The 576,716-nt window shown below is 40.9% G+C and overlaps 1 protein-coding gene and 2 long non-coding RNA genes across 5 annotated transcripts; 1 reads left to right on the forward strand and 2 right to left on the reverse strand.

The window, feature by feature from the left end:
* The first annotated feature begins 24,228 nt into the window (after window positions 1–24,228).
* CDH13 (cadherin 13) lies at window positions 24,229–467,920 on the forward strand. 2 transcript variants are annotated; one of them, XM_071440761.1, is made up of 14 exons: window positions 24,230–24,386; window positions 112,403–112,514; window positions 181,274–181,482; window positions 210,495–210,611; window positions 236,995–237,147; window positions 281,834–281,978; window positions 334,061–334,239; window positions 390,050–390,190; window positions 422,928–423,110; window positions 424,072–424,325; window positions 441,334–441,476; window positions 451,502–451,735; window positions 453,108–453,323; window positions 467,583–467,920. In XM_071440761.1, the coding sequence occupies exons 1-14, from the start codon at window positions 24,342–24,344 to the stop codon at window positions 467,588–467,590; spliced, it is 2,139 nt and encodes a 712-aa protein (XP_071296862.1). In that variant the 5' UTR covers window positions 24,230–24,341; the 3' UTR covers window positions 467,591–467,920. The 2 variants fall into 2 exon arrangements, with proteins under 2 accessions (XP_071296861.1, XP_071296862.1); XM_071440760.1 differs by lacking the exon at window positions 467,583–467,920 and having other exon boundaries at window positions 24,229–24,386; window positions 453,108–453,346.
* LOC139596449 (uncharacterized) lies at window positions 436,808–447,364 on the reverse strand. 2 transcript variants are annotated; one of them, XR_011681321.1, is made up of 3 exons: window positions 446,577–447,364; window positions 446,229–446,473; window positions 436,808–437,327 (listed from the first exon to the last, which is right to left on the reverse strand). It is a non-coding gene; the product is annotated as an uncharacterized lncRNA (long non-coding RNA). The 2 variants fall into 2 exon arrangements; XR_011681320.1 differs by lacking the exons at window positions 446,229–446,473; window positions 446,577–447,364 and adding an exon at window positions 445,781–446,166.
* LOC139596448 (uncharacterized) lies at window positions 452,967–467,702 on the reverse strand. The gene is made up of 3 exons (XR_011681319.1): window positions 467,565–467,702; window positions 466,615–466,684; window positions 452,967–453,139 (listed from the first exon to the last, which is right to left on the reverse strand). It is a non-coding gene; the product is annotated as an uncharacterized lncRNA (long non-coding RNA).
* Window positions 467,921–576,716: the final 108,796 nt, after the last annotated feature.

Here is a 576,716-nt window from a genome sequence, read left to right on the forward strand (position 1 = left end):
AACTTTGTTCCACCCTCCGACATAACCATATATCTGCACTGAAAAGCCTGGCTGTAATTGCTGGGAGAACACAGAAGTTATTGGCTCTTTAGTCTGCTTAGTCCAGAGGAAAATGATCCTAGAGAAAATTCTTCTAAACCTTATTAGTGGCAGTTGACTTATGACCTATATCACAGTAATTTTTACTTGATATGAATAAAATCAATTGTGTTTCTCTGCAGTGTAACTATCCACTTTCACATTGTTTGCATATCTAATCTGGTTTTGGGTTGAATTTAGCCTTTGTCCTTAGTGATATTTCATTTTGGTTAGTGCTGCTATAGATCACGCCGCACTTGCTTTTATTTTCTATCAGCTTTTAATTTGCTGCTTTTCAAATCAATTGATTGTGACTTCATTAAGTGAGAGGGCAAATATCAGAAGCAGATGCAGTTTTCCCTCTCCTCTGACTTTGTCTCCCTCTGTCCCTTCCAGAGGGTTTCTCTTGCCTCCATATTATGTGCTTTGCTTTGATCCTGTCTCCCTTTAAGCAGGACCCTCTCCACACTGCTAATCACTTTTATTGCCACATCTGCACATTGTGTCTTTTCTCAAACAGGGTGGGTGAGCTCATAAAACTGTGCAGGGGACAGCAGGAAGGGGAGGCTGTGGAGCTGACATTAATGGAGAATCTCATAGGCCAGCAGTTCCAATTCAAGCTACAATGTCACAGCTGAAACAATGTCAGGACCCATTTCACAACCTATTACAAGAGAAAAACCACACAACAACAAAAGCTCATAACCCTTTGGATGTTACCCTGAGACCCATTCACACTGACAGGATCTGCAGGATATTGGATGTTCTCATCTCACTGAGCAGAAATCATTTGGTGTTTCGCAGGGAGGGTCGGGCTTCTTGGAAGTCGAGCCCCTTTCTGCTGCTGTAAAAACAATTTGAAGAGAAGGTGCAGAGTGTTGGGTAGGTGCCAGGCAAATAGGATGACAAAAGCAGAAGGAAATATAAAACTTACTGCATCCAAGAAGTAAATCTGAGCCCATGCCAGGAAAAGAATGTCAATACACATGTATGGAAAGGAATGCAGGCTATGTTTTATAGCAATTTAGAGTGACCATTTACCAGATGTTTTGGTTTACCACTGAAAAATAATATATGTATGAATAGCAAAGACCTTCCTCTTTCAAGAGAGAGAAAAAGGATCTTAATTGCATTGAATTTATCACACTTTTTGTCCATTTGGTGGCAGAGCACTTGTCCTAGACGGTAACAGGCAGGGCTGCAGTGCCACCAGTTGCTTTTCTGTGCACATTCACATATTGATTAATGTCCATCTTGATTTATTTTCAGAGGGCATAAGCAATGTCCTGTAACAGGCACACGCTTGCACTAAGTAACTGTTGATTCGTTTTGGACGTATGATCAAAACCATTCAGAAGCTTCAAAGCACTTTCTGTTTCATTTCTAGACTTTTTTCCCCCCCTCATTTTGTCCTAGGGGGGAAAAAAAGGCAGCAAAGACATGCAAATGCAATCACACTGGCCTCAGATGATGAATATTAAAACTTGGATAGGTTCAGCTTTTTTCTGCTCAGTGTAGATGTATGTTTGTTGCCATGGGTATGTGTGGGCAATGTGTAGGTGGCTTCTTTAATGTTTTGCAGCTTATCAAAAAGTTTATTTCTTTGAAGTCAACAATGAGTATTGTGCTTGTCCATGTGATATTTACTCTTATATCTTGTGTTGTGCACTAATTAAACTGATGTAAGAGGGAATGGGTTGACACTATAAAAGTTAATGGCCCACTACTGTAGAAGTCCAGATGGTTTTAGGGTCATATTTGTAGCATTAATTTTGAATGTCAGGCTGTTTGAACCCTGCTGGGTGCACTGTTCAGGCATATATCAAAGCAGCATCTTCTCTGTGAATTTAGTGCTAGAATTTTTCCCTCTTGTCTGCAAAGAAAATCCACCACATAAAGCAGGGTAAGTTAGGACAGAGTTAATTCTTGAGATGCTCCCTATGACTCCAGTGTTCTGAATTGAAATCAGTATCTGTGCAATGTTAATGCTGTAATTAAATTTCATTAGATTTAAAGCTCAACCTTTTCATGGTGAGGTAAAGAGCATTCCTATGTGGTTTTACTGATCATTGCAGTAAATGCCTTGAGAAAGTAGTGCTTGAAGGCTGAGATCCTCAAAGGGATACTGAGACCTGAAAGGGGCTCTGGCGAAATTCAGGTGTTGGAGATGAAGACTGCCACTCTACATCCTCCTCCCTCCCTAGGTGCCCAGGAGGAGAGGACACAGAGCTGTATCTGCCTCTCAGTGTGCCCATGACCGTGCCCTGGAGTCCCACAGGTGCAGTCCAACCCCTCTGAATGTGATCCACCTCCTCCAAAAGAGGTTGGGCTGATGGAATGGTCTCCTGAGAGCCTGGAGTGCCATTCAGGATCCACCACCAGCTGAGATGCCCAGAAATCCTGAACATCAGTGCAAGGCTGCCCACAGGCCAGCCTGCTCTTGTTACTGACCTAGCACAGGGCTGAGTGGATTCCTGAGGGCTCCCAAAACCCCAGAAGGTTCTGTCTTTGTGTTGCAAAGCCTGTATCCTGTTGTCTCTCCTGTGCTTTGCTGACTATTAAGACCCTCACTGAACCAGCTTTCTGCTGACACCAGCTGTCTCACTGGCTATTAGCCTGTCTCTAACCTCTGTGTTTACCAGGAAAATTATTGAGAAAAAGGTAACAAGGCAATCTGGGCATCATCTGACAGGTTCTGATTGCCTCCAGCTCTCTGGGCAAGGCCGGCCTCACCCAGGCAGGGAGCAGAGGTGAGGAGCTCATGCTGATTCAATTATCACCACTCTGAACTGCCCTCAAAGGCTACAGGTAGCTCGCAGATCAGAAAGAAAGATGAGCTCGTAACCAGCCAAGTCCAAAGGCTTCCAAAGTCAATAGAAATCTTTTCATGGAATTCACTGAGTTGTGGATCAGGGCCATTAGGAGAGCTCTGACAAATGGGCAGAGACACTGCAGGCTCCCACCCCCATCATGTATTAAATAGAGGTGGAAGTGGGGAACTTAACATGGAATTACCTCTTCTGTGCAGTATGTGCTGTATTTCTACCTAAAAACCAGGTCTGTACTCTGTATGTGCTCTTTTGGCCTCATAAACAAAATCCTGCAGCCCTTTGCCGTGCACTCTCTAATATCCTACTGTACTTTGTAGGTGGATTCTCAGAAAAAAATATTGTACTTGCAATTAATCAATTGTGCTGTGTTGTAATTAAATGACTATATCAAAGAGGAAGAAATTAAAACAGGATCCCTTAAAACAACTACTCAGTGGTATAATTACAGAATACCCTATGAGCAAATTAGTTTCTGCCTATGTGAGATCTGACAAACTAATAAACACCTTGCTGTGTAAATTGTGACCAGGTATATTTTCAGACTCTTAATCACTGAAGCTTGCCAAAGAGTGAAATGACAAATCATTATTTGGGTTTTTTTCTCCTTTCTGAGTGAAAAACTCATTCACTGCTAGTCTTAATTCTTTGTGTATCTTTGGAAAGTTCATTCTGTTTGTCTTTCTACCCTTGTCTATTCTTTCTTTCTGTCATTATGATATTTGCCATAGAAGGAAATATCTAGTTCATTTATTCACTGCTTTTCAGTAAGTAGAATTCATCAATAGAGAAACCAGCATTTGGGAATGGGAATGGTTATGAACCTCCTGGCCCATATAATTCCCTTATCATGCCGTTTGGAAAAGAAGAAAAAAATTCTGTGAATGTATGAGAAATCTTGTTGATTAAAAATATGCACAAAGCCAAAAATGTTCAACAGGTGATCTCACAATCTTTTCTTAATATGATCTCGAATAGCTTTATATATGTGAAACATTCTACTAGAGGAAAAGAAAGTCAATAAAATGATGAAAAGTAATTATGCTAGGAAGTGTAGGCAAAAAGAGAAAATCAGAGTTCAACAGATCATTTTAATTTACTGCCACCAGAGACATAAAGTTAACAAATGAGAAGACACCATATTCATTTTGAAGTGTGCAGTAAATATGACAGAGCATCATAAGAAATGTTCTGATATGATTCACTTAAAGCTTGTTCAAATTAATATACTACTTGTTGAAAATGTGTAGGAGCTGTTAAGTTTATTTTAAGGAAATATATTGACTTTAAGGAAGGAACAGTCACTGTGACAGACATTAAAACACTCGAGTGAATTAAGGAACATTATACTGAGTGTATTGCAAATGAAGGCATGATATCTCTGGAAGGGTTTTACAGTGTGAGAAGTCTTTAATGAGGCATTTGAGCTGCATGGAGGAGCAGCTCTCATAGCCTTTGGAACATGACTACAAAGAAGATATCGATCTGTAGATGTTATCCGGTTGTATTCCAGATTAAAAGATGACAAAATCTTCAGGAGGTAACTGAGAAGATTAACCTGTCAAGGAGATACCCCATAATGAGATTATCCCAATATGAGGCTCTTCACAAAGGGGAGGGATTATTAAGAGGGGGAGCCAGTGTTTAAAGGGATTTTTAGAGTGTGCTGGTTTGTGTGTGTGTGTGTGTGTGTGCACCGGTGTCTGTGTGCGGGCTTCAGTCTGAGAGCAGGGCAGAAACACACGGAGAGAAAATTCTGGTCTGTGTTCCAGGACACACAGAGATGGAGCTCTGAGAGCCCTTCTCTTTCTAAGGCTCATTACAAAGCCCACTGTTCACTCTCCCCATGACCCCAAGCTTCACCATGGCTGTATTAAGCAAAATACATTTTACAACCCCAGAGAGCATTTCTAAGAAATAATCAGCTCTGTGCTTCTGTGAGTAGCTGCAGGGGCTACAGGTCAGCAGACTACAATTACCCCTCATAGTTGACTACACTTCCAGATTTGTAGGAACTAAATGGTACTTTTAATACATTCTTAAATATATCTATGTACTGTATCTATATCCATGCACACATCAGTCCTTTTCTAGGGGTGACTGGTAATCCTGTCCCATTGTCTATTGATCTATCAAAATATTTATGTTGTTTGTGAGTTGCATTTACTGCACATGCTCATTTTGCTCTGATCTTGCAGGTGTTTATGGTGTATTAACTTTTAGAAATTTTCCGACTGCTGTTGGAATGGCTTCTACCTTGTTCCAGGCAGGAACAGCTACACCCAGCTAGTTGCATTTTAATGTTTGCCATTAAAAAGTTATCAGTCACTAAATTCAGACCAAAAGTTTTCTTCTACATTAGCACCATATCAGTTTATTAATAAAGGCTGATGGACTGATCAGATAAGTGAATTTTCCTGCTGTGTTGGGACATTTAGTCATCTTGGACTCACCTCTTTCTAAGCATGAGTTTCTGATATAAATCCCTTGGCTTTCCTGAAGTCGGTGTGCTGTGGGAGCTGTTCAAATGTTTGTTGTTGAATCAGCATGAAGGAGCTACAGGAAGTCTGTTTTAACAGCCAGGGCATGTCAAGGAACTTCCATCAAGGAGGAATCAGATCTCTTTGCTGATTTCCTGCACTGTAGTGAAGCAATGGAGTGCTGAGTTAACTTGGAAGCTGGAATGATTACAACTCTGTATCTGCCCTCCTGTTCCCCACCATCATTTATACTCTCAAGGCCAAAGTCTATAATTCACACACTGAATGATCTTGTGCTGCCTGGGGAGTCCTGACTGCTCATAGATGGCAGTGCTTCCAAAGACACTTCTGCAAAGCTGGACCTGGAGCAAATCCAGGAGACTTTATTAATTGATTCTCTCTTTTAGAAAGATTACTACCTATCTTTGTTCCCATTTTCCCCAGTGAAAACTCTCTATTTCTGCTGGAAGAAGCTCAGAAGGCCAGACCTGATAGCACCAAAGAATAAAGATGCTCAAGCTTAGTTTTATGGCTGCAAAAAAGGCCTGTCAATCTCAAGAGCTACCTGAGATATTGGATGAGCTCATGAGATATCAGGCCCTTCGAGTGCAGATCTCTTCAGCAGCATGGGAAGGTCAACCTGCTGTGGCATCTTGACAAATGTGCAACGATGAAATTCCTCTCAAATTACCTTTAAAATACTCCATTTGAAAGTCTGCACAGCTCCAGAGCACGGTTTGTGTCATGTCTTGCTTTCTCTCATTTAATTCATCACAGCACTTTTAACCCTCCCTCTCCCTCCCTCTCTGGCAACCAGGGAAAGCAAACCTTTCCCTAAATATTTGGCATCCCTACTCAGGATTTTTTTCTGTTTGTTTTCTCTAGGTGCAGTGCTGTCCTTCCCCTTTGCAGGTGGAATTGGGGGCTGTCCCCAGGACATCCCTGGGGCCCCTCTCCCCCCTGCATCCCCGTGAGTGACGTTGCTGAGCACCAGAGCAAATCAGCAGACAGAGGTGAGGCAGATGATATAAACCATGCAAATTTAAAAACCACACCGCACAAAAAGTTAATCTGCAAAGTTAGTGTACCTGGTAAGTGGGGAAAGCTGTTCATTTGGCTGCAGAAAAAGCTGCTGAGTGACAAGGAATAAGTCACTGGCTGTGTTTCCAAAGGGTGGCTGAGGCAGTGGGATTGGTCCCATCAAGGATGATTTAGGGACTGCTTTTCATATTACATGTGTAAACTTGGCAGCAGGTGTGTTTTGAGAAGAGAATGGATTTATTAGCATCAGGGAAGAAGGGCAACAAATGTGATGGAACAAAGCCAACAAATTAAAAATAATTTGACAAAATTAATTAGGCTTATGTGCAAGTAAATGGGTGATACACTTTCTAGATGGGAAGTATGAGGTGTTGCAGCAGGGGACAGAAAATAATTATAAGGCTGTACTTTTAGGAGACATCGATCATGGTGAGGGCTTAAAGATGATTTTAGATGATAAATAGATACATAAGAGTAGAGAAAGTCCAGTAATAATTTCAAGAGCATATTGACTGAAACATGTGAAATGTAAAAGGTGAAAAGGAAAGGTGGTTGATGCTCATTTATTAGTATTGATTTGCATTAGAGTAGCAACTTTGTATCCCAGCCAAGCTCAGGATCCCATTCTGCTTGGCACTGCATCAACACACAGTAAGAGGTATTTTGTAATCTAAATAGACTGGAGACAAAAAAAAAATAGAAAAGAATTATAATCCCAAATGACAGAAAGAGAACTGAGGCAGAGAGATGGTAAAGCTTGAGCTGTTTGGAAAATGTGACCTTTTAATTAAAAATACAGCTGCAAATGAAAAATATTTAAATTTTGACACAATTCTCATGGGAAATTTTGAGCTGCAGCTAAAAACCTCAGTGTTTTGGGTAACAACAAAAAACAATGAAAATATTCCTGCATGTCTTTTCCTCTTCTGCCCTCACAAGAAAAGCTTTTTCAAAGGAAGAGGAAGAATGAATTAATTAATATGCACATTAGTTCTCTGCAAGCCAAGCTTCCAATTTAAAGAAGCACTAATTTGAAAGGAAATTTTTAACCATTTTATATTGAGTGCTTGATGTCTACCCACCAGGACATGCACCTGGCCACAATTCTCCTCCACGCCACTGTAACCACAAGAAAATCCTTCTTAGAGACAGGGAAGAAGCTGCTTAGGAATACAGGAGTTCTCCACTACAGGAGGTAGGAGCTCTTATGGATTTTTCTCTGCCCTAGTTCCTATTTTGTAAAGCCCCATGAACATTTAAGTTCACGGTGGCTTACTCCACGTTTAATAGTGTAAGAACTCATCCTCTACTCAGAGCGCCCTTAAAATGCCTGAGAGAGGAGTGAGGAGCTGTAAATTCATCCCTTGCTTTGCTGTGCACTGGTTTCTTGGGGTAGACAAGCCCACAGAACACCACAGTTATTTTAGCATGATGGGGAAATAAGATAGACACCGTTAAGATTTTATGAACAGTTTTGGTCCTTGAAATAAATGCAAGATACTCAGCAGACATTGAAGTGGTTAGGGCTGTAGCAACAACAACAACAACAAAAAATAAGGGTTCAAAGGTTCATGGGATGTAAGTCAAAAGGAAAGATTAGCTAGTCAGAGGGGATTATCTGAGAAAAGAGGTAGATAAACTCCTGACAAAGGTGACAGATTCATGCCAATAAGTTATCTGTGCTGCTGAATAATTCAAGAGAAAGAGAGCAGGGATTGAAGCTGAGGGAAATGCTCATGCAAAAGGAGTTTCGGAACAGTCTCATAGAAAAACTCTAGCTGCCCAAAGTCATCAGCAGAACTGAGAGCCAGGAAAGGATGCTACACAAAGCAAAAAGAGAGATCATTTTTTTTTTTTACTTAATAGCTTTTATAAGGAACAATTTAAAACCAGTTGGGGATTTCCTCAAAAATCAACTCTCAAATTTTCCTGTTCATATATGCAAAGGAACCCATAAGTCAGTGCTGGGTATTTCAGGCAGAACCCAGCCATTATTTCTTCTCTATTTTGTCTTAGGTATTAATTATTCCATAGTAATTATTTCATTGTATCCTAGTGCTGTGATTTTTTCCTTCTTGCAAGCTTTTCATCAATGCAAAAATACTGCAGGAAATATTTTGCTTCCCTTTTTCAGACACAGTATTCTATTCTGGAAAAAAATATCCATCAAAAAGATTTTTTTTTTTTTTTATGAGGGGATATATCAAAAAGCAAAATCAGTGGAACTGTTGGCTGAATTATTCCTCTGCCTTTCCAAGATGTTTTAGTAACATCTATCAGTGTCTGTCAAATGTTAATAATACTTCAGAGGAAACAACTTTACATTGCAGCTCCCCTTCAATAAACTTTTGACTTTCAGTGAATAGCTTATAAGCCTGAGAAACTCAGTATGAGACAGGAGTCTATCTCTGGACACAGAGAAATCCTCATTTTTAAGGATTTAGGGTATGACAAGAAAACTATACCAAGAATAAACAGATTTCTGCTTCTTCACTTTCTTTCCTCCACCCCCAAATTTAAATTTCTGTTTTTTAAGAAATACCTAGCAAAAATGATTTGAAATTTGAAGAACTAGAATGAGCTGGAACATATATTAGTTGAGGGCCCTATTTTTGATTGTAGATGTTAATACCTTCCATGAATCATCAGAACAAGGCATTGTCCCCTTCCAGTCATAAGCATGGTTAGGATTTCCAAGGACATCAATATTCCACTTAAAAATGACAGGAAATACATTGAGGGAGGGAACAAAACTCTCTTGGGGGCAGTATCCAGCGCCTGTTAAAATATTTAAGTATCTAAAGATGCAAGCTGAGTCAGGAGGGGCTTTTCAAAAGCCTTCCAACAGAAAAAAGGGATTAAAATGGCAGCAGGAGCAGCCACTGCAGCACTGCCAGTCCTGTTTGTACCCAGCATGTGAGGAGCAGCCATGTGCTGGCTGTGAATCCCTGTTCCAACATCCCAGCACGAGCTGGGAATGTCTTGGGAGAGGAAGTGAGGGGTTGGTGCTTCATATTCACAGAGATTTGCTGTGCTTTCTGCTCAAATCTTACTGCTTGGCACACAGAACTAAGTAATGCCCCTTCCCTGTCTGCACACATTCCCAACAGGAAGATGTGGGGAACACTGCAAATCATCTGTGTCAGACCTCACTCTCAGCTGAGCAAATAAATCACACACTTTTCCAGCCACCTACTCATCCCCCTGTGTGCTGAGCAGAGGAATGTGAGGGATAGCAGCACACATGGGACCAGATAGAAAATGGGAGCCAGAATAAACTCCTCTGCTGGTGCTGATGGTTTTGGTGCTATAAATCATCCTGAAATGGCTCTCTGTAGTCAAAATGATGTTTCATGGATCCCAGACAAGAAGTCAAGAGCTCACCAGAGGATGACACTATGGAATAAAAACAAAGCAGTGTCTCCTTGAAGAAATCTCCTGCATCTGCATGAGCATTTGCTGTCTGCTTTTCCCTGGAAAAGAGGGAACTGGCACAGCCCAAAGGATTTGGATGGCTCAAGCCCTTGGAGGATGTAATGATGTGCAAAGCTTCTTTCACACACACACACACACATATATATCTATCAGCTGTACAGAGTGCACTAAGCCACAGCCAATCTCTGGAATTCCTATTTCACAGGGTAAACAACAGAGAAAAATCTCTGCTGCCCCCAAAAAATGGAAAAAATCAGCAGGAAAGGCCAACACAAGTGGGGCATTATGAGTTCCATAGTGTGCTACAGCCAGTTTGTGAAACAGCTTGTTTATTTTTATCATCATACCATTAACCTGGCTACAGCTGACAGGCACAACGAGGATTATTAGTTCTTTATTTTGATTTGGAAAGATGTTTGGCATTCAGTCAATAGCTTCCTATCCCATTCTCTGCATATTTCCAATTTCTATCCTCACTAAAAAAAATATGCATATGAATATACATATAGCAGAGGAGCAGAGTGCTCACTCTTCATGAATAGAGAAGAGTAATGCATGTTGTATTACAGTCAAAGTCTGAGCTCCTGCTGGCTGCAGGTCATTGCAATACCAGGTACATATATAATAAATCAAAAGGACAATAATTTATTCTTAGCCACAGAAGACAGCTCAAAATGGTTTCTTCACAGTTTTGAGACATACCTAAATGAAAAATCTGCAGCAAGATTGTCCCTTCATATGCATCCTTCAACAAAACTGAATATAAAAAAGAGCACCTGAACAGGCTGTTTCAAGCCAATGTGAAATCACGTGGTGCTCTCAGAGAAGAATTCATGGCACAGCACCAGCACACGTCCCAGCTGACATGAATGGAGTAATGAAATCTTTTGGGATCCATGTGCAGCACAAAAATGCATTAAGGGTATCATTTAGACCCCTGAGATGTACAATGACCTTGTAATTACTGGTTTCACTCTCCAGTGACTTCTCATCAGGTCTGGGACTGCTACTTAAATTCCCAAGCCTTCTCCTTTGGCTTTAACTCTGCAGAAAATCTTATTGTGCTCAACTATTCCAGATTTTTCTTTTTTAGAAAAAATAAACACAGCTGTAGTCACAGCAAGTTGAACCTTTTTCTTAAATATTTCTCCTGCAATTCGTTTCTAAGTGACAACCAACCACACAACCATGTAAGGAAGCTTCTGGACTTTTCCATGCTTCTCCTGTGCTCTTACAGAAACCTGTCTGTGTTTTCTGTTTCAGGGGATAGATTTACCCAACCATCATCTTGTTGTCTCTAATCACATCACATTCATAGCAGAGAAAGGAGCTGGGTCTTTACAAAACTCAGCTCAGAGATTGGCCTATGCCAGCAAAGAATAAATGAAGCTGAAGAATTTGGGAACTCTGTTAAATTCTTTAAGGATATCTTCCTTGCTGATTTTTAGAAAGAAAATATTTTTGTATTTATTCCACCAGGATTTATGACTGCAGCAGTCTCCCAGAGAACCCCCAGAACAACATTCCCAGTTCATCTGCAGGACAAAATCTACAGCCCAAACAGGTCACAATGAAAGCAGAAAGATGATCCCATTTGGTCCCACAGGTGCAAAATGCTTGGTTATTAAATACTTACCAAATATGGTTTTCCTGGGGCTTGGGTTGACTTTTGAATATTTTTTTAAATGGTAGAATTTGCTTGACTAGGGATGGAAAATCACACAGTTGTTAGCTAAAACCAGATTCCCCAAATCCTCCATGAACCAGCTCTTTTTGCTGTTACCACTTCATGCAGTATGAAAATTGCACACATATGGAGATGACTGGCTCTGTAAACTAAAATTATTTCTTACTGAATCCTTCTCCTTTTTACAAATAAGTATGTCCTTATTTTTCTTTCTTTTTTTAGTGGATCCTGTCTTTGGCAACTGGGGCAACAGTGAGATTATTGGGAGTCACCAGATGGTGCTATTGTACATTGTCTGTCTGGTTCAGTTCATCTGGTTATCAAGGGAATCTCCTCAAGAAATTCAAAGCATCAGGTGCACCAAAGCATTTGGTGCAGTTCCTACCAAAATCTCCAGCAAACCTCATCTCTTACCTTCTTACCTGAACTCACCTGATGAAGAGTTATGTCCACAGGTACAAAATCTAGGAGACCTTTTAGTTTCTGTGGGAAAAGAAACAAAATATTCTGTGAAACCAGGTCATCTGCATCTGCATTCCTCATGTGAGTAATGGTCAATGCTATGAACTGGCCATTTATGCCACAGTTATGAATTGCCTAAAGAAAATTCACAGTAAGAGAGAATGCCTGCAGAGAACATACCTGGAGACAAATGCTCCAGTTCTCTGCTGGGGAATAAAAATATTTTTTGCCTGCTAGCCCAGGATGGAGATAAAGATGTGATGTTTGGATGCTTTATAATCCTTGGATAGTTCTGTCAACCGAACCAGCTGCGTACATATTGTAAGAGGCCTGAAAAATGTATCAGCCTGAATGTGCTCTCGTGCTGCTTGTTTCGTGGCAAAGAGGAAAGAACAAGACAACCTGTCGTCTCTAGCAGAGTCTTCCTTGCTGATTGAGGTTAATGTATTTCTTGGTGGGGCAGAAATGGTTTGGGATAAATTCCTTACAAACTGGGGGAGCAGGGAGCTGAGCTCGACTGAACTTGCTGCTGCTAAAAGCCGTGAAACCGCACGGACTCAGGTAAAATCCTGCTCAGCAGTGGGTGTTGGCAGAAGCTGAGTCTCACCAGGCTCTTGTGTAACCACAGAGCCATAAAGTAAGAGGTGTGCCAAGGGAGAAAATCTGGCATAAATATATGACAGCATTGATTCCTTTAATCAATGCCCTCAGGATGTATTAGCACTCTGCCTCCTTGCTCCTCTGTGATTAATCAATAGAAACACAGTTTCCAGGTAGGGCAAGTGTCACCAGCAGGCACAGCCAGACCTCCAGGGCCTTTTCCTCAGTGTACAAATCAGTTTTGTCTGTTCTTGTTATGAGGTTTATGGTCTGCAAGGGTTTTGCATAAAGCAGCAGCAGCAGCAGCAGCAGGCAGTGCAAAGGCAGCTTGTGCTGCAGGATTGGAGGGTGCTGGGGAGGGATGGCAGCAGGAGATGGTGATTTTGGATATTGTCACATCAGCTCACACACTGGTGGTACTGGAGCTGGCAGGTTACTCTGGCACTCCACTGGAAAATTGATTCCCCAAACCCCAATATTTGAAATCTGTCCAATATTCCAGCAATATTAGGTCAGAACTGAGGGCTTTGGCTGAAGGATTACAATATTACACTTTGCCTCTCTTCTGGTTTTGCATCATCATCCAAGTAATGACACTGTGCAAAAGAGTTCGCAGTGAGGAAGAGATTTTAGGGAGAAATGTGCTTTATTTTCTTACACAGTTGGAAAAAGAGGTTATGAGAAGCCAGGATGCAGCTCCATTTTCTCTTCCATTTCAGCTGAAAGCTTCAAAAAACATGGATCAACATCTATGTTAGCTGGCTGCATACCTGTACAAAGACACCTACCTAAAGTTGCCTGGAAGTTACTGATCAACAGATCCCTCTCTACTCAACCTCTTTATTAAGCTGAAAATATTACTGGTGTTTTCTTTTCCTGTGCTAGTGATCCAATATCCTGTCATGGTAGACTAAGGCTCCTAATTTATGTGCTGGCATCTTTTGAATAAAGTTGAAACATTGTCTGCAGCTCTTCTTTGCAACTGTTTTTAAATGTTGAAACAGCATTCTGTCTACATTGGAATTCTGTTTCATTATTTTCTTCCTTAACTTGATTTGTGATTAAACCCATCTCTTCTCAGCTTTCCAGGCTTAAAAGCTGTTTCTCAGGAAGTTCTTCAACAATTATTTTCTACTTTCAGGCTGATGGCTCCCTGGCAATATTTTAACTGCAAGCTTTGAAATGGTGTTAGATAGATAAATAATGACATTTCCCAAAGAACATACAACCTGACTGCTTCCTTCAGAGACCAGCTTTTATCACTTTCTAGTCAACTTACTTATTTAGTGAACTCCATTAAATTTCCATATAAGTGGATATCTTGAGGAGTTTTTTTCTGCTGAGTTTACTCGCTCCTTTTGCATCTGTTTTGACTGTTTTGACTTGGATCTAATCATAAGTAAATTTTATTTCTTCCTATTGAAGCTTGATTGTATATGATTATCTCTTAAGACACTTGGCATGTTTAATAACATTTGATTGCTATTGCTTTATATCTCTGGCTTTCAGAGTTCAATAGACTGAAAGAGTTAATTATTAATAATTATTATTAATTATTGCTTCCACTGAACCAGCTTTTTTCTCTCAGGTGCACCCCCTACCCACTGGTTAACAAACTCATCTGCACCCTTCATTTTGTTGTATCTTACTCAAATACTTAAATTTTGGTCTCAAACTGAGGGCAATCAGGGAAGTGCTGATTCCAGTGGCTGAGTCAGCATTCCCAAAATCCCCCTTCCTAAAATAAAGCAGTATTTTAGTTTGTGCATTCTGGTCTGAAGTTTTATTTTAATCCCTCTTTACTTAGTGGGAAGAATTACAAAAAGAAGATGAAAAAAGCTTAAAGAACCCAATTTTTCCTTTTCCACAGCACAAGAAGTTCGCATCTCTCTGGGTGCCAGGCAGGGAGCCAATGCCTTGAGCTGATGTTTTATTATGGAATGTCCTTGCAGCACCCTGGATGTGCTGGGCTGCAGGGAAGGGTGGCACAGATGCGACAAACAGCTCAGTCCCACTGCACCCAGAGCAGCTGGACCTCAGGAGTGCTGTTCCCATGTGCCACCCACCCAGGTCCTTCCAGGATCAGCATTTGAGAGCATTCACCACAGCTTTCTAAGAGCTCTTGTTGCCTTGGTGCTATTGAATCTCTTTAAAACCTGCTGAAAAGTGGGAAACTGGCACATCTCAGCATCTTATTATCTTTGCTGCATCCCCAGACTGTGATGCACAGATTTCCCCAGGGCTGCAGCTGGCCAGTGCTGCTACACAGGGTGTGGCACATGGGCTTTAGGAGCTCATGTTGTCCATTTTTTGGAACCAGACATTGATCACTGTGAGGAATATTTCAGAAAACAGGTTTGGCTTCCCCAGATTTAAACAGCTCTCAGAAGAAAACATTTCTTTTATTCTCCAAATGAGGACAAAAATAGCTACTTAGAAATTATCTCTATTTCTATAGAATACTTCTAGCACTACAGAATAATTCTTATTTCTTTGGATTTTCCTTTTCCTTGCTGAGGTCTGTTCAGTGTCTGACACAAGAACAGCTGTACTGGCTCCATCCATCTCACCTGCACTGCCTGAGCTAACAGCATCCTGACAGGAACACAGCCTCCCCTTGGCATGGCACAGTCCCTGCCCTGCAGCTGCACAGACCCTCTGTTCCCCCGGGCATCAGCTGCCTGCATCCGCTGCACTGATGGCAGGGATGCTTTTCCTGATTAAAAAGAAGGAAAAGGGTGGAATGAAGGCCACCAGCAGAGTGGGATGGGGCAGCATGCACACCTCCTGCTCCTCCATGGGGAGGGACTGCTGCCTGCACGTGCTGAGCCCTGAGATGCCAGCCTTTGCCACCACCACTGCTCCTGCACAGGTACCACTGCACCAGCAGCCCCCACCTCCCTTCCTTCTGCTCTGCCCCTTTGCCTTCTCAGGAATTCTTTTGTCATCTTTTAGGAATGCATTTACCCTGGTGCCTGAGAGACCCACAGCAACAGTGGCCATAAACAGATGCCTAAGGAGGAGCAGGAACAGGCCATTCTCATGATCTTTCCCCTGAGTGCTTTTTCCAGCTTCCAACTATTTGCAGCTCCGGGGATTTCCTGATCTGATGTTGTTAGCTGAGGGAAAAAAGGTATTGTGGAGCTGAATGTGGCTTCTTTGATCTACTGGCTTGTCAGTGCTGGGCTCAGCTTAAAGTTGAACGTGCCCAAAGCTGCTTTAATAAATGTCAGTGGATTGCAGCTCCCAGGAGACCAAAGATCTGCTGCAGGGCAGGCACGAGATTATGCAGCACTAGTTTTTTACCAAGTATGGCCACTAGAACATCTTAGATCTACCAAAGCCCTATTTTGACTTAAAGTAAGAAAAAAAATATAGGGAGTTTAGTACCTGGATGTGGGTCATTCTCACAGCATTCCATCCCTCCTTCATTCCTGATTAAAAGAAAGCAAATTTCCAACCCACACTCTATCATTGAGCAGCTGACAAGGGACCTCAGAACGAGGGTTAAGTGATGCCTCAGAGCCCCAGAATGACCCACTGCAAGCTGTTTGCTCCTTTCTGAGAGACCCAGTCAGCCAAAATCAGGTAATTTTGTGGTCACTACCTGATCAAGGCAAGGTAATACAAGAATATTTGTTTTCTAATGTTAGAAGATCCAGTTCCATCAATTGAAAAGGAGCTGTTTGTTTCACGTTGAGGCTAAGCCTACTAAAACATCCTAGACTGCCTCTTTCTTGGAGTACTGCACACATTAAAAGCTAAACCCAAGAGAGAGATTACAGATGAGCATGAGGCAAGGTAACCTTCTAGCATCCCAAGGGAGACAGCAAAAGGAACAGGTTTTTTCTCCATATTTACAAAGGCTTAATGAATTTTACATAAGCAAGATACAAAATTGAAGACAAACAATGAAATACAAAGAGATCTCAAGATACATGATGAACCAAGAATTCATGCATAATATACAGTATTTCAAAGGCATGTAAAGAAGCAGTGTAAGAATCTGATGTTTTTGGTGTATACAGAGTGATTTGTTTGAGAAAGATTCTTCCTTAAGGAGCCAAAACTTGAAGATGCATCAAGCCCCGTGCAGCTTCTGGATGCAGGAGGGCAGAAAGGATCCCCGGATTCAGGTTGAGTGCTGTGTTTTATCCAATCTGATTATCCTGATTATAATTCCAGGTTATTTTCAGACCTAAAACACCCAAACAAAACAGCTTTCTGGTTATTAAAAGAACATTCAATTTTCAAATGTTAATTTTTCCACCTCTGCATCACAAGGACTTTCTTTTTCCTTAAGTCATGTCTACATCTGCAGAAACAAATTTCCTCTAAGGCTATGGAATATCAGAGAACTTTGCCATAAATGGTTTGATAGGTATAGAAAATTCCATGAGAAAGGGACATCCAGAAAATTCCCCAATGCAATTCCTACTTTTCAAGACTGAGAAAATTTATCATCGAAGAGAATATCATTGTTTTGAGTTGGCAAATCTACCAATGATAAGGAGATGTATCCTAAAATCAATTTTTGAAGCCAAACATGTGAGACTAATGACTTTATTTCCATGCTTAACAGGTGCTGATACCAGGGGGAAAATACTAAATAGCGTGTGACACCCTTGAGAAGCATGTAAGATATTTATCTGCCTAAAAGCCATGACTGTTGCATAGAGAAAAGGTTGTGAATGAAAATGGAGAAGAAGGAGTTTAAGGATGGAGGGTGAAACCTTGATGCTGCTGCAATTTATGGCAATTGGAGTTCAGTGGGACAAGGATATGCCTGAGCTCACCTCAGCCTGGCCCTGTCACAGAGCTGGGGCTGTCCAGCCTGCTCTCCACAGTCAGGCTGGAAAATCAGGGAATCACAGAAAGGGTTGGGGACCTTAAGGTGGGACACCCTAGCCCAGGTTGCTCAGAAGTGGCTTTTCATTTTCTGGGGGAGGATTTGCTCAGGGCTCTTGTCCTCCTGCTGGGGCAGCCCTCTGGTACCTGAACAGTTTCTAACCCAAGGCCACGCAGCTGTTGCCTTGCCCAGGGCAAATACAATCACAGCTCTGATGGAGGGGATTTGCAAACATATTTTTATGATCATTCATGTGAAATACAGAGCTGCAGTGGCCAGGGCAAAAAGAAAAGCAGCTGAAAATGACATGAAAGAGAGTAGTGCCCCAGTCTCTTAACACCTCCAGTGCAAGCAGCTATGCCCAAAGTCAGGAGGTTTAACAGCTCTGGGCTGATGTGTCAGCTCAAGCCCTGTGCACAGAGATATTCAAAGACTGACACATTCTCCCTCTCTCTCTCAACTATTTTATTCCCCCTAAAATATACTTATGTATCTGCTGTTCCTCTGTGAAAAGATGAAAGATTAAGCTGGCTTGTGCCTGGGTAAGAATGGTGAAATGTTCTACCCATAAGTAAGCTGTATATTCATGGTAGAATATTTTAAATGACCCTTCTATCATAAGAAGGGATTTAAAAAAAAATCCATAACTGTGAGATTTAAGAGCATATCTCTCACATTTGAATTTCCTAGCTGATATTTGGTTGGGCTTTAGAAACTGTCACACAATAAAGCCATTAAAATTCTGTGGTTAATTTATTCCTGCAGTATTAACTTTCCCATTACTCATGATAAATATCTTGAGTTTGGATATGTCTTAGAAGAACTTTTGACAGTGATAACTTGCTTTTTCTCCCATTTCCTGTGGAAATGTTATTTTATTTTTTTTTTTTTAATGTATAAAAGAGTAACTTTTCTAATAAACTTGAACAGTGAATTTTAAATAATGACTTTGAGCTACCAAAATAGGCAATGATAAGGTCTTTTGTGCATTTGTTTGGTTAATTATTCTGATTTGTATTTCTGGGCAGAATTCAATATTACCGAGTCTTGGAAAATACAGATCCCATTGCCAAAACAAATTTTCTCACTCCTGTATCCATTCATTTCCTAGACAATAGGTGAGGTCAGAAGGGAAACAAGGAGTCATTCCCATAATAATGGCAAACAACTAATGAGCTGCCATGCATCATATTCTCCTTGCACGAAGCTGTAATTGCTTCCAGAACACCTGTATTCAGGCCAGATACAATCATGAGTAGGAGGGAGGGCAAAGGAGCAGCGGTGTTAGAACAGGGAGGGAGAGGCACATGTGAGGAATGGGAACAGATAGCCCAGCCAAGGAGGAGATGCTGAATGAAGCTGTGGCTCAGTTTGGGGTTTGCACAACAACTGAGGGTCCCTCAGGAAGGCCATAGGTTCTTTCAGCACACAAAAGAGCCAGTGCCTGAGGCATTTAGCAATTTACAGCTCTGGGTTTGACCATCTTTATGATCTTAATGGGGTCCCTGTGTGTTGTGCGCCTGAGTTTTCCTTCTGGAACACTGCAAGAACATTTTTCTATACCCATATGCTGTGGGGAGGACACCCATGTTGATGGCCTGTGAGATCAGAGAATTAATTAGGTTGGAAAAGATCTTTGAGATCATCAAGTCCAACCTATGACCCAAAAGCACCTTATCAACTAAACAATGGCACCAAATGCCACATCCAGTCTGTTTAGAGCACCTCCAGGAACAGTGACTTCAGCCCATTCCAGTGCCTTTGGATTACTGAAAAGAGGGTAAATAAAGAGGCAGACTTCAACATGGATAGAGGTGTAGGATTACAGGTGGCTGAATTACTGTAGACTGTCACTAAACCTGGGAGTTTTGCAGTTGGTGCAAGCTCACAGGACAAGATCAGTTGCTGTGATTCAGCTGAAAAGTACAAATTCATAGCAGGCATGGGATAAAACCTGCATTATTCCAGGAAACTCTTTGGATGCTGGAAGTCAGCTGAGGAGCAAGAGCTTCTTCCACAGAGGGGCCCAGAGAGAGAAAGGAAATAAAACCAAACTTTTTTCCACAGAGAAGATGCTGTGGACAACCCAACCCACCCCATACCTAAGACTCATCTCACTCCTTTCCTATCTTGGTTCAGATGAAGTTTGAATTAAGGAACAGTTTGCTTCTGGTTCAAGTAAAGGTTAGAAATTTAGATGTACACTGCTACAAAGTGTTACTCTAGAATGATTTACAAAAATTTGGTTTTAGAAGTTTAACATAAATTTTGCTTATGCTTTAAGGGCTCGGGGATCCAAAAACATGCAAAACCCAAACAACAATAGGTTTTATTCCTATAGGAACTGAAAAATTGGGTCCTGTGTTCACAAGAACAGGGATTACTTTGATTATTATTATTATTACTTGTACAGAAAAGGGTGTGATGGTCCCTTAAGGATTTTTCTAAAATGTAAAATTTCTGTTTGACTAACCATTTTTAGTCTTGTTCTGACAATGAAACACACCCTACTTCTTTCCACTGAAATATCAGTTTGTTGTGTTGCCTGTGACTTGCCTGTTAGCAAGTATGAAAACAAAACCCTTCTACTATCCCAGAGCTTTGGCTGGGATGTAGGGAAACAGTAGACAAAGCATCCAGAAGTCCCACAGGTTTTAGAGAAAGCTGAACAAAACTTTCTGTTGCCAGTAGGTCCTTCATGTAAGAAAGTCTTGTAGGAGTTTGGGGTATTATAGAGGCCTTGGGTTGGGTACAAAATGAAAAGCTGTGGGCTGAAATTCAAACTGCAACCCCCCTTTTTTCTAGTTTTGTAAATATTTCCCAAAGAAACTTCAGCTGCACTAAGACTGGAAATTCTGAGTATCTGTCCCCCAGAATAAAACATTATTGCAGCCATTGGCCTCACTTATTCCTGCTGGAAAACCTCAGGCAGGAAAATGGGATTTCACTCCTCTATGGAGTCCAGCTCAATCCAGGTACATTTACTACAACTTCTTGTCCTACTGTCACACCCTCAGTTGTTGCCCAGGGCTAAAACCTTTTCCCAGGCTTAAAGAAAATGCAACCTGGTGAAGCAGCCAGGAGTTTAGATCACCAGTACCATGGCAGGGGAAATTAGTCCCTCTCTCTCACATCCAGGTTTCTCATGTGACCCACTTTAAAGAGAAATTAAAATTCCCGTGTTCTGATACATTCATAGCAGCTGATACTCAGCTTTTACAAAATAGGGCAAATCTTCTGAAGGTCAAAAGGCATTTCTGGCAGCATGCAGTCACTCCCTCATCTGCTAATGGGTCTGTCTCTGAAAACTCCTCGTGTGTTGCAGGCAATTACTACTGTTCACATTAGCTCAGCATTGGCCCCTGTGGCCAGAGAATGTCAGGGAGAGGGACTAAGCTGATGTGTCAAGTTGCTCCACATTTTATAAGTGAAGAAGATGGCATTTTGTGTCTAAAGACTACAGACCATATTACACCCATCAGTTAGCATGGTTTTGAATCAGAAAAGGTCTTGGCAGGAGCTTTCTTTGTCACAAGCCAGGACCCTCTCACTCACTGCCTGAGCTTACTACACATTTTTTGTTGGCAAGAAGCACAGCTCACTGTAAAAGGGGAGGTCTGGACCCTCTCATTAACTATGCTTTAAACCTGAGGCTGTTATTTCTATTACTGTTGCTCCATGGCACCTCAGCTTTATTTCATTTGTGAAGCCATGTTGCCCCAAGCTGGGGTTTAGAGCGAGCCCACCCTCCACCACCTGCACTCATGCCTCCTGTCCAGCTCCTCAGTAAAGCTCTGTAGAGTTTAAACCTCCTCCCGTTACCTAGCTGAGACAGAGGCACCAACTATGAATTTCTAATTAATAACCTACTGGCTCTTCATTAATCAGCTAATTAGCAGAGAAGACTCTGCGCCTAACCCCAGAAGACACAGCTAGGCTGGGGGCCCACCTGCACGGGGTCAAACACCCGATTGCAGCAGCTGCCCTCCTCTCTGCTGGGGTCCCCAGCAGCCAGGGCTGTGTGTGCTGGAATTCCCTCAGGTAAGCAGTGGCAAAAAACCATTTCCCAGTGTGGCTGGGCCCCGAGGGTGAGGGTGAGCGCTGCCGGTGGGCACAGCCGCCCTCACGCTTGGGCACTGCTGCCCTCACGCTTTGGCGCCATTTTGTGCCAGGCCTTGGCAGTGGTTTGTGAACGGTTAACTCCCCAGGAATGGTTAATTATTCCTCCAGGAATGCTTAATTACTCCTGTAGGAATGGTTATCACCCCTCCAGGAATCAATAGTTGCTCTTTTAGGGGATAAGTAAGAGCATCTGTGAGTAGAGGCCAAAGCAGGAGGGATGGGCTTGGGCGCCATGTTGTGCTAGGCCTTGGCAGTTGCTTGTGAAGGGTTAACCCCCCCAGGAATGGTTAATTATTCCTCCAGGAATGCTTAATTACTCCTGTAGGAATGGTTATCACCCTTCCAGGAATCAATAGTTGCCTTTTAGGGGATAAGTAAGAGCAGCTGTGAGTAGAGGCCAGAGCAGGAGGGACGGGCTGCAACAGGAGGAAGAAGCTCTGTGGAACTGGAGGCAAAAGGTTGGTGAATTTGGTTTTTATTAAATGATTTTCTCCTTAATTGTTGCTAGAGGGTCTTGGCTCATTCTGGAGGTAAAGGGCTGTGGTATATGGCTTCTTTTGGCTGGGAGAGTCCTTTGGGGAAGCAAGTCCTGCCCTGTGCCAGGATGTGGAGGGGTGCCATGGCTGTAGGGATGGCCATGCTCCTGCAGGACCATTGGGAAAACCTCACCCTCCTTGTTCCCCTCTCTGCCCCTGCTGGCCATGCTCCTGCAGGACCATTGGGAACACCTCACCTTCCTTGTTCCCCTCTCTGCCCCTGTGCTGGGATGGCCCCATAGCCTGGTTGTGCCTTGTACAGAAAATAACTGCTCATGTTGGCTCAAATCTCATGTCACGTTATCCTGCAGTGAATCATCTACCCTATGACTTGACTTCTATTTTTTTTTTTTAAATGAGTCTTTTTCCTGTAAAACAGGATGCAGATATGCCTTTGTTTCTTTCAGCCACCACCTACTTCTGGTGGGTCTGGTAACTCACTCAGCTGTTTGGCACCTGTGGTGGGATTAAGAATGTCCAAATCCCAGTGCCCCCATACAAAGGCTGTGCACACTGTGGAATGGCTGGTGCTGTTCTCTGTGGGATTTGCCCTATAAACCCTGCCCAGCCTGGCTTATAAATTCCTAGGTGTTCCTCTTGAGGCTGGGAATTATATTTGGTGGCGAACTGACTCCCTGAAAGAGAAGTGGGAGGTGGCCAGTCATGTATTTCTAGTCATAGAGCTCTAAGGTTTTTCTTTTTTACCCTGCTAAACTGGCTTTCTGCCTATGCCTAAAAAAGAAAAAGAAAGCAACCTACCTGCTTTTTTCCCTTTTTATGTCTAAGTAGTGAACCTTTTGTGGTTATGTAGAGCATTATTATTTCTGCTGGTAGTTCCTGCTAGGTTTTGTTTGGATTGTATTCCAACTTGAGTGTTAATTTAAACTCATGTGTAATGGAGGTACTGGGACAGAGTTATTGCTGCCTGTGAGGGTTTAGACTTGGAAGACAGTGTTTTCCCTCAGTTTTGGTCCAGTGGTATGTAAAGGAAGATGTAAGCTCTGAGCAGTAGACTAGCAGTGGTTGCATCAAACAACATTATTCACAGCTGGGAGCTCCTGCTGATGCTGGGGAGCTCAAAGTGGCTGGCAGCTCCTTTATCCCTTCTATCTGCTACCTGCCTTTCCCTCCCCATGTTTCCTCTCATCTCCACCAGCACAGCAGCCACCCGTGGTGGGGCAGAGCAGAAAGTGATGGCAGCTGGTTCTGCTGGATGAGCAAGTGAGGGGAAAACATCACTGATGAGAGCTGAGGAGACTTTTGATCCTTCTAGAAATGGGGGAAGGGTACTGCTAAGTAACCTTGGTGACTGCCAGGAGGCAACTCAGAAAAGGACTGGAGTGTTGTGATACTGGGGAGTGGCAAGGGAGGTGGAGTTGGAAATGCACTCAGGGGAATTCACTCCTAATCTTTGGTCCATCTGCCTGTGTTGCTTGCTGGGCTGCAACATAACCAATCCAGAGAAAGCAGGTCCCCTCTTTCAAACAGGAAAAGTTTTTCTAATTGAAGGACATGCACCTTTGAGACTCTGTCCTGGATTCTAGTTTGTTTAATTAAAATTAAATTCTGCCATTACCTGAGCAGTTAATAAAATCTATTGCCTTATGATGCATTTTTTCTGCAGGCTAGAATGGATCTGTCTTGGTTGTGATTTGTGAGATTGAGGGGAAAACACAAAATATAACCTATATTTCTGCTGCACTGAAAAATCTCTCTGTGTTCTCCTTCTAAGGCTTGGAAGTAACCAAAACTGCAGAGGTCATTTTTTTGAATTATTAAAAATAAGTTTACCTTATTAACATTTTAATAAAGAGAATCTCTTTGCAGTGGTGCTCAGAGTTGCTCTTATTTATCTCTGTTCAATTCCATTCTGTAAAAGAGAAAATACTATTGAGATATGTAAAGCATGATCTTAGGTGGAAACTAAACAGAAATACACCAAAGCAAAAATGCTTTCTGAAGGTGCTGTGTTTGTAGAGGTGCTTGCTCAATATGTGTGATGCAAAATGGGGATGCTTTGTGAAGAAATCATCCTTGTAAAGCCATTGGTTCTGGTCATCAGACTCTATCCAATGCTTTAGTGATGATGCTGCTGATCTATTTGGGAAGTTGGCTGGCTCTCAAGGCAGAGTCTCTTCTCAAAGGCTGTTTCACAGTGAAAATATGCTCAGTGCAGCCGAGTGCATGAATGAAAAAGCCTCTGGTACCTTCTAGTCTGGCAAAATGCAGCACAAAACTCAACTTACTCTGTCTTTTCTGCTGTCCCAGGTAAGAAATGTGTGGGTTTTTCCTTGCTTTCTTTCATCTTTCTGCTTTTGTGCATTTGGATTTGAAAGTATTTGTAATTCAGCTCTGATTTCTGAGTAATTATACATTGCTTGAATTACTGTTTAAAGATGCAGGATCTCTGCTCTAAGCCAGTTGCTAGGAATGCAGGATCTCATAGTTCCCTGATTTACAATTGCAACCAATTTGCCGTGTGATATATAGCATTTTTTTGTTTCCCTTCAGGAAGGGTGGCAGGGGGAATCTTTCAAGTGTCTCGGTTGCAGCTGCAGCGGCAATATTTTCTGTCGTATCAAATGCTGCAACTTTGATTTGCCTCTTTTCTCTGTGCCTTGTGCTGGGTGGTAGGTTTATAGACTGTTACAGGCAGCTCACGTTATTTATTGCTTTTTTGTTTTTTTTTTAAATAAAAGAATTAGGGGGGGGGGGGAATATGGAGGAAAAATAAAATCAGACCTTGCAAAAGGCTCCCTTTGCCGTACTCTCCTGATAGATGTGTAACACTCCGTTAGTGACTTGCTGTGTAGCCTTTCTCTTATTAAATGTAATAGATCCCCCTCTGCCAGAGAGCAGAGGAAAAAACACCCAGCCTTAAAAACACGGAGCCGCCGGAGCCCCGCTGCTGCTGCCTGTCAAAGACAGGGACTCGCTGGGCTTTCACTTCTCAGCTGGTCACTCTCTTTTCCTCTCGCTGCTGTCACAGGGCTCACTTTTGGGCAGCTCAGAGCAGGGTTGGAAATCCTTTGTTGTTGTCCAGCTTCAGTGCATTCCCCGTCCTTTTGTCTCAGGGGCTCCGTAAACTTGCGTTTAGTGTCAGTGGGCTGAGATCTTCTGCACCGAGCAGGGATGAAAGTTAATTCCTTTTCGAATCGAGTGGGTTTGTTAACCCTTGGAGGGTTGGTGGGGTTTAGTGTCAAAAAAGTGCTTGGGACACTGAGCTTGACCTCCTGTGTTTGTGTAACTGCAATCTCCAGCAGCGATTTGGTCTGCTAATCCCAAACAGGGCAATAAGGAGTAAAACGGTGAGGGATCACCCCTGGGAGAGCTTTATTGCTAGAGCAGCTGCACAGAGTGCGAGGAGGAGGCAGTAGGGTGATCCACATGCTGTGATCCACATGCTGTGGATCAAGGTTAGGGCACTCAGGTCCTGGTTTAACCTGGTCAGGAGTCAGGGCAGGGATGTGGGTGGTTGGAGCTGTGGGACAGCAGGAGGCTCCGTGGCTGGATTGGGAGTGAGCAAGCACAAAGGCATTTGGGTGGGTTCGGGATACCAGCCCGGCTCCGAGGAGTGGAACAAATGAAAGCAGCTGCCTTGGGCCACGGGTTTGGTGCCGAGCAGCGTGTGCTGGTGCCACATGGAGAGTTCCTGGCTGGGCCACTCTGCCAGCCAGGGCTGGGCTCCCTCCCTGGCAGCATCCGAGGGCAGCCTCTGGCTCTGCCAGGACTGGCTCAGCTGCTGCCCAGGGAGGGCTGAGCACTGTCCTGTGGGCTGGGGGAGCCCAGAGGGCTCCTGGGGACGAGAACTTGTCACAAGTGGGCTGAGAGCCAGCCTGGGCTGGCAGGGAGAGGCAATGCTCAGGGAGCAGAGGGGCTGGGCGAGAGGGCACAGGCAGTGGAAGGGCAACCTGTGGATGTACTGGACTGGTGCTCTCATCTTGGCTTTGAGACCTCCCATCTGCTTTGCTTGGCTTTCTCTCTGTTTTGAGTCTTTTTTTTTTTGGTACAGCTTCTCCAACATACCACTGAATTAATCAGCTTGAGTTTGGATTTTCTTTAGTGGTTGCTTGTAGGAAAGCAGAATTTATGTGATACAAGAGGATTGAGTTCAAAGGCCTATGAAACATAGCTGGCATTTTTTAAACAATAGTGATTACTTAAAATCTGCACCCGATTCTGAAAACACCCTCTGCTCTTTATTGATGACTTTCAAGGATACTTCAGAGTTTCTCCCCAGGCTGGGCTGAGTTCTGCTGTACTGCAGGGCTGAGCTTGTGGTACTTTACCCTTACTTCCAGCTTAATTGCTCAAATTGCACTCTGCCTCCTTTCTCAGCATGTACAGCTCTATCTGGCCATGTTTCTCTCCACCATGTGAGCTAGTGCATGTCCAAGTTTACTTTCCAGATCATGTCTAAGAGTTAATGAATTGGGGAATGAATCAGAGTGTAATATGGAAGTGTATGTAATTCTGTCTGCAGGTCTAGGCTGTTGAGTATTGGCAGGTTAAAGCATGAATTGGAGCGGGTGCCATGCTAGGAAAGAGATGGGATTTACTGAAACACTGTTTGGCTTTTCTCTTTGACACCCCACATACACAACTTTCATGTGACAGGAAAAGTAAACAGAAGAATGTGAGAAACAACATATTAAACAAATGCAGCCATCTGCTTGTGTCGTGGTTGTAACACATTTAGGGATCTTGTTCTGCACGTTCTCTTTTTTTCTCCCTGAGGAGCAGCAAGAATGTCTCATATAATGCCATGCTAGCGGAACCAGAAAGGACCAAGTTTGATAGGATTCTTTCTAAGCAGGTGCAATCTAGTAATCTTTCTGTGGAGGCAGAAGATAGTGATAACTTAGTTTCAAAGTAATGATAGCAAAGTTTGCAGTGTAGAGAAAAAAGTTTGAGGAAATTCTTTTATGTCAATAGGAACATGGACTGTAAAAGGTTTATTTTTAATGAAAAGCCCATTTCTAAAATTAGTAACTTGGGTTTTGTGTTTTCTTGGTCTGCCTCTAATTCAATTGTGTTTTTAAAGTACAAAAACTTTGCCTTTTGAGGCATTAAAAGGATGAAAATGGAGAAGCACTTTTTCATATCAAAGCAGCTCATTAAGTATGTATGCAAAAACTGAGGTAAACAGGTGAGCAATAAATTAATTTTTCCTTTTGCAAAGATTTAGTCTACACTACTACCAGCTGTTCTGTTTTCACCAAAAAGAAAACTGAGCATTAGCTGGAATAAATGAGAGAGATGTTTCAAGTAATCCTTTAATTCAGACTTGCCTTTAAAACTCCAAAGCATGAGTATAATATACAGCTTTATTGATCTGAAGCTGACAATAAAAACTAAATGTACTCTGGTAGCTTATGCAGTTCACTATACAGGGTACAGTAAGCAGTAAATGCATACTCTGATCTGATAGAATTCAAAATCTGTGTCTTTTAGATTTTCCCCAAAGGGTATTTTCTAAATCTATATACAAGTATTTGTTTTAAGAAAAAAGTTGTTGACAGGCTTCCTTTTTTATGTTATGCATTTCATGCAGAGAGATGACTCAAAATTTGTAAGTAAGGCTTACAGGGTGAGGAAAAGCTCCCATATTTTTTATAATTTTAACAATAACTGTCACGTTTCACTGGGTTGCAACCAAGTAAATTGGAAAAATGTGTAGATTTTACAAGCTTGTCATTAGAGTGAATAGAGAAAATTAGTCCTCAAACTCTTTCCCCTAATGCTGAGCTCACACTGCTGCATTCTTAAGCTTTTATTTGTTCAAATTTCTCCAGAAGAGGGCTCCATGCACAGCTTGAAAGGCAGCACCCAGGTATTGAAAGCAAAAGAAATTTAACAGCTTCAGGAAAATAGACAAGTCTTGCTCACACAAGTGTGTTGATAAAACATTGCAGATTATGCTTAAATTCTGACCAAGTATCTCCCTGTTCTATCGTGTTGGTCTTGTTATTTGAGAGTTCTAGAGAAGTCCTGTGGTTCTTTTATTATATCAGAGTTGTAAAAATGCTTTAAAAATGTTACAGAAACTCAGTTGTCAATTACTCTGTATAATTATTTCTACTGATGAGCACTTTGTGAGCAGGCTGATGCTTGCTCCCCACAGTTTCAGGCCATCATTTTTGGCTATGCAGTCAAAAACCATCTTCCAGTTGCATATCTCATTCACAAGATGGTGTCTCCCAAAACACAGAGCCATTCCAGCAGTTGTGCTGTCCTATTTCTCAAATATTACCTTGGAGGGAAGGTTGGCACTGGTGAATTACAATGGCTTTTGGCTACAGCTCTAACCTCTAAAAATATCCTTACACAGGACCTGACCACAGCCCTTACTGCTAAGCAAGGGGGGTTTGTTATAGCAGACAAGTGAAAACATGGAAATGCTTCTGCAGTTATGGCAATTAAACCCCACTTTGTGTACCCCCTGAGACTCAATCCTTCAATCTAAACTGTTAGTTTAGGTGATATGTTGGGTCCCGCTTTCTGTTTCTGAGAATCAAAACTTCAAAAAGGTTTTCTTAGCACATGTAATATTTGTGCTGTGACCCATTGGGAGTTATTGACTCGGCTTTTAGTGACTTGGCAGCTAAGAAATGGGTATTCCTAAAAGCTGTCTCAGTTCAGCAGGTTCTATTAGAACCACTTAGATGGCAACTGTGGTGCCCCTTCAAGGAGTTGTGAAGTTCTGCCTTGCTTTTCTTCCTGTTTGCTGCCAGATAAGCAGGCTCTTCCCATTCTATTAATATGTAAAAGCAAGGCAGATAACAGAGCCCTCTGTGCTCCACTCTGCTGGAGCTGCATCTCCAATCTTCAGCGGCTGGGTTGCACCAGTGTGCTGCATGTCAGGACTTTGGCCTCAGGTTTCAGAGTTCCTAGGACAGCACAAACCTGTGGCAGCAGCTCTCTGGCCATAGAGAGCAGCAGGCACAACTTTCTCAGGATTGTCCTGGGGAAGGCTGTCAAGAGATCAGAGAAAAGAATGATAAACCATTATTACCTTAACTGGCTGCACCTGTTGTGAACAGGGGAATGTGTTATGGAGATTTGGTTACCAAAGGGAGGTTTCTTGATTGGCCAGTGCTGATGGTGCTTGGATTTCAGGGCCAATTGGTTCCACCTGTGTCCTGGCTGTCTGTGAGGGGGATGAGTTTCTTAATAAGTGTAGTGCCATAAAGTGATTAATCAGCCTTATGAGAAGCATGAAGCCAACGCTAATTATTACCTGGCTGGAGGCCTGTGAAGAAACAAACATTTCAGTAGGATGGAGGCTTCATTCAGGACTTTGAGTACAAAGGTCAGATTAGCAGTTTTTTTATTGTTTCATGGACAGTTACAGGGGCAAAATTCACTGTTTTGGTGTGTATAACTGGTACTCCAGCCAGCAGGGACAGCTGTGTCCTGGGGGCCTCAGGCACAGCTTTGCCAGCTGAGAAGGGAGGGGATTGTCCTGCTCTTCTCTCCACTGGGGTGGCCTCAGCTTGAGTGCTGAGGGCAGTTTTGGTCACCACAATATAACAAAGGTATTATTAAACTCTTAGAGAGTGTCCAAAGCAGGGCAATGAAGATTGTGAAGGGCCTTGAGGGAAAGTGGTGTGAGGAGTGTCCTAGGGCACTTGGCTTGTTCAGCCTGGAGAAGAGGAGACTGAGGGGAGACCTCACTGTTTCCTTGTGAGGAGAAGAGGAGGAGCAGGCACTGATCTCTGGTCTGTGTGACCAGTGCAGGACCCCAGGGAATGGCCTGAAGGTGTGTCACGAGAGGTTTGGGGTTGATATTAGGAAAAGTTTTTTGCATAGAGGATAAAATAGTCTCCCCAGGGCAGTGGTTGCACCACTGAGCCTGAGAGAGCTCAAGAAGAGTTTGGGCAATGCTCTTGGGCACATGGAGTGACTCTGGAGGATGGTCCTGTGCAGGGCCAGGAGTTGGACTTGATGATCCTTGTGAGTCCCTTCCAATTCCACATATTCTGTGATTCTAACTAGAGGTTCATCTGTGCAGGCAAAAAGACAAATCTACAATGTCCACTGGGGAGGAGAAATAGAATGAGAGGAATTTATCATCCTTAGGAGACTAAGTGGGCTATTGCATTTCCCAGTCAACTCTGGATGATGTTAGTGGGTTCTTGATCATGGCCATATGGTTGCACTGTGCCCTGCCCTAATCACCAGATGGAAGGGACCAGCCCAGATGGGAGGCTGTGTTTTTCTGTCACTTCATGTGTCCTGCAGCTAACACAATGTTAGTGTACACAAATCAGGAGGATATTAAACACCAAAGAGGAGAGAAAAATAAGACATGCTTTATTAGCCACTGTTTCATTACTTGGAGGTCTTGGAAATTTTCCCACTACTGCTTTTTAAATTTTTTTTTTTTGTGTCTGATGTGGACTGTATTGTCTGTCAAATGGAAGAATCTAATTCTTTGAAAGCCTTACTGTTTCATATGAAGGGAACTCATTCTGCTCCTATCTTATCCAATATTCTACTGTTTTGCACCATTAATTTTCTTGGCTAGAGGAAAAAAAGAAGGATTTTAAGATTTGGTTCGATGAAGCTGGTTAGAACAGTTCTATGAACAGACTAAAATAAGTATGAGGTATTAAGAGTGGGGTGAATCTTTTCAGCACACAGCAGTTTTCAGTATCTCTAACCACTTGGAAAAGCTGATTAAGGTGTTTAAATAACTTCTGATATCTCTGAATGTTGGTGTATGGATGTCTAATTTGGTATCTTTATGGGCCTTGTTCTTAGGAAACTGAACATCCATCTTCAAGCTTTTGAAATGTCTTAAAATTGGACACCCATACACAGATTCCTGAAATTAATAAGATTTTATTACCTAGCATTCCCTAGACTCCATTTGCATTCCTTAGATTCCATTTTAGTCTAAATAAATTAAAAAACCCCTAGCAAACCACTAATAATAGCTATTTATTTCAGTCTAAATTATTTAATTCTCTTGCTGTGAACAACTAATGCTTAATTCCTTACTAGTAATGGCAATGTATATATTTCTAAAAGTTAATATTTAATTCCCAGGGACTTTGCAGCCTGGTATGTAATGAAGAGCAAATAATTCTTGTGTGTATGAAGGCTGTGTTAAAAGTACAGACAGCAAGTGGGTTTCTAAAAGTTTGCAGACTTTTTAGGATTTTGAGTAATCATGGCAGATGGACCTTGTGGAATTTGTGTGTAACAAGGACTCAAAATGCTGAAGACCTCAGGTTCTAAGGCCATTAAGGTGTCACAGCACTGTTAATGTGGCTGTATGAAAAGAAATATTTATACCGAAAACTGGAATTTAGGACAGGAGATGCTCACTTGCAAATATCTGTACCTGCAAGCTCAGGTTACCTCAGCTGTTACTGTTTGTGTGTTTGTTCCCCCTCTCCCTTCCCAGGGCTGGGTGTGAGGGCTCCTTTCCTGCTCCAAGGCAAGGCTGACAAACTTGGCTGGACACAGCTGGGGACTCCTGAGTCCTTGAATTAATGGCTGGCTGCCACATGGGCAGGAACACAGCTGTGGCACACGTAGAGAGAGCATGGGATAGCTGCTTATAATGCTTCAAATCAATCCATAAAAGCGTTGACACATTGAGTTTTGTTCAAACTGCTATGGAGCAAAAAACCTCAAACGTGTTACAAAGCACTTATCATGCTGATAATTGGCTCATCTACTTTATAGACACTCAATCTCCTTCTTTTCATCTTCTTGGCATAACTTGGAGTTGGGCTTCTGTACAAGTTGTCAGTGAAGAGTCCTGGAGTCAAACACAGGGGATTTTGAACCTGTAAGTGTAAAACAAAAACTGGCAGTTGTCCATGGGGTCACTGTATAAAGGGAGATATCTCAGCTGCCTGAAAGAGGAGTATGATCCACAGCTTGTAGAGACAGCATAAAGGGATAGAGGCAGAGGATTATGATGTAAAGTTTCCCCTTCCTTAGCCTGTTACAGTGCTCTTGTGTATAATTGCATTTTCAGCAGTGGGTAACTGCTTGGGAGCAGAGAAAACCCCAGAAATCTGTTCCCCAGGATCTGGCATTTTTCCATAGACAAACCTTCTTGCTCTGAGTTCCTCTGCTGCCAAATAAGGTGTATTTATACACTTCTCTTGAGACAGCCCTGTGCTGTCCCTGAGGAACTGCATTTTATCAGACAACAAACAGCTATAACAAAATGTGAGAACTGAACATAGCACTGCTCTGGAGTTGACAAAGCAGGAAATCCAGAGCATCTGGTACTTTGCTCCCTGAGTGAAAGGAGATGGAATTAGGCATTAGAATTGGATGGGCATTTCCTTCCCCATCAAACCCATTGTTTCAGAGCTCTGTCAGAGGAAGCTGAGCAGCTCCAACTGTGCTTTCAGCAAGAATGGATATCTCAGCTGCGGGTTTGACTTGATCTGTACAGTTAAATAACCAGCCAAATTAAAAGGTGTTCAGCTTGACCTTCTGCCAAAATAACTGGTCTTGCAATTGCCAGGTAGTCCTGGTTATTATCCAGGTGAAATGCAAAATGAAATACCTGTGGGTAAAGACAAATGAGAATATATGAAAATAGAACAATACATAAAATTGTCTTGGTTTTTGAGTATATTTTTTAGCTTGCTACCTGAAGGTTGTATTTTGTGCCAGGCAAGGGAATTTATTGTTTTCTAAAATGTTTGTTTTCATAATTCATGATCAGATTGAACTAAGTGGACTCTGAACTCTATAAATCTTGATTTATGGATATTGATATTCCTGTCAATTTACTAATACACAGCTCTGACCTGAACACTAAACTAGGTGCATATTTGATAATCTTTCCTTCATAATGGATCATAAAATGGTTTGAGTTGGCAGGGACCTTAAAGAGCATCTCATTCCACCCATTCTGCCATGAGCAGGAACACCTTCCACTGGACCAAGTTGCTCCAAGCCCTGTCCAGCCTGACCTTGAGCACTCTCAATCCATTCTCTGTCTTGCACTTGGGCTTCTGGACCTGATTCTGTGTAGGATGTGGCAATATCGTTGCAAGAGTCATTATTTAGGAAACAAAGCTGTAGGGATGGTCAGGAAAGCCTGGAGTAAAGGGAGCACACTTGCACCCACATTCCCTACTTTTTGGGAATGGATAAGCCATCTAGTTTTGAAATAACTGTTTTCTTCTAACGTTTTAAGCAACAATGTCTCATTTAAAAATGATAAACAGGAATGCAATATCCAGTGTTAAATGTCACCAATGGTTTTCCCTAATTGTTGATCTCTGTAGTTTGGTTATCAATGCAGAAATGTGGTACTTTTTGTGGTGAGGGTATTGATTATTGTAATCTGGAAAAAGAGCAGCTGATAAGTTCACATACCATGTGTTACCTGGAAGTAAGATAAGGATGCTGGGGATAAATCATGACATTTTGTGTCTGGTGGAAATTCTGGTCTTGCACCTCTCTCAACTTCAGTTTTGTGTGTTTGCCATAGCAAAGCACTGCTGCTCCCACCAACACAGGAGCAAGTCTCCTGAAGATGTGGATTGATTGCATTGCCCTCCTTTTGTTATCTGGGTGAAGGATGGGTGGTGTCAGTGCCATGTGCATTCCTGCTGTGCATGTACCAGGATGCTTACACAGCTTCTATTGCTGTGGTAGCTGAGCACCCTACAAATGGTAATGAATTTATCCTTGCTTCCCTAAAATAACTGCTCAGTTCCGACAGGACCATTATTCTGAAATGGGAGACAGCCTCCAACATCTGCCTGTCTCAATGACCTGAGGTCTGTTATCTTGGGTGAGTAATGATGTTGCCTGCTGTCACTTGGGCTGCTGGTGTTGATTCAGTGGTGGCACTTCATTCCACTTCAGAAAGATTAATTCTTATTGGAGGGAGCCAAGAATAAATTCAGTATTTAGGCCAATCAGAAGGTGGTGTTTCCAGTAGTATTTTAATAATGCAGCTCAACTTTCAAGAATGTAATTAGTTATGATTTGCCAAGGAACTGCCTATCTCTATACTTGCATAGAGAGGAGACTAATAAGATAAAATATAATCATAGCAGCACAGAGATCTTTAGGCATAAGGAAATGGAGAATGCTTGCTCATAGCTGGTGCTTGTGATGGCTGCTGGCACAATGATCAGGTGGAGCAGAGGAGGAGGATGAGGCTGGCAGTTCTATTTACACTCAAGGCATTTCAGACCAGGGCAGTGGGGTAGAAAATGGAGTCAGATAATGCACAACCAACTCTACTTGGGTAGGGGAAAGGTTGTGCATCTTGCCACTGCAACAGGAGGCAGTCTCAGAATATTTCTCCTGCCATCTGCTCACTGACAGAGGTTCCTGTCTTCCTTCCTTTCCTTGGTTTGGAGGAGGTAGAACTGCCAAAATCTCGGGCTGCTCTGGCAGGAGGTGAGCTGCTGGTTGTGGCTGTTCCCCCCCAGGTTTAGCTGCTGGAAGTGGGATGTTGCCAACCTAAAGTGTCACTGTTAGAGAGATGTACCCAAATGTTTGAATTCCTGGGAGCACTAGGACACATGGATGCACCATTTGTCACGTGCCCAAAACATGAAACTCTGGCTTTCAACAGTCCATACAAATCAACAAAGTCTTATTTTTTGGAACAGCTGCTTCTTCCTGTGAGTTTCTCTCTCTGAAATGAGGATTTAGTCTTGCACTTGCTTCCCAATAATGGAATTTTCAAAGCTTTTCCTCCTTCAGGAGTCAAAGGCACACAAGCACAGAACCTGTTTCTTGCTGTGCATGGGAGCTAAACATTGATTATGGGGTGGGTGAAGGAGTTTGTGTAAAACAAACTGACTTGCTTGGCTGCAATAACTCATGTTGAACCTGAACTGAATTGTTTCTCCAACTTGTTCTTGACTTCTGATTTCTGCATGCTGTGTGTTTGTGGAGTCTAGCTGGGATACGTAGGAATAAAAAGCCATCGTGCACAGCATGAATGGTTCTCTCTGCCTTACCTCCAGGCTGACTGGAAGCATCAGCATTCCTGTAATTTCCTTGTTCAAATTGCTTTTTTCTCTTTTCTCCTCCGTCTGGTTAAAATAATTCAGATAGTCTGAGTGCTTTTAGTTTTTTTACTCAAACTTTCCTCCAGAACTCCTGGTGTTGGGGGAAAGGGTGAATAATTTTTACTACTCTGAATAACTTTTACTACTGTGGTTTAACTTAGATGGGGTTCAGCAGGCTCTGCTGGAAAATCCATCCCTGTTCGTGGTGCTTATAGATGTTTTTCTTTTGGTGCTAAAAGAGGATGGAGGTTTTCTTGCACTATGAAGAAAACCAGACACACTTAAGGAGTTGCTTTCCTTTAACATTTCACATGGGTCATATTTTCACTGGGTAATCTGGAGATTCCCCAGAGTTAGTGCAGTGCTAAGTTCCAACCTTTGGCTCATGTGGTAGGGAACTCTAAATGTTGTAGTGTTATTCCTTGTGCTTTTCCTGGTATGTTCCTATCACCCTATTCCTTTCTTCCTTAGTTCTTTCTGCTCATGTGGAAAAGAGAATTTCACTTATCCTCCCCAGTAATGGTGTTAGGTTGGCGATCTCCTGGAGTCAGGAGTGCTGGGGTAGTAATTTGTTAATAAACATGCTGACATAGCTGCTGAATTTATCCTCCTTTTCCCTGGTTGACTGAGGAGTACAAGAAAGAAGAGCAAACCTTAAAGCATAAAAATGGAAAGGAAAGCAAAAACAAGGGAAAAAAGAAAAAACGAAATGGTATTCAATGTTCTGTCACTTTGCAGCTGTTTGGATTTGGAAAGCAGCCTTTTGTATTTATGATACAGTCAACAGATGCATACAGGAATGGAGCACAGTCTGATTTTGCCTGATTTCCACATCTTCATTTGCACAGTCTTGCCTCAGAGCTTAGGCTGACACCCATATCCAGAGCTCTTGCTCATATCTACATCTGAAGTTGCTGGCACCAGGAAATGGTGATACTGTTTTATGCACATTTGTGTATATCAACATGCTGGTTTATGAGAGGCAGGAAATTTAATCCTTTGTAAAACTCTTTATCCATTTCCAGCATTCATTAGCTGCCACAGAACTCTCCTCTCTTTTACATTTTATATTTTGGTGGGGCTTTATTATCTCGATGGACAACATTTATCCCTACTGCTTTGACTTTGTTGTACTCATTAAATCCATTCTACTGATTCTTTGGCAAGCTTGTTATCACACAGATGAAATAAATGTAGGATATCCCTTCCTCTAATTGACTAATTGGATGGGGAAGGAATGGGAGTGGAGAGAACAGAAGACAACTGGGTACAAATTGTGAGGCCAAAGCAGCCTTCATTGCAGGACAGCACTTTGCAATTTCTTTTGGAGCTGTTTGCATGTCACTTCTTTAATTGTCTGAACCTGGCTTATGTGGATCAGGAAGGTGACTTAGCACATGCTCCCTGTGTGACACCAGCAGGATTTTAACTGTTTCCTGATGGATGTCAGTGTGTCCCAAAGAAAATGGGAAGGTGGGAAAGGGTCAGAGAACCTCGGAGGAGAAGTACAACTCTGTTATGGTTTTCTAGCAATAAATATGAAGCAGGGCAGCTACCAGGAACAGCTGGGTGATGTCTTGCTGAAAAGGGGCAACTCCTAGGAAAGAGAAATGCTCCAAAGTTTTGTCAGATATTATGTGACTTCCTCTCTCCTACCGCTTTTGTTAATATAATTTCACAGATTTATCCCTTTTCTCTTATTTTTCTGACAACTCTTGGAGGCTAGCTAAAGAGCAAGAGATTAAAAGGAAGAGAACCTGGCTTCAGGCACATTTGCAAACTAGCTGTTAGTTTTCTGCAGGTCCTTCCATGCTTCAAATAGAAACAATCCTCCCCTGACAACTGAGCATACAATTCATGTACAATGGATCTGCTTCTGACATTGTATTTCTGGGGCGTTTGTACGACTCGTGATTCATCTGGCAGTGCTTGAGTTTAAGCACTGATAAAGGCAACACAGCAGAGTGCAAATACATTTGACCTTTCAAAACATTGAATAGAAAACAAAAATAGGAAAAATAGTTACTTTGCAATTTTTCCTTGTACATGTGTAATGATTGCAAGCAGACCAGCATTCTGATTCCTGCCCTGGGAGCCTGGGCAGCACAGAGGCCTCCAGGCCTGAGCTCCTCCTGTTCCACTGTGTGTGAGTTAGCCTGGTATTGATGTAGAGGTACAGGTCAACTTTGATTTCCCCAGATCAGGGATTGGCCTGATGTCTGCTGCAGCCAAAGATCTTTACTGTCTGGCATGCTATGTTTGTGTAATTGGCACTCTGGTCTTGACTGACTTGCCTGGCAGGTGTCTGTATTCCAAGTGTAAAGTTTCCCTGGAAGTGCCACTTTTAAATCAGTAGCACTGACACAGAACTAAGGCTGGGGCACCTGTGAGAAGTTCCTGCCAAAATCCTCAGCCAGCTGCAGCCATAGCTTGGATGCAGCCGCCTCATATCAGTGCTGTGAGCTGCTTTGAAAAGGGAAGAACTCCATGGGTGCTCTGTGGTGTCAGGGCTCAGTCTCACTGGATCCCTCCTGCAGGGGCAGGGCATGGAAACAGAACTGTGCTGGGGGCACATCAGCCCTGTGACACTCCCTATGGCATCCCTGCTCCTGGGGAGCATGTGCAGCTCTGAATAATGCTCCAAATATGATGGGAACTGAAGATCCTCCCATCTGTTCCTTGTAAAACTGTGGTTGATTTGTGATTGCATTCCTCTGCTTTACAAGCAGAGGAGGGACGTGCAGTCCATCTGTCCCAGCCCACAGGAGATGTACAGGGTGTGCAGAATTGTGTGCCAGGTTCTGGGTCAGGGGTAGGTTTTAAATGAGGTGACCAGGTTAAACTTTCATCTTGAACCTCTTTGGGGAAGGGAGGGAAGACTATGCAGCAGCTGGGTAGGGCTCTGATCTGGCATTGCTACAGCTATTTTTGATATTTCTAAAACTACTTTCCAGTAACTGCAGTGGAATTTGGATGGTTTTTTGGTCTGAAGCTTCTTAGCTATTAATGATAGTCCATCTTTAATTTATTTGTACTACCCTGCTGCCTGTCATATGCTGGTCAAGTCTTGTGCAGCAGAGAGAAACATTTTTCCCTTATCCCACTTTCTTATTTCTTGGTTCATTGTGTAGTCACCTCCTGTGGCTGTGTTTACATGAATTTCATTGACAACAAGTCTTGAGGAATCCGCTTAAGTAATAATCAATTTTTCCTTCAAATTGCCTCTTTTTCCATATTTTTATGTGAATGGATAAAATATCTGATCAGCTTCCTTAGCACCTGTAATGAAAGCTCTCTCTGGTTTTGTTCAGTGCTACTGGCAAAGTTTTATGCTGAAACAAGGCTGCTGGACTGGGAGGGTTTTGAACAATTTATGGATTTAAAAAGAGGGGTAGAAAAGGAAGGGATAAACTGATATTCTGCCTTTAGTAATTCTCTGCTGTAAAATATGTAACCAGTCACTGGATAAGCAGCACTAGTGAATTGAAATTGAAATTTGTCTTTTCCAAACAAAGCTCTAACTGTTCCTTTTGAAGTTGTGCTCTTTCCTGCATGCTGTTGGGCCTACACTTCTGGCCTTTTGGCCAAAGCATCACATTTGTGTAACAGCCCAGCTTTGCTGGGATAAAACAGGCCAGTGAGTGTAGTCAAAGTTGTGACTTTGAGTGTCCTTAGTTTGAAGTGGGTTTTTTTGAGCTTTGGATTTCCCCTAACCCAGCAAACTCTTTGTGGACTTTGATATTATTTCTATGGTTTAGCTTCTTTTTTCAGACAGCTGCTTCACTAAGAATCTGAACTGCAAAGCAGTGCCTTTTCCCATCCCACCAACCATATGCATCAGGCTGACCTTTGGCTTGAATGCAAAGTTTGGTGTCAACCCTGTCCCATTAGCAAACATCCCATAAATCATAGTGACAAGGTGCTGTGGCTGGGGGCAGGTTGGCACTGGGGGTGTTTGAGAGACAGGAGCGATGTCTGATCTCTGTTAGCACTGAAGGACAGGCTCCAGCAGGCCCAGCAGAGCAGGGCTGGTCCTTGCTCCATCCCCTGCCCTGTTTCCATGTGGGTGCCCTCCCTTGGGCTATGCCTTTGCTGTTCTTGGGTCAGAGCCCACCCCTGGCACCAAGGAATGGCTGCTGGTCCTGCTGGGGATAACTTCACTTGGAGCTGCAGCACTTGGAGCCTCAATTCTCTCTTAACAGCCTCATCCTTGTTGAGCATCTTGATTTCAAGTGTCTGTTGAAGCACTGTAAACAGATTTCCTTCAGCTCTGCAGCACTACATGCTGTGTTGCAATACATTCTGTCTACTTTAGAGCTGTTAGTGATTCATTAGTTTGCTGTTCCAGAAACCAATTCCAAAGGGATCACTCATCTCCCTAGAGCAGTGAGGGTATTTTCAAGCTGGCTACACAGTGCTGTGGCAGTTTTTTTTGAGACTTGCCTGGTTCAAATCATGTGGCAGTGATACAGGCAAAGGCTGCCAGCTCAATGGAGGATTGCACACAGATTCCATGGGTGGGAACTTGCAATATTCTTAGACACAGCTAATAATAACTCCTCTCAACTCCTGAAATGTCACAGTGGTCTGGTGGGTAACTGCTCTTTGGAAAGCATTTACTTGTGGTTTGTTTTTTTTTTTGCCACCAAGAGTAGTCCCTGACATGTTCAATGCTGCATTATGCTTGTAACTGAGAAAAGTATGTTGGAAATGAAGAACCTTAATCCATCTGTCTGTGAATTGACCTGTGTCAAGATCTCAGAATTGCAGCTTCAGTCTGGGGACCCAGGACTGTGTCCTCTCTGAGCTTTTCCTGTCCAGAGATTCCTAAGCTCTAATGAGCATGCCTCTGGTAGAGACTTGGAAACAGAACAGTGAGAAATCTCTGGTGTGCTAAAGAAAAAAGGTATTATAACATAATAGTTATAATAACAGTAACTCAGTTTTCTTTAAAGGGGTCGGTTGCTGCCTGACAGACTGTCCTGCAGTCAGGTCTTCAGGGTTTTTGGAGTTTCTGAGTATAGATTTGCCCTAGAACTGTTTTTTCTGATGGAGAAGAATAACTGCTTTTCATGAAACTTCCAAAGTTTTCAATTGTTTTATGAACCAAGAGAACACAGAAAATAATAATAAAAAAATCTCTAAATGTTCTGTGGAACTAAGGTAATGCTTTCTTACATTAGCCATTTATTTCTTTTTCCTGTCTAGTGCACCCAGCAAGGTACCAGCAGTAAATCTCCAGCTGCAGGATTTACTGTAAGATTTTTATGGACTGCTGGAGACCAGGCAGGGATTTTGACATATTGGCTGCAGAGTGGCAGAAACTGATACATACAAAACTGTGAAGACTAAATTCTTAGTCAAAAGGTGCCAGCATTTAGAAGGGTGAGAAGTTGAGCAGTGAGCTTTTGTTAGATTATAACTGAAATCCTAGCTCTGAGCAGGTGAGCTGAGTTTTAGGAGATGTTGGACACTTGCTGCCTCCTGGGATTTGGGTTAACCTGCCCCTTGCCAGTGCAGAGCTGCATGGGAATTGCACAGAGCCATGCAGTGGAGGGTGATGTAAATGTGGGGACAGACAGATGGCCTGTGCTCCAAATGACTCTTCTCAGTTGCATTTTACAGCTGTTTATTAGAGTGACAGACACCTGGATGTGTCTTTCAAGGCAGAGTTGCATCACTGGGGACCATGATTAACAGGACATAATGAAGGGACCTCGCTTTCTCCATGCTACTGTATTTCTGATTTTATTTTGCTGATTTCTCACAGCGTTTTGATGATAGGATCACTTAAGAGCAAAAAAAATCAAGTGCAAATCAAAGGAGGAGCTTGTGAAAAGTCTTATAGGAAGACTTTATCAATTAGGCTTTGTTTGCAGTCACAGCTCAGGATTCCCAAATCACCCATCAGTACACGTTGACCCTGGTAGTGAGAACCCAGAGGAACATGGCTTGTGGGGGATCTTGGAAAAGAGTCTTGTACTCAATCTGTTTATTTGAACTAATTACTTTAATTATAGTAATTAATTTGTATCTTAATGAGCAATCCATCCCTCTATTTGCACAGTACTGCCAGAACTTAGTCCTCATCTTAGATATGTTGCAGGCTTCTTGTGCCTGTGAAGATGCATTTTCAGAGCACTTGGGGAATTGTGGTTCACAGAATGACTTCACCTAAAGGGGAGGCTTGGCTGTTGTCATTTTATTCTTGTTCAATAATCTGAAATACATCATCAGCATCAATGCTTTACTTAAAGAAAAAGAAGGTTAGAATCAATGGGGTTTAAGAATATTATCCTCTTTCCCCAAGGTTTCTTTTATTTTCCAGAAGTACTCTGTCATTTTCTTTGCTTGGCAACTTAACTTACTTGTGAGCATTTAAAGCAAATTGTGGTCTTAGAAATCTGAGAATAAAAGTAGAAAATATTTATCTCACAATAAGTTTTCATTCCTCTTGCATTTATTGTACCTTGTCCCCTCTACTCTAAATCATGGCAATCAGGCACTGGAAAACATATTTTATATGAGGATCCATGTGAGTCCTGGCAGATGGATAATGGGTTACTCTCAGCTGCTCTTTGCCATTGCTGGATAAACCCCATCTTGCCCTGACTCACAGGAGTCATCAGGCTTCATTTCAGCTTCATCCTTTGTCATCCTGATAGGCAAAGGCACTGGGGAATTAAGACATGAAATTGTTGGTGTTCTTAGAGGAGCAATGTCTGGAACACGTGACAGTTGCTGGATCTGTGTTTCTGTTTAAACTTGCTGAAAGAATTAGGTTCCCATTGTCTGTGTGCTGTCTGCAGTTTGCTGTGATCAAAGACAGGAGTGGAGGTGCTCTGCTAGGAATGATCCCCTCCTTCTGCATGAAAGAACAAATTACTACAGGTTTCCCCTTCATGGGATAATGTGTTCATCTTCCTGCTTCAGAGCAGTCAGCAGCTCTTTGTGAGATATTGGTGCAGGCACTGGCTGCTCCTCAGGTGGCTGGAAGTGCCACATTTGTCACTCTTTGCAGTGTTTGTGGCTTTACTCTGAGCTGGTCTGAGGAGGGAAGCAGTGAGACCTGCCCAAACTTCCCCACGTGGCCAAGCTGGTGATTTCCTTCCTATGTGTAACATCTGTGCAGCACAAAAATAAAATGTGACACTCCTTCGTGTCCCCAGTGAAGTGCTTGCTTGAAGTCCTGCACAAAACAACTGGCAGCTGACTGCTGCAAATGGGTTTTTTTTTCTTTATAACACAATTCAAACTAGAGGTTAAAACTAATAGCTAAGAGTGAGTTGTTTGAATAATAATTGATCAGATTCCTCTAAGTGGAACACTTGGTAAGAAAACAATGATAGCCAGTATGAGTGCTACAAGTTAAATACAAAATTGCATTATGACATTCACATATATATAAGTTCTATCCTAGCAATTTTTTCTTAGACATTTTTTAGGTGTAATGCAGCATTTGAGTGACAAGATCTTGAAAAGAAATGCTTGCTTTTTAAAGTTTTTCATCATTTTGACATTATACTCGAGAGCAGTAATTGTGATGTTGTTTCTAAAGTCCAAGAGGTTTATCTGTCAAGTATTAATAACAGATAAACATTTTGTTTGTTTTCTGCATTTAATATACTGTGGTATTAACAGAAGATAGAAATCAGGTTTTCTTTCTCTGATGAGTCCTTAAATTCAATTTAGCTGGGATGAGGTAAACAACACTATGATTTGAAAGAGGATAAACCTCCCTGAGCTATTAGGGAACTTGTATATGCCTGAATGTCCTTGCTATTATCATAACTTTAATCATTGTAAGCTGCAAACCCATTCAAAGTATTATCTAAGCCTGACAACATCCTCAGTGTTAGCACAATGCATTAAAAAAAAAGCCTTTTGTGCAATCTCTGTCTCAAGGACAAGCCACCTAATTAACAGACCAGCCTGAAACAGACACTGTTGTGTTTGTCTTTATTAAGACATAATGAATTGCAGAACTCCAAGTTGTTTTTTTGAATCAGAATGATCTGAGGGAAGCATTTCATGGCAGGGAGTGGAAAAATGTGAAGGCATGAAGTACCACTGTGAGGAGAATGTTAAGTATATCCATGTTGTGTGTCTCCATATATATGTGAAAATATGTATGAATAGATGCAGGATAATACACACAATGTAGGGCAGGCAACAACCTGTGTCTTGTTGAGTTACAATGACATTTTTTTTATTCCTAAAGTTAATACTTGGTTTGTAACTCATTATTTTTTAAATTGTGTTCATGCCTTAAGATTGAAGCTTCTGAACTTTAGATATTCAGCTCAAGTTGCTCTGAGTCTGGGATATTCATATAAAATCCAGTCAGAGCCCAGTCTCACTCTTGCTCTCAGGTTTTGAACCTGTGTGTATTTTGAACACAAACTCACATCAGTGCTATGAAAGCAGGTGCTCAAATCAGCTGTTTTGAAGAGCAAGGACTGAGTATCTTTACTTCAAAGTAACCTGGTCCAGCTGTGCACTACACTCATGGGTTTATGCTTGCTAAATTCTTACAATGGGAGCAGAGATAAAGCAACAGCAGCTGCAGAGCAGAAGTGTGCATGGAGTAGTTTGAAGGACTGATCTATTAGAAGGAATTAAAATAAAAATTTGCCAGGTTTGATGGATTTTTGAAATATCTGGTTGTTATCCTCAAGAGCTTCATTCAGGACCATGTGGATCCTTCCTTCCTGTGTGGTTTTGGCAGGCTGGATCTGATAGTTTTTAACCACAAGTGCTTCCCTGCCTAAACATGCAGCTTCACAGAAGGATTTCTTTGGACAAGCATAATTCATATGCATTATATCCACAAGGATTTGGGCCTCTATCAACCCAATAGGAATAGTCCCTTTTAAGATTGTGGAAATACTTGCTCACAAGAGAATACTGATGTGATATTTAAAAAGAGCCTTAAAGCAAGTGTCAAAATATGAGCAGACCTTAGAGATATATCAGGTATAACTATATGCAGGGCAACTTAGAGCAAACCACAAAATGGTGTTTTTATTTTCCCCTGTGGTGTGATGTTATAGCAGAGAATGGTGTGTAGAGCAGAAAATGGAATGTGTTTCCTTTTTTTTCCTCCTGCTTTTAAGTACAGTGACGTGTCCTAATTTAGACCTAATTTTCATTCCTGTAACATTGCTTGTAATAACGTCTAAAGTCCTCAGAATTAATTTGACTGGAAAAATTCCAGAAGGACTTTCAATTTTTCTCATTAAAAACATTATAGATGTCTTAATTAGGCACTGTTATTAATGGTAATATTACTCAATTTAGAACTACACACTTAAGATGTGGTTACCTCTGGTGTGATTAGTCAGAGAAGCTCTGCTATGCAAGGTTGCACACTAGAATTCCTAACAGTTAAATATTTAGAGCCAGATGCTCAGCTGTGTGAATTGTGTGGCTACTGTGGCCTCAGTGGAGCCAGACTAGTGTACATTAACTGGGGATTTGCTATCTAAAGTTATAAACAATCATTTCTGTCTCATTTCCCTTACTATTTTCTTTTTCTTTCTCGTATTAAGCTTATTTTTGCTCTCCATGGTAGAATAAGTTGATGAAGTAACACATGCATATTGTTCCTGCTCCAGGATAGGCTGTTTAGCCACTAAAACTTATCTAAAGCCACTCTACACTTGTATTTCTCTTCCCCTCTGTTGTCCCAGGGGGGATTTTCCTGACTGAAGTGAACCTGCTCCTGATTTAGAACACAGTTCAAGGACCTTGTCCCCATGTCTTCCACTCTAATGGGATCTGTTACAGGCTCCAAGTTGTGGCAATTTGCTCTGCTTGGTGAGGACCTGCTGCTGCTACATGTGAGGGGAAAATTAGGTGGAATGTTTTCTTTGCTTGCCTAGACACAGGTTTACACAAACTTTTAAAGTACTCTGCAGACCACTTAATGTGTGTATTTTCCTGTTAGAAGATTGAAAAGATCTATTTAGGTTTATTATATTTGTGCCTGGCTCTGTTAGCACAGAGGAACCCATGACAGTGTTCAGGTCTATAATTACTGTGGCTCCAGTTTGATGTTGCTGATGTTTATTGTGACTGGGGATGGGAAAGGTTGTTGGCTACCTGGGCTGTTGCTGCTCTGTGCCTTCAGCTGGGGAGCTTGTACAAAACAACAGCTGGACTTTGCTTACCATCAGGTTGTAAGATTTTGTTTAAAAAGTCACCCCTACACCCCTTAAAATCACACAGCAAATGTGCCAATTTTTAAAGTTTATTTGCAAAGTGAGGTGTAAATTAAATTGAATATAACACACCAAATTTTTTCATGTTCTGTCGCTCAGCGATCCCAGGGTTTATATTCCAGGTGTTTTCAATGTGTAAATTCTTACCTAGGCTGTGTAAGAGCTCATTTGTTTGGCAGAAAAAGCTGCTCTTTGTGTGAACTGTGTGAAAGCCAGATTTGTCATCCTGCAGGTAGTTCAAGCACGAAATGAACAGTCCTCACACATTCAGGTTCAGGTGGACAGATGTGCACAGGGCTGTTCAAGGCATCTGGATACAGACTTGGTGTATGGGGTAGTACTGAAACCTCAAAATGCTACAGACATTTGCATCTGTTCACTGGTGTATATAATGACGAGTTATTTGGGGTAGTGGGGTGTGAAGCTTAAGAGGAGCTTAATGATTTTTCCTTTAATAAATCATTTGACTACAGAAGTGTCATCTTTTATTAGCTTGCAATTTTGTAAAAGTTAAGATTGAGCATAATGTTGCATATAATTCTAAAACATCTGGTACCAATATCTAGTAGCAGCTGTTTAGTACCTGAAATATAAACAAAACATGATTTTATCCATAGCTGTTAGAGTTAATTTTTCTGGAAGTTTTGGAGGGGATGTACTATGCAATAGATCTGTTCAGGAGAAAGAGTGAGTGAAAATTAAGATATTGTTCTAAACCTGAGCAAATAGAACAGGTCTGCATAAAATGTTGACTAGGAAAACAGCTGTGTTTCTAAAAAGATTTTGTTTTCTATTGAAATGAAGGAAAAAACTTTAGGAGAGATCCTAAAATGACTGATAGCCCTTAACTACATTGTCTTTGTAGTGAAGTGCATCCCATTAAAATTTATGATCTGTTATAATTGTGTTCATATAGTTTCTTTTTTTCCAATCCCTCTTCCTCTGAGGAAAGTTACCCAGTGCTTTGACTGTGGTGATATACATAGAGCTCTATTCCTGGTGCTTGAACACCAAAAGGAAAATAAAACAACCCCTCAAACAAAGCAAAGTGAAAATGAGGTGACAGCAGTTCACTCACTGCTTTTCCTGTCTGGCTGTGTCTTGGCACCCTCGGGAAGTGTGGGGGCTGCATTGTGGCATGGAGCAGAGAGCAGAGGTGCCTGCATTGTGGCATGGAGCAGAGAGCAGGCAGAGCAGGGGTGCCTGCATTGAGACATGGAGCAGGCAGAGCAGAGGTGCCTGCATTGTGACATGGAGCAGAGAGCAGGGGTGCCTGCATTGTGGCATGGAGCAGGGAGCAGGCAGAGCAGAGGTGCCTGCATTGTGACATGGAGCAGAGAGCAGGCAGAGCAGAGGTGCCTGCATTGAGACATGGAGCAGGCAGAGCAGAGGTGCCTGCATTGTGACATGGAGCAGAGAGCAGGCAGAGCAGAGGTGCCTGCATTGTGGCATGGAGCAGGCAGAGCAGAGGTGCCTGCATTGTGGCATGGAGCAGGCAGAGCAGAGGTGCCTGCATTGTGGCATGGAGCAGGGAGCAGGCAGAGCAGGGGTGCCTGCATTGAGACATGGAGCAGAGAGCAGAGGTGCCTGCATTGAGACATGGAGCAGGGAGCAGGCAGAGCAGAGGTGCCTGCATTGAGACATGGAGCAGGGAGCAGGCAGAGTAGAGGGGGCTGCATTGTGGCATGGAGCAGGGAGCAGGCAGAGCAGAGGTGCCTGCATTGAGACATGGAGCAGAGAGCAGGCAGAGCAGGGGTGCCTGCATTGAGACATGGAGCAGGCAGAGCAGAGGTGCCTGCATTGAGACATGGAGCAGGGAGCAGGCAGAGCAGAGGTGCCTTTGGGCTGCTGCAGTTGGAGCTGCACCTGTGATCCCTCCCCAGGGCCCACTCTGCAGGGTCACATTGCAGAGTTTCTCCCTCTGTCCCATCTGGGCAACCATCAGATGTGATTGCTCCTGGAGAAGATGGTGCTGCACCTGCTGAGCCTCCCCTTGACCCTGGGAACTCAGCTTGGTTTTCTGCCATGCCATGGATGAGCAATACCCATTTCAGACACACCCAGTGATGGGAATGTGGTTTATGGGAGGACTGAATGTGCACAATCAAGCAGTATTTCCTGTGCTATGTCTCTATGAACTGTTCCTTTTAAATCTTGCCACTGTAAGAAGCAGAGAGGTTTGCCAAGTAATCTGACTTTAGTGTTGCTTGTAGCAGGTTCTGGTCATCCTGGAGTCATTGGTGGGATTTATAGAGAAGCAGAATAAGATCTCAGAATATTGCAGAGCATCAAAAGCTGTACATGTGCCACTAGCATACTTTCCTTCTCCTTTGATGGTTCTTTCCAGGCTCCTCTGGGATGTGAATTCTATTTAGGGCACCAGTATTCTAGCAATCCTTTTATCCAGTCACGTGTAAACTACCTGTACAGAATAATATCACTTTAAGGGTGGAATGATGTCGATATTTGAAACTTGAATAAATTTTTTTCAATCGGTACGATGGTCCCTGAGGAGTGCAAATGGTTAACTCTGATGCTGGATGTCTGTTTTTCCTTTTCACTTCTTAGTAAGGACACAAGAGGACTCTTTAAGAATGTGAGCCCAATGAAGTTTATTTCTGTCTTGGGGCATTGAGTTTCTTTTGATGTTTGCCTATTTCCAGCAGTGATTAAAAGTCACCCATCCAGCACCTTGATCTGTGCCTACCATGAGTCTGTAATCTGTGTGGCAGAACAAGTAGACCTCTGACTGTGTAGGCATGATTTTTACTTCATTCTGTGCATGTGTAACTAGAAAAATTCCCAATTTTCTGTTACAGTGAAATGAGAATTTTACTGGATGATTCAGGTCCTTTACCTATAAGTTGATTTTAAACCCATTATGCAGTACGGGTGTTCAAGAGTAAATAATTTATAATCATAGCCTCGTGCTTGAGGATGCTAAATATCAGTAATTTTGTATTATAACTCATTAAGGATGACATTTGGGCTCCCAGAGGGCTGTTTGTAAAACTCCCTTGGCCTCAGTAATGTCAGGATTTCACCATAAGTGTTACCTAAAAAATAAAATGATGACATTTCATTTTTTACTAAATCCAATTAATCTCCATTAATTGCATAATAATTTAAAATGTAATCTTATTTGAAAAGCTTGGAAGTGCACCAAAAACTGTGACCTAGATCCTGCAGTTTTTGACTTGTCTATGAAATAGAAGGGTTTTTTTGTGCATGCACAGGGTAGCTGCAGTCATTTCTAACTGCTTACAGGATCTTGGCTTGGTTGTGTACACAGGATATTCCCTTGGAACCAGACCTGAGCTGGTGCTGTCTGGAACATGATGCTCTTTCAAGCAGCAAATGCAACAAATTGTCACCAGGTTACAGCTGCAACAGGGGAGTTTTCATTCTGCATCAACAAATTGGAGTCTGAGAAACCTTTAGGTTGGAAAGGCCTTTAAGGTCAAGTCCAAACCTTTACCCAGCACAGCCAAGTCCAGCCCTAGACCCTGTCCTTAAGTGCACCCCATTTGTGCATCAGCTGCTTTGCTATGGACTCTTGGGCTGGTTGGTGCTCCTGGTCCTTATGTGGATGGGGGTTTGGGCCACTGATGCTCCTGGCCCTGGGATCTGTGGGCTCCTGAAAGCTTTCTCAGCTTCTGTGGAGTTTCCTGTGGTTTGAGACTCCCCTGGGCACTTTCCTGAAATGTTCCACTGTGGGTTGTGCTGGCACTGGGCCTGCTCACTGTGGCAAATGAGGCTCTCCTGAGAAAGAGCAAAGTGTGGATTTGTGTCATCTTTGGACAGAGAACGAAGCAGAGTGTGGGTGAATGCTCTTGGCATTAGACAAGAAAATAAGAGGATACAAACTCATTACCTTATCATCATTGTCTGTCACTTGGAAAGATGCATTGCCTGGATGAGGAGGAGTAGATCAAAATGAAGTGTTCAGTATCTCAAATAGAAGGAACTTTGTCCTACGTCCTCCTGAGGTGACACAAGCTGCTGTCAGATGTGCTTGGGACTGCCCTAGCACTGGCCAGCTATTGTGCTCTTTTTATCTGTTCTATTAAATTGTCTTTCCCTGCATGCAGAATGCCTGTTAAAAATGATCTCTGCCCTGTGTTAATTCCCAAATGTGCCTGGGTATGTTACTGGAAGCCGATCCAAGAGCTTTACATAGATCCCGTTGCCTCTAAGCATTTACACACCATGAGGACTTTTTATTTTTGCTCCTTGGGTTTGTGTCCAATGGTCCCTGTGTAGGAAATGGAGACCATGGGTATCTCTGGGGTTCCTGGGTCCTGGAGCTATGAATCTGAAAGTCAATGGGACCTTTTCAGTCCCATGGAGCCAATAAGAGTATAAAAGGTAGCAGGTGCTTTACCTTAGGTTATTTCATCTCAAACTGGCTAAGATGGCTGAGATTTATTTGGTGTAGAGCACGTATGCCAAGGGTAATCACATCCAGAACATTTTTATGGCTGCTTTTCTAATTTATTTTAACCAAAGTATACAAAACTGCCCCTTGTAAGATGTTAATTCACTTCCTTTGGGAGATCTCTGGTGAAGATATTTCAGTGCCTCTCTATTAGAGAAAGATATTTTGAGACTTCAGAACTCAACTGGAGGAGGCCCTGAAGGATGTGGTCTGACTTTGAAGTTTTGAGTAGGAGGTTGGACTAATTGACCTCCAGAGCCCTCTTCCAACCTCAGGTATTCTGTGAGCCTGTGGTGATCTTGTTATTTGTAATGTCCTTCTTGCCAAATGTTCTCCTGGCTCCTTATGGACGTATTTATGTTACAAACTGAATTGGTTTGTGGTCTTACTGTACCCTTTAAAAATGAGCAGAATAAAATCTGTACATTGCAAGGGAAATAACTCCCTGGTACAACCACAAATGAAAGTAGGGGTTTGATATCTTATAAATAGGTAGAAATTTTTCTTAAATTGTGAGTATTTCTCCTTATGTCTTTCATTCCCTGTAATTCATTCTGGTTTTTGATGGCAAAACATATTGAGTGCAACTTCAATAATTTCCCAAGTGCTGTTTGTAGCTTGTGTCATCATGCAACTTACAGTAGATGGGCTTTGAATGTGGCTTTCTGTATCAGCAAGTTAATACAGGTTTTCTATTTTGCTGCATCTTTGCACCAGTAAGAGGACTGCTGTTGTGGAGGGCATTCTACATGGTACTTGCCATGATATTTATTTTCTGAAAAAAGTTATTTCAGTGTACAAGTGTAACAGAGGAGGAGACCTTTTCATCTCACTATTAAAGCAATTCTAAACTTCATGAATTTGGCTGTAGCGAGTGAGCTGGGCTTGAATTGTGCCTGTATTCTAAGAGATTTCATGGCTTTGTTAAAAGAAAGTTTTAATGTCACAAAGTCAGGTGTGTGTGGAGATATTTATAATTCCAGCATTTGCTTGTTTTCTTGCATTACAGCAGAATCTGGGTGTTCTGTATGAGAGATGCAGTATATTGCTTATCTTTTTAGAGCAGTTCTTGTATTTCTTATTTGGAGGAAGTGGAAAGATTTTCATTGGGTATTGGGCTCTTTTTTTTGTTCCTTTATGATATCTGCTCCTACTTATTGAAATGTCAGCTCTCTCCTCTACCTGTGATGAGAACAGATTCAATTTCTTTCTCCTGTGCTGCCACTCTGACCTGGGAGGAGCTACCTGCAGCCATTTGCAAGATCACTTTATTATCCTCATTTAACTGTCCTTTAAAATTCTTCTTTGTTGTAAGGAATCAGTAACTTCACTCTGGAGTTATTGGCAAGCAACAGCAATTGGGACTATCTTCCACTCCTCTCTGAATTATTTGTTGTGTCCTAGGCTGGATGCCTGGGGCATGAGATTTTTGCTTCTGAATTTGTGTGTGTACTGGCCCTGACCTGGGGAATCCTTCCACGGTATGTGTAAATAACAAACACTGATGTAAACCCCAGAGAACTTGTCAAGGCATTGGATCAATCTGAGCCAGCTTAGCATGAAACATTCAAGGTATTGACTCTGCACCTGAATCTCTTGAATGTGCTCGTGACACTGGTATGAATTCACAGGCAGATTTCCTAATGGTGTTTCCTGTTTTGCTCCCTTCTGACACTCACCAATTAATGAATAAAAGGCAGCTTTGAGAGTGAGGTTGGAGAAGGAAATGTATTCATCCTATGCAGATTTAAGAGCCCAAGTTAGATACCTAGGCTTTCCAATGGTAATTCAGCCTTTAGTAAGCAAATGAAAGCATCTAAATTAGGAATCTGCTTCTTTCTTCTGCCAGTACCGTGAAGCTGTGTGCCTGATTTTGACAAGTTCTGTAATGTGAATAATCTAAGCTGCTGTCTCATTTATTTTTCAAGCCCCTGTGAGCATCAAATGGGAAGACTGGGCTGTAAGAGACCTCTAAACTCCTTCACTGGGGACTTTAGAGTGTCCCCATCTGCATGCAAGTTGTGAAAGAGGAGGGATTAGTCTGTAGTGAAAGACCCAAGAGGCTGGTTATGCTGGATGAGAATGTTAACAGAACTCTCTACACTCTTTGTTTTGTTTCCCTTTTTGTGAGAACTGGGCAAATAGCTCACTGGAAGGGTTCATGAATAGGAAAGAAATAAGAGTTTTGCTAATTGGTTTTCAGGCCTCTGAACTGTATGAGGAGAGTGGGCATAATTTAACTTTTTTCTCCTTGCAATCATTACACAAATACCGTGTCCATTTTAATGATTTCACTTAGCAAACCTTTGCAATGTGGGGATTTTTTGACCCTGTGCCACTCCTTATGGCAGAGATAAAAAAGAGAAGATATTTTGAAATAACAGTTTAAATCTGGTGCAAAAATGGGACCTGTAAGGTTTTGGTTTTTTTTTTTTTTCTATTTGCATGCTATACCATGGCACTTAGATGCATGGCACTTTATTCTGTTTTATGACACAGGATGCATCTCTGGCTGATATACTGCAGGCAAGGCTGCTTTAATGCTGTCAGCCTGCATTAACTTACCACTCCAATGAACACTGGCCAAGTGAGACATGGGATGAATAACTCAAGTGGCAAAATAATGTCAAATCCCACAGCTTGTCTTCTACAAGCTGACAGTTATTTATTAACAATTAGATCCAAATATCTTATTCAGAACCAACAATGTGCTTTGTGAGCAAGGAAAGTGGAAACAACTGGTCTTTGCTGGAGTGTTTTGCTGATAAATCAGAAGTCTGTCTTTTAAAGGATAATTCTACAGAAATGCCCATGGAATCTTTGAGTGCTCTGATGGTTTTTCCTGGGAAAGAGCTGCTGAAATCCACAAGTGAAATACAAGTTATGGGTGAGCTTGTAGAGACTTGAATTTTTAGCAGCATGTTGTTTGTAATTCAGCTTGGGCCATCAGCTTCAGTGTTTTTATCAGTGCCATCAGCAGCAGCTTCTGGTGCTGAGTTACTGGATCTATGCAGAAAGGAGTTTAAAAAAATGATCACCATCCATGGTGCAATTACATACCCAATACCCTTTCCTCAGTGAAGAAAGGAGCAACACTATGCTTTAGAACTTGCCTTGTGAAAGGGTCTCATTTTCTCAGAATACTCTTAATTTAGACTAATTAAATGTTGATATTCAAATGTTTGTTTCTCACCATACAAAATGCATGATTTTACTATTAGTCCAAAAAGCTTTTTCCATCTTCCTTCTCTGTGGGTCTGTGTTCCTCAAGGGAAGTGTCTGTTCTAGCAGCACGAAGGGGACAAATCCTGGCACCTGGGCAATAATGGGCTGAGCTAAAGCCATGAGGCCCTTGGGATGTGAGTGTTGGCAGGTGCTGAGCTTTGGCATGGGATGTAAACCCATCTCAGAGGATGCATGCAAACAGGGGGAAAAAGAAAGCATTGAAGGAAGAGGGCAATGTATGATAATTCTCAGTTGGTTGTGGTAGGTGTTCTTGGGAGAGCATTGAGAAGGTTGTAAGTTGATTCAATAGACCTGAAAGATTTGGTGATGTCCTTGTTTTCTCTCTGTTAAGTGAGATATTTTTTTCCCCAAAAAGAGAAAGGTTGACTCTCTGACCGTTTTGGTGCAGCACCTTTTGCCCTCTTAGTGCAGGGGTTAAACAAGCATCACAGGCTGCTGCAATGCAGTTTGTTCTTGGAGAGGATGATGATGATGATAACAGAGTATTCAGGTGCACAATAATGGTGAGACACAGCCACACACAGCATTTGTAGCTAAGCCAACAGTAAAGCTGCCAAGTAAAGGGGTGGTTCTGGTTTTCCATGCTTTTCCAGTCACTTCATCCTTCTGAAAACAGCTAATTAGGCCACGTCCTCATATCTGCAGAAACAAATTAAACTGGACTTCAAACTTCAACAGTGATGATGGTGGTGTCTCTTCTATTGCACAACCAGCTGCTGCATGAAAAATGCCAGTGCTTATACAGCTTGCACTCTGATTTATTGAGCCTTTGGAGTGTTCTGCAGTGCTGGCAGAGCTCTCTGTCACAGTCCTGTTACCCACAGGTTTTGATACCTGCCTCTTCAAGTGCTCAGGGTGTTGCAATCTTTGGTCTATCTCCTCTTGATTATTTTGTTAGAAGAGGTTCTTGAGGAAAGATGCTTTTCAAATACTTGTCCCACTATAGAGTGCATCCTCTTTCTCTTATAATTCCTAGTGCCAAGCCAGAGGTACACTTGGACAAAAGTTGTCTGGATGTTCAGGAACTGGTGTTAAAGAGGTTAGAACACAGCAAAGATGAGTGGGGGGGGGAGGGCACGCATTCAATAAAAAAACCATTTATACAACAAAAAGGGTCTAATGCTTGAAAGAATAAAGATCCAGAGGCAGCTCTGGGTCAAGGGTTCATTCCAATGCCTCCTTACAATCCAGAGATGAATGCCATGCTCTCTCTGCTTTTATATCACCCACTTACCCAGGCAGAAGTGGTGACTGCTATTGCCCAGGACAGGCTGGGGGTGCCTGAGGAACTGGGAATTCTTGTTCTGAGTGCAGGGCACACCCTCAGGGCAGAGCCTGGGGCTTGCCTGGCTCTCCTGTGACAGTGAGACATCTATTAACAAACCCTGACAAACCACATGCTTTGCAAATCCTTCTCCAGGCCTGCTCCCGATGCTCCCACCAGGAATACTGGGCTCTGCTGTGCTCTCACCAGCAAGAACTTTCATGGGGTTTTCCCCCTGACTAACTGCTCATTTGACAATTTATCTCAATGGTTTCTTGGCATCTTTGCTCAGTTCTCATGCAAAATCTATTAATACCTGCTAAAAGTTGGCTTTTGCCCTCGCTGCCACAAATTCAGCATCTATGAATGACTAATTGAACTCTGGGTACCAGGTGTGAATGTCAGTGCATGCTGCAGTGAGTCCATGGCAGTCAAGCTGGTGTAATTCTGCTTGTCATGGATGGAAAAGTAGGGAGGGCACAGCAGCTGGGGAGGATGGGTTGCTGGTTCCTGTTCTGCTTGCTTGGCTGAGATGGAGCAAGGTGTTGCTGATGTAAGCACCACCTGGTTTAAAAACTGAAGTCTGAATTAAAAAATATTCTAAAAATCCAGGCAGTGTTGCCTATTGTCAGAGCTTTGTTCCCTATAGTAAGAGTTTTGAGATGTTTAATCAGCAGTTTCATTAAATTGCTGTTGATGTAGAATGTTTGTCCTAGGAGTTAGGAATGACTGCCTGTGGTGTTTTGTTATTTCACATTCCCACATATCAAGATGTGAAAAGTGATACTGAGATCTCTTGTAAATCATGTTAAGCTCTAGCAAGGCACTATTGTAGCTCTGTACAAGAACTTGCTGCCTCTGTTCTATAACCTTAACTATAAAAACAAAATATCTGGGCTGTGCTGTTACTGGGTTGGATGACAGGGTAATAGTGGCTCTCAAATTAGTAAACTTTTTACAGTGTTTTATACCAAAAAGTTTCTACAAATGGAGTGTCCTGAAAATACCCAGCTATGGCAATTCTAAATGGGAAACGACACCTTCATTAGGTTTGTGGCTTGGATATGAGACAAGTGGAAATTATTCCAGCCCTTCAAATGATTCCAAATGCTCCATTTTTAGGATGGGAACATCCACATAAGAATTGTCTTAACTATCTGCTACAATTCTTGGTTTTTACATGAATTTTGATATTGATTCCAACAGATGTGACCAGCTGGAATCAGCAAAGTGCAAGATTAGTCCTTGCCTTTTTTAATTAAAATTTGTAAAACTTGTCATTGTAACAAGCTTAGTTTCTGTCCTGTCCTCTTCACTGTCTCTGTGCATGACATTGATCACTTGCTGCATGTTCTCTGTACTTTTGTCCTCTGAAAAATGTTTTAATATAGTTGAGAATTCTTTTAATGAGGGAAAGGGAGACTTAAGGACAGAGGAAGATCAGTGGCCATTCTCAGACTGACATGATTGTTGAAAGCATTGACAGACACAGCCTTTGATCTGGTTTTTTGAGGGGTTTTCTTTTTCAGTGCTGAAGCAGGAGCAGTCAGACTACCATGTTCAAACAGTTTGTAGTTCATTCCATTATCTAAGAACACTCCTTTAATAACTTAATTCTTTCTAGAAATCATAATTCATTTCATCTTAAATCTTCATATACCAATTGCCAAACTTTTCAACAACTTAGGAATGTCTGTCAGGTTTTGTTAACTTTCAGTTCTTAAATTTGTGCCATTCACTTGAAGGCACTTTTAGATTCCTTCTTGCAGCAATCCTGTGCAGTTTTAAATTGTAAACCTTTCTCTGGGAATCCATAAATACAAGTGTGCCATGTTAAATTTGGTAAATATAAAATTAAAGTCTGTAGGGCAAGGGAGCAGCAGGAGATGTTGAATTTCTCTGCTTTTGCAGCGAGCTCTAGGAGCCAGCTCCCAGTGGTGACATCAGGAAACAAAGTGTGGGAGGATCTGAGTTCCCTTCCCATCTTGCTGCCTGCTCTGGGAAGGTCAAGACTTTCCTCTTTGCTGGCTTCCCATATCCTCAGAGTGAAATGCTGGGCAGATTGTCCCTTCCCTGTCATGGGCACTCATGCTGGAAGGGAAAGTTGGGATAAAAGAGGGAACCTGCTGAATTCCTTGCTACTTGTAGAGCTGTGCTGCTGGTCCCAGCAGTTTATAGAAGTTTATGCTCTTTGTAGAAAGACAATCAGAAGTTGAAAGCTGTCTCTGCTGCTTTCTCTTTTTCTATTTTAATCTTCTGTTTTCAGAGAGAATAAAGCTGGTTATGCCCTTTTTCTTTCCTTGCTTTGTCTCTTGATGCTGTTATTTTCAGCCTGCTCTTCTCTGGGCAGGTAACCTGGTTGTCTAGGGGAAAAAAGGCTTCTCCTTTAGCATGAAAGTGAAATTTCAGCTTCTCCTGTAAAATGCAAGTATTGTTCCTACATCTGAATATAACATTAACATAACTGAAGTGAAAAAGCACTACTGCTATGAAATTAGAGGAGCTTCTTTAGCTACAATTTACTCAGGCTCTAGAATGTAACTAATTAAAGGAAGTTTCCTCATTCCTCCCCAAAGAGTATCTGCTATGCAGATTTGAGGTATGGTGAAAAAACCATGGAACAATTTAAAATTAAGATATTTTAACATCTTTAAAGAGCATAGAAATACTATGAAATGTGTATTTCATCAGGGAAACATCCAGCATCTTTCACAGCAGGGACTGACAGGCCATATCAAACCTTGCTCTGTGACAGTTTCTGACCCTGAGCAATGAGATCACTCAGCATACACACAGTGTGAGTTAATTTGGTAAACAGTTGATAAAAAGGCTACTAAAAAGTCTGGTGGTCTCTGTGTTGTCTTCAGTGTGGTGTGCATAATGTTTTGTTCATGGTGGTTATGAAAGAGTTGAGGTTACACTGAACTAAACCAGCTGTGGCATTTCTATTTAGCTGCAATCTCATGAATCATCAACCATGGTAAACTAACTTCTGGTTTTGTTATTCAAGGAAAAGTTTCAATAGGAAAACTTGTCATAGATGAACTTTGAAATAATTGAAAGTACCAGAGACTCTTTGGAAAGGCTTTTCTGCTCATTTAATTAAAGCTCACCTTCCTCCTGGAAGAACTTATTAAAGCAAGCTTGGTTTAGCTGAGTATAACTCCTTGGTAATACCACTTACAACTTTGGAAGTGGCATGACTTGTATCTTCTAACAGACTGGGCAATAAACTTGTATATATATTTATATATATATGCCCAAAACCTACCAGGATCAGTAATTTTAATAATTCCTTACAACTATTGAAATAATTGACTGGTTTCTCTGCTGCAGTTTCAGATGGTTGCAATGGGAATATTTTGTCTAAGTGCTTGTAAAGTGTGACAGATTTCAGAGCTCACCAGTTTGGAGCAGAGGTGTTCCAGCTGTGGGCAAGTCCTATGGAGGCTACTCTGAAGCTCCATGCAAATCCGGTAGAGCTGGAATAAATAAATGCTGAGTGGACTTAAAAGATGGGTAAATCTAAGAATGGCTGGGGTGCTAGAGCACAAATCACACAGCCATACATCGTGCTTTACTGTAGTCTGTGCAAAGAGAAGTTTATTGAGAGATTTGTTATGCAAATAAAATGTCATAAGAGCTGGCACTTCAAAGGCCTGTGCGTGCATTTGCCATATAATTGCCTGGAGAAAAAGGCTGTTTGGATGTTGAGCCTTTATTTGCATTTGGAGGATTAGCAGACTGTTTACTTTACTACCCTTAGCCTTTAAGTGCTCTTAAGCTGTTTTTCCAAGAGAGCTGAATTTATTCAGTGTAACTTCTTGATTGACGCAGCAAGAGGAGCACATCAACCAAACGTGCAGGACCTTGCAGCAAGCAGCTCCTTTCCTTTGTGACCTTGTAACACGTAATGGAACCAGTGGATTTGAATTAAAAAATAAATAAATACAGATTATTACTAACATTACAGATTTCCCAAGGAAAAAAATGTACCCAGATGAGGATAAAGATTAGAGCTGACAGAATGTTTCTTCCCTGTTAACTTTATCATACCTTAAAAATATTCAGTGCATATAATTTATTTTCATTTTCATTATCTTCCCAAGCTTAGGTGACATGTTCAGCTTCCAGAGAAGTTAATGGAAATCTCAATACTGACTTCAGAGGACTTTAGGTCAGGTTTTAAATGACAAAGAATGAGCCCCAAATATTTATGCATATTTATGAATCGAGTGAAAATTTGTTAATGAAATGTTCATACACGCTTCATTCCAGGCTGGCTGCACATTCATCTCAGAAAGCACATAAGGGCTTTTCTTTTAGTGTTCAGTTAAAAGCTGACCAAAAAGTCAATGAGATTTTGCTGGAATGAGGCTTTTGGGATTTGGGCAGTATTCATGTACACAAATCTTTAATATTTATTGCTAAGGATTGATGCTTACATGATGAACAGCCACTTCATGCATGAAGAAAGATGTAGAACTCAGAGTTTGATCCCAGCCATGCTCTTTATTCACCATGTCACACACCCTGACCAGCTGTGACTGTTCCCCAACAGGAGCCCCAGGATGTCCTTATTGCTTCCAACCTGCCAGTTTTTCCTCTGAAACTTGAGTGAAAAGAGACACTTGACTCTGTCAGTTTAACAACAGATTGGCTTATTTATGCTAATTCAGAGCTCTTGCATATGAGAAGGAAGCATGTGCAGCTGGTGGGAAAGCTGAATCCTTGTGCTCCAGGAGGCCCCATCTTCCAGGCTGACCAGCTGCTGTCAGGAGATATCCATCATTGTGCCAAAACACCTTGACAGTGCCCCCTTGACTGTCTTTTTCAGAAACAAAAATTGGATTAGATATGACAAATGGGTCTTTTCTATGGAAAGACTGGTGTCCTTTAGCCTGTCCAAGTACAGTTCTTTTCTCTGTGTGATATGTAGTCTCTTGCCCATGGATTATGAATTTTCTCTCTTCATCTAATATGGAAACAAATGAGCTTTTTCTCTCTCTTGTCCTTCTAAAGTTGCTCCTTGAACGTTTAATCAAACTACTTATATTTGCATCTTTTCTGACTTTGAGGCTCTGTTTCAAAATGTGCCTTGGCATCAGGACTTGATTTAAGCCTCCTCTCTGGTTTTATAGTGAACACTGCAAAAAAGGATGTATCTGTATTTTAGATATACAGGCGAGAAAGCATTTTTGTACAAAGCATAATTTGGGCTGACTGGCATGGAGAAGGTAATTTCTCAGCCTTGCTGTTGCCTGAGGTAGATTATATCTGAATTATCAACACCTAGCTGTGGCATTTACTACTGCTTAGCAAATTACTTTTAAATATAGATATAAGCATTTGCTCTCAGACACTGGAGCTTCATTCCCCCTGTGCACACACTTTATCACACCTGGACCACAGACTGATGCTGTCCTAATCTGGGCCCTCTTTAAGAGACAGGAGACCTGTGCAATTTTGCAGAGGATTTGACTGTTGTGGTAAGGTTAAGAGTTAGAGCCATTTTGGCTTCGTAGTGGGACATTCACCTGAGAGTTGGTGACTATTAATTCTTCTCTTCAGTGTGAAGTTTTATGAATTATTGATTGTACATGATTCCTTCCCCTAGAGACTTCTCTCTGCCAATCTTCAATTAAAAGCAAAATTTGCATTTTTGCTTACTATAGCCTGAAGGAAAAACCCCTTGGATTAAGCTTATGAGACAGAAAGGTTCTGCTTGAGCAGCCCTTACTGAAACATGGCCAAAATCCTTCCATTCATAACCTCCTCTGGTGTTCCTTGCACGTGAACACTGGTGGTACTATTGGCTTGCACTGTAGTTCTGCCCTTTCAGCATAGGGATTGGCAGAACAGATGACTTCTCTGATTGCTACAATGTAATAGGCTCCAGATAGATGAAGCAGCTGCTTGTTTATGCATCAATTCTGTACGTTTACCAGTCATTAAGTGTGCAATTAAGAACGTGCTTTTGGAAAGGCTGGCGATGCCTGTGCCCTTGGTACACCCTGAACACCTCAGAACAGATGTCTACAGTCTAACAGGAGTGAATTTTTGGTTAAATATGAACTGAAGGTGTTGAAAATGGAACAGATTTGAGAAATGAAAAAGGTGCCTTTAGCTCTCAAACAAGCCTTTTGTTTCCTGTGATCAAGGAGGAAAGAGCTTGTGAGAAGAGGGACAGGTTTTACAGCCTGATATCTTCCCATGTGCTGTTGACTCCCCCAAGACAGTTGGTTTTTGGGCTCAGGCAGTTTTGTGCCCATAGCAAATATTCTATGGATGCAGGACACTGGTGCTTTAGGAGCCTTCTGGAAATCCCTGTGCCATTGAGCAGAGAGCTGGCATGCAAAGCCAGAGGGAATGTGCCAAAAGGGGGTGAAGAGCCATTCCTGTGCTGGCTAGAAAATAGCCAGAAATTCATTTTACACTTGAGGAATGAACCTTGAGCTGGTTTCTTTTCGAACCACGAGCATTTCACTTGAACTGAAAAGCCAGGGTGCAGCAGCAACTGCACCACCCTCATCATCAAATTCTACATGGGATCCACTTCTGGGATGTGACAGACTGTCCTGATTGCTGTTCCCAAATGCTATTAGTCTGAATGCAATTCACATTTTCAACAAGTTAGGAATTACTCTTGATCTGGCCCTTGTCAGCATCTGTGCTGTGGTTTGGGCACATTATTGAGGTGTGTGTTCAGCAATTATCACACCTTAACCAACTGCACACAGAGTGAAGGGTTTGCTGCTTAGGTGATGTACTGAGTCTCTTACAGGTGTAGTCATCCTTGGAAGGTTATCCCTGCCACTCCAACAGGGAAAATGGGACACCAGGGCATGATGTGTGACATGATTCATGGATATGTGACTAGCACCCTGTGACTTATGATATCATCTCCATTGTCTTGCTTGAAAATCACCTTCTGCTGCTGTAGAAGGGCAATGTTTCCCCATGTAGTTTATAGCTCTCATAAACAACTCCTACCAGCAACTTTGCTGTCGTGTCCTGTCTCTCACCTTCTCCTTGTACCTGTTTGTAATTGAGGATGTGAAAGTGTTCCTGTAAAGTCTCAGTATGAGCTAAGCTGTGAAATCCCAGGGCTCTGCAGTGAGAGCATTGATCTTCTGCTGACTCATCTGTGATGACAGATACTGGAGTTTCACAGACACGCAGAGTCGCTTTTGCTGACTTATTCATTTTAATTTAACTGGGGTTTATTTGTTCTGGTGACTGTAATTCAGGGTGTTAATATTTCTTGGTGGGAAATGAGAGCAAGAGCAGCTTTCCAGGCTTAGCCATAGTAAAAATAGTAAAGGTGAATTTCAAAGAAATATCTCTCTGGCTTGCCTGTGCCTGTACTCAGTTTAGAGCAATCAGGATTCTACATGCTTATGTTGCTCAGTAATTTAAAATGCAATGCAATGTGTGAACATATCACTGTGATTCTACTGAAAAATCAAAACATGCACTGACAATCCTTTCTTTTCAGAGTATGAATAGGTTGGAAGTGTTCAGATGCCTCTTGAAAACTGTAATGTAGGGATGTTTTTTCTCTGGTTACATTTTCATTGATACTCATGTTTGTAGTTACCCAGCTTATTTCAAAGCTTGTCAAACAGTTGATTTGGAAAAAGGAATTGAAGTGATACGTGCTGACATGAAACTTCTGTTTGCACCCCTTTTTGTTGTCATTACCTGCCTTTGTTCAGCTGATGCATTTGGAGCTGAGACAAGCTTTGAGTTTTCTTGCTGTCATCTGTCTCAAGTTTTCTTCCTGTTCTTCCCTTCTTCAGGCCCCCTTGCCTTCCAGAGTCAGGGATGACTTGTACTGATGTCAAAGGAGTTGGGATATGTACATTCCATGAGCGCTATGCTATTTAGTCCTATGAATTTCTCTTGCATCAGTGCACTTTTTAAACCTCATCTATGCATTGTGGTTCCTCTTCAGCTGGGCTTCCTAATTTCCCTTTTCATGGTGTGTTGTTGATGTCTCTATTCTTTGTACTCATTCAGGAGTTAAGCAAAATCTTCAAGTGTACTGTGACTGGAAGAGCACATTCTGACAATGGAGTTATTTTTTGGTTAAATTTATTTGATCATTTGAAGCTGACAGTGTGTGTCTTGAACATACATGGAATGTGACAAAAGATGCTCTAAGCTTTAGGGTGAAGGAAGAAATACAGCAGGCTAATTTTATATTACAGTAAATTTCCCTAGACATGCAACTGACTAAAAGCTGTAAATACCTGTATTTGTGTCCTTCCCTATAATTCTAGAGAAATGTTTGGTATTTCTTTCTTTTCAGTAAGAAATGGTCAAACTGTGTGTATTTTATTTTAAAATAATTTTTTGTGTCATGTATTAGCATAGATGCGGTTTTGTCTATTCTCATTTTGGCAATGCTTTCTCCTGTACATCTGAATGCCAATTCATGGCTCATTTTTTGAGCTGCCTTTTGCAATACAGGTGACCCATGTTCATTTGCAGAGAGCCTTCTTTCCCACACTACAGTACAAATTCATCTGGGGGACAGGCAAATCTTGTTTTGTAGAGCCACAAAAATTGATGACCATTGCTACTCTATGCTAAAAGATGCATCACTGTGTAGAGAATAATTCAGAGAGTGAGAAACACCTTTCATGAAAGGATGAACAAAGACAACTTTTGCAAGCACTGTGTCCATATTTTGAGAGTTTCTTTGCTGTTTTTCCCGCTTGAGGTGTGACCCCACCTTAGTGCCAGCAGTGGAGTCACCCTGGAGGATAAGGAGGTGATTTCTACCATGCTGGAGGGTTGCTAGGGGCAAGGAGACTCCAAGGAAGATCTGTGGGAAACAGAGGGAAAATGGTGAACATTTAATTCCCAGTTTGCCCTAGTGCCGTGCACACAGTGTTTGCTTTGCTCACTAGGCCATATTTAAATCAGAAAATGTTCCTTAGATCATTCATTCTGGGCCATCAGGAATTCAAGGGTTCTTTCACAATATCTCTGTTGAGACAAATAAGAATTAATAATTCTACTGGGCAATTAATGAAGGGATTGTTGACTGACCACTAGAATTTCAAAGTAAGATTCCAGCTTTGGTAACTAAAATATCATCTGGAGGAGAGGATTGGTTATTCAAAATTGCATTCTGACTGCAATTTGCTGTATTGCCTGAATTTGTCTTTTTATATTTCTGTAGGTGTTCATACTGTACAATCTTAATGCATCATCCATGCTTGATATAGCAATAAACAGAGCTGGCAGTACAACACATTTTGTAAAACCATAAATATTTTTATCTGTCTGGGAATGGGAACACAGTTATAACTAAGACAGCAATGAAAATTTTATTTACTCAACAGAAGTGATGTCTGGCTTAAAGGGAGTCCTGATCTTCACTTTCTGTGTTCCTGATGCAGATTTAACCTTAGGGTTTAAATGAAACAAACATATTTTATGTTTTTCTCATAATTGCTAGCAGTGGGAAGTGTAACTTCTCACAAGATTCAGCAAAGAGCATTTGATTGTAAATTTTAAAGCTTAGGTCAAAGTACTTTTAACATGAGGTTTCATAGGAAATAATTTTCTTGGGAAAGTGTTTGAGAATTTATTGGTTTTACTTTGGCATTCTGTTATGATCCCAAGCCCCGAAGATTTTTTAAAACTTTTTTTCTTAAGCAATCAATATAGACACTCTTGAATAGCCAGCAGGCAAAGAAAATTTGAAGATATTGAGCTGAACTGCTCTAAGTTTTGATCTGTTGGCTGCCTGGAAATTCCGATTTGTACCTTCCTAAGATGTAGAGCTAAGGAACGTTTTTCTGACAAAACCTTAATCAAATCAGCATATTCCCTCCAAAGGGCTGCATTTTAACAGCTGTAGATCATTCAAAAGGAAATGAAAAGCTAATAGCAATTGTAATTGCATGGTATATGATAGATGTGAGTGGTTGCTTAGATGAATATAGCACAGATGGAGCATCCCCATGACCTTCCCTGTGGGTTCATTCAAAACATGCAGTCCAAAACATTTCTTCCTTTAATTTAGATATCATAGAAAAATGCTAATATTGCTTGGCTGGCTGAGGAATTGCAGCCCATTTGAGCCAAACTTGGTCCATCATTTTTGTCATTGTGAGCCAATCCCTGTGTCAGTAGGAACCCTAGCATGCTTTTATTCCAGAAGCCCAGCTAATTATCTCCTGTAGAAGGATTTAAATGCTTGTACCCTAGTAGGCACTTTAACCCTTAGGATGCAGTTCTCTCTAGAGTTCAGTGTTTTACTGAATGTGAATTCGTGAAAATAATATGCCAGTAAATGAGAGAATGAAGCATTAAAATGTGTCACAGGAATAGATTAAAACCTAACATAAAATATATTCCAATGCTCAGCGTCCAGTTAATATCAGTGTGATTGCATTAGCACATAATACCTGCTATTAATTCAATTTCAATTTTATCCTACTGCTCTTCCTTGAAGAGGGGAACAGAGTGACAGCCTGTAGTGAAAATCAAGGAGAGAATCTGTTTGAAGAGTTCAGCTTTTGTCTTTTTTTTTTAAACATCAGCTTCAAATGGAGACAATAGCTGCAGGATTGCTTCAACCATTACAAAATCTTGGTCTTGATTCAAAGAACATAGAAACTATTATTCTGTTAAAACTGCTCTTGCTGAAGCTTTCATATCAGTGAATAGGAAAGTGCTGAAGTGGAATTTGAGTCCAGGTGATGGAGGACTCTCACTGTCATGAAGCCTCAGGTCACAGCTGAGACTACACAACAAGAATTCTGAAATTTCTAGATTAGGACTTGTTTGGGGGTTTTTTTTGGGTTTGTTACTTTTGTCACAAGGCTGCTCAGTCTGGTTCACTGCCAAGCCCATTATGTGGGACAGAAATTTGTGAATAGCTCCCTTTTTCTTGAGAACCCAACTTAAGCAGCATCTCCAAGGGGGAAAGTTCATTAAAATTTCAAGACTCCCTTTCATTGCTTACCATTTTGAAGTTACATGTTGTATTTTTGGCATAGATTGCATCTAACTTGAAATAACATAAACAAAGATAAATAATGTAGCACCAGTGATGAACAATCTTAAACAAGAAACTAAAGTATCTTTCTTTGTTTCCTGACTTATACTTTATGAAACTTTGATAAATGTGGCTTTGTAACATCTAAGAAAGTTCCCTGTATTTTACAGAAGGGTGAGGGTGGCTGTGGAAACCAAAGCAATTCATTTTCTTTGACAGGAGTTGCTCCATTGCCCTTCAAACCCTGTACATCAAAAAGCACAATGCCCCTCACAGATCTGAGAAGAATCTCCTTGCTCTGCAGTGAGGAAATCCTCACAGCAAATTCTGTGTGTGATTTGAATGGATGAGAGTGTGGTGGTATCCTGTGCACGCCTCATGAAAGAGTGACCTTCATCTGCTCTGCCTATGGATCCATGGAGGAATCACAATCTGAGCTCTGCCTTTGATCTCCTGAGCGTGTGCTGCTGGGAGCAGAGCAGCTGATCACTGCCCTGTGATAGAATCTGCTCCGTGTGCCAGCTCTTTCAAAGGCTTTTTTGTCCTCTCTCTTGTAATAAGGTGGTTATGAACATTTCAGAACACGAGTGAGAGGCAGAAAAAGGAATATTAGGCTCTATGCAGCTTATAATTAAAATCCTAGAGAGCAGGAGCTCTGAAGTGAGTGAAGAAAAGTACAATAAAAACAAGCAAACAAAAAAACTCCACTTGATCCTGGAAAGCACAAAGGGAGGCTGCTCTGTATGCAAGGCTTTCTATTTCAAGTCACCTTATCACCAAGACAGCTTTCAGTTTAAGATGACAAACAAAAAGCCCAAAGGAATTCTTTGCCCATTCTGAGGGAGAGACAAGGCTCCTGTGCTGATGCCTGGCACGTTTGAGCTCTGTCCCACACTGAGCACTTCCACAGTTTTATACCTCACTGCTGTTTTATGATACTTCCAAGGGATTAACTTGACAGGGTGAAAACCAGCAAGATGTATATTTGAATAGAGATTAAAAATACAACACAGAGTATTCTATTCTCCTGTCAACAATTTCAAGGTGAAAAGACCAACAACATATCAAGTAATAAAAGCCACTTTGCAGAGGTTAGCATAATGTAACCAAGGAAAAGGGAGAGAATGAGGAAAAGAACAAAACATCTTTGGTATGCTTCAAGCATTAGAGCTCTTAGCTGTGGTCTGAAGATCAATAAGGCAGAACATTCTTTTTATTATATATTAATACAGTGTGAGCAGCAAGCATAGCAACTACTAGGATCATGTGACTGCTGCATGTATGTATTTTTCCACTTTGTCAAGATGAGTGCAGTTAAAATTTCATTTTTTCAGGTGCAGAGTTAAAACTTGAGATGTATAAACCTATTTTTGTAGCACCCAGAAAAGAATGGAGGGGCTTGTAGTGACTTTGTTTTGCCCAAGCCAGCAGCTGAAACACTTTCTAAAGTAGAGTGGTGGGACACTGATGGTGAGGTGTAAGAGATGTGTAAATAAAGGAGTTTCTGAGAGCAATTGCATTGAAACAAAATTAAGTTACCTTGGGAATTCCATATTTTTATCATGATATCAAGTTGTTCTCTTGTTTAAGTTTGTTTTATGAAGATGTTGAACCTTCATCTGAAGAGCTGAAGGGATGAGAAAGAATCCCATCTGCCCATAGTTAGATCAGCTGATTAAAAACTTGGAACTTCATTGGGATCTATTTTCCTTTAGAATTATATTGTGCTACAAGTTTGAAGTAGACTAGAGCATGATGTAAATTTACATACTCTTTTTCAGATAGGCTTTTTCTGCTTAATATATGAAGTGAAGCTTTACTCTTTCTGCTATCCATTACCAACAACAAAATCAATTAATATTCTCATTTCAACTGAAAATCCATAACTTAAAAAATATATAAATTCATGCTTTAGTGCAGATATTCAAAAGTAATTTAGTAATAATACATCAAAAAGAATATTTTCTGTGGGGCTGCTGAAATCCACTATTGCAAAGGTATTTTTTCTAGTCTCCTGACAGCAGTTAAGATTGCTGTGCTGGTGAAGTGGGTCACATCTGTAACTCAAATTGTGCAGCTTCTCATCACTAATCGTGGTTGTTTGAATTGCACTTCAAGACCTTGTCTACATCTGTCTGCAGCACTGCTTCTGTTACAAAAACTCATGAAAGGGAAGTTAAATCATTATCAGTTAAATGTCTGACAGAGTCTTTTGCAAATTTGTATTATAATGATTGTGTTTGAAAAAAAATCATGGGCTTGACAGGTGTATTAAAGCTAAAATATGTTTGCTAAGGTTAAACAGCAAAAAGTCACATGTCACATTATTGCTGCTTGTGTTAGAGCTATGAACCTAAGAATTCACCACAAAGCTAAGGAGATCTCTTGCTTTACTGGAGTTAGTTTGAAGCCATTCAGTTGTGTGGGTGTTTTGAAGCAATAATAAAACTCTAAAGCTAGTGACCAAAGAGTGAGAATTTCTATACAGCGCTTTGTAATAAATTTGAGCAAAGCCTGAGGGTGACATTGCACAAAGGATGTGTCACTGGCCTTCCTGTGCAGCTGTGTGAGCCTGTAATAAAGGTCCTAAATGTTTCTGCTGCAGCAGAGTTGGGCTGATAATAAATACACCATGTAGGCTGATATGAGCTGCTAAATAGCATCCTTTAATATGTTGTACCTTAATTTCTGGTGGACTGTCCCAAGTTCTTCCATGGCAGACTGGGGTAAGGTGCAGGTACATTGGCAGCTGATGGCTCCTCCAGCACAGCACTCAGGACTCTTTTATCTTGTTTCCCCTGTCTGTGAAGCCATCTTTCCATGCCATGAGTGATCCAAGAACTGATTAATTCATGTTTGCAATGTGCTTGAAAGCTTATCAAAGGGAAAGGGCGACAGAAGAAACAATTTTATTTTTATTCCAGACTGCTGGCAGAGCCTGTGAGCTGTGGCTGTGCTGGGGTTTGGTGCTGTTTGCTTTGAGCACAGCATTTCAGTTGTCATTGCAGCGAGTGCTGGCCCACTGCTCTCACCCAGCTCTTCCCTTGCAAATGAGATTCAGCTGTGCTCCTTTGCAGCAGCAGTGACAGCACCAAACACCTCACAGCAATGCTGATTTGATTCCTCTTTCTTCTTTATTTTTTTTTGTGGCAAACAAATGAAGAAGTTCAATCAACGTTTTTATTTCAGTCACAGCCTGAAGGAGTTTCCAGGTGAGAATGAAACCTGGTTCCATAGTTCAGCTGGTGACCTCAGTGGTGTCTCTGTAGATCTGAAATGGGAATTTCTGTCTCAGTCTTGTGACTGAAATACAACTTATCTTTAAATCAATATTCAATGTCTTTCTAAAGACTGCACTGATAGTCTGGCCAATCTATATCTTGGAAAGTTGGAGAGCAACTCACTTAAACTGTGATCCCATTTCAAGTCCAGAATTTCTAGCTTGAAATTCCAGCCTGCAGATCTTGTTAAGATTACAGATTAAGGGCTTGCACCTAAACACAATAGAGTTCAGGGGAGTATTTCTATTGAGTTTGACAGGCATAAAATCAGACCTGCTCAGAACACGACAAATCACACTTGTAAATCTTTGTAGATCAGTATCATTCATTCCTTATCTCTTGTGGATGTCTCCTCATTATTTCCATTGTCAAAACTTGAAGCTTTTCATTTTCAGCCCTCTTCTCTTGGGTTGTGTCTTGATAGAACATATGCAATTTCATTAAATTTATGTCATCTTCCTATTTCAGGCAGTGAAAATAAAACCAGAGGGGAACTGAATGTTTTGCTACACTCAATATGGAGCGTCAGAATAAAAGATCCCTGTTAACTCTTGTTTTTTGAATGTTGTGCTTCTGTTTATAAGCATAGTAAGTTCTCAGTGTGATAGATCTCAGCACTTCAGGCTTGTGGGATAAAAGATGCATGTGCTCTGAAGAATGATTTATCTTAAACCCCAAAAGCTCTAGATGATCTGTAAGTGCCACTAATGCATTTGAAAGCCTCATTGCACTGATTCTATATAAAGAGAGTTCTTGTTACTCTCCAGTGGCATCTGTTACCTGTTTTGAAGCTGTCATTTGGAAGTATGTGAGTACACTGGGCAGATTTCTGGCAGGTGCTGCTTTTTAGGGAGGAAATGAATGCAAGAAATTGGGAAATGTCAGTTCAATCTCAGAGCAGTGACTGCTGTCACCATGGGCTGAGCACATCCTCATCTCCAGCTCGTGGTGTTGCTCCCTCACGTTTGTGCTTGCTCTGAGTGTGTTAAGCCAAAATTATCACCTAAAAAATAACAAGAGTTCCTCAGTTTTATGGACTAATATCACTTTTTATTGTCCCTCTTCACCTCTTTCAAATTCAGACCTGCTGTTTCATTACCAAATAATTTCCTACTTCCTCCTTATCTCTTGAAAGATGAACAGTTCAGCCAAACTGAGCAGAAGCCTGGCCTCTGGGAGGGCTCCTCACTGTCTGGATTTTCTGGATGCTTCCTGTCCAGCTTTGGCTCTTTTGGTCATCTCCAAATTTCCCTGTTTTATCAGATCACAAAATAAAAGCAGTGGATTAAATTGATTTAAATACACGCTAATGCCACACTGGTGGTCATACTGAAAACTATACTGTAATTTTAGTCCTCAATAATTACATTGCATGCATGGTACTGTCCAGTCAGCCTGTATGAAGAAGGGCAAGGTTAAAACTGAGTGAAAAAATCACAAATGCATGTCTGCCACCTGGCAGCATGATAGAGCTGATCTGATGTACAGGTTCAACCTTTTAGTGCTCCTGCTGTCCTTAACATGTGGATTTAATCCAATTCAGAAACAGCAAGTGTGTTATTACCTGTAAAAACCCTGAGTTTTTAGTCCTGCAGAGGCAACTCATGCTGAAGCAAAATGGAGTGGAACTTAGACATTCAGTAGGACAACACTGCAAGCTTCACACTGGCTTGGAGAGTTGGAATGAGAGTACAGAATTATATAATAATTCCACAGTGGTGTCCAGTTGTGTTAAACCTTTCTGAGGAGAAAAGCAGTCATTCTCTCACTTTCAGGGTGGAACCTGGTTACAAGTCTTGGTTTCTCTGTTGGGTGAATTATTTTAGACAGCTTTCAGCCTGGCTTGGAATGAAAATAAATCCACCTAATAATGTGTACTTTAAAATAGTTATATGAAATTGTGAGGGTTTGTGAGATGTTCCTACTGGCATTATAGCAAACTTGTAGTTCTGTCTTGTTATTCATTGTTGAAATGAATGTATTGAGGCACTGAAGTGATGAGACTCATGAACTGATGAAGAAATGAAAAAAAAAAGTGAGAAGGGGGATTCCTATCCAAATAGCTTTGGAGAGAGTTCCTTCACAATTTTTGTGGACTTTTTCCTATTGAGACTTCCTTAAAACACCAAAAAATGTGTGTTTTCTTCTTAAAATCAGGAAGTCCTTAACAATATTGATGAAACTGATTGACATCAGTTGCTGTTTGGATCACATTAGAAGATACCTGGGACCTTTAACTAAAATATTTCAGCTTTTCAATAGCTACCACTGTTCCAGGTTTCTGGCTAAATGAAGAGAAAGTTATTTTCTTCTAACATAATGACTTTCAAAAGATACAACACTGACAGGTCCTAACCATAGGTAGGTGGCTCATAAATTTTCATGTGCCCAAAACCTGTGATGTCATGCCTTGTTTAATAATTTACTCCACTAATTCCTACTGATCTATTGTAGTGGACTGAGCCAAATAGTTTATTTTAAATTTCAAATCTATTTTTGTGCTTCCTACTTGCCTTGTTAAAAAGAAGAATTAGAATTAATCATGCTCTCCTTCACTGCTTTTTAATATACAGATACCTCTGTGTCTTGAGCTTAACTGTGTAATTTCAGATTTGCAGCCCTGCTTAACCTCAAGCTCTGCTCTCAGTGTTGGGTTTGCAGCTGCTCTAAGTTGCTCTAACTGTCCTAGGATGCTGTAGTTGTGTTTATTGACAGCAGCTCCTCGTTCTGCTTCACAATTCCCAATATTGCAGAATAGAGCTGAAACCAAACCAAAAATAAAGTAACTTGAGCAGGCATCCTCTGAGGTAATTTCTTTTTCGAAGTAAATTTTTAAGAACTCGTCTGAGGGAAAGGTGTGGGTGGCTCTCGGTTTTAAGGATATTTACAAAGAGGATGGAGTGGGGTTTTCAGGTTGGTTTTGGAGATGAAGGAAGGGATCTACTTGAGCTGCCACTACTCTACACATAAAAATGGGTAGCACATAGGCTCTACCTCTTCAGAAATGCAAAACTAATTACATCTTAATTTGCATATCAAAGCAAATTACAACCTAATGAAACATTTGCCTGCCAAACATTTCTTTATCTTAATGAACAGAAAAAGAATACCTATTATAGCCTGATTAAAATGTCTTTGTACTTGTCCAACAGGTTACACTCTGTATATATAAAAATATCGTTTCACCATCTTGCTGGCAATGTGAACAAAACAGATTCTAATTTACAGCATAACTGTTATTGTTTGTATCCATAGATGTAAAAACTGATAGGGAAAATGTTTTGCATTTTCTTTGGAAGCAGAAGAGAGAAACAGTATAATTTTGAAAAGGTATTAATTATTCTATTTGGAGTTTTATATTATAAAATAACGCTCAGATTCTGGGAAATTTGCACTCTTAATTCATATATTACTACAAGTATATACCACGATTACTTTGTTTCTCAATGAAGTTCATCTTGTGAAACTCCCCTCAGTGAAACTTGAGACAGCTCAGACAGAAAATGATCTAATACTTAAAAGCTAATTCAGTTGAGAAAAATATCTTTAGCCCCTGTTACAAGGAATTTATGGAATAAGCAGAAGTTACTACAACTTTAGATACAGTATCATAAATCAGCTGTGCTGCAAGTACATATCTTGGGGTGAATATGTTTTATTTACCTAATTTAAAATCTGCATGCTCTTGCTGTTTTGGACTATCCTCAGTACTCTTTAGTAATTAACCAAAAGCTGAAATAAATTTGCTGAACATAACTGTTCTTAATACAAATGTTAAATCATTTTCCCCCAGGGTAATTGTACCTGAATAGATGCAACTGTAACATGTGCCATAAAAGGAGATAAAGCAGCAACATAATGTACAATTTCTTAGTGCATAATGGTAACTCTGAATAACACATGCTCCATGAAGAAAAGTAATTTAAACTGCATTACAACAAATGTCATATTTTAAAATGGAAACTATCCATCATGTATTGGGAGAAAGTGTTGGTGAACTACAATAAGTCTAAGGGATGTACTTAAAAATTCTTTTAGGAGTCCATTAAAAATAAATTGATGGACTTGCTTTTGGGACATTGTTATAAATTGTAAGTGACAGATACATGTATGTTCCCTCCTCATGGTGTGTAAAACTTGGTGGACACCAATTGTACAGAATAATCAGAAGTGATTCCTATTCTATAGTGGATAAAGCCTTCATTTTAGGAAATGATTAGTGAATTTTTAAATGACATTGGCAAAAATGCCTGATATTTAATTTAGGTTTTTATTCCAGTGGGTGTTAAATTTATAGCAGTACAGTAAGTTTTAACAGTGAAAGCCAAAGCATGGAAACTGGCAGTAGAAAACTTGCATATCTAGGCTTTGTAGTGTTTCTCTAAAAATAGGAAATATTCATATGAAATCCTTTTAAGCTCATAGATAATTCAGCAGTGCATGTGTACATTTTATGGCTTTCAATGAAGACTTCCTGAAGAGTAGAAAACCACTTTTTTTGTAGTTCCCTTTTTAATCCAAAATGGTGAGATTTCATAGAGGAAGGAATCCTGGCATCCTGCTGACTTTAGCTTGGGCTGATGCACAGCACCAGAGGAGGTGGAGGTTTTAGAAATATGCAGTGTGCACTGGGGGAAATGTCTTGCTGTGGGGGCCTTAAAAAACAAGGAAATTAAAATCTGTCCCCATCTAAATGTTGTTTCTCAACTGAAGTGATGGTGGTTTTTTTGGGGTTTTTTTTTGTGGTTTTTTTTTTTTTTTCTTTCTTTTTTTGTTTGTTTCCTACAATTTGGAATATTTGAAAATGTGCAGAGGCCTCTACACATTATGGAGGGGGAAGGATGGCATCCAGGAATTTACAGGGTTTGTTCTCCCTTCCTCTCTGGATATGTTTGAATATAAAAAGGGGGGAAATTCTGTATACGAGATGCCTCACACCCTCCATGATGTGCTGGGATATGGCAGGAGGGTTTTCAACAATCTCACCCTGTTATCTCAAGAGACCTTGCTCCCTACTCCTTGTCTGCAAGGACATCTAGAATGCAGCCCGTTATTTTGAACCAAAATTTGTATACTTAAAAAGAAACAGCCCTGAGTCAATCTCTCAGTTGGCTTCCATCAACATTTTGCCCTTAACTTGAGTGACTTTGAGTTCTGCTGTTTTTCTGGAAACTGTTTTCTATTTTGTTACACTGCTTGAAGTATTTTTAATAGGGCCTCCTTAATGCTCCTTAAGAAACACGCTTTTGATGCAGCCAGTTTGAGTCCATTGAAACACTTGGAAGAAAGAGGGAGAAATGGTTCTGAAAACTGCTAGCAGTGGAAGATGGAGGGGGTGTGTAAAAATAAAGTGTGATTTCCTGCTCTTGTACTCTTCTAAACAAAGAACATTTGTAAAGCCAGTGTGAAACACTGAAAACTTTGCTTTGGTCCAGAGAAGAATATAAGTAGAAAGTATTTGACCTTTAAAGTGTCAGCAATGCTTTGGCAGACAGAATGCAGGCTGTAATATTTCAATGGGGTGTGAAATATTTCTTTAATCTCCAATCCCTGTAAAGAGAGAAATTGAAATCTACTGTCCCCCCACAAGTGAGTGGCTCAAAAATAAAACTCCAGAGGCCTGACTTCTGTGAATGCTGACTTTGTTCTTGAGAGGTAGAAGGTGATGGAAGAGGGTTTTGTCTTTTGGTTTTACCTTTGCCTGAAGGAATTTAACAAGTTTCCTGATCTCCAGCTCACTTTAATAAAAAAGTGGAGAGTACAGCTACAACCTTCAGAAACGCTCACCCAACCCTCTTGTGGGCTGAAATTGTGTCCTTACTGGCCCTTAGCTTTACCAAACTGCAAAGATTATTTGTTGAGGTGGTTGTTAGTAACACTAACGAAATGTTTCAGTCTGCCATGACTCAGTAGGAAAAAACTTGTATTTGGAACAAGGCTAAACAAAACCTGAGAAATTCAAGAGACAGGAAGAAACTCCAGTTTGGATGAGATGATTGGAAGGGTGTGGAATCTTTGTTTAATTAGTTTTCCTGTGGGAAGTTTTGAAGAAGAAACAATTTTTGATTAGAGCTGCATACTGGCTCACTCTCCCATATTTTTTGGCAGATGACTGCCTGAGCCTGAAACTTTGTTCTTCAACTACCTGTGTGTAATACATAAAGAATAAAAATAGAATTAGGTCTCACATGAGAACCAGGCTATGTAGCTCAAAAATTATTATTTTAGAATTCACATCCTGTGTGATACCTTTATACATGCTTAACTCTCTCTGGATATTAATTGCTTGCCGAGTGTAGAAAAGAAGTGTAAGGTGCTGATTATGTTCGTGGGTAGTGAGGAACCCAAAGTTTCATCCTTCTTTCCTTAATGTGCTGGCAATCGGCATTAGTAGATGTGAAACAGCAATTCCAGCTTTCACTCACCGGACCTCCCCGGCTCAACAAGGAGCATCCATTACCCACCCCTGTGTTCTGCTGGGTGCAGCACCGAGGGAGGGTTACTGTGGTAATTGCAGTGCTAAGTGGCTTTAATGCGATGGGAGTGATTTAGGAGAGCTGTAACCAAGTGAGAGCTGGGACTGGAGGCAGTCCTGGTGTCCCCTGTCACAGACTGAAGAGCTTTCTTTAGGGAATGGCCCCTTTTGAGGCTATTGAGTTGTCAGCCTGACTTTATTGGGCTGTTACTCGTGGCAGCAGTGAAATGTGTCACAGCTGCTCCCGACTCCCTCTGTCAGTCTCAGCAGGCCACGGGGATCTGTGTCCCTGTTTTCCTTTCTTCACTCTCTTTTAAACAAAGTGTCAAACTTTCTTCCCAGCTTCAGTGAGAATAAATTCATAAATTGAGCAGACTTCCAGATTCTGCAGGGATTTAGTGTGTGTGGAGAAAAGAAAGATGTGAATATATGTTAGGCATTTCAGGCTTTATTAAACAACACATTCCAGAGACAATTGCTCAGGTTGGAATTAAGTTCAGAACATTTCTTGCCCAGCCTGTAGTCGTACTAGAGAATACATTTTTTAAATCTTCACTTTGTACTCCCAAGGCTGAACATATTTTTATGCTGAAAGCTTTTCTCTCTGTTTGTCTCTCAGTGTAAACAGGAAGGCTCACTTTTCTCTGAGCAGGAAGGTTTATTTAATGGAAATGAAACTGGGACTTTATTGAAGATGATGTAATCTCCACTGTGTCTCTGTCCAGTTGTACTTTTATGTTTGAGGAAATAGACCTCCTCAGCCTCATCACACTGCACAGATGAATGCAAGATGAACTGTGACGAAGGAAAATTTGGGCAGCTTTTCATCTTTTTAAATTTTTTTTTTTAAATTAATTTAACCTTTTTGAATTCCAGTATTTCCTGTTCCAGGTACAGTATATCATAGAGCTCATTTTCCTGGCCTTTTAAAAGGTGACCTTAGGGGAGCTGTAACTCACCCAGTCTGCACATCACTGGCAGTCTCCAGGTGCTGATCCTCAACCTTCAGCTCTTTCTCTGGAGCAACCAACTTTGCTGAAGTGGGAAATGCAGCTCTGCTGGTTTAGTCTCAGCATAACTGAGATCCTCCAAAGCAGAGCAAGGCAGAACAACTTCACTTCTGTGGAATTTCTGGGTGCTGCTTTCTTACTTGACCTTCAGTATTTGTTCTGTTTGGAGACAGTGGGTGAAATTTCGTAGAAGCACAAAGCCACAAAGATACTTATTTTAACTATCAATAAAGATTTGGCACCCAGGGTGTCACTGAGGGATCCATGGTGGAGATTTGCTGCTCCTTTTTTGTGCCAAGTGATTTGCCTTGCAGTTCCAGCCGTGTTGCATTGCTCTGTTTTCCTTGCTTACATAAGGTCAGAGAAGCTTCCTCAGTACTAAATTCAGGATTCAGCTACTCTTTCAAGTGTCAGCAGAAACGGCCTCAAGTACTCTGACTGATTAGGAAGGACTGAAAACCAGTGCAAAGTGCTTTGTTTATCAAATGAGTCTTGTTCTGCTCATATTTGCATGCACACAACTGTAAAATGTCATAATTCAAGTGGCAATTATGGCAACATGTGCAAATTGAGTGATTCTGCATGCAGCTGGCCAGTTGTGCATGCACAATTACCCAGATTACAAATGCAATCACAGATAAAGCCTATAAATGCTCCTCAGCAATGTAAAAATTGACTATTTTCTACCACAGGATGATTTCTGGATAAAGCTGTGATAAATTTGAAGTTGTGGATTTTTCTTGTCATGGTCAGGAAGTTATTTGGTAGTGAGGGTGTTTATTAAAGCTGAAAACTGCTGGCTCCTTGTGTGTTTTTGAACACAAAAGTCCAAGATACAGTTATAGATCAGAACTTTCCTTTTCCAGGCCAGTGTATTCCTTCTTATGTGTTATTTTCACATGCATTACTCCAGTAATATTTTGATAAAATGGATAAGGTGAGATATGTACTAAAAAAGCTGAGTTTTCTACTGAATTCACTGCTTCTGAGCAGTTTTGAATGTAATTTAATTTAGTTCTTAGTCTAGGAAATGGGAGCATCTTGTGTGCTTTGATTTGCTGCCTCCAAGTGCCTGAGCTTGAGATGAGGAGAAGCTGAACAAGGTTCTGGAATGCTGGAATGGGGCTTTAATAAGAACAACAATATTAAAGAAATGGATTTTCTAAGTCAACATAGCAGAACCTTTTTTCCATGGAAGTAAAAAGTAAATGAATCCCCAAATCTTCCAAGTCCACAATAAAATATAAGAAGGATGGGAAAGGCTTTTGGGAGATGAGATGCTCCACAGGGGCATGCAAAGACTCCTAGAGAAGATGGAGATTCTCCAAGGTGGAGAGGTGTGGTCAGAGGGAGCCTCATAGAGCCAGAGCTTGTAGCAAGAGGTGCTTCAAGGGCTCAAGAACACTGTCAGAATGTATTTGGTGTAGAAGCAGTTACTCTCCTTGCTTTCCAACAAAAAATGATTGAATTAAGTTTGCAGTATTGGAAAGTGTGCTTCTTGCTGGTAATGAACTGCCCACCATTCATCAATATTCAGTTATGTAGATATGGAATTTATATTAAACTTTAATGTTACAAATTACTCATTTCTGCCCCTGCTTCCCTTGTAGGAACAATGGAAAAATACATTGAACAGTAGTACATATCTGAGTGAATGAGAACCATTTCTTTATCTTCCATCAAAACTTAATTTCCTGATTGAAACATTTCACACGGATAAGTAAAACACAAAATAATGAATGGATTCTAGAATTCTCCTGTCTAAGCAGACTGATCTTGAGCTGACAAACAAACCCCTGTGTGTGCAGGGTGGCTGCAGGCTGTTGACAGGAGTGGGAAGGAGAGGGGAGCAGCTGCATTGCAGGGCACCAACCAGGAGAAAATAATTCAGCTGTGGGTGTAGGGATGGGTGACACAATAATTCCTGAACGCCCCAAGACTTTTAACAGTGCTAGTGGAAGGGGAGGAAACAAACTAATGGAATTTTCTCTTTGGTACAAGCCTTCTCAGAATAAATAAATCTCTTCTGGGGGTAGCACATCCCAAGTCACGGATGCACAAGTCTAGAAATTATCAGCTTGAGCATCTTAGCTAAAATTAATTAGCTGGAATGATCATTGCTATGTGCACTAACAGGGTCCCCTCTGACTAAGTGGAGAGGATCACATGCTAATGAAGACAGAATGCTCTGCAGCTGGGAGCCAGCAGGGCCTGCTCTCCTGAGCTGCTCCAGAGGCTGATGTCATCTCCAGGATGTGGGACAGAGGCAGAATGTCCCTCAGGGATACAGGACTGCCTTTACTGGACACATTTATACATATATATTTTATATATACATATAATTTATATATATATATAGGTCATTCCAACATTCAGGAAAAGGAAATCAAGCACAATCAAGACTTAATTTCTTTATAAAGTTATTATAATTGATTTTTGTTTAGAGAGATTCTCCTTCAGCTCTACCTCAGATGTCCATTTTCATCCTTCTTCTGTGCCTTGACACAGTCTAAGACAGCTTCTGCTTCAAAACATTTATAATCCAAATAGTCCTGGCTGACTTGAATAGTAGATCTATGTTTAAATAAATGTGGGAGACCAAGGGATGGGAAGATGGGATATCTTGGCTTATGGTATGTAAATAGCTGTGGAAATGTTGTCTATCAACTCTTCCCTCTCTCAGATTTCTTTTTTTTTCACAGCCCAGATGCTTACACAACCTTCTTTTACAAACATTCAAATCTCAGTTGCCCAAGGACTCCTTTATTTATTTTTCAGACATTTTAAAGAAATTTGGACAAATCTATCATTTTTGGTGTGGAGAAAAAAAAAAAGGAGAGGACAACAAATAGCTTTTTTGGAAAATGTCCTCGTGAGAAAGTCAGAAAATACTTAAAATGCATCTAATTCCAGGCAGTGGAAAAAAAAAAGTGGAATGACCCTAAATGAAAAAAAAAATCAGAAGAGATTAGTTTATTTATCATGAGGCTGATTTAGCCCATCAGCCTGATGTACACAAGGACAATCTCTGTCCCAGCCACAGTTCCTCGAGCAGGAGTAGCTCAGGAGCATTAGATTGATTGCCTCTAAGTGTTATCTACTCTCCATAAAAGGGAAATTGTTCCTTCTCATTCTTTTTGGCACCAGTTTTTAACCTTGTTTCACCTGAAATATGATTCCTTAATGCGTGAAATTTTTAAGTATTTGGACTATCTATGAAGGCTAAAGAAGTATATTGGTGGTAAATGTGATTATAAAAGGTTCTTTAATAGACTCTAAATGATGCTTTGTACTGAGCCTGACTGCAGCTCAGCAGTTTGGGGCTGGGACTGGGCAGCTCTCGCTCCTGGCTCTCCTGCAGTGCCCTGATCTGGGAGCCCTGTCAGGAATCTGCTGTGTCTGATGGGTGCAGAACCTGCCCATGCTCATTTCATCCACCTGGTGCCTGCAGAGGCTGACCCAGAACCGAGGCTGGGCAGAGCTAAAGAATAAAGCAGGGATTTATTAAAAGGATCTCCTCAATGGATCCACCTCGGGCAGCACAAGAGCCCAGCCAGGGCTGCACCCAAGATGAACCAAAATGGTCCCAAAACGAACCCAGGATGAACCAAAATGGTCCCAAAATGAACCCAGGATGAACCAAAATGGTCCCAAAATGGACACCCGGTCACGGGGTCTCTCCCTTTGATCAGTTCTGCTCCATTTGCATCTTGCAGTTCATTGTCCAATTACAGCTTTAGGTTATGAAGTCCCATTCTTCTTGTTTTTCTCTCTTCAGTCCATGTTGTTTATGATCTTGTAATGTCCTTGGTCTCAAGCTGGAGCAGGAATTTTTTTGTCTACCTACTCTGTGAAGAGAATTTACCAACATTTAATATGAGGCTCAGAACTACACACCTAGGCAGCACAGAATCTGAAAAATATGGAAGCTAAAATTCAAGGCATCACAGCCAGTTAATCTCTCCAGGCCCTTGCAGTGGTGGTGGGGCAGGCAGTGGACTGGATCCTGGTCAATCAGTTCACTGAGCTCTGCACTGGAAATAGCTGATAGAAGAGGAGACCCAGAGCTGCTGATAAAGCAGCCAGGCTGACTCACACTGGTGTGGCCACTAAAGATTTTCTCTCTTAATTTGTCAGATTAAGCAGCCACAGAGATGTTCTCTGTTTATCATCACAGCACAGCTGCTGTTCCAGCTTACAGCAGGCTCCTCTACTACCAGCAGACTGATCTTTCTTCTTTACTAGGTTTTTCACTTTACAGCAATTTGAACATGGTCTTAAAAGCACCATGACTTTATTTTCTAAGCTGGAACATTTTTGGCCATGTCTCTGACCTGATCAATTTTCTCAGTAGAACAGTAATTTTTTAAAAAAACATTTATAGCACAGTGGTTTGCCAAATTATCACCTCTCTGGCAAGACACTTACCACAGACTAATTACCCTGACACTGCTTCATGCATGCCATTTATTACCATTCCATGTGAAATGTTATGGCTCCTGCAGGGCTGGGAACTTGTCCTTACTCTGCAGTGCCCCAGATCCAAGCACAGGCTGATACTTCTGTGACTTGTCTGGGTGCAAATCCCTGAGAGGTTTTATGGCAAGAAAATGGTTGCTGTGTGGTGTAGGTATACATGGCTCAGACAGTGAGCTGGCTTCACATTTGTGGCTAAATTATAATGGAAATTCTAATTGTAGCTAAATGTGAGTTGGCCCCATAATTGTAGCATAGTTATAATGAAAAAAGGGGTGCTACAGGGCTTTGGGGAGTTGCTTTCTAGGGTCTGAAGCAGCACATCCAACAAGCCCAGGTGAGTCCTACCCTCTGAATTAATCAGAGGATAACATCAACCTCCCTGTGCCCCTGCAGAAAATCAAGGTTCCCTTCACATTTCAGAAAAGAATGATGTCAGTGAAGCCATTACGTTTCTGTAGCTTTAAGTAACTGTCACAAACACAATTTCAAAGATGATTTCAGATAGCTTATTGGATTTGCTTCTGAAGCAAATTGTGTCATTGCAAAGACAAAACAAAAGTCCCCACAACATTAGAGCTGCTTTAATTGCCTCTTAATGCATGATATTGCCAAAATTAGAAACATGATTAGAATGAAACAGGTTCTTGTAAAATATCTTTTTTCATTAGTGTTTTTTTGTTGCCTTGAGTGATTCTTGTATTCAGATTAAAATGCAACTGGCTTTTGATACAATCTTGTCATGAGCCAAGTCACCTGTCAGTTCATAAAGAACAGGTTTGCTCAGTTTGCTTTTTCTCCCCCTCCCCAATTTAGTTGACCTCAAGTTCACTTAGGTTTGAAACTGCCTTCCAATCTACAAATTGGAGTATTTTGAGCTAGAAGAATCAGAAATGCTTTGGTATAAATGTCTAAATAATATTAGTTTTATTAATAGCATGCAAATGAGTTTACACAAAAACCACACAGACAGATGGTTTCTTTTTACCTGTGTCACTGAGCAAGGAAATGTGATATGAAAGAATGATTTGAAATGCTCTTTTGACTGCACCAGCTCTGAAAATAGCTTAGGCAAAATCTGCTGCCACAGGTGTTGTAATGCTGGTGGAGTTAATGACCAGTGTGAATCCATGGAGAAGGTGCAGGTTATATGGCCTCAACCTGGTTTTATTTGGAGCCTATTTAAATTACAGCTTTATATTTAATTTATTGTTTTCTTAATACAAAACCACTTAAGCCTTCGGAGCTTTTAGAGACTTGCAGAGGATGCTGAGAGGGAACAGCTCTTGGTTGTGGTTCTGTCATTACCCTGCCCTTGCCCCCTTTGCATCCACGTTTTCATTGCTTGGGAAGAGTTTGGGGACAGAATTGAACCTTTTAGAAAGGTTTGTATAAAGAGAAATTAATTCTGCTTGGTGTTAGAATGGCCTTGAATAAAGGCTCTTTCTCAACTAACTACAGGTTTGGTTTTTTTTGTCTTTAATTAGCCAGACTAATACCTAAGTGCTTATGCTATTTCTTATTCCTGATATTGCTTCAAAGGTATTCCAGCAACTTTTTTTAATATCTCCTAGTTTGATTAAGAACGTAATCAGACTGTTATATAGCTGATTCTCATCTTTTATTACTGATAATTAATTACTGAAATGCAAAATGTGTATATTCTGTACTAAATATCAGGATCCTCTTGTATTTTTGTATGGATATATCACTTTGATTTTTTTTCATTACCTCTTCAGTACAGCTCCTAATGTGTGAATTTTTGTCAAGACAACACACGCTTACACACATTGCTCTGTTGATTAGCAGTTTATTTTTTCCTTATAAAAAATGATTGCATTTCCTTGCCAGTAAATTAGTGTTAATTCAGAGTCTAAGGAAAGGCTTTATTATTACTTTTCCTAGCACATAAGGATACTAGTTTCCAAACATGTCTCTAAACTGGGAGATAAAATTTTTCCTATCACCATTTTAATCTGTTTTCTTGTTAGCTCTGTGCTTTTCACTGTCTTTCTCTTCCCTTTTTGCACTGGGTTGATGTTTTTTTTTGGTAGAAGGTGTTCTTTTCCCGGGAAAGAGGAATGAAGGTCCTTTAGCCTTTAAAATAATTATTTAATTACACTCTGACTGTGTCTTAATATTTCCCTGAGCCCCCATCATGCTAAATGTGATGCTGAGCAATAAGAACCCCTTCTCAGGGAGTTTTCCAAAGTAATTGCTCCTTGCCAGCTGTATTGGGAGTTTTCCTCTGGGGTGCTTTGTGGACACCAAAAGAGAAGGATCTCCAATGATTTTGTTGCTGTTTTAGGGATACAGGCATTTTGGAGTTTGGTTCTACCATCTACCTATAAAAAGTTTCACTGAGAATTTCTCTGTAAGGAAACACTGCATGATCCTCTAACAACCAAAAAAAGCTTTCCCCCCACCAAACTAAAACCCTTCCCCAAAAGACAGAGCTATGCTGCAAGCTCCCTGTGGCTGGAATCTGCTTTTGTTTGGCACTGGCACCTTCACCAGCAAAAAGATGCTCGTGCTCCTCATCAAGCTGCTTGCTTCCCCTTCTCTCCCATTTCCAGTTCCCTTTGGGTTCACCAGGGATACCTGCTCCCATGTTCAATGGGCCATCTCCAGATTGAAGTCTCCCAGTGATGTCTGAACTTGAACAACAGCAGTTCATTAGTATACATTGTGAAAGATCAACAAAAATCTGTCTGGAACCAACCTATTATAAAGTCTGATCAGCTCCTATTTCAAGTGACACTCAGCAAGAGCAATTCCAACTCTGTAATATGTGTGACAGCTATTTCCAGAGTTCCTGCTATTGTGTGGCATGAAATTGTTTCTCTTATATCCAGCTTTGACAGACAGAAACTTGATCTGGTAATGAGAGCAGTAGAACTGCATCCTGCCAGCACATAACCTGGGAGCAGTGATGTTTAAAGTCACAGGTCACAGTGTCCCTGGGTACAGATATCTACCATGAGTGTCTCCAGTAGAACAGTGCCTTTTAGCCTTTGGGTTTACTGGAAGTATGTGCTATTTATTTTAAGCAAGGCTCCATCCTTTTGACATGAGTCACTGGCATTTCTGCCCAGCCCCAGCACACTGGGAGAATTAGTTTGCATTGTTTCAGATGGCAGGGGAAAGGTTTTCAGATTTACAGGATAAATGGTTGTGTGCAGTGGTAATCAGTTGTTGCAAACATTATCCTAAATCAGACTGATTAATGATTGCATTATGATGGGTTCCAAATGGACACAAATCTGGATGTGATGTTTTTGGCAGAGAGCAATGACCATGTGTTTTGACTGCTTGGGTTGGTTCAGAAATTGATGTTCCCTTTTGATCAGTTCCTGTAAAGATCTGGTTTTCCTTTCCAAATGCTTGGAAAAAAAAAGATGCAAAACAACATCATTACTTTATATGGTCCAGACATAAAAATTGACTAAACCTGAGATTTTTATCTATGGGGGAGTAGGTCTGTTTAGACATGCTAACAGTTTTGCAGGAGGTTGTTAATCTTGGCAACATTTGTGCTCTGTTACCTGAATATCCTTCTCTTGAATGAGATAATCCAGACACCAGTCAAAAATGGCTGAAGAGCATGCATTTATGTGCAGCCTTGACTTTGCAGTCTGGCTAACCCGTTTTCCATACTCATGCAATTCAGACTGAATCCCCTGAGGGGTGGGAAGTTGATGAAGCAAAAATGAAATGTAAAACAACTTTCTAAACATCTTTACCTCTAAGCAGGAAAGTTTTGTGTTCTTCTGCTTCATGAGTCAGAACGATTCATGCTTATAAAGCCAGCAGAATGAAGTGGGGCATTCTGGGTCTATTGAGTACATATTTTTAATCATTTTTTTATCCTTTTGGTGTTTCTCTGCTCCAAAGTAGGTGTCATAGAAAAAGGTTGGCTCTTATTTTTTTATGTTGTTTTCATTTATTTTTATCTGCTTTAATCTTTTCAATGTTATCTTCTGCATTGCAGCTTAGCACCTTTAGCTGCCAGATGTTTGTCAAAATATCATCTTGCCCTTTCTTATTTTTCTCCTTTTATTGACCTGATGAGCATCCAAGTGTAAGAAACTGCAGTTTACTGTGGGCATGGAAGAGAGATATAAAGACAGATTTAAGGGATAGTTTGAAGCCATAACATCAGCAACTTCTGCAGAGCCTTTTCAGCTGGGAAACTGCACTTGTATGTGTTAGGCTGTGTTACTTTCTGGGCATTCAAATTCGTGTGATTTCATGTGATTTCAGGCGCTTCTTTCTGTAGCTGGGTGATTGTCCTTATCCTTGGGTTCTGTGCTCAATAGTATTGAATTTGGGCATATCTGCAGATACCAATGTCTTTGGCTGGATATACTAGTAATTATGAAATTTTGGAGAATTCTAGTAAATCTTGAATTCAGTGTTCAGTACCCAGTTCTCAAATCAGACTAATCTGTAAAGCAGAGTAATGCACCTGATGTTCACAGCAGGCATTTGGAACACCAGTGGAGACAGGGGTAGGATAAATCACTCTGAGTAAGAGTTTAATTAATTGCACTTTGAATTCCAATAAGAGATACTGTCTTAGTGTGGTGAATACCATCTCCTTAACTTCACATTCAGTTTTAGACTGGGTAATAAACAAACCTCCCATTGCCTGTGGATTGACTTTAAAAAGTTTTAATCTTATTAGAGAACATTTGATTATAGACTAATTTGCTATGCATCTCTTAAAGAATTCAGATTGATTCTAAGGAATGTGGGCAACTTTAAATTATCTCTTTCTCAACCAAAAGAAAGTTGCATCTCCCATTGACTTACACTTTAGTTATTAATGAACCCTTTCCCTCAGCTTTCCAGCAGTGACTCTACCTTGACTATGTTGTTGTTGGAAATAAAACATTTTAGCAAATTCTTTGGTTTCATTATGACTGTTTTCAGTAAATAAAGAAGGATAAAGATATATACCTTTTAAAAGTAGTTGAAGATAGTTTTGTGGCTCTAGTAAGAACTAAGGAACTGGATTTTCTTGAATAAAAGAAGGTGGCTTTTATCAGTTAAGGGAGCAGTTAAGTCAGACTAAGTATATTCATCTATGTAGAGAGAGAGACAGATTCTCACAAATGCCCCTTCTTTGGGTACTTCATTACATGCATCCCATCTTAGTTCATCACATGCATCCCATCTTAGTCCATGACATGCATCCCATCTTAGCTCATTGCATGCATCCCATCTTAGCTCATTGCATGCATCCCATCTTAGCTCATTGCATGCATCCCATCTTAGCTCATTGCATGCATCCCATCTTAGTTCATTACATGCATCCCATCTCAGTTCATTACATGCCTCCCATCTTAGTTCATTACATGCATCCCATCTTAGCTCATTACATGCATCCCATCTTAGCTCATTGCATGCATCCCATCTTAGTTCATTACATGCATCCCATCTCAGTTCATTACATGCCTCCCATCTTAGTCCATTACATGCATCCCATCTTAGCTCATTGCATGCATCCCATCTCAGTCCATTACATGCATCCCATCTCAGTCCATTACATGCATCCCATCTCAGTCCATTACATGCATCCCATCTTAGTTCATTACATGCATCCCATCTTAGTTCATTACATGCATCCCATCTTAGTTCAGGCTTTGGCTGTCTGTGGCTCTGACCTCATTTTCCTGGCTATTTTAAGAGTCAGTGAAGAAGATCAAGGACTTTTCACTTATATATTTGATATTTTCTTTATATACCATCTTAAAACTGGTCTCAATAGTCAAATTAAAGACACATGTCACTTTCCATGGATCAGAAGACCAACAATCTGGAGGTCACATTTTGGGATGTTAACTTGTGGATAGCTGCTGGATCATGGAATGCCAAATAGATGCTTGTGTTAGTTCAGTGCTGAGATTCCAAAGTGGTGCTTTGCAGGAAGGATCCACAGGGTTTCACTCTGCCTCTCTGCAGAGTTCCACCACAATGGTTTATCTGTACAGTGGAGTCCCTTAACCACTGTGCAAGACTGAGCTCTGGTTCAGGAACACAGCTTGAATATCAAAGTTATGCCAAAGCAAAGACCTTGATGAAGTTCAGGCTGTATTCCCATGAAAACATTAATTTTTGAAGATAGCAGATTATTATTTCTGTGGAGAATTAGCTCTTGGATGCTTCCACTTAAGTCTTTGTCCTGTGGGAATAGGATGCTTATAAATCAGACATGATGAATTTTCACTGGCAGTTTTTTCTATGTTGATTCAAGAAACAAACCTTTCCTTCAGCCCCACTTGAAGGAAAAAATGCAATAGTGTAAGTAAAAGTCTGCTTTGGTTTTCACAGGTGACTGCAGACTATTCTTATCTTGGTACAGTTTTTTCTCAATATATTTTATTCTTCTTTAGACATATTGCAGTGAGGTTAAATTCTCTAATGAACAATTCAGCTGTGTATGAGAGCACAGCTGTTAATCCAGAAATTTTCAGCAATTATTCAGGACTATTTCTGTAATGTAAAAGTGACTGTAAAGTGCATGCAGCTCCATGAATCGAAGTGACCTGTACAAACATGATCTTCCTCATCTGAAACTATGGGCAAAAAATAAAACTTCCACTCACCTTGTACACTGAAGGACTTTCACCTTCAAAAGCAATCTCTGAATTGGATTTTTAAACATTCTTTTTCCTCAGAAAATTAGATGGTATGGGTTTGAAACAATCTAGCCCTCAATGTAAGTTAGTTATGCCTACCTGCCTTGGCAAAAGTATTTTTCTTTTCTTCTCTTTTTTTACCTTCTTTCTATTTTTTTCAACATATACCATTATCTATGACACCAGGGAGTAAAATAAGTTAAGTAAAAGGAAATCATGGTTAAAATCACAACTCAGGAATTAGCTTTCACTTTGGGGGGGAAATTATTGAGCACAAAGCAAAATACATTTTAGTGAAGGAAATAATGAGAGACTTACTTATGAAAAATACAATCATTTTAGAAAACCTTGTATACAGTGAATAATAATCAGTTCTCCATAATATTAAAGAAGGAGCACTTAAATTTTTTTGACATCCCTAATCATGGAGCCTGGGGAGCTGTACAGAACATTTGCATTAAATTACTCCTCATTTTCCCAGCCCTATCTGCCCCTTCCTTAGGTTTCGCTGCCAGTATTTGTGAATTTGGCAGAAGCCTACAGATTTCATAGCTAATATTGTTGTCTCCTGCCAGGAATATCAGAGGAAGGTGCATTAGATGCTGCATGGCAATTAAGGGTTGAGGGAAATCGTGATGGTTTTCATATGTGGCACCCGGGTGCCATCGTTTGTATCACATTACTGGAGTGCTGTTGCACAAGGGGCTCCCATGCATCCCTTCTGATGTGCTGGGTATTTGTGGCAGAGCTCAGGTGGGCTCTGCTGGGGGAAGCAGAGGCAAGTGAGGTGAGCCTGCACTTTGCAGAGGGCAGGAGCAGCTCTGGTGCCTCTGAGAGCTCTGTGTGTGCCTGTGCTGCTTCTCACTTGATTGCAGAGCAGTCATTGACGTTTCCCATTGTGGCCTTGCATTCCCTTCCCAGTGCCACTGCCTGGGTATTGTATTTATTGGGAAATGTTTCAATGAAGGTAGGAATGATGAATTTGACTTTATTTTAGAAGGTTAATTTATACTATATTGTATTAAAGTATACTATGCTATACTAAAGAATAGAGAAAGGACACTTCCTAAATGCTAAAAAGTTAATAATGAAAACTTGTGATTCTTCCAAGAGTCTCAACACAGCTTAGCTCTGATTGGCCAAAGAGTGAAAACAACTCACACCAGAGTTTAATGAAACAATCATTTGTGGGTAAATAATTTCTAAACACATTTAGAAATTGAGCAAAACAGAGGAGAAGTAAATGAGATAAGAATTGTTTTCCATTTCTCTGAGGCTTCTCAGCTTCTCAGGAGAAAAACCCCGGGCAAAAAAATTTTTTTCAGAAAATGTAAATGCTACATCTGAGCTCCCACCTTAGCACTGGCAAGTGGGCTTTTCCACAAGTGGTCATTCTTGGCCTAATTCTGCTTTCATTTAATGCATTTTCTCACAACTAAAGTTGTGCCAGCTCAGCTGTATCAGCAGAACTGCTCTCTCCTGGGTCAGACCCAGCCCTGTAGGAATGCACTGCATGCATGCAAGTATTGTCTATTAAAACCAGGCCTTTCTGCATCTTTTTTAACCCATGGAATCACATTAAGTCAAAACCAATGTAGATAGTGCTGAAAACCTTAGTACTTTTGGGGAATAAGCCCTAGCTGTAGAAATGTGTTAACACAAGGGCAGGTAATAATAGGACAAGGAGGAATAGCCTGAAGCTCAAGGAGGGTAAATGCAGACTTGATTTCAGGGGGAATTCTCCCTTGGGAGGGTGGGGAAACCCTGCCACAGGTGCCCAGAGAAGTTTTGGCTGCCCCTGGACCCCTGGAAGTGTCCAGGCCAGGTTGGACAGGGCTTGGAGCAGCCTGGGACAGTGAAGGTGTCCTTGCCATGGCAGGGGTGGGACTGGATGAACTTTAAGGTCCTTGCAACCCAAACAATTCTGTGATTCTATGAAGGTTTATTAGCATAACTCGTTTACAGCTGATTATAAAAAAAAATCTCAGTGTCTTTAGAGAAATGGTGTGTCTGCTTTTGAAAATCAGAAATAAATATGCCCAAGAAGCATGTAACAAACACGAGTGTGCCCATGTAGAAAGTCCCCCTGATGCTTTTAACCAAGGTCTGTTCTGCTGGCCAGGATGCTCCAAGCTGAGGAATCTTCCCCCTGCTTGCTGCATTAACAGAGGTGTGATGCATGTTCCTTCCCAGGGTTATAATTATAGATGACACCCTGAGGAAAAAGACAAGTCTAGAGCATCTGGGTTGGGACTTCTGAGATGGAGAGAAGCAAAATTTCAATTAAGTGCAGTGGATTAGCACTGGCTGGGAACTGGAATTGATATTCTGAAGGAAAGAAAAACACTTCAAGGAAACATTTGAATATTTCCCCAGTAAAAATTACTGTAGACCTCAAATGCCAAAACAAACAGCCCACTGGAATTGTCTAAATGCTGTATTTTCTCATTACTGAACCACTGTGTTTTGAAATTAAATTCTTTAACATTATGTAACTCAATATTATGCAGATCAGGATATTAATTCTTTCAGCATCACTGAAATCAGGTTTAAACAGAAATAGATGCCCTTGAACTGTTTTATTCTTGGTAAAACTGCCTTCTTTAATAAAAAGCTCCTGTGTTGAAAACTAACTGGTCAGCTCTGTGTTTCAGCAAAAATTATCCCAGTTGTGTATCTCTGGCTCTCTCCCAAACTGTTTCTCCTACCAGAACTCAATTTCTATTTTCTCATCTGCAGAGAGGGTAAAAGTTTTTGGCATGCATATCTTCATGCATGCTGTGTAAAAAAAGAAATAATGATAAATATCTGTTAAGGGCTCTGCTTATGACTTCCTCTGTTGATATGACTTAATATGGTACAGATTAAAATTGAGATTATTCTTGTTAAAATACACAATGTGATTCAGTCATCACAGGGACCCCTTCTGAGCTATTGTGGGCCACCTCCTGATGCCTCACACCAAGAAAACCTCTCTGGGCTGAGGTTGGTAAATCTCATTTCCAGGGAGTGGAAAGGTGTTAATATTTGAGCAGTTTTGGGAGTTTCAGTACCCTGCGACACAGGCACTGCTCCATATTCAGGGTTTCCATCACATGAGAATTCTGACTTAATACTTTTACATCCCTTGCTGAAGCAAAGTCCCCAAGCAGGCTATTTCAGTGAGATAGAGCATCCTCTTGTCCTTGGTGCACAGAACTAAAGTCATTGAACTAAAAGGAAGAATTGCTGAGGGAAAGATTTGGCATTTCCAGTGTAGTAGTTTGGACCTGAGTGATCGCTGTGTTTCTTTTTGACTTTACAAATCTATGTCACCTTAGGAATGGTAGAATTCTGAGAAGATTTATAATTGTTTCCTTGGAAATAGTCCCAGGGAGAGTATCAATAAAATGCTTTGAAGGAGCCAAAGCAGTCTGGAAGCCACAAGCTTCATATGTCATGTAGGGCTTCAGTCTATTGAAGACCCCCCTATGGTGGAGATTTCAGGAGAGGGAAATTAAAAATACAGTCTGAAACACTCCAGTGATTTACCACAGAGTTTGCAAAAGCAGCAGGACTTCCAAGTCTAGCTTCTCTTGCTGTATCCTTCTCATTTATCACAGCCCTTCAAGGAGTTCCTCTCTAGGAGAACCCAATTCCCTGCTTGCTATTATGGCTTCTTCTTGTGATCATGAATCCAAAGTACAGCAGCACTGTTGGATGGGATTCTCTTCTGAAAGGCTTGGAAAGCTGCCTCAGGAGTAAAGTTACCAGTCTGATCCACTTTTTCATCCACATTTCCTGGCTTCTTTCACAAAAGACTCAGGCACTCCAATGGGATCACAGGTGTGGGACCGAGATCTCAGCTGGCAGAGGCAGCTCCTCCCTGGGACACACGGCTTTTGTTTGCCACACAGGTAGAATTTGTATTGAAATGGGCTCTGAAAGCAAAGTGGGAAAGGGAAATCCCCTGCTCTGTGCCAAGTGGCCAACAGGAGAAATTGTGGATTTGTGAACAAACCTGGCTGAAGTGTCCTGGGAAGAAGCACAGGGCTGTAAGAAGGATGGACCTACTTGATGGTTGCTGTTTGCTCACTCCACTCTGGCTCAGCAGGCTGGCATCTCTGGGAGTGGGAATGTGTGCTTTGAGTGGGAAAAAAATTTTTGGGCAGCAAGGTATCTTTCTAATCCTTCCTGTCTCCCAAACATCTCCTGTGTCCACCCAGGGGATGTTTTTAAGGCAGTGAGGAAAGGAGTAAGAAAGTTATCATCGAATTATATTGATGTAGCGCATTTTTATAAAACAGTCTCAAAAGGTCTTAGTACAAAGGTGTAATAGTAGAGAAGAAAATTCTTAGAGCTGAAGTGGAGTCTTTTTCTTTTCCCCTCTCTTTTTTTTTTTTTTTAATTAAGCCTTCTAAATGAAAAATCCTGTAAATTTGTTCTTTATAGAAGTGAAAAATACTGCCTGTGGAGCTGCTGGTGGTTCATTATTCAACAGAGTGCAGTACCTTGTTTTAAAGACTGTTCTTGCAAATGATTATTCTCCATTTCTGTCAGCCTGTCCTCACACTGTGGGACCTCACTGAGCCAAGTCATTTAAAAGTCAAAAACTCAGTAAGAGTCTTGGGTTTTTTTCAACACTGAATATAGTAGCAAGCATATATGTGACACCTTTGCTTTATTCCTTAATTGCTCTGGATTTGTTTTGGATTGATTACTATCATGGAAATAGATAGAGGCTTTCTCTCAAACCCCATTTTTAAGGCTATGACTATGAACTGAGGGGACTGGGACAGCAGAGAGGGTAGGGAACTTTTATAAAGGAAATTGCTGGATGTAAATATGCTGGCAAGGGGAAGAATTCTTATCTGTGACACGATCCAAGGAGAGACTTCCAGTAGACATTGGGTCAAATCAGATATGGTTTGTGTGGCTTTGAAATGAGAAACATGAAAAAGAAGATAATTTCAAGGACTAACATGGCCTGGATCAGTGGTGTGTCTCTCCACTGTGCAAATATATTCTAGACATAAAAAGATCAATTGGGTGATCTAGTTCTCATGCTTTACATCCTCCCTGGCCCTTGGAAAATTGCACCAAAAATATGAAAACCTGTTCCATGATGAAAAAGGTGTTTTGAAGCACCTACTGTTGATTTAGGGAGTAGGTAACTAAAAGAGAACTGCAAAGAGAAAAAGGAAGGACACAAACCAATGTCAGTCAATGAAGTTTTCAAAGTCTCAGAGAAAGAACATGATAATACAGGTTTTTTTTTGCTCTGGGCTCTGACTTGCTGAGGTGAAACCTAAGATAACAAGAAATAAGAAATACAGAAACAAGTTTTCTATAGGAAAGGAATATTCATATGAATATTATAAAATATATATGTGATAGTCTTTTCACTACATCATTTATGACTTATATTAAGATACTGTGCCTTTTTTCTGCTTTTTTTGTCAGGTCCTACAATATTTTATCTTTTCTATCAATTTATTCTTTTTTGTTTCTATGCAGGAGATACCATAAATCCTCCCTTTGATTGTGCATTGATGTAAAATTGAACAGCCCCTGTTATGTATGTGTTGCTCTCCCCTGGCAAACACTGGCAGATGTTTGGATACTTATTACTCTCACTTCACGATCTGAGAAATGTGATCTCTTTTTATTATAAGGAAATACTTTGTTGCTTATCTGATCCCAACCTCATTATGATTTCTGGACAGATTTTAATTGATTTCCATAAGTTTTGGAGCATTTCTTAAGATCTTTCAGTTCAAAAGTATCTTGTGGCAGTGTAGAAAAAAAGAAGATCATAGGGACCTTGGCATCTTTCTCCCTGGTTTTCCTCAGTCTCTCTCCTTTCCTAGAGTCAAGTCACAGCCTCCTTTGCTGCTCCTGCCATCCAGAAGTGCTTTCCTATAGCTCTCTGCCTCATTGATTCTCCATCTGTTTTACCCTGAGCATCTTTCTGGTGACCTGTGTTCGCATCTGGTGTAAATATGCTACTATTCAAAGTGTTTTTACTCTGTCACTTCCCATTTCAGGGGATGATTTATTGTAGCAGGGGCTGTGTGCTCTGTGCTGGAGAGAGGGAGGAAATCCAGACGTGGCCTCGAGGATTTCTTAGGTCTTGCTTGACTGGGATTGGGAAGCACAAGGCAGTGTGGTGCCAGGAGCTGTGACTGAGAAATCTGTCCCTCCAAATTATGGGGTAAATGAAGGAGCTGGGGATCAGACAGGCAGAGGAGGCAGCAGAAATGTTAGACACATTTCCTGAAAGTTGTGAGGGACCCGAGCCAAACCTCACGGATGTCAGTCAGAACTCTGCCAGCCACTCTGAAAGACATTGAAAACGAATGCTGGAGGTTTGACTGGCTTTGCTGAGCTAGAGGACAGTGCCTCCATTACAATCCACTTCTCCTCTCCTTCTGCAGTTAGAAAAACAATATAATTCATATAGATGGAGCACCACATTACTATCTAATAGCAATTTGTATTCTAAGGCTGTAGAGATTTTTCTCTTATTTCAACACTAGATTAACAGGGGGAAGAATTACAAAAGAATTGCTGTTGGAAAAGGAATTTGAATACAGACCAGGTGGCTAATTTGCTCCCATTAGTTAGTATGTTTAACAAGGGAGGGTGCAGTCTGCATTAAAGTCTCTGGAAGAACATCTCTATTGCTATTTAGCAGTTCTGCACAGATTTGAATTTTTGCCTGCTTTCCTTTGTGCTGGAGCTTTTTCCCCCCCAAAACACTGGGCAAAGAAAATAGCATATGGATGAGAAGTGGCATATCTGAACAACTATGTGTGTCTGTTACATGAATTGGTACAGAAGAAGAGGATGTATCATCGTGCTTTGATAACAAGCAAATCAGGAGCAATTACTTTTTTCTTTCAGAGAAAAGAGGATCGCTTACAGTACTTCAAAATAAGATTTTTTTTTCCCCCTGGAGAATAATAATTGTTCTCTGTGTAAGCTGAGACACTTATCATCTCTTTCAGTCTCGCTGAGTGTGAGCCATGCGTGGTGTCTGAATGCATCTCTGCACTTAGGAAATAGATTGGATAGGCTGTGGTGATGTCACTTCTTAATATCACTGACTCCTGATCCAGCTGGATCAGCTTTTGATCTTTATAACACATCCTCTATGCTGAAGGAGAAAATGAGTAGAACAGATTGTTTTCCATACGGTTTTGGCAACTAGAAAACATTTGTGAAGTGATAATGTAGTGATTGCTCATGCCTGGATATGGAGAATGAAATTCTATAAGGAAAGCACTTTATTTCCTAGCAGAAGCTCATGGCAAACAGATGTAGCTTATCCACCACAAATCACAGGTGGGGAGAGAAACATGTTGCTGTTGGACAATAATCAGCATGTTCAGATAATGTAGATTGATATTAAGAATCAAGGACAAGTGCAAATATCACTCTGTTAAAACTATTCTTTTATTCCATCCCTGCCTTTTTATTTGCATTTAGTTGCTATTTCCCAATGGGATTAAAAAGTTCAACAGCTTCATGGTGAGGTTTATTTCTTTAATACTTGAAGAGGCCGTGTGGAAAAGCCTGTTCTGCTGATTATAAACACTGGTACATAATTAATGAAATCAAACCAGTTTATTTGTTAGCCAGTGGTGCAAGATCTGACAGGAAAAGCTGAGGCCTGGTTTTTTTAATTGCATCTTTGTGTGTATTTTCTTTTACTCTTAGCTTTGTTGTATGGCAGTGAGCAGGAAATATGCTGGAAATAAAAATAAAATAAGTAGAAGTGTCTGAAATATCGTAAGAGCAAGAGCTGAAAGAGGAGATTTAATTTTTTTTCTTTTAGAAACTACTACATAATTCTAGTACAAAGAATTGTGTTAATAGTCTATACCTTCTGTATTGGAGCTGTTTTGAAACTGGAGTTGATGCCCACTGCTTTCTCTACCCACATTTTCTTGTCCTCTGGCCAATGGAACATATGAAGGAAAAGTAGAAACCAGAATCTGAGCAACAAACAGTTGTCTTTCACAGCCTAGTAAATACAACTTTTGCCATGGTTAATTTAATGGACTTTTTACTGACCTGACAGGACTTAGGTCTGAACTGATTTTGGAATGGCTGGAATGGCTTCTGAGGCTGAAGTTAAGGCTGCCTCTCTCCTCGTGTTTTCCTCAGCCAGCTGCAGTGTCCAGACTGGCCTGGCTGCCCTGGTCCTTGCCCTGCCCTGGTGTCCCCTGCAGGGCCGTCCCTGCCTGGCTCCAGGCAGGGGAGGTGCAGCCTCCTGTGACACTGCAGTTTGAGCTTTGAGTCCTGAAGCACAAACAGGACAATTTCTACAATTTCTTCAAGCCTTTGTTCACTGGCTCAGCCTGTTTTTCATCTCTTAAGTTGTTCCAAAGCTATTGAAAGGCTGTTTAAGTTTGCCACCTTGCTCAGTACATTTGCCCTCTCTCTGCTGCTATAATGGCAGAGCCGTAGAGGGATAACATTACACTGGCTCCTACTGTGCCTATCAGAATTACAGGAATCAACAAAGCAGCTGTAAACCCTGTGCTGGGAGCAAGCTAACGATGGAAAAAGTACTCATAATACCTGTCGTTTGGTGTCAGCTGTTGTCTGCAAGGCACAATAGAACATCTGGAAGCGAGAGCCCTCCTATTCAGGTTGCTAAAATTGCATTAGCTGCTCTGGCATAAAGGGCAGGATTAGAATGACAGACCTCCCCACTGAAATATTTGCTTTTGAATAAACTTGTCAAATGCAACAAGGGGTGTCATGGCAAAACTTTCCTGCTTCTGCTGTGAGAAGAGCTTCTGTTTCTGTGATGACAAGAGGGCTGTGTTTAATTGAGCTGCATTTTGCTGCTGTCTGCTGTAGGTAGATACAATGAAAGGGGACAAAGGCCAAGTTCAATTCATTGCTATCAAGCTTCTTTTCTTCTAGGAGCAGGTAACAGCAAAACAATTACTGCAGGCTTAAAGCAGGTGTGTTGTGGCAAGAACGGGGGAAGCAAGAAACTGCTGCAGAAGCTTCGTGTTAATTTATGCTCAAGAGAGATTCACCATTCTTTATGTCACAACAGGGGGCCCAAATATAATGGGGAATACAAACTAAGGAAGATAATGGAGAGGGAAAGCATCTTTCAATGCCTTTAGAGTTCATGAGTTATTCCTGTTTGCCAGAACCCACTTCGGTGAGCATTCACTCAGCATAATGAAAGCGTAGCTTACCGTGTAGCTTTGTAGAAACTGGGTCAGGTAAATTTGAGATGCTGTTATAGCTTTATTCATCTTTAAACTATAGATCAAATAGTTCTAATAAAAAAATTTAAAGGGGTAGATTTCAGTAGTGTCCATTAAAAAACCCTCATGTCATTCAGGACATTAAAACTAGACAAAGACCACAGGTCTGGCTTGTAACACTTTAGGAAGTTATGTAGGGAGCTGTTGATCATTTATATACTTCAAAATGTGGTCCTGACTTAGAAATCCTTGTCTTTGCTCTTTAAGATTACTGTTTCTCCCCCAGTATTTATTCCTCTGTTTGTTTCAAACTACTCTGTAAGAAGAAACAATACCAGTTTCACACCTCCTTGGGGGCTGGAAAAGCATCTCCACAGCTGGAGATGGAGATGCACAGTGGCTTTGTCTGCCTGCCTCCGGGAGTTTGGGCACTGTTGCATTTATGCATCTTTCTTTGTGCTAAAGTTTCTTCCTCCTTCCTCATAGGGTTGTCCAGCCTGTCCTTGGACACCTCAGTAATGTTGTGTCTTGTGGCTTGTGCCACCTTGGTGTGTCTATAGAACACTGTGCTGAACTAACTCAGGGGTTATTTGCCACTACAATGATGACAAACACAAAATTAACTAGAAATTCATGCTTCAATGAGCTAGTGATGTGGAGCCACACAGGAAACAAAAGTGTCCTTTCTGATTTCTTCTTGAGAATTTTGCCTTTTCTCCTCTATTTAGAAATCAGAAGTGGGAATGTATTTTAGATCTTGTCATCTCTAGTTGAGACTCTTCAGTTTTGAAAGATTAAACAAGAAGTCTCTCTTTTTTGGCAGTTTAAAAATTATTTGGGGTGAGGGTTGATGGCCTCAGGGTGCCTCATCCACAGACCTGTTTGGCTGCAGGGCAGGAACAGGGTCCAGGAACACATCCAGAGGGGCCACTCAGGTGGAGATCCTGTCACACACAACAAGAGAGATGAAACTCCTGGCTTCCAGGACATTCCACAGCAGCTGAAGAGTAATGTTTCAGCTAACATGAATGAATTAATGTAATTTGGCTCTTAAACACAAAATGAAGCACGCTGATTTGGGAATCTTAACTGCTCATTTTCTTCAAAAATGGTAAAACAAAGTGATTCAACACTTCCAGGATGGTTTTTTTCCCACACACTTCTAAATTTAAAAAATGTTTTGTTGGTTTTTGTGGTTCCAGAGTTACTTGCATGAAACAGATATTGCCCAGGGGAGGGGGGAAAACCACATTTCAATTCTTAGAATATTATTTTAAGTTATGCCCAACAGATGACAACAAATATGATTAATATTAACAGAATGGAAAAGTTTTGTTTAATTTATTCTTTGTGAAGTCCTATTTTTCTTCATGCTTGGATCCCAGGGGAAAAAACAGTTTAATGTGATTTCTGTTCCCCATTTACTCTTTGCTAGTCTCAGATGGTCTTCTGGTCTCTCACTGCAGTGCTCTAATAGTGACCTACCTCAAAGATATGGACTTTGTTTGTTCCCTGAGCCCTTCCCAGGCAGAAAGGTGCATATCAATTATTCAGGAGAAATGTTCTCCCTGACAAAACATTCCCCTGATATCTTAGCTGAGCACAGCCCTACTCACATAATGATTTCTTGCATCCTTTCAGCTCAGAAGTCAGTGGCTGTTAATGAGTTAACCAAGCTAATAATTTCTTGCTTTTAATGTGTTTAGTGTGCATCAGCAGGAGTTAATATTGTTGTGGAGGTGAAGGTTATAAAGTGTATTGGTCTGGTCTGGCAGCTACAGTGCAATTTCCAGGGGAAAGTGGAATTAAATATGATTGTGTGTGCAAGGGGATGAAAAATGCCCTGAAAATGCTACCTGGGAGCACACAGACCACCTGCATCTTTAGAGCTGGCAGCTGGACACTCCTTGGAGTGAGGTGGAAGCTCCTGTCTGTCAGGGCTGTGGAGGGAATTCAGGGACACGAGCCCCTTCCAGCAGTCCCATAATCCCGGCAGCCTCTGGGATGGAGGATAAGGGAGCAGAAATGAAAGGCAAAAAAAGAGAGAACCCAAATCTAGGACAGAGGGGTAGCTAATGACAAAAAGAAAATTGGTAAGTGAAAAGGCATGGAGATTAAATAAAAATAAATGGGATGGGATTCTGGCTCTGTCACACATGAGAGTTTCCTTAGGGGTTAGGACGGATTTTGCCCTTGTTGCTTGATGGAATTCTCCATCCTCTAAGCTGGCTAGAGCAAGCTATGAAAAAAGAGCAATTATTTCTTCTTACATGCCTGCTTTTAACAGTTCTTGGTAAGCATGGAAACAATATGAACTATGTTAGTGAAACAAATTGGATGCCAAGAAACACTGGAGCCCTCAGATAGGATAGAAAAGCACAGTCTGAGCAGTGTGTGAGCTGGTGGGGGCTGAGTGCAGAACCACAGAACACTTTTTGTGAGAACTCCTGGGAGCTTTCAGAGCAAACAGGACAATTTTTCCATGTTCTCTCCCTCATTTCTCCTTCAGGTCATCTCTGTTGTGGTTCTTCCCCCTCGGGCTAATTGATTTTCACTGAGTTTTTCCTCTAGTTTTTTATCAGTTGATTAGAAAAAAAACAGAGCCAACCTGCAAGTGCCTTCTTATCTCACTACATGAGAATAAATTATAGCAGCAAACTCTTGCTTTTCAGGAACTTTTCTGCCAGTGGATAACTATTACCCCATCCATTGTGTCTGCTTTTCTGGATTTCACCATTTTTTTTAAATAGAAAGTAAAAAATGAGTGGTTTCCCAGACATCTGATCAAAAATGTCCCATTCTCCATCTGCTCCATATAATATTTGCTCCTCTTGCTACTTGGTATTTATTTCTGTGGCCAATGGATGCAATAAGGTATTGTAATTTAATTGTTGGCAGAGGTTAAGATGATCTCATTTTCACTTTGGCTTTGCTTTTCAAAATTTCCTTTGTCTCTTACAATGCAGATCTCTACTTTGAATTAGGATTGTAAAATTATCTCCTGTGTGGATTTGAAAGCCACTGTCACAGCATAAACATCTTTCAAGGGCTTTATTCTTCAGTCTTGTGTATTAAACCTGATTTTTTTGTTAGTTGCTAATAAAGCCTTTGCTGTTGTTAAGGCACTAATGAGTGCAAAAGGGAAAAGACAACATTGTAGGATGTGTGAACTTAGAGAGCGGGTTTTAATTGATGGGTTGCAGTTCACCATTTAGAAAATGTGAGCCACAGGTGGTGTGCTTTGTTCTCTTGTTGCTTCTTCAGTAATAAACAACTTTCTACCAGAGCTGGAAATCACAGAACTGAAAGCTTGTTATAATTTTCCATGGTGCTGAAAAGGACACAGCACCTGTATGTTTGCCCTAAATATATACCTATAAATGCACCTACTTAACCTAATTAAAAAAGAAAATAATTTGGACTTTCAACTTTTTAATTCTTACATTTTGTAGATATTTCTTCCTGCTGTCCTCTAGAGAAAGTGTCTCTTTAAGTTTGATAAATTTAGTGTAGCAAATCACAGAGCCTCCCTGCTTTGTGCGTTAATTGCATTATTTTCATTTACAGATGGGGGAACATGGGGAAGTTAAATGGTTTGCCTGTGGTGAGGCCTGAGTTTGTCTCTTGGCATGGATTAGAATTGAGGAAGGGAAATCCTGGTCACAGTGGCTGGGAGCTTTGGGAATGACCAACAGGTGTAGGAGTGAAAGCTGGAGCCTGCTTATGCCCTCTGCACTAAAATGGCACTACAAATGAGTGAAATATAGGGGAAACATTTATACATTAAAATGAGGCTCCAAATGGCCCAATTTGCTCTGCCTTCTGGTTTGATTTTGGCTCAGTTCCTAATCTAGTTTCTCACAAGAGAAACTCCTACTGCGAATAGCTTCTTCTTAATAATAGAATATTACTTTCCTGATTAATATTTGTTGGACACTTAGTCTAATTACGGTTTCTCACAGCTACTTTAATTACTATAATATGAGGTTTAGCTTAAGCAAAATATTCCAGATGAGTTTAGTGATGCTTTGCAACTTAATTCTGTACATGGGAGCATGGCAGCTGACTATTGGGAGAGAAGAGAAGAGAACACGCTCCTTCCTGAGCCAGGACACATGTTCCTCCATGATAAGATGTGTCAGTATTTTTGCTCCTGAATCAAAAGATGTAATGCTGAGGATTTACAGAATCTGGGAACTCTGAAACCTCAGCCTGGGGAATAGCTGCAGTGAACATGATTAACTGGATAAAGGGGAGCTCTGTGCAGTGCAATTGAGGATGTCAGTGTTTACTCACTAATTGAAATTGGAGAGGCTGAATTAAAAGCTTGTGATTAGTAAGGCATGCCAATACCTTTGAGGGGTAGCTCCTATCTTTTCAAACGTGCAGAGGAACGTGGGATTGTTTTTCTATGCGAGAAATTGTCCTATTTCTTCTGTGTCATTTGTGTTGAAAAGCAAAAGGTGAAATATGGAGATAAGACCTTGGAGGAAGTTAGTCAATAAGTTTTTCTTTCCAGGATATCCCAATTTAAAGTGGAGGTGTAGTCCACATTGATGTTTGTTGAATATCTTGGTGGGAAGTACAAAATTGTTGGAGTGGATTTTTGTAGTAAATGTGGACACCTTGGCATAGCATTGATGAAGGAGAGCAGGCATGAAAAAAGTGGAGGATTCACTAAAAATGTGACCTGGCACATGCAGTTCCCAGCTCTCCAGCTGTACATCTCCAGCACCATTTGCAAACCTTACACCTCAATTTCCTCTCCTTTTACAGAAAAATGCTTAAAAGCAAAGTGTGGCCTTTATTAGTGAGAACAATAAATTATCAATTAAAACCCAAAATCCAACAGATTTTTGTGAATCAGTCCTGTTAAATCAGGAATGATGTCCTTGAAATCCAACCTGAATTTTGACATACTTAGCACTTGGCACTAGAAGTGCTTGAACTTCTGTATTTTCATAATAGAGGACTTGAATGCTTGGTTGATAAAACATCTGATAAGACAAATGTTGTGGGAATAAATCCTTCTCATTTTTTCAGGGACTCAGACTTCATTAAAACTTTGTTCTCCTCCTTTGAAATGGTTTATATCAGTTTAGGGAACTAGGAATATTTGTAGCTTCTGAAATGCTCCTGCTTCATTGGATGTAGGAAGGCACGGGAATTTGATTATGGAAAAAAGGGTCTCTTACAATATTTTAAAAAGAAAAAATTAGGTTTCTGGTTTTGCATAATGCTGATTTATTTTGAAGAGTAATGCTTTATGCTTTCACCCTTGGAAACTGATTCTTATTTAGGAGATGAAAGATTGTGCAAAATATAATATTCTTGTATAATTTAAACTGCCTGATAATGTGCTATAGCCTCCTAGAATTCAGGCCCAAACATTAGGCATTGATTTAAAAAAGGCATTTAAATAATTTAAAATTGTTCAATGCTGAGCATGATCAGCACCCCAATCATTTTCAAATAAAAGTACCTATAAAAATTGAAGCAGATGAATAATTTTAAATTGCTTTATACTGTGCAAGCACAGAACCCCAATCACTTTCAGGCTGAAGCACATACAAGAAAAAATGATTGAAGTGCTCCAGTAAATTTAAATTGCTATATACAAGGAAAAGGGTCTCGAAATTATTGGATACTCAAAATTTTTCTTTAAATTTTCCTATTTTTATGTACAACCCAAAGAGTTTACCTTTGTCAAGATGAGCCAAACAATCTGATTTTATAAACTTGCAAAATATTACATTAACCTCAGTTCCATGTAGTAATGATGGGACATTCCACGATTGAATATCATATATCCTGCTCTAGGAATTCTCAGTATTATTGTTATTAAAGCAGGATCCAGGGCAGAAATTTACATTTTTCCCAACTTCTCATGCATTTTATGCTTCTTGTTTATGTCTGCTGCCTGTTGGATGTCACGTGGAAGAGCTGATTTATCTGGTAAATACAGATAATTATAGAACAATTAAAAGCACTGGAAGTGCCATCCACAAGGTTTAGTGGGGAGGTTACAGAGGCTTCCTGACCACTGGATTTGGTTCAAACAATGGCTTCCAAAAGCAAATGATAGTTTATTGTGGAGGCTCCTTGGTGGAATTTGTGGGACACAACATCTGTTCTTGTGCCTCAGCACTGGCAGCTGTTCCTCCACCTGAGGAAAACGTTGTTCTCATGGGTACAGATCATTTTCTATGATTATTGTTTTTTCAATAAACAAAAAAACCCAAAAAGCAACCCCTTGACATTTTTAGCAATTAATATCCAATATTTCCCAGAGACACCATTCCTTGATAGTTGAAAAAAGTTCTTCTGTAAAGAAATAAGAAATAAGTATTTAACAGGGTGTTACTGAGGCTTTCTCCAATACTCCTGAGATCTCATTCTCAGCATGTCAGGGTTTTCTTTGACTACCTAATACATGTGAGGTCAATAGTTGTATCTTTTGCATAAAAGATTTCATTCAGCTTTTAAATTGCAAGCAATTATAAGAGAGAGGGTTATGGACCAGGGTCTTGCTTTCACATTATTTATGTTCTAATTAACTCACCAGACTGAATTTTTCCCCCCCCTGCTTTGGCTGCTAAGTGTTGATCTTTAATAGTTATCTGTTCCTAGCATTAATGGGTTTTATTTCTTTGGAAAGGTCATTCTTGATGTAATGTCACTGTTAACACGAGGGAGCCTGTAAGTTTTAGACATTTTGCTTGATTGTGATGAGCTCAGAAATACTGAACTACTTGCTGTCTTTCCCCTGGGGGTTGCTTTCACTCTGAAGAGTTAGTACAAATTCTTTTTAATTTTTTGACTGTGTTCTTGCAATTCATTAAAAACATTCTTCAATGAGCAGCTGACATAGCCAAAAATACATTGTTTTTGGGTTTTTTTTAATCCTTTTATATTTATTTCAAGATGACTCCATGAGCTTGAAAATTACTACTTGTTGTAGGTAAATACATAAGGTCTGGACTTATAAAATGAGCAGTGATGCAAAAACTTTGGTCAAAATGAATTAAGTCCATGTAAAATGAAGTAAGTCCAACTACTGAACTACTACTAGGGTACAGTTACTGCTCTCCAGGAAAAGAAAGGAAAATCACTTAAAAACCAGCACTGAAGAAGACTTAGCTCAGCTCACATGATTTTTGTGCAAATGAGAAACAGATGAGAAGACAGAGAATGTCTTGACCCACTAAAAAAGATTAAGGTGATTTGCAGCCCTGTCCTCACTAAGAGTTCACCTCTGAGCTTGGTTTTTAAATAGAAACCCATAGGAAGCCAATCTATTTGTTCTAATGCTATCATACTATTATTGCTCTGTATTATTTGCTGTAAAGAAAAAGTAACCTTGTGATATGCAGATACCTTCATGAAAAAGTTTTCTATGCTTGTTTTACAGACTAGATGGTCCTCTTCCTGTTGATGTCAAATAAAATCTTGTCAAAACTGGTAGAGAGGTTTGTGTTGGGCTCCTTGTAGAAATTTAGCAGTTCTTATTAAGAGTCTTTGGATGTTAGACTTGTTTTTTCTCCAATAACCTTGCTGGAATCAAGGGGTCTTACTTGAAAGTATTAATTTTTAAAAAATCTTTCATTTGTGAGTGCTCAGGAAAAGGTCAGAAAATGTTCAGCAAATCTTTTTTTGAAGTTGAAAACCAGATATTTTCACTTGTCCTTATACTTTTATGAGTTCTGGGGGGTTGTTTCTGTTTTTGTAATGTTTGAAGGTGATAGAAGTGTGTTTGTGTTTAATCCTTAAATCCATGTTATACTTTCAAAGATTATTTTCAGCAAGCTCATTTTCAGTTTTAGCTTAGCAGTGCAAAAGACAGATGTTCAGTGTTACAGCGAGTTCAGTTTGTGCTGCAGTAATAATTGCTTTAGACTCTAACTTTGTGGAATATGGGGAAAATAATAGGTGGAAGGTTGGTTTTTCTTTTTGATAACTATCACACTGCGGGGAAATTAAACATGTATCATGTTCCTTAGAGTTTCCAGCCATCCTATCCAAAACCCACTATCTGCTGTAAGAAATATGATTTTAATTTTTTCTCTAACAGCTTTTGCCACATCAATGTTTTCCTATGTGGAATAATGACTTTGCCCCATGCAACTCCATGTGAAGGGTTTTAAATAAGTTTAAACAATTTTTAATTTATTTCCTTTTTAGAAAACCAGAGATCCATATTTTCATTCATCTAAATGCTTCATGAAGTCGTTACTGCTGGAAAAGAGGATCAACCTGTTTATTTCATTATGCAATAAATAACTAAAATGTTTGGTGTGAGCAGATCAAAAAGGTTATTGTTGTAAGGCAGTTTAGGTTTCAGCAATTCCACACCTTGCAGCACAACCAGTCCAGAACTCTGACTTTCAATGTTTCTTCTTTATGCCTCTTTCACTGGTACAGGAATGGCTCATTTGCATTACTCTGTACCCTGTAAAATGAATTTATTATGCAGCTTCTCTAAATAGGCTAACCAGTTGTAATCTCATTCCAGTGGTGTATGGGTTTCAACAAAACATGATTACTTCTTTCATAATGCCTAAAAATAAACAAAAAATAACCTTGGAGCCCAACCTGTCCTTTTGCTCGAGTCTAGCGTGTTAAATAATGCTATTAATCATGATGGGTAGTTATTTACTTGTTAAATACTTGAGTAATTTAAGATATTACTTATTTGTGCACAAGTAACTGCTCTTGGTCTCTGTTATTAATCATCAAAATACTTAATGAAGCGGGATGAGAGCCATTCCCTAGATTACAAAATCTGAACAATGTTCAGATACATCTGCATGGCTGGGAGTTGATCCTGCACTTGTGGGTACAGATAATTCTGAGCTGGGAGCTCTGTTGGATCCGAGGGCTGAACCTCAGCTAGGAATCTGTATGGAGAGGGAAGGGGCTGGAAGATCTCTTCTGTCCATGGGCAGAGCTGGTCCCCATCTGGTCAGAAAGGACATGGATTTAACAATGCATGAGGCTTTGCATCTGTGTTTATATTTCATAAAGATTAATCCTGGCTCTGTTTGCAGAAGCTGCTTAACCTTGTTGTAGGTAAATGGTGGTCACTCCTCCACTGATGTCAAATTTCACAGCTCTTTGTGTGCTGGTTAATTTTAGAATGACTCTGAGCCACCATCATGACAAGACTTCAAAAGGAATTTTAGGAAGTGTTAGGCAACATGTTTTGTGCTTAAGGTAGTATCCAGACTGTGGAGAACATTTATCTGGAATTCTTTATGTATTTTGCACAGGTGGAGCTTAAGAAGGCACAAAGAAATTTTACTGAGATGGCCACAGGGATGTATCCATAGATAGAGATGGAGGAGATGGAAAGAGTTTGGTTTGTCTAGCTCGATAAATGGAAGATTTAGAGGGGACAAAGGTTAATTTAGTTATGAGGCAAGACTTGTGCAGGAATAAATGGCTATAAATTGACTGTGAACAAATTTATTCTGGAAGATATGAAATGACCATCAGAATAAGGGTCAGGAATTGTGAAGTGAAATGCAGGAATTATTTCTGATTGGGATCAAGTGATCTGGCCAGCAGATCACTGCGCCTGCTTGTGACACCAGAGGTGGTTCCTGGGTAAGGCTTTCACAGAATCACAGGATTGTTGGAGTTGGAAGAGACTTCTGGAGATCATACACATCAGCCTTCCTGCCAAGATGGGTTACCTGCTTCAGGTGACACAGGAATGTGTCCAGATGGGTTTGGAGTATCTACAAGGTTTCTCTGAAATTCCCAAGTTTTTCCTGGGTTCCCAAGTCAAGGGGAATCTAAGCTAGCTCAAGTTCTGAGATATGAAAAATATGTTAGTAAAAATTAATAAAAAATCTTATTTTAGGGTGCAGTTTCATGGCAGCTGCCCCAGAATGGGGTGCAGACTGTGGGGGTCTCACACCAGGCCTTGTTTTTCCAGCCACATCATCCTATGGACATGAGATTCCCAGAACTTTGTGGTGACTGGGCTCAGGGAGCAGATGGGAATGGGAGAGCGGGAAAAGTGATTGGGGAGAGAGGATTGCCCCAACTCTGCCTTGAAATGAGGATGGCTGTCCAGGTGCTCCTGCACTTTGCAGGCACCGCCCATGTTATCCTTCTTCACCCTGCTCAGTTTGGGCTCTGTGGTCACTTTGATCTCTGAACAGCCCCTGGGAGCAATAATAAATGAAGAAATCATTTCTGAAGAAAATGATGGTGCCTCTTGCAGAGCTCCTCAACTTCAGAAGGCGAGTGGCTGTTTGATACTCCCTGTTCTGACACCACCGCTGGCAAATCACTCCTTGAACAACTTAATGAGATTCCCAGTGCCAAGAACGATGCACACCTTTTACTGAATATGCAATAAAATCCTTACAATAAACATAGGTACGTAAGGAAAGTGCCCATAAAAGGGAAGCTCCTGTGGTAGATAGTCTCACAAAAGAGTTTGTCACATTTTGTTTCCAGTTAATGGATGCCTACTGCAGTCACACAGCTTCGGTGACAGGAGAACTGAATTCATTTAAGCCAATAAAGTCATTCTAATTTGCATTTTCATAGCCCACTCTTCAGTACTCCGAGTGTGACTTTCCCTTTTAGGACAGAGCTGTGCAGTAAATGGATAGGTAGGCCCTTTAAGAGGATATTTATCATCCTTGAAGAATCTTAGTGCCAAATCTTAATAGCATTTCTTACAAAAATGACTGGAGCTCTCTATCAGATATAGAGGTAGAGCTGTAGAGATAGGGAACAGTCTTCTTTTTTTTAACTTCTTTCCTGATAGAAGAGCTGTTAAAGCCTGAAACAGTGAAAACTTCCTCCCAAAATGAAAATATTGCATTTAAAAATGCCCCAAATAATAATATTCTAGAAATCAAATTAATTTGAAAGAACTGCATTTAATTAATTTAATCACATTCAGAGATAAATAATTCAACATACCTTTCTGTAAAGTTAAAATGCCTTTGTTAATTATGCCAATCAGAGGATAATTTATTCAGGGTTGTTTTTTTTTTGTTCTAGTTGTTATTAAAAAACACAGAAGACACAGAGAACTTCATGTCCAGTCTGTGTGTGTGATTTGATGAAATAATTGCCTTAGGACCTGCTGACACTCTAATTGGAGTCTGTGTAATGCAGAATCAGAACCTTACTAAGAGCTGCACTCTCTTTATTTTAAGTATCCCTCTGTTAATTTCATTTGACTAACTCCCTCATTTCAATCTGACAGAAGACTTCAAATTTCATCATCTCCCTATGACTATGTGCTGTTTATCACTTGTTTCCTTCTCTGATGGCCTCCTCATTATCCATTTTCGTGGGTCTGGTGCTGCAGCACCTGAACATGGAAAAGGTTTTAAGATTCAAAAATCTCGATCTGCATGATAAAAATATTTTGTCATGAGCAATTTAATTCAGTGTTGGCAGTTCTCATTATTCTGATTACTTTTTTCTCTTCGTTCTCAGCTCTAAGGATCACCATATTTCTTATGAAAATCTGAAGTTTTCATATGCAAAAAGCAAATTTCTGTTTCTCATGTTTCCACAGAAAAGCTCAGAAGCATAAATTTTCAATACCCACTTCCAAGTAAATGAGTCAAATAAAAAAGAAGCCCCCAAACCATACTTCAAAAGATAAAAAACCCCCAACCCTACCAGAAATGCCAAACAAAACAACCAGAACCAAAAACTCATTTCTCAGGAAGTGACTCAAAATTTTTGAACTCTTGAAATGATTGCTCTTAGTAAAAACGAGCATGACTGCAATTTTAGCTCCTCCTTCTTATGCTCAATGTTGATTTGTTTTTATTTCAGATTACTCTCCTGAAGCCAAAGGTAGAATGTGGTCCTACAGAATATTTTCCTCTGAAAAGAGATTTGTTTACCTTTACTGTGTGCAGAATCCCTGTCTGGGCAGATGGCTTTCACAGGTGTCTGCACCATTTACGTTTCCAATTAAGTAAAGCCTTACACGAGGGTGAATTTCACACCATAAGAATTTGTGTGAAATGCAATTAATATTCTGCAGCTTGTGTTTCTGTGCTAGGTGATCTCCTTAAGGTAGGGCTAATGAAGATATGAGGGTATACACAGCAAAAGGTGAGAAAATTCATTTGCAGAGCGAGCATGTGGCCAAACTGGAACCGTGCAAGTTGAAAGGAACATAAAGAATCTGAAATTCTTTAGAAAGACCTTTCTGAGATGACTTTCAGTCACCAGGAGAGGAGGTGGAAGGACCCTGTTATTTTGAGGTGTCGTGATACCCAAAGGTGCTTTAGCATCAGGGAGTTTATTCATTTCCTCTGCAGTACAGCATTAAATTGCTCTCCTTTTTGCTTTCCAGCCATATTCTGTGTGAGCAGCTTTCAGTGCAAATGCTGAGGTCAGTAAAGGTCACCAGCATGTGCGTGCTGGCTTATTAACTAAAAAAAAGGTGTTTCTTGGGCTTGATATCTCACCAGGAGTACAGTTCCAGCAGAGTGGCCCAACTAGCACCAGAGTTATCTGAACTATGACATTTCCTTACACCAACTGGCAATAAATTCTGAGAGAAAAATTGTCATAATATTAAAACTGAGTCTGTGCTCTGTAAATTTCTGAAAAGTGGGAGGTTATGAAAAACTTTGATTTTGCTTGTTGATGAACATAGGATCTGTAGGTCTGAGTAGTCACAACTCTGCTTTGCTTTTCAGACTTCTACTCTTTTAGATTTTCATGAGCAAATTGTACTAATTACCCAGCACTTGACTAGCTGGGTGAACAATATTTGTTGATTCAGTTCTATGTATGACATTTAAATATTATTTATAGTGTATTTAGCTGAAGTCTTTATATAGGCACCTATCAGTCCATAAAACCTTTTATTATATCCAAAAATGTGAAATTTACATGGTGTTTAAATTCAGAATGTATTTTGTTTTGAACAAGCCTCTTTGCCTTAAACATATATCTGCCTGACTTAATTTTTCAAGATATTTTAAAAGACTGCTGTCCCCAGTGTAAAGAACCTTTACAGAAATTATTTTAATGAGATAGACATTTAGTTCAACAGAAGATTCTTCATAGAAAAATAAATTAAAAGAATAATTTTCTTTTTTAAATACAATTAATTAAAAACTGTCCATGTGATGACAGATTTAGCATTTTGTCTGACATGAAGAGAAGAAGAAAGTGCCTGGAATTGCACAAGTGGAATAAATTGTTCCATTTCACAGCAAGGCCAAGCTTTAGTCTTGTAATTATTTCAAAGGGAGTAAAGGTCATTTTCTATTTGCTGCATCTCTATTATGTGAGCCTTCTGTACCAGGCTTACAGAAGTTAACTCATGACCCATTTAGATTGCCCAGATTTCAAAGTCAACTTAGACTGTCACAAATCTGATAAAGTTGACATATTCCCATCTCTAAGTACTGCTATAGATGATGTCCAAAGAGGCTTTTTATTTATAGCTCTGTAAGACAAGAGTTCCAGCTTTAAGGCTTGAGTAGCTGGGAGATCAGAACATGATTTGCCTTTTACTTGCTGTGTTAATCCTTTAGGAGAAGAGCTGTTTGTAGATAAATTTCAGGATATATGGCTTGGACTTTTTTCTGGTGGGGATTCATTATATAACTTTGCTTGCATCTTGAGATGGGAAGAGGTTTTCTCCTGCTGTGATTGCATTTTTATGCATATTCATCCAGGAACACTGAGTCAGAAAGACAGGTACTTTAAACCTGCACCTGTGCACGCAGCAAATGTCTGCAGAAGATGCATGTGTGCCTTTCTTCCTGTACATATGCCCATTGAAATGCATATAAGGCAGGTTTTATAACAATCAGTAATCAAGCCTTATGCACAATTTTCAGGGCAGGCTCTGAATACCTCAGTGCACATTTGCAGATATCTCCTGCTGGAAGACTGAAGGGGACACATCCAATTCTCAACCCCAAAATCTCCAATAAAATCAATATATCAATGTCATTAGGAGAATGAGGGATTGGGGGCTGTGGTTTTAAACCTTTTGAAGAAAGGCAGGAATAGTGTGATGATACTGAAACTAATACAAGTCAAGTGTATTACACTTTTCTTGGTGTATTGCTTTAAATCTTTCTCTTCTTTCTTGGTTAATCCTTCCAAGGGACCAACGTGGAGCAGGACAGGATGGAAGGCAAAGGTGTCCATCTGTTGTGCTTGCCTTTCACCAGATGAATTAACATGAAATATTCTGGCAGTTCCTTGCAGTCTGCTGGCACTTCTGGCCAAGCTTTTATAGCAATGGTCTGACATGAAACAAATGATCCAGCAGTTGGTTCCATAAGAACAACTAATGCAGACCAGGTGGGGCATTGCTGCCTTTAGATTTTGTAAATGGGATCACACTGAACTTTAAATGAGTGGGAAATGCAAGGAGGGAGAGGGCAAATCGTGTATCACTGTGATTTAGCAAATGGATTGTGAGTGGTGGCGAGGAGGGAAACATGCAGCTGTTCAAATATTGCAGGACACCTCTTTAGGATCAGGATCAGCAGGCTGGGATGATACAGGAGTGGAGGTGGGACTGAGAGGTGCTGCTGGTGCTTTGGGAGAAGTGAGAGTGCCGTTGTCACCTGAGCTGGTGAAGGAGAAAAGAACCCTCAGCGTTCACTGGTGTGGTATTAGGGAGAAATTGTCTTCACTTTAACCCTGAAGAACTTTATTTCCAAAACTGTAATTTTGTGTTGAGGATGTCTTGAGTAAATAGACCCATAGTGCAGAGCCACTTGAATTTAGGAGCAAATGCCTTTCAGAGCCCCTGTGTTTGTTTTGCTCTTGGTTGCCACACGTGCCCTCTCTAGCTGATTGTGCTGGGGCTGCCTGACAAGCAGCAGATTGCCCATAACAATTTTGAGATCAGAGTGGTCAGTGCACCACCTGAAAGTCAGGCTTTGTAAAACACCTTTAGATGTTCTAAAGCAGAAAGTACTTCTGGAAATGCACTTACACACATATGGGTCGGAAAATATGATTTGGCTTTTCCTGCTCTTAACCTTGCCTCTTTTTGCCTCTCTCTTTAGCCTTTTAAACTTTTTTAGTAATTTCTTTTTGCTTGCTGCTTCTTTCTTGACCATTCTTACTGCCATGCTCTCATTTAACAGCTGCCAAGAAAAATAGCCCTTCAGGTTGTTTTCTCTATTCAGGGATAAAATGCTTCAGGTCCGAGATTAGAACTGTACCTATTCCCAAGCAATTTTATTTGCTTGTAAGCTTCCTCCTTTGATGTTCCTGTGGTGACACAGAGCTTGGGTGACCATGTACTGACAGTGACACAAACTGTATTCAACTGTAACCTTCAAATCCACCTCCTCTATGATGCACACTTTTCTTTTTCAGTCCTCCCATGGTGTAAACAAGCTTTTGATTGTAGGGAGAATAGACAAACTGTGGCTGAGAGAGAAAGAAAAGAAACAGTTCATACTTGATAGCAAAGAATTTATTCTAGAAATGGAACTTCTGTATGTGAGATTTTACCCATGAATACAGAATTTCTTCTGCAACTTGGTGATCAACTTGGAGACAGATTTGCAGCTCTTAATTTATCACTTTTTCAAATTTATTTGCATGTGCTTAATTTCAGCCTATATTTAGGTCCAGCTGTATTCAGCTAGGCCTAAATAAATGTGATTTTTAGGAGCAATCTTACATCCTATGTTTTTATGGACCAGTAACAATCTTTATTGATATTCTGAACTGAAATTCACCTTGAAAGCTACTATTTTGTAATTTCAATGCCAGCCCATATATATAGAAGCAAAAACCTTACATAAAATTGTTTAGCAAGATTTGAAGGGGAAGTGTGATGTGATGGATATTTTGTTTTATGAGTATGGACCCCAATGTTTTGTTTTATGAGCACTGAGCCTAAACCCGCTACAGTTCCCAGAAGCCAACATGATGGATGAAGGAGTGGATGTTAAAAGTCTATTTCTGGTTTTTTTTTTCCCCTCAGGTTCTGCTGCTTGCATGTGCAGAAGATTTAGAATGTGTCCCTGGATTCCAGCAGAAGGTTTTTTATATAGAAAAGCCATTTGAATTCAGAGAGGACCGGCTGATTCTGAACCGTATGTTGTTTTCATATATTACTATTGTGCAAAAATCAGAATTGTTTATGGACTCATTTCATTCCTGCCATTTATCAGAAAGCTTTTTTTGTTTTGTACCTAAGATTTTGGATATTGCCACGATTCAGTCTGAGTTCCCCTGTATTAATCCCATGTCTCTACAGACTTGACTTTGTTTCATATATTAGAAATGGCAAAACACAATATATAATCATTTAGGGCTATGTGAATATTGTGAAAACCTAGAATCAGCCATTTCTTAAAAATTAAATTTACTCTGAATTTTTTTATAGCCTTACCTCTGAGCCTGAAATCAGGACTTGCACATCAACATCTCTATTAAATTATCTCTGCAACTGAGATTTAGAAGTTAGTATTTGAAAGTACTCATAGCTGATACAAGTCCATGTCTTGACATGAAATTCAGAGTCTGGAAGAAGTTTTGGATCATCAATGATAGCAAAGTGTCACACAATTGGAATATTCAGTATAATTCCATAGAGCAGGTGTCACATTATAAAACACAACCTGGAAGTGTACACCCAAAGCATTAAACTGAAGGAGATTTAACAGTTTTTCAGTTCTGGTGTCAGTTCATTCCAATACTTCAGGGTTACAAATTGCTCATTCCATTCTGGGGCTTTGGGATTTCAGCCCTGTCACACAAAAGTGGTGCCTTATCCAGTGGCCAATGTCTTTAAAGACTTAAAAAAGGATTTAGGTGCTGCCATTTTCATAACTTCCCATCACACCTGCATTTTTTCATGTGATATTTAATACTAATGATTTCTTTGTTGTGCTTGGCTGCTGGTGCTGAGCCAGGAGTTTTTCTGGGTGTCCAGCAATGGGCAATATCCTATGTGCAATATCTGAATCCTACAGTGGGATGCATCCCATAGCTTGGTGGAACCAAGAAATGCAAACCAATATTACTCACCAAATGCACACATTTCCCAACTCAGTTCCATCCCATCCACATATCACTGCCACACACTGATGGATTTTCACTTCAGATGAAGGTGTAATCTGTGCACATTCACTTTAAAATAGCATTAACTTCTCAAAACGAAATGTCAGAATTAGTTGCCAAAGTCTATTGAAATCAATCTCTTAAACTTAAGTCATTCAGCCTTTGGAGGTACTAAAATAAACCTCTAGGATAACATTTTTAGTCTCAGCATTTTGATATCTTGCTCAGTCTGAGCTGCTTTTTCACAGGAACTTTAGATCACGAGTAGTAATACTAGTCAGAGATGTGAGATTGTTGTTCAGCTTGGAAAAGAGGCTTCAAGTTTCTTATTTCTTTATGAAATTTCATTTTCTCTGGAGTTCTTATTTTGGACTTGTCAAACACATTATTCCTACATGGCTAGAAGTTGAAATTCTCAGAATATAATAGATTTAATAAGCAAGCAGATTTGAAGACCTATTAAAAGAAACAATATGGATAAACTAGTGCTAAATTGAATACAAAAAAACTTTGTTGAATGCTTTTTCTGCTTCAGAACTTTGAGGCTGTAGTGTGTCTGGCCAGATCTCCTGCAGATTTGGAGAGGATCACCCCAAGGATGTTTGGTTCAGCCAAACTGACTGGACTGCTCTGTGCTGACCCAGCCATGTGCTGTGGCGTAAAATGAGCACAATAATTAAGATGCCATCATTAGTGAAAGGAGGAGGGAGGAGCAGGAAGAGACTCAGAAATGCCTGGGAACAATCGGTGGAATTAAATTATTTTAATAAGCAGACAGTAAATTGGCCTAATGTGCAGTGTTGGACGGAGGCAGACTGCGGATGCGTGATCCTGGTTAATTCAATCACCCACAAACAGGGTGTCCTTCATGCAGCACCATTAAACCTCAGCACAGTTCCTTCATTTTAGCTGTCAACAGAATTGATAATTTTAATTGTCTGTTTGAATACACTTTGCATGCTCTTGCATCTTTTTATGCCCATTATCAAGAGCAGTGTAATTTAGCAGTTGCATTGCAATGTGAGGCTTACCAGGGCTGTGTAAATTAATAGAGCAAATATGTAAACCAGGCCTATAGCAGTGATTGTTTTTGTAGTCCTCAATAAGCCAAGGAGCTCCTTAATTCTTTTCTGAAGTGCAATAATACAGTCTTTTTCTTTTTTTTCTTTTTCAATTTAAACAAGAACCTACTGTACATTTCGTTGCGAGCATTTCCCTTGTAATTAAATATAGGTTGAAGCTGGTTCTTCTGTATTTATTACTTCTACCTATGGCAGTGTTAATTATATTTTACATTTACTGATGGGAAGAATGAAGAGTAGACCATACTGAGGGTACAGAATTTTCTCTTATTTCTTGTTGGGATTTGTAGCAATTTTTATTAAAGCCTGCTTATAAGCTGGCCATAACAAGTCCAGCTGTGTGTGCATATTGTCCTTCCTATTAGTTTCACTGGTATTCAGTTACTATTAGTTTTTCTGACATTGTGCTCTGGCTGAACTGGCTTTTAAATTCTTATTTATTTATTTGCCCTTGCATCTCATTTAGTAGCAACCCCAGACTTTGACCATTTCTTTGTCCCTGTTTGGTCATTATTTTTTTCCCCTCAGACCCCTTCAGATCTCCTTATAACTTGTGTTTTCTATAACCATAAACAAAATAAGGCATTGCTCTTTTACTTTTGGTCTGCCTAATTTTTTCCTCTGTGTGCAGAACCAGATGTTCCTTTGATGTAGTAGGAAAAGGTCCATGGTGTCACTTTCTGGAAATAGTAATTACATCCACATAATTATTATTCTAACAGACAGTTGTGTCACTGGTTTTTTCCTTCCTTATAGCTTTTTTTAAAAAACTTTACACCTAGGACCATCTTTGCAATCCAATAGTGAAGATCATCAAGATTTCCACATTCTTGATGAAGTGCTAATTGACAGCATTTAATTGCAGGTTTTACACCTGTCAGGAGCACTTGTGGCCAGGAAATGCCTGTCCCTGCCAAGGCTGGCAGGTCACGGGCAGTGACAGGGCCCTGTCACGCTGGGCTCAGGGAAAGCTCCTAATCAGACTCGGCAAACGTGGGAATGTAATTGTGTTACATTAATCACATTTATACTTAACACACATCGGGCTTGGCTTTTGGGGGTATTTTTAATTGACAATGAATCAAATAGTGCACTTGAATAATGGAGGCAATTAACATAAAGCACGAGGTGATGCATTGTGCATGCTAAACTGGGGAAGGCATTGCCAGTGCTTTAAATGTCAAAACAAAGGAAGTTTTGACCCTTACTTGAAAAGCTCTAATTTGGATGTTAATTAATGGCTGACCTCTTGTGTCTCTTATGTGATAGATTGCCTGTTCAGAGCCTGGGCGGCTTCAAGATCAAGGTTTTGTCTGTCTGCATTTGGGTACTTTTTGTTCTGTGGATTTTAACAAAGAGCTTTTCTATTCAACCATATCAAAATCATTGCTTACTCATATGATATGAAATATCTTAGTGTGCTTATTAATGCTTAAAAGCAAGTTTTCAATTGTCTGGCAAAGCTGTGACCTCCAACAAGATTTACTTTGTTCAAACCAAATAAAGCCTGTGAAAAGATCAGAGGAGACCATTCCTCCTCCTACAGCTTGTGTGCACACGGATCATGGCCCTGGTTGTGCCCACATCCAAATATTTCCTGTTGATTCTGAGCTGATGCCATGTGAGAGCTGTGATTTATCACATCCACCCTTCCCATTGATTCCATGCCAGTTGACTGCACAGATGGCCTCTTCCTGTGCCTGTTCCATGCTACCAAAAGTGGTGCTGCTCCTCTCCTGCTCATTCTGATCCTGGAGTTATCACACCCACTTCATTCATCTCCCCTTCTTCCCTCTCCCCACACCCTGTGCAGAGCCAGCCTCATTCAGTCCTCTGTGGTCTGCCAAAGCCTCTTCAGGGCTGTGACACAGGGTTTGGATGTGACTGTTGCCTCTTCATGCTGAATATTGCAGGGTTTGGGTAATTGGGATTGCACATGGTAGTTGTAGCTTGCAAAAGAACACATTCAAGCAAGGTAAGATTTTATGCTTAGCAATTTCTTGCAGGGAAAACTGTCTGGGCTTCTGGGTAATAGGGAGATAACTGTGGATTTTCCACCTATTCAGTGTGTCCTTGCTGAAACAGTGTTGTGGCTTTTCAAAATGAAGACGTTTTTAATGCATTTTGAGTTTTACAAACATCTTCAATTTTCTTTCAATTCACGTAAATCACTCAGTGTTAAGAGCATGCTTCAGAAGACGTTGAAAAATGACTTGGTTCCCATTCCTTGGCATGAAGCAACAGGTTCAGTGGAAAGGCATCTCAACTTTCCTACCCAGGCAGGGGAGTGCTTGTTATAACCTAAAATATATATCTTAATGGGCTCATATGCATGGATAGAATTGGAATACTAGAGCTTCAATCTGACACTTGGGTACATGGTTAAGATCAGGCACCTGGAACTCTTATTCCATGTGGGCAGAAATATTGGTCAGGATTTGAAGCAACACATCTTAAGCACACTATTCCTATTAAAATGGTCATAGAAAGCCAAACTCATGTAAGTAGAGTTCCAGGAAATACCTGGGGCTCTGTGCAAAATGGTTGCAAAGCTGTGGAAGTTTTAAAGTGGGAGGTTGGGAACTTTACTACATATTTGTGGAGGCAGAGTGAGGAAGATCCTTTTGCACCTAAATACCTGATGCATTGCCTTTTAATTGAAGTTTGATGCTGAACTCCTACAAGTTTGATGTTGAACTCCTACTCCTCCCTCTTGGAGGGAGAACGTTTTCTGGGAACATATATTATAATTAAATAATACAGAATATCTCAAATGTGCCTCTGAATAGATACATGCAGATTGGTGTCGCAGCACAACAACATCACATCATCTGTTTAACTGCTTTCACACATGATTGAAGCAGAAGAAAATAGGAGAGAATAGTTGTTGTAGTTGTTGAGTGCCAGGTGGTCACACAATTCCCTCCTAAAAGCCTCCAGGACCCGAGGGGGAAGGAGTCAAAAATAGACTGTTTGATTTTTATGCATATACATTATATTAAACTAGTGTTTGCAAAGGTAATACATTACACTGAACAGAGTAAAAGAATTATTTAGTCTCTGAAAAACATCTTCAGGGCTGAATCAAAACCCCTCAGGGGTGCAGTCAGCTCTTGCGGAATAACAGAGGGAAAGGCGTATGTGTTGGTGAAACCTCCTCCTTGCATTTTAATTCCAGGGTGGAGGAAATGAGGATCTAAACCCAAAGTTTCTTGTCTGTTTTGTTGAGAAAAGCCACACAATCCTGTTTAAAAAACAAACCAAAACAAGTAAACCCACATGAAAAGTGGGTGAGGATCTTTGCAGTGACAGTGAATGCTCTGTTAGCAGCTTGGTCTGGATTTAGGAAGATAAAAGTAGCAGATTACTTGGTTTGAGATTTAATTTGTTTCTGGAGACTTTCCAAAACCCATAATGTTTCTCAGCTAATACTTTTTTGAAATACGTGTGGGCTTTGGTTGGCTGAAACATGCCAGCTGTTCTCCTAATAATCTAAATCAATGGCCAACTGCTCAGCATTAGCAGGTTGGGTCTCTTGCTCAGTGCAGTGCAAACCTTGTATTAATAATGTCCCCAGGTGCTTCAGTAGAAGACTTCTCTGCTCATTTCCAGTTGGCAATTTCAGAACAAAACAAAAAAAAAAAATCAAATTAACCAAGCTATTACTCCTGAACCGATTACCCACGCAGGCCACGAGGCAGCTCCTTCTCTGCAGGTGTAGAAATGTGTTGGAAGGCCAAAATCTCTTTCAGGAAAGTGTAGGTGGCTTAGCTTGGTCCAACTCCATCAGCAAATAATCTGACACTGATTGCTTATGGCTGGCAATGTTTTAGCAGGGTCATCTTGCTGAGGAAATGGGAGGTAGGGAGGGGAATTTCTGGTTATTGGTCAGAGCTGGGGTCACTCTGGAGAGGATCCAGCACCAGCCCAGCTTTGTCAGGAGCAAACTTTGTCCATGTGTGACAAAGAGATGCAAATCACCCCACACTGAGACATTAATGCATTTCTGTAGAACATTTCTTGGTATTTTCACAGACTGCCTTTCTGACAGGACTTTTAATTTGAGGATCTTAGCAAAGCACCATTCAAAAGAATCATGGCTAGCTAACCTTTTCCATTACATTTCAAAGTGCAGTGTGGACATTTAGCGAGAATTAATGGGAGTATGTGAGGTTAAATCTTCCTTTAAACATAGAATCTCATTTAAGTTAATGATATCTTAAAGCATGCAAGTATTCTTGAAAATAATTGTAGATGTAGTTCACAATTAATTCCAAGCTTTTAGGATTTCTCTCTGTTAATCCAAATCAAATTATAACTTTTCTAATGTAATTATGATCATGCCTCAACTTGCAGTTTTTCTTTCCCTTTGCTTATTTAAATCAGTCCTTTTCAGACAGAGCAGTCTGCCTGCTTTAATGGACACATCTCCTTTGCATACAGCTTTCCTGTGCCATGCCATTTCTCAGTCTTGCCTTGAGAATAAGTACCACTGGCTGTAAACTCAGGAAGTCGTTCAGAAATGTCTTAGATTGGGGGATTTTTCTAGCTGGAGGCTAACGCTCTGATTTTGTTTTATGCCTCTCTTCAGCCTATCCACCTGAAGTTTTTTCCTCTAGAGAAGGGAAAGAGAAAGTAACTTTTAATGGATTGATTCTGAAAAGTCTGGTCTGTCTGGAATGACTTTGTGCATATTTGTATGCCTTGTACCTGCTGCTCCTGGGGCAGACAAGTGAACCTGTAGATAGGGGAGTAAGTGCATGTCATATTCTGTGATGTGAATATTAACTAAAGTGTTTGCCTTGTGTTTTTCAAATCCCTGAAAAAATATCAGCCTGGGCAAAGGGTAGGATTTGCTCAAATAAGAATCCCTGCCTCTAAGGGATTATCTTCCACAAAATTTGAAATTCCTTTACCAAGGAATTCCTTTAAAACAAATTAAAATAAAACTAGGAACCTTGGGAAGGCCTAAAACATTCCTGTAGTGATCTGGGATGTTGCTTTTTAGACAAGAATTCCACTTATAATACTCACTTTGATTTGTTTACTTTCTTTAAAAAAAGGAAAGCAATAAAAAAACCCAGAGCAGCCTTTGTCTCTCAGCTGTGGAGAGAACTGAAGCAGAACTGAGGGGCCTTTAATAAGGCAGCAAAAGGGAGGCACTGCTGGAGCAGCTTTACAGGTAGTCAATAGCAGAAGAGAAATTCCTCCCTGAAGTTGGAGCCAGCACTGGTAAATCTCTGACACTTTCAAACACTTGCTGGCAGGTACCAGAACCTAAAAGCAGGTTAGAGTGAAGTAAGTGATAATCTCCTTGATGCACAGGACCATTCTGCTGCCAGGGAGTCAGGTTTGTTTTACTGAAGAGCAGATTGTGAATCTTTTCTCCCTTATCAACCGTGTTGTGAGTGCTCTGGCTGGATCTGGATTTATGTATGAACTGGATTGTCCTGCCTTGGATTTTCCCTGAAATAGGGTAAAGCAAGGTTGTAGGAAATGAGTGCATTTTTAATTTTGTTATTATTGTATTCTGTAATTGAAGATATTATTCTCTACTAACCACACTGATAGGAAGCACTGTTTATGTAAATGTATTAAGGCACGTGGGTTTTGTTTACCTTCCTTTGTGTGGCAGTGAAACAGAGGAAACACAAAATGTGCTCTGGTCTGCTAAAAACCCAAATTGCCTGGTTACAAGTAGGACCCCTGCAGTCTTTATTTAGCTGGAATTTTAATTACAGTGCCAGCTCTCAACACTTACAATAAAACAGTAGGGAGACAACTATAATTTGACCTTTATAAAACATTAACACCAACCTATACAAAAACACAACTTCAGCTTAAAAGAATACAGTGGGAAGCAGAATTCAAGAAATTATGAAAACAGTGTAGTTATGATACTTTAACTTTTGGAAAAAGCATAGCAATGTTCTTCTGTGGACAGCACAGATGTGTGATATTGGTGTGAACCATCTCCTGATCCTTGTGTAGAAATGCTGCATTTTTGGCCAAGGAACCTTCTCATGGTTTTTCATGTCTTGGGGAAATCAGTGCTGCTGTGAGCTTGGGGTAAAGGATGCTGCCCATAGCCCACGGGAAATGCTGATGGATAAAATCCGGATTTCTTTCCCCAGAAAAGCCAATTCAGGAAACTCCAGGGGCCCCCCCATCCCCTGTGCATCTCTTCTTTGCTGAGGTGTTTGTGACAGTCCCTGTGGTGAGCTGCACCAAGGGCTCATTTTTCCTGCTGAAGGTCAGAGCAGAATGAGGTGGGGAAGAGAAGGAATGGATCAGGACAGACCATGCCTGTGTTGGATGGGAATGTCAATGCAGCTCTTAATTTATCACTTTTTCAAAGCAATTTGCATATGCCTAATTTCAACATATATTTGGGTCCAGCTGTATTCAGCAAGGTCTAAATAAATGTGATTTTTAGGAGCAATCTTACATCCTATGTTTTTATGGACCAGTAACAATCTTTATTGATATTCTGAACTGAAATTCACTCTATTTTGTTATTTCAATGCCAGCCCATATATATTAAAGCAAAAACTTTACCCAAAAATTGTTTTCAGCACTGCTGAAAGGGGCAGCAGGACTGGCTCCAAGGTGTAGAAACACCAGAAATGGTCACAAATCCAAATGCATTTTGCTTAATTCTGGCTGAAATAGTCCCTGAGTTGTGGTGTGGCAGCTCACAGTATTTTCTAGTTCTGTCATCACTCAAAGATGATGAATAGCGTGCTCCAGGTCTTCTCTTGTTGTTAATTTAATATATAATAGGCATAGTTAATAAATGTCACTTTTGCTTTTTTATGAAATGGACTTGAAGCTGTAAACACAAGGATATTTTAAATGTCCCATGATAAAAGGAAAATTTGAAGTTGTCTGAGTGCCAAGGTTACAAGTTGCTTTCATGTGACCTGAAATATTTTCCTTTTGCTGTTTGCTGACAGCTGAAGCATCAGTTGCTAAAATCTCTTCTTCCTTAACTTTTGAAGTGATGTTTCACACCATGCTATATCTGTGTTCAAAGGTGATGCTGGATGCACACAAAAATTATGGGGGTAGGAAGGCAGTTATTCAATATTGTAGTCAAGAGTTTTCCAGGGGTTCATTTGGGCTGCATAAAGAACCTCAAGCTCAGCTGCCAATGATTTGGTGTTTGGCTGTCCAGTTGCTATTGCTCTGGTTTTTGGGGATTTTTTTGGTGTTTTTAATCAAGGCTCTTCTAGCTGGAAATTTTTATTCAGCCTGCTTTGTATTTATGGAGGAACCACTCAAGTACATCATAAAACATATAGGAAATAGTGATTTTATAATATTTTTCTAGAGAAATGGAAGCAGTATTGTGGGAGTTACACAGAGTAATTTGCAACCAGGGAGCTCATTTCATTTAAATTTTTAAAAGTTACATTTGTGACAGAGGAAAGGGTCTAAAATTATCTTTAATAACAGAGCTGATGAGTTCATTCTTCCGATTAATAAGAAAATGCAACTCTCCAAATGTTCTGTAAGATTTGGTATTTCTTCTGAGAAATCAGTCAGATCTCATGCAGGTAGGCAGAAGGCTTTTGACATAATAGAATAGCAGCCTCTGTCAATTAGATGTAAATCAAAATAAGAAATTTTATTTAAAATTATATTATTACTTCTGGCACTTTACTTTTATTCTTTGAGACGCTGCCTTTAATAGCTTCTCCAATAAATTTCAAAGAAGCTGAAATATAGAGGCTGTAACACTTCCAAAATAAATCTATTAATTGTAATGCTTCTGAAAACATTGGGCATTGACTACTTACTGCTGTTTTTATAAGTCAGCATCACTTCCCAGAACTGTCTGATACTGACTGGAGTTAGCACTGGTAATTAATTGAAATGAAATTACTGGAATGATGAATGAGAGCTGGACATGTTGGACTTAACTCTTTCTGGTGCTCTAGCTGTGCTTTACATCCTGATTTAGAAGGAATTTAAACAGCACAATTATTTCAGGTCCTTCCCACTCTCCAGAACTTTGCAGCAGAGGCCCAGATTGTCTCAGTTTCAACACCAGATTTTCTTGCTCAGAATGTCCTTTGGGAAAGGCTCAGGCTGAGCTGTGAGGAGGCTGCTCCCTATGCAAGGTGGGAGAGCTCCCAGCACAGGAGTTTTCTGTGCTGAAAAAGATGATTTGGGCTGATTATGCTCAGAACCATAAATACAGCAAGGAGTTCAATTTCCACGGGTGAGTGCTGCTCCTGCTGAAATTGGGTTTTTCTGCACAAGCCTGTGCCAAAACTCTCATCCTTCCTGTCTGCAAGGGCTACTGGATTTTAGGTAACTGATCAAACAAGTCTAGACTGGTCTTTTGAATATTCTCCTAATGACTTCTTAAATATAACAGATCTGGATAGGGCTGAGCTCTGGAAATAGGGGCTGGCACTGCACCTGCTGCTGGCAGTGAGTGGGTGAGAGCCTCAGGATGCTGAGCATGGCTGGGGAGAGCAGCTGGCACTGCCCTCAGGAGAGCTGGCAAATTTAATAGTTTAATAAAGAAATAAATATTTGCTAAATTAGATTAAAGACTGGATTTAATGTGGCCAAATTGAAAATGATAGGTTATGGGTAAAGGTGGTAAAATTGTTCTCTGTCCAGCTTTACTATTTGTACAGGGTTCTAAAGCCAGGTCTATACCAAGTCTTCCTGCTAAAGCTTGGGGTTTAGAGAACCCAGAGGCAGCCTCAGCCTTGTTTGTCCTCTGGGAGAGCAGCTGATGGTTCCACAGAGCTTTGCCCGTTCAGGAGTGGTGGGAGAGCACAGGCTTCACTCCAGGTGCAGTGTTCCAGACTCCATCCCGAGTGCTTCTCTCCAGAATAGTGCCTGCAAGGGTCACCTAAGAGCCTGTTTGGGGCAGGAGGACACTGTGAGGTTCCCAGGCATGACACAGGTCCTGGATCTGGGCACAGCAGGTCTCTGGAGCTGGGAAGGTGTGGATGTGCCAGGGGTGGCACACGCTGAGGCAGCACCAGGCAGGACTGAACCTGTGGTTGGGTAGTGCTGAGAGGTGGGAATGGGACCTCCTGCCTTGATGGGTTAAAAACATCACCAAAACCACCAAAATCAACCAAACCCCACCAAAACAAATATAAACACAGAACAGAGCCCTCAAAGCAACTTTCAGGCAAATACAACAACCTCTGCTTCTCTTCCTGCCCTCTCCCCTCCCTGTGACAGTCTGTGAGTCTTGTGCCAATCTTTTGAGTTTTTACACAGTGTTTTCTTGTTGAGGCTTTCCTGAGGAGCAGAGTTTTTACTTGAACCTACACCTGCCATAATCCCAGCAGATTGAACACTTAGCTGTGCACATAATCTTGTGCTTTATCCTTCTTGTTGCTACTTTCTGTTGAAAGAGTTTTACTTTAGATGGATGAATTACACATGGATTAAATGAGTGACTCCACAGCCCAGTAGTTTCCCCAGTTCCACAAATTAGAGTGGTTGTTTCAATCCCTACTCACCTGAGTGTTTATATTTTTAATGCTTTAAATCAATCAATGAATAGATAAAACCATGAGAAGCATCAGTGATTTCAAAATAAGTATTTTTCTAGGGATTTTAATATTCAGAGAGCTGGAACTGGAACTTGAACTTGCTCATGATGTGTGCACATGAATCTTTGGGTGTAGTGATTACAAAGTATGTAGGAACATTTTAACTTAGCTTTCAGCAGAGGAAAAAGTGCTTTTTTTTTTTTTCTGGATTCTAAAGTCATGTGCTAGAGTACCATTCTTATGTTTTTTGGGTTTTTTTTTTTCATACAATAACCAGTTGGATTATTGTATGAAAAGCTGAAATTATTCCAGCAAAAGGGGGCTGGCACAGCTTGCTGGTGTAGGAAAGTTTCTGTGTGCATGCTTCAGCAGCTTAGAGCAAGCAGTGCAGGTGAACTGGAGCATGTACAGTTCTTTACTTTGTTTATATTTTGGTAAGAAAAATGATTTTTTTCTTTTGAATTTGATTCTGGTGGAACTCCTCAACACCTTCTGCTTGGCAGTTGAACCAAAAAAAAAAATTATTTGCAGAGCCCTAATGGTGTCAGTAAATTGATTTCCCTAGACTGCCTTTCCTCTCTGGGATGCCCCAAAGATCACTATTAATGATAAAATACAATGGAAATTACAGAGGAATTAATACCTCGGGTGTTGCTCTGAAATGAGAACAGCAGCGTGGATTTCCTTATTTCCTTTAAGGATACTGAGCACATCCTTGGTGCATCAGCTGCTCCTGTTCATGGACAGACCATGGAAAGGCCTCACTGGGGCTGATTTGCTGGTTTGCTCAGGGTTATCAAAGCAAAGGTGATGCTACCTGGGCCTGCCCTCCTGGGGGGAGACAGGAATGGCTGGAATTCCACTCATTTTTCAGAGCAAAGTTTAGATCAGAACTCACTGCTGGTGGTTGATTTCTGGGGGGTCTCTGTGGATTTAGAGAGCATGTGCTTCCTCAGGTTTGGAGGGGACTGATTCATTTCTTTTGGAGACTTTAGATGAGAAAAAGTAGAGAAACCTTCCCTTGAAAGAAGGGAATGAAACAAGGATGAACAAATTATCTTTAAAGAAGAACTTTTGATTAGCAGCATATCCTTTTAATAAATTGTCCTGATTTCAAATCTCCTTTTCTGCCATGCTGAAAAAAAGTGATGGTTTTTGCCAGTTCTACTGGCAAACCTGAATGCTGCAAAGTCTGATGTGATGAACACAAATAATGTTCTGTGTACTTCCCTTCCAATTCTGTGCTAAAAAAACACCTACTTAGAAGGATTACAAGAACTGGAACAAAATGGGGAAGTACACATTAATATTCCTCCCAAAAATATAGAAATATAATTGACAATTTTGATCTGAAGGTTGCAAGATTTGGTTGAAAACTGTTGAGGTGTAGTCATGAAATCTTACAGGAATTAGAAAAAATGCTGAACACTGATCTGCAAATGCCATTTGTAGCTGACTTCATGCAGTTCTGTTTTACCTCTGGAAAGTAAAATCAATTTCAGATTAACTTTGACAGGGAGGTGTTGAGGTGTGTGAGTCAGCACTTACTCAGATATTTCTGCCAGCCTGTTGGGAAGACAAAGAATTGTGATGGATATTATCAATAACAGTGCTAGCCTGAAAGGAAAATCAGCAAACTAAGTTAAGAAACACTTTCCTGCCTTGTCCTGGCACACTTTGCAAAAAACTAAATTATAAGTTGTTATTAGTGTACAAAACTAAAATTTATCTTGAGATTTAGGAACACTTTTTCCCTCTGCTCTACCCCCATTTTGTAAAAATCCCTGCTGTTATTGCTTTTACTGGTTTTTTTTTTGCCACTTTGAAATCTGGAACAGCTATTTCTTTCTTGAAACAATGTGTTTGGTAGAAGTCAGTACAGCATGATTGAAACAATGAGGGATTTCATTCTTTTTATCCACAATTGTGGAGCTATATTCAATAACCCTTTATAACAATCTTTCCACTATACTGAATTATGTATTGATTCTTCTTTCGCAGTGGCTTCATTACAGAATTCCAGATGGAAAATGGGCTTTTAGATGTCAACCTGAAGCTCTCCACGATTTTGAATATGATATTACACATAATTCTATGAGGACCTAATCACACATCGTTTGATTTCAGTGAAACAACTCTCATTGACTTCCCTGAGAGCTGGCTGAGGCTTGGCTTGAGCTATTGCTGTGTTATTGAAAGTATAATCAGCATTTTGATTCAATTTTCCATCTCTTTCAAGTCTTACATGTTAGCTGTGCTGTGCATGTGGTCCTCCCTCACAGAATGATGGATTGTTGGGTGTGAGAAGCCCCCTAAGATCATGGAGCCCAACCATCACCCCAGCACTAAACCCAAGTGTCACCTCCAAGGATGGGGACCCAGCCACTGCCCTGGGAATCCTGTTCCAATGCTTAATAAACCTTTCAGTGAAGAATTTTTTACTAATAGCCAATCTAAACCTCCCCTGGTACAATTTGAGGCCATTTACTCTTTTCCCATCACTTGTTAGTTTTGAGATTGATCCTACCTGGCTACAACCTCCTTTCAGGGAGCTGTAGAGAGCAATAAGGGCTCCCCTGAGCTAAAACAAAACCATCCTCAGCTGCTCCTCCTTCCCAGCTCTGCTTCCCTTTGGCCACACTCCAGCACCTCCATGTCTGTCTTGTACTCTCACAATACTCAGGGCACTGGGATCCCTGGCTGGAGCTTTCAGGAGGACACTTTTAGAACAAACTTTGAAAGTAAAAAAAATATTGACTTTTTTAATTGCAAATTTTGTCGCTGGAGCCCCTGCAGATGCTGTGTGTGACAGAGGAGTGTGGAAGCTGGGTTTGTGGCTCTGGTCCTTTGGCTGAAATTCCAGGGGTTAAAAGCTCTGGAGCACGCAGGGGTCTCTGGCCATTGATTTTTAGTGGTTGCTGTTACAGAAAGTACGAGTGGCATTTAAGAGAGACAAAGCACCATATTAAAGTTAATGCCTTTGATTTCCTTCAAATCATCTGTAATCCATGTGGGCCTGTCATAATTTATACCTGGCTCAGCCACAGCAATAAGTCAGAAACTGCCACTTAATCTGCACCAACACTTGTGCACAAGAGGAATGGCACGTGCTGCTCACTGCAGTTGGTCTTGAGGTATTAATTATTTATCTCTCCTTACCCAGAAGGCTGCCCTGAGCTTAATTGGTCTTTCTCATTATTTGTTTTGCTAGGAAAAAAATGGAATTAAATACCAGGAGAGGAAGATAACGGAGGTTTTGCTGCATAAGATAAATAAAAACCAATTCCTTTTTGTTTCTAAACATTATAAATGTGACCACGTTTTTTTGGTGTTCCCCCCTGCCCCCAAAGTCTTGGGGGTCTCCTGAGGATAATTTTAATAGGATAAAGTGGTCTCTGAAAGGCAATTAGCATCATTCTTATGAACTGGGCCATGCATGGGCCATGCTCAACCCTCTCCTGGTTAATGCTCATCTTAATTCCATTTCTTGGGACTTATTTACTCATTTCACTACAGTGTATTTAGTTCCCTTAGCTCTGCCCTGTGGTTTGCAATCATCCTGGTGCCTTTCAAGTCAGCAGCCCCAGGAGGGCTGGAGAGCAGTGGAATGTGAGTTTAGATCAAAATCCATACAAGGTTTGGTCAGAACCAATAATTGAAATAATTAATGCTGTAACGAAGCTTATGAAAAGGGGATCAGTGAGGAAGACACTAGGCTTTTTAGGATGAAATTCAGCACCTTGTGTCAGCTCTCCTGATTTTATTTAGAGGAATCATATTTCTTTGGAGGCGTGCAATCCACAGTGTAATAAAGCTCTGGGGAAAGTTCTTCTCTCTTACCATATGTCTGATGTGCTATACCACTAAAACAGTTTTTATTTCTTTATTTTTAAAATTCTTTTCTAAGAAAGAAATTCAAAAGTTTGTCACTTCTTACCCAGTCTTTATCCATGTCTGCATTTGGAGAATTCCAGGACAAGCCAGGGCCTGTTTAAGTGTCTTCCAGCAGATACTATGACATATGTTTAATTAATATTGCTTTACTACTGCAACTTCTCTGTTCAGGAAGACTCTACCTCCAGGAGGCTTTTGAACTCATTTGATGTGCTTCAACACCTTTTGTGAGCTGTGCTTATTTCTTTTATGTTTATTTCTGTCTTTGGAAATTGGTGCAGTGGGAAAGCGAGGTCCCTGCCACCCACCTGCTTCCTTGAGCTCAAACTCTCCAGCACCAGCCCACCTACAGACCAGAAATAAGCAAACAAACAGCTCTGGCCAGAAGGTTTCAGCAATCAGCATGTCTCTCTTGTTCTAAAATTAAATGAGATGCAGAACCTGTCTCAAAACAGCCTGTATGAGGGGTAATAGAGAGGGGAGGTCCATTATTGAAGGTGCATCCTATTTACACCACATACAGCAGCATCCTGTAGCTGGTAAATGTTCTAACTGCCAGAAGTAATATGACCCCTGAGGCAGGGAATATCTTCCTACATCTATTTTCAGTTAGTGAGAATCTTAGTAGACCACTGCTGGAAATAAATGGAGATTAGTAAGTTTTCCTGGCTTTATTCAGTACATCATAAAATGTTGAAAATATTAAAACAATTCAATATGTTCTTGGAAGATAAACACGAATAGGGCAGGGGAGGGTTTGGAGTTTGGGGGAATGAAATTTCTCAGGGTTGTTTGGGGGGCATTTTGTTGTGCACAGGCTGCTGCTGCCAAGCAGGAAACCTAATGCTGAAGGGATCTTTACACCCAGAGGGTCCCTTTGAGCCCCTCACTCCAGAACAGCTGTGGGTCAGATCTGGACTGGCTGGAGTCACTGTCAGCCCCTGCTGACTGATTCCTCTATGGGCTCCCCAGGATCTTTGCTGTGTTTTCTACTTGGAATTGCTTTTGTTTAGCTGGTTGCACTGTGTATTGATCTTGGGCTGCCATCTAATTTACAGGCAGCATTCACCCAGCACAGTGTGTACACAGTGAGGAGAGGAAACAGGAATTCACCAAGTCCTGCCCGTGGTGCTCATCAATGCCCTGCAGCCACTTTTATTGTGGTGCTAAAGGGAGAGTGCCCAGGACTGCTCAATGGCACCTGAGCTGCCTGTACCCAAATTTCCATTCTCTCACTCTCAAAACCAGAGTGGCTGCCTGCAAACTGCTCCCTGTGCATGATCCTTGAGCCCTGGAAGCAAGGCTGGGAGTGCAATTAGGCTGCCACAAGGAAGCACAAATGGAAAAGAGAAGGAGTTGCACGAAATGGCATTGAGGGTTTGGGTGCAGCTCCTGGCAGCCGTTACCAGATGGAGCAGCTTTACCTTGAGCATTCAATAGGGAGGGAAAATTTAGGAGCTGGAAAAAAGTGCTTAAGCCTGTTGGAAGTGCATACGATAAAGGAGTTAAGATCCTAAAAAAGCCCTGCTTTTCCTTGGCCCTGCTTATTGCACAATGTACATAACTACTTCTAGTTAAGTCACTGAGGCTGCTGGCAAACTTAGGAGGAAAACATATGCTTGTGTGAAATGCTGACTGGAAGTTTAGCTAATGATCTATTCAGCTCTGGGTGCCATACACAGATCATGAAACATTTACTTCCAATAATTAGCTGTTTTGTAGTTTGGGGCTTTTTATTTTTTATTCCTTTTTGTTCTTTTTTAATCCTACTCAGGCATATTGACAAACATGGCTTTTTGCTCTGCTCTTGGAGAAAGTTGCAGCTGCAAAGGTCTCTTGAGTTATGCCAATCACTTGCAGATGTTCTTCTGAAAGCAGAAATTAAATAGAATTTCTTGATGCCAATAAATTAAAGGAAAATATTAGACTGCAATCTCTAAAAATGTGTGCTCTGGTCACAATGCATCAAATACTGCTAATATAATGATGACCTTTTAAAGGAAAACACATTATGCTGGAGCTGTCTTTGTATTAAACCTGTGGAATGCTGGTATGCAAAAGTCAAGCTATTAAACAGTGGGAGAAATGGAGTGGAAATAATATATTTTGCCTTTGTCTGCTGTTGCTGTTCTGATAGGCACATTCTTCTCTTTTTTTTCTCCTGTATTCAGTCATGCTCTTCTTGAAACCATAAAACACAGAGATGGATCAAATACATGATAACATTTTGGAACATTATATCCTGCTGCATTTTGATGAGTTGGATCAAAATCACAATGACCAAAAGCTGTTGTTCAATAGCAAAAATGAGCAGAACTGCAGAGGAAGATAAGCAGGGTCCTTGTCTACCCTCATCATGGTCAGAGCATTAAAAAATGAGAGGCATTTGCTTGGAGCTAAGAAGATTTCCATTTACTCCTCAGAAGCTCAGATTGAGTAGTTATTGTGAGGAGTGACTTATTTGAGTTGTTATTTTAGCAGAGATCCCTGAAAGGTGTTAAAGTACTTTTGGTGATCTGTACCCAGATATTCATCTGTCCATTGCAGAGATGTGGAATCAGAACTCTTCTTTCTTTACAAGTGTGTTCTGGGGTTGATTAAACTCACATTTGCAAGTTATTAAGTACCTGCAGGTGCTGAGTCAATTCCAGTCATGTTCCAGATACTTGCTGGAGAAATAGGATTTAATTCCTAAGGCTGTTTTTCCAAAACCTTTTCCACAAGTTTATCCACTTGGAAAATTTGGTTTTTAAATTTTTCTTTTGTCTGCAGAAAAAAAGAGGAAACGTTCTTCTATTTAGCTCTTTCCTAATAGAATGGGCATAGAAAAATAGAACTAAAATATTTTTTGAGCTTTAAAAAGCTCTATTTAAGAGAAGAAGGCTTTGCTTCTCAGCCTAGAGATGACATAACTGTGACCTGCTTTACTTTGGTGGGAGGAATATAAGATTTTACAAGTTGGATACAGCTGTTCTCCAAACACCAGTTTGGAGTTTTCATCCCAGTGAAACCCAGAGCTGGGTTGGACTCCATGGTGGTTCCAACCAGGAGCAGGTGCCCAGGCCTTGGCACTGGTGGAGGAATTTCCCATTCTCAGAGTGTATGTGTGCTGGAATGCTCTCTGCAGAGCCAGCAGGGAGGAGAATTTGCTTCCTGAGCTCAGCAGGTCTCTCCCTGCCACACCACTTGCAAGGGGCTCTGAGGCAGCACAGGGAATGGGAGATGTGTTGTGTTTGCACAGGGAGTTAAATAAACATCTCACACTGTTATAATTTTCTGGTTTTCCCGCTGTATAAACAGCTGCTGTTAGCTTGTCAATCACCTTCTACACTGGTGCTACTAATTGCATAGGGAAACATTAAAAAAACAGCTAAAAAAAGTTTCAAGGCTGATAGCAGAGAAGTCAAAAGGTTCTCAAACATTGTGTTTATCTCCTCTTGAGATAAAGGTTTTTCAGAAGGCCCTGAACCTGGAGGATCAAAGGGAGCATTTTGTTTGTAATGAGTACCCATCAGTGCCTCCTTTAATTACCATTCTTGTTGGTGTCTATTAACGAAAACCCACCAGGCTCTGCAGCAGAAAACATTAATTTACGAGTAATGGACAATGTTGTGTGAAATACATTGCTGGATATAAATCACTCAGTGTTTGAAGACTTAGACCAAAGTCATGTTTAGAATATTCTGTGTTCCTCCCTCCAGCCAATGCTAATTAAAAGCACTGCTTTGCCACTGTAGTCAGCAGGAGATGTTGAATCCCTTCCTTTGAAACTGAGCCCCTTCCTTGGGCTGCTTCCTTCCAAAGGCTCCCAGCCTCTCTTCCAGCTTGGTGTGTCTGGAGAAAAGCTCCTTTGAAATTTACTCTCTCGAGCCCTTTTCATATTTACAGCCCTCAGACCTCCCAAAACTCCTGAGCAAACTCTTACTTTTAACATCCCAATGAAGCCTCTCAGCACTGTTTAATCACCTCGGGGTGATTCTATGGGTGCCATGGTAGCTGCTAGCAGCCAGCCCAAACTGACCACTGGGATTAGCAACATTTCAGGTCAGAGCTATTGTTTGTGTGCCTGGCAGTGGATTTGAGCACATATGGCAATGCCAGCATGTGCCAGGCATGTTTGTGGCAGGCTCCTCATGTGAGGATCAGCAGTATTGATGCTCTGAGCAGTCAAAGCTGCTGGAGATGAGCAAGGCTGTTGTCCCTGCCTGGCAAGGATATTTAGCATGTGATATTTAGCATGTGATATTTAGCATGGCCAACTGAACTTTCCTGGGCTGCAGTGTGTGCCCAGCAGGCCCTGACCCATGTATTAATAAGTTTAAAAGCTTGTAGCAATTTTTAAAAGCTGATCTGTGTTTGTAAGGTTAAGGCTGCTCAGCCTGAACTAGCTGCAGTATAGAAGCAGTGAATTACAGTGAAACACTGTGTAATTCTTGCTCTGTCAATAGCTGAATTTGCTGACCAAACCTCTTGATCAGTCATTACAAGTGGACAAAGTTTAAGTGCCCTTTGCCCATTCATGAGTCTGTTCTGCAATTCTCAAAAGTCAATCTTTTTCCTGGAGGATTCTCTATTGTTACTCTCTGTAAATTTGGCAGTATCTGAGCCAGTGTTTAGTTTGGAATCCCTGTGAGTGAGAGTTGCCTTCTGTGTCTGACTGCATTGGTTGTATCTGAAGGCTCTTTTTCAATTCAGGGTCTATAACTATCACTCTCTTTTCTCTTAGAAATCTCATACAAGATAAACTGCTCTTGCTGTTTTGGCTTTTTAAACCAAAACCTCCATTTGGTGCATGTTTGCAAACTGATGAGTGGAATGTTCAGCATTTCTTGCTTTCATTTCCTCTCAAAGCTTAGGAAAACTAATCAAGTTTCAAAGCATCAGTTTGTTTTCTGACCTCTGTGAGCTGTTTGCCATCTGTGGTAACTCCGGGCACCTCAGAGCAGGGAGATACAAACTTGAGGTCAGCAGAACTGAAGGCAAAGATTTTGTAAGGTTTTTCTGTCTAAATTGGCACTTTATTTCAAAGCACACAGGGAAGAACTGCTGACATGGAACATGTAACGAAATTTCAAAGCCACCAAGAATGTTTTTATCCATTTTTCTTTTATTTTGAAGAATCATCGTAATTATCTGTCAGGCTAAAACTGAGTTCTATTCTAAAGGATGATGTAGAGAGTGCTGGATATTTGGAGGGAGAAAAATTAGACTTAGTAGAAGCTCAAAGATGTGTTTCTAATCCAGAGAGCTTTTTCCTATCAATACAATCTCTTGTGCACCAACTTAATTATTTCATCATTTATCCTCATTAAAAGTTAGCGAGTTACAGAAATTATTACTGTATATCAGGAAATTTTATTTTACTGCAAACCTTTCAAGAATTACTTTCCTCTCTAGAAGAGTAAATTACTTTCCTCTGTCTTCCTCAGGTACTGGGATGTTTATTGCACTTATGAGAATGCTAAATTCTACATTTCTAAACTTCAGATTGTGATAAATGTCCCTGCCCCTCTGGAGCTTTTGAATAGTATTAACCTTAAAAAAAACCCCACCAACCAAACATCAGCATTTAAAGTTTTGCTGGAAAAACAATTCTGTAAAATATTCCTAAATGATTTATGATTAGAGTTTGCTATTATTGAAGTTAATGTACCTTAATGGACTTAATATAGGTGGAAAAAAAGGCATGTACAGTGAAGGTTGCCCAAGCATTTTGCATTTGCGAGAAAACTTTTTTGTTTTCTTAATCTCTCATATCTGAGACATTTTTCTTCAGTTGTTGGAAACAGCATCAAGCAGTTGTTGTCTGTAATTTTATTGACTTTCAATTTCATCTTGGAAAAAAAATCTCAACCAAAACAAGCAAGACAGTTTTCAACCCAGAAAGGAAAACAGGTATTTTTATATGCAGCAGGAAGAAGAATGCCCATTTTCTTGCTGTAAAAACAAATTTTGTGCAGCTCACAGTTCAAGGTGTGTAGGAGGACAGCTGAAATTCAGTAACACAGAATTACTCATTGTTAGGAAATGTTTTTATTTGTGTGAAAATTTGGTTTGATTTGGTAGGGGTAGAGGACTTTGTTTAAATAAATAAATCAGTATATTCTCTGTGTTTGCTTTATTGGGCAGTGTGAGCTTCAGTATTTTTATAGGATGAAGGCTCAGGCAAAACCAGTTTATTTTCTTCATATGCGACATGATATGTGTCCCAAAAATGTGTCTTGAGTTCTTCTCTTTCAATAATGTAGGATTCTAAAATAGAAAATTCTCTATTAAGTGAAGAGTAAATTCTTCCAATGAAAATGTAAAATGCCAAAGTTAAGTTTACATGAAAACTCAGCTTTTTTCCCTTGTAAGAATGTTCTGTAATTGCACAGCTCCATCCTATTTGTCAGTTCAACTTAGTTATGTTTTCTTTTGAGAACTCAGCAGAACTAGTGTCCATGAAATTAATTTATATCTTAGAAGCCTTTTAGAATGTTGCAGGAAAAAATGTTGCCACTGTGTTGCTGTGAAATCATTCTAAGTAATGGTGCTAAATTGTATTAAAAAGCTCCAAGACAGAGAACACTGAGCAGAAGGATAAAGGTCGTGTATAATTCCTCTGCAATTCAAGTGAGGCAATCTGACATTGCACAGTCCACTCCAAGGCATCTTTTGCAACCAAATAGTTGGGGGTGAATACCAGAATTCTGGCTGTTTATTCCAAGCCATACTTTGAGGGGTAGTTTGTCCAGGGAGCCCATTCCTGCTCATCCTTACTCACCTGGGGTGTGGATGGAAGGGGATGAAAGGAAACACTGCAACCTGTGCTAATCTAGAAGCTTTGTATATCATGGAATTGCTTTTGGAAAAGATGCTTCTGACTGGAGCAGCAGCACCTCCACTGCTCCCACACGTGGGTTTTCTTGGCACATCCTTTCCTGTTTGTAGTTTTCTAGCAGGTGTTGAGTTTGGGTGTGACGAGTGCTGTGGACTTTCAGCTGGATTGCTGAGGAGGAAGGTGGACACTAGCCACAGGAGAGACCTGCCTGAGAGGCAGCAGGAGAGCAGAGAGTGAGACCCTGGGAGCACTGAGAAACCAGGCTGGAATTGGTGCCTCCTGGAGGAATTTGGGTGATAAAGATTCTGTATTAGGAACACAGAGCATCCTGCCTGTGTATCACAGGGCAGAAATCAGCCCAGCACAAGCCACTGAAGGGAAGGGATGGGTTGAACATGCAGGTAAAACCATGTGTGCTGGCTTATGGACCTCTGGGGGTTTTGGATTACAAGACAACATCAATTCCAAAAGCAGTGCAGCTGCTGCTAGACCAGGCACTCATCTGACCTGGAAAGGAAAGGGATGCCAACAGCATGACCATTGCTTTGCTTTCTGAAGGGAAAAGAGGAGTTGGGGGAACAGTGTTGCCTGGAATATTAGAGCAGCTAACATGTTCTGGGGTACTCTCTCAGCAATTTGAGAAAGAGATAAACCCAGTGATGGTTGAGGGCTATAGGGAGTCCAAGCTAATGAGAGAATGTGGCAGAGACGTGGGAATCTGGCCTTCATGGCACAGGAGAGATGGGAATGGACAATTCTGGGGCAACTTGTCAGGGGTCAGAATCCTATTTTGCCATAGAAGGAAGAAAAGCTGCAATGTGCAGTAATTGAAAAAGGATTCTGCTGGAGGAGGAGGAAGATGATGAAGATAAATGTTCTGTCATATCCCAAGCATTCCAATGGCTATGCATCACAAACAAATGCCAAAATCCAACCAGGCCACTGGATCAAATCCTGATCAGCTGTTGGGACAGCAGGGACAGCCCAGCAGCTTTGGAGTGCAGAATTTCTTATGCTTGGGAAATAACTCTTGGGAATGCATGGCAAAATTGTTCCAAGGCCAGTGCATGGATAAAGTGCAGTTATTAAAAGGCTTGAGAGATTCTTGAGGGTGAGCAAAGTTGGGAAACTTGTGAGACAGAGAAGGGAAGTGTCCCGCATTTCAGAGTGACACAGGCAGGAGTCAGCTCTCTGGAACAAGGGGATCAGCTTGCCCTGAGACACGGAGAGCAGCAGGGCTCACTGAGCACTGTGGGGTGCATGCAGCCCTCTGCAGATGGGTCTCCAGAAAATATTTAATGGGGGGGCCACAGAATTAATCTGGAGAAATTGTAAAACTGGGAATCAAACTCCTAAGTTTCACTTTATTTTTGTTTTAACACTCATTCCTACCTTGTTTTTCTCCTTAATTGCTGTTTCCAATACTGAAGGCAATTATATTCACAGATTTACTTTTTTATTTGCAAAAAGAGTTTGAATATACACTGTGCATATTAAACAGTCACCACAGTGAATTTTTGACAAAAGAGATGATTGTGAACATAGTACAGGGTGTTTTTCAGCTCAGTTGTGTTGGATCAGAGCTTAATATCTTATTTCTTTATGTTTATTTTAAGATTCATTCTTTAATCCCATTTTCTTGGAGTAGATTTTCTTTCTCACAGCTTTTTCTGTTTTCTCTGTCCATCACCTTTGCTGCAGATCTGAACCACACTTTTAATATTTCTGCTTAGACTGACTCTTATTAGTTCAAAGCAGAGCTACGTATTTAAAATTGATCAAGGTTTCTGAAGCAATTATAACTGCTTTTGGAGGACACAGTTGCAGTTTTCATTTTGATACTATATGAAAGTGTGTTTCTTCAAAGCTACCAATGTAAGCTAGTAAGAGGCAGCTGGTAATTATTCTCTAATAAACAGAGTAAGAAGTACATGAAAAACCTTAGGGGAAACATACACTGCTTGCAGAGCAATTAATAAAAATCTCAGGACACTTAAAAGAAAATTCAGCCTGAGAATATGTATGCATTTGGCTGTGAATTTGAGTCCATTCCAAATTAACAGGTCTGTTGTGATCAAATTTGCTTTTTGTTTACCAACACCCTTTCGCTTGTTATCATTCAACAGACTTTAGGAGATAGTTTTTAGTCTTAATCAACTCTTAATTTTATTTATAAAATCTTTTCAGCTTCCAATCTCTGCTGTCTCTAAAGCCCAAATAATCAAAGTTTTGCTATATTAATTCCCTCTCTATTTTAACTTGTTTTGCTTGTAAATATTTGAACATGGATAAAACTTCATGGATCTCCATTAAATAACCAAACAGCTCCAAACAACTGGCAAAATTCCTGTCCTTATGAGTTATTTGTTTATGCATTATACCTCCTGGTTTTCCATATTATTACCTTTTCTTCTAATATCCCTCCATGGCATATTATTACCTTTTCTGACTTCATTAGGCTAAATCAAAGGTGTTTATTGAAAGCTGAAAAGACAAAAGTGTGACCACTGGAGACCTTGAGCAAAGAGCAGAGCAAGTGTTTGTTGTCAGAGCCACATTTGTGGTTGCACTCAGGCTGTGAGCACTTTGTGTTTGCAAGGTTCAGGCCAGGTTCAAAAGAAAAACTGGAACTAAACCAGGAGCTGAGCAGGAGGGAGGCACAGGGAGTTTATCTGAGCACATCTCAGAGTTCATCTGCCTCCCCTAAATTTCCTTCAGCAGTGGCAAAGCCCTGACAAGCTGCAAGGTTACCCTGTCAGAGCAGCAGGTTTGGCACTTCTGTAGGGCAGAGATGGAGTAATTGGCTTGGGTGAAATGTGTTCCAAGATCAGGAAAAGACAAAGTGAGAGGAGGAAATCATAACTCAAACTTCCATAAAATTCATCTTTTCCTTTGGATGGAAGAATGAAAAGTTTGCTTTGGAGAGTTTATCTCTGTGACATCAACAAATGTAGGCTGCCATCACTTTCTGAGTGGAGAATTGTTATGAACCTCAAATCTGTTGGGCTTGGGCCAAACTGGAGTACTTGCTTAAAAGGGTGAAAGATGTAAAAATGCAGAGTGAGTTCAGCCCCTGATAAAACTGCAAGTTGTGGGTTTGCCATTAAAAATGTGTCATTGTGGTTTTGTCATTTAAATCCAACTCATCCATCTTGTAGCTTTGCCATGGCTTTGTATTAATGCTCTTTTAGGATCGTTGTTTGGGGTAGGCTGCCTTGCCAGAGATTATATTGGATTATTTTGTAAATTATTGTGTCACAGGCACTAAAATTGTGATAAATTAGGAGAGTGTATATTTTTTGGAAAGCTGTTGGATGTTTCCTCATTGAGACACAAGCTTCCCATGTGCTCCTAATTTTCTCTCTGCACCTGACAGCGTGAGTGAGACTTTAGCCATTGGTACTGGGGAAATAAAAAATCAATAAAAGAAGTTCAGAATTCATTTGGGATACCAAATTGAGATGCACCAGAACACTGTGATTGTGACATCAATGGAGAAAATATGGGTACTGTCAGGGAATGATTTCAGCCTGCCTGGGAGCCAGAGCCATCATCTCTAGAGGGACCTTGAGCTGACTGAGTCCCTGATGAAGTGTTTTATAAGCAGAATTAAGTGGAAAACTCTGCATTTCTGTCCATTTAGGTTGGTTTTTTTGGGTCTCCCAAGGAGAGTACGTTCTCCCCGTGTTTTAAGCTGATTTGCCTGAGTTTTGTGTAGGTATGAGCACAGCAGTCCCTGCTGGCTGCATTTCTGGCTGCTGGGTGCTTTCTTCTTGGCAAAAGAGAAATGAAGGTTGTTAAACACAGCTGCTGGAGCAGATATAAACTGGTGTGTGCTGGAGCACCATAAATCATGCTGCTCCAAGACAGTAAAACCTGCCTGCTGTGGCCTACACCCAGCAAGCCCCTGTGGTTTTCCCTTTTTTAATGCAAACCACCCCATTAGAGAACACTTTGTAGTTTATCATGTGCTGATGCTCCTGCACCATGCCAGGTGTGCCAGCATGAAAACCACTGCAACAGGCACAGCAGCACCTTCACTGCTCTGATTTCTGTCCTTGCTCTCTGGGCTAGATAACCACTTGAGGATTGCTGCACACTCCACTTGCTTTTTGTGATTTCGGTTTATTTTTACAAATAAGTAGCGTTTTAAAAGAAACTGATAAAAAGCCTGCTCTCTGCTGATATGGCAGTGGCATTTGTTTTTGCACCGGGTGCTAGATAGGGGAGAGAGGATTCTGTTACTAATGGTTTAAGTCATGACTAATGCTATGTGCCAACAACAGAGATACAGATTCAAATTTAAATGAACTACCCAGGCAGTGTTTTACAGGATGTGTTTCTTGTTGGCAATTTGTTGTTCCTGACAACCTCGGATCCTCAGGCCGTTGTTACACCCGCCGCTGGGATTAGAACACACACAGCCTGAGCTTATAAATGTTTCAAAACTGCTGCGATGGAGCAGCAGAATTTTAAAATGTAATCAGATGTTCTTTTGAAAGTGGCTAATGTGAAAGAAACCAGATTTGGTGGGGCTTGATTTTAGTTCTGAAGCAGCAGCTTTTTTTATACTTCAGTAAGTTTTTCTGATGCTGCTTCCTACAACCTTCCAACTCCTCTTGTCCACCAGAAATGAAAAAGCCAAGGCAAAGCTGGAAAGCTACAGGAAGAAAAGTTTTAGGTGCTAGAAGACTCTTCTGCTTCAGGTCCGTAAAGGAGTAGATTTCTGTGGGATTGATTTCTTTGAGACAGACGTGCTTACAACCCTTCCCCACAGCATCATTTCATTATTGAAGGCTTTCTTCTTGATTATATTACTGAAGGATTCAGTGTTTCTCATTGGACTTTAATAACAAAGAAGCCTGTTTTGAACTTTAGAAAGCAGGGTTTCGTCAGTCTGGCTTTTTATTTAGTCTTTTTTTATTAGAGCAATCCTTTATAACAAGATTAGCACATGGAAGGTGGCTGAGATCTGCTCCACAGGGGCCTTCACCTTTATCACATCAGTGCTTCAAAAGTTCCCGACAGCTGCTCACAAGCCCCTTTGTGAAGTGCAGCCGATTTCCTTATCTTCCTGTGGAAAGGCTTCCCAAGTGTCTGTCCACAGGCATTCAATTCCACATCTCCAAATTAAAACCTGCTCCAAAGGAATACACTATAGATCTGTGCTCTTTTGTCTCCTGCATCAGCTCCTGAAGTGAGATTAAGGTAAAAGGTATTTTTATACAAAATGAGGTCTCTGTTCCTTATCTCTGTGTTTATCTAAAATGTCAGAGTTAAATGGATCAGACATGAGTGCTTTGTGGAAGCAGCACAAACAGTTTATCAATCTGGTTATGATTGCAATAAATCCTTTGATCCTCCTGATGCTGCTGCTTCCTTTAATAGCCAATTTGATTGATAACAAAGTTTTTGCATTTAGGAGTTAAGTGTTTGACTTGCTGGTTTGGAATAATACCATGGCATAGAGTTGTGTCTTGATTATAGCTTTTGTTTATCCAAGTGTTTTAAACAATATAATTTTAGATTAAGTTAATAGTCCAATGTGTCATGGAACTAACACATCATTATTAGTGTGATTATTGCAAAAAGCCCACAAATTTGTGATATTTAGTACCTTATTAATTTTTTTTTTCATGGAGAAGCTGTCCTTTCTTTTGGTAGAAAAGAAAAGCTCAACCCCCTGATCTTATTAAAATGGTATAAGTGAAACATATGACCCTGAAATACAAACTATTTATAACTACTCCAATTTGATCTAATGCATTCTTCAGAATCATGTTTCTTCTTTTAATAATTCTTAAGAATCTTTTATTTTGTGATTGTAATACTGCTTTGGGGTTCACTCCCTCAAAATAATCAGAATAAGAAAGTTTTCTTAAAATATTTTATGCTTTTTTTCCTGTATTTTTATTTCTGCCCATAAAAAGGCTTAGGACAGAATCAGTCATTCTTGAATTATTGTTTCCTTTCTTTTGTGGTGAACTCATTTCACACAAATCCTTCCCTACCAAAACATGTTCTTTGTGAGGAATGTCCCTTACTTGTCAGGGTGTGGTGGCATTGCACTGACTGCATTTCTCTCATTTTAGAGCTCTTGGATAATTCCTACACAGGCTTCCATCTCTACTCACGTTTTTAGGATTCTAATCCTGTTCTCTTGGAAAATATTGCAGAAGTCCAGTTAAATTCTTTGTAGTCAAGAATAAGGTGATTCTTCAGGATTGGGTAATGGGAATTTGCTGAATTCCTCCTAACCTGATGTCTTGCACAGTGATCTGTGACAGAATGCACTCAGAGAATGCAAGCTCTTGTTTTCACTGCTATTACTTCAAATTTGATCTGTCCCACATCTTGTTTGGAAGGTCACTAAGTGAAACAAGATTTTCTGTCAAGAAACAAGATTTTCTGTCAGTGTCAGGCTCTGCTCTGTAAGTCCCATGGGCCCCATCCTGAGTGCCCTGCAATTGGAGCAGCCCTGTGAAAAACACAAATTCCACAACATGAAACAAGAGCCCCAGTCATGTTCAGCTCTGCACCTTCAGCCTGCCGAGCCCTGCAAGCCTGGGTGGGACTGCCTGTGGCACTGGGAGGGTTGGATAAAATGTGATTTATCCCTCAGATCTAGAAGGGAGCAATTAATTACCAAACCGTGATTTAATTCATTAGTGTCATTACAGCAGAGGATAATTTGCTTATTAGAGCTCAGAGAAGCACTGGGTGCTCACCTTTTTTCCCAGAACAGGACTGGTGGTGAGCCTGCCCAATGTTCTTTTCCTTGGTGTGCAGTATCTGATTCCTGCTGTGGCATGAGAAATCTACTGGGTAGCTTTTAGTGAGGATTGGGGGATTTCTGTACAACACACCTTTGAATTCATACTCTCATGAATTCTGTTCTATCTGCAAACAGAACTGGTTGTGCAATTCTATGGACTAACAACAATAGCATAAGATACACCAAAATCAGTTTAACCTCCACGTGGGTCTACCTGAGACATGAATTGTGTCTGTGCCTCAGGGATCTGCTGGAGCGTGCTGAGCCCTAGCTGGAAGAGTCACATCAATTAATTGCTCATAACAGAGAAGTACATTAGTCAATAAACACTTTTTGTTGTGTAATTAAATGGCAAACTGAAGGTGAGGGATTTAGTAATCCCTGGGAATATTTGTGAACATGCTGCAAATTGTTGTGTTTATCTCCTCCTGGATGGTGAGAAAAGGGGACATTGGGTTCCACAAGGTAAAATAATGAGGAAAAGGCTCTTTTTCTGATGCCTTGGAGCACTTTCTCCTTGTTAGTTGTTCCACTATTAAGAATTGGATTGGTGTCCAAAGGCTTTATACTTATAAAAAGAAAACAAAGGCTTTCTTCTCCCCACCAAGAAACCAAAACACACTCTCCTATTTAGAAAGGGAAATAGGAAACTTTGAATTTTTTCTACATGATCTCTTAATGCACTGGGTTTATTCCTGGCAGATACAGCTTAACCTTCACATTTGTACAACAGAGTATCATTATGTATTTGTAGACTTCAGAGTTAAGCAGATACGAATTTATTTGAAAATAAATAAACAGGCAGGAGACTGAGAGGAATCTTTCACCAAAGCTGTTTTCCACACATTTCAAACTGCTTGTGTTAAAAGCTCTGCTCTAATACCCAACCTTTAATGCAATATTCAGGGGAAAAAAACCCTAATCTGTATCAGGATACAACAAAAAGCCCCACCTTAAACCAACATAACAGCTTTATGGTAATTTGTTTTCCTGTAGGTAGTACCTTACTGTTTCGATGTGATTCTGAGAAAATTTATGATCTCATGTAAGGAAAAAAAAAGTGTATTTTTTCCTCTATCATTAGACTTTCCTCTAAGAATGCCTTATTATAAGTTTGGCAGCCCAGCAGGATTTATAATATTGAATACATTGTGTCAGCTCTCTTGTTTGCAGGGGGATAAAGTTCCATTATTCAGAGCTTTGCTTCAAATCCGTCCATTGTAGTGCAATTAAGCACAGTCCTTTTTTTAGGACTAAACCTCATGCTTCCAGAAAATAAGCCTTCAAGATGAAGTGTGCAGGGTTTATGTACTACAGGTAAAAGCCCAGCTCCTTGTGTGGAGCACACCAGGTCTGAGCCCAGCCCTCAGCTGAGCTGAGGTTGGACATAATCTCTGCTCACTTGGGCTCTTTATTTTGTGCCCTGGCCAAGGACCATGCTCAGGTTGCAGAAAACACCTTGAGTGCCTGGACTGGAAGGATATTTTGTTTTCTCCTTTCTGTATTTAATTATCCCACTAAAAACATGAGCTGGGTTTTATGATGTAAATAAGTGTCAGTGAGGTGAATTGTGCCAGGGAACTCCAGCTATTTACTTGGGCCTTGTGGAAATAGAAAGGATGATGTTGAAGGGGACAGAGAGGACTTGTAGGTCTTTGTGTTTTCTATTTTTCTTTATTTTATTGAGGACACAAACAACCATGGTGTGTGCCTGTAGAGCTCTGAGTACAGTCATGTGCCCCAGGAGGCCTGCAAGGATTTGGGCAGCATATGAAGGGGATATGGAATTGTTATCTGTTTTCTTTTAAATTGGGATTAGTCACCTCAAAGGAAAAATCTTTATATTGACTGAAGTTTCTGGTTTGGTCTGATTTTTTTTTTTTTATCATAAGATTAAACAAGAAGATGAACCTCAGACAGGAATGGTTCATGTCTCACCCAGAGCTGGAAAGTTTGGTTTTACTTGTTCTCACTCAACTCAAACTAAAAACTCACAGTTCCATTTTGGATTTATTTGAATATCACTGTCTTTGGACACTGGATGTAAAAGGCATCCAGTGGTTTACATGGTGGTGGTTTACATGGGGTGGTTTACATGGATGCTGTTTTCTTGTTGATATTGAATTTGAAATCTTAATAGTTCAGTGGTTTCTGGAAGGGGGCCTATGACTAGGTCCTGTGACATCCAGAATACTGAATTTCAAATTCAAGGAATCTGAATTTTTATCAGTATGTCTTTAAAACCCCACATCCTCGAGCTATTTCTTCTTTACACTTTATTTCTTCTTGTTTGAAAAGAAACAAGTTCTGCAATATCTTAGAAACTAGAAAAAGTATAAATATTCCATCTGACAAGTCCTTTGCCTAATGTAAGTCCCAGAACTCAGGTCGAAAGCCCATCTGTCACCACACAGAGCTAAAAACAAGGCAGAAATAAGAATATTCACATCCTCATAATGGAGTTTTGGAGTGCAATGGGAAAAGAGCCATTTCCTGCACTGTGATTCTGGTGTTATTTATTGTATTAGTATTTTTTATATTCAGTTCATATGACCTTTTGCTTTTGCTGTACTTTAAAATATATACCTTAGATATTGTATCAAGTGCTATGAATGAGCGCTGGAAAATTTAGTTCCTAGTGTATTATATTGCCTTGATTTCATAGCCTAAATTCCACTCATAGTTCAAAAATATGAAGAAAGATGTTGGTTTTCTTGAAGAAGGCAATTTGGGGAATTCTTTTTGTTGATTTTCTTTCACTAATGTTCTTGCTGCAAGGGAATTTTCTGAGTTGGAGGGTTTACAGATTGCCAGGACAGTAATAAAACAGATGTTCATATAGATTTCAAAACCTCCCCAAATTAGACTTTCTCCTTACAACATCCCTGATGTTTCAGCTCTGCTGGGTTGGAGTTTGCAGTTATTTACAGCCCAAACTGCACCAGCCTAAAGCTTTCTAACAAGCTTAGTCTGTTGTTAACCAGCTTAGTGTATTATTTATAACCAGAACATCAGTTCAGATAAAGACTCCTCTGCTCTGTGTCCTGCCTGGAAGGGTTTGCAGCCAAATTACAGAGTCAAGTGAATTTTGCAAACATGGAATAAGCCACAGGACAGCTCTGTGGGTGCCCAATAGGTTCTGGGTCACTAATTTGTGAGTTACTACCAAGCTTTCCCCTGAATTCTTAGTGCACCAACTTCTGTTATTCGAAGAGGACTAGATCTGCTTTTATAAGAAATGAGATGAGAGTGCCCCCTCCCCTATTTTCCATTACTGCTGCTGATTCTTCTGTGAAAGACCCTAAATAATTCCTTTTTCTCCTGAAAGCTGCCCTTTTCGTGTGTTTGTATAGAGCTCTCAGGTCCCACCTTTTGTTTTCCCTTAGCCCAGCTGGATAAGTCTGGCTCTCTCTGTCATTACCTCAGATCAATATTTCTCACCCTCTGATTATTTGTACTTCACTCCAGTGCTTCATCAATGCCTTTCTGCAGGGCAGTGCAATATTCCAGATGCCATCAGGGCTATAAAAGGCATCAGTGCCAAAGAGTGATGTCACTGCAGGTGTCCCAAACACCTCTCCCCTGTCCCTGTGCCAGGCTGGGCTGTGTTTGTAGCCGTGATATTTTCTGAAAAATCCTTTCCTTAGGATTTTTTCTCCTGAGAAGCTGAGAGGCCTCAGGAACAAAATGTAACCAATGGTTATCTGCTGCTGTGGAATGCAACAGGTGCACCTGGGATTGGGCTCATGTGGTTGTTTCTAATTAATGGCCAATCACAGCCCAGCTGGCTCGGACTCTGTCCCAGACAGAAGCTTTTCTTATCATTCTTTCCTTTTCTATTCTTAGCCAGCCTTCTGATGACATCCTTTCTTCTATTCTTTTAGTATAGTTTTAATATAATATCTATCATAAAATAATAAATCAATCCTTCTGAAACATGGAGTCAGATCCTCGTCTCTGCCCTCACCCTCAGACCCCTGTGAACACGGTCACAGAGTGTTCTCCCCCTGTGCTGGTTCCATTCTGGACACTTTCCTGTAACCACCGAGCAGAGCAGCTTGTTATGAGAGAATTTGATTTGCATTTATTCATCACTACCTGATGTATAAACATTCTTCAGGAAACAAAGGCCTCGCCTAAATTCTGTTTGGAATAATGGAGGGAATTCCCTTTGACTTCAGAGGCTTTTCAGTCAGGCCCCCACTGAAACATTTCAGGTACCGTTGTCAAGTAACTGCTCTGTAAATCGTTGTCTTTCTCTTGGTAGCTGTTGCTCTTTCATCTTGGATTAAGATGCATATTTTGGGTCTAACGTGTTCAAATTTCAAAAACAACATGTACAGAAGTTACATCTATTCTTGACTTCTGTTTGTGCTATTGAATATAACACAGTCAGAAAAATGACTTTACACTTCATTCTTGGGGAAGAAGAATTTCCAGACAAGTCATTATTTCAGGGTTCTTCAAGGATCAAAGACAAGGAAGGAGTTGAGGAAGAATGAAGGCGATATCTTTTTATCAAAATGTGGGTTTTGTTTTTGAAAGACATGAGGGAGAAAAAAAATTTTCTCAATTGTGATTTTAGAATATATAATTATGGAAAAGTTTATTAGTGACCCCCTGACACAAGGTGGGTATTGTTTTTATTTCTGTCAGGTGTTCATCTGATACAGGACCCAACCTTTTTTGCCAAAGTGTTTCTTGAAATAATTTGGTGGCCAACCTGATGCTAAAGAAAGCAGGATGTTATATAAAGCAGTATATAAAGCTGACCTAGTTAATGTTGTTTATTGTCATGAATAGCTGATGAAATCCAGCAGAAAATTGCAAAGTGTGTAGGGTTTGTGATGGAATAAATAAAATGGAGAAATAGCTTCATTGTGGAACATCCCACAGCAGAAATACTGTTTTTTAATTAAGGGAATTACGAATTGGAAAGCCAGGCAAGGATGACAGGATGCCCAACAAACTAAACTGAGCAGAGACTCACCTCTGTTTGCAGAAATGAGTGCCTGTAAGAGAATGAGATGATAAAATTGGAAGGCTGGATCCTTGGCTTGGGATGAGTGCTTAATCCATCATTGAAGTCACCAGAACACCCAGGCTAATGAGCAGGACTTTTTAGATTGTATTTAATGTTAAAGAAGTGCTCGAGTGCCTCACTCGCTGTTAAATACTCACTGCATGCACAGACCCTCTGACTTCAGAAGGATCATTAGTGAGCTGGAAAAACACAAGGGTTTGGCTGTTCTATTAAATTGGGCAAATGATGCTTGGTTGCCTTGTACAGGATCAAGTCCAAATCTGGCACTTCACTGCAGTGAGTGTAGGACACCTTCCTTGCTGCTTTTGGGACAAGTTTATATTCCACCAAATTTTCAATTCCACGAATGTATCTATTTCACTTTATGCTGGGGAATCATTTGGTCAAAACAGCTTGTGATCATTTTTCTCCTGGTTCCATTTGTGAGGAATTTTCTAGTGAAAAGGAGGAGGTTTTTATTTCGTAATTTATTTAAAAGAATATTTTACAATTATATTTTTTGCATGTGCAGAAACAAGGGGAAAGAGTTTTACTTATACTTGCAGGAATGTCAGAGTGTAAGGAAGCTCTGAATAAATTTCTTATTCTCTCCTCTCTAACACCACCTCCAAACCAGGTGGTTTGTGGTCCTTTTGCTTGACTCTGAAAATTTTGTTAGGCATAGCACAGAATAAATAACAGAGCCCTTCTGGCTCCCAGCATCATTTTTCCCTCAGCCAGGTGGAAAGAACATTTCTCGGCTATAATTTGTTTTGGTGCTATAATTGTTGTTCTCAATAAATAAAGTAATTTCAGAGTGACTAAGGAGGCATGTCGTGCAACAAATACACCATGAATGCACAGGGGATAATTATCTTAATTGTGTTATCCTTTATTTAGCTGGATGAATGGCGAGGGATCCTGCGTTTAGTGGAGAGGTTCAAGAAGAGCAGGATCATTTCTACCTCACTGTGTTTGTGTTTGTGGGGCTCTGCTCAGAGATCAGTATTTGTGATGTCCATGAGGATAAGGGAGAGGTACCAGGGCACAGACCAACACTTCCTTCATGCTCCAGGCGAGAGGAGAAGCAGCTCTGATCCCTTCCCAGATTAATTCAAAGTCCAAGTCCCCCCTCGTCAATGGCTGAGACTTTTCCTCACCCTGTTTCCAATGGTGCATGTGGGTAAATGCCCCTGAAGGCAGTGGAGGTGCTGCATTCAGCAAAGTCGTGGCAATAGACTGACAAAGTCCAATGGAATAGCAAACCATGAATCTTCTTCATTGTGTTTTTCCTTTTCATTTTTATCTCTCTCTGATTCAGAAGCACAGAAAATCTGTTATCTCAATAGAGATCTGCATCATCTCTTTGAATGAGAATATAAAAGAAGCAGGGCTGTGTTGCTGTTGAATAACTGTAATATAATATTATATTGACTAATTGTGTTTAATTAAAATAGAGTTTTGTATCTGAGATATGTACTGCAGATAACCTTGTTCAAGGGTGTAATTTCACATTAAAATAAGAACCAGAGATGTGAAACCTCCCAATAGTGAATCAATAATCAATCAGTAACACTCCTTAATTAAGTCCCAATCAGTTATAATCATTATATCATGTACTGTAAAACCATTTAGTCTACAGAAAGCTTTGTTATCTCTTTCAAACTGTGACTTGTAATATCACAGAATGCATTTAAAAAATTACTTGAGCTGCTGGGACAGTTGAGAGATATTACTGGAGAAGAAGAAAATTAATCCTAATATTTTCTAATATAATTAATTTTATATTTGTATTTTCTTTGTACCTTAGTTTAAATATACAGAATTTCTGTTTTAAAGTGAATTATGGTACAAGCCTTGACTAAGAATGTTGGTGTGATTTTGAAAATACCATCATGGGTTTTTTTTTTACCCAGATTAGTGTCTTCCATTACTTGGAGAGGCCAACAAATATTTCTGGTTTCAGTAATTAACATACTCTGGAGAGAACTCAAAACTTAAATACCCACAGAGAACCCCTATGGCCACATAATTCTACCCCCTGTACTTATGGGTCAGGTGGTTTCCCTGAACTGGTTCTTCTGAGCAGTTCCATGGGGAGAAAACCAGAAGAAAATAAAATAATAAAACTGACCAGTATTGGAGAACTGAAAAGAAATTCAATTTCACCCTTTGCAAATAGTACTCGATTTTGTGTTCTGAAGCAAAGTGGGGTGTGCCTCATGCTCCTTGTTTTCCTTGAGTGCAGTGTGTGGTCAGATGAAGCCCCTGAGCTGAAGCAATTCCTGCTCTGCCCAGTGCCAGCAGAATGTCCAGGTGGGATTTAACTCCAGGGTGTGGCACACACAGCAGCCCCATGATTTCCTGCAGTGCACACATTCTTCTGCCCTGAAACCAAACAAAGCACTTTAACATGCACATATCCTGATAATAAATGCTTTCTTACCCAAGGAGATATAAATCAAACTTCCTGCTTTATTCTACTTCAGTTAAGTTCTGTTAAGGTACTTGAGCCATAATTTTTGCATCACTCCATTGGCAGCAGATGAAGCTGAAAACCAGGGAACAGAACACAGGTTCCTGGGCTGTTCTGACCACAGGCAGACTCCTAAAGCCAGGTCAGATAAAATCAACATGTGAGCAAGCAGCCCCAGTGGCAGCCTCATGTAAAGCTTTTGGAAAAGGCAGCTTTTACTCCCTGATAATTTGGTTTAGAAGCAAATGTTCTTCTACAGCGATGTCTTGCCTGCTGACATCCAAATAATGCCATTGCTTCTGTTCTCATCCTTCTGGGGAGCAGACAAATGCTTTCCATCAGCTTCTAAAAGCCAAATTTTCAGCTGAAATGAATCAGGATGTGTCTATAATAATCAGTGTTGTTCTGAGATACATCAGCTGGCACTAAATACAGCAGGCCTGCAGAAGCCTTTTGTTTCCAGCAGAACTTCCTTGTTGAATTAAACAGAGACTTCTGCTTTAAAAAATCAACATCACAGCATACCTCTCTGACATTATTTTAAAACACAAATGATTTTTAGTTCCAGATCTATATACCAAAATAGATTTCCTTTGCATTTTCCCATTTAATCATAGCATTAAGGAGGTTGTATTTCCATAAATATTTTGGAGTCCATCTTCAGTTCCACGTGTAAGGGTTAAAGTGGAGGATTTGTAGCAGAATTTTGTTGTTTTTTGGTTGCTTAATAGGACACAGTAAAAACACAGTCCAGGAAGAATCATTAAATGCTTTTCAGGTGTGCTCTATTGTACTGCACATATTCAAACTCAGGTTTAGGCCAGGTTCTTCTCAGCTGTGCTTAGCAAACTCTGGAATAATTATATATCTACATGTACTGTGTCCCTCTTCAGAAAACCACTTTGAATTTCCATTGACATCATCAGGGACATTTCAATTGATGTCATTGGCAATGTCCACACATTCTTTGCAGGTGAAACTGTTTTAAGTCCATTGAATTTCAGCTGAGAACCCATTCCAGGCACTGAATGTATGACCAAGATGAATCAAAGCAGTTAGTGATGGTTTTCTTTTCATATGCATTGGTTTGGTCAGGTTAATCTAAAGAGGATTAACTAATATTATATGTCCTTTTTTAGGGAAAAAAGAGATAGGATTTCTTCTGAAATCCTATGTAATCCTCCTCATATGCCAGGAAGGTGAATTGAGTTAAATTCACACTGATTTATTTCAACTGGATATATCCCAGATGTTCTTCCAGGTTTCTCACTGGGAGTTTCTTGTATTTCATACCCTGCAGAAGCACACAAATTTCAAGAAGTCCGTAGAAAGAAGCCCTTGATATGCTGGATGTTTAGCTGATGAGATCCAGTAAGATTGAATTCCTTCCTGGTCAGTTCCCATTTTGAGTGTACTTAAGGTTTCCATCAAAATCCCGGAGACTTCTGAGGAAATACTCAGATATATGGGAACAACAAAACATGGACGATTTAAATTTTCCTGAAAAGTCTGTTTTTCTAGAGAGCCACATGCTCTTTTTGCTCCATCTACTGCAAATCTTAGCTGCTCTTGGCTTTGATTCTCCGAGCTTCTCCTGCTGTGCACATTTTGACAAACAAGAACTTCCCTGCCCAAGGGCTGCAGAGCAGTCACAGCCAGAGCCTGCCACCCTCATTCTCGTTCCAGGCAGGTTGCACTTACATGAAATGCTGTACATGACATGTTAAAGCCATGGAATCCATTGCATTCTGATAATCCATCTCCTTTGAGCAGAGGATAAATTATATGTAAGAGCAGAAAAGAGCCAGGGCTTTTCAAAAATTGCAGGCCTATTATGAGACTTTTAAACAGACAATTCTGTCTAGGAACCTGTTTTTTCAGCATTTCAAAATGAGCCTGAAAATAATTTAAAGCACAAAACTTGCATTAAAAAAACCAACCCCAAAACCAAATGCACATTTATTTTTTGCTAGGATTATACGATCAAAGCCAGTGAGAGAAAAATACTTTAAAAAGGCATAACTTGTACAAGACTTCAGGGCTAATTTAATTTCCTCTCCTTGTCAAATGGTGTACTTCCAGTGTCATAAAAAAGTCAGGAAAAGATGTCAAATTTTTAAAACTTCTTCCACTTTCTAAAAATACTGAAAGTGACTTTTATTGTCGTAGTGTTTCAGTGGTTTATGTATGTTTAAAAAATCATGTTCATATATTTATTTTTTCATTGGTATTGTGTAAGCTGAAGAAGACAATATTGCAGTAGCCATTAACTGTGTCTCACATACACACATTTCAATGCAAACAGAAAATTCCAGACTTTCTATTTGCCATTTGCTGTCCCCACTTCCATTTCCACCTCCCTAATGCATTGTCTGTATGCCAGAACACATTCTGGAATTAAATGGGACAAGGGAAAGGCAGCACAATAGAAATTGCAGGTTATTGCAATTTAAAGATATTCGGTGGTGACTGAAATTTGAAAGTCTGTCATTTGGCTAGTAACAGCAGGACAGAAAACTTTAAAAGGAATTGAGAGAAAGAAATTTTTAGCAAAGGTTTGGGGCGGGGGTAAAAGCATCTAATGCAGGAGAGAGGAAAAGTGGTGCAGGATGAGAGGAGCTCCAACTGTGGGGAAATGAGACTTTGGAACAAACATTTCTGGAAGAGGTCAGAGAGATGTACCAGGAGAAAGCTGGAGAAGAACAAAAGCCGTGGCCATGGGGTGAGACTCACACCCAGTATGGTATGGAGAGGCACAGGGAAAATCTGCATGAATCCTGGGTTTGATGAGATTGGAAGAACATCCCTGCACTGTGTCTGAAGGTTCTTGTGGAGCTTGAAGGCCACTGTGGTTTTCACCTCCCTCTGGCTCTCTGTCACCTGGACAGGCTTTGCCAGAGCACAGGAACCAATTAGGAAAATGGGATCAACCACAAAAAATATAGACCAGGAACAGATTTATATTTTTATTTCATTTTTTTCTTTTGTCCCCCACTGCAAAGTAAACCAGAACAATACATCGTGCCATATATTGGCAGATAATATATGGCATGATGTATATAATATATACATTTTAATATATATATATATAATATATATCTAATATATATTATATATATATCTGTATTATATATATGTATATATAATATATACATATATATATCTGTATTATATATATGTATATATTATGTATGTATACATATATATGTATACATACATAATATATACATATATATATATATATATATATATATATATATAAAAAATAGAGATAATGCCAAGCTAATAGTCTCCCTCTGAACAGAATATTCTACTATCATTCTTTTGTTAATAGTTATGGGAGATTTAGCAAAAAAAAACCCCTAGTTACTGACTTGAAGATGACATTTGCTTTGCTATTTAATTCTCAAAAATCACAAACTAAGAGTTCCTAGACAAAGGAGCTCTTTTGGGAAATGTGGCTTGGACAGCTGGATGAAAAAGGAGCAAATGTTGCTTGGAGCTCTATTTACTAGGGGTGAGCACCAGAAAATGTCACTTTACTTCTAGAAAGTAGTGTTTGCTACAGTGTGAGAGCAAGGCTGGGTTGGGTGCAATGGCAGGAAATCAGTTTGAATATGGCCTTGCTGATAACACCTGTAAGATTTACACATTTTCCTTCAAACCTCATAGGAAAGACTTTGGGGGCTTCTGAGCCTTATATTTGTATTCAGACAACTGCCCAGAGTTACAGAGTGGCTCAATAGCTGCTGTTATGGCTGCTACAAAATATAGTTTTAGCAGTGCTGACACCTACATTGTACTCAGTATTCTCTGGTGTGTCTTGGGCTGTATGTTATTTTCATTCTGCTTTAATCATGGAGCCTGAGAGAGGAATTGTTAGTCTAATGAGCTCTCTATCCTTGTATAGCCTGATTAATGCTGCCAGGGCAGCTTGTTTGTGTTATAGTAAAGATCTCCATGCTCTGATCTCTGCTGTGGTGTTTTTAGTGTTCCCTGGCTGGTGATAAAAAGGCCAACTGCTGAACAGCTGCATTGACTGCTGCTCCTCACTGCTGCTGCTCTTCCTTCAGGGATGCAGCAGGGGCTGCAGGTCCTGGGGCGTCCTCTGCCATGGAGAGCCTGTGGTATTCAGGCTGTGGATGCTGGAGATTCAGCTTTACTGCAGGAAACCATTGTCCTAATTTGTTCTTGATTTGCTTGCAGTGATGGGCTCCTCTTATGTATCTTCTGATGTTGTAACCATTTCTGAGAGTAAAAAAAGCAGATGTTGGGGTGGGATTTTTTTTGTTTGTTGGGGGTTTTTGGTGGGTTTCTTGTTGTTGTTGTTGTTTTTGGGGTTTTTGTTTTTTTTTGGTTTTTTTTTTTCCTGCCTTTATCTAGACTGGGGAATGCCCTGTCTGGTTGCACAAAGCATTAAGGGAAGCTCAGCTCTTCATGAGCTCTGTGGCCGGGTGCCTGGGCAGTGTGGAGGAGCCAGGCCCTGCTCCCTGCAGGCTGACAGCAAGGGGTTCCCTGGGGGAAGCAGTGGCCATTGCACCCACCCCACCCCTGCAGCAGCTCTTGTGCAGCTCCCATTATCCCACAGAGCCCCACAGGACTCTGCCTCCAGCCTCTGCATCTCCTGCACCCTCCTACCTTTGCCAAGGAACTTTCTCCCTCTGGATAATACAAATCCCCAGGGAAGGGCAGTGAGTAAAGCCAGAGCTGCTCCTGGTGAGAGCTCAGCAGGGACATCCCAGGGCTGCCTTGGAAGCTGTCCCTGGTGTGCAGCTCATTTTGCAGGAAAGGTCCAGGTAAAAGCCGTGGTAATATCAAAGGGGTTTGAGCAAATGACCACAAAACAAGGAAAGACTTTAGAGCTTTTGTGATTCTTTTGCTGTCTCAAATGTGTGTGCTTAAGTGGTACAGCTGCTATGGAAAACTTCAGGATAAGGATGGTGTCAGGCATCATTGGATCTGTTCTTTAGCTGGCTTTTTGGGGAATGCCCTGTCAACTGCCACACTAGCATCTCTGTGTTCATCACGTGTTAGGCTTGACAAAAAAGGGTAAGAATTTTTCCTGATGTATAATATAGATTTTGCCTTTTGATTCCTGAGGATGTAAAATAATTCCTTCACTGAAAAAGCTCTTAATCGAGGTTTGTACTATGTCCATGATTTAGGACCATGTAGGATGCTCAGGGCAGAAAATGTGAATTTTCATTGTGAATATTTTCATCATAGTTTTGGAGGGTGGGAGTGTACAATTTTTCTTGTACCTATATTTTGACTTCTGTTTTAAAAAGTCCTCAAGAATGTGGCAAATGTGTAAACAATTCCCAGGATTTTTAAGATTAACTGCCCCATAGGCTGCCTTTCAGAAGAAATACTTTGCCTCAGCAAGTGCTGCCATTCAGGCATGTCATGGTTTGAATTTAAATAGCTCTAAACCACCGAGCTCTACCTCTGTTTTGTCTAATACAGATGTAGGAGGCTTTAAAGACTGGCCACTGGAGCAAGCTCATTTTCATAAAATACCTTCAATTCTCTTTCTGCTGAGCACTGTCTGTTTCAGGATTGCAGCCCTGGGAATCTACTTAGCAAATACTGAATGGAATAATGGCTGCATTCAAGCACTACCACAGCAATGCCAGCTCCTTTTCTGTTTGTTTGTTTGTTTGTTTGGGCTTTTTGGAGCAGGATGGGATTCATTAGTGGTTCTCAGGCATTTCAAGTCATTCCTGTGTTAGGTTTTGCAGATTTTCTGCCCACTTGGGGACTAAGTTGCAGATCTGGTGCAGTGGCTCAGTGTGGCCATGCTGCAGCTCTATTTTTATGAAATGTACTCCTTTTTATTTTTAAATCCTGGCTATTGGAGGTCTTTCTTCAGAAGCCCACAGATACTACAGCTCTGCCTAAGTTCAGCTGAAGGTGTTGGAATTCTTTAAAAGATGGAGAGTTTAATCAGACTTTTCCCTTTAAATTACTTGCCTAATTTTCTTTTAGTTTGGTTCTACTCTGGAGATTTTATAGACCTGAGTGTTGTGTGCTTTCTGCCAGAATCTAAGGGGGTTTAATGAGTTTGTTTGGAATAGCTGTTTTGGAATCCATAATGGAAGTCTCAGAAGTACCTCAAAACTTTGTCCTTGGCACTATTTAGTACCCAAGAGTAGAAGACCATCACAACTCCACACTCAGCTGCTTAGAAAACTAATTTTTCTGCTCCTTAACATCAAGATGTACTGTAAATGATTTTTTTTCCCCTCTGGATTCTCATGTATTTGTAAATCTGCTAAGTTTTTTATATTTCTAGTTGTTCTAGAAATGGGAAAACAAACAGATAGAAAAAAACCCCAAAGTATTTGAAAAGAAATTTACAGTGGAATGAAATTGAATTGTTGGTAGTAACTTAGAGGTTTCTATAAGGAGTAAAAGTGGAGAAGAACTCCCTTCATAAACAGATCTGTATCTGCTTTTAGACTGAGCTAGGGAATGGCATTGTGTGTTGCTGCTTTTCTTGTGGTTGATCACACAAGCAGATCAGCCTTTTAACCATTGCAAATTCCTTGAAAAATTCCTTTGAAAAAAATGACCTTTAAAATATATATATATATATTGGGATGTAACATAATTTCAAGGCCTAATGAGAAAGGAAAGCCTGGCTGGAGAGAAACACTTTTTCTTGATGAAATGAGGCATTCATGGCGAGAAGCATTGATGGAAAACACAGGGGATTTTTGTTGGGTTTTCCCTTTGTGATTTGTTTTTTTTTCCCTCTTTAACCTCAGCAATGTAAAGATCTTACATCAATGGGAAATGGTGGGTAGGGAAGTGGGGGCAGTGCAGCTCCTCCAGGTGTTCTCTTGCCATTGCTCCTCTGTGTCCCAGCAGCACCAACACCACTCAGCATCACTGGGGCAAAACTGATCAGCACTTTGCTCTACAACAAAACAAAACCCAGTGCATTTATGATCTCCCCCAATACCTCTCCCTTCATTTGGCAGCATCTCCTGGTTACTTTCATCTTAAATATCTGTAGCAAGAATAATAATGTTCATAAAGGGAGCTGTTAGTAGTTGCTTATTTATAGATATTTGTGCTACCTTTTGCTGAATGTTGACTTTTATGCTGTTCTGTACCAATGTATTTTATGGAATTATTGCTTGGGACAGAATGAAATTACCTATTCAAATATTTGACTTTGTTTTCTTGCTCTACTTTATAACACACCTCTCCCCAAAGACAGAATTGTTCTTCTTCCAAGATTAAAAAAGTCAAATGGAGTGATTTATTTTCTCCTAGTTGCATTTTTTTTCAGCAATAGGAAGAGAAAAGCTGGGAATCCCAACCTTCATGTTCTTGATGTTAAGAGAATGATTTACCTTGCAAAGGGCAGGAGGATCTGACCCCGAGGTTATTTCCTTGCTTTAGGGAATCAAAATTTGACAGACCATGACAAAAAGTGTGTAAGGGCCAAAACTGGCTCTTGGGACTGAGGGGGATTTGTGAGTGCTCCAGCCTGATAATATGATTCCTTATCAGCTCCTGGTCTACACATTTGAGTTATTTCCTGTTTCCATAATCCTGAAGTTTCTTTCTGTTTTGCCTAAACTGGCTCCCAAAGTTCTGTTCTCCTGTCTCTTTAAACAGTTATTCAGAGCAGAAGGAAAGTTGCAGTCTTTTTAGACATTTTTGAAAATGTCATTAAATAATTTATTGTTCAGTTGTGATAGTACTTCAAGGGAAAAGTGGCCTTGGTGTTACTCAAGAATTTCACTTATGTATGACCTTGATTGTAGCAGAATGAGTGAAATGATGCTATAACATGCAAAATGTGTTAGTAACACATAAAATATCCTGTTTCTGAGCTTGTACTTTTTCCACAGTTTGTGATGAACTCAGGATATATTATGCAGTGCTGGATAAAGCTGTGTGTCCCCTCTGCCTCACTGGAAAATGATGATACCTCAAAGGTCTCCTTTGTTTTCCATTCCCTGGCATTGCCAAGCCATCCCTCCCCTTCCCTTCCCATAACATTTTAATAAATCACAATCAAACCAAGCGTGGCAGGAGCAGCTCCCCAGGCAGTGACCTCCTTGCCTGTCTCAGAGGGCAGGGGGGGAAGAGCCCTTCCCACCATTCCTTGGAGGATGGCCAGTGGGAAAGCCACAGAGCAGGGTGATCCAGTTCTGCACATTGAGATGCTGCTGTTTCAGTCCCACTGGAGGCTTGATGAGAAATTTCCTTCCCCCTCCTCAAGGATTGCCCCTTCTTGGCTGAGGGGTGCTGTGGATGCTGACTGGTGACTGCATGGAGCAGTAGGAGTTGTGCTGAATGCTCCATGACAAATAAGGCTTTTACACTGTGGTGTTTATTCCTACACCATGTGTGGTGAGCTGCTTTGGAATTCTGCTGGAATCATCCCCACTGCTGAGACCAAAGTTGTGTTTCTTTGGGGGAGGATCCTCTCCATCCACCAGGACTCCATGGTCAGCCCACAGGCACCAGGAACACCTGACAAAGCAAGCTCTGCTGATAAAGCCTGAGCTCTCAGTGAGGAGCAGTCAGCAAGGAAAGAAAGGTGCTGCCTAAAGAGGGGCTACAATGAGCTGCTGACAATACTGCAGAAAGAGCCTTTATTGAATGCAAGTTCACATTAACAACGCTGTGTTGAAAGCAGCTGTCAGGTGGATAGAAAATACAGTCAGGCAGACATCATTTACACTTCCTTAATGCATAACCTATGGAAAAGCTCACAGGGAAGAACAGAATAACTAATTGACAGCTCAGAGCCCGGGGTTTTTTGTTTTGCTGCAGTTGCTCAGAATCTCTGATAGAATTTCTCTTAAAAATTAACACAGGGTATTTTTTTCTTTAGTTATTATTAATTAGGCAGGTATGTACGAATCTTTAACATCTGAATTGGGTTTGTGTTTTAGGTTGTAATGATACTTGATCACCTGTTGGAAGAGTTACACAGATGCAGTGAGCTTGTGTGTTTTTTACACCCCAAATTAACACCCACAGCAGCATTGTTGGGAGATAAATATCTTCCAGCCTTATCTGAGGTCCTGGTTCTGCCATTCAGCTAGGACAGAAAAAAGCTTCTCTTTGTTAAAAACAAACAGACCCAGGTTTTTCAGAGCTTCATGTGCTCTGAAGCGTGTGCAGCTCTCAAAGGGACACAGGTAATTATGGTGGGTAAATAAATGCACGATCCATTAGGTGTGCAGATACACACCTGTCCCTGCTGCTGGGGAGAGCACCTGCACAGCAGCTCCAGGGCCACTGGCACCCATCAGGACCTTATCAGGTGGCTCAAGGGTTGCCAGAGAGAGCCAGAGGAGCTGTGATTTGTGAGGATGCTCGGGCTGGTGGCTGTCCCAGTTGGCAATCAGGGCACGGAGCAGCGCTCCTGGCTGCTCTCAGTGGTGGCTGGGCTGCACTCATGGAGCAGCCAGGCAGGTGAGGTGTGCCTGCCACTCTTCCTGGCCACACATTTGTGGGAACATCACAAACTCCACGCTCAAAATTCCTTAAATATTTGATAAGCACTGGGGAAAAGTTTCAGGTGGATCCTACGTTGTTAAGATTTATTATAAAGGAGAGAGTTGCAGACACACTCCACATTTTGTAGCATCTCTACTGAAAAGTTTTTTTCCTGCAAATTTATATGAGATCACATAACTAATGGCAGAACATAGAATAACCAGTGTAAACTTTGAAAATTGTACTTCTGAATGTCTTGGCAGAAGAGATTTCAAAACGATCCAAGGACAGAAAGATGGAAAATAATTTCAGAAACTTGCTGTGAATATTGATATTCAGAATTAAGTGGTTTACATATCTTTATTAAAAGACTGCCCCACTACTGGGAGTTCCACCTACAATTTCCAACAAAGTTTGAAATGGCATACTGTAAAATCATACTTTTTTAATACTGAGAAGGCCTTTTCAAAAAGAGTTCTCTACCAAATAAAGAGAACAGCACATGACCCAGCACAGCCCATATTAATGACCTGTTCCTGCAGTGTTCTCTGGCTCCAGAGGCTGATGTTGTGCAGTGCCTTGCTGCAAGCAGTGCCCAGTGTGGGTGTGATGTATTGTCAGGTTGGGATGGCTGCTTACAACCCTGTGTTTTCATTTTTAAATTGCAATTTTTTTAAGCAAACACCAAATGAGGTTCCTTCATGTGAAGGTGGTACATATGTAGAATTTTAAGCACATAGTGATGGAAAAATAGGAGATAGGACTGGAAGTGCTTCAGCCACTTGTTTTGAATGAACCAACCTTGGTAATGAGAGAGAAATCCCAGTTTCACCAATTTTTCTGGGTTCACCCAAGAGAAATGCACCTCTGATGTTGCAACCTGAGTCCCCAACGTCAGTGAGTGACACTGAAATCTGATTGAGATCCTTCACTGCGGGCTCTGCACCAAAGGTGAGACATAAACCCAGATCTCACCCTTTGCAGCTGTTCCTGTGGGCCTGGGTACCATTTTTGGGGTGTTCCAGTTCAAGTCACTCTCCCTGGGGCACTGCAGAGAGAGGCACAATTCAGGAGCAGCCCACCAGGCCCCACTGAGCCAAAGGTGAAACTGCAAAGCCAAATATCACAAACTCTGATGTTGAGTTCCCCAGCTTATTGCTAAAATTTCAATATCACATCAAGCACTGAAATGATCAATGCCCCTCATATTTTAGGGGACCCAGCAGCTGTACAACTTAGTGGCTAAATTTGTTAACAACCAGAAGAATTTACCTATACATCAGCATTAGCAAAATAACCATTTGTTTTCTTTACCTGTCAGCCTAAGTTGTATTACAGAGTTGGCTTTTCCAGCTCTGTTGTTTCTATCATGGATGCCAGGTTTAAAGGCTAAGAAGTTGCTTTGTCTTTTAACACTCAGTTTTGCTGCTTTTTCTGCACTCATCAATACTTATTCTTCCTATTTTAGCCTGTTGTAGTATCACTGTGCTCTGAGGGACCATTACACAAACCGAACCTGCTCTGGAAAAAAATAAAAAATATCTGTGTCCAACAGAAATTTTCAAATTTTGTAAAAAAACCCCAATGAAACAGACAAAACAAACAAACAAACAAACAAAAAAAAAAACCAAAAAAAACCCAAAAAAACAAAAAGAAACCCAAAAGCAAATTACTTTCTTTTAGATCTGGACAAGAATTCAAAGCTGTGAAACAAGAAAGGAAAAATGTTGAAGTAGAAACATTACTGTAAAGACAGCAAAGCATTCTAATGACAAAATATTTGGTTTACAAATTTACTAGACTCTCAACAGCAGGTCTCTGAAATAAGTTTATAAAATAATAAGTTTACTAAAGCTCAATTTAGAACTCCTAAGAGCTTTTGGACATGAATTGGAGGGAAGAGGAGAGTGAAATGGATGCAAGCAATCAAAAAAAGAGGAAAACAAAGCATCCTTTTATTCCAAATTTTTAAATTAAACATAATATGCTTCTGTCAAATGTTTGTATCCTGAAAATGAAAGAAAATAAGATTCTTTAATCTGGGTTTTTTCCCCAGTTGTAGTACAGGGCCTTAAATAAGGTAAGGAAGCATTGCTTTAACAGTGTTACAGAAACATGAAGATTTCCTTTACCCTGTTAAACCTGAGACCTAAACGTATTGATGCAGAAAAATCAATTCATTTAGTGAAAAAAAGTATTATTTACTACTAGCTAGATTCTTTATTTCTGATGGAAACAATTTGTTTTCCCCAATAAGTGTCAGGAGCTGTCAGTGTATTTGGAACAGAGTTTATTCAAAGGCTGAAATGAACAGAGCTCTCAAATGAGAGAATTGAGAGGTGGGAGAAAAACAAATAATTTTAATGCCATTCAGAAGGGGCCCTGACTAATCAGATTGTTGTTCATGGCTTCTTGCTGTTTAGAGGACAGAATAGCATAATTTAGAGAAATATTTGCACTACAATGCTTGCAAATTTGGGGAAATGGAATTTGGATTAAGCCAGGATTATTTTTGATCTTATCCCTCTCTGCTTCTTTTTTTTTTTCTTTTTTTTTGGTGAATCTGAGCAGTGCTGTTGTACGTGCATAAAGAAAATGGCTTATTTTCTTTGAAGTGTCAATAACATTGTCAGGCATTTATCTAAGTAAACACACAGCAGAATGATTAAGTCAGGGTGAAGCTGAATGCATGAGACACAAATTAATTTTAGCATTGTTTATAATCTGTACACTACACAAAATCAGGAGTGCTTAGCACGGGGGGAAAAGTACTGGGCTCTGTAAGAAATGTCAAAATGAGAGATGAAAAATGAGTTGTTACCTAAGGAGTTTTGGGAAGAACCCCTGGTTGGATTGGTGAAATCATTACCCAGGACATTTCCTAACACCAGGATAATGGGGGCAATTAAGGGAATGGCATTCCCAGTGCTGTTGAACCCCAGTGTGGCAGGGGGAAATGTCATCTGCTGTAGGTGGCACTTAAACATCTCTACTCGCTCCAGCACTTCTAGATACTGCCAATATATTATTGTGAAAATGAAGGGAGGTGAGAAAAAACCATCTTTTTGTGAAGAGTGGTGTGTCACAGCATCACAGAATCACAGAATCATCACAGACTGGCTTGGGCTGGAAGGGACCTGAAAGCTCTTGTTTCACCCCTGCCATGGGCAGGGACACCTCCCTCTGTCCCAGGCTGCTCCAAGCCCTGTCCAGCCTGGCCTTGGGCACTGCCAGGGATCCAGGGACAGTCCCTGTGCCAGGGCCTGCCTTACCTGTGAGTGAGGAATGTCTGTACAGTCACATCTCAACAATAATATTTCCAGTTGCAGCTTAATCAGAACCTTCTGAGATCAGTGCAAAGCCCCTTTGTCACCAGGATCTGAGCTTGAGCCAGTTCTGTCAGTGGGTACAAACTTCCAGCAGGCAGAAATGAGTGTCCCCTTCATGTGAGAAAGTAAAAGCAGAAATATTCCAGTGAGCAGATGAAGCCAGACAAAGAACTCTATGTCCCAAATTTCTCTGAAGCCAAAAAAAGTAATTAAAAAAGGCAGGCTGTGTTTATGGCATCAGAGAGGTTTCCTAGGAAGGACATGAAGAAGCCACCAAATGTCAAACTCTACTTAAAAACCCTCTTAAAATATCAACTCATTAAAAATGAAATAATTTTCTGTTTTATTGAATAACTTACTGAGGTCGTACTAAACTTCAGCACATGCTGTATTTTAAAGATCTGAGTTGTGTTTGTGCACAGGATAGGTACTGGTATTTTGCTATTGCTCATTATTAAAAAAGAAAATCTCTCCATAAAATGTAATGTAGAGATCCAGTTTCGGTTTTATGTTTACACCATTCATTTAAAAACACACAGCAAAAACAATTTACAAAACGAAAGGAGAAAAGTTAAATCACTTCTTCAAGGAGGCATCATCCTATATTTATAGTTTGGTAAACACAACATTAATCAGCTGGAAAATGTTCAGCAAAATATAAAACCGTTCTGGGCTCTAGCTCAGAGAAATATATGTAGAGAAATATATCTAGCTTCTCTACTTCAAAAGGGAGTGCATAGCTGCAGAACCTGCGGGAAAATCAATTTTCTGCGGCATAAGTGGCTCGCACAAAATTTTGCAGTGCCCCATCTAGATTTTTTTTTTTAAATTTAACTGATTTACTTCTCTTCCTCTAACAAATATCCGGGCTGCAAAAGCATTCAGGTTACCATTCCTCCAAATACTGTTGGAATGGTATTGAAACACTTGTTGAGAAATAAAAAATAAAATCTTGATGCTATTGAAAGAAATCACATGAGGTGCGCATTTCTGCCTTCAGAGGTCTTGGCTCAAGAGTGCTTTCCACCAAAAATTGGGAGCAGAACTTGAGATTCTTCACTTTGGTGGTGGTCCCAGTGAGGTGGCTCACTGGGTGATTCCTGACTTTGTGCAGAGAGGTGACCAAATCCCAAATTTGCTGCTCTTTGTACCAAAATGGGATAATCAGCTCAAATCTCCATTGGAAGCAACACACAGAACCTTCTTCTCTGTATTTGTTCTGCTGAGAGCAGTGACAAAGTGTGTCCCCAATAGGGTTTTTGTGATTTTTTAAGAACCATCCCTAGAGAATAAGCATGCTGCATTCCCTCTTTGATGTGCTGCCCAGGGACTTCAAAGAAAAACTTATACAAAATACATCCTCTTAAAAATTGCTTTGTTTCCAAATCCCAGCTACAATTATTAATGTAATGTAGGTTGACTTTTTAGATTACATTTGATTTAATTTTAGATTATGATATTATTTCTTTGACTGCATTTTGTCTGTAGTGATAAAAAGGTGCATTTCTTAGGTAAACTTCACTCCTGAAATGAGCAGGCTGAGTGTTGTACATAATCTATCCTCATTTCACATGATGAGACTTTCAAATTCGGATCTTTTCGACTCAGTGCCTCCTCCATCACTGCTGGAGCTTAGTGTTTTGAGGAGAGAGGGATGTATTACAGCAACTGATGGGGCTTTACTGGCTTGCAAACACTCTTCAGCCCTGCGAAGCAAGATCAGGCTCTCTCATGTAAAATGCATTGCTGCTAACACTGGGAGATTCAATTATAACCATCCCCTTCCAAGGTTTATCTTCTGAAAAGTGATGGGAAGAAGTAAACTGTTGAAAGTTTGAGAGGATGGTGAGTTACCACTTTGAAACTTGGAGTATTTTCTGTCACTCCTGATCTGTGTGTAGCCTCAGGCCATTTGTTTGTTGTCAGGAGAGGCACTGGGCACAAAGCCAAGTTTTAATAGCAAAGGTGCAGATCCCCAGCACAGGAAGCTTTGGAGATTCTGAGATGAAAATGGGATGTTCTGCAGTAATGCTAACACTGAGGTGAATCACTTTGCACATTGCCTTTAAACTGAAGAACGGGAACCTCTCAGCCTCATCTGACAAGAGGGGAGCTCTGGCTGTGTTTTGATACTCCAAGTCCCTGATTCCCAGCTCTTATTTTTTGGCAGAGGTTTGGGGGGGAAGTGTGAGGCCTTCCCCCAGGTGCTGGGGAAGGTGGGGACTCCTGGCTGGAGCTGGCCTTGTGGGATGCCAGGATGTTTTAGCTGAGGTCATTGACACCTCCCTGGCAGAGTTCCCCCTCCTGGGTGGAAGGAATCAACCAATGAGCCAGGGTGTGCCCCTCCTGCATGGAAGGATTGCTCCTTGCCATTCCTTTCCCTTTCTTTGGGGGTCTTGGGGTGGCATCTCTCGTGCTCCTCCCTCGAGTGCTAGCCACACACTTTATGGATGGCCTGAGCAGCAGCCAGCTGGGATTGTCATCGAGAGCCCTCCTGACTCAGGCACCTTTGTGAACAGCAGAAAACACAGAGGCAGTTAATGTCAAAAACCTCCTCTGTCAGTCTTACGTATTTTGGTAATGGCTTTGGCACTGAAAATGACTGAAATAATGCCACTGAAATGTCCATTGAAGCAAGATATAGCTGTGTCTACACTTGAGCTTTTGTCAGTATGGAAATGTCAGAAAACATTATATTCAGAGCACAAATTGCAAGTATAGAACTGACAAAGTAAATTTTGAACAGTGTACTCAAGTGTAATGCTTGAAACATATTCCAAATTGGCAAGTTGCAACCAATCATGGAGCAGAACCAGTGCTCCAAAAACCTGACAGAGCCAATGTTGAAATCAGAATAATTGCAACTCCATTTTCACAGTAATTTAAATGGCAGAAGCATTGGCAGAAATTCATGAATAATTTACATATAAGAATTTAGCAATCTGTGGTGAATAGAAAAATAAATGGCAAATCCAATAAATAAATGATTGTTGTGAATTATTTGCTCTGCTCTGATGTTTGCTAAGAAGTGTCTTTTTTTTTAAAGTGCTGGATTTAAACTCCTGCTTCTCAGGTAAATGCAGTTTTAAAGCAATAGCAGAAAAGTACATATCTACCAGGGGAAAAAATAACAAAACAATAGGAATGTGCAACAGAGGTTGTTTTATGAAGGATATATATAAAAAGGACTTATTTACCAGGCAGCAGCTGCAATTCCAAAATCTGCAGCCTTAATGAGAAATGTTAGCTGATATATGTAATGATGAGTTATACACTGCAACTGTTTTTAATTAACTATGTATAAAGTTTTAAGATTTATAGAGGAGGTAAAATCTGAAAAGAGAAATTCCTAATTCCCTTCTGTGCCTGCGGAAATGTGATATTATTTTAATAAACAAGAAATTAATTTACACAGCACAGTATTTATTTCCACATAGAATGGATATTTCTTCTGTGTAAAAAAAAGTTACAATAGGTATTTAAAATAGAAAAATTGTTTATCTGGTTTGTTTTGACTTTGCTTGAAACAAGATAAACACACTAAATATTTTTACTAGTTGGAAGGTGATGGTTTTTTAATAAGCTATGATTATTTTGTAGATCTATTAATTTTTTTTTCCATAATGAAATTCTGTTTCTGACGTAAATCTTGAGCAGTGTTCCACATCAGTTTATTGGAATAATGCCTCATAATTCACCTCGTGCAAATGTGAGAACAACTGCTTTTTGCCCAGACATTTGATTAAATTTGGAAATCTGTGGGACTTTTTTTGGTATTTTCCCCCCCATGCTTAAATGAAAAATATTTTTTAAAAATCTCATAATATTAATTATTTTTGTTTGACCTAGAATAAAAAGTCAAGCTTGGAATAACTGAAGAAGACAGAATTAAATAAATCCCACATGATCTTTTTACCAAAGTCTAGTGGTGGTGTTCTCTTTCTCCACCAGCTCAGAAATTGGGACACTCATTTTGGGTGCAGTTTTTCCCATCACGTAGCATCAAACACTCTCACCAGTAATGAACCCTCCTGCTGTCCTGTGGCCTAAAAACTACATAGCTTGCTCAAATGACCAGTAACACTTCCCTTTGGAATATCTGCATTTCCTTTCCATTTGTCTCCTATCCATAATCTTGTAACTTTGTGCAGAATCTAATTTTCGGTTCATGATTTTTCCTGCTGATGTTATTCCACGTTGAGTCACTTGTGTTACCTGGGAAGAACTGGTGTCTGCCTGTTAAAAGGCTGCTCCATGTTTGGAAACATCTGGGAATGGGAATAGAGATCTGGTATTTGAATCTTCTTTGGTGGATTTTTTCCCCATTCCTAATAACAATTAAATGCACAAATTTGTATTTCAAAATATTATTGTCCACATTCCACATTTGCATGCTTGTGTTGGTACTTTAAACATCCTTATTTAACCCCAGCTATCAATTTGCTCATCGCTGTCTGACATTTTCAGCACTTTGTACATGTCCTTGCCCTTGAGATGAACTTCCTCAGGGAGTTTCCATGGCTGTCCCCGGTCCCTGCAGGTCACAGGATGCATTTTGAACAAATGAACTTTTCAATACTTGTAGCCAAACCCCATTTCATTGGAAATAAAAACCTGAAGCCTTCTGTAGATGGAGACAATGAAATTAATTTAACATTCTTGGCTTATGAAAAGCTTTTCTGCTCCTGAGAGTGGCAGGTTTTGTGACACTGTCTGTTGTCAATTGGTGCTCTCGGGTGGTAACTTTCTATTTATTTTGTGTGTGCTGATTGACTGTTCTGGCACTCCCAGGTTTCTTCCTGGAAGAAGGCAAGTCTTGATGCATATGTCCAAATGCTGTTTTTCTGGAATATATGCACCTCCACCCTGGCTGGTGATTCCAACTTTTTTATAGGGGAGCAGTGCCCTGCAGAGCCTGCACTGGAGAGACCCATCCTGAGCTCTGGAACAATTCCTTCACAGAAATGCTTTAAAACATTGGAACAGACTGCTCAGGGAAGTGTGGAGGCACCATCCCTGGAAAAAACCTGAGGACATGTCTTAATGCTGAGCGTGGTGGTGGTACTGGGCTGGAAGTTGGACTTGATCTCCAAAGGAATTTCCAACCTCAGCTATTCCATGGTTCTGTGGGAGTGCCTGCTGTGTGACCTCAAATGAGGAATTGATCTGGAGCTCCCAACATGTTAACACAGATAAAAGTTGGTTTATTTTCCATGCCTATGAAGGAGGGTGTTCTAGACACTTCAAAAGGAAAAGGAGGAGAAATGCAGAGTCTCCTCCTCGAATAGCAAGTGAATGCAGTAGTAAAATAATGTTTACTCCTTTGGTGGTTTGGAAAGCTGGAGGAGGAATGAATAATTGGGAAACGAGTCTGCAAAGGCAGCTAAGTTGAGCAGCACAACTCATTGCCAGTTCCTGTACGGGAATGTTGTAGGGAAAGGTTGTGTCAGCAGGAGAGGGGGTGGGAGGCAGGCATGGGAATCACAGTGAGAGAAACACTTCCCCAAGAGCTGAGCACGTTCCTCCCCGTGCTTGTTTGGGATGTGAGACGCTCCTGAGATGTGAGTCAGGAGCAGGAGCCCAGAGACTGAGTGTACAAACCAGGGAGGGTTGGTCTGCCAAGGCAGGAGCAGGTGTGGGGAGATGTAAAGAGCCTGCATTTTATTTCTTGATTGCTCGTCATGGTCAGCCAGGTAATCTACCTGCACCAAGCCAGGGCTGCTGGGCTCCAGCTCCTTCTGTGAGGAAGTGTTCTCATCTCTTGGAGCTGGGATTCATCTGAGATAACTGTTCCTTGTCTAGGAAATGGATAGAGGGGCTGTGCTGTCTTTGCCAATTCATGATCCATTTCTCTGTCTGCAATTTGCTCTTCTGTGAAAGCTTCCCTGGTGTAGAATATTCCCAATCCAGACTTGTCTCTGGCAGAACTTCAAAGCATTGACAGACATCTTTCAGGGTTGTAATGAAATCTGGTTTTGTTCAGCTTTGGAAGGAAATTTTAATGAAGAGTTTTGTGAAATAAAAGCTTGGAGGTGATGATCAGGATTTGCTTTCCAAAAATAATATGGGATGAACAAAGTAAAATGAAGTGTGGTGGCACCAGTGCACCTCTATCCCTCTACACTGCAGTACAATAGCAGCCATTGCCTGCGCAATAATGAGTCCCATCAGTTTCCAGGCTTTGTTATAACAGAGTATTTATGTAAAACACTGAGGGCAAAGAGGATGGAGGGAAGGAATGAAGGTTGTCTATCAGGCTGAATACACAGAGCGTTTGGTACTTCAAAACTAATTTTATTTTTAGTTAATATTCATTGATGCAAGATCTAGTCTATTATTAAGTGAATCTAGTGAATAATTACATCCATCACTTTGAAATGTTTAAGACAAGTGTGGAGTTGTAAAACCAGTCTTTTGTATTGGAATCATCCCCAAAATTGCATTGTGGGAACCATGTTGACATTACACTTTGATCGTGTTCTGAGTCTGAGGGATCTCAGCACGTTCCCAGAATTGCTCCTGTGCATTGTATTTACAGGCATTAACCAGCCAGTCTCGATTTCTTGGGAGCCATGAGAAAGTGCAGGGTGTCTCTGTATTCTCATTTTCTTGGCTTCTGTCAGTGTTTGAGTGTGACCCATCTGTGGATGAGTGAATGGCAACTGTTTATTCCAGAATAAAGCATGTGTTGAAACACAAACAAGCAGCCTACAGAAGCACTGAGCTGAGTTTAATTAGCTGTAGAGTTCATTTCAACTTCAAACTCCCAAGTTAACTTGCTAGGCAGCAGAGTTTATAATGCATTTCTTGGTAGATGCCTGCTAGACAGGAGAGCTGATGATATTATATTTGTTGCTAGGTGATGAATTCTGATAACCTTTCTGTTCCTACATTTATAAATGTCTCATGCACTCTCTGCTATAGCATAATTACTTATTTATGCCTCAGTTCCTGGGTGGAACTACTATAAAGTTGCTAAGCAGCCATGTGTATAAATATATAACATTGTGTCACTTGAAAACTTTTGGCAACTCACATTTACCAGATGAATTCTCTGTTTGTCACTATTGTAGCCATTAACAAAGTGGAACACCAATGAGGGATATCAGTGTACACAAGGACAGAACTTTATTTGTCACAAGAGGCTAATGCTCTGGGAGGGGATGTGAGCTGGAAAAATGCACAGATTTAGTGGTTTGGGGTTTTTTTGCATTCTTTTCTTTTTTTAATGGCTTTATAACCAGAAGCAAAGTAAAGATTGACTGATTATTATCTCACCTCTTTAAACTTCATAAGCATTATAATCATTATAGTTATTCTAATGTGAAGGAAAAGAGGCACTTATTCAAACAGATGTGCTGAGGTTTCTGCATTCTAATGCTGCAAAGTGAGGTGAGAGTGTAGGAAATCTTTATGAGTAATTCTCAGTGCAGCCATCAGAGCATTTGTCATTAGTGGGACCTATACAAACCCTAAGGAGAAATGAGGGAAAATGATAAATCAAGGGGTTTTTTCCTTTATTTGACTTTAACACAAGTTTAGATGAGTTGACAACTATGATGGCAGCTGGAATTCATGTAACTTTAGGGATAACTGTAATTTATTATATCTAAGAGTGTATCTGGTAATAAAATTCTCATATGGTTTTGCACTGCACTCTTTTGTTGCCTATGGAGTTTAATACAAGACACAATTTTATTAATTCAATTTTATTCTGGTCACAACTTTTCTGTGGAAACTGTCAGTTATGGGCCTGATCCATGTTCCAAAAGGCTTGGAATCAAGCACTGATTGATCCCAGTCTCAGCTGCTGGTTCCAATGGTGCAGACTCGAGGTTGGCAGCGTTACCCACGTGGTGCCAGAGGAGGGTGGGACATCCACCTGTGACAACCAGCCAGCAGCAAATGGCCCAAAGGAGCAGAGCTTGTGTCTGGAATACAGATTGTGTGAAGCTATTGACACAACTTTTCATTGTCATTTGCTTCATGTGCAGTATTTGTTTAAGTGTGGAGCAATTCCACCCATTTCAGCAGCAAACGTGAATAACAACACAACCAGGATCATCAAATAATCACTATTGAGCTGTTTGTGTTTTCTCTTCCTTTTTTTTTCCCCCTCATTGTTCCTTAGTTATTAAAAGAGGCATAAACTTCAGCAGCCTGATGTTCTTCCCTTGGTTTATCTGTGTAAACAAATTTAAGGTTATTTATAAATGATCCTGACTGACAGAATATACTTTCCCTCAGGTCAGTTCTTTTGTGGAAGATACCAAGGCCTGTCTTTCTTTAAAGTATAAAAGCCTGTGTTTGATGTGAATAGAAACTGTTCTGGGAATGACTGTGCAGAGCAAGATTACATGGTGCAATTTTAATTACATTGTTCTCAGCAGTGCAACTTGTCTAATCTTAGTGTGAGAGTCAAAATTCAAACCAAGGTTATTTGGTTCTGTAACAGTTAGTCAAGCACTGATATTGTTTGAAAGAGATGACAATAAGTTTAACAAGTTTAAAATCCAGCACAGTTCTGAGAAGTGGCTTTCCTCGTTGTTCTCAGAAATTTTGTATTTTAGCAGATTGATTTTTGTGTGGCTTATAGAATTATCTGTGTTGGAATTGAATGGTTACTTGAGTAAAAGAAAAACTTAACTACCAACTCAGTTGCAAAACTAAATGCAAGACCTTCTGAAAAGTTGTTAGTAAACTGTGTCCAAGGGCTTAATTTTATTAACCTGATTTTTAAACTGAAAAGGAGCATAGGTCAGTTATTTGCACATTTATCAGATCAGTCTGGAGAAATCAACTTTCTACATGAGAGTTTGAGGGAACTCTTGTGAGAGAACTTGGTAAAACCACTAAGAGGAATTGTTATTCCTCTGTCAGGTTCATTGATGGAGAAACCAAAAGATTTCCCCTGGAACTGGGAGTGCCTTTGTTTGACTTTTTCACTGAACAACCTACAGAAAGCTGAACAATCTACAGAATAAATGGTTTGAGCAGATTTTCAGGCATGGCATTACTCATTCAGCAGCTGGGAAAATAGGCCAGCAACCTACAGTATCCATTTTGAAAGGAAAATATTGCACAGTGGATTTATTACTCACTCTCATTTCCTTTTATGTATTGTAAATGATGCGTCATCCTCTATTTCTGAAACAAACTCCTACCCCTGAGCGCTGTTTGGAAATTATTTCACAGGGCACAAGTTGAAGGCTTTATTCTTGGGGACGTCTTTTAAGGAAACATTATTATAATTTCATAATTACTATCACTACAGAAGAAGGGCAGCTCTTTGTAGATGTGCATGGATTTGGGGTTTTTAACATTTCCTGGTGTGTACGGACCAGGAGTTTGGGTTCTGTTGGAGAGTTGAGGTGAGGAAGCAGCGAGCTGAGTTACAGATTAGTTGTCATTCTGCACAGAAGGTGAAACCAAGACCCAAGACTGAGGAGGTGGAGGCAATATTGCCTTGCACAGCAACTGTGGGTAATGTGCAAAAAAGCACTTTGTAGTGGTGCCTTATTTAATGAAAAGCTCCTGCCCTTTGACTTCTTGTCTCCAAGTTACTGCCACGGCAGGAGAGATATCTCAAGCAATATTTTTTCTCCCATCTCTGATAAAAGCAAGTGTATAAGGCTGTGAGTAGCTGCCATGGATTTGGTATAGAACAAAAGATATTTTTTACAATAGTAATTTCTTCTTCCAGCCTCAAATCACCAGATTATTTGAACTTGCCACTGTAGGAGCAGACAAAGTTTCCATTCCTCCAGTGAGGCTCCATATTTCACTTCTATTATTTATTTACCTTTCCTTTTAATGGCCCAACCTCAGGCAACTGGAAATGTGTGTGTAACTCAGTGAATCTTCTGTACATCCAAGAAAATATCATAATTTTTCCTAGATTAATTTAACACTCATAGAAAAATAGTTGTGTGCTGGCAGAACCTCATGCCTTTAAAAAATAAAAAAAAAAATTGAAAAAATTTTGATAGATCACATTAAGAAGTGGCAGATCACTGTAATTATAACAAACTGACCTTGAAGATAAATAGTTTTAATTGTCAACTTGAGGGAAAATATCCCCATGACCTTTGACTAATTGTCTAGTTAATGAAAAACCTTTGCTAAATAAATTTGTGGCTTTGGAGGCATTTGAAACATATACTGGTGTAAATAAGGTATTTTCTGGGCTGGTTTTACTATAGGTGTTTCCTGTGAGTGATTGCTTGTTGTTACTTTTTGACATCTGCTGGCAGCCTTTTTTTATACAGTTAAAACTCCTGGGACACCGTTTTTGTTTTTTTTTTCCTGAATTCAGTCTCCACTGATTAGTTTTCAATAAATTAAAAATATCAAGAAATTTGGGTTAGTTAGCACTTAAGATGACTGCACAAAGATCAGATGTGCACCTGTGCAGAAGACAAGGAAATCCATGGTCAGTAGCACACTGCCTCTCCAAGCTTTATTCAGGCAGCATTAAAAGGAAATAATCCATTGCATCCCACTGGGAATTCTTGTACAAACTCAGACTTCTGTCCCTTCTCCCTCCTCTATAGACACGATTAATTTCATATTGACAAACTTCTCACAGCGATCTGCAGAGCCCTGAGCACATTGAATGCATCTGGATGTCTTTGATTCTGTCTGCTTGTGTCTCAGGCCCAGCCAGTGAAGACATTGTAGGAATCTAAAGTTAATTTCATCTTATGTTCTCCTGGGGATCTTAGCACAATGTTGTGTAAATCTGCTAAAATGGAAAATTATTGATCATTTGCATTGCAATAGTAAACCCTTTCACAGGCACCTAGGAAGTTTAAAAGTATCTTTTCTACATATCATTGCTGGCTCTGGGGTTATTTGTGCTGCTCACAATCGATGCAGCATTAACAGGGAAATGTCACTTTCCTCCCCAGATGTGACAGCTCCTTTGAGACTGGAGCTCCACAAATGGGGTGTCAGTTCATGTCCCCTGCATATACAGAGAGAAAACAGCTCTGGTTAAACTGAGCTCTGCGTGGTGCTCAGAAGATCAATGACTGTGATATAGCTTCTGAAGGTTTTATTTTTTTTTCTTCAGACACACTCCCTGACATAATATTTTTGTTGAAACAGTAATTTTTCTCTAGGGTTTAGAACAGCAGCTACAGTATTTTCGTGCCTTATAATGCAGCCACTGACCCAGGAGATCAGTCAATAACACCTCTGTGTTGTAATGAATAAGTCAAGATAACTTCCAGCCGAGAACAACTCATTACAGCTCCTTCCACCTGATTAAATTTTTGCCCTAAATAAGACAATGGGCAGCAAAATGATGTGTGAAGATATCATGTAATGCGAGCTGATGAAGTCTGCTGGAGGAGGAGGAGGGGATGCCTTCAGTTTTGATTGTAGTGGTTGTGTTTTCCTGTCATTTCAAGCAGTCACAGACAGCTGATGGAGCCCTGTTGGCAGAATAAATTTGTTGAAGAGCACGAGATGCTGCTGAGAGATCTTCCTTTCTAGCAGAAAGGAAAGAGGGAGCGTGGTGGGAAAAGTCAAGTAGCAGTGGCATGGAAAAAGTCAGGAATCCTTGAGTTTGGTGCTGATGGAGCCATCTTGCTCACTGTGCTCTGTGCTGGAATCCCACACAGCAACCCCAGTGCTGCAGGGCAGGGACATTTTGCTCCAGACCTGGGATGATACAATTTGTGAGGACTCTGGTTTTAGGGTTGGTCACTTCCAGTTCAGGGTACCAGGTGTGGTACTCAGATCAAGCTGAATGGTGTTGTGATGTGCCAGGAGCAGAGGCAGAGCTCAGTGGGACGTGGAAGAGGCCAGAGCCCAGCATTGGGTAGGGCAGAAGGTGAGGAGAGGGGCAGAGCAGGGCATGGCTGAGCTGGGTCTTTGGTGTGGATGGAGTCCCTGGCTCTGGAATCACACATCAAACCCATCACCCAAGAGGGAACCTTCAGTCAGGTATCACTTATTGCTCAGGTGAGCTGTGCTGCAGAATTTCAGGTTTTTAGCAATTTCCCAGCTCTGCTACAGCTGTAGGTGGTAGAGAACATGCAGGAGAGAGAGCAGTGAGGCTCTTTTGTAGAACATCACACCTTCCCTTGGCTGCAGCTGGCTCCTGGGTGAAATCCCTTGTCTTCCATCATCTAGGGGAGCTTATCTCCTATATCTCCTATCTGGGATTCGTGCCATGAATTCTGACAGCACAGAGAAAGCTGTGCCTATCAATAGGCACCATTTCTCCAGTGCAAAGGGCGTTCTCCAAAGGGCAGGAATGAACACCCTGTGCCCAGTGGATGAACTGCTGGCCTGATTTTTGTGTCATAACAGGGCTCTACACAAATCTAATCATCACACATAAACCACACAGGGATGTTTGCCAGTTTAGCTAATCAGTTTGTTTTTTCAGACTTGAAAAGTGTGCTCAGGGATACAGTTTGTTGCTTAGTACTTGTTCTTCCAAAGAAGCCAAATATAAATGTGTATTTGTCTTAAGCAATGATTGTTATGTTGTGACGAACATTTCACTGTTGTTCATGTTCCCTCAATTTCTGACTCTCTGGAGACTAAATAAGTCATCACTGTAATTTACTTCAGGGGCACATAAAGAAATTATATAAATGCAAGAAAATCATAAAGATGCAGTGCAAGATAATAACCCACTGTTGCTTGTTGGATTTGTTAAAAAAAAAAATTCTGTAGCAATTCTACTGCAGAGTTAGGGTAGCATTAAGCTGTATAAAAACCTTGAGAAAGGGTTTTCATAAAATTCATTTTGTTCATTTTATTAAATGTTCAATAAGTTTTTTTGTGCAAATACTTCAGTCACACTAGTAGATTTCTAATCTGTGAAATCATTATTTCTGCAGCACTTTTAGATATAAAATAATGATAATATCATAACTTCAGGAGCAACCTGTCTGACTTAATTGTTGACAGTGTCTTGTCTGGATATAATTCTGCCCTCAAATTTTCATGGGGCAACACTTTTTCCATCTACTGCTTAGGTGTTTTTGCAGCAAACCAGCAGAACCACACAGGCTGTGGGCTCACTGCCAGAACTCGTGCCCAAGAGGTGGTTTGAAGGCACCTCAAAGGCAGGGAAAGAAGCTGTTTCTCCTCGTGGACATTTTTGTTGGCTTGAAAGGCAGGATTTGTTTTGTTTCCCATCTCCTGTGCTGGTAGCTGTTGTGGCAGCTTCCTCTCTTGTTCTGGGATGGGTTCAGGTTGTCCAGATGTGCTGGCTGCAGGTGGATTTTGCCCTCCCCACGCTGGCAGGATGACTCAGCCCTTTGAGCCTCATTGCACTGGGTGTTTGTGCAGCTGGGGGTGCTGAGAGCTGTCCCAGGGCTGGGAGCCCCTTCCCCTCCCCAGCCCCTCTCCCTTTCCTGCCTCACTGCTCACAGGAGCCTCTCCAGGTCACGCTGCTTTATGAATTTTCATACACAACCACAGCACCCAGAAGCATTTCCATTTGCCTCAGCCATCACTTTTCTCCGTGGTTAATGAGGCTCAGCCTCTCTGACTTCCCTGTTTTGAGCAGAGCTGGGGGATCCCTGCTGGCCTGGCAAGTTAAGTTGCCTTTGTGCAGCTGTAATGTGCTTTTCTTGCACCTCCAGACCTCTGATAGATACACCTTCTGACTTGTGGCTTCAATAGGATCTAAAGTTGTTTGCTAGAAAGGAGAAGGAAAAAAAATGCAGAGGGTAATGTTGCTTTGATGTTGCAATTCCCATGGATTTGAGCAAGGCTAGGTAATATTTACAAAAAGCATCCTAATATTTATTGATAGAGCAATTAAGTCTGTGTTTTCAATGTGAAATTTCCTCATTCAGGAGTCATTTTGTTGCTTGTTATGATGAGCTAACAGAAAAATATGAATACCTGTACATAGAGACATACAGAGTTAGTTTTGGTGTGCCTATAGATAAACATGTGTATTTATTTATTCAGAATACCTCTGTGGAGATTTCACCAGAGAGAAAATTATGGATTCAGTATTTCTGTTCAAAACAAATTAAACTGCTGAGAATTAAACTTGGAAAAAAAAATTACTTTGGAAGTGGAATATATCAGACCAACATATGCTTTTGAATACAAACCTATTTCAGCTTGTTTTCTTTCACTTGAGTTTATAAGAGATGCAACTGCTAACCTTTCAATTTTAAAATGGTATCCTCTAAAACATCTGTGGGTCATTATCATAAATATCACAGTGGTGTAGAAACTTCACATTTGTAATATATCATAGCAGGGAAAATGGAATGCACTGAGAGGAGGAATCCCAGGAACATGAGTTTCCTTGCTGAGATCTATAAAGGTTAATATTTCCAGTTACAAGTTTTCCCATCATTGCACTAATGGACTTGGGATCCTGCACAAGTTTTTCCATCAGGTCTTTTGGCGATCATAAGCTCAAAGTCAATGATTAAATCCTTGGGATCCATGTAGGCATTGCTAACATGAATATCGGTTGGTGGAAAGAGATATTCTGTACAACTCACGTGTGAATTTTACAAAAGGAGTAAAAGTCTAACACAGGAGGCTGAGAAATGAACAGAGGGCGATGAATGACACTCATGTTTTTCACTGGGAGCTGCTTGGCAGTGTTTACATTTTGCTAGCATGGAGTTTTGGAGCCTGTCTCATAGCATGTGGCATATTAGGCACAATAAAGATGTTCATTTGGCAGCTGGAGCATGACTAGGAACATCAAAAGAGTCATAGATGCGTCAATAAATGAAGAACTCCACCCTCATATAAATATGAGATCACTGTTTTAGTTGCCCATTGAATTCTTGTCAGTGAGACACTCACTTGTCATGCCTGGTGCAGCATTACCAACGTTTCAGTTTGGGGCTAGAGCTGATCTGTTGCTATTATTCATTTTTTGCACTTTTGTAGTGCCCTCAGCACCAAACACAAATCATTTTGTTGCAAGTGCTGTACAGACACGGGGTGAGCAGGTGGCCTTTGCTCTGAGGAGTTTAAAATCCAGTTAAACTCCTTAAGCTCTAACGCAGGGTGAGTGTGCAGGAGAACAGGGGAACTTTTGGGGTGTGTCTGTGGCCCCTCTCATCAGGCTGCCACTCACCCAACCTGTTATAATGCACGTGGGTAGTGGGAAAAATGTCAATTATCCATCTCAGGGCTTTCCTCACACCTCATTTCTGTGACAAATGCAGGAACATCACAAACATCATCACACAGACCATATGTTAGCAGGGCTGCCAAGCAGCCAAGTGTTGGATATTCAGAGAGCACCTTTGCAGCTCAGGCTGACACTTTCCACAGCTGATATCCACAACTTCTGTCTCATTTCTTGTTGCACTGGTTGGTACTTGGGGGACAAAAGGAGTAATTAATTAATCACACTATAGAGTTTTTACAGAGGGATTTCTACACTGACTTTATGTACAGAGCAAGATTCTTTCACCAGAGATTAAGAGCTAAAAATCCAATTTCCCTTGTATTTAATGGGCATTTACAATGTACAGGTTTGGTTCAGAGATAGATGCAATGCCATGGATGGGAAATCTGAGGAAACTGATGGAGCTGAAACTCCTCAGAGCTCTCCTGAGTGCCTGGCAGGGAAGGTCAGTGTGGCCAGTGCCAGGCTCAGCTCCATGGGCTCTGTGGCTGCTCCTGGAGCTTGCCAAGGGCAGCTCAAGTTCTGTAAATTTGGGATATTTGGCTCTTCCCCAGAAGGCACAAGAGTTTAAGGAAGCAAACATTCCAGTGAGGAGCATCGTGGGGATGGCTGGGAATGCAATTCAGTCTCAGGTGATGTTTCCTGCTCAGCCCAGTCCAGCAGACAGCACCATCCTGATAAGGTCCACATTTGATTTGGGAGTTTATCTAAGGCTCCAGTTCCCCTCAGCTCTCTCAGCAATTGGTTTCAGTTTCATCCCTGTTGGCCCTGAGGCCAAATAATCTCCAGTGTTCTCTATCCCTACGATCACTTCATCTCCTCCCACTTCTAATTTCTCTCCTACATATCAGTACTTCTCAGAGCCTTTTGAATTTCTTTCCTTCTCCTTGCTATTAACCTCACCAAATACTCTCATTTCTGTGGTAGAACTGGGAATTGAAAGCATCCGTGCTTTTGGAGGAGACATGGTAAAAAAACCCCAGTTTCCCACTTTCAAACAACTCTGCCTCAGCCCTTTTTGGAAAAAGTTGCAGGGTTTCGTGAAGATGAATAGACAGCAAAGTATAAAAGGTTTAAAAGTGTCAAATTCATACTTCCAAGGGAATATAGAATAGATTCAAGTGCTTCTCCTGATTCCATGTGCCAAACCTGCATGTGGCCCTTGAATTTCCCCAGAGCATGCAGAGGGCAGCAATGCAGGGATCCCAGGGCTTGTGAGCACTGAGCAGAGAGGTGGGAGCTGAGCACCCCCAGGCAGCTCCTCCCTGCTTTAGAAACAAAACCCTCTGTGTTTAAAAAAAGTTGGTCCTTTTCTTGAAAGGCACTTGGAGTGTTTGGCTGGGTGATGCCACAATTCTGAACCATGACATTGGATTTTAAGGGATTATTTTATTATAGTTGTCTTTGGCTTTTAAATTTTTTTAAACTTTTTATTCCTGATATAATTTCTCAGAGGCCAATGCTAGATTTTTCCAATTGTAAGCTATTAATAGTTAATCAGCAGCAGTTTTTGATTATGAAAAGCACATATTTATTCAGAGAATCACAGATTGGCTTGAGTTGGAAGCCATGTAGGGTCATGCAGTTCCAAGCCCTCTGAAGTGGGAAGAGATGCTACCAATACAACAAGTTCCTAGACCTTGTTTCATTGGTTCTTTTAAAATTATTTAGTTGTGTTGTGTGGTTTTTTTGGGGGATTAAAATATAAGAGATTTATAATTCACAAAGGCTGCAATCCAAGCAGTATTTATACAGTGGTTTGTACAGAGAATTTCAACTTCCCACATTTGTAATGACAGAAAAATATTACTTTTTTTTTTTTTTTTTGTTGCTAGCTTTAGGAAATTGAAGTGAGTCTATTAAAACACCTGCCATAAACCCAACATCAGCTGCCAAGGGTGGTTTTCCACCAGGCAGGCTTTGCTCAGGGACCCCCCTCAAAACCCTGCTGTGGGCACAAGACCCTTCCTGGAAGCGGTTCCCAGCCTGGGAGTGTGGGCACCAGCCCACTCTGAGCACTCTGAAATTGCTTTGAGCTGCTGCTGCTCCCAAATTCAGTGGTTTTCCCTCCTGGTTCTCCTTCAGTACAAGACTTTGCAGGCAGGATGTGCCACCTGACAGCCTGAGATAGGTTTGTCTGGAGAGACTGCAGTGTCTGAGGGAAAAGAGGTTTTGTTTCTTTTTTATTTATAATCCCTCTTGCTTTCAGCAAAATTCAATGCAACACCAAATGAGCTGATGAAATTGTGGTTTTCTGTCCCGCTGTGAATCCAAGGATAGTTCTCTTGCCCTACAGTAAAGGGGAGGAAATGGGAGCAGTTTTTAGTTAAAAACATGTAATTGAGCTGAAGCCTTGTGCAGCAGGAGTTCCTTCAGCTGCTGGGGGAGTTTTTCTGCCAGAGCCCGTGGTGTCTGTCAGGGAGTTTGGGCTCTCGTGGGGAAGGGAATTGTCTGGTGTGAATTCACAGGGTCACGGCTTCATGGGGTGGTTTTAATTTTGTCTTGTTCTCAGCATCCACGTCTCTTCTAATTGGCAATTAAATTCATTTCCCCCAAGTCGTTTCTGTTTGGCCAGTGATGGTAATTAGTGAGTGACCTCCCTGTCTTTATCTTTTCCATCCTTCTCCTCAGTTCTGCTGAGCTGGGGGAGTGAGAGGGTGGCTGGGAGCAGCCAAGGCCAACCCTCCACTCTTGCTTTGGTAAATTGTGCCTCACATCTCTTTTTGTGCCTTATTCTGTTTGAATGATTGAGATTTTGGCATTGTTTAATTGTTAATCCAACCCATCTCATCAATATTCATCATGAAATGAAGTTGTAAATTCTGGAATCAGTGATGATTCTTTTTCCCTGCGGTGTTCTGCTTTGGGATTGAATCCCAGGAAATGCCCAGAAAGGAAGGATCTCCATGAGGTCCTCTGGCAGCCCTGTCTTCATGTTGTTCTGCCTGGAGAGAAATATTTTGATGAAAAATTGATAAATTTGATGAAAAGGATTTCTGCGTTACTTGCCAGGAGTGTTGAGCGGCCACCCACCATGAGACTGTTCCTGTGCTTTAGGACCAGTTATAGAAATTTCACAGTCAGGAAGAGTTTAGGGATTGGCCACAAGAGACTCTGGGATCATTTCTCTTCCTTTAAAAAAAATGCCCCAATACAAGAAGTGTATACAGTGAATTTAAACAATTATGTCAAGTGTTTTATTTTGTAGTAAAACTCCATTGTTGTTGATTTTATGTAGCTGGTATCACTGTCTGTAGTTTTTTCTGAAATTGTAATGCAGTTTTTAAAGATCCAGGGGAAGTGAAATGTAAAATAAAAATAGTGAGAGCATACAGGTAAATGAAAAGTCTGCAGCAGCAGTAACTCTGGGAGAAGGTAGGGAATACAAAACAGGTTGTCTGCAGAAAAACCTTTCACATGCAAATGTATTGTTCAGAGATGTCAAAACCTGAAAAGTTCATTTAGCAATTGCAAGTTTGTGGTGAAGATCTCTTACTGATATAGCTGGTAGTTAAATCACTAATATTTTATCCAGTTTTTTGTGCAAAATTACTCAGAGAAGAAATTTGAGACAAAGTCTCAAATCTTTGTGCTTTAGTAACATTTCCCTCTTTATGCCAGCTTTCCTAAATATTTTAAACTTCCCATGTAAAGTGAAACAGGATTATTGACAGCTACTGTTCAATTAAAATTCTCCCAATCCTTAGATACAGAGCAGCTCATGGACTGTGTGACAATCCTGGCAGTAGGAAATGTTAGAGTTCAGTTTTTCAGTTTTATAAAACTTTTGCAGTAGCCTGGGGCTGAATATTCTGTAAACAACCAGTGCTGAGCCTAAAGATGTACTGGGTATCTGAAAGCACTTTGCCACAGAAGAGCCTTTGGAGGTGCTGGGCTGTGATGAGGAGCACAATGAGGCTTCTACTGCCCCTGCTCCATTTGTGGAACTGGGACGTGCATTTGATTGGAGTGATCACAAAAGGCTCATGTCCAAAGTGTTTTATTTATCTGCCACCCAGTTAGACTGGTCAAAGCCTCTTCATCTTCCTTTCTTTCATTCATACATTTCTTTATGAAGAAGAATCAAAAAAAATAGAATTTCTTTCAAAATTTTTTTCCTTTGAGAGACATTTCTTCCCAAATCTGTAGACAAGCTAATAGCATAAAGATATCTGAAGCTTGTGTTCCAAAGTGAATACTTACAATATGTTTTTTCTTTTTTTTTTTTCTTTCACCCCCAGTGAAATTTGATGACTGCCAGGGGAACAACAAATTGAACTTTGAAGTTTCTAACCCAGACTTTAGAGTGGAACTCGATGGGAATTTGGTTGCACTCAAGAATGTATCAGAAGTTGGCAAAGCCCTGTTTGTGCACGCGCGGTCGGAGCACGCCGAGGATATGGCAGAAATCTTTATTCTTGAAGCCAATGAAAAACGTGGTGCATTAAAGGTAAGAGAAATACCAAAGATTTAAAAAAAAAAAAAAAAGGGCCAAGGAGATGAGGAGATGCTGCTGCTAAATTGCTAAATATTTACATGTGTCATCTAGGATTGTAGGCAATTTTAATCTGTTAGCAGAGATCAAAATCAGTCTTCAATGCAGATATTGCTGTAACATTTTAGCTCTTGGTTTAATTTGTGATGCAGATTTCCTGGGTTGTGGAAGATGTATTACATCTTCAGGTGTGGATGCTAAACATTCATAAAGACTTTATTCAAATGAAAGAGTCCAAGTATGAAAATTGACTGCTTTTTCCAATGTGTGTTATGCCAGGTAATCACAGTTTGGCCACAACTAAAAATGGAAAATCATAGTTTAAATGTGTAATTTAGAATTTACAGAACCTTCATGTTTTGCTCCAAGTCTAAGTACGTGGGAATGAATTCTGTGTAATTTAAATTTTCATATTGGTCTGCTTATCTGACATTGTTAGGTGGTAAACTGCTTAAACATCTGCACACAAACAGTGACACACATTTGCACTCTGTGTCTGTACCCTGGTGATTTTTGTTCTGCTCTGTCCATTGAATATTTTGTCCTTTCTTTCCCTCTCCTGAATTTCAGTGTAAAACAAACCTCATCCTTAGGGGTAAAAAGCTCTTCAGAAATTGAATTGAATAATTATAAATTGAATTATTTACTTTACACCCCTGCAAGTAACAAAAGGAGATGTGAGATAGCTTTCACTTCTGTGTCCTGGCATTTAGGAGAGAGGCAGGCAAGGCAGTGGCTCACTAGGTAATTAAGCCTGGTACCTTTCCAGACCTATAATTTCACAGAAGTATAAAGAAACTTTGATAAAAATGACTGATCTGCTGTCTTGATTTGGTATTTAGACACTCAATTGCCAGCATTCTCCTCATATTCCCAACAATATATTAGTATAACTTAAGTCTTCCATTATAAAAACAAATTATCTTGAGGAGAAAGGTTGAGCAACCTTCTGGAAGTCGGTGGCTGAGGAAAGGTTTTGCTCTGCACTTTAAGCAGCACACCATGTGAATATGGATTGCCAGCAGGAGAGAAAGAGCCAGAATGTGTAACTGCAGAAAGCTGATCAGAACACTGAAATGGAATTTAATTTTATTTAAATATGCCGTTTCTTCACAAAATTAAATTTTAACACAGTCATACTCGAGGGAGTCTCTTACGTGGAGGAGCTGTGAGTTTAGGACTACAGAGAGCCAAATTCAGAGTAGGAAAGCCACACTTGAGGAGCAAGCTGGGCACTTGGCTGTCCTGTGCCTCAGACTAGCAAGCCTTGCTCCTTCTGGTGCATTCACAAGAATGTTCAAATGGTTTTATTTCGAAACCTTAGGAGCAGTTTCAAAATGGGGATGATCATTCTCTGGTTAGAAGTTACTAAAACCACTGAGGAGTTGAGACGTTTCTGACAGGAGGTCTGGAGTTAAACTTCAAGGGGTTAGTTTATGTGTGAAGATCTGACTCTCTGAGAATCACATTCTGAAGATTTATTCTGGTTTTCTTAGAGAAGCAGCCCTTCCACATCTGTGAGGAGAGATATTCTATGGAAGTTGCAATCTAGGGGAGATCTTGTCAGATATTCTATGGAAGTTACAGTCTAGGGGAGATCTTGTCAGATATTCTATGGAAGTTACAGTCTAGGGGAGATCTTCTCTCATGAGCAGGAGTTACAGGATGTGTTTTTGCACAGACTATGACAAAGCTCTGCCAGCAACCTTTTGTCTTTATGTCCTGTTTGGGTTTTGGGGAGTCTCCCCTCAGAATGTTCCAGCAATATTAATTGATGCCTAGTGTTGAAATCTCTCTCCAGACTCCATTTGAAAGCCAGGCCCCACTCCTGGATTCTGTTCCAACCACTTTGTGTTGTTTCAGAGAGAGAAAACCAGTCTAAATCAGGCAAATTCTGCCACTTGCCAACCTTTCCTCACAGGTGACAATATCACAGCAACATCTCAACCTGCATTCATCACCTCTTTCTGGATTTTGATATTCAGCCCATAAGCAGCTGATTACCCATTTCAGGTGGGATTTAGTGTCTGCAATGCCATTGTGAGTCACACGATGCCTTAATGTGTCCTGGGAAATCCATCTAGTGAGAATCACCCCCTTTCAAGGGAATATAAAAATCTCTGGGGCCGACTGTCCTGCTCTGCCCTCACCCAGTCCTCTGTAGCTGTTAAATCAATATTTCTTCCCAACCTTTTTTTCTTCTATTTGCCTATTATAAACACCACACAGACAGTGTTGTCTTTCTGTTTGTCATACTTGAGAAGGATATAAAGACTGCAGCGTCCTATCTAAGGTGCTTTTATGATAAATTTGAACTTAATCCTGTACTTTTGCAGTTTAAATGTGTCAGCACGGAAACAGCAGAACTGCTCCATCTGTTTATGCAAGGAGCCTTGGCTAAGAAATGCTCAGATGGAACCTCAGTAATTCAGCATAATTTTGTGGGGTTAAGATGAGCACATGCTGGAGCAGAGTTTAGCATTCAGTACTTGGAGAACTGTACCTTGTCTAATTAGGGGATAAGTAGTTCTTAAGTATTTCCCCACTGCCAGCAACTGCCATTTCTTTTCTGAAAGCATGTAACCTACATCTGTGAAATCCCATTGTTAATGTTGCTAATTGCAGATTCCCAACGTGTTTGGGAATGGCTCTCAGCAATGATTTCTGATGTGCTGACTGGCACTCGGAGCCTAGGAACAGAGAGTGGCTCCTAAAACTTTCTGATTGCTACCAACCATGCTTTGGATGAATATGGAAATTATTTAGGGGTGCAATCTGGAGTGTGCAGAAAAGCTTTTGGTATTCTGCTGGTGAAGGGGTGCAGTTCTTGCCTGGAAAGATGGGGGATGATTCCAGCTGGCCTCACTGATCCGTCCTATGTGATTAACTAAATTAACTTCATGGCCAGAGTATAATCAGTGGCTGCTGGAATATCACTTATTATTTAACTGTTATTTGCATCTGAAGGGCCTGTTTTCCTCCTCTTCTGCCAGAAGCACAATAGACCTGCAGAGCCTGCAGCTTTCCATCCAGGGGTGGCCATGGCTGAAATGTGGGCAGAGGTGGTTCCTCAGCCACGAGCCAGCTTGGCCATGGTCACACAATCTCCTGCAGGGGCAGACACTGCGTTGCTGCTTTCCCTGATGTCTGCACGTCTAACGTACCCCAAACCCCATCAATCTCTGCTACAGATATTCATACATGCTGAAATCCCTCCATCAGATTCCACATTGGATTCCAGATCAGACTCCAGCTGGAATTGGTTTCTGCAGCCTGCTGGATGTGCCTCCTCCCTCCAGTGATTTTGGATAGATGTACCAGTCTCTGTCTGTCTTGACAGAGAGGAATATTCCCAAAAAATCTTCCTTCATTTCTGAGAGACTTTTGAATGAGAGTGCACAGAAGAGCCTGTGGCAGGTGGAACAGTTATCTCTTTAATAGTTATGTGCCTGTACACCCTTGGAGCCTGAGGCAATCAGTGGTCAGTGAAAAAGAGGAATTCTACAGACATTCCCCATGGAGCAGTGCTGGTGAGCAATGGAACATTCCTGTCAGGAATGCTGCTCACTTCCAAAAAATTTAGAAAGGTTTATTAAAACCTTATCAAAAACACAACAGAAGACTGAATAGAGAAAAAATTACGACCCCAGGAGCAGGCGATTTTCCCCACCATGTGCTCACCCACACAATGGAGGTTTCACCTTTTAACCCTTTAGCCCTTCCCAAAATTCTGTCCATTGACTCCTTCCTCTCTGTCCAGTGGTGGAAATCCCTTCCTTGAATCTTTTCTGGAGGTCAGGTGCTGCCATAGTAATGAGCCAACCCTCCCAATTGTCCCAAACCCAGGCCACTCCCTGATAACAACACAAGGGGAATAAAACACAACTAAAAAACTGTAAAACTTCTCTTAACATACATACATGATATTTGCCTTTTAATTGTGGGAGCCAACCATCCAATAACTCATCTATCACATTCCCCATGGAGCAGTGTTGGGATGTGCCTTGCCCTGCTCTGACAGTGTTTGCTTGATGCCCTCTCACACAGTCAGGACTGGAGTGCTTGGGGATATTAAGAAAAAAGAGACCTGGAAATGTTTTGATTGTCCCAGAATTCCCCAAATGAACTTTGGATTCATTCTGAATAATTCAGAGAATTGCTAAGCCTCAAATCCCTAATGGAAAAATAAATCACTCCTAAACCCTAGTTGAGGAGAAAATGGCTGAGCCAATGACTGGCAGCATTCTCTTCATTTTTTTAACTTGTGTCTTGTCCAATGCTTGATCCCTGCTTTGTTTTATGGAGAAAGTAGGACAACTGAAAGTTGGAAATTTTGTCTTATCTGAACATGTGTCCAGACATTAGAGGATTTATGTATTTATTGAAAGAGACAGGTTTTGTGGAAGGCAGAAAGCATTGCCAGGCTTTTCTAAAGCCTCATAATAAATGGTGAGTTGCAAAAGGTGGCAAGCTGAGACTTGAACTTTGTCCTCCAAGGCTAAATAAAATGGTGTCTGCTGGTCCTGGTCCCCCTCTGAAATCTAGTGCTGGTTTTAATGAACATCCCCTCAGTGTACTGAGAGCTAAAAGGAAACCTTGGGACACAATCTGTCTCTGCCTCTCTGTGTTGGCAGCGTTTATTTTTTTTTTCCTTCCCCACAGCAAAGGGAGTTATTTAGAACTTTTATTTGCTACACCATTACAGACACAGGGTGAGGGGTGGAGGGGAGTGAGATATCAAGAGTCTGGCACCAGAGCAGATAAGAGGGCAGGCAGATATTCAGAAATTCCAGGCTGGTAGTAACTTCACTGCATGATGCTCAGCAGTCTTCCATACAGAAGGATGAAATGATTAAATAGAAACTGTCAAACCCTCAGGACACATTTCAGGCACTGGATAGAAAAGGAGCAGGAGAAAGAAAAGAAGAGATAAGGGTGAGGAGCACACCCAGAGACAGCATGTTGTAGACAAAGTTTAAAGCCATCTCCAGCAGCAGCTCAGACTGAAGGAAATGAAGTTGCCCCAGTGCTGCTACTTTGTCCAGTGCCCTTTGTACCAGCCAGGGGCTGGGCAGAAGCTGCTGCTTTTTTCCCCTTTGTCCAATCACTGCTTTTCCCAATGCCAGCACTCAGCTGTGTTTGTTACAGCAGCCACAGAGCCTCAGCAGCCTGGCTGGAAACTTCCCTGCAGACCCAAATTCTCATTCCTACCAAGCCTCTGCCTTTTGTGCAAGTTGCTTTCTGCCTGTGCATGTTTCCTAAAGTATCAAACAGAAATAATGAAACTAAGCTCCTTGGATTTAAACCTTAGCATTTCTTGTTTGTGTCTTGCTCTCTGCTTATCCCCACAGGATAGAGATTGCAAATATTATGGATATGAGATAAAAAGTGCCTAGAGCCTTAAATCCTACATGTATGGCTTTCTGCCTTAGAAAGATGATAACGGATCAATAATCTTATTATGAATCAGGATTCTCTCACAGCAGAAAATATTCAGGCAAGGAAGTGTGAATAGTTGAATTTAGTCATCTGGCAATTCAATAAGTTATTTGGAAAATAAGATCAAGAATCAGCCTCTCTGATATAGCAGGCAATCGTTCCCATTAACGTATATTAGCATTTTTCTGTTTAGAACAGAATTCCAAATAGGCTGAAAATGACTGTGCAGAGGTATGGAGATGGACTCTCATATGAGATATTGACAAACAGGCTCCAAGAGTTCCATGTTATTAGATTTTGCATATAGCAGTTGCAGCAGAAAGGGATGCACTGCATAAATAAAATACCATGTTTTGCATTTAATTTTAGAGGCACAAAATAGAATAAGTCACGGGGGGTGCATCAATACCTATGATACGTTTGAGTTATTATACTGATCAAAACTGTGTACAGAACACCACTTCCAGAAAAGCTGAGGAGATCCCTTGCCTTCAGATATGAAAGTGTCCTCCAGGCATATAAAGAAGGATTTTCTTAGAGATCAAACAACAAAAAAAGTCATTTTCTCACTGTTGTGTTCAGTTTGGCAGAAAGTTTAACATATTAACATTCTCCTAGCCATTAAGTTATTAAGTTGTTATCACTCCTGTTACTTTTGTTATCACACTGCAAACACATATTGACTTGGAATTCATGCATCAAAAGCTGAGGTAAAAGTGATCTTAGAATTTAATACCTGTGTATTGGTGGCATTTTTGTAAATGACTTTGCCGTGCTATAATCACCACTGAATAGATAATTTTTTTCTTTTAAAGTCTGCAATGCTACTTTTAGGATTGCACAAAATACATCTCAATTAATGTCAATGAAAGCAAGAGCTTGTTCTCATCAATGGGTCATTCTCTAGTGTCATTTAGCTGCCTTTTAAACGATATTTTTATAAAAATCCTCTCTGCAGACCACTTGCTGTCACAGAAACAACAAAGAGCTCCTTTTATATCAGAAATCTCCTCAACCTCTCTTTTCCACAGAAATTCCAGTCACCTATTTTCCCTTTTTATGCCTCAGCCTGCTCCAGAAGCTGCTGAAATGATCAGATTCCAGAGGGTTTCAGCTGGAGCCCTGGGAGCAGGAGCTGTGCCTGGCAGTGCTGTGGCTCCCCTGCCCCTTTGCTGGGCAGTTTTTGGGTGTCCCACAGAGCAGCCCTGATTTGAGGGACACCCACATTTCTGCAGCCTCCCCTCACCTCCAGTGCCAGGCTTGTGCTTCCTCAGGCCTGCACTGAATTTCCCCTTCCCCAGAACCAAGGAAATGCAGGTTTCATATACACTGGCTTTGGAGTTTGCTCTGACAAAGATCCATTTATCTGAGAATTATTATGGTGCCAAGAGATGTGGCAGTTGCCATAGCAACAATTACATATTGTGTTGAATACCAGAGTAAATGCTATAAAGAACAGGAGCCACTGGTGGTTTTCATTAATTTAATGTTCCCTTTTTGGACAAAGTGTGACTCATAAGTTTATTCACTGTGTGTGTAAGTGCCTAGATCAAATGTGTGGGCTCGCTTTCCTCCTCTTTCCCTCAGTGTGCAACTTCTGCATGTAAATGAGAAGTACTTGGTTATTTAAGGAGAGAAAAATGGTCTTATAGACTGGAAACATGAATAATTGCCTGTGAAACAAGAAGGTGTTAACTTCCCTGAGTGTTCAGTGCCTCTCTGTGAGTAATCTACATTCAGATTCCATGTGAGCCAGGGTGTAGTTATCCAGGAAAAGGCACTTTGTGCTCCTCAGTAGCAAGGAGGGCTAAGAACTGAATGTGTTTAGCAGTGATTCAAAGGTGAAATTAGATTATTTTTGAGACAAACACAGACCTTGTTAACGATTTCAAATTATTTAGAGACTAACGTGAAATGACAGGCAAAATTCTTTGCAAGGAATGTATTTTATTAAAAACCAGTTACAAACAGATTTCCTTTCAGCCCTGAGCTGCATTTAGGCTGCTCAGTTGGTTCTCCCTGCTGCAACAGGTACCATTTCACTATGGCTTGATGTGCTTCTGGTGGAAACTTCAGTTTTTGTAGAAACTGAACCAGATGCAGTTCTAGAATTGTACCAATGTTACTCTGTTTTCTTTTAAAACACACTGAGGTCTTATCCTTCATCCATAAGAGCTCGTGGCAAATCTTCCACAAACCTTAACGAGAGCACTCGCTCAAGGATTGCTAAAGTCTTGTATTTGAACTAAAATGTATTCTGGCACATAGTGCTAAGAAAATACCTATTTACTTCTTGTGACTAAAACATTTTATGAGAGTTTGAATGATGGATTAATTATCTGTAGATGTTTTGAATTTAATTAGCTTCTCTTTATGATTTCTACATTAACTGTCCTTTATCCAGAAAAAGAAAGAATCCACTAAATGTTGTGGATCAGTGATAAACCATCATGCATTAGCATATAGTTATTTTTTCCAGTATTTTTCATTGTGAGTGTGGCCTGGAAGTATTCTGGAACAGACAAAACTGTGCCAACCCTATGCCTTAATCTTCAGAGATTGATGGAATTCTGTGCAAACTCGTGCCAAAAGTGTGGGGAACATTTAAAGAAACCCTTTGTGAAAGGTTTAAATTTAAAATTCATGTAGTAAATGAGGATATAAGTAAGAAAGCAAGAGGCTAAGCATGATTTAGTAGAACATTAGGCGAGATCATAAAGGATAAGTAGATTTCTCTTAGGATATGTAATATCTTTCATTTCTAAAGTGGCTTTCATCCTGTAAGATCCTCAAAGTGCAACTGTTAAGTACATGGGGACAGAATGTGTGTGTGCCTGTCTTAATACAAACATCTCTAAAAGGAGGCATTTGCATAGATATCTTTATTTTTGATACTTACTTCATAATAGTTTTCACATCAGGGTAGGAACAGAGTCTTCTTAAACGAGGGATTAGGGAAAAGGAGCTGGCAATTTTGATATGGTATCAGAATTGCCATGACAGCCTTAATGTCCTCAAATCCATCATGAAAAAGAGATGTTACAGAAACCAGGAGAATGTGTGCAACTGAGGGTAGAGAAGAAAAATTGTCCATTTATTCCATGGTTGGAATGATGCAGTTGGTCACCACAACTACCCCAGACCCACCCGGGAGCTCTCTGATTTATTAAGGAACAGAGACAGTTCCAAGAGGAGCTCAAACTGAGTTGTGCCCAAAACTAAGCTCAAGCTTTTTTGGGTTTTCTTCCTTGGGTCAGAGACACAAAATATTGCTGGTGTTTTCCCACCATCTGCTTCTCCCTCAGCTTGCAGAGGCAGCATGGATTTGAGAGCCATCATCAGAGAAATTATTGACATGAAAAGATGATTCCCTGAGGAAGAGTTTAGCAATTTCTCTCATTGGACACATCAATAAGGATCTCTAATGATTGTCCCAATGTTTCCATGCTGATTTTCACAATCCTAAAGGAACATTTATTATGGTTATTACAGTAACACCTATCTCAGCACACATCTTGCACATCTTAAACATTTAATGGGGCATCACAGGATAAAAATCTACGTTTGTCCTCCCCCAAGAATTGATTCTGCCATTGCAAGAACAGATTGCTTCTTTTGGACCTAAAATTCCTTATTTGTTGATCATTACAGTTTTGATGCTTTTATGGTTATTTTTTTTCATCTTACTTGTCAGCTAGTTTTTTTTAATACCTAGAATAACTTGGCAACTTGAAGAATGTAAGAGTTAAAGCTTAGAGCAATTTGGTGTCTTCATAATAAACAACTCTGCTAATGCTTGCAGTCATCTTGGAGTTATTAATCATCCATCCCCTCACTTATTTCAACACCAAATCCAACTGAATAACCTTTGCATTAAGCAGTTCATCTGTCTGAGAAAAAAAAAAATAGTTTTGCTACTTGGTTTATACAGTTTCTCACTGAGAGGGCACCTGGGGTTGTGATTGCACAGGAAGAAAGTGCAAATCTAAAATCTCTCTAATGGTACCAATGGTGTTGCAGAATATTTGATGTGGCCAGGTAATGTCAAGGCGGTGTGGATGGACTGGTTTGGTTTGGTTCGTCTCAAAAAGGGTCAAATGTGTGACATGACCTGTGCATTTATAAATGAAAGCTTGGAGTCTTATTTTTGTGTGTGGATTTCAGATTAGACATCTCTCCTGTGAATGTATAAATGGTCAGATTTTATGGAGCTTTAAGGGCTCTGCTAATAAGGAGCATCACAGACTTCAGCATTTTCATACTCTCCTGATGGACAAAATCTTTTCAGAACTACTAGAACAAGTGTGCAAAATATATCCATCAGATGAAGATTTACAGCTTGCAGACCTATTGATGATAATCTATGAGTTATTAAAAACCATAAAAATCCAATTTATCTTTCTTTAGTTCTTCTAGAACCCATCTGATGTGGTGTGTTAAATTACTAAATGTTTGCTGGGCTTTTATTACAGTATTGAACACTGTTGCACTGTAGAAAGTTTTATCCTCTAATCACCAGGGGAAAGGTGATAATATAAGTTGTGTTTTTTTTAAATCTGGAAGACCAAACCAAACTTTCATTTTCAGATATTGGCACAGAAATTTTTTGTCCAGGGCTTTCGATGGTGGTGACCCCATGAAGAACTGGGAGATGATGAAGGCTTTATACCTGCACTGATATTAGGGTGCAGGTGGTAATATTGGTATTACCTGAATTTTTGACCAACCAAAAAAAGAATTCTAGCGAGAAATGAGTTCATGTTTGCCCTACTAATGCAGCTTGAAAGGCTGTATCAAAATGCAGAGGGCTCCCTCCAGGCCCAGCAGGGTGGTGATAAGGCAGCACGTCACCTCCCTGCAGCAGGGGCCTCAAGTGCTCTCCAGAGCCAGATCATTTTGATTTGGATATTGTTGAACTCAGGGACAAAAAAATCCAATAAATACAAAATTCCTGACTGGCTGACAAATACTATGCATTGCAGTTTCTTCTCTGCACAGAGACAATATTCTCATACCTGTGAGTTTTTCCTTTTCCCTGAAGATGAAGTAAAAATTCAGCTATTTCTGCTTGAAAAGACATTTCTGACTGCTGAAAGATGTGCTGGTGACAAAACCCCTGGTGGGAGGGCCCAGGTTACTCAGGGATTTACTCCAGCCTGGCAGCATCTGCAACAAGAATATTCACAGTAAATCTGTTCTTATTGCTGCCCTTGCTGCAAACTCTCAACTCGTGCTGTAGGCTAAGGTGATTATTACACTAATATTCTGTGTTTGCATGACTCCTGCCAGTCCTTTGCAGCAGAATGGCCTGCTAGAAATTAAAAAAAAAAAAACAACTTAGATTGAATTTCTGGTTTGGGATTTCATGATTTGTTTTGGTACTACCTCAGTCAACAGCCATGGACTAATTCAGTTCTGTCATTGATTATATCAAAGCTGAACCTCCAAACTGAGAGGTTCATTGGAATTGCTCATGTGTGTTGTAGTTCCAGCTGTGTCTGTGGAAACATGACTGCTATGTCAGCGTGGAATGTCGAGGAGAGACTTTAACACATGTTCTGTTCAGTGCTAACATTGTAGTTTGATGTTGAGAAGCATAATAGAGATATAGGAATATATATGTGTAGCTTGGGATAAAAATGAGGAACAATATTTGACAATTTTTCAACAAAGTCATGTTCCTACATGACTTAAAATTGATACAGCCAAAAGAATTGGCTGCTCTTTCCACTGTGCTTCAATACCAACTGTAACTTGGTGCTAAAAATTTTTATTTGTTTGTCCCACTTTTAGTTTTCAGTGGAGGTGAATAGTTTCAGCAGCAGGTCAAGGGCAAAGCTGGCAGCTCTCAGGCCTCATCCCTCGTGTGGATGTGCAGGGCAGCCTGAGAACCTTTCAGACTTTATTTGCAGACAGCTTCATTCTCTCTGTGCTGCTGTATTTTGTTGCCCTACCATTGTTTTCTCTCTTTCCCTCCACTCCCAACAACCACCCTTTTGAAGCTGGTTTGGTCATTAAAGCCAGACTTGACCCTCAAAATTAATCCTCAAATCAGGAATTCAGGCAGAGGTAAGGAGAGGGGATGTTAAAACTTTAGTTTAAAGATTTAAAGTTAAAGCTGGGGAAGATCTGGCTCTGAATTTGGCTCACACCTATAACACTCCAACTCATCACTCACAACGCTACACGAGTGTGTGAGCAAGGCTTGCAGCTTTAAGTTACAGGGCTGATGTTAGGCCTGATTATTCACAAAACCGTGTAATTAATCTGTCATAGGAAAACACAGCAAGCATGCACCAAGTGCAATCCCCATTAAGCCAACAGGAGTCATTCCACCAGCTTTAATGAGCTTTGAATCCACTCCTCAATCTGCTGTGAGGAGTGTCCAAATCAAAATTTATCTGGGGGTGACCTTGATGTTAATTGTTAGTGCTTCCATGTTGTTTAATTGCCAGGAAAGCTGAAGGCATTAGTGGGGCTATCATATGGTATGGTCCTTTCTATTGGATACTATCAGCATCAAGCTGATCTATGAAATATTAATTGTGCATAATGTTAGTGGCTACTCACAGTCTGCCAGTTATATTTTGTGTCTGTGAAACAGAAAAAATACCCTCTTCAGTTATTTTTAATGTCGCTTCTGCCTGAATCCCTGCAAAATTAATGTTTTTTTGATCAAGCAGCTCTTCAGAGGATCTCAGAAGTTTCACATTTATTCAGTGGCTTTTAATCCCAGATTTTGTGTACTGGCTGTAATTACTTTAAAATTATATCTCAAATTTGTAAATAACATAAAGGAGATTCTGTTCAACCCTATGATGTCTATTAAATTTAACATCTGCCAGAAAAGTTCAATCATCTGTATCCCAAATGGAAATGTTTCCTTCTTTAACATGTCATATTTAATTCAATTAGAGGAAAAACATGGGGAATACATTAGAAGTACAAAAGGGAAAAGGGTTCCTTTAATTTTTGTCTACTAAACAGAAAAGTAGATGGCTTACTTGAGGAACATAATTACTGTAGCTTCCAGTGGTATAAAAATATGGGAGAGTTGTAGTTGGAGGACTGGGGGAGAGAAATTATTGTTTTTATTTAATGGCTTTCCGAATTCCTTGTCAGTGCTGGTAATTATTGTGTCTTTTCTTTTTGTTGGCACTCAGTGCATTAGGCTGCACTTACGATCATTTTATTAATGGGAAATATGTTTCTGAACAATTGTGAATTAGATAAGTGGCATGATTAAAACTCATTCTTTAAAAACTATAAAATGAGAAAATAACGTGAATTAACCTTGAGTCTAGACAGTGGGAAGATAAGACTCTGGTTTCCAGTGAGGGTGTGTGCTTAGGAGAATGAAGGGAGGGCAAGAACCTCCTGCACTGGCATTTCTGCTTCAAAAACTGTGGCTTTAGGAAATACACACAGGAAAAACAGCAAAAAGCTTCTAGAAGGAAACCCAAGCTGGGCAAAAGGAAGAAGTGTTACTACTGACAATCTTCACTTTGATACCTCTCTGTGTCTGATCCCTGCAGAAGATGGAGTTACTCAACAAGCACATTACAGGTGGGGTTTTGTCTTGGTTTGAAAGGTGTCTGCTAAGGAAGAAACCCAAATGAAAACACCATCTCACACATTTAATCCCAACCTTAACAAAAAAAACCCAAACAAAACAAACAACCAAAAAATCCACACTTTGGCACCCCATTAGCATCATTGTTATCTCGTCCAAGGAGACTAATTTGTAATCTTCTGATAACAGATTTATATGTGTGAAGTGTATTTTTCAAAAGTATCGGTGGAACTGTGATGGAATACTGAGTTCTGTGAGACTCATTTAGGCAGACATCTCCCTCTCTCTCTCTAGATATATGTGAATGTGCTACATGGATTTTATCTCAGCTAATAAGCATGAATTATACATTCTTAAATGCTTCTTCCATTTATCAAGCTTAATGTTGTTTAAAATAGCTGAAAAAAAAACCAAAAAAAAAAGTTTAGAAGATTTTAACTTTCACCATGCTCTAACTTTCACCATGGGATGACAAGTACCTTAATTCACTGTAATAATTGTCTTATAAAAATGGCACACTAAGCATGTTTTTCCACCAGAAATTTTCATTTTGATTCTCAATATTTCATATCTGACACTGCGCTAAACGAGAACACGGCTTAACAGTTGATATTGATTTGCACGTCATTTTTTCATTTCACTTTCCTATTCAAAAGGAATCAGTGCTGACAAGTTAATGAACTCCAGCTACAAATACAGAGATAAGCCATGGGATAGGTTTAGTACCTGCCTTGTTCTAATTACGAGAGGTTTTCTTTAGGTGGCTGTTTCATGTTCACTACAGGGAAACTGGAATCAAGTGACTGTCAACAAAGCAGACACCTGGAAAAGTGACATAGTACAGGGCTATTTATAGAACCTTTAAGCAGCTCTGCATCAATTTATCCCAGTTTTTTTTAATATTTACAGGTGGAATACAATTTAAATGAATGTACACTGAGTCCTCGAGCTCTATGTTGAATACTCATAAAACTATACTACTTTATTTAATCTATTTTTAAATTAACTTTTTGTATAAATTAATAGGTTTGAACAGTGGCAATAGAGATTAGGACTGTAGAACCAGCTCTCAGAACATTTATTTCCCTGAACTTCTTTGAACACCTTTTGCCCCTGATATACTTTCAATTAACATACCTGGCATCTAAGAAGTTATTCCAAGTTCAGTTTTGGTGTTGTTTTACATGGCCAAATTGGTGAATGTGATTGAATTGTTATTTTGGCTGGTTTGTCCTGCTGCTCAGAGAGATGAGAGATTAGCTGGGCAAATCTCACTCAGAAATAAAATCCTATTTTGTAGCCTAGGGTAGATTTCTTTAGCCCATACAACTTGAAGCTGCTTCCAGAAGTACAGTAAAACTGTAAAACTGAGTTTTACATTGAAACCAACCTGTGGTGTGAACAACTCAGAAATACCTTTGGTGTTTTGGAGGAGGAGCAGACTGTAGTACTGCTCTGTGGTGTAAATTTACTAGAAGGTAATTCTCCACCACCCGGGAATTTTCTATCAGGCACTTCCTGCACTGCCAGCAGTGACAGAGATAATTAATCTGACCAGGGAATTTGGCCACTGAAGCCACCTGTGGACTTTTGGAATGAAAGACTCTCTGAATGTTTGCACGGCTAACAAGCCATGCAGCAATGGAGTGAGGAGGAGAGAGGAGCTGTGGGTATTCCCTGCCTTGGGCAGCAGATGTCTGTGGTGACCATAAAAGGCAGGGAACAGGGTGTTCCACCCTTTCCATGGGTTCTCTTCTCAGAAGAGCAGGGTGGGGAAGGCTGTGGCACTCTGCCCTGGATTCCAGCCTTGCCCAGGGTTGCTCTGGCAATGGGAACAAACTCTTGGCTCTGGGGAATGCACTGATGCCGTTTGGCCAGTCAGAGCAGGGGCACAAACACAAGTTTAAAGCTGTGTTTAAAGAGCTGTGCCTGCACAGTTTGAGACACCAGCTCTGCCTTGCTGTCCTGCTGATGGTCACAGAATATCCTAAATTGGAAGGGACCCACTGGGATCATCAAAGTCCAGCTCCTGGCCCTGCACAGGACACCCCAACAATCCCCCCTGTGCCTGGGAGCATTGTCCCAGCACTTCTGAACACGATGCTGATGGGCAAAGACAAGGAGCAGTGGTTTCTTGGCTTCAGAGGGCTCTGATTTTGCAGGAGGAGGGAAATAGATGTGCAGCAGAAAAAGTTCATTTTCCTGTCTTCTACTCCAAACAAAACTCAAAACAGCTAAGGAGAATCAGCAGCAAAAATGTTGTTTATTAAAGATGAGAGGGTGAGAGGTTGAAATGGGTATTTTTCAGATCGTTCCCCAAAATTATTATTCAGTCCTTGCATGGCGATAAGTCTGATGAAGGATTCATTTCTTTGCCATTTCAGTATCATTCATGTTTTCCCAGCAGGAGAGAAATGTGAAATAACAAAAAGATTGTTCTTTATTCCAGGATTAAAGTTTCAAAAGCTTAAGATTTGAACTTTACTTACATATTTTGAAGAGGCTTGAGAAGCTATTATGCAACCATATCTTTCATTTCAACTACAGTTGGAAACAATGCTATCAACACAGCATAAAAATATTGGGTTTATCTTGTTTCTATTTGTATTGCAAGGGTAAATATCTCACAGGACTTCCAACCTAAATTTGCAGGCTCAAGAATTTTGTGATTATTCAGGATAAGCTTCAGAGAAGCCTGTGAAATCCCAGCTATTTGTTTGGTGCAAATGCAGATTTCCTCACTGAATTGCAGCCATGCCTGACACGAGCAGAGAGTTCACTTAAGTCTTTGTTGTTTCTAAAGATAATGAGAGTTTCAGTGTATTTCTTGTATTTCTTAAGAAAGCTTAAATATCACCTCAAGGAGGTGGAGGTAGATGGACACAGAGCTGTCAGAATTAAAAATGAATGACAGGAAGAAATTTTGTTTGCATAAATTTTCTAGGAGACAAATTGGGAAGATGGGTAAGGGACAGAGCAGAAGAGAAGTGTAGGATCATAATGAGATAAAAGTTGTGACAGACAGAAGGGGTCATGAAGAGCCCTAAAATTAAAAATAAAAGAAGGAGGGAGGAGAGGAGGGCAGAAGTAGCTGGGTGGAAAATGAGAGCTCAGGAAAAAAAATAAAGAAAATACTGTATAAAAAATAAATCTATTCTTACAGGTTTCCTCAAATTGTTCATGCCCCCTCCCTCTGTTTTATTTTCCCTTTGCAGCCTGTGGCATGAGTCTCATAAAACTTCACTAAGATTATAATGCAATACCTTGGCACCAATCTCTCTTGTTTATGTGTCCATTAGTTCAAAGCCACAGACAGGCAATTTATTGGGTATGAAAAATGTCACCTATGGCACCCTCATTTGCATCTGAAAATTGATTTTTGTCACACTGGGATTTTAGGACAACCTTTTTTGGCAGCCAACATTGCCACAAAGCATAATAAAAATAATTATGTGACCACAAAAGCAGGTGAAGTTCATTGTAAGTTTTAAGTCTCTAGGGAATTACAGTTGGCAAGGCATTATTGATGAGCTTGTGATCCTTCTTGGTGATTAAATATTGACACCTAAACTTAAAACATTGCTTGAGAGTGCCAGCAAAGTGGATAACAACATAATGGGACTTGATAGTGTTTACTCAAATATTCCAGCATGATAGCAGAATAGTCATGATGTCACTTGAACAATTGAACTATTAATTAAGATTTTTTAAAATTGGTAATTACTGAGCTATGGAATGTTTTTTAAGGGAGTATTGTTAAACACCTTTTGAGGCTCAGTTAAAACATGTCACCAGCTTAGCAATTTTGCATTTGCTAAGTCAATTCATTAATTCATTTTCCACTTTCTGATGTGTTTGGCTGTTGGAGTTTGCCAAGTTTTTGTCTGTCACTGATGTGATGGTTAATGTACATGGGAAGGTGTCATTTTCCATTGTGATACTGAAAAATCCTATTAATTATCAGTGTTAAGTTGTTCAAACACTTTCATTAGTTATTTTGGCAAAACAATTCCCCAGGGTGAGATATATTTATATAACAAATTCCTCTAAAGCTGAATCAACCATAAATGGATTATGCAAACTTGTTTCCTTTCTTGTAGATAAATTGTTTTACAGCAGTGTTCATTATGAGAAAGTCCTTTGCCCACTGTAGTACTTAATCAGCACAGAATAATCTACAGCTTCAGTTTCAATGCTAAAAAGGCACCATTCTTTAATATGAATCCAACTTTTAATCTTAGCCCTGGATGCTGGTTCTTTTGGGTTTTTTTTTATGCCTGATTTAAAGCACAGGCAAAGGGTGGTGATTTATAAGCTGATATTCCTTAAAGGAAGTTTCTGTATGCAGTTATGAGGGGAACAACATGCAGCTGAGAAGGGATGAGCATGATCTGACTGAGATGTGTGCTGGAGAAAGGATGGAGACAAAAAGGTGATTCTTTGGCATTTAAGAAATATGTGACTTTTTTATACAAACATGGAAAGCAGTGGAGAAATTTGGGATTATTGAAGCATTTGGTTTTGTTAAAACACAAACTGATACCTTTGTTTCCTAAACAAGTTCATATTTAGTGTTTGAACAGTTCATCAATAACCCCTTGGCATGTGGCTGCCCTCTGAGAGGAGCCCAGAGTGTGACCCCACTCCTGGCTGGCTCTGTGGAGCTGCTTTGCTGGGATTTATGGGACAGAGCATTGAACAGTAACCAAGGACTGCACACCCATATTTCACACCCACTCAGGGCTGTCTCTGCCAGCAGAGGGATTTGACCTTAATCATGGGTTACTCACAGGCCTCTCAAAACGGAGCCTGTTTTAAATCATGGGTGGCACAAATATTTTGCTCTGAAGTCAGGCTGCAGCTGCCAGGCACTGGCTGTGGTTTGGGAGCCTGGCACTCGTTCCTGGCAGAGATGCCAGCCTGAAAAGGACCAGGGAAAGGCTGGGAGTAGCAGGAAAGTTAGTTAGAGACTTTACCTAATTAGCAGTGGGATATGTTTCTGTCAACTATCACAAGTGTCATTAAAAATCAGACCCAACACTTTTATATTTGCTTGTGACACTAGAATTCAGACAAAACCTCAGAGATATTTTCTTCTTTGCAAATGATTTTTACTGTCCTTGCACTCTGGGTTTAAATTTTTATTGGGGGAAAAAAAACCCTGTTATTTTCTAACTTTTTCTTCATTGTTTTAGCACTATTTCCTCCTTCAGGGTTTGTTAGTTGCAGTCTCCTGGACTCTGGCTGCATTTTGAACGTGGGATTTATAGTTGGTAGAAGTAGCCTGGATCACGGTCTGAGTGTGCTCAGCAACATTGTTTGACCATATTTGGTTCTCTTCAACTGAAAGGCCCAGTCTCTGCTGGTAAAATTCCATATTTAGTTTTGAACCAATGATTTCCTTTTATAAATTGTTGCATCCAATAGAGAGGAAAAAATCATTACTATCAGTGCAGAAACACTTAGGCAAATACAAGTGGTTCTTTTACAAAGTTAAAAGCGAAAATGTGTGAGTTTCCAATTCCCTCACACTGATAGAATCAGTAGAAAAGTGATTCTGTTGCATTTTATATAATGTACAGTGAAATGCCAATGAATGCTTTTTTCAACCTTATTGAATGATACCAGGCTGTTACCATCAACATGAACAAAACCACTTGCTTCTATTTCTTTGCTTGCTCAAAATTCTAAAAGAAGAAAAATAATAGTTTACTTGAGCTCCCATGAATTTTCTGACCTACCCACCTATGTTTTAATCTATAAAAGTATTATTCCCTGGAAAGTACTAATCAACTGAAGCATTTCCATTGCATTCATTCTCCACAGCACAGCTATTCCAAACCTCATTCCATCTTTTACATTTTCTTTTTGGTTTTGTAATTTATGTCATTACTCCTCCAAGTGGCACAGGCATCACTTGCCATCAAGTCATTCAGATCACAGAGATAACCTTTTTGTTTTCATCTTGTGCTCTAAATGTAATAAATCAAATCCTTGCCAAAAGCAAGTTCTGAATTTTATATCATGAAATTTGCATTTCATGCTCTGTTGCTTATTTACAGAAGCCATCCAATCTGAAAAGACAAATAATGCCACATGACTTGTGTAACTAATACAGACAAATGTTTCCAAGCAACTGCCTGAGCAATCTGAAGATCAAAAATTACTCATCTGAAAAACTTGCGTATAATGGTAGATAATGTATTTGTTCACAGATTTCAGGGTCTGCTAATGGACAGTTTGTAAACTGAAACAGGACCAAAAATGTACCAAATTAGGAAGGCTACAATTTATTAACTTGTCTCTATTAGATGGCTCCAGCAAAATAAAGCTATTTTAGACTGAGAGAGTCATGCTGCTCTTCACTGCACAGTGCAACCATCAGGCAGGAGCAGCCAGACCCTCGAGCACAGTGAGCACTGAAGGTTTAATTTTGGAGCTGGGATACCAAAGGGAATGGTGTGAACAAAGTTGAATAATGCAGAGTTGAATTCATTTCCTCACGTTCCTTGGAAATTCTGCACTTTGCAGCCGCATGCTGTGCCTGCTCTGACACACACAGGGTCTTTGGTCATGCTTGGAGGCAGGAGTTTGTACTTGGCATGTGCAATGAGAAGTGGAGAATCATTCTTACAAATTCATAAAAACATTTAAATCCAGCCCACTCAAGGCTCTTCTGGGGCTGGCATGATGGGTAATTATGAGGGGTAGAGAAATATTACTGATTTAGCTCAAGCTATGAGAACCCAGGGTTTGAGTTCTGGAATTGTCCTGTTTAAATTCCAGTGTGTCAGTAGAAACAGCAGACATCACAGGTCTGCCTTTAATGACTTCAGTTACTTTGGGAGCAAGAAAATGCATATAGATAAAAATAGAACTTATCTGACAGAACTGAACAAATATGAAATATGAACAAAAAAGTAAAGTGGAAATAAAGAGGTGGATAATCTCCTTTGGTCAGAGCCCAGGCTTTTGAATGCATTTGAATATATAATTTCTTTCTCAGAAACACACGGGATTAGAAATCAAGACCTGAGCAGGGTTTTCAGATCTGTGGAGTGCTAAAATAACAGCATTCACTGGAAGGTGTGTGGGAGCAATTATTAGAACAACAGAGAACCTGTGTCTGCCCTGTCCCCTGTGGCTGCTGGGCTGGCTGGCCCTGCTCAGTCTCTGAAAGGAGTTAACAAGGAGCACTGGAGTGCTCCAGCCCTGCTCTGACAGCTTTGAGAGCATCATTTCCTTTAAATAATCTTGGACTCTGCTTCCCACTGCTCAGAAACACAGAGTGGGAAGCCCCTGGCCAATGCCATAAACAAGTAACACTGGAGTTGCCAGGCAAATGACACGCAGGGAGTGAGTCTGGATCTGCCTTCTTTTGGCCAGGAAACTTTAATAAAACCTGTTTACTTGGTGCTTGTGTAGGTGGAGACTGTTCTCATACCATGGAGAGGCTTAGTTAAAGGTCAGCAGGTGTGAACTAAGGAATATAAATATTTCTGTGCTCCTCTGGCTGCAGGTTGTTAAGGCAAGATGCTCAGATTCCAACATATGACTTGGGATGATTTACAGTTGGGAACTCTCATGTCACATTTCATGTATTGTAAAGTGTACTTGGCTTTAGTTTCTGCAGTTATAATCCAGAAAAAAATCTTCAAACCATTGTAAACTATGACTCCTGCCATTTTAGGCTCTTCTCCCTGAAGTATGTGGCAATTAATATTGTTAGCAGCTTGATGTTACAGCTCATGAATCATTGATCTGTTCCAGTACAGCAATTAATTTGCCTCTGATTCCTGACAGGTACACTCTTTGAATTTCCTGAAGCAGACTTAATTGCCAGCATGTGATTAAGGAGAAATGTGAGAATCCACAAAGATGTCCAAGCCTGTGTCTGGGTCTCCATCTTGCATGTTTCACTTTTCTTTTGGGAACCTTCTGCAAAAAAAGCTGTGCTTTGATTTCCCACCCCAAAACAGATACAGCAAAACCAAAACAATGTTGCTATTTCTAGCCAGCATATTTTATAAATTCAGCAGAATTTATCAAATCTTGAAGTCAAATTTGAATGAATGCCTGGGTTTGTTTTTTTTAATGTGTCTTGGAATTAATACTTTTTAAAACTTGGTTCATTGCATGTGAATTTTAGACACTTTTTTATCCAAGTCAGAACTTCAACTGGGTGCTCTCTTCTTTAGTAATACTGTGTGGGTCTTTGAGACTGTCCAGACTAATGAAAGGCGTAGAACTAAGAGGCATTGTCCTGTGAATTTAATTGGGTCACTGTGCTGGGAACAAATAACACAGGGCATGTTTAGGTCTTGTATTCTCACCTTTGAAAAATGCAGCCAGAGTGCAGCAGGAAGCCCAGCAGCACTCAGGTGATAATGAGAAGCTGTCCACAAGGCACTACAGCACTGTCTCTTTATTGTGCCACACAACAGAGTTAAGCTGCTGCTGTTGGGCAGTTATTGCCTGTTAATTTGTGTTGAAGAGTAAAACTAGAGCCCAAATTGTGAAGTGGATTAATTCACTATGATTTCAGCTTTCTAGACTCAGTTAATGCCCGTTAATTAATTTGTTCCGAGTAGCTGGACCGAGCAGTGAAGTGGATTAATGCACCAACATTTCTTCTTTCAACCAGACTTGAAATCCAGCCTGGTGACTGAGGAGCTTTGCTGGAGCCTGGATCTAAGTGGGCATTTTGTCTTCATCACAGACCATGGCTTCATTTGTCAGCCTGGCAGCTCCTGCACGGGAGAGCTCAGGAATGCAGCTCTGGGGAGCAGCCTGCATGCATTGTCAGCCCTTAGGGAATACACCCAGAGTTTTTATTGTGATCTGAACACAACACAGCCCTGCTCTGCAAAGTTATTTTTGCTAGGAGTTAGTAGAGCAGGAAAGGAGGGAGGAAGTTGTGCAGGCACATGGCTGCAATATAACACATGCAAGAGAGTACCAGTTCTAATGGCAATTAATCAAAATCCCTCCCAGTTAAACTCACCTGGATTGCTCCAGCTAGAAACACACTTCTCACACTCTTAACAAATGTGGACTTTTTTGGTTTTCCAACAGAAGGTAAATGGAAACTGATCCACAGCTGGGTGTCCTCCATGTGATTAATGCTGTGCACAGAGCAGGATTCACCTGGAGGTGCCCAGCTGATGCACCTGCACAGCTCAAGGGGCCAAAATACAGGGCAGGAAATGTGGCTGTGTGTCCATTCAGGCAGGGGTCTGGGACTGCAGCTGCTGCATCATTTAACAGCACACATGGCTTCAACATGCACTCCTTTTCTTTAGGGTATCAAGGAATTGCTTTTGTGCAGCACTGTTATAATGCAGTGGATTCCATAGCTCTTGAGCCCACAATAAAGGTTTAAAATGTATTAATTTTCTGCACACTCTCACAGCTGGCTGCCCTGCAGCAAGACATTGAGAGCTGGTTTTCCAAGGTGAAACAACTTCTGCTATGAATAATATTTATTTCACATAAGAAATAAACTTTATTTATTAGAAATTGTCCTTATATCCCAGGAGGGAAATGTGGAATTGCTTGTTCATGGCTGCTTGTGTTATCCCACATTTGGAGTTGTCCTTGGTGTGCTACTGATCCACAGATTTTGTGGCTTCATGTAGGTTATTGCCCCACCAAAATCTCATCTTTAACTCATTTATCAGCCCTAGAACTGGGATTTGTGTTCTATGTGTTCTTTCTCCTTTTTGAATGTTAAAAGTACTCTTGAATTTTCAGTTCTTCCAATAGAAGAAGAGAAATGAGTCCACTCAGTGGAATATTGAGAGCAGGAATATTGAGAGTTAAGGCCTTGTGTCCATGCTGTGCAATGTATTTTACACATGGCTTTGGTTAAGTCTCAAAAGAATCAGATTTTTGAAAGATTTTAATTGCTTCGGATCTCCGCCGTGTTTCTATTTTCAGAAGCAATTTGGTATCTCACCCAAAAGCAGATGATTTCATTAAGTGAAAGAAAAACCAAACCAAAACACCTCATTTTTAATGTAAATTTTTATTACAGCACACTTTTCTTAAGGCTTTTGTACCTAGGCAATGGCATCAAAAAGTACTTTCCTTATTTCAGTTACATTCATTTGAGGTGCTGAAGGTTTTGGGGCATCTTTAGGAATTTTTCATTTCTCCTGGCATGCTGTTAAAAGCAGTCTGGTTTTATTTGCTTTGCTACAAGTGTAAGCACAGCAGGGATGGAGAAAAGGGTATTTTTACCCATGGTAAGTGATGTGTTGCTAATGTATCCTGGTGAAGATAGAGGCAGAAGGTCAGCCATTGTCTTTCTCCTCAAGCCTGCATTTCAGTTGTGTTTGACAGATGAGGCAGTCAGAGCATATTTGGTTGTTTGTGTATAAGGGACACCTCATTATATTTAATGAGCAGTGTTGAACCAATATGAGCTTTCCTGTAAGAGGGGGTGATTCACATATGCTTCAAAATGAGAATAACATTCTCTAAATGATGACAAAAAAAAGCCTGAAATGTTAATTTAAAAGAAGAGTGCATTATTCTCAGTGCAGGTAAATCCCATGGCTAAAGCAAAGTTAGTGGTACTTTGTTTTCATCTTAGAAAAACTTTTCCCTGTCACAGAATAAGGCAGGTGTGTAGATAAATGAAACTTATATTTCAATAGATACAGGACTTTTCCATCAAAAAAGATACTGCAGAAGTCCAGGGCAATAATGGAATTAATTATGTCACAAAGTAAAAATTCAGATGTGTCTTCACCATAGTTTTGTCACCTATGTTATCAAAAACACTCTAGAATATATTGTCATTAAAATGGTTCTGATTTACACATGACCAAATGGTTTGAACCAGAATAATTTTTTTCACCTCTGTTTTTTGACTCCTCTAAAGATCACAGGAGCCTCCATCCTATCAAAATCCCCCTGGCCCAGGCAGATGGAGGGCCCAGGAGCAAAGCTGAGATCTCTGAGTGTCTCTGCAGTTAATGGATGGATCAGAAATGGGCACTGTGAGGCTCTGCCTCTCCACTTATGGCACAATTATAGGAGAAGGAATAATTAAATCAAGTTTCACCAGCAATTTCCATTAGCTATTGTATCTGGCCATGCATCACCAGCTTGGAAGTTTTTTTTTTTTCTCTGAAATACCCAATTTCCCTTAGCCAGCTGTATTTTACTGGGTTTGTTCTTCCCAAGCACACAAAGTGATTTTTGGGGTGACATTTACGGGCATTGAGGACAGAATGCTTTTGAGCAGATGTTTGTGTGAATGCCATTGACCTTTAAATTTCTTAAATTTATTCATTGAGTTCATTATTTGTTTAAATACTTGTTCATTAATTTAAAGTTCCAGCACATTTCTGAGATTTTTTATATTGCTACCAACATGTGAAAATATTTTTCTGGTTTAGGCATATATTTTAGAAATAATTAACTTCAATACTGCTGATGATAAGAATATTCTGATGATAGAAATAACACACATAAAGGAATTAAGTATTACAGCGTGACTTAAAATTTCAACTGAGAATTATATAAAAATTATTTCTTAAGTTCACCTGCAAAGAGTTCTAGTTTTTCAGCATTTTTGAGATGTTATTTTGTAGGAAAACCAATATACCTCAGATTACCACACCCCATTCCCTATTGCAGACGAACTTTGCTTGCAACAAGCATCCAATTAATTTTTTTTTTTTTGTATTTAGGGCTGAGCCCATTTTATACCATCAACCTTAGTATATAAGACCAACTAAATGACAAGAAACTGAAGCACTTTTCTGGTCACCACAGTGGATTACAGATTGCCACTCCAGCAGTGTTTCCAACCCTTATTGTGACAAATCGATCCCAGAATTCAGCCACCCTATTCCCATGACAAGTCCTAATGAAATTTTCTTTGCCAAGAGTAATGGTTTGTGCTGCTGGAGAGTGACCAGGCCATTCATTCAAATATTCAAGACCTGCAAGAAGGCCTGGTAAAAAGAAGGAAAAAACAGAACAAAGAGGAGAGTTCTTGAAGGATGCAGGGAAATTTCAGCTTGCATGGTGTTGTAGTTTGGGCAGGTTGGCATCTCTCAATTCAAGTTTAGCCAAAATGCTGGAAAAACGAGGAGGCTGTGTTTGGTGCTTTTTTATTGGGAACAGGAAATCAAACTTTATTGCCAAACTTTATAACCAAACTTTATTGATTTAGTGAATCAGCTAAACTATGGCTGAGCTGATTCCATGGGCAAATTAAGAAACTCAAAAAGAAGGTGTAAAACTTGGTTATGAAATGGTGGCAGTGAAGTAATAGCTGGATTCTGATCATAACCCACTGACCATGAGAAGTATATTTCATTGATCATGTGAAATACAATGATCACAGATATGGAATTGTAGTTAAGCAGTAAAAATAACGAACCTGATAGGATTTCTCTCCTACCATTTTTGTTTAAAAAAACCCACCAAAAACAATCAAAAAGATCGAATTTTTTTATTTTGGTGCACTTTATTTTTAGGTAGGCGAGAATTCATTATATTATACCTGTTTTAAATTCTGCCTATGGGTGAGTGTCTGTGGACAGACACTTTTATGTTCCTGTATTTCAAGGCAGCACTGAAGGGAGAAGCAGATGGGACCACAGCCATCACCTCTCTGGGTGCTGGTGGGACACCCCCACCTGGGACAGGCCAAAAATCCTCACTTGGAGTTGTTGGAGCCTCTGTGGTTTTGATCAGCTGGCTCCAGCAAAGGTGATGGAGAACTCCTGTGGGGATTCACTCATGGCAAGGTCCAAAAGATCACTCCTGTGGCATTGCCAGCACGGTATTTTAAGAACTTTTGGAGCAAAATTACCAACTCTACCTGGAGTGATTTTATATCCCTTGTGAGTTGCTTCTCCAAGAAACTAAATAGGTGAATGCAGTAAGAATTATTATATATCCAATATATCCACCCATGAATGAGAGTTATCAGCTGTTGAGCCAGGTGTTACGTGCACGTGTAATGTCAGATCCTTGGCAGATTCCTTCTTTTATACCCACTGAGGATCAAACCTGCAGTTGCAGCTGCTTGGCACTAAGCAAAATGTTTTTCCTTTTCCTCAGTTCTTTACAAATGTGGAAATCATGATAACCACAAACACCAGTCAATTATTCAATTGGTGAAGTATTCTTGACCTTTTCTTCTCCTCTGCTTACCTGCATTCCCTAGAGGTGCTTTTGGCCACTCATTTAATCAGTCATTGCTGTTAGACACCAGGGGATGATAGGAAAGAAATCATGAAGAAATCACTATTTAGAAATACGCAGTGAGATTTGAAGTGTATGAAACACACTCAGGGAAGTGCTTACATTTCTGTGCTTAATCTGCAGAACCTCCTTCTCCATGAAACAGAACAATTGTGTTAGAAACGAAAGGCAATAATTCTCTTTTTTTGTTGTTGTTCTGAAGTTCTGCTTAGAAATCTGGACTTAAAGGCCTTAAGTCTTACCATCCTACTGCTTTCCTTTAGAACTTCACTTCTTTATATTAATGACTCCCTGAATATAATTTGAGTTTTTCTTCCATTTGAGAATCTTTGGGAAGTGTAAGGATAACCTGTCATGGGCAAGTGATGGTTCTAACTGCTTATGTGTCTGTGGCTACCAAAATTGTGAGCCCTAGATGTTGAACAAGCTGGAAATTGCTTTTCCTACTCAAACTGTCACAGAAAGAAATGTGACTCATTCAAAGTCTTGTTGGATGGGACTGTGAGAAAGGTGATCTGGTGGAAGATGTCCCTGCTTACTGCAGGTGGAAGCAAATGGCTTTTAAAAGTCCCTTTCAACCCAAACCTTTCCATGACACAAAGATAAGCAGATCTGAGTGTCTTGTTCATTTGCAAAGACTCCCGGGTGAAATCCCTACTTCTCCCTGGGCTGAAGGAAACCGCGAGAGTAGGAGCAGGACGGAAAGTGTGAGCAGATAAATGTTGCTGCTGAAGAGCTGGGGTTTCCTTGTGGCCATGCTGGGAGTCACTCCTGCTCCTCAGGATCATCTCAGGCATGTGCCAGCCCCTCTGTGTTTACAGTGTGAGAGGTTTTGAAAGCTTTGCTGCTCTGTGCATTTGCCTTTGGACAGGATTCAGCTCTTGTCATTGACACTTCAACTGTTTTTATCTTGAACTTTCTCATGAATTTTTATTAGGGAAAACTCTTGGGAGAGGAGTTGAAAGACAGAAGCAGGGACCTGAGTGGCCTTCAGACTGAAAGATTAGAGAGGAATGGCAAAGCCTTTGGGAGAGCTGGGAACTCTACCAGGGGGAGCCTCAAAATGTTATGAAAATTGGCAACATTGTGAGAAGGGATTCTCTGTGTGCTTCCCACTGCTCTTTGACTTTATCATGACTAAAGCAAACTGGTGAAAACTTGAGTTTCCCTTGCTCCTGTTTGTTGTCAAATTTGAGGAATGATGCTAAAGCCAGCAGAGGTAGAGCAGAGTTGGGTGGTGAGAGGCTCGATGGATTGGCGGCATTGCCACAGACGGAGGCAGGAGCAGCTGTGGAGAACTTGGCTGATGGATCCAGATTGTGCCACCAAAAAAACTCCTTCAGCTTTGACATTTTATAAAAACACAGCCTGGGGATGGAGCTTTGATTCTGCAAGAATCAGTTGTTGAAACAACAACATGGATTCCAGAACTGGCTGAAAACTTTGGGGTTTGGAGTTTGTGCATTAAGAGAGCAAAGTGCTATCTGTAGGATATAACTGCCTTACTGGAATGAGACATTTAATTCAAACAGTGATTTTTTAATAAAACTGCCATGGCAACCCAAATGAAAAGAAGTGATTGAAATATTTTTCAGTTCCACAGTTCCCAATGCACTACAAATCTGGACATTTTGTTGTTGTTAGGTTTTGGTTGTTTTGTTTCATTTGTTTGTGGGTGTTTGTTTGCTTTGTGGGGTTTTCTTTTTGTTGTTTTTTTCTCTTCCAAAAAAAGATCAAGGGAGAGCTTTGGGAGATGGAGAGAGGCTTTTTTTGACCCTGGTAGTAACTGTGCTTGGAGAAGAGAGTTGCAGAGGCTGTGGGAGGAAGCAGAGGAAGGACAGTGGTCTCTGGGAAGCTGCAGCTCCTGCAGGGAGGGCACTGAGCAGATCAGAGACAGAACGGAAGAGACAGCAAAGGTGTGGTGGGCAGAGTTTTCCAGGGCCAGAGGCCACTGTGGAGAGCTCACTGTAGCTCATGATGTGCTGAACTGCCTGAAGCTCAGACAGAAAGAAAGGCTCCAGAAAATGCTGCAGAAAAAGGAGTTCTGTGTACATACAACTTTTATTTTTATTCTTTCTGAGAGCATAGCATGAAGCTTTCTCTAAGAGAAAGCAAACCCCAACACAGCAAAGCATCCAACAACCTACTAGCTCATATTTGAAGTTACACCTGGGCTTTGGTGTCTGATTTGAAGTTATAAGTTTTTGGTGTTTATTGAGTGTTCATTACCTGTGGACTGTGTTTGCAAATTCACTTTGTTGTGCTTGATTGAAAGCCTGGGCTGAGAGGTGACTGAGTGTAGATGATGTCCATCCTCATCCATGTCTTCAGAGATATTATCATATATATCTTTAGAAACAATTCTCTAAAAACATTTGAAATGTGGCTTTTTACTGGTCTTGTGCAAAAATTGCAGCACAAGTGCAAGTATTTGAGGTAAATCAGGCCTTGCTAAAGGCTTGTGATTTAATCAGCTATCAGTTTAGGATTGTGGACACACCTTACATGAGTACAAAATCAATATAGGCTGTCCACTGCCACTGAAAAAAGTGCAGTAACCTGAAAGATGAAACACATCCTTTGATATGTTATCACTAATTGCTGGAAAATATATAATACTAAACTTAGAATATGGTAGTTCATGGGAATTTTACCTAAAGGTGCAGGGAAAGGGAATAACAATTGAATAACTTTAGTTTTACTAATTAGTCTTTTTCTTTTTCAGGAAATCTTAAAACTAGAAGGCAGCCTTGGAATTCCAAGACAAAAAAGGGCTATTTTGGCAACTCCAATACTAATTCCTGAAAATCAAAGACCTCCATTCCCCAGATTAGTTGGCAAGGTAAGTCAACAAAACTGGATCAAATGTTGATATTAAGTAATTGATCTATCACTCTTATAGTTTTGCAGTGCCTATCACATTGGTGGTAATATTCCAGATTTCTTCCTACCCTCTTCCATCCCTTCTGCTTGTGAACACTGAATTTTCTGATCTCAGGTCACCTGAGTCTCTCTGTAGAAGTTCCTTCATTAAGAATTTCTTATGGGGAGTTTAAGATGGGAATTCTGGGCCCCTCAGGCACAAGGAGACAAACCAGGCCCTGTTTGTGCTGCAATTTTTCCCTGGCATTTTGTCATCCTGATTTGTCCCTGTTCCTGAAGTGCTTCTTGGGTATCACAAGTGCCTCAGAGGATGTACAAAGACAGAAATGTGAGAGCATCTGGCACTCTGCTTTTCAAAGGCCCTGAGAAATCTGTCCTCAGCTAATATTGAAATTATAGGAATTTCAAATGATCAGCACCTTGAAATACTTGGAGATGTCATAATTTTTGCAATCTTTTATGGTGTTTTTTTCAGCAGAGCTCCAATTTAGGTTTCCAGATGATTAATTTGGCTGGAAAATATTGCAAACAGAAAGAGAGATTATGCATGTGTCAGGGGAGACAAAAGTTTTAGAGGTATTTAAGAGAATGGAATGACGTATTCTAGGTCAGCTGTGGTAATTTGCAACTGAATGCTAAACAAAGCATAAATAAAAAGGTTTGGACTCTCAGACCTACTGATTGTAGGGAAGAAATTCAGCCAAAATCAATGCTGAAAAGAAAAGCAGTTATTTCAGGTCTTTCTGACTTGTCACAGATCTTCACAAGATAGGCTGTGAGGTCTTGGTACCCACAATGAATGAGTTTAATAATTCAGAGTACTGGTTCCTGTACCTGCTTCAGATCCTGCACAAGCTGGAGAAAAAGCTGTTCATCTCACTCCCTTAAATTCAGATATTTATTGTCAATATCCATAGCTTTCCATAGCTTTTCCATATCCAACACTTTCCACAGCTTCATGAATTTTTAAAAATTCACTTAGTTGCCCACTTCTGCGTGAGGATCGTGTTTATTTCCTCTTCCAAAATATTTTGGGGCTCATCTCCAGAAGCCTCTCAGGGCACCACAAGGGCTGATGGATCACAGCTCCTGCTGGGCGTTGGTTTGTCCTGAACCTCAGGAAAAAACCCTTTGCCATCTCTGCTCTGCTGTAATCCCTGCAGAAGGACATTGCAGATTTGTGTGGTTTCTGTGGTGTTTTGGGGAGGAGGCAAAACATCCAGAGAATGAGTGATTTGCATGTTATAACAGAGTTTCAAAAATGAGAAGGAACCTGAAGCCTTCCTGACTGCATGGAATAACTGATAAGGATAATTTCAGATTTCTGACTTGTTCTTTGTGGTGCCACCACGTGATCCTGTCTGGGTGTTCACATGGAAGTCAGGTTTCCAGGGTGTTATTTTCCCTTTCTTTCTTAATTTCCCTTACTTTCCCCTGCTTTAGCAAATTACCAGTGTGGTTTATTAATTTGTTCTGATTTCCTCTTGCTCTCCACCCCATGCTGTGCTGGCTGGAATTGCACAAGGTTGTTTGGAAGTGATTGCAGCAACCAACAGGTGAAATGCTGATTAGCACTTAGTGGGGAGCTGGGCAGATGTGTGGAAAGAGCAGAGCAGGGGGAGGACAATTAATTGAGTTTTATTTCACAGTTAGGAAACACACCATAAAGGAAAAAAAAATAGGAATTTTAGAGGACTTCCTTCATGAATTTTTGATATATGCATATCAGGAAGGAGATACTGCACTGGACAAGTGAAAAGAGTGTTTTGTTAAAATTAATTACAAAAATTTCAATTAGTATTTAGGTTAACAAGGAAGTACATGTGTCAAGCCTGTTCTCCGTGCTGTTCCTGGCTTTCCAGCATCCCCACTCAGGAATTGGATTATTGCCTTGCCATTTCCACACCCTTCACTAGGGTAGCTCTTAATTAAATAACTATCCTAGGCATGCTGTGTTGGTAGGTGGAGAAATCTCACCTTTTAGCAGGATTTAAGGTTTTACATATTATGCCTTTGTGCCTGAGGGAGAACCCTGAGATTAAAACATTTCAATACAACCTTTGTGACCAGATGGCCCAGGCTACAACTCTTGACTGTTATTGATGTGTTTTGTTTAGCTCTTGCTGATAGAGCACTGGGATATGATATTCAATTTTTAGTCTCTCTCCATATGCTGCTTTTCCGGTTTATTTGTCCACATGAAGTCAAATGAAATACAAAGCAGTGGGATGCAGGATTATTTTGTACTTCCACTGGCAGGTTATCCTTCCACTACACCATGGAAATGTTTTCTAAGACTTGGAGTGGTGTTTCTGTGCATGTGCAAAACAATGACACACTTTAACTGAGGATGGTGCTTTTTGAAGTTTAATCCTCACTAATGTTGACCCCAAGGAGCACAAAGGGAATTGTGGAGATGCTCTACAAATCCCAGCTCTTTTTCCACACCTCAGAAGAGAAGGACACCTGCAATGTGAGACTGTGTTTATCCAGGCTCAGAGGATTTGCTCTTCATGTTATGGGTGGACAAATGATGAATCAAGGATTCTATTCTTCAGTTTAAAGGAGTTGTCCTGCATAGGAATGAATCTTGCAATTGCTGGCAGGGAAAATCTGGAAGCCGTGAGTGGCCTGCTGAAAACTGGCAGGACATTTTATGCTCAGTGAAGGGCAGAACACAGAGAGAGGTACACAGGAGTCTTTGCAGGAAATTGTTGAATAAATCAAAACCTAAACTTTATTTTTTCCCCCTAAGAATTTTTTTTGCTGTTATTTGTCTGTTTTGTCTTTTGGAAAGGGTATGGAGTTGGATCAGGTGTTTTGGATCAGAATCTTTCTATATTTCCTGCCCCTGATCTGGCTGTTAGCTGCAGTTACATGACAGGACTGACCCCAACAAAAGCTCAAGATTAGAAGTGGTCCAGGCTTGCAAACAGGATAAAAATCTTTAAGACCTATGAGGAAGTGGTTTTTTTTTTCCTCTTCTGAAATGTGAATTTAAGGCAAAGAGCAAATGCATCTTGTCTGTTAAAGCAGCAGTAGAAAAACGCTCGAAGAAAGGAGGAAGCTGAAGAGAACTGGCTGTAAAAAGCTGCTGCAAGCTGGTATTTTGGAGTGGCTCTACTATTTATATATGATAAATTGCATGCTTCACAGAAGAGAATTGCCATGGACTAAAGAAGCAGCTGTAAAAAAATGTCAAACTTCAGGCAAAAACCTGAAGTGTCAAAAGAGATGATCATGATCTCTCAGCCTGGGAAGAGAATCCAGAGAGGAGATTTGTAGGTTAGGGGAAGACATGAGAAACACAAGAGAGGAGCAGCAGTGAAACAAGAGCTGAATTAAGAAGCTTTTTGGTACCACTGGAAAATTAAGGAGAAAATGAGAGGGAGTCTAAAGAGAAGTGGAGGAGGAAAGAACCTGGCAAGGAGGGGTGTCCAGACCTGGAGGATAATGGTGTGTGCCCACAGAGAAGAAACCTCAGAACCTTTCCAACACCACGAGAGGGATCTGTGTCACTGCTTATCAGCTGCTAAGCTGGGAAAGGTCTGAATCCCAGTTATTGGCCTGAATCTTTGTTTCAGTTAGTAAAAATGATGTGGAAGCAAAGGAATAAATTTCTCATAATGGAAGTAGACATAGGGTCTACAGGAAACATTTGCTGGATTTTTAAGGATTAATTTTTTAATATCCCATTGTTTGTTTTCAAATCATCACCACATCAAATGCAGTGGTTGTGCTGTGCCAGACCATGGTCAGAAAACAAGAAATGGTCATTAGCAAGAATTTTGGCTTGTCCAGAAGACAAGAATATTTTGATTTTGGCTTGTCCAGAAGACAAGAATATTTTGGTGACTGCTGAAGAAGTGGGTGGGGAACTTTTTCAGAGAGGAGATGGAATTACAGAGACACAAGGAATTCTGATTCCTTGAACAAGTCTGATGGCATCAAAGGAGAGCATTCTGCTAAAGTATGTCTACAATTCCATGTGGGAAAGGCATATCCACAGATGAGGATATAGAAAAAAGAAGCAAACAAGGCAGAAAAGTGAACAGGTGGAAAAGGGTGTTATTTATGAATAGCACTTAGGCAATAAATAAAGCTCTTTGAAATCCATCAAGAAACAAAGATTGGATTTAGAGAAAAAATCAAGTTCTAGTTCAGGTATGGTAAGACTGGGCAGAAATATATATGAGCTCCATTTGCTCTGCCTAGCACCAGCATTTTCTGTAAATCCAGATGATTTAAGTGAAAGGAATACACTGGTGTAATAACTAATGGATATAAATTTTGGCATAAGATTGAAAGAAAAGTTTCTGGTACCCAGAGAGGAAGAATTAATTTCCACCAGCAGTACTGAGGAGGGAAGACAATATTTGATAAATATGTGATCACAGTTGCATAATACAGCTGCTTCTGATCCTGACAGAACAGACACCTCCAGTTTTCCTGCTGCTCTGGTGTTCCTGAAAATGTGTAAAACCCTGCTGAGCTGGGCCTGAATGGTTGGAGGTGTCAGGGTTTAACATCTGATTAAATTCATGGAGGAATGGCACACCCCTGACCTTCAGGGAAAAACACCAACCTGCCTCAGCAGTGGAAGGAGCAGTACTCCATTAAATGAAAGGGCTTTCATTGCAAGTCCATGAATTATTAAGCTACAGCACATTAATTCTCATTAAAGGATATGTATTTGATGTCCTAACAAACTATTAAGTGAAAACAGCACTTCAGATTTGTCTCTTTGTCTGGGAGGTGTCTCTTCAGCCCTCCCTTTTTAAAGAACACTGACATTCACATAAACAATTCCAACAGAACACATTTGTTTTCTTTCAGCTAATAGAATTTTATTGGAAAAATTTGCTAAAATACACCTGTTTACTTAAGACTTTCAGAAGACTCACACAAGTTGCAAATGCCTTGGAAAACTGGAAAACAATAATTTACCATTATTTTTTCAGTGTTTGGTGTCGCTAATAAGAATAAAAGAATTTTAAAACATTTGGGGAATACTTTCTAATCTAGTTACTATGGTTACAAGATTGTTGGAGATAAAGCAGTTATATGGCAATGATGGAATCGAATTTTCTGAACAATATTGATATATCCAGTACCTAATTTCCTGCTTCATAATAAATCATGGTAATGACCTGAAGGAAGGCAGCAAACAGAAGAGATTTTCTGCTCTAAAGCTGTTCAGCAGAGTATGCTGCAGTTTAACAGCCACACTGCTTGTGTTAACTTTGATTTCAGATGCTGATAATTTTAAACTGTGTTGCAAATTAAGGTAGAGGTGAGAAAAAAGTCTGTCCCTGCCAGTAAATTGCCTATGGAAAGTAAGTAAGATGAAATAAAACCCTGGCAAGTAATTTGTCATTGGAACAGTAACTTAATTGTAGGCTCAAGTTTAAAATGTTTGGATTATTTTCAGACACAACAGCTATTTCATCTAATGAATAGCGATGGGGAATGAGAATTATCATTCCCTAACCCCATTCTCTGTGGTTTTCACAGAACCAGACTGATTTTTTTGGTTGACTTTCATCTTTAAAGTCTTCCAAAATGATCCTATATCCTGATCTGACTGATGAGAAGTTGTTGTTTTTCCACCTTGACTTTCTGTCTTGTTTGAGTTCAGTTGTTTGGAATACCCACTCAATCTGTCCAGTTCCTAGAATCTATTTTCTTATTGAATGTACAGTTTTGAGCAAAAGCTGGGTCTCTGCATTCTTAGTAGGGCCAAATTTTAAACTGAACAAGATGCAGAGCCTGGTTCTGTAATCTTGGATTGGTAAAACAGAATATTTGGATCCAGGATTTCTGTTTGCTTAGTCCCCTTATTTATGAAGTTTCTTCCTACAAATCTATTCAGAGTAACACTTTATCTTAAGTGGGATGAGAGATTCAACAGACTTACCCAGCTTTATTTAGTAGAGTGATGTGTTAATATGTTACCAGTAAAAACATAAAAACTGCATAATATCAAAGTCAGGGGAGAGAACACAGCCACAGAGCTTCCTTTAAATCAATTAAGATATTTATTTGATAGCTGTGAACTGATTCATACTGCTTGATTGTTTTCCTGTTCCCTTCTAAATAATTCCTCTGGTTTCTTGTTATGCAGTCAATTGTTAGCAAGTTTATAATACAATATAAAGCAATATCCAAATGAATGACATTTGAGGAACAAAATTAACTTATCCCTGCCAATTTACAAACTAGATACTGTCATACTGTCAACTTTGGTGCTTTCATTAATGAAAGACTTTAATAAAGGCATTTTGCAGCCTGGTCTGGCGACAAATTTGATATTACCAGCTGTGGCTTGTTAAAATGGTATTAAGTAAAGATGGTTGGCAGAGCATTTCCAGAAGGAAAAATTATATGTATTATATATGGCTCATCTGTAAGGTGGAGTAAATAGCTGTCACTCAGGGAACAACAGCAATTCTCTTCCTTCTCCCTAACTGCAGATTCTCTTCAGTGATTAATTGAAGAGAATTTTAACCTTTTTGTCTTTTGCCCTTGCTTTTATCATACATGGATGATTCCTGTTTTGTTTTGGTTTTTTTTTCCCCTTTGCATTTTAGGGTGATGTACAGCAACTGATCAATGGGGTGAATAAAGGAGTATGATGCTATTATCCATAATGACAGCTGTGTTTTAATTCAGGAAACATTTTCCCTTCTCATTTCCAAAACATCTGGTGCTCTTTTCCAGCTGCCCTCTAAAGGCACATTTTTTTAACCTTTCTGGTTTATCATCTTTGTCACTTACTGTGCAACCTTGTTGGCTGAATTCAGAAATGGAATAAGTGTGGTATGGTCTATAGGGCAGAATCTTGGAATGCTGAGGCTGGAAAAGGTTTCTGCAATACCTAATTTTGAAGTTAATGTCATTCTTCTCTATTGGCCTATTTTTCTTCGTGGTCAAATATATAAAAATGTAAATTATTTCATTTTAATCAGTGTTCTGCTGTTGACCTAAACCTTTCAATTACAAAAATCCCACATATTAAGCAATTTCCTTTTGCTTGTGTTTGGAAAAGAAGAATTCAGTTTGGCCACTCTACTTTCTCTAGAATGACTCACAAAGAGAAAAATCACTTTCTTCCTTTGAAACTTTGCTTAAACAAAGGCAAGTGAAGAATTCAGAGAACTGTAATTTTTGGGATTAATCTGCTTTCCAAAGTTCTGTGTTTAACTTAGCAAGAATGTGGATTTTTGGTTTGGCCATGATGTTCTTTAAATTTTCTCAGGCTGTTTATGAAGTCATGGTGATTATTGGAATGTACAGATTTTTGGTTTAAACACTCAGACCCTCCATGATGTATTTATATATATTAAAATATATATATGTATATAAAATGCATACACACATTTCAGAGGTGCACAGCAATAAATGACTAAAGGCTTGTACAACATATCCAGATTTCCATCAACTCTCTTTTTGGTCAGTGCTCTTGACTTTGTAGGTGTTTTCCTCCCATTTTAATCCATAAATTGCTGCTGTGAGTTCCTCTCCCTGTCATTGGAAAATCTGCTTTCCCATCCAAAAATGTCCCTTGCACTGCTGCTCTTCCACACTTTCTTTTCCTGCCATGTTTCCATCTGCCTCATGTTCCTGAAGAACAGGTGGAAAACATGGGATAAATATTTATACACATTCTGTTTCAGAGTTGCAGTGGCTGTTAAAACATTTGCACAGTTTTTCCAGGGTGTTATTTTAGGAATATTTAGCTTGAGCTGCAGTTTAAGCTGAGTCTTTGTAAGCTTGAGCTCATCCCTCAGCAGTGCCTTGTAAGCACACACTAAAACATTTCCCTCTCCTGTACCCTGCCTGACCCAGAGCACACTGGAGCTGACAGAAATTCTCCCATCAAAGTGGGAATTTTGATAAGGCCAACCCTCCTGGGAGATTGCAGAGGGGAAAAAAAAACAAAAGGACCTTTGGAGGAAGTGTGGGTTAAGCTGATGGTGTACATATCAAGTTATACTTTATTCAATGTGTTTTTAGGGAAAATTTTTAAAGTGCACTTGGAAAATAGGATTTTCATCAAGGTTCAAACAGCTTCAGAAGGTTTTCATTTCTACAAAGCATGGACAAAACTATTAAGCTTACATTTCCAATTGAGCTTGAGAATGGATTTGATAATAGGAATCTGTTCAACAATGAAGTCCAGAAATTGAAAGTAGTAGTGATCCCTATAATCCAATAACATGTGTCTTATTATATTTTTTACTTATTAGAATTGAAAAAAAAAAAAGCAGTGTAGATGTAGCTGAGCTTGGCTGCAACTTGAATTCAGGGGCTATATTAATTTAATATAATTCATGTTCAAGCCTGATTTATAATATATTACAAGTATTTCATGATAATAGAAATTATGAAAGCTGGTTTCCTATAAATAAAAGTTCCCTGCAACAAACCCAGGTGCTCTTATCAATGACAGCCCTTTTTGCACAATGAGCCTCAATAATCCCCTCAGCACCACTGGGGTTTTTTTCTGCCTCCTGATATTTCAGACTGGGATAAGAGGGAGCAAATCCTGGAGCTGCAGCTGACCTGATCAGGCAATGAATATACATGGGAAAAATGGAAATTCTTCCTTCCTTTCTGTCTCTGCCAGTGCCAAAAGGTCTTTTCACTCTGCATTGCTCCAGTTTTTGTGGAACTTCTAGGAACTTTGCATATTGGATGATTTTTAATCAAATTTGGTCAAAATTAGCCAAAAGACTTCAGTTGGATCAGTCAATTTTTTTTTTCAGGAGATTAGACTAAGAAATCAGATGTTTAGCAAAAAAACCTTTCCTCAATAGATCCTTTTCTACCTGACAAAGAAGCCCTAAATGTTCCTGAAGAAGCTCTTGTAGGGTTGGAATAATGGTTAAATCAGACTCATGGAAAAACCAAAGTCTGCAGTGGGCAACTTGCTAATTGTGTGAAAGCAAAACTGTAAGGATCTGTATGAATTTCATACAGGAAATTGGGCAATGCAGAGCATCTTGAAAGTGTGTAAATAGGAAAACATAATCAAATATAACATAATCAAATATATATAGTATAACTGTGCTGTTGGGCAAACCTGAGTTTGTTAAGGGTCACTGGAAAACAAAAATTAACTTGAATTAATAGAATTTATTATGCATGGATTATTTTTTCAAACTCCTATCCTATCATTACTGCATTAAATAATTTTCTTAGGAGAATCCTAATTGTTAATAAATCATATTCTTTTTTCTTAAAAAAAAAATTCCAACACAACAATGATACAATAATGCTTTGGAAACTAAAAAAGTGTAATTATCTGTTAATGAGAAATCTTATAAACTTCATATTGTTTCCTTTTGGGCATGACTGATGAAGGATGTTCTTTGTAAGTACTAGAAAGTTGCTTTTGTAAATAACAGAAAATGGATGGTATTTCTTTCCCCAAGATTCCACAAAGATTGGTGGTTCTAAACTCTCCATCTCAGGACATACAGATGTTATTAGAGTCAGCTGCTGTGAGCTCAGGACATGCTGCTGCTCTTTGCACCCAGCAGCTCCTTTTCCCATGCACTACAAAACAGGCTTTTGAGCACATGTTTCATCTTGAAAACTCCCATCCTGAACAGCCTTTTAATTCTGGGAACAAATGAAGCTCATGTTCCCTGATGATGACTGATGTGTATGCATAGGTGCTTATAATTTATGGAGGTGGAGACAGCTACAACCCAGTCCAGTGCAGCAGAGCCAAGAACAAAAAGGAAATTCTTCTTCACAGGCTTTTCAAAACAACTACTTTCTAAAATTCTTATTGGACACCAGAGTCAATTAGGTTTTTAGAATTAGACAGAAAATTTCCCATCAGCTTTCTAAATCAAAGACTAGAGGCAAAATACAGCTCTGCTGTCATTTTTTGTCCTTGATTCTCTCAAGGAGGGACTCCCTGTTGCTTGTGTAATGAACCATGGGGACCCTCCTGCAGTAGCTTTCAAAGAAATTATTATGTTGAAGAGAGAGAGAAATTATCTCATTGCACATTATTTAGGAACAGGGCCTGCCATTCGTTTCAGGCATGAATTTACAGTCAGGAGATTTTGAGTTTCATAGATCTGGGTGACAATCAAATACCTGACAAACAGTTCATGCAAACAGTTTTACTTCTACTGGAGGGTCAAAAAGACTGTAAGAGGATTCTTCAAAATCCCCAACCTCCCTCAAAAAAGTGAAATTCCTGTCAAAGTGGAAGAGAAAACTATAAACTACCAGTAAATATTTCAATTATTTTAGAAAGAAGGGAGGCTGTGCCACACTGCAGATATTCTCAGTGGAGGAAGAGGACAGGAATATGATGGAGTATCTCAAAATGAAGTGTCAAAAGAAATGGATTCAGAGCAAAAGAGAAAAAAATATTATAAAAGAGGAAAGAGCAGGTTTGTGGAACTCAAACTGGGAATTAACTCCTGACTGAGGCACATCGGGACTGCTGCACCTTGGCTCCACTCACTCTGGAATGTGGGGTCACCTCCTTCCCATTCTGTTTAAAAAGCTCCCAAAAATCCTTGAGAAACATTAGGAATTAGAGCCCACTGAATCCCATTCCTGCAGCAGGCAGTCAGAGCCAAGATGCAGCAGCCACTGGAACAGATGAACTTTGGAAGATCATGAAGTGAACAGCCAACATGGATCTTTTTAAGGCAATTCATATCTCCTAAATGTATTGAGATCTGTGGAGAAGCTGAAGGTGTAGATAAATCTGATCAATAAACCTGGGTTTCTCTACTGAGAGAAAATGCTTCCTTCTGCTAAAAATGATTGAAACATCAGTGTGGAAAGAGATTTCCATAGGGAAGGTTTTGCCAGTGGATATTTCAAGGATTTATACAGTGATTTGTGTTTAACACAACAGAAATTATCTGGAAAAGGAGAGGTTGAAGTGACAGAGTTTGCAGATCATCCAAAATGAGTCATGAGACTGACAAGGGGTGGAAGGATTGGAGTGCTGCAGAGTGATTTGACAGTGCTGAAGGTTAGAACTGGTTGATCATTTTTGTCCAGCACTGTGATATTCTGTGTGGTGTGGAGGCCAAAAGGAAAGGGTGTCCTTGCTGCTGTGCCTGAGGGTTTCTGGTGCTGGCACAGGGGGACATTGATCCCCACTGCAGGGAGAACCCAGGGGCAGATGCGCCCAGGAATGACCCCCAACCATTCCTCTGTAATTTTTGGTTCATCTTTGAATTATTTGCACTGCTCTTTGTGCAGAAAACACAGTGCAGGAACGTTTCAGGGTGGCTGCACAAATAGTTACTTTGCAGTTCTGTAATTCCACAAACCATGTCTAGGTTAAGCTCTTGTTCTTCTAAAGACAATTTCTATCATTCAAATGTGTCTGGAAAGCAGAGAGAAGGGGTGAGGAATGTCTGACTCATTATTTGTCTTCAAATACTGTTTTATTATTTAAAGAGTCATTCTGCATTTCAAAAGCATGTAGGCAATGGTAGAAACAAAAAGCTATTTCTGAAAGCACTGAGATTTAAGTTACCAAGGCCCACATTTGCCCAGAATTTAGGTGTCTCATTTCCTTTGTCACGATGGTGTGTGTAATCTGCAGTTAAAATGGAATTAAAGTTACTTCTTCAGGCATTTCTGATAATTTGTGCATCTCCAGTTCTCCTGTGAAGGAGATTTTATAATGTCTACTACTGGGTTTTAGTTTGGTTCCTTGCTGCTGTCCCCCCTGGGATGCTGGGCTGGCACATCCCTTGGTTGTCCTGAGCTGTCCAACATGCAGGAATTGTCCTGGAGGGTGGGATAATTGAACTTGGGGTTTTTAATTGGGTGGTTTCAGGCTTCCTCTACAAGATACTGCAGAAGGGTTAAATTTAGCAACTAAATTTTCTAAGATAAATCTCTCCAATATTTATTTTTTCTGTAGGTTTAATTTAATGCTGATATACTGTGCTGTCAATTGAAAATCCCCAGGATAGGTCAAAGTGATAGATGTAGAGAAGCAGTCCTAATTGATGAGAGATCTGTTTTCTTGCCCATTGATTTCTCTGGCTGGAATTGAAATGAATGATTTGCAGTTGAAATGACTTGACTATTCTTTCTAAAGATCAATTTCAAAGCCATCTCTGCTCTTCATATTAGCTGGGAAATCCTGGGACTGTTTTAAGATCTTTCTGTATTCTAAACACATTAAGGGTAACCATAGAAACATACATATTAAGGTGATTTTAATTATTAATAAACCTGGTAGACGTTGCTAAATTATTTTTGTACCTCCACAATGGGTTGTTGACTGATTTACATTTCAAAAAAGTTGCTAATTCCATTAAATATTTTTTTTTACTTCTATTTGAGAATTGTGATCATATGCCTGCAGCCTTAACTTCTGGTAAAAATTAAACAACAGTACCTGATCCTGGGGAAAGTAACTTGCTTCATTAATCTAAAGGCTCTTTTTGCCTCATTAATTATTGCTGCAGTTTTACCTGCATTTCCCTTAAATTAAAAGAGAGAAAGTCATTATTTTAAGTTTATTGCTGAATTCTTTTTGAGGATGGGTGTGCTCTTGTACTTTCTTTATAGCTGTCAGTACTTTATTATTCTCCATATCTTTCTATTTCCATATGGGACTCGCTAATATTTCAGAGAAGTCCTTTTTGCATGAAAATATGTAGATTTGTAGTAAAACAGGTTCAGTAGTGTATGTAATGTAATATTTGTTATCTGTGGATGTTTTACTCTTATTATAGCTGCAGTTAAATATAGGGAGACAGCAATTAATTACACCAGGAATAGCTGTTAATGCTTCCATTTGTTTTGAGTAAGGGAACTGCAATAATGACCTGGTTGGTGATTTTTCTCAAGCATTGAGATATTCTGTGTACTGTCATAAGATAGAGAGGCCAAAAGGAAAGGGTGTCCTTGCAATAATGATCTGAGCCTGTGTGAGCTGGTGAGAATGGCCTGGGCTGTTTGTTGGCACTGAGCTGAGGCAGTATCTGTGAAAGCCAGGTGAATTTTGGATTCCCACTGATGGAATTGAAGTCAAATACGGCCATGGGGGATTATAGATTATCACTTAATAATGCCACTATCAGTAAGGAGTGGTTAGCATGAAGTGTAAACAGCATGGAATGAAATCCAGTGGTGCTTTCTGGGCGTGCCTTCTCTTTTCCCTTCGTTGGCAGTGTGTCAGTGCCTGGTGGGGCTGGGAACCCAAGCCCCAGTGGTGGCTGGGTGCTGTTCCAGAGTTGAGCCAAGGCCCAGAGTGGCTGTGGCTCCAGTATTGGTGCACAGCCCAGCTGGATCCTCTCTGTGCACACTGAGGGGCAGCAGGGACTGGTTGGATATTTGCATTTTGCCAGTTTAAAGTGGCACTGCAGACCTGTGTTTCTGTTTGACTCCTGTTTTAACTCTGTCATCATAGGATGGGTGACATGTTTGTTAACCCCATGGGGTAAAGAACTCTGAGTTAAGGGAGACACCAAGGAGACACCACTGCAAGGATGCTCTGGCATCAGGATCACTCCTGGGGTGGATCCACCTCCCTGACCCTGTTCCAGAGCACACATCAATGGGGCTTTTTCTCTCGGAGGCCAACATACCCCTAAGAATAGCAGGAGTAGATGATGTCAGTTTAATTCCCATTAAACTGTTCTGTGGTAGGCCAGGGACAGGCGTTCGGAAGATTTCGGGCTGTAACGGAAAATTAGAGGAATCCTTCTACCCCCCTCCCCATAGATAAAGATCACCCTTAGAATGTAGCCAGACGTGTAGCCCCCCTAACCTATGCATGCCAGTAACTTTCCACTCCATACTAACCCTAGAAAGTATAGCCAAACCCCTGTCTGACGTAGAGAGACCCCTTAGTCCATAAATACCCTTGAGACCCCCCAATAAGGGCCTTTAACCGTCCACCACATTGGTGTCAGCGTCCGTTATTGGCCACAAGAGATCCCACGAAGGAGATCGAAGTGCTGGACTCTGAAACCAGGTCGTCGCGGCCTTCACAAGAAGGCAACACTGTTCCCATTAAACTGTTCTTTTTAAGTCAGGTTCAAATTGCTTAAGCTTGTTCTGGTAGATGGAACAGAACCTCCATGACTCCTGAGCTCATTTAAATAAAAATCTTGTTGTTACAAAAGAGGGAATTTCTTTCTAACATTTTGAATACTTTATAAAAATATCCCCCTTTTTCTTTTTTGCTCTGGTTTATTCAGTGTGAATTATACTTCTTGAATGTCTTTCTCTATTCCTTTATTTTCTTCAATCTCAGCTAAGTATTAAAATGATTTTTTTTCCACACTATTAGCTACATTTACATTCTGCAAGATAAAGAACGCCATAGCCATTATCCACCAATCCTATGTATGCAACACTTTAGTAATTTAACAGCTCAAACTTTCACAAAATCTTACTATTAGCTTTAAATAGTATTTTTTGACTTTGAACAGTGTTATGGCAAAGCAATTGTATGTGACTGGAAAGCATCTAATTTTGTCAGAGTTAGGAAAGATAAAGCTGCTAGAGGCAGTGGAAAAACATCTTGTGTTTAGCCACAAGTGGATTAAAAATCTCAGCAATTTTTTGGTTTTAATTGTATAAAAACTGTAATTAAGATTTAAGTAATGATAAATGATAAATTCAGAGGCTGATATTAACTTGCAAGTTTATGAAATGCAGTGTTAAAAAAAAGAGAATCCATTATTTCTGTTGCCTACAATTTTTTCTTGGCCTCAGGCCACCATTGGGCAAAATCAAACATTTTCTTATAGAACCTTGTGTGTATTTTCCCTCTAGTTCCTTCCTTTAAAAAGTAAATTTTATTCCTTTAATTCAAGAACAGAATTTATGTTCTTTGTGTGTTATATGGGTTCTTCAACATTAATATTTAAATTCTTAATAGTTGCTGATAGAAGCCACCAACTATTACATTCTGGACTCAATATGGAACATTTCTTTCCTGCAGTCTTAGATGTCATGAAATAATGTTTTTTAAGGTATATTTGTTAGGAAAAGACTTAAGTTAGATTTTGATGGACTGAGTTTCACAGAACATTGAAAAACACAGCTGCATATGGGATAAAAACAGAGCTGTGTGACCAAAATTGATTTCTTTGAAACTGCATTTACAAAATTTATTTATTTACCTATTTATCTATTTATTTATTTTGCTGGTGATGTGTAAGATAACAGTACCACACTTTAGGCAGCCTAGAAAGTTATTTTCTACCAAGAATGCAGCACAGATTGTTAGGTTAACACTTTCAGCCTAGAGCTTCCCATAAAGGTCATCCTAGACTTTGGAAGTGGTTCATATTTTAAAAGAGCATTTATATTTTAAGCCCATATTTAATAATTATTGGTTAAAACATCCAAAGGTTATTATGTGTAGTCTTTTAAGAGCCTCTTTACTGAAGCTTTAACAAAACTTGCATTTCTGGCTTTAACTTTTTTTGCTGGAACCTTCCACAAGAGTGGCCAATGCTACCATTGGAACGATGTGGAGAATCATTGCTCCACATTATTGCACAGCAATTTTATTTGTTGTTTAGTGAAAGTTGAGGAAAAGATCTGTACTTATCAATGCACTTTGAAAACCAGGAAAATATTTGGAAGAATATTTTTGTGTCACCTGACTGAAAGGCATTTCTTCTTTGACGGCCAACAAGACACTGGTTTGGCTGAATTCTGAAATAAGGCTTCTTAAAAGAGATTACTTCAAACTTTAAACACAGTGTAATTGATCACTCAGCATTCTGTGGATTATTTGTTATTTATTCTCAGAGATACCAGTAAATCTTACTTATACTCTTAAAATAATCTGTTGGAGCTCAAAGCCGGCAGCTGTGCAGCTCTTTCCAATACCCTTGTAATCCCCTCAACGCTTCAGATTATTTCTGTAGGAGATTTTTAGCTTTATGTGGAGTTTTTTATTCTAAATGAGTAGGTAGATTAAATCAGGTTGACATTTGTTTGCCAGCAGAGAAAATCAGTGGCAACCGGTTCACTTAAGATAACACTTGCTAAGGACTGTGAGAGTTTCACTATGTAGAAAGGGCAGTTTAAGTTTTTCCTGTTCCAAATTTGGCCTTTTCCCACAGTTTTTCCAGGTATAGATGCCAACCTTTACACACAAATGCAAATGTTTATGCAGAAATATTGATACAAATATCTGTGTCAGTAGGAGATGAGACTAAAACAAAGACACCCTCACTTGGAACAGCAACAACTTTTGGCTTGCTGAGTCACAAAATGTAGATGCTCTCTGCATTTAAATTTTATGGCTCAGCTTCCAGTTTTTTGAGGAAGGAAATTATAAAATTTGCATGAATTATCACACTAACCTAGAGCAGCTCTTTTCTGCATAAATTCAGGTTGGGTAATTGGTGTTGTTGCAAAATTGAATGAAATAGTTTTGCAAGTCCAGAATTAGGTATACAGAGTTATCTTGATGTGAGTAAACAGGAGTAATTTTGTTATTGTCTACAATTTTGTTGGAGAGATCTCTTACAAAGGCACAAGCAGGGGCAGAGCTGTTTGCAGAGGATACATAAAATAAATCCTCGGTGTGCAGCAGTGGCAGGAGCCATCCTGATCTCAAGGTGCCTGCCAGCACTTTGTGATCACACTTCACCATTCCTGTGTTTTTAGAAATGCATCAGTGGTTTTAAAAGTTCACTCCAAAGACCCCCTGTACTTTTGTGGAGTGCCTGGGAAGGAGCTGTGGTGTTCTGGGTTTTGGGTCTCTCCAAACCCCTCCAATTACTGCATGTTTGGCATGTTGGATCTGGGGGTCCAGGCTGCTTTTATTCAAATTATTCAAATTATTATTTTGAGATAAAACTGCCATTGAAGGAAGGGCAAAACCTGCAGTGAAGATATCAGGATCAGAGATCCACCCCTCATTTTCTTCTGACTACTCAAGTAATGATTCCACTTTGTGAACTGAGTGCTTGCCTTTACTACAAGCAAGCAGAAGTCACTCTGGTAGATACTTCATTTGTTGTTTTTTGAATCTCTTTTCACTGCTAGTATGGTTAGGATTTTTACTAATACAGTAGATTAATATAATATTAAGAAAATTATCTGGTTTTTAGATTAAAAAAAGCCATCGATGCTAACATTTAGCCACTATAGACTACTTTTGTTTCAAATTAGAAGCAGTCAAATTTATCAAGATGTGATTAAAACTTTGTTTTGAGTAACATTATCAGAGGTTTCTGCCATGAAGTCCGTGCTAGCTCTTCAAACACAGTCACATTGCTAAAAAAAGCTTTTTCAAACATGTAGGTAAAATTTTTGATCAGGTTTGTGATGACATTGATAATTTAAGGGCCAATATGAAGAAAACACAAATTACATTTACCATCCATAACTTTGAGTTACATTTCTGCCTAGTTTTTAAGGAGTTGTGACTATTCACACCTATTTTAAATTTACCTCTGATGGTTTTAGATGAAAAGTGAGGTGGATCCACTGATAAAAATTGAAATGAGTGTAGACAACCAAAATTAAAATCTTAATTAAAAATTTTTAAAAAATATAGTTACTAATAGAAGTATTCAGTGCTTCATCATACTGAAATGTTTGAAAATTTTAAATATCCCAGATAACTGTCAAACACAGCTGCCATGTGCCCTTGGCAGAAGCACCAGCATCTGCTGAGATGCAGACCTGTGACCTCTAGATAAGTTTCTATACACAGAAAAATATTTATCTTCCTCCTATGACCTTCCATGAACAAGACATGAGCCATGGATTTGTTTCCTAGGGAACTAGTGACTGAGGAAAATCTATAATTAGATCTGTGGGTTGTTTGCTACAAGTGGGAATTGGGTGCTAAGCAGGTTCTTAAAGTATCCACAAGTATTAGACAGACTTCAAGTAATCGAACCAAATTTAGAAAAAAATACCCTTCATCATGATATTTCTTTTTTAATGTCTTCAATTATAAAAATTAAGTACTTTTGATAGGGTACTTATTCCTCTAAGTTCATTTTAATTGCAAAATATTTTTACATTCAAGACTCATCAGGTTGCTAGCTAAAGCAAAAATAAAATTAGTCAAAATCTTCCAAGAAATTTCTTCAGCTTCAGCTGAGTCTTAACTTTCAAGAGCATTTTAGGTGAAACATTCTCATCAGCTTCTCACCATTTTCTCACTTTACTACTCCCATTCAGCTCCTCAGGTCGGCTCTGCAACTTCAGTGTTTTATTCTGCAATTCCAATTACTCTGCCCAGCTGGAGGGTCCCACTCAATCCAGGCCTTGATTCCTTCCTCTGCTGCATGCATGGATCTGAAGATAACATTTGTAGCTGAGTCCCAGGGGCAGCAAAAGTGGCTGCAGGGAGAGCAAGCAGCCAGGGTTTTGTGTTCCCCAGGCCAGGCAGGGTTTTGTACTCCCCAGCCCTCAGCAGCAGATTATTGCAGCTCAAATGCTGCCCTGGTGCCCCAGCCCAGGGCCAGATCAGTGCCCTGTGCCTGTCTGGGCACTGCACAAGAGGCTCTCAGTTATAAATTAAGATTTTGATCCTATTCAGAATAACTAGCATTGTGGAATACCTAGGAAGAGGTGCTGTAAGTTGGGTCTGTTCCCCTCTTTTCTCTCATTTCTTCCAGATTCAGCTACACCTGTGGTGATTGCAGGTTGTGTATTTTGTCCTAAGTCCTGAATTGCTGCAATTCCAAATCATCAAATGTGCCAATGTCTCCTCTTAATTTCTACCTTTTTAGATCTGTGAAAAGCTTTCAGGAAAGCTCCTCCTTCAATCCAAATAATCCCTTGGTTGGTTTGTTTGTTTTTAAGGGGATCTTTTGAGCTCTTCTTTTAATATTGTCAATCACAGTCAGGTTTTCCCTAACAGAGCCCAGCTCGGAGCTGCTCCGTCTGGCTGTCACTCGGCAGAGAGTGGTGCTCCAGTTCCTCCAAGTGACAGGGCTTGCAAGCCACTTCAATAGCAAATCAAATATGGTGCTGAAATGGCTCCTGAAAGGCCAGGCCAGCCAGAGAAAGAGCCAGGCCTCCTGTGACAAGGAGCATTTCCAAATCCTTCCCTTTGAGGCCACCAAAAGCTGTGTTTGTGACCTCTGTGCTGTAGGGAGGTGGTGCTGGCTACAGAATCCTGAGTCTGCAGATGTAGTTGTGAAACAGACTGCTAGGAACAGGGAGAGGGGAAATTATTGGTAATGAATCTTCTTGCTCTTTATAAATTAGGAGTAAAAGGAAGCTGAGGAATTACCTGCTACAAAAGCTAATGCACATCTTGATGTGTTTATTGAATTACTTTGCTTCGATCTCGGAGCAAACGCTCATTGTTAGCTATTTATATTGGTTAAATCCTCAAATTTAAATCCCTGCAACTGCTGGAAAGGGTTCTGCAGGGAGAATCCTTGCATCTGTGTACAACTACAATAATGAACCTGGGGCTGAAGGGATCCACCAGTGCCCAGGGCTCCCACATGTATAAATTCATTTTGCCTCACTCGAACACCTGTGCATGCCACTACAAAGTTGATCTGAATTTTGCAAACATTTATGCGTAATTATGATAAAAAGCCATTATGTTGAGAAGATATTTTTTGGTTGAATATCAAATATCCTATTTGTTTTGATTATTCTAAAAAGATCTGGGAAATGGAGCCCTGGTGGTGAAACAACTTCACTGGTTTTTAATATATTGTGTCATTTTCATACATTAAGGTACTCTGTTGAAACATTTGCCTATTGAATTTATGAACCTTGTCAAATTTCAGATTTGCAGTTGTTTCTACTTAGTAAAACATTGTGTTTGCACCGATGTAACAAAAGAATGGTTGGTATAGTACATTTTATAGGAAGTAGAGCCCCAGTCCAAAAAAATCCTTCAACGTTTCGCCCAATTTTTGAGCAGTGTGAGTTCTATTTCCTTCATGTACATGAAGTCCTCAGTGTGGTGCTGGATCAGAGCATTCACAGTTTTGTCTGAATGCCTTCAGGCGAGGAACATTGGTACCATTTGCAGCCCCTAACCAATCTTACAAAAATGCATCAAAAATATGCTAAAACCACTTTAATTCTCCCAGGCTTGTTCCTAAATCTGACACTTCCTGAAATGTTTTGCATGACAAAGCTCAGAGTTAAAATGCTAAAAAGGACCCTCTTGAGAATATCAGTGGGGTTTTTTTTAATTTTCATAATTAATTTATTTCAATGCCTGACTTTTTTTTATTCTCACATTCCTTCTCTGAAAGTTGGTATAAAAGTTTTCATGTTCAAGGTATGAGTATACCCCGTGCTGAGTATTTCAGAAATTTTTGCAGATATGAAAACACTTCAGTTTACAGATGCACTATTGTAATAATACACATGCTCCTTTCTTTTCTCTGTAATTTTCGAGAGAACAAGTGCAAAACAATGTGACTAAGAAATAATTGCTAATCTTGTAATCATAAGAGTTTTGCCCAGTGGCACTGAGGTTTAAATGTGTATGAAATGTAAGAATAAATAACAAATAATCCACAGAAGTAAACACAGAATCCAAACTTACTTAAAAGATTAATTACCTTGTATTTCAAGTTCTATTCTAAGTAACCTCTTTGATGGAGAAGCATTGTGCAATAATTCAGGCATATCTGTATCTTAAAGTACAAAATTCAGATATTTTGTGGTAATGTGTTTCACCCAGGGTCTGAAGTAGAAAATAGGTCCTTGAAGTTTAAAATAAGTGAACTATGGCTCTCTCTGCTGGGTTAAATCCAATCTGTTGTCCATGGACATCTCTTTTCTCTGGGAGATCTGTGGATGTGCTTTGGTATTTGGACTGTCAACTGCACCAAGCAAAATGGCAGGAGCTGATGGCACAGAAAGGATGTCTGAGGCACTAAAGTGGTTTTTTCCAGCTCTGCTTCCCCCAGCACTCAAACTCCTCACCTCAGTCCTGTGTTCCCTCGCCTTGGCTGTCCCAGAGGTTGGGCTGTGTTGTACATTCCCTTTCCATCCTGTGGATCCTGGAGGGCCCCTGCAGCTGCAAGCACAGAAATCAGGATCTGAGTGGGAGATTGACTGGCTGGTTCCAGCTTCTCAGGAAAGCTCTTGGAGATAGACACATCTCCAAGAAATAAAACATTGAAAACCTTGCCTCTTCCATAAACTGGAAATGGTTTGAAATTTAGGACTGTGATATCTCCTGGGTTGTTGTTTTCCATAAACACCTTTAATTGCTGAAGTTTTACTTGAATTTCACAAATATTGTTCATTCTTGTCTCCATCAACTTTTTTTGGGTGTTTTGGATAACATCCTGAAGGAGCACCTGCCCTGATGTGCTTTGATTGATAACAGAGTGAAGTTAATGGTCCATTATGCAAACAAGAAAAAGTGGGGCCTGAAAAATATCCTGTACTGGGTTTATCCCTAATTATCACCAGCAAAGGACACAATCACTTAGAGAAGCTTTAGAATTTCCGTTAATTTTTTGGGAATGAATCCACTGGATCTCCTTGCCTGTCACCTGCACAGGGAGTGGATCTGGAGAAAGTTCTAATCAGAGAGAAAGCCGGGGTCAGGTCTGGCCAATATCTGCCTTCATCAAAGAGCACAAATTGGCTCCACTTCATCTGACATTTCTTTAAAGAAGCCAGAGGCACTAATTTTTACATAATAAATTATTAAAGTCAGCAAAGTATATAAATTCCTTTCTAGCCACAGGTTTTGTATGTTTAACTTAGAGTAATGAAGAAGTTTCTGTTGGTTAATGCATTCGAATAACGATGGGAATATTTTGCATTTGTTTTGGTTGAAAGAGTATTTGAGTCAGTGTGGAGCAGATGGAGCCTCTGACTGTAAAGAGTAATTTTCAGTATGGCAGGACAGGAAGAGTCTGTTTATTTAAACAATATCTCAACAATGGGCCTAAACCATTGTTTAGCTCTTGTGGAGCAAAGTGATTTGAGGGAAAAAATAGTTCACCTTTAAATATTCCATGAATAAATTTGCTTCCTAAGAGGCCAGGGGAAGCAGTAAATCCCAGAACCAAACAATCCTACAAAAACAAAACAAAACCACTAAACAAAAAACAAACAGACAAAAAAAAAAAAACAACAAAAAAAAAACCCCAAAAAATCACCCTAAAAAAACCCAACCCACCAAAAACATAACCCAAACAAAACAAAAAAAATATAAGGGAGACACTGTAATGCTCTGATATGAAAAGAACTGGGACATGAACCAAATATTCCTCTCTGGGGGTGGGATTAATTTTCTAATTAAAAAGTGAAACTATTATGATGCACCTATAATTCACCTGGCATCAAGAACTAAGAAATTGTGGGAGTGGTTGAGGCAAACACTTCTTAAAGAGCAAAACCGGTGACTGAGGATGGTGCTGCTTAGGACAGATTTGCTGGCACTGCAGAACTGTGAATTCTCTCTCTCAGGGCACCGTGGGGTTTTTGTGCTTCTATTTCTCTTCTCCTCTTGAGAGCACTCTGATTTACTTTTGTGATAAACCCCTAACAACAGGGGGATCACGTTGCTGAGATGAGTTTGGCTCTGAGGGATCCATAATGTCAGCCCAAAAACAGCACTGGGGAAATACGTTCTGGCCATGGCTCAGCAGCAAGCGGCTCCTGGCACTCCCTGATGCCCTGGGTGCTTGGAAGGCTCTTCCAGCTGAGCAGGATCACAGAGCCCTTTGCTGGGCCCTCGTGGGTGCTGTGCCTGTGGGATGGATCACCTCAATTCCCAGTTATTCTCGGAAGTGCCCTCGAGATGGGGAAGTGAGCAGTGGCTGAGTGTCCGTCCAGCGCTGTCCTTGTGTCCTGGGGGAGGGAACAGCCTCCCCCAGCCCAGGCTGGGGTGGGATGCTCAGCTGGTGTCTATTCTGAGGCATCTGCCCACAGAATGACCTGTCAGCTCAGAACAAGGGAGAGTGAAATAGGTAGAAATTGGATGAAGTATTCCTGCCTTAGCCATATTCCCAGTGGGTGGCTGGTGGGGTCCTGTGCTGCCTTAAAAACCATTTCTTAAGAATGCAAAGCATTTATCTGCAACATGTAGCCACTGCCATATGGTGCAGACGTTTTCAGTATTAGAACCTGCACTGAAGTTCCTGAAGCTGTGAAAAAATTATGGAAATATCTCTTTGTGACTGGGCTCCAGGTAGCAGTGACTGTGGGATTTCATTGATGTATTTTCGAAAAGTAAAAATGAAATCCCAAAGTAAATGTTGCAGCAGAAATAGTCTGGCCTTGTTTTATCTCCACCAGGATATTGGGAAAGCATTGTTCTGCAAATGCATTGTGAGCTAGGAAATTTTCCTGTGGACAGGGCTGTGTTTGTGCCAGCGCTCCAAATCTCAGCCTTGCCAGAGGAGATGTCAGACAATCCTCCTGTTTTCTTCCTTGCTCTTGCTGAGGCACCAAACCATATGGCAAATTAAGCCTGATTTTTATTAAACTTTTCATTGTACTGAGCTCCGTGTGAACTGGGAAATGCACTTTCTTTGAACTATGCAGCCATTATATAAGCATCTTAATTAGGAGCTGGTAATGTTCTCGCTGACATTCCTGGGAGTTCGCGGCTCCCTCTTGTGGCTAATTAAGCTTTTTTAAGGAACCTTCTGAAAAATGACTTTTTGTGAGCCGCCCACAGCTCCTGGGCAAACGCTGCCGTGGTGCCCCGAGCTGGGCTGGGCTCTGTGTCCCAAAACCAGCCTGAAGGGGCTGTGCAGTAAATTGATACAAGGATAAACTGATAAAAGGAAAAGCTCTGCAAAGGGTTGCACTGTGAACGTGACAGATCCCTGAAGTCTTCAAAAAGCTGAGAGAGCTCATCCAGTCGTTTAGAAAACCTCTGCTCTCTGGTCACTCTTCCTCACATGCATTAGATGGTGAAGAAGGGTTTGCAGCTGGAGTTGGGATGAGATGTGGGATGTGCCAGCTCCAAGGAGCACAGACCTGTCAGGCACCACATTGGGATGCCTCACCACCAAATTCAAGGTGAAGATCTTTGCCTGATTTGATGTTGCAAAGAAATTTTCCCACTGGTTGGGTTTGCAGGGACCACTGCTGCTACTACTACTACTACTACTACTACTACTACTACTACTACTACTACTACTACTACTACTACTACTACTACTACTACTACTACTACTACTATTATTATTATTATTATTATCATTATTATTATCATTATCATTATCATTATTATTACTACTACTATTATTATTACATATAATAATTATATATAATTATTATATGTAATAATATATAATATAATATATATTATTACATTATATATTATATATAATTATATATAATTATATTATAATATAATATAATAATTATATATAATTATTACATATAATTATTGTAATTATATTATTATTATTATTGTTGTTACATTCTTGCTTTTCTATCTAATGTGGTGAAAAATTTCCATATGCATATCTGTTGTTTTTTTTTTTTAAATTCCCTTTCAGAGCTCAATATTTGTTTTTCTTTCTTAATGCAGACTGTTACAACTGGGGCGTTGTGTTTATACTGCATATTAAATTTGTCATAAACAGGTAATGTTTGGTGGCTCTGGTGGAAATGATTGTGGTATAAACACCTCTGAGTTTGACTTTTGTCCTGGTTTGGGGCTGATTTCAGGCCTTTCAAGACACTGTTCTTAGATGAGAAGGTGCACTTGCCTCATAAGAACTCTCAGACATCAGGGCAGAAAAGAATCAATTCATCTTTTCCCTACAAAAGTGAGAAATGGTCACGACATTGCAAAATCTCAAGCATAGCTTTATGTTAAGAAAAACTCATATTTTTAGGCTTGACGTAAAAATACCAGAAATTGGTCCAAAAATGACCTGAACAGCAGGTAACTTTTCAGTAGGAGCCATTAAGTTTCAGTTTCATCACCAAACCAGAAGTCTCAAAGTGTCTTTGCCCCTTTGTCACCTGCAGTGTTGTCTGCCTCTGTGTTTTGTCTTACTCAAAAATACACAGGAAGAAAACTTCAACCATTAGTGTTTCTGAGTGTTGGAAGGAGGGAGAAAAAAAGAGGTGAAACAGGTTTTTACTTTGAAATGTCTCCCTTCCCCAAAGGGTTTGGAAAGCAAACCTTTATCTGTGAAAATGCTGATTTCCTATTTCATAACTCGCGGCAATTTTTACTTAATTAAAATAAAGGAACAATGATTGTGGAGTTAAGTCAAAATCTCACTGCCCAGTAATCTGCAAACCAGCATTGCCCAACCCACAGCAATAGGGCAGCAAACATTTATTTCCTCAGGGACATTATTAAACACCCTGCATATTTATTATCTCAAAATTGGAGAAGGTCCAGATTTCTAAGGCCACTTTCTCCCTTCCTCTTCCTGAGCTGTAATTCAGACCAGAATATAAATTTTTTGACTTAATGTTTCTGTGGAAATCAGCAATATGAAGCTGCTAGAAACAAAAGAACGAAGAACAGCAGAGGGAAGAAGTGGCTTGGCAAGATTGTCAGCCTTAAAGGGCAAGATTAATTTATAATCCCTCAGATTCTGGTGTACAAATACAAATTTGCAAAGTGTGTAGCTTATAAGTGACATTGTGTGGCTCTGCAGGTTGGTAAATGTTACTGTCACTAATGGGAAGCTGCCATGAAATTGGATTTTTAGGGATTTTGTTCTCATGGCAAAATAAGGTGATATTAACAAGAAATTGCCATACACTTATGGGTGAGTGTATATACATAAGTAGGAATTTGGGAAGTGGACTAATTCCAGCCAATTCAGGAGTATTTTGGGCAGGATATTCTGATATTTTCATGCAGAGATTTTCCCCTTGATTTAAAATCCTGGAAAAGGAAGGGTTTGAAAGAGAAATGAGGGAGAAAAATACCCCAACCTGAAAGTAGTGTGTAATGACTTCACAATGACAAATAAAATACTGTGTGATAGTTCTCTGGTATGGTAAGGGCTGTTGTGAAATAAGAGTGCATCTTGGCAATCAATACAAAATGCTTTTTTTTGCAAGTTTGTAGCTGTTCTATCAATTTAACTAAAAAGAAGAAATAGCATTAAATGAAATGTCAAATTCTAGGCATAGAGTGAATTCAGTGATGGAATAACAGAAACTTTAAGTAGTGAAATTGAAGACACCAAAGATAAGATAGGAACTGGCCAAGAACATGAGTAGCTTTCCCAGTGTTTAACACAAAAATTGCACAGTGTCTCGTGAATGATTGAAATCATATTTTATCATTACATTTTATGGGCAGGGAACACAGCTCAGCATTAGCTGAAAGACTGAAATGACTTATGTGTTTGTAGGATGGGTTTAAAAGATTTTACAATGTGGCCCATCTCTTGTTTCCTGCCATGCAGGTCATCAGAAGTGAAGGGACAGAGGGAGTGAAGTTTCGCCTCTCTGGGAAGGGAGTGGATCAAGACCCAAAAGGAATTTTTAGAATCAATGAGATGAACGGGGACGTCTCGGTGACCCGAACCCTCGATCGAGAAGCGATTGCCAATTACGAGGTGAGTGCTCAGAGATAACATCTCTGCTCTGTGTTGATAGCATGCGTTTTCTGAATGTGCATTTGCTCCTGAAAGATCTGCAGGTAAATTGAAGACTCAATTGCAGCCACTGTGATAGGAAATTTCAAGAACCGTTGGAAATGGTAAATGTGTTTGTTTTTCACGCAATTGAAATTTGTCTGCTTTCTGCACGGACTTTTTGTCATTTATCTTCAGTGGAAATGCTGGCTGAGTGTTGTGTATGCATTTGATTTCTGAATAGAAAATTTTGTTTGGACAAAGGAAGATCTTTTGGAGTAGTTGTCACTATGGTTCTACAGAATTATTCATTTTTATTGTCACATGGTCAATTGAAACTACCACTGAACTCCATTTTTAGTAGTGGGTGTCTTTAACAGAGATAAAGAACATTCTGATGATATGAAAATGTTACATATGAAATGTACATCAACTAGAAAGATCTTACTAAAGATTCTTTTCCTTATCAATAAAAACGTTTCTCTCTATTGAATACCCAACAAATGATCTCCGAAACCCACAAAACAACTGCCCCACCTTGTCCCAAAATGCATAAAATAAACAGAGGACTGTCAATTCATGTTTTCCATCCAGCTCTGGGAATGTGCACTCACAGAACTTGCCCGTGGCCGCGTTGCTCCAGAGGAGCAGCAGAATTCCGAGTGCTCAGTGGCTGGTGCATGCTGCCCTTTGTGTCTGTCTCCCTGTCTGGCAGAGGGAGCACAGGGTGCCCTCCCCCTGTGGGACACGGGCTTGGGGACAGCCCTGACTGCCATCCCTGACCCTCATTTTCATCTCCTCCAGTGTAATAATCACCATTTTTACCTCCAGTGCTGTTTCCTCCCTCCTCTGGGAGAGCTTCCCAGTTTGGTGATGGGTCCTACTGCTCAACCAGCACTGCTAAAATTTACCATATGCTGGTTTTCAACACGTAAACATCTCCCTCCTATCTGGGGCTGCAGTGAAATGTGTGTTAAGCACTTGCACAGGATTTATGGGAGTTGCTGACGTCCTCCTTGCAGGAAAAACATTGCAGTTTCTCTTTTTAACGTTGTTCCTTGTCTTCATTTGCCAGCTGTTTCTTATTTTATCAGTGGATTTCCACCTTAATGCGTTGCGTATAAACCTTGAATATTTTTTCTCCTGGAAAATCATAGTAGACTTTTCAACTTAATGCAGCAAACCACAAATGGCCCTCATATCTGATCTGGCAAAAGACACACTTAAATTAAGACAAACCCATTTCTCTAGAGGAGGCTCTTTGAAGCAATGTAAGTTATGCACAAAAAATGTCATGGAGCAGGTGAGCAATGAGCAATGTGAATGTACAGCCCGAGAGGCTTTGGTGCTTCCTGAGCTGTTATCCTGCACTCTGCTCAGCAACTCACCCCCATCCTGCAGCAAAAAATGGGCTTGGAGTGTTCTGAAGGAGAACCCTCAACCTGATCACTCTGTCTCAAATCCAACCCATTATTTTCCAATAAAGATGTGTCATGGAGTCAGGAAGACAACAGCATTTTCTCCCTGATTTCCTTGGTACACTGAATAATGTAAAATATCCTTGAATTTCTCTCAAAGAAGTGTTTTCTGGTTTTGTTTGAGCTTCCCCCTGCCCAGCACTGTGGTTCTGAAAGGAAAAATTCAAAACAAAATGCAAACAAGTTAAAGAGATCATTGTGAATAAATACCAGTTCTTTGCAAACCATCAGAATATCAAGTGTGTAATCAGAGGTGGGGGAGGAATGAAAAAATAAAATCTGTTTGAGTCCTTCAGCTACGCCCAGGGATGCTCTGCCTGAGAACTGATTTATTTCCTGCACTTAGTGCATATGTGCTCCAGGGGTAAGAATTGAAAAATGTGAATAGGGCACAAAACAGAGCTTTTGTGATCACAGTATTTCACAGAATTTTGCAGATTTTACTACCTCAGAATGTTTTAAATTAGCTAAGAATATTCAATCTGTTAAAATTATTTTTTTTTCTGTGAATGTTTGAAAATTTGGGTTTGCTGCCCTCTTTCTCCTGGAGGAATGCTGAAAAACTTGTAGGAGTTCTTCTCTGGATTCATGACTAGAGGACATGATTAAATTAGAGAGTATCAAACTCTACACAGACAACTTTGTTCATTGTTTGTGTTAATCCCTTCTTTCTATGGTTTAAGTATTTTATTTCTAGTAAGAGTTAGAAAATATTTTAAAATAGAGTGAAAACATCTGTCTGAGGGTCAGGGCCTGGCAGTCTTTTCAGTGGAGCTCATTTGTGTGGAATTTGTGTTTTCAGATGAGTTAAAATTTGATTTTTAGCAAAGGAACTCAAACTGGCAAGAGGAATGTAAGGCAGCTCATATTAATGACACCACCCTCACCCTCTGAAATAACCCTATTAATCCACTTGGTTTAAGAGTTTATTTCCTATGAAACTTTGTGGTTTGTGCTCTTAAAGCCCAAGAAATGTCAGCCAGCTTCAGTTTGAAGTGAAAGCTGCTTGTGAAGAGGAGCAGGAGGATTCAGGGATGATGTTATGCCCAGCAAAGGCAGACTGTGTTAGAAAATTGTGTAGCAACTCCTTTTCCTCCTGGAGAGGTTTGTGAAGGAGCATCCTGATAGGAATTCTGCAGGTCAGAGCACACCCATGGATTTACATGCAATGGTTTTGCTATGGGGTGCTGGAGCTTGTTGACAAATTGCTAAATGATGCTCTGAAGAGGGGCTAAAGCAGGCTCTGGGCACGTTGTGGAATTGCTTCTGGGCTGGTGAGATAAGAGGGAGCCCAGAGCCCCTCTTTAGTGGGAGCAAAAGGTGCTGCATTGTATAAATATGCTCTCAAGCACATTTGGTTTTCTCTTGAGATTTGAATAAATCAGACTAAGTCAGAAATTTCAGACAATGACAAATACTTTATTTTTTAGTATTAATAGTTTATTTGCTACTGGAAAATGCAGATGTGGAGAAACATATGAAGGAGATTGTTGGGGATTTTCCAGCCCAAATGAATTTTCTAACCCAAATCAGTGAGGTGCAGACCATCTAAAACCTGCTCATAATTTATAGAAATTCAGAGTCCACTTCAGACCCATAGTCTTTTCTGATTCCAGCAGAGCAGAAATATTAGTGACTTTTCAGTTCTTTCCTTGAGCAAAAGAAAAAAAAAATCAAGTGCTTCTGTAAAGAGATGTGATAACAGCAAAAGGATTGCAGTGGAGCTGGAAGGCTACTTGTGCTCAGTGTTGATAAAACCCCAATGAATTAGGAAACAAAGGGTCAAACAGAAGGCCAGTGAAAATAGAAGTCTGAAAACCACTGATTATGGGGAAAATTACTATTTAAAACCCCTGGGTTCATTTTTAAAACCTCACATTTACCTGGGTAATGCATTTGTAGGCAGAATGCAAAGAAAAGCAGGAAGAGTTGTAGAGGTAGATCGCCACTGCCAAGACGACAAAAAGTTTCCAAGTTACAAGAGTTCTGTTCTTTACTCCAAGTTAGGTGGGTCCAGAAGAACTGGCAAAAATGTTCCATTATTTTTTTCCTGTTCGTGCATGAGATTTGGGTTTAGGCATTCCTTGGGTCCAGGACAGAGCCTCCAGTTGCAGCAGCTCATTTCCCATCGCTTCCCCCTGCCTGGGATCCCTGCAGCAGTGAAATCCTGTCCTGCAGCCCCTAAAGCATCAGTGGCAAAGTGCCATTGGGGTGTTCCAGCTGGGACTCCAGATTTTAAAGGGTGCTGCCATCGTTGAAAGGCAACAAATGTCTGTGGAAACGAAATAATCAGAAGGTGATCCTCTGCAAGCATGAAATGAAGCAGCTTGATAAAACTGTGTGCAAATTAGAGCTGTGACCAAATTTACCTAGGCAATTTGAACTGCTAATGAAGAGTTAGTTTTAATTATTTTTTAAGTAAAGAGCTTTATTTGCTTTAAAAAAATCCTTGACAATCAGAGGTGTGAAATCAGCCCTCAGCTTTTCTCATAATGGCAGATGACACTTCTGTGAAAGGATGCCTTGCAACTGGTAGTGACAGACTGAGATATTTAGAAAACTTATGTTAACAGGGCTGAAAAGCAAAGTGGGAGTGTGCAGTTCTATGAGGAATTGTTTCTAAATGTTGGCTGACATGTGGGCTGAAAGGAGGCTGAAGATTCCAGACCCATCAGCAGCTCTGGGCTCTGAGCTGCCTCACTTCAGGCACCTGGGACTGGCTCACAGTTGAGGGTGAGGCTGCTGCCCCAGTGGGCTCAATTTCCCTGTTTAATAAGGAACAAACAATGGAAATGCTTCACAATGATGAGGAAAACCAGCTTGGTCAGGTGCTGAGGAGCATTTTGTGGGAAAGATTTGTGAGTGCTTTAATGCATTTTTGCAGATAAGGGAAGTGTTGCTGTCGCAAAACCCTGGAAGTGAATGGCTGTAATTTATCTGTGCAGGAGCAGGAATTTCTCATCTGTGTAAGTCCATTTTAGTGCAGCCACATCCTTTTTGGGATGATTTATCATCCCCTGATGCTGAATCTCTGCTGATGCTGGCTGGAGATCTATGGACAGCACACAGAAACATGCTGCTATTTCAAAAGGAAAATCACACGTTTGCTTCTAACTTCAAGAAAAATGTAAAAATGTGTTTTAAGCCTGGTTATCTGCACAGGCAGATTTGTCTGGAGTGGAACTGATCTGCTCTGTTCTGAGCTGAAACCAGCTGATGGGAAATGTCAGACCCCAGTCATCTCCTACTAATATCCCAAAAAAAAGGAAGGCGCTCAGTCTTTCGTGGCAAGAAGTTTGGTCTTGTACAGATGTAAATTGCAGTAAAATGTGCTTGATTTAATTAAAGAATCATTAATACACAGATCAAACCTGTTAAAATACTGATTTCAAATTACATCAAAAAATTGTGGAGTAATGGCAGAGTTCAAAGTTTCAGGGAGGAATCCTGACTATTTAGCAAGGGGAAATGAAAGAAAATTTTACTGTAAAAAGAAAAAAAGAGTTCTTGTGAAAGTATTAAAGATAATTATTAATCAGATAGAGAATTATTTATATACATAAGCTGCAGGCAGATCAACTGAAATACAGCTGAAAATTCTGTCAGGGGAAAGGATCTCTGTAGCCTGTGTTGCATGTTGTATGTAGGGAGTGCAGGAGAGAAATGTTTTTTCCTTCAATTGCTGAGTTTTTATTTTATACTCATCAATGAGTGACATGTTGGGGCTCCAGGTAAAATCAGAAAGAACCCTTCAAAATAAAAAAAAACCTGGAGGCAGAAGCAAACCCTGGATCCTTCAGTGAGATCCATATGGGCAGACTCCTGAATTAGTGGGAAACTTTCTGGCATTGATTGTTTACCAAGGTCAGAGCCAAGGTGATCACCAGAACTGTGGGCATAAATCAAATATTTGAGCACATAAATTTTAAGTGGAGCCACATTTCTTAAAACTATGATTTAAAGAATTGCTTGTGCAGCTAGGATGGAAATGGGATTTCCAGCTACTGGAAATATTTCTCTCCCAAAGTTGGTTTATGGCATAAAGAGAAAATCTGACAAGAAGTGAAGCTAAAATTCATGTCATTGTTACTTATTTTGTCTTGGGGGAACAAAATATTCTATACGAACTCTGCAATTTACCATATCTTGTTCATTTTTACTGGCAATATTCTGTTCAATAAACACTGTATGTAAATCAATACCTCCTAATGTTATGAGATATCAGCAGGGAGCTGTGATTCCTTTCAGAAGGCAACAACATCCTCATTTTATGTCTGGGGAAAGCCTGCAAAAGCCAACAGTTGCTTTTGTTGGAGGGCATTTGCTTCATTCTGAGCTCTCACTGCTGGCCTGGCTCTGCCATCCCTGCTGTTCATCAGCCCTGGTGTGTCATTCCTAGCAGGAATGGAGAGGAATTCTGGAAAAAGAGAAACCAGCAAAGCTTTGTTTATAACCTGTAACTGTCAAGGCACTGGGCTTGGATTTCCATCCTAGAAATAACACACTCTCCAAAGACCAGGAAAAATGAGTATTTCCTTATTGAGGAGTGGGAGAGTGGCTATGCAGTAGGAAAATGTGAGTTTATTGAGATAGTAACAAATGACATTAAATTTATTTGCATGATGGTTAAGTTTTATAGGTTTTTGTCTGTTGTTTTGTTGATTTTTTTGAATTTATTTTCTAATAGAACACTCCCAGAAAGAATAATGATGTGTTCAGTAAAACACAAGGAGACTAATAACATTTCTTGTCATATTATGTTAATTATCTATGAAATCACTTTTGTTATTATATATTAATTGCATTTCAAGGCATTTAAAAGTCATCATGATACTTTGCTGGTTTTGTTATTATATATTAATTGCATTTTAAGGCATTTAAAAGTAATCATAATGCTTCTTTTCTGTTTAGCATGATTGGTTTATTTGTTTCTTTTCCCTGTTAGTATTAAATTAACTCTCAAAATTCCTTGCTGAGGCCTCACTGTTCTGGGTACAACAATATCCAGGAAGACACTTTGCCCTTTCCTCAGAACTTGGGTTTTCCTGCAGGAAAGGAAGGAATCTTAGGAGTTCAGTGGAAATATGGAAACATCCATTCTTTCTGGTTGATGTTTTTCCTACTTGGGTAGGAAATCTTTATCTGCTCATGAACACAGCCTGACACACAACCAACCATGGGTTAAATAGAAATTATTATTCCTGTCTTTCTGAATGGCAAGGAGGATCTTTTTTCACCTCTTATTAGGTGTAAATTTTTATTGGTTTCTTTTCTGGAAAACTGCACAAATTCTGAGTTCCCTGATCCTTTGCTAGAGAGTGCAGAAGTGCTGCAGTGGGAATTTTGGCACAGAGCACCCGTCCTGTGGCTCAAGACAAAGTCTTGAAGGTCTGGCCTTGCTTGCTAACTTAATAATAAGTTTTTGTCACCCATCAGTAACTTTCAGAATGTAACACAGACATTTTTGAAGTTTGGCTGCTCAAACCTCCACATCTCTTGTTCCTCACAACACAGAAACAATTCTGTCTTATTCAGATATTTATTCAAAATTCAGAATCTTAATGTTCTGATTGCTGCAAAGACCTCGATTTCTATGGCTATGTTCTGAAGCTGGAAATGTGAGTCCATGACAATCCATAGCTTCTGTTTCTAAACAAGACAGGTGTGGTCTGCAATAAGTTTATTTTTTCCTTTTTGTTTTTACTTTTGTAACTGATATAATGAATTAATTATATTTTTGTCAATAATTCCCTGTGTGCAGCAAGAGGAGCTGCTGCCTCCTTTCTGACCTCTTGCTCTTTATGGACCTGAAGAAAACCACATTACCTGTCTTATCCTTTCCTGCCATCTTCTTTTCATTTTCCACCTTCTTACTCTTCTTCCCTTGCATTTTTAACTTCACAACATTTTACTCCCCGTCTTTCTTGATGTTTTCCATCATTCACTTCCACTTTTCCCGCACTCTGCATTTCCTTGTTCACACCCTGACCTGTTTTTCTGCTCTTTATAAATCATTTTGCAAGGGGAGCACACAACCATCAGCTGAGCACAAATTTGTTTGGGTTTTGTGTGGAACCTTTCCACTGTTTTGCAAAAGTTGTGCTGCTTTATCCATTCTGATCAGCTGTATTACCCATAACTAAATCCCTTTGGAATCCTCTGTTCCAGGAATCTTTGACTTCACATTGCTTGCTACAGGACTTAAACTTTTCTGCAATTTTCTGGTGAAATAGTGCAGGCTGTAAATATCTGATGCTAAGAAAATTTCAGTGAAAAATTGTGCTTTGTTTCCATATTAAGACCTTTCAGTCTGTATATTTCCTCCAACAGCTTATGGGTATTAATTGAAGTGTATGATTATCTGGAAATTGCTGGCATTCAGTTTATTCAATTCTGATACCTAGTTCTGTCAGCCCTGGAATTGTGGTCTGCTCAAAAGTGAGCATAGAACACCTGATATAATAATTGGTTCTGTGGCTTCAGAACTGAGAGTTTAATGCTTGATCTCTGTAGAATTATTGTAGGATAATGGGTCATTATTTTAAAACTCTATCTGCATGTATTTGGGGCAAAAGCACTGAGCAGGTTTTTAATTTTAATACCATATTCTTATAAAACTTGAGAAAAGAATTTGTATATAATTAAGAAATAAGGATGCTTCAAGCATTTGTGGACTCAGTGAATTACTGTAACATCATTAGAGGGAATTAGGCTACAAGTGAGAAATTTTAAATATCTTTGCCCGGTTGAATGTGCAGTTATCTTCAAAATCCAATCTTTTGGTGTCTTTTATACCAAGCTTTAGGAGTCCTTATATAATTCAGCACTTTCACAGGTCCCCAAACACAGCCTGTTCATTGTTAAATATTTATAACATGTCCTAAGACATTTTGGGGAAAAATGACACTGTGGACCATGGGGATCTCTATTATTGAAATGATACAAAAATTACTATGTGCTGGAAAAAGAAATTAAAAATAACAGAAGTCTAGGATCCAACTGGCCAGGTGCCCTCCAAAGTTTGGACTGCTGTATTTTAAGTCCACTGCAGGGAGTCACCTTCATGCCAGCCCAGGGGTGAGGCAGATGTGGGTGGGTGACAGTGGCATTGCATAGTTTGAGCTGTAGAAATGAAACCAGAGCTCCTTGTAGGTTGTCTCTCTCAGCTGTTCCTCTGGAATTCCAACTCTGCTGGAATTGATGCAGCTCCGAGCCCTGGGGGCACCACTGGGCCCTGCAGCTGCAGCTCAGCCCACAGATGCTGCAGGAGCAGAAATAAAACCCATTTTCCCCTGGTGTCACAGGTGAACAGGTGTTTGCAAGAAATAAAATGATTTTTTAATATAGTTCTGACTGATACATTCACCAAGCAAGCAATAAGAGATTCACTTATACACTTGTCCATTTTAAGAAAATATAGCTGCACATCACTCTGCTGCACATCTGTGTGTTCCAGCTGCTTTTTTTGCTATTCTTTGACTAAATACCTCCCAATATGTCCAAAATAGATGTCACTGCACAAACACAAATGTATGATTTCATAAACCCCAAGTGCATCCTTTAACCTGGTTAGTGGGGAGGAGGGGGGGGGAATTTTTGATCCACAACATCAGAACTCTGGAATTCTTTTTGTCAGTTATTTAATTCTTTAAAATGAAAATAGGACAGGACTTGAGAGGTGGAAGTTCAGAAAAATCACTAACTGTGATGAAACTCACAAAAATGTAAGTTTGCAACACTGCACACTGCAAGCAGAGCAGTGGGAATTCCTCTTTTTTCCTTTATTGGTTCTTTTTGATGGAAACATTAATGGAAACAGATGATTCTTCTGTGTTCATATTTTTCTTTCTTTAGATCTATTTCACTGCATAAGAGCAAACAAGTGAGAGAGGTTGAAGGAATTTGGTTATAAATATTTAGAGAACACTCATGAGGAGACTTCTAATATTATGGAAATTTTACTTTGCCATGATTTTATTTGCATATAAATGATAAAAGCCTTGCTGTATTTATCCTTGTTTACTCAGGTCATAACTAATTATTTCTTAATTAGACAAATTCCTTAAAATTAAGCTACATTTATGTAAGCGTCTTGGTTTATTTTTCCTCCTCTAGTAGCTCATTAACAGGAGACATGACTTTAGTTTAGGAACTTTCAAGAGATAATTTGCTGATATGAGTTCATGTAGAGCACCATATGTTTAGACTCATGTGGTGGATCTTTTTGTTTTCAGGGGTTTTGCACTTTTTCTGTAGAGAATAGAACAGGTCCCAGGAGCTGCTGGCAAAACCCTTGTGCAGGTGTGAGGCTGGGAGGTTTCAAGGACAGACACTGGAATCTTGACCCTTTGAGGTTATCCCATAAGGACATTTTCTTCCTCTGATTTTTGCAATGTTCAAAACATTTTTTTCCAAACTTTGTTTTGTCTGCCAGGGCTGGGAAATGCTCTGTTTCAAACTCTTGTCTAGTTCAACACTAAACCATAAAAGAACATCAGAGTCCAGTTGGCACTGAAGGCTTCAGAATGGCAAAGGAGGGGAAATATTGGGGCAGGTGGTGTGGAGCCAGAAAACCTCCATCTGAAATGGTTCTGTGCATGGGAAACCTGCAGAAATACAAATTATTTCTTCTAGTTTTGTTATTAACAAGTGTCATGTGCTGTACCCTGCTCTCCAGCTGCATCTGCAGTTTAAATTTGCAAAGCAGAGACAGTTCATCTTTGCAGAATTCTTCACAACCTCTGCTCTTGACATTATTCTTAATATTTATTTTACATACCGGCAATTCAGATATCTGAATGTAAGGAATTGAAAATACCTATTATCTATTTAAGGCTCTGTTATTATATATATTTCTTAAATGCATTATGTATCCATAAAACACAGGTGATCTGTTTTCATATACAGAGTACAGATTATATTTGTGGATGGGAACAAATAAAGCAATGTACTACAGTCACATTTCTGTTACATTCAGAAGATTTAATAGAGTAATAATGTAAAATAACAGGATTAGATTTACTATTTAGAAATTACTAAGAGAGAGGAAAATCATGACAGTTTTAAACTACCAATTTTTCTTGTTGTCTAAAACAACCTGTAAAAAAACTTCCATTTTTTTCATTGCTGCTAAGGAAACATAGTGGAGAGGACAAAAAAGGAGGTAAAGAAATTGTTCTAAAAATAACATGTATTGGCCAAATGCTCTGAAATTTTATTGTATTTTCTATTTTCCCCTCTATAGAGGACATTTGCTGTGGCAGAAGGCCTTACTCTCTTTCCAGTTCTCATGAACTTCTACTTTGCCTGTGATCAGTGGGATCTTCTCCACCTCAGGGAGGGCCTGATTTCCCTCAGGGATTCTCATTCCCAGAAACTGGAGCTTTTCCCTCACACAGAGTTGCAGTCTTTGTCCAACCAAAAATCCAGAGCTTCCAAGAGAAATTTGGTGGAAAACCAGCGATTTTGGTACTTATTGGGCCTGAAGTGTTCCTAAGTTGGAATTTTGGGATGCTCACGGCTGTGCTGAGTGTGAGTGGCAATGACCTGAAGGAATTGTGGAATTGCTGTGCACAAACCCAGCCAAAGCACAGCCTGTGGTGGTTTTGGCCTCAGGAGACCTGGTCCTCCAGACATCTCACTACCTTCTGATGCCTCAGGTTTGGCTTTTCTATTTCTCACATTCTGTGCTGCTTTAGTGTTCAGTTCTGAGCTTCACATCAGGGGATGCTGAGCTCTGTGCACAGAGCAGGGACACAAAACAATTCCTGCTCCAGCTGGGCACCAAGGACAAATGATCCAAATCTCAGCCCAGGAGCACAAACCCCGTGGGCTGGAGAGAGAAAAACAAGGATGGGACTGCAGGGGCTAAAGCTGGAATGGGACAATGAACTGCAAGGTGCAAATGGAGCAGAACTGATCCAAGGGAGAGACCCCGGGAGCGCTCGGGCATTTTGGGACCATTTGGGTTCATCTTGGGTTCATTTTGGGACCATTTTGGTCCATCTTGGGTTCATTTTGGGACCATTTTGGTTCATCTTGGGTTCATTTTGGGACCATTTTGGTTCATCTTGGGTTCATTTTGGGACCATTTTGGTCCATCTTGGGTGCAGCCCTGGCTGGGCTCTTGTGCTGCCCAAGGTGGATCCATTGAGGAGATCCTTTTAATAAATCCCTGCTTTATTCTGTAGCTCTGTCCAGCCTCTGTTCCAGCTCAGCCCTCACAAGGCATCACTTGTCCCCCAGCTTGGTGGCACACAGATGTGGCGCTGCATAATTGGGAGACTCCAGCTCTTTTGTGCCCTTTAACATCTCAACAGTGCCTCAGTTTGAAAGACACCCTGCAGCCTGCCAGGTCTAAATTGCAAAATTAGCAGTCACTATTAATTTCCAGGTACTGAGTCATCCAATGATAGTGATCTCCAGCTCCTGTTCAGCCTGTGTGCAATTGATATGTGCAATGTATTTATTAGAGATTTGCTTTAAAGGGATGCAGGTGTTTGAGGATATGCATTTAATTTCTTTTCTTCCCTGGGAGCTTTGATCAGTGCTGTGCTCAATACCTCTGCCACGTGCTTTGAACTTGTAGATGCAAGCATATAAATAATTTCCCATGTCAATTCCTGGCTCATCTAGCTAGGCTGATATATGGAAGGCAAGTTGTCTCCTAAATTCCTGTCAGTGGGATTAGTGAATTGATTAGTTGAATTCTGAATTCAAATTACAATTAAAGGCAAAATTGTATCTCTTAGGCTTCAAATCATTTGCTCAAAATGTAGGAGTCAGATTACAGGATTTGACCAGGTTTGTATTATGAATAAAAACAGTTTTCAATAACATTTTCTTTTTTTTTTTTTCTGTTTGTAAATCAATCTCTTAGATTATTAGCAATTACTAAACAGAAAAGATGTAATATTTTTTTCAGTTCTTCAGCATAAAAAGGGAATTCCATTGATTTTTGAAAATACTGATGATGAGATTCAGGGAACATAATTACCTCCAAATGCCATCAGTAACATTCAATGATTGTTTTCCCCAATAGGTTCAGTTCAAAGTATTTAAAATGACAATATGGGCACTGTATATTAAATTGCAGTTACTATTTACAGGTTATTGATAAATATTTTGCCATAACAGACTCAGGACATATGTCAGGCATGAACTTTTGCATTTGGGCCAGAAGCTTCCCTGACGCCAATGAAAATTCCTTCCTTTTCCTTTTCCTTTTCCTTTTCCTTTTCCTTTTCCTTTTCCTTTTCCTTTTCCTTTTCCTTTTCCTTTCCCTTTCCCTTTCCCTTTTCCTTTCCTTCCTGTTGGTGTAGAATTTCTTTCCTCACATATTTTCATGATTTATTCTATCTCCATAATCCAATTTCTCAATCTGGCTGTGAGCTTGTCCCATGTTATTGGACATGGCCCCAGAACAGGACTTTTAGACCCCAGCAGGCCCTGCAAAGTTCCTGTATTTTGCTCCCATGGCCATGCAGAGCAAATTCCAACCTCACAGAAGTATTTGGAAGGATTTAATATCTGCTGCTCCTCACACAGCACCAGCACTGACTCAAACTGCAGCTCTGCTGGAGGATCCTTTGCTCTTGCTGATATTATCATCTTGGTTAAGTGAGAAGCAAATGTGCTGCTAGGAGCTACTTGGGCTTAATTTTTGCTATTCAGCACCATAAATTACAGTATTTTATGGCCACCGTAAAAGGTGTGATTTGAACCAATTATGCATTCTGCTCTAAATCCCCAAACTTTGGAGAAGCATGTAATTATGGAAAGTCATTTCCACCGGGTCAATTCTCTCTTATCTGTTCACAGAGAACACCAGGACATGTGTGTGAAGTTAATAAAGCATCATTTTAAATTAGACTTATTAAAGCTGTTTATTAATGAGAATGTTTTCCTTTTCAAAGCTCAAAACTTGCCATGTGTGAGTAGCACAGAGAATTTCCCCGCTTCTGCACAAGCTCCTTTCTCTCTTCTGAGGAGGGATGGAATGGAGCTGTTAGGACAAATGGAAAGGAAGCAGAGGTTTGATAGAATTTGGAGATTAAATGTATAATTTTCAAACATACCCACAAACAACCAATCAGCATTTATGGAGCTCTACTGCCCATTGGTTTCAGTGTTAGATACTTAGGATCTCTTGGTACAAGATTTAACTCTTTAAAAGATGTGGTAGATTGTCACTCAACTTTCTGTATTTTTATAGGACTTTGTGCATTTTTTTTCCTACAGATTTTTTTAGAGTTAAATATGCAGGGAACTAAATACTCATTTTTCCTTGGGAAGCCAGTGTTTGAATTTTACCTGTCTGTTGAATCAGATTTGATTGTAACTTTTTTCTAACAGTTAGGGAATCCAGAGGATTCAAATAACCATTTCCTAAAGGTGTTAGGATCAGATTTCTTTCTTTCTCTGTGCTCTCACTCTCAGTCTCACAGATTTGCTGTTTAAGGCAGGGCACCATTGCACTTAGGAGTAGTAAATGTTGGTTTACTCTATGAGTAATGAGAAGTGGTGTCACACAGTGACAGCAGTGGTGAGGTGGCAGTGAACTCATGGGAGGTGTTTTAATATCTGTCTTTGGAGCTGCATAATTACATCAGCATCCAAAATTAAACTAAGACTGTCCATTGTCTAACTGCTTCCCATTGAGACTGTGATGGGTTAGGCCAAACCATAATAATTTCAGGATCATTCATGAGCCACAGTGGAACTTTTAACATGTAAAAGGACAGAAAAAACAGATGATTCAAACTGAACTCTGCTAAAAAGCAACAGTTTATTCCATTAAGGATGGTGCTGGCTAATAGATGTGATTTCTTCTTCTACGTGTGTGATGGCATTTTTAACTAATAATTTTCACTGTTGACAAGCGATTGAAGAGAAAACTGAACGTAACATTTGGTATTTAAAAAAAAAAAGGGATGCACAATTGTTTAAGAGCATTTCTGTATGGGAATGGTTACAGAATGCAGAGTGCAGTAAAGAATTTGGCCGGTTGCTTTTTGGAATCTGTGTGGCTGTGACAAGCACAGTTGTTCAGGAAGCAGAGATCTGGTGTTCTGTCTGAGATACACACAACACACGAGGTGCCAGGTCCAATTAACAGTCTGATGGTGGTAAATCCATTATCCTTGGAAAGAGAGGCCACCACCAGGAGACATTAATTCAATGTGACACCAACTGGGGTGTTTATATACAGCTAATTGTAGTGTCAGACATTCTGCTCTAATTGAGTTTAATTGTGGCAAAATTGGAGTTAATTAAAAGTTAATGGTATAGAGCACATCGTGTTATTATAAACTATGGGTACATGTTTCATATCCTTATTATTGTTGTTAAAATGGTCCTTTCAATTACTCTGCCTTGTATTTGCACTTTGGAAACAGGCTGTAATTGTTTTGACATCACTGAAAGTTATTGTTCTGAGGAGGCCTGAAGAAATGTGTTTGTTTTAAAAGGCTTAGCCAAGTTTAGCTTGGTTCTTTGTATCAATATAAATCTCACATGTGATGTTTCTACCCACCTTGCTAAGGAAAGGGTGGAGAGTGCTGGGAAAACAAAATTAAATTCTATTTCATCTTAAGAGAATATTGGTATTTTTGGTGTTGCCCATCATAATTTGGGTAAGGAAACTTCGATTTCCTCATATTTTGTAAATCCACTTTTTTTTTAATTGTGTCCAATCTCTGGCTGTTCTGTGGGCATCTCTGATGAATCTCCTGTCTGTGGGCTTTTCCCTGGGCTCTCTTTGCTTTCTTCTTTCTCTGCACCCTTTGTTTGCTCCTGTTACACATCATGTTCTATATATTCCAATCATTTATTCACTGGCAGCTCCATCTCTATCCCAACCTCTCTCTTGATGAAGTTTTATATCAAAACTTTTCTGCTTGACTTGTCCTCCTGGATGTCTTGCTGCCAGTTCAGAAATAGTCATTGCATTTTCCCAGTTTTCTCTCAATTTAAGCAGCCCAACCATACTCATGTCCATCAGCCCAACACCAGGCTGATTTTCTTGGTTTTCTCTCATATTTTCCTTCATGAACTTTTTTGAAACTGCCCAAATATTAAAAAAAAAAATGCAATGATGTGAAATGCTTCTTTCCAAGAACTGTGGCTCCATGTACAACCTTGGTTCATACAAGACAGGTAAAAGGCGTTCTAAACGTATTTATGAACAAAAATTGCCCAGTTTGAAAGGGCTCCTTATGTGGGGAAAGTGATGCAGTAAAATTACTGATTTTCTCCTGTGGGCCAGCAATTGCCTCAGCCCTTTGCTCTGTAAAGCTCAATAGGCTGGAAAAGGCAGAACATTTGGAACATTTCAGTAACAGCAGAGGAACTTTATTCCAAAAAGAGGAAATTTGGCTCTGGAGCTGCCTAAAAGAAATATTATTTATGAATACTTTTGCTAATGTAAGCTTCTATCCCTGTGGAAAGCAATTAGCACTTTATCAGGAATTGTCATTTTCAGAAAACCCCAGTGAGACACACTCCTGTTCCATTGGACACTATCACTCAGGAGGGCAATAATCCAAGATAAGAAATGGGAGGTGGGGGGTGGGAAACCCCAAACCAAATGTATTTGCCAGTTTTCCTAAAGATGAAAAGTCCTTCTGCTGCTTAACATTCAAAACTGACCCAAAAAGTGAGTAAAGACTAAGGTGAAAACACTGTGGATGGGGAGTAGATTTGTATTCAAACCTTTTTTGTTTAATTTATCACAACCAGCAGGTCTGGGTTTCTTTATTTAAAGAAAGATGTTTTACTAGGTCATGGGTGCATCGAATAAAAGGAAATTCTGTCAGTGGCAGTAAAATTATTGCTGCAAATATCTTACATCAGGGGCATGGAACACACCAGAAAGTGCTGAAATGAAGTTTGTGAGAGACCCAAGGAAAAGGACAGTGATGATTTCTGGAATCTGGTGGCGCTTGTAAATCTGCAGGTTTGAACTGATACCGAGGTGGATTGTACTGCACGACCTCATTCCGTTTTTCAGGGAAAAAAAAATTATTAAGGGTTTTGTTTATATACCTGATAGGGGTAAATAACTAAGATAATAAAGGCACAAAGGGCTGATCCAGTTTTGTGCTAAGGCAATATGATGTATGCTCTCGACTTTTTTTCCCTACTCCAAAATTTAGTTCAACTTTGACTTAAATACTAAGTCATTACAGAAAAACATGCCTTTAACAAGCCATTTGCAAGAAATATCAAGGAGTCTGAATAGGAAGAAAGGCATTCAGAGATTTTGAGTGGTGTTGGAAATAGAATATCTCTTGTTAGAGAAAGGAAAATGCTTGATATTTAATGTTCATTACAACACTAGAGAATATTAACATGCCTCTGTACAGTGTGAATGGAAGTGGCTGTCAAAAAGATGGAGTAATGGACCACCAAAATATATAACACTGTGAACTAAGCCATTGTGCTTTTATTGATGAAGAAGTGGAAATGCTTGATAATCCTTGCAGTGGAATTCTGCTGTATTAATAGGTACTTATTTTTCCTCTTTTCTTCTTCTCTCACCCTCAAAACTACTTGAAACTTGTATTTTTCATGGTCAAGGAAAAAAATCTGTAATAATTTTTCTCAGAAAAAATTTTATGAGTGTAATTCTCTTTTACAGTGAAATAGATATGAACATGCTCCTCATTTCAGTATTTTTCAGAATATTCATTTATTGCATTTTTCTGGCTTTAACTTCTGCCCAAGTGTGATTGTTACCAGAATAGCTTCTTGTGAGGAGGAAACAAGAATGAAAGCAGATGGGATATGAAATATACTTAGCTGCTAGGGGCTCAGAAAAACTTTAAAAACTTTCATAAATTAAATCCCCAGCTCTTTGATGTTAAGATTAAACCAGGTGGTTTACAACACGCTCGCAGTAATATCCAAGCTGCCAATAAATCCCGGATGGGAAGATCTCCAGTGAACTTCAAGAGAATGAGGCAATTTCTTGGCTCACATCCCACTGAGCCAAGAAGAGGAGGTTGCTGAGAAGTTCCCATGTTTTGCCATCTGCTTCCACCAGGCACTAAAAGTTTCCGTTTTGCCACATTTTGGGACTCTGTGAAGTCCTGAAGCTTTTCAGCTCCACTGGCTCTACCTTCATTTTTTCAGGGAATGTAACACCAAAACCCACCATGTTTACCTTTGGAATTTGGTTTGGTTTTATTTCTCTATTTTGGGACTCCGTGAAGTCCCGAGGCTTTTCAGCTCCACCGGCTCTACCTTCCTTTTTCCAGGGAATGTAACACCAAAACCCACCATGTTTACCTTTGGAATTTGGTTTGGTTTTGTTTCTCTGTTGTATTTCTGTATTGTATTTGTTTAGTTGCCATGTTTAACTTTGGAGTTTGGTTTGGTTTGGTTTCCCTATATATTTATTTCCCTATTATATTTGCAGGGACCCCCGTGGCAGGCAGGAATGATGAATTTGACTCCATGGTCTCAGAAGGCAAATTTATTACTTTCTGATTCTATATTATATTAAAGAATACTATCCTATACTAACTGAAGAATACAGAAAGGATACTTACTGAATGCTAAAAGCTAATAATGAAAACTTGTGACTCTTTCCAGACTGGCCCTGATTGGCCAAAGAGTGAAAACAACTCACAGCAGAATGCAATGGAACAATCACCTGTGGGTAAACAATTTCCAAACACATTCCACATGGGCACAACACAGGAGAAGCAAATGAGATCAGAATTGTTTTCCTTTTCTCTGAGGCTTCTCAGCTTCCCAGGAGAAAAATCCTGGGTGAAGGGATTTTTTCAGAGAATGTGAATGCCACATTTCTCTGTTTCAGTAACTTGTTTTTTAATTGGGTGGAGAGGCAATGAGTTCTCCCATGGATCATTTATGTCTCAGATTGTGAGAGAGTAATGGTCTCATTGACACACAGTGGCTCCTGCTGTGCCAGCCAGCAGCATCCTGTGCTTGGGAAATTGTCCTTTTGCTTTTATTTGTGCCTTGGGAAATTGTCCTTTTGCTCTTATTTGTTGGCTTTTGCAATTCTCATTTAGTTGTAGCCTCAGCTACAGCAAACCTCTCCTTGCAATCTTGCATATTATTATTACTCACTCACAAGAAATGTACAGCAGCATGAAAACAAAATTGTCTTTTTGAAATGGATTTGGACTCCTTCTTTTATTTTGGTCCAACCCATTCCAAGTCCTTTATAAGATATTAGTATGACAAATATTAATCCTTGAACTGAATTTGCCTTTTTTTTTTTTTGCTGTCTGTTTTTCTCAAAGGAGAAGCAATTAAGAAGAGATGAAAGAATTTTCTATAGTATACATTATGTTGGTTTTAGGTAGCTATGCCAAACCTGGCATTGGTTTTCTTCTGAACTCTACTCTCTTCTATTTCTGTGTGTTCAAATTTATTTAAAAAAATACTCTCTGCAATTAAAGAGCCTTAGTTTTGATCCAAACAAAATAAATTGTCCTCAGAGAGTTGTGAGGTAGGAATGGACAGTAAATTACCTGAAGAGTCCTTTTTCTTTTTGGTTAAATATTTACAGAAATTATAAAGAAAACCCAACCCTCTACCATGCCCAACACCCCCTCTCCCTCAAAAACCCCTCAAAACAACAAAAGAAAAGCCCAAAACCAAAAAAAAATCCAGTTTTTCTAAGGGCCCAGTTTTTCACCCTTGGGGAACTAAATTTCAATGTCATTTGTAGATGGAAGGGCATTTCCCTCCTCAAAGGAGGGGGTAGTTTCTGCAGCTGTTTTCTGAGTGTCCTGACCTTCAATTAAATCTGAATTAACAGCCTAATATCATTAATAGAAGGTGTCCAGGGAAATTGTCCTGGGACTTTCGTCCCACAGACAGAATTGATGTCAGTGTGAATGGATTGTCTGCAGAACATCAAATATTCCAAAAAGAATATATATTCTTTGGCCAGAGAAGATGTATTGGTGACTTCTTAAAAACAAGTTTAAATGAAAAAACCCAGACTTTTAAAATGCACTGTCTGAAGAATGATTTCATCCAGGAAATTCTTAAGGTTGTTTAAATTAAGTCCAGTCCATTTAATATATAGGAGACAAGGACCAAAAGTCTCTGAAGATCCAGTTCAGCTCATTCTTACAAGTGTCAAGAAAAATTCCTTCTTTATTTTGTCCTAAAACAATCTAAGTAATTTCCTTAATAATTTGTCTTAGTTACCTTTCATAGAATTGAAATTCTGTTTTGGCTTTAATCTGTCAAAGAACAGTTTCAAAATTCCCAAATCTTTCACAGAAGAGCTCCTCTCTCTGCCCTGTTTTGCTTTTTTATTGCCTACAACAGCACATGTGTGCTTCACCTTTGGAGTGGAATTCTGCACTGGCAAGTCCCAAACTAAGGCATCACATTTTTGTTTTGCCTGCAGCCTTTGAGGCAGTTGGAGACTGACATCCCAACGTTTCCAGCACTGCTGAAATCCCAGGTTATAACTCTGCAGCTTGTAAGAACATAGACTTTGACAGAAATCAGCTTATTCTTTCAGCTTGGGGATTTTTTGTTGCTGTTGTTGTTGAGCTCTTGTTTGGAAGTCCTGGTGAGCTCTCTTTCCGTCTTAATCTATAATTTTTTCTTTCATCTTGCAAATAAACCATAGTGTGATATGAAATCACTTAATTTGTGTGTGTGCTGAGGTCTGTCTCAGCCAGGCTGATCCTGTGGACCAAAGCTGAGGGTTCTAAGCTCATTAAATAACCTCATTAACACGCTGAGCCTTTGTAGGAGCTGCACACTGGAGACCTTTCCCTGGAAGGGAATTTGGTAAAAGCATAAATAAAGAGTGACTAAAGAGACTTCCACGTGTTTTTGGAAGGGTGGTTGAACCTTTGGAGAAGTGAATCAAAGTTCAAGGTGTGGATTAAGTCACTGAATGAAAAAACAGTGTATTCTTATAAAATGGATAGAGATAAAAAGTTGAGACAAATAATTTATTCTTACAGCAACATTTTCAAATTTTTTGTCTAATGGAAAATGATAAAAGCTGTATTTACAGGATCTAGACTCAATTCTTTTGTTAGGACTCACTTTATGTCCTAATTTTGTCTTTGTATTTTGAAGCAGAAAACAGTGAGAGAATTTCTTGTGAGTTCTGCTTTTTCACTTTTTGTAATCTCATCAACTAATTTGAAAGCATTTGAAGTTTGGCACTTTGAGTGATTTTTTGCTTGATTTTCTTTTGAACAGTTCCTTTTTTATTTTGTTGCTGATCACTGCCTCATCCTTGCATTGAAAAAATATACATACATATGTATATAGTTGCATAAACATATACATATTTTAAAATGGAAATTAAATAAGAAATTGCACCTTTTTTTTGTGGTTGTGTATCACATCAGCAAGGATAGCAAGGGTTTTGATGTACACCACAACTTAAAATGAAACCCCTGCATGTGACAGGGTTACTGTTAAGGATTCCTAAAGTAATTCTTAATTATGTTTATGATTGCTTCTATTTCACTTCTTATCTCAAATCTGCTTTAGAAGGTCACCAGTGTAAGACAGAATCAGGCCCAAAATTTTATGGGAAAGGACTCAGGAATGACTCTGCATCAAAAATTTGTTTATTTCTCTCAAAATTTGCTCATGGCAGCCCATTCTTGCTCTATTTTCTGCTACTATTATTATTCTTCAGACCATTAATTAGTTCAAACTCCCATTATTTGAAGTCAGAAGATCACAGAAATGTTGTATCCTACAGTGCCAGGGGGTGTTTCTGATTTGAACAACCAAAGGTTTTTCAACTCTTCTGCAGACCTTATTGGGATCTCCAGTTATGTCCTCTGAATTACCAAATCATCACTGGCTCATCAGGGCAGCAGTGCAGCCCTAATTAATTAGAGGTAACGAGCTGAATAACTTTCCATTGGAAAAGGCTTTTATAAATGCTGTTGCCTCAGGAACAACCATGATGTGGTAAATTGTGGTTGTTGAACTCCTAAATTTTGTTATAAAAGGGACAAGAGATTTAATAATTTGTAAGAGGATGAATGCCCTTGAAAAATTTTTAGAGGGAACTGAAGAGGTGGCAGTCTTAATTCTCAATTGTTCTTGGTAATTTAGTGCATTGTTAAAAAGAAATTCATCTTTTGTGTCTTTTGGAGATTAATTGTATCTTCCTAATTTTTGTTGTTTATGACTACAGTTAATGTGCTAGCAAAGAATAACCATATCAAAGCAGGAAATACAAAATAACCTTAAAATCTTAGCTCAGGAGAAGCACTTTTCAGATGTTATGGATTTTTGTATCAAATTATTTAATAATATATACTTAGGACAAAAAAAATGCCTTTTAACAAACTTTGCTTTAACTCCTTTTCCTCTAATGGTCATCTGGGGTTATTTTGCACATTTACTTTAATGATGAAGGATAAAAGCTGGAGGAGAGAGGAAGGTGTGAAACTTTAAATCCTTTGTCTTTAGGAGCAAAATCATGGTCCTATTGAAATAATTTTTTATTTATAAATAAATTAATAAATAAATTTCCTCCAGTGAGGAAAAGCCCATGAGGATGTGTCTGGTCACACTCAGACACAGCAATGAGAGGCACACTCATGTTTATGTCATGGACATGGACCAACTCCATGTTTAGTTAAATAATGAAGACTCCAAGTTTCAGGCTCTAGCTCAATGGGAATAAATATCTTTTACAATAAAGGCTGAATTTAATTTGTATAGTGCACTGCTGAGCTGGTTTAGCACAATGCCAGCAGCTGAACGGGTGTTTCACAGTTTAAAATGCTTTTACCAGGGCACATGGCTGGTATTGTGGAACACTGAAAGAAACAATACATCCCTCAGCCTGTTTCCCTGGCTGTCAATCTAGCAACATATTTATTTCACAAAGAAAAGCAGCACCTTTTCATAATATATATTTCAAATCTGAGTGCTGTTTCTTAGCAACAAGAGCTCAGGAGCTGGTGATCCTGAGATGAGCCACAGAAGCACAGTGCTGCCATTAGCAGGGAGCTCACAGGGGAAACAAAGCCTTTCTGATGGCTAATTTCACTTGTCCCACCCTGAAAAATACTGGCAAAAATAAAAAAAACCCCAAAAAACAAAACAAAAAAAAAACCCCCAAAAAAACAACAAAACTTTTCCCTCTCGTTGAATAGACTAAATCAACTTGAAGTGCACGCAAAACCATGTGGGATAAATGTGACCTGACTATAAAACAGATGTGTTTTATGAATAGAACCTTGAGAAGTAATTACTCACAGCTTGTTTTAGAGAGACCTACTTTCTTTCACTCTGAAAGGAAAATGTACTTATGTGTCAGGTTGGAACAATAGCTTTGAGTGCTGCTGATACTAAAGAAATTTAAAGAAAGTTGAGCACTTTCTGACAAGGGGTTTTTCATAGACTCCTGCTTTTGCTCTTTGGCTAATAAGGGAAAAGCAGTGTTGGGGGGTAAAAAGCACTGAAAAAGATAAACTAACCCAGTGTTGTGCAGAAATTTCCATCCTGGATCCAGATTTCATTGTAAGGGTTTCATTAACAGTAAGGGTTCCTTACTGTTTGAATCATCAGTGGTGTTCATTTCATATAAATATACACCAAGCCTATGTAAAAGGCATCAGGAAATTAAATATAAGTAATAGAAAGTGTCTCTCCACAGGGATTTTTTTAATGGAACAGAAGGATACACGAAATTATGTGAAATGTCTGCTCAGATCAATTGACTTTTGTGTGCCCAAAATGCCATGGGATCAGGAGACAACAATCTCAGATTTGTACCTAGAGAACCCTGCCTGGCTCCTGTTACTGCTTGTTCCTGTGGCAAAACCATGCAAATAAAACACATCCCTGGGCATATTCCCATGTCTTCATGGAGTTTAGGCTAGCAAATAATTTAGAAAAATAATACAAAATGAATAAGGAAGACTTTTCTTGGCTTTTCTGGTCTTTGGATTATTGTCCATGTGACTCTTAGCTGAGACATGAACCCATGGATGGTTAATATTAAAGATATCAATGTGGTTGTTCATTTTGAGTTTCATTTCCACAATTCATGTCAAAATATTTAAAATACAGTAAACAACTTTTGACCAGAAAATTATTTCGTTTCTTTCAAGTCAACCAAAAGGGAGAATTTACCAGAATCAGGCAGTGATTTACACTTTTACTATCCAATTACTTGTGATTGTTTGGATAGACCTTCAGTGTTGCTTGAGCTGAGTTTGCTGAGCATGAATATATACTTTGAATATTCAACTAGTTCATTTTAAATACTATCTATTAATATTTTGTAAATAATAACTCTTCATTAAGTGGACAATAATACTTGATATCGTGGCTAATACAAGATAACAGGATCCATTTGTAATTAAATAACCCCAGTGAAGAGGGAGCACTAAAAAATCAAAGGGTCAACTACCAAATGTTAACAAGAGTGCATTACACATTATAGTTCTTACAGCAGTAATTACCATTCAGTAATACATTTATAATATTAAAAGTGTATTCACCAAGGTCATTCTTTACTGAAAACTCACAGAATTAATGGAGACAGGGAATGTCTGTTGTATTTTTTTTAATAAAAATCCTAATTTTCTGCTGTTCTGTTCCATGTACTGAACTTGTGCTAAATGTTCCCCTGATGTATTTCACTGCAAGATGCAAAGTGCTGTCTAACGTGTGTTTTGTTTATTTGTGCAAAGCCTGTAGCTGTGAGGGGCAGTGCCATGAAATATTAAGAGCTTTGCCATCTGTTTGTGAGAAGATGTGAGGTGTGGCTGCAGTCAAGGCTGAGTGCTCTGGAGTAGGAGGGAAGTTTTTATATTTACATTCCATATGGTACAAGCAAAATATGGCAAACAGAGCATTTTCAGATGGCACCCACAAGGTAAAATCCAGGCTGTCCTGCAGCCCAAGCCAGATTCCTCACTGCTTTCAGTGACTGCAGTTGGCAGCTTCTTGTCTCAGCTATTAATTTCTCTTAGTTTTGGAAAGACTTACAACATTGTTGTTGAATTTTGAAAATTCAGAGAATTTGTTAAAGGTGATAATAGTAGCTAAAATGCTACTATTATCACCTTTAACAAATTCTCTGAATTTGCAAAATCCTATCAATAGGTCAAAATCCATCAAGATTGTCAGAGGAATAAAAAGAGCAGACAAAGTGTTTCTGAGTGACAAAGACTCAGAAACTTTCACTGGACACAGTGGCCAGGATATGGTGAAACATTGTTGGCTTATTTCTTCAAATGGAGCATGAATGGAACCATGCCATTTTTATTGATGAACTGGAGAACAATGGCACTTTGTGCTTTGCTGTTTCAACACCTCTCTGGGAAAGGGAAAAGGAAGTACAGAAAGAATGAGAACACCACCAAAATAATCATAATTTAGGGAAGGAGCTGAGGGGGGCCTTCTTGTGCTGCTTTCTTCCCATCCCTTAATTATTGTTATGCTTCCTTGATGCCAAGTCAGTGAATCCACAGGCTTTTTCTAGGTGATCATGAGATTATGTTATGCTGGCTTTGCCTCTCTGAAGCTGTGGTAGAGTGATGTGAGCTCCGAGTTCTCTCTTAGCAACTGATCACCCCTAAGACTCTTTCTCCTATTGCCTTCAGACCTTCCTGCAGGGATGAAGAAACACCTAAATGAGGACCTATCAAGATCTAAAATACCTATCAATGAGTTTTTCACAGGTCTTCATTGACAGAATCAAAACTTTATCATTCACTCTTCCCAGCTTAGTTCATGGCACAGTGTCCATAGGCGGATTCTGAGGGGTTACTCCAAAGTTAGGCCCAGAGATTGTATCCTAACTTGAAATAAAAACACTGTCATGCCTTTTTTGTAGTCACAAGGGTATTTTTAAATTCAGATTTTGAGCATATTGGAGCAGGGCCTGTCTCTAACCACGTAGTTTATTTTCCATGCTACTCATCTCAGTAAGGATCCTGATTTATTCCCACTGTTACCGTAATAGAAATTATAAGAGCAATAAGGTGAAATAATGTGAAAATAGGGAGCAGAGGTTTTAGTCAGTAGTCTTTAAAAATGATGTCTTTTACATTTTTAAATTCCATGCTGACAGTTTACTGAAGGAATGAGGGCAATTTACATTTCAAAGCTTAGTTTACAAAATTGGCTTGGCTCATTAGAAACTTGTGGCTGCGTTTTACAAATTTGTCCCTTCTCCCTGCCTATTCCTCCCTCTGTCCTATTCATTTTTAATCTCTGCACATATACATGGCATTCCATGCCAATAATAGAGAAAACTGCTCTTAAACTCCTCATTACAGCAGTATCTTTACACAGTCTTATCCTGCAACCTGTGGAAGAGATTTCACTGATTTTAGACTTCTTTCTCAGTGTCCATTACCAAGCAACCTACAGGATTGCAGCTGCAGACAAATCAAATTTATACCCACTTCATTTTCCAACAGCATAATTGAGAATTCCATTTAATCTCAGTATATTAGGCTCTGACTTTTACATCTTCCTGAAGCTTCCATTCTCATCAAAGATTTACATGGTGTGTTACCTGCTTTTCCTCTCACTTTTTTTTTGTCAGCTAATGGCTATTCATAATGCACGTTTTATATGAAAAATTGTTCCATTATTATCCTTTTCTGCTGGAGAGTTTGAAAAACAGGAAGGCAAAATGAACACTAAAAGCCTGAATTCCGACTTGCCCAGAGATAAAGCTCAGTGTTTAGATTCTTCTGTGGGCTGCTTTCATTCCAGCTAGCACAGGGAGGCATAAATTAAGCCTTCTCTACATAAGGGCCTATTTTCAATTCGGGTTTCATCTTCATGAAGGACAAACAGCTTTATGTGTGAGGTTTCCTGCAAAGCTGGAACCTCAGACAGGATGCAAACGTCTGAGAGGCAGCTGGGGAGGAGCTGCACGAAGCTCTGAGGGGCAGGGGCTGCAGAGGGGCTGAGCAGGTGGGGTTGAAACCCACCTCAGGTGTCTCTTCTTCAGCTCTTGGTTTAGATTGAGAGGGAGCTTTGGAGATGGATCCTGCTGTAGCCTCCTCTGAGGGTGTTTTGGCCCAGATGGTGCAATAGGCGTGGAGGTGAGGATCTGATCGTGTTTGGATGGAAGCAAACTGCCAGCCATGCTCAGGAGCTCACCTCTCCTCCTCGAGCTCATCCTCAGAGGGGAGGAAGAGCAGAGTGCAGGGCTCAGCTCCCCCTCACTGCCTCTGGGCGTCTCCTGTTGGCCCATCCACCTCTCTGGGCTTGAATCCACAGCTCACACCACTGGGAGGAATTGTTTGTTCTCCTATTAAAGATGCACACTAGCTGGCAAGCATGGAGTCCTTCCTTATTATTGAAGGGTTCCATAAAATGCATTAAAATTCCCTTAGGTCTGCAAAACCATGCGTGAAGTTTTTTGACAATTATGCAGGAGCTGCTAAGGTGATGCCCATCTGTGCAGTAATTCAGCCTTTTCAAAAGGCTGTCATCTATTCATCTCCTCTGAGTTTCAAAAGCAACCTGTTTTCAAGAGAAAGATTTTTCTTCTGGTATTAAAAGGGTTATACTTTATCCAAAGCAGAAAGTAAACACTTAATGTATTGCTGTTTATGCTCTTTTTATGTGTGTGTGTGAATATTTTTGTTGCTCTCCCTAATAGGAAGTCAAGAAAGTTGTTTGGGCATGTAGGTTTCCTGTCAAATATACAAGACAAGTGATCATCAGAAAATAAGGCAAAACAGGGTTATAAAAATGAACAAGCAGTAAAATATGGGGGTTTGTTAGCCAGAAACCTTGCAATGCATGAAAATTATTTCACTGAATGTCCAAGTCCTTCTTTCTTTCCACTTCCCCATTTTTCATTTTTTTGCTAGATGGATCTACAGTAGCTCAGGTGAAGGTACTGGATGGAAGTTAGGGACTGAGAGGTTATAAAAGAAAGCTTTCAGGATTTATTTTATTTGACAATATGATGAGCTTCTGCACTTGCTGTTGAAACCAGCCTGTAACAGCTGGGATTCTCCAGCTGTCAGTAGCTCTTTCAGCAGTAGGATTGTTTCTGGTTACAGTCTGGTTTGCCAGTGAGGGTGATGAAGCATAAAACGTGTCCCACATCACCTCTGGCCTTTGCTGCCTTGCTCCACACTGGGAGGAACCTGCACTGGGACACAGCAAAACGCTCCTTCTGTCTCTACAAAGTTCTTTGACACTTGCAAGTCTGCAGAATAATTTCAAATTCAGACCCTCCAATGAAATGCAAATGTTCAGCTGGCAGAAATCAATGCATGATGCCACTGAATTCTAGGAATCAAAAGCCAATTTTTTTACCAGTTTGGCAGGCTGGTGTGATTTCCCTGCCTCCTAACAGCCACGTACAAGGGTCCATATCCTTTCCTGAGGTATGTGCCCTAACATCTCTGATCTTCATAAGAAATCATTGTTTTCTAAGCTTAGGAGGGTAAAAATTAGGAAACTGAGTGAAGAAATAGGCATTGTGTTTTTGCTGTGGTTTTTACTGTATTGTTAAAATTAAAGATGGAGTTTTGGAGCTGAGTTTTTAACACTGGGTTTACTCATGGGCTGTAGGAAGTGCTGAAGTGGTTCCATATCATGATCACTTGTTTAAGTAGCTTGAATTTTATCAGCACTTAAAACTTGTACTCACATGATTGACACTAATGATTCTGAAAGAGACACTGTATTCTGTGGAGTGAGTAATTTGTTTTTTTAAAGAATTGCTTGAATACCTGTTTACGCTGTAGAATAACAGTGATGGTGACATTATGATGATACAGCCAATAAACAGAATGGTTATGGTTTTTTTAAAGTATCTGAAATACTTGCCAACAAAATTTGTCATGTGAAAATCTGTCATGGCTGTGAGGAAATGGATATTCACGTGCCTGTGAAACTTTGTAAAGTCAAAGCTGTGGTTTTGGTCTGGCTGCCTCTAGTTTTTAATGGTTAAAGTTGTTAGTACCTTAAATATTGCAGTGGGATTAGCTTCAGTGACCATGAGATCAGACTGTTATTGCTTCTATCCTCTATAATATTTGTTTCATTTCATGAAAAGTGACTTCTTAATGAACTATTGGCCAGAGCTGTGGATTCCCCAGGGTTTCTCAGACCTGAGCTGTCCTTAGTGAGAGCTCTGCAGGTTGACCAGGGGAAGTTTGTGCCCTCTGCAGTTTTAGGGGAGGAGCTGCATTTCCCCATGAAGTGCAGGTCACACACTAAGGGAACAAGGGGTTCTTTACACAGGTTCCTTGCTGTCAGCTGTCCCCATAATTCAATTAATCAAAGGAATGAAGAGGGAAAAGTTACATAAGGCCCTTACTTAGGATTGAGAATGTCGAGTGCTTCTTTCTCAGACATAAACTGCAGGCTCTGCTCAAGCTGTGGTGCATCAGAAAACCAGATTTGGTAAGATTACAGCAACTTCAAGCATCTGGCTACTGGTTGAAGTTTTTCAATTCCTGAGTAGTAATCTTTTGTTTAATGTTCTTCGTGTATTAAGTCTCCTTAATTCCAGAAACCTTTAATCTGAGTATGTAATAAGACATTCCTGTTGAAGTGCCAAATGCTTTGTTTGCACATTTTTAGTTTCAGGAATCTGTTAAAAATACCACAATGTCCTTTGTAGAAGATTATTTAGATCATAGGCTCTATTGACTGGTGAAATTGTGTTTATCTTCACAACGATAAAAAACAGGAGTTCTAAAGGAGAATAAGGAAAACCACTGAAAAGGATTCTCCTTCCAGTCCAATCTCATTCGTTGAAAGAAAATGTATATTAATTAAAAATTTAGACACTTCATTTCTGTTGCAAGGCTCCTTGCAAAAGACAAATTATTTTATACATCTAGTGTGTGTTGGAACTGACAGATGAGATTAATATGCTTCTTAAATTACCATTACCAAGGGTCAATTAATAAGTGAACTAACCTTGTGAAAGTCATTCTGAGAGACTAGTTACAGATCTGTAATAGTCCCTGTCAAATCACACAGAATTGAGAAAATGAGAAATCTGTCAAATAAATACCATACCTACTAATTGCATTCTGCATAAGGTAAATGAGCTCTGGTGGTTGTTGGTGGAAGGAACAAGAAATAAGTCTGAGAAATGTTGCCATTAATAATATACAAATTTGGAGTAAAATTTACTTGAGGGAGCATGAATGCACAGAAACCTCCCTTGGTAACAGAAAAGTGAAGTTTCTTGGCAGGCAAAGAACAGGGGATATGAAGCTTGAATGGTCATTAGAGGAATGTTTCTTAGGCTCTTATATAGTTTATTACGTTGGCAATTACAGGATTTACCTGGTTTTTTTCATTTTTTGATGCAATTTTCTGGATCTTTAGAGGTTAACTTACACAAATTAAGCTTTCATTATGACAAGAATTAAACCAGCCATATTTGTTGTATGATGGTAAAAAAAAAACCAACTTCCAAATTTACAAATTTCTCTCTGTGGGAAGGACTTTATTAAACACCCAGCTCCAAACCTGCAGGTTGACCAAGCCTCATGTTAATCCCTAATCCTATTTCCTGTGATCAGGTTATAAAACTGCAACAAGCATAAAAGCAAGATCACAGGAAACCAGTTTGCATTCTTCCAGGAAACCCTGAAGATTTAAGACAGTTCCATCAATAAAATCAACCACTTTTGGGTTAAATTTGGGTGTTCACAGCTATTGGCAACTGCAAATATGATTTTGCACTGTAGGTTTCGATGTGAGCTTGTCTCCAGGTTACTGGGTTCTGTATGTTAAATCATCCAGCTACATCTATTAATGAATAAATATTTTATACAAATATCAAATACCATGAAAAAGCAGAAATTTGCTGTATGATATGAACCTTGAAAAAGCAGCAAGTCAAAGATTTCTTTGTGCAGCAAACCCCAGGTTTGCTGTGATGGCAGAAGTGGCTGTTTGTGCATCTAAAGGTATGAGTTTAGAAAATTTGGATATTTATGGAATTAAAATAGCAGTCATGCTATTGGACAGGAGAAACACTCCAGCATGTGCTGTCATGAAGCTTTGACCTGGAAATTCCTTATTCCAGCCCTAGAAATGTTTATAAGGCAGGTCAGAGAGTGCCATGTGACTGAGGGGATCAGTCAGCGCAGCCACTCAGGGCTGGGCTCAAAAGCTAAAGGCTGAAATGTGCTCAATGGCAGCCTTTGATGGGTAATTCTAAAATCTAAATGTGGTTCTGAAAAGGAACCTGTGCAGAGAAAAAGGTTTTAAAAAAAAGATGTTTCCATACATTTATTCAGTTCTGCTCTCTATGATCTTCTGCTGGGTAAAGCAGAACATGAGGCAGAAAAATAAACTTAATGTCACTTTTCTTGTCTGTTGTTTCATTAGTGATAGAACATTTTTCTAACATTGAAAATCCTGTATAGATCAAGATTGTTTTTTTAGTGAACAATTTCATTTCAGTTAAACTCTTACATGATATAATTTACCTGCTGTCAAACCCAGTTAAGTGACATAGTTTGGTGCTATCATATTCCAGAACATGTCAGGATTTGATGAGCTATGAATGTTATGTTTAGTATCATGCATTTTTAAAAGGCTTTTTCCCCAACATTCTACTGAACACTCACTGAATCCTTCTCTGAATGTCTTTTATTTTTCTGCAGGAAAATGTTCCTGTTATACAATTTTGTTTCCTTGCTGAAGAGACAATCCATATTCATGCTTATTTTTTGACCTCTTAGTGAGAGATGAAGGCCTGATCACTTCAAATACATTTCTTACGAGCGTATTTTTCTGTGGTTAAAACTTCCAATTTCTCTGAATTGTTCAGCATGGAGCTCATTTATCTCCTGATAAAAAACAATTCTTTCTAAGTGATGTCTGTAGTAAAATCAGGGCAGCTAAGCCCAGAGCAGTGTCTGTCCTGGGCTGCTCCATGGGATGGTGAGAGCTGCTGGCAGAGCACTGAGTGCCATCCATTGAACACCCCTGTGAGCCAGCAGCCCTGCCTTGGCAAGGAGGGGACACACAACCATGTGAGCAGAACATTTATCCTCCAGAAAAGTGATTCTCAGGTTTCTGGGGTTGAGATGACCCCGAGGTATCAGAAAGTCTCTTTTTTCCCAGCCCCACGACCAAAGAAGAAGTTGAGATTCGTGGTCTCTGCTGTTCAAGGCTGTTTATTTTCTCTTTCCTGTTCCATTCTCTCTCTGACCTGCTGAGATCTGTCCAGCAGCTCGGATTGTGGCACAGTCCCTGCCCTTGGGGTGGTGTTGGCTTTTTATACTAAGAACTACCTGTGCTTTATTTACAATAACTTCCCAATACCTATCACCTGTGTTAGGCAGTCTGGCTCTACTCTAAACCAATCCCAAAGTGTCACCATCACAGCAGAAAATGGAGGACAAGGAGAAGAAGAAGAAGGAGAAGGAGAAGGAGAAGAAGCAGAAGAAGAAGAAGAAGGAGAAGGAGAAGAAGGAGAAGGAGAAGGAGAAGGGGAAGAAGGAGAAGGAGAAGAAGAAGAAGAAGAAGAAGACGAAGACGAAGAAGAAGAAGAAGAAGAAGAAGAAGAAGAAGAAGGACAGGACACACCCAGATTCCTCCATCTTGCCTCTTGAACCCCCATTCTAAATCCCCAAAATTCTACTTTTTCACCCTGTGACAAATGAACTATCATCCTACTCAAACTCTTGGGGTTTGTAACTCCTCACACAAAGCTGGTAATTGTTTCCATGGGCTAGAATCAAAGGCACAGGAGTTTGTGACTCTGTGCCAAGGTCTCTGAGCCCCCTGCCAGGGTCTTGAATCACCAGAGCAATGTCCTGGCTCCTGACAAGTGATCATCCCACTCCAGGTTTTACTGCATTTCCTTTTGTGCCCTTTTCCTTCTTTGGCCTAAAATGAAACAAGCACAGAAGTTTTAGAATAATTCTTTAGTTTTGAGAAAAGATTGTGAGATCTTTCTGCCTTCCTAAGTAGACCTAATAATTTTAAGTTGGTTTCTTTTTGCAGTTGGTTTTGCTTTCCTTATAGAATCGTGGAATCTTCCATGTCCCTTCCAAACATGGGTTTAGGGGCTTTTGTGATTTCATGCCAGGGGATTTACTTGGTGCAATAATAGCAAACTCTTGGTTTTACAAAAGACCTCAATTAGAATCAGAATAGGCTCTTTTTGATAGGCTCCATGGGGCTGATGGATTGCTACTGATTTCAACTCCAAAATCAAACCCTTGGGATTGATTGGACTGAGTTTCTCTGTGTGTTCTGCATTGACCCAGCAAGTTTCTTAACAGTGACAGATTTATAAATAGGTTACTCCAAATCAAAGAAATTATCTTATGTTTGAACCAGCAATATATTGATGAGAAGTCACCTTGCCAGGCCAAAGGAGAACCTGTTCTGGTGATGTAGCAGAACTGAGTGAGGAACTCTCATGCAATTTTCCATTAATTGTTGTTTTACTGAACAGTAAAATCCAATCATTCTGTTTGCTGTGTCAGGCAAATTAAAAACAAGAAGGTGACAGGAATAATGGGATAGAGACAGGACTACACCTAGTCACAGAGCAGAATTTTGTGAATAAATCTTGTTTTCCTTTTTTTAGACACTGTCTAAAGTGTCTAAATAAGATACTGTCTGTACTTAAATGGACTGTTGCAATTACATTGGCAGAAATAATGACACTTCAAACTTAATTATTAAATACATTTCTAGCAAATCATGCTGTACTGCTAAAATAGCTCCCTAATGCATAAAAAAATTCAGGTTTTAACCCCCATCTATTATTTTTAGAAAAGATCTGTTCTGGGATGTAAATTCCCTTAACTGACACAGGGGAGTGCACTCCTCAAGGGGAGTGTGATGGAGTAAAATAGCACAGGATGATTTTCCACCACCTTATGGCTTCAGTGCCACTTTGGAAACAAATACATGAAAGTTGAGTAGTCTGGTCTGTGCAAGAAATCCCTGTGTTGCTTTGGAGAATCAGCTTCAAAAGTCTCTTCAAGGGCTTCCTCTTCTAGGACATTTCAAATTTTAAAAAATTGCTGCACCCTGGTAGATTTTAACAGCTCAAAACACTGCAAGACTCCTCCTCCTTTGCATATTTGTTTATTTAATTCTCCAGTCTTGCCACAGCAATTCTCTGTGTTTGAAATTAGTTGCCTGTATTTGGTTCCTTTTCCTTTGTACATACTTTTATTTCTATTTTGCCTTTAATAACCCCTGGTACTCTGTGATTACCTTTGTGCGTCCCAAAGATCCCTTTCTTGGCTTTTTGAGTGACAGTTTTGCAATAGGAGAAGGAAATCTTCCTGCAACACTCTCTGGGATGAGTTCTGGAATTTAAAATTTACTCCTTTTATCATCATTTGGTTTGTGGGTGCATGAAAAAGGGCCTTGCTGATTGCTATAATTCAAAAAGGCTTTTTTCACTTGCAATTTTTTGGTGCTTAGAGCATTTAATTAATTTTTTGACTGACTATATCCAGGCTTTACATTTTGCTGGAATAACAGACTTGCCCAATTCTCCCTTTGCCAAATACAATATTCCACATAGGATTTTTTTTTTCAGTTGATACAACTGATGCAGCTTGATGCAATCAGTGAAAAAATAGAAATCCACAATGTAATCATTGTAAAAAAAAGGCTTTGATTGCATTTTTGGACTGAAAATCATGTCTGTTAGTATTTGTGGATAGTGAAAAGGCTTTGAGAAGGGTAAAAAAAGACAAAAGGTGACATTGTGGGTCTTGGAATTCTGAAAATTGCTCAGATAAGGTTGTCATAATTTGAATTTTAGGAAAAGCATGAAGGACAGAAAAGGACAGAAAAGGAGAAATCTTTCTCTCCAGAAACAAAATGGGTGTGGAAATGTGGCAGGATAAAGTCCTGAAAGTTAGTGACAAATCAGCAAGGCAGAAGTCTGTGGATTTGGTTTGAGATCTGGTTTTATAAAAGTGCAGCACAGGAATTGTTGTTGTGTGTTGTAAAACATCTTGTAAGATCTCAGAATTAAGGGAAAGTGGTGGTGGAGCATAAAATTTACTGAGGAAGTGCCTTCCTAACATGTCAAATGAGGTAAATTAAGGTTGACTGAGATATTTAAAATAAATAAATAAATCCAGTGAGGCATGCTAGAACTGCAAATTACACCTTAAGATTAATAGTTTTAACAGGTAATTTTGTCACGAGAGCTGAAGACCAGTGAAGCATTTCAGAAAGTTCCTGGGTGAAATGTAAGCAAGGAAAATAAAAGAACACGAAATAAATTCTATCTTTCCATGTGTCACTACACAGCAGATGCTTGCTGATCCTTCAGGAATCACATTAGAGCTGTTTGACTACTCAGAAAAAAGACTTTTACTGTGTTAATTCACCTAATTTGAGACTCATTGACTAAATCTTCCTTTATTCACAATTAATGTAGAGAGATGGTCCAACATGTTAACAGTGACAAAGACTCAGTTAAGAGAGAGAGAAAAGGTAATTTGAAATGACATTTTATTTTGGATCAGGCTGCCCAGGGAATATCTTTCCACTACATCCATGTCTGCAAACTACTTTTCTGCTATAATAATGTGGAAACTGTTCAAGATAATGTCTTTTTTTCTGTGAATGAATTATAGATTTAATAGGAAAAAACCACTACACTGCTGGAATGAAACAGAGAAGCTGCTCATTGTGTGTGATCTGGGATGTGCTGATCTGTCTAGCTGCTCTTACCAGGAAGATCAGCTGTCTGAATTATAAAAATATCAGCCAAAAATACCCTTTTGGAAAAAATCCAAACAACTGGACATATTTGGAAATTCAATAAAGCTGACTGTAGACAAAATCAGCAAAAAACTCCTTTAGTTTGGGATGACAGGGCAGGATAAGGAGAGTTTTGTTACCTCCAGTGCTTGCACATGGTCACAGCTGTGAGGGTGGGGAGTGCAGCAGGGCAGGGAAAGCCAAGCTCTGACTCTGAGGACTTCTGGGCTATATTTGAAATATTTACCCCCACACATGTCAAAATTCTTAATACAACAGCTTCCAAGCCCTGATGCTATTTAGGGAGATCAATAAACTCACTTTTACTGAGGAGTGGAACCAAACCCAGCAGGGAGGGAGTTGTGATGATGCTTCCCACACCTTTTATCATCAGCATGGAAATGTGTCAGCTCTGGCTCACAAACAGGCAGCAAAGTGCCAAATGTTTACTAGACAGGGTTTGAGGAGGAAGGAGAGGGCAGTTCCATGGCAGGAACCTGGTCAGACAGGCAGGTTCCAGTTGGCAAAGTGGGTGCTCTGAGTAAAGGAGAGGATGCCAGGGCTTGGGAAAGGAGTTTTAGAAGGAGATTTAGCTGCAGAATAAAAATAAATAATAAATGAATACAATTAAATACATGAATGGGCAAGGGACTGTGTAGAGACACAAACAGAACACTAAGGAGTTTGTCACCCCATCCTGTGTGCTGGGAAGGGGCATGGCAGACACCCTGTGCCACAATCCAAACCTTCTGTGATAGCAGCTTTGCAGCTCTGCAATTTTAATGGGTTTTGTAAGACATGGCCCTTGCAGCATGGTCATCTCAACCCTGTGGGCAGAGACAAATAAATCTCACCTGGTTCTCTTTTCCTGCCTTCTGGAGACCAACCTTCCCAAAGGTGAAGTTTAGGAATGCTATGGAATTGCATCTGTAAAAATGCAGTGTATAAAATATGGTGATAGCATGTCAAATTTTGAATAGCAGGGCAATTTTCTTTACAGGAAAAGCCAAATTTTCAGCAGCTCCACCAGGAAAACACTTGTCTCTGAAGGGTTTCCCTCACTGACACTTGCATGCCAAGCACTCTTGTTTTTCTCTTGGGTGGGCTCTGAAGGAGCCCTGGCTGCAGCTGTCCCTGGAGCACTGATGGGGTGGAGAGGATGAGCTCCAGATGTCACCCCAGGAATGTGAAACTGGAAACTGAGGCTGCAAGGCAGCAGAGACCTGCAGGCCTCCAGTGCAGCCTGGAAACTCCCCTGTCCCAGTGCTTTTGTCAGTGCTTTTGTTCATTAAACCCAGGGACACCCGAGCTGTTCCCTCTGCTCCAGCCTGGCATCAGCCTGGGTGATCCTCCACTTCAGAGACCTTTTCCTCCTCGTTTGCAGGACCAGATAGTTTAAGCAATAATAACAAAGCCAAATCTCTGTATGTGTGATATATCCCTGGCATTTGCACTGACCTTTATTTCTTATGCCTAAAGAAGTTATTTCCTTGGCCCTGATGCATTTGGGATCTTGCATTTTAGTTCTTGGTCTGATTAACTACAGGCTCTCTCTGACCCTGTTGCTTCTTGCATCCTTCCACGAGGTGAAATCTGTTCAATTCTTGCCACTTCCTCCACTTTTGGAGTTATTTTTGAGCAGCCAGAATGGTGAGCAGTGTCAAATAATGCCAGCAGCTATTTAAAAGTGCAAAGCTATTTTTTTCAGCTTTTCTTTTCTAAGTGTCTTTATTGCTTCTGTGGTGCAGCATGGAGACTAAAAATTCTGGCCCAGCTTATGTCTTAATCCTTTATTTCAGCCCTAATTTGTCTCTTTTTTGATTTCTTGAATATTTTTGTGGTGATTAGAATTGATTGCTTTGGTGAATCCTGATACCTCCTCTGTCTCCCCCACCTCCTCTCCCTTTTTGAGGGGATCAACATGTGCTCTCTTGTGATATGGGAAGATTTTAATTAGATTTTAATTTACATGATCATCCTTAATACTTCTGGTCTGTGTGAAGTACACGTGGCTGCTTGAAGAGCTGTGCTGCTCCTCAGATTTGAGGGATGTTCTCCTCATTTGTTCACTGAGGTTATTTTTGGAGTGAGCATTCTCCTTTCAGCTCCTAGATAATACTTAACAGAATGGATGCTTCAGAAGTTATTTTAATTTGATTTTTGTAGCCATATGAGAGATTCTTTGAGGCTTCCTCTTGTAAGGATGCACAAAATTATTTTCGCTCGTGCTTTTGTGTCTTTAAAGTTGTAGAATAGTGTGTAACTGGGGGGAAAATTATATACTGAGAGGACAACTGGGTTTTCAAAGATCTTTCAAAGGTGTTTTGATTTTAATAGGATACATTATCCAGTCTCATAAGGCACTTTGAAAAATCATACTGTGCACATGTTGGTAGCTTAATAATCTTTGTAAATCTAATTTTACATTACTTGCTCAGCAAGAGACGGAATATCTCTATCAGTCTTGTGTGCAGAGATCAAAAACCCAGATTCAAGCTTGATTTAAATTTTGTCTGGTCTGTGGCTTTGGTGAAGTCATTTCATCTCTGTCTCCCACCCTTTGCTGATCTTATTTATGTGACTGATTCTCTTTTGAAACACTCTGGGGCTGTTGGTCCCATCATAGATAATCAGGATGGTTCAGTTTGGGCACCTCACTCCTGCCTTATGCCCACCCTAAAATGGGGATTTGGTGGGGTTTGGAGGGTTTGTAACTGCACCCATTTGCTCTGTGAGGGTGGCAGGACCCTGGAGCAGCTCCTGCCATCCCATCTGCTGCCCACAGAAGAGGGAATTTTGGGATAATGTCAGAATCTGCCCTTCTCTGCTCCCAGGAACAATTCCTTTGTTCCCTGTGACTTTTTGCATGACATTAAACCCAGTTTTCTCTCATGCAGCCTGGCTGTGTCCTAGAAAGTGACATTTGGCAGAGGGACTGGAGTTCACAGGGACACATCTGGGGCAAAGGATGGACAGAAGCTTTGAACAGCTGCTGGTTTCTAGTGCCTGATATTATACAAAACCTTAAATGTTCTGTGGATATCAAAAGGAATCTTTGCAAAGAATTATTATTACAAAAATTTAAACGTCAAAAATAAGAAATAATAGACACGAGAACTCACAAGTAAATCTTGTCTCCTTCAAACTGACCTAAAAACCCCCTGAAAATACCAATTACTGCTTGCTGACCCCTTTGTTCTTATAACTTAAAACCGGCCTCAGGAATAGGTGGTAAAAACTGTGAGATTAATTTACCCATTTTGTGGGTTTATTTTTTCAGTTGACGTACAAAAGTCTGCTATAAAATCCCAAACTGTTTTAGATTTTAATGAGAGAAAATATCAAAATATTATCAAAATATCAAATATTATCAGAATAAGTTTTGGAATTGGGTTTAGTGTGAAGAAAAGGCAGAGTTCATTTTGGTACAAGATTTTTATGAGTATGTAATAATGTATTTTTTCTGCAGTTTATGCCGTCATTCTCTACAATTTGGGGGTTTTTATATTCGTCCTCTGTGATTTTTTCATGGAAAAGGGGCCATTTTATACTTAGAATAGAGAAAAATTTCCAGGCTTTAAGCTCTACAGAAAACAACACTTTTTTAAAGAATATTGTGATTCAGAGACACAGCTGGGGAAGAAAATGCATTTCCTGTGACACTAATGGTGGTACAGTGTATACATTCAATTAGATAATGAATTCATAATTGCTTGGTTTCCAGCTATGGAGCAATTTCATACATTAAAACCAAAAAAATATTAAATGCATGGCATTGTAGCTTCATTTTTCAGCAAGGAGCACATTCCAGTGATGGCATTTCCTAGGAATATTGTGACTTTCCTGGATTGCCTGTGACAGGTTTTCCAGTGGAAAAAGAGTTTCTGATCTTATCTCAAGGCAACAGGAGCTGCAGGTACCAGGAGCTTTTGGAACTGGCCTGATTGAAAAGTGGCCAAGAAAATGTTCTTGTGCTTTGCCCTGCAAAGGAAAGGTGAACAATGGAGAGATTTGCTGCACAAAAAATCATGTGGAAAATGGGTAGGAAGCTGTTATTTAATTATATTTAATTAAGGCTCTAAGAGTTTTCTGACTTGGGCTGGTTTTGTTTAAAGACAAAACAGTTGAAATAATTTGGGAATGTTGATTTGACAGTCTCAGATAAACCCTCTTGGTGACAGGTTCAGGTGCAACTTGAGCTTTGGAAAGGCAAAAGGTTCCTTTTAGTCAAAAGTGTATAAACTTGGCAGAACTTGCTGTGTTCTGCTTCACAAATTAAAACATGATGTGGACCCTGACCTTTGAGTCCACTGATGTGACTAATTATTAAAATCTTAAGCCCACTGCCTTAAAAGCCAGAGATAAAAGCACATATTTTACTGTTTATAATATTAACTTCCTCTTTCTTTCCTTAAAATTTCTATTAATGCATCTACAAACCTTTGCCTCTGAAGTGATCAAAGATGAGGTGACTCCTGCTGAAGAATTCACTCTTTGTCACTTTGGAAAGATAGAAGTCTTGGGCTTTTAAAAATTTGTGTTTAATTAATGCACATAGTTAAGAGATAGTTGTGCTCAGAAAATAGGAACTGTGTAATAATTAATTTTTGAGATGGATGCAGTAGCAAGAAAGCCTGTGGAGGATATTCCTGCAGTACTTCCATGGCTAATTAATCCCTTCCCACCTTGGCTAGGTGAAATTCCCTAATTGCAGGTAATGGATGGTGCTGGGTTTTGCCATCATCTGTACAGTTCTGCTGTGGTGGTTGATAGAATTCTGTTTAACCCTGAAAAACTGTTTATTTTTGTTTGGCATCCTCTCCCTCCATCTCTTATGGAGCAATATAACTATTAGCTCATGTTTTATTCACACTCTTAAATCAGGAAAATTTACTTGTAATTAGTTTCTCTTTGTCTAAATTGTTGTCTTCTCTGAGTTGTGTTTGTTAGGTAATTGCATAAAATTTTTACTACAATCTTGCACTATAAAGAGAACTTTTTTACTACATTTTATGACCTAGAGGTGGCCAAATTTTCTTTTCTTACCAGGAGATTGCCTGAATGAAAGATGCATAAGCCCTTACTGTCAATCCACACTTAAAAACTGACGATAAATAAACCTAACAAGTATTGTCAATAATTAATGTGATCAATAAATAAATCAGCAGTGATTAGAATCACTGAGGTGGGGCAGGTGGTGGTGTTGCAGAATTTTGGGTGGTGCAGTGCTCCTGTGAAGCTGGGGGTGAGGAACAAGTAGAAAAACCATCTGTGGAAACAAATGGAAAACTTCCACGAGAAACATTCCTGTGGGCAACAAATTGGAAATTACAATTAGATGGCAGGTAATGACTAAATAACCTGTCTAAGGATTTGAAGATAATTAAGCACTAAAAGATTTTCCAGATTTACTTATGGAAATCTCCAAATTTATGATATAATTTTATGTGAGCCATTGGCTGGCTGGCTGCAAAGTGAAAATAGACATTTATATGCAGAGAAGGAAGGTGGCTCTCCAGAATCATTTCACCAAAAGCAATAAATGAATGAAAACAACCCTTCTGTGAAGAGAAACCTTTGAAATTACTTGAAGTAATGGTAAGAACGAGACTGGTTATCTTTTCATGTAAATGTTATTGCTGGCTGCAGAGTAGAAAGGATTCAAGACTGTTTAAAATAAAGCAGAAAGCTTAAAATGAGCAACTTTGAATAAGCTTAACTTCTGATGAGATCATTATATTTGGGGTGATGAAAGATCCTTGCTTTGCATATGCTGAGGGAAATTGCATGGGAAGCCTAGAAATAATCCATTTCCAGAAGGGAGAGGGTTCAGTGGGAGTTTGCCAGATAAGAATATATTTTATCCTGCCTGCCCTTTGGGGGTTTAGGCTGTTCCCTGTTCCATTGCTGTGCCTAATTGGCTCAGTAATCAAATGATCAGTGTTTCTGAGCCATGTTGGGGCACCAGCCAAAGTCTGCTTTGCATCTGATCATGGAGTTTTGTGCTGTGAGGTGTAAAGTTTCTCCTTAAGCCTTGATTATCCTTTGTGGTTTGCACGTACACTTGTGTCAAAAATGAAATTGGGATTTAGTCTCAAGAGCTGCTGGAAATCACAGGTTAGATTATGATGAGCATGACTTCATCATCATCATCATCAAGCCATGGTTTGGGTTGGAAAGGACCATCTAGTTTCCACCCCCATGAACATAATTCCATGATTTTAAGTGGGAAAGCATCAGTTTTTCACAAAATAAACAGCTGCAGAACTCTGCAGGTTGGGTTTTTTCCCATTTGTTCAAATCTGCCTTTATGCTTAGCACACGTCCTTGGAGCTGCATTGTTATAGCCAGGTAGGAACTCAAACCCTTTCTAAATGTGCCATTCTAATTTCTTGTTATCAAAAGAATTAATTCAGTATTTTTCCTACATCCGTCAAGTTTTACATTAAAACCAGAGAGGCTTTCTTGCCTTCTGCATAGAAAGGCTGAAATCTCACAGTTCTGTTAGTTGGGACAATCTCATTTCCCACCTGGTTTTATTTACAGCCTGTTCAAAGTGCCAATATTGTCTTTTACTTGAATGCTTTCTCATTTGCATGTGTTGGGTTTTTGGAAATAACAATAGACTTCTGTTGTTATTTTGTGAGCAGATTTTATGGATTGTTTGGTTTTGTTTTAATTTTGGGTGTTTTTGTTAGTTTTTTTCATGGGGAAGCTAGATAAAATATCAGACAGCTTCTTTCACAAACTGATCATATAAAGAATGATGGCCATAACTTCAGTGCTGCAGGTTTTTATTTTGAAAACATTGTAAAATGGGCTTAAAAGGAGCTGGTGAGTTAATACTTAGGACAGGCTTGAAAATTATTGTACAAAGATTAATAAAATAAAGTCCTCAACAATCTTAATAAAATGAAGAAGATAGCATGTAACTATTCCTACAGACCTGTCATGCCAAATTTTTTGGACAGTTGCTCTCAGATGCAGTGGAATTGGCAAAGATAAAGTAAATCTATTTCAGTCATTAATAAGAATCTCCTATTCTTTTTCTTAATCTGTGCAAGTCTGAGAAAAAAACCCCAAAAACTGGCATTAGATATGCCTTTGTTTTAAATGACTTACAATTCTGATAAAGCAGCTGAAGCAGTTTTTTAAATTTAGCAAAGTCTTTGTTCTTTCCAATGAACAGCACAGTGACTTGATACTGAGAGATAGATTAGGAGCAAATTATCTTGAATTTGAAAATTAATTTCCTGGAATTTCACAGGGAAATTTTGCTATTCTTTCACTTCCCAAAGCAATTAACATGGTTTTGATGAGTCAGTTTTACTGTGATAAAGTGTCCAGCTCTGGAGTCTTCAGCACAGGGATGATGTGGATTTGTGGGTCCAGAGGAGGCCTCAAAAATGAGCAGATGGCTGGGACATTTCTGTAAGGAGAGTTGGGGTGCTCAGCCCCAAATCTGATCACGGAGTTTTGTGCTGTGAGGTGCAAAATTTCACCTAAAGCATTGATTATCCTTTGTGGTTTGCATTTAAAGAGAAGAAAAGGCCCCAGGAAGACCTTAGAGCCCCTTTCAGGGGATTACGGAAGGTTGGGGATAAACATTTAGCAGGGCTTGTTTGATAGGACAAAGAGAAATGGTTTGAACAAAAAGAGATTTGAACTAGATGTAAGGAGAGGAAATTAAAATAAGGGTGGTAAAATACTGACATGGTTTGCTCAGAGATGAGGTGAATGTTCCATCCCTGGAAAACCTTCCAGGCTAGGCTGGATGGGACTGGAGCAATCTGCTCCAGTGAAAGGTTTCCCTGCCCATGGCAGGGGCTGGAAATTGATGAACTTTAAAGGTCCTTTCCAAGCTGAATTATTTTATGATTCATTTTTGTCAGTAGTTTCCAGCTTTAGCTAAAACTGTATCTGACTTTAATGTAGTTCAGGAATGGAATCACTTTTCCTTTCCCCGTCCCATCACATCCTATGGCAAAGATTCCTGAATTGGCTTTGGAGCTCAGAGTTGAACAAACCCAAAAGCTGAAGGGGAGATGCTCCCAGAAATCTTCAGCTGTGCCAAAGCTACTGGAATCATTCCAACCAGAATATTTGTCTGCCTTTAGGATGTTAATCCAAATAATAAAAAAATAAGGCTTGGGAAAGGTTTGCAAGAACAATTCCCAGACAAGTGAGGCTTAGCAGTGAGTAGATGTTAAAATGGACTGTGACACTATTTACAAACAGTGCCTGTGAGTAGGTGTCTCACTCAGAACAAATACTCCTACTCACACCCAACACATTGAATTTAAAAAGTGGAAGGTATTTATGAGGGTAACAGAAAACAGAGAAAGGTGATAATAAGCCATCCATTTTAATAAGGAATTAGGATTCTGACCTATTTCTTTCCCAGCAGGATTTATCACTAAGTTATAAATAACTTACAGGTATAAGACAGGGCAATGAAGAATAAATTAACAGTCTAAACAAAATGCTCAGAGACTTCCAGCCTCTGCTGGCTCCATTTTCTCAGGGAAAGACTGGGAGAGAGTGATATTAACATCTGAGCTCAGGTTCATTTTCTGGCTGGCTTAACTCCATTAGAGTCTGGGGATGGGGAGGGCAGGTGAGAATGATAGTGGTGTCTCAGACATGTTTATTGCTGTATTTTATTGATTTCTTTGAGGGGAGAGAACTGCAGGTATAGCACACAGTTGCAATCTAAATTGATTTCTCTGTTGTTTAAGAAGTTTTGGCACAGTTTGCCCTGGTGACTGACTGGGACCTTGCACTGCACGTGGTTTGGGGGGTTGATGTACAATAGGATCTTTCTGTCCAGTTTTTGAAAGTAAAGAAAGTCCAAACAAATTTTCAGCTTGTGAATACACCCACTTGACTGAGACTGAAGATGTTCTTTCATTCTTCCACACCTCATTAGAAGACCCAGAGAAATCTGAAAATGGCCTAACAGCCTCTTCATGCCATCACCACTGAAAAATGTCTAAATGCTACAGTATTCCTGCTTTTTGTTTGTTTGTTTTTCATGGTTTTGTTTTCTGTTTGTTTTTAAAAAGGCTTTTGGGTGAGCATTAATGTCAATTCTACCATGATATTTCTATATCTGTCCACTGGAGGTGTGCTTGATAAAAGCAAAGAAACAAATTCTAACCAAATCTTCACAGGCGTAGGATCAAATTTGCAAGGGGTCTTGTTTTTCGGGGTTTTTGAAAGCTTTGGGGTTTTTTAAAGCTTTTTAATTCTTTGGGCAATATGGCATCTTCAAGCTGCCAGGGGGTATCTCAGTTTGAATGTACATCTGTCCCTTCTTTTGCTTCGAGGAGAAATCTGCTCTGAGCCTGGTCCAGAAGACTGGGCTGCAAGTGACGTCTTTGGCAGGGTGTGGCCACACCAACGCTCATCAGAACCCTTTTTTTCTCACCTCTTCTCACTGTGACAGTGAACTCACGACTTGATTCCTTTTTCTGCTCACACAGCTGGAGGTGGAGGTGGTGGATATGAACGGGAAGACCTTGGACGGGCCGGTGCGCTTGGACGTCTTGGTCATCGACCAGAACGACAACAGGCCCATGTTCAAGGAGGGCCCCTACGTTGGGCACGTCATGGAGGGATCTGCCACAGGTGAGTGCCAGGCACCCACAGCTCAGGAAATCATTGTGTTTGCAGGGATGATCAATCTGACTCGGCGTTTTCTGAAGGTTAATTTATTATTTTATGATATTATATTATATTAAAGAATGCTATACTGTACTAAACACAGAAAGGATACTTACACAATGCTAAAAAGATAATAATGAAAACTCTTTCCAGAGTCCTGACACAGCTTGGCACTGATTGGCCAAAGAGTGAGAACAACTCACAGCAGGACCCAATGAAACAATCACCTGTGGGTGAACAATCTCCAAACACATTCCACATGAGCACAACACAGGAGAAGCAAATGAGATAAGAATTGTTTTCTTTTCCTCTGAGGCTTCTCAGCTTCCCAGGAGAAGAATCCTGGGCAAAGGGATTTTTCAGAGAATGTGAATACGACAGAGCTTGAACAAATCCTCTGTTGATAAATGCATTATTATCACTCTGTACAAGTTTTCTTGCCGATTTGGGGGCTCGCTGGATTCTTCCTCTGTGAAAAGAAGCAGGAGCAGCACAACTTAAGGACAGCAGGTAATGATTTTTGAAAAACAAGTCTCTGCAGTAAAAGAAAGTAAAAGGAAAATACCCAGAAATTAGTAGGAAATAGGAGCTTTGATTTTGGTTCATGTTTTTTCTTCATCTCTGGAATCAATGAAGACAACCCCTAGGATATGATTAAGGTTCAAACCAAATACCATGAGCAATTTCTGTGCGGAGTGGGAATTTCATTTTTTTTCCTGTAAGTTTAGTTACTGGAAGGGTTGTTTTTATTTGTTTATCTAGCATGAGTCTGGTAAATAACACAAATAAATGGAAAGCACATTATGAATAGACTAATGTTGTAGGGGAGAATGAAATACTGAACAATGCTGATAAACAGATGTTGTAAATGCAGATACAACCGTTGCAATAAAACAAAAACACATTGATAATTAAAGTTAGCAAGGAAAATGTTCTGATTAAATTTCCTGTTGATTTTGTCTGATGAGGAAATTCTACAAGTGTAAGGTGCTGTTCCAAGTTTTAATGTGGGTATAACCATCCAAGTTAAACTCTTCCCTCATATTATGTAAGATTTCTGCTGAATTTTTCATTTTCACATAGAGTTCTTCATATCTAAAAACCTGTGGGTATGAAATGCATTACAAGCTGCTCCTTAACCAGATTAAATTTTTGAGGTAAATGTTTATTTACCTCACTTGTGACAAACATATAATGAAGATATTGATGATCTTTTCAGCCAAACAAGAAATGTTTCATGTTTGAGAATACGGCTGCCAGCGGAACACTCTTTTCTTTTGTAGGTCTCTAGTACATTTTTTAACTGGCAATTCTCTATTTTTATTATCCATAAACTCTCCTTGTTTTCCTTTTTTTCCCCACTCCTTATATTGAAGTTTACACTTCTGATTCAGTAGGGATGTTTCTCAGCCCACCTTCCAGTGAATTCTTCTGTAATAGTTCCATCCATTTTCTCCTATTGCTGCTTTGTATTGACTCAGGTATCATTTAGCATTTTGATTGTCTTTCCTGTTGGCCAAAGTTTGAATAATTTTTCTCAGCTTTCCCTCCCTTACCCTCCAGGTATTCATCACATTAAACTTCATAACCTCATTTGCCTGGTGTCAAGAGCACCAATGCTTGCAAAATTATTTTGTGCACAGTGGAGCCTGTGGGATCAGGGTGGGCTGGAATCAGCCACAGCTCTCTGTGCAGATGGCACCCACTCAGCCACCACCTCCTGCTCTTCTTTTCCATAGTTCTTCCCAACTTGTGGCACAGATCTTCAAATGATTCATCAGGCTCTGCTATTGTATCACAGAGGTTATCAGAGAATATTCTGGGCTGGAAGGGCCCCCCTCAGCTGTTCCAAATCAAAGGTTGCATGCACAGCTTGAGGGAAATCCTGATGTGTTGGCAAGTGCCGTTCCTGAGTCCTTGCCTTTGGATTGCAGTTGTGCTGAATTTCATTGCTGAAGCTGCAAAAGGAAGGCTTTGGATGGGGATTTTGAAGGAATTTTGAATGAGTTAGAGATGGGATCTCTGAGTTTTTAGATGATGATGTTTATTTTTCTTATCTTTTATATAGGTAGGAAGGGTGAGTTCAGCTCACATCTTCACAGCATGGTTCAGAAGGTCACAAGACCCTTAGTTGTAAGACCTTTCAAGGATTTATTGCTTAATAAAATACTGTTGATAAGGATATTTATATTTTTGATCCAACCCTTAAATATTTCATTTTATGGACTCACAGTGTAAGCTTTCTTAATTAATTATGTTATGATACACAAATTTGCAGTACTGTATTTTAAACTTCTTGTTTACCTTTGTTACTACTTAATTTTTTTCTATATTTTGAACTCTAAAACTCTAAACTTTCTTTTTTTTAACTTAAAGTGGTTCTGCTTTCAAGCTACATTGTCACTTCTATTACACAGAAATTACATAAACACAGAAATTACAGTGAAAAGTTGTGCCAAGCCCCTTTTAAGAATCTTCTATCTGAGATAGATATAAATCCACCAAAACTCAAGAAAACATGGAAACAGTGTGTGATTTTTGTATTTATTTGATCTGTCTATGAATAATTTAAGTCTTTTGAGCACAGTCCCAGTGAGGATGGTTTGGATGGTGTTTAAATAGATTTTTTTTTTATGTCACTAAGGCCATTCACATTTTTTTGTGTGTGTGATTTTTAAAATCACAGTAAACACCCCTGGTTATTTGGACACTTACAATTTCTGTGCCATCCCACTCCTGGAGAGGCAAGTACCTGCCTATAATTACTGAGAGTACAAACTACATTACAATGAGTATTCATCTGAATTTCAAGCTAGGGCTTGCCAGACCTTATAATTAATGATAAAAAAATGTGACTGCTAGGTGATATTGCTACAGATTTATTTCTTGATATATCATTCCTAGGGAAATTTAATAATATAGTTAGTTACAGTAAATTAGCTCTTTTCAGGGAAAATTGTTATGGTTCTGAAAATAGCCCAGAGTTAAATCCTAACAAAGTACACTCAAATGTGTGCTTAAAGTGACCACAGATGTGCTGAGATTTCTATTAGGCCTTTTCCTGGAGGGACTGCAAACTTGGAGGCTTTTTATCATAAATAAATGGATTGGAAAACCAGTAGAAACTGTTTGAAGACAGGAGAACCAGTTTGATTTGTTGTTTTTTATTTATACCAGCTCCCACTCCTGGATGAGGTTGTAGTCAGCATATGTGTACCAGGAAAATAATGGCAGAGCCTGGCTCAGTGACACTGATGGCAATTTTTGGACTGACTGTAATGGGTTTTGTGCTCGCTGCACTGCTGATTTCTCATGTTTTTGTTTTCTGAGTTATGACCCAGTTTATTCCCCGTAGATCTCTGGTTTTTCCAGCTGCCAGCTCAAGGGTTGAGGAGCTGTGTCTCTTGCAGCAGCCTCACCTGAGCACATTAATGAGGGTGGCTCCAATGCCATGGATTCCACAGGCAGGCAGAAACCTTTGGATATCTCACTTTAGAGGTTGGAAAGTGGAGGAGGGTTCAATGAACTTGGCAGCCACCTCATTTCTCTCGCTGGAGGCGCTTGACAGAAATTATTTTAAACACATCTGACATGATGTGACTTACAATATGCTGCAAACCCAGTGGGGTAAGATCTTAACTGCAGTGGTTTAGCAAAATTGCTTGAGAATTGCATTTAAAGAAAGTAACTTGTTTTCTGTGCTGCACACAATAGCCTGGATCCATTGCATCCCAGCCAAGGAGCCTGGACTGACAGATGTCTATAAATAATTGCTGGAAATAAAGGGACACTTGGAGACATTTAGAGAGGAAACAGAAGGAATTAAGAAGAATAGCCTAGAGGGTTCTGCAGTATCATAAAATAGTAATTTGTAGAGCTGGATAAAGCATGAGGAAGGGGCTGAGTATCATTGGTAGCTCTGGAAAATAGTGCAGTGGTTGAGGTAAATGAAAACTGGTGTTGAAATGGTGCCTTTTATTTAGAACAACCTGCCAGGTTCATTGATTGGTTGTTTGTTGGTTTTTTTTGAATACTTAAACTGTGCATTAACTTATTGTTAGGTTAATAAAAATGGGATTGTATGTGGTAGATAGAATCAAAAGAGTCCACGAAAGGGAAACAAAGGCCCAGCTGGCCTAGCAAAGTGACAAATATAAATTTGGCATCATTGACTTTTACACACCTGTTGCCAGCTTTGATCCCTTTCAAATATTCTGGTACTGTTTTCCAGACTCTCTTTATTTGTGCCCTGCTATCCTTGCTGGCCTGTGGCAGAAGAAGGTTGCCAAAGCTGTAAATTTAATCAAATTGTATTGAACTGGGTGAAGTGTCAAAGTCTTCTTCTTTCTTTTGACCTGTAAATCCCAGGGCACAGAGGGAAATTTTACAAGGGTGATTTTACAAGCTGTCTTTTTTCTGAAAGATAAATTATTTTTTTTAAGTCACAAAGAGCCATTAGAAAAGGATAGTAAAGGATATATTACCTTTTATTTAGGAACAAGTAGAATCTGGAGTTTCCAGTCTTCTCATTCTGCCTGCACCAGGGTTAGGGTGACACTTGAGTCTTTTTGTCATAGAAGTTTCACTGTTGTGCATAAATGTTTATTTGTTGATATTTTATTGAGCTGGGTTTTTGCAGTATAAACTTAGAAGTATCTATAGATCTGACCTGCAAACAGAAATATCTCAGAAAATTCACCTCAAAACTATCTCAAAATTGAAGTTTGAACCTGAAGTTTTTTGATTCCTAGCACTGCCACTCGCAGCAATACTCAGATTTAGAGGAGATTTGAAGTTTCAAATGTTACATATTTAATTATGAAACACTACTGTGAGCTGTTGTGGAAAATGAAATAATAAATTGGAATGACACTGTGGATGAGGAAGCCTCTGACTCAAAGGAAGCTAAAGAATAAATATTTATTTGCTAAACCAGCCTGTTTCACAGCTTTTCCCAGTCCTTCCTACTGGAGATGGAATGCTCAGCTTTGGGTATAACTCAGCAGAGCAGTTTCCAAGTTCCTTTTCTTCCAGAAATGTTCAGTCTTGGCAAACTTGAAAACTTGCTGATGGCAAACTTTCAGCCATCCTTTCTTGGGATTAATCATCTGCATTTCAGCAAAACTCCATTTGCTGCCTCAAAACCCTTTGTAATCTGGCCTGTAAATGTAAGGGATGTGAACTAGGTAGAAACATCTGTAATGTCAATATTTAAATTTCCAAGCAGAAGCCAAGCAGCAGCCAGGCTAATTATGCACAGCTGCTTTGTCTATCCCAGTAGGAAATTTTTCACAGATCTGTGTGGAATAAAATACAGCTGTATATGAATATGGTTATTGTGTGTATGTATGGATATATCTGTTCTTTAAATATGTATGATGTGCATATATTGCAGAAAGATGAGCTTCTATAGACACAAATATCTGATCTTTTATTGGGGATTCTGGTATATTTTAGTTACTGTGTAGGTGCATGATGGAAAGAAAAGATTTGCATTTACTAATAATTGCATGATGGCAGACAAAGCTGCACACCCACTGTAATCTGCCTGCTGGAAATTGAAAGGAATAACCCATTAAAGCAAGTAATTAACAGGTTCTCAGGTATGCAAGTGTGGTCAAACCAGGGCATTTGGAGGAAATGCAAATAATCTCATGTGCAGCAATTAGCAGTTTCCTCAGCCTGGGTCTGGGATGGGTGTCTGGGAGCAGGAGGCTCCAGGGTTCAATTAGTTCTGATTTCCAGCAGAATGAGGTTAAACCCAGGGAAGGCTCCAGACCAGCTCAGGTGCACAGGTGGAGTTACTGAACTGCTTGGGAGGACTGGAAATGAGTCACCTTCTTCAGTCCCAGACAGAACATTCCCTTTGTGATTTGTGTGCTCACTGCCCCTCCTGCTAAAATGAGCTTTCTTCTTTTTTTCCATAGTTACACACAAGCTATGCCAAAATTCATCCTTATGGCCAGATCAGCATTAATGTCTGATGTTTAAGGCTGTAAAAGCATCGTGGTCTCTGTGCCTTGGACAATGCATGGGGTGCTCCCTGCACAGAGCAGTGATGGCTGGAGTTTGGGCTCCTTTGGCATTACAGCCCAGGCTCATGAAATAAAAATGAGCATGTTTCTTAATCAAAGAACAAATGAATTTTTAAAAAAATGCTGGAGTCCTTGCTGGGTCCTGGAACACAAGGGCTCAAATGAATTTGTGCAATTTGGGATGTAATTGTTTGCAAAAGGAAATTTATGTACTAATTTACTTAACAGTGCCTTTTGCACCTGGGCTTTTGCACCTGTTTTGTGCATCTCCTTCTGTTCTCTCAGGAGAGACAGGGATGAGCTTTAAAGCTCCAAGCACTTTGGACACATGAGATTAAACTGATCCATGTAATCAATAAATTGAAAGTTCCTGCAGTCCCAGGAGAGCATTCTCTGAAAGAACTCAGGGCTGTGTGGCAGCCTGCAGGGAGGGAGCATGCTGCAGCCCTCTGGGCAGGCTTTATTAGTGGAATAAACCCTCAGTTTGTGTTCATACACTTCTAAATCACCCTTTGTGGATATTGCCTTGCCATCCCCTCTGCAGGCCAGCAGCCCTGCAGGAGTCAGGGGCCTGGCAGCATCCACTGCTCCACATTTCATCCAGATCCTTTAAAAGCTGATGGAAAGGGTGATAAATCCCCAGGAGTTGCAATGATGTGCCACAAACTGATGATGTGGTTGGAGGCTGGTGGCAGGGATGCTGCAGTTGGAGCCCCATCCCACCCACCCTGTGCTCCCCCCAAGCTGGGTGTAAATCCCAGGCTGGGTCACAGGGGTGGTGACAGGGACAGGGTCCCCTCTGACTGCAGGGCTGTGCTGTGGCCACTGCTCCTGCTGCCAAGGCAAAAAGCAAAGCCAATAAATTGTCAATGCAGGCAGGCTTTGCCTCAGTGTGCACTGCAAATAGACAGATCCATCCTACTTTTACTGTGGGAGATATGAGTGGAAAACTCAGCACAGCACAATGGCAGGATTATTTATTCCCTTACAGGTTAACCTGATTAATTTCAATTTTAATTGAGAGCTATTATCAGATAGATAGTGCCTTAAAATAATTTTTTTATTTTCTTTTTTTTTTTAACTGTAGGTTCACATTTTTCTTTATTTTTTTCTCATTTCTCCCTTTATTTCATGCCCTCACAGTTCTTCCTTCCCCACCACTAAATATTGGGAGTTTAAATTGCAGTCTGTAATCCCATGAAGTTAAAAAGGAGTTGCACACTACCCTTGGAAGAGTGAAAGCAATTGCAATAGGAAAGGAAAACTTAGTGAGAATGACCCCACAGTAATCTATTTTTGCAGCATGAGAGGTTTGTGCTATTTTATAGAAATATTCAAAATAGTTCACTTGACTTTCAGATACTGAGCACAACTTCTAGAAAAAGGCACTCTGACTTCTTCATTCAGATCACATCTGTTAACTACAGGAGATGTCCCCTTTGCTCACCACTATTCATTTCCACACACAGTTGCACTATTTCTCTGTAGCACTTTTCCATGGCTGTTCACCAAAAAAAAGGTGGGAAATTACATTTATTTTTGGATGTCAAGCTCTCCTGGAGAGCACCATTAACATGCTTGAAAGTAAGCAGGAGAAGCTTTTATAAAATGGCACATTTGTACCTGAAGAACTTTCTGGAAAGGTTGAGAAGTTTATTATTGGCTTTCTTGTGGAGGGAAAGGGGGAAAGGTGCTGTCAGCTGATGCTGAGCTCGATTCACACCTGGGGAATGTGATAGACAGGTGGAAGGTGAGATCTCACAGCTCTTGCTTTCAATCCATCTTCTGCTGGTACATGTTGGAAACTCCAGCAGAAATGTCTTTAAAATGTGGTTGGAAGAAAATACTAACAGATACGTATTCAAGACAATGATTTTTGGGGACACAAATATAGCTCATCATTGCTATGATTTAAGCACAGAGCAGGAAAATTGAATATATTGAATATTTTTTGATGGACAATGCACAACTTCGGGTCCATGTTTCAATTGTACAAGGCAAAGTTCTGAAGGCAAAAATATTTTGATTCCAAAGTAAAAGGAAAAAATAACTTGGTTAAAGAATTTAAATGATTTTTCCTCAATGCTTACTTATTATACTTAAACCCACTTGTAGTTTGAAAATGGAAATTACTATGTGCTGAGAATTATGTTGGTGACAATAGTGGATGTTTTCTTGGACAGCTCTGTCCCAGCTTCAAATCTGTGTTTTAACAGTTTGCTTGTACAGAATGTTCTATTCTAAAATTAGTGTGGTAAAACATGATCTTAAGAGTACTAGAAGAATTTAATAAACGTTTTAAGAGACAAGAATATTATAAAAAATGTGATTTTGTATAAAATAGCAATATTTGCCATGCAAACCTTATGGCAGCACGTATAACACCCCCAAGAAAGGAGATGTACATTGCTGGATGAAAATGTTTCCATTTCCTCTGTGGAATCTCTGAGAGAAAAACAAAATATGATTTCCATTATAAAGGTAAAGAGCACAGTCTACTTTTAACATCATTTCCTTTTAATCATCAAAAGCATTGTCAGGAAACTTGGCTGGGAAATTTATTTTTAACATGGTTTTGAAATTGAGAGACACACCTCAAGACAAAGCTACTTTAATTAATGAAATAATTAGCAATACACTGCAGGTCTTGTCCATAGGGCCATATGATTACTCACTCAATTAATATATGATGAATTTTCTTCCAGGCTACTCGAGGGTGTAATTTTATTAAGCACACATGGAAACTCTATTTCTTGGCCTTGCTGCTTTAGGCTCTAAAAGGGCAGTGTTTGCTGATTTCACAGGGAGAAGTGAGAAAGATTTATTTCCCCAGTTGGGTGGGGGCAAAAAGCACCCAAAACCAAATTTAAAAAAGCCAAAAAGCAACCAACTCTGTGCATTCATTTCATCAAACCCTTTTCACTTCTCTCAGATGAAGATGTGTTATTTGTTGCTCTAAGCAGAAGTCTCTCATCTATAGTGACAACCTTTGGGCTTTGAAAATATTGCCAGTCTCAGTATGTTTTTACAATCTGAATTTCATGATGTTTGATTAAAAAGGAGTCTCTTGAACAGTTGTTCTCTTTTACCATTAGCAGTTATAAATACAGTATCTTTCTTTAAAGGAGCTTTAAATTTTTAAAGAGGTGTTATTTGAAAGTTTTTTATCTGTCATTTCTTGCCATCATATCTGGGAAGTTTGGAAGGCATCTGAAACACTGAAGTTAAAGAGTGTCTGTGAAAGATCTCCCTTAAATGACAATTCCTTGTGTCAGCTGGGACTGGAATGTTGTGCCATCAGTGGGAATGTCAGTGAAATTCATACAGGCTCACTGTTGCTAAAAGCCCATGTACTACAGATCTGAGTCTTTGGAGATGAAATTGGCAACCATCCCTATTTGGGAGGGCAAAACCCATCCCTGCTGCTTCCCCAGCTCCTTGCTTCAGAATGTGGCCCTAATGCAGGCCTGGATTTCTTAGAATATACAAAACTTCAGAAGGTTGTCAGCATCTCAGCTCGACTCTGGATGGGATTTGCTTGCAGGATTTAATCCGCTACCTTAATTTTCTTTTACATTTTGTTGCATGAACCATTAATTAACGCCATTGATCTGGCAGTTTGGATTCTTCAGCACCTGCAGCACCTTTGCTGGAAAGCTTCATGCTTAAGTACTGCTCCCCAAAGCACTCTGTAAATTCTCTGAGTCAGCACCTAGGTAGCGTTTTTCACTCTTCAAAAAGTTCTCCTCTGGGGCAGAGCACCAATTATAAAAATGCAATCACAGCAGTTACATGATATTAAAATAAAACTTATGCAGTAGCACATAATAGCAAATCAAACTATTAAACAATATTGAGTTTCCTCCTGTATGCAAGAATAGGTTCTTTCTCCCACAGGCTTTGGAAGTGTCACTGTCAGAGGAATTTTAAACTTTGCAGGGTTGGGCTGGGGTTGAGGCAAGCCCTGGAATCACAGAGTCATGGAATGGTTTGGGGGACCTTAGAGCTGATCCCATTCCATCTCTGGGAAAGTTTTTTGAATCAAATATCATGAAATTCCATTCCCTGCCATGTACAGGGTCATCTTCCACTATCCCAGATTGCTCCAAGCCCTGTCCAGCCTGGCCTTGGACACTTCCAGGGATCCAGGGGCAGCCACAGCTTCTCCAACTTGTGCCAGGGCCTGCCCACCCTCAGAGGGAACAATCCCTTCCCACTATCCCATCTAAGCCTGCCCTTCTTCAGTGTAGAACTCTGCCCCATACAAATCCCCACCCCTCCTGTTTGTAGGGATGAAGCCAGGATGAATGTAAAATGAGTGATGTATTTCAGCTGAACCTGCTTTGGGTTCTTCCACTAACACAAAGCATTGTCTTAAGGCAGAAAAAACTCATTGTCTTAAGGCAGGAAAATGGGATCTGGGTGCTTGGGGTCTGGGGTCTGCATTCCACTGAGACACAGTTGTTCCAGTGCCAGCAGCAAAGTAAAAGTGCTTTGAGGTTTTGGTCTGACAAATCCTGCAAAACTATGGACAAGCTGAAGGTGTACTCAGATAAATTGTGTTGGAGAGAAAGCTCATACCCTAAAACTGCTCTGAGGATTTCTGGTAAATAATGGCCAGACACTGAAAGAATATTCTTGTAAACAGGAAAAAAAAAAAAAAAAGAAATAACACTAAAATAACGTAATTCTGTTAATGGAGGGACCTGAAACACTGAAATATCTCTGGTGTGGCTGTGAGTGAATGGATTTTGCACTACCCACCATCACTGTTGTCCAAAGTTACCAAACCAGGTGCAGGTTTAGCAAGCAAAGTTAGCAATAAATGCAATCAACGTAGCATGGGCACTTCTGATCTTGTTATGTCAACGTTTTGTGCAGATGGGATGAGCAGTCCCCAGATCTGATTGGCCAAAGTTTGACACAGGAGATGGGTTCCCAGCTGTGGCAGAGAGGGGCCCTGGAAAACAGAGGCACAGGAGAAACATCAGCATGTTCTAACAGACAGGGTAATGGGTCATGAAATTGCAGACATTGCTGTTTGGGCACACTGGCCAGCATTGTTTTGCAAATTCTTGCTTTTTTTAATTTAAACAGTTTTGCCTTCTTGGATTTAAGCTGAACTCTATCATAGCTTCTGTTAGAAAAAAATCTACAGTACTCAAAATAATTATAAGACCAAAAGATAGACTTGCCTCTTGGGCTTGTTCTGATCCTGCTTATTTGGCAGCTTCACTTGGGGAGGTTACACTTGCAGCAGGCTTGGGGTGTGCTCCAGGCTTACCAGGAGAGAACTAAAGAATTGAAAACTTGATCCTATTTTCTTAGCCAGGGAAAAAAAGAACTTAATAGTATAGCTTTTCTTTTCCAATTTTCATTTTTTGAAGGCTTGCCTTTGCTAGTTAAGATAATATAGTTTATCCATCCTCTGGGCTCTTATTTTCTCATTGCTACAGCTGTATCCCAGAAAGCTGAAATTATCAGCTTCAGGCTTCATTGCTATTGAATAAAGTTTTAACTCATTTTTCTTTCTTCTTTTTTTTTTTTAATTTTTTTTTTCTTCAAGCTGAAAAATCCTTTTGGAAGCAAGCAGGCAGGCAAGCCTTCTGTTTTTCCCCTCTTCCTGCTTTGCAGATTACATTTTGTCTGTCAGTTCCTTCATAAGTAGCTGCTCCAACTGGAAAGTGTAGGGGAAGGACATCAAAATTCTGCCTGTTTTCCTGGCTCACTCTGTAGATTAAAGCAGCAGTTACAGCATTATTAACATTCTCTTCAAAGCAGAGTGAGCAGAGGAGTCCGTGCAGTGCTCGGAGCAGCCCCAGCACAGACACATCCCCAGCTGCTGATTGTGCCACCTCCTGCCAGGCACCACAATTTGGAAAGCATTTCTCAAAGAACCTTTGTTCAGAGTGTTTTTGCTGCTGAATGGAGATGTCTCTCTCCTAAATGAAACAAAATCAAATCTCCTGATCAAGGCAGAGATTGTTTTCTCAGACCTCATCCAGGGGGAGAGGCTCTCCCGCCCAGGCTGTAGCAGGGAGTTCGTTCATGCCCACCATGGCTCTATATTAAATATATTGTTCTATAAAAAGTGTTGTGATATTTACTCAGTGCTGGTACATCCTTCTATTACTTTGGTGTGCCCTGAGGGGTTTAAACACTGTATGCTGGAGAAGAGGGAAAAAAAACAATCTTCCTTAGTTTATGGATTTTAGCCTTTGCATGAGCTGTGAGGATGGGTAGTGGTGATGCTGCTTAAATACTTCTAAATTTGCCTGGGCTGCAGCAGCCAAAGGAGTAAAAACATTTTTTTAAAAGTGTTAATTAAGAGAAACTAAAAGAAGCAAAGGTTTCTTTGTTACTGTAGATTTTCTCTTGCCAATCTGGTGTACCTTAGCTGCAGGCTGGTCCCTCTTAGGCCCAGGAATTACAACCTGTTGAATGCTAAATAGGTGGTGTGCACCAATACTAATGAGGATCTGTGGAGCAGCTCCTTGTTCCTGGCAGCCAAAGGGAGAAAAGGGCATTTCATGGTTTGCTCCTCTGCCTAGGGACACTGGATTTACATATGGCCTAAAACTGCTGATCAGAGCTAATCTCCCTGATCATTATAGCTTGAAGAAAGGTTTAATATTCAGGATGTTCTGAAGGCTTTTTCCCTAAACAAAAATAGGCTGCATGAAAAGTGGGCCATTGGCAAGCCAGGACTGGGAGCTGGTGCCAAGAATTTTAATGGCCTGATGCTAAGCACTGAGGGCTTGTGCTGCAGTGAAACTTTCTGTAGTTTTTCTCCCAATACTCGTTGGGTTTATTCTGTTGTCTCAAGCCTGCCCTGAAGCACATTTTTTTCCCCAGACTGATGTGAGGGGACTTTAGAGCTCAAGAGGCAGAGGGATGTGGCTGCTGCACAGTCCTGGCAGCAAAGCGGCGGCTGGGATTGCCATGGGATGTCCCCCAATCCTGCTCTCCTTTTCAGTTTTCCCTGTGGGATGTGTCACTGTGCAGCTGAGGCTGCCTCCTCACTCCTGGCAGCGCTTGGAGAGAAGGGACACAAAGATTTTTGGGCTGGGAATCCTCCTTTCTCCTCACTTTTGTTTTAAAGGTGTGCGGATGAATTGCCAGCTTTTGTCTTTCATTCCTTATGATCCAGGACAGCTGGGGATGTAGCACTGAGAATAATGCTTCCTCACTCTCCCAGAATTCTAATTTAGGTCAAATTTCTGAGAAAACCAGAACCAGCTAGTTTATTTCTAAATGACTTCCTGCAAAATGCAGGATTTGCTCTGCGGATCCATTTAGGCTTCATCCATATTTGTATTTATGTATTTACAGATCTCCTGCAATCTTGGTCCACCATTATTCAGCACTTGCTTTTATCAAGTAGCTAAAGAATTAACACCTTTCCTCTTTGCTTTGTAGTGAAAAGGGGGAGATACTTTCAAGAAATTAAAGTCCTGGTTAGAAATTCCAACTGCATTTTTTTCCCCCACTGAAAAAACACTGGGAAAAAAGTGTTATTTTCCTGTGGTTTTTTTTTTCTTTGGTGTTTTGTGGGGTTTTTTTGGTTGTTTTGTTTTCCTGGGGCAATAAAAAGAAAAAACCTAAAAAAATCAGCACTCCACCATGTTGTCCACTCCCCAGAAGTGTGGAGAGGCAAACACTGAGGTGTTTTTAGGGCTGCTGGCGGCTCTGGTGGTGGCTGAGTTTGTTCCGCTCCACCCACGCTCTGTCCCGCGGCTCCTCTCTGATCTCTGTGCAGAATCTTTTCTTTCCCTGTGGCTGTAACAAATCTGGGGTGCCTCTCACCTTCCAGAGCAGCATTTCCTCACCTCTCTGACCCTGCCCTGCTCCTGCCATGCCTCGTGTTGAGGAGCAGTCTCAGAGTGCCTTGGAGCTGCGAGGGCAAAGCTTAGTAGGGATAAGGCAGGAATTGAAATAATTTTGCCTTCCAGCACTGGTGACCTCTTCTGCATCGCATATGTTGTGTGTGTTCTCATGTGTTAAATTGCAAACTCCAGAAGATGGGTTTTGCAACTTTATTTTTGCTTAATTTGTTTCTTAAAGGGTACTGATTTGGGGATTTTTTTTTCTTTAAATGTGTAAGAAATCTTTTCAGGAGAGCATCTTGGATCTCTGAAGTGGCTTTGATAGTCCCAGCTTTGATGTGAGTTGTGACCTTGTGATCTGTGACACAGTAGGAACTTTATTGTCCATAAGCCACCAAGAAATGTATATTTCTATGTGCTGGTAGATGGCACTTTTTGAAATGCATTCTTGCTCATATAAACACATATTCAATGTCTTTTGTTGGGATTGTGTCCCATGAAAGCTGTTCTGGGGATTCCTAATTTTTCCTTCAGTTTGCTGAGCACTTATATCTTCATATGTTTACCTTTAAACAACTCACTTGAGTTTTTCAAACCAGTTTTGGAGAACACTGACACAGGACACAGCAGTTGTTACTCCTACTTTTGGCTTTAATTGTCAAGAACATAAATCCTTGCTTGCCAATTAATTTTTGTGCATGGTTGAGAATGGCTGCCACAGTTGGCAACTTCAAGTTGCTATGGAGATATTTTCTGTTGGCTTCAAAGGGTGAATGATGATGTTTGGATGTGCTCATCACGTACCTGGAGGGTGTAGATGCATATTCACATCTTAATTCATAAATTTCCAACCTGTGCTTGAGATTTTATGTTTATTGTTTATTATAGTCAGGTAAAATGGCTTGTGTTCCCAATTCTGAATGTTCCTTCCAGAGTCAGACAAATAATATCAGTATCAAGTTTTAAAATGATTAAAACCATGAAAATTACCTCTTGTAGATGAAACAAATTCATTTATCATTTGGGATGTTGACAAAAGTGCATTGGGTGTGTGTAGGTCTGATGGAAAGCAGAGAAAGAAATCTGGCCTCACTAGGGCTCAGAGTATATTTGTTAGTGAGAAGTTATTGACTCCTTTGTATGTAGATTATATATGTATGTATGTAGATTTGTATGTAGAGTGTATATTATTGCCTTTCCTATTTGTGTCTGAAAATCAATGCTCAGCATAGAGGGGAAAAGGAAAATAAAATCTTTGTTTCTTCCTATTCGTCATTATCCTGTGAAGAAAATCATAAACCCTTGGGATTTATAAACTAAAACACACTTGGGAGAGCTCCAATGAAGAGCAGATCCTTTAGCAAAAAAATAAAAATCTCTAGAAAAGGGATCGTTAAGAGATTCTTAGGTAATTCTAGAAGAACATCCTGAGTTTTGAAAAGCCAATGTTTTATTTTGTTACTTTAACACACAATATGAGCCCCTCCAAGGGTCTCCCAGGTGTCCTGCAGGAAGTAACTGGCTGCAATATGAGAGGTAATGAAATGCACAGTGTTCAGAATTCCTCATCCCACAGTGCTCAAGGCTACATTAATATTTACATTATGTAAATTAATTGTTAAATGCTGAATAATGTTGAACCCAGTGTTATCTTTATAGCATTTATTATAATAGAGCATGTGGAATTTTGCAAAAATATACAGGGAATTAATAATTCTCTCTAATTGCTGGAGGAAGATGTAATACTTTAAATGTGATATTTTATGAGTTACTAATGTTTTTTTTTTAAATGGCTCTCAAAACCCAAATGGTCATATTGGCACACATTATCATAATAATAGAGGCAATATTGAGATATAAAGTCTGCCTAGAGAAGTTTGGGGGCGATTTTATCCTTTAAAAATATTGTTCACTCCAAGGTGAAATACATCTGGGGAATACTTTGGGAGCATTGCCATCAAGCTCAGGGCTAAAGTTCAGCCTTAAAATGTTTAAAGAACAGTGCCCAATTTCCAAGTATAATCAATATCCACAAAAAAAAAAAAAAAAAAAAAAAAAAAAAAAAACAAACCAAAAAACACACCCCCCCCAAAAGAAAAAAAAAAAAAAGACAAAAATAAGGCAAGAATTTAAAACGTGGTGGATGCTGGGTGGTGCATCAACCTTGGCAAGGAGCTGCAGAGGGGAGCATTCATGTGATGCACGGGATGGGGATCACAGCTCGGTGCTCTACTTCCCTCTAGAGTCAGTGGAAGAAATCGGTGATGAATCCTGCTCAGGGATGATGCCCTGGGAGCTCTGGGGTGCTCACTCAGCACTAAAGCAATGGCACCTGCATGACTGAGGGTCTCAGCTGGATGCCGGCAGCTGAAAGGCAACTTCTGAAGCCAAATCCACTTTTTTCATGAAATTGGGTTTGGCGTCTGGCATATATTTATTTAGGAAGGGCAAACATTTGGTTGGTTACTCAGACTTTTAAACCATGTCCTGCTGAATCGTGGATAGAATTAGGAATTACTCATGGATGGATTTAGGAGTCATGGATACCTAATCTTGTAATGATCATGTTGGGCTACAGAGGAGTGAAATGAAGGAATGGGAGATCAAAGTTCTCTCTGTTTGCTCTTGATTCATGTTTGGTTTGCTCATTTATTTATTGTTTTCCTGTATTGGAAGCTCTGCTCAGTCATGACCTGTGTGCACTACAGCCAGGATCTCAAATCTGCACTTTTGGCACCCTGAAACTTTGCAAAGTTTTATCAAATTTGAGGAGTATTCTTAACTTAAAAGAGGGAAAAAGGGGAACCAAATATCTTCCATTCTGTTTTGGATGACAGCTTTGTGAGGTTATAAAGTATTTTTTAAATTTTAAAGGGAACATTTCTTTGCATCTATTTATCTCTTTTAATTCTTATATTTCATTAAGATAATTGTTCTTATGCTTTTCAGTACTCTTTTTTAGTTTCACCAGAAAAAAATACTCTGTAGTTGTATCTACTGAACAAGCTAAGTCTTACTTTAAGATTAGATTTGGTTTTCACTTGATCTTCACTTCACTTGTGTATGCTTTTAATTTGCTTGTTTTTAGCAAACATACTTTTACTTTAAACACAAATCTAGGTAAAAAGCACGAATGTTTATACCATAAAAATCACTCAGTTCTGAGGTGAAAAGATAAAAGCCAGGAGGGTTTTCTTCTATAAAAGTACCTTTATATAATATCCCAAAGTGACAAATGCAGTACAAATTGCCAAGTTTTTTTACAAGTTTTTGACATTATAGCCACCTGTTATGTAGGGTAAAGGAAAGTGAAATAAAATTAAGAGAAATGGTAAACAGGAAGGAAAGCAGAATGTATAACTCAGTGTAGAGATTCAGTTTCCATGTGAGCACAAAAAGCTGCTCTTTTCCTAATCTCAGTGACACAACATCCACTGTGTCTGCCTCCATAAATATCTCAGAATTACTAAACCTTCTGCAGGTCTTGAGTTTCCCCCTATGAGATAATTGTCTGTGTTACTTCTGTTTTATACACCATGAAATTAGAAAGGTTAGAGCCTGTTCAGGTTTATTGGCTTCTGTTAATTAATCTCACAGAGCCTTCCTGAATGGTTTTTATGATCCCAGCTCGGAAGAAAAGCCAGGAATGCCCCAGTGAGGGTTCTCTGGTCCCTGCTGGCACTGTCCCATTCCTTGTGTGTGTGTGGCTCCATTTCTGTCCAGGTGCTGCAGTTGTGTCCTGTATAAAAAATCTCATTTTTTGCATGGGAAGGGGCTGAGAGTAGAATTAAAAACAAAAAAAAACCCCAACAAACCCACTTTTGTTATACTGACAAACCTTAATTAAGTTTACTGCCTACCATTCACAGCTCTTGTCCCAATAACACCAGTGGCACAAGTCATTTATTTGCTTTTGGTTCAGCACATGGTTTTGCTTTTTACACATCTTTTCCTATGTTATTTACCACAGATGAGTTACTGGCAGACTGGAAATGTATCTGGCACTGACTCAAGCTCTCTTTTCTATCTACAGTATCTTTATATAAAACCCATCCTTTAGAGGTCTCAATAAAAACACTCGATAAGAACCGAGTTGATGGCACAATTAATTTATATTGGGTAACAGGCTTCTCCTTGTAAACTTGGTTATTTGGGAGTTCTGTGGACAACAAGGCAAACTATTCTATAAAATTAACTGTAAAATGATCTGTCCCCATTTCTTCCAACAACCTTTAATGTGATACCTTTTAAACAGTTCATTTTCACCCAAAACTGTAACCCAGAATATTGAAAGCAGTGCAGTGTAGCAGCTCCTGAACTCCCAGTGTCATTTGTAGGTCCATGATTCCCCATGAAAATTTCATTTTTTCTGATTCCAAAGAGATAAGCAAAGATCTAAAGAGGTAATGTGAAATTCTAGAGATAAGCAAAGATCTAAAGGTGGGAGAGGGCTGAAGAAGGAGCCAGCCTATGGATACTGGGTGTTTGTTCAGTAGGAATTGGAAAACAGACAGATACCAAGTGGCATGGATTTGCATGGGCTGCATGCTGCTCTGCTATCTTAGAATAAAGATAATTTTGTTTAGGGTTGGTGGTTATCTAGCTTCAATTCAAAAGTTCTTTGATAACTTTGCACTATCACTGCCAGAGTGAAAAAATTTTAATTGGTAATCTGCAGGCAGATTGGCACTACTTCTGGATATTTTCTTCTTTAAAAATTATGTTGCTAATGCTGTCCTTTACACTCATATAAAATTCAAAGCTGAGATTCTTAAAGTTCTCTAACTTAACAGTTGTCACTTAATCAGCTCTGCATGTCCTCTTAAATCTGCTTTCCAAAAGGCTGCTCTTCTTCAGATTTTGCAAAGTCTGGGTCTGGAATACAGGAGGGGTAAAAGATACTAAATTTTCAAAAAAGAACAAAAAAAAAAAAAAAAAAAAAACCAAAACCCAGAGTAGTCATAGAGGATGGAGGAAATACCTGATTCTGTGGACAGGAGACATGGGATTGCAAAAGCCTTGCTCTGCCTCTGCAGACTCCTCTGGTGACACTGGGCCAGGGAATTTCCTTCTTCAGCAGGGGAAGAGGCAAGTGTTCTCCAGAAGGATGTTTCTTCTGGATTTTCCAGACAGAGACACTGCCAGGTCCAAGGTGCTTAAAAAGATGCAGATTTTCTTTATTAAACGTTTCCATATTTACCAGTTTTGGAGGAAGTCTTGATAGTCTCTAATGCTGCTAAGCAAAGGGGAAAGGACTGGAAAGGAACTCAGGGGAACATTCCTTCCTTGAAGAGCCCTCACTATGAGCTTTTCTGCATGAGGTCACAATTTCAGGCTCAAAATGCACTTTTAAACATGGTTTTGCAATGCCTGTAGGATTTGAGAGTCCAACCATGATTGTTGTTCTCAGAGCGTTTATCACTGTGCCAGCAAAAGATTGTAGGTGAAAACTGCATAGTCTGAGCAGCACAGGTTCTGTTTTATGTTTTTATCCATCACTGCTTGAGAGTGTAGGAATTGTCCTTGTTGTGCTTTGTGTTTGTCATGACTTCTGCTCTCTCCTACCATGAGGAAGCTGGGTCATGTCCCCAGCCTGGTGACCCAGAGCTGTGACAGTGCAGTTGAAAACTTGGATCTTTCTGGAGTTGGCTTTGCTGAAATTGCTCAGCTTTCAGTTAGTGAATTTAATAGCAGATAACAACGAATCTTCCTGCATGACATCACTGTTTTGCCAGTACTGCTGTAATTTTTCATCCATCAGTCCCAATGAGGAGCCAAAGCACATCCAAGCACACCCCTCTCTCATTAACATTTATTTATTTATTGCTGGACTTAGAGCAGTGCTGACTGCAGAGCTGACAGTGGCTGTCCAACACGTGCTCCTTCTCAGGAAAGGGACAAAATCTGGTTTATGGATTGTGGGTTTGTTTCAGGAGGATGTGAGTGAGTGAAGCAGTGTTTGCCAGCCCTGCTGGTAAATCTGATTTGTGACAAAGTTACCATGGGCTGATTTGAATATTGAGTAAGAGGAAGACCACTGCTGTGTGTCTCTACACAGTAGCTGCCACATCAATCATAACTTATAAGTACTCAGCTTTCTCTTAGAGGTAATTGCAGATATGTTTACATTTTGCATAAAAAGAAATGACCAATCTAATCTTAAAATCCACAAGTGCTGGAATGAATCTGCTTCCCAGCCTGTCTCCCTTGTTAATCTTCTCTGCAGACAGGCAGCTTGGCAGAGCAAGCCAGCAAATGTATCTCAAAATGCTTGATTCCAACTAAAGTTGAAATGTTTAATAGGATGAATATTTGAATTTCATTATACTTTATACCATGGAAATAACATTGCAGGCATTTATTAAAAAAGCAAACCTGGTCCTTCATTTGGCCTATAAATTCTGTCTATGATGAATGTTGGAACAGGAGTATAAGCCAATATATTTCCTCAGCTGCCTCCCTAAACATTAAAGTGACATAAAATGCCCAATGATCTGGAACTCCTTTGCCTTGGGACCTCTGCTAACAAGACTTTCAGCTGTGGCATTGGAGGCCAGGAATTACTGGGACCTCTCCTTCATGGAGTGGAGTTATCAAATGACTGATTACAACTGAATGTTCTTATTTCTAGGTATTACATAATCCATCCTGGAATTATTTTCCAAATCAAAGTGTCAGGTGTCCAGGTTCTTTCGCTGTGGTGTGGACAAAGCTCTTGTCAAAGAGCTGAATTCAAAGCTGATGCTACTGAATAGCAGCAGGGATTGATTTTGGCTCTTTAAGAGCCAAATCAATAAGAGGATCATGTACAGAGAAAACTAAGTCAAGCCTGCCTTGTATGCCTTCCTAAATAAGAATTTTATTTATACATATAAATATTTATATATGTATGTGTGTACGTATTCTGAAAAACTAGATTCCAGCAGCCTGTCTGTAAAACATTGAGAGTTTTGAAGGAAATTCATTTAACTGAATTTTTAGAAGTGAAAAAAAATAATAATTTCATCATTCTCTCAATGTCCTCTTTCTACAACACTTTTCCAGAATTGTTACCTTTTATAATCACACAGACTCAATACATGAACTTGAGCACTACTACAAAGGGAATTTTTTCTCATTGGTTTCTCATTGCTTTGATGTGCTAATTTCTGTTAAGAATAGTTTAGGAATAATTAAAGCATCTCTGAAATAGTTCTCTTGAGAGGCTGGGAGTCACCTACTAATGATATTCAAGAACTACTGAAAGTGACATCATCCCACTGTATTAAATAGTGCTGAAACTTTGTGTGTTTCCTAATGCCTCACTTAAGCTAGAAGTGAGAAATTAAAAGAGTGAGGAAAAAAGATATACATTTACACACCTCTGGTTAAGGGTTTGCTTTATACAAGCATAGCTTTTCCTGATTTTTCTTTATTTCTGTCTGATTTTTCTTTATTTCTGTCTCATTTAACCTTTTGCCTTCATGGCAGCTGTTGAACTGCAGACAATTTGGACCTTCTAGAAGTTTTTAGCTGTGACATTTTTTGTGGGCTTTTTTTCATCAATTTCTTAACTTTTTAACGTTGTGCTCCAAATGTAGAAATTACAAAGGAAATCTCTTGCTAAATGTATCCAACAGATCCCCTACTTCACTTGCAAATGACCATCCTTTGTTAAAAAAAAAAATATGTTGCACAGCTTGTAGCTAATAGAAGCCCCAAAAGATAATGAGTTCTCTATTGCAGAACAGATGTATGCTGCTCCTTTTATCATAAGGAGTAGATTTACAGGAGAAAAAAATTGCAGTAACCCTTGAATATTCACAGCTTTGCTGGCAGTCCTTGCTGCCTGTTATTACATGAAAAAGGGCACTGTGGCAACTGAAAGTCAAAAGCAATTAAATAAAAGCTAAAACGATACATACCAGGTTGAACATCTAACAAAGACGACAACGAGTTGTTGGAGAGTAGGGGAAAAAAATGGAAAAGGACTAAGAGGAGAAGCTATTAAATGAAATATTGGCTGGTAGTTCCCTGCAAACTCATTAATTGGGAAGTAATTCTAACAAGCAGGCAATTGCCAAAAGCTGCAGTGGAGAACGTACAGAAAAAAATTATGATCACAGCAAGTTGGTTATTTCTTTTTTCCCTGAAACAATATCATTCCCTCTACAGCTCCAGTGCCACAGGGGCCTGGAAAACACAGGATCACATTCCCTCCAGGAGAGCCAGGGAGGTGCTCCAAGTCTGTGCTCTGAGGCCATGTGGTCTCCAAAATCACGCCAGATCCATTGGTTTTCCATTTGGTCTCCAAAGTCAGGCCAGACCCATTCCTTTTCTACATGTTCTCCAAAGTCAGACCAGATCCGTTGCTTTTCCATGTGGTCTCCAAGGTCACACCAGATCCATTGCTTTGAGGCCATGTGGTCTCCAAGGTCACACCAGATCCATTGCTTTTCCATTTGGCCTCCAAGGTCACACCAGATCCGTTGCTTTTCCACGTGGTCTCCAGAGTCAGAGCAATCCATTCCTTTTCCACATGGTCTCCAAAGTCACATCGGATCCATTCCTTTTCCATTTTTGACAGATAAGAGATGGAGAATGGCCCCTTCCCCATCTGGAATGTTCTCCCAGTTCAACCCTCCTTCCCCAGGGGCCATCAGCAGCCCAGCCATGGAGCCCTCCCTCCTCACTGGGTGTTTGTCCTGTCAGCCACAGCTGTGGGACCTCCTTGCTAAGGAAGGGCACAGATGTTTTCTGGAAGGGGGAAACGCAATTCCTCAAATATTTTGTCCTCGTGGTCCCAGGGAAATGTTCTTTGCAAGTGGGAACAGTGAATTATTTGTGCAGCTCTGTCACAGCATCCCACTGCACTTCCCTTCCAGGACTCTGTAAATCAAGATACAGCCACAGCCCTGGGCCCAGCACTCTAATGTGCCATTGTGGTGCTAAATTAGCAGTTTTCTGAAGGATAGAGAAATTCAGAAGCAGTAGGGTGTAATAATTTCTTAATTGCTTAGCATTTTGGCATGAAATTGTAGGTTGGACTTGGAACTGCAGGAGGAAAATAAAGATAAATCACAAAATCATCTAGACTCATGAGAAACACCTTTAGTAACAAGTAATGTCAGAGCTTTTAACGGCTTTTAAGATTTAAGGATGTTCTTTCTGGATATATGTTTATTTTGAAAGCTGTATTTCATCCATAGTACTTAAACCATTTTGGAGCATGTTTTATTTTTAATAGTACAATGATCATTTTCCACGGTCTGCTTGGGATGTGCCATTTGAGATGCTGAAATTACTGCTAAATTATTTCAGTTTCACTGTAACAGCATTCTATCCAAGTCATGCATTTAACATACCTTAAATTAGTGTGGCCAAATAATAATAAAAAAAAATTAATGGCTCTTTTTTGTGTTGGTTTAGCAAGAGAAAAATGCATCTCATACAACACTGATGTTTCAGTTCTCATTTGAAGCCTGGTTAAATCCTCTCCCCGTGGATTTCAGTGACATTTTGTGTGGTCTAAGCCGTGTTCTGTGCAGGTGTCATCAGCAGATATCTGTGACTCAGCTTTTGGACAATATTAATGGATTAATATGAATAGATTATTAATGGAAGCAGAGACCTTCTCTTAACAACTCCTGTGTGTTCTTTGGGGAATTGGTTGGATTCAAACCCCAAATGCACAAAAGGAATTATTTCACTCTGTGGGTTTAGTGCAAGCCCTCCATGCAATGTCTTCAGTAGGCCACAATTCCCCTGCTGAAGAAGAAATTTGGAGAACAAATCCATATTTAAGTCAAGTTACAGGAATAGTAGCAGACATCATTTAGGGACAATGCCCATCTCCAGTTATTGAGAATGGGAGTTAAAAACTTTCAGCAGTAACAGCAGATAATTGTGAAAATATCAGCTTTTGGAGTTGAAGATGCATATATAACTTTATAGAATATATAAAGATAAAATGTAAGTGCAGAATGACTGTTTCTATATAAAACAGTAATTGCTTTTTTGTCTCCCTTGTATTAATCTTTGCTTCTGGTACTTTTTCACCCAGAATAGCACAAGCCAAACACCAAATTCCACTTTCATTATTTGAATAGAGGCCAAGTGTAGTTTCATTTCTTTACCTGAGTATTCCTGCAGAACCCAGGGCTGGCTGGTTTTTGTAGGGTTTTGGCAATCTCTCTCATTATGTGCTTCTTTCTACGTGTACTGGAGGTTTGGGGGGCTTTTGCCACATCATTTTCCTGACTGCCTGTACAGACGTTTTTTCTGGTTTTGGCACAGCTTCTGTTGCCTTTGTAAGTAATTGTGATAGATCAAGAAAAAATAAGATAAAGCTGAAGGATACTTCAGGAGCAGGAAGAGAACTTTTTCTTTCATTTAGGAGATCTGTCTATGCACCACACCTTCATTAAGACATGGTTTCATTAACAAATCACTCCTGTGCTGCTCAGTGAGTGGTCTGATTTCTGGATTTAAATCTTGCTCATGACTCCAGAGGTTTTGACCTTAAGTTTGGGGGGTGCATCCCTTTTTTTTGTGTTTGGTTGTTTTTTTCCTCAAAATGAAATCTCAAGCTGCTGGATTGCTAATGGAGTTTAGCTTCTGTTTCTCTTGGGATTTGTAAACAGACAAAGTTCACTGATATATAAATTATCAGCCAGGTCCAAAGCCTTGTCCTGCTGTTGAGTGACATCTTTTCATTGCTTTTGAAAGGAGGCTTTATAACCTCAAATCCCAACAATTTATTTTCCTGCAATTTTCTCATTTTCCCCAGAAGGCTCAGATCCTTCAAGGTGCTGAAGTGGCTCCATTTCATTCTGTGGTAGGAAAAGAGCTCAGCTTTTCTCTGAGGTTGCCTTGCACCTGCCAAGATTGACTTCAGTGTTGGGTGAGACAGAGATGGAGGTGATCCAGCAAGGGATTGAGGGGAATCAGGGTGCTTGGTCCAGACATGGGCACCAAATTAAGAGAGGATGGGGGGTGTGAAGGTCAGGCTTGCCTGGCACTAGGGTGGTGATCCAGGTCAGAATGATGACAAAAATAATGTGCCTAAACTCCAGCCAGAATAAAAATTGGTTGTTATCTACTCTTGAGGATCATTCATCTCACCCTCACAGTTTTTAGGGCAGTGGATGAAGTAGCAAAGGGACTCCTGTTCTCCTTTGTGGGCTGTGTTATCAGATTGTTTAATTTTGCCATGGCTATAATTTGATTGGATTAATTCAGTCCTTACTAAACTGGGATGGAGTCACTGTGCAAAGCCATCACAGCATCATGGAATACCCAGAGTTGGGAGACACCCATCAGGGTCATCCAGACACCCCAAAACCCCACCCTGTGCCTGAGAGCTTTGTCCAGAGGTTTCCTGACCTCAGGGTTAGAGCCATGGCCATTCCTTGGGCCATGCTCAGTGCCCCAACACCCTCTGGGGGAAAACCAGAGATAGATCTCACAAAAAAGAGTAAAATACATTGAGAGCTGTGCTTCTGTAGCACTGCCATGGCAGGACTCTGGGGGTGTGCATTTGGGGGTCACACCTCGGTATTGAGGTCCCTCTCTGATTATCCTCACTGTTGTCAGTGCAGTGCAGAATCAGCATTCATTTGCAGAGTTCACTAGGAAAAAAAAATCTTTGTCTCAGCAGTGATGTTTCCCTTTCTGTTTTCCTAGAGCTCTCTTCGTGTCATTTCAACGACAATTTTAAGATTGGATAAATGATTTAGGGCAGAATGTGATTGCTGCCTCTAGTCCTTAGGTGGGGAAAAAAAAGTAATTCTCTGTTATTGGATCTATTTTTTATTATTATTTTTAACAATATAATTTTAGGCTGCAATTTTGACAGCTGAATTGCAGAAAGAATGAATAAATTACAGCCATTCACACCTGCCATTTAGTAAATTTCTTTTTTAATGACATATACCCAGTTGATATGCCAGTATCATAAATGACTACATGCATGCAAAGCATTCAAGAATAAATTCTTATAAATTCTTCCTCACATTTAGCCAGCTGACAATCACATGGGGTATATAAAGAGTGATAGGGAAATGTCATTTTGACAGTAATGTGCTAATTGCTGGTGGCAGGAGGCCATGGATGGTGATGATGATGATGGCAAAGGGGGAATTCTGACTGTGTTGCCCCATTGATGAGTGTTTCAAAGAGGACACAGGAGGGGCTGTCAGAGCAGAGGGAAAGGCTGCAGAAGGCAGTGAGGGCTGTTGGGATTTGGCCAGGGGGCCCAGCTGAGCCAGGGTGGAGTCACCATCCCTGGCAGTGTTTGGAGGTGGCACCTGAGGATGGGGTTTAGTGGTGAGCATGGGAGTGGGGCTGGGTGGACTTCATGGTCATACAGGGATTTTCTGAGTGTTGACTCTGTGATTTGAGCCTCTCAACCATTCATTTCTTAACCAGCCCAGAGCTCTGGGATGGGTTTCACAGCAAAAACTTGCAGCCTTTGAGATGAAAACACACATAATACACACTGGGGGAAAAAAGGCTCTTTTTCCATTTCTGAGACAAGTGAAGGAGCACTTCCTCATGTTGTGACCTTCTGCAACAACCAATACAGAAATAACCAAGCAGGTTTCATTCCCAGCTGTAGGCTGTGTCTGGCACTGTGAGATCTGCAGTGAACTCCAAATTCAGCAATACCCCAAACCAATTCCAGTTGTGTGGAATACTGAAAAAGCTGCCACCAAATGTTTGCTCCTGTAGAAATAAAAGAAACACAAAGCCCTGTGTTAAAATGTCAGTGTGGGACAGGGTGTGAACTGTTAAAAACAAAGCATGAATTCAACACATTCCCTTTACCAACCTTGCTGTACAAATTTCCAACTGGAATTTCCTAGCAGCAAAGAGATTCTGTGCACCTCTCACAGGGTGAGCTTTCAGTGCATCTGCAGCAAGTTTGAGCAGTTAGGAAGTTCTAATAAGTGAGTTTTTGGTTATGCAGTTATGTTTGCCAAAGATTTTATTGTGAGAAAATTATTTTTCTCATTGCTTTATGTTTTAAAAAGCTTTTTCAGCATCTCTATAGTTCTTTGGTAAATATGTAAGGCAGAAAGATACTCAAGTCAATTCTAAATAATTGGGGTTTTATATTGTAATTCCATTTGTTTCTGCAAATATTTTAAAATTATGACTCACTGGGGATGAATTTCTCCTAACCTGTTTTTTATTATCTCATTTTACACTACACCTTTTTAATATATTTTTAATGTGCTATTAGTCATTGCAATAACTCTTTCTCGCTTTTCCCATTGGCTTCTCAAGCTGCTGTAATGCAAAATGATTTTCCTTTCTCTGGGTTCTTTTTTGGGGGGGAATAATCTTGAGGGATTTGTGCCTGGGAGGAGAACACCAGCAGCAAAGCACTCACCACGGAGCTTTAAAGGGAACAGATCACCCTGAGTGACACTTCTGCAGGAGTTGCCCCTAATTAAAGCTGAGAAAAATATGGACTTTCCATCAGTGTTGGCTTCACTTGGCTTTCCCTGCTCAGGTGAGGCACGAGGCAGGAGATGTGAATAGAATCAAACTGGTTTTGAGGAGAGATCCTGAAATTTTCCTATTGTTTTACTGCCTCTGATTGATCTGGTAATTGCTCATGACTTGGCTGATCAGAGACAGGTGTTCTATAGGAAACTTGCCAAAATCACTTTGAAAAAAACTGGATGGAAAGCCTGAAACACTTGAATTTTACCTTTGATGTTGGGAGCTTTGGTGATCGTGATCCTCATCTTTCACTACATTACCTGACAGCCCTTTCTGTCAAACTAAACCTCCCAAAAGAGGGGGTTTCCTACATTTGAAGCCTTTTAATTTAGAAAAAGTAATGTACAGTGAGCACTCTGAGGGTAATTTCATGTGAAATGCTCTTTTTTCCTGTCCCTGCCCATGGCAGGGGTGGAACTGGATGATTTTTAAGGTCCTTTCCAGCACAGACCATTCCCTGACTCTCTGATTTTTCCATACTAATTTTTAGTGCTGTTTCAAAACACGGGTTGGAGATGTCTGAGGTGTTGTCCTGAACATTTCAATATTTTATCAAGAATCGAGTGTCTAGAGTTTGGGGGCTTTTTGTTAAGGAAAAGTATTCTTACAGAAAATGTAATTTTATTGAAGTGCAAATGAGAAAATGAAGTTCAAATCTGACTCTGTTGTTTTCACTTAAAATTCATCATTACCTTGATCTCTCAAGTCTCCAGCTGATCAGCAAATCTTTTTGAAACCTTCATGGTTCCTTTCAGCTTAATGGCAAGTTATGATACCCTTCACATGTACTTGTTCAGAGCTGGTATTTCTTCTGCTTTAGCTGAAGAAGTGGAGATAAGAAATACTCTGTGATCTTTAAAATGTGTGTACATTTATTTTATTTTGGTCTTGGGTTCTTTTGGTAAAGTAAATGCTAGAGTTTTCTCATACTTATACATAATTTATTTATGCATTCAGTGTGTTTATTGACCTTTTCAGTTGACTGTTTAAAGTATTTTAAATAAATAATTTCATTATCTACATGTTTATTTACAGCCCACCACCACTATTGTCTTCTTGTGGGCTGAGCATATTTTAAAAATGGGGAACCATGCAAAAATGAAAAATATTATAAAATGGTTTAGGGCTTTTTTTTTTTTTTTTTTTTTTTTTTTTTTTTTAGGTCACAAGGGGTGTTTAGCAGAGTTGCAAAGATCCCTCTGTTCCCATTTCAAAGCTATATTTAGTTCAAAACTGTCCTTTTTGCTTCTGTTCTGTCTTCATTTGTCAGATAAGAGCTGCTCTGATCATACTCACTATGAAGGGAAGTTTACAGGATTGTACCTTTATGGAGAAAAACATATTTGCCCAAGTATCTTTAAACGTTGTGCTGTCTGTTCTTAAAATTGAAATCCTTATTTTCTTTAGCTTCTCCCCTTAGGCAGGAAACACATTGCTGTGATAAATATTGTATGGCTTTTAATGCTAATCATTGTTGATTCATGGCAGAGACGAGCACGTTGTAAAAGGATATAATAAACAAAAAGTATTAAAAAGCATCATAAACAAATAAATACTTAAGCAGCTGCTTTTCAGTGCTCCATTAAAGCTGTTATAAATTAAGAATGTGCTTGTGTGTTTTGCCAAGTTCACACTGCACTCACAGGAAATGAGTTATACTGAAAGATAATCTTGCACGGATGGACCCAGTGAGCCCATCCCTCGTTCTGGATCTGCCTGATTTCTGTGATAGACCAAAGCAGAATTTGGGCTAGGTCAGGAGACAGATTGCTTATTTGGCATTTCTCTTTTACATTGAATTTTGTTTTAATTTGAGGTTTAGCCAGCACCTTTTAAAGGGAATTTTAAAAGACTTTGAAGGTTTTTCATTAGGGTTCTGTGCCCAGAGGAGTAAATGCCATCAATACCTTTGGTTATTTGGCTTCCTCTGTGCTGCTCCAAAGCTGTGCAGAAAACAAAGACTGCTCTAAGAGATTATCATCTTGCCATAAGAAAAATCAGCTTTTTATATTTTTGCCATGCTATTTATCTTTCCAATGGAATATTTAAAGAAAAAAAAAATATTTAGGGGGCATCCATATACTTTCAATGTCAAATGGCTTCCCATGCAGGTTTTGAGGTGGAGGAAAGCTTTCTATTTCTATTTGTCCACTGTTTTAGTCCTTTCACACAGTGCACTGGAGCCTGATTCTTACTCTTCACCATTATTGCAATTTCTTTGAAAACAGCGGAGCTGGACTGGTCCAAGGCTTAGGGAATGTGTTACTACATTTTCCCTGCTGATATTGGTATAAATATCAATATTTAGGGATCTCCAGGGTCCCTTTTACTCTGACTTTAGTGGAATTTAAAAGATGCCATTGTAACATTTTAATTGCACAGAGTCCTCTCGATGGGACTCTCCTTTTGCTGTGTTTATTTTAGTCTGTTTTCAAAAAGATGCTGTTGATTGACAAGCTGTATTCTCTTTGACAGAGTGATTTCACTTTATTTCAAGTACATTTTATTACATGGTATTGAAATTATAGCTCTTAAGTTTTTTTAAAAATTGACTTCTTGCTGCAGACTTTCAAGTTTGCACAGTTTCTTTATCCCATAAGGTACTGCAGGTGAAATATTAACTTTTTACATGAGAGTAAAGTGAAATTCTCTCTCTGGCTGTGGTAATAAATTCTAGAGAAAACCCAGGACAAAGTTTGTGACATTTAAAGTGAGGCATAACTTTCATTTGCAATTTTTCTGGGTGAATACACCTCCCTCACCAGGAATCGGTGGATATCAATTATATCAGTGTTGTATCATGCAAAGGGTTATTTTTCTGAGAGGGAGGCACATTTCCTAACCCATTTTATTGTATTTCCTCAATAAAAATAGAGCTGCTGAGAGCAGCTGAATTCCTACCAATAGAAATGTGTTTGGCCCTAAGAGAGAAACCAAGGTCTGGCATTTTGATGTGAAGATGAGAACTAAAAATGCACTTTTTACTGGTTTAGAGGGAGGCCAAGAGTGAGATTATCAGTCATGAGAGCAGCTCTTGTTTGTAAGGGTGTGTACACAGAGCCTCTTAAACGTAAAACCTTCCTATTCCTCTCTAGCTCCTTGCTCACTTTGCTTTTTCTTCCTTACTTTATTGATCCGATGCACTTTTGTCTGAATTGATCCCTGAGGTTATAGATCAGCCCTTGAAAAAAAATCTCCTTGATAAATGGGGAAACTGGGGATATCCTTTACAGCAAGTGTTTGGTGAATTTGTCCACTTACAGGCTGTGCAAAATGTGTAGAGGTAGAATCTGAATGTGATCTTCAAAATATCCCATTGCACCAGGGGAGTACAAGACCTGTTCATCTCGTGCTGAGTAACCCAGATAGCAAGCCACAGAAGTTGTTTTTTACCCAGAATTTAACTTTTCAAAGCTTCCTGGACTGAATATTGATCATAGAACAGTGAACTAATTAGAGAAATCTCTGATGTGCTCTCAGTACTAGGAGATTCTTTAAGGTTGCTTTTCTTTTTTCTCTTTTTCTTCCAAAGACAGAATTAAGTTAGACATTTACAAAAAAGTACTTAACAAGAAAGATGATTAAAAAAAAGTCTTTAGTGCTGCTCAAGTGCTATTGGCACATGAATATGGAATTTCTCTGCTGTTTTTCCTTAAATCATGGCTATTTTATGTATATTTTAGATGAAGCCATTGTACCTGCCAGAGATCCATTCCTATTATCAAGTTGGCTTTACACTTGAAATATCTTTCTGTCTTCAATTGGCCTTTTAATAAATGCATGGATTCATTCACAAATAAGATTGCTGTGATTCATCAGCTTACCTCACTAATGAATGTTTATTGCCTTTAACTTCCTGGTGCCTCAGAGGCTGCCCAGGCTGGAGTGATTTGTGCCCCAGACTTTCATCCTGTTGGTGAAGTCTTTTCCAGTGAGCTGTGTTCTTGCCACAGGCAATGTCTCCTTTCAAAACTGTACATAAATAAAATATTTGTTCACGCTTCGCTCCGAGCAGAGCACTGAGGAAAGTCTTCACTCACGTTCACAGAAAACGATATCTGCTGCAAAGAGTAAATCCTCATTTTCATATTTAATGAAGCCATAATCAATGGTAATGGCTGAAGATTGCATTAAAGGAATCTTAATGTTCCTCTCAAGGGAAAGTAATTTTACTGGAAACAAGCTAGTTAATCAGCCTCAGACAAACTCTGTGCTTTATTATACAGGCAGGTTTGCCAAGGACGAAGAAAGAAACATAACAGGAGCAGGAGTCAATTTTCATCTTCAAAAATCTCTCACATTGGGCATTATGTAGATTTGCTCTCTCAAACACCCAGTACAGATCCTCTTTTTAAACTGACGAACAAAAAAAAGGCTGAAATTTAGAAAATGTTTCTTTCTGCCCTATATTCTGTACAACTTTCATGCAGATGCAGTTAAATTCTCTTAAAACATCTAAACTGGCACAATACCAAGAGAAGCAGCCAGACAAATATTTCTCTCAACACCTTTTATAGATTGACATCAAACTTTAGCATCAGTGGTGATGCCCAGAGGAAAACCAGAGAGGTCTTTGCAGGGAGATCTCTTGTGCATCCCCAAACCTTCACTGTGAGGGGGAAAGGAAGCCCAAAATTCAGCAGAAGCTGCTGCGGGCAGAGCAGGAGCTGCTCCCTCCCAGCATGGCTGGAGGACTCTTGTTGAGAGAGAATTGCCTGGATCAGGAGCTGGGCAGGGAGAGCCTCCAAGTCCCTCCTGTGTCTGGGTTTGGGCTGCCAGGCCCATCTTCCCCGTGGCACAAACATGCAATTATCCATCATGAGCAGGAGCGTGCAGGAATCGCTTTCCTGCCGAGGTCCCACCACAGGGATGGTGGAACACAGAGGAGGTTTTGTGCCTGGTTACAGCTGAGCTGCAGGACATGGCTGGATAGAGGTTTTGGTATAAGCCCCACTTGTACACACTTGTGGTTGTGATGGCCTAAGATTGTGAATAACTTCTGAAAAATGATGTTGTTTACTTGTACAACAGAATTGGAAGAGATTCCCTTTGGAGCACCAAGCCCTTTTGAAAGGTGCCCTAGAAGTAAAGAGATGTTGTGCCCAAAAGCTTTTCTCTTTTCTCAAAGTTTTATTTTTCGGTCAGTTAGAACCAGTGCTGGATTCCTGCAGGCAATATTGGTTTGTTTGCTTTGGAATTCAATGGGAATTTCAGTTCCTGCACGTACTACAGAGGCCTCTTAAGGTTCAGAGGTCACCTGGTCCTGTGCTCAGAGCTGTTCAGTGAACTGAGGAGCCCAAAGCTCCCTGGAACTGCCACCACTGTCACTGCCAGAGCAAGGGAGGGTTTAGTGGCATCTGCAGGCAAGGGAAGGTGTGGAACACCACAAGGGCAAGGAGGGAAAATCTGGATGTGGGGGAGCTCCTTTTGACAGGCTTTGCTCATCCCTTAGGCTGGGAATGTGCCTTTACACATTGCATCTTCATCTCCTTGCTCACTCCTGAAAGACCTTTAGTGTAACTTTGATAGGACTGAGAATCAAGTCCATTCCTCCTGGTTTTGAAAGGAAAGCTGAATCAGCCGTTTCTCTTGATATTTCAGAACAAGCCTCATTTCTTATACACGCTTCTTGGAGCATTTTGTGTTATGTATACAGAAGAAGAATAGATTGTGTTACAGTTTTGTAATTAAAATGCAGCTGAAAATCATTGATCTGAAAAAGAAATACTAGTACAGAGAAAAAGAAACATTGCTCCTGGTTTCAAGTGGAAGCTGAGAATAAATCACAATTTGTTGTGTGCTGTGGGACTGCCACATTTCTAGCTAGTTTCAGGCTATTTATAAATGCATTTGTAAATATATTAATGGTCACTTCTCCATTCTGGAGAGAGTTGGAAGGAAAATCTTGACTCAATGTTAGAAAAAAAGGTTGTTGGAATTGCCTTTAAAGGGGAACATTAATGTTCCTACATATTGTGTAACTTGTAGAGAGCAAGAAAGTAAAGGAATAATGATGGAGACTTGATCTAATTGGTTTTCTGATGCTCCCATTTCTGTGATTCATTTTAAGAAGTCTTTCAAGCTTGTGTAGTTATGAAATAAATGGAACAAATTGGAAATGTGGAAACTAAATAAATAATGATCTGCCCATCATGTTAGTATTACTGCTGTCAGTAGTAGTAACATTTATTTAACAATTCTTCTGCATTAATAGGGATGTCTGTATAATAAAATGTGTAATAAAATCTAGCCCATCTTTGAAAGAACTTGATCCCATGTCAGAAAGTCATCCTCCATTCAGAGGAAGACTTGTACACTGCAGGAGAAGTGTCACTGCCCTGGAAATATTTGTGTGGGCAGTACCTGGGAACCGGTTTGCTCACTAATGTGGATTTAAATTTAGGACCTTACATTTCCATGGTTACTTAATATTTGAAGAAGGTTGAAACCTGCTGAAGCAATATCCCTTCAGTGTATTCAAGGGCAGGGAAGATGATGACAATTTCATTTTGTGTTGGTCTTGTGCTGATTTATTTTGATGTCTGTATTTCCTTCTGAAACCTCTGCCTACCCTCTCTGCATGAGCTGTAAACAGCAAAATAATCATTTTTCATGTTAGGCAGCTCTCCAGCAGTACAATAAGGTGCTACTAACCAGCTGTGCAGAACACCAGAGTGTGGTGGCTCATAAAGCTGTGACCCTGCATGGCCCTTGCTCTCACCACCACGAGCCCTTGCATTTGCTCCTTTTCCATGGGAGAAAACAACCTCTGAAAATTATGCAAAAATAAAACATTTTGCCTTTCAGAATCACCAGGGATAATTTTCCTAAACTGTCTGAGTTTCCCTGCTCATATTTCCATTTAATTTCACCCATCTGGGGCACATTTCTGCCTGTAGCAGAGGAGGGCTTGGCCAGGAGCAGGAGAGCTCTCCTTGCTCCCTTCAGCCCTGCTCTTTTTTGGGTGATGCTGCAGCTGGGGGAGCACTGAACCTCAGTGGATTTTGTTGCCTTCATCCTTACCTGTGCTGCTGCCATCCCAAGGATTCTTGATGGATCAGGGGTCACTCATTCACCCCAACTCCAGGTTCTTCACACAGCACCTTTCCCCTCCCCTGCCAGCTCGTGGGTGAGGGAAGCATCAAGGGGATCCACAGCAGGAGGGAAGCTGTGCCTTTGGGAATATCCCAAACCTGGACCCCACAGACCAGGCAGGAGCCAGGTGGGAAGGAGCTTTGGGAAGCAGGACAATTAGGGCAGGAGTTTCTGGGATTAGGGAAATGGCACAATTAGAGCAGGAGTTTCTGGGATTTGGGAAATGGCACAATTAGAGCAGGAGTTTCTGGGATTTGGGAAACAGGGAAATTAGGGCAGGAGTTTCTGGGATTTGGGAAGCAGGACAATTAGGGCAGGAGTTTTTGGGATTAGGGAAATGGGACAATTAGAGCAGGAGTTTCTGAGATTTGGAAAACAGGGAAATTAGGGCAGGAGTTTCTGGGATTAGGGAAGCAGGACAATTGTTTCTTTCTCCAAGCAGCAGCTGACAGAACAAGAGGACAGAGTTTCAAGCTGCACCAAGGGAAATATAGGTTGAATATTAGGGAAAAGCTTTTCACAGAAATGGTGATAAAGTTCTGGAATGTTCTGCCTGGGAAGGAGGTGGAGTCCCCATCCCTGGTGTGTTTAACAAAGCCTGGATGTGGCACTGGGTGCCAGGGTTCAGTTGAGGTGTTGGGGCTGGGTTGGACTCGATGACCTTGAAGGTCTCTCCCAACCCGGTGATTCTGTGAATTAGGGCAGGATTTTCTGGGATTTGGGTAGCAGGAATTTCTTGGAATGTGCTTCACACCCTCCCTCTGCTCAGCTCAGAGCTAATTGGCTGCCCACACCTTGTTTTTTGGTGGTTTTTTTTTGATTCCCATTCCAATTCTTGCTGCTTGTCCCTCCAAGGAGCCACAGCTTCAGCTGCTCTAAACAACATTTTAAGGTGGTTTGTCATAAACATGAGTATCCCCCTCTCAGGGAAGCTCTCCTGTGCTGTATTCCAGAGGCATAAATCTGTTCCTGATTATATGGATTCTGTTTAAAGGAAGGAATTAAATAGTTTTGTCTTGCGGCAGGATGCCAGGGATATTTGTACTGCAAATTCTCATTTTGTGATTTCAAAAAGCGTTTCATTACTGAGTGGAGAACTTTTTATACAGCCATAGGGAATTCACTGATCAGGAAAACATTCCAAAATATCATAAAGGAAAATTAGACTTTGTAGGAGATTATGCAAATGAAGCTGTTTTCTTACAGAGGGAGAGGAATCTTTACATTTTCTATTGTTTAGGTTTTGTATGTTTGCCTACATGAAACAAATTGGGGAAATCAGATTTTTTTTGTCTCTAAATTCCAGTGCTGGTTACTTTTCTGTACTTACTTCTCTGTTACTGTATTTGAGAACTGAAACATTAAATGAAAATTTTGCTTACGATATTTTCTGAACATAAAAATCAATAGCTTACATTCTGTAAATATTTACAGCTGTTTGCCTCACACTTTGTATATTTTTCAAATGTTCTAATTGAATAAGCCTGGGAAGGAATCAATACAAGCAGTTTTGTACATTAGAGCTGCAGCAATGCCTCTTTGAGTTACAGATGTATTTATTGTAGTGTCACATTTCAGTTCCCAGGGATTTTTAAGAAACTGTTTTCAGGGCAGGAGCAGAAATGATGTTTTTTTCCCTCCTCTGTAATAGTTGTGGTGTAGTTGCCAACACTTGTAACTTTTTATTAACATTAATTACTTTTGATGTGTGCAGCAAAAGATGAACAATATGAATACTGTGTCTCCATTAATTACTTTTAAAAAGAATTTTTATATTTAATTACTGAACAGGTAAGAGTTCAGGTTTCTGGAAGGACATTGGCAGCTAAGAGATGATGCTGAGCTTCTTATTCCATAAGGGGCTCTTCCAGAATTCTTTGAGCCAAGCCAAATCAATGTGGAAAATTCAGCAGGTGAATGTGTCAATGAAAAGACACCAAATTTGAAACACATTTGCACTGAAATAAATTTAAAATAACTTCATTTAAATCTACGTATTTATTAGTATTTTCTATATCTATAAATTTTTTGTCTGTTATACCAAGTATATGTGTATATAATATAGAAATTAACTCCATTGCATGAATACAAAATAAAATTGCATCAAAGAAAAATACACAGGCACTCATAATTACACATATATGAAAATATTTCTCTTTGCTTCAGAGCAGTACATTTCAATAGATTTCAGCTTTAAGAATGTACTGCCAGCTCTTTTGGCATTCATTTGCTTTTATAAGCCTGTAATGCTCCTGAGCTATTATTCAGAGTCATCCCAGCTTGTCATCCCATCCAAACTTGTCAGAAATTATTTCCAGTATTGCACAGTCTCCACATGCAGTAACCGGAACAGAAGATTAAATGCTTTTTGAAAAATGAAAAATTTTTATAAAGTTTGCCCAGAAAATTGAAACTCATCATTTATACTCTGTTTCCATGTAAGTGCCTTATAAATGGTTAACTAGTTTTTGAATAAATCTGTCATAAATGTTTAATTGAGGGGCACTGGGTTGATTTTAATTATGGCTTATAAACATCTGTAGCATGGGTAATTTATAATGCAATTTGTGGGTTTGTACATAGATCTCACTGCTTTAGGAGCAGGCACAAAAGCAGAGGATGAGAAATGTTCTTTTTGTGTTAATTTCTTTCCAATTCCTGGACGCTGGGGCCACTTTGCAACGTTTCCAGTCAAATCCTGGAGCAGCACCCTCATGATATCTCACACAGACATTTTTATCAACTGCCCAGACCTTGGCAGATCAGTGAGCAAAGCTTTATTTAAAAAGAAGATTTTTGGGAGCCAACTGTAGCAGCCCATTCAATTGCGTTGCATTATTCAGGATATCACATTTTCTGAGCACGGGGATGTTTTTCTTTGGAAGCAGCAGGAAATGTCTGGGTGTGGAGCTCCAGTGGCACACACAGGAGACCCCACAACTGACACCCCCCAGAACATTCATTCATTTATTCCCTGTGTGTAAATGTGCTAAAACCCCTCAGAAATCAGCATAACCAGGTCCTTCTGCAACTGGGATGCTGCTGAACGATCCCCTCAGCTGCTGCTGGAATTGCTAAATTGGAATAGAAACTCCAATGGTGCTTTGCTGCACCTTCTACTGCCTCCTAACTCTGCAAAAGAATGATTTATGGACAGGACCTAAGCAGAGAATGGCAGCACTTCCCATTCCCTTTAGTGCAGGAGCCAGGTGGGAAGAGAGCTCCTTGCCAAACTCTCCTGTCCTGCCCCAGCACCCAGCAGGTTCCCAGCCAAGGCAGGGAATTCTGGAATTTTGGCCCAGGCTGCATTCCAGGCACCAGAGTTAAGCTGTTCCTGTAGGATACGTGCAGCTGAGTTATTCAGCCAACAGGAGATTTGTGTTATGTTGCATGCAAAACATCAGATTAACCAGTTTATATATATATATATATATATATATATATATATATATATATATATATATATAAATATAAATAAAAAAATATATATTTTTATATATATATAAATAAATAAATAAAATACTGGTCAGGAGATCACAGTGTTTCACAGTACTGAGGGAACTGAAGGAATGTCAGGCTTAGAAGGCATAAGTGGTTTATTCATTAAAAATGAAATTATTTTAATAGTTTTAATAATATTTTTTTATTTTAATATTAAAAAAATATATGAACCACTTGAGATTTTTCATAGGTTTTTAGATCTGAATGCATCTAGAAGTTTCAAGTAAATCTTAGTCCTAATCCATGATGACTTCAAGGACAAAATTTATCTCTGGTACTAGATAGAGAGGGAGAGACAAATGCTTCTCTAGAAAGTCTTAATATGCATTATTAAATATATTCTCTTTGGGGTTTATATGTATATTTTAATACACATAAAAAGTTACTAACCAGGGAAATCTGAAAAATTTAGAGACTGTATACAGAAAAGCTCACATGCCTGACATCTTTAAGATTAATTTCTTTATGAACATCCTATCCCTAGCTCAAATTTTTTTCACAGTTTTATTGACACCCGTGTTTCTGTGCTTTTAACAACATAACCAGCTTGCCACCAGTTTTGTAGTTCTAGAAGTCAATGCTTGCATGGATAAACACAGCTGGATTTCTTCTTTACATTTTTAAGCTATACTGGTATTCTGTGGGAGTGGGGAACTTGTAAAAATGTGCCTTTTTTATTTGCTTTAGCAAATAATTTTGTTTAATTTGTAGTTGTTCTGTGCCAACAGATCTATTCAGTGCAAAGAGATCATTGTCAGATCTGGCTGTTGAGGCACAGAAAATGCAATGTGAGGGAACCTTGGGAGAAATCTGCTGGGATTTCTATCCCTGGCTCAGTTCTTAGGTGGAGTGAAAGTGAAATCACAAACTCTCCTCTCTTTAAAGCAGACATTGGGATAAAAGCAAAGGGAGCTCTCAGAACAAAAGAGTTTGCAGTTATTTAATGGATCTTCCTGGTATCTTCTGGTAATGCTCTAAAAATACAGAATAACTTCACTTGACATTGGCACCTGCCACTGGAATGCCTCTTTCCTCTTAGGCTTTCCAGATCTGTCATGGATCTGTGATTTAAAGTACAATTTTCCCAGTTTGACACATAATCCATAGACACAGATCTTGTGGCTCATTTATAGCTGTCATAGGGGTTTTACTGTAGATAAACAGACATAAAAAATTATAAGATATATAACAATTATTTTCTATATATAATAATTATTTATATCATACTAAAATATATAATATATATGTATCTTTACCAAAATCATATGGTAAAGAGATCAGATTTGGTAAGTTTGGGGAACTTTTGTTTGCTTGGATTTTTCTTTTTTTTTCCTTCAGTAGTTATTAAGTTTGTGATGGGGCTTCTTGACAAAAGTCAAGGAATTTATGTGGTGGGAATCCTGTGATCCTCAACCCTTTGTTTATATAAATACCATAATTTATTGATGATCTAATTAAGAATTGTGTGGCAGGGGCAGGGATGGATGTGAGCAGACACCTCAGAGACAAAAACTCTGACTCAATTCCTGACCTTGCTGGTTGCTGGGGAGATTTACAGCTCACATCCCTAGAAAGTAGGATTTCATATAAGTTACTGGGAAAACAAACAAATAAATCACAGGGGTTTGAAGTCAAATATTTCTTACTTGATTATTTAGCTGAAGTTTTGCATGGGAGAAATCCACTCAAGCTCTCAGGGATTTGTACTCTGAAGGTTGATATCATCTGGAATTTTCATTCTTCCATACATTGACTCAGGGCTCTACTCAAAATTACAAAAGAACTGAGGCTGAAGGGAAACTCTGTGACTGTGTTTGACAAACGGTGTTTACACATTGCCTTTGAACTTTGTGGTATTTTGGTATTGACATTTTCAACACTGGAAATTGTGAGGGCAAATGTCAGCAGGGAACCCAAGGCAAGAGCATCAGTGTCTGCTCCTGTTTGCCTCCCAGTTTCCTCCAAAAAGGAGGGAAAGGGGATGGCTGGGATGGACCCTCACAGGGGCCAGAGCCACCTTCTGCCCAAGAGGAGAGACTTCATTGAAGCCCTGAGCTGAAAACTTGAATTTTAAGTGTGTTCAGCATGAGAGTTGTGGAAAAACACCCAGTGGAAAACTAGAAAATTGAAAATTGGAAATCTCTCTCTGAGTCTCCTTTCTTAGGATGATTTGCCACTGACTGATGCTTGTTTTCTTTTTGCCCAAGAAGGAATATGTGCATTTATAAAGTACAAATGTACTTGAGCAAGCCTGTGACTTAATGACCCCAAATTTGCACACAGCTCCACAAATCTTTATGATCTCGAAGTACCCAATTGCTGGCAGTGATATATCATGACCTGTTCTGTGCTTAATTATTAATTTTACATTAAGGAGTCTCATAGTCAATATTTAGATGGTTTATGACACACAGAAGCTTTTCCATGCTCATATTTTCTTTGCAGGGACATAATGCAGCCCTTTCAGCACTAAATCAATTACACACAGAGTTAAAATAACTTGATTTGTTGCTTAAGGTCCCTTCTTAACAAGATGCATCAATTCTAATGGAATAAAACCAGGGATATCTTGGGCTGCTTGTAATCCTTGCAGGGCTCCACTTTGCAGGGGTTGAGGCTGAAAAGTTGTGCAGAACAAAGATCCCCTCAGCCCTAAGCAGTTGTGAGATGGGGAGAGAAAGGGTTCTGGACGTGCCAGAACAAAAGTACAGGAAAACATTTCATTCTAACCCTGCTTTCCACGCTGCAGGAATGTGCAGAATTAATGGGAGTGTATCACACCTTTTCAGTGCCCTCTCAGAGTCAGAATTCACCCAGAAGGAATTACTTCCAAAGGTGCTTTATCTCACCTTTCCTAAATTTTTATGTTAGAATGGGATGAGCTGCATCCAAGATTGCCAGGCCCTCTTTAGTGACTGTAAAAAAGACTGGATGGATATCTGAGCCTAAAATGGTTGTAACTGAGTGAAAGTCATCACACTTGCTGAACTAAGTGATTTAATCAATGACTTAATTCAGGAAAGAATCTCAGGATCGCTACTGAAAATAGATATCAGACACCCCAAATTGTGTTCTTGTTACAAACATGGACAGTTTTGAAACCTGTGATTTATACAAGATAGTTTCAAAGGCCTGCTTGAAAATCACAGAGCACACTCTTGCAGCATCTGAATCATTTATTAAATTCAGCTATCAGTGGCTTTAAAATATAATTTAACCAAAACGATCATTTGAAGAAGGGCTGCAAAGATTTCTACATGCAGATACTTTAATCTCAAGACAGGGGAAAAGGCAGAAAACAATTCCATTTTCTGTTATTGCTCTTAGGGAATGAGCTGTGTGGACTTGATTTAAAGGCTGGCCAATTTGAAGTGCAGGTTTCCAGAATAACTGATGGTGTTTGTCCTTCCCCCTGTGGGCTCCTTTACAGTGGGAAGCTGTTGCACTGGGTTCAGGGGGAGGCATGGGGGAAGAATGAGTCCTTTTTAAGGGTATCTTTCCAAGACATGCCTTCTGATCCTCACTAAGGGTTTGTTCCACACTTACTTTGAGACCTTAAAATCAAACCTTCCACTTCTGCTTGTAGTTTTGATAGGAATTACTGCATCTGTGATATGATTTATCCAGAAAAGTGCAATGGACTTAGAGCAATTCTCTGAATTAAGAACAGGGAGTAGTTGCCCAGTTTATTTATTGGGTCCAGCAGTGAAGTCCATTATGAAATATTGCTCAGGCAGGGTGAATTTAAATAAGTTCAACAGGGCAGACCCTACCAGCCCAACCAAATAATTTATTCAGCTGCAGAAGAGGGTGAAGAAAAACAAAACTCACCTAAAAAGGTCCTGTAGTATGATGGAAACACTTATCCCTCAGATAAAACCCCTCAGATGTTTAATAGATCAAATGGCTGGGACTTGGTGATGAAATCAATACGAAGATGAAATAATACATCAGAACTAAGTGTGTGCTCTGTTCCTGCAGAGGAAGAGAGAAGCCTTGTGAGATGATTTGCTCCTCATTAGGACGGCTGATTCTCCTTTCATTAGCACTGCTTTTGTAATATTGAAGCACCCTCAGCTCATCTGGGTTCATTTTGGATTGATGTAGGTGCTGAGAGCCCCAGTGGCAGCCTCTGGGTAGCAGGGCTGGGTGTTTCACTTCTATTTCCACCACTTTGTCATTTGAGATTAAAGCATACCAGTTCATATTAGTTAACAGGCAAAGAGTAACACTGAGAACTTCCCAGGTGCAGTAATTGCTGAAGTCTGTGGTGCTGTGTATTCATAATCCTACACCCCTATGAAAAATTGGATACTTGTGTAAATTGCTGGTAGCAAGAAGGGAAAGGGTCCAATGTAGGCACAAACAACAACAAAAAAAAGGCAGCACAGATCATCCTTTTGTTTTCTCTTTCATTTCACATATATTGAAGTGAGAAATTAGGGAGATAAAAAGGGAATAGAGGCAATTTAATACTGTGTATACCTAATACAGACCTTCAAGGTCAATCCTGTACTCCACAGCCTCACCTAAGATAAATCTTTGCTTTAGTAGGGCTGGGCTGAATTAGATCAACAGAAATTCTGGCCCACTGTCTCAAAAGGTGTTTCCAAATGGGAAAGATTGACTTTGCACTAATAGATCTTTTTAAAATGTAATATCATTGCTTTTTAATCAGGAAGGATGCCAGGGTACCTTACTTGGACATAGAAGAATGGTGCAAAATGATTTCTGTGAAGTAATGACGTGGTTTGATTAAAACCCGCTGAAACAGGGGAGTTTAATTGCTGCCTTTCTTATATTTGTAAGAAGTCAGTCAATTCCTTTACAAAAGTAGGTAATTTATGGAATGAGATCTTCCACCTGTGAGTGTGGCCCTGATCAAAAGGTTATTGAAATCTGTGAAAATGTTCCCTTCTTAGAAAAATCTCTCCATTCTGTTGTTGCTCTGGAACAAGTCTTAATGCAGAATATACACACAGAGTGCAGCCTGGGCTTCTTATTACCCAGTTCTCACTCACTGTAATTTTTAGTGGTTTTTTTTAAAAAATAGGCACTTAGTGTCCATACATCACATTGTTTTATTTTGAGGTTCTTTCCCAATTTCAAATCATATTTTTCTCATTTTCATTATCAAGCATTGTTAGATTTTAATGTACTCCTGATTTAAAACACACTGCTGCTCCCTCCCTACCAGTGCCCCAAGCTTCCTTCCACAGGACACTGCTGCTGTGAAGGGGTTGTGGGATAAGATGTACCTGGGCTGTTGAAGAACTGGGAATTGCAGTTTGATCTCCAAATTCAGAGTCTTTCCTGCCTTGCTGGATGTGAGCTGGGTTCCCAGTGACCAGCAGTGTTTTGTTTGGTAAGGGCTGAGAGAAGCATCTGTTCTTGCTTCTGTTGCCATTCCTGTGGATACTCAGAATTCTGCTTGACTGGCCTGGAGGGAGACGAGGTGAAAGTGGCTTTGAAGTGAAAGGTGGTCAGCTCCCTCCCAGAAGTTCAGAATGCAAATAATTGTCAATCTTTTTTTTGCTAACCTAAGTGAAGTCTCTGAAACCTCTATTTTCTTTTCTACATTTATCTTGATTAAGAATGCTGCCCCTGTTTAGAGCCTGGGAGAAGCTGGATATTAGTTTCTTTTTTGGGGGAGAAACTTAAATGATTAATCTAATTTTTCCGGATTTATTTTTTGTCATTAAGTCTAGGGGAAGCTTTCTACCTCGTTCAAGAGGTAATTTCTCATGGGTATTTCTGGATATGAAAATTACATAAGTCTATATTTATTTGTATGACTTCAAAAATGGCTGTCTATTAACAATTTGCATTGACTGGCCAGAACTCTACCCCCCAGAAAAAGAGGGAAGGGTAAAACATGGGAAACTATTAAGGAAAAGGTAAAGAAAAGCTAAAAGAAAACATCTGGATTATAAAACAGAAATAAGTGCAGAATATATATTTTTAGTAAGCTCCCTGCTTACCCTTGACTATAAAGTTTGCATCTGCATTTAAACAGCTTGCATATGCCTGAAATCAAATTTGAATGATTGCAGGCAATTCCAATTTTGCATGGGACCTGGGAAAACAGCACAGTGCATCATGTGAGCTGTGAGCATCTCTGACAAAAACCTTCAGCTGGCAGTGATGCCTGGTGAAGGCTGAGCTGGAACAGAGGCTGGGCAGAGCTACAGAATAAAGCAGGGATTTATTAAAAGGATCTCCTCAATGGGTCCACCTTGGGCAGCACAACCCAAAATGGTCTCAGAATGAACCCAAGATGGACCAAAATGGCCCCAAAATGAACCCAAGATGAACCAAAATGGTCCCAAAATGAACCAAAATGGTCCCAAAATGGTCCCAAGATGAACCAAAAGGGTCCCAAAATGAACCCAAGATGGACCAAAATGGTCCCAAAACGAACCCAAGATGAACCAAAATGGTCCCAAAATGAACCCAAGATGAACCAAAATGGTCCCAAAATGCCTGAGCGCTCCCGGGGTCTCTCCCTGGGATCAGTTCTGCTCCATTTGCATCTTGCAGTTCATCGTCCCATTCCAGCTTTAGCCCCTGCAGTCCCATCCTTGTTTTTCTCTCTCCAGCCCACGGGGTTTGTGCTCTTGGGCTGAGATTTGGATCATTTGTCCTTGGTGCCCAGCTGGAGCAGGAATTGTTTTGTCTCCCTGCTCTGTGCCCAGAGCTCAGCATCCCCTGAACCCAGACCCACACACTGAAGCAGCACAGAATGTGAGAAATAGAAAAGCCCAAACCTGAGGCACCATCAGGCAGCTCAGACCAAAGGGCTCAGTGGCTGAGCAGGGTACCTTGGGCAGGGATGTTGAGTTTTGGCCTTTTTACCTCTGCTGGTTTGATAAAAACAGAGGGAAGAGCTCAGCACTCCCCACTGCCCTGGGGCAGCAGGGGCCTGGAGCTCAGCTGGCATTGACCAAACTCCTCCTGGGATTTGGCTGCCTTCCTGCAGAGCTGGCACCTGTGGTGATGAGTTACACAGGCATTCTGGGAATTTCTCCATCTGACCTCTCAGCAAAGGAGCTTGTCTATCTTTTTTGAGAATTTTCCTGCCTTGTTTTGACAGGATTGATTTTCATGAAGTTTAAATGTCTCATCTAGTCTCTGCTTGCTGTGATTTTCCTGGTTGATTTCTAGTGCTAGTCAAACTCCAGAGAGAACGTGGGCCCTTTGTGTTTGTCATGCCTGGGGCTAAATCTTGCTCTTTGTATGTTGAATAGATGTTCCTGCACTCATAAATCACTGCTCTGTCATGTTTGCCTGCTGTGAGATGCTCAGTGCATATCATCATTTACATTAAACCATTTGCTTCCAGAGAATGTGTTATATTGCTTTATTAATTATGGGATCTGACATATAAGATTATGTTATGAATTGGCTCTTAGAATATTAGAACAGTGGGACATTTTATAGCTTATGGTCATGATCCAAGAAGTAATTCATGACTTTTCTTAATAAACTTGGCTGGTCAAAAGGGAAACACACATGAGAGTGTGACACTTTTGCTTAGGGAGAATCCTGGTTAAGAAAAAAATCTTTGGTGATTTCATTAAACCTGCAGCCTGTTTATATCTGGAGGAAAAATTTTGGCTTTTTTCAGCTGCATCTCCATTGTCCTAAATCCTCTTTTACTAAACTTGCAATTCCCAGTCCATCTGGAGAGCCTGTAAATGAGCAAGAGTGAAGGATTCCCTTCCCTGGGCAAGGAAGGATTGTTTGCTGAAGGGGGAGCAGTGATGGGTGCAACTGGGGACGCTGTTGAGGGGAAGCTGAGCTATTGTAGCTCTGTTTTTGTCATCTCTCCAAAAGACATCCTCTTATCCTTTCAGGGGATGAACTTTTGGACAGCATCAGATAGGAAATGAGACTTCATTGATTTTACTCCTCATGCAAATACCTGTTTCATGCTATCTGCAGTCTATAAGACAAAAGTCTTCATGCATTTTTTTAATCTTTGTTTCCTTTGTGTGTGGGAAGATGCACAGAGTCTGAAATGTTATCTTGTTTGGGGATAATGAGTTTTGTGCAACACAAAATCTGTGAAGGGGATCTGGTATTCTGAAAGAATAAATTACATTTTTCACAATTTCTTGTATCTACACAGATAGAGGTAAATTTCAGTATGAATATCTACCACAAAATGTTATAACCTGGTTTGTACAGACAAAAAGCACAATTTGGCAATCTTGGTGAGGCTAACAATTTTCCATGTTTTCACCACATAGTTTTACCCTAAAGAAGGAAACATCCACAGCACTGCAGACAAAACACACCAAAGTAAGATCCATGTCACATAACTCCAGCTAATGCAAATTCCCTCACTGACATGCCATAGATCAATGTCTGGCCTGGAGCAGAGAGTGCCTGAGAGCTCCTCACAGTGTGACAGTGGCTGCAGCGTGGCTGGGGACAGGACTGTGTGTAAGTCATGTTCCAAACATCCCAGGAGTGAACAATTCATTCTGCCAAAACAACTGTGCTGTTCCTGGGGAAAAAAGGTTAAATACCAGTACTGCTAAAGGTTGACCTGCCCATACATCTTCTCTCTTCTGTCATAACATTCAGCTGGGAATGTCCCATTATTTCTTACTCAATTTATATGCTTCTAACTGCATTAGCTCTCCATAGATAGTAACAATTCTTGACAGTTCTTCATCTCTGCTTAATATTACTGAAGTTTCTTCTGTGTACTGGGAGAAGTTTGTTTATTATTCATTCCAGAGCTGACAGTTCACCAGTTCACCCTTCCAGTCCTGTTGGCTGCAGTGCAGCGGCATTCCCAGGGCACTGCTCAGTGATGCCATCTAATCTAGAGTTTAAAAAAAACATCTAAATAGAGAATGTGAGGAAACCAAGCCCTGTGGTAGAAAATTATTGCCCTGTACAAATGTAAGATATGCTCAAAGCCTGAACTCAATGGTTCTCACTAAATGTCTTCTTTATTGAGCAAGGCCTTCAAGTTTTTAGTGATACATATAATTGCAATTCAAATGCCCTTGACTGGAACCAAAATACACCTTTTTTCTTATATTTTTTTTGCTCCCCTGGGGCTTTTTGTCTGAAAGTGCAAAATGATAATCAAACATGTAATTAGTTATGATGAGAACATTGTCAGGAGGGCTTCCTGCTTTCTTCCAGTTTCTGAAAGTTGGGCTCTAGAGATGTAAGTAACCCTCTTGATTTCTTCCTTCTCCCTCCCATATTTTACTCTTGGGTTAAAATTTACTCTTGTCCTCCTTCTTGGATTAAAATAGCTGTACTTCTGGAAAATGTAACATTGTGCAACTGATTGTTATCATGTACAGAGACACAGCTGAACTTGTGGAGAAGGTGGAAAACACAACTTTTCAGGGCAGTTATTTAACTAGGAGAACAAACCCTTCCCTTTCTGTAACACATGTAAAAAACATTTAATGTACTGAATATACAGTGGAGAGCCACAGAAAGAATGAAAATCAGCTGGGAAAACTCCATGGTGAAGTCTTTGAGCTCTGTAGATTCAGTCTTCTCTTGAGGCTGTAGGCTTGAGACATTGGTTCACATTTCACCAGGCTCAAGATAAGCCTCATTTCCATTGCTCTCCAGTCCTCCTTTTAAACCCAGCAGCTGCATATCAATAAATAAATAAAAAATTATTAAACTTATAAAATATAAGTAAATAAATAAAAGTTCAGTAGTAACGTTCTCTTGGCATCTTGGCAGAGAAAAGAAGAGAAAAGGAAAGAAAAGAAAAGAGAAAAGAGAGTGGGATAGGTTATAAGAGGTTATTAACAAAATACCAAAGAAATTTTCCCAAGAAACCCTCTGTTCCAACCACTCCAAAACCATCTATCTGTTAGATTTTACTTCTTGGTGCCTAAGGGGAGATTTTGCCAATATTTTCAAAGAACCAACAGATTGATGGCTGCAGCCTCTGGAGCAATGGCCTGGGAGTGGGACCTGGGTGTGAGCAAGGAGGAACTCTGGGAGGTGCAATGGGAGGGTCTGAGTGGTTCTGGGATTTCTGAGTGGTTCTGGGATTTCTGAGTGGTTCTGGGATTTCTGAGTGATTCTGCCCAGCAAGTGTGACAGACAAACCCTGAATATTGAGACACACCAGGACACAAGTGTGACAGACAAACCCTGAATATTGAGACACACCAGGACACAAGTGTGACAGACAAACCCTGAATATTGAGACACACCAGGACTCAAGTGTGACAGACAAACCCTGAATATTGAGACACACCAGGACACAAATGCAGCTTTCCCAAGAGAGTTTCCTCCATGGATCTCTGTGCGTCATTGGCACGAGGAAGAAGCTGCTGATTTTGCAGACATCCCTTCCCCAGCCTGATCAGTTTATATATGTTGTTTAACATGATAATGTAGCAAGCTGTTGTTTTGTGGTTTGAAAGGCAGCTGCATTTGATTGATGCCAGGAATGGAAGTGTTTGTAAAATGACGCTGAATTAGGTGTAGTCAGTTTATGGGCCTGGGGAAATGAATCTTTTATGAAGAACAAAAGTTTATGATGAGGGAGGAGTACTCAAGAAGAGTACATCTTGAATGAAGCTCTTTTGGACTGGAGGCCTGTGGTAAAGCCTTTCAAAACACACATTTGGGCCATTACACTCTCAGGATCTCTATATAAACATTATTTTTTCTGGTGGTCCAATCCCAATTTGCCATTTGTTTGTTTGTTCTCTCTGTGGACACCTCGATTAGGATAGGGAATTTCTCCCCTGGAATTGTAGCTATTGGGCTTTTCCAAAGTGTTCCAGGTGAATGTTTTAACTGCTGGATTAAAGCTCTTGTGATTTTTGAGGCATCAGCCACAAATATGAAGCACATGGGCGTGAAGTTTTCTGTATTGATCCCCAAACAAAAACCAATCGCAACCTCTACTAATACATAACAACATCTAAAGACAACCCCACATTTTATGTGCATTTTTTACACATAATGAGAACTTGTGAGAATAGAATAACTTTAAAATTAGATTTAAATGCCACTTTGATGGTATCCATGAATCAATTCCACTTCTCTCCAATTCCACTTCTCTCCAAAACTTTGGAGAGAATTATAGAAAAAAGATGTATCTAATTCTCTCCAGCTTTCCTCCTGGAAAATGCATCTCTATGCAAAATGGATGTAAAATTCTGCTCATCTGAGTTGCTGGAATTCTTATCTGTATGCACCAAAGGAATGATTGCAGGGAACAAGATAATGTCTGGTGAGTTGAAAGGTTAAAGAACTGCAGCTGGCAAATCAGACTCAGCCATTGTGTTAAGCCAGTCCTATGCCAGATAATGAGAGATTGGGGGATTTGCATCAGATCTTAAAATTTACATGTGCCTTCCACTGTTTTATCATCAGAAATATTTCAGTAGGACAACTGTATCAATGGGATTTTTAGTTGAATATATATTGTAATAAGTTTCTAAATCTCTGCTGAGCATCAACTCATCTAATAGATTTATAACAATAGCAACCTTGTATTCTTTCAAAATGTTTTCTACTGTACTTGAGTGCATTCTTCAGGAAACCACTGTGTACTGAAATCCATTTAATTTCACATGAACTTGGGGACTCTTAAAGATCCCTTGAAGATTTGCCTTAGTCCTTATTTATTTCACTGAAACCTTGTGATTTAGAGACCCTTGTGGAACATGTTATCTAACATTGATATAAAAAAAAATCTTAAAAATGTGCTAAATTTCTAAAAACAGTGCATTGGGTGAATCTTAATTCTTCAAAAAAGAAAGCAGTTCTTTTTCTCTCTTTTCTTCTCAATCAGTCTCACACAAAGTAGGTGAAAATATCAGGAAAATATCAGGTCTGGGATCATCTTGTAGCACTGGAAAACATGGCCTGGTATCCAGTGGTAAGCTTCTTTTTGAGCTGTCTGACCTTTAATCACTGCTGAATAAAACCAACATGCTGTCAGGCCTCTGCTATTTTTCTCAAGGGGGTAACTCTGCCCGAAGTAGCAATAAAATAAAACCTTTGAGAGCTGATATTCAAGGTCACTACAAGAAGAAGCAACACTCTGTACTCTGGGAACTACCACAAAAGGGGAAAAAAAGAAAAGGAGAAATGTATCTAAACAAGGCAGTTGAGTTTGTTTAACAGTGAGCAGGCAGTTGTTATATCAGTCTATAACTGAGACTGGGCTTGTTTTTATTTTTACCACAATATTTCATTTTTATTTGATTTTTTTAAATCCAAGACCTTCAGAAAGAAAACAAACTCACTGTACATGAATGATACATATTTCTGTTACTGAGGCACTTGCAATCTAATGTGTCAGGCCCTGTCTGCATCAGGATTTACCCTCTTGTAGTCATTTTGCCACAGAACTCTCTGTGAATACTGAAACATGATCCTATGGTCTTACAGGTCTATGAAGAAATGAAAATGCTGTATTTAACTTTATATATTTAATTTATACATATAATATATATTAGATATATATTATACATAATATATTGTGCATATTAAATTTATATATTTAAATTATATATTTAAATGCTGTATGTAAATTGTGTTGACCATGATAGTTTAAAATAATACTTTCCTTATCTGTGGGGAAAAGAAAGGGTGAGTTCCCACAGAGGAATTAACCTGTAACAAGGAATTCTGGCTCACTCTGATACTGATTCACACAGGAGATAATGGTGTCACTGCAATGTTACTTCAATGGAAGTGGTGTAGATCACAGAATCTGATAAATTGTTACAGCTGGGATTTTTGGGCCAAAGTCTGGATCCCTTCCTAGGTTTCTTACTTTATGGTTTGCTAATATCTCACATGAATCTGTTACTTACCACTGATTCACTATTGAAATGAATTTATTGATTTGATCATGGTTTTTTTGGTATTTGGTAGAATCTCATTCTGTCTTCAGCTCACTATTACCAGAAATATTTAATCTTGCTGTGATCATATATTATTTAGTTAGATTGCTTTTTAAACTAATGCTTACATTTACAATTATAGATGAACTGATGAAGAAATCACTTTGGTCTAGGGGTGAGCATCTCACAGTTGAGCCCAGGTGTCTCATTACACCCTTTCTTTTTTTCTCGGTGTACTGTACAAAGCTGATAAAATGCTGACAGAATTTTGCTCTGGGCTGCCTGTCTGGGGGAGAGGAAAATCCTTGATCCAGGGATGCAGGATGTGCTCCCTTCCTAAGCACAGGACTGGCAGCAGCTCAGTGCTCTGTTAGCTGTGATCAAGAAACAAAGTGAGGTTTTTCCTCTGCACAGCATTTAGGAATCTGTGCAGGGAATTGCATTTCCCTTATTGCACTCTGCAGCAGAACTTTGTGCTCAGGGAATTTCCTGGCAGAGAAACCTGGAAGGACAGTGGGGCAATAGAGATGAGGGCTTATTGATGTTCATAAAATAAGCTCACAAATTTGTACAAATTGAAATTGGAACAATGCAGGCTTTAATAATTACAACATTTCTTATTGACAGAAATGACATCCAACACATTTTGAACTGCAACACTTCACCATGCAAATAGAGACCTGTTATTTCAGTATTGTTGTTTTCATTGTAGCTACCTGTGGATTTTCTGCCTGCAGAATTAAAAGTGGAAGTGATACACTTGTAATTAATTTAATGAAATACAATTACTATGGATGGCTTCAAAGCCCAGAGACACAGGGAATTTGTGTTAGAGCACATGAGTCTCCTGTTGGATGAGTAACAAGTACTCACTCCCTACAACTCCTGAAAGGTGTCTGTGCTCAGGTGGGGTTGGTCTCTTTCTCCAGGCAGCACTGACAGAACCAGAGCACACAAGGGGGAAATATAGGTTGGGTATTAGGAAAAAGTTTTTCATGGAAAGAGGCCCAAAGTACTGGAATGACCTTTCTAAAAAGGCTGGATGTGCACTGGGTGCCAGGGTTTAGTTGAGGCGTTGGAGCTGGGTTGGACTCAATGATCTTGAAGGTCTCTTCCAGCCCAGTTAAACAAACAAACAAAAGGAAAGATGATATGAACAAGAATGCAAGCTAAATACCCTCAGTGTTTGCGAGGGTTTTTGCTCAGTGCCGCTGCCTGTGCCCTCTCCCCAGGAACCACGGTGATGCGCATGGCGGCGTTCGACGCCGACGACGCCGGCACGGACAACGCCCTGCTGCGCTACAACATCCTCAGGCAGACCCCCACCAAACCCTCCCCAAACATGTTCTACATCGACCCTGAGAAGGGAGACATCGTCACCGTGGTGTCCCCTGCGCTGCTGGACCGAGAGGTGAGTGAGAACTTCCCTATTTCCAGTTTTCATGGTTGTGCCTCTAAATCTTCTTCTGGGGTGTGAGAAGAGGCTCTGGGTGTTGTTGTGTGGGGATTCAGGTGCTCGCTTTTACGGAGTCTTTTAAGAATTTTGTTTATTTCTTACTCGGACTTGAGAATTTCTAATCTCTGATCAGATTTATAAATCTAGTAGTTCATGATTTCTGTGTGAGACATTTAGTGTTGTGTAGTGAGAAAGAGCTCAGGATTAAGTGGACTTCAGCTTAGAGTTAGTAATTGCCACCCAGAGCTAACTGTGCATATAGCTCATTCTGAGAGTATTAGTTTAGTGCTCTATATCTTCCCTAGAATAATTTTATGAGTGGACTTAATGAACTAATTCACTTGGTACCCCATAGCCAAAAAAAGAAAATGCAAAAAGGGGTAGGGAAGGAACAGGTAATCCTCAGATGGCTTTAAGGTGAATTGCCACAGTGCCAAAATCTATGCTTATAACAGATCATTAACATTATGAGAGCATAAATTGATGGCAAAGAAAGCTTAGGTATGATCATTTCATGTTCAGAAGATAATAAAGTAGAGGCAATCTGTTAATCCAAAGGTTTAGGTACCGGAATGTGTAAAATCTTGGCACCAGAAAGAGTTACTCTATAAATCACAATTTCCTTTCATGAAGTAGCCCTGAGTGCTCTTAGATTCCTGGAGACATCCAAATTCTGTTCTTGCAGGGTGTTTCAGGTGTGTGCTGAGTCACTGAGCTTGTCTTCTAAGCTGATTGGACTCAGGATTGTCCAATGTTCCCAATATTCAACCCATTATTTTTCATGTTACCAGATAATGCACTTCCCTTTCTAGGTGGGTAATTTCTTTCTGCAGGCTTTTCCAGCAGCAAATATTTCACAGGTAAATCAGTCACAGATACCAGGAACGTAGTGGAGTGAAACTAATGTCTGGGCCTGAATGTCTGTGTTTTTAAGTTTAAGAGATTCTGATTTTATTCATATTTGGGTGCCTGGCCACAGAATGGTGCCAAAATTAAAGTTTACAAAATCCCTATCTTTTCTCCCCTCAAGTTTCCTTTCCAAATTCATTGTTTCAGTTCAAACAGTTCAGCTTTTTACTGTTTTCTAAAGACAGTTTTAAGTATTTTTATTCCTCATAGATAACCATTCCCCAGATTAAACCAATTTACTCAAAATTAGAAAATCAATGGAAAGGAATGAACATGGCTGCTTTTCCCAGTGCCTTCCAAAGGTCACTGGTGATTTGTGAAATAATGATGCTGTCTCCATGCACCTGGGAGCAGGAGCTGAATTCCTCATGATTTTTAATAATCACCAATTCCATACCTTTACTTTGAAGGTGACATGACAAGCTGGGACCTGTTGAAATTCCAGAGTAATTTTTGTTGTTCCAAATCTGAGTGGTTTAGGAACGAAAACATATTGCTGTGTACAATTTGAACACTAAAATTAAGTATTGTCTGCAGTTAAAATCCAGTTTCACTTTGTCTTGTCAGAGGAAAGGCTTTGGGAAAAAGGATGTTTATTTTTCCACAGTCATCTTTGTGGGTTCAGCCTCTTCCCCTTCCTGCCCATATGTCTTGAGCAGAAACTGGTGGTCAGGCCTCCATTTTCAGGTCTGTGGAGTTGCCATTCATGGTCAAATGAATTACTTCTATTTTTAACCATAATTGCAGCTTTTAGAGACAAGCAGCCTCAAGGTTTTATTCTGAAAAAAAAAAATCTGGGTACCAACTTAATATTGATGTTATATAAATAACTCTTATGTAGTTCTGTGTGGCCTATGAAATTGAATTATTATAAAAAATTGTCTGTGTGAGGTGGGGACAGGGAGAGTAAAATGTGGAGGAGGAAATGTCTGAGTAGTTTGGGAGGAAGAAATGTCTGACTGGATTCCTGCTGGGGGAATAAAGTGTCTGCACATCTGCAGGCTTGAAAGAGTGGCTTTCTGGAAAGGTGTTGGGCTGGAGGGAGCACCATGTGCAGATAACTGCTGATATTAATGCCTTTTTATTGGGAGCCTGAGCAAATCCTAAATGTTTTGGCCCCTTGTCACAATCTCACACGAAATGTGTTGTAGGAACATGGGAGGAAGAATTGGGAGGAAGAATTCTTTCCCCTGAAAGCCTTGCTAGAAGGTGTGAACCACAAGCTGGAGGCTGAGGACCAAATCCTCATGAAGGAGAATCTGAGTCAGGAGTGGTTTTATCTCAGCAATCCTTATCTCGCTTTCCTTGGCACCTCAGAGGACAAGGTGCTGTAGTAGGCACACAGTGGAGCAGCAAACCCCCCCATCAGCTTTTCCACTGCTTGGAGAAGAGATTGGATGTTGGGAGCAGCTCAGCTGATGCTGTGGGATGATTGGAATTTGAGCCAGCAGCGTTTGCAGGTGCAGCTCATGGAGGGACACACAGCCTCTGCATAGGGCTGGAGAAAAGTGAGATTGTGCTGGGGAATTTCACAGCCCAGACACTGCAAAATCTCCTGGTCCTGGTGAATCTGATTATCCATGGTTTCCAGTTCAACCTGCAGCTTCTCCTAGGTTTTACTGAAACCTTTAACAGGGTCAACAGCTGCTGTCATTGTAGGTGTGCTCTTTACAACTGTAGCAGCCCTAGACACCAATTAAGGAGCTGAATGAAAGTAAAAAATTCTCTAGGAAGGACATGGAGAAAACTATTTTTCATCATTAATGTGATTATGCACCAGAGATTTATATGAACTCTTTCAAAGCATGTTGGAACACTGACTAAAATTACTCCTATTTTCCATCTTTGTAACATTCACCCCTGCTTGGTCCTTGATGCTTTTGGGAAACTCTTCACTGCATTTAAGACAAATTAGCCGAATATAAATTGCTTGAGGGGTGGTTTTGTTCTTTTTTGTTGTTTTTTTTTTTTTTCCATTTTAAGTTTAAGATTTATTTCATATTTGTGCATCAGAGGGAACAGGAGACTGGAGGTTTTGCCCAGTGGGGGAGACTGAGATGTGGACATGGAAACATCTGCCAGGTTTTGCCCACCCTGGATAGTCCAAATTGTTTCTCCATGCTTCAGCATTTTCAGAAATGGAGCTATGGCATAGCCTAGAAATTCTTGTTCCAGAGCAAAGAATCAAAATTACATTTTGAGGCATTTACATTAAAATGAAATAAAATTTGGACATCTAGAGAGCTCAGTTTTTAAATCAAATCATATAGATGGGCAATTCTTAGTTTGCATTAGTAAAGATCTATATTAACAATATTAAGAGACAAAAATGAAAAAAATAATTTTATTTTTAAAGTATTATCAGGGGAAAAATAAAAAGTTATTTAAAAGGAGAAGGAATTGACTTGTTTCTGGTCAACCTCAACTGTGCATCTTAGCTATGAAGGACCAGCTCAATGTGAAGAGAATTTTTAAAAATTCCTACAAGTCTTCAAATTTTCTTTTTCATTTATTAAGTTTGTTGCTAAATAGGGAGTTCAGCGATGGGAATTCTTCCTGTTAGAAACTGCCTGGATGTTTGCTGGGGCAGGGATGGGTGATGGAGTTGCTTTGGAGCTGTTTCCATATTTGAGTATCCCCTAATAAAAGTCCTTCTGCACAAAAAGGGTGTGCAGGAGCCCCCCAGGCCCCATCCTGCAGGATGCTGAGGGAATGCTTCCTCCCTCCAAGGAAAAGGCACAGAGAAGGATTTGTATTTATACACCAGCAGATTTTTTTATTTATAAATTTTTTAGATTCCAAATCGTTTCCAGAAGCGCACGGTCCTGGGGGTTTAAAGCAAAACTCAGGTAATTTCTCAAAGAACATCCATTTTCATTTTCACAAGGCAGGTAAGGACACATTTTTGAAGATTAATGTGGGTTGTTTTTTTTCTCTTCTTGTGGGAGTTAGGCATCCTTGAATGTGTCAGTAATAAAGATTGAAGAGTGTTAGGGGGCAAATTATACCTCCAGGTATCCATTGGAGAATACATTTTGATTCATAAATTCAGAGGAGAAGGATGCCCTCCATCAAAATATATGGTCTAAATGACACAAAATAGAGCACAACAGGGAAAGAGAGGAAAAAAGCAAGAAAAACAGGGGGAGGGGAAGGAGTTGGAAGGAAACCTTGAGGAAATGTCCTAAATTTCAGGGACGGAGACTCCAGTTCAAAGTGACACTTCCCTGCAGTGAGAGGAAAATAATGCTCCTCGTGTGCATTAGTGAAGAAAACACTTGTGGTCTTGTGGAATGAACTCAGAAATTTCCTTTATGGGTAAGGAACTGGGTTTTGTGCTTGCCCACAATGCTGTTTTCCCAGTGTTCCAGACCCCTCTGCTCTATAGGAAAGCAACTGTGATTTGCATCAACTTCATGACTAAAGTACTAAAAGAAAGCTGTCACCACAGTTGCTTAAGTGAAATATTTACTTCTCACAGTTTGAGAAGTAACCTGCTTTTGCTTTTGATAGGAACTGCTGTGCCTAATTAAATTTGAGTTCAAGTTAACAAATGGTTTGAGCTGTCTGCTGCACGCTGATCCGTGTGCTGGTGGTTTCAAACACCTCAAGAAATCCAGTTCAAGTGTTCTGTGATTGTGAGAGACCCTGGGCTGGGCTGGGGTGAGTGAAATGTGTGTTCTGCTGTGGGCTGACACGAGCTCAGGAAGCAGCTGCTGTGTTCTGTGTGCATTTGAACCAATCTTGGTGCATCACTCTGCCATGGCTTCAATCATAAATGCTTTGTTCTCTCATTATGACTTGAGAAAATGGAGCTGAAAGGCTTTTGCCATGAACTGTGAGAAACCTGGAGTTACATCAGCCCCCAGTGCTCGTGTTTGTGTGAACTGCCCACAAAAACAAAGATGGTTTGGGGTCTGCAGCATCTCCCTGGTGAGGGGAGGCTGCGGGAGCTGGGCTGGTTCCCCTGGAGAAGGGAAGGCTGAGAGGGGATCCCATCAATCCTCACAAACTGGGTGCCAAGAGAATGCTCCCAGAGCCTTTTTGGTGGTGTTCAGCTGCAGGACAAGGAGCAATTGCCATCAAAATAAAAAGAACAAGTTCCACCTCAACATGAGGAATAATTTTCCCTGGAAGGGGCAGAGCCCTAGAGCAGCTGCCCAGGGAGGGCATGGAGTCTCCTCTGGAGACATCCCAACCACACCTGGACAAATTGCACCAAGTTTTTATTCTGAAAAAAAAATCTGGGTACCAATTTAATATTGATGTTATATCAATAACTCGTATGTAGTTTTGTGTGGCTCATGAAATTGAGTTATTATAAAAAATTGTCTGTGTGAGGTGGGGACAGAGGGGAGTAAAACATGGAGGAGGAAATGTCTGAGTAGTTTGGGAGGAAGAAATGTCTGGCTGGATTCCTGCTGGGGGAATAAAGTGTCTGCACATCTGCAGGCTGAAAGAGTGGCTTTCTGGAAAGGTGTTGGGCTGGAGGGAGCACCATGGGCCACTCCTGGACACTTTTCCTGTTGAATGGAACAACATTCCTGCCTTGGGGGGGCTTGGACTGAGTGACGTCCAGAGGGCCCAAGTCTATTTTGACTCTGCAACAGGTGGTTGAACCTCCCCCTAAAGCAAAGGCTCTGGGATTGAAACCAGATTTCAACTCTGCAGCAAAAGCAGAGCACAGCACCCAGCCAGTGCCTCCCCTGGCTGGGAGGGATGCATGGCTGTACAATTTTCAAATCAGCAGCAGCCCTAGATTCATATTCTGGTGGACATAGGCTGGTGTGGAGCAGGGCAGAAATGTTCTTTACAGCTCTGCTGGCATGAGTAAACCACAGTGCTCGGGTCCAAGGGGCTGAACTTCTCTGAAGGGGTTGGGAGTGGAAAATAGAAAAATCTCCTCCACTTCTGCATGTGGACACCACCCTTTCTATTCATGTTTTCCCTTTTGGAGATAGGTGTCCTAGCAGTCAATATAGTTATTACCTGCTCGATCTAAATGCAAATGCTGAACCAACAGTGCACTCTCATTTTTAATGAAAAGATATTAATCTTTTCAGCAAATGCATTCCACATTTGATCTTGGTATTAACCTCTAACATATTCATATTTACAGCAATTGTGGGAAAACATATACCTTGGAGCACATCAGCTCTAAGTTGGAATAATTGTATCATTTTGTCTTGTCTTCTCTGACAGAACTCCCACTTGCACACCTTTCACTTGTTTTGCAGTGTGGTAAATTCCAGAGCTGAACCTCAGTTCCTATGGTTTAAGGGGTTTTAGTAATAGATACAGCAATATCTCGTATTTCTTTCTGCTTAAAATACAAGATAAACAAGGTTTTCACCATTTCCCTATGGTTAATGCATTTCTAGCATTCTGGTTTCTGATGCTTGTAAACGTAAGCAGCAGAGGGTCTTGAGTCAGAGGAAAACTCATGGGCCTTTGGTCTCTTTTCAGAGGACACTCCATAGCCCATTATACCTGAAATATTAGAAATGGGGAGGAAAAAAACCTGCCAATTATAATGTTACTAATGGGAAAATGGACAGAGATTGAAAGTGCTTCTTAGTGAGATGTAAAATCATATTTAAAGTTAATTTTAGGATGAATTTTTCAGTGTTTGGTCTTAAATTCCTGCAGTGAGAAAGAAAAATCTTAGTTTACCAGTAAATCTTAGTTTGATTCCTATTATGTTTTTGATGAGATAACTCATTAACCTGTTCTTGAATCTTGAAAGAAGCTGTGCAAAGGAGAAATAAAAGTCAAAGTTATGTGCCAAAATATGAGCAGTATGATTCAGGTTACAAACAGGAAAAGCTCCTATTGAGAGAACATGAGAGGACATGTATGTTCATTAAAAACACAAATCTGATCTGTTTGAAGCTGTAGTGGCAGAATTCCTAAAATCTTTCATGACGTTGTTAGATAATTTCTAATTTCATTTAACACATTGCTTTAAAAAAAAAAAAAAAGAAAGAAAAAAAGAAAATTATCTGACAATAATGGGACCAGAGTTTCTTTTCTGTAAAACTCCATGAGGGGTGAGCATATTCCATCAGGGAGCCATTCCAGCACAATTGTCCTGTCTCCTCCTGGGCAGGGAGTGCAGCACCCAGACCCTGAGGCAGACACATCTCTGGATAGCTTTTCTCCCAAATCCAGAACACAAAGTGTGAGAATCCACTTCTGGAACCAAGATGAGCAAACACTTTCTGCTGTCTTTGGGGGTGGACAGCTCCCTGCAGCAGCTGCTGCCTGCACTCTGTGTTTTTACCTTTTCCTGCTGCCCCCAAACCCCACCTTGGCCCCTCTGTGTGTGTGGCAGCCCTGAGCTTTGGTTTGTTGGAAACACCTTTGCAGGTAGAGCCCTGTGGCCATGCCAGCCCCCAGAGCATCCTCCTGCAGCTCTGCTGGCCAGCACCCACCCTCCCCTTTCTGGTGCTCCTTTCTGGGCTCACCCAGCACAGTCTGGAGAATGGCTGCATGTCCTTGTCACATTTTAACCTGGAGCTTGCACGGGGGATAAATTGCCATTTAAAGGCAGAGCTTCTGCAAGGACACGCCCTTCCTCTCCAAGATTCCCAAGATAATCTCACAAAGGAATCTTTTAATTGCTTTGTCTGGGTCTCCCTCTGACAAGGAGGGAAGAAGGAGCATTCCTGGTTCTTCATTAGAATGTTGGATTTATTTCTTAGGTGGGCTACTGGCCCTTCATTCCCCAAGTGCTTTATGCACTCATTGGTGACCCCAACCATCATTTTAACTCTCAGTTTTCTTCCTGGAAAATCTCCACATTTCCCACAAGATGATGTGAATCTGATTTTTCAAACCCACAGCTCTCTGTAGCTTTGCTAAGCAATATTTATATTCTCCCTCTGCTGTTTTGGGTTAGGAGTTTGGGTATCACTGCCTCCTGTGGCAGATAGTTTGCTGATCCTCTAGAAATGTCACTCATCCAAACATCCTGAGTTTCTCTGACACTGATGTATTGCAGAGAGATTTAAAAAATATCATCCTCAAGGCACTTACAAAGAGTGACACAAAACATGATATCAGCTGCCCACATATTTTGAATAGAAGCTGATAATGGAAATGTCTTTTTTTTTTTTTTTTGGTGAGAGTTTCTTTATTAAAAAAGAAAAAGAGAGGAATATTAGCTTTATGGATGGTGAGAGGTGAGAATCCCACTGTGACAAATGGCTGTCTAAGAAGGGAAAAGAAGTGGTGGACTTAGAATAAAAAAAGCCTCCAGCTGCAGGTTTTGCGGAAGAGCTGGTTAATTGCTAACTGGTTAATTGCTAACTGGTTAATTGCTAACTGGTTAATTGCTAAATGTTTAATTGCTAACTGGTTAATTGCTAAATGCTGGCACATATTCTGCTAGAACTAAGAGCACAATGATCTTCAATGTTCATCTGTGACTGAAGATGGTGAAACTTAGAAATCCCAGGCTGAGGACAGACCCCACATTTGGTAGATATTTGGGGCAGTGGTTTCAGTTCAGGGAGAGGTGGGTGAGTACATAAACAGAAAACTAAAAATTAATGTTATCCATGTAGACTAAGGTGCCAAAAGGTGAGAGAAATCTGACAGATTCTCGCTGGCAGTGTTTTATGAGCCCTTGCTTGGGGCCAAGGAACACGACTCCAAAAGGTAGAAGTGCTTCACTATGGATTAATCCCATTTTTTTTGGAAGTTTCCCATTTCCAAACAGTTTTTTCTGGCTGGACAAGAAGAACTTCCTGCTATAGAAGCAGTGTGGAGCACAGTTAATGCTTGGAAACAAAACTTTTGGATATTTTATCTTCAGAGTCTGGCTTTTGAACACAAGTATCAATACTTTCAGAATGCTCAGTGCTGAGGAGAGCAGAAAGGAGAACATCTGGAAGTGGTCAGTTTACAACCAGCACGAATCAAGTAGAGTTAGCACTGAAAATAAATGGAATTACTTCAAAGTTACTATAGGAATAATTGCTTAGTTTGGTGGAGCTGCAGCTCGGAGTACTTGGGACTCAACAAGAGTTATCCCAGAGGTGCTAGATCTGATTTTTTATTTTATTTTAACATGAAAAGAGTATTTTCAAATATGTAGGTGGTTATTTTTAGTTCTGCTAGAATAATTCCAATTTCCCAGTGTGTTATTTTGGGATAATTCTAGCACCAATGGGGTTTCATTTTCGATTCCCCAAATGTCATCAGAAAACAGACACATCTTTGTCATTTTATTTTCACTTTCTTTTATCTTTCCCGTTTTCTTATGACTTTCTATTTTTAGAGTGCACGTAGCAAAAATCATTTAAAATATGATGGTTTGTAGGAGATTGCATCTTAATACCATCAATTGGGAAATTTCTTTCTCTCCAATTTCTACCCAAATTTAGCTCTCTTTAGTGCTGGAGTATTTAATTACAATAACATTAATTAAGTGTGTGTGTGTGTCCAACTTTTAGTTTTCAGTCTATACTGTAGAGTTTTACAAAACTCTATTCAAGATTAAAACAAATCCCTCTTAGTCTACATGGAGAACATTAATTTTTAATTTTCTGTTTCTATACTCAGTGTATCAATTAAAAGGTAATTTGAGGAGGCAGAATGTGAATAAATATAATGAGTCACGTTAATCAAGTTCTCCTCTGCTTCTCTTCTGGACTGGAGGATCCATTGGTGTTCCATTTGTAAAACATTCAGGGAACTTTTTGCCTGAGTGTTTTAAATTTTTGTGTATTAAACAAATCTCAAAAACTGAAGTCTTAATTAAAATACAACTGTCCTAGTGAGACAGTGGCTGCCTCTGAGTCTATTTTCACAAGTAAATGTTGTCCATTAAGCCCATATTGTCTACACTGAAGCCCTTCAGAAGCTCCAAACCTAAGGCATAAATGAAGACATTCAGTGATGTGTATTATTAGTGTATTATTAGTGTAGACAGGATTAGTGTAGACAAAAAGTTCTCTTTAGCCCAGCCTGGCTCTTTCTGTCCATTCTGTGCTGTTTGATGCAGCTGGGAGCTCCCCAGGTGATGAATTTTGATGAATTTCCCGTTTCTGGGGGATCCCTGCACCCCCTGTCAGTGATCCCAGTGCTGCTCCTTGTGCCCCAACTCTGCTTGATGAGTTTGATGACTTTTTACAGTTTGTGGTGCCTTGGGAAGGCTGAGCTGGAGCAGAGGCTGGGCAGAGCTAAAGAATAAAGCAGGGATTTATTCAAAGGATCTCCTCAATGGATCCACCTTGGGCAGCACAAGAGCCCAGCCAGGCCTGCAGCCAAGATGAACCCAAATGGTCCCAAAATGAACCCAAGATGAACCAAAATGGTCCCAAAATGAACCCAAGGTGAACCAAAATGGTCCCAAAATGAACCCAAGATGAACCCAAATGGCCCCAAAATGAACCCAAGATGAACCAAAATGGTCCCAAAATGCCCGAGCGCTCCCGGGGTCTCTCCCTTGGATCAGTTCTGCTCCATTTGCATCTTGCAGTTCATTGTCCCATTCCAGCTTTAGCCCCTGCAGTCCCATCCTTGTTTTTCTCTCTCCAGCCCACGGGGTTTGTGCTCCTGGGCTGAGATTTGGATCATTTGTCCTTGGTGCCCAGCTGGAGCAGGAATTGTTTTGTCTCCCTGCTCTGTGCACAGAGCTCAGCATGCCCTGATGTGAAGCTCAGACCCACACAGCTCAGAATCTGAAAAGTATAAAAGCTCAGAATCTGAAAAATATAAAAGCCAAAACCTGAGGCATCATTTGCTTGTGACATCTTTAACTTGATCTGTCTCATGCTAGGGCTTTTATTTTCTTTTTTCCTTTTTTTTTCCTTTTTTTTTCCCCCTCAAAGCCAACTTTATTTCTTTGAGAGGAAATCCATAAAGCATCATTCTCCCTGCAGAACAAGTAAGAGCTGCCTCCTTGGAGACCAGAGATAAATCACTTTTAAGGGAAGATATTGCTCACTCAGAAAAGTAATTTGTAAACATTTTAAGTTTGTGCCATATTATCCCACCATCCCCAAACAGGTGCCTGCATCTAAAATACTGAAATATGAATTCTCCCTTGCAGGCTGATTGCACAGGGAGCAGCATTTATGAATGGTGACTTTTCTTCTTTGGCAAACAACATCTGATATCTTCAGAATACTTTGCCTGACACTGCTCATTAAGAATCCTACCCTAGATGAGATGGTTTCAGCATAAAAGTTGAATATTTTTGCCAATTAATTTTTCTGTATAGTATTTATATCGGGACGTTGCCCTGCATGAACAATAAAAGTAGATTTAGGCCCAGCAACGCTCACACTGCAGGTGAGGTGTGGGGTAGTGCCATGGAAGGGAGACTTCCAGTCCTTGAAATGGGAAATAATTCCATTCCAATTCCAAAAATCATGCAAATAGGATAGGAAGTAATGGAAAATAATTAATGGGAATTGGCAATAATTAATAAATGGGAAATAATTCCATTCCAATTCCAAAAATCATGGAAATATTCCAGCTTTAAGGGACTGCAAGAGAAAAAAAGGTCCAGAATCTGGCCTTTGATTCCACAGCAAAGAGAAATAGTAAATTTTATTCCAAATGTATTTCAACTTAATAAACATCTGTCTTGTATATTTAAAACTGCCATTTCAGGGTTGTAATTATATCATCTGAAAATAAGTCCTCCTCAAAAGAGAATTGAAGTGACAGGCTGAAGAAAATGAAACATGACGTTGCTCGTTCTCCTTTCGTCCTAGAGCTAAAATTTAAATTAATTTTCTTCTTCTTGTCAGAAAGTATTTTAATTGGAAATCACTTTTGATTGCAGTTTTCAGAGAGGAATGGGATCCTTCCCATTGTGTTGTTCAGTGTCTTCATAATATTCTAAATTAATCTTTGCAGATATTTTAAATAGTTGATAGCTGTGATGGTAATTCTAAAGAAGGTTAAAAAACCTGAGATAAATGTAAAGATTCTCACTTTTTTGTTGTTTCTTGGCACCTTTTCATACAGATATGGTGTGTTTGTTGCCATAGTTACCTGCTTGTTGAGAGAAATGAATATTTGATAGTAGCAGTAACTAGACTGTAAAAATTAGTTATGCTGCTTCAGTTCAATTTAGGTTTATCACACTTTTTTTTTTTCCAGCTGAATTTTCATTATAAAATGTTGAAGGAAAGTTGTAGAGTCATATTCCTCTGGGAGCTACGAGTCTCTGTAGCCCTGTAAGTTCATTCACACTCATTCCACAGCCCCCCGATGAACTAAAAGATCCTAATTAAATTTTCTTGCAATATACTTCAATTTTTAGTTTTCAGACCTCTTCTAATGGGAACTCTTCTCAATATCTTCATCTAAATCTCACAGAGGACAACAGTAGCCATTCCATGGCCACCACAGGTGGTGGCTTCTTGTGCTGAAACAGTGAGAGGTCAAATGCAGGGGTTTGGCTTAATCTCCCACTCCTGAATAATTTCTGGTTTGTCAAAATCCTTTTTAATACCTGCTTCAGCCCATAGCAGACAGTGGAGCTCCCCACAGCTCAGGAGTGCAGCTTGCAATGGCTGTCCAGGCAGAAATTCAGGGGAAGTTGCATGTTAGAGAGGAAAAGGATCTCCGGAATAATTAAAAAAGAATACGTGGTTTAATTAGGAAAATTCCAGGAGTGAAGCGGCTGCTGCTCTGACATTTGCCTCAGCACTGGCACCTTGCTGCCTGCACGAAAATCTTTGGCAGAAAGGGTGACTTGAGGGAAAAATGATGCTCTGGGTCGTGTTATCATGCAGGGCTGTCTGAGGCAGAAGTGACAGAAATCGTGTTGGCTGCATTATCTTCCCTTACTCTAATTTCTCTTGTCTTGGAAATGTCTGAATTGTCTCTGTGCACTTTAATGTAGCTTTGATAAAATGCATAACTCACGGAAGAGAGAAACTGAAGGGAGATCAGAGTTTTCCCAGGGGATTTCTGCCTTCCCAGTGAACCACGAGAGAGATGGAAAGCGCTGAAACGAGGGAGAATTTTCAGGAGAATTTGTCAAAAATGCACTTCTAACATCTGGAAGCTCTGAGATTTCCACTAATGGGATTAACTGCTTGAGAAAACGAGGGGAAGGCAGGAAAATCTGTGCTGGTGGTACTAATGGTGTGATTCAGGCTTTCCTGAGGTAACCAGAAAGTTGTTGCCATTGATTTTCACCTCGGAAGTTGCAGCAGGTCCAAGGCAGCTGCTGGGGGGAATTGGAGATAGCAGAGCTTTTTGCTGGACTCTTGACTTCTCACCATGGCCTAATTATAACATTAAGGCATCATGTTCCTGCCTTAAAAGAGAAATAATCACCAGGTTCTGCAGACTGAGCTGGAGGGTGGCACTCTGGGCCAGCAATGGGTAAAAGCTTTGCTTTTAGCAGGGTGAGCAGTGAGGAGATGCTCCTGAGAGCTGCCAAGGGGAAATCAGGGGGGTTCACTTAGCAAAGTCCAGCACTTTGAAATAGATTGGTTTTTAGGTGTCTGGTTTGGGTGGTTTTTTGTTGTTTTTTTTTTTCTTTTTTTTCTGTGAGACATAAAAAGGTCTAAGTTTGATGAAAAAGTTTTCGAAGCTGTTGTGAGTTTGTGACTGTGCCTGTATTGGGATGGAGCCATGGGGCTGAGCAGAGGATGGGAATTCTTTTCTTGTCAGTCCTTCCCTTCCCCATCTGCTCAGGGCAATCCCTTCCCAGCCCTCAGCTTCCTGTCACTTCTGTACAGAGTTGGATCAATATAAGTTTTTCCTTTTTTTCCTGTATAATGCCTGGCAGCTTATTTATTAGCCTAAAGTTTGCATTAAACAATACTGCAGCAAAATTTCCAGTGTATCCCCTACCCCCAAAAAACCCAATAAAAACCCCAAACCACAGGGGTTTTCCAGTGTTTTCTGACCTTTCTTCCCCAGCCAACATGGGAAGGAATTTGTTTCTTACATGGGAGAAAATTCCATTAGCAATATTCTTGAGGCTTCAAGGGATTTACCATCTTGCCTAATTTGTTAAGAGCTGAGTTTTTCTGAATTGTCTTTAGGTAAGGGGAATTCTTCAAATCTTCAGTTCTTTGGGTGCACTGGATGTAGGGAGGATTTGGAATTTATTGCCTAAAAGGGATCTTTGAAGTATTGTGAACATATATATAAATCTATATGTAAATATAAATACATTAGTGGCTGGTTCTTTGGATTTTTTTTTCTTGCTTGAGAGTCCTTTCAAAGATATTTTATAACTGGCTTGCCTTTAATTGGAAAATGAGACATGGAATTTCATATGGTTTTGCTGGGAATGTCATATCTCAGCATAAAAAGTCCATCCCAAGGTGTAGATGGAGTCAAAACAAGCTTTTACTAAAGCAGCTGCCAGTGGAGTCTCACAGCTTGATTTGAGGAAGGAAGCAGTATTTTAAAAAAAATCATTATTTATATTGTGTAAATGAGAATTTATTTCCATTTTTAAAGCAGATCTTGTCTCCTTTTGGGTGAGAGGGGCAGAGCACTGAATACCTGAGCTCCAAAAGCTTTACCAGAAGCTCCTGCCTTGCCAGGTGCTGTACAGGAGCATTGGTGTATCAGCTTCTTACTGGACCCCTGAAGTTTATTTATCATATTTAGTTTATCAGCCTCCACATGAGGCAAGCAGGATTTGATTGCATGATCTGACATGTCAATGTTATTTTTGGGAGGCCAAAGGGAGTCTGATTTGATCTCAGTGACTCGGTGAGCTACTCCTACTTGAAGAGATGGGTTTAAATTAAACTGAGGATGTTCATTTCCAATAGATAAAGCAAGATAAGGTTTTCTTTTTTCATCCCGGAAATGATAGAAAGCAGTATGTAATTTTTGGTTTATGAAGATGGAGGACCGAAAACTGACAGAGATTTTGGAATATAAATTAAAAATTTAGATGATATTTTGAGGAAATGGATAAGCAGAAGATGCTGTGCACTTTGGTTCAAGTAAAACCTGTCTTTTTCAATCCTATCCAGGGAAGATAAATTATGTAGTGTAATTCAGACTATTACTGATAAGTGTAATGGATCAAACAGAGCATTCTTAGTTTCAATAAACAGGAGTGAGAATGGCAACTTCCTGAACACTTTCCTATTCCCTGTGCAGCCCATCTCAGGAAATACTAGACAGTATCTTCAAAATAAACCATACAATGCTCTGCAGAAAACATTCTGGAATATTTGATATCATTTAAAACATATCTTCCACTCAGTTATAAATATTGGAGAACACTGGGAAAGTGTTATAGCATTTTCCATATAAATATATTTCTTATTTGTACATGGGCCTGCCAGTAACCACTCAGAGATGCAACAGCTGATTTAAAACCTATAGGCAAAAAGGAATCTGCTGCAAATGGAGGGTTAAAGCTAAGAGGTGAATCTCTTGTTAGAATTCTGGGATAAATAATGAGTAGAGAAGAAAATGAGTAGCAAATAAGAAATGCTCAAGAACTGGTGAAGGGGTTCAGAGTACCTAATTTAGGTTTTTGAGCAAGCTGTGCACTTGTATACTCCATGAGAAAAACGATATTTGGCTCTTGGGTGCCACAGTCCCCCACAAATGGCACTGAGCTCTGACAGAGCAGACTGTGCTCAAACCTTTCCATGGTGGGAATGGTGTGAGAAGTTTCCCTCTCCTTGCAGACCTGGGGGGTGACTGCAAAAAAGAAAAAAGTAGCACAGGAAGGGCTGGAACTACAAAGAGCCCAGGACAAATTTGGTTTTGCATGGTCATTTCCTCTCTCTGCCATACTGCTGTGTGGATTTTAGCTGTTGTGAAAACATCTGGAGAGGCACAATTATGTGAATTCAAAATTTCATTCACTTGAATTCCATTGGAAATAATTCTAGAAATTTCTGTGTTTTGGCTTTGAGTGTACATCAGAAAAGCACGAGAATTTATTCCTGTGGTTCTGATTTGGTTATTTAATACCAATGTCTGCCAGAGCAGAAAAGAATAACAACATCCTTAGCAGGTTACAGACAAGGCTTCACCTGCAGAGAGACTCATCCAGTAGCAGAACCCAAGGCTTTGGTTTTACCTCCTTATAAAACAACCATGGATGCTCCCCCTGCTGCTGTCAGCATCCACTGGGTCTTAGATAAAATGTGCATGAAGGAGAGCAGCCCAGCTGCTGCCCTGCCCCATGTTCTCATTGCTGGACACTCCCAGGGTGCCAGGACCATCCGCTGCTGCTTTGCCAAGGTCCTGATTTGGGTGGAGCTGCCCAAGGAAAGCACCACTGAGATTTATCCTTTGCTCAGCTGTTCCTGCAGTAGGGCAAACCCCCAATGGCCTCTCCACTCATTTTGCTGGGTGATCCATCTCTGGAGCAACCTCCTTTATTGGGAAATTGTCTCCCTGGGAGGAGCAGGGGCTGCTGTGCTGCTGGATTTACTCCCCTGCTAATCCTGCTGTGTTTGACAACACAACTCTGGTAGCCAGAGTGGCAGGAATTTCTGTCCTGAGGTAATAACTGGATGGATGATGACAGAAATAAAAACCATTGGAACTATTTGTCTTAAAGCTGGTTCCTCACCTGGTCCTGCATTCCTTTTTCTTCCAAGTCCTTGTCTGATCAATAATACCTTTTCAGTGGCTCCCACCTTCTTGACAAATTTCTTCTTTCTAAAGAAACAAGATTGCTTTAAGTAAATGGTGTGTTTTCAAAAAGTTTTCAATATGAGAAAGCGTTTCTTTATTTTTCTTCTTTCTTTAACCTGAGGAGCTACAAATGTGTTACTGAAATAGTCAAGCATTCCTCAACTTTTCACTAGAATTTCTCTGGAATTCTATTTCTCTGGAATATATAGGAGCAAAAGTGGGGAAAAGGAGTGAGAGGTGAAGAACAAGGACAGGGAAAATTTTAAAAGACAATGGGGCACAAATGTATAATCTGTGAAGTTGGAACTTTGGCTAATTCACTTGTGGGAATTGTATTTATGGATAACAGAGTGGAACTGGATGAAGGGAAATATCCAGGAATCTTTTCCAGCAAAGATTAAACTATGGAATTCCTGTCTCAAGGAATGTTCATGGCTATATTTTGGAGAACAGAAAAAAGCCAACATCTTCAATGTATGTGCTTGAACAAAAAAAAACTCACAGAAAACCCCCCCAAAAAAGCCATTTATCAACAGTGTCCCAGTCAGAAAAAAAAAAAAAACATTTTGGGGTTCAAAATCTTTTATTTCTTATATTTAGGAGTTTTCAAGGCCAGGTTGGGCAGGGTTTGGAGCAGTGGAAGGTGTCCCTGCCCTGGAATGAGATGGTCCCTTCCAACCCAGACCTTTCCTGATTTTAAATCACCCATTCCAGTGAATCCCTGCAGTCAAAATGGACGAGCAAAGAGCAGCCTGTGGGAGCTGTGGGGTGTGGCTGGAATGGGAAAGGAAACAGGTGAAAACCATCCCTGATATTTCTGAAGAGCCCTGATGACTTTTGTGAGGAACGGTTCCTTTCTGAAGGTCCAGATGTTCACATAATAAGGTGCTATTTAAAGTGAGCACAAACTTCCCTCCATCTCTCTAGATAGCAGCAGAGTCTGGAAGATTTTTTTTAAAAAAATATAAATTGAGCTCTTCAGAAAAAAAATGCAAATCAACAGATATAGCAGAGCAGAAGAATAGAAACAAGAAAGGGTTTGAAATGTGGTTTTAGCCACATTGTTTTAGAGTTTATGAGTCATCCGAGCTTCTTCTCTACTGTGGAAAATTGCTTCAGAAATTGCTCCAGGCACTTAGCTCAAAAATCCTGTTTCCACATTTGTTCATGGACTCACAACTCCTGCTCACATCTGCTCGCTCGAAATGGACACAAAAACTCCTTTGGGTTCAGTCCCAGCCTTTGAACTCAACCAAGGTGCAAGGTTTTCTGAAGTATGAGTTTTAAAGACATAAATTTAGGCATAAATTATATATAGGCATGAAATAGTAAATTTTAGGCATAAATTATTATTTAGGCATAAATTATATATAGGCATGAAATATTAAATTATATAATAACAATATAACGCTTCTAATATTATTCTATATTTATAATATATCGATTATTTATAATAATCTTATATATAATACTTCTAATATTATTCTATAGAATATTAGATATAATACTTCTAATATATATACAATATATATGCATATAAATACTTCTATATAATACTTCTAATATTATTCTATATTATTAATATTTTGATTATTTAATAAGATAATAATTGTATATATGCATGAATTATTATTTCTTTTAATTATACTTTTATAAATTACTGCTTATTTTAATTTATGGATTTTTGATTTTAATTTTTTGGATTTTTTTGGATAATTATTTGATTTTAATTTATGGATTTATGAATTTTCATGTAAATATTTTGGAGGCTTGCATTAAGGATTTCTTTCTGCACCTCCTTTTCTGACCATCAAACCAGCAAAAAAATTGATGGTGATATCACTGAAAAGTAAAACTCTGGTAAAACCAGGGCCTGAAATCAGGACTTGCTTGACTCACATAAAGAAAACCAGCAGATTAGTATTTCAAGCTGGATTTCCTTTGCCTTTCAGTTTAAGAGATTAGTCTGGTGGAAAATCCCTGATGCTTTTATTGGGAAAAAAAAGTGGTTGTGGTTTTTTTGGTTTTTTTTTTTTGGTTTTTTTTTTTTTTTTGTGTGTGTGTGTGTATTAAATGTACTGAATTTATTTATTTGCTTTGTTGTTTGTTGTAAGCATGGGCTGGTAGCCTGATCACCCCTGGAGGTGTGTCCAAGCCTGCCAGGAAGCCAAAAGTAAAATTCTCCAGCAAATCTGCGGCCCAAGAAAAGCCCTCTGTGGTGGTTGTTTTTCTCTGTAGTGGTTGTTTTTCTCTGTGGTGGTTGTTTTTCTCTGTAGTGGTTGTTTTTCTCTGTAGTGGTTGTTTTTCCAGCAAAGACCAAATTTACCCAATCCAGGTGAAAGCTGATGGATACAGTGAATATTTACCTGACCTGGCTGAGCCCGTGGGACAATAGAATGCAGAGCAATAGAGACTGGACGCAAAATTTCCACTCCAGATGGGTAAAATGGGATTATTTTGTCCATTTTTAATCACTTAAATAATCAGGGTCAGGGATTGAAAGGGACTGACTTTGCTGAGAGGTGGGGCCGCTCAACACCTTTGAATTGAGACAGTTTTCCACAGGCTTGGTGGAAGGAAGAGGTGGGAATCTCATTTCACACAGCCAGAACGTCAGATCCAATTGTGCTGGCTTAATCTCAGCTGCCTGCTGGAAAGAAAATGGCGATGGAATGATCACATCAATATTCCACGTACCACTGGAGGGGAAGTAATACCTTTAAAATATAATTTATATGAAAATGTTCCTCAAAGACCTGTATTACAAATACAAAGGATATGAAAGATTTTAAATGAGCTAATGGGAGGAGGAACTCAGCAATCCCCTTTATTCCATCCCCTTTAAGCACAGGGAGGTGTATTCCCAGCTCATCAGTTGATCTGCAGCGTGAGCGGCTCTCACAGGTGTGGACTGTGTCCGAGTGTGCCCGGGTGTGTCTGAGTGTGCCCGGGTGTGTCTGAGTGTGTCGGGGTGTTCCCGGGTGTGCCTGAGTGTGTCCGAGTGTGCCCGGGTGTGCCCGAGTGTGTCTGAGTGTGCCGGGGCGTGCCCGGGTGTGTCTGAGTGTGCCTGAGTGTGTCCGAGTGTGCCCAGGTGTGCCTGAGTGTGCCCGGGTGTGTCTGAGTGTGCCTGAGTGTGCCCGGGTGTGCCCAGGTGTGCCTGAGTGTGTCCGAGTGTGCCCAGGTGTGCCTGAGTGTGTCTGAGTGTGCCTGGGTGTGTCTGAGTGTGCCCGGGTGTGTCTGAGTGTGTCGGGGTGTTCCCGGGTGTGCCTGAGTGTGCCAGGGCGTGCCCGGGTGTGTCTGAGTGTGTCCGGGTGTGCCTGAGTGTGCCCAGGTGTGCCTGAGTGTGTCTGAGTGTGCCTGGGTGTGCCCGAGTGTGCCTGAGTGTGCCCGGGTGTGTCTGAGTGTGCCCTGGTGTGTCTGAGTGTGTCGGGGTGTGCCCGGGTGTGTCTGCGTGTGTCCGGGTGTGCCTGAGTGTGCCCAGGTGTGCCTGAGTGTGTCTGAGTGTGCCTGAGTGTGTCTGAGTGTGCCCGAGTGTGCCTGAGTGTGCCCCGGTGTGTCTGAGTGTGCCGGGGCGTGCCCGGGTGTGCCTGAGTGTGCCCGGTTGTGCCCGGGTGTGCCTGAGTGTGCCCGGGTGTGCCTGAGTGTGCCTGAGTGTGTCTGGGTGTGCCTGAGTGTGCCCCGGTGTGTCTGAGTGTGCCGGGGCGTGCCCGGGTGTGCCTGAGTGTGCCCGAGTGTGCCCGGGTGCGCCCGGGTGTGCCCGAGTGTGTCCGGGTGTGCCCGGGTGTGCCTGAGTGTGTCCGAGTGTGCCCGGGTGTGCCCGGGTGTGTCTGAGTGTGCCCGAGTGTGCCCGGGTGTGTCCGATTGTGCCTGAGTGTGTCTGAGTGTGTCTGAGTGTGCATGAGTGTGCCCGGGTGTGCCCGAGTGTGCCCGGGTGTGTCTGAGTGTGCCGGGGCGTGCCCGAGTGTGCCCGAGTGTGCCTGAGTGTGCCTGAGTGTGTCCGGGTGTGCCTGAGTGTGTCTGAGTGTGCCCGAGTGTGCCCGGGTGTGTCTGAGTGTGCCCGGGTGTGCCCGAGTGTGCCCGGGTGTGTCTGAGTGTGTCTGAGTGTGCCCGGGTGTGCCCGAGTGTGCCCGGGTGTGCCTGAGTGTGTCTGAGTGTGCCCGGGTGTGCCCGAGTGTGCCCGGGTGTGTCTGAGTGTGCCCCGGTGTGTCTGAGTGTGCCGGGGCGTGCCCGGGTGTGCCTGAGTGTGCCCGAGTGTGCCCGGTTGTGTCTGATTGTGCCTGAGTGTGTCTGAGTGTGTCCGGGTGTGCCTGAGTGTGCCCGGGTGTGCATGAGTGTGTCCGAGTGTGTCTGAGTGTGCCCGGGTGTGCCCGAGTGTGTCCGGGTGTGCCTGGGTGTGCCTGAGTGTGCCCGGGTGTGCCCGAGTGTGCCCGAGTGTGCCCGGGTGTGTCTGAGTGTGTCCGAGTGTGCCCGGGTGTGCCTGATTGTGCCTGAGTGTGTCCGAGTGTGCCCGGGTGTGCCCAGGTGTGCCTGAGTGTGCCCGAGTGTGTCTGAGTGTGCCCGAGTGTGCATGAGTGTGCCCTGGTGTGTCTGAGTGTGCCCGGGTGTGCCCGAGTGTGCCCGGGTGTGTCTGATTGTGCCCGGGTGTGCCTGAGTGTGTCCGGGTGTGCCCGGGTGTGCCTGAGTGTGTCCGAGTGTGCCCGAGTGTGCCCGGGTGTGCCTGAGTGTGCATGGGTGTGCATGAGTGTGCCCGGGTGTGTCTGAGTGTGCCTGAGTGTGCCCGGGTGTGTCTGAGTGTGCCGGGGCATGCCCGAGCGTGCCCGGGTGTTCCTGAGTGTGTCCGGGTGTGCCCGAGTGTGCCCGGGTTTTCCTCTCCCTCTGGGCCCCACCTGTTCAGCGCTGGCCGCCCCTCAGGCATTCAGGATCCATTCTGTCCCCTCAGCACCGTCAGGATCCATTCTATCCCCTCTCCATGGTCAGGATCCATTCTGTGCCCTCAGCACCGTCAGGGTCCATTCTGTCCCCTCTCCATGGTCAGGGTCAATTCTGTGCCCTCTCCATGGTCAGGATCAGTTCTGTCCCCTCTCCATGGTCAGGGTCCATTCTGTGCCCTCAGCACGGTCAGGAGCTGCCCCAGCCCGGAGGATGCTCTCACATGGGAGGCAGTAAACGCCCTTTGCTTTGCAGCACACACCAAAGGCTGCTCTGCACAGGGAAATTCTTATTTTGGGCTGCATCTCAGTCTCTGAATCTTAGCTTGAGATGCAATTTGGCTCTCAAAAGGGGTTATTTTAATTTTTTTTTTCCTGGGCTTAGGGTTAATATTTTTTCTCAGAATTGAGTCATTGTGATTGAGTGACCTTAAATTTTGCACAATAGTAGTGATCCCTCTTATTTGAGATCCTTTTTTTATATAATTCTATTAGCTCTATTATGTTTGTTTATGCTGTACACTTATTCTGCTCATTGTCCTTGCTGCTCAGGTTCAAAAAGTCATGTTACTAACAAAAGTAATAATTCTGATTGCTGCAAATGTGGTTCTGAGTGTTGAAAATACTGGAAAATCAGGTGTGCTCATACAGCAGTTACATGAGAGCTTCAAAGAATTTCCTTTAAATTTACCAAATCTTTAGGATTCATTAATATGTAAAACATTTCAGAGTGGCTTAAGGTAAAACACATTTCAAGGCAACTCACCCTGGAGCCAATTATACTGAAAGTTTTGCCAAAGTTCAAGATTTGAGCATTTCTAAAGGTTGTGGATAAACTCGTTTTTACACCCCTGACCTAGGTAAAAAACCCAAAATCCTTGTTATGAGTAAAATTTTGCCCCATTTGTAGAAAATAATTAAAATGAGGCAGAAGTAAATATTGCACCCTGTGGAAACTGCTGCTTTTCTGATTGCATTCTGCTAATTAGGGTGTCAGAAATGCTCATTCCCTGCACTCGAGTGGGGGAAACAGTTCCCATTTCATTAAAATACTCTGCTACTATTTTTAATCCCTTCCTTTTGCCATCTGAGACTGTGCGCTGTGTTTGGAGCATTTTATTTTTCAAGATTAAAAAAAAAGAGGCAAGTTGGGGAGAAATACTTTACAAGCTTGTAAATTCTCATGAGGCTTTTCACATAAATCTCTTAGAAAATGTTAGATGGGTGTGTTTATTGAAGGGATTTTATTTAACTGTGGGAAAAGAGGGAATTCTTTGTCTGTCCCAGATACTTTTTTACCTCCCAAAACCTCTCCTGCCTGGCCTGATTTGAAGTGGGCCATGTGATTTCCTCTCAGCTTTGGTCTGCACAACAAACAAAACACAGACAAAATCATTTTCAGAAGCTATTCCCAGCATGAGGAAATTCAGTTAAATGGTGAAGCGTCATTAATTTTTATCAAGCCATATAAATGGAAGGAAATCTAAGTCTAAATAATAGAAAGGTCAAAATCATGGGTATCTATAGTTATTAGCAGAGCTTTATGGGGCATTCAGAATTGATATTCCCTAGTGACTCCTAAATCTAATTTTATAATTGACAAATAAATATAATTGCTTGCCTTACAGTCATGATTATTTTTTTTTTCCCCTGTAGATCAAAGTGCTATAGACATGGAAAATTTATATTCAATCCTCAGAACTTTGAAAAGTTATAACTGAAAGAGATACCTGGGTCTCTGAACCTTCCTTCATCTTGGACCTTTGATGTAGTAAAAGAGCATTTGGGAGATCACATCACACTCCCTGGTGGCTGCACTTGGCTCTACAGGGCTAAGAAAATAAATTTTTAAAAAACCCTAAATATTGGTGATTGGTATGGAGCTTATTTTAGTGAAAGATTGCAGATGTGTTGACTAGGTGTGGCATTTTCAGCACAGGAATGCCATGATGGTTTTTCTGAGTGACCAGCACTGAACATGGTCAGGCATGTGCTGAAGGAGAGTAAAATGGTTGTAAAATGAGTGTCCTTCTTTAAAACTTGGTCATGAAGTCTTGGTAAAGCTGAGGTGGCAGCACAGCTGATGCCAGTGCTCATGCAGGGCCCTGTGGGATCTCAGCACATCGCTCCCGATGTCCAGGGATGCCAGGAGAACCCTTGGGGGTCTCAGAAACCCTGGAATGTTGCCAGGAGTGTTTGGTGGCTTGATTTTGATCCATCCACAGAAGTGACAGCAGTTTGAGGACATGAGAATCACTTTAGAGTGAAGGGTGTAAAAGGGACACATTTATAGGGTGAGATATAAACTTTAAGGTTTTTGGTACAGGGGGTTATGGAGACAAAGATGGAGGGATCAGGGCGTGTCCCGTCCTTCTTCTTTCTTCTTCTTGTCCTCCATCTCCTGTGGTGATGTTGGCACTTGGGGATTGGTTTATGGTGAAGGTGCACTTGCTAACATGGGTGAAAAGTATTGGAAAATAAAGGTAAATATCATGTACGTAGATTTTAGTATAAAAAGACATGACAGAGTGCCCTTGGCTGCCTTGCAGATCAGACCTCTGTTGGGGCAGACAGAAAATTTTGTAGATAAGAAACAATAAACAATCTGAAGATGGAAAAGCTGAAGAGTCCAGACTCGTCCTTTGGAACGCGTCCACCCAAGAACCGCCCTGCCCGTGTCCGGGCACAGACAGACAGACAGACCCGACAGGGCCCTTGCCAACCTGCTCCACCTGGGGGATGCTTCACACAATTCCTGTTTTCACATGCTCTTTCAGGCCTTTGGAGTCTTTTGACACTTTAAATTGGATTTACAGCAGTGTAATGAAATCCAAATCTGGCCTGTGAACAGCAAAAATCTACTTTACTCCTTCAGCAGCATGATCATAGCTTTTGTTTTGCTTCCTGGTACTTGTTTTGCTTCCTGGTACTTGTTTTACCTTGTCCTGGCCTTTAGGAAATGTATAAATGTATAAAAAATGTATAAAACCAGCTGATCTGAGGGTCTGACTTTCAATGTTACTTCAACTAAACCTCAATTTGAGCTGCTCAGTAAAAGATTTACAAATTCTATGTCTGTCCCATGTAGGGGCTTTACTGCCCATCTTTTACAGATTTTCTTCCACCTGTTGTTAAATTAATCCATTTTTGTACAAATTTTAATGCAAGAATGAAATCTGAGATGTGTCACAGTGTATGAAAATCAAGACAGATTTTATGCTGAACACAAAATTATCCCAGTTTTTTACTGTCTAGTGCAGCAGTCTAGAAACAGTGTTGATGTATTTGGAACAGCTTGCATGACCTAAAAGCACAAATGCTGCTCAGAAGGTGCTGCTTGTCCTCCTTGCATGACCATTCCCAGTGCTGGCCTAGAGTGAAATTATTTCAATTATAGTCAGTCATTAGTAGGAAGCACACATTTCCTCATATTAGAAAATGTTAATTTACTTTAAACTGATCCCTGTGTCTGAATCTGAGTGTTTGAGTTTTACCTAGGAATGGTATTTCTTATTCATTGATACTGATTTTAATTTATTACCATTGTAAAGTTATTTCAACTGAGCTCATGTTGTGCATATTCCTTTTATTAGGAATATTTGTGTCTTCAGCTGTATATTTTAAAGGTGTTTAGTTGCAGCAGGCAAAATTTTATGCAGAATTAGAATAACTGTGACATAATTAATTACAACTACACTATAAAATTTGGTTTGTGAAGTAGCTCTTTCCTAAGTGTGAGCTCAACAAATGCGCAGCTTCTCTTTGCTACTGCTTTTAAAGGTTTTTAAACCCCAAGAACTGAGGTTAAAAATGAGGAGAGTAGAGTGGGTAACACCAGAAATGAGTCTGGGCTGTGTTCTTGGGCTGAAATGTGAGAAATAACACATTTACAGGCCATGAATGGGGGGGTAGAAGGAGGAGAGGAAAACAAGAAACTCCCAACAGGGACCACACAGCAGTTTAAATCCTGGGTACCTGAGGATGGTGGTGCTAAAAAGATGCAGTTTCTGGAAGGAAAAGTTCCGTTCATTCTCAGTTCCATTCCCAATCCCGCTGATTTTCCCCCAAAAGCCTCGTGTCTGTCCTGCTGGCTTTGAGCATTCCCAGAGTGCCTGGGTCCCCCAGGGGTGCCAGGCAGGCCCTTTGTCTCCAGGGGTGACTTGAGAGCTGAACCTGCCCGGGTTAAAAATCCTGCCCTGGGATGTGTCTGAGAAGGGAAATGGGACAATTTTGGTTACTGTGATCAGGACAGAGCCACTCTCACCATCCCCAGTGCTCTGGAAATGCATTGAACTCAGGATCTATCCCCAGCAGCCTCTCCTGCTCAGCCCCTCCCTGGGGATTTACCCAGGGATGTGCAGATGTTGTTCCCCTGCTCCAGCTGTGCCCTCCTGGTGCCCCAGCCCTGGGATGGCACAGCCTGGAGTCCCCATTTCCCTGCCCTCAGCCTCGGCAGGCTCTGAACTTTGCTGCTGTCTGTGTGTGACTGAGTGAGCCCCTTGCAGCCCTGGCATTTCCCTTTAACCTTCCCTGGGATTTGCTGATGGCTCTGCTCTCCCTGCAATATTCTCTGGCCAGCACCGAAAATATAACTCGTGTTGTCTTGCAATGGAAACAGCAAATTACTCTTATTACTCATTTCTAGTCCTTTGCTGCAGCAATCCATTAGGAAAGAAACAACCACTAAAAGTAACAGCAAAGGACAAAAAGAGCAGCCAGGCTGAAAGCACAACTGCCTCTCAGCAATGGTGGTGGCTGCCAAATTATTCTGCTCTTTGTGCCTCCCCCCCTTTGATTCAGCATTTCCCAGGTGTGAGGATCCCTTCCAATGTCTCAAAAGGAATGCTTATTATTGCACCAGCTTCATGCATGGGGGAGGTGAAGGATGAAGCATGGAAATATTGAATGTCTAGGCAAAAATCAGCTAGGAAATTTGAATTGATAAAATTTACTTGAATCGCTATTAAAAGATGAGTAAAATATGCAAGTAAAGCTGAACATGAATATACTTACACATTTTTCTAAATTAGACCCTGTGAATGTTCATTTTCTCTTCTTAAACACCTTACAGATGTCCATATTCATGTTGTCATTAATATAGAAAGAAATTAGTGACTTTTTGCATCGTTTTACACTTTTACAGTTCAGCTTTGTACTTGGGCAATGCAATAAGTCAACTGCAATGAGGAGCTCAATTCTTTGGAGCATATATATATTTTCCATTTTTCTGACAGTAAAAGTTGCACTTTCACAAGTGAGGCCACCATTCAGAAAGTCAGACTTCATAAGTGGAAAATTTGGTTTGAAAACCCCCAAGAGAAAGCTTTTTGGGCAATTTTAGACAGCTTCTGCTTTAACTTGATTAGAAATCCCACACGGATAATCCCTTGTGCAGTAGAAATCAACAGTTGTGGTTGCTTAAGATGTGGGTCAGGAGGGGTAATAAATATTAAATCTAATATTCTTTATCACTGATACAATCTTAGGATAAGTTGTCTGCTTAAATGGATGATAGCATTGCTGTAAAACCCAGGTAATAAGTTTCAGAGTGTGTGTGGCACAAGGCATTTGATTCCAGGCATAGCTACATATTTTATAGGCTTTATTTAGGAATCAAGAGTGGGAAGCCTAAGTACATGTCTGTGTGTCTCAAATATTTATTTGTCATCCCAGCTACGGCTTAGTTGAAACATTTGGAGCCTCTGTCTGTGATCCCATGAGGTGTCCCATAAAAGGGTTTTGCCTGTGGGTTTCAGGATCTATATGCAGCACAGCTGTTGGGCTCAGCAGCATGATGGATGCAGCTTTTATGAGCATAATGAAAGGGAATTTTTAAATGCACTAAAAAGAGACGTAAGACGGCACATCAAACGGAATCTGCGCTCTCCTCTCCGGAGCCTGGCACAATCCTGTGCCTTTCAGGAACGAGAGCAGCTCAGGGAGGATGGTGCAGCCTGCTGGAACAGGGGCTGCTCTGCTCTGCACAAATCAGATCAAGATTGCAAATCAACGAGAGCCCCCCTGAGCAGCTCCTGCCATGGGCAGAGGGCACAGAACGTGCAGCCACCCCCGGTTTGTGTTGGGTGTGAGAAGCATCTTGTGACTGAATGACCTGCCACTAATGAGAAGCAATGCTCAAATGAGATGAGGGTCCTTGTCTTGCAAGCACCCAACAAATGGGTTCCATCTGGCAGCAGAGTGCCTTGGTGTGTGATTTGTTGTGATTTGTGTTGGACTCTCGTGTGCAACCGGCTGGGGGGGTTAAAGAACCTCATCAAAATGCGGGGGTTCCTACAACAGCTTTTAAACCTTTTGAACCTCACTTGGAAGCTTTGAAGACAGAAGTTTAGTTAGGGAAAAAAAAATAAAGAAAGAATTTTTAATTAAAAAATTTTAGGAAAAGTTTCAGTAGCCTGGGACAGAGCACGCATTGCATCTCCTGCCTGGTTTTCAATGATGGTCTGGATCAGCACAAGGAGAGATCTTGGAGAGATCAACAAGTGGAGACTGTTGAAAAATGAAAGGCAGCTGTGGCATGGTCAAAATATCCACCTGGAAAGATTGTTTCCTCTGTAAGAACTTGAACCTCAGTCTGTTTAAGTGCTGAAAATTTTTAATGGTGTATATTTCATTGAAACTGGTTCTTTCCAGTTAAAAATGATGTTCCTCAAAGATCCTGATTGAAAGTGGTTTTAATGCTCATGGAGTCATTAAGTAGGAAAAGACCTCCAAGGCCATGGAGTCCAATCAATAACGCAGCAGTACCAAGGCCACCACTAACCCATGTCCTCAAGTGCCACATCCATAGGTTTTTTGGCTATTTTCAGGGCTGGTGAGCACTTCCAGGACATTTCCCTGGACAGCCTGTTGCAATGCTTGACCACCCTTTTGGTGAAGAAACTCTTGCTAATATCCAAACTAAACCTCCCTTGACACAACTTGAGGCCATTTCTGACTGGTTGTAAGGAGAGTTAGGATTGTGTCTTGTGCTGGAGATCCAACAGGGAAAGTGGAAAAAATATTTAATGATGAGAATAAACATGGTCAGCAGCCTGGGTTGCATTTGAGCAGGATTCAGAGAGGTCACTGGTGGCTTCTCAGCTGCTGATCAGCTGTCACATACTTTTCACCCCATTGCTGATTATTTTCTCTTTTCTCTCATTCCTAGTTCCTTCTTCCAGTGCTTTAAGGTTCTTTGTAGCAGCCCATTGGGACAGAAGCTATTTTTGCAGTGTTTGCTCGTTTTTGGGTGGGCACAACATGGTTTGTCACCACATAGGATGGCAGCTAAAGGGATGGTGATTGTCTTGTCTTGTTTGCTGCACAAGGAAGAGAGCAGTGACAGGAGGGTTTTTCCTGCTCTGGGGAGAGCAGCCAGGTGTGTAAATCTGGGAGCAGAGCTCACAGGAGGAGGGCAGCAAGCTGAGCTTCACGTGCAGGAAGCAACAGGACACACAGAAAGAGCAGGGAGCAGATCTCCAGCCAGGCCTGAGTGATTATGGAGAAAAAAGGAACCCCTGGAGGTCTCTACCAGTTTGTTACACGTGGAGAAGGCAGTGAAAGTTGCTGGAGGGAGAGCAAAATGGATCCCTACTGAGAGTGCACAGTGCTCAGGGAGTGAATGTCGGGGTTTTTTTCACCAAAGCTTTTTAGAAATCCATTTCGCTCTCTAAAGCTGGATTTTCACCTTAAGAAAATGCAAAATCTTGAAGTACCCACCCAGCACACCCTCCTAGCCTTGCTCCAGCCCCCACAGTTTGTATTCTGATGGGACACAGCTCAGAGATTGGTGATTTGGGTCTGCCTCTCCCAGCCCTGAGCGTTGCTGGTGTGCAGAGAGCACCTGCTCCTCTGAGCCATGGCCAGCCCCATCCTCATTCACTCCGATGGGTTCAGGGGTTTTGCCAGAGTAGTCTCCTGGATTTTGTTTGGTGGTTTTCCCCCTTTTTGTTTGGTGGTTTTCCCCCTTAGGGTCCAGTAGAAATTCTCTGAAATGACACATACATCTTTCTTTTTTCTTTTTTTTTTTTTTTGCTTCTCACCCATGGAGTCTTGGCATTTTAATGCTATCCTTAAAAGAGAGTGGAGGAACTGGCACTAGGATTTTCAAAGAAACATTGAAATAGCCTTATTTTCTTAGGCTCTTCCCATCCCTGACCCATAAAAAGTAGAATGCTGTATTTGTTCATTCTTTCCTGCTTACCATCTGTCTCCCTTTTCTCTTTTGTATAAAACTTGTACATTAAAAGCCTGGTTTTGTAACTGTCTGGTGAAAATATAGCATCCTCCTGACCTCACTGCTATCATGTCTACAGCTGAGAGAGTTCTTTGTATGTCCTCCTATGTCTTTACTGAGAAATGGGTGTCTTACCCTTTTGGGTGATGTGGGGGAACAGCTTTGATTACATAAAAGATCCAAGCAGTTTCTTTTTATTGTGCTACAATAACATTTCAGGCAACAAAAAACCAACAGTCTAACACTTCTGTGATGAGGCTTTTATGTAAAAAAAATATATAAATTAAATAAGAGCACTGTGAGATTTAAACCATCTCAGTTCCGTGTGTCATGTTCATCGTTGTTAAATTGAGAAGCTTTGCAGACCCTGCTGCAGGGGGCTCGGCTGCTCCATCCCAGCCAGATGTGCAGGATCCAATGTGAGTTCTGAACAGCTCAAAAGCAGCAGCAGAGCTTCTTTGGCCAAGCTGGTGACTCCAGCTGAGCCATGGCAGAGCCCTTCACAAGGCACTGCCTCCTGACTGACCACTACCAAAAATCATCCTGTGCAGCTTAAATCTCCATCACCTCACAGAGGCAAATCTCAAGGTGCTTTTATTGCAGCTGTTGTTGCCATGTCTTACCTGGACCCTGTCTCAGGTGACTCTTCCCCATTTGGGACATTTTTATTACAAATGACAGCTTCAGTCTTGGACCAGGACCCCAATATATCACATGCCTGTGTGAACATGAGATAAAAACGTCTTAATCCTCTTTTTAAGAACTTATTTTAATCATGGGAAAAGCAAAGTCTTTGGGAAATACAGGTAGAGGTGAAACCCTGGGCTTTCCCAGCAGGGTGGGCAGCAGTTGCAGCACTCTGGAAGAACAGGCTGAGGGGAAAACTGAAGAGGATTCTGAAAGAGAATGCTGAAACACCTTCCCTGAGTTTTACCTCGTGTGGCTGGGGCTGTGGAGCAGGAAAAGTTTGCTGTTTATGCTGAATGAGAGTTAAAAAATTGGATTAGAATGGGCAAGAGCATATAGTGACACAGAGTCCTCTGCTTCTTTCCTAACCAGAGTTACCTTGTGTTCCCTAATTTCCCAGCTCAGCTTTAACAAACATGCTCACCCTTGTGCCAAGCAGAACTCTGCTCTATTCTCTGGATACCAAGATCCTCATTTCAGAAAATGCTTTGTGAGCCATTATACTCTCAGCATATTTTCAGGATTTCTTCACAGAAATACAACTGGTTTGTCCTGGAGGCATTTTATCATGTCATCCTGGAGTAATTGCTGTTTTTCTCCATTTTTTTACTGCTTTGAAACACACACCACCTTCTCCCTGTGCTGTAGCCACCATCTCTTGCTGGGAGGTTCTGCCTGTCCTGGGGGTGACCCCAAAGCTTTGTAAGCTGTTCCAGGAGAATGGCTGTAACTAACAGGGCTACTTTCTGAAAACCAAGAAAAATCGCCCAGTGTAATTCTCCTTCCCTGGAGGGCTGTTTTTGTAATAGATTTCCTCTCACCCACCTGCCTTCTGTGCATAGCAGGGGATGTGCTTTGTATGATTTGAAGTGATAATTAGAAGTGATGGTGGGTGGCCACAGGAGGGACTGCAGATCCAAAGCAATAACTGTGTCTCCACAGAGTGACACATCACCTCCTCAGCAGACACTTTCAGACTGCAATTCCTTGGAATTAAACCTGGGAGATCCTAATCAAAGGCCTTGGAGAAGTGAAATTGTAGAGTGTGTGGAAATTTATTTGAGTCATGGCTGATAGCAAATGTTGGCATCAAAGGTGCATCTTCCAAAAGAGCATCAATGCTGCTGTGAGAATAGAAACTCTTTTGAGAATGCTCAGGGTTTTTGTTTGTTTCAATTTTCTGTGTTTTGTTTCCCAGTTTCTGCCATAAAATGCATTTTAGGAAGAGGTCACTTTCATTACCACACATATATTTGAAGGAATCCAGTTTGAGCCTGTATTTTGGGGAATGTGCAGCTTTTTATTTGGTGATGCAGCTATTCCTTAACATCCCATGGAAAATATTCCTTCACCATGTAATTTGCAAAGGCTCCTGAGATGTAATGCAGGCAGACTGAGGCTTCCTGCAGCAGCAGAGCAGTGCAGAGCTTGCTCACATCTCTTTGGGTGAACATGGGACACTCTCTGCCTTTGATATTGCAGAGCATTAGTCCAAGGTGGAACAAATGAGATTGGGATGGCACCTGTTTGAACACTGCCTCGGCTGCAATTTGATTTTGCTTCCCAAATTAGCATGTTCCATTACTGTCCTTTTCCCAGTGATAAACAAGATAATTCATTTTGGGTTTTCCTGCACGGCAGAAACATAAAAATTTGTCAACTGTAAATTGCTGTAGGTGTCATTAAAATTCTCCCTAACCAACCTAATATGTTCCAGGGATTTTTTTTTTTTTTTTCCAAGACACTTGCAGCTATTTTTAAACCACCTGCTGTGTCTATACATATTCAGAGTGTAATGGGGAGGCACTGCTGAGCAATTCAACAGGAAATCATTTAAATAGAGAGGGACATAAGAGTAAGTGATAGGAAGTTCAGGAAGTTAATGCACTAGTTTGAAGTCTTTGTCCCCCCTGTGATCTCCCCCACGCACTCTTTTCTGCATGGCAGCCTTCAGGTTTGGATTGTTTTCCACTGCAATAATTGATTTGTGATTGCTTTCAGTCTCACACAATTGTCCCAGTCAGGAAGTCAGGCCCTTGCAGCACAGGGGAGGTTCGTGGTGTGTCCTCAGAGATGCTGGGGATGATGTGCAGAGCAGCACAGAAATGGAGCAGTCAAACTGCACCAAAAGTCCTGTGCTTTTGGTGACTGCGAGAACTCTCTGGTGCATCTGCACCATTGCTCCAACCATTCTGCAATACCTGCTTTATCTTTTCAATTTTTGTCTTCTATCTTCTTTTGCCACGTTTTTCATCTTTGCACTGAGCTATAACCTCTATTCTTTAAAGAGAACTCAGGGAAAATAAAGAATTAGGTTTTATTAACTTCTTACAAATAGGCAGAGAGAAAAGGCAGCTTTTACTTTAACCATCCTTCTCTTCCTGGAGTTGTTGTAATTTCTCACAAGTTCTGGATGCCCTGGGCATTCAATCAGTTCATCCTTGTAGCAACAAATGCTTCTATTCATATTTTATATTCAAGGGATTTACACACACAACCATTTAAAAGCAAAGGGATAATAAATAATAACCCAGAACAGAAGCTAATCTGACCACAGTAGATGAGTATCTGCTGGTAGAGTGGGCAAATATCAACTCCTAAAAAATATCTTCATTTTTCTACTCTTTTTCCCATTCTGGATAAAAGCTTTTTACATTGCAGCAGATTGTACCAATATTTTACCAATACACTCTAAGTTTATAAAGCAATATAATCTTATTATTTAAAGTTAATAACCTAATTAAACTGAGGGAGTGACTGACAGGAGAGAGTGCCCAGAGCAGCTGCAGCTGGTGTGCAGACACTGAGCCACCAGGGATGGCAGGAGGCACCTCCTGACTGAGTCACAGGGCTCCAGCAGGGGCACAGTGGGAGCTGTGGTGGGTAAATGATGGCAAATTGTAACCCGAAATTTACTTTTTCTGGCAAGTTTAGTAAGTCAGGACAGCCTGAGACAAGTCTGCATTATCCACCAGAGCTGGGAGATGAACTCCTGCCCTGTGATCGTGTGTGCAGAGGGGGTGGAGGAGTCTTATCTGTGCTGCTTTGACTTTCCTGGAGTACATTGTTGTCCATTTAAAAACAACATGTCCAATTACCTGCTGTAAAGCCTCGTGACTCAAATCTATTTAGAAAGACAAGGCAGAGTGTAAATAAATAAATAAATGAATAAATAAAAGAGTAGAATTTCTGTGGGTTGGTGGCTACATTCTGGACAAAAAGGCAGCTGGGGAGGGGCAGTGGAGATGGAGCTGCAGCACCATTCAGGCTGCTGCTGGACTGGAGCCAGGGTAGCTGCCCCAGCACCTGGGTGAGGTGGCATTAATTAGCTGTAATTAGTCCTGCTCATTACAGGACACATCCAGCAGCCCTCCCTCCGCTCCCTGTTCCACCCTGGCGTCACTGGCAGTGCTGGGTTTGCTGCTGCTGGATGTGCCTTGGGTGTGCTGGTGAATCAGAGCCATCCGTGGATGTCAGAGCACAAAAACACCTCCAAAAATAGCAGCAGCAGAGACAGGAGCAATATCCAGCCCAGGAGCAATCATCAGGGTGAGGCTCTGCCCTGGAGGCTGCACCAGCCAAAGCAGTTCAGGGGCAGTTTGATGCTCAGTTCTTCTGCAAAAGGTTTGTAATGTAGGTGGAACATAAAAAATTCATCATTCTGGCTGTCTGTGCTGTGCTGCCAACCAAGATGTTTCCCCTGTGTGCAGATGTTACTGAAATTGAACTTATCCCTTTGCCCTTAATGATAAATGTGGGCTCATCTGAGGAGTGCAGCTTCAGACTTGTGTTTGCAGAGAGAGGAGGGCATGGTCATATGTAACATTAAGGAATTCCTGACAGCAGAGATCATAAAATATTTAATTTATTTCTCACTTAACTTAAATGAAATGACAGGCCAAATGATCTAAATGAGGCAGGCTTTATATTTATTTAGTCTTAGCTTTAACTCCTAACAAGAGCTTTATCATATTTAAACAGTCTCACATCATTAGGTTAATAATAGACTGCAGTTTGCACTGCTGGTGACTGGATTTTTCATTATCCTCAGTTTTGGTCTTTCAATGGCCATTATTGTTTATTGTGCCCTTTTAAAAAGTGAATAAATTAAGGGAAACTAAATCAGAGGGATTTGTTATCAGAGGAGGCAGTGACAGATATTACTGAGCTTGAGTAGAAGGCAAGAAAATAGGAGCAGGAGATTGAAATAAGGTAGCAGGGTTTTGAAATTCAGACACATCAATCTGAAAGAAAATACCATTTGTAAAACACAAAGCACCGAAGTTTGATATTTTCACTTATATTTCAGCATATTTTGTGAACCTATTTAATTCTTAATGCTTGACTTTTGTACAAATGGGATTTTTTCCTCCCAAGACGAAGGGAGGGAAAACTTCTTTATTGCCCAGAGAAGTTGTGGAAGTGTTCAAGGGCAGGTTCTTGGAGCAGCCTGGTCCAGTGGAAGGATTCTTGCCCAGAGGAGCTGGAAGTTGATAATCTTTAGGATCCCTTCCAACCCAACCCATTGTGTGAAATCAGGGCGCCTGTCACCCATTATTCAGTGGTGGTTGACAGAATCAAAGAGCAAGAACTTTAAAACCAGATTCAATCCAAAGCTCTGCACAAACAGCATCTGGCCCGCCACAAAAGTCAGCCCAGGCAGAATTTCCATCAGTTCCAGTCAGAAATTGTTCATGTGTTGGGAACTGCTCATTTCCTGCCAGTGCCAAGGTGTGAGATCACTGCTGCTGACCCAAGCCAAGCAGCCCCTCACTGCACAAGGGCTCTGCCAGAGGAGCAAAATGCAGAAAGGGGAGGGCTGTGCCCTGCTGGCAGTGGCTGGCTCTGCCCAGGTGATGAGGATGAGGTGAGCTGCACAGGCAGCCCGTGGGCAGGGCAGTCCTGTTTGCTTATTGCCTTTCCTGGGCCGGTGCTGTCCAGCTGCAGACACACACTGAGAGATTCTGGCCTTTGCCATCTGTGCATCGCTTCACTTTGAGAGTGGTGGTGCAAGCTGTAAGTCCTGAGTGTGGTCAGAAATTTGAGCTAGATCTGCAAAGATGTTGAACAATTGGACAGGAGAAGAACAAGCTTGTTTTCTGGCCATGTTGAAATAGGAAGGGCAGGCTTTTGCTCCTACAACTTGAGCTGAACACCTTGACCAGAGGGAGAATTCACCATTCAGCTAAATAAGACAATGTGAAGAGGGATGTGAAAGTGAACACATGCTCCCCACATGTCCTATCCCCCATACTAACACCATTCCTGGCATTCCCTGGGTGCAGCTCTGTGCTCCAGGCTCAGAGCTCAGCAGCAGCTCCAAAAGTGCCCGTGGCTGAGGGGAGTTGCAGGTTGGTGTTTGAGCTCTGTGTTCATGCAGTAAATGCATGGCATTTCTTTAAAAAGCTGTTTTCCTCTCGTCCTCCTATTCCCAAACAGAAATCTGTCCATGCATCAGATTGTTCCCTGCACAGGGCAGGGCAAAGGACTGAATATCTTTGCTAAATAAAAAGCTGTTTTGTATTAGGAATCAGACACTGCTCCAAGATGCACAGATTTGCAATTACAGCTTTGTCCTGGGAGTGAGGATTCTAGAATCATTTGCTGACACAAATTTGCTCTGTGACCTGGGGAAACATTTGAATACTTTGTGCTTCATTTTTCTCCTGCTGCTACATAAATTTTTCAGTGTTGTGTCTTGTACCATCTGATTTCTGTTTTCTGTTTAATCAAGTAATATAAAATTTCAGCCTTTAAGCTGTACAATGCAACTGAATCACTTTGCAATTGATATATCAGACACTGGCTGGAAATTTTTTTGAATTTTTAAAATTAATTTCCATCTTGTCATGACTTGCCTGTTGTTTTAGAACAAATTGAAGCAGTTGGAAAATACTGGCCCAATCCTAATTTGTATTCTGGCTGTTACTTCCTGCTGGAATTAGTGACATGCAGTTGTCTTGATGCAGGTGAATCAAAGTTTGCCACGTCAAGTCCAATTCTGCTTCTGTTTAAGATGATAATAAATCACCCCCTGAGCTCTGCTGTGCACGTTGGGGTCCATGCTTGGTGCTCTTAGTGCTTGTTTAAATTTCTAATGAAGACACAAAATAATGCATGCTTGTATTATGGCTTCATTATACCATGTAAAATGTCTGCAGGAAAACACATCCCCAGTCAATCATCACTTGGAGAAGTTTTCCCTTCTCCTGGCTAATACTCCATCACTTTGATACCTTCCAGGCAGGTTTTGCATTCACCTCATGTCCTCAGAGTCTACAAAACAGCTCAGAAAAATAAGCCAGTGCCCAATACCATTACAGTGGATGCTGTGAGAGTCCATATGGTGTTAGTTTCTCAAAAATAAATCACACTGAGAACTGTTGGATGCATACAGGGACCTTTTCCAGTCCCTCTTGGAGGAAATGTTACACAAAAAAATATTTTAGGAGAGCAGCAATGCATTGCTTTAGAAGAATTATATGAGACAAATGAACCTGGGATGGATTAATATTCACAGCATTAATAAAAATTAGATTTTAATTACTGTTTAGTAAACCACATATTATAATTTAATAGCTAATTTAAAATCAAGATTGCAGCATTTAGAGCAAGTTTCTAGACCAAGAAATTATATCTTCTGCATAGTCAGCACACTTATGCTAATGCTGTAATGCATGTGTTAGATAAACCCTGCTGACACCTCCTTTGCACTTCTGCATGCATTATACAGACCACTTTCTAATAAATAAATTTTTCCATTTTTGGAAAAGAGTCTTCACCTGCAGCTCTACAAAATCAAGTGCAAGTTCAGTACCTCAACAGGGTTGATTTCATCAGTCCTTCCCCTGGGCACACCAGGGTGATCCAGGCACTTGGGAGGCAAAACTGTTCCTAAAATTGACAGTTCTTTCCCAAAGTGAAAGCAAGGAGTTTTTTTTCCATGGCAAATAAAACAATACTCTCCCCAAAATGGCAAATGTATTCTCTAGAAAATGTTTTCCATCTCCTGTGACCTGATGTGGATAAGGACATCGGTTATTCCTACAGTCCATGGTTCCCTCTCTGCACTTATATTGTAGCTTTATCTACAAAATTTACATATTGTAACTATTCAAATCTCTGTGGTGCTTCCTTTCAGCATGGCAACCCCCCACCAAAATAATTTCCAAGTAGGAAAATGAAAGGGCACAGGTGAGACAAGCAGTTTGTTGTCGTGTCACCTTTGAACCTCAGTGTCTGGAATTTTCACCATTATAAATCTCAACAGGATTTTTCAAAGGGATCCTTTGTTGTTATTGTTGTTAAACCCCTTGCTAGGATAGATTAAAAAGAAACTGCTGGAAAAGGGAAAAAAAAAATAAGAACAAAAAAGCAGCTTCCTCAAGATGAGAAGGTGATTTCCCAGCTGGACAGGAACAGCTTTGTTTTCTGATCTTGTGTTTTTACAGGGTCATTTGAAAAGTCACTGGTTTGTTCTGTGGCACTAGAACAAAAGATGACTAGACTAAAACAAGAGAACTATTCCATATGATATCAAATCTATCTGCATTTCAGAACCTGTCAAAGTGAAAAATGAAACCACAAGCTTGGCCTTTAAAAATATTAATTCACTTTAGAGATGAAATGTAAAAAGTGCTGGGAAAAAAGTCACCTTATCTTCAGGAAGAAGCAAGCAAGACAAAATCCCTCTTGCTCTTCCTGGACCTCAGATGGCACTTCCATGCCACCCTTCAGTCTAAAAGAATGATTTGATCATCAGTTCTTGCCACCATAAATCCCTGAAGTGTTTTTTGCCCTGTTATTAATGAGACAGTCACCAAATGCACCGAGCAGGGCTTGAGGAATCCCAGTTTCAGGGGATAATTTACCACTTTTACTGAGTGATGTGGGTTTAGTTCAGTGTTGAACGAAATCCTACAGCAGCATTTTGGGATTACAGCCCCAGTTTATTGACAGCAGAAAGCACTGGCCATTAGGATGTCAAAAAAGGTAATTAGTGAATATCCAGCTAATAAATTGTCAATATTCAGAGATATCCAATGTACACTTTTCACATGCATTCATTTAAAGCCTGTATTTAACTTCTCAGCTAAGCATAATTTAAAGCTTTTAGGGATCATTCTGCCAGTTTGGTGCTATTGATTCCACACAGCAAACTATAATCAACTGATAAATCTCTGATCTTTAGTCACAATTAAATGATATAAATGAATATTTCTGTACCATTTGAGATGACATTTTGATATTGGCCTTGCTGAAATATATTGCAGATGTTTCTCAAAAATTATCTGCCATAATCTATAATAACTGATGAAGAAATTATAGATAAATTTTCACTTCAGTCAGCCTCAGCCAAAACCTTTGCTCCGTTAATATATTTTTCTGAGATTTCTCTTTAGCCAGTCTGTTTTGGATTTTCTAGTTATTAAGACTTTCAAATTTGACAACACAAATGATTGTTCTTGAAGTACTGAATATGACAATGAGTTCCTTTTTTTATTATTCTTTGTAGTCATTTGGTGGCTTTGTTGTTGCTGGGTTTTGGGGTTTTTTTGTAATTTCTCCTCCCATATGCCCCCAGTTCCTGTTCTTAGGCTGCCACCTAGTAATAGCAGTGAACAAAACCCTGTTGGACAGGCAGAGCAAGCCCAGAGCAGAGAGCTCTTCCAGAATAACCCCTGCAAACCAAGAGGAATAGAGCTGTTAGTTTGTCTCTCCTGTTCATAAATAAACCTGCCATTTTTTTCCTGAGGTTTAATTTTCCTTGCAGCTTGTTTTAATACTTCAGCCAAGTGGAAGTTCAATACAAGGGAGCATAATAATGAATATTTCCCATTGTTTTATTTCCAAGCACCATAACCAATGAGGCAAATAATCCATGGCCATTAAGCTTTCTATATAAAGAATTGGAAGGTACACAGAGCTTGCAATAGCATGAATAACAGAGGTCTTCCCTCAGGCCTTCAGGGGTTGACACACACGGAATATTTTCCAAGTGTGTGTGGTGATCTCTTTAATATTAGAATATTTTTATTGCCTCTTCAGGGAATAGCTGTGTGTCTCTTGGCCATTGAGAAATTTAGGGCAAGGGGCTTAAGAACTTTGATTTTTTTTTTTTTATTGTTTTCCCAAGTGAGGCTCAGCTGTAAAAACTGCATCTGAACAGTTGTGCCTCAAACTTTGTGTGAGCACCGGAGAGCCCTGTTGAACCAAACACAAAATAGCAATTAAATGATAGAAAAAAAAAATTCTGGAGGCTTAGAGGGCTTAAAGTCAATCTCAGGAAAATCAGCATGTGAATGCTGTTTCCTCAGAAGCCCTAATAAGCAAAGATACACCTAACCCAAACTAGAAATGCAAATATCTTATTACAAAGCTTATTGCCTTGAAAATTGTCAGGCAAATGCTCCAATTAGAGTCCCTCAGTGACAAGCAGTCAGCAGCTGACCTCATCCACAGCCCTGACAGCCCTGCTGCCTCCCGAGGTAATTAAACTCTTGATTTCACTGGAACACTCAGTGGAGATGAAAATATTCCAACAAGAAAACCACGGAGACACAGAAGCCAGGCCAGCAGAAACAAGCAGGACACGGGCTGTTTTCTGAGCCTGTGATGTTGGTTTTGTGGGGAACACAAAAAAACCCCAGGTTTGGAGCCAGCCTGGCAAAGCGGAGACCGAGAGAGGGACACGAGGGACAGACACACCCTCAGCCATCAAGGGAATTGTGCAGGTTGTTATAAAACAGGAAATAAAATCAAACCTGGAAGGGAGTCTTGATCTTCTCATTCATCACTAAAAGGGAGGAAGTGCTTAGAGCCCCAGATTAGGAACAGGAGCACTCTCAAAGTGCACATGAAGTGATTTTCAGCAGGACCTCCAGCCACGCCATTGATCACTGCCTCAATTAACCTGCCCCCGGGGTGTTGCTGCATGCAGCTAATGGGTGTTTGTGGAACACATCAGGATCTGCATGTAAGGACACATTTCATTACTTCTGGCTGTCCTGCTGCACACTGAACTGCTGGCTGGCACAGCAAGAGTGGCACTGTCAGGTTTAGAGTGTGTCCCTTGACAGCTGGGCCCTTGCTGCTGTGCAAGGCTGGGGGGAGAGGTCCTGCTAAAAAAGGCACTTGAGAGGATGAAAGCTTTGGTTTTTTTTAAAGTCAATTAACTAAAAGTGTTATTTCCTAAACGTGTTCATTGACATGAATGCTGCCATGGGGGTTGTTCAGTACCCTTCTCTGTAAGTGTGGATTTCTGGGTGCCTTTTCTCCCTTTTCCACCTGTAACCAAGAGATCTCGTTCTATAACCAAATTGAATTTCCTGGTTCTTGTCTGTGTGGGGAAAGGAGTGACTGGAAGGGCAGCATGGGAATTCCCAAGTCACTGGGTACCAACAGCACATAAAAAATGATGGATTTATCCTTCCAAGTGGAGCTGAGCCCTCCTGGCCCAGTGCCCACTGCACATCCCAACAGGGCCTTTTGAACACAGAATTGTAATCAGAGATGCCTTCGTTATCAGCAGGTTTTGGGACTGATTCCATGCCAGTCAAAGATCCCATAATATTTCCCTTGATCCCTGCAGAGAGAGGTTCTGATGCTGTCAGTTGGTTTTGGGATTGGTGGAAAATGCTCCATGCCAGTCAAAGATCCCATAATATTTCCCTTGATCCCTGCAGGAAGAGATTCTGATGCTGTCAGGAACAAGCATTTTGACCTTTGGTAAACAGAGCATCTGTAAATAAACTTTAAGGGTAGGATGTGATGCTTTTTTAATGTAGGGCTTGTTTTGGAGATGTTATATTCTGTCCAACAGAGGGATCAATTGTCTGGTCTCAATATTGATGGAAGAATGTCTCAGTTGTGTAAAATTCTGGTGAAAAGGCTTGGCTTCTGTGGAACCATGACTCAAAAATATTGATTAAATTCAACGTAATCCTTCAATCTGCCAGGAATCATCAAAAAATGCTTTGTAATTTGCCACTGTTTGGAGGCACTTTAAAAGCTGCATATTTTCCTTTCCTGGTGCTGTGACATTTTCCTTTCAAGTGCTCCTCTCCTAAGTGTGTTGTATGGGAAAATTTCCATAATGGCCCAAACAAGGAGGTGTTGGTTACCTCTGTGCAGGGAGGGTTCAGTGGAATACTCAAGATGATGAATGATCTGAATGACCTCTCAAATGGGTGCTGTTTGATGCTGTTCTTCACCACCTGGAATTGGAATCACTTGGGAAAAAAACAATGTCTGATAAATTCCATGGATATTATAAATCCATTTTACCTACCCTGGCCTAGAACCAAGTCAAAACCTCAGGTCCAGGGAAATCTGTGGAGTCCAAACTCATCAGGTTTTGACATTCTTTTGTAGGTCCTCCTTCACAAGAAAAACCCACATTTTTAGGCAAATAATATTTTTGAAACAAGGGTAGGTAAGGAGAAGGCAAAGCTTGGGGAGAGGGAGAGCACTGGAAGGTAACTGAATTCCTCCTTGGTTATCCGTGGCCAGCCTTTGAATCCCAGAGAAGAAACCTAGGGCTGATTTCTATTTATTCTGTTTTATTTTCAGTTATGTACCACATTCCTGTTCCGAAACATTGTCTAGCTAATAATATCAATGTTATTTCACATTTTCACCAGCTATTGCATTCCTGCTTTGATAAACAGCATCTTACCAGGCTGAAGATGCTGAACATTTGACAAAGGCAGTAATTTTAGAAGCATCTTCTCCATTTATTTATTAAGCTAATTGCTTCACTTGTAGCCTCCCTTCCAATTTGTTGTAGTGTTAACTCAGCATTTCCTGCCTCTGGAAATCTCTTTAACTTAAAGTGACTTTTAAGACAGGCTTTTAAGAAAATTCAATTTTCCAGTTTTCTTGTGAAATTGAAATTTCTTTCTTCCTTTTCTTTCACTCTCAATAAAGTTTATGCAGCTAATATTAAAATTTATAATGGGACTAATATTTGTTAATCTCAGTTCAAACAGTGGATTTGTATTAAAACATAGTTTCAAACACTTCCATTGAGAGTGAGAAAGTGTATTGCTTTTAATTCATTCATTACTGTGCTGCACTTGTTAAGCTTGAATTGTCATTATGATTACACACCATAATTTTTAGTATTCAATATTAATTATATTTAAATCCCATTAGATCTATGGTTGCTGGGCCTGCTCTGATTCCCTTTTTACAGAAATGTTTTGGAGCAGTTCCAGCACATGAACCTGATCCTGCAGCTCAGTGCTGGTTTCAGCAAGAGATTTGTGCATATAAATTAATTATGTCAATAAAAGTTTTTTGGGCTCAGTAAAGGTTGCAGGGCATTGCAGAATGTCACACACTGCAGAAATGTCAGGAATTAGATCTTGAGCTGCTTGAGGTCAGCACCAAATGTCCTGTTGGACCAATGGGTGTTGGAGGGTGCCCTGAAACACAAATTTCAGGTTGCACAGTGCACATTCCAGACACAGGAAATGCCAACCTGCAAAGAATTGAAAAGGTGCCTCAGTCCTTTATTTGCTTTAATTGCAGATCTTTAGCAGCAATACAAAATCACATTTGTCTGTGTGTGTTTGAGCCAGGTCCTTTCATGGTTTAAGAGCTCTTGCCCTGCTTGTGGCCAAGCTGGCTCACCAATCCATTCTGAGTGTGGGCAGAGCTTGCCTGTGCTGCAGTTCTGTGTGTGCCAAGCAAGCCACACTCATGCCACGCTGGGAATTCAGGGGTGTGTGGATCCCTCCGGGCACTCAGGGACTGAGTTAGGTGAGCAGAGTCTAACAAGGTGAAGTTTGATAAGTCCAAGTTCTGATCCTGCACTTTGGCCACAATAACCCCTGCAGGCTGGGGGCAGAGTGGCTGGACAGTGCCCAGGCAGAAAGGGACCTGGGGGTGCTGGTGGCCAGCAGAGCGCCCTGGGGGCCAAGGAGGCCCAGGGCTCCTGGCCTGGTCAGGAATGGTGTGGCCAGAGGGGCAGGGAGGTCACTGTGCCCTGCCCTGGGCCCTGCTGGGGTCACACCTGGAGTGCTGTGCCCAGCTCGGGCCCCTCAGGCTGGGAAGGACCCTGGGACACTGAGCACATCCAGAGGGGTTGGAACACAAACCCTGAGGGGAACCCCTGAGGGAGCTGGGGGTGCTCAGCCTGCAGGAAAGGAGACTCAGGGCTGCCCTCCTCACTCTGCACAGCTCCTGAAAGGGGCCTGTGCTCAGCTGGGGCTGGGCTCTGTCTCCAGCAGCACTGACACAGCCAGAGCACACAGCCTCGAGCTGCACCAAGGGAAATCCAGGTTGGAGAGCAGGAAAAAGGTTTTTACAGAAAGAGTGGTAAAGGTCTGGAATGGCTGCCCAGGGAGGTGGTGGAGTCCCCATCCCTGGGTGTGTTTAACAAAGCCTGGATGTGGCTCTGGGTGCCAGGGTTTGGTTGAGGGGTTGTCGATGATCTCGAAGGTCTCTTCCAACCTGGTCATTCTGTGACTGCACAGTTCTGTCTCCAGAGCAGCTGGACGTGGGTTTGGCAGAGCTGAGGCACCCAAACTGTGCAATTTCAGAGCATCCCACATCCCCAGGGAGCACAATCTGGACAAGCAGCAAAATCCAAACCCTTCACCTTCAGAGTCAGATCCCTTCAGAGCAAGGGGAACGCGCCAGGGCTGAGGCTCTGAGAGCTGCCCCTGGGCACAGGGCTGGGCTGGGGATGGAAATGCTGCTCAGATCCACAGCCCAGCTCTTCCTGCCTTTGAAAAGCTCTTTCAGCAACGTTGGGATGTCTCTGCCCAGTCCTTCAAAGGACTCAGGTATTCTTTCCTGCCTTCTCCTCCTGCTCCCAGTGCCTCCCATCCCATTCTCCCCTTTGTTGGCTTTGCTGCTTTTAGTCTGCAAGAACTGCCTGGAAATTCTGGAGTTTGCACAACTCTTTCTGAGCTCTGTCCATTGTAGTTCCCTGACCTCTGCTCACCCCCACATCCTCCTGCATCCCCCCTCCTGCATTCCTGCCTCATGGTGCCACATGTTTTTCACTTAATTGCAGTTTGTCCTCCTTTAATACAAAACCAGTAGATTTCTCTCAGTCATTTACTCTTATCTTTATTTCTTCCTTAATTCTGCACATTACCAAGAGTTTGTTTTCCTTCCCAGTGTGCCTTGGGAGTTCTCCTAAAGGAAAGTTGTATGTAAAACTACTTTATAAGAGCACCAGGCCTCCAGAAATGTCTGACATTGAGTAGCATGAGCGCAGCAGGGAAGCAGAGTTTGTGCTGAAGCATTATTTCTTCTTATTTGAGCAACCCATCCTATATTTTCTGTCATGTAAATTATTGTTTCACAAAAGCAGCTGTACTGCAGTGCAAAATCTGCATGAGGCACTGACAGGCTCAGTCTGAAAGTGAGAATAACCTACAAATGTTGGTTTGGTAGCAAGAAGACAAAGCCTGACTTAAGGATGATGGTGGGGAGATGTTTGGTTGGCAGATGCTCTTAGAAAATAAAAGTAGGGTTTGTAAAAGTCTTGCAAAATGAGAACTTTTTAACTGAAGCAGAAAATGCAAGACTTGCAAAAAGGCATTTAATTTTTTTTATCATGAAAGGAAGTGATAAGATACGTAGGAGTAAGAAAGAAAAGAATGAAATTGACTGGAGAAATTTTAAATGTAAAATTCCATTGTTATATCTTTCATCAGAACATAAATCCTACGGAGGGGTTGATTTTTCACCCCATAGTGTGATAAGCTTTTTGGTAAAACAGAAATAGTGTAATTGAAATCCATTTTGCATCATTTTCCCTTGGATGATTTAGAATTAGGCCAATTTATATTCCGCAGGTACAACCCAATGAGAGTGTAAATGCAGCCACCAGAATTGTTTTTGTCCACGAGCAAAGCTGGTACCATTTACTGATTCATTACACTCTCAGCAGGGTCCTCTCTTTCAAAAGCTACCTGGAATTATTGCTGGCAATAGAACACTAAACTCTAAAATAAGATTTGCATAAAAAATGAAAGTTCAAGGAAAAATGATAATAGTGATTAAAAGTAACACTTGATGACTATTTTGATTAGAGCACCACGTTGAAATGTGGTATTCAAACAGACACAGAGGCTTTTTTTCCCCTCCAGCTCCAACTGACAATGCACCTATTTAACTAAACTATTATGTCCCTGATAATTTGCCTGAAATAATAGACAGTGCTTCCATTAATATTTAACAATATAAACATCAAGCAAAGGCTGTACATCTGGAATCACAGACCATGTTTCTTGCATTTGGGTACTAATTTTAGAAATAACCTCTGTCTCCCAGGGCCTGCTGATGTGTGGTTGTCGTAGCAAGTCAGTAATTGAGTTTTCTGGGCATTTTGACCACTGATAGAAATTTGCAAAGCAGATTACACAGCAGAAACACAATTTCCATCCTGACCTTTATCACGTTGCTTTCTGTTGGGGGAATTGGAATGTTTAGGGAGGGAAATATAATCTAAGTGGGCCTAATTTATGAGAGAATGTGATTTCTGATGTTAACCCAGCAAGCTGCATTTTGATTCATCTGATAACACATCATCTAAAAATTTGGCATTAGTCAGGTACCACAAAACTTATTATCTTTTATTGCCTAGGCAGAAAATACCGGGTTGGATGATTATAAATTGAAACCCGTGGAAAACTTTTGCCTTCAGCTGCTGTGCAAAGATCCTGCCACAGGATTGTTTGTTTCAGCAAACAAACAGCCTGGTCCACACCCTCCAGGAATGATGCTGAGCTGTGGTGGATGGAGAGGCGCTGGTTGGGGCTGAGGATGGAGAACTTCCATGGGAGACCTCTGCAAAAGGTCCTTTCAGAGGGTTCATCCTGGTTGTGTGAGGCTGTTTTGGTTTGGACAGGCAGCTGTCTGCTAAGGAAGGCAGGAGCCTCCCTTGCAATGGAAAATGTGAACCCCCTCCCTCTGAATTATCCTAATTTTGAAATTAAGGCACCCTCAGGCAAAGATAGGGGAGTAGGAACAGCAGTTCTTTATCAGGAAAATTAAAAATACAAATTGCCCTAATTTTTATGTGGTTACACCTGCAACAAGGCAGGAAGGGTTACCTTCATCCTCCTGTTTTGGGGAATTTGGGGGCTTTTTTTCCAGGGTGGGTGTTCTGGGACCTGTGGTTCTCATGGTTTTGGTGCCAAGATGCTTTGGAAGCAGCCTCTAACCCTGAGCTCTGGTTTGGTTTGAATGGGAACCTGCCAGTTTTTCATTCACAAACTGGGCAAGTTAAAGCTTAATAAAAGTGCAAATAAACCCGGGAAGTCCATTTGAAGTCAGTGGAGCTGTGCTGATTGATTCCAGCCCGAGAATCTTTTCAGGCTTGAATGCTTTTGAGGCTGCTCCTGATTTCTCCTCTCTCTGAGCTGCAGCAGAACTCTGCTGCTCATCCCTGTCCTGATCCATTTGGCCTGACCTTTACACCCTCCACACACTCAGGGAATTCTCTTGGCGCTGGGAGTTTTAAACAGAGAGATTTGAAAAGCTGTCTCTACTAAAAGCCATTTGAGGTTACTGTGTAGGAGAAACTTGTCTCTCCTTTCATGGTTTTGGATTTAAATAGACTCATTCCTACCTACAGCAGGGACTAGGAATGATTCAATAATTTGCAACTAATAATTTATTAGAACAACTTTGCCCTCCTTTCTCCTCACAAATTGTCTGCAAACAGATTGTTCAACTCTAATATGTTAATAGCTAAAAATTGTTTGACCATTTTTTTTTTCAGCAAATACCTTTTGGCCTGTGGATTATTTGAATTGCAAATTGCAAGTGTTAAAATGAAATATATAATTAACACTGCAAATAGAGCTGATTGGGTATTGCAGGAGACCACTTTTTGTGGAAATATATTGTTTTTTCACAATGAACATCTACTACAGCAACACAGTGATTTGGAAGAAGAAAAAACCTTTGTTGAAGTAAATATTTGTAATACAGAAGGGAATTCTTATCTTGAGTGCTCCTGACAGCTCACTTGAGATTTTGCTGGTGGAGACAACCAGATTGAAAATCCTGTAGAAAAAGCTGAACTGCTTCTTCATCCTTCCCTCATCCAGGCAGGTGCCCTGCTGCAGACATTTATTTATTTATTCTGAGCTCTTTGCATATGCTCTGTCCCAGTTGTTGCCTTTGTAAATATAATTAGGCCTAACTTTGCAGATTGTGTAGTTGTTGTAACATTTTTAGAAGTATAATAATCAGGACAGGAGAGAATGGTGCCTCTTACACTTGGCAGTCAGACTCTTAATGTCTCCAACCATATATTCTGATTTTAATGGAGAAACCCTTGGAATTTTTTTTTTACTTTCTAGCATTGTTGCATTGTACAGTATGAAGCTTTGGACAATATTTTTATATTTTCCAAATATAATTAATATAAAATATAATTATATATTTTATATATAATTAAGCACCAGGGAAATGATGTAACCAAGTCCATCCTTGGGGGTTTTTGGGTACAGTTCATTAATACGGATGGCATACAGTGTTTTCTATCCAGCACCAAAAATTGGAGTATAAACAGTGGTAGGTTTGGAGTCTGTAAGGAGTAGGAGCAGTGCCAGGGGCCATTGAAAGCACCAGAATATTCAGTGCTGCATGGACAGGGAGGGCTGGAGGCTCTGTGAAAGGGGGATTCTGATGGAGCACATGGGAAGCTGTGCCATGATTTCCATGGTTCCTCTCCCAAAAGAATCCTGTGGCTGCAGGGAGGGCAGGGGAGCTCCTGCAAGGTGGGTTGTGAATCCTGAGCTCTGGAATTGTCATGGATTCTGAACTCTGGGACTGATATGAAGTCTGGGCTCTGAAATTTCCATGAATTGTGAGCTCTGGGATTGTCCTGAATGATGAGCTCTGGAACCATCATGCATTCCAAGCTCTGGATTGTCCTGGATTCTGAGTTCTGGAATTGTCCTGAATGGTGAGCTCTGAAATGATTATGAATTCTGAATTCTGGAATTTCCATTAATTCTGAGCTCTGGATTGCCATGGATCCTGACATCTGGAACTGACATGAATTCTGAGCTCTGGAAAAGTCATGAATCCTGAGCTCTGAAATTGTCCTGAATTCTGAGCTCTGGATTGTCCTGAATCCTGAACTCTGCAATTGTCCTGAACTCTGAGTTCTGGAAATGTCCTGAAATCTGAAATTATTATGAATTCTGAGCTCTGGAATTGACAGGAATTCTGAGTTCTGGAATTTCCATAAATTGTGAGGTCTGGATTGTCATGAATTGTGAGCTCTGGATTGCCATGGATTCTGACATCTGGAACTGACATGAAGTCTGGGCTCTGAAATTTCCATGAATTCTGAGCTCTGGAATTGTCCTCAATTCTGAGTTCTGGAATTGCCATTAATTTTGAGCTCTGGAATGGTCATGAATGGTGAGGTCTGGATTGTGCTGAACTCTGAGCTCTGGAATTGTCCTGAATTCTGAGCTCTGGATTGTGCTGGACTCTGACCTCTGGATTGTCCTGGACCCTGAGCTCTGGAATTGTCCTGGACTCTGAGCTCTGGATTGTGCTGAACTCCGGAATTGTCCTGATTTCTGAGCTCTGGATTGTCCTGAACTCTGAGCTCTGGAATGTCCTGGACTCTGAGCTCTGGAATGTCCTGATTTCTGAGCTCTGGATTGTCCTGATTTCTGAGCTCTGGATTGTCCTGGACTCTGAGCTCTGGAATGTCCTGGACTCTGAGCTCTGGATTGTCCTGATTTCTGAGCTCTGGAATGTCCTGGACCCTGAGCTCTGGAATGTCCTGGACCCTGAGCTCTGGATTGTCCTGAACTCTGAGCTCTGGAATGTCCTGGACTCTGAGCTCTGGAATGTCCTGGACCCTGAGCTCTGGATTGTCCTGGACCCTGAGCTCCAGAATGTCCTGATCCATAGCCCAGGGCGCCCTGTCCCAGCAAGGATGGCTCTGTGTGCTCCTCACAGCCCCTGGAGGGGCACAGGCAGTGACACCACCCAGGTTAGGGAATGTTTGCACACAGCAGCTCTGTGATTGTCTGTAATTGCTTACAAACCATCATGGAACTGTGTTTTCTCAAACCAAGCCCATTCCTGGGGGGCAGAGCCTCTCTCCAGCCCCTCCTGCTGCTGACAGAGGGTTTGGGTGAGTGAGCGCTGTCTTTGTATTCCTGGCACCTCTGAGCATGCAATAATAAGGGTGATTAAATGGTCTAAAATCAGCTCAAGAAGTTACATAATAATTGATGCTTTCACTCTGGAGTGAAAGATTTCTGCAGCACTGTTTAATTATGAGGAACAGCTGAAATTTTTGCCTGAAAAAGAAAAAAAAAAAAAGAGAAATTACACACATTGGTCCAAGAGGAAAGCAGAAACATAGCTTGTGTTTTAAAAAGAAAAGAGTGATTTCAGTATATTTGACAGCAAGTATTTTCTTTGGAACACTGTGATTCTTATTCTCCAAAGCTATTAAAAATTATTACAGTATTTTATATTTTCAGAACAGCTGCCATGGAAAATGACCTTCTTCCCAAAGCAGGAGCACCCAGTGAGCAGCTGCTGCAGATCCACATCCCTCTGTGATGAAGGGAAATGTCTTTGCCAGTGCAGAGGCACCAGCTTCAGTGGTGCTGTGTCTCTTATTTTTATTTAGAATATCTGGTCTCTTCCCTGGCCTTACTTTTAGCAGTAGTCTAACTAACAAGAATGATTTAAGGGGAAATATCTCAGACTAAATCTGAGCTTCAGCCTAAGCTTGTCCTAAAGGTTGGTGATCTCTGCCTGAGGAGAAATTCTTATAAATGCCATCATCCATATCAGGAACTCCCTTAAGAAGTGTTAATATTTATATTAATATTTATTTTAATATATATATATATATATAACAGCCAAGATGCACATGTGTACAGCCTCCTACAAGGTGCTATTAGTTCAGTGTCCAAATCCTAATTTGCACATCAGTCAAAACTTACCATTTTACCCAGCTGTTGAAAGTATGCCCATAAAATCCCTGTATTTTCATGTAAAATGTAACAAACTCATCCATGTACACAAGCCCTGTGCTTAGGCCAGCATTATGAAGAATTAAATGTGTAAATTTATGTGTAATTTAAAATAAATGTGTAAGTTAAGAGGGATTAAAGTCTTGATCCTATATATTAAATAGTCACAGATTTCATCATGATGAGTAACAAATGACTCTGGCCAGGAAACCAATTTGGTTCCAACATTTTGGAGCAACTTCTTTCCCTTTTTAATGGTTACTGCTGAAGGAGAAAATTTAGTCTTCCTTTTGCTTCCAGATATACCCATGGACTCCACATCTCCCACAGGTAGTAAATAGATATTGATTTTGTTCATAACAGAAGTACATTATTACAGTGATTAAACTGTAGACTTTCCTTTATGATATGAAAAAATTGGAAATTGGTGAGCTAAAGAGGATTAATGTTACAAAAGAGTTTGGGTTTTTCTATTCATCAAACTGTAATTCAAGCTCTAAATGCAAAGCCTCTGTGTATATCACCCTTTTTAAGCAGCAGCAACTGGCATTTAAAATAAATGCTGATATTATAATTATCAAAGCATTATGTCTGTTAGAGCTGCTAATAGTCACTTTGCTTCATTTTTTTTTAATTTTACATTTGTCAAAATCCTGACAAGCATACTCTGGGATAATGTTAGATTCAATGTTGATATTGTTACTCAACAAGAACATTGATTATGTCTTAATAGGACATATTCAGTATGTATTATATGCAATTATCATCTTAAATGAACACAAGCATTTATTTAGCACCAACTGAAATTATTTCAATCCGAAAATTTTTTCTTTCTGGTTAGCATTATATTATAAAGTCATTAGTACCAAATATGATATTACAGCACACTCCTGATACAGAATTATGCATGAATACATAGTTTATAAACAGAATTATAAATAGAAGAGTTGAGGCACTGTTCCATCATTACAGAAATACAAATATCCATGGAATAGTCAGAAAACTCTCTTCTGATAATTAGCATTGAAAGGATCCTTAAAACACTTTTAAGCATTTTGAATGTTCTCTGTGTTGTTTGCTTCACAAACAGAATTTGTTTTGATTTCAGCAATTTCTGGGAATTTGGGGATTTCTATTCTCTCTAATATTTTTTTTTTATTTTGATGAGGACTGAAGCACTAAAGGAAGGCTTGGTGCTGGGCACTGCCCAAAATATGCAATCCAAGGGTGCCTTGCAGGGGGCACTGGAGGAACATTGAACAGGGGCTTCCTGGGGAAAGCGCTTGCAGTGCTGCTGCTGGCTGCCCCTGCAGGGAATCACAGCCTCAAGGGCCCTAAACCTTCCCAAGCCACCCAAGGGCTTCCACGGCTTCCCACCTTACATTCTGAGCCCTGCTGCACTGGTGGTGCTGCCAGTGCCAGCTGAATTTGGATGCCCTACAGCCCAGACCAAGGCTGGGACTGTCCCTGCTGCTGGTGTGAAATACTCCCAGCCAGGGCTTGCTTCTCTTCACTCCCTTTTCATTGTATCTGTAATATTGAGAGATTAAAACCCAGCAAAAACCCCTCAGCGTCTGCTTTCATTCAGCATCACCCAGCAGCTCTCCCTGGATCATTCCACCTGTGAGTGCCTGCACTGCGCTGCTCATTCCCTGTGCTGGGGGCAGCTCCTGCTGCGTTTGTCAGGAAGCTGAACTCAGAAAATGCCTTTGCTGGGCTCTGCCTGCCCTGTGCTGCTGAGCCAGCTGTGTCTGTGGGATCTGCTGGGGATGGCAGGGAGGGCACCTTTGGAGGGCAGCACTCAGGACACAGCTCAGCTCCACAAGCTGGCAGTGCCACCCCTGCCCCGGCTGAGTGGCTGCAGGGAAAATTGATGGGGAAAGGAATGGCTCCCCTGCTGTAATTGTACAAAAGCTCTCAACAGTGTCACACCCCACAGAGTCACAGCTGATAAATAACAAACCACACCAGCAGGGACTTGATGTTCATTTATTACAATAACCCATTCTCCTTTGGAGATCCCACTCGGTGGGAACTGGGCTTATTTCTGTTCCTGACATCTCACTGTCCACTGACTGCATTGCTTCTGCAAGGCTGTGCTTAGGTCACTGAGGAGCAGGATTGGGTTTAGTGACAATCAATGACTGGGTGGGACATGTCTGAGTCTCTGTGGGGTCCCAAAATGATCAAATTTTGGGTGCTGCATCCCTTCAGCTGGGCAGGGATGGAGATGGGGAAGGAAGGATGCTCTCCCCTGTCGCAGACATCTTTTATGAAAAATCCTTTCTTTAGGATTTTTCATCTTGAGAAGCTGAGAGGCCTCAGGAACAAAATGCAAACAATGGTTATCTGCTGCTGTGGAATGCAACAGGTGCATCTGGGATTGGGCTCATGTGGTTGTTTCTAATTAATGGCCAATCACAGCCCAGCTGGCTCAGACTGTCTGGGTCAGTCACAAGCCTTTGTTATCATTCTTTCTTTTTCTATTCTTAGCCAGCCTTCTGATGAAATCCTTTCTTCTATTCTTTTAATATAGTTTTAATATAATATATACCATAAAATAATAAATCAATCCTTCTGAAACATGGAGCCAGATCCTCGTCTCTGCCCTCACCCTCAGACCCCTGTGAACACGGTCACACTCCCCCACTTCCTCCTTCCAGCAGCACTAATTCCTCACAGGATAGGAGGAAAAGGAGGGGGAACACACTGGGGTCCAAACTCTGAGCCCTGAGAAGAGGGAGATGCTGAGGAGGTGCCCTGGGATCTTCCAGAGCAGCCCTGACCCCCCAGCACATCCCTGCAGCAGCATCCCTGCAGAACGGGGCTGCTGGCAGCACAGGGATCCCTGTCTGCCCGCAGAAATCCAGGATTTTGGTGAATCCCACTGCTCCAAACAATCCCTGCTGCTGCCTGGCCCCTCTGGGCTGGAGGCAGGAAGATTCTGCAAGGTCCTTTACAAGAGAGCGCAAAGAGAGCCCGTGATGGGAACAAGCTCTGCTCAGGGTTTGCATCTGTTAGCAGCTGCTGCCTCTAACAAGGCAAATATTTGGTGTCAGAACGAGTTGTAGGAAGTGCTGCATAGCAGGGAAGTGTGAAGTATTCATAATTGTATGAAATACTACTCAAAATTCAATGTTTTTCACGTTTTGCGTGAGCTTAAACATCGGACTCCTGTCACAGACATTTCCTGCTGCAGTAGATGCAATTTCTAGCATAAATGGGCTTGCTTTCACTAGAAAATGGGATGGTTTTCAAAGGAAAAAAGGCCAATTTGTGACTTAAAATGGGCTTTCTGAGCAAAGAGGCTTATAAACATGAAGTGATAAATGGCTTTGCATGTCTTCCATACAATAATAATGACTTTCTAATCAAAATAATGAAAAAGTCACAGCCAGGAGAGGGGAGAGAAGTCTCATTCAGGTTTTAATGCACTTTAGGAAACAAATATATGAAAACTATAAATTCAGTTCCCCTCTATGGTGTGAGTTTGTGTTGCAGACATGTCAGTAATACTTCTTTGCATTTGTTTTTATGATGTTATAAATCAAACTCCTGGTCTTGCTTTGCCACCTTCTGAGATGAATTTCATGGAATAATGTTGTAAGACCACAGGAAATACATTTCTTAGGATCCCCTGTGTGGCAGTGGCATCTGATTTCCTAGCACTACCTATGTTTTTAGAACAAAATTTATCTTATGGCTCGACTTGTTGATTTAACATGTAAATTTATTGTTTCATAATAGCTGATCTGAAGAGCAACAGAGGTGGTTGCTTCTCTGTTGGCCTAAAAATGCTTCAGAATCTGCCTACTGAGGAGCTGGGATCTCCTTCTCACATGTGCTCCAAAATAAAAATGGTGGGACGTGCCCAGGAAAATATAAAATTCAAAATCCACAGTTTGGGGAAAGCTCCAAATCCCCTGGCTACAGACCAGCCTGGGCAACCCAGGAGGCTGAGGTTGCTTTGCTGGGCTGTGTCCAATTCCTGATAATTCCCTGAAAAACTGTTGGATAAAGGACATGGATGAGGGATGTCAAAGCTGGGAGCCCTGGGCTCTTGCAGACACAGCTCCAAGAGGTGCAAAATTCACAATTTGGGAAAATCTTCCAAATCCCTTGGATGTAAAGGAGCCTGGGTGACCCAAGAGGCTGAGGTTGCTTTGCTGGGCTGTGTCCAATTCCCTGGAAAAATTCTGGATAAAGGACATGGATGAGGGAATGTCAAAGCTGGGAGCCCTGGGCTCTTGCAGACACAGCTCCAAGAGGTTCCAAAAGCAGCAGCTTTGTTTCAGTTTTCCCCGTGGGATGCAGGTTTATTGTCCAGGAGGGTTTGGACAAACATCCCTGGGCAATGTGAGGTTCTCTCTCACTGTGTGGATCCAGAGGTTCCTGCAGCCCTTGCCCAGCTGTGGCCTCTGTGCTCGCGTGGGCTCTGGGCAGGTGCTTCCACCTGAGGCAGCCCCAGAAAACTCATTTTAGTGAAGAGCCACTGAAACCCATGCCAGAATTCCCTAGGAGTGCCAGGGGAGCAGGGCCTGGTGCTGGGAACATCAGAACATCAGCTTTGACAGCTCCTGCTGAGCCCTGCTCCAGCTCCCATCCCTGATGGGACAGATGGGAATTCCAAAGGCTGCCACATTCCCATTCCAGAACTGACCACAAATGGGGTTTTTTTCCACATTAAGGCTGTGTTTTATGAGAGGAAATTAATTTGGATTTTGCTATGGGCCTGTGCTGTCTGGTTCTGTGCAGAGGTGGGCAGCCAGAGAAGTAGCCATGGCATAAGCACCTGTGGCAATCAGATATCAGCAATATAAACCATTAATATCACCCTGAACATTGGCTTTGGGTAATAACTGGAAGTCTCTGCCTGTTTTGGAAACTGTTTTTTTGTTTCTTGCCGTGGAGCAAACTTAGATTACCAGTCTAAATGCTAATACCCAGAATGAATGGGATTTAATAAAGTGAATTTATATGTAGATTGTGACATTAGTATTTAATTATGTACCCATCATAACACTGATGAAGAAAGCTGCTAAATATTGGTGCACTGAAGGTAGAGCTTATTCTTAAAGAGCAAGTATATTTTAATTTCTTACCTCTTTCCTAATCTTCCTAAATAACAGGATAAATTATGTACTGTTTACCAATACTCACCTTCATGCTGGATTGCAAATGAGGCTTCCAGAGTAGCAGCTGATCTCATAGAAAGCTGTGCTTGTGTTTCAGTAAAACTGTGATAACAGACCTGTTCCTCTGCTATGTTTTATTAGGCCAAATAAAGTCTTGTGATTTAAAAAAATTATTATTTTAATATTAATTAAAAATAGTATATTGCCTCTATGTTGTTTTTTTTTTTTTTTCCCTTAACATTTCCTTTTCTATTTTTATTTTTTTTCTTTCAGACCATGGAAAGCCCAAAGTATGAGCTGGTGATAGAAGCCAAGGACATGGGTGGGATGGATGTGGGACTGACAGGCACAGCCACTGCCACCATTCTCATTGACGACAAAAATGACCACGCGCCAGAATTCACCAAGAAGGAGGTAAGAACTGGCCATCTGTTCTCTCCAAAATGGTGCAAGCAATCCTGATCAGCTCATTTCTAAATATAAAGATGTTCTTGGAGGAAAGAAGACAGTACAGAATGTTTTTGGCTCGGTCTGACAGACTTTACTGGAGCTGCTCTTTTCTTTTTTTTTCACGTTAATGAACGTGTGTGCACCAGCTCCAAACCACATTGCAACCATAAGGTTAAAAAAAATGGTGTCATTTAGAGATTGGCTAGGCAGGGTACAAACCTGTAAAATCAATTTTCTGGTGGTACTTTTCTCCTTTTGCTCCTGTGGGGGGAAATAGCAAAACTAGCTTAAATTAAGGCTTTGGATGGTCAGGACTGTGGGTGAAAACAACATTTTCTTCCTGTCTACAGCACTTCCCCTGTGAGCCAGCCGGAGTTTGGGGGTCTGGAATTAAAGCTCCAGCCCTAAAAGCTTCAAATTTAGCCTACAGGTGGAATTTGCAAGGAAAGATTTCTGCTCTGTAAATTGAATTCAGCTGGAAGTTCTGATAAACCCCAAAACCAAGGGGAGGGAATTCCCTGCCTGGATCCACCAGACTTCCTGCCCTGCTCACGCTGTTCTCTTCCACCCCCTCCATTTACTGAGTCTGATTTATTTTGGTATCTGGAGAGAATGAGAGAGTTTTAAAAATTTTACCTAATTACAGCCAGGTTGGATTTTGCTGTTAAAGTTTCCTGGGGCTCTGCAAACTTTTAAGGAGAAATTCCCAAAATATGAGAAGTAAACCTGATTTTAAGATAATTGTGGAGTAGGAAATGGAAGCCTATTGCTGTAGAGTTTTTTTTTTATTTAACCTGAATTATATTTTTACCTTTTTAAAATTTGTTTCCTAGCCTAATATTAGTGATTTGCCAATGGATTATATTGAAACAAATTGCTGTTATTTGATTTGAAGAATTATTTCTTTTATAAACGCAAAGTAAATGAAATTATTCAAACACGACAGAGAAGGGTTTTAAAAAAAGGGAAAAATAGGAAGAAAGTAGAAACAATGACAATTGTGCCAAGGGAATATCTATAACTACATCAGTAAAATGCTTTGGCAGTATTGTTTCAGTCACCTGAAAATTATCATGGACAGACTGATCCAAACCCTTCAAGTACATGGGTGACAATTAAGTGACAATGATCAAACTATTCATTCCTTCAGAATTACCTTTTAGATCAGGCTTTTAATGCTCTGAAAGCCATTTCCTGACAACCAATACTTAAAATATCCTTGAAATGCTGTATTTTTTTTAACCCTCTGGAAAATAACAATGTACAAGGACAGCTTGGTGCATTTAGAAATAAGAATTTATTGGATCAATCAGTATTGATTGCAAGTCATGTCAGTCAGAGGAAATTCAAGATACCTACTCGAATTTCCAAAGTTGGAGAATTCTTCTCTGGAAGAAATATTTCTAGATTGAATTCCTTTGAAGTCTTTCTATAATTATAGTCCTGTTTGACTTAATTTGGTAATTTGGACACAAAAATTCATGTGCCTGCTTAGCCATAAATGTATTGTTAGTCTCAATTTCTGTGGAAATTCAGAAATGCTCATAAATTCAGTTCTGTCAGTGACAGTAAAAGTTGCTTTATACCCCGGAAAGTTTGTGGATTTTAGCATGGCAATTAAATAGGTGTGAAGAGACAGCATTATCTTGTTTTCTTTGAAAAGTCTGCTCTTAGATATTTTTCTTGCATTTTTTTTCTCTTTTCCATAGTGACACCTCTCTTCCTTTTTTATGGTTTGCTGTGGGTTTGAACCTTTCACTATTTAGAGATGCTAATGACCTCAGAAATCTTCCCTCTGCCTTGCTAAGTGATGTTCATATTCCATGAAGAAGGCAGGAAAAATCAGCCTTTCATGTATGGTTCCAGCCCCCTGCAGGAGCAGATTCTCTGTTAAAATAAGAGCAGGGAGGTGTCTATCAGTTGATTTAATGCCACTTTATTTGATTTTCTGCTGGAAGTGCTTAGTTATTGCAATTTAATACCAGTTGCATACCACAGGTTGCAATACTATTGATTGGAATTAGAGCTGAAAGAAAAAGACAATATTTTTCAAGGTAACTTCTGAAGGAGAAAGCTCAAATTCAGTAAATCTGAAGCTTTGATTACAAAGTGTAGCTTCTTTTATTTATTTTATTAAATAAATAAATTGAATTATAAATAATAAATTAAATTATTTCTGGCCTTAGACACTTCCAGGGATGGGGCAGCCACAGCTTCTCTGAGCAACCTGCTCCTTATCACCCTCACAGGGAGGAATTTCTTTCAAATATCCAATTTAAATCCACATTTCTTTAGCTAAAGCCCATTCCCACTTGTCCTATCCTACCTGCTCTTGTGCAGAGTCCCTCTCCTGGCAGAGGCAGCGCTTGCCCAGTGACTCTGCTCTCCCTGTTCTCTCTTTTCCCCTCCCTGCATCCCCCTCCCGGGCCAGGAAAATTCACCCAAGGTGTGCCAGGTACCCCAGGAGCAGCTGAGCATCCTGGCTGGGGTCCAGCACAGAAATTCCTCTGCCTGCAGAGCTGAAGGATGGATCATGTTGTCATGATCCATCCTTATGAATGGGTTTTGTGATGGGTCGTGGATTTGATCTCAGGGTGCAAAAAAACCCAACACGACATTGGGGATTTGCAATGATAATCAAAACAAATGCACCCTTATTGAATGACCACAGCAAAATATGATAGAGGGATTAAGGGGGAGGAAAAGATGGAGAAAAAGAGAGAGAAAAGAGGGAGAGAGAAAGAGGGGGATAGAGCTACCAAACATAGAGATGAAGTCCTTTGGTCCAGTCCAGTCGAGGATCCGCCTGTTACGCCAGGGAGATCTCGAAGTCTCTGGCTAACTCAGAGGTTTTTATTATGATAACTCTATTGGAAATTGTGAGGGGGGGAAACAGATACAATAAGGAATAGATGTAACAGGTAGTCCATGCTCTCAGCAGCAAACGAGAGCCATTGTTGTTGTGGTCCAGTGGTCACAACCTGCAGGCAAACATCTCGCTCTAGTCAGCTTTGGTCCCCCACACGCCTGCCCCGGGCTGGGGGGTTCAGTCCCACTCCTTGGGAGGAGCAGAGGGGCCTTTTCACACAGGGGTTTCAGTCCCAGTCCTTGGGAGGAGCAGAGGGGCCTTTTCACATGGGGGTTCCATGTCTCACTCCTTGGGAGGAGCAGAGGGGCCTTTTCACATGGGGGTTCCATGTCCCCGTCCTTGGAAGGAGCAGAGGGGCCTTTTCACATGGGGGTTTCAGTCCCAGTCCTTGGAAGGAGCAGAGGGGCCTTTTCACATGGGGGTTTCAGTCCCAGTCCTTGGAAGGAGCAGAGGGGCCTTTTCACATGGGGGTTTCAGTCCCAGTCCTTGGGAGGAGCAGAGGGGCCTTTTCACACAGGGGTTCCAGTCTCAGCCCTTGATGGAGAGGCTCCTCACATCTCAGTCTGTCTGTCACAATGGTTGTAAAGCAGGTGAGGGTTTCTGCTGTGGGGACCACCTGAACTCAGGAGAAGCCCAGCCAGGCCGAGAGGTGGGACAGCTCCCAAGGCTGTTGTTGCAAAAAGGGCACAGTGCCCCCTTCTTCTTCTTCTCATTGGGCTCAGTGTACAGCAAACAACACCTGTGCAAACAATGGCTTGGCAACGCTCTCAGGCCTCAGGGCCTTGTGGGATGTGACAGAGCAGAGATTTTAGACAGGGGGGTCTTCTCTTCAGTGGTCCCCAATGACGACTGAGAGGCAGATGAGGGATATTTCGGACAGACTCTCACAGGTGTGTGTGTCAGGAGCTTTGATGGCTCAATAAATGAGACTCTGCTTCAGCCCACTTCATTATTTGCTTATTGCCTTGTCACTCCACACAATTCCAAAATCTCTGCCTTGTTCTGTCTCACATCCACACTTCCTGCTAATGATGGGCTCTGAGCAGGGTAAAAATCCATTCAGGCGTGCAAACAGTACCCTGCTCCCTCCAGGGGTTTTAATAATTTCATCTTCAATGCCAAATAGAGCAATATTTTAAGAGTTCCTCCAAAAATCCCAGGTGAGGTAGCAATGTCTGCCTTTTAAAAGGTCACAGTGGCTGGGATATTGTGCCAGATTTAAATTACAGAGATTGAAAATAGAGATACTTGTAAAGTTAGTGGCTGCTTTGTAAAATTTACAACCTTATTTCTATTATGGGAAAAAGTTTTAAAATTAATTTTATGAATTATTATTTTATGTCACAAAGGATTTTGGAGTTTCCTTTCCAGCAGGGAAAGGCCTTAAGATCAAATTTTGTTCAGCTGTAAGGGATTGCTTATGAGAAAATAAGGAATGAAGCAAAGCAAGGAGCAGGCACAGATTGTTCTGGAAAATCTGACACCTGGCTTGCATCCTGCAGGATATTCCCAGTGGGTGGAAATGAGCTGGACTGAGTGAACACTGAGGGTGCTGAGTCTTTATACCTGGAACATTAACAAAAATGAGAATTCTTTTCTTGTGGAACTGTAAGAGTGGCTGACAGATCCCTGCAGTGTTGTGTCCTGCAAAAAAGGGGGATTTTGGTCCAGAGTTGATGCCACTGTGGCTGTGGTGTGATGAAAAATTAACAATGTGGCATCTGCTGAAAGACACGAGCTGGCAAATTCTCCTCTTGTGTCTGTTCCTGGAGGCCTGGCTCTGCCTAAGACCTGGAGAGGGAAAAAATGAGTTCTAACACAAGAAAGATATGGACTTGACCCCTTTCTGTCTTTTCTTCCTTCTCCAAAAGAATAGCCCAACAAATCCTATTTACTCCATTCCTGCCTGCAGAGCCTGTGCTCAAAAATGAGATTCCTCTGACTCTGTTTGCCTTTATCTTCTGACCTGAATTTTTAAAACTTCCATTGCTGCTTTTTCATGTGTTGTTTCCCCAATATATCAGATATATTGTCCTTCCTTGGTAAATCCTGCCAGGCACTGGACAGGGAGTGCAGTGCTGTGGCTGAAGGGGATGATTTTCCTGCAGTGCCCCCACTTCCCACATTTCTCCCCCTCCACAGATTTGGGGCTGCAGCCCATCCCTAGCCAAACCTGGAAAAGTGGCATTTGTCACAGTGATCCCACTGGCACATAACAAACAGAGGATTCATTTGGCCAGGGAACAGCCATTCCTCACACAATTCCTCTTTCTGCCACTTCCAGCCTCGCCTTCAATTCCACCCATTTCTGGGACAAAGAAATGTAACACAGAAATAATTCTGTCACACCAGGGAGAGCAAGATTAGGGAAAATATTTTGCCTGGTATAATTTTTTTAAATATACCTGTTCTTAGAAAATAATTTTCCAGTAAAATAAAGATCTTGCCTCCTGTGAACAGAATAAAATTTGTGTAATTTGACAAAACCCCATCATGGCGAGACCTGAGATACACCAGTGCTGGAGTGAAAAATATGATTTGCTCCCATTTTGAATAGCAGCTGATAAATGGTTTATAAAAGAGTAATAAATGACAAATGGGAGCTTTAATAAATGATTCACCAGTTCCTGTGGAGGGCTGTGAGGGGTAGGCCCTCGTGCCCATGAAGGATGGTGGCCGGCAGCGCTGTCTCCTGGCTCAGCTGTGGCACCCACTGGGGAAGGCAGCCCTGGAGGAGAATCTGCACCTCCCTCTGCTCGTGGCTCTCAGAGGATCTGAGGCTTGCACAGCTCCATCTGGAGAGAATGAACGTGCAGCTCAGGCTGCTGAGAGTCCCTGCTTCAGCTCTTGGTATTGGTTAAACTGTGCTGAGGAACAAATAGGGAGTTAAAGCAGTTGGAAGGTTCCTCCTGGATCGCTTCTCCATCCTTTTACAAAAATGTCTCTCTTGGACATTATACTTTTTTTTTTTCCTGTGGTAAACAGAGACCTTGGCAACCCAGAGCAGATCTGCCCATTGACTTTGCATGTTTGAAGCCAACCAATCTCACCTCTACTCTCCTGTGGACTGACTCCTTCTTACCTTGTCTTGCAGGGAAAATTTTGCCCTTTGGGACTCTTAATGGATTTTTTTCCTTTCTGTGCACTGAGCTGGACCACACCTTTAGACACAATCATGTTAATGGTAGATGATTCCTCTTCCAACCCCCTTCCACAGGGTTTTTTCTTTATTTTTCTTTACATCTGACTGGGAGAGCTATTGAGTGAGAACTGTGGTGGTGTTTGCAGGGGTCTCAGGATGAGGGAAGAGATGAGAATCTTGACTCCATGTTTCAGAAGGCCGATTTATTATTTTATGATATATTATATTTTATTAACAAAAAATGATAAATTAGAACTATATTAAAAGAATAGAAGAAAGGATTTCATCAGAAGGCTTGAAAGGAATAGAAAGGAATGGAATGATGATAAAATCTTGTGGCTGACCAGAGAGTCTGAGCCAGCTGGGCTGTGATTGGCCATTAATTAGAAACAACCACATGAGACCAATCCCAGATGCACCTGTTGCATTCCACAGCAGCAGATAACCATTGTTTGCATTTCATTTCTGAGGCCTCACAGCTTCTCAGGAGGAAAGATCCCAGCAGAAGAATTTTTCATAGAATATGTCTGTGACAGAGAACCGCATGTGTGTGGAAAACAGAGCCAGGGAGGTGCTAAAACCCAGCTGGGCAGCGAGGCCAGGGCTGCAGCCCTCTCCCCATCCCTGCTGGGGTGGAAATCACAGAGCAAACCAGGCAGAACAGAGAGAAAAGCAGCAGGAGCTGCCAGGGAGGCTCAGGGAGCTGGGGACAATAAAACCACTTTGGGTTCTTCCCACCCACAAACTGCTCTCACCTGCTGCATTTTGGCAGCGCTGAGGGGCTGGAGCAGCAGCACCAGATCTGAGCAGATGACAAACCCCTGCCAGGCTGAGAGTTAAGAATCAGAGTTTCATTATAGCCTGAACCAATCTGAAATTCCAGCAGCCTGCTCAAATTGGATCAAACTCCCCCAGCGCTGATTTGTCAGCAGGAAGAGTTTTGTGGGCTGGATAAAACCATTGCAGCAAAATCACATGAGCAGAATGCATATTGGAATTTCCATTTGGCTCCCATTTTTTGGGCTGTGAGACAATTTACATGCAGAGAAATCAGAATTCATGCAGGAACTCAACAGAGCAGGGCAAAGCCTCTCCAGCTGTCAGTAAACTTTGGCACAAAGAGCAGCTCCAGGATGGCTGGGGATCACCAGAGAGGAGCTCTTGGGCCACCCTTGCTTTTTGTAGAGTTGTAGATACAGCTGGAAAGGCTCCTGGAGCATATCTTAACCTTCAGAAACCTCTGCTTTGGATAAATATTTGCACTGACCTTTTCACTCAGCTTTATTTCCACTTCATCCTCTTGCAGCAGTTCACTAACACACTTGACATAGCTCCAAGTGCCCAAAAGTCTCCTTGAAAGCAAATGAAAGATCTTACCTGGCATATTTTTTATGTGTGAGAGGCAGAATTTATGAAAGGAAACAAACATCTAAGTAGTAGCAAATGTTTTGTTTGCTAAATGAAGACTGTGAGCATTCTGTTGTCACTGCAAAATGAAATTTAATTTCAAAATGAAATTTAATTTTCAGTGACTATGCCATTGCTTCATGGTTAATAATTGGTCACTGGTCTCACCCATGGTACAGTTCATGGTATCCAGAGTTTTCTGAGCTGTCATGATCATGACTTATAGAACAGGTTTCAAAATCACATAAGCAGTTTAGGAATCTAAAATCTAAATAACAGTCATGTAGACACCCCTTCTTTTTTTTTTTTCCCTAAATAATTTTAGATGTCGAAAATAATTTAAAAAATATTACTGGACTTAATAAAGTAGCTGTGAAGACATCTGGTGCCCACAGGAGTTCAAAAATCTGGGTTTAGGAGCAGAGATTGCTTGGACTCGCAGTGGAATTAGGATTCCAAATATCTGTCTCTCTTCTAAAAACTTTCAAATAACCTGGAAAAATGCCATGATCAAGAAGAAGGTTTATTAATATTTCTCAGTTGTGTTGTGGTGCTACCAAACCAAGGACATCTGGAAGACTTATTTAAACAGTCTGGCTATCTGGATAATGAAATTATGCTTTTTGTTTGGTTTTTTTACTTCTTCTTGAATATTGTGTGTCAGTTTTTATCAGAATTAGCTGGCTTGAGGATTCTCATGTGATCAGAAATGCTCAGCACCACTCAGGATTGAATTACCAACAACCTTAACAACAAATACTCTGCTGTAGCACTTTCAAGAGTAGAATAATTTCAGAGAAAGGAAAACAAATACAGCACAAGATTATTCTGTGCATTGAGTGAGACAGAGACCTCTTCAGCAAGAAACCAAACCAAATGAAATAACATTGTTTGGAAGACCAGTGGTTCCTGGAGTCATCCAGATTCCCACTGTGTGCATAATAATCTGTATTCATGTGGCTTTCAGCAAGCTATCTGCATAACCAGTGTAAGCACTTTGTTCAAGAACTTTTGCAAAATATGTTTAACACGGAGTCCATGCACTTATCACATAATTAGGGCTGGATGTGCTGCCTGGCAGGAGGCAGCAGATTCCCACATTTATCTCTGCTCGTGAGGGGCGAGCTCATTGCTTTGTTTCTCTCCACCAAGGTCAGGAAATACATGAAGTTGTCTATTTAATCTCCAGATAAACACATTTCAGTGGTGCATAAAACAACAGAGTGCCTGCTTTATAACCTGGGAGCAGCTGAGAAACACTTGTACAATGCAGGAAAGGGTCTGTGAATAGAAATGATCATTCAAACAGTGGGAATTTGGGGAGGAACACAAAGGCACTGTGCTGCTCCCCCACATCTGATTTTCCTCCCAGCACTCTTGCTCTCCACGTAGGCTCACACAGCAAACTTGCATTTTTGCCAGTCCTTTTCCCTTTTTTTCCCCATTTTTGTCACTGTTCCTTCCCTGCCCTTTGTTTAGCTGCCCTGATTTGCTGTCCTCAGCTGATCTGAGCCACCCTGATGCCAACTCCTTTGCCTTCTGCAAGCCTTGGGTTGTGCTTGGGAGGTCAGCAGCAGCTCCATGGCAATAACAGCAATTCTCTCTGCAGCTGGCAAATTCTCACCACAAACCCAAAAATCCTCTGCTGCCTTATCCTCCAAAGGCTTCTTCCATCTGCTTCTGCAAGCAGCAAATACCCAAACCCTGCAAGCAGCAGAAAAGCCATAAACCCCCACGATTTACTGCTCTCTTCCCCAAGAAATGAAGGTTAATGTGCTTCCTCAACGTGGTCCATGAAGTGTGAACTTTACAACAGGTATTAAGGTCAGGATTACAAAGTAAACAGTAGCAGTGAGAGTTTGGAGTACCTGTAGCACAAACACGTTTGGGTGAGGAGCTGGAGAGCAGAAATTAGAGATTAAAAAAGAAGGAAGGCTCAGACAAAGGCTCTTGAGAGAAGCACAAGCTAAACAAAGATAATGTAATGTCTCCAGGTCTAGTTTTGGATCACTTATTCAGGGAAGCTGTATAAACATAATTATTAGCAATCATTGCCAGGAGTGGGTATGTGCTTTTCCAATTAAACAAAAAAAAACCCAAAAAAATCCAAAACCAACAACCCAAAAAAAAAAAATCCCAAAGAAACCCCTCCAGCTGGAATTTTGCAGTTGTCTTCAAATCAAATTAGGACTGTTTTCTATAGATTTCAATTGGACATTTTAAATTTTGAGTATTTCCCTGTAATACATAATATTATAATATATAATATAATATTGTAATATATAATATTGTGATATATAATTGCTCTAAATGTACTGGTGAAGCAGTCCATGGGAATGCCCTTTGATTTCACTCTTCTCCCAGAGCATTCATGGCATATTGAACTTCATAAACTGTCCAAGGAATTCCAGCTCCAACACTGAGTGCTGGCAGGTGACACAGAGACTTCCAAGGAGCTTCACACAGTTTCTTTCAGATCAAGATATAAAATGATGCATCAATCTCCTTTCTGAAATTAACTTTGGGAGTCTCTTTTGGGAGACCTTGTTTGACTGTGTGACATCCAGCTGAAAAAAAACCTTGGTGTGGAAACAGTGATTTCTACACGTGGTGCTCATTGCAGAGCAGCTCCTAAATCATCATTGTCTTATTCATAGAATCCCAGAATGATTTGGGTTGCAAGGGACCTTAAAATCATCTCATTCCATGTGCCATTGATGCCTCAGGTTTTGGCTTTTCTATTTCTCACATTCTGTGCTGCTTTAGTGTGTGGGTCTGGGTTCACATCAGGGGATGCTGAGCTCTGGGCACAGAGCAGGGACACAAAACAATTCCTGCTCCAGCTGGGCACCAAGGACAAATGATCCAAATCTCAGCCCAGGAGCACAAACACCGTGGGCTGGAGAGAGAAAAACAAGGATGGGACTGCAGGGGCTAAAGCTGGAATGGGACAATGAACTGCAAGATGCAAATGGAGCAGAACTGATCCAAGGGAGAGACCCCGGGAGCGCTCGGGCATTTTGGGACCATTTTGGTTCATCCTGGGTGCATTTTGGGACCATTTTGGTTCATCTTGGGTGCAGCCCTGGCTGGGCTCTTGTGCTGCCCAAGGTGCATCCATTGAGGAGATCCTTTTAATAAATCCCTGCTTTATTCTGTAGCTCTGCCCAGCCTCTGTTCCAGCTCAGCCTTCCCAAGGTATCACTGTGGCAGGGACCCCTTCCACCATCCCAGGTGGCTCCAAGCCCTGTCCAGCCTGGCCTCGGACACTTCCAGGGATCCAGGGGCACCCTCAGCTTGTGCCGGGGCCTCCCCACCCTCATAGGGAACAATTTCTCCCTAATATCCAATCTAATCTTCCCTCTTTCTGTTTAAAGTAATTCAGAATGTAAATTGGGGGTCAGGCAGTGAGGGACAGATGACCAGGTATTACCTTTTTTGCCTTGAAGGACTTTTTACTCCATGCATAAATTATTTCAGTTCCTCACCTGAGGAATGCAGAATCTCAACAGAAATACTAAGAATTCTAAACCTCTTTGTCTGACACAGTGCAGCTGATTGGAGAAGTAACAAATAGAGGAATTGTTAGATGTGTTGCAAATATCACTGTAATCCCACGAGTTCAGAAACCCACACTGTTAATATGCCTGCAGCATCTGTGGGAGTTCTGTTTTAAAGCAGGATTAAACATGATAACACACTATAGATCTTAACATATTCAATTTGCAGCAGACAAAACCCTATTTAATACCAATTACAGAATATGTGTGAGCTGGTATCATAGCTGCAGTTTATTTGAGCAGAGGGAATTTGTAAAGCTGAAGTCTATTCATTCAAAAATAATAGTTTATGTGGCTGCTTGGGTCATTCCACTAGAGTGAAATGAGTTTTGTGATCAGTTTATCAATTCCTTCACTGACAAGTGAGATTTTAAGATTTTTCTCAGCAACACTAAAACTGATTTGGCTACTCCGAAATTTGCCAACCATCTGTGCACACGAATCAAAGTGTCAGGATTATTTAGACAAAATATATTTTTCCTTTCTGCCCTGAAGCATTAAAATAGACAATGGGTAAAGTCACCATGCTAAAAGGAGTTGTAGGTTTATTCAAATAAAATTTTTAGCAAATGCCTGTGAAAGATATTCATTTGGGAAGAAATAAAATTATAAAGGCCTGGTTGTGTCTCGAACTTAGTGGAATGAAAATGGTGTTGTTACATGTAAGGAAAAGCAGATTAAGGGGTTCTTACAGGACTCCTTGCAGTTATGGTCTCTTTTGAGGAAAATGGCTCAGAAGTGGAATTTATTCATATCCTTTAGTTCCTACTTTGGCTTGTTTCCAGGACTTGTTTGCCTTAGAGTTCCAGATGCTTATTTGCTGAAAGGGGAGCCCTTTCTCCAGCCGTCTGTCCAACAGTCACTTAATATTTATTTGTTTTTACAAATGTGTTCCCCTGTGTTCTCAGTCCATATGTCACAAAAAAAATGTAAGCCCAGCTCTACACAGAGAATTGATGTTATCTTCCCTTTCCCATCCTAGACTTTGACCAGATTAGGAAAAGTCCATTCATCCCAGTTGTTTTCCTCACCCTATCTTTCCCTCCAGCACTAATGCTCTACAGCCAGTCCTTTGGAGTTTATATTCTAACTCCTGTTCTCCTCTTGATGCAGCTCTTATAGAGATTATTTTTTTTTTCACTTCCCTGTGCTAATCACTTGTGTCCTCTCCTTGATATTTAATTTGCCCAGTGCTAAAATTTATCCTTCAAAGTTCCTTCTGCCTGTCGCATCATTCCCTTTTTTTAGGACAAACTTTCCCATTCCAACTAACCAAAGAGCAAACTCTTGGATTTTCTCCTTTCTGAGCCTATTCTTTAGTTAGAATTCTGCCAGGAGCCTTCTTTGAATTTTAATAATTAGCTTTAAATTTCCCTTTCTCCCAAAGTGCTCAAGCCTGACCACCTGACATTCCTTCAGCCCCTCTGCTCCTGTTTCCAGCTGCTGCCTCAGAGCTCCCAGACTCTCCAGAGATGGATCCCTGACTGCTTTTTGCTCAGTGCCTCCCCTTTCTCTCTGCTCTTATTTTCACCACTTCTCCCCTCTCTTTCTGCATGGAAAACTTTTTTTTACTATACCACCAAAACCTGGTTCCGGTCTTTGTCCTCTCATGATCCCCATCCCGTCCCCATGATTTTCCCCTTTTTTTTCTCACTTCTGGAAGACCTTCCTTTTCCCATCCCTTGATCCCACCCCCAGTGAACTCTTCCTCATGCCCTCATCCCCTGCTTCCCCTGGGAGCCACCTCTTTGTTTTCAGTGCCTTAAGCTGAATATTTGCCCAGTCTGTGCACACCCTTTGCCTGCCTCTATAAATCCAGCCCCGTGGCTGCTGGCTTGCACACATCCCCTCGTTTGTTCCTTTTCAGCTTTATTTCCTCCTCCCCAGCTCATTTGTTCTGCCCATCTCCAGCCACCGAGGCTGGCAGTGCCCATACATTAACTGGTACTGTCAGATGTTCTTAGATCAATGATTTTGTTTCATTTAGAAGACTGATGGTGAGGAGAGCACTGCTGTCCTCAAGAAGTTTAAGGGGTTGAAAGCAATCTCTCAGCTGAAAAAAAAAAAAATATAAAGTTTGAAAAATCAAACTAATTATGTGAGGAAGTTTTGAAAGAAACATAAGGAAGATCAATCCTGCTAAATAAGCTTAAATCTAAACCAACAGTTGTCTGAAATAATATCAGGGAAGAAGATTTATCTGTAGTATTGATATTCTTAACTGCCTGCATCCAAGCTGTGGCTCCCATCCAAATGGAGATGGGAGTGCAGTTTTAGACTGGGAAGTAAATCTGGATTTCTGTGCATATATACGAATAGAAACAAAGGCCACAGGTGTCTGCCTACCTACACTGAAGACCTGATATTTTGTTTTTCTAAAGCTGCATTTTCTAACATGGGTTAAAACAAAAATGAAACTTGGATTTATTTGTCTATTTCAGAGAGCCACAGAATCATTCAGGTTGGGAAAGAGCTCTAAGATCAACAGGTGCATTTGGAAATAACACAATATATTTCCATATTTAGAAATAACACAACTGGCATTTGAAAACAAAGAACATTGTTTCTGATTAATTGATCCAGTGCTGAAGCAAGCTAAGAAACCTGTGTATGTTTGGAGACAAATGAAGGGCAGGCTTTCTGATTTAGCAGTTCTGACCTTTTCAAATTTTCCTTCTTAAATAATAATTGAAGCCATAAGTAAATAAATTCAACTTTGCCTGCAGATGTTGAACTCTTTCATGTCCTTTTCCTGTGACAAGGCACTGCCTGATATTCCTGGCACAAACAGCTTTGCCCTGCCCTGTACCAGGGCTGCCTGACATGCCTGGGAGCTGTTTCCTTTCCTCCAGGCAAATGCTTAAAATGCAGTTCCAGTCAATAAATCTGTGAAGGTTCTGTGGCTGGGCAGTGTTCACCCAGAGGTCCTCTATGTCCCAGGGGTATTTCTTTCCTTCAATCCCCCTGTACTCAGGAGAGAACCAAATCACAAAGAGCCTTGTTTACCTGGGCTGCCTGCTGGAGCTGCAGGGAGCGCAGGGAGCGCAGGGCCACTCTCAGGTGCTGCTGGATCAATCAGGGATGGCAGCACTGAGGGGTTCCTGCCAGCTCTGCTGGCTCCCAGCAGCACCTCTGGGAAATCTCTGCTTTGCAAAGATCCAAGAGTTCAGCCTGAGCTCCTTTGGTGTCAGTAGGGAACAGTGTCGGGATATTATTAAAAGATCTTGGGTTCTGAGATGTCATTTTAGGTGAACTTCTCCACTTCTCAAGGATTTCAGGCTTGCCTGTTTCCCTTGCCTTGGGTGAGGTTTATCCCAGTTGATCAAAGAGCAATATGTGAGCACTAATCAGTTTTAGAATCTCTTTACTCCAGCAGCAATTGCTCTAATGCAATCAATTAAAAGAAAATTTTAATGATCTTAATAATTGAGCTTTTAAAGGGAACACGGCAGTTATTATTGAACTCTTAATTTATTATTTCCCATGGAGATCAGTTTGGAAAATCAAAACATAGCTTTTAAAATGCACCATCCCCTGCAGTCTCACTGGTTTATCTCTTAAATTTCCTCGTTGGCTTTGTAAATAATGGCAGCATAGAAACAAGGAAGCAATGAAGCTTTTTTCATTTCTAACTTCTGTGCTATGGGAAACGCAGGGAAAGGTTCTATTCCTGCCTGAATTCAGCAGAAGGAGGGACATCTTCCCATGCATCCATACAGCCAGGAAAAACATCCTGTTGGCTTCTTCCATGGATTACTTTCAAATAAACACTCCACTTGAGCTGCCTATAAATGAAGACTGGGGTTCTAGTCAGCAGAAATTCAGCTACTTGTTGCCCATTTGAATTATTTATTCAGAAATAATAAGCTTTATCAACACACACTGAGATGATTTTCTGTGTTACATGGGAAGGCCATTGTAGAGCCTTTGCTGAACTAATTTGGGAGTATTCAGGAAGCACCTTATTCACTTTTTAATGCCTGCAGTCCAGACTATAGGTTGAAGCTCACTTATCCCATCAATGTATTTTTCTTAAATTCTTAAAGTATGGACAGCATTACAAATGTTAATGCTATTATTATAGGATCATCATTTAAAAATCTCAGCATTCTCCAAAGGCTCCAGCAGCGTGTCATTTCCCTGCTTTATTAAAATGAATGAACAGATGTACAATTTATTTCTGCTGAACTATCATCTAAATTCATAAGCTATTTCTCATGTGCCTGAAATCCATGTTGGTTTCCCATTTTCTTCGCCTTAGAAAAAAAAAAAAGAAAAGAAAAAGAAATATTCGACTCTCACATTTATCACTCTGGGGAGAGAAACGAGAAGCATACTCTCCTCTTCATTCACTTTAGGCTAATGCCCTCAATACAATTTAAATCCCATCTCTTCAAGGCTGTTCTCAAAACCCAGGCCCTGGGGCACCCAGGATCTGAGTGGAAAAGTCCCTTGCTGTCTGTGCAGGTGGCCTCCAAGGACACTGTCCCCAACAGGACAAGGTGGCACAGGGCAGCTGTGTTTGTTCTTTTGGGCTGGCACTTGCAGTGCCAGTGGAGGAGATGCAATTTCTCAGAGTCTTGGTTTGGACAGACAGGTGTCTGCTAAGGAAGGCAGGAGCCTCCCCTGGAATGGGAAATGTAAACCCCCTTCCTCCAAATTGTTATGAATTTGAAATTATGGGGGGGGAGGCTCTCATTTAAGAAAATGGGAGCAGGAAGAACAGTTCTTTATTAGGGAAGAAAATAAAAAGATAAAATAAACAATGCAGTAAACCAAAACAACACTGACACAGTCAGAACCCAGCCTGACACCCTGTGGGTCAGGGTGCTGGCAGCAGAACCATTGGAATTGTGGCTCAGCCCTCCTTCAGGGTCAGGGGTGGCTCTGCTGGAGCAGGGATCCTGGAGAAAGGTGCAGTCTCTGCCTCTGCAGATCCAGTGGAAGGAGAGGCAGCTGCTGTTCCTCTGGGCAATCCAGTGCAGAAGCTGTGCTGGTGTTCCAGAATCCCCAGATTATATCCAGGTAGGAATGCTTGGCTGGTGTTCCAGAATCCCCAGATTATATCCAGGCAGGAATGCTTGGCTCCTCCCTCTGGGCTCACATCTCCCAATGGGATGCTGCAGTTCTTATCAGCCATGCAGGGACATTCAGTAGCTGTTATCAGCAGATGGCTCCCCTGAGAGGGGATTGGGTGTGGAAGAGATAAGGAAAACCACTCACTGAACAGAAGACAGTGGCAAACAGAACACAAATTTCTTGGCAATCCAGGACACTCAGCTGGATGTTGGAGGAAACCAAGGAAGGGACAAATAATAGGAAGTGGGAGAGGTGAGAAGGTTGGGTGTGATTGGAGTGAAATTTATGGCTGAGGAACAAGTGTCAACTGGCCCCAGCCACTCCAAACGTGATTTCTGTGCCTTGCAGCAGAGTGGAGACATGGCAGGTGCTCCTGGAAGGCATAAACCAAACAAGACAATGCAGAGATTGGAGGGAATGAAACCATGCATGTGAAACAGAGATGTTGCCATGGAAAAAAATGAGCATAAAAACCCCAGACAGTGCTCTAAGCCTGTCACAATCCTTCTTTGTTGGCAGGGTTTGTGGGCAATGCAAGGCTGGCATTTTGCTTTAATTCCATGTGAGGAATGAGTGGATGACACATTCTAGGGGTTCTGGCAGCATTTCTTCTGTAAACCCTATTTCTAAAGCTTTATATTGTAAGGAAATTTAAAAAAAACCCCAGTGAAAACTGAATTCTCAGGCTCAGATTGTGGGGTTTAAGTCTTTTTAATTTTTAGGGTTTTTTTTTTATAAAAATCACTTTGGCAAAGAGAGGAGTGGAACAGAATGCAAATCAATCTGTTTTCTTCATTTCATAGCTGCTCCAGAATTTAAACGCAGGCCTTTAAATTCCTTTTTGCCAGACAATTCAGGAAAATGATGAAGTAATGGCTGAGATTCATTAAAAGCATGATTTCCTTCAGAAATCTCGTCTGCGTGGCAGGAGCAGTTTGCTCCTGCAGGTCTGCAAGGGAAGGGTTTTAATTCACTAATAAAATGGAGGAGTTCTAATTTGAGCAGCAATTTTGCTACAGTGGCCTCAAAACAACTAAATTTTGATATCTAGTTTTGCCACTCTTGCCTCTTTTGGATCCTTCCCCAGGCTGAGATCAGAGTTATTTTCCTCTCCCTTTTCCTTACATTTTGTTGCCAAAAGAGGACACAACCAGCTAGGAAAGCCACAAGCACAATTTTTATCTGCAGGAAGGAGGGCAAGTGTTATTTTGCTGTTCCACCCTGTATCTCCAGCTGCCAGCACCAAACCCAGCATAATGAAGACTCTTGGATGATGGGGAAGAGTCTTGGATGATGGGGAAGAGTCTTGGATGAAGGGGAGTTTCAGACTGGAATCTCAGTCAGGAAATTCTTTCTTGTCACTTGGTTTTGGCACAGAAAAAAAAAAAATAAATCATGGCAATCCAATGAACTTCCTGGGTGTTCATGAGCATCATGAGCCTTAAAATGTTAGAAAATCAGGGATATGTGTTTTGTTCTGCAGAGATTCTTGGATTTGGGCTTCTCATGAAAGTTTCAGGGAAGGGTTCTCAAGATATCCTCAAATTCCTCCCTCCTATTTATGTAATTTCCAATTTTTGCTTATTTTTCCTTTAAGAGCTTTGAGGTTACAGTGCCTGTGATGTCCCAGCAATCCTCCACAGTCCTTGAGCTTCCCTGCAGGTTTTTCTTCATATCTGAGGGATATGAAATCTGAGGATTTCCCAGTGAAGCCCAGCAGTTCTTGGCCTTGTCCCTGTGCAGGTGACACCCAGACAATCCCAGACAATCCTTTTATCCACAGCAGCCCCTTTGGCACCCAGAATTATCCCAGGCCATGTGCTTCAGACCTCTGCCTGCCCCAGGGCTCCTTTCCTTCCTGCTGTGGGCAGGAACCAGGGGCTGTGACCCAGTGAACAGTTCCTGCCTCTGCCCTGCATGAGCAGCAACTCCCTGCACTTCTCCACTGAGTTTTGCTGTTTGCACAACATCAAATCCCTTTTATTGTCCACAATTCTTCTTCCAGCACAGAATAAGTGATAAAACCAACATCTGCTGTCTGTGGTGTCGTCTTCTTTCATCCTCAGCACAGGAGGAGAATGGTCTATGGATTTTTGAGGGCTTTGATGTGATGGGGTTTTGCTGCTGTGTTTTTTCCTCTCTACCTGTGGTTTTGTGTTTGATGTGGAGAATTGATTAAGTCATCTGGGTGTTGTCTTTTTATTTGTTTTGGATTTTGTTGTAGGACAGGCTGGGAATATTTCACACCCCAAGGAGAGCCTGCAGGCACTGTGTAGGGCTCTATAGGCACTGTCTAAAGGTTCCAGCTTTATGTCCCATTTAGGGACACTGTGATCCTCTCTAAAACACCAAACTTCTGTCCTGCAGCTCCTGTTCTGGGCTTCTCTTAAGGTAAGGAATGTGACAGCTGTGCCAGGGCTTGCCCTGTGGGCAAACGTGCCCAGGGGTTCAGGAGGAAATTCATCAATTCCAGGCATAGTTGAGAGTGAACTCATTAAGAGAATGTTTTATAACCATGTAGCATTCTTCATTCCAAGGAACCCCAAAGAAACACACAGAAAATGGATCTTCTCTGTGGGCAAGAGGAAAATTAAATTGCAACTTTCTCCTGCTTGCAGAGAAAACAGAGGTCTAAGACTTCATTTCCTTTATTAAAGAATTCTACTCAAGAAAGTTGCTTTAATTTCTGATGAAGCATTGCAGGTAATGGCTAACCCTGATGTATTTTTACCTTCAAAACCTTGTTGGTGGGCAAAGGGAAGCCCACCTTTATATATAATGCCAAGAATTCAATGTTCATAAAATTGAAAACTAATCCAAGTTCATCCAAATCCAAGAATCATTATTAATCCTCACTGAATTACTGAAACAAACAAACAAACATTCTTCAACTTAGAAAAAAATTCAATAGTGATAATAGAATAGATGTAAAAGTGTTGTACACACCTTTCTCAGCTCCTACCCCTTTTCCTGCTGTTTCTTTCACCATTTCCTGGCTCCATGACGTTGGAGCTTTAATTTCTGATGAAATTAAATTGCTTTAATTCAAGAAAGTTGCTTTAATCTCTGATGAAGCATTGCAGGTAATGGCTAACCCTGATGTTGTATTTTTACATTCAAAACCTTGTTGGTGGGCAAAGGGAAGCCCACCTTTATATATAAAGCAAAGAATTCAATGTTCATAAAATTGAAAACTAATCCAAGTTCATCCAAATCCAAGAATCATTATTAATCCTGATTGAATTACTGAAACAAACGAACAAACATTCTTCAACTTAGAAAAAAATTCAATAGTGATAATAGGATAGATGCAAAAGTGTTGTACACACCTTTCTCAGCTCCTACCCCTTTTCCTGCTGTTTCTCTCACCATTCCCTGGCTCCTGTGAGCCATGGAATGGTTTGGTTTGGTTTGGTTTGGTTTGGTTTGGTTTTGGTTCCATCCCAGTGTTTGTGGCCAGGCTGTTGTGGGGAACTGTAACTCCTGGGGTGTTTTGCCAGGACAAAGGGGATGCCCACGCTGACCATTTGCCCTTGGGATCATTTGGGGTCATGTTTATGTCTTTGAGAACACATTTTTGTGTGTTGCTTGGCCTGAAGCTCCACAGTAGGTCCAAATGTCCTGTCTGTGATGTCCCTCACCCTTGTTAGATCCTTCCCTGCCCCCTGAGCAGTGCCTGGGGCTGTGACCGTCACCCACCCCGGGGCACAGGCAGCCTCAGGATGCACAGTAAGGAATCCTTGTGTGGCAGCAGGCTCAGGAGCCTCATGCAGGATGCAAAGCTCCCTCTCAGGGGCCAAACTGAGCTGCTGGACACCGGTGTGTGAATGCCTCGAGGTTTTGGGGTGAACAAGGGGAGATTTTTGTGTTTCACACCAGCCACAGCCCCTGGTGCTGAAGGAGGCTGAGGTCCAGAGTGGAGTCTTTAATGAGCTCCCCAAGTCCTCTGAGCAGCCAGGAGGGCACTGGGCTCTCTGCAATCACCCCTGTGCTCTGCCACAGCTGATCAAAGTCTCCCTGCTCGCCAGGAACATGCAGTGATTCTCAGCTCATCAGTGAAAATCCACCAGAAGGGAAAGACCAAAATCTGGCAGTGGCAAAAGGGCCAGGCAGTGAGAACCAGGAGGAGTTTGTGAGTGACCTGTGGAGAGGGCTGACCAGGAAAGGCAGAGCTGAGCTGTGCCAGCCTGTGGGAGCCTGGCACAGAGGTCATTATCCAGCTTAACGCAGGCAACTTTTCTCCCTCTGGTTTTCCTTCCTCCCTCCAAGCTCAGTGCCCCTGACTTTGAGTGAAAATATCACAAGTAATCGAAGTTGCAAACCCCAGCAGAATACTAAATTAGAAATTAAGCAAAAATGCTCTTCATTTGGAGCACAGAAGTCCTGGGCAATTTTTCTAATGCTGTATTACAGCAATTGGAATTTTTTATTTTTTTTTTCCCCCAACTGCTTCACTCACTGAATTGATTGAATTAAATGTGCTCTGTGGTGCCAGGGAACCTCTGACCCCAGTTACTCAGGATAATCAGGGGGTAATCAGCCTGCTGTGATCTGAGCTCCAAAGGAGCAAGAATATTGTAAGGTTCAGGGAGCCTGAGCTGGCATTAATCAGATGTCACCAGGGTTTGATTATAAATCCTAAAGACCACCAAATTGATACAACATGGTTTAATCCACTAAAAATTAGGTATCTACACATTAATCACCAAGTTGAATATCTGCAAGTGATTGCTTTTCTGGTAAGTGAAGTCAGGTGTCAATGCTTTGGAATGTCCCACAGTTAGTCATAAATATAATGATTAGCATCAGCACAAAAGCAGCATTAGCCAGATTAAAAAAAGATTTTGTTCTAACCTCAAATAGATTTTTTTTTCCTTCTGTTGGAGTTTTACAGCTCCATTGAAATTGCTCCTCGTGTTTCCACTCTAATTATGAGCTTACTCAGAGGCAAGAAATAGGAGATGTTTCTGAGGCACCTGCAAGCACAGCATTTTCCTGCCTTCCAAGGGGAGGAAGGGTGGCTGCTTACAGTATATCACACTGCTGTGTACAGAAATAAAGCGGTATTTATTGTCCCTTAAAATGATTTCCCCTAGAACTGGCAAGCTCAGGTGAAAAATCTGTATCTAGAAATGTGTGTCAGGATCCAATTAATTCCTCCTGCTCTGGGTGTCCTTGGGAAGAGCCCAGTGTGGCAATGGCGATGCAGATGCAGGAGCACATCCATGGAGGATTCTGCAGGAGGAGATCCAGTCCTAAATGAGGAATAGCACAGGCTCTTAATGAACTCATGCTCTTCATACAAATCCTGATTTAGTAAACATTCAACCCTGTGGAAAAGCTTTTTGATAGAAACTGAAGGTGATACCAAATTCTTATTCATCTCACTGGTGCCACCCGTGTTTCCTGGGAATTGCCTTTATTTGCATGAGACATTTGGTGTGCTTGGAATCAGAGGGTTCCTAAGCTGCCTCTGAAGGATTTCCAGGTATCTCAGAGTGTCAGCTGGGATCAGCACAAGGGAATTGCACAAAATCTGGGCGTCCCAGCAGTGTCAGCTCTGGTGGCCAGGGGCTGTGGAGGTGCCTGGTGCTGTCCCCCAGCCCCACCACGGGGCACAGCTGTGCTCAGGGTGATGCTTCTCCTCCCAGGGATGGCTCTCACAGGAGCCAGAACCAGCATGTGCCCCTGGGACAGCCCCTTTGCTGTTCATAGGATCACAGCATGGTTTGGGTGGGAAGGTAGTGGAATAAATCACACAGACTCCATTTTCCTCATGGTGGAGAAAGCCCCTTCTTTATTCACTTTTATGCAGTTTTACAGACCTCATGTGGGACTCCAATTGGTCAGGAGCTTTCTTGCCAATTGCTTTATTGGTTAGTAAAAGGTATTTTACTTGTCCCTCAAATCTCTCTACTCTTCATGTGTTTACATATTTTTTTCACTGGTTCTCATGGGATAGATTTAATGTTTATACAGGTTGAAGCAATTTTTTACCCAGGAATAGATTGTTATGTTAATAAACTGCTCACACCAGGATTGCTTTCACATGGGAACCTGCAAAGTGCCAGCTTGACAAGGCCAGCACTGATTTAGCAGAGCAGGCCTGATTTTATGAGGCCTTTCTTTATAATTTTTCTACCTTACTGCAACAGGAAGGGACCTTAAACTCACCTCATCCCACCCCTGCCATGGCAGGGACACCTTCACTGCCCCAGGCTGCTCCAAGCCCCAGTGCCCAACCTGGCCTTGGACATTCCAGGGATCCACAGCTGCTCTGGGCACCCTGTATCCCAATATCCCAATATCCCATCCTGCTCTGGGCACCCTGTATCCCAATATCCCAATATCCCATCCTGCTCTGGGCACCCTGTATCGCAATATCCCATCCAGCTCTTAAAGACATTCCCCCTTGTCCTGTCACTTCATCCCTACACAAAAATCCCCTTTAGGTACTGGGGGGCCCTGGAGCCCTCACAGGGCAGTTGTGACAGGCTGTTCCCTGTGTTTGTGCTGTGTTTGTGAGTTTGGGTGTGCACCACTGCTCTCTGGCCCAACCTTGGGCTGTTTTCACCTCCCTGCTCATTCTCAGTGCTCAGGCACATCAGCTGGGCAGTCCTGCCACTCATCCCCAATCCCTAAGCAGCTCAGGGAAAATTCAGTATCAGGACAGAAAAAATACCTTTAGCTCATTTTGATCTTCCTTATTAACAGAAAGGAGCAAATGCTTAACCATTGACACAAAGCACACCCAGTGAGGCTGCAGTGGTGTTTGTGCTCCAGAAGGATGAGTGTACAGAGAGTGTTTGGGTAGGAAAACATAAATTACCGGTGAGAAAATGAAAGGGCCCTGAATGTTCCCTCTGTGACATTCTAGATAAGAAATAAGCACACAACGGGCCCTTGCAAGAGGGATGTTTCATTTTCCTTTAGCACAAATATTTTTCTTTCAAGGAAAGATGAAATGAGCGCTGGCAAAAGGAGCTGGGTGGTGGGAGAGGGAGGCCATCACAAGCCTTAAAGCAGAAAGCAATAAATCCACTTAGCATGGCTGAGCTTTTTCCTGACCTTTTCACAGCTGTGCAGTGCCAAGCCATGCATCTGTTTCTGCACTATATGTTTAAAGCTCAGAGTTTCCCAAGCAGGTTCACCCCAGCTGCCAAAGAAGGGCCCTGCCCCTGCCTTTGGGATGCTCCTCTCCCAGTGCTGGATGGGCAGGCTCCCATCACCCGTGGCCATTAGTCAAATACACTGCACTTAGAGCTATTTGTCTTTATTATTGACCTTGGAAACAGAATTGTTCTGTGCTAACAGGGTTAGAGGCCCCAGGTCTTTGTCTTTCCTGTCCTGGGTAATGAGAGTTCAGTGCTCACCTGGATGTTCAGGGTATAATAAAGATTTTTCTGCTATGAGAGGGAAACAGAAAAGGAAAGGGATCATTAATCATGAAAGTTCACTTCTGTCTCTGATCTCTAAATGATTATTCTTGTATCACAGCTTTTTGATAGAGCAGTAATGTTTTGCTCAATGAATGTTGAGCCAACTGGATGTAGACTGGATAATTTGAGGAAAAAAAAAAATCTTGTATATCCAGTAGAAGAAACTGTGTGCAGTAGAGTTCATTCATCACTTTGTCAGCAGACTTGGAAGACTTATTGTGTTCAGATGGATTGAAATATGGAGCATTCAGCCCAAATTCTCCTTTCCCCACTCAGCTTTTCACAGAAAACAAAATGCTGGCTCGAGATTTCATTTTTAAAATTCAGGCAGATTCTGTATCACTGCAGATTATGCTGCCTGTAAACTTCCATCTGTACCTCCTGCTTCCACTGGAACAGTGTGAAACCTTGCAGAGTTCTTATCTGCTTCCAAAATAGAGTTTTCAAACTGGGATAACTTCAGACAGCTCTCAGCTGGAGGGGCTTGTAAATCTAGGGCATCTCATCCCCATCAGCTGGCACAACCTAAAATGCCAGAAGTTTGGGGAATTGCTGAGATTTGTAGCTGAAATATTCTGGAGACACAAGTTGCTTTGAATGCTCGGACTGGGGCTGCTCAGCACTGCCCACCCAAGGCCCCGTGGAGAGCTTGAACCACGGTCAGAGCATCTGCTCTTGGCAGCCTGGGCCTCGCTCAGCTGGGAACTGGCACAAGCAAAGATCCCATCCTCTGGAATCAGGGCCCTCCTGGGGCAGGAGAGGCAGGAGTTCTCATCTGGCTGCATATGCTGCTTGTTCTCAACCAGGCCAAGGATTCTGACACAGAGAAAATCTCATTTTCATTGCAACTCCTGCCTCTCTGCAAAACCAGGAGTCTTAAACTAATGAGAATATGGCTCTGTTACCTTTATCAAGGTACCAAAGTAGATGAACAAGGTGCCTCTAGAATTTTATCTGGAATATTTTGTTCTTTCACCTATTTAGAATGAAGCATTCCTTTCTTTTTATGTTGTTGTTTGGGTTTTTTAAAATTTCTATTTGTTTAGTGCTTTTTAGCACTAAAATACAGTTTTTATACCTTGTCTGCTTCCTAGAGGTAAATATGATAATAATTTAAAAATCATCAATAGGTTTCATCTGCTGAAGCTCTTGTCACTGCCCAGCTCTCTGCCCATTGCATTTATTTATACCTGGGAGCAGACTAAAGCCCTTAGAGAGATTTCTCCTTCACTTCCCTCAATCTCCCAAAATTTCTAGCAAATCAACTGGTCTCTCCATACATTAATGTTAATTTTAAGCAAAAAAAAAAAAAAAAAATGTATTGTCATAAAATTCTCCTTTTTTTCTACCAGTTTAATACTCAGAGAGGAGCGAATTCACCTCTCCTGCTGCTCAGGGTCCTTTGTGGCACAGGTAACCACAAAGGACAGAGAAAGAAGATGTGTTTTCTGAGCACATCCTGTGTCCAGGCCCCAGAAATGTGACATGTGAAAGAAGGAAGATGTGTTTTCTGAGCACATCCTGTGTCCAGGCCCCAGAAATGTGACATGTGAAAGAAGGAAGATGTGTTTTCTGAGCACATCCTGTGTCCAGGCCCCAGAAATGTGACATTCAGGGAAGCACATCGGGAGGAATTTGTTCCTTAAAGGTCCTTGGAGCAAATGACTCCCACCTCTAACTGGGAGTGGCAGGAAATGAGTCACAGGTGGCTTCCAGATTTTCCTTTTAGTAGGGCAGGATCAGTGAGTTCCATCATTTATGCTCAGATGTTCATCTTCAGCAGCAGCAAAGTTGGTTTGGGTATGAAAAATCTCTGCTAAATATGAAAAAGCACCATTGAACAAGAGCTCCTTCCCTTGTCACCATCACTGGGATAAGTGGGTGAAAAATCCTTCATGCTCCTCCAATCAAGTGGGTGAAAAAAGAGAGAAAAATCCAGAGAGGTGTATTCTGTTTAAAGTTCATTCCAACTAAAGGAGACATCCAGCATCCTAGAGAGAATGCAGAGCTCTGGCCTGGGTGGGAAGTGCACAGAGGAGGAAAGGAGGGGAGCTGGGCTGGCTGCATTCAGCACCAGGAGCCTCATGAATGTGAAAGGCAGAGCTCTGCCTGCTCCCTGGGCAGCTGAATAGGGGTGGCTGCTCCTCCAGCCCTGCTCACAGCATCGTTTTCTCTCATGCTGTTGTTTTAAACATAAGGTTTGTTCTACCTGTGGTGAGGGAATTTTTTATAGCTCAGAGAATAACATCATTATTTGAGATTTTTCTCAAAAGTTCCTTAAATGTAATAAATACAGTGGCCTTTCACTGGGCTCTGTCCACCTGGAGAAGGAGTTTTTGTTTTTCTCTGATACAACCATCATTCTAGAGGTGTCCAATTATGGGTGGGTACTTGATTTATTCCAGAAACCACTGAGTGAGCCTTGCGTTTATAGGTGGAAAAGTGAAAAAGAATGAATAATTTCTAAATTATTTATATATTCAGGAAAAAAAAAATAGAATCTTTGTCTTCCTTCTGCATCCTCAGATATTTGATGTACACCTGGAGGTAGCAGGCTTTGAAGCAGGCATTCACCATATGATTAATACATGTTAGAATTATCTTTTTGCCTTTGCTCAGTGAGGCCCCGAGCTGGGCTGAGGAAGAGTGTAATCTCGTGTAAACAAAATCTTCAAAATAACTCCAAAAAGCACCTGTTTTCAAGTAACCTTCACCATCACTTATTTACAGCCCCCAAATGGCTTTTTAGTCCTGTGCAAGCACATAAATGAGAGGATTGAAATCAGCACCAGCTCGGGCTGGGCTTTCAGTGCTGCTGTGGGGAAGAAGTAGGGAGAAAGTTCTGGAAATTAATTGGTGGCTCTTGTGAGGATCTTGGTCTGTAGATCTTCTAAAGTTTTCAAAGATTTGTTGTGTCTGCAAGAGGGACAGGAGGACCCTTCACAGTGGCAACCTTACAGGCAGCTCCTGCAAAACCCAGCAGTTCCTTCCCCTTTTTCCCCTTTCCCTTTTTCCCCTTTCCCTTTTTCCCCTTTCCCTTTTTCCCCTTTCCCTTTTTCCCCTTTCCCCTTTCCCTTTTCCCCCTTTCCCTCCATCCATTTTACCCCATTTTTTTTCATTCTAACACCTGAAGTGGTCTCAGTCCCAGAAATAATTTGGCTTTAACCTGGTGGAAAACTGATCCAGAGGGACTTTTACCTGGAGCCTAATTAATAAGTTCTTTTTTCTTAGTTTCTTTGAGTGCCTTTCCAAGAAGACTGGTGAGCAGCAAAACAAAATGGAGCAATGCTGAAACTTCCTTTTTTTTTTTCTTTCTTTTTCTCATTCATGATGAATATCAGTGGTTTTGAACATCTTTGTGTTTTTCTATAAAAAGGCCCAAGTTCAGACGTTGTAGCCATGTTCCAGAGAGCAGAATTGAATCCTCAGCCTTCCCTTTACCTAATTGATCTCTCAGTTTGGTTGCTCTTGTTGCAGACTTGCAGACAAAGATTTTGCAGACAAAAATATTCATCCAGTCCTTCATTACTGAGTCCTGCTTTTACTTTTTAAAGCAACTGGTGTGTGCCTTGAAAGATCACAAAGCACTTAAAATGCAGAGGCTGTGAAAAATGATCCAAAAGTAAAAACTGAAAATGTGTCCAAAATTATTATGGTCAATTTCACATATTTGAAAGGGTTTTTTTTTTTTTTGTTTTCTTTTTCTAAACTACGATTGAATTCTTTTTGTAGTTTCACCGGGGAGGTGGAAGAATATTATGTACTCAGAAAAAAATATAGAATAAGCTGAAAGAAACGCTTTCAGTCAAGAAATAATGCAGTGCCTAGGAGCCAGCATTATGGCAGTAAGACAATGGCAATAATAAAGCCTGTTTAGGTGACTCACAGCTATAATTTCTGCTTTGCATCTCGTTTACACCATCAAATCCTTGTCATACCATGATAATGCTTTATATTTATATGGTGTCTTTCATCTAAATGGCTTTCCAAGTGTTTCATGTGTTGCTTGGTGTGCAGCTTACATCAACCTAATCCATTACTTCAATGCAGATATTTTTGTAGTGAAATAGAGCTGCTGTTTGTGTCCTCATAGCAAAGGCTGTGCGCAGTCTTAGGAGTAAAATACCTTTAAAATCTGCAGAAGAGATTAGGGAGATGTAACACCAGGTTTGCTTTGACCACACCATTTTCCACTCAGTCACTGCAGTGGAGGGTTTGGCATAAATTGATTTTGCTCAGGTGCAGTTTTGGAGCCCTTGAGGGGCCCAGCTCAGCAGGGCAGCACCCTGAGGCCTAAGGATGGGAGGAAGGTGGGTGCAGGATCAGCAGCTCCACTTTGGCCACTGCAAAAATACAATTTCCTCCTTGTACTACCCTTACCTCCAGTGCCAGTGGCTTGGGTTGTCCTTCTCTGGCAAGCTGGGCTTTGTGTCCCACTGAATTCCACCTGAAATGCTCATTTCTGATATATATGGGGCTCTCATTCCTGATTAATCCAGAATGAAGACCTTTGTGACCACTCTGAAAATTCATTTGTACTTGGAGATGTTCCAGGTACAGAGTTATGGAAAATGCTTTGTTTCCTTGGCAAATAAATCCTGGGAGCTCAGGTGCATTTGTACTGAATGGCAGCATGCAAAGGAAAAGGCAAAAAGAGCAAGCAGGCTGCAAGAGATTCTGTAACTTGTCATCACATTCTCAAGAAATTAGACAGACAAAATATGATCACAAAGGCAGTGGGCTTCAGTGGAGGGAGATAATTGCAAGAATACAGTTTCTCTGTGGAATTTCTAACACAGACCTATGAATGAATGCATCCCATTATTTCCCATCTTTTATGATAGATAGGAGAGGAAACAAACACGTGATAGCAGCACAGAACACCTTCCACTGGAATATCACCCTGATAAATGCAAACTGACACAGAGTTTTTAATTTGTTTATTCCTGATTGGGAATCACAGCGTGCAGAATCTGAATGAGCCATCGGGCGCTGATCACCGACCCCAGGCACGTTTCTCTTGTTTGTGTTTGCTGCTTGTGGCAGCTCTTTCATTTGGGTGCCAGTGCCCTGCTCTGAGGTGGCTTTTGAAGGTGCTGTTTGTGCTCAGGATGCTGCTGGACAGGAGACATTCAGGTGACTCTGATGCACTGGAGTTCATCTCTTCATCTGCTCTAAGTCAGCAAACAGAATCTCATTCACTGCAGAAGCTTTAAACGAGGCTGTCTGATAAGAATCTGATTTTCACATGGTCTGGGTGACACTTCCAGCAGTGGCTGGGGCTGGGCTGGGGTCAGTGCCTGCATTCTCAGGTGAGAATCCACATTTTGCAAAGTGATCTTTGCCTGGGGTGAGAGCCTGACAAGGCTGCTTTGTCTTGGGAGCATCCAGAGGAGTTTTCTGTCCCTAAGAGCTGCCAGTGCCCTGTCCCACCAGCTCACTGGGAAGGGGGATTTGGCTCAGCATCACCTCCTGGCCCCAGCAGGAAACAACCACTAAATTCAGAAATTCAGCTTGCAAGGTCTGGGCAAGGGAGGAGCAGTGACTGAGGCTCCTCTGCTCAGGCACAGCTGGTTTGAACATTCCTGCTCTCCCTGCCATCCCTGCACTGATCCTGTGCTGTCAGAAATAAAAGCTGCTCCTTGTCATCCTCAGGACCTGTGGAGCCAGGCTGGTGACCCCTCACAAGACCCCCAGTGTCCTTGTCTGCTCCCCATCAGTCCCAATGTTGCTGATTTGTTACATTTTCCAGTCTATTCATGCACCCTCACAGGCCTCACTCTCTTCCTCTACATCCATCACTTTATTTCCTCAAAATCTTCCAGTTCCCCATTAACTGCTGTTCACTCAGTGTTTCCTTCTAAGTTTCTGTCAGTCCATTTTCTGTGTATTTTGCCACAAGATTTCGGATACAGGAATAGAAGAGCTGCATCTTTTTTTCTCCCTTTTATTTCTAAAACTTTAAAAATGACAGAATTGCTAAAATCTCTGGGCTGTATGGATGATAAGCACAATAAATGGCAGCATGGCACATCACAGAGCAGGTTAACCTCACGTTTCAGACACTCAGAAGCAGCAAATTCACACAGCTCCTTCCAGCAAACCCACTCTGGCCCAGGGTGTTCTCCTTCCAAGTTATTAGTGTTCAAATGGGTCCAAATGATAGCAGTTTAAATAAAGTACTGAACTCATCTCCTTTATTCTTAATTTATAGTGGTGCTTAGGGGATGTGCAGATATTTAAAATGAGTAAAATCAATTAACTTGTGATCCAATTATTTGTGTTAGCCACTGTGGGGTTTTATTTCAGAGCACTTGTTCATACTTTCCCAGTTAAGCTTTGAGAATATAAACCTTTCACTGTGAAATATGAGAAACCTGTGGTTATTTTTTTCTGTTTCCAAATGTAATTCCTATTTTTGCCCTTTCTTAGTTTTTAAATCCCCTTTTTTACTTTTGTTTTTGAAAGGGATATGGTATAACAGATTTTTCTAAATGTTGGGAGGTTTATTCCTTAAATAAAGGTGACTGAACAGACAAAAGAGTTCACCTTCTAGATAAAATACACTGTATTTTTCTAGGCCACGGGATTTCACAGTAGATATGTGTCTTTTGCAATCACAAATCTGTGATTTATTACACTTTTCACATTATAAATTTAGAGTAGACCTCTGTGACAACTTCTGTGGTCTGATCATTCTGCTTTTCCATCCATCTTGGACAGATTTTAGTCTAATGTTCCAGACAGCTCCAAATATCTGTGTTTATGTGGTTGTTTCCCAAATGTGAAGGACACTGGGGTGAGGGCACCACTGCAGCTGGAATTGTTTGGTTGGCCCAGCCTTTCCCTGTGGAATTTGGCATTTCCTGACCTGCAGGAGTCAGAAGTCAGCAGTGCTGTGCCCCAGCAGGTCCTTGTGCCCTTTCCCTCTGCAGCTGAAGTCACTGAGAGCTCTTCCTAAACAAGGGGAAAATGGGGATGCAGAAGAAAGCCAATCCTAGTTGAGATATCCTTGACTGAAACATCCTTAGCCTGAAATTCCATAATTTTTAAACCAGCTGGCAGACCATGCCAACCTTTTCCATCACAGTCTGGCACTGGTGGGGTAAAAATAATCAATTTCTTGCACAGGTTTCACAATATTGTATCTGAATCAAACAGCCATATCTTTCAGTATTTTACCCTAACAGTCCCAAGGTGAGCTAGGTAGTACTGAACTCTTAATTGAATCAGACTGGAGGATTAAGGAAAAGATTTTTCCCAAGGATCAATATGAATTAGGAGCAGATGCCTGGTCAAATCTAAGGGTTAGATTCTTTAGTATTAGGCTCCTTGAAGCCTGGTCACCTTTTTATGCAGCTGAAGGGAAATTGTTGGGTGCCGAACACTTGTGGGGAAAAATCATGGCCCTTATGGTTCTGATGTCTCATATTATGCATAGTCAAGTTGGGAAAATATGAAATAATATAAAAATATCAATCAGGCTAATTGGTTATTTTCAATCAGAGTAAGAGGTACCCAAGTCTGCTTGACAGTGAAAACGTTTGGCTGAGCTGGAAGAACACAATCTTGGTAATCATTCTTCTGTTATTTCCAAGATTCTTAATAGAGTTTTCCTTTTAATTCGTTTCAAAGCAAGTGAAAATATTGTTGTATTATCATTTAGAATTAATTAAACTGAAAATGAGCTTAATGAACTGTCTGAAACAAAGCTCAATCACAACCTGTTACATATTAACCATCAAAATCAAAAGAATCTTTAAATGCTTTGTTAGATACACCAACGAAGATAGAAATAGCCAGTTAATAATGTCATCCTTTTATGAAATCAGGTTGGAAAGCTTGAACTGAATGCATGCACTCAAATTATACAGAAAAATTGAAAAAGGGTTTGGGAAGACAAATCCAATCTATTGGAAAAAGAAGAAGAACAAAGATAACAACACAGGGGAAGACATAATCATCTTTTCTTTATTTTCATATGAGGAAATCCACTTTAACTACTATTTGTCCAGATTGGGAAATCTATATATTAATAAAACACCATTTTCGGTATTCAGTATTTCCCCAAACTCTTCTGCAATGTTGTGACTTCTGGTGTTCTGTAAGACAGAGGAAAAGACATTTAGTTTATTCAGGTCTTGAAGCTGCTTGGGTGACTCTTGCCCTTGAGTGATGCATTGTCACCAACGATGCAGCTTTTAAGGAGCACACGTACAGCCAAACCTATTTGTGTCATTAAAGTTTGTAATTTTGGACCTTTGAAGGCTTAATCCCTAGAAATGCTAAGATTTCCTAATGATCTGTAATGGCAGTGCTGATGTTCAGCACTTCTCAGGATTAGGTCTGTTATCAGCCTGGTTTATCCACCTCCAAAGCAGGTATTATCTTATCACTCTTACATGCAGTGCTTTTAGCACGTCAGCCTCAAGCACTTGAAAGGTGAGGAGTGTTATTAAGTCTGACCCTTGCAAGCTTTTCCAATGGTTTGCTTAATGCTTTTTTTCCTGCATAAATAAGAATGATGGAGAATAAACTAGAATTTTCTTACGGGGTTGAATCGTCCAGCAACGCATTTCACAAGGTCATAAAAAAATCCTTCCACTGCACAGAAGAAAGGAGCACTGACTTTTAGTTAAGCAGACAAAGTGGTAGCATGAGGTCCAATTATTTCTGAGTGTCTTAGAGCAAGGCCTCAAAAAATGCTCTGGGAATGGTTTTTGTGAGACCTGTTTTGTGTCTTGATAACAGTGCAGTGAAAAATGAATGGGTGTGGGATAATTCATGAAAAAAAGAGTACGAAATGCAAAACTGGATTTATTTGTGAATAAAAGTGGATTTGGAGGCAGAAGTGGTCTGAACAAGGCAGGTTCCTCTTCCCTCAGTTCCCTTTCTGGGAATACATGCAGCTGTGCAGGTCCCTTCATGCTTCACTTTCCAGTGATATCAGCTGAACTGTCTGCTTGTGATCAGAACCTTTCCAAGCTCCATTCCCATCACACCGCTGCTTATCTGCCATCTATTACTGGAGAGCAGCTGAAATGTGCCAACTCATATTTCATAAGTGAGAATGCATTATTTAAAGTTTCAGTCGAGGATCCCATCTTCCTCCTGCTGGGGTAAATAATTAATGCTGCCTTGGATATTTTGTGTGGTCATTAAGTGGAGATAGTAACGATTTCCTGTGTGTTTTTTTTTTTCCCAGTTCCAGGCCACAGTGAAGGAGGGGGTCACAGGTGTGATAGTGAATTTAACTGTGGGTGACCGGGACGACCCCGCCACGGGGGCATGGAGAGCTGTCTACTCCATCATCAATGGGAACCCAGGGCAGAGCTTTGAGATCCACACCAACCCCCAGACTAATGAGGGAATGCTCTCTGTTGTCAAGGTAAGAGCAATCCCCTCCTGCCCTGTATTTTTGCTGTCAGGTTCATCCCCCGGGTTCGCTGCATAAAGCAAGGCACAGCAGGGATGGGTTATTGGAAGATATAAAGTTGGCTGCCAGCCCTTGTCCAAACTATGTGTGTGTAACCCCTTCTTCTGTCACAGTAACCTTGTTTTTAGTCACAAGGACTGCCTGTCCCTAACTGTTGTGCTTACATAACAGCCAGGGTTGCAGTAAGCATCACAATTAATGGTGAGATTTGACAACAAAAATTTGTCGCTAGAGGTACAATTAGAATTCAAGACCCCCATTTTGCTCTCACTCAGAGAACACATGCAAGAAGCAGGGAAGAAAGGGACATGGATTCAGACTGAATCCACAGTTCTGAAGTGGATTAGTCCCAAGTTTCTAAAATCTCATAGGAAAATTTATTGCCTGTCTTAGTATGAAACAATCCTATGTTTCAAATGTAACAAATAAAAAAAAAAGAAGAGGAAAATAGCCCTGTTTGCTGCCTGTGCCAGAATGCTCTCTTTTTGGCTTCAGAAGAGGCATTGTCAATTCTTAAGGCAAGTGCATGTATTTGCCTTTGATTTCAAGGCAAGAGTTGAGAAAGCAGCTTGTGTTATTGTCATGAGTGTGACTCATGTGTTTGTTAAATACATGCTGCATATAAATAAACACGTATACATGAGCACTGAGCTGTGTCTATGAGGGATGCAGCAAAATGTGAGCTCTTGGACGGGGGGATGTCTCCATGGGTTTTTAAGTCCATTATGTTTATCATCTTCAATGCCCTTCAGAACTGAGTGTGTCTAATCCTGAGCTGCCACCAAGCTCCAGGTGCAGGGAGTGTCCTTGTCCCTTTCTGGCTAATTCTGCTGCCTGCAGTTTTGCTGTGGGCTAAAGGAAAAAGCATTGAGCATTGTCTTTGACCTCTGCCCTCTGATCTTCTTCTTTGCAGCCTCTAGACTATGAGATTTCAGCCTTCCACACGCTGCTGATCAAAGTGGAGAACGAAGACCCGCTGATCCCAGACATCACCTACGGGCCCAGCTCCACAGCCACAGTGCAGATCACCGTGGAGGACGTCAACGAGGGCCCCGTGTTCCACCCCAACCCCATGGCAGTGACCAAGCAGGAGAACATCCCCGTGGGCAGCGTGGTGCTCACGGTGAACGCCACCGACCCCGACACGCTGCAGCACCAGACCATCAGGTGAGAGCAGCGCCCTCTTGTATTTGGTGGGCAGCAAGGAATGATCAACCTGACCCTATGTGCCCAGAAGGATAATTTATTATTTTATGGTGCTATATTATGTTAAAGAATGCTATACTAAAGAATACAGGAAGGATACTTACAGAAGGCTAAAAAGACAAAAATGAAAACTCGCGATTCTCTCCAGAGTCCTGGCACAGCTTGGCCCTGATTGGCCAAAGAGTGAAAACAACTCCCAGCAGAATCAATGGAACATCACCTGTGGGTAAACAATCTCCAAACACATTCCAAAGCAGCAAAACACAGGAGAAGTAAATGAGATAATCATTGTTTTCCTTTGTCTCTGAGGCTTCTCAGCTTCCCAGGAGCAAAATCCTGAGTGAAGGGATTCTTCTAGAAAATGTGAATGCCACAGTGCCCCCTCATTTTCGTCCTCCACTAACTGGGAATGTGCCCAAGAATTTGCCTGCCAGTGCAGAATTCTGTTTAACTTAGTAAGAAGTCACAATTTATATTTTGCTCTGCAATTAGAGATTCAGTTTGTTGAAAACACAAATTATTGAAACAATAATTTTCCACACCATGAAGTTCCTACAGTAGAACAATCAAGTGCCACAAGGAATAGACTTGGCTTAACGTACTTTCAAAATTACTTTTAACCTGCTTGTTTATTCCTCTTCCTTCATGAGAGCCAGGGAAGATGTATAAAAGTTTAAAATATCTATAGAAGTGATGCATCTGTTTTACACAGGGTTTAAATCAGTTTATGATCACTTATAATGTCCCTCAGTAAAATAATGACTGTCCATCTACTTTCAAGAGCTGAGAAAATATTTCAGTGAAAGATTGAAGCTAAAGGAAGCCAAGACTTGGCCCTGCCCAGATAAATGAAAATAAATTATTATTTCTGTGCTGTTATATTATAATCCCACGCTTGTGCCATGTCACAAGGGGCAAACCTGAGTGTTCAATGGTATCATCATCTTATATTTTGATCCACCTGCTTTGTTCCTTTGGCTTCAGATTCTCTGAAAAATGAAAAAAAACCAAGCACTTTGTTCTCTAAAACTAAATTGGCTTTCCAGACAGCTTTTGTCAGCATTTGAGAATTACAGGTTAGGCACTACCACTAAAACCTACAGCTGTGTTTAATTTTTCATTTCTCCTTGTAAGTATCATTTCCCCCAGGTCTCAGTGTATATAAAAGGGGATAAACTCCTTGTGAGAACGACTTCAAAGCTGCAGCTGAACAATGGCTCTGTCAATCCAGACCATAGGCAGAGCTCTCTCTGCTGTCACAGGGTTATTTAGCAGTGATTGTGCAATCCTTAAAGAAGGTTTGACACGTGTATTGTCCCACAATAAGGGAAGCTGCTGATCTTGGAGATGTTCTCTGTCAGCAGCAAGTCTTGGTGAAAATGTCACTGCAAAGGACTCGGATGTGAATGATGAGCAGGTGAATTTAAGGCAAGGCAGATAATTAAAAGTTTCAGTTCTCTGCATCAAAGATAATGTTGTTAATAACATTAATAGTTCAGGTTTTTTTCCTTCAACTTCTACCACAGAAATATCAGTTTATCTGCAGCATGATTCTAAGCACATCCTTTCCCTTGTTTTATAAATAGATTTCTTCGTAGAATAATTTCTTAATCTTAAGTTTAGCTTTTGCTCCAAAGACCCCTTATTTCACACACAAAAATTTGTGTCTATGGATGGAATTTCTGTTGTTTGTCAGACCCTCAGCAGCTTTGCTCAGGACCTGGCTTGTGCAGGTATTTATTTCCTTTGCGTTTTGCACTGAGTTTAAGAAATGAATTTATTGATGCTCTCCATAATTTATGTATTTTCATACGTAACATTCATTAACAGAACACCTGACTGTGTGATGCTAAAAGAGAAAAGCCATGAAAATGCAAGGATTTCATTACCAAAGGCAACAATCCAGGAGCTATTACCCAAAATTTTCCCCTTGACCTACTGATTTTGCTGAATTTCTCCAAACTTCATTGACCCTGAATTTAAAGGGCGCCCAGTGAGTCAGTGAATAATCTTCAATTTGCTTTAAGGGTGGTGTAAACAGTTGAGAAACATAAACATATTTTACAGTGCACTACACCTGGTGCCAAGGAACCCCCAAATCTTGACCATGAGATAAAGAGAATTTTACCTCTCTTTATCATAAGATAAAGAGGAGTAAAACTTCCCAGAAGTTTTACTATATCTGCATAGCAAACATGGAAGGCTTATAACCCAAAGCAAGATTTTTTTTTTCCTGTTATGTGCAGAAAAGAAGAGCAGAATTAAGCTAGACTGGGCTGGGAATGAGGAATGATCATATAAAGGAACTTTGGAAAGGGAAATCGTTGTGTAGGTTAGAGGAAAATGATGCAAATGTAATGGAAATCTGGGAAATGGTAGAATGTATCAGGAAAAGGCTAATTTGAATACCTGTCAGTCCTACTGCTAAAATAACAGGAAAGCATAAAACAGCATTTTTAAAAGATGTTTTAATGCTGACAGGTGTTGAAACACCTGGGTGCCAGCAGTGAAAAAGGCAGACTGTGGGATGAGAACAGCATCTGCAATTAAGGACAAGGTGAAATTCCATGTGTAAAAGCCAGAACCACTCACTGGCTGGGGTCTGCCTGAAGTGTTTATCTCCAATTCCCACAGACAGGTGTGTGTGTAGAGTCTGGGACAATGTGCAGCACTTTCATAGAGCCCTGATTCCAAATTTGTGGAATCCAATAATAATGGATAATAATATAATAATAATAATTCCAATAATTTGTGGAATCCAATTCCAATAATGGTGCCATCAGTCCTTGCTATGGTAAAATAAAAGCCAAGCAGGGTCAGCACAGGCTCCTAAATGAGTCTGTGGACTAATTGATTATTAATAATCATGAGTGAGCAATGTTTTGTCTGCAAGAAGCAATGAATGTCAGATTTGTGCTGTGTGAACCGTGTACATCACCCTCAACAAAGCATAAATCTCTTCAAAATGGGCAGACCAGCAGGGAATTAGTGATGTTGGTGGGCTTTGGGTTCTTCTTTTCAGCCTGTTACAACTGAAATATATCCAATTGCAGGGATATTTTTAGTTAATTTTCTGTATAGGACTTGTAGAAAGGAGCTGCTGATTATTTGTAATCAGGAAATTTAGTTACTCTACTAGATATAACATGATAAATGCATTTCAAGACCAACAAAAAAGAGTAGAGAAAGCATTTTTGCCATTGTCTGCAACTAGATTGAATTTATTCTTTGAACAATGCAGATCTGAATCAGAATCGAATTACTTATCTCTGAAAAACGTGGCTCACTTTGTAAAATTTCCTGAAGACAGCTGTACTTTTGAAGCAATTTTCCTTCTTATTCTTCAGCTTCAAGTGTTTTTGCAGGCTGAGGAAGAATTTCATTACAAAGCTGAAACAAGCTGGCAAAAAATGTGTTTCAGTGAGAAAAATAAGACTCCAAAAGCCAGAGCTGGGGCTGTGGCCATTGGTCTGCACACCAGTGGCAGAACTTGCATTGGCACTAAAATTCCCTTTCCATTGGCACTAAAATTCCACAGGAACTCCAGGCAGAGGTGGGAGCTTCATCCTGCAATTAAGAGGTGGAAACCTGTGTTTGTTCCACTCTCCTTGCTCCCAGAAAGAAAAAGAACCCGTTCAAGCTGGGTCACATTTCTCACATCCATTGACCTTTCTTTTTTCCCTTTTCTTTCCTTCTTTTTTAAGCATTTAAATCTCTCTCCAGTTTCCATCTTTTCTATTAAAAAATGAAAGAAATCCAGCAGGCCCCATTTTAATTATAACCCAACAATTTATTAATAGAACAGTAATGAAGTTTCTGAAATTTGATTTCTTAATCAGGGACCATTGTTATTTTTGTGCCAGATTTGAGAGTTTAATTTTGGGTACTTCTTCCCAACCTCTGAAATTTTAATCAGAAGTTTTAAGTGTACATGTCAATGAGAAGTTAAAGGCCAAATTTAATAACATTTTCTACCTTGGGAAATTAAAAGAAGAACCTCACTCTGAAACCCATTATTAACAGTAGATCTTAATTAAACACAGTTATGGTTCTCAATATTTGACTGTGTGAAGAGATTGGTTTCAGTATTTCTTCCCTTTTTAGGATTCAACAAGTGCAGAATATTCAACAGTTAAACTTTTAACTACGTGCAAATAAGTTGTTTACTGCAGTGTATTTGTAATTTTTAATTAGAGCAGTGTTGTTTTCTGGTTTCGTGGCTTATCATGGCAATATATTTTTATTACCTACTGTGCTCTTGGATTTTAAATTATTTATGTAAACATATTGTTTATTCTCAGTGAGCAATGTGACTCAATGCTTCAGAAATATCTTCATAAGAAAAGTTTATTATAGCTCTAAAGCATATCTAATTCATTAAGTAGAATTAAAATGCAGCATTTGAAGCTGGAGAACTTAGAACCCAAACTGAACTGAGTTTCACGGGCACATGAAAGACTGCAGAGATATCTGAAGCTCTGTATGCAAATAAGGTACAGATTTATGTATAATATTTATGTATAATATTTATGTATAATGTTTATAGCAAGCTACCCCACATGGTACAGGTGGCTCCTGGAAGCACAGGGACATTGTTTCCACGTCTGGAAATAGGAGCAAAGTCATTTATTATTGTCAGCATTTCCAAATAACAGCTACTGCTCTGTCTGGGAGGGGACAGACTCTGTTTTTCTTGATAAAAATTGCATTTTTCTGTGCTGCAAACTAAGCATTAATGAGGTTTCATGCTGAAGCATCAGAGCAGGGGAAGGAGGAGGCTGAACCCAGCTGAATGAAGAGTGGTTGTGGGTTTTGCTGCCTTGGAGGAGGTTGTAGTGAGTCTCTTTTGTAAAGTCTCCAGTGAAAGGAAGAGAGGAGAGAGAGAACATTCATTTTCCCAGAGTTTTTCAGATTAGACACTGGGAAAAATGAAAAAATTCACTGCAAGGGTGGTCAGGTACCAGAACAATCTGCTCAGGGAGGTGGTGCAGGCCGGTCTGGAAGTGTCCAGGAGTGTCTGGGTGCAGTTTATGAGCTGGATCTCGAGGGTCTCTTGCAGCCTGGATGATTCTGTGCATGGTTTGTCCCCTCACCAAGAGCCTCTGGGTGCTGGGCTGGCCAATGCCTTTGAACAGGAGTTTCTGCTGGTTTGTTTTAGATGAGATCATCCCGACTTTGGTGCCTGTGGTGGAAATGTTGCAACCCCTAATTGATGGTAGCCATGATCTTTGGCCAAAAAATGTACAAATAAAATAAAATGGCTGTCTGAAATGCTATGAAATAGTGCTGAAACTACACTGGAATGAATTCATAGCTCAGTAAATTTCTCCCAAATCTCAAATGCTTGAGAAAACTAAGGAGAATTCTCTGGAAAAAGTGAGGTTTATTCTGTTCCTTTCCTTGCCTGCCTATCCCCACCCTTCCACACAGAGAATGCATAAGCCATGAATCACAAAGACAATTCAAAAAGCCTTTTTCATGTCTCTTGCCAGGATTTTTCCAGAAATCCTGAACCCCCTGTGAACAAGGATGAGGCTTCACATCACATTGCTCACAACCACTTAAGGGATCAATTTTGCATACTTTGTTGCACATCAAGCCTTTTTAAAGCACTTTTGTTGCTGGTGAAGGTCAATAAATTCGCTTTTTTGGGATACACTCCAATCACTTCCAGAAGTACTACATAATGAGAGAGGGATAGGAAGACTTAAGGAGTGAATGCTTAGGAAGCAGCACACTTAGTCATGGTTAAATATGTCTCCTAGAGTCTGAAGGACTTGTCTTTGATTCCTAACAACAGGAGATTTGTTTTCCTTGTGCAGACAGGAGAATAGCTCCATTGTTACAAATGAATGGCTGAGCCATGCTCTCAGCATGCAGCAGCAGAGTTTTTCACTGTAAGTTATACCCAGGAGCATCTCAAGTTGGCTCTGCAGTTTTATTGATGGCCTGCCTGATCCCAGCCACTGGGAATTTGTAGTGCATCTCTGGATCTGAAGTTGCTGTGTATTGAGCAGTGTACACTGGTTTTTTTCTCTTCCTTTCTCTTTTTTAAGTTAGATGGAAAGGCAGGGAGAGACAGAATCTGCTTGAAGCAATGAAAGGTTTTTTCACTTCTGTCTTTGTGAACTCTGAAACACAGAAACACCAGCTCTGGGGAGCTGTGGGTATTGAGGTGTCCAGCAAACAATGCCAGGAAAGAGGAGATTTAATCAGCTCTGGAAGGATGGACTTGGGCACTTCCCTCACCCTCTGCTGTAAGTGCAGGTCCTCAGTGGCCACTGGCTCAAGAGCATTTTGCACAGCTCACTTTTTACTGACACTGCTCCTTGAAGGTGTTAGTACTATCTGAGTGGGTAATTATTGTGATGTTTGTGTTTTACCATCACAGAGTTAATATCTGAAGGAAAAAAAATAGTAAAACTTGCATCGTCTTTTGATTTTTGTTATTTGGCAGTTTGACCAAACTGACTTCCACTTTTTGTTTATTGAGCAAAGTAAATGACTCCTCTTTCCCCATACAGCAAACTCTTTAGGCCTTCAGCATTAGGGAAAGCAGCAAAATTGTTTCTGGAGCTGTACTGTGCCTCCTTTATTCTCCTCTCACGCCCAGAACCACACTGATGTAACTCTGGAAGGGGGAAAACGGAGCCAAATCAGCCCCAGCTTCCCTGTGCAGAAGGTGGTTTGTACCTGGATTTATCACCAACACTGAGCTAATGTGCAGGAAGCAGCTGATTAAAACAAACAAATAAAAAGAAATAAAAAAAAAAAAAAAAAATTCTCAGGTGGGAGCTACAGAGGTGGGACAGGAGAGAACAAATGGCTGGAATTAAACTGCACTGCTGAGAGAATTGAAACATCTGCCAAAGCTGACTCTGTAAAATCCGTGCACAGCCCCTGATGCTGCCCATGCAGGAGAGCCAGTGCCCCTCTGTCAGCTCCCATAACAGAGGGCAGAGTGCTTTCCCCAGCTGTGAGCAGATGTTGACAGCTGCCCCCCAGCCCTGGCAGGCCCTGTGCTGCTCCCAGGCGTTCCCTGGCTGCTGTAATTCAGCACCAAGCAGGCAGGGCAGGGTCCCTGGCACCGCTGATCCCCAGCTGCTTCCAGAGCCTCTCACGCTCAGGGACACCCCCAAGGCTCCCCTGGTGCTTCTGTTTGCCCTCTTTTCACTGATATTCTCTGTTGGGGCAGATGTTTGACCTGTTCTTTCTGCTGTTGTAGATATTGAATTTCAGTGCTTGAGGCCAGTCCCAGCTCCCCAGCTGGGGCTGAGCTTTGTTCCAGCGGTTTTTGCCTTGCTGGGAGGGGAGGGAGCCTCCCTGCTTGCCTTGTCTATGCTCATATCTTATCTTCTCTGGACTCTTGGCTCTTCCCAGCACTTCCCAAGGTTTGGGGAAAGGTTAATGTACATAAACAGGTTGGCATAGCATTATTTCCTTGCCCTCTCCAGAGCAGGGGGAAAATTTTCACCCAGACTGAGGGAGGCTGTTCTGAAAAACAGTGTCTCTTTCCTGAGGGGAGGAAAAAAAAATAAAAATCAGCCTCTCTCTCCTTTATTGGTCTCTGAAATAGCAGAAGTGTCTGAATTAAATTATTAAAGGCTACCTAAAGCAGGGGGCCCAGGAGTTCTCAATCCATGATTCATAGTTTTGCCCAGAACCCAGCTACCTGAAGCTAAACTTCATCACTGCTGACAATACTTGTCAAAAGATCCTGTTCTTAAAATTTTCCACTGCTCCACTCTGTTGGCATAAATCATACTTAATATGTTGATATTAAAGCTGTGGATGATAGCATTGAAAAATCTGTGTTTCCATGAAGTCAAATAAGCCCCAGTCACCTATTTCAACTTGCCTTGATATTACCTTTAGAATCCTGAATTCTTGATTAATAAGGATGAATGTAGCATTTAAGGGGAGTTTAATTAGACCCTCTGTCTTTATCCTGCATAACAATATTATGCCACATTATGATTTCAACCGTGTCAGCACTCAGAATGAATGGCTGTGAACTGTGAAATTATAGGGCACATTTTTCATGTCACTGCCTAAACAATATTGCAGATCTTCTTGAGAAATGTAACAATAGGATCTATCAGTCACAAGTTATGCTTGCAGTGGAAGGCAGATCCAGACAATAACTCACTTTGTCATTACTGCTCTCTTCTAGCCTCAGAAAAGGCAGGATTTTGTCTCTGGAAGAAGTAAAGAGTATCTTGATTATAATAAGTTAGCTATCAAGTTTGAGGACACAGTGTGAGTTTGAGTTGTGTTGATGGGGAAAAGGGTGGTATGAATTTCTCTTAATATTTTAAAGCCATTGAATTCTGGAGTCTCACTCAGCTGGGTTTGATCATCTGTGTGTAGTTACAGCTTTCAGTGGTGCTTTGATAGAAATTTATTTGGGCTGCTTAGAAGTGGGATTGGAGCTCCAGGGACCAGTGGTGTTTTACATGATGGCAAAAGCTGCAAAACCAAGCACTGAAATCAAAGATTTCTGGGAAGATTGGTGCCATGGAGGGAAAGTGTCTAATTAAGCAATTCAGCTCTTGTGTCTTTAAAGCAAGTGCAGATCTTGGATGGCACTGAGCAGATGTTGTCTGGCACATTCTGGCCATATTTTATTAATTTACCATCTCCAGACTAAGGATAGAATAAATCATGGGCACTTCCGATTCAGTGGCAAAACTCCCACTGAATCTGGGAGTTGTTTTCCATGTGGGAGCAGAAGCTTTCCCCAATACACAGAATTCCTGTGGTATTCCTACTGAATCTCGAGTAGGTTTCCATGTGGGAGTAGGATCTTTCCCAAATACACAGAATTCCTGTTGTATTCCTATTGAATTTGGGAGTTGTTTTCCATGTGGAAGCAGGAACCTTCCCAATACACAGAATTCCTGTTGTATTCCTACTGAATCTGGGAATATGTTTCCATGTGGGATCAGGAGCTTTCCCAACACACAGAATTCCTGTTGTATTCCTATTCCTACTGAATCTGGGAGTTGTTTTCCATGTGGGAGCAGAAGCTTTCCCTATACACAGAATTCCTGTTGTATTTCTATTGAATTTGGGAGTTGTTTTCCATCTGGGAGTAGGATCTTTCCCAAATGCACAGAATTCCTGTTGTATTCCTATTCCTGCTGAATCTGGGAGTTGTTTTCCATGTGGGATCAGGATCTTTCCCAAATGCACAGAATTCCTGTTGTATTCCTATTCCTGCTGAATCTGGGAGTTGTTTTCCATGTGGGATCAGGAGCTTTCCCAACACACAGAATTCCTGTCCTGTGTTCACAGCCTTGCCCAGTGGCAAGGCAGCCCCAGCCTGTGCATTTCAAGGTACAAAGGCCCCATCTCCTTTCAGGCTCTCTGCTGGTTATCCTTGGAGTGGAATTGAAGTTCAGTGAAGAAATTGTCAGAAGGTTTAAGCACTCATTTTTACTAAATGGAGCTCTGCAATGTTACTGTAATAGGAAAAACGCCTTGTAGAGTTCAATTGGAATTCTTTTCTATTAACTTTGTAATAAGGATGCCAATTTCTGCAAAATAGTTTCTGAGTAAGAGTGAAATTATGCACTTTGTTAAGCAGCAGTAAGCCTGCAGATTCAGTCTTGGTTCAAATGTGAATTACTGCATTAGGGACTGACTTCTTCCTGATTTTCTGACCATTATACTCTAGGTAAATATGCCTACAGAGACATGCAGGCCTGCTTTACACAGAGCCAGATAATTGTCATCCATGGCATCCCTTGGGCAGCTCCTCTGGTAGTGCTCAGCCCCACATCACCATGGAGATACCAACCCTCCTCCCCCAGATTTCACTGCATGCTCCAAACCCTGAATTTTTACACAAATTCCCTGTTTTAATGGGAAGAGAGAGAACTGAGAACTGAGAACAGAGAACTGTTTCCTCTTGCCCATGGGAAATTTCCACAAGAATTCTCATTTCCTAAGGCCCAGCGTCTCTGGAGATTCAGCCCTGGCTCCTTGGTAGGATTTTACACAAATGCAGCCCCAGCTTTCATCTGATAATGTGTCAGGACTAAAATAACAATTTTTTCTATTAGTAGGGGAGCAAGGTATGCAGATTCTGGCCCTGGAAGCTTCTAAGCTATTAACCAGTGTTTAGAAAACATTTTAGCCCAGAAAGAAAACGCTGTCTCAGTTTTGCACATGTCCATGTCAGGGGTGTTAAGTCAGCAAACTCATGGAAACTGCTGCAGAATTTTGGTTTTGAAGTGCAAGGAAAAAAGAAAAGAAGGAAAAGCCCCTAATGGCTTTAATCTTTGTGTAACTGTGCTTTTGAACAAGTCCTTCTTTGTGCAGCCAGGTGAGCCTTTTCATGAAAGCTTCTGTCATTTCAGAGGGGGAAAAAAACCCAGATTCTTTTAGTTTTGCAGGTTTTGAGGCTTCCAGTTTTTTGTCTGTCAAATTGAAATGTTAAAATTCACCTCACAATGATGCTCTGGGCCTGCATTGAAGCTGGCAAAACGTTCAGATCCCAAAAGACAAGGGAAAAGGGTGAGAGAAGTTTAACTCCTGGGTGTCCAACCAGGGTTAAACAGCATGAAGTCACTTGGGCATATCAGAATCTTATGAGATGAAATACATTCAATTCCCAGGGCACTGTATTTGTGTGCACTGAATGCAGTGGATATCAAGCAGAAAATAAAATTAATACCCATCAATAAAAAACACTTTCCAGCCTTGTAACATCAGTAACAAGAAAAGGAAAGGGGAGGTGAGAGGTTCAGTATCATGGTTAATAATGTGAGTACATAATATCCAAGGAAAAATTATATTACCAACTGATAATGTGAAGAAAAAGCACATTTAGTCCTGACTAATAATAAGTTTTAAATTAAGATTTTGGGGGTTTTTCCTAGCTTGTATGTACTTCATGGGTGTAAGGGGGCTGGGATATGTTTGGGTGCACATTTGGATGTGTTTGGATCCATATTTGAATCTATATTTGGATGCATATTCTTGAAGAGACGAGCCCCAGGGTCAATGGTGGCCAGGGCTGGGAGATGTTTGGGTGCACATTTGGGTGGGTTTGGATCATATTTGGGTCCATATTCTTGAAGAGATGAGCCCCAGAGTCAATGGTGGCTGGGATATGTTTGGGTGCACATTTGGATGTGTTTGCATCCATATTTGAATCTATATTTGGATGCATATTCTTGAAGAGACGAGCCCCAGGGTCAATGGTGGCCAGGGCTGGGAGATGTTTGGGTGCACATTTGGATGTGTTTGGATCCATATTTGGATCCATATTCTTCAAGAGATGAGCCCCAGGGTCAATGGTGGCCAGGGCTGGGAGATGTTTGGGTGCACATTTGGGTGGGTTTGGATCATATTTGGGTCCATATTCTTGAAGAGATGAGCCCCAGGGTCAGTGGTGGCCAGGGCTGGGATATAAGTTTGGGTGCACATTTGGGTGGGTTTGGATCCATATTTGGATCTATATTTGGATCCATATTCTTGAAGAGATGAGCCCCAGGGTCAATGGTGGCCAGGGCTGGGAGATGTTTGGGTGCACATTTGGGTGGGTTTGGATCATATTTGGCTGCAGGATGAGGATGTGAACAGTGCTGCTCTGCCCTGCCCTGCCCTTTTGGGAGCTGTTTTGGGAGCTGTTTGCAGGCCAGGGGTTCCTGTGGGACTTTGGTATCAGCCAGGGCACATCTGGGGCTCCCTGGAAGCTGCCAGAGCAATCCTTGCCTGGGAGCAGCCGCAGTCCAGCAGAGCTCTATTGATCCTGATAGATTAAAACTTCCCCTCCTGAGCCACTTCCAACCTCCTTTCTGCCCATCCCTTAGGGAAAAAGAGAACTGGAGAAGCTGGGAAATGTGCTGTTTCCCAGCTGTGTTCAATACTGACATTTCACTGCTGCATCTGCTGGGCTCTTTCAAAAATTTCCCAGTTTTTCAAGAGCTACCAGGGCAGTTCTTGAGCATCCAATGGATTTGCAGTGGGAGCACAGGCACAAAGAGCAGGCGTGTGCAGAAACTTTGATAGAGTTTTGCTGCCAAAATCCTTCTCTGGGTAGTTTGTAAAAGACCCTGAAGCTCATCTGATGCTGATTAGCTTTTGAGGCACAATTGCTACAATGAGAAAACTTTTACTGATTTGCATGTGTTGACAATTATTCTAACAGTAGCAACCTGATTATACCAGTGTGTTAGTCCCAGATATGGTGTATTATTATTCCCCAGCTTTAGGAATAATTCTGATAGTTATGGCCTCTGGCTTCATTTAACCATAGCCCTAATCACTTCTGATTAAAACACACATAAATGAGTTTGTGGATTTTTTACTCTTTTTTTTTTTTTCACACCTCAGCTTCTAGAGGGTTTTTTGCCCCAAAGGAAAGAAAAAGAGAAAATTAGGTTTCAGCACAGAGAAAAGTTTGAAAGACTGTACAATAATAATGAAAAATATTTTCATTTCCAGAACATTTTATTTAACCACCTCATCCATACAGTTTTATTATTTTGATTTGATTAATTGTTGTAGGTTTTGAGATTGGATTTATTTTATTATTCAAGTTGCAATGACTCTCCTGTTCCTTTCTTCACATTTACCAAGGGGTTTACACCATTATTTCTCCACACAAATAGCTAATTAGTCAACCATTTTCTCATTTGACATTTCTCAGTGATGGGGGACTGCAAACTGAATTCCATCTGATTTTTCATCCTGTTTTGATGGTATCATTGGAGATTGAGGGTGTGATGAAAGCCAGCCTGTTAAACCCCTGATGTGACAAATAAAACAAAGCTGAGATGAGGAATCTTTTAGCTGAGATGGGGGAGAAACCCCTCCCTCAGGAACCTCCTCCAGGGCCAGAATCTCCCAGGCAGTGGTTTTATATCTGAGTAAAAAATGGAATCCAAACCCCTGTATTCACCTGCACCTCGGAATTAATGCATCTGATCAATCCACATTGTTTATCAGTATCTGGAAAAAACAAAAATAAAAAAAAAAAAAAGTGAATCACAGAATAACAGAAAGGTTTGGGTTGGAAGAGCCCTTAAGGATCATCTCATAAAGATCCTCTCATTCCAGCCCCCTGCCACTGGCAGGGATGTCACCACTGGACCAGGATGTCCAGACCCCATCCAGCCTGGCCTTGGAAAACGAAAGCCCACAACTGCTCCAACAGCATTGTTCCAATGGCTTTGATGCCATAAATATTTTAAAATTTAAAAAAAAAACCAAAACAACCAAACAAAAACAAAAAAAGGAAAAAAACAAAAAACCAAACAAAAATAAAACAACAGAAAAAAAACAACAACCAAAAAAAAAAACCCAAACAAACCCAAAACAACACAATCTTGGAAGCTGTATCAAAATGATCTTTACAAAATCAAATGTCAGTATAGTGACATTACTCTAATATACATTAGAGAATTGCTTTTATTGTTCATTTCACATGGGATAGGAATTCGAGACCCAGCTGTGCCAGGCTGGGAATATACATATATATATATATGTATAATATATAAAAATATATTATATATTAATTTATATAAAAATATATACACACATATATATATACATTGCCAGCATATATATATATGTATAATATATAAAAATATATCATATATTAATTTATATAAAAATATATACACATATATAGATGTACATTGCCAGCATATATATATATATATATATATATATATATATATATATGGGTTTTGCCCTCCCCAGAGCTTTTAACCCAGCCTGGGAGGAGGAACACCTTTGTTATCTCATGGCCAAAAAAGCAGAAAAATTGCAGTGTGTCCCCAGTAATGAGTGTGGAGTTGGTTCAGCTGGAGAATTGCTGTGCTGCAATAAGGTTCCCTTTCTGCTCCTCCTGGTGCCATATGCTGCCCTAATTAGTGCAGGCAAAAGGTAATGAGAGCACAGTAGAGAAGAGGGAGCTCCATGGGAAGCAGGCTGATCTCTAAAACTCTGCATTATGTCATCCCTATATAGAGCACAATAGAGTTTTCATCCAGGTTTTTAATGTTGCACTTATATTTTGGGATGGTTTTTTATCTTTCTCTGAGAAGCACCAGTGCTTCCCTGGGTGTGGGTATTTGTGCTGTAACTGCTGCACCAGTCTCTCCCAAAAAACTCTGAACTTTTCCCAGGGTTAGTGCCTCATGATTTTTCAACCAGCCTTGATGCGATGCCATTTACAAATTTTAAATAATTCCCATATATCTGCTTCTCTATTTTAGTTTTGCACCAAGTGCAAATTCTGATTTGTGCTCTGCTGTGCATCCACAACCTCTCTGTGTCCCTTTGGAGCTCTGTGTTTCAGGTGTGCACTGGAACATTGGGACAGACAATTTCCAGTCTGAGGCAGCTGCTTTTGCTGCTCTCTTTGCAATACCTGCCTGAGACAGCACCAGGACATGAACCCAGAGCAAGAGGGTCACAGTCAGCACATGCTACACCCACCTTCCCTTCCCTCTTGTCACACAAGCCCTTGGGAGCTGGGAGCTGTTGGCCCAGTTTAATTTTTTTTTTAAAAACCTACAATGAAATAAACTCCACGAACAGCACTAAATTGCAGTGCTGCAAAGCAGAATAAAACCAAACTAAAGAGTAATTGGCACAGCAGAGAGCACAACTCTGCATATCTGATACATCCCTGTGCTCAGGAGTGAAGATGCAGCAGGTACATCTGGAAAAGTTCATGTTTAACCACCTAAAAAATGGTCTGATTTCAAAAGCTGCTGTGCAATCAGATCCCACCACAGTCAAAAGTGGGAAGTGAATCTTTGCATTGGAAACTTCTATTTTTATCATGGTTTTTATGATGGGTCCATTCTAAACCTTTGCTAGCAGAGCCCTCAACAAATGGAACAAAACCCAATCAAATGTACTGCAATATGCTCTTAAAATAAGTAAAAATGTGGTGGGAAAGACAAAGTGCTACTTTTACAATATCCTGTGCCAAATCACAGGTTATACAATCCAGGTTTTTATTTGCACAGCCAACAGTGCTTTGTAGAGCAATCAGGGAAGATAATACAATCCATTTTATATTCTCATTACTTTAGAAGTGTTGAATCTTCTGAAATGGTTTCGGGGTTAATTGAGAATTTGCAGTTTTACAATAGACTAGGAACTGTTTAGGCTGCCCTCGTTCCATATTTTTGCGCATACCTTTGTGGCAAAGTTATAAAAACAACAATAAAAGAAGAAACAAAGAAGTGAAATGAAATGATCTGCATTGTTTCTGTTCCAGGCACTCATTTTTGTGGGAGATAAAGCTGAGGTATTGATTAATGTTTAAATGGCTATTAGGAGGAAGGACGTGTTGGGCTGATGGAACATCTCACTGTGCACTAATGCTTTCCTTTGATTCTTTCCCACATATTCCCTAGGGGATAATTTCTGCTCCTGGGGAAGCCAGTGGTGAAACTCTGAGTTACTTCTTTTGCCAGCATAAATAAGCCAACTATTTTCCCTATTTATCTCTTTTTCTGCATAAATTCCAAAAGTTTCTGGTTGCCAGATCTGCTCTTTAACTTATTTTGACATCATAAGAGCTCATAAAGATGTGTAATTTTTTCTGGCTGTATATGCTGAAGTTTTGATGCTCACTCTGCCTGAATATTCCTGTGCACCACTGTCAGGCTCAGCAGCCCCCAAGAAATTTCATTTTTCAAGCCTGAAGCAAAGTTGTGGTAAAAAGCAGCAGCATTGGCAGGGCTGTCTGTCAGCACTTTGTTAGAGGCTGTAATTTTATTTCATTTTACCTTTTTTTTTACCCCCTCAATAATGTCTTGTTTTTGCTTATTCCCTTGTATTTGCAATGATACTTTTTCATTTTTTTTGCAACATTATCACACAGGACTTTCAGGTGAATTCACTTTCAGGTGAATGCCACAGTGAGGTACTGCCTTGGCACAGACTCATTTAATAATAACAGGTTCCATGTCAATTACTGGTAATTTAAAATGCCTATAAAAGGTTGTATGGTGGTTTATGACCTAAAACAATTCACTACAAAAAAGATAAACAGGTTATTATCCCAGGTATTGATTATATGATTGGAGTTTTGGTTTAAACTATAAACACATTTAATTGGAGGGGGAATTGGTGTCAGTTAATTCAGCTCTGGGTTGTTCTTTACTTAATATATTTAACTTTGTATAGAATTAGGCCCTAATCATGAACATTCTTTTATTTATTGCTTCAGTCCAGCTCAGGGAAGTTCCTGGTGTGTAAAATCCACAATCTCTCTAAACATCTCCAGTTTTGGGGGGTGAATATTTGTGCTGATGAAAGGGGGAAAAGCACACCAAGGAATTTCATATTGAGGCATCTTGAAGACAGCATTCCCAAACTCTGACTGAGGCACTGTGGATGTGGCTGAATTTAATCAGCAGGAGGAGGAAGCTCCAGATCCCACAGTGCAGAACAAGAGTGTGCAAACAGGGCTGGGTGTCACTACCTCCCCCAGACCTGGGGAATTCATTGTCTGACTCTCTTGGCCACTATTCCCCACAATTTAGAACAATTCCAGCTCACCCAAAATAACTAATGGTAAGAAAAAAAAAAAATTAAAACCACTCAAATGTAAATTGAAAATACAGCTTCTAGTCCAGCTGGAATTTGGAGTCTGGAAAAAGGAGGTGTGTGACAGGACTCATGAGGTCAGTGTGGGTGCAGAGGCTGTTGGAAGGGTTCTGGCTGTACAACACAGCAGTAGGAAAAAGGTCCTATATAATATCCTAAATATTGATTTCTCTGCTAAACTTTAGGACACATATATATATAAGGAATTGACTCAAACCTCTAACAACACTGAACTGTCTCTAAGGCAAGGCACAAGCTTAAATTGTGTTTTTGCAACATGAAGAGATCCCCTGTGAAAGCCACTGAGTGCCCCGACAGATTCCTTTGCATTTGTTTGATGTTCAGATCTATAATTTGCTAACAACTCTGCCCCTTTGTTCAGGTATTCAGTGTACAAGGACCCAGCAGGGTGGCTGGAAATCAACCCCACCAACGGCACCGTTGGCACCACGGCAGTGCTGGACAGGGAATCTCCCTTCGTGCACAACAACGTCTACACTGCTCTGTTCCTGGCCATCGACAGTGGTGAGTGAGCCCTGGGGCTAAATCCTGAATTCCCTGCTTGAGATGCTCTGTTCTGAAAGCTGCACATGGTGCCTCAGGTTTGGGCTTTTGTATTTCTCACATTCTGTGCTGCTTCAGTGTGTGGGTCTGGGTTCACATCAGGGGATGCTGAGCTCTGGGCACAGAGCAGGGACACAAAACAATTCCTGCTCCAGCTGGGCACCAAGGACAAATGATCCAAATCTCAGCCCAAGAGCACAAACCCCGTGGGCTGGAGAGAGAAAAACAAGGATGGGACTGCAGGGGCTAAAGCTGGAATGGGACAATGAACTGCAAGATGCAAATGGAGCAGAACTGATCCAAGGGAGAGACCCCGGGAGCGCTCGGGCATTTTGGGACCATTTTGGTTCATCCTGGGTTCATTTTGGGACCATTTTGGTCCATCTTGGGTTCGTTTTGGGACCATTTTGGTTCATCTTGGGTTCATTTTGGGACCATTTTGGTCCATCTTGGGTTCATTTTGGGACCATGTTGGTCCATCCTGGGTTCATTTTGGGACCATTTTGGTCCATCTTGGGTTCATTTTGGGACCATTTTGGTTCATCTTTGGTGCAGCCCTGGCTGGGCTCTTGTGCTGCCCAAGGTGGATCCATTGAGGAGATCCTTTTAATAAATCCCTGCTTTATTCTGTAGCTCTGTCCAGCCTCTGCTCCAGCTCAGCCTTCTCAAGGCATCACAGGTGTAAAATTATCCAGTGCTGCAGCACTTCTCTGCATGGCCACCTAAATTTATTAGAGACCATTTTGGAAACCAGAAGAAAGAGGAATTAACTTGAAACTTGCAAAGATGAATTAACTTTAAATTCACAAATTTATAACAGCTTTAATTTAGCTTTGTACCTTACAGATTTATTCCTACACTGATGTCTTAATGCTAGGTGTAATTAGTCTAGAAACGTTCTTGGAAATGTAATAAATCACCCTAATAAGAGTTAATTTCTTCACAATATTTGAGCAGTCAGCATGCCTGAAGCACTTAAATACCAATAACAACTCATCCTTAATATGCTGGATTATAATCTATTCAATACAATGACAGTGACAATAAAAACACAACTAAACTCCTAGTTAAAAAGCAACAATTTTTGCATATTGTGTGTACTAAAGTTCCTCCTGTCAAATAGAATCCAAATTAAGCTATCTAAGAAAAATTCAGAGAGTGAGTCTGGAGCAGAGAAATAAAAAGAAAATCCTGAACATTCCAAATCTCCTGAGCTAAAGGCACAAAATAAATAAAAGATTTGCCTGTAATATAACAGCTAATATGCTAACACTTTTTCACAGCTGCAGCTGGTTTAGCCCTGGTGATGAATTGTAAAATGCTCTTTTTAAGAGAGTAATTCTACATTTTTGCAAGCACATGACTCAGGGAACATTTGCAGGGCCTGACAGGAGAAAGAAAATATCGCCTTAAGTATACCAGAAAAAAAATCTGCTGAGGAGATGATTTACTTCTATATTAATATACATATTTTCCTTAGGAAATTTCTGGGGGAAAATGTAGCACTAAACATATTTCTGTCTTTTGCTTGCTATTGGATTTTTTTTCCTTTTTTAATGCATCTCAAAATCAGGTGCTCTGGGAAATGTCATCTCACAATGAAAGTAAAAATTTGGGATATCGCTGAGAGGTTACCCAAAGGACAAAGTTGTGTTTTAAAGGTGAAGTCAGATATTGTCACAGGGAATAGATGGAGACAGGAGATGAGTGTTCTTGGCTGTGGGAACCAGCCTGAGTAATGTGGATTTTGGGGTCACCTTTATGCTGCAATTTAGGCCTTGCTCGTTTATTCTAAACCCAGAACTTCACTGCTTTTAATTCTCAGATTTTTATTTTTTTTCCATTCTGGAAAAATGAGAGCAGGGGAAGCTGTGATGGACAGCAGAGCAAAGGAAACCTGTTCACTTGGGATTCTGAGGCAGCACCTGATTGCAGCCCCTGTAATTGTGTTTATTTGTGACTCTGGCAGTGCAGGAGTTCATCTTCCCCAGCATTATTGACTCCTGTGAATGCAATGATTACAAACCACACGTGTGCACCCAGGACTGTCATGCCAAGGGTTAATAATGATCTTTTCCTGCCATCAGCAGCCCTGCCACACGTGGGAATGGGAATAAACAGCAGAACTTAATTAGCTGATATTAACCTTGTGCCCTGCATCACCTCTGCATTAATTACCAGGCAGCTTGGGGAGCAAATTCAACTTAGAGATGGGCTGGGAAGTGGGAAAATTTCCTGCTGGCCTGGATGAATAACTCTGGCCAAAGCAGCCAAGGAGGTTTTGGAGTTGATCTCAACAGGCTGGGGCTCTGCCCTGTCCCTGCAGGGACAGCTGGGACTGGCAGCATCCCTGGGAAGTGTTCCCAAATTTGTTTCCAGGCTGACACTGTGATCTAGCACTGCTGGGAGACCCACTTTATCTCTGCAGCCATCAGAGCTAACGTCCAGCTTGAAATATTGCATTAGATGAGAAACCAAATTGTGGGAAAATGATATGAAATGCATACAGAATTACTTCAGGACTCTAAAAGAAGGTTGTGTTAACTGAAAAAGGGGAAAAAATCAGATTGAACAGAACTATCTGCACGTCTTTAGAGCAGCATTGTCCACAGACTGCAGACCTCTCTCTTCAGGCTAATAAGTGGAACCTGTGTAATGCCAGTGAAAATGCCTGGGACTTCTCAGTGAGAGGGCAGCCAAAAGCAGGATTAAGAACTGCCAAATGAAATAGGGTAATAAAGTGAAAATTTAGAGGCATTTCCAATAGAGCAAGTCATTCGCTTGGGCTAACTGATTTGTGGTGAAAAGGAAGGAGAGGAATAAAAGAAATACTTTAGCAGGAATTCTTTTTACCAAAGCATTCAGTGGAAGTTTTTATTTCCTTTGGCCTCTCAGCTCATCTCTGAGATGGCACAGGCACTGGGGAAGTCTGAGCTGCCACAGGCTTTCCTTCCCTGTCCTGGATATTCAGAGAGCTCAGGTAATGCCCAGGCACTGCCCAGCGCTGGGAACTGGCACCCAGAGCAGCTCCCAGCAGAGCAGGCACTGCAGGATCTGGGATCATCTTTAACAGAATTTATAGTGAATAACTCTAAAATCATACAAAACCTTGTGCCTTAGCCATTGCTCAAGTGCACAAGCCATATTCTAAGACATAAATACAAATTTTAATTGGAGTTCATAGCGTTTACATGCTCACAGAAAAGGTTCTGCTGTCCCATTGTGTTCCATGCTCACCCCTTTATAAAATAACCTTACATTTGAGTGCTGTCCTGGGGGAGGAGTGCAGACAGCTGCAAACAAACCCCACAATGATCCTTTTTCCTTTTCCCATCCCCTTTTCCTGTGGAGATTCTGTCACCAGTTCCATCTTACTCCTGGTTATTGCCCTTCAGTGCAGGGAGCAAGTGGCAGGGCATTTTTTTTTTTTAATCTGTAAAGTGTTGGATATTTCTGTCACAAGTAAAACCTGGGGCTTTGTGCTTGGTGTTTCTTTATATAAACCTGTTACATCTTTATCTTTTTTTGGGATATCACTTTACCAGTAGGACAGGAACAATGCAAGGGGCATAGAAAATGCAGTCACTCCACTGCAGGAAATAAGTTAGATCTTTATGAGATTCTTTTTGACCTTTAATACCTTTAGATATTATTTCTCAGCATTATCAAATTAACTGCAGCCAAAGGTGGTAAAGTATGAATTATGTTATTCCTGATCCAAACAGTTCCTGTATCTTCCCAAACACACTTGAAACAATGTGTAGCAGCAAATTTGATGGAAACAGTGTTAATTTATAGGTAATAAATTTTGACCTTTTATGGGGATGCATTACACTTTAAAAAGGACTTTTTGGAAGAAATATCCTAATTTTCTCAGTACATTTGATTTCAGTAAAAGGTCAACTTAGTGTCTTTAGAATTTGAAAACTTTTTATTAAAGACCTGTGTGACCACAGAGTCTCTGGCCTATTAAAGAAGAAATTAAACACTGGTAGCAAATACCATGCAGCAGAGCTAACACATTAAAGTGTCATGAACTGTGTTTAATCTCTGAGAATGAGCTGATAATGGGGCAAAATCGGGTTTATGCAAACTTGGGAAACATTAACAAAAGTGCCAACAACGGTGATCATTTCATTTGGCCTCTAATCCCTGAACCCAATGCAGCATCACAGCGTTGTTGGGAGCTTTTCTGCCAAAAGGGATTTTGCTCATTCCATGAGAGGAGAAACCATTTGGATTTGAGAAACCTGTGTGGAACAGACCTTGCAAATGGGCTCTGTGGTGCCATCCTGCAGATCCCACTGCTCGCTGAATTTGGGATGAGGAACACAAAGCAGAGCACCTGCATGTTTTTCTCATTCAGCCATGCTAGAAACTCTGCAGGAAAGGTCATTTTTTTTTTCCCTGTATTCTGAGAGTTTGAGTCACAATCTGGAAAAAATAAGGGAGGAGGAAACCACAGCTGGAGTTGAAGCTAAAAAATACCTGAAAAAATACCTGGAAAAATACCTGGAAAATGTGTGAAATCTTTAAAAGATAAAATACCATTTCCTTTTAGAGGCGTGAAAAATTTATCACCAGATTTACCTTATTCATGCAAGAATCACTCCTTTTTTTGTGCAATTAATATCCCATTGTGTAGCCTTTTGCTATCTCTTTAAAAACAAAATCTTTGGGTATTTTTGGTTGCTTGACCCATAGAAAACCCACTTGTGTTGTCCAAGGCTGTCACCTGGTGACAAATAATCACCCACTAATTTTGCTGGTTGGGTTAAATGCAAAGTGAAGTTGGATTCCACTTTTTTGGGGGTGGTTGGATGCCACCCCAGCGGGATCCCACCTAAAGGGAAATATTCTCCCAGTGAGTCTGATCCAGTGTGAGCATTCCACCTTCCTTCCTTGCCATTCCTATCAGCAGGGAGCTCCTGCGGCAGAATTTGGGAGTAGAACTTCAGCTGCATTAAACAAAGAAATAAATATCATTAAAACCCATTTTAGTTGTGAGTTCAGGGTTTGCCTTGAGCTACACTGGCAGTTTAAGCAAAAATCAACTTGCACCTTGCTTCTGTGGCTGTGGGCAGCTGCACTCGTGAGCTGTGGCGCTGCCTCGCTTCTTCTGAGCAAAATGAAGGAATGGTCAATCAGGGTCCAGTTCCCACTTTTTCCTGGGTTTCCAGTGTTCCCAAGCAATCCTGAATCCCATTTATTGTGCAGGTCTTGGCACTGCTAATCACTGGAAAGAAAACTTTTTATTCTGTGCTCTGTGTGACGAGCAGGAACACACAGCACCAGGAAAAGCTGAGCAACAAAGAGATGTGAGGCCCTGTGCAATTAGAACTTCTCCTGACAGGTATCTGACCTGTCTCCTCTCTCCATGATGCACATAATTAAATTACCATAGATTGATTCCACCTAAACCACGCTATTTTTGAAGAAATCAGGCAATTAGTTACCATGGCAACCCAATTAAGCCAGTTTTATACCCCTTATCTTAATTGCTGTATTAATTGAGAAGAGAAAATAAATTGAAGACTCATCCTTTTCTTGCCATTTTACATTTCAGTAAAATATGAATTGCACACAAAATATTGTTTTAATTTGTCATCATGGACTCATGATTGGAAAAAGAAATGAGAATGTTGAAAAAAGTATTTAAGATGGATGGCATATGTCAGTAGCAATTGGATATGCTGAAAGAGCTGGGCTCTTCTGAAATGTAATTACTCAAAAACAGGAGCTGCATGTTTTATTTGAGGGGATGAATGAAGGGTTGGAACTTTGGAAGAAGCCAACAGCATTTATGGATGTCCTGCTGTTGTGTCACACACAGATTTTTTTTATTTTACATATATATATATTATTTTACATAATATAATATATTTTATAAATATATTATATATATACACACAATATATTATACATATATAATATATATTTTTCTATACATTTTATATATATATTATATATATTTTATATTTTATTTTATATAAACATATTCTATATTTACTATATTAATGATATATATTTTATATATTTTATATGTATTACATATTATATATATTTTATATATTTTATATATTATATATAAATATATGCATATTTATTTATATATTCATTCTATAATTATATTTCTTTTCAATTATTTTTACTTATATATATTACACTTATATATTATATATTATATACTATATATATAATATATAATATATTATATATTATATATTATATAATTATATAATTATATATATTTTATATATTTACTACATACAATATATTTTGTGTATTATATAAAAATGTATAATATACAATTTGCATTTTATATATTTTATATTTCACTTTATATATTTTATAAAATATTTAATCATATATTTATTATATATTTTTAATTATATATTTATTTTATATATTTCTTTTATATCTTTTACAAAGCATCTGTATGTTCATATAGATGGAAAAAATGCGTAGGAAATTTGAATTCACGGGGAATTAGGGACCAAAAGTCAGCACATGGCTTTGAGGAGAGCAGGTGTGTGAGCAGCACCCCCAGGTTTTGGTGTCCTCCCCTCTCCTGGTCCCGTTTGCTGTGGCTGAGCCATGAGTGGAGCTCACGCTGAGCACGGGGCTGCCTGCACGGGGTCCCTGCCAAAGCTCCGAGCACACACAGATTCTCTGAGCAGAAAAGCAGCATATGGAGGGGAAAAAACCCCAGTGTGAGGGATGAGACAGAGATTTGTGTTTAGATGCTCAGAGCAGCATCCCTAGGAAGCATGAGAAGCACTGTTCTTGTTGGAGGAGCAGCGTGTCATTTGTGGGGCTTTGTTAGTTCTGATATTATTCTGTGCAGCTTTTCATTAAGAGTCAAGCATTAAGAGGGCACAAAGTATCTTTTTCTATAACACTTATTTTCAAACTACTTTTTTCAACTGGTGGTAGCAACATGGTCATTTATGCTGGCAGCACTAAAATCCAATTTAAAATCCACATTTCCTGGTAACAGCCCCTTGCATTGGAGACTCAGTTCACCACCAAGTTTCCACTTTGCTTTACTGTGAAATTCTCCATCCTTCAGCCTCTTTTTAGCAGCTTTCACCCAAAGAAGCGATGCTGTTTCACTCCTGTGATGCCCAGGGTACATCCCAGATGTGCCACTTCGGGGAGTTTGGAATTCTCTCTGTCCCCAAGGGCTCTAAGGGCACCCAAATATTTAAATGTTCATCCTCAGGAGGGATGGCCAGTTCTGCTCAGTGGCAATTGGGATCACAGCTCACTGAAAAAGCTTCTCCCCAGGACTGTTGGACCCTTTAGGTCTTGCTCTGCTCATTAATTCTGCTCTCAGCCACAAGGTTTGACAATGCAAATTAACAGTTTTACTTCAGAATTAAAATATTCTATGGGTAACTTTCCTTTCAAAATCAAAGGCGTCTGGGGATCATGGGATTTTGAATTATTTCAACAGCATAATGCCATCAAATTTATGAAAGTCACATATTCCCAATGGATGAGTTGTGGCCATTTTTGTTTGATTCATTTCGTGTTACATTTTTATGACGTGTGTTAACAAGCTCCAGTTTATGACCCTGACATTTGCTTGCTTTTCTTTTGGAGGTCTTCATAAATCAACGAAAGATTTTTTGTTTAAATCATTATAAATAAACCAAGCAGAGAATAAGTCATTGAAATGGACAGAAGCAATTTCCTTTCACTCCATTTTTTTTTGGTGTGTAATATTTGCCCAGCCCCTGAACCATACAAAGAGTGAAACATTTGCACAGCAGGGAGAACACAGCCATATCTGTGTGTGACAAAGTAGCAGGACATCCATAAAGCTGTTGGCTTCTTCATTTCAAAAGGCAGATTTTAATATCACTGACTTCAGAGAAAGATAAGAAGGGCAGTGCATAAGACATTATCAGTCCAGTGTGGAAATAATGCATTCAAAATTAAAGACAGCAGTTTAATTAAGTGCATGAAAGGCTGGCTTTTATGATCATATTTCAAATACCAGAATGTCTTTTCATCCATTCTGCCGTATGACTTTACTTAATAATATATCAAGAACAAAAAACGGATGGGAGTCTTTCTGTAAATTCAATTAGTCCAATAAAAAGTGAAAAATAGTTTCTTTTTCATTAAAAAGAACTCAAGCCTAACCCTTCTGATGGCAAAGCGTGAGATGGGAAGGGAGGGCAGGGCTGGAGAAGGATGAACGTTCAGCCTTTGTGATGCATTTCTGCTCGCAGGAAACAGATGAAGTGTCACCATTAGGAACATTTGTTATTGAAAGGACTAATTGCATTCTGCTGCAGGCAGCAGTTCATCAGATCCACACCACGGGGTACTTGCTTCTGCCCGGGGATGCTCTCCAGCACAGCAATAATTCAGTTTATTTCATTGTGTTGTAGATAAGTTTCCTTTCGGAGGCCTGGGTTACTGGGCTGCTGTGGGTGGTGCTGAAGGGCCCCTCTTGCAGGGCTGAGCTGGAAATGCTCTGGCACCTTGTCCTGGTGCTGTACAGGTGAGCTGCAGCCCCCTGAGCCCATCTGGGGAAGGTTTATGTGGGAACCCTGGTCACTGAGAATTTCTGTACTGATGGACACTGACCCCACCCTGCATTCGACCTGAAACCAGAAAGAAATTCCACAATTAAACAATAGAACTGTTATGAGTGTGTAGTTTGAATGGAAGTGCGTAATGTCACATAGTAGAAAACTTTGAGTTTAAAGCTTTAGAATATAATAATAGTTATAAAACAAAATAGAAGTTGTAAAGTAGAGACATCCTTCTTCTTTACCTTCTTCTTCACCTTCTTCCTCATAGGTTTAAATAGTTTAAATAAAAAAGTCCACATTATGAGTCACAAGTAGTTAGTTATTAGGTTAAAAATATAAATTATATGGGAGTAATTTCATAATTTAACAGTTTATCCTTATAAAACCTTATAAAGAAGGAGATACAGCTGCATTTTTACCTTGTGAGTAGAGTTCTGTAGAGCTCACACCTTGTAAGACTGTTCTGCTCAGGGAAGTGCAGGGATCACACTTCCCCGTGCTAAACCAGAAATAAAAAAAGGAATAAACAACCCATGAGTGCAACATTTCAGTGCCAGTCACAGCAAAGGACAAAACGTGCACTCAGAACCCTCGGAGGTGATTTTGATGGGGTGCCAGAGGAGCCGCAGGCAGCGTGTGAGTGGCTCAGCCAGGCTCAGCTCTGCAGGTTACTGCCACCTGCCAGCTCCTGGCTCAGCCCTGGCACTGAGGTGCTGCTCCCAGCAGGCCAACCCTGCCTCCCCAGCTCCCCCAGTGCCACCAGGGCTGCTTTGTCCCCCACAGCCCTGGCGCTGAGCCCTGCAGTGGTGAGTGAGCACCAGGCTCGCCCCTGCAGCTGGCACTCGGGTCAGGCTGGCAAACCGCTCTGGGAGGTTTGAGAGCACTGCTAGGCCAGGGTGAATGACCCACCTCGTGTCCCAGAGCTGCCTCTGGCAGGTTCAGTGCTGCTGACAGAGCTGCACGGGGCCCTCAGGGCTGGCAGGGATGATCTGGTCCTGCTCTGCTTCTGGGCACCCAGCTCAGAACCCGATTCCTGCCTCCTTTTCCTCTCACTCCTCTTATTCTTCATTCTTTGAACACTGTGCTGTCTGGGGGATGGTTCCCAGTATGTTTCTCTCAGTATGTGCTGATGAACAGATTCTGTTCCAGATATCTATTCATGTCCTACTCTCATTTTAACTTCAAAATATTCCTCTCCCAGAGGTTTCCTTAGAATAAATTTCCATACTGTAGAGAATCAGACAGGCTTCATTCTGAAAATCAGCAATGAATTTACAAGGGTGACTCATCAGGTTTTTTAAGCAATAATTTCCATATAAAAGAGGTAAGAACAATAAAAAATTATTTCCCTTTGCAAGCCTGCAGGTGCAAATAGGAGCAAGAGTTTATGGAAATGTGATTTAATAAACAGATGTTTGTTTTTTTTTCCTCTAGGTAACCCTCCTGCTACGGGCACAGGAACTTTGCACATCACCTTGGAGGATGTCAATGACAATGTCCCATCCCTTTATCCAACGCTGGCAAAAGTCTGTGATGATGCAAAAGATCTCAGGGTAGTGGTTCTAGGAGCATCAGACAAAGACCTTCATCCCAACACAGATCCATTCAAATTTGAGCTCAGCAAGCAATCTGGCCCAGAAAAGTTGTGGAGAATCAACAGGCTTAACAGTAAGGCTGGAACTTGGATTTTTGTGTATTTATTGTATTTGTTTGTATTGGTTTTTTGTGTATTTATTCTTCCCACTCCTCCCTCCCAGGGCACTCCCCCTGAGGCACTGGGGGAATTTAGGAGGGGTTTTGCATGAAAGTTGTGTAGGATGGATCTACCTAAAGAACCCTGTGCTGGGGCTGCTGGACCTGTGGGACACCAGTTCTGAAACCTGAAACTTTTTCTTGTGTTGGCTGAACTTTCCTCTCTGGGTTTTTCATTAATCTCTTGTATTGGCTGAATTTTCTTCCCTCTATTTTGCATTAATCAGGGGCTATTAATAATGGATAATTTTGTGAAGATTATTGCATCTCATGGCACACAATTGTTTTGTACAAGGCTTTGCTGTAGGACAGCATGGAAGTTTTGCATGGGCTTTAGCAATGTAATTGAAAAACTTCCTAATTTTAAGTATTTAAACCCTTCACAAATAAAATCTCCCAATGCACTGGGACCTTGCACAATTGGTAAGAGGATCATGAGATTGCAGAAGGTTTGTGTGTCAAATTGTGGGCACAAAGTACAACTTTTCTTCACAATGTAGGTTATTCTTGTTTCTTTTCTGGAATGTTTTATTCTCTGCCACTCTCCAGTCCTTTAGTTCATGTCACAGCCTTAGAAAAACCTAGGGATGGATGTGATGGCTGTACTGGCTGCAGGACAAAGGGGAGGAGCTGTTTTTTTGGCTATTCTCCAAACATCAAACCACCCCAGTGTCACACCCTGACAGAATTATCACCCCCACTGGGTGCCAAGAGCTGCTGTGGCCTCAGTTCCCCAGGTGGAGCAGATCCCTGGCTTTGGAAGGGCCTTCCCTTCCCTTCCCTTCCCTTCCCTTCCCTTCCCTTCCCTTCCCTTCCCTTCCCTTCCCTTCCCTTCCCTTCCCTTCCCTTCCCTTCCCTGGGAAATTGAGGAAGTGCTTCAGCAGTTTTCCCTGTACTTCCCAGCAAGAAGGGTGATTTTTCCTTTGGCAAGTAAATTTTTTATCTCTTCTTGTCATTTTTGAGGTGACTTGCCCTCAATATATGCATTTCAATAGTATATTAGCTTGCACAGGCAACTTCTGCCAATAATTTACAGACCAAATCATGTATTTAAATAAAAGGGGTTCTTACAAGTCTTTCTTTTGGTGGGGTTTGGAATAAGTTTGTAATTAGATTTCAGCCCATGAAAGAATTTCAGTACTGTCTCTTCCCTCCAAATCATTCATTTTGTTATTTTTCCTTGAGTATTCTCATTTTCTTCCTGATTTCCATGACTAACTGCCGTGTCTGATGTTGCTTGCACACTCCTTCACCCACATTTGGATAATTGTCCCCTCATCCTTTGCAGATACCCATGCCCAGGTCATCCTGCTGCAGAACCTGAAAAAGGCCAATTACAACATCCCCATCTCAGTGACAGATTCTGGGAAACCTCCTCTGACCAACACCACAGAACTGAGGTTACAAGTGTGTACCTGCAAGAAATCCAAAATGGACTGCAGTGCAAGTGATGCTCTCCACATCAGCCTGACCCTAATCCTCCTTTCACTCCTCAGTTTATTTTGTAAGTCTTTTGCTGAGCTCTAAGTCATGAAGTGTTGTTTTCCTGCTCATTGACACTCTGCATCAGAAAACCCTCCAAGGGAGGAGAGAAATTCACACATTGATATCATAATGCTGGAATTTTTGGGTTCTTTTCCCATGAGGGAATAGCTGTGAGAAAGGTGGGGGGTGTGGGGCTTTTTCATAGTCAAAAAAAAACATATAAATGGATGTCTGATTGTCAAATTAAGAAATAGAAGCAATAATTTTAAGAGGAATCAAAGGGAATCAGAGCTAACATATGATAAAGTGAGAAGTACCAGCTGTAGTAGCAGATTTGTGCAGTGCTTGCTTTCATCTCTCCCCATTTGAATTCAATTCAAGCCCAGAAAGAGGAGATTAAAGGTGTTCCTGTAACAATGGCTGTTCTGGGTCACCAGGAAAACGAGGCCTGTCTGCTTCAATCTGTTCCTCCACATAAAATGTGCAAGTGACTGGAACACGAGGAACTTATTTGAGATTCTGGGCTTAGAACCACCCAGAGCTGGTAATCAAATGGCCAGGCTGGCTTGGAGGGCAGAGAAAACTGACAGCTAAAAGGAATTTCTGCTGTTTCTGAGAAAGCTTTCCAAATGAGATTTACAAAATTCCTAACTTGAATTGGAAATGGGGAAAAAAATCCCGGAATGACCCAAAAGTAGGAATTCAAAGCCATGGAATCCAGAATTTAAACAGGACATGTCCCTGGGTAGTCCTGTGACAGCTGCCAGCAAACTTTTTGAGGCAGTGTTAGTTCTGAATTCCTCTCTGTTTCAAAGGAATAGCTGTGTCCTACAACTATGGCAGCAAATCTGTTATTTAAGGACTGTTACCTTCATCTTCTATCAACAGAATACATTTGTAAAGTGAATTAAAACCTGAGCCATGGTGAAAGGCCTGGGATTCCCCATGAGATAAATGTGCCATGGGGCAGGGGGGAGGTCGAGGCAGAGATCCCTCCCACACCTGAGGCTTGGTGTGTGCCTGAGCACACATCCTGCCCTGTTTGCTTCTCCTTTTATCCCAAAAGCTTGGCGTGAAGGTCGTTGTGAGCTGCTACCAGCTGATGTTTGTGGTGCTCTTTGAAGATGAAAAGGACTATATAAATGCTAAGTGCAAATTCCTGTTCTTAGTCTCAATCAGTGGCATCTAAAGGATCTGTTTTGGCTCTGGTTCAGCTGGGCTGGGCTCAGTCTCCTGGAACCAAATGCAAACTTCAGCTGTTAGGGGCAATATGTTAAAAATATTTGACAGGGTGTGACACCATTGCAGCAGGGATATAAATGTGCAGCCCATTGATTCAAATATATTCTTGTTGCCACTTCATAAATGTTGCTGCTGCTACACTAGGCGTGACTTTCACCACTGGAATTACTTTCTTATCTGATGTGATTTGCACTTGAACTTGATTTACATTAATTCATCTGCTCAGGATACAAAGGGGTAGAGAAAGGCTTTGCACTTTGGGAAGTTGCCATGTTCATGTTGATTCTTTACAGCCCCCACCAAGAAGCCAAATCATTTGAATTATAAAGCCAGTTTTAAGTATTGGAAAGCACTTTTTGAGTTGCTCTTTTTGGCTGCAGGTCCTGTCCAGCTCAGCTGTGGGTGGAATACACCCCAAGGGCAGCCCAAGGCTATTCCATGGCTGTCATTCCACCTCTGGAACTGTTCCCAACCCTGCCTGTGCAAAGCCAGCAAACACCACAACTCCCCTGAGCATTTTCCTCAGGTGTGCACTGCACAGAGACAGAAAGGAACGGGGCTGGGAGCCAGTTAAAATAATGTGGTTCTGTGTTTGAACTCCTCTGAAATGTGCTGCAATCGCCCCGTTCCCAACTCATTTCCACACACAGATTTTTTATAACTGTGATTAGCTCCATTGCAATGTTTTGTATAGTCCAAATATTTATCAGAGTAATCAAAGATTATGATGCCATAAAAACAAAGAGAACTTTAGTGCTTATTGAACAGATGAAACGTCCCATTTCTAGTGGCAAGTTATGGGTTTAATTTTAGCAAAAGCCCTTACGTGGCTGACTTTGCTCCCAGTGTTTGTATTTTATGAGGCTCTTGTTCCTGGGAGGTAAATCCTTCAGTCAAATGAACTTTGTAACTCATGCCAAAGTATTTCTCTTTGTATTTGACATCTGGTGTGAGGATAGATAGCCCTCTGAAAGAGCTGCTCGTGGTGAAAGAGCCCTGCATGAATTTCTCTCCTGTAGAAAACATCTTGGTATTATCATTTAAATGGTGCAATTATTAGCTATACTTAGAATATGTGCCTCCTCAGTAAATCATGAAAGAAGTCAGATGTGGCAGATTTCTGAAGTGTCTGAGCACACAAGTGAAGAGCCTGATTAAAACTGAAATGGATGCAAAACCCAGCAGTTCCTCCCATTCTGGAGACATCCTACTGTGCTCACTATATTGAGGGATAATGGGATACAGACTGCACACTTGCCCAGAAGCCCCTGGGAAGGTAGATAGAGCTGCAACAAGAAAAAATTAGGAGTTCCTGGCAGCCAGAAATAGAAAATATGAGATGCCAAAATATATGGGCAGATTTGCACAACAAAACAATGTGGTGGGATTAAAAGATGATGAAAACAAAGTTGATTGGGAAAAGGAGCATCTCTGCATGCTTTGTATTTAACCTAATTTTACTGAGGTCAAGCTGGAATGGTGGAGAGTGGACAGGCAGAGGAGTTTCCAAAGTTACAACAGGTAATGGTGACAAATATTGGAAAGAATATTGTCACTTGTCATTAAAGCAGACTCTGTGTTTAAGGTGAGACTTCGCGTGGTGTCAGCTTTTCCTTGCCACTGCTGGAGACAAGACAGGACCAAATGTTCAGCCAAAATTCAGATCTTTAGTAGTTCAGATTGAGGGGGGAAAAAACCATGAAAAAACCATGCTGGGTTCCTGGTCAGGGAGGGAGCTGCAGCAATCAGGTCCTGGAGGGAGGGAGGGAGGGAGGGAGTGGGGAAAGAGGAAATGTGTCTGAGCATGAGTGGGGCTGCTCTGAGATGGGCCCTGAGCGCTGCAGAGCTTCCAAGGGACACAGCCAACCCAGCCCTGCCCAGAACTCAGCTAAAAGGGATCCTCACCACCACCAGAACTGCAAACAGGCTCCCCCTGGAAGGCTCCTCAATGTCCTCAGAGAGAGAGCAGCCACAACATCCCACAAGGGTGAGGGATGGCACAGCAAAACAAGCCAGACAAATTTGTGCATATTTGTGCACAAAATCTGCCCCCAGGCCCTGTGGGACACTGAGGAAGAACCACTCTGGCTGGCAGAACTAAGCTTTAGATCTATTACAAATTATTTATATTATTATTAGTATTTAAAGGGGTATTTGAATTCTGGGCTTTTGATTTTATAATAACTATTTCACTTAATTGCATAATCATAGAATGGTAATTGCATTTCATATCTTCTTTTATATTCTACCAACATAAAAGACCACGTTGGATTCAAATGTGTGCAATGAAGGGAATAAAAGGCACAATAGTTGTGTCACTAATATTTTACTTAGATTTCCCTGTTATAAAAAGACTGGGATCTGAACCTCATGTTGAAAAAACCCAATGTTTTATCTTTTTTGACTATCAACCATGAATGAGAAGCTTTTATTTTGTTCACCTGGCCAGTGGACTACAAAGCTGCAAGTTGAGCTGAAATAAGTGAAGAGCTCCATTATTCTGAACAGAAAGTGACGTGCCAGACGAGGGGGGAAACGCTGCCTTAAAGAAATTAAATAAGCTAGAGGTGTCTACATTGCAATTAATTTGTTAAAGTCAGGGTGAAAGGCCTCAGGTGTGTTTGAAAAACAGAGACTGGCACAGAGGTTACAAAAAAGCCTTAGAGATACCCCTGAATTTTATTTCCCAGTAATTTCCACAAACTTTTCCTATTTGGTGTTGGCTGTCCCTCACTATATTGGGTTTTTTCTGATTTGACAAATAAACATACAGGGCCAATAGAGAAAATATAGTTTGTTTTTGTTTTTTTTTTTATCCCTTGAAAATGATGTGTTTATTATTAAACCACTACAAAAAAAAAAAAAAAAAAAAAAAAAAGGCAAAAATGTAAAAAATTCAGTTATATGGGACTGGTGAGTTTGAATTTCCATGGAGCTGGACAGGCAGAGTTAATCCTGCAGTGTTATCTCTCACCCAGCTCATTTTTCAAAGCCACAGCAGCCCCTGTATCTCTTGTTTACCCCGTGTTATTTGTGCAGCAACATCAAATGGCTGAAAAGGGAAACAGAGCATTCCTGAAAGGCACCAGAATGAGACAAATCAGAGCAGGTTTCAAATGGAACAGACCTTTAAGGTCACTGCTCTTTCCCTTCCCTCTGCAGATTTGTTACCTGCACATTCCCACTTTTCAGCCTTTATTTTGAATTTCTTGGCTGAGTTTTAAACAGCCAGGTTGCTTTTTTCTTTCCTTCAGGGCTCAACAGTTGGGTTTTCCCTGTAGAATTTTTGGGTTTTCCCAAGAAAAAAAGGAAGAAGTTCATCCCTGTTCCATCCAGTTCCAGAGGAAGGGTTCCCAATAGGTGAATTTGCTAAAACCAACACTTCTTGTTTGTTTCTTTGTTTTGTTGGTTGGGTTTGGTTGTTTTCTTTTTATATTTTAGGTTGTCTTAGCACCTTTTAATCTTCTACAGCAATTTTCTTCTTTTCAGAGCAGTTTATTTTTAAATAAGTTTAAAAGAAAAAGATCAGTTTAATTAAAAATACTAAGGAAGTTTCCAAGATACATTTTCCCATTTCTGAGAAATCAAATATCCCTATTTTGGCTAAAATTGCAAAAACTATTAAAATTGTAGAGTTTTGCTGTGAAAGGTGCTTTATTGAGGTGGTTGTTTGGATTTTTTTTTTTTTGCACTGCTCTAATTTGAGTTGCATTCTTGTGCTAGAGCACCACCATGTAGGTACCTAAAATATCACTTAAAATTTGCCCTCCAAGTAATTGGAAATTGCTGATATTTAGTGAGTTCCAGTGATGTAAATCTCACATCCTAAACCAAACAACAGCAGCAATATCCACTATCACTCACTGCCTTTTTGACAGATGCTTTGGTCCACATTAATGTTATTATTTTTGCAGCTAAATATCACTGAAATAGATGCTCTCTCAAGTGCCTGCATGAGAAAAACACCATTTTTATTTGTGCCCTTAAAGATCTGGTTTGATTTCAAAGGAAAGGATGGTTTGGGGTTAAGGGGTTGCTTCAATTTGAGCCAGCCTTGATTTGAATCTCAATTTTAACACAGAGCTGTGCCCATTCTTCTGATTTCACTGCAGGTTTTTTCCAATCCTGCAACATATTGTGCAGTTTGGGAGCCCACCTAAAATTAATGGGGCTTGAAATGGCCCAGAAATCCATATGGATGTCCATAACTGGGGACAGGATGTTTGCACACCAGACAAGACAAATAGAAATGCCCCCAAATTACCCATCAGCATATTGAAATGTGCTTAATAACACTGCATTTGATGGAGTCACTTAGGTGGGAAATGGCATTTTCCACACATTTGGAGCCATCCACAGGCGTTGCAGGAGAGTAGAGGGGGCAGTTTAGGAGATGTGTGTTTGGAATGCAGAAGGGAGCAAATGCAGCTCCTTCCCCAAGAGCTGCAGTGTTATTGCTGCTGGTCACTCTGGAGCCATGGCCTGGACATTCAGAGATTGGTTTGAGAGCCCATTTAGTGCTGGGAATTCAAGGGAATGTTTTTATGTTTCCATTTTCTCAACGGTACTTCGCAGTAATTGTTGGTACATAGTGTTTTGTGTTTCTTCTCTGAACAGCTTCTTAAAGCCACATAAATATTGAATTTCAGATGGTTATGGTCAGGATTGCTCTGGAGTGGCCTATGATTAAAAACTGGCACCGAATACATGACCAGCTGAAGTATTTTTTTCTGCCATTGATGGTCACTACACATTGTGAGATGTTTGTTTCTTTTCACCATGTCTGTCCTTGGCTATTTTCCCCATAACTGTTTTTCCTATTCCTTTCCTATATTTCCCCTTTATAGCATCCAAATAACTCAGTGTAAACAGCTTTGTGTTCAGATTTGGGCAGGATATTAAAGATTAGGAGGAGATTTGTGGTGCCTGAAGGTTTGATGCTGCTGCCTTTGCTTCTGCAATACCCAGTGGATACTTTCAAAGCCCTTTAAAGGACCATTAATGTTTGGAGTATTTTAGATGAGGACTTAAAACCTCACTTTATCAATATAATTAATTGGGATAGGTCATTAGTTGGTGGTTAGGTAAGCACCACTTTTAGGAGCAGTTCTTCAAAAGATTTGAAGTGAGCAGGTTGATACCAACACCTGGCTGATTTTCTAGTTTGTTTCTTTTTTCCTTTTCTGTGGCTTCTAAGCATAATCCTTCACTCTCGTTTTTATTCTTACTCAACAAGAATTTCTTCAGATGATTAATTTAGGATTTCAAGCTGGGTTGAGTTTGTACCCACAGATCTGAATGTGCCTGGATTGTTCATGTTCTGCTTATTTAAAACTGCTGGTAACCTGTGCTGTGCTGCTGTGGGAGATGAGATCTGAGTGCCTGAGCAGCTTCCAGCCCTTTAAAAGGTTGGCTCCCTGCTACAGCTGATGCATTTCATTTTCAGCATCCCTATGAAAAAAAAAAAATCAGCAGACTTGTTCAGTGCTGCTATTTCCAAACTGTACTTATTCATTTCACTTGTTGAATATTTTCAACCATTCCATTCCATTTATCAGATTAGAGCATGGGGAAATATCCTTGCAGGCTGCAGGCAGCCACCTCTGCAACTGTTTAGTTTTGACAGAACTGAAAAATGAAGGAAGCATTTATTCCCTATTGCTCCAATGAAGGCAACACTGCTTTGACAAAGTATCCAACTGAAATTCACATCAATTTTTAAAAAAATAATAATGGAGTACATCTTGGCTTTTCTACCTTAAAACTCCCCATCTCCCAGTGAGATTCTTCACCTCCCTGGAGAACAGGAATTGTATTAGAAGATGGTTTTTATTTGATAAACCTAGGGAAGCACATGGCTCTGAATTTCTAAGCAAGGAGAGTCGGAATTTTGCTTCATCTGACCAACATTTCTTTCAGAAAATGTTTATTTTATTCACTTAGGAAGAGCTCATTGCACAGGGAGTGTGTGTGAGTACCTGATGGGGAGGAGGGCAGGCACAGACAAGAATTCAGCAGAGCCCTTGCCAGGGTCAGAAGAAAGAGAACTTTGGCTCCCTCCAGCCCTGCTTTGGGTCTGCCACTGCAGTCTCCTAATAAAAAATTCTAATAAATCAATATATAAATATAAATATAAATATAAATATAAATATAAATATAAATATAAATAATATTATAGATTATATAATTAATATTAATATATTAATATACATTGTATATTAATTATATATATTCTAGTTTATTATATCATTATATATCATTATATATTGTTATATATTATTATATTATATTATATTATATTATATTATATTATTACAGTTATATATTAATATTACTATCTATTTCTATATAAATATATATATTTATAGATATGAATTATATAAATTAATGTAATAAGAATGAATCTATTGTAATGAATATCATTATAATAGATTAGCAGTGTGGGAGCTGCTAATGCTGGTGTCCCACGGGTGCAAGGACCTCAGCAGGGGGACTGTGTCCCCTGTGCCCGCTGGCAGCTGGGGCTGGCACCTTTGGCCCTCCCTGCCCCTCTGGGCTGATTGCAGAGCCCCTGGCAGAGTTTCAGCTCCTGCAGTCCAACCCTGGCACTGATTTAGGAGAGCCCCCCAAGCTCTGAGGGCAATTATGAGCCTCTCATTTCACACAGTGCTTCTCCCATCCTTAACAGCATAATGTCAAATAATTTCTCACTTAAATGAGAAACCAATTGTGTGTGATGCTATGAGCTGCAGATTTTCAGGATAAACTCATTTGCTTTTGGAGTCTTTATAAACTTTTCCCCAGGGTGTTGTGGCCAGTGAGATCAGCAGTTTGTTCTGGCTGATATTAACCCCAAATTTCTTAATTGCAGGAATGAAAACACAGGGTATCTGTTTGGGAACAGTCCTTCAAATTCAATGAGATTTTGGGGGAAATTTATAATGATTTATAGGCCCACTGTGAAACTTCTGCAGTTGAAACTTCCCAGTGACAGATCAACAAGTGATGCACATGAAAATAATTTATATTTTTCAAAATTCTACATCCAGGCTAAACTAATAACTGTGCCTCTAATTAATGACCTTTCCTAGATGGTAAATCCAGGAAAGAAGTACCTGGATGTTGATTAGCTGCCCAATCAGTAGCACAGTGCTGATCTCTTCTATCATTTTTGTTACCTCTTTAGCATTACTGAGGTTTCAATAAAGTCCATGATGTAATGTAGACTTTTAATTATGCCAGATTAATGTAATATTTCTGATGAAAGGGTAATTGAAAGAAATGGAGCATGCATGAGCTGAACTCCAAACTCCAGCTGTGTTAACTCTCCTATTTTAATGGGAATTAAAGGATGAATGCATTTTGGGTAAAGCTCATTCCTGTACAGAGGGTCAGCAAGAAACTTAAACGCCTTTAATTTTTATGAGGTTTTAACTGCAGTGTAGAAGCAGAGTCTGTGAAATAGAGGGTGAGCTTGGTCTCATAAAGAGCACATCTTCCAAAGGCTGTTAATTACTCTGCTTAGACCTGTGTCTTTAAAAGAAGCAAGGGATTGAGTCCCTGATGTAATGTGAATATGTTCAGAGAGAGCTCTGGCTGCAGCAGGGAAAGCTGGGGGGCACCAGAACATTTCTGGGATCAGAAGTTCTGCAAGCCCCACTGGTGGCTGGAGGGAAAGGCTCTGCTGGAATGTGAGCTCTTGGCAGCCTGAACCTCAGGGAATGAATTTACATCCCACCAGTTGCTTCTTCCCTGGAATGCAGATCATTAAATCTTTGCCTTAAATTCTTTGTATTTTTCCCTCCATTTTCCTCTGTTGTGTGGCTGACCACGAGGAGTAAACCCTGAGTTAGCCCAGTGTGACAGAGGCAGGGAGATGTCTCTGCAGCCTTTGAAGAAGCCAGCATTAGGAACTTGGGCTAAATTAGATAAATTGCACCTTTTCAAACCAAATCAGCTTTTGAAACTCTAATGCAGGGCTTTCCTGTGGAGTTGACCACCATCATCAACTTCAAATACAGCCAGCAGACCTTGGTTGAGGAGAAATAAGGGTTTTTTCCATCTAATTTTCTATGCCATGAGTCTCCCTACCCTGAACTGTGCACTTAAACCTATATCCCCAAAGTATAATTATTTTTATGGATGCTATTAGTACATTAGCTCCAGACAGACTCTCACAGGATTTGTCCAGCAGAAGAAAATCTTCACTTCCAGACCTCCCCTTCTTCCTGATGCCAACAGCCACCAGCTGCTGCTGAGAGGGTGCTGTGCTTTCCTATCTGAGCCCATTGACAGAAATGCAATAATTCAGAAACACGTGGCAGTAACCCTGCCTTTCTCACTGCTATGGATCTTTAAGGATCTCTCCCAGCCTAGTCACTCTGTGAATTCTCTGCTATCTCACTGTTATCTCAGAAGGAACAAGGCTGAATGTCTCTCAAGTATCAGAGGGAGAAGAGCAGAGGAGAACTGTGAGATAAAATTGGTGAAGATCACATTAGAGACTGAAATGAGAGAGATTTCTGGAGAAATACATTCCCTACAGCTGTGCTCACTTAGTGCTGCTGTGAATCCCTGGATACCCACAGGAAAAGGTGGAAGGGACAAAATAAGAGAAAAAATTCCCTCCCCACCTTTGTGGCTTGAGTGCTTTGGGCAGCAAATCACTCGTTGTAGGTAATTTCTGTCAAATCACATCTAAAACAACACAGGGTGGGTAATAATTCCTGAGTGCTGAGGCCAGATATGGAGGCAGAGCTGATAGAAAGAAAATAAAATAATTACTAGGCCTAATTATCATTAGTGTGCAGATCTAAACCTGCCAGGCACAGGCTTACCAGGGAATTAAGTTCTTAAAAGAAATAGTTCTCATTGATCAGCAAATGTGCTCCCTGCACGCATTATTTGCACATTTTATGCTCACAATATTCCTTAAATACTAATATATTTTATGAGCTATTGCCAGCTGCAAACTATAAATTATCTGTGCTATAAAATACATAATAACGGGTTCAAAAAAAAACCTAAAAACCAATGCAATCCCATCAAAGTGAGTGGAAAAGTCACCAGGTGAGCTGGGGCTCAAATATGAAGTAGATTCTAAAATTTGGCTGTGTGTGAGCATTTCTGGAACTTTCATTTGTTCCTTCTTTATGGGGACAATAAATAAAAAGAAAAGCCAACAAGAAAACTGCAATTCCTACACAGGAAACAACAATGAACACTGGAAATCCAACTGGGAGAACAGAGAGATTTTAAACATGGACCAGAGGCTCAGATCTCCCCAGTGAGTTTATAACAGAGCAGCTGTGTTGGTTTCAGTGGATTTCCTCACTTTCAGGTTGAGTTTTCCAGGCAATACTTTGGTTATCCTTGATTGGGAATAAACATTAAATTTTCTAGGCAATACTTTGGTTATCCTTGGTTGAGGATAAACATTAAATTTTACAGGCAATACTTTGGTTATCCTTGATTGAGGATAAACATTAAATTTTCTAGGCAATACTTTGGTTATCCTTGGTTGAGGATAAACATTAAATTTTCTAGGCAATACTTTGGTTATCCTTGATTGAGGATAAACATTAAATTTTCCAGGCAATGCTTTGGTTATCCTTGGTTGAGGATAAACATTAAATTTTCCAAGCAATACTTTGGTTATCCTTGATTCCTGTAGATTTTGTGTTAAGGGAGTTACTGGCCAGGATGTTTGGCCAATTAACACCTTACATGACCTTATCAGACTCTTTGTAGAAAGTAAATTTGTAACTGACACTTGTTATTAACCACAGAAAATAAAAGACTGATGCTCTCTAGGACAGAACAATTTCCAATCAATTTTGTGTGCAACAGAAAGACCCAAGATAGATTTGATCTTGCATATTCTTACTTACCAAAAGTTGTCTACTGAAACGTTACAGACCATGATTTTGAGTGTTGAATCTGATTTCCAGAGGCAAAAACCATTCCTTTAAATAATCCACCTGTGCAAAATTTTCTACTTTTCTACTCAACAATAAATAATTATTATTCAATAAAAATTATTATACTTTGTGGGGGTGTAGGTCTAAGTGCACAGTTCATGACATGGAAAATGAGATGGAAAAAGCCCTTCTTTCTACTCAATCACCATTAATGGCTGTGTTTGGGATAATTCTTTTAACACAAGGCTCAGCTGAATTCAGAGTAGTCTTGGCACCCTCTGCCAGTGCCAAGAGTTTGTGGAAGTGTCAGGAGATGTTGGGACACAGCTTCCTGTGGAAGGGGCCCAGGTTTCTCTGAACACACCTCAGGGGAAGTTGTCACCACAGGCTGTGAATGAGAGGAAAACCAGGGAATTTCTGCAGGGAAAATCCAGGGATGCGCAGGGGGAAAGAGGCAGTGAAGGAGGCACAGCCACAGAGGTTTTGTCAAAGTGGCAGAGCAGGAAAATGCTCGGTAGAGCACAAGGCTGGCAGGGGATGAGCACACAGCAGCTCAATTTGTCAAGGGCTCACAGAAGATGCTGCAAACCTGCTAAGTGAGAGCCTGGGTAGGGGATTTGGCTCTTTGAATGGCTACAAAAAGCCCTTTGGGACAACCTGTGAGAGAGAAGCCTCTGGATTGACATAACCTAAATGTACAGAGCTAGAAAGGAGATTCCATGACAAAAACCTCCTCTGGTTTGTTTGTGCTTTCAGGCCTGAACAAGAGGCAGGATGATGGTGTTGTCCTGGGCAATCAAAGGAGGGAGTGCTCCAGGGGGAAGGTTTAAGAGCTGAGTTGTAGCTGTGCAGAGCTGCCAGGAAAACATCCAAAAGTTATCAGAGCTAGAGGCTGACATTTTAGACTAAATGGAAAAGTGGGAGAAGAGAGTAAGAGCTCTGAACTGTCAGCAACAATGTCAGTGCTGGGCAGGAAAGGATGGTGGCACTGGGAAGGGGAAGAAACCAAAGTGGGGGGGAAAAAGGTTTCCTAAAGGAATAAATTGGAGGAACGAGACCAAAGGAGAGGCTGGGAAAGTGATTAGAGAAATCGTGGTAAAATTACAGGAGGAGATAGTCCCAGGAGCCTCAGTGCCAGGAGCCAAGGGAACTTCATTTTCAGGCATGTGATTGAATGGATCAAAGGCAAGAAAGGATGGAGTTGAGGAGAAATTTCAGTGAAAGAAAATCTGGGCAGGGCTTGTAGAGCTTTGAGGTGAAAGGAGCCAGGAATGGGGTGGTGCCTGCAGAGGCAGCTGGGGTAACAGGGAGGGTCCAAAATTCCTTGTGAGAGACAAACTGGCCTTCAATAGATACAAAAACAGCAAAGGAGAAAGAGTCATAATTAAAGATTAACTGGTTTCTGTACATCCCACAATGTGTATGAAAGGCTCACACACATTCATTATGCCTGTCAATATAATGTAAAATATACAAGCTTTTCTTCAGGTGTGCACATAAATCACCAAACCCTGCCCTTTATTTGCAGGCTGTTGGTGGAGCAGCTCAGTGGCTGCTCCAGTTGGTGGGGAATTTATGAATTTTGTGCTGACAGATTTCTCTGGTGACGTCTCAGCCCGTGCATTGCACAGAAACTCAGCACCCCAGCTGCTGCTCATTCATCATGTCCAAGTGCCTGTCCTGAGCAGGAAGACCCCCAAGGATCTCCTAAGGATTCAGAGCAGTTCCATCAGTCCCAGACCAGTGTCAGCTCCTTTGAGCCAGCATTAAACAAATCCCCTTTAATGACACTGAGCTTCATTGGGATCTGGAAATGCTATTTTTCAGGTTGTCTGTGAGACCAGAGTCTCAAATTCTTTCTTTTCACCACCCAGGAGATCAGGTTGTTTATGAGAATTTAGTTCTAGCTGGCATCCCTAATCCAAATATATCCAGACTTTGGCAGTCATGACCATAAATCTCCTATATGTGAGTCTGGATCCTGGTTTTGTGGCCAGACCTTTTCTTTCAGCAGCAGGATAAAAAGCCACATGGCCAAGCAATTCCAGATTTTGTCCTGTTTGGAAATCTCAGTTAAACTTCTCCCTTCAGTGAGCCCCATCCACCAGCACCTCTGTGGATTTCTTACACTTAATTTGCTTTATTTACCTTTGTTTACCAGAAGTGAAGCACTGCAGGGAAGGGGCCAGGCAGCTGTTGGCATCCAGGTGCCTGCTTGCTGCAGAATTCAATATTGACATCAGTTCAAAGGATAACAAGAAAGAAACAGATAAAACAAAACAGCCTTATCAATAATTAAATTAAATTTGATTTGCCCTAAAAGGCAAACAGATCATTAAAATTTTTTAAAGGGCGCAAACCAGCATCTAACATTGACCATTACATTTCTGTGGTGGTGACAAAACTATCAATATTGCAATATTACAATCTTTGAAGTGTACAGATGCAATAAACATTAGAAAAACATTTGCTGACTGAGTCTTTCCCTTGGTTTTATAGGCTGAGTGTGAGCTATAGCTGATGTTAGATTTGCTCCTGAACTCTCCTTTCTGAATTCCTTTACTGCCTTGGTATTATCAGGGTGTCCATCTAAAACAGAATTCAAGCCCCACATTCACTTCATTTAATAGAAACACCACATAAAACTCTCATATTTCTGTAGCAACATTAATATGATGCACCAGGCCTTTTATTCCCTTTATTCACAAACTCTAAAGCTCTATTAGAGTGTTAATTTTTAAAAGAATTTTGTTTGTTTGCTCTTTGCTTGTCAGGGTGTGCAGGGAGGGAGGGGCTGGCATTTCCTTGGGCACAAATGGAACTGATGGAGGTGCCCAAGGTGGGGAATCAGGTCCTGGCTCAGGATTTATCCTCCCACCACATCTTCCAGAATTGCACCACAGAGGTCTCTGACTGCCCCCCATGACATTTCGGGCTTTCCTCTTGGAGATTTCTGCACTCACTTTAATTGTCTCTGGACCCAAATAATCAACATTTAACTACTGGCAATGTTCATGCACCCAACCAGTGATTTGACTGAGGGGGAAAAAAAAACCCCAAACACATAAAGATCCTGTGATTTGCATGGCAATACTCACCCCCATCTCCTCCTTTAGGTCTGTAAGAATTCTGCCATTTGAAGCTGTCCTACAGAGTTGCCATGGCAACGAGAAGAAAGGAAAAAAACCCATCAGCCCTGAAGATTGCAGTTTACAAGGACTGTTCTTCACTCCTCGGCCTCAGTTGCTCCAGTTTAGTTTGCAATCTCACTCAATCTGTCCAACTGTACCTTGGTGTTCGACAGCCTCCACCCCTCCGCCCTTTGGCCCTGGATTCCTCCTGCAGGACACAAGGTTTACTCAAAATTTACTCTGAATGTTAACAGACCATGACATCCAAACCCCCACCCACCTTGGGGTGAGCAGAAAAAAAAGAAAAAAAAAAAAAAACACCACGAAACCAGATTGACTCCATTTTTTTTCTATCTGTTGACTTGTTGCTATTCAACTGTTCAGAAAATATTTTGTCTGTGGGTTAGTATTTGTATATGTATGAGTGTATGTATATATATATATTTATATAGAGAGAAGAGTTATACCACAGGTTTAGCTTTTATAAAATGTTCATCTGGAGGGTGAGAGAAGGGAGGGAGCAGAAGAACAACACCACCACAGCCACAGATGAATGGGAGCTGTCCCAGCATGGCTAAACCTGCTGTGTTTGCTGTCCAGAGCAGCAGAGAGCCCGCGGCCCTTCTCGTACCTCAGGGTCAGCAAAGGAGAAATGCAAATCCCCAGGGCTTGTTCCTGCTCTGGACTGCTCTCCCTGCCCCAGAGGGAGCTGGGGATGCAGGAGGAGCAGCCAGGTGTGAGCAGCTCTGCCTGATTTGAGAGGCCAAAGGGCTGAAATGTTGGCTGGGGCAGGTGACAAAATGTTTTTATCAGCTCTGCAGGTGAGAAGCTGAGCCCAACGCTCAGAGCTTGCCAGAGCCCTGATCTCTGCCTCAGCCTCGGGGCCAGCAGCAGCACAGGGGCCCTGTTCTATAAAAACCCTCACAGCCACACCAATCCATCCTTTTGGATATATATATACATACATACACATGTACACACAGTTGCCAGTTAAGAGTAACGAGAGCATTTCTTTGTGCGTGTAAACTTAGCACACCTGTTTGCAGACAGGGGAAAAAAGGGTGTTTGTTCTCTATGAATATGGATCCTTTTTTATTCTGTGAGCATGTAAGGTCAAAAAACAACAACAAAAAAAAAGAATCCTTCTAACTGTATGAAGATGATCATCTTGTTAATAAACTGTAAATGATCCATCAAAGCTCACACCAAATTTTTATAAAATTAACACAAAAAGTATACTAGTGACAGACTGTGGCTTTTATTAGAGCTTGGCAGTAACTAGGGTAAGGTAAGTGTCTTAGAATATTTTAATAAACTTGCTTATTTAAAGTTTAAACAAGAAAGCTTCCTTATGCAATAGAACTTTGCAGCTGCACTCTTTAGTTGGCATTTTTACAGTAATTATGGGTCATACTCGATGGCATCCTTACCACAGTGAGAGTATGAGCATACCTTCCACCCCACATCTATGTTCCAATAGTAAAGATTTTTGGAAGCATTAAAAATAAGTCCAGACATACATTTAGTTTCCCATAATGCTACACTAGATATTAAATGTGTGTTGGTGGTTAAAATTTGCTGTACAATAGCTTTTCTCTGACTTCCTGTATTATACCAAATATGAAACAGGTTTTTTGGTTTTTTTTCTTTCTTCCTTTTTTTTTTTTTTTAATCAAAAGGAGTAATAACAACAGACAGAGGAAAAATGAGTTTGTGTTGTGAGCTTTCCTAACGTTGTAGATTTGTTGATAAGATATGAGCTGCCTTCAGACCAGGCTTTCTCTTCCAGCTTAACTCCTGCAGTCCTGGCCAAGTGAAATCTCTTGTGTCACCCAAGTGGCACTTGAAGGTCACTGGGGACCCCAGGGGTGGCTTTGGCAGCTCCAGGCATCCCAGCAGGGAAGTGCCTGACCCCAACCCTCGACATGGGCACACTCCTGGTCCTCTCTCCCTGCCCATGCCTTGTATGGACCCCACCTGCTGCTTTGCCATCAACAATCACATCTTTTTTATTAAAAAAAAATAAATAAATAAAAATAAAAATAGATATTATTTTCAAGCAAATTTTTTTCCAAAAGGAACAATTTATCTACTGTATGGCACCTCTGGAATTCCAACGTGTATGTTCAATGAATGCACCCAAAGATATTCTGCACCCTGTGCTTTGAGCTACAAAACCTCTATCTTGAATAAAAGAAATTATATTACCCTGCCCCACAAATACTCTTTTCTACTTGCTTTTTTCCTCTCTCCACCCAGCCAAACCCACCTCTCTTGACTTTGGTGTCATTTCTGTCAAATGCCAGAAAAATCTGCCCTTCCCTGCTTTAAACCCAGGCTCACAGAGCGTTTGGTGAATCATCCCAAGGGCAGCCAAAGAGAGGAGCAAAGAGAAAACTCTTCTGCCTGGAGCTCCACCAGCAAGGGGAAGACTCTTCCTACACCCTGTGCCCAAGGAAAGGATCTTTCTTCTTGGATCCACTGCAGGATTTTGATGTGCAGAGGGCTCAGAGCCTGGCTGAAGCTCTGAGCCGAGCTGCATCCAAGCCTCCATTCCCATTTTCCCGTTGTTTCTGCCTCCCAGCCTTTCCCAAGTGTCCCCAGGGAGCCCATCCCAGCCATGCCAGGAGAAGATGAAGCTGCCATGTTCATGTTTGCCCCATTTAACACAGACTGTGGCACGTTCATGGTGTGACACGAGTGAGGAACCACAGCAGGATCTGAATTTTCCTACCTGAACAAAGGGTGTCACCTCTGGCTCAAAAAGCCAGTGTCCATTTCCTGGAACAAAGGGACAACAGTGATTTATCCATTTTCCTACAATACAATGAAAAAGCAGAAGATTTACAAAATTGGTTGTATTATTTTCTAATAGTTGATTCTGTTTAACATTAGTTCAGCCTAATTAATTGATTCAGCATTAATTCAAGGTTGCTGTTTTTATAGCACACCCCTTATTCCTACCCAGCTGTTTTAGCCCCACCAACAGTTATTTCAGTCTGTGTTTGTAGGTTCATAAATGCTGTCTAAATTTGGAAAGGCAGTGAACTTGTTGATTATCATTTTGTAACAGGCACAAACTTACTTTTTACTTGTTAAAATCATTTCACTTGAAAAGGCTCTGTGCTGTTGAAACAAAAATTGGGAGTAGCAATCAGTGAGAGGGGTTTATTAGCAAGGGAAAGGTCTCATTTTTGGTGTGCTTGCTAATTGAACCCTGGTCTGTGCTCCTTGTGTGTGCTTTTCCACTGTGCCTGTGTGCATTTATTAATGTCCACGTTGCTCAGTAGCTGTAGGTCTGGAGAGTAAAAATAAGGAAAAAGAGCTGAATTTCCTGCTGGGTGTGGAGGAGGATGTGGAGGTGAGGGTGGAACGCTGGCAGCACCGTCCCTGAGCCCTGCTCTCATCACCTTTACACTGCTGGAGTCAAACAGCAGCTCCATCAGCAGAACTGAGGCTCAGTTCATCATTTTTAGGTGGAATTCTCCCTCCCCACCTCTTGCTTCTTGCTGCTGGCTGTGAACAGTGGGGCTGCAATGTTTGTCACAGGATTGCTGAGTGCTCACACCTTAGCAGAAGCCTGGGGTTTGTCACATCCAGCCACCCACAGGTGCCTGCACTGAGCACCTGGAGCTGTCAGAACCATTTGGTTTAACCTTTATTTGAAATGGATGGGGTCAAACGATTTGTTCCACTCTCTTGCATAGTCATTTTTTAGATTACTATAATACAAACCTCATTTATTAAATTATGGACTTACAAGCAGCTTGTAGGGCCCTATCCTAAATGCCTTATCACTAGAAAAAGACATCTACTATATTGACAACTATGGTCTTTCCTTTGCAAAGGCCTCTTGTCTGAAACACTGAGAAAGCTGCCAATTTTCCTCTCAAATGTTACTAATCCACTCGGAGCAGGATTCTGTACACAAATAATCTTACATCACTTGCTCTAAAGGCTAAGTTGCTTTTGGAATAGGTTTAGACATGTCTTATTTAATTAAAAAAAAATAATAATTATATTAAAGTCACATTGGCTTGAGACCACCAAGTCTAAAGCAAAACTCTGCTCCTGTCTTGCCTTTTTTGCATCTCTAGAAACTCTGTTGTCTGAGAGAGAGCCAGCCCAATGCTAACACAAAGGAAAATAAAACAGCAGTTGCTTCCTTTCAGTTAACTCTGTGCCCTTCAGCAGTGCACATTAGGAATGAACATGATGGATATTCTCTTCAGAGCAGACAGAGCTGAGGCTTGAAAGCACACGAGGCCCTGAGTGCCCTGTCCTGCCTCACACCAGGACACTGCAGCTGCTCGGGGCTGTCCCAGTGGGATGGATGCACTCCCCCACTCCCAGAGGAGGGTTTCCAGTTGCACAACTGCTATGTGTGTATATATGTAGATATATAGAGATATACACATATAAATATATATATTATATATATGCAGGTGGAAGGAGGTGGATACAACACGGGAGACTTGGAATAAGCAGTTTAATTCCCTCAGTTAGGGAGGAATTCATGAGATAAGGGACAGCATGGGCTGCATGTACTGAACCAGTCTGATTTAAAGCAAATAAAAGGGGCAAAAAGCCCACACACCAAACCCCAGGCTTATCTCAACTCTCCTGTTGTATTTCTGCCACCCTGAGCTGTCCCCTCGTACCACAATTGCATCAGTTGAAGACATGCATCGTTGTTTTCTGACTCATTTTCAGTTGTCTGTGGATCAGCAGGTCACAGGAGTGCAAAGGGAAGGGTTTAGAGCCAGAATTCCTCATTCCTGAGCTTTCAATGTGGGACATTCCTGAGCTTCCAGTGGGACAGCTGCTTGGGAAAGCTTCATCCAGCCTTGAGCACTGCACTCCTCCTCTGCATCAGCAAGCGAGTGCACTCTGAGGCTTGGGGTGAAATAAATGCAGTGTAGAGCCAGGCTGGGTGTTTGGATGTGCACACACCCCCTGAGGTGTGGAATGAGGAATGGATCCGTGTCTGGGGGGCTGAGGTGGGAACTCAGCACAAATGGGTTGTGTTGTTCCTGCCATTTCAGCCAGAACCCTCCTGCAAAACCACACCTACCCCAAACAACCTCTGTCCCTTGAAGTTACCACCAACATTTTTTTTTTTCATTTTTAACAGTCCAAACAAGGAGGAAAACATTTTGTTTGATTTTCAAGATGCTTAATTCAGCTGCTTTTCCAGTTAATCATTCCTTTGGGCCCTAGTTGCTGAATCGCTTGCTGTTTCTGAGGTGTAAATAAACATTTTGATTTATGATGTGGTTGCAAAGAAACTTGTAATTTATTTGTGAAATGCTCAAATAAAGGATGTATGGGCTTTTACCTTCTGTCTGGACCTAGACCTTGCCTCAGGAATGGAGGCCACAAAACGGCCTCCAGACTGGCAAAGGAATGGAACCACCTGTGCTAAACATCAGAAACCTCAGCATGTTCTTCAGGAAGGAGAAAAATTGCAGCCTTCACGTGGTTTGAGAATGAGAATCATGAGCTTAGAGAGGTAAATGGAATCACAGGGGATGGTTTGGTTGGGAGGAACCTTAAAAATCATATTTTGAACTATCTAAAGATCAGGGACACCTTCCACCAGAGCAGGGCCCTATCCAGCCTGGCCTTGGACACTCCAGGGATGGTCTGACCACATAAAAAAAAGGTTTGCTCACCAAAAAGCAGAGCTGAATATTCAGGTAACAACAATAATTTGCTGTCTAAAGCCCCATTTCCATTGAAGAGGTTGCCTTGAGCCAAACCCAAACCAGCTGTCCCAGGCTGGACTGCAGCCAGGAGCTCTCATGGATCTTTGTGCATTTCCTTCCTGCCTCACCTGGTCACCCACCACCCCCTTAGAGAGAGCAGCCAGGCACAAAAACTGCACAAACAACACAGAAAACTGAACAAGTGCCTCCTTGCCAGGGAATTCTTGTTCCAGTGTAAAGCTAAAGCCTGCTGCCTTGCTGAAATTCCTGCAGGTTCTATTTCAGATCTTCTAGGAAGTTATCTGAAGTGACAGAGCCACACAAAGGTGGAATATCTCTGAAAATAGCCTTTCAATACCTGTGAGAATAGAGGAAGCTGGGGAGGGAGGGCAGCACTTGAAGCAAACATTTGAGCACAAGCCCCAGCAGCTTTCTGTCACCGAGACCCACCTCCAGCCCCTGCCCATTGCTGATGCTTTTCCAGGCTCTGAATCTAAATGGGTTTTTTCATGTGGTCCATAATAAGTAGAGGATGAAAGAGCCCACATGGAGCCTGTGCTGTAGTTGGGCAGAAGGTCAGCCATTACCTGAAAGCCACAGCAAACCTGGGTCACCTCCTTTGGTCCCAGCTGAGCTCGTTGTCCTAAACCAATGCTGAGAAACAGCACAAAGTTAAACCACAAGCAATGTGATGTTAACAGAGAGAGAAAATGCTGGATGGCTTTCAGCTGGGGGAGGTTTTGTGCTGCCCTTTGAACGCTCCTGTGTCTCATCTCACACCTCCCATTCTGCACTGCACACTGCTGGGAACTGTGCACAGCTCAGCCCAGTCATGGCCTTTCCCCAGCAGCAGAAATCAGAGCAATCCCCCTGCCTTCAGTGCAACCTTCTCACCTGCAGAAACAAAGCAAGGGGCACTGCTCCTGCTGCAAAGCTTTGGGGAGGCTCGACCTCCTCACCTCCAGCCGGACTCTCCTCATCCTCCTGCTGCCCTTTGGCTGCTCCCGTGGCTCCTGCACTGAGAGACTCCAGCCCAGCACTGCCCAGCTGTGTGGGCAGCACAGCCCACTCCTTTCACCCCTTTCCCAACCCACAGCCCCACATCCAGCTGTGTGGGCAGCACAGCCCACTCCTTTCACCCCTTTCCCAACCCACTGCCCCACATCCAGCTGTGCATGGCAGCACAGCCCACTCCTCTCACTCCTTTCCCAACCACAGCCCCACATCCAGCTGTGTGGGCAACACAGCCCACTCCTCTGACCCATTTCCCAACCCACAGCCCCACATCCAGCTGTGCACGGCACACAACTCACTCCTCTCACTCATTTCCCAACACACAGCTCCACATCCAGCTGTGTGTGACACACAACTCACTCCTCTCACTCCTCTCCCAACCCACTGTCCCACATCCAGCTGTGTATGGCACACAACTCATTCCTCTCACTCCTTTCCCAACCCACTGTCCCACATCCAGCTGTGTATGGCAGCACAGTTCACTCCTCTGACCCATTTCCCAACCCCACATCCAGCTGTGTATGGCAGCACAGCCCACTCCTGTGATTCCTTTCCCAACCCACTGCCCCACATCCAGCTGTGTATGGCACACAACTCATTCCTTTCACTCCTTTCCCAACCCACAGCTCCACATCCAGCTGTGTGTGGCTCCGGCAGCACAGCCCATTCCTGTGACCCATTTCCCAACCCCACATCCAGCTGTGCGTGGCCATGGCAGCACAGCCCATTCCTGTGACCCATTTCCCAACCCCACATCCAGCTGTGTGTGGCCATGGCAGCACAGCCCATTCCTGTGGCTCCTTTCCCAACCCACTGCCCCACATCCAGCTGTGTGTGGCAGCTCAGCTCACTCCTCTCACTCCTTTCCCATCCCACAGCTCCACATCCAGCTGTAGGACACCACCACCAGCTCTGTGGTTGGATGCACTTCCCAAACCAGGCTGTCCAAAACAAGAAAAGAAAGCATTTTGGCTCCTTGATTACTGCCAGGTATGCTGAACACTCAGAAAGCAAAGCCTAGCTGGCTGTTGTAATTAAGTGTGCCCCATAATTAAGAGCAGTGATTATAACCTGCCTTGGGGTTGCAGGGTGCAGTATTGGCTCAGCTGGCACCAGGGCAAATGGCCTTGGGTGGGATTTATGCACCTGGATCCCACTGGAACCATTAAAACCCCAAAAGCCAAGAGCTGAAGGACCCCTCCCCCAGCTGATAAAATAATTCTAGAACTCTAAAATGTTTCTTTTGGTTTTAAGTCATCATGAGCTAATACAGGCACTAATTTATTTTTTTTTTCCTACATCTCCAAGGTAACTCAATTGGCATCATGCTTCATACTGAGCAAAACCAGCAAAACCTCCAGAGAACAGGGGCCCCAATTAACAGATTCACAGCCTTTCATATCCTTGATTGCTGAAAAGGAAAAAAGAACATGGGGGATGTGTAATTCATGTGGGGATCACAGAGAATGCGACAGAGTCCACAGATAAAGCACAGTAGAAACCACACATTGCAGTAATTAGAAAAGCTGTTGTTACAAGACAGTGTCCAAAGGAAAGATTTTGACTTTTTGTGCCATTAAACTCACGTGTCCAAGCTGAGACCACTCCCTGCATCGTGTCAGATCCACCCCAGTGCTGGAGAGCCTGGGAAGTTCTGCCATCGTTACCAATGCCAGAAACTGCATTAATCCCCCTGAAAATGGCTCTTCTTGGATCCTGCATGGAGAAGTCAAAGCAGAAATGGCTCCAGAGAGGAACCCTTGGTGCTGAGAGGGTGCAATGGCTCCTTGTACCCCCAGCCCTGCCCAAACCAGCCTGGCAGTGGGGATTTCACCCTCCTGCAAGGGCAGCCACAGGGCCCCAGGGCAGGGACAGCAGCCCAGAGCCTCTGCAGAGAGCTGGAGCCCCCCAGAGCCCCACACTGAGCTGGGCTGTCCCTCAGCATCGGCTCAGGGTGATTGGACACCCAGAAATCAAACTACAGTTATTTGTGCAAGGGTTTCCCTGTGGCTGGACTGTCCCCCTCTGTCTCACCTCAGTTTTCTGGGCATTGCTGTCCTGCCATCCCTCCTGCCCTTGTGCAAGACCCATGGGGGCTCTCTCTCTCTTTCCTCACTTCTGTAACAAATCTACTTTTAATTGCAGTTGTCTCTCTTCACTCACACCTGGGGAGCTCAGCCCTCCCTCACACTCCTAATTCCCTTTTTCTGGCACTGGGCTCTTTGCTCTTTAGCAAACGAGCTCCTGAAGCAAAAGTAAATGAGTGCTGCACTCGCATCTCTGCTGGGCTGGAGTGGATGCAGTCCAAGGCTGGTTTTCTTCAGCTCTTTATTCAATTTTAGGCAAATTCCTCTTGCCACTGCAGCTCCTCCTAAATAGGTGGAAGATACATTAAACCATATATCCCTACATTATCCAAATAATTTGTCATCAATACACTTTCAATTAACCTTCCTCTATATTTCCTAGTATCAAAACCAATAACCAACTCTCATCATCACTCCACAACCACCCCCAAACATAGAATTAACCCCAGAACAAACCAACTCCCCCAAAAAACCCAAACAAAAATACAAACCATGCTGATAAATCATCAATCAATCACCCACAAAATTCTATGTTCTTGTAGCTTATGAGCAGTTGAACTCCATCATTTAGTGAAGGTATAGCTCATCCAAAACACAGCTAAATAATTAGGTGCACGAGATTTATTGTTCAAATCAAAGTAATAAAATATGTATACATATAAATATAAGCTGTTCAGGTGATGAGCTTCATTATTACACACACATAAAAAATAATAGGCTATTTTTAATTGCTTATTAAACAGTGAATGCTCATTAAAACCTCGGTTCATTAGGAAAAAAAATAACATGCAATTAAACTATAGTAGAGACTAATTAATATGGGAATTGGGGCAATTCTGATACCTTTAAAGAGGTGGAAGTGGGGACAGTTGGCAGCATGGGCTTGTACCACTCATCTTGATGGGCCTGGCAGGTGCATTTCCCTCTACTCCAGGGCTTTGAGAAGGTTTTTGGTTCTATTTTTTGGTTTCAGTTTCCAGAGGAAACAGAGGGGACTGAAATGGGATTTTTTTCTGTGGGTCTTCACACAGTCTGGAAAAAAGATAAAAGATAATAGATTCATCTATTCCCCCGTAAAACACCTCTCCCTCTGTTTGTGCACAGACCCTCTCCTGGCATTCTGCATCTTTCCCTTAAACAAATAAATTTAAAATGACCTGAACAGAATTCTCAGCCTGCTCAGCCCCTCAGCCATGGATGCAGGAGATCCCTGTAGGTTTGTTCTTCCCAAAGGCTGCTGTGCCATGAGCCACTGTTCAGAGCTGCTTCCCAGCTTCCTGTGAGTCAGAAGACACTCACCAGGCACAGCCCAGACTTTCAGGGGAAGGATTTTGCTGCATTTCTCATAGCTGAAATGACAGAAGAATGCTATATTTCTCAGCAAATACCACTGAGGGAGCCTGCTAACCTTTTTCTCTTCTTAAATTTATTTTTAAGGCCTCAATCCAACAGCTTTCCTGTATAGAGGCAGGATGTCACAGGAGTCCAGACAGTGAAGATTTGCCTCTCATTTTTGGTAGCATGAGCATCACAGAGAGAGGTGAAGAGCAGGGATTTACTGAGAGCAGCTGAGAGCACCCAAACCCAGGATGGCTTCAGACTAAGAGCCCAAGTTTGCTGCTGGTGCTCCCCCCTGGAATTCGGAGTCTTGTGCAGGTTGGTGGGAGCTCTGAGTTCTGCCCTGTGGAGGTCAGCCTTTCATTACAGAAAAACACAATTCCAAATTTGCTGCTCCCACCAGGACTGAGGGTGCTCACAGCACCTGCAGCTTGGCTGGGCCATGGTTTTGGGACACACCTGAGCCTTGCTTTACACCTGAGCACATTTATACAGCACGTTGTGAAAAACGCCAATCGCCTGTTTTTAAAGTGTTAAAAGTTTAATAGTAATAAAATGGTTATAAAAATAGTAATACAGTCAGAGTAATAATAATTTGGACAATTTGAATTAGGACAATATGAGACAATAGAGACAAAGACGTCCAGGTACCTTTTTCTGGGCAGCACGAACCCAAAAAAGGACCCACATTAACAGAGGATTAACCCTTAAAAACAACAGCCTGTTGCATATTCATACACCTCATCCATGATGCAGAAATTCCATTCAAACACAGGATTCTGTCTGGGCAGTGTCAACTTCTTCCTCTGAATCCTGAATCCCACCTTCGAGGGGGGAAGAAGTTCATTTCTCCTGATAATGGAGCAATAAATCCTTTTTCTCTGAAAGATTTGGGTGTCCTGTGGCTGCGAGTCCTTTCTTTAAAAAAAAGTATCCTACATAGCACGGTTTCTATTTTGACATTTTTTATAACCTAAAACTATATCCACCACACTACTTAAGAGAATTAATACAGCATCACTTTCTAACACAACACATACAATATTCATTTTAACATTTGCGAAAAGCCAATGATAAAATACGCATTTTTCACAACATTTATACATTTATAAGCATGAGAGTGGGAAATCAGCTCAGCTTTGGTGCTGGAATGTTTCTCCCAGTTTGCAGAGCTGTAAATGCCTCTGCAGGATGGCACTCTCTGCTCTGGTGTGGCAGCATCTCCACCTCGTTTCTGGGTTATGTCTTTGATGGACCAAGTGATTATTTTTCAGCCAATGATCCAATTTACACGTAAAATAAAGTGCCCTCCAAAAAAACTGTGTTTTTTGAGCTGTGGTGAGGAGCAAAACCCATTCACAGGCACTCATTCAAGAGAGGTGTCACTGGCCTAACACATTCCCTTCTCCCCATCCCTCCCTTGTACTTCATTCTGTTACTTCTCTGTTAATAAATAAATAAATTCCCCGTCGGTGTAGGGCTGTGGGAGATGAAATAATTCAGTTTTTTCCCATGTCAGAAGCGCTGATGGAGCCTGGCAGCAGCTGAATCCTGGCTCGGGCTCCTGCTCTGTTTTCCTTATTAACGTTTTGCTTGGCTGTCCCTGCCAAAGTCCCCTGGCCATCTCTGAGCTCCGAGAACCGTCGCAAACATCGCAAGGTCCAAGTGTGAAATGAGCTGCACGGAGCCCCCCGGGATGCTGTTAGCAGCGAATTCCCAATAACCTCGGGTTCACAGCAAACACCAGGCACCTGCTCAGCGCCAAACACGCTCCTAAACTGACACCCAATTATCGCCGCATATTTTAGCATAATTTTTGCACCTTATCTAGGACCCACCATGAGCCTTGAAAGCCTGTTCATTAATTTAAAAGCAGTCCGCAGGAACCAAGACAAAAATGAGAGTATGTTGGACGGGAGTACACAAGAATCCTGGAATTTTAAGAGAATTCCGGAAAGATTTCTCTTGTGTGCTGCAGTTCTGGTTTAGTTGGATGCGAATTGAGATAACAATTTGTAGAAGACAGGTGATTAATCTTAATAATTACCTCTAAGGGATCATAAGTATCTAAGAAAGATTTCCTTAAAACAAACAAACAAAACAAAAAAAACCAAACAAAAAACCAAAAAAACCACCCCAAAAAACCCCAAAACAAAACCAAATAAACAAAAAAAAACCCCAAAAACCCCAAAAAATCCCCAAACAAAACAACCCCAACAAAATATGAACAAAGACTCCCAACCTCCCAAAATAAAGAAATTAAGTTGAAAAAAGAAAATAGTGCTCCAGAAACATTCCTTGTAACCACGGAATACCTTAAGCATTTAAAAATTATAGTCAATGTTTTTAGACTGGGGACCTAAAACTTAATGTTTAAAATAATTTTAAAAGTATTACATGCTTTCAACCATTACTTACCTTGTAAATAAATTTGTTTTTTCAACAGCCTGCTATAAAAATATAAGACAACTCTATTCATCCAGTGGCCCAGGAATGAGTGCAGCCCTAAAAAGCAAAATAACCCAACTCTTAATCATACATACAATATAGGGGCTGGAAGGGAGGTGATTTCAAACTCAGCTGATTTTTCCAGCATTAATTCAGAGTTTCTATAATTCCTGCAGCTGATGCCAGCTGTCTCTGCATCGTGGTTAATGATTCATGTCCTTTAACCCAGGTCCTCTCCCTGGATGTTGGGCTCCTTGTGCAGGATGGGGTATTTGGATTTTGTGTTCATCCAGACAAACTGAACTCCCCAGAAGTCCCAGAGTGACTCCTTCTATTCACACATTGCTGTGCCTGACCCTAAATCCTGCTCTTCACATCCTTCCCAACTGGGACAAGGGATTCTTCCAAGGAATGAGCATTCCTGAGGATGGCACGGAGAAAATTCACCGTGGTTGAGTGAGGAATATTGAATTTTTGGTAGCTGAATTATTCCCTGCTCCACAGGGAAATCTGTGTCTGAAAACAGCTTCCCCTGGTAGGGACTGCAGAGCTGAGCCCACACACACACCTTTTAAATACTGAATAAATGGATATACTCCATCTGGGGCTGCCTTGCTTCAAATGAAGCTTCTCAGGCAGGAAAGCCAGATAATGGAGCCAGGTAATTTGCCTCCAGCAGGCAGGTTAAACCACAAATAAATATTATTCTGTATTATGTCCCAAAGTATTATTGAAAATAATACCTGAGCTATTATTCAGAATGTTTTCTCCTGTTCCAGCAGGAAAATATACCTTTGTATTATCAATGCAAGAAGTGCTGGAACTGCATTAAATAAATTTTTATGCCATCATAGCTGGGACAGATTTTAGCAGGGAACAGTTCTGGCTACCAAACATTGGGATGAGCAGGAAGGGTCTGTGCTGCTGTGGCCTTGGCTGTGTACAGAGAGCCAGGGGTGGTTCAAGGACACAATTCCACCTTGGAAGAGCTGTAAGGGCTGCTTTGGAGTGCAGTCTGACAACTGTGTGCCACTTGGAACCTCCAGGTAAACACACATTCAGTGATACTCATAAAGGGATTTTATTCTGATAGGCAGAGGAAAGATCTGGAAGCACGAACCAGGAGACTGCACATTTTTCCTGAGAACTTTCTTTTTAATTTTTATTCCTCTTGGACTTCCCCTTTTCCCCTAAAAGATTACTTTTTTGAATAGTATATTATTTTTTATTATTTTAAATTTTAAATTTTAAATTTAATAAGAATTAAAACATTATAAATAATAATTTAGCTCCAATAATCCTTCCCTGCTTTCTTGTTGGCACTTCAGATCCACGTTCCCCCTCCACATCTGCAGTCAGGCAAGTCCCACTGACACCAGCACCAGATTTTTAAGGGAAAAAATGTGTTCACTTAAGTGTTAATTGCCATTAGCTGCCATTGTTTGCCATGTTCAATAACTTGTATTATCTTCCCTGCCACGCTTGTTCTCTCACCTCTATTACTCATCCTCTGTTAACTTCTCTCTCCACCTCATTTCTGGGTTATGTCTTTGATGGACCAAGTGATTATTTTTCAGCCAATGATCCAATTTGCTCATAAAATAAAGTGTCCCCCCAAATGACTCACGTTTTCCTTCACTTCCAATAGCTTAATCTGTCACTTCTAAACGGTGTTTTCTAATGGAGCATCTCATTTTCTCCTTTCCTCTCCCTCCTTCGCAGCCACACCAGTTGCAGCCTAACAATGAAGGAGATGGATTGATTAAATGGATGAGTTCTGCATGAAACTGTTCCAACTGGAGAAACATTTAATGGTGGTTAAATATTACACACTTGTACACACTGCCTGAAAAATGAGCATGACTAACTCAGCAGTCAGAGCCCTTTGAAAATGCCTTTCTGGGCAGAATTGGGCACGTTTACTGACATCAATTTTGTCATGCCAGCTCTAATTAAGCCTGTCTAATTACTTCTCTTACAAGGCTTTCAGGTTGAGCATATAAATTCCTGGGGCCATTATCTGCTGTAGGTGCAGAAATGTCCTGTAGAATAGCAGGGAGGAGAGGTCTGGAGGGAAGGTTAACACTTTTCATTAGAGAATATGACATAACTGGGGGAGCAGACAAGGTTTTGGACACACAGGTCCAAAATATGCTAAATATCAGTGAGGAATGAGTTCACCATGGGTCCAAAAGAATGCTCCTTTTTTTTTCTTCTTTTTTTTTTTTTTTCTTAACTCTCTCAGCTGGTCAGATAAAATAAGTAGAAAACTTTTCTGCCTCATATTTTTTGAAGTCTGAAATCACTGCTACATAGAAAACATATCCAGCGAGAAAAAGCAGGTTTTAGATGAAGAAACTTCTCTTTTATTTGGTCTGTTTGCAGCAAGGAAGAAAGCAAATAAAGGAAATGAAATGGCTCCTACTCACACATCATGTTGCCCTGGGAAATCTGTAATTCTGGTCTGCAGAATGGAACAGATCCAGGAATAAATGTCACCCCAAAATTGTCATGAAGGGATGGGGAAAGGGAAAGGGAAAGAAAGGGAAAGGGGAAGGGAAAGGGAAAGAAAGGGAAAGGGGAAGGGAAAGGGAAAGGGAGAGGGAGAGGGAAAGGGAAAGGGAAAGGGAAAGGGAGAGGGAAAGGGAGAGGGAGAGGGAAAGGGAGGATTTTTCCCACCCCACTGGGTATCTTACACTGTTTGATCCACAGGTAGGCTATGAGGGCACCTGAAATTCAGCTCTTGCTCAGCCTTGCCAAGAATAAGATCTTACAAGGAAAGAACAAAACAAAATCCAAACCCAGAGCTGCCAGTGCTTGAGGTGACACAGGTGGCAGCAGCAGCAGGGAGGAATCTGCCCTGACTGCAGGTACACAATGGCCATGAAAACACAGCATCAGCTTCCATCAGCCTACACAGGATTATACAGAATTATTCTCCATGAAATCCACCCTAAGGTGCAAGTGGTGTTGAGTTTGAGGTTTGAATTACAAGGAGCAGTTTCTTATCTTTCCCTGCTGTTGCTGACAGAAATGCTGCCACCACAGCTCCTGCACAGCTCACCAAGCCCTAGAATTGTGATTTCCATGTGTTTGACCAGTTGGAGAGGCCAACCAGGGCTGAAAGTGCTTAAAGTAAGAAATACAGGGAGCAGGGAGCAGGGCCCCAAATTAATACCACTTTGCAAGTTCATGTCCTAATTTAAATTGGGGGGAAAAGAAGCCATAAACTTATTCTCCTGAGTTCAATTGGGAACAAGGTTGGGCTGCAGGTAAAACTTAACTACCACATGGCTTTAAACAGTTATTGCTTGAAGGGCTGGTGCCAGAATCACAGTTAGTTCCTATTTTATAATATTAAAAAAAAAAAAGAAAAACCACCATCAGCTCCCAAAAAAAGCCAATAGCACAACTCCCCCTTTAAACCCCACACACAAAGGACTTGTTAGTGTCTGTAAAATGCACACATTTAATAGCAAAAGGCTTTTCTTGTACACATTTACCATAATTTAGTCTGTGTCATTACTTGAATGTTGCCATTGTCGCTGTTTTACTGTGGCCTTGGCTTTTCTAATTTAAATACCTTTGTTGGAATTGAATTTGTTGGGGAAAAGCAGAATATTTGCAACACACACTGTATTCTGATCAAACTGATAGCAAAGCCAAAGCTTTCCAAGTTCCAATCATATTCAGCATTGCTGTGGTTTTAAGTGCAGAAACATAATGAAATAATTCCATACCATAAAGCTTGATGAAAGTGGCAATTAAAAAGGAATAGATCTGATACATCCTGCTCTCCACATTACCACGCTCTGTAAAATGTAAATCACCAGCCCCAGCTCTAAAGCTTTCCCTTCCCGTCCTGATTAGGCAAATATTGAAAACAATAATCATTTATCACTGAAGTGAGCCTTTACCATGGAGCAGAAATGGAATAGCCACTGTGGATATTCCGTTTTCCACAGCAGACTGGCTCCCACATTAGTGGCTATCAGCACATTCCATGTCACTCCATCATTGTCTTTCACTCAAATCCTACATTTGTGGGAGCAGATGGAAAGTTTGTTTAAATTAATTGAAAGCATGCTGTGCACAGCTTGTGGCACCAAGAACACACGAAGAAGAAAGGAAGATGCATCAATTTCCTTTCTAAGATACCTAAAACTGTGAGAAGAGATCTCTGAAGAAATCATCAAGATATTATGCTGCCTTTTTTTTTTTCCCCCTTAAGCAAGGTATCCTGCTTTGATTTTTACAAGAGGAGGATGCAGCAAAATTGGCCATGTGAAAAATAAATCTCCCTGGGGTGATTCACAATAGAATGACCCAGAGAAACCTGGCACTGTTGGGGTTGCCCACAGTTCTGGGCAACACTGACAAGTCTGAAGGTTAATTACCTCTTGATCTGTTTTAGATAATGTTGCTTTCTTATATTTGTGTGCTCAGCTCTTGTTCTGTCATCACTGAGAAAATCCAGGGACCTTCTCTCTGCTCTGAACCAAGAGACAAAGATGCCACCAGTGCCAGCATCACCTGTGCTCCTCAAGCTGAGGTTTCAGCTGAGCTCCTCTGCAGCTTCACAGTGACCAGCACGTGGCCATCCTCAGCAGGCCCACAGCTCCAAAACCACCTCATCAATACATACATAAATAAACAGAATAAATCAGAGCCCCAAAACCACCCCATAAATAAACAGAACAGAATGAGTCAGTTCACTTTTACAGCTTTCTGACTGAGCTAGAGCAGAAAGGTTTATCATGTATTCATTTAGTCCCATTTCTTTTATAATATAATATATATTTTATATATTATGTTTATATATTTTATAGTATTATTTTTATATATTATATATTATATATTATATATTATATATTATATATTATATATATATAAACTATATAATAAAAATATCCCAAGTGTTTGTTTCCCAGTCAGATGAAATGGGAGTTTGAGGGAAATGCTCCTAAGGTGGATGGCATCTGTTTGGTTTGTGTGCTCTGCTCTGCTAAAAACCTGCAGGAAAAAAGGTTTGGGTTTCCATCCATTGGCCCAGACCAAGGTGAGACCCCCCCTGGCCTGAGCAGGCACTGTTCCATCTTGTAAAGCAGCTGCAAGTGCAGAAATCAATGAGGAAAAGCAGGGAAAGCAGTTCTGGGGTGCAAGGTGGGGAAAGGCAGGCAGGAATGTGCAGCACAAGCCCTGAGAGCGAGAGGGAGCAGATGCAGCTGAGCTTTAGGAGTGATGGAGAGAAAACAGCCCCACGTTCCAGGGTCACTGGGTTATCTTATGGAAAGTCCCTTTGCCAGGATTTCTTCTCCTGGCAAGATGAGAAGCCTCAAAGAAAAATGAAAAATAATAATTCTCTGATTTGCTTCTCCATGTTTTGCTCCTCTGGAATGTGATTTGGAGAATTGTTTACTCAGCACGTGAATTGTTTTAACTTAATGACCAATCCTAGTCCAGCTGTGTTGGGACTCTGATCAGTCACAGGTTTCTATTGTTCATTCTTGTCTGGCCTTCTGATGTCTCCTTTCTCTTTCTTTAGTATAGTTTTAGTATATCAATTTCATATCATATCATATCATATCATATCTATGATATAGAATATAGAGTACGTAATGAATATAATATGATATGATATGATATGATATGATATGATATGATATGATATAATATAATATAATATAATATAATATAATATAATATAATATAATATAATATAATATAATATATCAGCCTTCTGAGAACTTGGAGTCAATGCTCATCTCTCACCTCGTCCTGGGGACCCTCACAACACCAGAACCTTCCAGCAGGACTGGAAATTGGAACTGCTGCAAACAGGGAATGCACTGGAATTTGTTGGACTGAGGAAGGCCCAAGGACCCTGCATGGAAATGGGGAGAGAGCTGTCATTTCAATCCATCTTGCTGAGTTTTCTCTGTCTCAAATGTTCCAGTTTGCCTTCAGATAAAAGCTGACTTGTGAGGTTTAGTTCCTTTTGTTCACCTTGGTGCCTCTTCCTTCCTCTCTTTGGTGTCTCCACACGAGACTTTGCTTTTCTTCTCTGAAAAGGTCAAGAGGTAAGAAGAAGGTGGGAAAACATTTTTTACATTTGCTTTTTTTAGTCTTGAACTCCTCCAAGGCTGATGGGGAACAAAACTAAACCGAGACCCTTCTGGGTTTAGAAAAGTAACAATTCCTCTGTAAAAACTCAAAGAAAAAAAACCACATCCCACATTTTTTTCCCAAATTAGTCAGGTTATTTTGTACTGAGGCAGTGATGCCCTCCCCAGTCTGAGTGTGAGTATTGACCCTGTGCAGCTGGGGCCTTATTGCTCCTGGTCACTGATGTATTTTATCACCTCCACTCCTGGCAAATCAAACACAACTCCAGCAACTGCACATGAAGAAGATGAAATAATGCAAACCTTTCCCAATCCTACCGGTCTGACCTCATCTTGCATCTTTCCAGAGAGACTTCAGACCTTGCAGCTGAGCCCATCTTCCTTTATTCCAAGATCTGATGACATCACTTATATTTACTTGTGTTAAACATCCCCAAAATTATACTCTCATAAGATTTTATAAAAATCTTGCAGCCTGTATTTTTCCCAGAGCTATCTTGATATCTCCTTGCTTTCCCCAAGTCTTTTATTTAAATTCTTTCCTTATTATTTTTATGCAGTTCCAGCTTTGTCCTTTAAACCGTGGTGCCTGCAGAATTTTCACTTCATTTTTACACAGTCCAGGTCCTTTATGGGCGCCTAAGCCAGCATTTTCTTCTGTTCTTCAACCTGTATCACAAGTTTTTCCTTTTCCTATTTAATTCACAGCAAAATCATGCTCCTTCCTGCATGCCAAACTCTTTCACTCATAAACAAGATGCAGCAGCAGAATAAAAGGCAAAATTTGGCTCAGAGTTCACAACTTCTCTTTGAGCACATGACAGGTGTGTTAGCTCCCATTAAGAAAGCCTCTCTGGAAATTCAGAGGATTGCACAGGTAATCACTGTTTGATTAATAATTTACAACACCAACAGGACAGAAATGAAAATGGGGGAATGACAATCTCCAAGCAGCTGTGGGCCTGTCAAAAATGGTAATTTTGTACCCTTTTTCCTGTGCTCGGGCACTGCTTAACCCCATGCTGAGCTGCCTTTCTAGAACACAGCCCCTGCAACTCAGGAATAATTAGAGAGTCAGAAAGGAACCAGGAATGCTGCAGAATTAACTTCCCACCTCCTAGTGTCACTTGGAGATTAATTTACCTGAAAACTAATTACCTGACATGCCACAAGCACAGAACCCCCAATGAAATTAAAGGGAAAAAAAATAAGAAAAAAAAAAGAAACCTCAGAGCTTAACCAGCATTTTCTATCTCCAAGTCTACACACAAGGAAGATCAGTTCTTCTGAGAAACCCCAAAGTCTGCTTTTACTGAGGAGAAAATGGAACTGTGGGGCAGCAGGAATGGAACCCCCTAGCCCTTTCCCTGCCAGGAAAGGAAACATCAATACAAGAAATTTCCCTCTGAAGACAAAGGTAAAATCTGCCCTCAGGGGGGCAGGGTTTAGGCAGCTGAGGAGCTGCCCTTGCACTGGGGCTCCACATTGAGCCCGCTCACTGAGTTTGCCAATTATGCCAGACTTGGAGTTTCCAGAGCAGGGCTCTGGGGATGGTGCCTTGTGAGGGCTGACCCAGAACAGAGGCTGGGCAGAGCTACAGAATAAAGCAGGGATTTATTAAAAGGATCTCCTCAATGGATCCACCTTGGGCAGCACAAGAGCCCAGCCAGGGCTGCACCCAAGATGAACCAAAATGGTCCCAAAATGAACCCAAGATGAACCAAAATGGTCCCAAAATGAACCCAGGATGAACCAAAATGGTCCCAAAATGAACCCAAGATGGACCAAAATGGTCCCAAAATGAACCCAAGATGAACCAAAATGGTCCCAAAATGAACCCAAGATGGACCAAAATGGTCCCAAAATGCCCGAGCGCTCCCGGGGTCTCTCCCTTGGATCAGTTCTGCTCCATTTGCATCTTGCAGTTCATTGTCCCATTCCAGCTTTAGCCCCTGCAGTCCCATCCTTGTTTTTCTCTCTCCAGCCCACGGGGTTTGTGCTCCTGGGCTGAGATTTGGATCATTTGTCCTTGGTGCCCAGCTGGAGCAGGAATTGTTTTGTCTCCCTGCTCTGTGCACAGAGCTCAGCATCCCCTGATGTGAACCCAGACCCACACACTAAAGCAGCACAGAATCTGAAAATAGAAAAGCCAAAACCTGAGGTATCAGGGTAAAAAGGCTCCCCAGGTGTCTCCCAAAGGGTTCCCTCACTCCTGTGCCAGGCTGGGCCCAAAGTCAATCTCAGCTCACTGCCCCACTCCGTGCTTCTTCTTGTGCCATCTCTGCACAGCTCTGATGGGATGTTGGAATCGGAAATGTAGGGAACTCTTAGAACTTTGGGCTTGTAAGGTAAAGCCTAGAATTAAGCAGAGGATTTGATTTGAGACTTCAGAAAAGGCTTCTAAACTTTGGTGCTAGAAGCAAGAATGTAGATTTATAGTTTAAAGCAGAAACATCTTAAGCTAAGTAGAAGAAAGTTTAGAGTTTTAGAGTACAGTACTGTAAGTTTATATGTAAAAACATGATTAGCTAAGAAAGGTTACACTGTAGCATGAGTTTATAAGACAAAATAGTGAAAGATTAAGTCAAAAAGATAAGTATCCTTGTTAGCAGTGTTTTATTAGTCAATAAATCCTTAAAAGGTCTTGTAACTAGAAACCTTGGGATCTTCTGAACTATTCAGTGAAGATGTGAGCTGAACTCGCCCTTCCTGCTTATGTAGAAGATAAAAAAAAATAAACCCCATTATCTCAAATAATTCAGAGGTCCCATCTCAAATTCTTTCAGAATTCCTCACAATGGGAAAATATCCTCCTTGTTAAGCATTTATGCACTTTTATAAACTCATACTTTTCAAAAGGTAACAGCTTTAGTCTGTTTGATTTCTAGAAAACTTCAAGGCAAAATTCTCCACTCCGTCTCTCTGCCTTTGAAACTGGAGATGCCCAACAAAAAAAAAAAAAAAAAAACAAAACAAAAAACCAAACAAACAAACAAACAAACAAAAAAAAAAAAACTGCTTGAAATCCTTGGTTTGTGTCCCCATGTGCTCACAACCTGCCACTGCTTTGTTCTTGGAGGGTTCCAAACCTGGCAACCTGCACCTCCATTTTCTCCATCTCCAGCTGCGAGGCACACGCTGCTTTTGCTTCTCTCTGTGTCATATGATGCTACTTGAATTCCATTTTAAACCCCAGCCATGTTTCTTGGGGTGCAGAAGCACTATTTCCTGCATTCAATTCCAGTTTCTTTATGGGATAGTTGTTATGCATGGCTGATTAACAGGCCCCAAGCTATACTCAACCTGCTACCCACAGTAAATTGTTCTTTCTGTTGCTGCTGTCATCTCCTTTAAAATATCAAGCTGTTTTATAATTAAAGAGTCCCTTGAAGGTCTTGTTTCACTAAACAATCATTCCTTCCACCGTGTGAAGTCCTTGTGCTAATAAACAATTAAACACCACATATCATTTCTCTTGTCTCAAGAATCAACCTTTTATGGAGGACCCACTGAGGCAAAACCCGAGATGTGATGCTCAAAAACGAAATTTCAGCATGTGCTGCGTGGCTCAGGACTAGATCTGCTCTTAATCTGCACATGGGGTGGGTTATAGAAGATTAATCGCTCACAGGAGTGCTCAGAAGCTTTCACATGTCACCAGAAGATGGCTGGAGTTACTTATCTCCAGCAGCTTTATCCTTAATTACCTTGCTCGCTGATAATTCCAAATTTGGGATTCAATGCACAGTGAAAATCTCCTGTTTTAATTACAGATTGTAACTTTGTTATACAATGTGTTTTCTATGATAAACGGCTTTTCCTTGAACACTATTTTGGATATTTTGTGGAAAAGGCAAAAGCTTTAAAAGTTTTACGCTATCAGAAAGTTTTTTCCAGAATTTTAACATTGCAGAACACAATTCAGGGATGCTGGGGCTTATGCAGGAGTGTACATATATTTTTTCAGTCACTCATAACACTGACTATAATGTCATTGTTCTGGGCAAAAAAAAAAAAAAAAAAGAGTAATTGATGTGGTCTTTTTAATTTTCAATGCAATTTAATTAAATTGTTCCTTTTAAAGTGATAAAAGATAACCAAATTAGGAAATTGGATCAATTTATGGTCTTACATCACCTATGAAGCAGGTTTTTAATCACTGTTTTAATGAGTTACACTTCGGCAGCAAGTTTAAATTTGTAAATATTTGATCATAACAGCTCCTGGCTCTGGGTGTGTTTGTGCACCAGGATGTCTTATTTTTCTTTTCAGGTGCTGCTTCCAGTACAATTTTAGATAGATTCCCCAGCTGATAGAGGATGTCATCATTTTTCTGAAACACTGGAGGTACAGCAATCTGTGCTAGATATGAATTTGCCCCAAAGACATCAGTTTTTCACATTTAAGAGCTTTCTCTAAGACAAAATAGATCAGACACTGCAATCACCACATCAGTATTTTTTCAAATTACTCTGGATGCTCACCTGCCTTCACCTCTAAATGCCACAGAGCCCCAGTTTCCCACTGGTGAGTGCATTCTGCTGATGGAATTCCCCGTTAGAAAGTCCTGCCCTTTCTCCATTTTCACTCTCTCCCACATTAAGTCATCTACAAATCCGTGGCCTGCTTCACTACAAACACACACACGACAAATTGCTGAATTGCTGGGGCCTTTGCTGTCCAGAAACAGCAAAGAAATAAAGAAATAGAGCCGTGCTTAAAATACCCACTATTAAAAATATCCTTCAAGGACCACAAGTGAACCTTTCATCACCTGATGAAAAATGATTTTTCTTGTTTCATTCTCTGCTTTTTCCAGTGGCTGTTGGCTTTTCAGCATCCTCCAGTTTGCTGTGGTTGGGTTGAAACTGCTCATTCCACTTCTGGAAGTGCCTGGTGGCAATGCCTGTGGAGCATCCTGCTTCCTGCTGGGGATCCACATCCTCAGAGGGTCCTGCCACCCCTGGCTCAAACCTCACACAGCAAAAGTGTTCTCACAAACAGCCTGGGGGCCTTTTGCAGCAGCTTTGGGATGGGAATTCACCTGCCCAAGCCCCAGGATGATGTTGCTCAATGACCCAGGTGTGCTCAGAGGCAGCCCTGGAACAGGACACCCCATCTCTAATTACTCCTCCCTCTGCTCCGAATTCTGGTCGCTTTATTCTCCCCTCATTTCCACCTCTTTGCAACAGACATAGCAATAAATTTGCACCTCATTTCCTTAAAAGCTTGCCCACTCACTTTTCTGGCATTTTATGTTATAGATAACTCTACTACCAACTCCTGTTTTTTCCATAAACTCCCTAATCAACAGGAGCACCTGAAAGCACTTGCAGTACTTTGCTAGGCCCATCTCTGCTCAGCTGGTATGTATTTTAGCATGCTAAACACATCCAACAGGGTAATGGAGTTTTGTTTCTTCCCTCCCAGGAGTTGCATAACAATATTCCTGCACTCAGCAATGACACCCAGCTCTCACTGCATTTCTGTGCAATGGCAAAGTTTCAGCTTTCTTCTTTTTTTTTTTTAATTCAGATCACATTACAATTTTTATCCATTTTCTGTCTCCAACCAGGAGACACTAGAGCACTTCTCCCAAAGGTAAAGGGTTCTTCCAGCTATATGAAAACCCCATTATTCAATGCCAGACCTCGTTCCTTCAGGTCTTTTTGTCTTTATGATCACAAACTTTTCATCCATGTCTGCCCCTACGGTGTGAGATTCTGTCATTAATCCTTTACCTTCCCCTTTCTGACTCTCAGGATGCTTCCCTGCCTTGTTTTTGGCCAGAGGGGTTTGGCAGAATGTCCAAAGCAGGGCAGGCCATGGATCAGCAGTTCAGCAAGGAAGCAGAGCCAGCAATGCAGGACAGAAGTACACAGAGGTGGGGACAGCTCGGGAGCTTTGGATGGAAATCTCCTTCTGGGAGCCAGGAAGGAGAAGGAACCCAAAGCAAACCTTGGCAGAGCTCCCAGCCCTGCATGGCTGGGCAGGCAGAGCAAGCATGGGTTGGAGACATCCTCTGAGCCAGCTCCCAGCCCTCTGTCTGCCCTTTCCACCTCTGCATTTTCTCCTTCACAGCCTTTCCTGCTGTCTCTTGAGAGGAGCAGTCCATGGCACAAACTCCAGCACAAACCCCACGGGTGCTGCTGTCTGAGCCTGTGCCCTGTGCCCTGCACCCAGCTCTGCCTGTGCCTTCCCCCAAAAAGCTCCTTTCCAAACACACAGAACCCTTGGCACGACATCTCTCCTCCCTGTGCTCAGCTCAGATCATCCATCCCTCCCAAAAACCCACCCTAACCCCTCCTGATCCTCCAGTGGGCTCAGCCCTGCCAGCACAAAAGGGCACATCCTGAGCATGGTGAAAATGCCTCTGCAGATGTGGCAGCAGCATCCTGCAAACCCAGGGGCAGAGCAGCCAGCCCAGGCCTCCAAAGCTGAGGCTCTCTGCTTAGAAAATATGTGAGGCAGATTCCAGAAGGAGATCTGTGAGTATGTTCCTTTATGCTGCTTCCAGAAAAGTCATGTGTGATGTCATGAAGAAGGAAAACAAGCACCTGATGTCATTAAATTAACCCCATTCCAATACATCATTAAATTAACCCCATCATTAAATTAACCCCATTCCAATACATCATTCAATTAACCCCATCATTAAATTAACCCCATTCCAATACATCATTCAATTAACCCCATCATTAAATTAACCCCATTCCAGTAAAAATCAGTAGGAGTCCACAGGTCTCCAAAGCTGAGATTCACTGGTTGGAAAATATGTGAAGCAGATTTCAGAAGGAGATCTGTATGTTCTTTTATGCTGCTTCCAGAAAAGTCATGTGTGATGTCATGAAGGAGGAAAAAAAGCACCTGACGTCATTAAATTAACCTCATTCCAATACATCATTAAATTAACCCCATCATTCAATTAACCCCATTCCAATACATCATTAAATTAACCCCATTCCAATACATCATTCAATTAACCCCATCATTAAATTAACCCCATTCAAATAAAAATCAGTAGGAGTCCACAGGTCTCCAAAGCTGAGGTTCTCTGCTTAGAAAATATGTGAGGCAGATTTCAGAAGGAGATCTGTGAGTATGTTCCTTTACTTCCAGAAAAGTCACGTGTGATGTCATGAAGGAGGAGAACAAGCACCTGACGTCATTAAATTAACCCCATTCCAATGCATCATTCAATTAACCCCATCATTAAATTAACCCCATTCCAATACATCATTCAATTAACCCCATCATTAAATTAACCCCATTCCAATACATCATTCAATTAACCCCATCATTAAATTAACCCCATTCCAATAAAAATCAGTAGGAGCCCACAGGTCTCCAAAGCTGAGATTCACTGGTTGGAAAATATGTGAGGCAGATTTCAAAAGGAGATCTGTATGTTCTTTTATGCTGCTTCCAGAAAAGTCATGTGTGATGTCATGAAGGAGGAAAACAAGCACCTGACGTCATTAAATTAACCTCATTCCAATACATCATTAAATTAACCCCATCATTCAATTAACCCCATTCCAATACATCATTAAATTAACCCCATCATTAAATTAACCCCACTCCAATACATCATTCAATTAACCCCATCATTAAATTAACCTCATACCAATACATCATTAAATTAACCCCATCATTAAATTAACCCCATTCCAATAAAAATCAGTAGGAGCCCACAGGTCTCCAAAGCTGAGATTCACTCGTTGGAAAATATGTGAAGCAGATTCCAGAAGGAGATCTGTATGTTCTTTTATGCTGCTTCCAGAAAAGTCATGTGTGATGTCATGAAGGAGGAAAAAAAGCACCTGACGTCATTAAATTAACCTCATTCCAAAACATCATTAAATTAACCCCATCATTAAATTAACCCCATCCCAATGCATCATTCAATTAACCCCATTCCAATGCATCATTAAATTAACCCCATTATTTTTCCAATAAAAATCAGTAGGAGCCCACAGATCTCCCAAACTGAGATCCTCTGCTTAGAAGATATGTGAGGCAGATTTCAGAAGGAGATCTGTGAGTATGTTCCTTTACTTCCAGAAAAGTCATGTGTGATGTCACAAAGGGAAAAAACAGAAACACCTGACATCATTAAATTAACCCCATTCCAGTAAAAATCAGTAGGAGCCCACAGGTCTCCAAAGCTGAGATTCTCTGGAATCTTCTCTTGGAAGATATGTGAGGCAGATTCCAGAAGGAGATCTGTATATTCCTTTATGCTGCTTCCAGAAAAGTCATGTGTGATGTCACAAAGGAGGAAAACAAGCACCTGACATCATTAAATTAACCCCATTCCAATAAAAATCACCAGGAGCCCACAGATGAGGGAGTGAGTTGGTGATTTTTTTAACATTGCTCTCCTCTTTCAAAATCCGTCTGAAAATTGATTTTTTTTTTTTTTTTATTTTAGTGGGGATTTTTGAAGGTGTACAGCAGGTACAGAAGGTGTATATTCCCTGTAAACCACAGTGGAAAAGTGCCCTTCAACAGCTAAATGCAGTGTACTGTAAGTGAAAGAAAGGAGTGAGGAAAAGGTTTTAGAATTCTTAACAACTATTGAAGAACAAAACAAAAAGCTGCTATATTTTAGAAGAATGAGTCCATCTACTGCCCATCCATGAAACACCAGCTATTTACATCACCTTGTCTAGAACATGAGTCACCAAACTGAAAAAAAAAAAAAAAAACATAAAAACCAAACCAAAATCCATCCAAATGAGCAGTTTGGCGTTCTTAGTGTAAGAACAAAGCAGAATTTCAGCGGTGAACTCTCAAGAACTGTTTGGATTACAAATCCAGCAGGCACGGACCAGTTTTCCTTTGGAGCACAGAGAGCCAAATGAGTTATCACAGACAGAAAAATCACATCAGACACGAGGAGTTCTGCCCCCAGGTTTGCTCTCAGGGCTGATGCTGAGCGTGTTGGCAGAAATCTTGCACCCAGAATATCAGAGGAGATTTGTAAGAACACCCTGCCAGGAAAGGGCTGGAGCAGCTGTCCAGGGCTGAGCTCTCATGAATTTTTCTTTCAGGGACCAAATGACAGTTCAGGACCTCTGGGACCTCGTGTGCCTTGAGCTACAGCCAGGATTTGGAGTAAAAGCCATTTCTACCTAGACTGGAGGCTTAGAACCACCACTGGCGACCATCAATTCTGCTGAGTGAGGATTGTAGATACATATTTATTTGTTTATAAAATACACATATATACTGGCATATGCACAGGGCTTTGATGGCCTGGCAGAGGGAAATCCCAAAGGCAGTATTTTTTAGCAGCCTAATGCTGTAAAAAAATTTTTTACAGCATTAGGCTGCTAAAAAATACTTTAAAAATTTTTCCTTTTTTTTGTTCAAGACAGAAAAAAATGGGGGAGGAGAAACAGCAAGATCTTAAGCCAAAAATTACCTAAAAACATATCAGTGATTTAAATCAAGAGATCCACTTCTTGCTACTCTGTGACACTTCAGGTCTTTTATTTTTCTTTTCTTTCTCACCCCTCCCTTTATTTTTCACCTTTGCTCTCCATTTCTTTGTCCTGTTTAATTACAATCCTCCTAAACCTGGACATCTCTCTCTCCTGCTCCAGTCATTCCTTGAATACTGACTAGGAGGAGAGAGCAAGGAGTTGCTCCTGGCTGCTCTCAAATGCTGATTTCAGGGAATGCTGAATCAACCACAGCCACAGCAGAGCCAGGAGGGGATGAGCAGCTCAGCTCTCAGGAGAAACCTGGCTTGCAAAAAAACCACAAGGGAGGCTCCCCAAGAATGAGAAGGGCAAATATCACACCCAACCCCACAGAGAGGTGGGAAGGAAGGCACAGACAGCTGGGGATGAGCTAATTTATCTTCAGTGCCCAGAAAAATTCTGGAAGAAAATATAAAATATTAGAGAGCGAATGCGTCAGCGGCAGGGGAATAAATAACTGACAGGGAATGGTGATATTTTTCAGGAATCCATCATGTCAAAATTGTCTGGTTTCCATCTCTGGCAAGGTACCTTGAGCAGGAGATGCCATACATTTGAAATTCAGCAGGACTGAGTGAGATTAATAATTCCTGCTCAGCAGCAAATGCTCAAAGCTGTCTCTGAAGGATTGATGCTGCAGGGGCTGCTTGAGGTGCCCCAGTATGTGGCACCCTGTGACAGCCAGGTGCCAGCTCCCCTGGGGGAATTTTAAAAGCTTTATCACAATAAAAAGGTTATAAAAATAGTAATATAATTACTATTAGTTTGGTAATAAAATGGTTATAAAAATAGTAATATAATTACTATTAATTTCAATATAATTACTATTAATTTGGTAATAAAATGGTTATAAAAATAGCAATATAATTACTATTAATTTAGTAATAAAATGGTTATAAAAATAGTAATATAATTACCAGGTGCCCAGAGCAGAGCTGCTCAGGGAATTCCAGAATGGTTTGGGTTGAAGGGACCTTAAAGCCCACCCAGTGCCACCCCAGCCATGGCAGGGACACCTCCCACTGTCCCAGGGTGCTCCAAACCCCATCCAGCCTGGCCTTGGGCACTGCCAGGGCTTGTCTGGGCACAGACTGTAAAAATGATGCAAAATCAGCAGGTAAATAAATAATTCTGGGGAAGAAAGGGTTATCCATTGAACTAGTAAAATAGACAAATACTCCAAAGTTTATCAAATTTGTTAAATTTTATCAATTTGTTAAAATGACAAACATTAATTAAGCTTCATTTTGGAAGGAAAATTCAACCAGGCAAATACAGCAGGAGCAGGAGTTGAGCAGGACAGGAGACATTCTGGAAAGGAAAAGAGAAGGGGCCACACAAAACAAATTCATCTTGTGGTGTAATTTACAGTCCTCAGCTCAAAGCTCTGACAGGATCACATCTTTTAATTATGGATCATTTACTGATGAAAAAGTGATGGGTGGCTCCCAGTATGCAATCAAAGCTGAACAGCAGTTCTGAGAATCTGGAGTTTTGGACTTTCTTTTCTGCAGGAGCAACACTGGGAATTTGTATTATCCCAATTTATCCCTCAGCTGCTCCTATTTAATGAAACATCCCCTGTAATCTCAGGAAAAGGGGTTTTCCCTCTTGCAATAATTGAAAAGTCTGTGAGAGAGGCTTTGGGGAAATTGCTTCAAAATTAACAAATAGATTAATGAGTTTGCTTAGTTAGGTGTACCAAACTCACCTTGAATATTATCCCATAATAATTATGGGATAATAATTCAAACTTACCTTGAATATTATCCCATAATAATTATCCCATTTCAGTGCTCTATCCAGAGGGTTCCAGAGCTCTTTCCTTAGATGATAAATCCCTTGAGGCAGGACCCAGCTCATGTTCCTTTGTCACTCTGTCAATCCCTGTCCATTGGCACCTTAAGCTGCTACTCCAATAAAAACAAGAATAATTTTTCTACCAAAAAGCTCTCAGCCATTAAAGAGAAGAGCTGACCCAGCACCACCCTGATGGAACCAAAGGAGGCATTTTTGTGACCACCTTATTTCCATAATTCTCCCAGGTTAAGCTCAGTGCTGCCATATTTAATTCCCAGGAGCTAAAACCCCGAATATTGCTGCCATTGTAACAAAACAAATCCCTCCACCAACCTCCCTAAAGCTCCTCCAGCTGCTCCCAAAGTTAAGCTGAGCACAGCTGTGGCGCTGGGAGGAGTTTGACCCAAAGCAGGCTGTGGTGCCAGCAGATTTCTGCATTTATCTCCAAGGTTTATAAGTTTTTATTCCCCACAAAAGCATAACTTAATGTGCCTCTGCCATGCTTTTCACTTAACTTCTACTGAGATAGCTCAGAGTGTATCTAAAATGTTACATAATCACCTCTAAGTTGTGATTCTATCTCCCCACTTCCCCTTGGCATTTAGCAAATGGCATCTTTGTTCATGTGAGTCACGTTCTTCCCAGCCACGGAGCCTTTTCACAAAAAAAAATCAAATTAATCTTATATAAAAATCAGATTCTTACTATGAATATGCCCAATTTCATTGAATTTTTTTTATTGCTTTCTGCTCACGGGGCAAGGCAGTGAAATATAACTGAAATGTCAAATGAAATGTATGGCAAAGAGATTAGGAGGAAACTTTTAGCATTTGTTACAGATTAATATGTTAATTACGGCTTGTATTGTGGAGAAAGATTAAGTATCACCAAAGTAAATTTATTTTTAACCAGCTTTATTCCTCACACTTCATAAATTAACCAGCAGAATACATAATGGGGAAGGATTCCAGCGCTGAGATTGCTGGAAATTATGCAAAACTCCAAAGCATACAGGGTTGCAATGCAGATAATGTCTGTGCTTTAAAATAAGCACTTCATCAAAGGGAATTAAGCCTCCTCCAGCACACCTCATTTCCCAGGCTGCTTTTAGGGATCTCTAACTTTGCCACAATGACAATGCCAAAAACTGATCAATATTTTAATCTCCAGTTTTGGCTTGTGTTGCATTAAGGGTGTTAGTCTAAGCCTAACAATGCAAACACCCACCTGACATTACAAATTTGCTGAGAGAAGCAGCTACACCTGTAAAATTAATGAAAAACCACGAGGGGATGCAGCCCTGAGCCCTAGAACAGCACAGGCCAGGAGATGCTGGTGCTGCATCAGCTCCTCGTTCATTCCTGGGTTTGTTCCGTATGGACAAATCCCCAAAAGCAGAATCCAAAACAGCACCCACAGTGAAGAGGTTTGGGGGTTTTGCCATGGATTTCAGAAGAAGAAGGGGTTTGAGCCATATCCAGATTCTCTGGACTCAATGGGTGCTAAACCAACATGAATTTTTCCTTTGGTTTGAGTGGATTTGGAGATTGGCTCACACAGACCATGGGGTGGGACCCAAAGCCTGATCCTCTCCAAAAGCACAGATTTTTGTATCTCCTATAAATTATCTGCTGCACCATCAATACCAGCCCTCGTGCTCAGGATAAACCAGAAATGGGAAATACAACACTGTGGGATTTATAGAGCAGCCAATGCAATTTACATCAAAACTCACATTTGGATGGTATTTGGTTAACTCCTGTTCTGGGCAAATTTCTGAATATTTTGACACTTTGAGTATAACAAATAATTTCCCCGTGTTAAAAAGTATTATTTTGATAACAAGAAAAAGGAAATGCTCTGCTAAATCACAGGTCCATCTGTCAAGAATAATCCTAACAAAATAACAGCAAATTTCAAACTCATTAATCCTGTAGCTGGTAATTACTCCAGAAAAGAATGATGTTCCTATCTTTTTGAGGATTTAGAAGCCTATTTGTAGCATTTTTTTTAGAAAGTACCTCATTAGATTCTGGTAAAATATTAATTTTACTTTATTTTGGGGACAAACCTGTAATCTAAACTTACAGGTGTGATGTCTGGAAGTGCACCAAGGTGGTGAGACCGAACAGGAACAGCATCTCCCTGCTAATGGGGATCTGCCTCCCAGCAGAGCAGCCAAAATCCTGAGTTCTGAGTTCCTCATCGACCCCTTTTCCTCAGTGAGGCCTCCCCCGTGTGCAGGGGGATAGATCCTGCTGTTAATTGTGTTAATTGTGTTTGCTGGATCCCTGGACTGAGTCAGGAGCCCTTTTGCTCCTGGTGCTCTTTCAGCGCATTCAACAACCCCTCACGAATTCTGACAGAACAGAGACGTCTTTCCCCGTTTACAAAATAAAGAGAGCAGGAAGCCCATGGAAAGTTCTGCCTGCCCTTGGACACTGGTGAGCAATGCAGAAAAAGAAAAGAGAGATTTTGTGGATAACGTTCAAAGAGAGACTTTGTGGATAACGTTCTTGTAATCACAATTCAAGACGTGCAATCACAACTCATTAAAGCATTGCCAGACCATCACGAAGGGAGAGGGGATGTCTGATTCAGCAGCCACCACATTGACAAGAAAAAGCCTCAAAAACCTCAAAAATCCTTGGGTTCAGGCTGGCAGCAGTCCTGCCAATGACCCTCCCTTTGCTGCATCATGTCCTAATTGCTTTTCTTCTCTGGAATGACCCATTTGGAGCCTTCTGCTCCCAGAAATGATCTCCGTCCTCCCTGCAAGGCTGGCAATCAAATCTGCTCCTGTCCACTTCAGCTGCAGCCCCTGGAGCCTCAGGCTGCTGAATAACTCTGAACACATCTGGAAAGGCATTAAGGATCTGTCCCCTTGGCCTATTGCAGGATATCAGGGGCTGTTCATTCTCAAAGTCCATAAACCTAATGTTTCCCTCTACTGTGCCTGCAGGAATTGAGACTTATGCTGGTCATTCTCATGGCTGCCCTTTCATAAAGGGTGAGGAGAAAATCCAGAAAATCTCTGTGGAGTGTAGGTGAGGCCAGGCAGGTTGTGAAAAACTTGGGCTGACAAATGCAGCTGGAAGAAAGACTGTTATATTTTCATTAAAACTCATTTTCAGCTTTCATTTCCAGCTCGGCTTTGTGTTTAAGGAGCCCCTCACCAACTCTTCCTTCCATGGAAAAGCAAACAAAACTCACAAACAACTTCCGTAAGTTCTTCACACCCTCAATAGATTTTACTGTTATATTTTCATTAAAACTTATTTTCAGCTTTCATTTCCAGCTCAGCCTTGTGTTTAAGGAGCCCCTCACCAACTCTTCCTGCCATGGAAAAGCAAACAAAGCTCACAAACAACTTCCATAAGTTCTTTACACCCTCATAGATTTTTAATTGAAATGCAACTCCCACAACACCTCATTAGTTCATTGAGTGCTGTATTAGGTTAATTTACTGAAGGGTTGGGGGCTTTTTGCACCTGCCTCACACATTTACCCCATTAAGCATGTGCAGATTATCAGGTAACTGCTCAATTAAACTAAACGATGGTTCTAATTGAATATTTCATTAGAGTAAAAAGCTCCTTGGTATGTATTAGCAAACATGTGCCTCACTGAAACATGTTTCAGATTAAACTCATGATAAAACAATCACATGTCTCAGATTAAACTTGGACACTTCAGCCTGCACGTCTCAGTGGGAAAAACTCCAAACCGCTCCAATTACCTCTGGATAAACTTTTAAATATAAGATCACTGGATTCAAATTAATTTGGTATTTTTTTGCCTGATTTCCTGTAGCCAAACCTCTACAGATGCAACCAAAATTCAAAGTCGAACTCATCGAAACTCAAGAGTTTTGCTCTGTGTCATTTCTCGGGTTTTTGCTTGAAACTCAGCCGCACTTTGTAGAGTTTAATGAGAATTCTGGTTGAAAGGCAGACTCAGGCTGGCTCACACATTCCATGCTCCAGCTGGAATACCTCAGAACATGCTATTCTTGGTGACAAGGGACGCTCATTTTCCCGCAGAAAAGTGGGCAAGTTGTAGGTAGTACAGTTTAAATTGTGCTGTATTTTTGTAATTCTCTGATGGTTCCATTCTGCCATCCTCGTGCACTCCGAACAGAGGCTTAATTTGAATTTAGCCAAGTGATTCAATGGGGAAGCATTTGCAAGGGAAATATCATTTAATGCAATGTCACAGCAAGATCAGGAGGCCTCACCCTCCGCAGCTCCTGTGAAAAGTGCGTATTATATGGCTCTACACAGATATTTACTATATGTATTATTTTGTATTGATTAGTAGTGCTGTTTGAACAGGTTAATAGTATGGTAAACGTAGTTTTATAGTTAAAATTTAACTTTCGTAGTTAAAATAGAAACTATGGATGTGGGATATTTTTTAAAGGAAGGAATGAGGTACTCGCACCAGATAGCAGCCACAGGACCTGAATCTTTCAGAGAAAGAGAATTTGTTGCTCCATTATCAGGAGAAATGAACTTCTCCCTGCCTCACTCAGCCCTGAAGATGCTGTCAAATTCAGAGGAAGAAGCTGACACTGCCCAGACAGAATCCTGGGTTTGAATGGAATTTATGCATCATGGATGAGGTGTATGAATATGCAACAGGTTGCTGTTTTTAAGGGTTAATCTTCTGTTAAGATGTGGGGCCTTTTTCGGGCTTATTTTGCCCAGGAAAAGGGACCCAGACTGTCCATAACTCTTTGTTTCTATTGTCTCATATTGTCCTAATCCTCATTGTCCAAATTATTATTACTCTAATTGTATTACTATTTTTATAACCATTTTATTGCTATTAAACTTTTGAAATTCCAAAACTAAGCGATTGGCGTTTTTCACAGCTCCCAAGCTGTGTATATATGTATAAATATATATAAATACATATTGATATATATGTAAATCTTTGCTGTACCCTCCTGCACCGAGCCTGCCTGGCTCTCAGGTGGAGCAGAGGAGAATTCATATATATTGATATATATTGATATATATTGATATATATTGATATATATTGATATATATTTATATATATTGATATATATTGGTATATATTGATATATATATATATATATATATCGATATATATTGATATATATTGATATATATGTAAATCTTTGCTGTACCCTCCTGCACCGAGCCTGCCTGGCTCTCAGGTGGAGCAGGGGAGAATTCACCAGTGTGCAGCTGCCACAGGCCCTGGTGCAGAGCTCTGTCCCTCTGTTTGCTCTCCCTCTGTGCTCCCAACAGCCGATTTCAGATCCTCCTGATGCAACAGCTTTGCTGGATTGCTGGGAATCAATTGCTGGAATTACTGTAGGAACCAAAGACATCAAAGCAGAAGTTTGCCAGTGGATAGAAGGAGAACTGTGGTACTGCATTTAACTGAACGCTCTGGAGGACTGGGGCTGTCTTTCTCTTGGTGAAACAAAACTACTTCCAGATTATTATCAGCTGAAATTGTCTCATTAGAGATAAGGAAGCTATCAGCATGGAGAAATGAGCAGGATTTGTGTCCCCAGCCCAGGCTGATTAAAGCCCTTCCCCTGCAGGGACAGCAGGGAGGGATTTATCTGCCCTGGGCACAGCTGATGGAATTGGACAGCACAAAAGAACAAAACCCACAAACCCTTCTGCAATCAAACGCCCTCAGGGCCTGCTCCTGACTGAACCCTGCTTTTGTCACAGCCCCGCAGCTGCCCCAGTGCCCTGGGGTGCAAACACACCCCAAGGCAGAATTGTGCCTGAATGCATTTCTTTAATGTGCCGCCAGCCCTAAATTATTACACAACCATTGCATGATGATCCACGAGCATACCTGAAGGCAGGTAATTAAAAATCTGAGTTAGTATTTTTATTTCTGGCAGGTTAATTTCAGTCTGAGTCGACAGAGGATGTGTTGTGGAGTTAAAAGTAAAAATAAAAGCAAACAGTCCTTGTGAGTGAGCAGGCAGAAAACTCCTAGCTGGATTTTTTTTGTTGTTGTTGTAACTTCTACAGAAATCCCTGTTGAAACTGCTTAAAAAATAAGAGGAAGACTTAATAAAAGCCAGATTTAGCATTAGCAATGCTAAAATTGCAATTGCTGAGTTCATGTGTTCATGTTGCCATCCCACACCTTACCCTTCCTCTCTGTAAATCTGATTCTTCTTATCCTTTCTGCTCTGCAAAGCCTCCAAGTCACTCGTGTGCTGCTCCAGAAAACAAGAGCACATCTGTGTCATCTTCCAGCAGCACAAAGCAGACAATGGGAACAATAGGGAGTGTAATTCCATCGGGAGAGTGCACAATGAGAGATTCAGGAACAGCCCCTGTGCTCAGGAGCTCCTCAGGATAACCTGGGACCCTCTGGTGGGTGGGAATGCTGGAGATGTTTTTAGTATGTAAAGAGAATAACCCTGAGGTTTTCCCTTGCCATTCAAATAAAGATGATGCTTGAACCCTGATAATATTAAGAATTAATTCAGGCACAGCTCTGAAGCAAGCATATAACTTTTTTTAAAAAAAATATTTTTCTTAGAGATGCAAGATATTATTGCACATCACCAAAGAGAATAATACATTTAACCCATATACCCAAAATACATTCAAATCACAGTAGAAAAGCATTCATGTGAAATCCTTCTACTTGAGTCATTATTTTTTACTTAGAAATGGCTTTTTTTTTTTTTTTGAATCCTGACTATTCCCTCTGACTTAATCAGTGGGAAACAAAGAATGAAGCTGTGGTCAAGGGCTCTTCAGGCTGGGAAAGAATAGAATTTATAATCTGAAAACCTAAGATGCTTGACACTCTCAGTCTTTTCTTTGCAAAAAGAAACAGAAAATTTTAAACTGATGGCAAAAAGCAGAGCTTGCAAAGTGCCCCCCTTGCTGAAGTTCAGCTGCACCAGTAAAATACAGGATATAGGGAACAAGAGACAAGGCTCTTCAGCCCAAAGAAAGAAGAACCCTGAGTTTCCTGCAGACAAACCTGGACAAAAAATGAGAAAACAGCTCCTGGAGTAAGGATTGATCCAGGGGAAATAGGAGAGTAACACACAGCTGCTGAGGAAAACTGGGAGTTTATCCATTGAGGGTTCCACCTAAAATTACAGAGATGGCAGGAGGAGCTCCACAGAATTCACAGAATCACTGGGTTGGAAGAGACCTTCAAGGTCATCAAAACCAACCCAGCCCCAACCCCTCAACTGAACCCTGGCACCCAGAGCCACATCCAGGCTTTGTTAAACACACCCAGGGATGGGGACTCCACCACCTCCCCAGGCAGAACATTCCAGAACTTTATCACCCTTGCTGGAAAAACCTTTTTCCTAATATGCAACCTATATTTTGTCACGGACATATTCTATGAAAAATCCTTTTGTTAGGATCTTTTCTCCTGAGAAGCTGAGAGGCCTCAGAAATGAAATTTAAACAATAATTTTCTGCTGCTGTGGAATGCAACAGGTGCATCTGGGATTGGGCTCATGTGGTTGTTTCTAATTAATGGCCAATCACAGCCCAGCTGGCTCAGACTCTCTGGTCAGTCACAAGATTTTATTATCATTCCATTTCTTTCCTGTCAAGCCTTCTGATGAAATCCTTTCTTCTATTTTTTAAGTATAGTTTTAGTATATCATTTTCCTTTAATATAAAATATATCATAAAATAATAAATCAGCCTTCTGAAACATGGAGTCAAGATTCTCATCTCTTCCCTCGTCCTGGGACCCCTTTTTACACCACCACAGCCTGAGACTGTGTCCTCTGGTTCTGCCAGTGCTGCCATGCTGCTCCCACTCTGTCCTGGTCTGCATGAGAGGTACAAAAATGAAAAATTCCAAGAATGAATTGGAAACTGGCCCGAAAATGAAAATTCTTGCAACCAGAAGAGCGGAAATGTTATTGTTGCTGCTGGGATCTGAAAGGCAATGGCTGTTCCTCCTTTGCACCCACTTCTCTATCATCCCTGCCCAGCTGGAATCAGGGAATGAGGCTCCACTTTCCTTGGAGCACTTCTGTCCCTTTGAATTCTTTCTGTGTGCCACTCCTCTCCACCACTGAGCCCCTTCCAGAGGTGCATCTGCCTCAAAGCAGGTAGCAGCAAAAAAAAAAAAAAATTCAAAAATATTCATAAGAAAGCTGGGAGCTTCTGACAAGTTTTGCAGCCCAGCCTGGCAGATGCAAGATTTCCTGATAATCATCAAAAACAGTTGGATCCTTTGTGCAGCTTATCTGAGCCAAACAGAACCCGGGGCCCTTCTGAGGTTTGTCCTGCTCGGGTGTGGATGGCCTTCAGACAGACGTTGCATTTGGAAAGCAATTTTCTTTGTTGTGCTGGGAGCAGCAGCCAGCAGAGTGAGGAGCTGCACTCCTGTGCCATATCGCCCAGGCTCATGTGTTTGCTTTTTCAGCCTCTGCTGTTTGATCCTCTGCAGTGGATTCTGTGCAGATACAAAAAAAAAAAAAAAAAAATTACCAGTGGCACCCGGGTAATTTGTCCAAATGAAACAGAGGCAACGAGAAAAATTATTAAAAAGAGTACCCGAGATGGGATTTCTCTGCTAAAGGCTAAATAATGTTAATTTCCTAGAAACTGATCCAACCTTTCTACTCGTGGCTCGGCACTGCAGGCAGCACATCTGTTTGTCCTGGGCTTGGGAAGGACTTGGCATCCTTCCTCCTGTGGTCAGCAGGGTGTCTGGAAACTGATGTTTTGCTTGATGTGGCAAGCTACAGGGTTCCAAGAATAATGATGGCTGAAACATTACCCAGGGAATAAACAAATTATTTTTCTCCCCTTTCTTCCTCCTCGTGATAAAGCCTATCTTGTGAAATTTAGGGCAGCTCTTTTATAATTTATAGATACCAGCCTGGTATCTTATCAGGGAATAAGATACATGAATGAGTGTACAGCTTGTTTTTCTTTCACAAATCAGCTTTTCAACCTGTCCATCAAGTTTCAATCGAATTTGAGGAGGAAAAGTTTAAAAGATGCAGAATACCTGCAAGCTTTGTAAGGAGAAGCAGAAAGAGAGAGAGGTTATGAAGGTTGGCCACTGAGACAAAGGCTGCACTCTGAACCTGACCTCTCCTGGACTCCAGGTCATCTACTCTTAAAGCTTCCCTCACCTCCAGTGGACCATCTAAGGCACCCCAAGAATTTGCTCCAAGCAGACTCTGGTGTCTGATCAGGGCTGTGGCCACAGTGAAAGATTTAAAATAGCAGAAGAAAGCCATCTAGATCAATGAAGCACAGACCCAAACCCATGGGAAGTCAGGATTCCTCATATCCTCTACCCATGCCGGTCCCTGCTAGAGATTTTTGGCCAAACTTTTGCAAAGAGCAGTCTGAGCTCCTGTGGAAGTCTGGCTCTGAGCCTCTGGCAGCACATCCCCTCCTGGGGTTTCCCTCTTTCCCTGTCTGTTCACTGACAGGGCTCACCCCAGGAGAGGGCACAAAGTCCAGCCCTCGCTCCAATGCAGTAAAATCTGGAGTGTCAGAGTACAGGGGAGGGTCTGAGCTATTGCAGAGAGTACAGGCAGCTCTGACAGCACCAGCCATGGCCATCCACCACCACCCCCTGCTCCAGAGCTGCAGCAGAGCGCAGGGAGGGAGCGGAGACCGAGCCTGAGGTGATGGGAGAGGGGCTGAGTGGCAATTTCCTGGAGCAGTGTGACTGTGTGAGTATCACATCTCAAATGTGCACTGACGCCCCTCATCCCCACGGATCAGTGGCTCTGTTCCAGATTGCAGTGCAAGGTGTTTTCCATTACCATCTGTATGGCAGATTGTCTTTTGTCAGGTGGGCAGTTTGCCTTATCTCTCTCTGAGTGACCACAATCACTCCTCCCTCGGGAGGGGACATTGCTGATAACAGCCATGGAATGTCCCTGCATGGCTGATAAGAACTGCAGCATCCCATTGGGAGATGTGAGCCCAGAGGGAGGAGCCAAGCATTCCTGCCTGGATATAATCTGGAGATTCTGGAACACCAGCACAGCTCTGCCCAGAGGGAGGAGCCAAGCATTCCTACCTGGGTATAATCTGGAGATTCTGGAACACCAGCAAAGCATTCCTACCTGGATATAATCTGGAGATTCTGGAACACCAGCCAAGCATTCCTGCCTGGATATAATCTGGAGATTCTGGAACACCAGCACAGCTTCTGCACTGGATTCCCCAGAGGAACAGCAGCTGCCTCTTGCCCTGGATGTTCAGAGGCAGACTGCACCTTTCTCCAGGATCCCTGCTCCAGCAGAGCCACCCCTGACCCTGCAGGAGGGCTGAGCCACAATTCCAATGGTTCTGCTGCCAGCACCCTGACCCACAGGGTGTCAGGCTGGGTTCTGACTCTGGCAGTGTTGTTCTAATGTACTGCATTGTTTATTTTATCCTTTTATATTTCTTCCCTATTAAAGAACTGTTATTTCCTGCGCCCATATTTTTTGCCTGAGAGCCCCTTAATTTAAAATTTGTAGCAATTCAGAGGGGTGGGGAGGGTTTACATTCTCCATTTCAGGGGAGGCTCCTGCCTTCCTTAGCAGCCTCCTGTCCCTCCAAACCAAGACAGGCTCCTGGGATGATCCCATCTGTGAAAGGCACAGCAGTTGGCAGCTGTCAGTGCTGTTCTCCCTCCTCACACCAGGTACCAAGCAACTATTTGCTTGTGGTCACTATTTACCTGAGAAATGTATGAAATGGAGGCTGGGATGGAGCTGGCTTCTCAGTTCACTCTCCATTCCCAAAGCCCAGCCAATGGAAAACAATTTTATTTTCACACTGCCCTGACATCCAGCTGCCCAGCATGGGACACACACATTACTCTGGCAAGAAGCTGATAAGAAATTTGTACACTGGTGCATGAAATGAAAATAAAACAAGGCTGAAATTCACCCAGAAAAAACAGGAGTCAGCTCAGGGGCTCGCTGCATCCGTGTGACATTTGGAGCTTCAGCTCACAGAAAAGCACAGCTAAGTAAGAAGATCACAGGTAATTAAAATCTGCTCGAGGGAGTTTGTGCCTGTCAGACCAAAGCACCACCAGCAGTAGCTTCAGCACCTCTTTGAAAAGAACAGAAGGTTCCCTTTGATGTCAAAATGTTCCCTTTGACCTCAAAAGGTTCCCTTTCAATTCAAAAGGTTCCCTTTGATGTCAAAAGGTTGCCTTCCATTTCAAAGGGTTCCTTTCCAACTCAAAAAGTTCCCTTCCACCTCAAAAGGTTCACTTTGACCTCAAAAGGTTCCTTTTGACCTCAAAAGATTCCTTTCCACCTCAAAAAGTTCCCTTCCATCTTAAAAGGTTCCCTTCCACCTCCAAAGGTTCCTTTTGGCTTCAAAAGGTTTACTTTGACCTCAAAAGGTTCCCTTCCACATCAAAAAATTCCGTTTGACCTCAAAAGGTTCACTTTGACCCCAAAAGGTTCCCTTCCACATCGAAAAATTCCGTTTGACCTCAAAAGGTTCACTTTGACCCCAAAAGGTTCCTTTCCACCTCAAAAGGTTCACTTTGACCCCAAAAGGTTCCCTTCCACCTCATCCTCCCCGGAGCAGTTGCTGTAGTTGGAAGCTGGTGGCTGCTGTGAAGAACATCACTGTTTTAAAGGTGTGAGCTATTTCTAGAGACACAACTCACCCACAGTGTGCCTCTCTGGAGATGATTGCTGTTGTCACTGAGAACACCGAGCCTGGAGATCATGAGGGGATGGAAAGGAAGCTGTAAAGTCTTGGCAGCAGCTTTTGACGCGCTGTGAGGACACGCTGGGTAACTGCTGCTGGCTGCACGGGGGACAAAAATTGCTCTTCAGAACTGAGAGAGGCCCTTCAGCAGAGAGGCACTGGAGGAGAGCCCAAGCAGCACTGCTAACAGCAATTAGCATCAGCTGCTGGACACAAATGGAGCCTGCAGAGGAGTTTGTTGGCCTGAAAAAAGTTCATTTTAGACTGACAATTCATCATTAAGCTGCGGTGCTTTTTTAGTCCCATCACCCTCATTTTCCTGTGTTTGCAATTAATCCGTCCTGTTAGTGATCATCTGAACTGTCAGGGTTATCAAAAGCGGGGTTAGAAAGGATCACCTTCAGAAATAAAACCACAGAAAGTTGCAGAGAAGGATGGGTTTTACCACCTCTGTGCCACCACCCCACAGCAATTTATCCATCTCCCTGTCTCAGCCCATCTCCTGGAATACATGAGGCACAGCCTGGAATTGCATTTTAGCAGCAGGTTGGAGTAATAGATGCTAAAGGAGCAGTGACATTCCTGATGTGTGATGCTCTGTGCACCACAGGGAGCTGAAATCTCACTTTGTGTGCCTTATGGCATGCCATAAATCCCTGGCTTTATGTGCTGATGTAAAAACCCATTTAACAAATCCACTGGAGCTGACTGCCTGCATCAATGTTATGACAGGCAATAGACTCCCAACAGCATTCCTGTGAGGAAACATCCCCACACCCTGATTCAGGGCTGTACATTAATTTAATATGTTCATGAGAGCACCTGTTAGAGTGAAGGGATTCCTGTTTCCAGCTCAGGATCCATCCAGCAGCTGTAAAAGGGCAAATGGTGCATCCAGCACAGCTGCCCTGAGCACTCTCCTCAAACTCTGGATGTTCTGGGTACTTAATGCTGCTTTTTGTGGCTGTGGTGCACATTTTTAAGAGTGGAATTCATCACTGCTCTTGTGTGCTCAGAGACACAAGGTGGGGATACAGATGGAATACACTGATAGCTTTGAGAGACAACGGAGCAGGAATCATCCTGCATCACAACTGAGCAGTACACTGGAATTTTATCATCAAATCTGCAAAGGAATGCCAGGAAAAATCATCTCATTGTGGTGATTTTCAATGTCTGCACGACTGCATGCACCAGAGAGGGCCTTTGATAAGGAAAACATGAAGGATGGACACGCACTGACAGTTACACACACTGAATATTTAGATTATTGTATCAGAGTTATAACTAAATACAATAAAATAATAATATAATATAATATAATATAATATAATATAATATAATATAATATAATATAATATAATATAATATAATAATATAGTTATGATATTTATAAACTAAATAGAATAATTATATTATTGAAATACAGTTAGCTGCAACCCAAGTATAAAGGCCTCATTCCATAAATTTGGCAATTAATTTGCATGCACAAAGTTTTACTGGCATTTGAAATTCCAGCACTCTGAAGGAAAAATAAAAAAATCATGAGCTTTGAGATATTCAGGTGAAATTATACAAGTATTAATTAATAATCACTCAACAACAAGACTACAGAAACACACAACTTACATAAGAGCAAAAACTACTCAAATTAGCTGAGTATTCCAGAGGTTGTAGAAAAGGGATGGGAGTTGCAGGATACTCCCAAATGAGTGCAGAGTATCAGTGAATTTAACACAGGTGCCTTTTGAGGTGTCTGCAATGGAAAAAAATAATAAAGTGGGATCTTTATCTGAGTGCCCAACATTTCTGTGCTTAGAAAAAGTCTTGAAAGCCCTGATTTTTTGGTGGATTTAGCTCTGAGGAAAAAGGCTTGGAGAGAACTTTAATCTTAGTCACAAATCCTACAAAGAGGTGACCTTGCAGCTGTGCTGCAGGAGAGGCTGTGCAGGTGCAATGGAAGCAGCTCTGCCAGGTCAGAGTGCAGCAGGTGAGGCTGTTTGCTCAGAATAAATCATCCTGACCCAAAGCAAGGCTGAGTTCAAAGCCAGGGCTTCTCTCAGCCACGTGAAACTCAGGAAGGTTTCCCAGCCTGAGACCATGCACGTTGTTCCAACAGCTTCCAGAGGTGCTGCCCTCGCTGCCAGGACATTGTCCATCCAAGCAAGCAGCTCCCTGCTGCAGACATCAGTTGGTTCAGCACATAAAACACCAAATGAGGCCAAGACTCAACACAGAAATTAATGTGCAATCCAGGGATAATTGTGTGCTGCAGGTCTGCGCTGAGATCTGGTGTTAATAGAGAATATTGATGTTGGGGATGAAATGAAATGCTTTCCCCACCACCATTTAACCATTCTCCCCAAGCTTGTCCTCTGCCTGACATGAATTAAAGCCCTAAATTAATTGTCACAACATTAGTCCAGCTCTTTGCCCAATTACGTGGCTCCTTGAGTCATTAGGGCTCTGATGGACTGGAAAACTGCAGCGTGGAAGCCCCAAATTTCCCAGCTGCAGGTTCTCAAACAGGAGAGGAAAAGGAGACAGAAACCAGTTCCACACTGCAGAGTTACAGTGCCTTTCCAGCCCAAGGACAGACAGCTGCCATCCCCCAATTCCTCTCCTGCTTTCCTGTCCTCAAGAGAGGAATCCACGTGTACAACCTGCTCAACCATACCAACCAATCTAGGAAAGTGAACAGCCACCTTCCAGTGCCTCTGTGTTCTGCTAATGTATTCCCATTTCCTCTGCAAAGCAATTTATTCAGCATGAACAATTTGTAATAATATATAGTATGTGGTCTGTGCTACATAAGCCTTTTCACATGTAATTAATATTTTATTTAATTTTAACATTAAATTACTTTTCTTACCCAATAAAAGATTATATTTTCCAGTTCAGGGATGCAAATCTACTGATAAATAATGTAAGGAAACGTTAAAATATCAACAGATATCAGTTTACTACAAAATAAATTACTTCCTTCCCCAGAGGATGTTTAATCTCAATTATTGCTCACGGAAAGCACACACCACTAACGAGCCAGCCAAGAACAACCCAACTCCTGCAAGCACATTTGATAACTAAACTGCAATATGTTAATAACCTCACCCCAGCCCTGCTCCCAGGAATTGGGAACTCACAAAGCTGCTTGCTCCTTCTTTTCAACAATTTCTGCGTTTCCCCAGAGGAAGAACCACGGTGAACACCGGAGGGAATGCTGCAAATTCTCTGTTTATGGCCATTCTCACAACTTGCACGAAACATGACTTGCATGAAACGTGACTTGCATGAAACATGACTTACTTTCAGAGCATGGCTTATCAACTCCAGCTGAAACGTTCAAGGCCAGGCTGGACGAGGCTTGGAGCAGCCTGGTCTGGTAGAAAGGGGATGGGATGAGATGATCTGAGAGTTCCTTCCCCACCCAAACCATTCTGGGCTCTCGCAGACTCCTGTAACATGACTGGTGTAGGACTGAGCTCCTCGTTGGCAGAGTGACAAAACTTTCCTTTGTCCCGTTAAAAGGAAAGGAGCCCAGAAGTTTCTCTCCTGGATTAAGTGAAAAGACACCTCATAGGACCTGGAAGACTTCACCTCAACCTCAAGGACAGCTAATTAGACAGAAGCCAAAAAGTCCTGCCTGGGCAATTTAGTAGAAAAAGAAGTAAACAAAGAAACAAATTGCTTTTGTGAGGTGTTTTACCAAGAAGAACCTCTTGCACCTGGATCAGCTTTTCTCTGCCTGTTATTTTGCCTTTTATTAAACCCTTTTGTTCCCAACACTGCAACAGAAGCCATCCTGCTGATTTTTATGCCTCCAAGAGTAGCTGAGCTATCTTAAGTGCGTTATAAACCTCCAAGAACTTATTAGACCAAGTCAAAAAAGCTAAGTATAACAGACTGGAGGTGATGAAAACTCAAATATGGGCAGGATAAAGCCATGCTGAGCTGACAGTTATTACACTCCCCTCTCTCTTTAATGTGGAAGAAGCAGCAGATAATTTTTGGACAACTGCCTTACAGATAAATCACTAATCAATCTTCAAAGCAGGACAACAGGATTCTAGGCCTTCCTTACTGAAAATGGGATTGACTCCACCAAGCCCACAGCCCAGAAGGGCTCTGTAACCATCTGATCAATAGGCTGGTTACTCTTTTGGCGTTTCATGTGACAAAAATGAAGGGAAGGTGCAGAGTCTGACGATGTGTGGGTGGAGCAGTGTCACACTCTCAGAGCTGAGAGAACGTTCTGGCTGCAGGGCGATGCCCAGAGGCACAGCCCAGGTGTCCTGGTGGAAGAGGGGCTTCCATCAGCTCCACATTTACCCCAGGAGGGATAGGAGGGCTCAGCACCCCCAGGGCTGTGGGGGATAAGCACAGCCTGGTGGTGTTTGACAGCCCTGGTTGCTTTATTTCCCACATTCAATGGGATGGAAAATGAGAATGTCACCAGGAAAGGAAATTGGCACCAACACAGAGCCAGTGCCAGGTCTGTAATGGCTGCACACAGATGTTACCAGGGTAAGCTTGAGGAGAATGTGACAAAGGCTGAAGAGCCATCCCCTGTTGGGTGGGAATGCTCAGAGTAGCTGGTTGAGAGGCAGCATGTGAAAATGGATGGATGGCGTGTGGCCCCCAGCTGCAGCAGAACATCTGTGCTGATGGTGCTGGCAGCGAGCACTGCTTGCATATTCATGCTGCCATTACCACTCCTGCTCCTCTGCAGCTCCTTATTGCTGCAATTCCCATTCCTGCAGCTCCCAGAGCACCAGCACACCCAGTTTGCAGCAACACCCTCGGGACTGGCCAGAGGAAAACAAGTTACAAGTGGGCAACCTGAATATTCCAGCATTGCAGCTGCACAAACCTCTTGGTGGCCAGCTCGGGCACCTCTTGGAATTGTCTTTAGGAAATGTCAGCCTGGGGAGCTCCACAAGCTGCACTTCTCTAAGGGTGAGGTTGCACCTTGGTGCTGTGCCATGCTGGGTATAGCCATGGCCAAAGATCCCTCTGCCTGCAGAGCAATATTAAAGGGATTTTTGTGTCAATCAGTAAAACTCTTCCCCTTTGCTGCTGCAGCAAGGGAACTGCCCTGGTCTGAGTGTGTCTCTGTGAAACTGAGCCTGGGCAGTGCCAGGGCAAGGGCATCTTGTCCCAGTGGCTACATAAACCTGCACCACCAAGAATGCAATCAGAAAAATAATAATAATAAACCACTGTGGGCATGGAGAGATCATGAAAACCATGGAAGAGCGTGCCTGGAAATAACCTCATCATCTCTCAGATCCTGTTTTAAGTGGTACTATTGTCTCCCCAGTGCTTCTCACCTCCCACTGCTTACAAATACCTGTGCAGGCTGCTTAGAGCCGTGGTGTTGGTGAGAGAGGAAGAACACAATGAGCTCCATTCCCCCTGTTTGCATCTCTGCTGTTATTTACATTTTCTAGTGTAAGCTGACGTAAGGTACTGAAGGTGGGGAGAGTTTTTTCCATCCCCACCTGGTCTGAACCACACCACTCCAAGATTTTGTATCCTTCAGTCATCCCCCAGCCCTTTCTACCCTGTGCTGCCTCTGACCCCTGAACTCCTGCGTCCTTCACGCACTTCCACGCTCTGAAAATTATGTTAGAAATCTTTGCCATGTAAGCTCAGTGCTGCAGAAGCTACTGCACCTCCTAAATTAACATTTATGTGCTCTGGCCCTAAACCTTCTGACACAGGTAACTCCCAGGGGCAGCCAAGGGGAGATGCTAATATACTGGAAATTAAGAGCTAAATGTAACATTTAGGGAGTAAATAATCTATATAAAAGCAGAGCCATGACCCTTCCTGCCTGATGCAGAAGAATGAGCTGCTTTACCAAGTCTCTGATGGAAGACAGATTGCAGATTGATTATTTTTTGTTAAATAACTCCTTTCCCTCTCAAATCAAATTATATGTATTATGCAATTGCTTCTTTTTCCTTAAAGCTAATCTGTGAGAACATAGAAGCAGTGCATATATAAAAATGACCACAAAAATTTGGATTTTTTATACCAGGGTATAAACTGGAGCAAAAGCAGCAGCATATCAGGTAATTAATTTATGGAACTTGAAACTGATTCCCAGCAGTTCAGACTTTCCTGTGCTGTGATTTTTGTTTGCTTCTGGATTTCTGCATGAAGTTTTTCAACTTCTTACATGAAGGAACTTCATGAAAATGTTTTATATCCAAACACAGACACTGAGGGATCCCATTCCACACAGACTGCCAGCCTTATCAGCACCCACATTGCACAGCTGAATTTTGCCAGGCACTATCACAATTCACAGATTCTATCACAATGCACAGCATCTATCACAATGCACAGAATCTATCACAATTCACAGAATCTATCACAATTCACAGCACCTATTGCTATCCAGAAAAGAAAATTCATTTTATGTCAACTGCAGGCAAACTTGATGAATTAGAGGCTCCAAAGATTTTTTTTTTTTGCCCCAATTTTTCATCCCCTTTTGCAGCTGCATGCAGAGAGAGCTCCAGGCTGGCACAAGCAAACACTGTCCAGGGGCCACAGAGCCTGGGCTTGGTCTGTGCAGATCCCAGCCCAGGCACCACCCTCTAAATGTGCTTGGTCATGTCAGGGGGTTTTGTACAGGGAAACAGCTTAGGGAACACTGCCATGGCTTGAATCCAAGATAAACAGGCTCAGAGTGAAGCTGCCACCTTCCTCCAAGTGGCTTTGGACAAGTCACTCAGCTTCTTGGCATCTCCTGTTGAGTAATGAGGGTGGGAACAGGATTATTGTCCAGGTACACTGATGGGAAAATGGGAGGAATGAATTGTTTTAGCACCAGCTCGTGTTCTTCTGGGCTAATCTCATCTGTGCATGGAATGGACTGAAGGGGGAAAGAAGAAAGAAGGAAAAGAAGAAAGAAGGAAAAGAAGATGGAAAAAAGGGAAGACAATATGGAAGAGAAGGAAGAGAAAGAAGGAAGAGAAAGAAGAGAAGGAAAAGATGGAAAAGAAGGAAAAGATAGGAAAGAAGAAGGGAAAGAAGAAGGGAAAGAAGAAGAGAAAGAAGAAGGGAAAGAAGAGAAAGAAGAAGGGAAAGAAGAAGGGAAAGAAGAAGGGAAAGAAGAAGGGAAAGAATAAGGGAAAGAAGAAGGGAAAGAAGAAGGGAAAGAAGAAGAGAAAGAAGAGAAAGAATAAGGGAAAGAAGAAGGGAAAGAAGAAGAGAAAGAAGAAGGGAAAGAAGAGAAAGAAGAAGGGAAAGAAGAAGGGAAAGAAGAGAAAGAAGAAGGGAAAGAAGAAGGGAAAGAAGAAGGGAAAGAAGAGAAAGAAGAAGGGAAAGAAGAAGGGAAAGAAGAGAAAGAAGAAGGGAAAGAAGAAGGGAAAGAAGAAGGGAAAGAAGAAGGGATGATGGAAAAGATGATGGAAAAGATGATGGAAAAGATGATGGAAAAGAAAGAGGAAAAGAAGAAGGAAAAGAAACCAGCAGCAAGGGGACAACAGTCGATGCCCGATCAAACCAAGCTGCACCTCATTTGTTTCCATACATCTCTCAAGCTGCAGCTTGTCAGAGTCACCTGAATAATCCTGGTACAATTCCAATCCATATTTCTACCTAAATAATTGAAAATCTTTAGCATGCAATTGATACAGCTGGCAGTGACACAGCACATCCATCTGCCCCCTTGCACCAGGCAAAGTTTAATAACCAATATGCCCGATGGGCTGAAATAATTTAGAGCCCATATTTATCCTCAGGAGTGGCTCTTGCTGGCTAAAGGTTTCACCACTTCCTCATAAATTTAAGGGCTGAGTGTGCAGGGGGGGAGGGAGTGCCCAGAGGAAGAGATTTGTGGGGAGAATCCTGTGCAGGTGAGTGACAGCCTCTAATGACCCCTTCTCGTGGGGAAGAGTTGCCTTTGTGCAGTCATTCTGAAGGATGAAATTTTGATAACTCTTTAATCACTGCAGTCTAATGAGAAGGAGGCAGCAGGTGAAGGGGGAATCAATCATGGCAGCTCGGGCTCCTGGCTCTCGTCCTGCTGGGAGCACTCAGCGTGACACAGAGGGCTGGGGCTCTCCTCCTGCAGCTCCAAAAAGGGATTCTGTGGCTTTCCAAGAACCTCTGATTTCCCTCAAGAGACCCCTTTCTGTGGTCAATAGTCATCCATAATCCCAAAGAAAAAGTGTTGCTCAAAAAAATGCAAAGGGCTGAGATTTAAATCTAAGCAGCTTTAATTTTAAAATTGGTCAAGATTGTTTTATCCTGCCAGTGTTTGCTGCACTCACTGCAGACCTTTGATGCAGTGTTTGGTTTTTAATTCACACTTGTGAATTAAATATTGTTATTATCTGAACTAAGTCCCCAGTGACACTGGTGGCCTCTCAGGTGTCATTATTATTGTGATTATGAAGTTCTTGCATTTTATCCCACAGAATTCCTGAACATATAAAGAAATAAATGATTTCCTACAGATGGAGGAGCTGGGAACACTCAGCGTGACACAGAGGGGGCTGGGACTCTCCTCCTGCAGCTCCAAAAAGGGATTTTGTGGCTTTCCAAGAACCTCTGATTTCCCTCAAGAGACCCTTTCTGTGATCAATAATCCCAAGAGAAAAAAAAAATATTTCTCAAAAAGTGCAGAGGGCTGAGATTTAAATCTAAGCAGCTTTAATTTTAAAATTGGTCAAGATTGTTTTATCCTGCCAGGGTTTGCTGCGCTCACGGCAGACCTTTGATGCAGTGTTTGGTTTTTAATTCACACTTGTGAATTAAATATTGTTATTATCTAAGTCCCCAGTGACACTTGTGGCCTCTCAGGTGTCATTATTATTGTGATTATGAAGTTCTTGCATTTTATCCCACAGAATTCCTGAACATATAAAGAAATAAATGATTTCCTGCAGATGGAGGAGCTGGGAACACTCAGCATGACACAGAGGGCTGGGGCTCTCCTCCTGCAGCTCAGATAAGGAATTTTGTAGCTTTCCAAGAATCTCTGATTTTCCTCAAGAGACCCTTTATGTGATCAATAATCCCAAAGAGAAAAAAAAAAAAAAGTGTTTCTCAAAAAGTGCAAAGGGCTTAGATTTAAATCTAAGCAGCTTTAATTTTAATATTGGTCAAGATGGATTATTTCATCCTGCCAGGGTTTGTTGCAGGTGTCCCTGCAGACCTTTGATGCAGTGTTTAGTTTTTAATTCACACTTAATATGTGTTAGCTAATAAAAATCAAAGTCCCCAGTGACACTTGTGGCCTCTCAGGTGTCATTACTATTGTGCTTATGAAGTTCTTGCATTTTATCCCACAGAATTCCTGAACATAGAAAGAAATAAATGATTTCCTGCAGATGGAGGAGCAGTCAGCGCTCTCAGATCCCATGAACCACCAGCACAGAGTCCCTGGTGCAGATAAACTGCTCAGAATTTTGAGGTGTTGAGGCCCACAGTGAGGAAGGAAACACCAAAAATCCTTATTTTACGTTTAGTAATACAAATTCCTCGTGCTCTTTCAGCAGGCACAAAGATATTTCTCGGTTATTTCTGTTCGGAGAGCGTTGCATGTGAAAAGCTCCCTGTCAGGCCAATATTGGAACAGTTCCACCCTGCACCTTTCCCCAGGGCCAAAATGCTTTTTGGGGAGTGGGGATTTGGACAATTTGCACTGGGAGTTCTTTGAGGTGATTTTCACACAGCCAAAAAGGCTCAGCCTGTTCTCACCATCCACCCCTTCTATCAGCACTTAAATAAGGAATTTTCCTTCTTTCTTAAATTGATGCTAAATTGTCCCAAAAGAAGTCTGATGAAATGTTTAAATCTGAGCCATTTCTTTTGTCCTGTCAGGTTGGACATCAGTCTGTCAAACACAACCACATCTTCCCACCACTTCAGGAAACATAAATAAATGTAGAGGTTTCACAGTTCTCACCATCAATAATCATTCTTAACCTGTTCTGTTACTAATAGCCTTTGAAAAAATTGGTATATTTATAAGAAAGGCAAATATTGTGACAACTGAAGCACAGTTTTAGGGCTGCTGCTGTTGAAGTGGTCCTGTTACAAAGGGAGATGAATTTCTAATGGATTGGAGGCCAGTGTTGATTCCTGCCTCCTTCCCAACCCTTTTCACAAAATACAAAAGGGTTCAGAAAATAAATCCCTTTCAGAATAAGGTTCTGCAAAACCAAACCTGAAGAAACCTTGTGCTGATTCCTACATGCATCTGGAAAATTCAAGAATCTCATAACCAATATTCTTCCCCAGTGCTGCCTTTCTCCTGCCACCTGCCTACAAACCCATGTCATGTGTGGCTGCCACTGGTTCAGGGGACACACTTCAGCTCAGGGACCCTAAAAGTGCATTTCAACCATCTGAGCATCAGCATTCCCTCTCCTGGAACAAATATTTTTATTTCTCAGAGGCAAAACCTTTTAATTGTTTTATGTCAACCATTCAAATGAAAACATTCCTTCGTGTAAAGTCAAACTTCCTAAGAGACTCTAAAAGCAAAAAACATCACCCTTTTCTTGTCTTTTACCTGCATGTTTCTCATTTTTTCTCTCTTGTCAGGAGCTGAAAAAAATTCAGCTTTCTATGCAAAACTTCAGCAGCAGTGTCTCTAAAACCAGTTAGAAGTTAGGCTTAGCATTTCCAATCCTCCACCAACAGGAAAAGCAAGCAAGCAAGCAACACCACTGAGTAAGGATGAGTGTTTCAACACTCATCACTGCTATTTTGAAGAGGGGCTGAAGTGCCATTTAGAGTACATATGCTCTCTTGCCATTATGTTACAAAGAATTGGTTTCAAAATGAAATAAAGCCTCTTGGGTTCTCAAAGAAGAATGATTCTTTTTTCTTTCCCCCTTCTCACAAATCTCAGCCATCTCTGCATTGTTTTGCTGTGAGGGAAGTTCTGCTTAACAAGGACAATCCTTTCTGCCTCGCCGTTCCTTAAGGCCACCTTCCTCCTCCTCTTATCTTTTCCTCAAAATTATTTGTCCCTCTCACCTTTAAACCCTTTCAAAAATTGACTCCAGGCTTTCCAAAAACCTCTCCAGCTCTCACTTCAAAGATCTGGATCAACAGAAGAGCAGAGAGACAGGACAGACTCCGTTCAGCTTCCCCCCATTGTGGGTTGCAAATAGAAGCACCTCCAATTCTCCTCTCCATAAACTCCAGCCTTCACCTGAATTTTGTCTGCATTTAGGCCACTCCTCTCCACCTTACCCTCCAAGATTTTCAGGAGAAGATGTGAGGCAACACAATTTCCCAAACAACCCCTGAGCACCCCCAGGAGCTGCTGCCATCTCCAGGGATGGTTTCACCCCAAAAATCCCACAGAAAGCCAGGAATGCCACCAGGGCTCAGTTCCTCCATCCTCTGGTGGCTTTTTTTTTTGGCAGATGACTCTCCTGGGTAACATGGAGCACCAAAATTCTCCTCTCACACGAGTGGGGCTCTCGGGGCACTGTTTGAAATCCTGTCTGAACAAAGCGGTGCCATTTCCCTCCAGCTTCTGCTCTCCCTCCCTTTGTTTGCTTGCAGCTATCAGGATTTAAAGTTCTTGCCTTCTGCCTCTTATCAGAGGTATACATTTGCTGTTGATAGCTTTTAGTGAAAGTTATTATTAGGCAACTTTTCACTTTTATCTCTTATCACTTTCTGCTCCAGAAAACGTTATCACTCCTTTCACTAAGTGTATGATAATTGGAGCTTTGAAATTACAGGTACAACACACAGAGATTTAATGGATCAATTTGACAAGCTAAAAGAATTCTAGTTCCCTTATCTATTTAGCATTTAAATAGTGCTTTTTCCTAATTAGTCTGTAGTTATAGTTACCAAAGTAATTGTCAATGGCTGTAACCACAAATACAGCAGATCTGTCAGAGCCAGCCTGATCTAACACTGGATCAGGACCTTTTTCAGGAATGAGCAAATGCTCTGCAAGGTTTCACTCAGAGCCAAACATCTCCCGAGATTTTAGAGGAGTTGGATTCATGAACAACCCTCAAGAGAGACCAGGGACCTACTTTACACCTACTTTCAGTCTTTTCAAGGAGCAGTTAGAACAAAAAAGAAGCCAGGTTTGCCATGCACCCTTTGGAAAGTCCATTTGTGCCCAGAGCTCTGGGGTTTAAATCTCTGCACCAGTGACAGCCTAGGAAATGTCAGAGTTCTGGGACAGAGGCAGCTGTGTCCCCACAAAAGCCTTCCCAAAGATCAGAAAAGTCACATAAAAAATAATGGGAAAAGAAACACCAAGGTTTTATCGTCTCCTTTGATGTTTGACCTAATGGATAAAAAATAAAAAAGCGTTTTCTTCTTGGTATATAAGAAACGTTTGTTCTGTTGTCCCCAAAGATCTAGCTTGAAAACCAATTAAAAATGAACATAGGAAATTTTTCCCCTCCTCACATGAAGCCTTTGTTCTCAGAAAGTGAGGGGCAATCTCACAGTTTGGGGAACAGAAGGGTTTCCCAAGCCCCAGGTGCTGGCACCAAAGCAGAACCATGCTCTTCCAGCAGGGCAGAATCCAGAACCACACATTTGTGTGGCCAATACCTGCACCTTTCTTCTTGGGTTCCTTCCCATGAAGAAAAAGATGTGTGAGGATCACACATCTCACAGAAAAGCCTTCATCCCTCTTCCTCTCCTTCCTCCCTCCCAAATCACCCAATCCTCACCACAGCCCTGCTGAACCCATTCCATTACACACAATTATTCAAATATTATTTGTGTGAATAATTTCCAAGTATTTCCATTGCAAATGCTGCAGGATGTGCAATCCATTCCCCAGAACAGGCAGTGAACTCTGACCAGACCACCACAAACTTTAATGCCATTTGTTACTGCTGGAATTGGAAACCTGAAACAGAAACATCTCATTCACATCTAACCCTTCCCTTCCAGTCCCGATTGCACACCCTGCAATAATCCCAGAGCCTGAAGATTTGGACATTCAGTCTAAAAATGTCATCTCCCTCACACAAGCTTTCCTACTTGTATATGGATTATTCAGAACATCTCCCTCTGTTGCTAGGGAGAGTGAACACAGTGAAATTTTGATCTTTTTTTCCTCAGCATTTTAAGAAAATAAAGCCACCTTTACATTGTGACAGACAAAAAAAAAATAAAAAATGAAGCTGTGCTACAACACAGAAGATTTGAGGGTTTTAACATAGCACCTTTGAAAATATATTTTGCAAATGATTTTCCCCAGCTTTATAGAAGGCTGCAAAGGAATCTTGTCAGCTGGTTCCTTGCAGATATCCATGGCAGGGAATCCCTTTGGGGATGAATATTTACCAAGGTTTTCCCCCACTCCAGGGCTCCTGGATAAACACCAGCGAGAACTTTCCAACAATATACACATTATACTCCAGCCCTGCAACCTGATTTAGCTTCCTGCTAGGGTTTTATTGCCTCTATACCCATGCAGAATCTTGCCCATTATTTTCCTGCAGCTGCTTTACTGCCTCTATCCATCAGAGGAATTTTCTGGAAAAATAGGAAACCATATGCTTCCAAGTTGATTTTTTTTTTCCCTGCAGACACAAAGTCTTTTTTTATCTTCTGCAGACAAAAAGATATTCAGCAGAATTTATTCATTTCTAATAATAATTCTAATAATTTCTAAGCACAGCTTTGTCCTTCTTCACCACAGAGATTAAAGAAGTCCAGTACTGGGTATCCATCCAAAGCACACAAAACAAACAGGCAAATCCAAACATGCCAACAGCCTAAATTTGTAATTCTCAGGCAATGGAAATCTCTCTTCAGGTTTAATGAAAATTCACTTGCACAAGGCTTGAGGGATCATGCATGGAAGAGTGTAATTAAGGCCCACTGAGAATCCATGCAGTGATTGAATTCCTCACTAATTATTCAATCACCCATTGGCCCTGCTGCAGAAGCTCTTATCCTCTGTGATCCTCCCCATCCAGGAGTGCAGGGCTTGGAAAAGTCCTTGGGTTTGCATATTGAAATCAAATCTTTATCTTTTTTTAAGTCCTTGGGTTTGCATATTGAAATCAAATCTTTATCTTTTTTTTTGTTGTTTTATTTTGTTCTTCTCGTGAAAGCTTCAGATTTCAGTGAAGACATGGGAATTTCTGTAAAGCTGCACATTATTTTGAGTGTGTTTATGTCTTCAAAGCAGAAAAGACAGAGGGAAGTCTCATATGAGCTCAGGAAATAAAGAAAACCAGAAAAAAAATCATTTATAGGAACTTCTGATGAGGCTCAGAGGTCTCAAAAATACATCCCAACTTTCCTTAGAGGACAAATGTGGCTGTGAAGTCTGAGGAAAAAATCAGAAACTGATTGAGGAGGGAAGGGTTTGTCTGTGGCAAACAAAGGTATTTAAAGTGAGGCAAGAAAAATCACATTAAGCAGCAAGAAATACCTTCCCAGACTAAGCAAAGTACTGGAAAAGTGACTTGGGAAGCTGCAGAGTCTGACAGATCCTGGAAATATAACATTTTGAAAATATAATATACAAATATAATATAATGAAATTAAATGTATTTGACCCTGATGGAGAAAAAAATATAGAACAAGAGGATATTTTAAAAACTCTTCAAGGTCCACAATTACATAGACAACGATTTTGTAACAAATTTGTTCAATTCCCACAAGTTTTCCACTCTAATCTGAGGGAAGGTTCTCCTTACATCTCCTAAAGGCCAAAGAACTTCTCTTGCTCTTAAATGAGCCCCAAACTCAGAGGAGTTCCTGGCTCACATCATTCAGTTTGAAACATGATTTGGTTTTGTTTCCCAGTTGTTACACTTGCGTTTAAAAGAGAAAATCTATTGCAAGAGCCGTCACTTAAAAATATAAATTTAAAACCCGTCAAAATATATCTTCTCTCAATTTTTCAGAATTGATCTCAACCTTTTCCCTGTCAAGACAAGAGACACTTTTACAGGTCCAATCTTAATTTATGGCTTGTTTTGGATGACCTACATATGCAACCAAAATAAAGAAAACAAATTAACCCTCCACAACACGATGTCTCTGATAAAAAGGAGCAGAAATAAAGAGCAGGGCTGTGCTAAGCCCACATCTCGTGGCAGCCTCTGTCTCTGCAGCAGCAGGGTCACACAGGAGCTCTGCAGGCATTGCAGGAAAATGGAGTTTTAGAAGAGAAATTTGGTGTAAAAGAGGAATTTCAAGAGAACCAAGCCGCGGTAACCACAGGAATCTTTTCCCCAGTGGTGAGGGGAAAGCTGGAAGTTGTTTGCTGTGAAAAATGTGTATTTTAATGACTGGCATTTTGCAAATATTAAAATGAATATTATATGTGTTATGTTGGAAAGTTATTCTGTATTAATTTTTTAAGTAGGGTGCTAAATATAGTTTTAGGTTATAACATAATGATAAAATAGAAACTATGTATGTGGGATATTTTTTAAGAAAGGAATGAGGTACTCATACCAGATAGCAGCCACAGGACACCTGAATCTTTCAGAGAAAAAGAATTTATTGCTCCATTATCAGGAGAAATGAACTTCTCCCTGCTTCACTCAGCCCTGAAGATGCTGTCAAATTCAGAGGAAGAAGCTGACACTGCCCAGACAGAATCCTGTGTTTGAATGGAATTTATGCATCAGGGATGAGGTGTATGAATATGCAACAGGCTGTTGTTTTTAAGGGTTAATCCTCTGTTAACGTGGGACCTTTTTCGGGCTTATTTTGCCCAGGAAAAGGGACCCAGACTGTCCATAACTCTTTGTTTCTATTGTCTCATATTGTCCTAATTCAAATTGTCCAAATTATTATTACTCTAATCGTATTCCTATTTTTATAACCATTTTATTACTATTAAACTGAGTGTCCCTGGGATTTCACAGCCCAGCTGCAGGAGGAGCAGCAATGATGGAAACAACACCAAATTTAATATTTTTTATATAACTTTGGTCAGGGGGTTTGTTCTCCTTTGCTCAGGTGGAAAGGAAGTGAAGTTCCTTCTCACAGGACTGCTCCAGCACTGAGTTTAACATTTCAGCAAACTGGGACCAGCACAAGAAGACACACAAAAAATAATGAGCATTAATGAGCATTAATGAGCATTAATGAGCATCATCTCCAAACATCAGCCCTGGCATGGTCAGAGACACCTGGCCTGGGAAAACATCCACAAGAGACTGAAAAATGAGAAGATAATAAATTATCAAAGGTGAAGGGATCAATAACAACAGGAAACCAAAGGACTGCATAACTTGGGAGCAGGGAACGTGGAACCAGTGAATTCCTCTGGGATTTGGCTTTGGAAATCTGGGAAAATCAAATCCAAATCACGTGGGATGGAGTGATTCTCTCTGCACAACCCAGGCAGTGTGTGGGTGAAATGATTTCTGTGGCACATCCTGGCCAGAACAACATCAAGGCAGCAACACTTTAATCCTCTAACACTCACAAAATGTTGTTGGAGGGTTTTTGTTTTTCAGTGACACAGTGCCCACCTCTCCAGGGACAGAATTTCCATCGCCTGAACCCAAACCAGCCCTGTGCAAGAGGCAGTTTTTGTAAAACAAGCACCAACAAAACACAGAGAGAGCACCCCGGGGCTCAGCTGCAGCTGGCATCTCAATGAAGCCAAAACCCCAGCAGAAGAAATAAATAAATTAATTAAAAGCTGTAGTTATACTAAAAAAACCCCAAACAATTAAATTATTTTGTAATTCAAGTCCCCAGGAAAAAAAATCAACATATTTGCCATGTAATCTGCTAAAATACTGGTTATACAAATTCATTCTTAAATGAGCACTAATTTTGCCACATTTATTTTCAGACACGGCAGAGTTAAAAGCAAGTTAATGGCTCAAAAGTCAATTTTACCTCCATATTAGAATTTCCATTTGAAAATGGATTTGTGCTTTCTCTCCCCATGATCTGAAAATTAAGAATTTGAAGTTCTCTCTCTGAATCTTAAACAATTTTTAGACAGTTTCTTGAAATGTAAAAATTAACTAGGAACATTAAATTTGAAATTAAAAAATGCAAAAATACAGTATTATGGAAATCCTGCAAAAGAACACTAATAGTTTATTGAAATTCCTGATTCCTATTTCTAAATGAGATGTTTAAAATTAGCATATATTTACAGGAACCTCTAATGTTATAACCATTAATAATCTTTGTTAGATTGACATGAATAGAGTTTAATTTCTACCATGCTCAAACCTGGACTTTAACATTGTCAGCTCTGTTGCCAGGATGAGATTTTCTGAAAACCTCAGCTACAATTTATCTATCTAAGGAAAAAAGAACAACATTTCAGAAACTCTGAGTGGTTTTACTGAAACTCTGTGTCAAAAATGTCCTTGATGTGTTGATATATTCTGAAAACTGGGCAACTTTGGTTCTCAAGCAGGAGATGAGATCTTTTGACAACACAGCCTGAAGGAGATTTCTGCTGTAACATCTCTGAGGTAAAAAGGCACATGAAGGAGGAATTTGACCCTGCTGTGTCTAAGAAATATTGCCACCAGCTTTATCACAAACAGACAAAACCAGCACAGGAGTGAAGCTTTTCAGTGCCTTTCCAGAAGGAGAAAAAAAAAATCAGATATTCAAGTTTGAAAGCTGTGGCCAATGGAAATGCCAAACAGGAGCTCTGCAGGAGGACTTTGTGCACCAAACGTTCTGTCAGAAGGATATCCAGAATATTATTATTATTATTATTATTATTATTATTATTATTATTATTATTATTATTGTTGTTGTTGTTGTTGTTGTTTTGTTGTTGTTGTTGTGTTGTTGTTGTTGTTACTAATAATATATGATATAATATATATAATATATTATATATATAATACATATAATATATTATATACATTATAATATAATATACATTATAATATACAATATATATTTAATTATAAAATTATTATTATTTTATAATCATCTTTATGATTAAATATGTATTATAATTTAATAATAAAATTATTATTATTATAATTTTATTATTGAATATATATTGTATATTATAATGTATATTATATATTATCATATATATTATATATTATCATATATATTATATATATTATATATATTATTAGTAATAACAACAAAAACAAAAACAAAAGCAATAATAATAATAATAATAATAACAATAATAATAAATTTGTGTTTAAAAATAAAATGTAAAAAGTGTCAACCAGCAGGTCTTGAAGCCAGAGCCTCAGTGTAGCTCTCTATTTCAGCAGGAAATTTAGAGCCAAACCCATCTCAAAGGCCAAATATCCCAGCAGCAGCCACAGCCACTGGGGCCTGTGTGGAATGGGGGCTCTGGGGTGGTGCCATGACATCCCCCAGGCAGCTGAGGCTCTGCTCAGGAGCACTGAAAACACTGAATGCCCACTGCATGCCAGAGCTCCAACTTGCTTCATTTTCTCCCTGCTTGTGGGAATCACAAAAACAGAAACTTCCACAGACACTGAAGGATCTGATCTGCAACCTTGGGAGAAGCTTGGATTGAAAAATGTAAAAATACAACTCACAGGTATTAAAGGGAAAAATCATAAACTTATGTTTCTACAGTTTTAGGTGAGAATATGCCTTAAGTGAGAAACTGTATTGATAAGATGGTGAAGGGTTTATAATGTAGAAAACTGTATTGATAAGATGGTGAAGGGTTTATAATATAGAAAACTGTATTGATAAGATGGTGAAGGGTTTATAATATAGAAAACTGTATTGATAAGATGGTGAAGGGTTTATAATGTAAGGCTGTGGTTGCATGGAACAAGCTGAGAATTTAGAATTTGCAATAGATGCATGTGTGTGCCTGTGAGCTAGAAGCCCATTGGACAAAAGTGTCCACAGGGCAGCAAAATTAGGCCAAGGTGATAGGTCAGAAAAGCAAAATAAACCTTGTGGCATCTATTTATTGGGCTAGAAAGTTCTATATTGCCTTGTAACAAAGAGCTTGTGACTGCTCTTGAGCTATGGCTGAAGGCTTGCTCCTCCAAAATCTCCCAGCCTCTGAGACTGATGTTTATCTGAGCAATAAATTTCATTCTTAGCTTGAAAATAGTCCAATCCCTTCATTTCTAGCAGTGGCAACACCTGCTGACCTTTTCAAATCATTAAGACCATAAAAAAGTTGTTAGACACACAAAAAACCATCCTGGCCAGAAGGAACTGTCTGAAACCAAAGAACTTTAGCTGCAGGTGGGTTAAACAGGCAACAGGAGGCAGAACAGTCTGGGGAGATGTCTCAGGTTTTCCTGCACTATTTCTATTCCAGGCCTGCACAACTCCCAGACAAGAATAAATTGGAATAAACAGGATATTATGGCAGAGCAGCCCAGGTGCCAGACCAGGGCAGCCCCTGCTGACCATGATTCCTTCATCTTCAGGGTGCATTGTTTTATCCACTCTCTGACCATGATTCCTGCATCTTCAGGGTGCATTGTTTTATCCACTCTCTGACCATGATTCCTGCATCTTCAGGGTGCATTGTTTTATCCACTCTCTGACCATGATTCCTTCATCTTCAGGGTGCATTATTTTATTTTATCCTCTCCCTGGCCTGTCCCTGGTGACACCACCCACCCTCCCAGGCCCTTCTGCTCTCCTTTGTGCTGTGAGGATGATGGCAGGGTTTACCTTCTGCAAGAAGTAAAGAAATTGTCTCACTGAGAAATCCCTGGCTGGGTTTTGTCTCCTTCTAACCTTTTTCCATGATTTATGATTTGAGGCCTGGGTCGTGCTGTGAGGGCTGGAGCCCCTGCACACTGCTCTGCTCATTCCACTCTCTGAAATCTCCCTTTAATGCCACGTAAAATTTGAGGACTTTATTTAAGTAAACTTGCCTGGCAGGGCTCTGAAAAGGCTTGCAAAACACTGTGGTTATCTCTGGAAGGGACTCATTTTGCCTTTGTACTCATCCTTTATCATCTTCAGAAAGCCAAGGGCTCACAGGAAGCCTGCACACACTCAGCACTATCAGAGGAGGGAAAATAAAAACAGCACCAACCCAGACGCTTGTTACCTTGAAATAAAGCAGGAAATGTAATTAAAAATTTCAATTACCATTGGCATTTCTGATGCTGCTGCTGCAGGAGGCCGTCTTGCCAAAATTGGCAAAGGAAGGCTCCCTAGAGAGAAGCTCTGCACTACATTTCAGACCACTTTATTAATCATTCCATCATCATCAAAACTGTTTGGGTTAAAGTGAGGATTTTATGATTAAATGTTACACATTAAGGGCTGAATATTCCAAGAGATTCTCCTGCAGCTACCTGCACACTCTGAGTGCACAGAGAGGCTGGGATGCACTCACATCTGAATATCCAGGCTGAGATGGATCCCAGCAGGAGACAGATCCCAGCCCCATTGCCTCACACTGGAAATCCTGCTGCTGTTTTATTTGTGAAAGCTGCAAATGGGCTCGTGGAACGTGGAGCTGACATTTTCTGTGCACAGATCTCACCTCACACACCCGTGCAGTGCACATTTCCCAAGCTCATTTTCAAGCCTCATTGCTGGCTCTGCCTGGGCCAAGTTCTACCTTATTTATTACTGAAATTTGATTTGCATTTCCTTCCTTTTGGGGGTGTGGCGGTGGCAGAGAAAAAGTGACTTCTCTTTCAGAGATAGTGGAGTCAGAATGTGTCACTGCTGAATGAAGTGACATGACTCCCATGTCTTCTCAGAAGGCAAAACCCGAGTTTTTTAGACTCATATCTTTTTTAGACTCTCATATTTTTATAGGCAGTCCAAGAGGGTTGGACCTGCTCAGTCCTTAATCAACACCCCTCACACCATTGGCTAATTAGGAATAACACCCTTCTGGTGAACATCTTATAAATAACAGCAAGTTCAAAACACCACCTGCAGGATTAATTCTTTCTCAAAACTTCCCAGGGCAATGCCTGGGAAAGTTTATCTGACTCTCCCTCTGAACTCTGAGCAGACAGTGAGGTAATGTCCATAAATTTCTACACTTAAATATGGATTTCATCCTGGTCAGGGGCTATTTCATATTCCCAGATAAAACTTCTGAGGGAGGCTCTGAGGTGCACATTAAGAACAAAGTCCTGTTTCATCTTTTCACCAAATTAGCAAAAAAAAAAAGCTGAAAAGGTCAAGCAGACCCTCAAAGCTTGTGTGAGACAACCTTACACAGACACAGAGAAAAAAGCAGGTAACTGAATGGTCAGTGATGGTAAAGGATGTGTTATCTTATATTTCATTTAAAAGACAAGTTAAAAATAACTTCTAATGCACTTCCAGGGTTGTTAGTACAGCCCAAACCAGTTCCTATCTCAAAAGTACCAGGAAAACAGCAGCTCCTTAAATCTTAGCTGACATCTGGTGGCAAATTTGGCATTTTCTGATTTATGGGGCTTTGCAAATCTGAGCAGGTTCAAAAATGAAATAAAAGATTTATTATGAGCTTTTCATAGGTGGAGTTTTTGTTGGTTATTTTTTTCATTATTGGAAGAGGAAGGACACACTTCTCATGCATTTTTGGGCAATTCCACATTCAGACCTGCTCATCAGGCACAGTTCCAGATAGGAATGCTTACTAAGAGTGCCAAGTGAGCTTGAGCTATCATATATCAAAATACAGAGAGGAACAACTTAATTTATAATAGCACAACGTTTAATGCAGCTAACCAAGTGAACTTTCTCGATCCATTTATTCCCCAAAATCCGTAATTCATGTGTTTTATGTGACAGGAAACTATAACCACATATCCATAGCTAATACATTGATCATTTTGGTGGGTGGTTTTTCTTTTTTTTGATGACGGTAACAGTATTACAGGCATGCAAATAATTTGAAACGACTTTTCCAAGGCTAGCACAGTGTTTTAATGGTCTTCTTTGTGTCAACCACCTGCCAAAACTTTGGCTGAATCAAGCAGTTCCAGATCATTGGAACTCTAATTATTATAAGCACAAGTGACTTTTGGAGCAGCAGCGAGCTCTCCATGACAGCCTTGGCAAGTGCTCTCCTGGCAGATGAATTCAACTCCACTCCTGCCTCTGATTGCCAGGTCATTCCCCATTTTCTGATCCTTTGGTTTCACCAGAAATTAGTGCTGGTGCAGAATGCTTCCAGCGCGAAAGGAGTGGCTTTAAAATTAAAAAAAAAAAAACCACAACCCAAAACATTCAAGTCAGGTAAAGACAAAGGGCTTTTCTCTGTTTGTGAGAGTGACAATGACAAACCCAGCTGATGCCCAGACAAAGCTGCATTTACAGCGTGAAAGGAATGTTTTTAAAATTAAAAAAACACCTCCAAAACATTCAAATCAGGTAAAGACAAAGGGCTTTTCCTGTCGGTGCCTGTGTGTCAATGACACTCAGCTGATGCCCAGACAAAACTGTATTTACAGCATGAATGTTTTTTAAAATTTAAAAAAAAAAAACCCAAAACATTCAAATCAGGTAAAGACAAAGGGTTTTTCCAGTCTGCACCCCTCTGACAATGACAAACTCAGCTGATGCCCAGACAAAGCTGTGTTTGGTCAGAGTGCAATCAGCATTTTTTAGTGCCTGTTCCAAATGCAAAGCAGGACACCTGAGCTGCAGACACCTTGGGTAGCCCAGGTCCCCCCTCTATTAACACCACTCACACAATGTGACAGGAAAGCAGCTGGAAAAGCCCTGTGTTAGGGAAATTAATCCACAAACACCAGAGGTTTATGTCCAAAAAGGAGACAGAGGAGTCCTTTGGCTTTATTCCAATAAAGGGAGAGGCCACGGGGCATTCCCCTGGGGTCTCTCTAATTTGTGGAGAACTCAGCCTCCTTTTTATCCAAATTTCCCTAATTTTCCTTTTTATCCCTAATTTCCTTTCTCTCTTTCCCCATTTCTGAAGTACTTGAGAGGTTCAGACTTCCCAGAATGTCTGATACCAAGGATTTCCCTCTAATGCATAACCCTCCCTTTTAATTTTTAATTCTTACAGAATTTTAGGGGCTTTTCTTCTCCATTGTTTCTTTCATCTTTCAATGTCTCATTTAATTTCTCAGCAATCCTCAAGTTTATTTGTAAAAGCAAATATCTTTTTCCATTAATCAATCAGTGGAATCCTTCCCATTGTTACTTTTATCTCCCAGCAGACCCATAGCTTGTTTGTACAGACAAATCCACTCTTCCTCTCACCTGGGAAGTTTAGAGAAAGAATTAAGACAATCCTGCAGGTGGTGTTTTGAACTTGTTACTTGTAAGATGTTTACAAGAAGGGTGTAGTTCCTAATTAGCCAATGGTGTTGATTAAGGACCGAGCAGGTCCAACCTCCTTGGAACTATAAAAGAACGTGAGTCTAAAAACCTCAGCTTTTGCCTTTTGACAAGACATACAAAGATGTGTTTGGTCAGAGTACAATCAGCATTTTTTAGTGCCTGTTCCAAATGCAAAGCAGGACACCTGAGCTGCAGACACCTTGGGTAGCTCTGGTCCCTCCTCTATTAACACCACTCACACAATATGACAGGAAAGCAGCTGGAAAAACCCTGGGAAGTTTTGATAAAGCTCAGAGAAAGAATTAAGACAATCCTGCAGGTGGTGTTTTGAACTTGCTGTTTCTTGTAAGATGTTGACAAGAAGGGTGTAGTTCCTAATTAGCCAATGGTGTTGATTAACGACCAAGCAGGTCCAACCTCCTTGGAACTATAAAAGAACGTGAGTCTAAAAACCTCAGCTCTTGCCTTTTGACAAGACATACAAAGCTGTGTTTGGTCAGAATGCAATCAGCATTTTTTAGTGCCTGTTCCAAATGCAAGGCAGGACACCTGAGCTGCAGACACCTTGGGTAGCCCAGGTCCCCTCTCTATTAACACCACTCACACAGTGAGGCAGGAAAGCAGCTGGAACATAAACAGTTCATTTTCTGCCTCCACGCTCTGATTAAATCTTTATTCTGCAATCAGACCACAGCGGTTTGTTGGGTCACGACTTACCTGCTAAACAAGAGGTGATTCCCAGCACAGCAGCAAGGGGGGAGACAATTTTCAAAGGATGCCAGGATGAGGAGAATTCAGAATTATTCTCATTCCTGAGACATTTTCAAGGATATTTGCAATTTCATCTGAGGCAGCGTTTAGAAACAGCACACCCACAGTATACAATGACATTTCTCATCTTGAGATGTGGTTACAATAACAGATTTGTGTTCATTCATCAAGGATCACTACAGCACGATAAAATCTACTGTATTGGAAAATAAAGGGTGAGTGAAGACCAGGATAAACTCCACCAAACTGAGCTGTTGGCTTCTAATTAGACAAACACCAGAGAGTCACAGAATATCCAGAATCACAGAATTAACTGGGTTGGAAAAGACCTTTGAGATCATCAAGACCAACCCATGACCTAACACCACCCTGGCAGCCAGAGCGTGGCACTGAGTGCCACATCCCAGCTTGGAAGGGACCCACAGGGATCCCTGAGCCCAGCCCTGCTCCTTGCAGGGTCAAACAATGCAGAAATTCAGGTCCTGTGCCCTCCCAGCAGGTCAGGAGCGCTGTGCCCACACAGTGCTGTAAATACTGACAGTGGTCACAAGGCTGCAACAGAGCTGCAAATCTCACCGGGGCTTTATTTCACTCCTCAATCAAAATGCTGCACCAGGCAATGTGTTTCTCTGGGAGTATTCTTCAGAAAACTGCAAAACAACTCTTCCTCTCTCCTAAAATTCCATGTCTGTCACAAATCTCTCAGTGATTTTCGGCTGTTGAGCAGAGTGAAGGTTATTAAACAGTTAAAATCAAGTCCGTTGTTAAAATAATTCTGTGCTGCAAATTTAGTGTCAAAACCAAAGCCAAGGCTTCTGACTGAGCTTATTCTTTGGGGCCAATCCATCCCAAAGCCACCCAAAGCTGTGAAACTCTGCAACTTTTGCTGCTCTTGAGGTTGATTTTGGGGCCAATCCACCCCAAAGCCACCCTGCTGAGAAACTGCAACTTGTGCTGATGCTGAGATTGGTTTTGGGGCCAGTCCATCCAAAAGCTGTGAAACTCTGCAGCTTTTGCTGCAGTTGAGGTTGATTTTGGGGCCAATTCATCCCAAAGCCACACTGCCGTGAAACTGCAACTTTTGCTGCAGTTGAGGTTGTTTTTGGGGTCAATCCATCCCAAAGCTGTGAAACTCTGCAGCTTTTGCCGCAGTTGAGGTTGTTTTTGGGGCCAGACTATCCCAAAGCTGTGAAACTCTGAGTTGAGGTTGGTTTTGAGGCCAGACCATCCCAAAGCTGTGAAACTCTGCAGCTTTTGCTGCAATTGAGGTTGGTTTTGGGGTCAATCCATCCCAAAGCTGTGAAACTCTGCAGCTTTTGCTGCAGTTGAGGTTGATTTTGGGGTCAATCCATCCCAAAGCCACACTGCCGTGAAACTGCAACTTTTGCCGCAGTTGAGGTTGTTTTTGGGGTCAGTCCATCCCAAAGCTGTGAAATTCTGCAACGTTTGCTGAAGTTGAGGTTGTTTTTGGGGTCAATCCATCCCAAAGCTGTGAAACTGCAACTTTTGCTGCAGTTGAGGTTGTTTTTGGGGCCAGACCATCCCAAAGCCGTGAAACTGCAGCTTTTGCTGCAGTTGAGGTTGTTTTTGGGGTCAATCCATCCCAAAGCCGTGAAACTGCAACTTTTGCTGCAGTTGAGGCTGCTTTTTGGGGCCAATCCATCCCAAGTCCACCCTGCGGTTTCCTGCTCTGGGTGAGTGGCAGAGCATTCGTCTCCTGTCCAGCCACGCTTCCTCCTCATCACAAGCACCACTCCAAGCGTTCCCCACGCCCTCCTGAGCCAGGACAGCGCTGAGGATGGAAAACCCCTCTCCAGTTTTGAGGCACAAGGCGCATTCCATCCGTGCTCGGTTCCTTTTATTCATTCCGTGCTCGGTGTTTCTGGCCCCCACGCCTGGGCAGGGGTAGCGCAGCAGGGTTTGGAGCAGGGTTTCTCTCTGCTCGGAGAAGTCCCCGTGTGCTGATCCCCCGGGGATGCAGCAATTCTCTGCTCCCAGACAGGTGTTAAACGCTGCCTTCCAGAGATTATCCCGGCCTCTCTCATCCCCTGCTGCCCCGGCTGTTGCAGGCACAACAGTAAATAGAATTTACCGCTATCTCAATTGGTAAAGAGGAGTCATTAGCTCCTGATACCATGACAGGGATTCTGAGCAAAGCGAGGATGAGCCAGCCTCATACCAGCTCAGTCCTTTACTTACAGGAAGATGAAAAAGAATTTTTTTATCCCTATGGAAGGCTTTTGAAGAGTTTCATTTCTACCTCAAGATTTTTGTTATTTTCCTTGCCCTTTTTTTCTCCTCCTGTGTATCAAAACAGCAAAGTGGAAAAGAAGATGGATTGAAATCACACACACATACAAAAAAAAAGAAGCAAAAATTGCAGAATAATAACTTATTTTAAATCTCCAATCCTAACAACGCACAACACTCACATTAAGAGACCATGATCTATTAATTCACTGTTCAACAAAACTCCTGTGTCTCCCTTTACCACTCAGCTCCTGAAAGCAGATATGAAAGAGCTGCTTATTCAACTGCCATTACAAACGTTCAAAGCACAAACTCTTCCCTTGAGGCTCTCATGGCTCCTCTTTTAGCACCAGCAGTGATTTCAGTGCTGCTCAGACGCTTCCCCTCATCTCCTTGAGGTTTTTTTGGGTTTTTTTCCCCAGAGCCCAAACTTTCTATCGAGCGAGAATTGAATAAACCTCGAACAGGAAACTTTGGCATTTATTTTCAGATGGTCCAGGACATGTCATTAAATACATAAATGGGATTCTTCTACTTCATTACTAAATACTGGAGAGCCCTGATCCTATAAGTAGGTAAGACATTTCTGGAGAATCAATACAAGCTGCTAGAGGATGGTCAGGGAAAAAAGCTGCTATGGAGAGTGACAAAGCTCCTGGAAGTTCTGCCTCCTCCACATTTGCCCAGAAATAAGTGTCACCTTTTTTTTGGGTTTTTTGGGGTTTTTTTGTTTTAGGTTTTGTTGTTATTGTTGTTTTGGGGGGTTTTTTGGTTGGGTTTTTTTGTTTTTTTTTTGTTTTGGTTTTTTTGTTTTTTTTTTTTTGGAGGGGGTGGTTTTGTTTTGGGTTTTTTGTGTTTGGTTTTTTTTGGGTTTTTTGTTGTCATTTTTTGTTTTGGTTTTTTGTTTGGTTTTTTTCTTTTTTTGGTTGGTTGGTTGGTTTTTTTAATACTACAACAAGAGGGAAAAAAAAATAGTTCAGAGGCTTCATTTTCCTGCCAGTAACAGCACAGCACCTTTCAGAACGTTTGTTCCAGCCTGGGTTTTTCTCTGCCAGCCAGCAGCTGCCCCTACAGCAAGGCAATATTCTGCTTTCCCTGCCAGAGGCTCGTGTGACCTGAGCTGGCACTCTGGGCATGTCCCATCAATGCTCTCACTGCACACCCCACTGTTGTTCACATTTTGCTCTTCCCATTACCCTGATGTCAGAAACCCCAGTGGTTCTGCAGTTCAGGCTGGGGACATGCGCTGGCTGCGACTCAGTGACAGAAACCAACCACAGGGGCAGTGAAATGTCCACAAATGACCCTGAAAAAGATGAATTCAGGCACACAGGACCTTGGACCCTGCCAGGGGCTCCTTCAGCACAGACACCAGGCCAGAGCAGCATTTCCATGGCACCGAGCACCTCAGCTGGGATCAGCACATGCTGGTTTTTATTACATTTGGAAGTTGTGGACCATTTTTCTTGAGCTTGCCATTAGAATTTAGACAAACACACTGGGCAAAGTTAGCCCTGAGCACTTGCCAGCATTAGAGCAGATTCACAATTGGTATTTCTGCAGCAGAACTTGACTTTTAGGTGGCACCAATAAAATTACACCCTACAAAACAATAGCAGCTTCTCCTTTTGACAGAAGCATGTATAAATTTATTATCCAAAGTAGCCCAGAGGCTGCTAAGGAGCTCACAGGCCTTTGATCACAGCTTTGCTCAATCTTCCCAGAACTTCAGCATGATTATATTAGCAATGGTTGGTATTAAACCTAAAGAACTCTGTCCTGTGGCACATCCCTGACTCAGGATTATGTCACCTTCTCTCTTGGGAGGACTGAATGCTCTGAAAGTCACTTCAGCATAACCAGGAAAAGCACTCACTTTTTTTTTTAATATATTTTTTTTTTTACTTCTAGCCTGTTGTCAAATACCATATTAGAAACTTAGGAACAATATCTTTGGATTAGCAATTTCTGTCCACAAATACTGAGTGACAGACTGTAATAAAATATTCATCTGGAATTTATTTTTGGGACTATCATTCCCTCTGTCCTGCCATGACAAAGGTGCTTCACACCTCCTCTGAATGCTCTTCAAGTCATTCCTTGAAACAAAAGGATGAGTGGATACAGTTGTTGTTTTGATTTATATATTTAGTATGTAATTACTCACTAAATAAACACTGAATGAGGGAACCAGTTCAGGGAAGAGCTTGATAAAGCACAATTTGCAGCATCAAAGTTCTCAGGAAATGAGAATTAATGCAGTTTCCTACTTCCAAGGATTTGCCTTCTAAGCCCTTGCTCCAGTGTTAGAATCCAAAATGCAAAGAACTCTCAGAATTTTAGGGCTGTAAGCCAAAGCTAAGAACTAAACACAAGATTTGATTTGAGACCTTAGGAAAAGCTTCCAAACTTAAATACCAGAAGTGAGAATGTGGATTTATAGTTCTAAACAGAGACACATTAAGTAAAAGAAAGCTTAGAGTTTTAAATTTTAAGATATAGAAAAAACAAAGTAACCACAAAAGTAAACAAAGATATTAGAATGCAATAGTGCAAGTTTGTGTATCATAACATGATTAACTAAAAAAGCTGGCACTGTAGCATAAGTCCATAAAACAAATTATTTAAGAATTAGATCAAAGACATAAATATCCTTATTAACAGTGTTTTATTAGTCAACAACTCCTTAAAAGGTCTTGCAACTAAGGGTCTTGTAACCTTCCAAACCATACTATAACAATGTAATCTGAATTCACCTTTCCTGACGATGCAGAAAAGAAAAAAATAAACCACATCATCAAAAACAATTCCAAAGTCCCATCTCAAATTCCTGCTAAAATTCCTCACCAATAAATCACCCCAGTCCATAGAGGAGTCCCTGGAACTGATTCTGCCATGAGTTCTGAGAGCACAAACCCCCTGTAGGATGAAGGACAGAGCAGGAATGAGGGTTTGGGTTAAGCAGTGATTTAAGGGAGGCTCTGGGAGTTGAGAGGGATTTTCAATGTTTCTACACCTGTTAAAGACTTCAAACATCTGTGCTGAGAGGTGCCCCAAAATCCCAGGGAGCGGGTGAATCCTGGCCCCAGCAGAAGGGACCTTGCCTTTGCCCTGAGCTGCTGGGGGATTGCAGGCTGAGCACAGAAATCCTTCTCAAGGCACTTTGCATCCTCTGTCAGACCTTCTGAGCTCCTCAAAACCTGAATTGGAAAGCTTTTGAAGTGCAGCTGAAGCATTAATTTGACTGCAAACGAATCAGTCAAATCAAGACCATCCCTTTCAGTTTTGGGGTCTTTGGAGCATCGACCCTTTCCTCCCATGGGATTTGGGAACAACCAACTTTTCATGTTGGGAACAACCAACTTTTCAGGTTGGGAACAACCAACTTTTCAATCTGGATTGACAGATGTGAGTGAAAGTTCACAGAGAGCTCCATTATTTGACCCACAGGGAAATTATTGTGTCACTCAACAGCCAATAATATCCATTTCAACAAATACATATATATATATATATTTATATGAATATCCACATGGGTATGTAGGTGCTATCCTCTCCAGCAATTCTTTAATATTAATACCTTTACCAGGAAACACTGGTAGTAAAGAAGCTGGAAAAAGGGCAAGAAAAATCTCCCTGTATTCCCAGATGTCATTTTAACAACAACTGATATATTACAATTGTATGCACTTTTTAACTGTGAGTAAAACAGCCATTACACTTGTTACATTTTATGGGCAGTGTTATTGGAGAGAAAATGGCTTTGACAATATATATTTGAGAAATTGTTGCTCTTATTCACAATTCATGAGTGCAGCCTTCCTGCAATATATCAAAGCTACAGCCAGGCTTCCATCATGGTGCATTTTAGGCACCAGCTCAGCTGTTAGACTGTGGTTTTATAGGATAGAAAATCAAAATATACCCCTAAGGGGTGGGGGCAGAGTGCATGGCTGGTGGCAAAAAGAGGGATTGAATTAAAGCTTTTTTTTAAAGCCTAAGTTTTTCCTGAAGCCCTGAGATTTAAGGATTTCACAACTGGCCTGAACAGAGCCACAAAATCCGGAGAGTGGGAATGCAGTAGCTGCAATGGAGGAAAATTCTAACTGCCTGATCTCCATTGTGTCCAGCTGATATTGCTCGTTTCTTGATCAAAAAAGAGAGGAAAGGGAGAGGAAAGGGAGAGGAAAGGGAGAGGAAAGGGAGAGGAAAGGGAGAGGAAAGGGAGAGGAAAGGGAGAGGAAAGGGAGAGGAAAGGGAGAGGAAAGGGAGAGGAAAGGGAGAGGAAAGGGAGAGGAAACAGAGAAAGTTAGAATTCACAGGTATTTATTAGAGCTCAATAACCAGGGCATACAGAACAGCAGAAATATGGGAATCCAGCTAACATAAAATACAAAAACCTTTTCTCCAAATAGGCTTATTAGATAGTCATTAATTCCATTATTTATTTTTTTTTTAAGGCAAAATTAAGGTTCAGAAGTGGAAAACTCCAAAAGATCCTTGAACCTGGACACCTCCAGCATCTACCCAAAGTTTATCTCTGCCTATTTTATAAATATTCACACACAGAGCGTGTGGGGAGGATTTGGAAGCAGCGATTCCCATTTGATGCTCACTCCCTGTTGCCTGCTCATGCAATAGAGCATCCAGCAGAGCTGGGAGTGCCAGCACATGGGAGGAGGAGCTGCAGGTTTGGGTTAAATAAACCTCTGCCATCACTTGCTCACAAAGCTCACTGTGATGAGCTCACAAATTCTCCAGATCTGGCTAAAGCACATTTCTCACACACACAAAGGTTTGGTTTGTCCTAAACCAGCACCTCCTGCATCCCAGAATGGTTTCACAGAGGTGGCAAACTGAGTGCACAGCCTGAGCTCCCTGAGCTCCCTGTGACTGCAATAAATCAGCAGAGGAGAAATAAATATGTATTTAATACAGAAATTTTTTAAAAATCCATATCTAACTCCAGTGTATAGAAAGGAAATTCAGACCTTAGTGAAACACTGAATTACTCAGACTGAATCTTGATGCTCTGTGGGATTAGAGAAGTGGTTTTATAGCACAGAAATGTTGTAATCATCACAGTCAACATGAAAAGATCTCTGATGGAAAAATTTTGCACACAAAGTCTACATGCAAGATCAAAAGGGGTTATAGAATTGGGGTTTGTATATATATATATAAAATATATATAATATATATACATATACATACATATACATATATACATACATATATATACATATACACATATATGTATATATTATTTATATATATAATTGGGGTTTATTATATATATTATATATATATTGGGGTTTATTTATATTATATATATATATATATAATTGGGGTTTGTATATATATATATTTTATATTTTATATATATTTTTCATATATCATTTTTTTTTTTATATTCCATCCTGCTGGCCACGTTGTTGGGATGTGTTCATGACAAAAGCACTGCCAGGGGAGGCAGAAGGAGAAATTCAATTAAATGGAGTTGGGAGTGGCAGGTCCCACGTGCCTCCAGGAGCAGCCAGGCAAAGGTGTACACACCCCAAACACCAGCACTAGCAGCTGTTGTACCACTTTCCAAAAAAAGCAAAATAAATCCTGGCTATCCTAAACCAAAGCATCAGTAACTCTTTAAAAACAACAGGGGGAAAAAAAAAAGTTTCAAAATATGTGTTCCATAAATAAAAAATACAAGTGGAGCTGCAGTATTGATCCCAGTTGTGAGTTGAGGTGCAGAGAACTGCAGAGCTGGCACTCACAGCCTTCTGAGCTGACAATAAATCCCAGCTTTGCCATCTCCAAATTACCATTCTGCACCTCTCCATTGGAGGCAAGTCATTAATTAGGCTGCCTTCCTTCCTCAGGAGGCAAAGGTAGAATAATTCCCCAATTCCCTCTGGCCAGCTCCTTATTTACAACTTGTGTGGGACCTTCTGCAAACTGATGGGTAAAAATCCCCTCTCAGCAAATGCCATGCAGGGAGGTAGGGCAGAGCCAGAGAAAGGTAAAATTGTTGATGAATTTGTGGTGCAACTGATTGCTGATGCTGGGAAAAAAAAAAATGAGAGCTGCAAAGCTGTATGAGGAGAGCTTCTGGAACGTGCAATAAATCTGAGTTTGTTCTCCACTGTAGCCAAGAGAATTCACTCAAACGTGGCTCCAAGGGAACGCAGGCCCAGGGACTTCTGAGCACAGTTTCCTACAAGGGGATTGGGAGCAAGGTTTATAAATTCACCTGAGAGAGGCAACAATGCAAACCAGATCCTCTGGATATCCCTGGGAGCAGCAGCTCAGCTGGTGCACATGTGGGACAGGACAAAGTGTCCCTTTTTTGGCCAGGAAAGCGTTTTTAAATTTCCATATCAAATACATATTTATTTCTCCTCTGCTGATTTATTGCAATTAAAGAGAGCTCAGGCTGTGCAGTCATAGTTGCAACCTCTCTCTGAAACCATCCTGGGATGCAGGAGGTTGTAGGACATACTTTGTAGTTTGAAAGCAAACAAATCAACATTTAATGGGTGACTTTAAAATCTGACTCAAAGCCAACCAAAGTTTTGCAGCTTTTCACAGCAGAATTTGTTTTGATGCCGTCGAATTCTTGAGAATTTGTTTTGATGGAGCTGAATTTCTGAGAATTTGTTTTTGATGCAGATTAATTTGTGACACCTACAGGGAAGTGGGCAGGTGGGAAAAGCAAACCTGGGAAAACAGCAGATTTTGGAACAGCTCAGGAGATAGATTTGTAAATTCAGGCACAGCTGACACCTCCTACAGGGACATTTATTTCCATTTATTTCTTTATTTATTTTATTTCCATTTATTCTCTCAACATTTCCATTGAATGCTACTAAAACCTCACCTCATGGCAGGGAGTTGGGTTTTCAAAGCAGCCACCACCAAACCAAATGAGGTCTCTCTTACCAGATATCAAACAAAACTCTGGTGCAAGTCAAGCTGGCAGGAAAACTCAAGGCCCAGAACTTGCTGATATAATGCTGCAGGGAAGGAAATATTAATTTTCCTGGAGGTAAATTAGCCACAGACTGGATGCAAACATTACCAGAAAATCCATCAGCTTGCCTTGATCTAACCCTGGTGTGTAGAAAGGAAATTCAGACCTTTTAGTGAAAGACTGAATCTTGATGCTCTGTGGGATTCAGTACAGAATAAATAAGGTGTGTGCTTTGCCAAGGCATCACAACCCAACTTTCTAAAGCTTTTTCAGGCATACCAAGATGCATAAGCACTAATGGAAAACAAATACAGATAATCCTGCTGCAGACCATTAACAGAATAATGAGATGTCATTAACATGTAAAAAGAAGGAGCTAACAGAATTTGAGAATGATTGACATGTGGAAGAAAAATACCTATACAGTATTTGCTCATTTCATTAAACTGTTTAGAAAAAAACTTAAATATTTAATCCAAATTTTCCATCTCTGGTTCATGAATTACACATAAGTAGCTTAATTTTCTCTACTCTCAAGGAAAGAAAATAAAACTACAAAAAAAGATGAGGGAAATGAGAAAAAAAAAAAACCCTGCAGGCAGTTAAAGGACTAAGCTGCATTTTGCTCCTCACTCTCAAATTTCTGATTTTGGTGATCAAATATGGGAATATGTAAAATTTAGGAGTTCCCACCTTACCTCTATCAGGGAGATGGGCAGGAAATAAACACCCCAGGCTGCCTCATCACCTCCAGCAGCAGGAACCAGGAGTGTGCAGTCCCAGAACAGCACAGAAACTGCTCAGAAAAAGTGGTTTTATGAGAAAGAATCCTTAGCAAACCTTTTCTTTTCAGCTTTGCAGCTCTCCCAGCCTGAAGTTTTACCTGCAGCCTCTAAACTACCCCAGAAGCATTGCCCAGCAGAAAATATTCATTGGACCCATGTGCCTGACCCAGGTGTTCTCCCTTAGGGGAAAACACTTTTTGGGGCCTTAATTAAGGTCTACAAAGCCCTTTCACTTATGGAGCGTGCTGAAAACCCTTCTCAAAGTGTGGAATCCGTGAACTGTTGTTGTGGGTAGTAATCCATGTGGAAAAATAGTGTTTTAGACAAAATAATTCTGTTATTTTCCTCAGGGGAGGTCTGTATTTGTTTTCTCTATACTTATGAAAGAGCTAAATGCAAAACATTTGTGAAGAGAACCATCCTGATGGAAAAAGAGTGAGCTCAGGAAGGCAGCTGGAGTGTAACTAATATCAACAGATAAAACCACGGAGGGAGCCAGATATCCAAGGCACTCACACTCATTAAATTAGCATTCCCTTCCCCATAAAAGCAGAATTCAGCAGTTTTGCCCCATTAAGTTGCTCCTTCCTGAACACACCCAGGAGCTCTGCAGGGCTGGCTCAGGGGGTCTGGCTGTGCTTTAGGGACTGCAGCTCAGAGCAAACCAAACTCACACAAAGCAAACCTGCATGAATGCCAGCTACAAGGAATGTTTGCTCCTAGAAAACTCCTCTGAATTTACTGCAGATCTTGCCCATTAACATCAAATTGCCAAGGATTAAATGGAGATATAGATATAGATAGATATATAGATATATTTTTACATAGATATATTTTATACATAATTAATTATATATTAATTATATATTTAATATAGTTATATTTATATATATACATTATATTTATATATATAAATATATAAATTTTATATTTATATATAAATATATATAACAATACATAATATATAATATATAAAAATATATAATAATATATATTTATATTTATATATTTCTATATTAAATATATATTATACATAATAACATATTAACTATATATTATATATAGTTAATATGTAATTATGTATAATATATATTTAATATATAGTTATATATAATATAGTTATATATTTGTATAATTATATACAAATAATTAATATAATGATAAAATATAGTTAGTATAATAATATTAAGTATAATATATAATTAATTATATATTAACGATATACATTAATGTATTTAATATATTTAACCTAGGGATGTGCTCAAAGCATTAATCAAAGCCAACAAAGTAACATTTGTTCACTGTTAGCTCAGCTCCTTTTGGGTTCTGTTCACTGCAAGTGAATGGCACAGCTGGGCTCCAGAGCCAAAGCACCAGGGAGAGAAATGCCTTTTCTGGGCAATTCTGCAGCAGGCAGAGGATGCACCTGCACACTGGAGTCTCACCTGTGCAGCCCCCAAAACCCTCCCCTCTCTGCCCCTGCTTTCCCCTTTTTGCTGGGACCAGCACTCACAGAGCCACCAGCAGCACAGAGCAGGCTGGATTCCAACCAAGAACTCATTCAATAATTAAATAAATGAATAAAATACCCAAGGTTCAATGGGCAGAATTGCACCAGGAGCTCTTGACAGAGCTGTCCTTTAGTGCCATTTTTTACTGTGGCCCATTCCTGGATGGATGGATGGATGGATGGATGAATGGATATGGATGGATGGATGGATGGATGGATGGATGGATGGATGGATGGATAAATGAATAAATATCTGTTTTCCCTTCCCCAAACCCGTGCAGAACACCCCTTCTGTTCTGATTTCCCCTCGGCAGCACCCAGAGTGTTTGTGTCCCTCAGGAATCCCCTGGAGCCTCAGTGGATCAGGAGCAGCTCACTGAGCTCTCAGGACAGATTTCCTTTGGATTTCCACCCTCTCTGGAAATTTTATTCAAGTAAACAACTCAGCCATGATAGGGGTGGGACAAGTGACATTTCTGGCTGCTCTTCACAGCCACGTGTCAGGGCTCAGGGTGCAGAGAATTAAAAGCTCCCAGTAATAGTGGCTCTGTGAGACAGAACTGCTCACTCTGACTGGCTCACTGTCAGTTCATAACCTGCAGCATGGAGTCTTTTAAATCCTCTGTAATTTTTGAACTGCAAGGGATTTGGGGATCTTATCAGTGAGGAAATAATATTGTTAAGGTTTCTTTCTCTCGAGTGTTTCAGGCTCCCTAATACATCTGTGAGCTCCTTGGGTTGCTTGGATTTGTCCAATATTTTAACATTGCCAAAGTTGCAGAACTGAAGGTGTAAAGTTTGTGTGCTGCCAGCGCAGTGTCCCCAAATCCCCTGGGTGGACAGCTGTGCACAAACTCTCTGTGCCATGAATTAGTTTATTAAAGAACAGCAACACTGCTCAGCCAAAATATCTAAGACAGAAATTGTTGTGTAATAGATGAAAATATTGATATTCCAGGTGATGCCCTCTCTGCCTGGCATTCTGCTCAAATCTGATATCTGATATTCCAGCTCCAGGGAAGGCTCTGATTCCACCCTCAGAGCTGGGAATTCTCCCACCCTGGCCCTGTGCTGAGGCCATGCCTGCTCACCAATTTAACCCACTGCATTTACAGGTTCCTGCTCAAACTGCGCCCAGGAAATGGGATCATTTCTGCTCTAAAGACATTCTCACACAACAGCCTGATCTCCTGCTTGGATCCATCCCACAGCAGCTGATTCCTGTTCCCTCACCCAGCCCCATCTGTGAAGCACACACAGCGTGGTTCCCTCAGCACAAAGCCCCATTCAATCCGAATTTCAGCTGCAAATCCAGCCCAGATGAGCTGCAGCGCTGCTGCAAGGCCTGCAAGGGAGATCAGCCATTGCAAAATGTTCAATATTATTTTTGCAGGGAGTTTTTAGTGTCTCTGAGCTACCTGCCTTGGCAGAAAGGATTGCTGCCCACTCATTTAGAGTGCTTTTACCAGCTCAGCACCTGAGGGATAATAACCTGTGCTGCTGCCAGAACCATCCTGCTACAGCTGCAGAGAGATTTTCCAGCTCAAATAAAAGCCCACATTTGTGTGGCCTGAGAAATGCAGCATCCAAACCAACCCTGACTCAGGAATCAAACCAGCAGCCTCAGAAATGGATGAGAATAAAATGCCAAACACGGCATCTCAGCCAGGAAAAAGGTTATTATTAAATGTTTTCATATATATATTTATACACACACATTTATATATTTAATCTAGGAACGTGCCCAAAGTATTCATCAAAGCCAAATTCTGGCTCCTCTCCCAGCCCTGCTCTCTGCAGTAGTTTTATTCTGGATCCGTGTGCAGAAAAAACACAAAAAAAGTCTTGGCATTTGAAAGACTGATGAACTTAATTTGTCATTTTGTCTGATAAACACTGCAAAATGTGGGGGGAAAAACCATCAACCTTGATAAACAATATTCAGAGTGCAGTTTATGCAAGTTTATGGTGAAGGTGCAGTAAATGAAGCTGTGCCATGGAAATCCAGCTCACTGGGAATGGCATTTTCCAGAAAATTCAGGTGTGACCCAGAGCCCCCAATGGCATTGGGAAGACTCCAACTCCTGCTAATTTTGAGGCAATTAAAAATCTAAAAATTCAATTAAAATTTAAAAAATTTAAAATTATAATTTAAATTCAATTCCAGGCAGCAGAATTTCAAATTATCCTCCTATCTGGAATCCTTGGGTTTTTTCTGGTTCCTGCTTTATTCAAGGGAGGAGGTAGGGAAGGGACTGAGTTTTAAAAAGCAGCTCCCAACAAGTGAGTGGTGTTAAATGCTGTAATAAATTGGGGCTGATTTGATTTGATTTGACTTCCATGATATCTGAGGGAAATGAAAATAAAGTCTGCAGGAAATGTGTCAATTCTTCACACGAATCAAAAGAGAGTGATCGTTCCTGTAACAATAACAGAGTTTGCCATAAACATTTCTACAGGGGAAGCATTATTGTACTCTGATCACTGCAGCAAATGGCATTAGGAAATATTCACATGGCAGGAGAAAATGATTTTATGGAGGTGTGGGGGGAGTTGTCTGTGTGTGAACACAAAGCTGTGTGCAAACATATTTCTACTTAAAACATAAAAATCGAGCAAACAAAAGAAACCCCCCAAAAATGGTAACAAAAGAAATCAATTTCTTCATAGAATGAGAAGGGAAACAAAGAAGCAAAGGAAAAGTGAGGGGAAAAAAACGATGTTAACAAAATCCAGTCTTTAAGATCTTCCTTTTGTGTGTCTTTGTGGGGAATAAAGAGAACATTTATCTTCATTTCACCCATTTCCCTGGTTTGTTCTGCATGTCTGTATAATGTGAAACCTAATGAAACACATAAAAAAGAGAATAAATAAAATTGTCCCGACTGTAGTTATGGCATAATTCTGTCAGGCTCCTGATTTTCCAGGAGCAAAAGCTGGCAAACACTTTTCCATTGCACATTCCACACTGATTAACAAAGCCTTCTGGTCTGCAGGGTACTCTTTGCTTGGTTTAGAAATATGCAAAAAACCCCAATTATTTCTCACAAAAATACGAATTTAAAAATGGCAACTGCACAGACAAGACAGCAGCGTCCTAAATGGCAAAAATGGGTCAGCTGTGTGTCATCTTGGGCTGGCAACCCTCAGAAATCTGTGCTCATTTCTTGGGTCTGGAAATCCCAGGAAGCAGAGAACAGGGTGGACAAAATGCTGGATGAGCCACTGAAGTCTGTCCCCAAAAAAGAGCATTTGGGCTTTCTGCATCTCTCCCCTCTGATGTAATAATGAACTTCAAAAATGAGTATTTCATGGTAGGACAGTAAGGAAAACCAGGATGGTTTTATGGTGTACTGTAATTATTGACACCAATTAAAAATCAATCAAAAATTAGCAAAAATTAAAAATTAACATCACTTTATCACACAGCCCGCAGATAAAAAGCCCTCAAAGACAAAACACAAAAATAACAAGAAACAGCATCTGTTGGGTGTCCTTTTGTTCCTCTGATGTGCCATAAGGTGCAGGACATTTGGGAAAACCAGGAATGGAAACCAGACTCAAGCCCAAATCTATCTGTCAAGATGGGAAGCAGACCCACAGGCAGGAGTGCAATACAATTCTAATTGAATGGCAATAAAATATGGCTTTAATGTGCTGCAGCACTTGAGAGTGGCAGCTGTTGATTACCCAGCCTGGACTGCACGCCTCACAGAACACAAATTTAATGGTTTTTTCCTCTTTTCTTGAGAAATATTTAGGGACTTTCAGCCTTTCTTGTAGCAATCCTGGGGACACACGTGGTTTATTGGCCAATTGCTGCATTTCCCTGTGGCTGAAGGGAAAAATCTGATATTTATCAGATTGGCAGAAGGGAAATCTGATATTTATCAGATTAAATCCCTTACTCTCGCTGTGTGTCCATGATTTTTTGTTTTGCTAAGGAGAGCAACAAGTGATTTTAAAGTGTGACTTGTTCTCCATCTAATTATCATCCTGTTGTTGGCCAGTTCAGTCATGGAGAAAAAACACAATTCCCAGCTGGCCTTTTGATATTTTTGCTACTTGAAGGCTTCTGTTCATGCTCAAGTGAGTAAAAAAATCATCAATTCTGTTTTACTGGGCAGCTCAGCAGGGTTCAGCCACGCTGAGACACAGAATTATCCTTAATAATAACAACCACAACCTCGAGTTGTGCATGGGGAGGGCTGAGTTGGATTTTTGGACAAATTTCTTCACCTGTGACTGGCAGCCCAAGGAGAATGGAATCACCATTCCTGGATGGTGGCACTTGGGGCTTTCTGGGTTTCACCAACTTTCTCTGCCAAATTCTTCTTATGTTCCTAATTTAAAATTCTGTTATCTCTCCTTTTCCCAAATTTACTTATTAATTACAGCACATAATAATTCCATTCCTCTCCTCCCCTCCTCAAAAATTTACTTCCACAGACATCATTTTCATTTTGGAAGCCATTTCCATTACAGAAAAAAGTCACTTTTTCTTTTCTGAGGTAAAAAAGGGTCACTATTATGCTGAGACAGAAAATTCATAGAAAAAGAAACAAAAAGTGCCTGTCACCTCATTTATCTTCAAAACAATCAATTTCACTGTATCAATATTTCTTTAAAAATAAAAAGCTTTCCCAAATTATGACCTTCTGCTGTCTCTCTGCTATTTCATTGCTGCCTTATAGCCTTGAGAAGAAAAAAGACAAAAAAAGCAGCTGATTAAAGACAAATGGAGAGAGCCTCAGTTCCTGCAGCACAGTCACTTGCTCCAGCTCTTATTGTGACTAATAATCACATTCTTGTGACTAATAATCACATTATTGTGACTAATAATCACCTTATTGTGAATGAAGAGGGGCAAGAGATGGGTGGTGAGCAATGCAAAGAAAACTGGGCACAGAAATATCCTTTACTATCAGGGGGATGCCAAAAAACAGTTCCAAAAAGGTTTCAAATGGGGGACAGAATTGTGTTTGAAAGGCTGGAAAGTGAATTCCTTTTCAGCTCAGATGGACAAATATTGGTTAAAATATATTGGTGACTCCAGCACAGCCCACCCTGGGCTGGTGGGATGGAAAATTCCCTCTTTTCCCTTTGGAGTGGAACAGAAAATGGTGCAGGGCTACTCTGGAATTCTGGGTTCCAGCATAGCCCTGCACCATTTTCTGTGACATTTAGAGCTGCCACAAACAGACTCTGCCTAAGGTCACATTCTGCTGGCCTTGGAAATATTCTGCCTTCAGTATTTCCCCACTTCCAGACATCAAAATATCTGGGCAGATTGGGTCCAAAAGTTCAGGCTATCAAGAAAAAACCTGATTTTTTTTTTATCATCATCTCCACACAATGAGCGCACCCACCAACAGTGGGATGTTTAAAAGCTGCTCAGAACTCGCTGTAAAATCAAAATTTTGCAGCGAATTGCAAAATTGCAAAATTCTGCTCCAAACAGCTCCTACACTCCCAGTACACACACAGGGGAAGAAATCCTGAATTCCTTGTGCTCCCCTTCCCAGGACACCAAAGGAAAGCAATAAATGAGTCCTGCAGCTGGGCACAAACTGGCAAAAAGACATCCAACAACTACTAATTTTTAGCTATTTTTTTCTTGCATAAACTGCACTCTGAATGCTAAAAAATATACATATTCAGGGGCTGTATTTTTCAGAAAATGTGGGTGAATTTTCTCTTCAGAATGATTTTTCAATTAGAAATGTTGATTGGTTAAGATTTGGATAATTGCTTAAAGGTAAAGCAGATGAACTACAATGACTTTAAATGATACATTTTCAGTTTACCAGGGAAATGTCAAATTTCCTCTAACAACATGGCCTTTTTAGAAGGCAGTCAAACTCCCTTTTTCTTTCTTCTTTTATGATATCAAATAATACATTTAAAAATCCATTATTTGCATGTTTGAACTCAATTCAATATTTTATCTCAAAGGAAAACAAAAAAGCAAATAAGAAACAAACCCACAGTGGAAAGCCTGGGAATAAATATAGGTCTCAGATCAAAAGAATTCCGGAACAGAGCAACAATAAAAATAAAAAGACACAGGAGTTTTGTACATGCTGGAGGTCAGACCTGATGCAAAACTCTTTCAGTGAATGGCTAATTTTAATGCACAAAAAGGGCTATGAAATTTATTTTTTATTACAACTTCTCACTCCAGCTGCCTGCATCTTGTGTTGGTAAAAATAGACTTTCAAGATCTTCATATTTCCTCACAAATTCTGACAATTCCCACAGCACCGGTTTGGGATTATCAGTGCATGAGGGTGGAGAGCTCTGCTACTGCATAATTCAGTAAAAACAAAATCTAAATTGTGTGGATAAGTTGATATCCTTCCCTGATCCCCTGCCCTCACTGTCCTCTCTGGGGATGTTGCTGTGATTGCAATCCAGCTTTCAAAACTGAAAAACTCAGACTAAAGGGAGAAGGAGGAAACCTGAAAACACTTGTGGGCTTTATTTGTGAGCTGGAATTAAATTTATAATACAGGTAATTTATAATTTACGTACTAAAATATGGTATATAAACATACTCTATGTAATATACTATAACATATGTAAAATAAATAGATGTAAAATAAATATAAATAATATAAACATATTTATTAATATATTTATTTATATGTATAAAGTAATATATATTTATTGATCTATAAATAAATATATTTATTTATATATAAAGTAATATATATTTATTTATATATATAAATAAATATATACTATATGTAAAATTAATATTATATACCCCAAAATATATATTATGCTATATGCATAATATATAATATAATAATATTTTATATTTATGTATATATTATATTTACAATATGTATAATATATCATAATACATTATATATTATATCTATGTATGTACATACTTTATGTAACAAGGTATGTATAAAGTATGCATAATTTATGTAATTAAATTTATAATTTATAATTTATTTAAATTAATGTAATTTTTGAGCTGTACAGAGAGAGGTGGGGAAGCATTTCTGTGCATTACAGCCCCCAAAAATGCAACTTTCCTCAATTCTCAGGTACCAGGTGTTGTCACAGCATCACCTCACCTGATTCTCTCCATTTCTTCCATGTTTTTCCTTTCCTCTTACAGATCCCTGCTTTGCCATCATTGAACAGCCTCAGGTTGAGGAATATTTCTCATAAAAAGAGAAATCCTGATTTTAGCTTGGCCTTCCCTGAGCACAGAGAAGCAGTGACCCTTCTGTGCCAAGCTGTGGTGGAAGCAAATCCCAGGCAGGTTTTTGCAGAGCACATTTGGATACTCCAGTCAAGTCCAGCTCATGTCTGTGCTCTCACCAGGGACGTTTTTCACAGGAAAATCCACTTCAGTTCACAGCAGACCCAACCCTGCCTCTTTTCCCACTGAAACCCCACTCACATCCACCAACTGTGCCAAAATAATCATCAGGCTCAGGGTGGAAAACACAAAAACACACCTCAGGTCATCAACAGGATCCTTGATGAGGCACAAATTAAAAGCCTCTCACCTTACTGTGACTAAAAATCACATTATTGGGACTAAAAATCGCATTATTGGGACTAAAAATCGCATTATTGTGACCAATAATCACATTTTTGTGACCAATAATCACATTATTGTGACCAATAATCACATTTTGTGAACGAGGAGGGGCAAGAGATGGGTGGGGAGAAGATCCAAGTTTCTGCTCTCTGCTGCTTCTTTCAGCCCAGCCAAAGGGAATCACTCAGGGCCCAGGGAAGGAAAAGCTTTGTTATGTGAGGCAGCTGTTGAGGATTGTCATAGCCCAAACCAAGTTAATAACATTCTAATGAGCAGTAATAAAGAGTCAAAAGCAATAAAAAAAGGAGAAAATGATCTCCAGAGTAATCAAGCTGTGTTTAATATGGCAGAGGAGGTTATTGGACAGGGGAGGAGGTGCAGGCAGGGAAAGGTGTGAGCACAGAGTGTTGGCCCACACCAACATTTTCATTTTCACTGAAAACCAGCAAAAACTGTCCCTCTCCAGGGGCCTGTAAACCCAACATTTTGATAAAGTGGTGAATTTCCTAATACCAGCACACAACATATTTGTGATCCCCAAAGCCTCTGGTGTTAGCTGGTATAAACAAAAATAATTCCATAGCCACTGCTTGTCTCCTTTCATGTTTTGTTCACAAGCAACCAATTTCCCAGAGCCTGAGCCCAGCCAAGCATAAATGCACATCTCCAGAGCTGTGTGTCTGAAATACCTGATAAAATCACAGAGGAGGAACAAGGGGTGTGGAGAGAGGCTTTGTATCACTAAAATCTGTGTACAAACCAGAGTGGGGATTATTTGGGTTAAATATCTTGTGTAATAATTACTTTTTATTAATCTTAAATTCAAGTCACTGCTGTCTCTGGTATTAAGAGGGGAAATAAACTTTAAAAGTGCTGCTTTAAAGTATACACACAACCCAAAACAACAACTATTCTCTCAAAGGATTATGATTCTCAGGATTTAAAAATATACAGAATCTTGGTGTACCTGAAAATTAGACTTTCCTGTAAATCTTTGAAAGGTTTCTCTTGAGAAAAGTTTGTTCTTGAGTGGGCTTTTCCAGCAGTGAAACCACACAGAGGCTGGGCCAGCTCCACATCACCTGTGCTGCCAGGTCTCACACTCTTTCCTCTCTGTCACAGGCACTTTGTGGCCCATATATCTTTAATTTTGCATGGAAACCCATGCAGAACACATGCACCTTATATTCATCTGGAAGACAAACACAAAAACATGTTTATTCAAAAAAGAAAAAATAAATCTCCAGTTTATATATGCAGTGTGATTGGAAACTAGGCTGCAAAAATGGTTGGAGACAGGTTTGAATTCAAGGCTTTAATTCACCACTGCTGTGATCCACCAGATCAATTCTGTGCCTTGTCTCCCTTTCATGCACATTAGGAACAAATTTTCAATTTGTTATTAAGGCAAATTTAACTTCAGAGGTTCCCTGCAGGGTCACAGAATTATCTGCTCTTGTGGAGCACCCAGTGATTTTCAAATAAAGCCTCATCCAAACGTTATGGAAACCACTGGAGGTATTCCATGGATTTGAGCTGGCTTTGCATCATGACCTATGAGAAAATATTCTAAATAATTCTAAAAGTGGAAGGAAGGGAGAAGCAGAGAGGCTTTTGGCTGCCATTGCTCGTATTTGTACCTCTCTGAACAAATATTCTGAGTTCTCAAGCAGTGGCAAAAAAAGAACCATTTTCCCCTGTAAATCAAAACTGGGGAAAGAAAACTTCTTTCTTGCTACAAGAAATTAATTTGGTTTTTATGTTGCCTGTTCATTTTGAACAGTGTTAGAAAAAAATACAGCAAGCTTTTCACAGAACCTTGAACTGCTACAGCACCTGTTAGAAAATTTACACACTTTTGTGGGAATTCATGTGCATAATATTGAGCATGTATCTGTTTCAAACCTTCCTCTCGGCTCTGATTGCTCCAGAAGGTCCTCAATGTGTTTCTGGCAATAACAACAAAGAAATTACTGCACTGATTTGCTTCTCTGACTCCTGGCTGCAGTATAATGCAAGAAACAGCTTTTATTCTGTGCTGGTTTAGAGTTTTCCATATCAACTGCCTGCAAACATCTCTAAGCTTCCTCCATCAGAGTTTTGATGTCTGGAATAAACATCTCTCTCAGAAACTTCAGGGAGAAACCAAGGTGACCAAAACTTCTGGAAATCAAGATATTTTGTTCATCTTTGACTTTTCAGTCCGATTCTGCTGCCCCTGTCCACAGCCAGCAGGGCAGTGTCCCTGATGTGCCACTGTCAGTGTGCCAGCCAGCCCTGAATCCCTGAAACATTGATTTCCCCATGGAAATGCCCAAATCCCAAATCCCATCCGAGTCAAAAGGGCACTTTCAAGCCCTTGCTCCAAATCCTATTGGCCCCATTGCTTGATTTTAGCTTGAAGGATGTGAAAAGAAACCTAAATCAGGATTCTGGGTTCAGACAGCAACTGTTTGAACAGAGAGAACATGAAATTGCTTGGAAAATTTTCTTAACTCTTAGGTCTTTGCCTCTGCTCAGTGAACTTTACTCTTGTGATTCAAAGTGTCATTAGACTGCCATTATCATTACAGCTGAATACTTCCTCATAATTGAAGAATGATTTAGGAACTAAGTAGCCTGACATGGTGGCATATTTTATCCTAACAACTTCCAAACATGCAAATGTGCTCCACGGACTCCTTTTCCACGAAACTAGGCAAAAAAATGATAGCAAAAATATTTAAAGAGAAATTAATCCACTGGAAAAGGCATTAAAATACACTGAAAGTAAATGTAATTGTTTTTAAACCAAATGTTTTCATAAGATAAATTCAGCATTGGACAGGCTCTTTAAAAATCAATTTGCACTCGCTTCCTCTATAAAGATTTATCCCAGAGAAAAAAAAATCCATTAGTATTAAAGTGCTTAAAAACTTGGCAGACTATCTCCAAAGGCATCAATTTCTGCTGCTAATTAACACTAATTATTCACTCAGCAGTTGTAAGTTGCATTTGGTCCCTGAGGGTAGATGAGAGATTTGTCTCTCTCCGTTCTGTGTATTTGTTCCAAGAGATTTTCACATTCAGGCATCACAATGCTGTGGACTTGGAGATCTGAACTTTCCTCTTCTGCTGCCAGGAGTGGAGCAAGAATTTCTGGTGTAAAATAGAGGGGACATGTTGAGGGACAGCATGGTGTCCCACCCTGAGCACGGCATGGAAGGTTTGTCTCTCCTGTTTCTCTGTGCTACAGACTCAACCTCACACCTTCCCTCAGCGTCCATGTGGGTTTCATTTGGCACTTTCTGATTGCTCAGGCTGGAAGGTCCAACCTGCCTCTTAAGCAGCTCTGCAGAACTCTGAGGTTATTGCTCATGAGCACAGTTACCAGAGAGCCCTTCCCTTCCCTTCCCTTCCCTTCCCTTCCCTTCCCTTCCCTTCCCTTCCCTTCCCTTCCCTTCCCTTCCCTTCCCTTCCCTTCCCTTCCCTTCCCTTCCCTTCCCTTCCCAGTCTCCATCTCCATCTCAGTCTCCATTTCATCCCATCCCAGTCTCCATCCCAGTCTCTATCTCCATCTCCATCCCCATCCCATCCCAGTCTCCATCTCCATCCCAGTCTCTATCTCCATCCCCATCCCCATCCCATCCCAGTCTCCATCTCCATCCCAGTCTCCATTCCATCCCATCCCAGTCTCCATCTCCATCCCCATCCCATCCCAGTCTCCATCCCTATCCCATCCCAGTCTCCATCTCCATCTCCATCTCCATCCCAGTCTCCATCCCCCTCCCATCCCAGTCTCCATCCCATTCCCATCCCAGTTTGGATTTGGCCCCATCCCAGACCCCCACCCTCCTCCAAGGCCCCTGAGCAGCCACCAGCCCTGGACATTCCCCCAATGGGGGCCAAGACAAAAACCAGAAAAGGAAAAACATTTCAGGGAATTGCCTTTCTTGTTTATGTTATGTTTATGTGGAAGAAGCAAATCATCTCGTTCTCATAATGTTTCACCAGACTGATTAAATGAGTGTTCCCTAATCTAAAAGTTTGTCTTTCTGATGCCAAATTAAACTGAAATGAGTATTTTATTCCCTCCCCTCCTCCAAAAAAAAGTAGTGAGAATAAGCGACCCCCACTATTCTGGCAATAAAGAGAGGAGTTTAAATATCCAAATTCCCCAGGATGCTTTTTAAAATAACTCTCATATCCCTATATTTTGTTTTATAGCCAAGCAACGTCCAGCAAAAAAAAAAAAAAAATTAAAATATTTTTTAAAAATTCAAATTTCTCGATGCAAGAAGGAAAGAAAATAGGACTGGCTAGAAAAGCTGCAGAGAGGAATATTAATGCAGCACAACACCCCCTGTGCCCAAGAACAAAAGATAGATAAAGATAGATGTGGGAGAGAGAGAGAAGCAATAAAGGGTCAGTAATAAAAGAAATATATCACTTGTAGAATTGACTGGGCTTTACTTGAGATTTATAATCCATTCTAACTGGAGTAATTTGTGACTCCTGCAGCCACCCTGGCTATCAGACATGGGTATTTTGGAGAGCACCACCCAGGAGTCAGAGACATGAAATGTGGGGGCTTCTGGCTCTTCCCTTCTTCTTTTCAATAACATTCCTTTACACTGGAATTTTTTTTTATTTTACACCATCAACCAGCAGCCAGCAGGTGACAAAAGCAGCCAGAAGGGGTTAAGTGGCTTGCCCTGAAATTACACAGGGAGTCAGCAAGGGAATTTGTCTGATTCCTGAGGGCTCTTCCCTGCTGCCCTGAGCCCAGCACAGCCCAGCTGCCAGGCTGGACCCAGGGATCTGCCCTGCCATGGGCATCCAGAACACCCTGCCCAGAAAAAGGGCATTTCAAACCCCTGGCACTCTGCTCCAGGGATGTCTGAGCATCATTGGAAAGCTCTGATTCATTGCTCATTCGTAGGTTTAAGTACTCACGTAGCCTGGTTTTAATAAGAAAGGGAACAAATAAAATGGAGGTGAAAGAGCAGGGAAATGTCTCAATTTCCAGTAAATGCTAAAATTTAATTCCTCAATATAACTCCTATCACCCTGCAGAAATAGGAGTTGCACAAGGATGTTGCCATCAGGTGGGATTTGCAAAGGAGGAATTTAAAGAATCCAGCATTTCAGTTAAAGAGGGCTCAGGTTTTGGGTTGCTTTTGGGGTTTGGTGGGTTTTTAACTTTAGTTTGTTTGCTTGGTTTTTATTTTCCTCTCTTTACCTCTCAGTTGTTTGACCAATCTTTTCAGGATAATCCTCGTTTCACTTTTCCCCTTGACTCTGAGGGAAGTATGTCTTGCCTTGTTAAAGAGTAATTATGATATTCTATTAATCATTTCATTAATAGGAAAGGACCATGAGGGACTCTTGAGGGGTTTGAAAGTCCTTATTGGAAGCAGGAAACTTGGAATAATAATCCCCTATGGATATATTTTTTTTTTTTCTGCATTCTGAGGGACTGTTATTTAATTAAAAGGACCCTGTATTTCTGTTTCTGGTCAGTGTGAATAAATTAAGGTGATTAAATTTGAGGCACTGCATTAGTTGAACTGACAGTTCCATTGTTGCCAACTAAAAGTAGGAATCTGCTAAAAATAGCAATCAGCCATAGGAAGTTGTATTTCTGTTGTGCTTGCAGCTTCTTTTTTGCAACATTTTATTTTTCTATAGGTACTTAATTTGTTGGGTTTTTTTTGGAAGGTAAAATTCTGCATGTTTTGCCTACCCAACAAGTAAGAAATAAAATAATAATAATAAAAAGATTGTTTTCTAAACAATCTTGCCCCCCGCTCTCTTGAGCAATCTGAAGGAATTTGTAAAGGACCAAACTTATGGAAGTAAAGAAATTTCACACAAACTGTTAGGATAAAAACACAATTTACCTTTGTGTTTAGGGACAAGGAGAATTTCTCCAATACGAGAGCATCATTTGAAAGCATAAAAATGCAATTTAGCTGACACCAACATGATGAGCATTCAAATGAATCTTGATGGCCCAACTAAAACCCACCTGAATTTCTTCCAGGAGCTGCAGGAGATTCTGGATTGGGGACCTGCAGGTTCCTGGCTGGGTTTTGTGGGAAAGGATGAAGAATGGGCCCTGAGCAGTCCTGGGCTGTGTTTGTGTGGGTGCATCCTCACCAGATGGGTGTCAGATGGGGCTGGGCTTCCACACAGCCCCAAATTGGCCTGTTTGAAACAAATCATGTTGACAAACAGTCACAGATGGATGTAATGATGATTTTCATTGCAGCTGAGGAAACAACCTTGTGTGTTCCGCTTGCATGGTAATTTTTTTATTTTTATTTTTTTGCAAAAAAAAAAAAATCTGCTGTTGTGAATGCCTCAATTGCCCTGAAAGAAGCACTCTGGGGATTCTCAAAAAACTTTCTGTGAATGAGCAAACATTTACTGAAGTATGCAAGAGTCCTCTAAAAAATAAATTAGGAATTCAAAGTACTGCAATCAGGATATGTTTACAGAAGGAATTTCATTAATTTAGATCTGTGTGAAAAAAAAAAAATCAATTTATCCAAATGGAAACAGGTCCCACTCTCAAACTATGAAGAAAGATTGAAAGACTCCACTTGACTTTACCAGGCTTGGCCTTCTGTCCCTAAATCCCAAAAATCCTCCCTGCCCTCCTTTTCTCTTGGAAGCTCATAATGGGCAGTGATCGTGGATTGAAGATTTTTTTAATTTTTTTTTTTTTAATTTCCACTGAATTCATGGAAGAAAATGAAGCTGCAATTCCTGCAGAACAACTGTGTTTACACAGAATCCACAAAGAGCTGTCAAAACAAGCTCCATCATGTCATTACATGGAATTAAACTCCTCTCTGAGGCTCCTAAAATGTTAGCAGTGGCCTGAATTTGAGAATAAAAACAATGTAAAGCAGAAAAGAATGCATCAGGGAAATACTAAACCATGCAAGAGGTAATTCAGGAGATGGCCCAAATTGGGAAATGGGAAATCAGGAGATGGGCACCATTTCACCTGGGATCAGTGATGAACTCTAATGTGTGAGGAAAGGGTGTTAGTAAGGGCCAGCAAGAGGTAAAAACTCATGTGTAAATTATATTTTTGTAAATTATATTTTTGACTCCAAACCATTCTCCTCCCCTTTCCTTCTTCATTTTTGTGAACAAATAACAAATGACCTATTTTAGCTCTGTGGCAACAGAAAAAAATTAAATCCTTTTTGCCTTGGCTGCCAAATATTTCTGGGGTGTATTTCCAGGCAGGAAAACAGTCCAACACCAGGGAGCAAAGCATTTGCACAAAGATCACAGCAAAGATCTCAAAAATCCAAGGAAATTCTCTCCACTGCAGGGCCTGGCCCATTCCAGAAGCATGAGACTTGTCCTGAAATAAAATAATAATAATTTTTAAAAAATCCTCAAGAAGTCCAGCTGGTTTAATACTAGCAATAACTTCCTCCCCATCACAAGCTCCTTAGGACAAACTGATAAAAACAAATTCAAATCTGTCAGAGGGCACAGAGCTCTACCCTCACCCCAAACACGAGCCCGGGGCTGTTCCAGAACCTTCTCCCTGCCCCAGACTGGCACAGGCAGCTCATGCCCAGCCTCCCCAGTCTCTCAGGGGTGATGCTGCTCTGTCACTCTGTGCTCAGGAGGGGCTGGCAGCAAACACCTGGGATCCCTGGGCTCACCTGAGCTCATCCATATTCATGCTTGGTTTGCACACAGCACAAGTCAGGAGCTTCCTGAAAATGCCCTGGGTGTCATCACCTCCCAAACCCTGACAGGGAGTTCACTCCCAACATTTATAGCTTTCAGACAGAGAAGATGCTCCCCTGTGTCTTTATTTCAATTTAAATTCCATTTGTGCTCTTTTGTCAAATTTTCCACGTTGAGGTATGAATAATGCTGACATTAGCTCTACCACTACAAGGTTTGAGCTCTTTAATGAGATTCCCTTATTCCATTTTTTTTTTTCCTGAGGCTAAGGTTTTCAGCTAGTCCTCTTTTAAAACTGAAGGCAAAAATGTCATTGCTTGACTCTCATGTTCCTCTTTTTCCAAGCACCCCAATATTCCTTTCCAAGGCATTGCATGGAACTGCCTGCTTCGACTGAGGGCCACCCACAACAGCAGTGACAGAATTCCCACAGAATTCAGATTTCCCTTTGGATTTGCCCCATTTTGGTTATGAATCCTACAAAGCAGCCTTGTTCCTGCCTGCCTAAAGGGCAGCTCTGATTTCAGAGCATCCTTTTCCACTGCTGTCCCAACCACAAGGATGCTACAGAACGTGAACTCCTGGATTTGATTTGCTCCTTTTGCTTTCCCCATCACTTCTGGCTCTCCTGCTCACAGCTACTGAGAATCCTTGCCTGTGCCTCGAGGAAGGAGCAGTGCCAGGAGCTATCGTGGTGTTCCTGGGTGTTTGAAGTTCCTCAGAGCCAGCTGCAGCTTGAGAAGCTATAATATGTTATATTATATTATATGTTATATGCTATAATATGTTATATTATAATAGAACCACCAGTAATGGTTCTCCTCCTGTGCACACCTCCAAGTGCTCTTCAGGAGCCTTGAGAAGGGCCCATCTGCATTCACCCTTAAAACATGGGAATCCTGTTGCTCCTGTGAGACAGAGAAACTGAGCCTTGGCTTTGCAATGCTCAGGGCTGAAGGAGTGATACTGAAGGGGGAACTCTCCATGCCTGACTTCTCTGCTTCACCCCCTTGAAAAGGGAGCACCTCTGAAAACACCAGCCCCATTTGCTGTCTCTGCTGTCTCAGGGCCAGGGATCTGTTCCCTGCTGCTGCCTTTTTTTCCTGGAAGTGAATTTTTGAAGCTCTTGGAACAAATCATTCTTGTCACAGGGAGATTTCTCAAGGACACCTTAAGATGTAGACAGGCAGACATTCATGTCTCAGTGTGCTGGGAGTAATGCATGAAAATCTCTTTTTATGGAGGATATAACAGAGTCATTTAACTGCTCTGGCCATGAGCTCTGGCAAGTCATTCCTTAACCCCCCAGTGCTTTATATCTTGGGAAGTGATGCTAAGACAAGATAATGTCCAGCCTGTAAAAGATTTGATGATAATGATTCTAAATGCTGGGTATGAAGAACAAACTCCTTAGGCTATTTTCTAAGTTTTAAATAGATGTGGGGGGAAGGAGGGGGGTGGATAAACTCTACTATCCATTGTTTTTATAATGGCAAAATTACTGAAGAGGTATGAGTTCAGCATGTAGGAAAGATGTTATGCCAAAAAATCAAATTGCAGTACATTGTCTATTTCAAAGCAACTTCTGAAGCAGAAATTAATTTCCCACTTCTATTAAGAGGATCCCTGACAGTTTGAGAGAAGGGGGTAAAAACCAACTAAAGCAAAACAGTGTAAAATGCTAAATTCCCTCAAACAGGCATTAAGAGCAGTGCTAAGGGACAAGCCACATTCTCCAGGAGGCTGAAAGTGTGGTGGCTGCAGGATGGATGTTCCAGGTGCTAACACAAAGCAGAGCAGGCATGGGCAGCCCCTCTGGAACAGCCAGGTGGAACAAAGGAGTCTGTCTGTGTCCAGCAGCCTCAATGTGCAAACCCATTTGTGTTCATTGAACCCTAATTCTGCTCCTTACCTGCCAGAAAAGGAAATAAATCCATCAAGGAGGAGCAAGAGCCAGACTGTGGTTTGTTTCTAAGGAAAGAGATGATGAGCTAAGCTCCCTTTTTTTGGGACTGTGAAGGGAACTGTGGCAACACCTCCAGAGAGAGCTGGATTTGGCCCTGCACATCATATTTGAAAGTGTAATTGCCCCAGCAAGACAACACAAACTAGAAACACCAACAAATCTTATTTCTTCACATCCCCCTTCTAATCGAGAACCTGAAGAATTTACTGTGGGCTGGCAGCTCTTGATTACGTTTTTGCACCTTTTTAAAATTGTCTGAATGAAACTTTAAGGCAGGCAAAGATGGCACATCCTTGTGCTCTGTTTGTGCAGGAAATAATACTGAAAATGCCAATTTTTAGCAGCCATCAGTCAGATTCCCCAGCATTCTTCTGCCAGGAGAGCAGAATTCCTGATTGCCCTTGGGTCCAAGGATAAAGAATTCCTGGGTCCAAGGATGAAGAATTCCTGAGTGCACCTGGGCCCAAGGATGAAGAATTCCTGGGTCCAAGGATGAAGAATTCCTGTGTCCAAGGATGAAGAATTCCTAACTGCTCCCATGTCCAAGGATGAAGAATTCCTGTGTCCAAGGATGAAGAATTCCTAACTGCTCCCATGTCCAAGAATGAAGAATTCCTGTGTCCAAGGATGAAGGATTCCTGACTGCCCCTGGGCCCAAGGATGAAGGCTGCTGTGGACAGTGAGGATTGCAGGGCTCAGTCAGCACAAAAAGAGATTAATAGTAATTAATTTTTAATTATGACAAGCTAGCTATGTGTCAGTTTATTTGGTTGATGGGTATAACAACATCCCACAGCCCAGTTAAGGGTGAATTTTATGGAAAGACAGGATTTGAAGGACCATCTCTATATCATGGCCTGAGTCTTGTCTTCTATCCCTGCTAAGGGAGTCTATGGGATCATACTAATGAAATCTTTATAATTACTCTTTATAGAACTTTAGACTGTGGATAAATTAGGCAGAAATCTTGGGGATACTGAGCTTGGCTGGAATTCTCATAAAAAATTTAAAAATATTTTGAAATTGGACCTTTTTACCTTAAGCAGATTTCCTTGTGGTATTTGTAATACACATAACTGAAAAGTTAATCTGACACATTTTTTGTGCTTTTTTCTTTTACTCCTATAGAGGAGACACATTAAATAGGATAAAAGAAGTGCTGCTTTCAGTGCACAGGTGAATTTCACTATTCAGCTTCAAACCCAGGGAATACAGAGGAGGTTACAAGTGCTAAGCAGCCCCCAAAAATAGATCCCTTGCCCTTCTCAGAAGGAGGAGGCAGAGGATTGTGAGGGAGTGAATCTTTGAGCAGTTTTAAACCTGTTCTCCCAGATCCATCTCACACTCCAGGAAGAATTGGGTTCCTCTTTTATCTTCCTCACCAGGTCACATATCCATAATACAAGCTTGGGGATTTGTGTAATCTAAATTGTCCTTCTGCTTGAAAGGGAAATGTGTAATGTGGTCGATACTTTTTACCTTGTTGGAAGTGGAGCTGCACAAGCCCAAATAAATCATTTGTATGTGACAGGCCCAGAGCAAATGAGAAAAATATTCTCTTCTCCCCATTATGCCTAAAATTTACAGGGTTTTAATGATTTAATGAAATGGAGGGCAGAACCACTGAAGAATTCTAAAGGAATTGGAGGAATATGAGAGTGCTTTGTCCTTGCTATTACCTATTGATTAACAGTGGGAGAATTTTGGCTGAAAAACCCCCCAAACTTCTCTTCAGTAAATCACAGAGAATCAATGCCTCCTACAGCTGCTCCATGGAACTGAACTGTGGGGAAAATTGAGCCTGGGTAATTTTTAACAGCAAACAAAGGATCCTGGCAATGCACTCTGAGACATGCATAAGATGCTATTGGAAAATAAATTTTAGAATGGAGAGATAACTTTAAAAGTACAAAGAAACTTATGAGGATTGTTCTTCATCTCATTTTGCTGAGGCCCCAACTCTTCACACAGCGAATTAATACTTGGTGTCAGTGTAGCTTTGCAAACTGCAGCTTCTTTACAATCTGCCCTCTTGGAGCACCTTCCACTGAATGGCTTCAAGGCCCATTATTGAAATGAGGCTGCACAGCTGTGGAGATGCTGGAAGGCAGTTAAGAATACAAAAAAAAAAAAAACCAACAAAAAAGCCAAAAAAACCAAACAAAAAGGACTATTTTTGTTTCTCATTATTCTAACAGTTTTGGGGCTTCTTTTTTTAAAAAAAAGGGGGATGTGTTTCAGTAACAGGAAAGTGAAAGGATTCAGCAAAAACATCAGTATCTCTTGCTAATATATGTTGAAAAAAGAAGAAAAAAAGTGATTGCCTAAGAAATCCCAACACCAACCAAAGGAAACAGTCGTAAAAAGTTCTGTGAGAGAACCTTTTCAAACTGCCCAAAGGGTTATTCCCATTTAGCACCACATAAGGTCCTTCAAATTATAAATTACACACAAGAGGTTAACCCTGGAAATCTGATTTAGTTATTACCTTTTTCTCATACAGAACAAATGAAAAGAAATACAGTGAAGCAGAGGAGAAATGAATCCATCAGAGACTGGAGCATGTCAGTGGGAAGTACTGACATTTCAACTCAATTCTGCAAATAAAAGGAATGTTTGGGCAAGGGAGGGATTGAGGAGTGAGAGCTGGAGGAAAGGAGGAGTTCATTACAACCCCCAGGGCTGGGCAAGGACTGAGTGCTGCTCTCCCTCTTGAGCTGGGTGTAAATCAGGTTAAACTGAGCTGGGTATAAATCAGGTTAAACCGAGCTGGGTTGGGACATCCAGCAGTGGAAACCTTGAAATAGAGGCACAGAAATGAAACCAGCTTCCAGAAAACTCTCACCCACCTCCCTGCAGGGCAGAATAATGCACAGTGGGCTGGGCAAGGCCAGGCTGGGGTAAAGAACCACTTGAACTCCACAGATCCTGCAGCAGACCCAACACAAAAAAATAAAACCTGTGAGAAAAACCCTGGCACCTCAGTAGCACCTAAGATTACCCAATATTTCTTCCAACAAAGCAGGAGGAATGATTCCCAGCACTGTTGACTCAAACCATCACAAAAGACATTTTTAGTGCATTGTAAAAGCAAGATCAATCACAGAATTCCCAGAATGACCAGGCTGGAAGAGACCTTCAAGGTCATGGAGTCCAAGACAGCCCCAACCCCTCAACTGAGCCCTGGCACCCAGAGCCACATCCAGGCTTTGTTAAACACACCCAGGGATGGGGACTCCACCACCTCCCTGGGCAGAACATTCCAGAACTTTATCACCCTTTCTGTGAAAAACTTCTACCTAATACCCAACCTATATTTCCCTTGGTGCAGCTTGAGGCTGTGTGCTCTGGTCTCAATTTGGTGGGCAGAGCTCTTCACTGACTGAATTTCAAAATGATTTATTTATTATTTTTGGCCCCAAGCACACCCTTCCATCCTAATGAGCTCTTTTCAGAATTCCTGGCCCAATCAAGTGTCAGATTTGCTGCAGGTTCCTTGGCACCCCAGGGCTCCCCCTGAGCTCTTGCCTTGCTTCTGCTCCTGTTGGGCTCACGGTGCTTGTGCCCAGCACAGCTCTGACTTTCAAACCCAAACCTTGCAGCTTGACCTGTGCAGCACAGACACATCAGAGACTGCCACAGAGGTGACATCAGGGTGGTGAATTTGCTGAATTTGGCATTGCAGTGGCTGGGTCCCTCTCCTCACAAGTACAGAAACTGGGGAGAGTTGTTATTTGCAGAACAGAATAACAGATTAGGGAGGAACTGAGCCTGCATGGGTGAAGCTCAGTCTCTCCAAGAAAAGCAGCAATGGCTCACAGGTTGATGGTGCTGTGTGCTCTGTTTGCCTCTCTGGCAGTGCCCCTGCAGGCTCTGGTTTGCCTGCAGCCCTTTCCTGAGCTGCAGTGGCATCCTTGGGAGCAATTCCTGCTCAATTGCAGGGGGCTCATTCCCACAAAATTATAACCAGCGTGCAAGGAACTTCCAAAGCATTCCAAAAGTCCTCTCAGAGCCCAGCACATCAAAAAGAGCTCCCTCAAAGGATGCCCCAGGAGTGTCCCTGTGGCAGAAATCGCTGCCAACAGCAGCTGCCTCCTCTCCTGTCCCTGCCCTGCCTTAGAGCAGGCACGAGTGAAATCTGTGCATCAGAGCTGCCCTCACCAGCCCAGGGAGAATGAAACAAGGCACAATGAAGGTGCCAGAAGTGCCATTTGGCACTTCATGAATGACAAGCAATTTGTTTGAACACTGGTTTTTCCCAGCTCCATAAAACCTCAATTCCTCCCTGGCGGGGCGAGGCCGGAATTACAGCAGAGTGAGTGCTCCAAACAATTATCTCCAGTTTGGACCTGGGAGCAGAGAGGTTCCTGATGGAGGAACGAGGTTGTTCTCATGTGTTTGCAGCCAGCTGCCTGTGTCAGTGACACATTTGTGCTGGAGCAGTGGGAAGTGCTGCCACTTCCCCTTCTGGAGCAGCTGCTTGGGGAAGATTCCACTGAGATGGGCTCAAACCCCAAACAAGCAGGGCAATTATGAAGTAACCACTGTCTTCCTCTCAATCCCAGACTGTGGCATTCATATTTTCTGGAAAAATCCCTTCGCCCAGGATTTTCTCCTGGGAAGCTGAGAAGCCTCAGAGAAAAAGGAAAACAAATTCTTATCTCATTTGTTTCTCCTGTGTTGTGCTCATGTGGAATGTGTGTTTGGAGATTGTTTACCCTCAGCTGGTTGTTTCATTGGTCTATTGTGAATTGTTTTTACTCATTGGACAATCAGGGCAAAGCTGTGTCAGGGCTCTGGAAAGAGTCAGGAGTTTTCATTATTGTCTTTTTAGCCTTCTGTCTGTATCCTTTCTGTATTCTTTAGTGTAGTTTAATTTAGTATTCTTTAACATAATATAGTATCACAAAATAATAAATGAGCCTGCTGAGCACATGGAGTCAGATTCATCATTTCCTTCCTGCCACGGGGCACTCTGCAAATAAAACCCCAGACCAATACTGAAGCTTGCAAAGATGGTTTTGTACACTGAGGTGGGAAGAAAGCTTTGGTAGGACCACCCTGTTATCATCAGGGTGCTCACTGTGCTCAGGTGAGATGGGGCCATCCTCTGTCACATCTGGCTCCTATTTCATCTTCTCCACCAGGTCACACATCCCCAATACACAGGCTTGGGGATTTCCTGTGATCTAAATTCCCCTTCTACTTAAAAAGGCAAAGCATGATGTGTTTGATATTTTTCACCCTGTTAGGAATGGAACTGTGCCAATACAAAAATGTCCAAGGTGTGGCATTTTTTGGCCCAGTGGTGCAAGTCCCACAGGTGATGGAGGGAACGTGAGCTATGAAATGAGCCTGTGTACAGAAATATGAAAAAATACTGCGCCAGAAAATCCAGCAAATATAAGATTTTTGATGCCTAAGGGGGCTGATGATCCTTTCTTTGTCTTTTTGTCAGTAAAAGTGATTGACAACTGTCCTCAAATCCAGTAAAAGATCTGCAGCTTCTAATATTTTGCAGTGGGAATACACAGGAACAAAAGCAATTAGGTGTCACTGCAAGAGTCCTTTTCCTCTCATTAAATGTATCCAGGGAAAAGCAGAAAAAGAACTCTCTGCTTTGCAAAGGAGATTTTTTTTCCTCCCTTCCTTCACAAACTGTTTTGTTCCTATGGCTTTTCTTTTAAATTCCTAGTGCCCAGCTGACTTCAGCTCAAAGACTACAGATATAAACTGAATTTACTGAAATTAGCATGGCCCAAAAGTCTTTCTAACAAGCATTGCAGAACTTTACAAGCAGGAGGAAAGCCTGAGAGACAGGAGGGTTCTTTCAGCAAAACAAATGCTTATATTTTTGCTTTAATTGGTCAGGAAAAAAGAAAGAGAACAAAGTACAAGGGAGATTCAACAACAAGTGACTGGCTTTTATTTAAATCTTATTTTTATGAGATTTTTATGCAGCAGTGAAAGAAACTGGGAAGTGCTTTCTAGTCATAGGGCTTAAATTCTTTCCAAGAGCATGTTCAATAGAGTCCATCAGAATATCAAAAATCAGAAAGAAACCTTGCAAGAGTTTGATGAGAACAGGCTTAGGAGATATCTCAACTATTCAAGCAAACCACGATAAAATTTTGGAAAAATGCAAGAGTGGAAATGTTGAGCCAGGAAGACTGACTCAGTGAAATGACTCAGCCAGAGCTTGTTTGCTTAGCATCAAAAATATGAAAAGGAATTGATCTGATAAAGAATTAAAAGGGACTGTGAGTCACTGTGGTTCTGTGGAAGAGAGATTTGCCAGACTAACCTAATTTCATATCCTGGTAGAATTACAAGCGCAGTTTATGGAGGTAAAACCCTTAAATTCCTGTAAATGTAATGTTACAGCAGTGTAATTTACAATATTCTGTTTAAATTTACTATTTTACCATCTTCATATAAACATTAAGTGCATCAATAACCAGCCATATGGCAGATTTTTACAAACCTGTTTTCAAGGAAAGTTGTCATGGAAAAATGGAATTTTAGTGCATGGCTGCCTCCTAGAATTCAATCCTTTCATCAGCGATCCAGAATTAAATATAAAATCACTATTGAGAAAATTGGAGGCTGCTCTAGCTGCTGCTTGAGAGAAAAATTGATAAAAACCTGAACAGAACTGCTCGGTAAATCGGGGGAATTCAAGCAAAGGACACTTGGAGACAGGGAAATGCAACAAACCCAAGGAATGCTGGCCATGCCTATCCCAATCCCACAGAGGATTTACAGCCTGGAAATGAATTACTCCAAAAAGATTTGCTGCTCCAAGTGGCTTTGGAGCTGAATGGGTGAGTTTGCAGGATGATGCTGCAACAAAAAGCACTAATGAAATCTTTATATAAACAGAGGCAATGGGAGCAGGAACAGAAATGTGATTTTTATCTCCTCCTGAACACTCTGATAGAGAAACTCTTGCAGTCAAACAGATGCTTTACAATGGGGTGCTTAAAGGCTCACTCCATTTACCTTATCATGGCAAAGAAAAGAGGTGTCTCAGGATGAAGGGGGAGATAAAAATGCCATGTCCTCCAGTTTTTATTTCATCTGCTGGAGTAAAAGACAGGAAGATAAGGAAAAGGAATAGAAGCCCAAAGAAGTCAAACACTCTTTTTTTTCAGATTCAGTCTGGATGTGCCTGCACAGAAAGGATTTGAGTAAAACACTCCTCAGCAAGAGCAGCGTGGAGGAAATCCATGATATTTTGTTATCTTGGGAAGTTTGGATCAGTAGAGGCCAGGTGCAGGCACAGGTCAGGCCTAACCCTGCCCACCTTTTTTCCAATTGTTCCCTTTAGGGATGGACACTGCTCCAGCAGACAAACCCCACCTGCAATATCGGTGCTGGAAGTGGAGGATGTGAGAGGTGCGATGGCTTAGTGCCACACAGTCCAAAAATTACATTCCCAACCCCAGAAAACACCTATTTTCACATAAACCAAGGCTGTATCTTTGTCTTCAGACACTCTACAAGGCCTTCTGCAACTTTCTTATCTCATAATTTTTTCTTTTCCTAATTAAGGATTTTCTTGTCCACTGCAATGAGGTGGCTTCCACTCCTGCTCTGTTTTTGGCTCAGGGCTAAAATTTGGGGAGACAAGAATTCTTCTCCCTGCCAAGGCTGTTCACATCTTGCTGTTGGACACTGAATCCAAGAGGAGACTGTCCCAGCTCTCTTTAATTTCTTTTTTTCAGCTTCCAAAGGGAGACAGCACAACAGCTTTTCTCTGCTCCCCCTTGACTTGACACTCAATTTGTGCTGATGATTAATGGAACACCCAAAAAGGAGCTCAGAGCTAAATGACATCTATCTTTACATTTTCAGGGGAGGAGTGGAGCATTTAAGAATTGATTTATGCAGGCTTGTTGTAGAAATTGAAGAAAATGCAGAGGTTTGTTTGTACCTTGATCCACCCATCTGCAATGGACTCCACGCCACAGCTGGGAATAAAGCCACTGAATCCCCATGTTGTGTTTGACATCAGGTTATTTCATGGTCCTTATTGAAAATTATTATTCTAAAAGAGAATTTAAGGGAATAAAATATACTGGCAAGGAGAGGGGCCTTCAGAAATTAGGGCCATTGCATGAACAGATGTTAACAGACAGATTGTAGCTGCTGCTGCAGCAAAAAAAAACTAAAAAAAAAGAAAGGAAAGGTGTTGAGTAGCTCTGCTGGAAAGGAATGCTCAGTGTAAGAAGTACAGTCTATTTCTACAATGCTGCAAATTTAATTCCAGAGTGCTGCCATCCAGATAATGGGGTGAGGGAAAAGGATGTAGGAGCACAAGGACTGCAGAGCACTGGCTGCTTTGTGCTGCTTTCTGGATGATGGAGTTTGTTGGTGATGCCTCAGGTTTTGGCTTTTCTATTTCTCACATTCTGTGCTGCTTTAGTGTGTGGGTCTGGGTTCACATCAGGGGATGCTGAGCTCTGGGCACAGAGCAGGGACACAAAACAATTCCTGCTCCAGCTGGGCACCAAGGACAAATGATCCAAATCTCAGCCCAGGAGCACAAACACCGTGGGCTGGAGAGAGAAAAACAAGGATGGGACTGCAGGGGCTAAAGCTGGAATGGGACAATGAACTGCAAGATGCAAATGGAGCAGAACTGATCCCAGGGAGAGACCCCGGGAGCGCTCGGGCATTTTGGGGCCATTTTGGTCCATCTTGGGACCATTTTGGGGCCATTTGGGTTCATCTTGGGACCATTTTGGGACCATTTTGGTTCATCTTGGATTCATTCTGAGACCATTTTGGTTCATCTTGGGTTCGTTTTGGGACCATTTTGGTTCATCTTGGGTTCATTTTGGGACCATTTTGGTTCATCTTGGGTGCAGCCCTGGCTGGGCTCTTGTGCTGCCCGAGGTGGATCCATTGAGGAGATCCTTTAAATAATCCCTGCTTTATTCTTTAGCTCTGCCCAGCCTCTGCTCCAGCTCAGCCTTCATAGGGCATCACTGTGAGACCATTTTCTTACTGAACTGCACTGCAAGAAGGAAATGCATTTTCTATCTGCAGCATTTTCCATAGAAATGCCATTTTTTCCATTTACAACACCACTGTGTGAGCTCACTCCCAGAACCTCTGGAGGCAGTCAGTGCCTTTGGAGGAGATCCACAGTGCCCTGGTGCAGTGCAGGAGCAGGAGGTGAGTGCTGCTCTGCTGTGGCTGCCCCAGCCAAGAAGGAGTGAAAGTTGTGCCTGAAACCCCCTGAACTTGGCTGGTTTGAGCCTCCAGCCCCAGCCTGGCTGTGCACAGCCCAGAGCCATCAATGGGTCTGGGGGAGAGCTTGGAGCAGAACCTGCTCCCCCAAAACACCTCCTGCTCCTGTGAGTCACAGCTGGAAATGGAATGGCAAACAGCCACCGAGGAGGAGCCCTCGCTGCTTTGGGTTTCCTCTCCCATCATGATCCAAGTCATCTCCAGAGGGAGGGAGTGAAAATGAATTTATTTACAGCAGGCACACGAGTCAGATCAGTTGGAATGCTGAGGAATTGGATCTAAGGAGTCATTTTGATCTCTTATGAGTAAAGTCTCAGCATATTATCACACACATGCAGCACTGTGGCACTGAGAAAACCTCTCCAGAAAGGGCTCTGCTACTAATGCAGGCAGACAGAGGAGATGAGAGCGAGCCAGAATGTCCTGGTATAGAAATTTCAGGCTACAATTGTACATTATTTCACCTCTTTCCTTGTGCTGAATTGTACATGAACAGCTCCTGAGTTTCTGACGTTATTTCAGCTCCAATAAATTCATTTGAATAGTTATTGCCTGGGTGTTCACTTACAAATATTCAGTATGAAGAATATAAATTGTTTTGGCTGCATGCATAGAATTTATTGCATGTTTGTGTTTCCCCACATTTAACATCCAGATCAAGGTTTCTGGAATGAACACTGACAGTTACAAATGTGCCTTCTGTTAAAATTACTCTTAGGTTGGCAATTGTGATTAAAATTGCTTGGTGGGAGACTCACAAGAAATGAAGTCTGGAGAAGGACTGAACCTCAATTTTGATGGAAGTTCTATTCAGAACTTAAATAAGATCTCAAGAGGGAAGGTGGGAGTGGGAAATGAAAAGTATTCTACCAGCTTTCAGTCCAGCCACAGCACAGTGAGGCACCGAAATCATGCTATTTTCCTCAAAAATCATGCTATTTTCATCAAAAATCATTGTATTTTCCTCAAAATTCATGCTATTTTCCCCAAAGTACTTGATCCAAACCCCAGCACACACACTGAGAGGATAAATATTTTGCAGTGTAGCTGCACTTCACCAAGGAACCCTAATTAACCCCCTGAAATGCATCTTCCAGGGAGAGTCAGTCATCCTGCACTTGCCATATTCCACGATGGCCAATTGCTGCTGTGAGAGGATTGTTCTGGCAGGAAATGCTGACCTGGGATCTGTGGGTAGTTACCTGGTTAATTTTCTCCCTGAGCAGTAGAAAATCCCCAAGATTCTCACTATTTTGCTTACAGCTCACTATTTTGCTTACAGCTCATCACAGCTCCCAGCTATTTCTGCCACTCTTCTTTCTGCAGCCAGCCCTTCTGATGTCTCCAAGCCCTCCAGAATATTGTGTTCAGAAACAGGGCCCCTAATTACCCAGCCATTCAGCAGCTGATTCACCCCAGCATCCTGAATTCCCTCCAGTGGCTGCTATTAAAAAGTCAGGTTGCTACAAAGCCCTGCCTGCTGCCAAGGCTGGTGCCTGACTTACAACCTGTGGGGACTTTTATTAGAATAACATGGGCCACTTGTGTGCTGAGAACTCTGTGAATATTTCACTCCTTCCCCGAGTCAAAGCTTAGAAATGCCACAGTTCTTCCCCCTGCATTAAATAGTAAATCACTGTGGTTTATAATCCATCATAAATGTAAGCTACCAACCCAATCCATTCCTCTTTCCAAGCAGTCTCTCCTGCAATCTAACACTAAATCTGTGTCTCCATTGATGCAGGAATCAGTTTGTTCTGTTTGATTTCTCTCCCAAAGTAGACAAACTATGAAAATATCTTTTCCAATTTTAATCTCCATTCTAGTCCAAGAAACAGAAGTAAGCAATGTATCAGAAAAGTGGGAATACCCAGAGCAGGGATTTAATAGACATTTTTGTAACTCAGCTTGTACATGAGAGGTGAGGAAGGAAAAGGAGAATTAATAGAACATGTATAATTTATTTGCATGTGGGTAATGTATGCAGGATCTCACATTAAGACTCTCATCTAAGAAGCCATAATGTAAAGTCCATATAAAATATATATAAAAGTGAAGCTATATCCTTAGAGGAAGAACAGTGAAATATTGTATGGATTATAAATGAACTAGAAGTAGCAAATAAGCTCCTGCTGAGGTTGGTTGGCCAAGCCATTCTGATTGTGGAGGGAGCTTGTCATCCCTTCAGAGGATCCAAGTGAAATATCCCTGGCTTTGAACGTGCTCACAGGTGAATATTCCTGCACAAAATGGGGGGAGGCTCGCTGGGAACAGAACAAAGCTCATCTGGAGCTCACAAGCAGGGAATCGTTTCTGTTTTACGTCTTGGTGCACAACTGTGGGTGCCAGTGGCAGCTGAATAGCCAGGAAGTACCAGTTAAAATGGAAGAGAATGTTCCCCCAACCCATCTGCTGCTGCAAATTTAGATGAGCTGGAATTTAGACGATGTTGGATTTCATCCATAACAACGACTGGGTAACAATAGAGAGAGATCCAAGGTTCATGTTGATGACAAAGTTTCAGATCTCGTGTTTTTGTTATTTTTTTGCTCTTCAGTGAATAAAAAGAATAAGGAAAGCTCCAGAGACACAACTGGCTTCCAAGTAACCACGTTCCTCAGCAATTCCAAAAGGGGGGAAGTGCTGACTCTTAATTATTTCATGATTCCTCTTGATAATAATTACTTGGTAAAGGGCACACACCACAAAAAGCATACAGACAAATTGTGTAAAGAGAAAAACAATATTTCTGAAATGTTCTTGGATTTTCTACAAAAGGTAAAGAAATTAAAGGAAAAATAAAAAAGATTATTTAGAAGACAAAGCAAGTCTAAAAGCCCTTGAGAGGGACATCCCAGAGACGGGAATATCTCAGCCCTGAGGAAAGGGAAGCCACAGGAATCCTGTGCACCCCATCCCAGAAAGACTTTGGATAGCGGCACAGGGCTGGTTCTCTCATCTCAAAAGGAGTACATTACAAGTGGAAAAAATTCAGAAAGTGGAAACTAGGCTGTCTAATAACTCTCCATAAAAGCAATAATAGAATAGGTTGGGACTACTCAGCCTAGGAAAAGAATCATTTGGTGGGATATGACAGAAGTGTGCCAAATTTGAAAGGATGGAGAGGCAATAACTTCTCACTAACTGTTCACTGCTGCATCCATGGAGAAGCAGGGACATGGAATAAATGGCCAGGAGCACATTCCACCCTCCTGAAAAGAGGTAATTCCTCCCACCACACACAGCAGGGCTGGGAAACAATTGCAAAAGGATGCTACAGATGCCAGTAATTTACACGGGCTCAAGGAGGCACTGAACATGTACTTGAAAGAGAAATTAATTGCACATGAAGGATTAACAACCAAATTCTGCTCTCATTATTCATGGCCACACTGTCAGCAGTGGGACTAAGCAGATAATGGGTTTATTCCTCTCTCTGCACAATGCAGGCTCATGTCGAGCTGCAGGCAGTGCAGGCAGAGCCAGCTCTGCCCTGGAGGCTGTGGGAGGTGTCTCAGTGGGGTGAGCAGGCAGGACTGGGCATCAGCGCAGGGATGGCAGCAGCAGGAGGTGTCAGCAGAGCTGATCTCCCCCAATGATCCCTGCACAGCTCTGCTGAGCACAGGCACCTCAGGGCACGGCTCCCTGTGCTGCCCCAGCAGCAGGAAAACAGAGAATTCCTAATTCCTGCACCTCAGGGCACGGCTCCCTGTGCTGCCCCAGCAGCAGGAAAACAGAGAATTCCTAATTCCTGCACCTCAGGGCACGGCTCCCTGTGCTGCCCCAGCAGCAGGAAAACAGAGAATTCCTAATTCCCATCCCATCCTCACAGCACAGTGCCCAGGACTGTGACTGTCGGGCACTGTGAGTAATGGGATGGTTGACTCTCACAATTAAAGGGCAAATATCCTGTATATGTTAAGAGACATTTTATAGATTTATAGTTATGTTTTACCCCCTTGTGTTGTTAGCAGAGGTGGCCTGAGTTTGGGACATTTGGGTTGGCTCATTACTGTGGCAGCACCTGACCTCCAGTATTGTATTTGCAGGGAATGCCCTGATGAAGGCAGGAATGATGCATCTGACTCCACGTTCTCAGAAGGCTAATTTTTTTTACTTTATGATATATATATTATATATATATCATAAAGTAATATATATATATATATAAAGTATATATATATATACTTTATATATATATTAAAGAATACTATAGTATATATAGAATATATACTATACTATACTATACTAAAGAATACAGAAAGGATACTTATTGAAGGCTAAAAAGCCAATAATGAAAACTCCTGACTCTCTCCAGAGTCCTGACTCAGCTTGGCCCTGATTGGCCAAAGAGTCAAAACAACTCCCAGCAGAATCCAATGGAACAATCACCTGTGGGTGAACAATCTCCAAACACATTCCAAAGGAGCACAACACAGGAGAAGCAAATGAGATCAGAATTGTTTTCCTTTTCTCTGAGGCTTCTCAGCTTCCCAGGAGAAAAACCCTGGGCGAAGGGATTTTTCAGAGAATGTGAATGGCACACTCCAGAAAAGATTTAAGGAAGTGAACTCCAGCACTGGACAGCAGAGCAGGAGTCAATGGACAGAGCTTTGGGAGGGGCTAAAGGCTTAAAAGGTGAAACCTCCATTGTGTGGGTGAGCACATGGTGGGGAAAATCCTCTGTAATATTTTCTCTATTCAGTCTTGTGTTGTGTTTTTGATAAGGTTTTAATAAACTTTTTAAGTTATTGCAAGTGAGTGTCATTTTTCTCACGCAAGTGTTTGCCTTCACCTGTACAACAAAGCTTTGAGATGCTGTGTGTGGGTTTGGTTGTGTCAGTTGATTTGCAGCCTGATGGAGACCCTGGGGATGATCCCAAGGATCTTGGGCAGTTTAACCTGATCAGGCTTCTCCAGGCTCAGCCTGTAGCAGCACTGCCAGGTCTGTTACTGAATCCATCAGGCAGCAGCACGTGAACTTAAAGGGCTCTAAAACACCTCATGCAAATAGGAACGTCACTCGAGGCCATGAGAAACTCTGGGAGTTCCAAAGGTTCTAATGCTTGAAATGGGCACCTGATAGAACCATTTTGCATACGAACTTAATTAGAATTCTACTAATTAGACAGCATCTTTGTAAAGCAAATGTGCAGGGATTATCATATGATGTTTGGAGAAAAATGAAAATCAAGTTTATTTTCCAAATGCAATGCGATACCCAGAACAATGGAGATGGCAGCTTGACGTGCACAAGATGTGCCAATATTTGCTCTGCACAATTGTTTCTCTGAAGATTAGGGGGGCTGAATCTATAGACATGGCAGATAATTTGAGTGGAATTACACTCCAGAATATATATTTTTTTTTGTTAGGAAGAGCTGCAGTAATAGATTCTGATTAGGCATTCAGTTGGTAGCCAG

Source organism: Agelaius tricolor, unplaced genomic scaffold (genome assembly GCF_023055355.1).
Source record: "Agelaius tricolor isolate 1412-34295 unplaced genomic scaffold, bAgeTri1.0.p SCAF_15, whole genome shotgun sequence".
Taxonomy (NCBI): Eukaryota; Metazoa; Chordata; class Aves; order Passeriformes; family Icteridae; genus Agelaius; species Agelaius tricolor.

Bases quoted from the DNA above. Each gene is read 5' to 3' on its own strand.
- CDH13 (XM_071440760.1), top strand. From the start codon at position 24,342: ATGCAGCACAAAACTCAACTTACTCTGTCTTTTCTGCTGTCCCAG. The intron at 441,477-451,501 runs GTGAGTGAGCCC...TTTTTCCTCTAG, and splicing joins GTTCCTGGCCATCGACAGTG to GTAACCCTCCTGCTACGGGC. The intron at 451,736-453,107 runs GTAAGGCTGGAA...CATCCTTTGCAG, and splicing joins GAGAATCAACAGGCTTAACA to ATACCCATGCCCAGGTCATC.